Consider the following 536,064-nt stretch of genomic DNA (forward strand, 5'->3'; position numbering starts at 1 on the left):
GAAGCAGAGTTTGCCTGGACCCAGGTAATCATTCATTCCATTTTTCTTTCATTCAACGAATCTTTAATGAGCTATAGGTGCAGAGTAGATTCAAGTTTTGTGGGGCACAAAGCTGATACAATGTTAAGGAGCTCCTTGCAAAGGAGAATGCAAAATGACAAAGTGTTGGAAAGGTCCTGTGTGAGTGAGAAGGCCTGAGGTTATTCTTCATTGACTTCACGGCAACTGCATAAATACTCTCCAGGTTCTTGGGAAACACCAGCACAGAAACCAGATAAAGCTTCAAGTTGAGGTAGACACTTCCAAAAAATTGTTTTAACTTATTACACTCAATAATGAATGAATTAAAAAGTAAAAGGATATATTCCTTGTAGATGCTTATCTCCCCAGAGAAGTTAGAGTGCTGTTGAAAGTACTGACATTATTGGTAGCTCACACCTCATTTAGGGAAGGATATTTAGCATTCTGGGATTCTATGTGCCCTACCCCAGAAAAGAAAATCCTGCACTAGAAAGCTTTTTTTTTTCTTTTTTTCCTGCCCTGGCCCAACTATGAGGATTGTCTCCTTTGCTGTGTGGCTCTTTGTCTCCGACCAGGTGAGTTCTGGGCATAGATGGGAAAGTCCTTCCTGGGCTTGTCGGGCCCCAACCACGGCCTCCCGTGGGGGTGCTCATGGGCCTCCTCCCTGTCTCCACTTCTGATTCTGTGTCCTCTCTCACTGGAGCATGATTGTGGGAATTACCCATCCAGGTTGCATCAAGATGTGCAATAGATAATCTATTGTGTCTGAAATAACAATAGCAGTGCTATTGACTGGATGTAAGTTTGGTGCCAAAGAACGTTTACACATCCTCCAATCTTCTCCCATTTGGTGAATACGAGATCTTCTGAATGGAAATAGAACATTTCCCTGTGACCCTAGAGACTCCAGATAGGTGTATTTCTGGGTGAACATTTCATCCACATTCTTAATGAGCCTCCTCTTTTCTTCACAGGAAGTACAGTCACTTATGGGACTTAGGTGGTGCAGTGTTTGTGGCTTCACCTGAAGCAAAGGGAAAAATCATCCTCATGAGAACACACCGCAGCCTGAGCTTGGATGGTGAGGATCCCATCAGGTGCAATGAGGTGCTACAGTTTGAAACAAGACTTCAAATGTTAAAGACCTTGAATCCACAACTTTGAAACCTTTCTGGATGTCAGTTGACTCTTTTAACCAAGGGTATCTCTGTAGGCTGAAATACAAATATCCAGAGGTTAAACAAAGTGGAAAATAATTCAACTTGGAGTTGAATTTTGTACAGAGAAGTCATAAAAGGCACCAGGACTGCTATGACAATGTTCTTTAGACTACATAAATATTCATAAATGTTAAAGCAGCATTCAAATGAAGAATTTAGCATAATGGGAGTAAAATACGCATAGAAGAACAAATTCCCCTACTAAAATCAGGGAAGGAGATTGCAAATTTTAAGATTCCTTTCAAAAATTTTTCCCAATCTAAGCTTCTCAAGTATCTCTATAATAAATGATTTGTTCTTGTGGGGAAGAGTATAGATGTGGCAGGTTAGCTCTGAGGTTCAAGCATTTAGCAGGGACAGTGACATCATCAAGTCACTGAGAGCTCAACTTCAATTTGCCCACAGCAGGGCTGGGAGACACAAGATCCTGTGCTGGAGCTGAAATGGGCACCAGGCTCTTCTTCTATGTGGCCCTTTGTCTGCTGTGGGCAGGTGAGGGCTGGTCACAGGAGGGCCTCCTTCCCTGGAATTCCCAAGGCCTCAATGCAAGCTTTTCTGTTGGGATGACAGCATCAGTGTCTGTTGTTCTCTATTACAGGACACAGGGATGCTGGAATCACCGAGAGCCCGAGATACAAAGTCACAGAGACAGGAAGGCAGGTGACCTTGACGTGTCACCAGACTTGGAGCCACAGCTATATGTTCTGGTATCGACAAGACCTGGGACATGGGCTGAGGCTGATCTATTACTCAACAGCCACTGGTATCACAGATAAAGGAGAAGTCCCCGATGGCTACATTGTCTCCAGATCCAAGACAGAGAATTTCCCCCTCACTCTGGAGTCAGCTACCCGCTCCCAGACATCTGTGTATTTCTGTGCCAGCAGTGAGTCCACAGTGCAGCACAGCTGCCTCCTCTCTGCAAGTAAAGGGCAGTTAGAAAAACTGAGGTTGCCTGTGCACGCAAGTCTGGGCCCCACCCTGGGACGTCTCAGCCCCCATAGGAGTCACAGAGTCCTGCCCAGCAGTGGGGAGTGGGGGGTCTTAGAGCAGGGGCCATATGACCCTCAGTGCTGCAGCTCTATTCCTACCCCTGTCTCGGACCATCTGGAGTTTGCCCCAACACCCTAACCTTGCTGGGTCTGTCTTCTGCAGCTCTCTTTTTCTGCTTGCAGAATGGAAGAGATATTTTGTTGATATTCCTAATTCCCTTCATAATTTCAAAGCCAACATATTCTTCTCTCCCTTATGGGATCAGTGACTTCTTCATGTAAACCTTACCTCTACTACCCTTCAACTCACAGACAAAAACCTTCCCCCATGCGGTCTCTGCTCCTGGCTGCCCTTCTTCTAAGGGCAATAGCCCTACAGGGTCATCTGTCATTGGCCCTTCACCTGCCTCTCCATCATCATTTTGTTTTGTTTTGTTTTTTTTTTTGAGATGGAGTCTTGCTCTGTTGCCCAGGCTGGAGTGCAGTGGCGTGATCTCGGCTCACTGCAAGCTCTGCCTCCCGGTTTCACGCCATTTTCCTGCCTCAGCCTCCCGAGTAGCTGGGACTACAGGCGCTCACCACCGTGTCCGGCTAATTTTTTGAATTTTTAGTAGAGACGGGGTTTCACGGTGTTAGCCAGGATGGTCTCGATCTCCTGACCTCGTGATCCACCCGCCTCGGTCTCCCAAAGTGCTGGGATTACAGGCATGAGCCACCGCGCCCAGCCTCCATCATCATTTTGCATTAAGTTTCCCCTGGCTTTCTACACTAGCCACACTCCCCTACATTCAGTTACAGCTTCGTAGGTGTAGTGTTGTTTTCCACCCTGAGGATTGTTTATGAATAATAGATTATTTCTACTTCACTGAGCATATGTGCCTCCAACTTATTCCCAGGCCTCTACTTCATTCCTTACATAAAAGTCTATTTCAGGTACATTTACTCTTAACTGTAAAAAGCGAAACAAATTTTAGGAGAAAAAAATTAAGAAATATATTTTTAGCACTCATTGGAGGAATTAGTTTTTTAGATGACACACAAGAAAACTACAAGCCATAAAAATATTTGAGACCAGGCACGGTGGCTCATGCCTGTAATCCCAGCACTTTGGGAGGCTGAGGCTGGCAGATCACTCGAGGTTGGGAGTTCGAGACCAGCCTGACCAACATGGAGAAACCCCATCTCTACTAAAAACAGAAAATCAGCTGGGTGTGGTGGTGCATGCCTGTAATCCCACATACTTGGGAGGATGAGGTAGGAGAATCGCTTGAACCTGGGAGGCGGAGGTTGCAGTGAGCCGAGATCGCGCCATTGCACTCCAGCCTGGGCAACAAGAACAAAACTCCGTCTCAAAAAAAAAAAAAAAAATTGTAACTCCAGTTGCATTAAACTAAACTTTTGTACACCAAAACATAGCATAAGAAATGAAATGTTAAGCCACAGCTCGGGAAAAAAATGAGGAATGCATGCAGATGATGAAAAACCAGTGTGATAAAGAGTCAGGCTCGCCCATGGCTCCTCAATGCTTCCTGGCCTCACTTGCACTTGGAGGGCTGGGAGCACGTCACCAGGTTCTGAATAGTGGGAGGTGAGTAAAAATAATACTAGCCCAATTTCAAGTCTTGCCCTTAAAATTATCCTATAGCTCTGTGCTGAGGGTCCCTAAGCGTACTCCCGTGTTTAGAGATTTGGCATATAGCACAGAGTTGTAGTCACATGTTAAGATTTTTTAACATGTCATAGTAAGTTGTCAGCAGCAGATCATATGGAGAAAACACACAGGTGGAATCTGGAAGAATCCAAACTCAGGCATTCTTATGCTCTCTTCCTCCCAGGTGAGTCACACAGCGTTCTCGCTTCACTCAGTAGCAAAAATGCATTAACACATGTGCAGTGTTTCTGCCATGTGAGTCCATCAGAGACTCAGCACTCATGAGATTTTAGACGAGGCTGGTCACAAGCACATACTGCCTAGTATTAACCAAAAATTCAGACTCCAGAAGGAAATCTGGTGTTCAGTACAATACTGTTTGCAACACCAGTCTAGGTACAATGAGCCGCTCCTCTCAGTTAGGGGAAACTTTGTCAGTGCAGGGCACTGCTCATCAGCCAAGTTGCTAAAGATCAGCTAAAGTCCAATCTTGCAAGCAGGCAGTCTCAAGCCTGCTGTCAACTCTTTTCTGCACAGACACTCGTCAACTCTCTTTTGCCATGTGTGGATGAATTTGGGAGCTTCATGGCACAGATTATAAACTGGAAGCATCTTGGCTCCCTTGGTCATAATTTGGTGGACAGCCATGGAAAAAAGCTGTTCATGCCCCACTGCGTTTTGTGGTCATGAGAGGTCAGACTTGATAGAGTTCAGCCACTGAGATTTTAGGATTTGTTTTATTATTATTTTTGTGTAGCATAGGTGTCCTTTTCTAATACAGTTAGTATGTAAATGAGTAAAACATTCTTATTAATAAGAAGACAGCCCAATAAAAATGGCAATACTGAAGCTGAATAGGCAATTCACACAAGTGAACATAAGTTACCACTAAACATAAGAATAACTTTTCAACCTTACTTATAATCAGAATATAGCAACCTGAAATAATAAGTTATGATTCAAAAATTACTAGATCGGAAACTTTTCAAAGGAGTAATAGTCCTAAATTTGAGTAGACATTTGGACTGATGAAAACTGCTTAAATATCCATTACAAGAGATAATGACAACTACATCAGAAAACCCACTGTAGGATGTATTGTGACTAGTAGCATTTCTTGAGAAATTATCAGTGTATATAAATCATTTGGGTTCCTTTTCTTGTCTTTAGGTTCAATCATGGAGAACTCAACTTTAAGTATTTATTTTTCTGATTGTAAAGGTAGTTTTTTTTAAAAAAAACTTTTAAAAAATTGGCCCGGGCACGGTGGCTCACACCTGTAATCCCAGCTACTTGGGAGGCTGAGGCAGGAGAATCACTTGAACCCAGAGGCACAGGTTGCAGTGAACTGAGATTATGTTACTGCACTCCAGCCTGGGTGATGGAGTGAGACTCCATTTCAAAACAAAAAGGGGGGGTGGGGGGTGAAATATGTGTAATATATAATTTTGACACTTTATTTTTAAATTTTACAACTCAGCAGCATTAAGTACATTCACTATGTTGTGAAACTGTCACCATTATCTGTTTCCAAATTTTTTTTCATTAACTCAAACAGAAACTCAATACCCACTAAAGAATAACTTCACATTCTCCCTCTTTCTCCTAACCTCTAATCTAATTTCTTTCTGAATGAATTTGCCTATTGTAGATTATTTATGTGAAACCATACACTGTTTGTCCTTCTGTGTCTTGTTTCTTTCACTAAGCTTAATGCTTTCAAGGTGTATTCATATTGTAGCATTTATCAAAACTTCATTCCTTTTCATTTCTCAATAATATTTTGTTGTATGTATATACCACATTTGTTTATCCATTCATTGATTGATTAACATTTGGGTTGTTTCCACCTGGTAGATATTGGGAATAATGGTGCAATGAATATTAGCTTGAAAATATCTGTTTCATTCCCTATTTTCAATTCTTTTGGGTATATACCTAGGAGTGAAACTTCTGGGTCCTTTGGTAATTCTATGTTTCTCTTTTTAAGTAACTACCAAAATCGTTTTCTTGTTGCAGCTGCACAATTTTAGATTCCTACCAGCAATGTCAAGTTTCTTCATAGAATTACCAGAACTTACTTCTTGTTTTTCTTTTCAAAAACACTATTATGATGATGATTACTATTTTGTATAGCCATCCTAGTCAGTGTGAATGATATCTCACTGTGGTTGTGATTTGCATTTCTCTAATGACTAAAAATGTTAAGTGCCTTTTCTTATGCCTATGAGCAATTTGCACACCTTCTTTGGAGGAAATTTTTTTGTCTGATTGGCTTTTTTGGGGTCTCTCTTGACTTTAGAATTCTGTTGGTGTACTGTGACAATGCTAAAAGAAATTGAGTTTGAACTTCATTTGGGAGGTTTGTAGTTGGTAGTGTTTTTAGTACAGTACTTCTTAAACACTTTTAATATACCATAGAAGAGAGAAAATGAGGAAATGTGTTGATATTATTTGGAACCAGCGTTCTCACAAAGCAAAGAGAGATATAAATAAGAAATAAGATAAGATAAGGAAGACATCTGTGGTGCTGATTTGAATTGGAGGTATTAATATGAACTTGTGGTTTTAAAGATTGTGTATTTCCTAACTCTATCTAAGGAAGGGTCTAAGAAACAATACAAAGTAAATTGACTAATTGCTTTATTTGTTCTTTGTGTTCCCAATAGCAATAGGCACAGTATTTTATTTCTAAATGTTATTCCCCCTAAAAGGAACAAAGCATAAATGATTTCTTTCATAACTGGGGCAGGGAAAGTGCTAGAACACCTTTTGGCAGAAATCAAAGTTTTAAAAATCTATGAGGCTACAATAATAAGAATTTTTAGGTGAGCATCTTTTCATTACCAAGTAATGCTAATTGATATATCTAAATATGCAGTCAATGTAACTATCAACATAATTATAGACAAAGACCATCAGTAGATGCCAGAACTACCAGTTTTGTTTTTTTTTTAAATTTCATTACTTTGAATTATAGTACTCTACTCTCTCCTGCCCCATTCGGTTTCTGCTGAGAAATCTGCTGAAGGCTGTATTGGGGATCCCTTGAATGTGATATGTTTCTTATTGCTTGCTTCTTTCAGTATTCTTTGTCTTTGATTTTTGATAATTTGATTACATTGTGATATGGTTTGGCTGTGTCCCAACCCAAATCTCATCTTGAATTGTATCTCCCACAGTTCCCACATGTTGTGGGATGAACACTGTGGGGAGGTGATTGAATTATGGGGGCCGGGTCTTTCCTGCTGTCTCATGATACTAAATGAGTCTCATTTAGATCCGATGGTTTTAAAATTGGAGTTTCCCTGCACAAGCTCTCTCTTTTCCCGTTGCCATCCAAGTAAGACATGACTTGCTCCTCCTTGTCTTCTGCCATGATTGTAAGGCTTCCTCAGCCATGTGGAACTGTAAGTCCATCAAGCCTCTTTTTCTTCTCAGTCTCTGGTATGTCTTTATCAGCAGCGTGAAAACGAGCTAATACATATTGTGTCTTAGGGAACTACTTTTTGGATTGAATTTAACTGGCAACCTCTGAGCTTTCTGTACCTGGATATTGCTGACTTTATCCAGATTTAAGGAATTTTCAACCATGTTTTATATATGCTTTTGGGACTGGAACAGGATATGTACATTTTTCCAATGCATCACTCCACGGATTACTACTCAGTTACAGAGGGTAAAGGCATATTAAAAATGAAGAGATCTGGTGTCAGTTACCTCAAATATACATTGACAAAACTGCATAAAAATGACATTCCACATTCTTGTGATTGACCAGATGCAATAGGAAATACACATCATCTATGGTGTATATTTGCCAAGTAACTCACCTCTAATAGTATAGAAATTCTTGTTGTGGGTCATTTTACAACTAAGCTGACCTGGACACTTCAAAAACTTATAGTCATGAGAAACAGAAAATAAAACAAGTGTGTGGAAGAGATGTATAATTTAAAAGTAACTAAGGAGAACTGCTAACCTCATGAAATACGTGATCTTTGATTTTGTTCTAGAGGAAAAGTGAATCAAAACCAAGGGACATGCTGAGACAACTGGAGAAATCTGAATGTGAAGTATGTACTAGATGACAATGCTATATGAATGCTAATGTTTTGAGCGTAATAGTGACATTTGTGGTTATATAAGATAATGTCAATTTTTTAGGAGACTCATTTTATTATTAAGGATAAAATGCTTCAGAAATTGAGGGCAAAATATGTAGAGAGAGATAAAGCAAAAGTCACAAAATGTACAATCGGCACACAGATATACATTTTAATATTCTGTTTGTTTCATTATTCTCTCACCTTTTCCATAGATGCTCAGTTTTAAAAAATTGAAGAAAAATATTAACAGACCAAAATAAAATGTTGGTGTTATTTCAGAGTAATAATGTTGTTGGGTATTTCTTATATTCATTTTTAATATCTTTGAAATACTATGTCATTACCATAAAATAAATATATCAAATAAGGTATCTTTTAGTCTAGGGTATACATTTTTTAATAGGAGACAGGCTACGATTTTTAAGAAAGTCCCAAAAGAAAACAAGAGAATTTGCAGTCTGAGGACAAAGCAGCTTGGTATCTCTGAGACCAGTGCAAAACTTAGCTAGTAATGCATGTCAAGAAGCCTTTTAGCAAATATACAGGACTGTTTTCTCTGTGTCAAGAGATTCTGAGTATTCTACAGTTTGGCTGAAAACTTAAGAACTTTCAAAGGTGACTGAATGTAAAGAGAAGAGTAGTGATTTTCCAAAGTTAGAGCTGGACAGTATGTATTTGTGCAACAAAGAGGGAGGCTGTCTCAGTTTGTCCTCTGCTGCTATAGCAGAATACCTGAGGCTGGGAAAATGTATAAAGAAATTTATAAGGAAAAGGGCTTTATTTGGCTTGCAATTCTGGAGGCTAGAAAGACCAGTAGGGCATCAACATCTGCTGGACTTCTTTTGAGGGCTTTGTGCTGTGTCACAACATGGAAGAGAAGTGGAAGAATCAGCAGGCCTGTGCAAGGAGAGCCAGGATGAGCAAGACCCTCACTTTATAACAGCCTGCTTTTATGGTAACTAATCCAGATCCTGGAGAGAGAGAACTGACTCGTGGCATTAATCTTTGACGAGAGATCTACCCCCATGACCCAAACAACTCCTATAAGTTTCAACTCCCATAAGGCTCACACTACCCCAGAGAAATGTGAGCAATGTGCCTGTAGCAACACCGCTACATTGGGGAATAAGCTTCAACATGAGTTTTGGTAGGAACAAACCATATCTAAACTATAGGACAGGCTCTAGCAAGACAGTAAGAATAGATAGAACAGGGAAAAAATTTTCCCTGGTTTCTCACAAACACTGTCCTATGTTAGCCCTGATTCTATTGAAGATAGTATAGAAGTCCCACCAGTATCTCTAAGCCATGGACCGAGGACCTGAGTCCAGTGACACTGGCCATCAGAAGGCACTGGGGTTTGATGATGCTCAAATGTTTTTGAAACAGGGCTCAGTGCTGCCTGAGATGTTAAGTTTAAGGGAAAAATGTGTAACCTAGTATCCAGTATCTTGTTTGCAAAAGTTGTGAGTAGTCAGTGAAATGTGAAATATTAAAAAAAAAAAACCCTTTATCTTTCATTGGTGCTGGCATGTTCTGCTCAGCAGTAAAATCTGAACTGTAGCAAATCTTTGAGTGGAGACTGTTCTGGGCTTGCTTGGGAGGTAGATGGAAGGAACCAGGAGCCAGCCTAAATGCTCAGAGACCCATGCAAAGGGAAAATGACTGCCTCCTCACGAGAATTCAGAGAAATGTGAGCAATGCACCTGTACCTCACACCTTACCTATTCTAGTCGTGCCCTGCACAATGTATATGATGATGTAAGGGAAATATAGGAGAGTGGACAATTCTAGTTTATGCCAGATAGGCTATTCCAAATTGTGGGTAGGAACTACAGATATTCTTAACAAAAACCAGATTTCCCAGGGCTCTTTTTCTTCCTTGAGCAGCACAATGACCGGTTCCTGCCTTGACAAGAATTCTGTCATGGATTTCTCAGTTGCGCTGCCCAGGAAGCAGATGGGGCCTGGGAACAATGAGGAATGTCCTCCCTGGACTTGGCATGCCTGACTTGCAAGCACACCACATGCAGGTCCTGTGACCGACAGGTTTGATAGATGGATAAGTCCTGTTTCCAGCTACCAGCCTCCATCCCCCGAATGCTGTTGTCACCCAGAACTATAACCCTGGTCACAGAGATGGAGCAGGTAGTGGCCCCTTAATGTGAAGAAATTTTCCATCGTGCAATTATTACCTGGTACCTACATGAGTTGGACTCAAACCAGCAGCTTTTTACCTCAGTAGTGAAGGATTTATGACAGAAACTGATGGCTCTGGTAATTCTATACCCACAGGTATTCACCTGATAACCTTGACATGTGTCCCCTAGGTTTTGTGGGTTTGGCGGAATATCTCTGAGTGCACCTCACTGAACACATATATCCTCATTCCCACCTCTCTGGACATGCATCTCCTTGAGTTATTGTCTTATGCCAACTCTGAGGAGCGCCATCCCCTAACTCCTTTTATTTCTTATTACTCAGGCAAGGAATAAAAGTGTGTTTGTGCTCTCTTGGTGGGTGCAGTGCACCAGCATGGCACATGTATACATATGTAACTTACCTGCACATTGCGCACATGTACCATAGAGCCTAAAGTATAATAATAATAATAATAATAATAATAATAAAAAGAAAAAAAAAAGTGTGTTTGTGACTAATGTTGCTCCATTAGAAACAAAAAATAGATAACGACCACTACTGTTCAACTGTAATTTACACTAGAGGTGTAGCTATAAGGTTATTTTTAGATTTCAGCAAGTCTGTTTGATTTTGCCTTGCTTACAATATATACTGATATTTTCAGGGATAAGAGAATTCCCCACCCATCTTCGATAAAAATGAGAACTTACTTTCATTGCATTGGTGACCCAAAACTACAGGCAGAACCATGATGAAGGCTTGGTACACAATGTGTCATGAATGATAACAGCAAAGAGGAAACTGTTCATTGGCCTTCACTAAAAATGAACCCTTCCAACTCTGTGCTCGGGGTATTGTTTTATCCCTTTAGCTTACAGCGTGTCAGCTAATTCAACAAGCTTCTAGGATAAACTTGTGTCAATTACCCCAGCTTCTAAGCGCATAGGACCAGGAAGATAGAGAACCTAGTAAAAGAGAAATGCCCAGAGAGAAGGATAATTGCTGATAAGACAAAGAGGTCACTAACTGATGTCTCTGTTTCCAGTTGCCTTCAACTCGAAACATCCAGCAGAGGATGGGCCTAGAGATGGAGTAGGAGATCCAATCCCCAAGCCCTAGAGATGTGGGTGAGGACACTTGGCTGAACTTACACAATCTGTGAATATGGTAAAGCAACTTCGTGCTCTCTTTTAGCTTATAATAATTGGTTTCTAACAATGTAGGCATTTGTGGAGGCAATGATGTCACTGTGGGAACTGCCATGAGAGGACAGGGACGTCCCTCCTCCTCTGCTGTTGCTCACAGTGACCCTGATTGGGCAAAGATCCCATACCTCCCTGACCCTGCCATGGGCACCATGCTCCTCTGCTGGGCGGCCCTCTGTCTCCTGGGAGCAGATGAGTCCTAGGAACACCATGATCACATTAGATCTCTCAGTGATTATTTCAATCATTTCCTTCTATTTTCAAATTCTGTCTTTTTCCTTCTCAGAACTCACAGAAGCTGGAGTTGCCCAGTCTCCCAGATATAAGATTATAGAGAAAAGGCAGAGTGTGGCTTTTTGGTGCAATCCTATATCTGGCCATGCTACGCTTTACTGGTACCAGCAGATCCTGGGACAGGGCCCAAAGCTTCTGATTCAATTTCAGAATGACGGTGTAGTGGATGATTCACAGTTGCCTAAGGATCGATTTTCTGCAGAGAGGCTCAAAGGAGTAGACTCCACTCTCAAGATCCAGCCTGCAAATCTTGGGGACTCGGCCGTGTATCTCTGTGCCAGCAGCTTAGCCACAGCGTTGCAGAGACACTTCCCTCCTGTGCACAAAACTGCAGGACTGTCTCCTCTACTCAGCTGACAGAAGCCTTTCCTTATTCCTCATCCTCCCAAGGAAGAAGTGAGTTTTCAGATATAGCTATGACTCATATAGTGGGAGGAAATAAACTTTTTCTTTTCTTTTCTTTTTTTCTTTTTGTTTTTGAGATGGAGTCTCGCTCCATTGCCCAGGCTGGAGTGCAGTGGTGTGATCTGGGCTCACTGCAGCCTCTGCCTCCTGGGTTCAAGTGATTGTCCTGCCTCAGCCTCCCCAGTAGCTGGGATGACAGGCATGTGCCACCACGCCCAGCTAATTTTTGTATTTTCAGTAGAGACGGGATTTTGATATGTTGGCCAGGCTGATTTCAAACTCCTGACCTCAAGTGATTCGCCCTTCTCGGCATCTCGAAGTGCTGGAATTACAAGCATGAGCCACTGTGCCTGGCTGGAAATAAGCTATTTCTTAAAACATGAAGGCTGCAGTTGTTATTTGAAAATATGTCTAAGGAATTTGAAATACCTCTCAGTGAGAATTCAAGAAACCAAAACTGAAAGTGACTTATCACAGACTTAGTCTTCTGGGATACGAATAGTTGTTCTTCTATTAAAAACATGCATACAATATTTTATATCAATTAAAAAATACATAAATTTGAAAAATAAAAACATGCAGTCAATAAACATGTGTGATAAACTTTAATAATACAGATAATGATTGTATGTGAGTAACAATCAGCAGGCTGTCTCTCTGCAGTTGTCAGCATATGAATAATTTGAATCTTATGCTTGGTGACACCCTGGCTCTGGAGCCTCCTCTAGACCTCTCATTGGATGTATTATGCAACAAAATCTCAACAGGTACTATCTGTTTGGAAATCTTTTCCCCCTGTTTTTGTGGAAATATGTTAATAAGAGTAATGTTAAAGATGATGATGTTGATAATTTCAACTATTTCATTCAGCACCCTTTAAATTTCAAAGAAATGCACACAAATGGATATCCTGGCAACGAGTCCAAAATCTTAGCTCAAAATGAATTCTGCTACTCCAGAGCTCTCTAACTCTTCCATGTAACAAACATATCCCAACATTATATAGGGCTTGGCCAGCTAGTTCAGAGACTGATGAGGACACTTCCACTTGTCTGTCCCCATATATTAAAATAGCTCCTTAGTTGATATGGTTTGACTGTGTCCCCACCCAAATCTCAACCTGAATTGTATCTCCCAGAATTCCCACGTGTTGTGGGAGGGACCCAGGGGGATATAATTAAACCATGGGGGCCAGTCTTTCCCATGCTATTCTCATGATAGTGAACAAGTCTCACGAGATCTCATGGGTTTATCAGGGGCTTCCACATTTACTTCTTCCTCATTTTCTCTTGCTGCCACCATGTAAGATGTGCCTTTTGCTTCCTGCCATGATTCTGAGGCCTCCCCAGCCATGTGGAACCGTAAGTCCAACTAAATGTCTTTTTCTTCCCTGTCTTGGGCATGTCTTTATCAGCAGCATGAAAACAGACTAATACATCAGTGCATTAGATATTCCTGAAAGAACTTCAGAAGCAATGAACTGCCCCTGGTCCAGCTGCCTCCTCTGATAATGCACTGTGTGTGTCCAACTCTAGTCTCTACCCTATCTTCTGCCCAGACTGTCTTGTACTAGCAATCATTCTGAAGTATTGGTTAGAATGTTTGGAAATGCAGCTTCCTGGGAGTCTTCTGAAGGACTGTCACTGTCCCTCAGCCCCTCCCGACTTCCCTTTCCATCCACCTGACTGTAGGTCCTAACTGATGGCCATGAACTCACTACACATCTCCCTTCCTTTCCTGCAATTTACTCAGCTAACAACACCTCAGTCAGGTGGTGGGTGACCATGGCCATCCTCCACTTCCTTGCCAGAATTTTCATTTGATTCTTTTTCTAATCTATAAGGTCACCTTTTATGGTCAGTCATTCCCTCATAATCTTTTTTGAGCGTATCTTTTATTTCATTGAGCATAGGACACTCAGTTATTTCAGTCTGTCTGCTTATTTTCACCTCTGTGGTCTTTGTGGACATTTTTGCATGTGTGCTGCTTCGCAGTCATTTGTTTGTATTTTTCCTTATAAACCTGATTATTTTTGACATCATGCCAGACACTATGGTTGTAGAAATAATTTATGGTCTAGGATGGACATATCTTTCTCCAGAGATAATTTTATTGTGCTTTGTAAAGTGCATGGACGCATAAACAATCCAGGGCTTCCTGAAACAGAATTAAAGACTTGAGGTGTCCTGGAGCACCTGGAGGACAGGCTTCCTTCTAGTTCATTGATTCTATTCAAGTCCCTCAATGGTCACATTAAGTAAGTCCTGGTCTTTGCCTTTACCCCTCTGGACTGTGAGTCAGCTTCCTGAGTTCTGGGCTGGGATCAGCAAATGCCCATAAGGGCAGTGACTGCTGTGCTCACTCCCGAGGCTCCTGCCTTCTCCAAGATTCTGGCCCCATTATTCCTCATTGTATCTTTAGGATATGAATTGGTTGCAATGAGTTAGTGTGGTTATTTTACCCAAGTACATAAATAATAACAAAAACATTAATCTGAGTTCCCTCTTCTGTAATTATACAGATGAAGGTCAAAACATTTTATTTGAGGTTTTAATTTTGTTTGAATTTTAATGTCAGATTCTTAGTCTGTGATTTGTTTGATATTTGACTTAAATAGCGTAGAGATGTTATACAGAAACTTTAATTTTAAGGAAAGAACTTTTTAAAAACTTGAAGTGGATTTATAATCAAATTGGGACCCTCACTTGGTTTTGAGATTTTATCATTTGAGTATTTTTATGTTATTTATTACATAATCTTTGATGCTTCATTGGGTCATGCGACAAGATGAGAATAGAGAGTGAATATTTAGACTTGATCAGAGAGCACAAAGTGAACATGGAATTAATTTCTGTTGATGAAGAGTCAAACTATGTAAAATATTTGAAGACATTTATTCTGAGCCAAATATGAGTGACCATGGCCTGTGAAACAGCCTTCAGGAGGTACTGAGATCAGTGCCCAAGGTGGTCCGAGTGCAGCTTGGTTTTCTACATTTTAGGGAGACATGAGACTTGAGACTTCGATCAAACACAATTAAGAGATACATTGGTTTTGGCCAGAAAGGCAGACTCCTGGAGGTGGGAGTGGGGAGAGGTTCTAGCTTAAAGGTAGATTTAAAATTTTTCTGGTTGACAATTTGTTGTCTCTCAGGTTAAATTTTAAGAGAGCCCTGGCTGGGTAGGAAGTCCATTCAGATGATTGGGGGCCTTAGAATTTTATTTGTGGTTTACACTTCATTTCTGCATGGTTGTGCCCATTTGCGCCATGTTTTCTGAGTACACCTGAGGGCCAGGGGTCAGAACTAGAGGGAGTCACAGATGTGTGACTATCATCTTTTCCTGCTTAAGCCCAGGCTTTTGGGAAAACACTTTGTTCCAATTTTCCATTTGGGGGAACTTGCCTAAAGCAATGCTCCAGTTTTATTCTTTCTATCGCTTGCCAAATCTTCCCTATAGGAAGCGAAATAAGTTATTTTATTTAGTCTCCTCTTCATCTGAGGTTTGTCTCTCTTCATCATCTCCCTTTCATCCTGGCTACTGGGAATAAAGGCAGATTCTTTTGGTGCTTTTTTTAAACGCACTAAGATCAGTGGGAAACTTTCTTTTCCTTATAGGGATGGCCTGTAATTTGGAGGGGAGAGAAAATGGATTAAATTTTGATTCAAGACAGTGTTGGCTGGTCTTTTTGCTCTCCCATCTGAGCCGGGTTGTTTACGGATATTAAAACTGATATTATGTCTCCATCTGTCAGACTGTAATGTCCATCTCTCAGGTGGTTCCATCTTAGGTCATAACATTGTTTTGTGACCCTCCAACACCCACAAATTATGATGCCTCGTTTCCCCACGGCTCAATAAAGGGAAGCGCAAGTCCTGTCTTGACAAAGAGCACATTTGTGCTGTTCCTGCCTACTGGCCACTAGGAGGCACTGTGGCTTCATTGTCATCCAGAGTCTATGGGGGAGGGGCTGGGATTGCTCCCTGGAGGATCCTTAATGAAAACCCTGGAGTTGGACCTAGATTCAGGGAGCTGGGTTGGAGGTGTCTGCAATGAAGGCTGAGAATAAAGGGATTAGAGACCAACGCTTTTGCCTTTATTGATGCGGAGATGGGTTTTGCTCTAAATTGAGATTTGAATGGGGCTCTGAGTGGCAGATGGGCTTGCAAGTGGATATACCTCTGAGCTCACTGAAGATGTGGAGGCACAAGGAGCTGGGGTGGTGCAGTGCCCGTGTTCTGGGCTGGGGAAAGCAGAGAAGCAGTTTTTGTGTCACAGGAGCCTGGTAGAGCCTGGCCCCAAGCCAGCCAAGGCTAGCCCTACCTGTTCTGTCAAATGTAGAGGGAAGAGCAGGTAGAAATGGAGGCGCTACCCTGGACCATGTCAGAGGGAGCCTGTCCTCAGGGAGCTTCAATCACAATGATGCTACCAGCAGCATAAAAACGCTTATTAGCAAGGCTTAGGGTGGAGTAGGACAGAATTTTCTCCCCCAAGAACTTTTGCTCTGGGCAGGAAAATGCCGCAATCTAGTTCTAACTCTATTACTCCAGATGTCTCTGTGTCCCTGGAAGAAGGTGGGGTCTGGGCATATAAAAGTTTTGTTTGTTGGTTTGATTTGCCTGGGTTGATTTCGTTTTTCCATGTGATTGTGCATCTGACTCTACCAGTATTTTGTACCCGGCTTCTGCCTCCCTCTCTCATGAGTCCTATGGCTACTATAAGGTATTCAATTTCTATTGCTGCTCTAACGAATCACCACTAACTGGGTGGCTTACAACCACACAAGTATTACCTTACAGTTCTGGAGGTCAGAAGTCTAAAATGGATGTTACTGGGCTAAAATCCAAGTGTTGGCAGGGCTGCATTCCTTCCTGAGGCTCTAGGGAAGAACTGTTTTTCTCTCCTTTTCAGCTTCTAGAGGCCACCAGCGCTCCTTGGCTCATGGCCCCATTCAGTCTTCAAAGCCAACAAGGAATGGCTGAGACTTTGCTCACTCTGCATCACTCTGATGCTCACTTTTCATCCTCCCTCTTCCACATTTTAGGACCACTGTGATTACATTGGGCCCCTATATTAAGGTCAGCTGATTGGCAACCTCACTTCACTTGGAACTTTAATTCCCCTTTATCAGGTAATTTAACACATTCATAGGTTCCAGGGATTAGGCCTGGGCATGGTTGAAGGGCCATCGTTCTGCCTTCCAAACCTAGGCACCTGGTAACAGGGAGGAAAACATGCTGGTCCCCTTGAAAACTGATTGATGACTACCATTTTACATTCTGGATCTAACACACACAACAAAGGGATGGAGCCCATAAGGAAACAGGCACCTCAGGTCACACAAGCTCATCTGTAAACTATTTGCTCCTTAGGATGGGCAAGTCCCCTGTATGCCTCTGTGCCAACAGCGAAAATGTGGCCTTAAACTGTTCCTTCTTCTTTGTTAGCAAATAAGCTAGTTGGCCAATTCATAGAGCAGAGGTTCTCTCAGTTCTCTACACTCTACACCCCGAGAGGAAGTCAGTTAGTGAGATGTAAGATTCTTTTATAGGCAAAAGGCCAGGTGTAAAGATTAAGAAATGCTGAGCTTTGCTAGAGGTAAGAATAAGATGTAAATCAACTCTGGAGCATTTAATTTCCAAATCTTTGTGAAAAAGACAATCTTGTTTCTGATTTATTGTGTGGATAGAGAATGTGAGAGATTCTGTGCTCTGGGCTTTGCAAACTCAATAGAGTTCAAGGATCAATAAACTCGGAGAGACCCTTCACTGCAAAGAAGCTTTCAGGACACTGATTCAGCTCCTGTATCTTTAACAACGCAGTTGACATGCTTGCTCTTCCTGGGTACTCAGATGCTAACTTCTAACTCATTTAAAGGCATTTGAAGAACTAAGAGCACAGAGCCACCAGTGAGAGATATAGGAGAGTTTGCAGAGAAGCTGGCTTGCAATAAGGCAATGAGTTCATCTTTAAATACTTGGAGTTTGAGGTGTAGATGGATATAGTTGGCAGGCTCCTAGGTAAGGCATGTGATGGAGAAGGTGCTATGAACTGATAATATCAAAGCAAATCTACAGGGATCCTCTGCAAGTGTGCATCTGGATCTCAGATCAATTATAATTGACTTCAGTCCTGCCTGATTCATCTCCCAAAAATGTAGCCTGCCTGATTCATCTCCCAAAAATGTAGCCTCCGCTTAAAGGAGCTTTCAAGTTGGGGGTGGTGGCCCATTCAGTGATGTCACTAACAGATGCATCTTGTGGGGGTAAAATGTCCCAAAGTATCTTTTTTTGCTCATATTCATAAGGGCCCTGGTCTGGAATGTGCCACATCTGCTCTCACTCTGCCATGGACTCCTGGACCCTCTGTGTGTCCCTTTGTATCCTGGTAGCGAGTGAGTCCTCACATATTTATCATCCTCATGCTGGGCCTCTGTATAGATGACTTCCTGTATTTTCCTTATTCTGTTTCCTAATTTTGCCTTCTTTTTATAGCATGCACAGATGCTGGCATTATCCGGTCACCCAAGCATGAGGTGACAGAAATGGGACAAACAGTGACTCTGAGATGTGAGCCAATTTTCGGCCACAAACTCCTTTTCTGGTACAGACAGACCTGCGTGCAGGGACTGGAATTGCTGAGTTACTTCCGGAGCCGATCTATTATAGATGATGCAGGTATGCCCACAGATCGATTCTCAGCTGAGAGGTCTGATGGATCATTCTCTACTCCGAAGATCCAGCCTGCAGAGCAGGGGGACTCGGCCGTGTATGTATGTGCAAGCCGCTTAGCCACAGCACTGCAGAATCTCCCCCTCCCTGTGCAGAAACTCTGGTGCTTCCTCTTTTCCCCACAGCTCCCAGCAGTCCTGAGCAAAGTCTTTCCTGCCTCACCCTCCCCACAAGAATAATTAAGTGGGTTTGGAGCGTGGCAAAGACAGAAGATGATACAATATCAACATACAAAATCTTGTGTAGGAGATAATGTCGAAAACATGTTTTGTAAATTTCTCACAAATTGCATATGGGGTCAGAACTCACACACAGGTAGGATAAACCTTAATTACCCACACCGTAGGTTTCCCTGCCTTCCTATATTTGCCACCCCCATCCAAACCGTGGGAGCTCCTGAGAATGGCTATGTCTTGTGAACTACTCTGCCCACTTCATTCCCTTCTCACTCTAAGCCATGAACAGAAATTTCCCCTACAAGGGCTCTTCATTGTAAATGAAAGTTCTTTTCTATGATTGTGGACATTCCTTTATGATGCTAATTTCAATTTACCATTTATATACGGATTTTTACATTACACTTAAAGAGATCTTCAGTGTGGATAATACAGGCAGTTTAATACATTAGAAGTAAGCTACCCCTCTTGGCCTACAGGGATCCATTTGTTTCTATCTTGCATAAAGCAAGCCAGGTGCTAGCTAAAGGTCTGTGTGCACTCACAGGACACTGATGAGATCTCCTCCACTGCCTGTTCTGGAACTATCAATATGAATATACACAGGGTGTCTAAAAGCACACAGGGACAGGTGTGGTGGCTCATGCCTGTAATCTCAGCACTGTGGGAGGCTGAGGCAGGAGGATTGCTTGAGGTGAGGAGTTCAAGACTAGGCTGGGAAACAGTGAGATTTTGTCTCTAAAATACATATATATTTTAAAAATTAGCCTGGTATGGCAGTCTTAGCTACTCAGGAGGCTGAGTTGAGAGGATTGCTTGAGCCCTGAAGTTGGAGGCTGGAGTGAGCCACGATCATCGCAACAGAGTAAGACCCCGAATCACACACACAAAATAAATAAATAAAGTTAAAAAACATACACAGGCCTGGCCAGTCTTACTTTGCCCTCTTTCCTCCCTGATGCTGTGTCCTGAACAGCCAAATCTGTATTTTTTTTTCCTCTGGTTTATGCCACACATTTCTACACAGCACTTGCAATTTATTATGAAGAGTTATAATGTCTTTCTTCTATAGTAGTATTTACACACTGATGATTTCTCAACCCCTATCAGTGTATCATCGGCAGTTGTTGCAAAATGTGCCTGTATTTTGCGTGCCCAAGACAATTTGGGTTTACCCGAGTTCTTCCATAGAGGCCCTGGTTTCACTTGTCACTGTCCTATTTTTGTTATTCAAAGGCCGAGACTTTCAAGATCAGAATGATGCAGAATGAAATTGGGGGTATCCTTTAATGTACATCGTGAGACCTACTCTGTGTTTATATATTGTTTTGGTGTCTTCCTTGATCTTTGGGCTTCTCTCTGCTGCCTCCAGATCATTTTCCTTCCTCCTTTGAAGCCCAGCTCCTTTACACACATGACATTAGAACAGGACCCTTCTTTGCTGCACTTGCTTCTTTCCCTTCAGAATTCTTTTCTCATTAAGTCCTTCTGTCTGCTACTAATCTTGTCATCATTCCTAATGACTACTCATCACACAGACCATTTTTCATTGGTTTTGCTTCTCACTTTCTTGACTTCCTCACTTTTGAGGGGTTTTTTAACCTACAGTGTTTTTAAGAGTTGCTTCCATGATTATAGTAAATATCTATTGAATAAATGCGTATCTTTCTCAGCTTTGAGCTTCCAGTGGGTTGGGACTTTGTTGGACATTTTATCCGTTAATCCTAACATTGTATATCTGACAAGGAAGGTATTAAAAATCACATGTTTTGAATCAATAAATAGATTTAAAGAGACAAATGCAAAACAAAATTGTTCATAGCTGCTGTTCTGGGCTGGACTACAGATAGACCATGTAAGAAATAATAAAATCATCTGGTAATTTCAATTTATCTTTAGAATCTTTGGACAGAACAGCTCCAGGGGAGTCAAGGGATCATAGATGGAAAGAGAGACAAAAAGGTTAGGAGGCGAGAACTGGCTAGGGTAGCAGTCCCTAACCTACGGTTTTCAAAGATAATATCGAGGTCCTTAATTTCTTTTTAATATTTTTTGAAAATGAAAGGAAATTATGCACATGACCCAAGCTATACATAATAAGGAAATTGACTCATGTCTTTGCTGAGATGGAATTATATTAAAGTTCTGTGAAATTAACTTATGGGCTCATCTCATGCTGATTAAAAACCCTGACTGACAGCGCTGTGTGTTACAAAAATGACAAAATAAATGATTACTTTAAAAACATTATTTTCAAAAATTAGCATTTGCCAAGAATTGGGGTAAAAAATGACATACGGCCAGATGGTACAAGGAATGGAGACGTTTAAGGCTTCCAGAGCCTCTGACCCAGCTCACCCCACTTTCCCAGGGCCCATGTCTTCTAAAGTTCATCTGGGCAGGGAAAGGGAAGTGTAGCTGTGCAGGAAATACGGCTGGTTAGGAAATCACAGGCTCTAGACCCTTTACAGGCTTTTACATCCTGTGTATTTGGGCTGTTTCCACAGCCTGGAACAAACTGTATTGTCCCCAAACAGGGCCAGACACTCCTCATCTATCAAGGACTGACTCACACCTACCTTCCTCTTTGCTTCTTACCCTGACATTCCCTGGCACTGTAGTGTATCATTCTGTTTCCTTTACATTCAGAGGAAAATTCAGGTATATAATTGATACTATTTGATGTTTGTGAAACGAATAAATTAATGTCCATTTATACAGAGCTCTGAAATACTATCTATTACTGTTTTCCCTTCAAAAGGGGCTCTTTTTACCTGAAATATAGCGGAGAGTCATTATGGCTAGTCTCAATTATCCATACAATTTCTGCAATATGCCAAGCAAATGTGTTTTCCCAGTCAGGATTAATGACCAGTACTACCCAGTACCCTTACTATATCTAAAGCTGAAATTCACAAATGTCCTTTTGGAACAAAGAAATTTATGTTATATTTATCCAGTCCCATGATCCACTAAAAGAAATTCCTCACAACAACCACACTTTTCCAAAACCACATCTTTATGAGTCTGGAAACATTATCAGGGGTGCATTTCAGAAATTAACCTAAAACACTGAGAGAAAAATTTTCTGTGCTCAGTAGTAGAATCTTATCATCCTTGCAATAAGAAGATACCGTGTGTGTATGTGCGTGAGTGTGTGGTGAGAGTGTATGTGTGTGTATGTGCATCTGCGTGCGTGAATGTGTGTGTGTATTTTCTCATGCAGATTCATCCACATGAAAACGTTTATCTTTGGATTGCGTTACTAAGAGGCACTGGGTCACCACTGGGAGCTCATAGGCACTTCTGGCTAGTGATGGGAAGTGTCAGACCACTCAATCTGCCTAAGTTATAGCCAATAGGGTTGTTTATTTCAAGACTTTTTATAAATTCAGAATTAAATATGTAAAAACTAGAAGCGCCTTTTATTAAATGCACTATTTAAAATTTGGTAATAATGACTCTAAATACAAAATGTGAAGACACATGGGTCTTATAAATCAAAAGGAGATATTAAATATTTTTCCAAGATCATTCTGCTGGATATCGTCACACTGTTTAATTGTATGCCCTGTCTTATTCAGGCTTCTCTCTTCTACCTTGTCATACGAATTACAATGACATAACAACGATGAATTTTGCAATCAAAATGTTGGTTAATGCACTCTTTTGTCTCCACTGGCTAAGGGAGGATTTGAAGATTAACCCTAAATTGGCTTATCTGGGAAAGCTTAGAGAGGGTGTATGTGAGAGGGTGGGGGTTGCAGGAGCAGGATGCAGGGGTCTCTGTTACTGATTTGGACAACCTAGAGCTCATCAGATCAGAAGGTATGAATCTGTGGAACTATGGATCTATAGCCACTTGGAGGCGCTGTGTCTCTGCAATGCTGCAGGGAACCCTGGGGAGGGGAGGGCAGGTGACCCAGAAGAGGAAGGCTGAAGAGAATGCCTGGCTGCCTGCTAGCATCAGGTGGGGGCCATTTGAGTTCAGAGTGAGTTCTGAGTTTAACACAGACTCCTCACTGTCCAGAGAAGGGAAGGGGTGCGAAAGGCCTCAGTTTGTAACAACAAGAGAGTATCTCTGTGTCTGTCTGGCCAGTGGATAGTGAAGGGGCTGGGACATCCAGGGCTTGGGAATCAGTGTCAGGGCAGGGACAGCGGTGGGCGGAGTAAGGTGTGACATGGACATGTGGACACTGTGCTCCACCTGCTCCACCTTTAGTTTCGGGACCCTTCAGGGCAGGAATAATACACGGGGTAGCAGAGCCAGGGACCTGCCTAAGGGTACAGTGGGCAAAGGATGTCCCGCAGAGGAAGTAAATAGAAAGGCAAGTTTCCTATGGTAATGCCAAAACATTCCTGTCCCCACTCAGAAAAAGACCATGAATGGGATGTTGGCAGCCAGAGGGGCTCAGGATCTGGTGATCCGACAGGCCTTTCCCAGGTACCCTCTGCTGCTTCTTTATGTTTTGATTCTGACAGAAATCATGCAAAATAAGTGTTATTTAACTGTGTATACATTTGACTGAAACAGCTTTCCTGGGTCTCATATACCCTTAGATGGAAGAAACCAGACCTGGCATTGGATAGATCAGTAGTAGGGTGACTATAGTTAACATCAACCAATTGTGCATTTCAAAATAGCTAGAAGAGAATAATTCAAATGTTCCTAAGGTAAAGAAAAGACAAATATTTAAAGTGATGACTATCCCAATGACCATGATTTGATTATATTAATGTATCAATGATCACATCTACTTAAAAAATATGTACATCTAATATGTATCAATAAATAGTTAATTGAAAAGAAGATAACTAGCTGAAGTCTGTTCCTCCAGCACCTCTACCTGCTGTCCCCACTCTGCAGATTTGTCCTCTCACATGGCCTTGCCTTTCCAGGTCCCCATTGGCAGGAGGAGAAAGTCAGGCATTATATGTGATCGTTATACTCTCTTTGCTGAAAAGTCCAAGAAACATATAACTTCCAAGCTAAACATATTCATTCATCCTTCATCGTGATAAAAAAGAGAGGTGCAATTTTCTGCACCATAGCTGTCCTATGAATAAGGCCAGGTGATCTCTTTCATGAAGGGTATGTGAGGAGAGAGTTTTCTCAGTGCACAGCAAAGGGAATGGGATGTTTTTAAAGGAAAGTGTAGTTTTCCTTTACCCGATGTAATTTATTATGAGGGAAAAGACACAAATCATTATTATTCACTAGTTAATTTATTGATTTCATAAACATTTTAAGCCCCCTGTTTTGTACAAGGGATTGTGCCACATAAATTTAAAAATGAAATGAAAGATAAAATTTAGAAAAACAGATAAGACAATTTTTAAAAAAGTATGTTTCTTGCCTTTGACAGTATTAAGGCAATTAATATTGAAATGTATTTATTGAATTATTTTGAAATTTATTTATTAAATTATTTTGCTAATTCAAAGTACTTTAATGTTTCTGAATTATACAAATATCATTTTTTAAAATCTTTCTCTTTAGTTACCTACCTCCTTTTACCACCTTAAAAAAAAATTTAGTGAGAACATTTAACATGAGATCTATCCTCTTAACAGGCTTTTAAGAATATAGTAGAGTATCGTAGTCCACAGACACAAGGCTTTACAGTAGATCTCTAGAACTTCCTCATCCTGCTTAACTGGGAATTTTATACCTGTTGACAGCAACTCCCCCCATTTCCACCAATCCCTAGCCCTTGGAAACCAGTGTTTTAGTTTTTACTTCCATGAGTTTGACTATTTAGGTTGCCTCATATAAGTAGAAAAAGGCACAGTGGCTCACGCCTGTAATCCCAGCACTTTGCGAGGCCGAGGTGGGCGCATCACATGAGGTCAAGAGTTGGAGACCAGCCTGGCCAACATGGTGAAACCCCGCCTCTACTAAAAATACAAAAATTAGCCGGGCATGGTGGCAGGCACCTGTAATCCCAGCTACTCGGGAGGCTGAGGCAGGAGAATCATTTGAACCTGGGAGGTGGAGGTTGCAGTGAGCCGAGACTACGCCATTGCACTCCAGCCTGGGCAACAGGGAGAGACTCCATCTCAAAAAAAAAAAAAAGAGTCATGCAGTATTTGTCTTTCTGTGTCCGGCTTACTCACTTACCATAATGTCCTCCAGGTTTATCCACATTGTCACATATGGCTAGATTTTCTTCTTTTTTGATATTATTTCCTTGTGTGTATATAACACATTCAAGGTCTGTGGTAATAAATGGATAGTATTTGACTGTTTCTGTAAAACCATGCATCACATGAGTGGCAGGGTCATTTGCAGAAGTGCAGGCTCTGAGTACATCAGTGCACCTTTATGGTTCAATTATGCTGCATGGAGAAGACTCAGAAAAAAAATCATAATTCCATCCTTTATTGCCATTTTACTATACAGAAAATAGAAGTCCTTCCTTTGCAAAACTGCAATTAGTTAGAAATTCAACTGTTAGAAAAAGCCTTAAGACACAAATGCTATTCTCATTTTACAAAGAAGAGGGAATTGACCCACAGGTTAAATAACATGATCACATTAAATGGCTATTAGGATGCAGTACTGGGGGTCCAGCTCTGACCTGTCAGTCTCTAAGCCCTGTGTTTATAGCTCTGTGCTATAAGGCATTTTCATGAAGAGAGAGGCCTACCTTTCAAAATCAGAGTATGTGCTCTGTACATCCCTTTCAGACCTGCTGGCTCCAATAACATCATAGACAGAGATGAGTTTATCCTGGAGACAGCGTGGGGAAAGAACTCTGAAAAGACGCCATTGCACCCAGCCCTAACTCCCACTCTAACACCACCACATCACTAACTGAGACCAGCTCTTGACGGGTTACGTTTAGTTTGTTTTTTGTTTTGTTAATCTATAAAATGAGACTAATACAGTCCGTCTATAGGGCTGTATATAGAATTTAGTATCATAAAATATCTAGCCTATAATTGGAATCTAAATATCTTGATTCCCTTTGTTAATCTCAGACAGCCTCTTCCACCCTCGCCATGCACAATGGCAGATTCAGACACATTCTGGCTAGAAATCTTAAGCTGAGAACTTAGAAGTCACAGAAGTGGAAATATATATACCTGATGATTCCTTACATGAAATCAACCGAAGAATGTAGCATACAGATCTCCTCAGATATTTAAATATCAACTTTATTAATATATAGATTATATAAACATTACACATTTTAAATGAACAAATCAGTGATTTTGGAGCAACATATGTGTATAGATCCTTCTAATCCCCACCCCTATTAAGATGTCGAACATTTCCGTCACACAGAGAGTTTTTTCATTCCTCTCTGCAATGCCTCCCTCCATCCCTGACAACCAGTGATATTTACCACTAGAAAATTGTTTTGCTCAGGTATATTTTTAATGGAAATTTACAACCTCTAACTATTAAAATACTTCCTCTTTAGTACACAGGTAAATATTCAAGAGAGGGAGGTTCTCCCAAAGACATTTATGGCTATGCCCCTCAATGATAGAATGGATAAAGAAAATGTGACACATATATACCATGGAATACTATGCAGTCATAAAAAAGAATGAGATCATGTCCTTTGCAGGACATGGATGAAGCTGGAAGCCATTATCCTCAGCAAACTAACACAGGATCAGAAAACCAAACACCGCATGTTTTCACTTACTGAGAGTTGAATGAAAAGAACACATGGACACAGGGATGGGAACAACACACACCGGAGCCTGTTGGAGGGTGGAGGGTGAGAGGAGGGAGAGCATTAGGATGAATACCTAATGCATGCAGAGCTTAAAGCCTAGATGACAGGTTGATGGGTGCAGCAAACCACCGTGGCACATGTTTACCTATGTAACAAACCTGCACATTCTTCACATGTATCCCAAAACTTAAAGTAAAATTTAAAAAATAAAAAAAAAAAGATTTTTATGGCTTTAGAAGGGTTTCAAACACTTTCAGAACCCTGAGAGACGCCTGATCCATGTTAGGGATAATCCCGCCTGGAGATAGACAAGATGAAGAAATGACACCAAAAATCTTCCCACATGGAAGAGGCTATTTCCACATAATTTGTTCATTCATTTTCATTATTTTTTCTCATACACTCATTCACTTAAATTATTTTATATTGATATTCTGACAAAAATTAATCATCTCCAAGAACATTCTTTTGAGTTTCCATCAGACAATATTTAGCTGTGATTTAGCTCTGCTTCCTGAGCACATAGAGTGCACTGGGGCCAAGTGAACCATGTGCAATGGTGACTCCATTGAGAGATAACGTCACATTGAGAGAAGGGTTCTCTCTTCCTTGACCGCAAGTGTCCAACCCATCAAACGTGAGCCTTGAGCTAGAAAATTCCCCTTTCTGTTCTGGCGCTGCCTGGGCACCAGGCTCTTTTACTGTGTGTCCCTTTGTTTTCTGGACCAGAGAAATAGCGGGCACATATGTGACATCCACTCATTGGTTTGTTGGACCCCAGCTTGCAGGTAATAGTACCAGGTGTTCCTTTGCTGTGACTTTAACTTCTGTGTTCTTCACAGAACACAGTCCCATTGATGGGATCCAAAGTAGCATTGATACTGAGTGACCCAGACCCTGGTCATGTGCTTGTGCTAAAAAGGAAAACAGCACATGGGGAGGTGAGCAGAATATGAAACACAATTATGTACTCAGAACCAGCCATACAACTTATTAGCATCTCCTTTGTTCAAAAATTGGTAAGAATTTGAAGAACATGACAATGTTATACTGACTGTGACATCCTAATAAGTGTGGGACTCTGTACACCAAGATATATTATTTGAGTTCCTTTTTATTTATTACTAAATTAATGGCAAGAATCCCAAACAAATGGATACTCCCTATGAAACACAACAACTCAAATTAAAAAAGAGCACTCTTCCTTACCCTAAAATCTACCCTCTCTCCCCGAGTCCCTCACGCATAGGTCATGGGCAGAGCTGGGTGGCCACCATCGTCCACACAGAGAAGGCAGTCAGCAACGTGAAGTGGTTCTGCCTACTGTGGTCTCACCCCAGACATGGAAAGCAAGAGCCCTGGGAGGAGCTGAAGGTGCTCAGTTGGGTTTGTCAGGAGTCATATCTGTCAGTGAGTTGACAAGAAACAGAGCAAAACGACTCCTCCAATGTTGATGAGCCTCCTCCTGGGATTTGGAAACTTGAAAACAGAGAAAACCAATATAGACAAAGGATTTTGAACAGGATTAAGGTCAATTACGCAAATTAGAAAAGGATACTTGAAGAAGTATTTGGGACACAGGAATCAAAAACACCAGGAAGACATGGGAAGTTTCCCAAAGACTCTAGACTACAGCACTATGTAGATAACTAACACCAGACTATTAATTATATCACTGAAAAAATAAAATTTACAGTGAATTACAAACTGTTTACAAAAGGTCATGAAAATCTTTTAGACTTGTTTCAATTCAGACAAATGTGTTCTTCTCGTTTTCAGCTGTTCACTGGTGCATTTATTTTGGATTTGACCATCTAGGGAAGAGGTGTGGCCTCTCCTGGCCTCTCCCTCCCTGGGGCCCAGGCAGGGAGAATGAGGGCTCAGAATGACTTCCTTGAGAGTCCTGTTCCCCTTTCACCAATGCACAGACCCAGAAGACCCCTCCGTCCTGCAGGATCGGCCATGAGCATCGGCCTCCTGTGCTGTGCAGCCTTTTTTCTCCTGTGGGCAGGTAGGTCCTGGGCAGGGCCCCTCGTGTGGATTTCAAGGCCCAGCGCCTTCCCATTGGGGCTGCAGCATCAGCTTTGTTCTCCTTCTCTGCAGGTCCAGTGAATGCCGGTGTCACTCAGACCCCAAAATTCCATGTCCTGAAGACAGGACAGAGCATGACACTGCAGTGTGCCCAGGATATGAACCATGACTACATGTCCTGGTATCGACAAGACCCAGGCATGGGGCTGAGGCTGATTCATTACTCAGCTGGTGCTGGTATCACTGACAAAGGAGAAGTCCCCAATGGCTACAATGTCTCCAGATTAAACACGGAGGATTTCCAGTTCAGACTGGAGTCAGCTGCTCCCTCCCAGACATCTGTGTACTTCTGTGCCAGCAGTTACTCCACAGCGCTGCAAGGCTGTCTCCTCTCTGCACATAAAGGCAGGGAGTCTCTGCCCTCCTCCCTCACCCAAGATTCAGCGATGCCCTGGGCAGAGTTTTCTACACCAGTATCCTTGGAACCCCAAGTGGCCCCAAGTGACCCGGACAGTATGAGCCTCGCTGTGTGCCAGGTGCCTCTGCAGGCAGTCTCACCCAGGGCTGGACTGGTCCCAGGCCCTCAGATGTCTCCTTTGTTGTTCTCTCTGGTCTGTCCTCCAAGCTTTCCTTTTGGGGTGGGGCCAGGGCTTCCCAAGCTCCTACTTTTCTACTCATTATCCTGGGTCCGAGGCCCCCAGGATAAAACAGGATTTGTATTTCAGATCCATCTAGACTCATGTCTCTCTCTAGTGTCCTTATTGCTTCCTCTCTCTAGGGTTTCCTCAGCCCCACCCTCACGTTGTCTCTCCTGTGGCCCACATTTCCCATCTGGGCAGTCTCCCTCCAAGGCCTTGCTGGGTCTCTCCTCCCCTCACCTCCCCGCCCCTCTCTACTGCAGCCATGAGGGCAGCCCCTCTTCTGTGCCTCCTTCCTTCCCATCATAGAGACTTCAAAGGCCATTTCCTCTGCCCTGGGCTGGAGGCTTCCTTTCTGCAGTGGCCAACTCCTACCTGTGCTTCAGATCTCAGCATGATCAGCCCCTCTTGTGGGAAGCACTCCCTCCCCTCTCAGCTGAGATCAACTTTCCTCTCATAAACTCTCACAGATTCATGTGTCTGTTAGTAACCTTTAGCACAGTTGGGCTTTGGGCTTTCTCAGATACTTGTCTGGTCATTTTTGTACTCCACCCAATTTTTAAGCCCATGAGAGCTAAGGCTGTGCCTGCTGCATTTACCAACATTGGTGTCTGGCATGTAGGGAGACCCATTTCACAAAGAATAGATGAGTGGATGACAGGCTGAGTGAGTGATGAGTGGCTGGCTAAACCAATAATAAAAACATGCTCCATCTACTGTAACCTGGCAGAGATCTAGCATTAAGTACAAGAAAGCCCACCCACTTGATTGCTGGGCTCAGGTCAGTCTTGGAAATTGATGGGGAATCACTATCATGGCGGCCACACCTGGTTCAAGGCTTCCTCTTGTGGCTGCAGCACCTGATCTCCTCCAGGTCTCTGTGCTCTCCTTCAGGATCTTTCCCCACAACAAATCTAGACAGATCAGAGATCCACTTCTAGAATTCCATCCTTAAAGGTCGTTCTTTGAAACCACTTGTGGTAAGAAAATCTCCATTAAGTTTGCAACAATAAAACAGGGCCACTACAAGTTTGAGTGTGTAACAGATTTATGATCAGAATTAGACTTTAAGCAGATGTGAGAGTCGCTGAGAAAGACAAGGTCTGGAGGACAGAAGTCAGAAGGTGAGGGAGCCAGTCAGTAGCCAGGGCTCCTGGAGCTCTGGGCAGGACAGGCTGGAGTAGCAGGAACATGAGAGGATCAGAGCATACCAGGCCATGCAGTGGGACCTTGAGCCGCGAGCACAAGAAAAGGTCAAGGAAACCTGCTTCTGGGGAAGCTGTTCCCACTCTATGGGGGCCACCCCTGCAGGTGCACTGCCAAAACAGCAGCCTGGCTGCTGTTTGCCAGCATTTGGGAAGATGAACTGGACACAGAGTGCAGAAGGAACAAGACTTCCTAGGTGTGTTGGATGCCTCTGTATCTGCTGGTCACAGACTCTCACTGTCTGACCACAATGACCTGCCAAGTCTAATAGTGACTGTTTTATATCTGTCTTCCAAATTTTACCAAATGTATCGTTGACCATTTCTAACCCAGAATGATAAGAGAAATGGCATTCTGGGAAAGGCAGGCTCTTGCCTTTGCAAAGTTGACTTAACACAATTCAGCCCACGATGGATTCTTCCAGATTAAGGCATCAGATCACACAACTGCCTCAACCTGCCACGGTCCCTGGACTGTTCTCCATGGACACCTGTGTTGCCCAGGTGAATGTGGACACAATTTATATGTGGATGTTCCAGACACTGGCTACTAACTTTTCTTTTATTCCTGTACCTGAAATCTCCCTCCACCCAGAGGGTCTATATATGTGTGAGATTTATTTTAAAAAAAATAGAAAATTTGAATTCTATTCTGAATCTTTCCTTGGGACTGGCCAGAGAGCATTTTTGACCTACTAACCTATATTGTGAGTGTATTTGGCAGCCCAGAGTGCAGCAGACAGTTCTTGGGCCGATACATTTGCGAGTTAGACTGGAGATGCCTGTAAACATGACAGGTTCTTGGTGGTGTTCCCTCTCAGTCTGGGCCTCTCTGGAATGTCACAGACTACCATCAAACAAATAGATCCCCAGTATGAAGAACATAAGGACATATTAGGAGTCAGCAATGAGGAAATGTGAGCACAAGCAACAAACGTTTGAAGTGCAAACCCGAAGACTCGAAATTTTGGCATTATAAGATATGAAAGTTTGGAGAGCTACATTTAAATGAACATGAGGGAGAAAAACAGAAACAAGGAAAAAGAGAATGTCTGAAGCCATCAAGTAACTTTCATAAAAATTGTCAAATAATATATCTAGAAATGCCTCATACAACCACTGAAAACAAAATGGAAAGTCAAACAGTTGATTAGCTGCTCCTACGTCAAAGATGGATCTGCAGGAGTGATCTAGAATGCAGCACAGGAAATTAAAAGTGAAATATGAAAAAGTTAAAGAACAGGGAAGAAAAGAAATGGATGTTTCCCATATATTAGAATATGCAAATTTTTCATAAATTACCATTTTTTTGCATATGATTGCAGTTTCAAACAGATAAAATAGGTAGAATGTTATGAGGTGATATTTATGAGGTGTTAGCTGACAATTATTTAGAGGTGTTTAAGGACCTAAATTCAGAGTTTCCAGAATCAAAATGAATCTCAAGTAAGACAAATAGTCAAGTCATAGGGAAATTGTATAACATGAGGGACAAAGAGAAGATTTTGAAAGCAGTCAGAAAGAAAAGACAAATACCTCCCATAGGAATAGATGGAGAACAACAGTAAGTCAAGATAGTGGTTAAAAATAACCATTAGCTCAATTGTCATTCTCCTTCATTAAAGGTGAGATTGATTTAAAAAAAAAACTTTTATGCGTGGAATATGAAAAATAACCACTGTGAGTTTGCTACCAAGGTATCTTTTCTGGATTACAGTTAACAAAGGTGGGAAATGATCCCAAAGAAAGGCATGAGGGCAGTTCATGAGGGAACCCATGTGATGGGACAGCCCCGTTGGGCACGTGTGACTGGGGGAATGGAGGAGGCTGGGGCATGAATGGGGATGGCAGAGGGGACCCTGACTTGCAGGAAAGACAATGAGCTCACCCTTTTGTGTTCTATGTTAGGGGCACTGTTGGTGCATCCTACAGGACATGCCCAGCAGACAGAAGAGCAGCTGTGGGGTGGCAAGATGAACTCAGAGATGCAGCCTGAGGCCTCCGGGTCCAGACAGCTCTGGAGCCCAGAGCAATGAGCCATGCATTGACGTTGTTAAAAAGGAGCTTATAAATATTTAAAGCATCACCCAGTGTGTTCTAATATAAATGCTGTGACCCTGAGGTCCTGGGGATTGAGAGACGAAGTGATGTCACGGTGGGAACTGCCGTGTGGAGACAAGGACGTCCCTCATCCTGTGCTCCTGCTCATAGTGACACTGACCTGGTAAAACCCCCGTCCTGGCCTGACTCTGCCATGGGCACCAGGCTCCTCTGCTGGGTGGTCCTGGGTTTCCTAGGGACAGGTGAGTCCTCAGAACACAAAGTAGTTTCATTTCTTTTCTGCGTGTAGGCATGTGTGTGTGTGTATATGTGTGTGTGCGATGACTACAAATGTTTTCCTTATTCTGTTGCCAAATTCTATTTCCACAGATCACACAGGTGCTGGAGTCTCCCAGTCCCCAAGGTACAAAGTCGCAAAGAGGGGACAGGATGTAGCTCTCAGGTGTGATTCAATTTTTGGTCATGTAACATTTTATTGGTACCAACAGACCCTGGGGCAGGGCCCAGAGGTTCTGACTTACTTCCGGAGTGATGCTCAACGAGACAAATCAGGGCTTCCCAGTGGTCGGTTCTCTGCAGAGAGGCCTGAGGGATCTGTCTCCACTATGAAGATCCAGCGCACAGAGCAGGGGGACTCAGCTGTGTATCTCTGTGCCAGCAGCTTAGCCACAGTGTGGCACAGTCACCTCCTTCCTGCTCACAAACCTCATCCTTCTCTCTCCTTGCAGCTCCTACAAACCCTTCACAGAGGCCTCTCTTTGCTCCTTACTTTTCGTGGGAAAAAGTTAGATTTGGACCTCGGCTGTCCCTTGGGTAGAAAGAGACCACAGATTAATTCCTGAAACACAGTGAGTGCAAATGTAGGTGGTGAAAACAATCAGGGCCCACTGCACTCTGGGAATCCTCCGAGCCAGCTCACTGCTCCAAGCAAGGAGTCAGTCTCTTAGCCTTGGCCTTCATGGCAGACGTGCATCTTCTGTAGGTCTTGGAGGCTGCTGTGCTGCCCACATCCATGAGGTTGTCGTAGGCAGGAAACACGCCTCTTCTTCATATGTTGGGGCATCTGGCATCTGGAAGGTCTGAGGCTACATCCCCAGGAACATCTTTCTTCTGAAGCCTGTTCTATCCCTGTCACCTTGGAAGTTTCTGCAACAAAATATCAAACATTTCTTCCTGTTTGAAGTAAAGGTCTTTGCAAATTTGTGGTCCTTATTGATAAATACAATGGTGATAACAATAAGACTTCACTTCTTTTGCCTACTTTAAGCCACTTGTATCCTTTATTTTGTTTGCATTTGCCATTGCTGCTGTCCTGATAGACAGAAGCATGCATTCACCACCCCTGCCCGTTCACCTTGATTCCCTCAGGAAATCTAATTTCTAGACTCTGAGGGTTTTCATTGCTGTCCAACTCTTTTGATTTGAAATAATTTTCCCGAGGCCTTTAACTCAAGAAGTGTTTTATTTATAATATTTATTCTATTTCTTTTTATTTTATTTTTCATATAATATATTATTATATAGTACTTGTTATAAATAGAAGTACAATGATTATATTGTAATGGAATCTTCAACTCGTCTGTGGGTGATGCTGCAGTTTGTATCTATGAAAGCGAATGCACTGGCCAAAGCTGATGTGATTATGGATCATGGGTTTCAGGGAGTCCTCGGCATCAGACCACTTCTCCAAGTCTGGGACTCAGTGTCCCAGATGCAGCCATGATAGAGGTACCCTGAGTCTTTCATAGCTAGTAGGGGCATCATAGCCCTCCCAAATTCTCTGATCAGAAATTGTGGTGGTACAGACACCAAATTTCTTTCCCCAGAGAATGATGGTCTCTGGTAGGGAGTTGCTCTAGACCCATTTTTTATTGTGCTATCATCAAATCATTCCTTGCTCAGGTACCCTGTGTCTCCTGGGACTGAGTAAGGCTAGGGCATAGATGGGAATTCCTTGTCTTCCTAGACCTTGTCTCTAACTGCTGCCACCTTCTTCCACGTGACTCCTGAGACACCTGCTCTTAACAGTGGACAAGCTCTGACACTGAGGCTGAACAGAACACAGTCCACAATTGTAAACGGTGCTGCAACAACATGAAACAGAAGCAATCAGGACTTCCAACTTTTACAGAGAATGAACATAGAAGATTAGCAAAGGGCAGATATTACTAATGAACAAATAGGAAGGAATCAGTTTCTGCTCTAATGAAATCATTCTGTTGTCTTAAGCAGGATAAACATTTCATTGCAATTACTTCAAGTCAAATGTAGCAGCTCCCCAACCAACCAGCATAGCTATTTTCTCTGTGATCTTGGCAGCTTCAAAGGACTCAGAAATCCTTTCTCTGCACAAACATCCCTTTGTCCATTCCAAGACCCAGGATCACACACTCTGATCCTATCATGAAAATAATGAGGTGTGCTATAGTTGTTGTGGCCTCATTTTTTGTGTGTTGAGTAGGAAGCATTGAAGAACTTTGAAAGCTTTGCCCTTGAGTCTAGGGATGTGCTGGAGCCAGCTTGTATGACTCAGAAGAACCAAATAGGCATATTCTTCCCAGCTCCCAAGCAGTGAAGCCATGTTGGCCGCTTGAAATCTGCCATGGTGGGTATACTGGTACAACAGAAATTAGCAAATGCTACCAGACATGCCCCCACCTTCACAGATACCCAGTATAGCGGCACATGGCTGAAGTATTTTCTGATGTCCCTGTTATGCCATGTCTTGTGGGGCTAAAAGGGCTCAGAATTCACCTCCTCTCTGCTCTTGTTCGTAGAAGCCATCATCTAAGGGGGCCTTGATTGTTCCTATTTCTATTCAACCTCCAGATCCTCTTGCTCTGTAATTCTGTGTCTCCTACAAGCATGCCAGTCTGGAACATGACAACTATTTTGAATGTAACTAAAGGTATCACTGAACCAGTTCATTATTTACAAATTATCTTTCCTCGCATAGAATATTCAGATGCTGGAGTCATTGGGAACAGAGATGGCCAAGCAGCAACTATTCTTCTGTGGCAACAACAGACCCTGTAAAAAGGACAATTTTGCTTTGGAGACTAAGCAGCTCCGCACCAGTCAGGAATGATTCTGCTTTTACTTTAGGCTGAGAGGTCAGAAGGGTCACACCCTATGTATTCTCCTCTCTAAAACGGAGTATGGCCACTCTCCATCTCAGTCCCTGGAAGTTGTCCAGAGCTCCCTGAGAATCCCTGCTCTGGGGGCAGAATCACCAAGGCTCATCCTCGCCAGCTCCCCACAGGCTCCAGCAGGGCTTTCCTGCCAGGTGCAGGGCACAGGAATGGCTCTGTCTGTCTCTTAGTTAGAGGGAGGCCATGCAATGATGTTTCTATAAGAGGGACTGGGATTCTGGGTCTCCATTAAAGTATTTGACCATATTTTCTTTGTTTTTTTGTTTTATTTTGCCATCTCACCAATGAGGAGAGCAATCCCTTGGTAGTTATATTGTTTTCGGCACTAGGGAAGGTTTTTGTGGTTAAGTCACATTAAGAAATTGTGCCTTTTTTTTTCCTGTTCAGATATAACCCAAGGCAGTGAAAGAAACAGCAATAATTTTGAAAGCAGTCACTTATGCATCCTATGATAAAGGTGTTAAGTTTCATTGCCGACATCTAACTTTCAGTCTAGTGGAAATGAAAAGGCACAGTGAGGGGGCATGTGAGCATGCCATGAGAGAGGTCGATGCCAATTGAGAAGTCTGCGCCAATCCCCAGTACTGTGGGATTGAAGGGTATGGAGAGATGACCTCTCTTTCAGACCATGCTCAACAAGGAGGGAGACGGAGTTCATCCATGGGAACCTGAGGAGAAGAAAATACCAGGGGCATCTAACTCAGGGTGCAGGAACAAATCATTGGAAATGAAAATGGTCCACTTCAGCTGTCACAGGAGACAGAAGAAAGAAAAGTCATGCATTCCACAGTCCCCTGGCTGATTTGCTTCCTTATGATAGTATTTTGCACGAGTGTGTCCTCATCTCCTGCTGCTCCTCTGCCTCTTTCATAATCATCTCTTCCCTCTTTGCTGCTCAGATCAGTGGATGTGCATTGTACAAGCTGATCATTTCCTGTAGCAGCCCCTTTGCTGGTCTTATGTTCATCCTTATTTATTGCATTAGATACTGCTCCCTCCACCATTGCTTATTTCCTTGTAAGAGGTCTTCTTTATATATTTCAATTTTACTTTTTATTAATAGACATTTTTAACTTCATCTTTTGCTTATCTATACTTTTGGGATAACATTGTCATTTTTGGAGGGCATTTTTGTTTATCTTTAGTCATTCAGATTAAATAATCTCTTTATACCTCAACGTCTGTGTTTTCTTACTATTTAAAACCAAATATTATTTCCTTTCATTCCTCTCCTTCTGTTCCTCTTTCTTTAGATGGTAGTTTTAAGGGAGAAAAAGTTAGACTATAACTGGAGCTATGTGATAAGAGTTATTCAGAATGAGGGTGGGATATTAAGATTGGTAACTCAAAGCAGTAGTCAGGGTTAGAAGTAGTGTTGGGATGAGGCTTTAGGGAAGCTGCTCATAAAACCTGTGGGATGGCACTTCTGGAATATTCTGGCAGCTCACTCTGTAGACACTTCCCAGCATTCCTTGGGCCATTGCAGAAGAAACAATGATGAAACTTCACTTATTGGCCACAAGATGGCACTGTGGTCCACTGGGAACTAAAGTACTCTGGGCAGTCTGGGACAGCAGCCTAGGACGGAAAGGGTTAAGAAAAATTAGGGCTTGTATCCCATATTATGCAGATGATGCAGCAGTTTTCAGTTATTGCTAGGCTACCTACAGCTATGCAAGAGGTGGGAAGTCCCTCTAATCTTTAATGATATCTACAGTTGAAGAATGTTGGCTGGGCTGCCTTGGTGTCAGGGGCAGTTGCAGAGGAGTAACTGCCTCAGAGGAACAGGGGAAAGCTAGGGGCACACTGTGCCCTGAGCTCATTGCATCTCTGCTGCACCTCATCTTCCCTGCAGGTCTCGCCAGGCAACAGCTTTAACCTGCTTGAGTGATCAGGGATTCTACAAGTTTATAAGTCATACTGATAACATCACCTTAGCTGCGATTCTATTGGACACCAAGCACGTGTACTCTGGAGGACAAAAAATATTGATAACAATTTCTAAAACACCTAACTAAACAAACTACTGAAGGAAAATGTTAGTAGATGCACCAAACTGAGCCGTTAGACCTGAAGATAATTGACTAGTAGAATTATCGAAAAGAGACTATAAATAAGTCTCTACTAGGTATTTGTGGGCATCGAGCAGTGTTTGAGTCCTCTCAGGGTAGATTAAAGAAGGAATTCAGTTATTATCTTCACGTTGGCTTGGATTAAAATCCATGAGCTCCTCATTTTATTTTCTTGCAAAATATTACAGAATAATATTGAGCAAACATTTCATTTTTCTCCGGCCTGTATCCCTATTTAGCACTTACTGCTGAAGCAGACACCTAGAGGCAAGGTTTCTTTAGTTGGGATCGATTAACTGCAGGAATGGGAGGACCATAGCTGGACTTCACAGGGATTGCAAACCCCACGTGTCTGTGCTGTGCCCAATTCCCCTCTGTGAGGCTGCCAAAGGGGGAGGGCTGGGTTACCCAGGACCTCACTCACAAAGAGGGGAACAGACTGTTAGCTTGGCAAAAAAAAATCAATTCATCAATTGGCCAGTCTGTTGAAATTCAAAATGAAAGCCTCAATTGTAAGCCTCATGAATGCCCAATTTCCCAATTTATGAAATGTATAGCAGCTCAGGGTTCTCAGAATGATTTCAACAGCATATGAAGATATTTTTAGAGAGCTTTTGTTTGTCTACAGCTTTCCTTGATATTGATCCTCACTTGTTTTTCAGCCCACTCATCCGTTGAGCTTAATTTGTTGCCAAATTCTAGTGCTGCCTATTTCAGTCACTGAGCACTTCTCACATTCTCCAAATCTTACACAGATATGTGTGCTTCTGTCTTTTCTTGTTTTTGTGTGATTCATTTTTAAATTGGGCAGTGCAGAATACAAGCATACATTTGTAAATGACTCTCATGCAATTTAGCTGTTTACTTTTTAGTAATACTTTTTATTAAGGTATAATTAATACAGAGTAAAACACAAATATTTATAGAAGGACAGCCTGGTACATTTTGACAATTGCATACGCCAGTGCAACTGTAACTGAAATGATTATTAAAAAAATTTCCATCACTCAAGAAAGTGTCCTCATGCTCCTTTCCAATCAATTTCTATCCTAGAGATAAAAACTCTTGTTATTTTTATCACCATTGACTAGCTTTGTCTATTCTTGAGCTTCATATAAATGGTATCATGTAATATTTTTATTGAGTTATTTTCCTACAAAATTAGTATTTCTGAACTGTATTCATATTGTTGTATCAGTAGATCATTCTTTCTTATGACGAATATTCCCTTGCATAAATATACTACAACTTGTTTATCCATGCTCCCGTTGATGGATATCCATGTTACTCCTGTCTTCAACTATTATGAATAAAGTTGTTGTGAACACGCTTGTGGAATTCTTTCTTGTGGAAATATGAATTCTGTTTTTTTTTCTTTGAGGTATAGACTTAAGAGTGGAAATACTGACTCACAGTGTAGATGTGTGTGCTATGCTTGCGTGTCCCCACAAAAACTCATGTTGAAATTTGTCAATGTAATGGTATTGGGAGGTGGGACAGCTATGACTAGGTCATGAGGGATCTGCCCTCAGAAGGAGATCAATGCCCTTATTGTGGGAGTGAATTCATTGTCTTGGGAATGGTCTTCTGATAAAAAGGATGAATTCAGTCATTTTCTCTGTCTTGGGTGCTTGCTTCCCCTTCCTTCTGCCTTGGATAACAGCAGGAGGCCCTCATCAGTTATGGCCCTTTGATCTTGGACTTCTCAGTCTCCAGATCTATAAGCCAAATAAATCTCTTGTCTTTATAAATTACCCAGTCTGTGGTGTTTCTCTACAGCAGTAAGAAAGAAATTGAAAGAAAAAAATGGTACTGAGAGTGTAGCTGTTGCTATAGTACCTGAAAATGTAGAAACAGCTTTGGTTAATGGGAAATGGGTAATGGATAGAGGTTGGAAGAATTGGGAGGAGCAGACTAGCAAAAGCATGGATTGCTGAAACAGAGCATTAAGGGCAATTCTGGTGAAGGTTCAGGGGGAAGTGAGGAACAAGGTGTCAGAAATTGAAGTAAATGCCATCCTTGTTTTAAGCAGCAAAATCCTTGCCAGAATTATGTCCTGTTCTAGGACTTTATGGAATATAAAAATTATGAGCCATTCACTAGGATATCTGCTGAAATAAATATCTAAGCAGCAAAGCATTTAGGCTACTGTGTGACTACTTTCAGGCACCAGGAAATTTTAACCCAACAAGAAGGGAGCCAAGGGAATAGATTTTGCAAACCAGCACAGATGGTGACCTTACCTCCCTCTGCTGTCCTGTCTCCCAGAAGCCAATCTCACTCTGGAGTTAGAGAAAAGGGGAGACAGTTAACATAATACACTGAATGAGCCTCTGAAAGCAGGGTGGATCTGGAGGGATTAATATAAACTATCCAGAGCACTACATGTAGCATGGCCTTGAGGGTGCTGAGTCCCAAGCTGGCTAGGTCTGTGCTGTGAACTGATAAAGCCCTAGAATTATTTCTGAGGAATCTGTACTCTTGATAATTTACAGACAACCCAGGCCTCCTTTGGATCTGATCAGACGGACTAAATCTTGGGGACTCTGCACCACTGGCCATGGAGGAAAGGGGCTGGGAATGTTGCCTGGGACAGGAAAATATAATAAAAAACATTGGTGTGAATCTAGCATCAGAAAGATGATGTGAGGACAGCAAGGAAGAGCTTCAACTTGAGGTTTAATCACAGGCTCCACACCTTCTGCTGATGGGTAGGTGTGTGAGCTCCAGCATGGACCACCGCAGCACGAGGTGGGAGAAGGGTACGAGGGTGATGGGGCAGCCTGTGAGCTGGGGCAGTGTAGGTAGAGGAGGAACTGTATCATCAGAGAAGCTTCTGCCTTCACCCATCCCTTCAGCTCTGCAGGACAGGTAGAGTCCAGGGTCTGTGGAGCACTAGACCTAAGGAAGTCTGCATGGGGAGGACAAAGGACAGTGACATCACAGGATACTCCTCCCATCAGGAAAATCAAGGCCCAGAACTCACTCAGCTCTTCCCCAGGAGGACCAAGCCCTGAATCAGATGCAGCGCTGCCTGCCCCACTGGGCCATGGGCCCCAGGCTCCTCTGCTGGGCGCTGCTTTGTCTCCTGGGAGCAGGTGAGTCCTGTGCACAGGACAGCAGCCCCATTCTCAGCTTTCCCACCCGTGTTCTCCACTTTACCTTGGGGAGGTCTTCCAGGCTGTCTGCTGTGCTCATCCTCCATCTGCTTTTCCCACAGGCCCAGTGGACACTGGAGTCACCCAAAGTCCCACACACCTGATCTAAACGAGAGGACAGCAAGTGACTCTGAGATGCTCTCCTATCTCTGGGCACACCAGTGTGTACTGGTACCAACAGGTCCTGGGTCAAGGCCTCCAGTTCCTCCTTTGGTATAATGTGGAAGCAGAGAGAGAAAGAGGAAACTTCTCTCGTAGATTTTCAGGTCACCAATTCCCTAACTATAGCTCTGAGCTGAATGTGAACACCTTGGAGCTGGAGGACTCGGCCCTGTATCTCTGTGCCAGCAGCTTGGCACAGCCCAGCAGAATCACTGACATTCTGTATATAAACTTCCTGCCTTAGCTTTGCCTTGAGAGCTGCAGGCCCCACCCAGTTTTCACTCCTTCAAGGGTAGCTTTTAGTTGTTTGGAAGGCATGTCTTGTGTCCTACTGAGCGCACAGCTCTCCCAACCAACAGAGCCCAGGTTTCCTGTGCCCTGAGTGTGCCCACTTCTCTGCTGCAACTTCTTGCAGCTTGTCCCTTCCTGGGTAACTTCAGTAGAAGAGTGACTGCTGAGCCCCAGGTGTGTGCTAAATTTTTGTATATGTTACATATCTTAAAGGTTTTCCAAAGTCTTGCAAATCAAACATTTTTATTCTTCCTTTACAGATGAGAGGCTCAGGGACATTGAGTCATTTTCCCCAGGGTCTTCTGGCTTGTAAGAATCAGAAGTGGGAAATAAACTAATCCATCCATTTTCCACCTACCTCCCTGCTCCATCATCACCTTCTGCATCCTGGTCAGTAAGTCAGAGCCCTCACACTGCCCTCTAGTGACCAGCAGGGCCTCAGCGGAGGCTCAGATGTCTTCAGGGGTCATTACTATGGCCTCTTCATTCGCAACTTTGAGGAATGTTAAATTTCACACTTTAAAAAAATCATTTATATGCATTCCCTTTGTCTTTCCCCAGTCTGCAGCTTATATTTTCATTTTTATGGTGTTTTTTGATGTACAAGAGTTTAATTTAATGCCACAAAAATGAAAAAAAATTTTGTTTGTGTGTAGACAAACTCCTTTCTCATATAAATGTCTAAACATATTTTTCTTAATTTATTCCAGTATAATTTAAGTTTGGCTTTTCACCATTAAGAATAAATGTACCTGAAATATATTTCATGTAAGAAATAGCATAGAGACCTAGGAATGGGAGGGAAGCACATATGTTCAGTGAAGAAGCAACAGCCTATCAAAAAGATCCCAGAATGGACACCCTGAGCTGACGGTGGAGAGGTAGGTGGAGGGTAAATGATCACGAACCTTATCAAGCTGTTGTTGTTAGAAGAGGGACACCCAGGAGCAGAGACCACATGGATGAAGGTTTATGACTTGACTGTAGGTTGAAGGTTGGCAGCAGGTAGAGGGCGGAATAGCAGGCAGAGGGCAGATTCACTGGCTGGCAGAGGCAGTGGCATCACCAGTGACTCTACTGACATCCAGGAATTATGTTCCCAACACACAAAGTGAAAAAACTCCCCACAATCTGCCCATTTTTCCCTGGCCCTGCTATGGCCACCAGACTCCTCAGTGGTGTGGCCTTTTGCCTTCTGGGGTCAAGTGAGATCTTTAAAGCCTTTTCCTTGGCTCACCACATCCTAGCATAAGCCTTTACGTCAGGTCTGCATTATTGGGGTCCCTCCTTAGGCACTCAACTTCCTTCTATCATAGACTTCACAGATGCTGGGACAACCTGATCCCAAGATACCAGAGAACAAAGGCAGGATGCGAAGTGACACAGAGACGCCTGAGACTGCCATCCAGGAATACAGGTGCAGGTGTTAATAGGAGCCGAAGCTGGTGCACAGCTGATCCGTGCCAGCACACACTACAGAGAAATCCCTGAATCTCTGTGACTTTCTCTCAAAGCCAAATAAGTTGCCTTGGTGTCAGACAGTCTCTCCCAGAACTCTGTGCCCTCTTGCACCAGTCTTCACCCCACAGCCACCTTCCTCTGCACACAAAGCTCAGTGGAAGATATAGGCGGGCTTGTCTTTACGAGACCGGTGATCTGGGCAGTGGAAGACATTGTCCCATAGGCATCTCCCTAACACTTCCCAGGCTGGGGCCCTGAGAGCTTTGAGCAGCTCTGTGCATGGGAATCTCTTCCCTGTGCTGAGCTTCTCTGCCAGGCCAGTCTCAGCTGGACAAGGGAACGCACATCACCATGATGTGAGCAGATGCAGCCTCTCTTCCAGGCCCCTCCTGCAGCTCTGGCCTCAGGAGTCCTCTTCCTCAGTTGCTCTCCAGAAGGAAAGTTCATTTGAAATTGTATATTGCAGACAGCATTGACAATACAGGTCTATGTGTGTCCAATCCCACCTTCCACTGGTCACCAATATTAACACTCTGGTGTGCTTCTTTTCACCTCTCTTTTCTGTGTTCATGAATAACTTTCTACCCAAGTTCACCTACAGAAAATGGGTTCACCTGTACACTTTACCGGCCACATGCATACTGTTTTCTGTTAATATACCTTGGTCTTTATTGTTCCAGATTGGTTGATATAGATCTAACTTGCTCCTATTAGCTGCTTCATATTGCATAATGAGGGTAGACAGGTACATTCGTGCTCTATTGTCTGATTCCTAAATTCTGCCAGATCTTTTCTAAAGTGACTGGATGGCCTCTTTAGGCTTCCAGGTTCTCCTCACCCCAGCACCCAGTTGACGATTCCAGATTTTCCATCACTCTTAGTCCTAGCAGTTTTGAGAGCTCTATCAGTTTCTCCTGCATGAGGAATCAGGGAAGGATAAAAGGATAGAAATTTATCAAACCTACCAGAGACTACACAGTATCTCAGTTAATCCTCATAAAGCATGGAGAGGAATGTTAGTCTTGTTTTATAGATGAGTCTAGATGAGGCTGGAATCTAGGAAGGTTAATGAATGGCCTTGCCCGTGGTCTCAGAGCTAATAAATGATGGAGCCAGATGAAGGACAGTCAGCTTGCTTCCATGTGGTATTGATAGAGGGATCACTGGAGTTTGAGGGAGGGGAAGTCTAGAACCATCTGGGGTTGTCTTCAGATCAGATGCCAGCAGGCAGGAAAGTCTGTGTACCCTACAGCACTGCAGGTAAAAGCATCATGGTGTTGGCAGTGGAGAGGTATCAGAGTGGGTAAGCAGTTAGTGGCCTGGAACTAGAAGTTCTGAACTTTGAGAAAATTATTCCCATCACAAAACGTAGCAGAGACACTGATGTGGACACACTAGGCCAGGGAACTCTGTGAGGAGCTGTTGTTAACATGAGGGAGGGAGGAGAAGCAACTACATGGTAACTTCCTATACGTGAAATGTAGAGGAAAACAATGTTAAGTAGAATCCCATCTGATTTTAGTCAGTTTTGCTTTGTAAGTAGTTGGAAGGTGGGATAATTTATTTTTGAGGGTAAGTAAACATCTGTATGGCTTCTTTACTTTATGAAGGCTGGTGGCAAAGCGAAAAATGGCACAGCCAATGGAGTCAGAGTTTGTTTAATAAATAACTCAGAGTTCAAAGAGAGACTCCCATGGCCCAGAAATCGGTAAATGTTCCTGTGTTGTAAAATTAGAAGGATCTTATTTTCTTTGAATCAGCAGAGAAGGAAGCACAGGCAGTGGGGACGGACAGTTGAGAACACGGCAGAGTGGCTGCAGGATGTCGAAGACAAAGGACATGTAATACCAAATTCTAAGCTGTGAAGTTGTGATGCAACCCTCCACCTTCTCCTAATGGTTTTTCTGGTCTCAGCACAGATGCACACCTGAGGGAGTAATTTCTTTGGAAATGAAGGACAAAGAGTTCTGTTAAATATTAATAACAAGTTCACCTTACAAAGCACACCTGGAAATGGAAACAAGATTATTTCTAAGGCTTTTTCTACTCTACGAGTCTCTAACTTCTTGGCAAGGTGAGAGGTGAGGATGGTGGGGTGTTGATCCACACGTGATGAGTACCGTGAAGCTCTACCATGAAGCATATAGTCCTGAGTGTGTATCAGAGCCCTAAGAAGAATAATGCCCTTTACATTGTTTTGCCCTCTGCCATCCCAAACCCACCTCACCCATAAGTAAGCAGCCATGGCAATGAGGGGAGCCAGAAGGAATCAAACCCTGCTGCTTGCTTCAGTAGACACAGGGACCTGTGGGAAGGGTGTTGGCTGGGTCGAGGAGAAGGTGATGAGCTCAGAAAATAGACAAGGAGAAACCCCAGGGGAAAACTTGTGAAACCCTGGAGGAATCAAAAGACATGTTATTTGAGCTCCTTTGTATTTATTACTAAATTTTATTTTTTACTAAATTAATGGCAGGAATCTTGTACAAAGAGATATTCTCTATGAAACATGACCTCTCAAGTAAAAACAGAGCATTCGTCCTTACCCTAAAGTCTGCCCTCTGTCCCCAAGTCCCTCACGCATCAGGCCACATTTGTGCCCACAGGTCATGGGCAGCACTGTGTGGTCACCATCATCCACACAGAGAGGTCAGTCAGCAGCGTGAGGTGGTTCTGCCTGATGTGGTCTCACCACAGGCAGGGAAAGCAAGAGCCCTGGATGGAACTGAAGGTGCTCAGCTGGACTGTTGGAGTTCCATCTGTCAGTGGATTGACAAGAAACAGAACAAAACGACTCCTCCAATTGTTGATGAGCCTCCCCCTGGGATTTGGAAACTTGATAACGGAGAAAACCAATATAGACAAAGGATTTTAAATAGGATTATGGTCAATTAAGCAAATTAGAAAAGGATACTTGAAGGAGTATTAGGGACACAGGAATCAAAAACACCAGGAAGACATGAGGAGTTTCCCTAAGACTCTAGACTACGGCACTATGTAGATAACTAACACTAGAATATTAATTATATCATTGAAGAAATAAAATTTACATTGAATTACACAGTTTACAAAAGGTCATGAAAATCTTGTAGACTTGTTTCAATTCAGACAAATGTGTTCTTCTCATTCTCGGCTGTTTACTGGTGCATTTATTTTGGATTTCACTATCTGGGGAACCGGCATGGCCTCTCCTGACTGGAAGGCTGTGGGACCCAGGCAGGGAGAATGAGGTCTCAGAATGACTCCCTTGAGAGTCCTGTTCCCATTTCTCCAATGCACAGACCCAGAAGAACCCTCCATTCTGCAGCACCTGCCATGAGCATCGGCCTCCTGTGCTGTGCGGTCTTTTCTCTCCTGTGGGCAGGTGGGTCCTGGGCAGGGCCCCTTGTGTGGATTTCAAGGCCCAGCACCTTCCCACTGGGGCTGCAACATCAGCTTTGTTTTCCTTCTCTGCAGGTCCCAGTGAATGCTGGTGTCACTCAGACCCCAAAATTCCAGGTTCTGAAGACAGGACAGAGCATGACACTGCAGTGTGCCCAGGATATGAACTATGACTACATGTACTAGTATCGACAAAACCCAGGCATGGGGCTGAAGCCGTTTCATCACTCAGTTACTACTGGTATCACTGATAAAGGAGAAGTCCCCAATGGCTACAATGTCTCCAGATCAACCACAGAGGATTTCCTGCTCAGGCTAGAGTTGGCTGCTCCCTCCCAGACATCTGTGTACTTCTGTGCCAGAAGTTACTCCACAGCACTACAAGGCCGTCTCCTCTCTGCACATAAAAGCAGGGAGGCTCTGCCCTCGTCCCCCACCCACGGCTCAGGAATGCCCTGGGCAGAGTTTTCTGCACCAGGAACCTTGGAACCCCGAGTGGCCCCAAGTTGCCCGGACTGTATGAACCTCCCTCTGTGCTAGGTGCCTCTGCAGGCATCTCAGCCAGGCCTGGACTGGTCCCACGTGCTCAGATGTCTCCTTTGTTGCTCTCTGGTCTTTCCTTGGAGCTATCCTTTTGGAGTGGGGCCAGGGCTTCCCTTGCTCCTACTTTTCTACTCATCATCCTAAGTACGAGGCACCCAGGATGAAACAGGATTTGTATTTCAGATCCATCTGGACTCCCGTCTCTCCCTGGGGACCATGTTGCTTCCTCTCTCTAGGGTTTCCCCCAGCCCCACCCTCACGTTGTCTCTCCTGTGGCCCCCCTTTCCCATCTGGGCAGTCACCCTCCAAGGCCTTGCTGGGTCTCTCCTCCCCTCACCTCCCCGCCCCTCTCTACTGCAGCCATGAGGGCAGCCCCTCTTCTGTGCCTCCTTCCTTCCCACCACAGAGACTTCAAAGGCCATTTCCTCTGCCCTGGGCTGGAGCCTTCCTTCCTCTAGTAGCCAGCTCCTATCTGTGCTTCAGATCTCAGCATGATCAGCCCCTCCTGCGGGAAGCACACCCTCGCCTCCCAGCTGAGATCAACTTTCCTCTCATAAGCTCTCCTAGAATCATAAGTCTGTTAGTAACCTTTAGCACAGTTGTTCTTTCTCAGATACTTGTCTGATTATTTTTGTGCTCCACCCAATTTTTTTTCCTTTCTTTTGATTTTTTTTTTTTTTTTTTTAAGACAGTCTCACTCTGTTGCCAGGCTGGAGTGCAGCAGTGGCGTGGTCGGCTCACTGTAACCTCTGACTCTCTGGTTCGAGCGATTCTGCTGCCTCAGTCCCCCGAGTAGCTGGGATTACAAGCACGCACCACCACAATCAGCTAATTCTTGTTTGTATTTTTAGTAGAGATGTGGTTTCACCATGTTGGCCAGGATGGTCTCAATCTCCTGGCCTCATGATCTGCCCATCTCGGCCTCCCAAAGTGCGGAGGTACAGGCATTAGTCACCACGCCTGGCCTCTCCACCCAATTTTTAAGCCCATGAGAGCTAGGGCTGTGCCTGCTGCATTTACCAACATTGGTGCCTGGCATGTGGGGAGACCTATTTCACAGAGAATGGATGAGTGACTGAGAGGCTGAGCGAGTGATGAGTGGGTGGACGAACCAATAGCAGGAACACGCTACATCCACTGTAACCTCGCAGAGATCTAGAATTAAGTACAAGAATGCCCACCCCTTTGATTCCTGGCCCAGGTCGGTCTTGGAAATTGATGGGGAATCACTATCATGGGATCCACACCTGGGTCAAGGCTTCCTCTTGTGGTTGCAGCACCTGATCTCCTCCAGGTCTCTGTGCTCTCCTTCAGGGTCTTTCCCCACAACAAATCTAGACAGATCAGAGATCCACTTCTAGAATTCCTTCCTTAAAGGTTGTTCCTTGAAACCACTTCTGGTAAGAAAACCTCCATTAGGTTTTCATCAATAAAACAGGGCCATTACAAGTTTGACAGTGTAACAGATTTATGATCAGAATTACACCGTATGCATATGTGGGAGGAGCTGAGGAAGAGAAGGTCTGGAGGAGAAAAGTCAGAAGGTGAGGGAGCCAGTCAGTAGCAGGGCTCCTGGAGCTCTGGCAGGACAGGCTGGAATGGCAGGGATGTGGGAGGATCAGAGTATGCCAGGACATGCAGTGGGACTTCGAGCCAGGAGCACAGGAAAAGGCCAAGGAAACCTGCTTCTGGGGAAGCTGTTCCCTCTGTGTGGGGCCCACCCCTGCAGGTTTACTGCCAAACACTGGGGGCAGGCTGCTGCTCCTGGTCAGCATTTGGGAAGATGAACTGGACACAGGGTGCAGAAGGAACAGGACTTCCTAGGTCTGTTGGATGCCTCTGTATTTGCTGGTCACTGACTCTCACTGTCTGACCACAACGACCTGCCAAGTGTAATAGTTACTGTTTTAAATCTGTCTAACAAATTTTACCAAATGTATCTTTGACCATCTCTAACCCAGAATGATAAGAGAAATGGCATTCTTATCTTGATCTTGCCTTTGCAAAGTTGATTTAACACAATCCAGCACAGGGTGGATTCTCCCAGATTAAGGCATCTGATCACACAACTGTCTCAACCTTCCACAGTCCCTGGACTCCTCTCCTGGGGACACCTGTGCTGCCCAGGTGAATGTGGACACAATTTGTATGTAGACGTTCCAGACACTGGCTACTAACTTTTCTTTAATCCTGTGCCTAAAGGCTCCCTCCACCTAGAGGCAGGGCTTTGCCTCCTTCTTCTATCTCCTTCCTCAGCTTCCATCCTGATGGAGTTGCATGGACATCAGAACCCTGGTCAGAGTGCAGCGACCTGTGGAGACAGTGGGAGGGAAGCTCACGTCTTGATGCCTTCCTCCACCCAAACCAAAGCAAGTGCTCTGGTCTCCCTTCGGACTCTGCAGTATGAGAAATGGGCTTCATTAATTTGTAACTGATCAGCTCAGTGATTTGATGGCAATCCCAAAGTGAAATCCTCAGATCTGCAGAAATTGCCCAGCATTGCTGTGAAGACGGCAAGAAAACTGTGTGCTAGAGATGCCTTCTTTCTATGTAGAGACCTGGCCCCCAAACAGGACAGAGCTGAGAGGCCCAAAGAGCACAATACATGTCTCAGATGGTTGAAAGGCAATTTCCCAGGACAATCCTGCTGATATTTGGTCCCTCATATTACACATCTGACCACCCTTCCCTCCAGATCAGCTGAGTACCCAGGGTATCACACATCCCAGCATCTTCTAACAAGGAAAAATCTTTGCACACCAGCCTCCTTCCTGCACCACATTGACTAACCCTGGAAACTTAGCCTTTCCAGAAAAAAGCTCTGTCTTCTCCTGGCCAAGTCTAGCCCACTAGGCTTAATTCATGATTATGTGACCTTTTAATTTACTCAAAGGAGAACATATGATTTCAGAGTAAAGAATATTCATTTTACTTTGTATAAGTTGGACCTAAACAGTAAACTGAGTACTTTTCTTCCATCAGTGTCTTAAATTAGACAACGGTAAAACAAATCTTTGATGCTAGAACTTCAGGTCCTGGTGTTTTTCATATGGAAGTTCTCAGTGTCCTGGGCACAGAATAGATGAGTGTTAGTAAGTCACACTATGCCTGAGATGGGTTTCTATGCATTTATAGACTAGTATTCTCCTGTTGAGCAAGCATAAGAGCATTTGCTTCTTCAAGCTCATTTGTCAGTTTGTATGGGAATTTCCAATTTGAAATAAATTATGCTTTTTAATTTGAAAGAGTGTGAAGTCAGGCCGGGTGCGGTGGCTCATGCCTGTAATCCCAGCACTTCGGGAGGCCAAGGCAGGCTGATCATAAGGTCAGGAGTTTGAGACCAGCCTGGCCAATGTGGTGAAACCCTGTCTCTACTAAAAATACAAAAAAATTAGCAGAGCACAGTGGTGGGCACCTGTAGTCCCAGCTACTTGGGAGGCTGAGCCAGGAGAATCGCTTGAACCTGGGAGGTGGAGGTTGCAGTGAGCCAAGATCACGACACTGCACTCCAACCTGGGTGACATAGCAAGACTCCATCTAAAAAAAAAAGTGTGAAGTCTACAAATATAATATAATTCTGATATCTAAGTTATTTTTTGAAGTTTTGGGTTTCAGGCAAAAAAGGAAAGAAGAAGGGATATCCATAGGTTTGGCCATTTTTATATTAAATATATATATGTATATACATATGTGTGTGTGTATATATATGCACACATGCATACACACAAATGTAAACACACACAGAGATGCATATATATGTGTGTATATATAAACACACACACATATATATGTATATATAAATATATGTAATTTCCCCTTGGAAGAAAATGTCATGATTACATGACTTAATGGGATTTATTAATGAAAAGATTTTTTCTAAAAAGAATTAGAAAATTTGAATTCTATTCTGAATCTTTCCTTGGGACTGCCCAGAGAGCATTTTTGACTCTACCAACCTATGTTGTGGATGTATTTGGCAGCCCGGAGTGCAGCAGACAGTTCTTGGCCCCATATGTTTGTGAGTTAGACTGGAGATGCCTGTAAACATGACAGACTCTTGGTGTTGTGCACGCTCAGTCTGGGCCTCTCTGGAATGTCACAGACTACCATGGAACGAATAGATTCCCAGTAAGAAGAATATTAGGACATCGCCATGAAGAAAAGTCAGCACAGACAACAAACATTTGAAGTGCAAACCTGAAGACTCGAAATTTTGGCATTGTAAGATATGAAAGTTTGGAGAGCTACATTTAAATGAACACGAGGGGGCACTGAAAGAAGGAAAAAGAGAATGTCTGAAACCATCAACTTTCATAACAATTGTCAAAAAATATATCTAGGAATCCCTCATACAATCACTGAAAACAAAATGGAAAGTCAAACAGTTGATTAGCTCCTCCTACAGAGATTTTTAGTGATGTCAAAGATGGATCTGCAGGAGTGATCTAGAATGCAGCACAGAAAATTAAAAGTGAAATTTGAAAGAAGTTAAAGAACAGGGAAGGAAAAAAATGGATATTTCCCATATATTAGAATATGCATATTTTTCATAATTTCCCATTTTTCTTGCATATGATGGCAGTTTCAAACAGATAAAATAGGTAGAATGTTATAAGGTGATATTCATGAGATGTTAGCTGACAATTATTTAGAGGTATTTAAGGACCTAAATTCAGAGTTTCCAGAATCAAAATGAATCTTATGTAAGACAAATAGTCAAGTCATAGGGAAATTGTAGAACATGAGATGCAAAGAGAAGATTTTGAAAGCAATCAGAAAGAAAAGAGAAATACCTCCCATAGGAATAGATGGAGAACAAGAGTAAGTCAAGATAGTGGCTAAAAATAACCATTAGCTCAATTGTCATTCTCCTTCATTTAAGATGACATTGATTAAAAAAAAAACTTTTATAAGTGGAATATGAAAAAAGACCGCTGTGAGTTTCTACCAAAGTATCTTTTCTGAATTACAGTTAACAAAGGTGGGAAGTGATCCCGGAAGAAAGGCATGAGGGCAGTTCGTGAGGGAACCCATGTGATGGGACAGTCCCATTGGGCACCTGTGACAGGGGGAATGGAGGAGGCTGGGGCATGAATGGGATGGCAGAGGGGACCCTGACTGGCAGGAAAAACAATGAGCCTGTGTTAGGGGCTCTGTTGGTGCATCCTACAGGACATGCCCAGCAGACAGAAGAGCAGCTGTAGGATGAGAAGATGAACTCAGAGATGCAGCATGAGGTCTCTCGGTCCAGACAGCTCTGGAGGCCAAAGCGATGAGCCATGCATTGATGTTAAAAAGGAGCTTATAAATATTTAAAGCATCACTCAAGTGTGTTCTAATATAAATGCTGTAACCCTGAGGTCCTGGGGATTGAGAGAGGAAGTGATGTCACTGTGGGAACTGCCCTGTGGAGACCAGGATGTCCCTCATCCTCTGCTCCTGCTCACAGTGACACTGATCTGGTAAAGCCCCCATCCCGGCCTGACCCTGCCATGGGCACCAGGCTCCTCTGCTGGGTGGTCCTGGGTTTCCTAGGGACAGGTGAGTCCTCAGAACACAATGTAGTTTCATTTTTTTTTTCTGTGTGTAGGTTGTGTGTGTGTGTGTGTGTGTGTGATGACTACAAATGTTTTCCTTATTCTGTTGCCAAATTCTACTTCCACAGATCACACAGGTGCTGGAGTCTCCCAGTCCCCAAGGTACAAAGTCACAAAGAGGGGACAGGATGTAGCTCTCAGGTGTGATCCAATTTCAGGTCATGATTACCTTTACTGGTACCAACAGGCCCTGGGTCAGGGCCCAGAGTTTCTGACTTACTTCCAGAATGATGTTCAACTAGACAAATCAGGAATGCCCAGTGATCGCTTCTCTGCAGAGGGGCTTGAGGGATCCATTTCCACTCTGAAGATCCAGCGCACAGAGCAGGGGGACTCGGCTGTGTATCTCTGTGCCAGTAGCTTAGCCACAGCGTGGCACAGTCGCCGCCTTCCTGTTCACAAACCTCATCCTTCTCTCTCCTTGCAGCTCCTAGAGACCCTTAACAGAGGCCTCTCTTTGTTCCTCATTTTTCATGGGAAAGAAGTAAATTTGGACATTGGCTGTCCTTTGGGTAGAAAGAGACCACAGATTCATTCCTGAAACAGTGACTGCAAACGTAGGTGGTGAAAACAATCACGGCCCACTGCACTCTAGGAGTCCTCGGAGCCAACTCACTGCTCCAAGCAAGGAGAGGGTGTCTTAGCCTTGGTCTTCAGGGCAGACATGCATCTTCTATAGGTCTTGGAGGCTGCTGTGTTGCCCACATACATGAGGTTCTCTTGGGAATGACACATGCCCCTTTTCCTGCATATGTTGGGGCATCTGGAAGGTCTGAGGCTACATCCCCAGGAACATCTTTCTTCTGAAGCCTCGTCTATCCCTGTCACCTTGGAAGTTTTCTACAACAAAATATCAAACCTTTCTTTCTGTTTGAAGTAAAGGTCTTTGCAAATTTTGTGGTCCTTACTTGATAAATACAATCATGATAACAATAAGACTTCATTTCTTCTACCTACTTTAAACCATATGTACCCTTTATTTTGTTTCCATTTGCCATTGCTGTTGTCCTGATAGAAAGAAGCATGCATTCACCACCACTGCCCTTTCACCTTGATTCCCTCAGGAAATCTAATTTCTAGACTCTGAGGGTTTCATTGCTGTCCATCTCATTTGATTTGAAATCATTTTCCTGAGGCCTTTAACTCAAGAAGTGTTTTATTTATAATATTGAATCAGTCCCTTTTTATATTATTTCTCATATTATATACTGTTATATAGTACTTGTTATAAATAGAAGTACAGTGATTATATTGTAATAGAGTCTTCCACCTGTCTGTGGGTGCTGCTGCAGTTTGTATCTATGAAAGCAAATGCACTGGTCAGACCTGATGTGATTATGGATCATGGGTTTCTGAGAGTCCTCGGTGTCAGACCACTTCTCCAAGTCTGAGACTCAGTGTCCCAGATGCAGCCATGATAGAGGTGCCCTGAGTCTTTCATAGCTAGGAGGGGCATCACAGCCCTTCCAAATTCACTGATCAGAAATTGTGGTGGTACAGACACCAAATTTCTTTCCCCAGAAAATGATGATCTATGGGAGGGAGCTGCTCTGGATCCACGTTATATGGTGCCATCATGAAATCCCTCCTTGCTCAGGTGCCCTGTGTCTCCTGGGACTGAGTAAGGCCAGGAGACACAGATGGAAATTCCCTGTCTTCCTAGACCTTCTGTCTAACTGCTGCCACCTTCCTCCACGTGACTCCTGAGACACCTGGTCCTAACAGTGGACAAGCTCTGACACTGAGGCTGAACAGAACACAGTCCACTGTTGTAAATGGTGCTGCAAGGACATGTAACAAAAGCGATCAGGGCTTCCAATTTATACTGAGAATGAACATGCAAGAGGAGCAAAGGGCAGACATTACTAATGAACAAATAGGAAGGAATAGGGTTTCTGCTCTAATGGAATCATTCTGTTGTCTTAAGGTAAGCAGGAGAAACATTTCATTGCAATTACTTCAAGTAAAAGGCTAGCAGCTCCCCAACCAACCAGCATAACTCTTTGCTCTGTGATCTCGGCAGCTTCAGAGACCTCAGAAATACTTTCTCTGCACAAACATCCCTTTGTCCATTCCAAGACCCAGGATCACACATTCTTATCCTATCATGAAACTAAGGAGGTGTGCTATAGTTGCTTGGGCCTCATTTTTAGTGTGTTGAGTAGGAAGCATTGAAGAACTTTGAAAGCTTTGCTCTTGAGTCTAGGGATGTGTTAGAGCCAGCTTGTATGACTCAGAAGAACCAAGTAGGCATACTCTTCCCAGCTCCCTGTTCAGTGAAGCCATGCCCTGAGCTTGAAATCTGTCATGGTGGCTACGCTGGTACAACAGAAATTAGCAAATGCTACCAGACATGTCCCCACCTTCACAGACACCCAGTTTAGCAGCACATCACTGGAGTATTTTCTGATGTCCCTGTTATGTCATTTCTTGTGGGCCCAAAAGAGCTCAGAATTAATTTCCCCTCTACTCTTGTTCTTAGAAGCCATCATCTAATGGGGACTTGATTATCCCTATTTCTATTCAACTCCCAAATTCTCTTGCTCTGTAGGTTTCTGTTTCCTACAAGCATGCCAGTCTGGAACATGACAACTATTTTGAATGTAACTAAAGGTATCACTGAACCTGTTCATTATTTACAAATTGTCTTTCCTCATATGGAATATTCAGATGCTGGAGTCATTGGGAACAGAGATGGCCAAGTAGCTAGTCTAGGTTGTGAACCATTTACAGCCCTGCTATTCTTCTGTGGCACCGACAGACCCTGAAACAAGGACTATTTTGCTTTGGCAACTAAGCAGTTCCGCACCAATCAGGAATGACTCTGGTTTTACTTTAGGCTGAGAAGTCAGAAGGGTCACACCCTAAGTATTCTCTCCAAGACTGAGTATGGCCACTCTCCATCTCAGTCCCTGGAAGTTGTCCAGAGTTTCCTGAGAATCCCAGCTCTGGGGGCAGAATCACCAAGGCTTATCCTCACCAGCTCCCCACAGGCTCCAGCAGGGCTTTCCTGCCAGGTGCAGGGCACAGGAATGGCTCTGCCTGTCTCTTAGGTAGAGGGAGGCCATACAATGATGTTTGTTTAAGATGGACTGGGATTCTGTGTCTCCATTAAAGTATTTGACAATATTTTCTTTGTTTTTTTGTTTTATTTTGCCATCTCACCAATGAGGAGAGCAATCCCTTGATAGTTATATTGTTTTTGGCACTAGGGAAGGTTTTTGTGGTTAAGTCACATTAAGAAATTGTGCCTTTTTTCCTGTTCAGATATAACCCAAGGCAGTAAAATAAACAGCAATATTTTTGAAAGCAGTCACTTATGCATCCTATGATAAAGGTGTTAAGTTTCATTGCCGACATCTAACTTTCAGTCTAGTGGAAATGAAAAGGCACAGTTAGGGGGCATGTGAGCATGCCCTGAGAGAGGTCGATGCCAATTGAGAAGTCTGCGCCAATCCCCAGTACTGTGGGATTGAAGGGTATGGAGAGATGACCTCTCTTTCAGACCATGGTCAACAAGGAGGGAGTGGTAGTTCATCCATGGGAACCTGAGGAGGAGCAAATCCCAGGGTAATCTAACTCAGGGCGCAGGAGCAAATCCTTGGAGAGGAAAATGGTCCAGTTCAGCTGTCACAGGAGACTGAAGAGAGCAAAGTCATATACTGCAGAGTCCCCTGGCTGATTTGCTTCCTTATGATAGTATTTTGCACCAGTGTGTCCTCATGTCCCGTTGCCCCTCTGCCTCTTCCAGAATCATGTCTTCCCACTTTGGTGCTCAGATCAGTGGATGTCCATTGTACAAGTTGATCATTTCCTGTAACAGCTCCTTTGCTAGTCTTAGTTATATCCATCCTTATTTTGTGCATTAGGTACTGCTCCCTCCCTCCACCATTGCTTATTGCCTTGTAAGAGGTCTCATTTTATATAATTCAATTTTACTTTTTATTAATAGACATTTGACTTCATCTTTTGCTGATCTGTAGTTTTGGGGTAACATTGTCATTTTTGAGGACATTTTTGTTTATCTTATTAATTTGGATTAAATAATCTCTTTATATTTCAACATCTGTGTTTTCTTCCTGTTTAAAACCAAGTATTATTTCCTTTCATTCCTCTCATTCTGTTCCTCTTTGTTTAGATGGTAGTTTTAAGGGAGAAAAAGTTAAACTGTAAGTGGAGCTATGTGATAAGAGTTATTCAGAATGAGGGTGGGATATTAAGATTGGTAACTGAAAGCAATAGTCAGAGTTAGAACTAACGTTGGGATGAGACTTTAGGGAAGCAGCTCATAAAATCTGTGGGATGGCACTTCTGGGATATTCTGGCAGCTCACTCTGCAGACACTTCCCAGCATTCCTTGGGCCATTGCAGAATAAACAATGATGAAACTTCACTTATTGGCCACAAGATGGCAGTGTGGTCCACTGAGATCTAAAGGGCTCTGGGGAGTCTGGGAAAGCAGCCTAGGAGGGAAAGGGTTAAGAAAAATTAGGGCTTGGATCCAATGTTATGCAGATGTTGCAGCAGTTTTCAGTTATTGCTAGGCTACCTACAGCTATGCAAGAGCAGGAAGTCCCTCTAATCTTTAATGACATCTACAGTAGAAGAATGTTGGCTGGGCTGCCTTGGTGTCAGGGGCAGGTGCAGACAGAGGAGCAACTGCCTCAGAGGAACAGGGGAAAGCGAGGGGCGGGCTGTGCCCTGAGTCCAGTGCGTCTCTGCTGTACCTCATCTTCCCTGCATGTCTCGCCAGGCAACAGCTTTAACCTGCTTGAGTGATCAGGGATTCTACAAGTTTATAAGTCGTACTGATAACATCACCTTGGCTGAGATTCCATTGGATAGCAAGCACGTGTTCTCTGGAGGGCAAAAAATGTTGATAACAATTTCTAAAACACCTCAGTAAACAGACTACAGAAGAAAAATATTAGGAGATGCACCAAACTGAGCCGTTAGACCTGAAGATAATCGACTAGTAGAATTATCGAAAAGAGACAATAAATAAGTCTCCACTAAGTATTTGTGGGCATAGAGCAGTGTCTGTGTCCTCTCAGGGTGGATTTAGGAAGGAATTCAGCTATTATCTTGACTTTGGCTTGGATGAAAATCCACGATCTCCTCAACTGATTTTCTTGTAAAATGTTACAGAATAATATTGAGCAAACATCTTATTTTTCTCCAGCCTCTATCCCTCTTTAGCACTTACAGGTAAAGCGGATACCTACAGGCAAATTTCTTTAGTTGGGATCCATTAACTGCAGGACTGTGAGGTCCATAGCTGGGCTTCACAGGGAGTGCAAACCCCACATGCAGGGAACCCCGTGTGTCTGTGCTGTGCCCAACTCCCCTCTGTGAGGCTGTCAAAGGGGGAATGCCGGGTCTCCCAGGACCCCACTCACAAAGAGGGGAGCAAGCTGCTTGCTGGGCAAAAAAATCAGTTCACCAATTGGCCGATCTGTTGAAAGCCAGAAAGAAAAGAAACGCTCAATTGTGAGACTGATGAATGCCCAGTTTCCCAAGTTATAAAATGTATAGCAGCTCATGGTTCTCAGAATGATTTCAATAGCATATGAAGATATTTTTAGAAAGTTTTTGTTTTTCTAAAGCTTTCCTTGATATTGATCCTCAGTTGTTTTTCATCACTTGAGCTTATTTTGTTGCCAAATTTCAATGTCGCGTATTTCAGTCACTGAGCACTTCTCATATTCTCCATATCTTACACAGACATGTGTGTTCCTGTCTTTTCTTATTTTTGTGTGATTCATTTTTAAATTGGGCTTTACAGAATACAAGCATACATTTGTAAATGACTCCCATATTTTATGCAGTTTAGCTATTTAATTTTTAGTAATACTTTTAAGGTATAATTAATACAGAGTAAAACACAAATATTAGTACAAAAACATCATGGTACATTTTGACAATTGCATATGCCAGTGCAACAGTAACTGAAATGATTATAAAAAAAATTTCCATCACTCAAGAAAGTGTCCTCATGCTACTTTCTAATCAATTTCTATCCCAGAGATAAAAACTTTCCTATTTTCATCACCATTGACTAGCTTTGTCTATTCTTCAGCTTCATATAAAGGGAATCATATTTTTATTAGTTATTTTTCTCCAAATTAGTATTTCTGAAGTATATTCATATTGTTGTATCAGTAGGTCATTCTTTCTTATGACTAATATTCCATTGCATAAATATACCACAAATTATTTGTGCATTCTCTTGTCGATTGATATCCATGTTATTCCTTATTTCTGTCTTCAACTATTATGAATAAAGTTGTTGTGAACATTCTTGTGGAATTCTTTCTTTTGGACATATGCATTCTTTTTTCTTTTTTTAAAACCTACACTTGAGAGTGGAAATACTGACTCATAGTGTAGATGTGTGTGCTATGCTTGCGTGTCCCCACAAACGATCATGTTGAAATTTGTCAATGTAATGGTATTGGGAGGTGGGACAGCTATGATTAGGTCATGAGGGATCTGCCCTCAGAAAGATATTAATGCCCTTATTCAGGGAGTGACTTAGTTTTCTTGGGAATGGTCTTCCAATAAAAAGGATGAATTCAGCTGTTTTCTCTGTCTTAGGTGCTTGCTTCTCTTTCCTTCTGCCTTGGATAAAAGCAGGAGGACCTCATCAGCTATGGCCCACTGATCTTGGACTTCCCAGTCTCCACATCTATAAGCCAAATAAACCTCTTGTCTTTATAAATTGCCTAGTCCATGGTATTTCTCTATAACAGTAGGAAAGAAATTGAAAGAAAATATGGCACCACGAGGCTGTTGCTATAATACCTGAAAATGTAGAAGAAGCTTTGATTAGTGGGAAGTGGCTAATGGATAGAGGCTGAAAGAATTGGGAGGAGCAGACTAGCAAAAGCCTGGACTCCTGAAAACAGAGCATTAAGGGCAATTCTGGTGAAGGTTCAGGGGGAAATGAGGGACAAGGTATCGGAAATTGAAGCAGATACCATCCTTGTTATAAATAGCAAAAACCTTGGCAAAATTGTGTCCTGTTCTAGGACTTTATGGAATATAAAATTATGAGCCATTCACTAGGATATCTACTGAAAGAAATATCTAAGCGGCAAAGCATTCAGGCTACTGTGTGACTACTTTCAGGCACCAGAAAATTTCACCCGGCAAGAAGGGAGCTATGGGAATAGATTTTGCAAACCAGCACAGATGGTGACCCTACCTCCCTCTGCTGTCCTGTCTCCCATAAGCCAAACCCTGTGCTGTGAGCTCTTAAAATCCTAGAATTATTTCTGGGGAATCTATACTCTTAATAATTTACAGAGAACCCAGGTCTGCTTTGGATCTGATCAGACGGACTAAATCTTGGGGACTCTGCACCACTGGCCACTGAGGAAAGGGGCTGTGAATGTTGCCTGGGACAGGAAAATATAATACGAAACATTGGTGTGAACCTAGCATCAGAAAGATGATGTGAGGACAGCAAGGAAGAGCTGGAATGTGAGGGTTTAATCACAGGCTCCTCACCCTCCGCTGATGGGTAGGTGTGTTAGCTCCAGCATGGAGCATCACAGCACTAGGTGGGGGAAGGGTGAGAGGGCGATGGGGCAGCCTGTGAGCTGGGGCAGTGTAGGCAGAGGAGCAACTGTATCATCACAGAAACTTCTGCCTTCACCCATCCCCCCAGCTCTGTAGGACAGGTACAGACTCCAGGATCATCCACTGAGCACTGGACATAAGGAAAGCTGCATGGGGAGGACTCAGGACAGTGACATCACAGGATACCCCTCCCATCAGGAAAATCAAGGCCCAGAACTCACTCAACTCTTCCCCAGGAGGACCAAGCCCTGAATCAGGTGCAGTGCTGCCTGCCCCACTGTGCCATGGGTCCCGGGCTCCTCTGCTGGGCGCTGCTTTGTCTCCTGGGAGCAGGTGAGTCCTGGGAACAGGACAGCAGCCCCATTCTCAGCTTTCCAACCCCTGTGTCCTCCACTTCACCTTGGGGAGGACCTCCAGGCCGTCTGCTGTGCTCATCCTCCATCTGCTTTTCCCACAGGCTCAGTGGAGACTGGAGTCACCCAAAGTCCCACATACCTCATCAAAACGAGAGGACAGCAAGTGACTCTGAGATGCTCTCCTGTCTCTGGGCATGCCAGTGTGTCCTGGTACCAACAGGCCCTGGGTCAGGGGCCCCAGTTTATCTTTCAGTATTATAGGGAGGAAGAGAATGGCAGAGGAAACTTCCCTCGTAGATTCTCAGGTCACCAGTTTCTTAACTATAGCTCTGAGCTGAATGTGAACGCCTTGGAGCTGGAGGATTCGGCCCTGTATCTCTGTGCCAGCAGCTTGGCACAGCCCGGCAGAGTCTCTGACATTCTATACATAAACTTCTTGCCTCAGCTTTGACTTGAGAGCTGCAGGCCCCACCCAGGTTTCACTCCTGCAAGGGAAGCTTTTAGTTGTATGGAAGGCATGTGTTGTGTCCTACTGAGTGCAGAGTCTGCCAAACAACAGAGCCCAGGTTTCCTATGCCCTGAGTGTGCCCGCTTCTGTGCAGCATCTTCTTGCAGCTTGTCACTTCCTGGGTAACTTCAGTAGAAGAGTGACTGCGGAACCCCAGATGTGTGCTAGATTCTTTGTATTTGTTATATAGCTTAAAGTCTTTCAACAACCTTGCACATCAATCATTCTTATTCTTCCTTTACGGATGGAAGGCTCAGGGACATTCAGTCATTTCCCCTGGTGTCTCCTGGCTTGTAAGGGCCAGAAGTAGGAAACAAACTAGCCCATCCATTTTCCACCTATGCCCATGCTCCATCATCACCTTCTGTGTCCTGGTCAGTAAGTCAGAGCCCTCACACTGCCCTCTAGTGACCAGCAGGGCCGCAGTAGAAGCTCAGATGTCTTCATGGGTCATTACTAAGGCCTCTTCATTAGCAACTTCGAGGAATGTTAAATTTCACACTTTTAAAAAATCATTTATATGCATTCCCTTTGTCTTTCCCGAGTCTGCAGCCTACATTTTCATTTTTATGGTGTTTTTTGATGCACAAGAGTTTAATTTAATGCCACAAAAACTAAAAACAATTTTGTTTGTGTGTAGACAAAAACTGCTTTCTCATAAAAATGTCTAAAGATATTTTTCTCAATTTATTCTACTAAAATTTAAGTTTGGATTTTCAACAATAAGAATAAATGTATCTGAAATATATCTCATGTGAGAAATAAGATAGAGACCTAGGAATGGGAGGGAAGCACATATGTTCAGCGAAGAAGCGATCATCTGTCAAAAAGAGCCCTAAAGTGGACACCTCGTGCTGACGTTGGAGAGGTAGGTGGAAGGCAAATGATCATGAACCTTGTCTGTCTGTTGTCTTGTAGAAGAAAGACAGACAGGAGCAGAGACAACATGGGCAAATGTTTATGACTGGACTTCAGGTTGAAGGTTGCAGCAGGCAGAGGGAGGAATAGCAGGCAGAGGGCAGAATCACTAGCTGGCAGGGGCAGTGGCATCACCAGTGACTGTACTGACATCCAGGAATTATGTCCCCAACGCACAAGCTGAAAAGCCTCCCACAATTCGCTGACTTTTCCCTGACCCTGCCTTGGCCACCAGACTCCTCAGTGGTGCGGCCTTTTACCGCCTGGGGGCAGGTGAGTCCCGTAAAGCCTTTTCCTTGGCTCAGCACATCCTAGCCTAAGCCTTTACCACAGGTCTACATTATTGAGGTCCCTCTTTGGGCACTCAACTTTCTCCTATCATAGACTTCATAGAAGCTGGGATAACCAGATCCCAAGATACCAGAGAACAAAGGCAGGACGTGAAGTGACATGGAGATGCCTGAGATTGCCATCCATGACTACATGTGTAGGTGTTAATAGGAGCCGAAGCTGGTGTACAGCTGATCTGTCCCAGCCCACACTATAGAGAAATTGCTGAGGGTCTGTAACTTTCTTTCAAAGCTAAATATGTGGCCTTGGTGTCAGACAGCCTCTCCCAGACCTCTGTGCCCTCTTGCACCAGCAGTCACCCCACAGCCACCTTCCTCTGCACACAATGCTCAGTGGAAGATATAGATGGCCTTGTCTTCACGAGACCGTGATCCAGGCAGTGGAAGACGTTGTCCCATAGGAGTCTCCCCAACACTGCCCAGGCTGGGGCCCTCAGATTTCTGAGCAGCCCTGTGCATAGGAAACTCTGCCCCGTGCTGAGTTTCTCTCCCAGGCCAGTCTCAGCTGGATGACGGAACCCACATTACCATGATGTGAGTGGATGCAGCCTCTCTTCCAGGCCCCTCCTGCAGCTCTGGCCTCAGAAGTCCTTTTATTCAGTTGCTCTCAGAAAGGAAAGTTCATTTGAAGTTGTATATTTGCAGACAGCATTGACAACACAGGTCTATGTTCTTTTCCCTGTCAGCATTCACAACTCCATCTTCCCCACACCATGCTCATGTGAGTCCTCAGCCTCCTCCACGTGATGTCTGCTCCCAGCTGCCCTCTCCCTTCCTCTGCACCCTCACCTCCACGTCAACCACAGACGCCTCAGTTCAGGCCATTCCTCACGTGTCATGCTCCTCTCACCAAAAGCCTTTCCACTCCACGCTGTATCCTCTGGGTCAACACAAGTCTCTTCTTTTTTGTTCTTTCTCCAATCTCAGTTTAACTACCATCATCTTTAGGGAGACACTCCTTCAATAGTTTTTCTAGGCTGTACCTCCTTAATATAAATCCTCACAGCTTATAATGTGCATTACTATTCATAGATTTAACACCATTGTCATTTTCCATGACTTTGGGTAACTAATGGACTCTTCTCTTGCGCTCTGGACTGTAAAACGCATCATCTTAGAAATTGTGGATGTTTTGTTCCTGATTTTATTGTCAGTACCAACAGCAGTTCCAGGTGTCAGTGGCCAATCTTGAAAGAATAAAGGATGGATAGTGAAAGACCCTCTGGGTTCCCACTTAGAGTGTTTCAGAAGTCTGGATGCATTGAATGGGAACCTCTATCCTTTCATATCCTAGGATCTAATGAGTCCTGGAAACAGATGAGAAATCCCTGGCATGGATGAGTAACTGGATCCAAGCCTTTCTGCAGGACTGAACTTCCTACCTGCCCATCGCCTTCCTGGCTTGTCTCCTCCTTCAATCTCCTTCCCTCACGGGTGTCCTGGATTTGGAAGTCTCACAGACACATGGCACCTAATCATTGGCAGAGTGGTTTGAAATATAGCATTAAACACTGACATTAAAAGGTGATGGAGGCTGGGTGCAGTGGCTCATGCTTGTAATACCAGCACTGTGGGAGGTCAAGGCGGGCAGATGATGAGGTCAGGAGATCAAGACCAGCTTGGCTAACATGTGAAACCCCATCTCTACTAAAATTACAAAATCAAAATTAACCAGGCGTGGTGGCAGGCGCCTATAGTCCCAGCTACTCAGTAGACTGAGGCCGGAGAATGGCGTGAACCGGGGAGGTGGAGCTCGCAGTGAGCTGAGATCCCACCAGTGTACTCCAGCCTGGGCGAGAGAGCAAGACTCTTTCTAGAAAAAAAAACAAAGGTCATGGAGAAAAAAACAAATGGCTTCTCCATTCTTTGGGTGGCTTTGAGGCCATGGTGCCTGCTACACTGAACTATATCATTAGTGTCCATTTCCATGAATTGGCGGGCAATGCCAGAGACACAGAGTTCATGGTCACCAGCTTCCTCCAGCCCACACCTGATTTTGGTTCAGGGCACTAAGCAGAGACCTTTGCTTATTCCCCTCCTTTGCCAGGTAGGAAAGGCTGATTGTGAGGCAGAGGCTCCACATATAGAGCAGCGTTATGTGTTAGTCCCTGAAGAATTATGAGAGCCATTCTGGGTGGAAATAATCAAATATACAATCACCAAGGATGGCCCACAGATAGACCGAAGCCCCGATTTTGCCGAAATGATTTGCATCTATGCTTTAAAGACAAATGCAGTTTTATCTCTTTAGGCAATAAAGACCAAAAATAGACTAGCTATTTTAAATAATTGAACCTTAAGCAGACCAAAGTTAGAACATCTTCCCTAGGGACAGCATTTTCTTCCACCCACTCGCTAAAGCTGTATTTGAGAAAGCTGTGTGATGTTGATAAGTGCTGGAATATCATTACAATCGACATCGTAATAATACTGCTACTTGGGTCAGAAACAAGAGCATTTCTAAAGCTTGAACAATGTAAAACTGGCAACGAGCTCTCACTGAGTTTGGAAATGCAGGCACTAGAGGGTGCTCATTTCTCTTCCTTTTCCAATCAGGGGGTTATTCAAAGCCTATTCTAGAACAAGGGGTGAGATCCTCTGCTTCCCCATGGTGACCAGGCTTTCAGAGGCAGAGGCCTTATTAGTTCATAATCAGCACAAACTGACCTCACCATCAAATGTATCGATTTCGATGCTCACCCTTCTCAGCAGTCAGAGACTGTTTGTGTTCACCAGGAGCTCGTGTGCTTTTACGGAGCACACTTTCTCCTCAGTTTATTTAAAAAAAATGGGCCATTATAGGGGGTTCCATAAACAGAAGCTTTCTGTACTTTGCCCATGTAGACACTACAAATTCTGATGCCTGATGAAAAGTGTAAACTTAAAGCTTGCATGTGGTTAAGAACTTTTAATAAACAAATTAAATAATATATAAAGAAAATGTGAATAATGCTCTGGAATCCAATCCCATCTTCCACTCATAACCAATATTAACGCTCTGGTGTGCTTCTTTTCACCCCTCTTTTCTGTGTTCATGTATACCTTTCTACCCAAGTTCACCTACAGAAAACGGGTTCACCTGTACACTTTACCTGCCACATGCCTACTCTTTTCTGTTAATATACCCTGGTCTTTATTGTTCCAGATTGGTTGATATAGATCTAACTTGCTCTTATTAGCTGCTTCATATTGCATAATGAGGGTAGACAGGTATATTCGTGCTCTATTTTCTGATTCCTAAATTCTGCCAGATCTTTTCTAAAGTGACTGAATGGGATCTTTGTGCTTCCGAGTTCCTCTCACCCCAGCACTCAGTTGATGATTCCAGCTTTTCCATCACTCATAGTCCTGGCAGGTGTGAGAGCTCCATTGGTTTCTCCTGCATGAGGAGATGGGGGGGGAGAGGGGTGGTGATAAAAGGATAGACATTTATCAAACCTAACAGAGACTACACAGTATCTCAGTTCATCCTGATAAAGCATTGAGAAGAATGTTAGTCTTGTTTTATAGATGAGTCTAGATGAGGTTAGAATCCAGGAAAGTTAATGAATGGCCTTGCCCATGGTCTCAGAGCTAATAAATGGTGGAGCCAGATGAAGGACAGTCAGCCTGCTTCCATGTGGAATTGATAGAGGGGTCACTGGAGTTTGACAGAGGGGAAGTCTAGAACCATCTGGGGCTGTCTTCAGATTGGACACCAGGGTTAAGAGAGTCTGTGTACCCTACCGCACTGCAGGTACAAGCATCATTGTGTTGGCAGTGGGGAGATACTAGAGTGTGTAAGTGGTTAGTGGCCTACAACCAGAAGACCTGAGTTTTGAGAAAATTATTCCCATCACAAGATGTAGCAGAGACACTGATATGGATATACTAGGCCAGGGAGCTCTGTGAGGAGCTGTGGCCTAATCATGCATCAGGCCGCGTTTGTGTCCACAGATCATGGGCAGTGCTGGGCAGCCACCATCATCCACACAGAGAGGGCAGTCAGCAGCGTGAGGTGGTTCTGCCTGCTGTGGTCTCACCCCAGGCACAGAAAGCAAGAGCCCTGGGAGAAGATGAAGGTGCTCAGCTAGGCTTGTCAGGAGTCCCATCTATCAGTGAATTGGCAAGAAACAGAGCAAAATGATTCCTCCAATGTTGATGAGCCTACCCCTGGGATTTGGAAAGGTAATAACAGAGAAAACCAATATAGACAAAGGATTTTAAACAGGATTATCGTCAATTAAGCAAATTAGAAAAGGATACTTGAAGGAGTATTTGGGACACAGTAGTCAAAAACACCAGGAAGACATGAGGCATTTCCCTAAGACTCTAGACTACAGCACTATGTAGATAACTAACACCAGACTATTAATTATATCATTGAAAAAATAAAATTTACAGTTTTACAGTTTACAAAAGGTTATGAAAATCTTGTAGACTTGTTTCAATTTAGAAAATGTGCTCTTCTCATTCTCAGCTGTTCTCTGGCACATTTATTTTGGATTGAACCATCTGGGGAAGAGGCGTGGCCTCTCCTGACAGGAAGGCTCTGGGGCCCAGGCAGGGAGAATGAGGTCTCAGAATGACGCCCTTGAGAGTCCTGTTCCCCTTTCATCAATGCACAGACCCAGAAGACCCCTCCCTCCTGGAGCACCTGCCATGAGCATCAGCCACCTGTGTTGTGCAGCCTTTTCTCTCCTGTGGGCAGGTGGGTCCTGGGCAGGGCCCCTTGCATAGATTTCAAGGCCCAGCCCCTTTCCATTGGGGCTGCAGCATCAGCTGTTTCCTTCTCTGCAGGTCCAGTGAATGCTGGTGTCACTCAGACCCCAAAATTCCGCATCCTGAAGACAGGACAGAGCATGACACTGCAGTGTGCCCAGGATATGAACCATAACTACATGTACTGGTATCGACGAGACCCAGGCATGGGGCTGAAGCTGATTTATTACTTAGTTGCTGCTGGTACTACTGATAAAGGAGAAGTCCCCGATGGCTACAGTGTCTCCAGATCAACCACAGAGGATTTCCCGCTCAGGCTGGAGTCGGCTGCTCCCTCCCAGACATCTGTGTACTTCTGTGCCAGCAGTTACTCCACAGCGCTGCAAGGCTGTCTCCTCTCTGCACATAAAGGCAGGGAGGCTCTGCCCTCCTCCCCCACCCAAGACTCAGGGATGACCTGGGCAGAGTTTTCTGCAATGGAGACCTTGGAACCCCGAGTGGCCCTAAGTGGCCTGGACAGTATGAGCCTCGGTCTGTGCCAGGTGCTCCTGCAGGCATCTCAGCCAGGCCTGGACTGGTCCCAGGTCCTCAGATGTCTCCTTTGTTGCTCTCTCTCGTCTATCCTCTAAGCTCTCCTTTTGGGGTGGGGCCAGGGATTCCCCAGTTCCTACTTTTCTACTCATCATCCTGACTCCGAGGCCCCCAGGATGAAACAGAATTTGTGATTCAGATCCATCTAGGCTCTTGTCTCTCCCTGGTGAGCATGTTGCTTCCTCTATCTAGAGTTTTCCCCACCCCTCACCCTCACGTGGTCTGTTCTGTGGCCTATCTTTCCCATCTGGGCAGTCACCTTCCATCCCCCACCTCCCCACCCCTCTCTACTGCAGCCATGGGGGTAGCACCTCTTCTGAGACGCCTTCCTTCCCATCACAGAGACTTCAAAGGCAATTTCCTCTGCCCTGGGATGGAGGCTTCCTTTCTCCAGTGGCCAGCTCCTACCTGTGCTTCAGATCTCAGCATGATCAGCCCTCCTGCAGGAAGCAATCCCTCACCGCCCAGCTGAGATCAATTTTCCTCTCATAAACTCTCATAGAATCATATGTCTGTTAGTAACCCTAAGGACAGTTAGACTTTCTCAGATACTTGTCTGGTTATTTTTGTGTTCCACCCAATTTTTTTTTTTTTTTTTTTTTTTGAGACAGAGTCTCACTCTGTCACCAGGCTAGAGTGCAGTGGCATGATCTCTGCTTACTGCAACCTCTGACTGATTCAAGCGATTTTCCTGCCTCAGCCTCCTGAGTAGCTGGGATTACAGGCACGTGCCACCATGCTCAGCTAATTCTTTTTTGTATTTTTAGTACAGATGGGGTTTCACCATGTTGGCCACAATGGTCTCAATCTCCTGATCTCATGAACCGCCTGCCTCGGTCTCCCAAAGTGCTGGGATTACAGGCGTGAGTCACCGCACCCGGCCTCTCCACTCAATTTTTAAGCCCATGAGAGCTAAGGCTGTGCCTGCTGCATTAACAACATCGGTGCCTGGCGTGTGGGGAGACGCATTTCACAGAGAATGGATGAGTGAATGAGAGGCTGAATGAGCGATTAGTTGGGTGGATGAACCAATAGTAGGAACACACTACATCTACTGTATCCTGGCAGAGATCTAGCATTAAGTACAAGAAGCCCATCCCCTTGATTGCTGGGCTCAGGTCGGTCTTGGAAATTGATGGGGAATCACTATCATGGCATCCACACCTGGCTCAAGGCTTCCTCTTGTGGCTGCAGCACCTGATCTCCTCCAGGTTGCTGTGCTCTCCTTCAGGGTCTTTCCCCACAATAACTCGAGACAGATCAGAGATCCACTTCTAGAATTCCATCCTTAAAGGTTGTTCCTTGAAACCACTTCTGGTAAGAAAATCTCCATTAGGTTTGCATCAATAGAACAGGGCCACTACAAGTTTGCGAGTGTAACAGATTTATGATCAGAATTAGACTTCATGCATGTGTGGGAGGAGCTGAGGAAGACAAGGTCTGGAGGAGAGAAGTCAGAAGGTGAGGGAGCCAGTCAGTAGTCAGGGCTCCTGAAGCTCTGGCAGGACAGGCTAGAGGGGCAGGAACATGAAAGGTTCAGAGCATGCCAGGCCATGCAGTGGGAGCACAGGCAAAGGCTAACGAAACCTGCTTCTGGGGAAGCTGTTCCCTGTCTATGGGAGACACCCCTGCAGGTGCACCGCCAAACACTGTGGGCAGCCTGGCCGCTGTTTGCCAGCATTTGGGAAGATGAACTGGACACAGGGTGCAGAAGGAACAGGTCTTCCTAGGTCTGTTTGTTGCCTCTGTATTTGCTGGCCACTGACTCTCACTGTCTGACTACAATGACCTGCAAATTGTTATAGTGACTGTTTTATATCTGTCTTCTAAATTTTACCAAAAGTATTCTTGACCATCTCTAACCCAGAATAATAAGAGAAATGGCATTCTGGGAAGGCAGACTCATACCTTTGCAAAGTTGACTTAACACAATCCAGCACAGGATAGATTCTCCCAGATTAAGGCATCAGATCACACAACTGCCTCAACCTGCCACGGTCCGTCGACTCCTCTCTGGGGGACACCTGTGCTGCCCAGGTGAATGTGAACACAATTTGTGTGTGGATGTTTCAGACGCTGGTGACTAACTTTTCTTTAATACTGTGTCTGAAGTCTCCCTCCACCCAGAGGGTCTATATATGTATGAGTATATATCTATCTATAAATATATATGTGTAATTTCCCCTTGGAAGAAAATGTCATGATGACTACATGGCTTAATGGCATTTATTTATGAAAGAGTTTTCTTAAAAATAATTAGAAAATTTGAATTCTATTCTGAATTTTTCCTTGGGAGTGTCCTGAGAGCATTTTTGACCCTACCAACCTTTGTCGTGTGTGTATTTGGCAGCCTAGAGTGCAGCAGACAGTTATTGGCCCCATACATTTGGAAGTTAGACTGGAGATGGCTGTAAAAATGACTGACTCTTAGTGTTATTCACTCTCAGTCTGGGCCTCACTGGAATGTCACAGACTACCATCGAACAAATGGATTCTCAGTATGAAGAATATTAGGAGATAGCTATGAGGAAACATGAGCACAAGCAACAAATGTTTGAAGTGCAAACCTGAAGACTCAAAATTTTGGCATTATTAGATATGAAAGTTTAGAGAGCTACATTTAAACGAACATGAGGGGGAACTGAAACAAGGAAAAAGAGAATGTCCGAAACCATCAACTTTCATAACAATTGTCAAAAAATATATCTAGGAATCCCTCATACAATCACTGAAAACAAAATGGAAAGTCAAACAGTTGATTAGCTCCTGCTACAGAGGTTTTTAGTGATGTCAAAGATGGATCTGCAGGAGTGATCTAGAATGCAGCTCAGAAAATAAAAAGTGAAATATGAAAGAAGTTAAAGAACAAGGAAGAAAAAAATGGATATTTCCCATATATTAGAATATGCATATTTTTCATAATTTCCCATTTTTTGTTGCATATGATTGAATTTTCAGACAGATAAAATAGGTAGAATGTTATGAGGTGATGTTTATGAGATGTTAGCTGAGAAGTTTTTAGAGGTGTTTAAGGACCTAAATTCAGAGTTTCCAGAATCAAAATGAATCTCAAATAAGACAGTCAAGTCATAAGCAAATTGTAGAACATGATGGACAAAGAGAAGATTTTGAAAGCCATCAGAAAGAAAAGAGAAATACCTCCCTTAGGAATAGATGGAGAACAACAGTAAGTCAAGATAGTGGTTAAAAATAACCATTAGCTCAATTATCATTCTCCTTCATTTAAGGTGAGATTGATTTAAAAAACAAAAAACTTTTAGAAGGGGAATATGAAAAATCACTGCTCTGAGTTTGCTACCAAGGTCTCTTTTCTGAATTACAGTTAAGAAAGGTGGGAAATGATCCCAGAAGAAAGGCATGAGGGCAGTTCATGAGGGAACCCATGTGATGGGGCTGCCCAGTTGGGCACGTGTGACTGAGGGAATGGAGGAGGCTGGGGCATGAATGTGGATTGCAGAGGGGACCCTGAATTGCAGGAAAGACAATGAGCTAATGCCTTGGTGCCTTGTTTTGGGGATGCTGTTGGCACATCCTACAGGACATGCCCAGCAGACACAGGTGTGGCTGTAGGATAAGAAGATGAATTCAGAGATGCAGTGTGATGCCTCTGGCTCCAGACAGCATGGGAGCCCAAAGCAATGAGCCAGGCATTGATGTTGTTAAAAAGGAGCTTATAAATATTTAAAGTGTGTTTTAATATAAATACTGTGACCCTGACATCCTGGGGATTGAGAGAGGAAGTGATGTCACTGTGGGAACTGTCTTGTGGAGAGAAGGACGTCCCTCATCCTCTGCTCCTGCTCACAGTGACACTGATCTGGTAAAGCCCCCATCCTGGCCTGACCCTGCCATGGGCACCAGGCTCCTATGCTGGGTGGTCCTGGGTTTCCTAGGGACAGGTGAGTCCTCAGAACGCAAAGTAGTTTTATTTTTTCTCTGTGTGTAGGTGTGTGTGTGTTTGTGTGTGTGTGTGTGCGCAATGACTACAAATGTTTTCCTTATTCTGTTGCCAAATTCCATTTCCACAGATCACACAGGTGCTGGAGTCTCCCAGTCCCCAGGGTACGAAGTCACAAAGAGGGGACAGGATGTAGCTCTCAGGTGTGATCCAGTTTCGGGTCATGTAACCCTTTATTGGTACTGACAGACCCTGGGGCAGGGCCAAGAGTTTCTGACTTACTTCCAGTATGAAGCTTAACAAGATAAATCAGGGCTGCCCAGTGATCGATTCTCCGAAGAGAGGTCTGAGGATCTTTCTCCACTCTGAAGATCCAGCGCACAGAGCAGAGGGACTCGGCTGTGTATCTCTGTGCCAGAAGCTTAGCCACAGTGTGGTACGGTCGCCTCCTTCCTGTTCACAAACCTCATCCTTCTCTCTCCTTGCAGCTCCCAGAGACCCTTAATAGAGGCCTCTCTTTGCTCATCACTTTTCATGGGAAAGAAGTAGATTAGGACATCGGCTGTCCTTTGGGTGGAAAGAGACCACAGATTCATTCCTGAAACACAGTGACTGCAAATGTAGGTGGTGAAAACAATCACGGCCCACTGCACTCTAGGAATCCTCGGAGCCAGCTCACTGCTTCAAGCAAGGAGAGGGTGTCTTAGCCTTGGCCTTCATGGCAGACGTGCATCTTCTAGAGGTCTTGGAGGCTGCTGTGTTGCCCACATACGTGAGGTTGTCTTGGGAAGGACACATCCCTCTTCTCCTGCATATGTTGGTGCATCTGGAAGGTCTGAGGCTATATCCCCAGGAACATCTTTCTTCTGAAGCCTCTTCTATTCCTGTCACCTTGGAAATTTCTGCAACAAAATATCAAACTTCTCTTCCTGTTTGAAGTAAAGGTCTTTGCAACTTTTGTGGTCCTTACTTGATAAATACAATCATGGTAACAATAAGACTTCATTTCTTCTGCCTACTTTAAGCCACTTGTATCCTTTATTTTATTTCCATTTGCCATTGCTACTGTCCTGATACAAGCATGCATTCACCACGGATGCCTGTTCACATCGATTCCCTCAGGAAATCTGATTTTTAGACTCTTGAGTGTTTTCATTGTTGTCCAACTCATTTGATTTGAAATAATTTTCCTGAGGCCTTTAACTCAAGCAGTGTTTTATTTATAATATTGAATCTATTCCTTTTTATTTTATTTTTCATAATATATAGTATTGTATAGTACTTGTTGTAAATAGAAATACAATGATTATATTGCAATAGAATCTTCCACCTTTCTGTGGGTGCTGCTGCAGTATGTATCTGTGAAAGCGAATGCACTGGTCAGAGCTGATGTGATTATGGATCATGGCTTTCTGGGAGTCCTTGGCGACAGACCACTTCTCCAAGTCTGGGACTCAGTGTCCCAGATGCAACCATGATAGAGGTGCCCTGAATCTTTCATAGGTAGGAAGGGCATCATAGTCCTTCCAAATTCACAGAGCAGAAATTGTGGTGGTACAGACACCAAATTTCTTTCTCCAGAGAATGATGGTCACTGGTGGGGAGTTGCTCTGGACCCATTTTTTCTTGTGTCGTCATCAAATCGCTCCTTGCTCAGGTGCCCTGTGTCTCCTGGGACTGAGTAAGTCCAGGGCACAGATGGGAATTCCCTGTCTTCCTAGACCTTTTGTCTAACTGCTGCCACTTTCCTCCATGTGACTCCTGAGATACCTGGTCCTAACAGTGGACAAGCTGTGACACTGAGGCTGAAGAGAAAACAGTCCACAGTTGTCAACGGCGCTGCAAGAACATGTAGCAAAAACGAGCAGGGCTTCCAATTTATACTGAGAATGAACATGCAAAAGGAGCAAAGGGTAGATGGTACTAATGAACAAATAGGAAGGAATGCGGTTTCTGTTCTAATGAAATCATTCTGTTGTCTTAAGTTAAGCAGGAGAAAACTTTCACTACAATTACACCCAGTCAAAGGCTAGCGGCTCCCCAACCAACCAGCATAACTCTTTGCTGTGTGATCTCGGCAGCTTCAGAGGACTCAGAAATCCTTTCTCTGCACAAACCTCCCTTTGTCCATTCCAAGACCCAGGATCACACACTCTGATCTTATCATGAAAACAATGAGGTGTGCTATAGTTGCTGTGGCTTCATTTTTAGTGTGTTGAGTAGGAAGCATTGAAGAACTTTGAAAGCTTTGCTCTTGAGTCTAGTGATATGCTGCAGCCGGCTTGTATGACTCAGAAGAATCAAATAGGCATAATTTTCCCAGCTCCCTGCTCAGTGAAGCCATGCTAGGAGGCTGAAATCTGCCATATTGGGTATATTGGTACAACAGAACTAGGAAATGCTACCAGCCATGCCCCCACCTTCACAGACACACAGTTTAGCAGCACATCACTGGATTATTTTCTGATGTCCCTGTTGTGCCGTTATGCCATGTCTTTGGGGGACAAAAGGGCTCAGAATTTATGTCTCCTCTACTCTTGTTCTTAGAAGCCATCATCTAAGAGGGCCTCCATTGCTCCCATTTCTATTCAGCTCCCAAATTCTCTTGCTCTGTAGCTCTGTGTCTCCTGCAAGCATGACAGTCTAGAACATGACAACTATTTTGAACGTAACTAAAGGCATCACTGAACCAGTTCATTATTTACAAATTATCTTTCCTCGCATGGAGTATTCATATGCTGGAGTCATTGGGAACAGAGATGGCCAAGCAGCAACTCTAGGCTGTGAACCACGTACAGCCCCACTATTCTTCTGTGTCAATGACAGACCCTGTAAAAAGGACAATTTTGCTTTGGAAACTAAGCAGCTCCACAACAGTCAGGAATGACTCTGCTTTTACTTTAGGCTGAGAGGTCAGAAGGATCACACCCTCAGTATTCTCCTCTCCAAGACAGAGTGTGGCCACTCTCCATCTCAGTCCCTGGAAGTCATCCAGAGCTCCCTGAGAATCCCAGCTCTGGGGGCAGAATCACCAAGGCTCACCCTCGCCAGCTCCCCACAGGCTCCAGCAGGGCTTTCCTGCCAGGTGCAGGGCACAGGAATGGCTCTGCCTGTCTCTTAGGTAGAGGGAGGCCAAACAGTGATGTTTGCATAAGAGGGACTGGGATTCTGGGTCTCCTTTAACGTATTTGACAAAATTTTCTTTGTTTTTGTTTTATTTTGCCATCTCATCAATGAGGAGAGCAATCCCTTCGTAGTTATATTGTTTTTGGCACTTGGGAAGGTTTTTGTGGTTAAATCACATTAAGAAATTGTGCCTTTTTTTCCTGTTCAGCTGTAACCCAAGGCAGTGAAAGAAATAGCAATAATTTTGAAAGCAGTTACTTGTGTATCTATGATAAAGGTGTTAAGTTTCATTGCCTACATCTAACTTTCAGTCTAGTGGAAATGAAAAGGCACAGTTAGGAGGCATGGGAGCATGACATGAGAGAAGTTGATGCCAACTGAGAAGTCTGTGCCATTCCCCAATACTGTGGGATTGAAGGGGAGGGAGAGATGACCTCTCCCTCAGATGGTGATCAACAAGGAAGGAGTGGGATTTCATCCATGGGAATCTGACGAGGACCAAATCCCAGGGGCATCTATCTCAGGGTGCAGGAACAAATCCTTGGAGAGGAAAATGGTCCAGTTCAGCTGTCACAGGAGACAGGAGAAAGCAAAGTCATCTAATCCACAGTCTCCTGGATGATTTGCTTCCTTATGATACTATTTTGCACCAGCATGTCCTCATCTCTCGCTGCTCCTCTGCCTCATCCAGAATCATCTCTTACCTGTTTGGTGCTCAGATCAGTGGATGTGCATTGTACAAGGGGTGATCATTTCCTGTAGCAGCCCCTTTGCTAGTCTTAGTTATATCCCTCCTTATTTTCTGCATTAGGTACTGCTCCTTACACCATTCATTGCTTATTGCCTTGTAAGAGGTCTCGTTTTATATATTTCAATTTTACTTTTTATTAATAGATATTTGACTTCATCTTTTGCTGATCTATACTTTTGAGGTAACATTGTCATTTTTGGAGGACGATTTGTTTATCTTTAGTGATTCAGATTAAATAATCTCTTTATACTTCAATGTCTGTGTTTTCTTCCTATTTTAAGCCAAATATTATTTCCTTTCATTCCTCTCCTTCTGTTCCTCTTTCTTTAGATGGTAGTTTTAAGGGAGAAAAAGTTAAACTATAACTGGAGCTATGTCATAAGAGTTATTCAGAATGAGGGTGGGATATTAAGATTGGTAACTCAAAGCAATAATCAGGGTTAGAACTAATGTTGGACTTAGGGTTTAGGGAAGCTGCTCATAAAACCGGCGTGATGGCACTTCTGGAATATTCTGGCAGCCCCCTCTGCAGACACTTGCCAGCATTCCTTGGGCCATTACAGAAGAAACAATTATGAAACTTCACTTATTGGCCACAAGATGGCAGTGTGGTCCACTGAGCTCGAAAGGGCTCTTGGGAGTCTGGGAGAGCAGCCTAGGAGGGAAAGGGTTAAGAAAAATTAGGGCTTGAATCCTGTATTATGCAGATGTTGCAGCAGTTTTCAGTTATTGCTAGGCTACCTACAGCTATGCAAGAGGCGGGAAGTCCCTCTAATCTTCTATGACGTCTACAGTTGAGGAATTTTGGCGGGGGCAAATTTTGGTCAGGGGCAGGTGTAGAGGAGCAACTGCCTCAGAGGAAAAGGGAAAAGCGAGAGGTGGTCTGTGCCCTGAGCCCAGTGCGTCTCTGCTGCACCTCATCTTCCCTGCAGGTCTGGCCAGGCAACAGCTTTAACCTGCTTGAGTGATCTGGGATTCTCCAAGTTCATAAGTCTTACTGATAACATCACCTTGGCTGAGATTCCATTGGAAATCAAGCACGTGATTTCCAATGGAGGACAAAAAATATTGATAACAATTTCTGAAACACCTCAGTAACAAACTACTGAAGGAAAATATTAGTAGATGCACCAAACGGTGCCGTTAGAGATGAAGATAATAGACTAGTAGAATTATACAAAGGAGACTATAAATAAGTCTCTACTAAGTATTTGTGGGCATCAAGCAGTGTCTGAGTCCTCTCAGGGTAGATTAAGGAAGGAATTCAGCTATTATCATGACTTTGGCTTGGATGAAAATCCATGAAGTCCTCAATTGATTTTCTTGTACAGTATTACAGAATAATATTGAACAAACATTTTATTTTTCTCCAGCCTGTATCCCTCTTTAGCACTAACAGGTAAAGCGGACACTTAGAGGCAAGGTTTCTTTAGTTGGAATCCATTAACTGTAGGACTGGGAGGTCCATAGCTGGGCTTCACAGGGAGTGCAAACCCCACGTACAGGGAACTCCGTGTGTCTGTGCTGTGCCCAACTCCCATCTGTGAGGCTGACAAAGGAGGAGGGCCAGGTCTCCCAGGACCCCACTCACAAAGCGGGGAGCAGGCTGCTTGCTGGGCAAAATAATCAATTCAAAAATTGGCCAATCTATTCAAAGCCAAAATGAAAGGAAAATCTGAATTGTGAGACTGATGAATGCCCAATTTCCCAAGTTATGAAATTTGTAGCAGCTTATGGTTCTCAGAATGATTTCAACAGCATGTGAAGATATTGTAAAAAGCTTTTGTTTGTCTACAGCTTTCCTTGATTTTGATCCTAGTTGTTTTTTGGCCCACTCATCAGTTGAGCTTATTTTGATGCCAGATTTCAATGTTGCCACTTCAGTCACCAAGTACTTCTCACATTCTCCATAACTTACACAGATATGTGTTTTCCTGTCTTTTCTTATTTTTGTGTGATTCATTTTTAAATTGGGCTGTACAGAATACAAGCGTAAATTTGTAAGTGAATCCCATATTTTATGATTTAGCTGTTTACTTTTTAGTAATACTTTTTATTAAAGTATAATAGAGAGTAAAACAAAAATATTAATACAAGGATATTCTGGTGAATTTTGACAAATGCATACGCCAGTGCAACAGTAACCGAAATGATTATAAAAAAATTTCCGTCATGCAGGAAAGTGTCGTCATGCTCCTTTCCAATCAATTTCTATCCCAGAGATAAAAATTGTATTTATTCATTTATTTTGAGACAGAGTCTCACTCTGTCGCCCAGGCTGGAGTGCAGTGGTGTGATCTCAGCTCACTGCAAGCTCTGCCTCCCGGGTTCACGCCACTCTCTTGCCTCAGCCTTCGGAGTAGCTGGGACTATAGATGCCCACCACCACACCCAGCTAATTTTTTGTATTTTTAGTAGAGACGGGGTTTCACCATGTTAGTCAGGATGGTCTCGATCTCCTGACCTCAAAATCTGCCCACCTCAGCCTCCCAAATTTTTGGGATTACAGGCATGAGCCACCGGGCCTGGCCAAAACTTTTCTTATTTTTATCACCACTGACTAGCTTGGTCTATTCTTGAACTCCATATAAATGGAATCATATAACATTTTATTATTTTCCTCCAAAATTAGTATTTCTGAAGTTTATTCATATTGTTGTATCAGTAGGTCATTTTTTCTCATGACTAATATTCCATTGCATAAATATACCACAACTTGTTTATCCAAGCTCCCGTTGATGGATATCCATGTTACTCCTGCCTTCAACTATTATGAATGAAGTTGTTGTGAACATTCTTGTGGAATTCTTTCTTGTGGACATATACATTCTTTTTATTTCATTTTCTTTGAGGTATAGACTTAAGAGTGGAAATATTGACTCACAGTGTAGATGTGTGTGCTATGCTTGCGTGTCCCCACAAAAGCTCATGTTGAAATTTGTCAATGTAATGGTATTGGGAGGTGGGACAGCTATGACTAGGTCATGAGGGATCTGCCCTCAGAAGGAGATCAATGCCCTTACTGTGGGAGTGAATGAGTTGTCTTGGGAATGGTCTTCTGATAAAAAGTATGAATTCAGCCATTTTCTCTGTCTTGGGTGCTTGCTTCCCCTTCCTTCTGCCTTGGATAACTGCAGGGGGCCCTCAGCAGCTATGGCCCTTTGATCTTGGACTTCCCAGTCTCCAGATCTATAAGCCAAACAAATCCCTTGTCTTTATAAATTACCCAGTCTGTAGTATTTCTCTATAGCAGTAGGAAATAAATTGAAAGAAAACATGGTGCTGAGAGTGACGCCGTTGCTGTAACAAGTACCTGAAAATGTAGAAGCAGCTTTAGTTAATGGGAAATGGCTAATGGATAGAGGTTGGAAGAATTTGGAGAAGCAAACTAGCAAAAGCCTAGATTGCTGAAAACGGAGCATTAAGGGCATTTCTGGTGAAAGCCCAGGGGGAAATGAGGAACAAGGTATCAGAAATTGAAGTAAATGCCATGCTTCTTGTAAGTAGCAAAAACCTTGGCAACATTGTGTCCTGTTCTAGGACTTTATGGAATATAAAATTATGAGCCATTAGCTAGGATATCTGCTGAAAGAAATATCTAAGCCACAAAGCATTCAGGCTACTGTGTGACTACTTTTAGGCACCAGGCAATTTAACCCAGCAAGAAAGGAGCCAAGGGAATAGATTTTGCAAACCAGCACAGATGGTGACACTACCTCCCTCTGCTGTTCTGTCTCCCATAAGCCAAACTCACTCTGAAGTTAGAGAAAAGATGAGACAGTTAACATGATACACTGGGGTCAGCCTGTGAAGGCAGGGTGGATCTGGAGGGATTAACATAAACTGTCTAGAGCACTACATATAGGATGGCCTTGAGGGTGCTGAGTTTGAAGCTGGCTAGGTCTGTGGTGTGAGCTGATAAGGCCCTAGAATTACTTCTGAGGAATCGGCACTCTTAATAATTTACAGACAACACAGGTCTGCTTTGGATCTGATCATATGGACTAAATCTTGGGGCCTCTGCACTGCTAGCCACTCAGGAAATGGGTTGGGAATGTTGCCTGGGACAGGAAAATATAGTAAGAAACCTTGGTGTGAATCTAACATCAGAAAGATGATGTGAGGACAGCAAGGAAGAGCTGCAACTTGAGGTTTAATCACAGGCTCCTCACCCTCCCCTGATGGGCAGGTGTGTGAGCTCCAGGATGGAGTACCACAGCACTAGGTGGGAGAAGGGTGATAGGGTGATGCGGCTGCCTGTGAGCTGGGACAATGTAGGCAGAGGAGCAACTGTATCATCACAGAAGCTTCTGCCTTCACCCATCCCTCCAGCTCTGCAGGACAGGTTGAGTCCAGGGTCCGTAGTGTGCTAGACCTAAGGAAGGCTGCATGGGGAGGACACAGGACAGTGACATCACAGGATACCCCTCCCATCAGGAAAATCAAGGCTCAGAACTCACTGGGCTCTTCCCGAGGAGGACCAAGCCCTGAATCAGATGCAGTGCTGCCTGCCCCACTGTGCCATGGGCCCCGGGCTCCTCTGCTGGGTGCTGCTTTGTCTCCTGGGAGCAGGTGAGTCCTGGGCACAGGACAGTAGCCCCATTCTCAGCTTTTCCACCCCTGTGTCCTCCACTTTACCTTGGGGAAGACCTCCAGGCTGTCTCCTGAGCTCATCCTCCATCTGCTTTTCCCACAGGCCCAGTGGACGCTGGAGTCACCCAAAGTCCCACACACCTGATCAAAACGAGAGGACAGCAAGTGACTCTGAGATGCTCTCCTATCTCTGGGCACAAGAGTGTGTCCTGGTACCAACAGGCCCTGGGTCAGGGGCCCCAGTTTATCTTTGAGTATTATGAGAAAGAAGTGAGAGGAAGAGGAAACTTCCCTGATCGATTCTCAGCTCGCCAGTTCCCTAACTATAGCTCTGAGCTGAATGTGAACGCCTTGTTGCTGGGGGACTCGGCCCTGTATCTCTGTGCCAGCAGCTTGGCACAGCCCAGCAGAATCATTAACATTCTGTATATAAACTTCCTGCCTTAGCTTTGACTTGAGAACTGCAGGCCCCACCCAGGTTTCACTCCTTCAAGGGAAGCTTTTAGTTGTTTGGAAGGCATGTCTTGTGTCCTACTGAGAGCAGACCTTTCCCAACCAATAGAGCCAGGTTTCCTGTCCCCTGAGTGTGCCTGCTTCTGTGCTGCATCTTCTTGCAGTTTGTCACTTCCTGGATAACTTCAGTAGAAGAGTAACTGTTGAGCTGGGCCCAGATATGTGCTAGATTCTTTATATTTGTTACATAGCTTAAAGGCTTTCCACAATCTTGCACATCAAACATTTCTTATTCTTCCTTTATAGATGGAAGGCTCAGGTACATTGAGTCATTTTCCTCAGTGTCTCTTGGCTTGTAAGGATCAGAAGTAGGAAACAAACTAGCCCATCCATTTTCCACCTACCCCCCTGCTCCATCATCACCTTCTGCATCCTGGTCAGTAAGTCAGAGCCCTCACACTGCCCTCTAGTGACCAGCAGGGCCGCAGCAGAGGCTCAGATGTCTTCAGGGGTCATTACTATGGCCTCCTCATTAGCAACTTTGAGGAATGTTAAATTTCACACTTTTTAAAAATCATTTATTTACATTCCCTTTGTCTTTCCCCAGTCTGCAGCTTATGTTTTCACTTTTATGGTGTTTTTTTGGTGCACAAGAGTTTAATTTAATGCAACAAAAACTAAAAACAATTTTGTTTGTGTGTAGACAAAAACCACTTTCTTATATAAATGTCTAAGCGTAGTTTTATCAATTTATTCTAGTAAAATTTAAGCTTGGATATTCACCACTAAGAATAAATGTACCTGAAATATATCTCATGTAAGAAATAAGATAGAGACCTAGGAATGGGAGGGAAGGACATATGTTCAGTGAAGAAGCAATAGCCTGTCAAACAGAGCCCTAAAGTAGACCCCTGGAGCCGATGGTGGAGAGGTAGGTGGAGGGCAAATGATTATGAACCTTGTCCGTCTGTTACCTTGTAGAAGAAAGACAGCCAGGAGTGGAGACCACATGGGTGAAGGTTTATGACTTGACTGTAGGTTGAAGTTTGCAGCAGGTAGAGGGAGGAATAGCAGGCAGAGGGCAGAGTCACTGGCTGGCAGGGGCAGTGGCATCATCAGTTGACTCTACTGACATCCAGGAATTATGTCCCCAATGCACAAGTTGAAAAACTCCCCATAATTTGCCTATTATTCCCTGACCCTGCCATGACCACCAGACTCCTCAATGGTTTGGCTTTCTGCCCCCTGAGGGCAGGTGAGTCCCCTAAAGCCTTTTCCTTGGCACACCACATCCTAGCCTAAGCCTTTACCTCAGGTCTACATTATTGGGGTCCCTCTTTGGGCACTCAACTTCCTTCTATCATAGACTTCACAGAAGCTGGGATAACCAGATCCCAAGATACCAGAGAACAAAGGCAGGATGTGAAGTGACATGGAGATGCCTGAGACTGTCATCCATGACTACATGTGTAGGTGTTAATAGGAGCCGAAGCTGGTGTACAGCTGATCTGTCCCATCACACACTATAGAGAAATCCGTGAGGGTCTGTGACTTTCTCTCAAAGCCAAATATGTGGCTTTGGTGTCAGCCTCTCCCAGACCACTGTGCCCTCTTGCACCAGCAGTCACCCCACAGCCACCTTCCTCTGCACACAAAGCTCAGTGTTAGATATAGGTGGCATTGTCTTCATGAGACCATGATCCAGGCAGTGGAAGACATCATCCCATAGGAGTTTCCCCAACACTGCCCAGGCTGGGGACCTCAGATTTCTAAGCAGCCCTGTGCATGGGAAACTCTGCCCTGTGCTGAGCTTCCCTCCCAGGCCAGTCTCAGCTGGACAAGGGAACGCACATCACCGTGATGTGAGTGGATGCAGCCTCTCTTCCAGGTCCCTCCTGCAGTTCTGGCCTCAGAAGTCCTCTTCCTCAGTTGCTCTCAGAAAGGAAAGTTCATTTGAAAATTGTATATTTGCAGACAGCATTGACAACACAGGTCTATGTTCTTTTCCCTCTCGGCCTTCACAACTCCATCTTCCCCACACCACACTCACGTCAGTCCTCAGCCTCCTCCACGTGATGTCTGCTCCCAGCTGTCCTCTCCCTTCCTCTGCACCCTCACCTCCACGTCAACCACAGATGCCTCAGTTCAGGCCATTCCTCATGCATCATGCTCCTCCCACCAAAGACCTTTCCACTCCATGCTGTATTCTCTGTGTCAACACAAGTCTCTTCTTTTTTGTTCTTTCTCCAAATCTCAGCTTAACTACCACCATCTCTAGGGAGAAACTTCTTCAACAGTTTTCCTAGGCTGCACCTCCTTACTGCAAACGCTCACAGCTTATAATATGCATTAATATTCACAGATTTAGCACCATAGTAATTTTCCCTGACTTTGTGTGACTATTTCACACTTCTCTTGCATTCTAGACTGTAAAATGCATCATTTTAGAAATTGTGGATGTTTTTTCCCCATTTTATTGTCAGTAGCAACAGTGGTTCCAGGTGCCACTGACCAATCTTGAAAGAATAAAGAACAGATATGGAAAGGCCCTCTGAGTTCCCACATAGACTGTTCCAGAGGTCTGGACACATTAAATGGGAACCTCTATTCCTTCATCTCCTAGGATCAAATGAGTCCTGGAAACAGATGAGAAATCCCTGTCATGGATGAGTAACTGGATCCCAAGCCTTTCTGCACGACTGAAATTCCTATCTGCCCATCACTCTCCTGGCTTGTCTCCTCCTTCAATCACCTTCCCTCACAGGTGTCCTGGATTTGGGAGTCTCACAGACACAGGGAACCTAATCACTCTGAGAGAGTGATCAGAAACATAATGTCAAACACTGGCATTAAAAGGTCATGGAGAAGAAAACAAATGCCTTCCCCATTCTCTTAGGCAGAGTTTTCCCAAGGCACAAATATCTCTTTGGTTGGCTTTGAGGCCATGGAGCCTGATACACTGAGCTATATTATGGGTGTTCATTTCCATGAATTGGTGGGCAATGCCAGAGACACAGACCTCATGGTCACCAGCTTCCTTCAGCCCACACCTGATTTTGGTTCAGGGCGCTGAACAGAGACCTTTGCTTGTTCCCCTCCTTTGCCAGTTAGGAAAGGCTGATTGTGAGGCAGAGGCTCCATTTACAGAGCAGGGCTATGTGTTAGTCCCTGAAAAATCATGAGAGCCATTCTGGGTGGAAATAATCAAATATACAACCACTAAGGATGGCCCACAGATAGACCGAAGCCCCGATTTTGCCAGAATCATTTGCATCTATGCTTTAAAGACAAATGCAGTTTTATCTCTTTAGGCAACAAAGACCAAAAATAGACTATTCTAAATAATTGAACCTTAAACAGACCAAAGTCAGAACATCTTCCCTAGGGACAGCATTTTCTTCCACCCACTCGCTAAAGCTGTATTTGAGAAAGCTGTGTGCTGTTGATAAATGCTGGAATATCATTACAATGACATCATAATAATACTGCTACTTGGATCAGAACCAAAGAGCATTTCTAAAGCTTGAACAGTGTGAAACTGGAAATGAGCTCTCACTGAGTTTGGAAATGCAGGCACTAGAGGGTGCTCATTTCTCTTCCTTTTCAAACCAGGGGGCTATTCAAAGCCTGTTCTAGAACAAGGGGTGAGATCCTCCACTTCCCCGTGGTGATCAGGCTTTCAGAGGCAGAAGCCTTATTAGTTCATAATCAGCCAAACTGACCTCACCCTCAAATGTATCGACCTCGATGCTCACTCTCCTCAGCAGTCAGAGACCGTGTTCACCAGGAGCTTGTGCGCTTTTACGGAGCACACTTTATCCTCAGTTTATTCCAAAACATGGGCCTTTACAGGGGGTTCCATAAACAGAACCTTTCTATATTTTGCCCATTTAGACACTACAAAGTCTGACAACAGATGAAAGGTGTTGCTTAAAGCTTGTATGTGGTGAAGATTTTTTAACAAATAATATATAAAGAAAATGTCAATAATGCTCTCAAATCCAATCCCATCTTCCATCGGTAACCAATACTAACGCTCTGGTGTGCTTTTTACCTCTCTTTTCTGTGTTCATGCACACCTTTCTACCCAAGTACACCTACAGAAAATGGGTTTACCTGTACACTTTACCAGCCACATGCATACTCTTTTCTGTTAATATATCCTGGTCTTTATTGTTCCAGATTGATTGATATAGATCTAACTTGCTCTATTTGCTGCTTCATATTGCATAATAAGGGTAGACAGGTACATTCATGCTCTGTTATCTGATTCCCAAATTCTGCCAGATCTTTTCTATAGTGACTGAATGGTCTATTTATGCTTCCAAGTTCTCCTCACCCCAGCACCCAGTTGATGATTCCAGCTCTTCCATCACTCATGGTCCTAGCAGTTCTGAGAGCTCCATCAGTTTCTCCTGCATGAGGAGGCAGGGAAGGATAAAAGGATAGACCTTTATCAAACCTACCAGAAACTACACAGTATCTCAGTTCATCCTCATAAAGCATTGAGGAGAATGTTAGTCTTGTTTTGTAGATGAGTCTAGATGAGGTTAGAGTCCAGAAAAGTTAATGAATGGCCTTGCCCATAGTCTCAGAGCTAATAAATGGTGGAGGCAGATGAAGGGCAGTCGGCCTGCTTCTGTGTGGAATTGATAGAGGGGTCACTGGATTTTGAGGGAGGTGAAGTCCAGAACCATCTGGGGTTGTCTTCAGATCAGATGCCAGGGTGCAGGAGAGTCTGTGTACCCTACAGCACTGTAGGTACAAGCATCATGGTGTTGGCAGTGGGGAGGTACAGGGGGTAAGTGGTTACAGGCCTGGAACCAGAAGATGTGAGCTTTGAGAAAATAATTCCCATCACAAGATGTAGCAGAGATACTGATGTGTATATACTAGGCCAGGGAGTTCTGTGAGGAGCTGTTGTTAAAATGAGGGAGAGAGGAGAACCAACTAATTGGCCACTTCCTGTATGTGAAATATAGAGGAAAACAATATTAACTAGAATCCTATCTGATTTTAGTCAGTTTTCCTTTGTAAGTAGTTGGAAGGTGGGATAATTTATTTTCAAGGTTAAGTAAGCATCTATACATCTCCTTTACCTTGTGAAGTCTGGTGGCGAAGCGAAAAATGGTACAGCCAATGGAGTCACAGTTTAATAAATAACTCAGAGTTCAAAGGGAGACTCTTATGGGCCATAAATTGGTCAATGTTCCTGCATTCTAAAATTAGGAGGATCTTATTTTCTTTGAATCAGCAGAGAAGGAAGCATAGGCAGTGGGGTGGGACAGTTGGGAACATGGCAGAGTGGCCGCAGAATGTCGAAGACAAAGGACACGTAATATCAAATTCTGAGCTGTGAAGCTGTGATGCAACCCTCCTCCTTCTCCTAATGGATTTTTTAGGCCTCAGCACAGATGCACACCTGAGGGAGTAATTTCTTTGGAAATAAAGGACAAATAGCTGTGTTAATAACAAGTCCACCTTACAAAGCACACCTGGAAATGGAAACAAGATTATTCCTAAGTCCTTTTCTACTCTAAGAGTCTCTAACTTGTCGGCAAGGTGAGAGGTGAGGATGGGGGGGTGTTGATCCACACGGGATGAGTACCATGAAGCTCTACCATGAGGCATATAGTGTTGAGTGTGAATCAGAGCCCTAAGAAGAATAATGCCCTTTACGTTGTTTTGCCCTCTGCCATCCCAAACGCACCCCACCCATAATTAAGCAGCCATGGAAATGAGGGGAGCCAGAAGGAATCAAACCCTGCTGCTTGGTTCAGTAGACAGAGGGACCTGGAGGAAGGGTGTTAGCTGGTTCTAAGAGAAGATGATGAGCTCAGAAAATACACAAGGAGAAACCCCAGGGAAAAACTTGTGAAACCCTGGAGGAATCACAAGATATGTTATTTGAGCTCTTTTTTATTTATTAGTAAATTTTATTTATTACTAAATTAATGGCAGGAATCCTGCACAAAGGGATATTCCCTACAAAACATGAAATCTCAGATAAAAACAGAGCATTCGTCCTTACCCTAAAGACTGCCCTCTCTCCCCAAGTCCCTCATGCATCAGGCCACCTTTGTGCCCATAGGTCATGGACAGCACTGTATGGTCACCATCATCCACACCTAGAGGACAGTCAGCAAAGTGAGCTGGTTCTGCCTGCTGTGGTCTCAACCCAGTCATGGAGAGCAAGAGCCCTGGGAGGAGCTGAAGGTGCTCAGGTGGGTTTCTCAGGAGTCTCATCTGTCAGTGAGTTGACAAGAAACAGAGCAAAACGACTCCTCCAATGTTGATGAGCCTGCCCCTGGGATTTGGAAACTTGATAACAGAGAAAACCAATATGGACAAAGGATTTTAAACAGTATTGTGGTCAATTAAGCAAATTAGAAAAAGATACTTGAAGGAGTATTTGGGACACAGGAGTCAAAAACACTAGGAAGACATGAGGAGTGTCCCTAAGACTCTAGACTACAGCACTATGTAGATAACTAACACTAGACTATTAATTATATCATTGAAGAAATAAAATTTACATTGAATTATAAACTGTTCACAAAAGGTCATGAAAATCTTGTAGACTTGTTTCAAATCAGACAAATGTGTTCTTCTCATTCTCAGCTGTTCACTGGTACATTTATTTTGGATTTGATCATCTGGGGAAGAGGCGTGGCCTCTCCTGAAAGGACGGCTCTGGGGGCAGGCAGGGAGAATGAGGTCTCAGAATGCCTCCCTTGAGAATCCAGTTCCCCTTTCATCAATGCACAGACACAGAAGACCCCTCTGTCCTGCAGCACCTGCCATGAGCATCGGGCTCCTGTGCTGTGCATCCTTTTCTCTCCTGTGGGCAGGTGGGTCCTGGGCAGGGCCCCTTGCATGGATTTCAACGCCCAGTGTCTTCCCATTAGGGCTGCAGCATCAGCTTTGTTCTTCTCTGCAGGTCCAATGAATGCTGGTGTAACTCAGACCCCAAAATTCCAGGTCCTGAAGACAGGACAGAGCATGACACTGCAGTGTGCCCAGGATATGAACCATGACTACATGTCCTGGTATCGACAAGACCCAGGCATAGGGCTGAGGCTGATTCATTATTCAGTTGCTGCTGGTATCACTGAAAAAGGAGAAACCCCCAGTGGCTACAATGTCTCCAGATCAAACACAGAGGATTTCCCACTCAGGCTGGAGTCAGCTGCTCCCTCCCAGACATCTGTGTACTTCTGTGCCAGCAGTTACTCCACAGTGCTGCAAGGCTGTCTCCTCTCCACACATAAAAGCACGGAGGCTCTGCCTTCCTGCCCCAGCCAAGACTCAAGGATGCCCTGGGCAGAGTTCTCTGAACCAGGAACCTTGGAACCCAGAGTGACCCCAAGTGGCCAGGACAGTATGATCGTTGCTCTGTGCCAGGTGCCACTTCAGGCAGTCTCAGCCAGGCCTGGACTGGTCCCACGTCCTCAGATGTCTCCTTTGTTGCTCTCTCTGATCTATCCTCAAAGCTGTCCTTTTGGGGTTGGGCCAGGGCTTCCCCTGCTCCTACTTTTCTACTCATTATCCTGAATCCGAGGCCCCCAGGATGAAACAGGATTTGTATTTCAGATTCATCTATGCTGCCATCTCTCCCTGGTGACCCTGTTGCTTCCTCTCTCTAGGGTTTCCCCAGCCCCACCCTCACGTTGTCTCTCCCGTGGCCCACCTTTCCCATCTGGGCAGTCTCCCTCCAAGGCCTTGCTGGGTCTCTCCTCCCCTCACCTCCCTGCCCCTCTCTACTGCAGCCATGAGGGGAGCCCCTGTTCTGTGCCTCCTTCCTTCCCATCACAGAGACTTCAAAGTCCATTTCCTCTGCCCTGGGCTGGAGCCTTCCTTCCTCTAATGGCCAGCTCCTACCTATGCTTCAGATCTCAGCATGATCAGCCCCTCCTGTGGGAAGCACACCCTCACCTCCCTGCTGAGATCAACTTTCCTCTCATAAGCTCTCAGAGAATCATATGTCTGTTAGTAACCTTTAGCACATTTGGGCTCTCTCAGATACTTGTCTGATTATTTTTGTGCGCCACGCAATTTTTTTTTTTTTTTTAGACAGAGTCTCGCTCTGTCGCCAAGCTGGAGTGCAGTGGTGCCATCTTGGTTCACTGCAACCTTTGACTCTTTGGTTCAAGCAATTCTCCTACCTCAGACTCCCGAGCAGCTGGGATTACAGGCACGCGCCACCACGCCCAGTTAATTCTTTTTTGTATTTTTAGTAGAGACGGGGTTTCACCATGTTGGCCAGGCTGGTCTCAATCTCCTGACCTCATGATCTGCCTGCCTCGGGCTCCCAAAGTGCTGAGATTACAGGCTTGACCCACCGTACCTGGCCTCTCCACCCAATTTTTAAGCCCATGTGAGCTAAGACTGTGCCTGCTGCATTTACCAATATTGGTGCCTGGCATGTGGGGAGACCCATTTCACAGAGAATGGATGAGTGAATGAGAGGCTGAGCGAGTGATGAGTGGGTGGACGAACCAATAGCAGGAACATGCTACATCTACTGTAACCTGGCAGAGATCTAGCATTAAGTACAAGAATGCCACCCCTTTGATTGTTGGGCTCAGGTAGGTCTTGGAAATTGATGGGGAATCACTATCATGGCATCCACACCTGCGTCAAGGCTTCCTCTTGTGGCTGCAGCACCTGACCTCCTCCAGGTCTCTGTGCTGTCCTTCAGGATCTTTCCCCACAACAAATCTAGACAGATCAGAGATCCACTTCAAGAATTCCATCCTTAAAGGTTGTTCCTTGAAACCACTTCTGGTAAGAAAATCTCCATTAGGTTTGCATCAATAAAACAGGACCACTACAAGTTTGAGTGTGTAACAGATTTATGATCAGAATTAGACTTTAAGCAGATGTGAGAGTTGCTGGGAAAGACAAGGTCTGGAGGAGAGAAGTCAGAAGGCGAGGGAGCCAGTCAGTAGCCAGGGCTCCTGGAGCTCTGGGCAGGACAGGCTGGAGTGGCAGGAACATGAGAGGATCAGAGCATGCCAGGACATGCAGTGGGACCTTGAGCCGGGAACACAGGAAAAGGCCAAGGAAACCTGCTTCTGGGAAAGCTGATCCCACTCTATGGGGGCCACCCCTGCAGATGCACTACCAAACACTGGAGGCAGCCTGGCTGCTGTTGGCCAGCATTTGGGAAGATGAACTGGACACAGGGTGCAGAAGGAACAGGACTTCCTAGGTCTGTTGGATGCGTCTATATCTGCTGGTCACTGACTCTCACTGTGCAATCACAGTAACCTGCCAATTGTGATAGTGACTGTTTTATATCTGTCTTCTAAATTTTACCAGATGTATCCTTGACCATCTGTAACCCAGAATGATAAGAGAAATGGCATTCTGGGAAATACAGGCTCTTGCCTTTGCAGAGTTGACTTAACACAATCCAGCACAGGATGGATTCTCCCAGATTAAGGCATCGGATTACACAACTGCCCCAACCCGCCACGATCCCTGGACTCCTATCCGGGGGACACCTGTGCTGCCCAGGTGAATGTGGACATAATTTGTGTGTAGATGTTCCAGACGCTGGTGACTAACTTTTCTTTTAATTGTGTGCCTGAAGTCTCCCTCCACCCAGAGAGTCTCTATGTCTGTCTGTCTGTCTGTCTATCTATCTATCTATCTATCTATCTATCTATCTATCTCTGTAATTTCCCCTTGGAAGAAAATGTCATGATGACTACATGTTACTGGGATTTATTTATGAAAAGAATTTTACTAAAAAGAATTAGAAAATTTGAATTCTATTCTAAATCTTTCCTTGGGACTGTCCTGAGAGCATTTTTGACATGACCAACCTTTGTCATGTGTGTATTTGGCAGCCTAGAGTGCAGCAGAGAGTTCTTGGCCCCATATATTTGCGAGTTAGACTAGAGATGGCTGTAAAAAATGACAGACTATTGGTGTTGTTCACTCTCAGTCTGGGCCTCACTGGAATGTCACAGACTACCATCGAACAAATAGATTCCCAATGTGAAGAATATTAGGACATAGCAACAAGGAAACATGAGCACAAGCAACAAATGTTTGAAGTGCAAACCTGAAGACTCGAAATTTTGGCACTGTAAGATATGAAAGTCTGGAGAGCTACATTTAAATGAACATGCGGAGGAACTGAAACAAGGAAAAAGAGAATGCCTGAAACCATCAACTTGCATAAAAATTGTCAAATAGTATATCTAGGAATGACTCATACCATCACTGAAAACAAAATGGAAAGTCAAACTGTTGAATAGCTGCTCCTAAAGAGATTTTTAGTGATGTCAAAGATGGATCTGCAGGAGTGATCTAGAATGCAGCACAGAAAATAAAAAGTGAAATATGAAAGAAGTTAAAGAACAAGGAAGAAAAAAATGGACGTTTCCCATATATTATAATATGCATATTTTTCATAATTTCCCATTCTTTTCTTGCATATGATTGATGTTTCAAACAGATAAATAGGAAGAATGTTATGAGGTGATATTTATGAGATGTTAGCTGAGAATGTTTAGAGGTGTTTCAGGACCTAAGTTCAGAGTTTCCAGAATCAAAATGAATCTCAAATAAGACAGTCAAGTCATAGGGAAATTGTAGAACATGAGGGAAAAAGAGAAGATTTTGAAAGCAGTCAGAAAGGAAAGAGAAATACCTCCCATAAGAATACATGGAGAACAACAGTAACTCAAGATAGTGGTTAAAAATAACCATTAGCTCAATTATCATTCTCCTTCATTTAAGGTGAGATTGATTAAAAAACACTTTTAGAAGGGGAATATGAAAAATGACTGCTGTGAGTTTGCTACCAAGGTCTCTTTTCTGAATTACAAGCTAAGAAAGGTGGGAAATGATCCCAGAAGAAAGGCATGAGGGCAGTTCGTGAGGGAACACATGTGATGGGACAGTCCCATTGGACACGTGTGACTGTGGGAATGGAGGAGGCTGGGGCATCAATGAGGATGGCAGAGGGGACCCTGAATTGCAGGACAGACAATGAGCTCATGCCTTGGTGCCTTGTGTTGGGGGTGCTGTTGGTGCATCCTACAGGGCATGCCCAGCAGACAGAGAAGCAGCTGTAGGATGAGAAAATGAACTCAGAGATGCAGTGTGAGGCCCACGGGTCCAGACAGCATGGGAGCCCAAAAAATGAGCCATGCATTGATATTGGTAAAAAGTGCTTATACATATTTAAAGCAGCACCCAAGTGTGTTCTAATAGAAATGCTGTGACCCTGACATCCTGGGAATTGAGAGAAAGTGATGTTACTGTGGGAACTGCCCTGTGGAGACAAGGACATTCCTCATCCTCTGCTCCTGCTCACAGTGACACTGATATGGTAAAGCCCCCATCCTGGCCTGACCCTGCCATGGGCACTAGGCTCCTCTGCTGCGTGGTACTGGGTTTCCTAGGGACAGGTGAGTCCTCAGAACACAAAGTAGTTTCATTTTTTCTCTGTGTGGAGGCGTGTGTGTGTGTGTGAGTGGTTGTGTGTGTGTGTGTGATGACTACAAATGTTTCCCTTATTCTGTTGCCAAATTCTATTTCCACAGATCACACAGGTGCTGGAGTCTCCCAGTCCCCAAGGTACAAAGTCACAAAGAGGGGACAGGATGTAGCTCTCAGGTGTGATCCAATTTCGGGTCATGTATCCCTTTTTTGGTACCAACAGGCCCTGGGGCAGGGGCCAGAGCTTCTGACTTATTTCCAGAATGAAGTTCAACTACACAAATCAGGGCTGCCCAGTGATCGCTTCTTTGCAGAAAGACCTGAGGGATCCGTCTGCACTCTGAAGATCCAGCGCACACAGCAGGAGGACTCAGCCATGTATCTCTGTGCCAGCAGCTTAGCCACAACGTGGCACAGTTGCCTCCTTCCTGTTCACAAACCTCATCCTTCTCTCTCCTTGCAGCTCCTAGAGACCCTTAACAGATGCCTCTCTTTGCTCCTCACTTTTCATGGGAAAGAATTACATTTGGACTTCAGCTGTTCTTTTGGTAGAAAGAGACCACAGATTCATTCCTGAAACACAGTAACTGCAAATGTAGGTGGTGAAAACAATCATGGGAGTCCTCGGAGCCAGCTCACTGCTCCAAGCAAGGAGAGGGTGTCTTAGCCTTGGCCTTCAGGGCAGACGTGCATCTTCTGTAGGTCTTGGAGGCTGCTGTGTTGCCCACATCCATGAGGTTGTCATGGGCAGGAAACATGCTCTTCTCCTGCATATGTTGGGGCATCTGGAAGGTCTGAGGCTACATCTCCAGGAACGTCTTTCTTCTGAAGCCTCTTCTATCCCTGTCACCTTAGAGGTTTTCTGCAACAAAATATCGAACCTCTCTTCCTGTTTGAAGTAAAGGTCTTTGCAACTTTTGAAATCCTTACTTGATAAATACAGTCATGATAACAATAAGACTTCATTTCTTCTGCCTACTTTAAGCCAGGTGTATCCTTTATTTTATTTCCATTTGCTATTGCTGCTGTCCTGATAGACAGAAGTATGCGTTCACCACCGCTGCCAGTTCACCTTGATTCTCTCAGGAAATCTGATTTCTAGACTCTGAGGGTTTTCATTGCTGTCCAACTCATTTGATTTGAAATAATTTTTCTGAGGCCTTTAAGAAGTGTTTTATCTATAATATTGATTCTATTGCTGTTTATTTTATTTTTCATATTATATATTGTTATATAGTACTTGTTATAGATAGAAGTACAACGATTATATTGCAATAGAATCTTCCACGTGTCTGTGGGTGATGCTGCAGTTTGTATCCATGAAAGCGAATGCACTGGTCAGAGCTGATGTGATTATGGATCATGGGTTTCTGAGAGTCCTTGGCAGCAGACCACTTCTCCAAGTCTGGGACTCAGTGTCCAGACACAGCCATGATAGAGGTGCCCTGAGTCTTTCATAGCTAGGAGGGGCATCATAGCCCTTCCAAATTCACTGATCAGAAATTGTGGTGGTACAGATACCAAATTTCTTTCCCCAGAGAATGATGGTCTCTGGCAGGGAGTTGCTCTGGACTCATTTTTTATTGTGCCATCCATCATGAAATCCCTCCTTGCTCAGGTGCCCTGTGTCTCCTGTGACTGAGTAAGGCCAGCACACAGATAGGAATTCCCTATCTTCCTAGACCTTCTCTCTAATGGCTGCCACCTTCGTCCTCTTGACTCCTGAGACACCTGCTCCTAACAGTGGATAAGCTCTGACACTGAGGCTGAACAGAACACAGTCCACTGTTGTAAATGGTGCTGCAAGGACATGTAACAAAGCGAGCAGGGCTTCCAATTTAAACTGAAAATGAACATGCAAGAGGAGCAAAGGACAGACGTTACTATTGAACAAATAGGAAGGAATAGGGTTTCTGCTCTAATGAAATCATTCTGTTGTCTTAAGTTAAGCAGGAGAAACTTTTCATTGCAATTACTTCAAGTCAAAGGCTAGCAGCTCCCAACCAACCAGCATAACTCTTTGCTCTGTGATCTCGGCAGCTTCAGAGGACTCACAAATCATTTCTCTGCACGTACGTCCCTTTGTCCATTCCAAAACCCAGGATCACACACTGATCCTATCATGAAAACAATGAGGTATGCTATAGTTGCTGTTGCCTCATTTTTAGGGTGTTCAGTAGGAAGCACTGAAGAACTGTGAAAGCTTTGCTCTTGAGTCTAGGGATGTGCTGGAGCCAGCTTGTATGACTCAAAAGAGCCAAATAGGCATACTCTTCCCAGCTCCCTATTTAGTGAAGCCATGTTGGCAGCATGAAATCTGCCATGGTGGGTATGCTGGTACAACCGAAATTAGCAAATGCTACCAGCCATATCCCCACCTTCACAGACACACAATTTAACAGCACATCACTGGAGTATTTTCTGATGTCCCTGTTATGCCATGTCTTGTGGGGCCAAAAGGGCTCAGAATTCACCTCCCCTCTAGTCTTGCTCCTAGAAGCCATCATCTAAGGGGGCCTCTATTGTTCCTATTTCTATTCAACCTCCAAATTCTCTTGCCTTGTGGTTCTGTGTCTCCTACAAGCATGCCACTTTGGAACATGACAATTATTTTGATTGTCACTAAAGGTATCACTGAACCAGTTAATTTTTTATGAATTATCTTTCCTAGCATGGAATATTCAGATGCTGGAGTCATTGGGAACAGAGATGAGCATGCAGCAACATGCAAGTTTTGAACCACGTATAGCTCCGCTATTCTTCTGTGGCTCCGACAGACCCTGAAACAAGGACTATTTTGCTTTGGAGACTAAGCAGCTCCGCACCAGTCAGGAATGATTCTGCTTTTACTTTAGACTGAGAGGTCAGAAGGGTCACGCCCTCAGTATTCTCTCCAAGATGGAGTGTGGCCACTCTCCATCTCAGTCCCTGGAAGATGCCCAGAGCTCCCTGAGAATCCCTGCTCTGGGGCAGAATCACCAAGGCTTACCCTTGCCAGCTCCCCACAGGCTCCAGCAGGGCTTTGCTGCCAGGTGCAGGGCACAGGAATGGCTCTGCCTGTCTCTTAGGTAGAGGGAGGCCATATAATGATGTTTGTACAAGAGGGACTGGGATTCTGGGTCTCTCTTAAAATATTTGACAAAATTTTCTTTGTTTTTTGTTTTATTTTGCCATCTCACCAATGAGGAGAACAATCTTTTTTGGTAGTTATATTGTTTTCGGCTCTTGGGAAAGTTTTTGTGGTTAAGTTACATTAAGAAATTGTGCCCTTTTTTCCTGTTCAGATATAACCCAAGGCAGTGAAAGAAAGAGCAATAATTTTGAAAACAGTTACTTATGCATCCTATGATAAAGGTGTTAAGTTTCATTGCCCACATCTAACTTTCAGTCTAGTGGAAATGAAAAGACACAGTTAGGGGGCATGTGAGCATGCCCTGAGAGAGGTTGATGCTAATTGAGAAGTCTGTCCCAATCCCCAGTACCGTGGGATTGAATGGGAGGGAGAGATGACCTCTCCTTCAGACTGTTCTCAACAAGGAGGGAGTGAGAGTTCATCCATGGGAATCTGAGGAGGAGCAAATCCCAGGGGCATCTAACTCAGGGTGCAGGAGCAAATCCCTGGAGAGGAAAATGGTCCAGTTCAGCTGTCACAGGAGATAGGAGAATGCAAAGTCATGTAATCTACAGTCCCCTGGCTGATTTGCTTCCTTATGATCCTATTTTGCATCCGTGTTTCCTCAACTCCCGCTGCCCCTCTGCCTCTTCCAGAATCATGTTTTCCCTCTTTGGTGCTCAGATGAGTGGATGTGCATTGTACAAGTTGATCATTTCCTGTACCAAGCCCATTGCAGGTCTTAATTATATCCATCCTTATTTTGTGCATTAGGTATTGCTCCCTCCACCACTGCTTATTGCCTTGTAATAAGTCTCATTTTGTATATTTCAGTTTTACTTTTTATTATTACACATTTGACTTCATCTTTTGCTTATCTATACTTTTGGGGTAACATTGTTATTTTTGGAGGACATTTTTGTTTATCTTTAGTGATTCAGATTAAATAATCTCTTTATACTTCAACGTCTGTGTTTTATTTCTATTTAAAACCAAATATTATTTTCTTTCATTCCTCTCATTCTGTTCCTCTTTCTTTAACTGATAGTTTTAAGGGAGAAAAATTTAGACTATAACTGGAGCTACGTGATAAGAGTTATTCATAATGAGGCTGGGATATTAACATTGGTAACTCAAAGCAACAGTCAGCGTTAGAACTACTGTTGGGATGAGGATTTAGGGAAGCTGCTCACAAAACCTGCGGAATGGCACTTCTGGAATATTCTCTCAGCTACTCTGCAGACACTTCCCAGCATTCCTTGGGCCATTGCAGAAGAAACAATGATGAAACATCACTTACTGGCCATAAGATGGCACTGTGGTCCACTGGGATGTAAAGGGCTCTCGGGAGTCTGGGAAAGCAGTCTAGGAGGGAAAGGGTTAAGAAAAATTAGGGCTTGGATCCCATATTATGCAGATGTTGCAGCAGTTTTCAGTTTTGCCAGACTACCTACAGCTATGCAAGAGGTGGGAAGTCCCTCTAAACTTTAATGACATCTACAGTTGAATAATTTTGGCTGGGCAGCCTTGGTGTCAGGGGCAGGTGCAGAGGAGCAACTGCCTCAGAGAAAACTAGGGGTGGGCTGTGCCTTGAGCCCAGTGCATCTCTGCTGTACCTCATCTTCCCTGCAGGTCTTGCCAGGCAAAAGCTTTAACCTGCTTGAGTGATCTGGGATTCTACAAGTTTATAAGTCGTACTGATAACATCACCTTGACTGAGATTCCATTGGGCACCAAGCACGTGTACTCTGGAGGACAAAAAATATTGATAACAGTTCTAAAACACTCAAGTAAACCAACTACTGAAGGGAAATGTTAGTAGATGCACCAAACTGTACCGTTAGACCTGAAGATAATCAACTAGTAGAATGATCGAAAAGAGACTACAAATAAGTCTCTACTAAGTATTTGTGGGTGTACAGCAGTGTCTGAGTCCTCTCAGGGTAGATTAAGGAAGGAGTTCAGCTATTATCATAACTTTGGCTTGGATTAAAATCCATGAACCCCTCAATTGATTTTCTTGTAAAATATTACAGAATAATATTGAGCAAACATTTTATTTTTTTTTCCAGCCTGTATCCCTCTTTGGCACTTACAAGTAAAGTGGACACCTAGAGGCAAGGTTTCTTTAGTTGGGATCTATTAACTGTAGGAATGGGAGGTCCAGAGCTGGGCTTCACAGAGAGGGCAAACCCCATGTGCAGGGAACCCCGTGTGTCCATGCTGTGCCCAATTCCCCTCTGTGAGGCTGCCAGATTGGGAAGGCTGGGTCTCCCAGGACCCCACTCACAAAGCGGGGAGCAGGCTGCTTGCTGGGCAAAAAAATCAGTTCACCAATTGGCCAATATGTTGAAAGCCAAAAAGAAAGGAAAGGCTCGATTGTGAGACTGATGAATGCCCAATTTCCCAAGTTATGAAATGTATAGCAGCTCATGGTTCTCAGAGTGATTTCAACAGCATATGAAGATATTTTTAGAAAGTTTTTGTTTGTCTACAGCTTTCCTTGATATTGATCCTCAGTTGTTTTTCAGCCCACACATCACTTGAGCTTATTTTGTGGCCAAATTTCAATGTTGCCTATTTCAGTCACTGAGCACTTCTCACATTCTCCAAATCTTACACAGATATGTGTGTTCCTCTCTTGCTCATTTTTGTGTGATTCATTTTTAAATTGGGCTGTACAGAATACAAGCATACATTTGTAAATGACTCCCATTTTTATGCAATTTAGCAGTTTAATTTTAATAATACTTTTAATTTAAGGTGTAATTAATACTGAGTAAAACACAAATACTAATACAAGGACATTCTGGTACATTTTGACAATTGCATGCGCCAGTACAATAGTAATTGAAATGATTATTAAAAAAATTTCCATCACTCAAGAAAGTGTCCTTACGCTCCTTTCCAATCAATTTCTATCCCAGAGATAAAAACTTGTCTATTTTTATCACCATCGACTAGCTTTGTCTATTCCTCAGTATCATATAAATGGAAACATATTTTTATTATTTTTCTTCAAAATTAGTATTTTTGAAGTGTATTCATATTGTTGTATCGGTAGGACATTCTTTCTTATGACTAATATTCCATTGCATAAATATACCACAACTTGTTTATCCAAGCTCTTGTTGATGGATATCCATGTTATTCCTGTCTTCAACTATTATGAATAAAGTTGTTGTGAATATTCTTGTGGAATTATTTCTTGTGAATATATGCATTCTTCTTTTTTTTTTTTAGATATAGACTTAAGAATGGAAATACTGACTTGTAGTGTAGACGTGTGTGCTATGCTTGCGTGTCCCCACAAAAGCTCATGTTGAAATATCTCAATGTAATGGTACTGGGAGGTGGGATAGCTATGACTAGGTCATGAGGGAGCTGCCCTCAGAAGGAGATCAATGCCCTTATTGGAGGAGTGAATTATGTCTTGGGAATGGTCTTCTGACAAAAAGGATGAATTCAGCTGTTTTTTCTGTCTTGGGTGCTTGCTTCCCCTTCCTTCTGCCTTGGATAACAGCAGGGGGCCCTCATCAGTTATGGACCCTTGATCTTGGACTTCCCAGTCTCCAGATCTATAAGCCAAATAAACCTCTTGTCTTTATAAATTGCCCAGTCCGTGGTATTTCTCTATGTCAGCATTAAAGACATTGAAAGAAAAAATGGTACCAAGAGTGAGGCTGTTGCTATAATACCTGAAAATGTAGAAGCAGCTTTGGTTAATGGGAAGTGGCTAATGGACAGAGGTTGAAAGAATTGGGAGGAGCAGACTAGCAAAAGCCTAGATTCCTGAAAACAGAGCATTAAGGGCAATTCTGGTAAAATCTCAGGGGGAAATGGGGAACAAGGCATAGGAAATTGAAGTAAATGTCATCCTTGTTGTAAGTAGCAAAATCCTTGGCAAAACTGTGTCCTGTTCTAGGAATTTATGGAATATAAAAATTATAAGTCATTCGCTAGGATATCTGCTGAAAGAAATATCTAAGCGGCTAAGCATTCAGGCTAGTGTGTGACTACTTTCAGGCACCAGGAAATTTAACTCAGCAAGAAGGGAGCCAAGGGAATAGATTTTGCAAACCAGCAAAGATGGTGACCCTACCTTCCTCTGCTGTCCTGTCTCCAATAAGACAAACTCTGCGCTGTTAGCTGTTAAAGTCCTAGAATTATTTCTGGAGAATCTGTACTCTTAATAATTTACAGACAACCCAGCTCTGCTTTGGATCTGATGAGACGGACTAAATCTTGGGGACTCTCCATCACTGTCCATTGAGGAAAGGGAACGAGAATGTTGCCTAGGACAGGAAAATATAGTAAGAAACATTGGTGTGAATCTAGCATCAGAAAGATGATGTGAGGACAGCAAGGAAGAGCTGGAACCTGAAGTTTAATCACAGGCTCCTCACCCTCTGCTGATGGGCATGTGTGTGAACTCCAGCATGGAGCACCGCAGCACTAGGTCAGAGAAGGGGAAGAGGGCGATGGGGCAGCCTGCGAGCTGGGGCAGTGTAGGCAGAGGAGCAACTGTATCATCACAGAAGCTTCTGCCTTCACCCATCCCTTCAGCTCTGCAGGACAGGTAGAGTCCAGGGTCTGTGGAGCACTAGACTTAAGGAAGGCTTCATGGGGAGGACACAGGACAGTGACATCACAGGATACCCCTCCCATCAGGAAAATCAAGGCCCAGAACTCACTCAGCTCTTCCCCAGGAAGACCAAGCCCTGAATCAGGTGCAGTGCCGCCTGCCCCACTGTGCCATGGGACCCGGGCTCCTCTGCTGGGCACTGCTTTGTCTCCTCGGAACAGGTGAGTCCTGTGCACAGGACAGCAGCCCCATTCTCAGCTTTCCCACCCATGTTCTCCACTTTACCTTGGGGAGGTCCTCCAGGCTGTCTGCTGTGCTCATCCTCCATCTGCTTTTCCCACAGGCCCAGTGGAGGCTGGAGTCACACAAAGTCCCACACACTTGATCAAAACGAGAGGACAGCAAGTGACTCTGAGATGCTCTCCTATCTCTGGGCACACCAGTGTGTACTGGTATCAACAGGCCCTGGGTCTGGGCCTCCAGTTCCTCCTTTGGTATGACAAGGGAGAAGAGAGAAACAGAGGAAACTTCCCTCGTAGATTTTCAGGTCGCCAGTTCCCTAATTATAGCTCTGAGCTGAATGTGAATGCCTTGGAGCTGGGGGACTCGGCCCTGGATCTCTGTGCCAGCAGCTTGGCACAGCCCAGCAGAATCATTGACATTCTGTATATAAACTTCCTGCCTTAGCGTTGACTTGAGAGCTGCAGGCCCCACCCAGGTTTCACTCCTTCAAGGGAAGCTTTTGGTTGTTTGGAAGGCATGTCTTGTGTCCTACTGAGGGCAGAGCTCTCCCAACCAACAGAGCCCAGGTTTCCTGTGCCCTGAGTGTGCCCACTTCTGTGCTGCATCTTCTTGCAGCTTGTCACTTCCTGGGTAACTTCAGTAGAAGAGTGACTGCTGAGCCCCAGATGTGTGCTAGATTCTTTGTATTTGTTATGTAGCTTAAAGCCTTTCAACAATCTTGCACATCAAGCATTCTTATCCTTCCTTGACAGATGGGAGGCTCAGGGACATTGAGTAATTTTCCCCATTGTCTCCTGGCTTGTAAGGATCAGAAGTAGGAAACAAAGTAGTCCATACATTTTCTACCTACTCCCCTGCTCCATCATCACCTTCTGCATCCTGGTCAGTAAGTCAGAGTCCTCACACTGCCCTCTAGTGACCAGCAGGGCTGCAGCAGAGGCTCAGATGTCTTCAGGGGTTATTACTATGGCCTCTTCATTAGCAATTTTGAGGAATGTTCAATTTCACACTTTCTAAAAATCATTTATATGCATTCCCTGTGTCTTTCCCCAGGCTGCAGCTTATATTTTTCATTTTATGGTGTTTTTTGATGCACAAGAGTTAATTTAATGCAACAATAACTAAAAACAATTTTGTTTGTGTGTAGACAAAAACCGCTTTCCCGTATAAGTGTCTAAATATATTTTTCTCAATTTATTCTAGTAAAGTTTAAGTTTGGATTTTCACCACTAAGAATAAATGTACCTGAAATACATCTCATGTAAAAAATAAGGTAGAAACCTAGGAATGGGAGGGAAGGACATATGTTCAGTGAAGATGAAATAGCCTGTCAAAAAGAGCCCGAAAGTGCCACCCGGAGCTGATGGCGGAGAGGTAGGTGGAGGGCAAATGATCATGAACCTTGTCAGTTTGTTATCTTGTAGAAGAAAGACAGCCAGGAGTAGAGACCACATGGGCAAAGATTTATGGCTGGTCTGTAGGTTGAAGGTTGCAGCAGGTAGAGGGAGGAATAGCAGGCAGAGGGCAGAGTCACTGGCTGGCAGGGGCAGTGGCATCATCAGTTGACTCTACTGACATGCAGGAATTATGTCCCTAGCACACAAGCTGAAAAACCTCCCACAATTTGCCTATTTTTCCCTGACCCTGCCATGGCCACCAGACTCCTGAGTGGTGTGGCCTTTTGCCTCCTGGGGGCAGGTGAGTCCTTAAAGCCTTTTCCTTGGCTCACCACATCCCAGCCTAAGCCTTTACATCAGGTCTCCATTACTAGAGTCCCTCCTTGGGCACTCAACTTCCTTCTATCATAGATTTCACAGAAGCTAGGACAACCAGATCCTAAGATACCAGAGAACAAAGGCAGGATGTGAAGTGACATGGAGATGCCAGAGACTGTCATCCATGACTACATGTATAGGTGTTAATAGGAGCCAAGGCTGGTGTACAGCTGATCTGTCCCATCACACACTATAGAGAAATCCCTGAGGGTCTGTGACTTTCTCTCAAAGCCAAATATGTGGCCCTGGTGTCAGACAGCCTCTCCCAGACCTCTGTGCCCTCTTGCACCAGCAGTCACCCCACAGCCACCTTCCTCTGCACACAATGCTCAGTGGAAAATATAGGTGGCCTTGTCTTCATGAGACCATGATCCAGGCAGTGGAAGACGTTGTCCCATAGGAGTCTCCCAACACTGCCCAGGCTGGGGACCTCAGATTTCTAAGCAGCCCTGTGCATGGGAAACTCTGCCCTGTGCTGAGCTTCTCTCCCAGGCCAGTCTCAGCTGGACAACGGAACGCACATTACCATGCTGTGCGTGGATGCAGCCTCTCTTCCCAGCCCCTCCTGCAGCTCTGGCCTCAGAAGTCCTCTTCCTCAGCTGCTCTCAGAAAGGAAAGTTCATTTGAAATTGTATATTTGCAGACAGCATTGACAACACAGGTCTATGTTCTTTTCCCTGTCGGCCTTCACAACTCCATCTTCCCCACACCACACTCACGTCAGTCCTCAGCCTCCTCCACGTGATGTCTGCTCCCAGCTGTCCTCGCCCATCCTCTGCACCCTCACCTCCACGTCAACCACAGATGCCTCAGTTCAGGCCATTCCTCATGCATCATGCTCCTCCCACCAAAGGCCTTTCCACTCCATGCTGTGTCCTCTGGCTCATCAGAAGTCTCTTCTTTTTGGTTCTTTCTCCAAATCTCAGTTTAACTACCACCACCTCTAGGGAGACACTCCTTCAACAGTTTTCCTAGGCTGCACCTCCTTATTGTAAATGCTCACAGCTTATAATATGCATTAACATTCATAGATTTAGCACCATAGTCATTTCCCTGACTTTGTGTGACAATTTCACACTTCTCTTGCATTCTAGACTGTAAAATGCATCATTCTAGAAATTGTGGATGTTTTGTTCCCCATTTTATTGTCAGTACCAACAGCGGTTCCAGGTGCCACTGACCAATCTTGAAAGAATAAAGAACAGATATTGAAAGGCCCTCTGAGTTCCCACATAGACTGTTCCAGAGGTCTGGACACATTAAATGGGAACCTCTATTCCTTCATCTCCTAGGATCAAATGAGTCCTGGAAACAGATGAGAAATCCCTGTCATGGATGAGTAACTGGATCCCAAGCCTTTCTGCACGACTGAAATTCCTATCTGCCCATCACTCTCCTGGCTTGTCTCCTCCTTCAATCACCTTCCCTCACAGGTGTCCTGGATTTGGGAGTCTCACAGACACAGGGAACCTAATCACTCTGAGAGAGTGATCAGAAACATAATGTCAAACACTGGCATTAAAAGGTCATGGAGAAGAAAACAAATGCCTTCCCCATTCTCTTAGGCAGAGTTTTCCCAAGGCACAAATATCTCTTTGGTTGGCTTTGAGGCCATGGTGCCTGATACACTGAGCTATATTATGGGTGTTCATTTCCATGAATTGGTGGGCAATGACAGAGATACAGACCTCATGGTCACCAGCTTCCTCCAGCCCACACCTGATTTTGGTGCAGGGCACTGAACAGAGACCTTTGGTTGTTCCCCTCCTTTGCCAGTTAGGAAAGTCTGGTTGTGAGACAGAGGCTCCATTTACAGAGCAAGGCTATGTGTCAATCCCTGAAAAATTGTAAGAGTCCCTGAAGAATTCTGGGTGGAAATAATCAAATATACAATCACCAAGAATGGCCCACGGATAGACGGAAGCCCCGATTTTGCTGGAATGATTTGCATCTATGCTTTAAAGACGAATGAAGTTTTACCCCTTTAGGCAATAAAGACCAAAAATAGACTAGCTATTTTAAATAATTGAACCTTAAACAGACCAAAGTCAGAACATCTTCCCTAGGGACAGCATTTTCTTCCACCCACTCGCTAAAGCTATATTTGAGAAAGCTGTGTGCTGTTGATAAACACTGGAATATCATTACAATCAACATTGTAATAATACTGCTACTTGGATCAGAAACAGAGCATTTCTAAAGGTTGAACAATGTAAAACTGGAAACAAGCTCTCACTGAGTTTGGAAATGCAGGCACTAGAGGGTGCTCATTTCTCTTCCTTTTCCAATCAGGGGGCTATTCAAAGCCTGTTCTAGAACAAGGGGTGAGATCCTCCACTTCCCTGTGGTGACCAGGCTTTCAGAGGTAGAAGCCTTATTAGTTCATAATCAGCCAAACTGACCTCACCATCAAATGTATTGACCTCGATGCTCACCCTCCTCAGCAGTCAGAGACTGTCTGTGTTCACCAGGAGCTTATACGCTTTTACATAGCATACTTTATCCTCGGTTTATTCCAAAAAATGGGCATCTATAGGAGGTTCCATAAACAGAAGCTTTCTGTACTTTGCCCATTTAGACACTACAAAGTCAGACACCAGATGAAAGGTGTAACTTAAAGCTTGTATGTGGTGAAGATTTTTTAACAAATAATACATAAAGAAAATGTCAATAATGCTCTCAAATCCAATCCCACCTTCCATTGCTAACCAATATTAATGCTCTGGTGTGCTTCTTTTCACCTCTTTTCTGTGTTCATGCACACCTTTCTACCCAAGTTCACCTACAGAAAATGGGTTAACCTGTACACTTTACCTGTCACATGCATACTCTTTTCTGTTAATATACCCTGGTCTTTATTGTTCCAGATTGGTCAATATAGATCTAACTTACTCCTATTTGCTGCTTCATATTGCATAATGAGGGTAGACAGGTACATTTGTGCTCTATTGTCTGATTCCTAAAGTCTGCCACATCTTTTCTAAAGTGACTGAATGGCCTCTTTAGGCTTCCAGGTTCTCCTCACCCCAGCACCCTGTTGATTATTCCAGCTTTTCCATCACTCATAGTCCTGGCAGGTCTGAGAGCTCCATTTGGTTTCTCCCGCATGAGGAGACAGGGAGGGATAAAGGATAGACCTTTATCAAACCTACCAGAGACTACACAGTATCTCAGTTCATCCTCATAAAGCACTGAGGGGAATGTTAGTCTTGTTTCATAGATGAGTCTAGATGCGGCTAGAGTCCAGGAAGGATAATAAATGGCCTTGCCCATGGTCTCAGAGCTAATAAATGTTGGAGGCAGATGAATGAGAGTCAGCTTGCCTCCATGTGGAATTGATAGAGGAGTCACTGGAGTTTGAGGTAGGGGAAGTCTAGAACCATCTGGGGTTGTTTTCAGATCGGACACCAGGGGTAGGACGGTCTGTGTACCCTACAGCACTGTAGATACAAGCATCATGGTGTTGGCAGTGGGGAGGTACTAGAGAGGTAAGTGGCTACTGGCCTGGAACCAGAAGATCACAGCTTTGAAAAAAATTATTCCCATCACAAGATGTAGAAGAGACATCAATGTGGATAAACTAGGCCAGGGAGCTCTGTGAAGAGCTGTTTGTTAAAATGAGGGAGGGAGAAGCAACTAAGTGGTCACTTCCTATACATTAAATGCAGAGGAAAACAATGTTAACTAGAGTCCCATCTGATTTTAGTCAGTTTTTCGTTTAAGTAGTTGGAAGGTGGGATAATTTATTTTCAAGTTTAAGTAAGTATCTATACATCTTCTTTACCTTGTGAAGGCTGGTGGCGAAGGGAAGAATGGCATGGCCAATGGAGTCACAGTTTAATAAATAACTCAGAGTTCAAAGAGAGACTCTCATGGGCCAGAAATTTGTAAATGTTCCTGCATTCTAAAATTAGGGGAATCTTATTTTCTTTGAATCAGCAGAGAAGGAAGCACAAGCAGTGGGGAGGGACAGTTGGGAACACGGCAGAGTGGCCACAGCATGTTGAAGAAAAAGGACATGTAATACCAAATTCTGAGCTGTGAAGCTGAGATGCAACCCTCCTTCTCCTAATGGTTTTTTTAGGTCTCAGCACAGAGGCACACCTGAGGGAGTAATTTCTTTGGAAATGAAGAACAAATAGCTGTGTTAAATCTTAATAACAAGTCCACCTTACAAAGCACAACTGGAAATGGAAACAAGATTATTTCTAAGGCCTTTTCTACTCTAAGAGTCTTTAACTTGGTGGCAAGGTGAGAGGTGGGGGGGGGGCGGGTGTTGATCCACACGCGATGAGTACCGTGAGGCTCTATGACGAAGAATATATTTCTGAGTGTGAATCAGAGCCCTAAGAAGAATAATGCCCTTTATGTTGTTTTGCCTTCTGCTGTCCCAAACCCACCTCACCCATAATTAAGCAGCCATGGAAATGAGAGGAGCCAGAGGGAATCAAACCCTGCTTCTTGGTTCAGCAGACAGAGGGACCTGGTGGAAGGGTGTTGGCTGGGTCTAGGAGAAGATGATGAGCTCAGAAAATAGACAAAGAGAAACCCCAGGGGAAAGCTTATGAAACCCTGGAGGAATCACAAGTCAAATTTCTCCCAGAAGATGGTGGCAGTGACTCACCTTCAGGTACAATTGGCTGGTGTTACAGAGCTAAGATGGACTTAGTGTGTTGGCAGTTTGCAAAATCTGGGCCATTTGGTCATTTTCTTCAGTGACTTTTTAAAGTGAAGTTTTACTTCCAACATTGGCCTGATGTGTGGGTCCATTCTTACGGGGGTTAAGGTTAGAGTTGCTCGATTACTTGAGTACCCATGAAGTATTATTGGTCATAGAATGAGCAGGATTATCAGGAGTAGAAGGGGTAGGGAGAGGGAGAGCTGTTAAGTGAAGCAGTAGGGTTGAGTGAAGAGTATTTTAGATATATGAGTACATAGAGGGATCAAACCCCAGGTAGCCCCCAGCCCCTATGGAAGGAAGGTCAAGATTTGACAACTAAGAGAGGCATGATTACACCATGCAGCTTGATCAAGGACTGAGAAAGCTTTCTAGACAAATGACAGGCAATGACCCACAATGTGAATCGATATTGAATGTGAGATGTCAATATATATTCATATATACACTTATATATCTAAAATAAGAAGTCCACCTTACAAACCCTGAAAATCCTCACTATTACAGGATGTGCAGGTGGTTTGGGACCTGTGAAGACCCTCAAACAGGATTAAAATCCAGTAGGCAGAGGTCTCTGATTCTTTGTTAGCTACAGAAGAAGATGGGCTATGATGGACACCTAGGGGGTCTGGAGGTCTTCCCATCCCCTTCCCAGATCCACACCTAGAGGAGTGTCAGGCAGCACAATTCAGAGAACCACCAGAAAAGCTGTGAGAATAGGACTCTACTCTGAATCCAGCTTCTCTCAGCTCTGCACCCCTTGTTGTGTAGGAGTCAGTGCAGGAGAAAGCTGACTGGGTGAGAAGAGAAGGGACCCTGAACCATGCCAGGGGAGACCTGTGAACTGGGAAATGAGCAGCAACAGCACCACCACAGACACATACTCGCCAGGTACAGGGAGAGGACAGATCCTGGCCTCTTGTAGCACCAGAGCTCTGAACGCCCTCTACCTGCTCAGTCTCCCATGGGGTCCAGGCTCTTCTCCTGGGCACTGGACATGCTTTGGTTTCTCAAAACAAGGTGTGTCCTGGATGCACCTAGGGGAATCTCAGCTCTGAGTATGCCAAGCCTTGCCAGAGGAACCATGTATTTTGAAAACCCACGGGGTCTGTGTTAAAAACAACAATTTCCCTCTCAGAGCATGAGGGGATTCCATGTTCCTCTGCTCAGTTGTGCTTTGTCTCCTGGGAGCAGATGGCTCTAGAAACCTTTGAGGGAAATCCCTGTCCCTGCAACTGCTGTGCCTCAGTTCCAAACATTCCCCATGCAGCCTCCTAGGTCCTAGCTCCAGGTTCTATCTCCATTCATGAAACTGTGCTCACACAGACCTCTTGAAAGCAGGCGATGGGGATGGAGCAGCAATTGGTGTGAATACATGCTACTTTATGGCATCATCTATGGGAAGCAATGTCAGCTGGAAATGCACCAGCATGAATTTTATACTATTGTGATGTAGCGCTTCTGAGATTGAAGGTACAATGGCATATTCCAAGCTGGTCAACCAAACATCTCACTCCATCAGCTGGACACACGTCCCCTAGTGGGGTAGGATTCTGTGGGTCTCCTTTTGCCAGCAGCAAAGACCTTGCTGAACCATCTCCTCTGCTTTGCTTCAAACTTTTCCTCCACTTTGCAGGATCTTCTTGAATCTGGGTCTAACTTGCCTCCAGTGAGAGGAATTGTGACTATTGTCCCTCATATGAAAGAGGGTGCCCATGAAGTTTTAAGAGTTAAGTTAGGAATGAAAATGAGAAATTAATTGCTCATAATGCAGACTGTTAGGAACTCCAAGGATTAATTCAACTCCCTATTTTTTAATTGTACTACTCCCATCAGAATGTCAAGGGTAAAACAGTTCTGACTCTTTCTAAAGGCTGTGGAACATTTATTTATTTCAGAGGTGACTCAGAAACACAGGAAGTGTCGTGATAAGTAGTGGAGACAAAAAAGAAAAAGTATTGAGATTAATAAATTCATATGGGGAATTGTTTAATTGTTCTTTTTTTAACCTTTAGAATGAGTTGAAGATCCCAACTTAGCTTGGTGCCTGCTGGAGGCAACATTTCTTCCCTTGCCCCTCTGAGCTGTGAATTCAAACTCTTTCCGGAAAAAGACGCGGCAATTCTCTCCTTCAATTCCCAAACACCTCCCAATCCTACCCAGACCATGGATGGGCAGGAAAATGCAGGAACAGAGCCAGAAACAGGAGATCTCCAAGGAAAGTTGACAGTCAGCACTGGGATCTTCTGTGTAAAGTGCTGTTGAAGTAGCCAGGTGGCGCGTCCAGCCGACAATGTGAAAGGAATAAGAGAAGTGAGAAGGCTTCCCAAAGGCGGAGGGTGGAATGTGGGCAGCAGCCTCCTGGAAGGCTGAGTGGGGAAAACAAAATGGATCTAACAGAAGCTGTGTGTGCGGAAACCCACTTCTGACTTATCACTTTTCATGAATTCTATGCTTCATGGTGTTACACCGTTTATTGTTTCTGATGAGTGACAGTAATTATTTTCTTTCTTGCTGGTACATAATAAAGTGGTGCACATCAGAGTTGCTGCCATCTTAGACTTAACTCAACAGTATCAGGTGATCCTGAGGCTCATTGATGTCACTGTGGGAACTGCTCTGTGGGGACAAGGATGTCCCTCATCCTCTGCTCCTACTCACAGTGACCCTGATCTGGTAAAGCTCCCATCCTGCCCTGACCCTGCCATGGGCACCAGGCTCCTCTGCTGGGTGGCCCCGTGTCTCCTGGGGGCAGGTGAGTCCTCAGAACACCAAGCAATCTCATTGTGTCTGTGTATGTCTGTGTGTGTGTGCGTGTGTGTGTATGTGTGTGTGATGACTACAGTTGTTTTTCTCCTGTTCCCAACTTGTATCTCCACAGATCACGCAGATACTGGAGTCTCCCAGGACCCCAGACACAAGATTACAAAGAGGGGACAGAATGTAACTTTCAGGTGTGATCCAATTTCTGAACACAACCGCCTTTATTGGTACCGACAGACCCTGGGGCAAGGCCCAGAGTTTCTGACTTACTTCCAGAATGAACCTCAGCAAGAGAAATCAGGGCTGTTCAGTGATCGGTTCTCTGCAGAGAGGCCTAAGGGATCTTTCTCCACCCTGAAGATCCAGCGCACAGAGCAGGGGGACTCGGCCATGTATCTGTGTGCCAGCAGCTTAGCCACAGCATGGCACAGTCACCTCCTTCCTGCTCACAAACCCTCAGGCACTTACTTCTCCTTCCAGCTCTCAGAAGCTCTGAACAAAGGAGCTGCCCTGCTCTTTCCTCAGCAAGGAGAACGAATGCATTTGGAACTGCAGGTGTTCTTCTGATACTAGGAGGTCAGAAAATAACCTCTGAAATACAGGAACAGGGAACACTGGGTAGTAATAATTTTGGCCTACGGATTTCTGGGATTCCTTATATATCGTTGAAATTTCCATAATTAGGATATAACAGAGCTTAGTCTCAGGGATAGTGAGTGACTAAGTAAATATTCTCTTATAGAACTATGAAGTTTCAGCACATTTATATTAAACTACTGTTACCGCATGTCACCAACTCAGACCTATAATCTACCAAGGAGTGGGGAAGCGAAAAGCAAACACTGTTAAGGCCATTTACAGCTACCACCCTTGGAAGAAAATTGGAATCTTTAGTAAGAATTTCTATCAAAATCAATTTTTCAGAAATAACTATTACCCACAATAATGCACATTAACTCATGTTCATACATTGCTTTTTTTCCTTCTGAAAATCTTGTAGTCATTCTATGTTTAATTTCCTTCTTCTCCAGTCTAACTTAAAAAAAATAGAAATACAAATTGAGATTGTTTCATAAGATAAACCCCACCTGGGAAGGTGTTAAAAGGACACAATTCAAAGAAAACCTGAATAAAATTACATCGACCACATAGGATTCTTTGAGGTTTCCAAAGAAGATGTACCAATTTACATTCCCATGAGAGGTATATGAGTTTTGGACGGAATTTTTTTTCTCTCTCTCTCTCTCTGTAGATTAGTTTTTCCCTCTACTAATAGTTTCTCTTGATAAACAGAAGTTCTTAAGTGACAATCATTCCATGTTTCTCCCATTTCAGCTAGGTTTTGTATTTCGGTGTCCACTTTAGGAAATCCTTGCTTACTTCAAAATGATCATGTTTTCTTACATTTCCTTCTAAAATCTTTATATTTTCCACTTTTCACACTTAGACTCACAATCGAACTGGAATTAATTCTTTGTAGGTGATATGAGGAAGAGGTCAAGTTTTATTTTTCCAAATGATTATTCAATTTACCCAATACTATTTAAGTGGTAATAGTTTCGCCATCACTCGGTAATACCACTTTTGTCATAAATCCGTCATTATACATGTGTGGCCTTTTTTCTCGGATCTCTATTCTGTTACATTGGTCTGTTGTGTCAGTTCTCACACTGATAATACGCTGTCTTACTACAGCTTCATCCTTATTCTTAATATGCGGTAGAATAATTTCTCAAGCTTTGCTCCTTTTTATCAAGTGTTCTTGAGCACTATTGACACTTTTTTTTCCACATACATTTTAGAACCAGCTTGCCAAATTATTCAGGAAAAAGATAACAACTGCTGGGATTTTTTTGTTTTTGTTTTTGTTTGTTTCCAACTAACTTAAGTGCATCTCAGAACAAAGCTAAAAATATTAATAGAAATATAAAAATATCTACCACCCAAAAATATAAAATACAAAATATCTGGCATCAATAAAAAATTACAGACCTGCAAAGAAGCATGAAAATAGGATCTATAATGAAGAGAAGGATTAATTAATAGGAACCAACTCAGAAATGACAAATTGGCAGACAAAGACGGTCAAACAGTTACTGTAACTCTGGTCTGTAAGTTCAAAGTTTTGTAGAGATGGGGAAAGGCATAACGAGATCCAAACAAAGCTTCTAGAGATAAAAATTACAATGTCTGTGATGAAAAATACACTGGATGAAGTTAGCATCAGATTAGACATTACATGATAAAATATTAATAAACTTGAAGAAATAACATAAACAATTCTTAATGAAATACAGAGAATAAGTGGGGGTCATCAGTAAACTGGGGGACAACTTTAAGTAGCTTAATATGTAATTAGAGTCCCAAAAGCAAATTTTTAAACTTAAATTTCTTTAAAGGATAATTGGCTATTTACACTAAAATAATTCCAACACAGTGCAGGGATTCTAATATGTGCAAAAGTAAATCTATAACAAGACTAGCATAAAGACAGGTGAGGAATAAATCAACACATATATCATTGGAAGGTTTCCATAATCTGAGTGAAGTCACTTGAAGGTAGACTGTGTTAAAGTAGAGGTGCATACTGAAAATCATAGAGCAACCACTAAGATGACAAAACACAGCATTATAGTTAATAAGCCAACACAATACAGAGTTACAAAAATGCTCAAATAACCCATAAAAACAACATAAAAAGAAAAAAGGAATATAGAAGAGATGGGATTGATAGAAAACAAATAGAAGATGATAGACACAAAAGTAACCACATCAACAATCACATCAAATCTAAATAGTCCAAAAGCACAGATTGCACTATTGAATATTATCGAATCATATCAAAAAAACAACTATATGCTGCTTATCAGAATACTATGAAGACTCAGAATGTAAAAAAATATAAAAGTATGGAAAAAGATGTACTATGCCAACACCAATTAAAGGAAAGCCAGACTAGTAATGTTAATATCAAACAAAATAAATTTCAAGCAGAGAATATCATCTGAGATAATGAAAGTCATATCCTAATGACAAAAGTACTGGTCTACCAAGAGGTTGTAACAATCAAATATTTACATACCTGAAAATGGATCTTCAAAATCCCAAGGCAAAAACAGAACTGCAAGGAGAAACAGACAAATCCACAATTATAATCAGAGATTTCAATACCCCTCTTTTAGTAATTGGTTTAACAAGTTGACAAAAACAAAAGACAAGTAAGGATACAGAAGATATGAACTACACCAACAACCAATTTGACTTAATTGACGTTTACAGAACATGTCATCCAACAGCAGCAGAATACATGTTCTCTTGGAGTGCGCACTGATTGTGTGCCAGCATGGACTATGTACACTGGGCCATAAAATGAGCATCCATGCATTAAAAGTATTCAAGTCAAACCAAGTGCACTCACTGGTCACAGTGAAACTTCATTAGAAATCAATAAGAGAAAGATTCCTGGAAAAGTCCCGAATATTTCAAAATTAGATAATAGTTGTCTAAATAACTCATAAAGCAAAGAATATATAAAAAGATAAAAGATAATTTACAATTATTTTAATAGTATATTTTGGTCATTTTTTTTTCTTTTTGACCAAATACTGGTGACAATGAAGATAAATAAGACCTTTCTTTTTTATTTTTTTTTTTAAGACGGAGTCTCACTCTGTCACTGAGGCTGGAGTGCAGTGGCACGGTGTCTGCTCACTGCAACCTCTGTAACCTGGGTTCAAGCAATTCTCCTGCCTCAGCCTCCCAAGTAGCTAGGATTACAGGTGCCCACCACCATGCCCAGCTAGTTTTTATATTTTTAGCAGTGACGGGGTTTCATCATGTTGGGCAGGCTGGTCTCGAACTCCTGACCTCAGATGATCCACCTGCCTTGGCCTCCCAAAGTGCTGGGGTTACAGGCATGAGCCACCGCGCCTGGCCCAACTCTTTCTTTTTTGGGGGGAGAGTAAATTGTAAAACCCTTTTTGATGAGTAATTTAGCAGCATACATCAAAAGAGTTAATATTGCTAACACTCCTTGACCCAAAGTGTTTTTTATTTAATGAATTTATTTCAAGGAAATTGCTATATATGCATAAAATGTTTGAGAATGTTCAACAGAAAAGAAATTATTTTAAACCGAACAAATATAAAAATATATCAAAGTTGGTAGGATGCCGCCAAAGCAGGACTGAGGGGAAACTGAAGAACAGGGGATAATTTTCTATTCATTCTGAGGTCAGAACTACTCTGATACTAAAACGAGACTAAGAGATTCCAAGAAAGCTGCTGACTAATATCTCTCAGGAACACAGATTCAATGATCCTTTTACAATTACAGCCTAGAGAGTCTAACAATATGTAAGAGGGATAGTACAACATGGTCAAGTAGGGTTTATCTCAGTAATGCATTGTTGATCTGACATTCAAAAAACAGACTATGTCATTTACCTTATCTGTACGAAAAATATGAAAACTATACGACCATATCTATAGATAACTTAAACATTTGATAAAATTCCATATCCTTTCTTGATGAAAACTGTTATCAAACTCAGAGTAATAAGAAATTTTCTTCACCTAAAAAAGGACATTTATGACATCCTATGGTTAAATAGAAAATTTTTGCAAGCAAACTGTGATAAGTCAAAGATGCATATGTAATTCCCAGATCAAATACTAAAAACAGCAAAAAGAGGATAAAATAGTCTTTTCAGCACATTGTTCTAGAAAAATGGGATAATATGGAAAAATAATGAATCTCCAGCCTTATCTCACTCCATAACCAGATATGGGCAAACTATGGCCTCTGGGCCAAATTTGGCCTTTGTCTGTTTTCATACAGCCCAGAAACTAACAAAAATTTTACATTTTTAAATGATTGAAAAAAAATAAAAAGTATTTTGTTACATATAAAAATCTAAGATACTCAAATTTCAGTAAACATAAATGAAGTTCTATTGGATCATGGCCACAGTCATTCATGTATATATTGTCAGTGGTTGCTTTTGCACTACAATGACAGAATTGAGTAGTTGAGACAAATACTACATGAGGCACAAAACTAAAAAATTTATTATCTCACCCTTTACAGGAAAACTGCTGACCCTTCCCATAAACAAAAATTAGTAAGAGACACAAAAAAATCCCAGATAATCAAAAAACTAAAACCTGAAAGCTTCTAGAAGAAAACATAGCGAGCTCTTTTCATGATCATGGGATAGGCAAAGATTTCTTAAGGACAAAAGAATGTTCTAACCATAAAAAAAGCAAATTGTTCTTTATGCATATCCCAAAAAGTTCTTCAAAATATATTAAGAAAAAGCAAATGTATATCTGAGAAAGGGCTGGATTCATATTATAAAGAATTCCTACACATCAATCATAAAGAAGGCAGTTCACTAAAAACAAAAATTGACTAGAGTATTAAAAAAATAAAAGATATATAAGTAGGCAGTTTCTTTTCATGGGACTAATGTGTTTATTTCTCCAGCTTAGATGATTGTTTCGCTGATAGCATGTCACTGTCAGCTGCCTCCAGGAATTACCTTTGGTTAAAGGGAATGCTTTGCCCAGGTCTCACCCCATTCCTATGGCAGCTGGCATTTAATGACTGGCTGATATCTCCCTTCCTACACCATTATTTGATGAAATTTAAAATTTAAATTAAAATGTAAAATTTTTGTTTCTTGTTTAGAAAAACATTTGCTTTATGTCTCCCTCACTACCCTGTGCAAAATTTGAGTTTGAGGCAGGTAGACCTGAAATCAGCAAGAGCTATGCTGTGTCCTGGGAGATCCTGATGTTTAATTTAGGAAGCACCCAGTCTCCCTAGTCAGGGTCCTTAGAGCTTCATCATAGTGACTACACACTGGCCACTTGAGGGCACTGTGGATCCATTGAGTGGGCCACTGATAGCGCTGTCTGAGAGAGAGAGGGTTAAGAGAGACAGTCTTGATTTCGTCTCTGTATCAGAGATGTTACTAGATGAACCAGAGGTACTGCTGGCACAGGAAGAGTTAATCATAGTCTTACCAGATCAACCGATATGCAACGTGTATTTGTCATGACAGGAAGCCTTGAACTGCAGCCTTCTGTGGCCTCTCTAGCAACCTAGGTTTGATGGGGAGTGTGATGAGGGTTTCAGCAGGGCAGCCTGGATAACCCAAGCCAGGCGGAGACAAAGGAGCATCTGCCTCAGACGAAAATCTCAGAAGCTGTGGGGATGGCTGTCTGCCCGGAAGCCTGCCCCCTCTCGCTCAGCACAGCTAGCTTCCCCTGCCCTGCAGGAAGCTGGACAAGATGGTGGAAAGCCTGAGTTAGCTGAGCTAGTCCTGGAGTACAGGGTGCCTATGGGAGCCTACAGGACGATGACATCAGAACAGTGACATCACAGTAAAAACCTCCAAAAACGGTGAGGAGGAGCAAAAGCCCTGCTTTCTCACCCCAGGAGACCAGTACCCTGAGCAGGGAGATGCTTAGTCCTGACCTGCCTGACTCTGCCTGGAACACCAGGCTCCTCTGCCATGTCATGCTTTGTCTCCTGGGAGCAGGTGAGTCCTGAGTACAGGTGGGACATCCCTGCATCCACAGCGTTCAATTGTTGCTGAAGTGTCAAACTCTCCTGAGCTGAGTCTTCAGCTTCTGTCTCCTTCCTCCACAGGTTCAGTGGCTGCTGGAGTCATCCAGTCCCCAAGACACCTGATCAAAGAAAAGAGGGAAACAGCCACTCTGAAATGCTATCCTATCCCTAGACACGACACTGTCTACTGGTACCAGCAGGGTCCAGGTCAGGACCCCCAGTTCCTCATTTCGTTTTATGAAAAGATGCAGAGCGATAAAGGAAGCATCCCTGATCGATTCTCAGCTCAACAGTTCAGTGACTATCATTCTGAACTGAACATGAGCTCCTTGGAGCTGGGGGACTCAGCCCTGTACTTCTGTGCCAGCAGCTTAGGCACAGCCCTGGAGAATTACTGGCTTTCTGTACCCAAACCCTCCTATCTCACTTGGGGATGTAATAGGGAGAAGGAGGTGGGGGCTGCCACACAGATTTAGCTAAGCCCCAGAGATACTTCTATTCTTTTCTAACATTTTCCCCTGCCCTGCTGAGCTCAGTGAGAGCTCCTGCACTTGTGGGCTCCAGACCCACTGGAAGTTCTCACATCTTAGCCAGTACTTTTTAATTCCTAGCAAGTGGCGGGAGCTCCTACTCTGTGCCAACATATGGGTATATGTTTTAGTGTGTTTCCTGTTGCCATACAGAATACCTGAGACTGGGTATTTTATAAAGAAATGAAATTTGTTTCTTACAGCTCTGGAGGTTGGGAAGCCCAAGGTCAAGGACCCACATCTAGTGAGGACCTTCTTGCTGGTGAGGACTCTGCAGAGTCCCCAGGTGGCACAGGGCATTACATATGAGGGGGCTCATGAAAGATGGTCAAACTGGCTTTTATAACAGACCCAATCTCATAACTAACTAATTCCTCCTATAACCCATAAATCCATGAATGGATTAACTTTTACGAGGGCAGAGTCCTTAAGACCCAGTCACCTTCCAAAGGTCCTACCTCTCAACACTGCTGCATTGGGAACCAAGTTTTCAATATATAAATTATTTAGGAACACAGTCAAATCATAGCCGTACACATTGCGGGTTTTTTTTTTTCTTTTTTGAGACAGGGTCTCACTCTGTCACCCAGGCTGGAGTGCAGTGGTGGTGTGATCATGGCTCATTGCAACCTTGAGCGCCTGGGTTCAAGCAATCCTCCCGCCTCAGCTGCCTGAGTAGCTATGACTACAGGGACACATCACTACAAGGTGTGTCCCCAGTTCCTCAGTTCCTACAAGGTGATGTGTCCCCCTGCCTGGCTAATTTTTTTTAATTTTTATTTTTGTAGAGATGAGGCCTTGTCATGTTGTCCAGATTAGTCTCAAACTCCTCAAATGATCCTCCTGAGTTCATGTATTTTAATGCAAAGATAGACATTAGCATATCCACTTTATAAATGTAGAAGACTTCAGTGTACCATTTTATAGATAGGAAGCTGTAGCTCATGAACTTCTCCAGTATTTCATATTTCCGAGGATCAAAGGCAGGATCCAAACCTATGACTCCATGCCTCCAAAATAAAATTTCTAAAATTCTATAGTGTTTCCTGGGTCTTGGTCAATGAGCTACAGCAGAGCACTATTCTTCCATCTCAAGACTAGCCAAGCAGTAGAAGAAGGTCACTTATTACAGAATGTGGTTACTATGGCTTATGGCCTGCCAACCTCCAGGACATGTAACTTCCGGCCGGAGAATATTTGTCCTGTTTTAGTTCCATAAAGAATGGGGCCACAATATGTCCTAATATAGACATATAGTGACAGGGGCATTTCTAATACATCAGAGGGTTCAGTCAAGGAAACAGAATCCTCTAGGAATTCCAGGGAGAATAGGAGTTAATACAGGGAATTAGTGGTTATAAACCACTGGAAGGCTGAGAAGTGGGAGGTTCTCAGAAGGTTGAAGCTTGCACTCAGGCCCTCCACTAGTGATCACAAAGGCTGAAGTTGCTACTTTTGCCCAGGTCAGGGACTACTGGAAATAGCTGAGAGTCATAGTGGTCTTGCAGTGACCAAGAGGGTGATTCACAGGAAAGTATCCAGCGGTCGTTGCAAATCCACCTGTCTGTTGCTGTCAGATAAAAGTCTTTATTCTGCTTCTAACTTTTCCACAAGTATAGCTTACTGGGGGAAGCAAAACTGTTTTCAGAAACTTGCTCTCAGGAGAATCTAGGAAATGTCTTTTTTTTTTTTTTTGAGATGGAGTCTCGCTCAGTCACCCAGGCTGGAGTGCAGTGGCGCGATCTCGGCTCACTGCAAGCTCCACCTCCTGGGTTCACGCCATTCTCCTGCCTCAGCCTCCCTAGTAGCTGGGACTACAGGCACCCGCTACTACGCCCGGCTAATTGTTCTGTATTTTTAGTAGAGACGGGGTTTCACCATGTTAGCCAGGATGGTCTCAATCTCCTGACCTCGCGATCCACCCATCTCAGCCTCCCAAAGTGCTGGGATTACAGGCGTGGGCCACTGTGCCCGGCCTGGGAAATGTACTTTCAAGTCTTCTAGCTCTTGCAATAAGAGAGAGAGAGAGAGATTGTTGGAGGACATTTAGGGGTACTCAGTGCCAAAAGACAATCATCAGCACACCCAGCTATGCAGCAGAGAAATGGAAAGCAGGAGAATAAATTTTATATTTTCTGTCAACTTGTTTATGAAAATTTATTTTATATATATAGCTTTGCTGTTGTCATTTAGTTGTTGTTCACTTGTTAATTTATTCAGTAGATATTCCTGGAATACCTATTATGTTAAAAATTTCCTTGGAATACAGAAAATGAGATGTAATTTTTCAAATTACACATTCTGTCTTTAAGAAATCTAAAGTCTGGCAAGATAATATATCCCTAATTATTCATACACGCATTTACAATGTATGAAAGTCCTTTCAATCAGTCAGTTTTCTGGCAAGGAACAGACAACACAATCAAAAAGGCTGAAGTGAAAACAATTTAATCAAAGGACTATGTTTAGAGGGGTAAACAGACTTAGGGACACCAAGAAGTGTTTGAGGGACCAGGGGTTTCCAGCACATTGGGAAGCCAGTACAACTAACTGCTGGGCCTATGGAGAAAGGGGTGGGAGGGAAATTCTGTGTTACTGGAGGTGCATGCAAGTAATGAGAAAAGTTTCCCAAAGGGGTGAATTCAGGACCAGAGCTAGGAAGGGGAAGCCCAGATATGCTGAACTTTCTCTTCACTACCCTTCAATGTCCAGCTGATGTCTTCCACTGGAAAGCCCAGCTGAAAGCCTGGATAGCACCGTTTGCTGAAATCGGTCTTCAGGGGCACAGTCCAGGGCAGTATGGGGCAGGGAGGCGAGAGTCGGTTGTGGGGAGCATTGGGTGCCAATGTAGAACAGCCAGCACAGCAGCTACCAAGTGTATGATGTGCCATTTGCAGATGCATGTGCAAGTACACGGTGGACAGAGACCAACTTAATTCTACCTCGTTTATGTGAACTTAGAGAAAATTCCCTTGCTGATTGCTAATAACAAGCAATATTGTTAATCCCATTTTCTCTGGGCCGTATACCAGGTACATTATTTCAATTACTTTCTTAAGAATTTCAAAAGGGAGAACAATTTACTCCCATATTACAGGTAAAAAACTGTTAGAGAATTTAGATTTTCTAAAGGAGGTACAGCTAACAAATATAGAACTTGGACTCACACCTAGGCCATACTGACTTTCAACCTGTGCTTGAAGTTACTCCACCCTATACATTTTGGTAGAGGAAGATACCTTCAACATTGGAAATCTAAATATCTCTTTTAGAAACAGTGCATCTGACACAAACCATTTGAATAACATCTTTCACGTGGGAGGCTACTTGCTAAAGAGGAAGATCCTCAGAGATGAGGAGACCTCAGTGGTTCATCTTCTGATCCCTTGGGTCAGTGATGTTGAAAACATTTGGCTAAACTGAGGCCAATCATATATGTCTTACAGAGATTTTATACATGTAAATAAAACAGAGTCTAATACATAGTATAGGCTCAATAAGTCTTAGGTCCCTATGAATTTTCTGACAAATCTCTAGTCAAGCAGTTTTTTACTTTGTGCAATCTGGTAACAAAGGCATACACAAATTACTTTTGTCTGATTCACCTATGATTCAGATATAGTAGTCTGATATATATAGTAGTCTGATAATTCATTGGCAAAACTAACACAAACAGTTGTGTCTTAAGAGAAAGTGAAAATGTTGTACCTTACAGCATTTCCTGCTTGATACTGAGTCTGATATGCAAGGTGTGATGCTCCCATAAAGTTGTGAATTCAGAGCAATCCTGATGGATTCCATCTCCTGTTGCTCCAGCACAAACTCAATATTGTACCTTTATCTTGGTTCCCTCTCTCCCTATTTTATTCTCCCATCTTTCTTATTCCTAATTCCTGAGATCCTTTCCAAAATAAACTACTTTCACCAAAGCCCACGTCTCAAACTTTGCCTTCAGGGGCAGCTTAAAACTTTGACAGTGATAGAATGGGATGACCCTCTAAGACACTTCTCTTTGAAAAATGCCATGGTTTTCTTTTAGTTATACGCCATGCATTCATTCAGAAGTCTTATAATGATATGTGAACTATCTCTTCCAAGTTCATTTTGACTCATTCTGAGTTTCCAACAGATTCACATGGGTCTCTGCTCAGTTAAGGCTCTGAGCTTATTTGTAACTGAATAGACTAAGTTTATGTTTCACAGCTTCAGGGTCTGCCTGGACTCAAAGAACCATTCATTTCTTTCTTCAGTCATTCAACAAAAATTTAACAAGCATATGTGCAGAGTAGATCCAAGTTTTGTGGAACATGAGGCTTATAAAATTTTAGGGATCGCTTTGAAAAAGAGAATAAAAAATGACAATGTCTTGAAAAAATTCTGTGTAAGGCCAGGCACAGTGGCTCATGCCTGTAATCCCAGCACTTTGGGAAGCTGAGGCGGGTAGATCATTTGAAGTCAGGAGTTTGAAATCAGCCTAGCCAACATGGTGAAACCCTGTCTCTACCAAAAATACAAAAATTAGCCAGGCACGGTGGTGGACGCCTGTAATCCCAGCTACTTGGGAGACTGAGGCAGGAGACCCACTTGAGCCCAGGAAGTGGAGGTTGCAGTGAGCAGAGATCAAGCCATTGTACTCCAACCTGGGTGACAGAGTGAGACCCTGTCTCAAATTAAAAAAAAAATAAATAAATTCTGCACAAGTGAGAAGGCCTGAAGTTATTCTTCATTGACTTCATGGCAAATCCACTTCTAGCTAGTTACCGTGTGTAGGCACCATGTAAATGCGTGAAAAACATCAGCACAGAAAACAGGCAAAGCTGCAAAACAAGGTGTATGTTTTCAACAAAAGAAAATTTGTAAATCAATAATGATCAAGTAATACAAATGTAAATACAAGGAAAATATTCCTGGTAGATGTTTATCTCTCCAGAGAAGTCAGAGTATTGTTGAGAATTCTATTGGTGGATCACACCTTATTTATTGATGGATCACACCTTATTTTGATAACAATTCTCAGAGCTCTTGGATTCCATGTGCCCTACCCCAAAGAATCTGAGCCCTGAGATGGAAAGCTCTCCTTTCCTGTCCTGACTCAACCATGGGCAATGATCTCTTTTTCTGTGTGCCTTTTGGTCTCCTAGGACCAGGGGAGTTCTGGGCATAGATGGGAAAGCTCTTCCTGGGCTTGCCAGGCCCCAGCCACAGCCTCCCCATGGGGGTGTTCATGGGTCTCCTCCCTGTCTCCACTTCAGATTCTGTAGCCATTCTCACTGGAGCATGAGTGTAGGAATTACCCACCCAGGTTACATCAAGATGTGCAGTCACAAAAAGGGATCCTCACACCGAGATGTGACCTGTATCTGAAATAACAATAGTACCACTATTGACTAGATGTAAATTTTGCACCACAGCACATTTACGGTTCAATCAATATCCTCCCGTTTGTGGTTATAAGACCTTCTGAATGGACACAGGACATTTCCCTGTGACCCTAAAAGCACCAGACTAGTGTACTTCTGGGCAAATACCTCATATACACCCCTAATGAGCTTCCTCTTATTTTTACACAAAAGAAAAAAAGGAGGGTGGGTTTTCCCCACATAGTCCATCAACTCACAAGCCAATCTCCTGCAGAAATACCCTCACAGATAGACCAAGAAATGCTGTTCTACCAGCTACCTAGGTATGCCCTAGCCTGGTCAGATTGGCACCGAAAATTAACCATCACAAAACTCATGAGAACACAGAGGTCTAAGTTCTGATGATGAGACCCCTATTAGGTGATGGAGACTCAGGTGGCCTCTCCTAAAACAAAGGGAGAAGTCATATCTGTATTAGTCATACATATGTGTATATGTACATACATGTATGTATTCTATTGGTTCTGTTTCTCTCTGAGGACGAGGTGGCCTAGATCCTTCCCTTTCTGGGTAAAGGGTGGAAGCAGTGTGGATCATTACTTAGTGTGTTCTGATAGACATGTGTCACTATGTACTTGTTCTTTGTGCCTTAACATTTCTTCCTGTTGCATTTTAAAGCATTTTCATAGTATGTGGTGTTGCCTAGCAGAGCATTCTCATAGCAAAAAAATGTATATATGTATACATATGCATATATACATTCTATTGGTTCTGTTTCTCTGGAGAAACAGTATATATGTATATATATACACACACACACTATATATGTGTGTATATATGTACATATATGTACATATATGTGTATATATATACTCTCTTTATATATTCTATATATATATATATATAGAAAGAGAGAGAGACAGAAAGAAGAGAAGAGAAGAGAGGAGAAGAGAAGAGATCTATTAGGGAAATTGGCTCACGTGATTACGAAGGCTGAAAAGTTCCCCAGTATGCCAGCCATCTGCAAGCTAGAGATGAAGCAAAGCCAGTAGCATGATTCAGTCCAAGTTTGAAGGCCTCAGACCAGAGAAGCCAATGTTGTGTCTCTCAGCCTGAGACCAAAAGCCTGACAACCCAGGGGATTGCTAATGCAAGTCCCGGAATCCAAAGGTAGGAGAAGCTAGAGTTCTGATATCCAAGGGCAGTAGAAGACACATGTCTCATCTCTGAGAGAGAATGCAAATTCACCCTTTCTGTGCCTTTTTGTTTTATCCAGGCCCCCAGCTGACTGGATATTGCCCATGCACATTGAGAGTAGATCTTCCCCACACAGTTCATCAATTTACAAGCCAATCTCCTCCAGAAATACCCTCACAGACATACCAAGAAATGTTGCTGTACCAGCTATCCAGGTATGCCTTAATGTGGTCAGAATAACACCTAAAATTAACCATCACACTACCAGCGGGAATACACAGAGGTCTGAGCTCTGATGATGAGGCTCCTGTGAGGTGAACTAATGTGACAGAGCATAAAACAATATACAAATTGTATTGATCCTGACCTTAAGACTTTTTGAAACCTTCCCAGATGTCAGGTGGCTCTTTTAACAGAGGCCATCACTGTAGGCTGACATCCAGTTATCCAGAGTTTGAGAAAAGATAAAATCTAGTAAAAGGTACTTAGAGGCAAATTTGAGGAGATGAGTTATAAAGGACACCAGACTGCCATGAGAATGTCCCTTAGACTACATCAATTTGGAAACAATTAAAACAGCATATAAATGAGGAATTGTATCGTAACGGGAATAAAATATGCAGAGAGGAATGCATTTTCTTTCTAATAACCTGCAAAGAGCATATGCACTTATGTCTTTAAAAATAGTCTACAAATTATTCCCATTCTGAGCTGTTAAATTGTATATATGTCCTATAAAATATTGTTGTATATACCATAAATTACATATATTCATTGTGTATATATATATATATATATATATATATATATATACACAATGAATATATGTGTGTATATATATATATGATTTATTTTTGTGGAGAATGGAAGGGGTGTGGCAGGTTAACTTTCCAGCACAACTATTTGTCAGGGGCACTGATGTCATCGAGTCACTGAATACCTAAGTTCTATTTCCCCAAGCAGGGCTGGGAGACATGAGATCCTGGCCTGGACCTGAAATGGCCACAAGGTTCTTCTTCTATGTGGCCCTTTGTCTCCTGTGGACAGGTGAGGGCTGGTAACAGGTGGGCTTCCCTCCCTGGAATTCCCAAGGCCTCAATACAAGCCTTTTTCTTGGGCTTACAGCATCAGGGTCTGTTGTTTTCTATTACAGGACATATGGATGCTGGAATCACCCAGAGCCCAAGACACAAGATCACAGAGACAGGAACACCAGTGACTCTGAAATGTCACCAGACTGAGAACCGCCGCTATATGTACTGGTATCGACAAGACCTGGGGCATGGGCTGAGGCTGATCCATTACTCATATGGTGTTAAAGACACTGACAAAGGAGAAGTCTCAGATGGCTACAGTGTCTCTAGATCAAAGACAGAGGATTTCCTCCTCACTCTGGAGTCCGCTACCCGCTCCCAGACATCTGTGTACTTCTGCGCCATCAGTGAGTCCACAGTGCTGCATGGCTGCCTCCTCTCTGCACGTAAACGGCAGTTAGAAAGACTGAGGTTGCTCTGTGTCTATCCCCACCCTGGGAAGTCCAGGCCTTCACAGAAGTCAGAGGGCCCTGGCCAGCCTGGAAGCCATAGAGCAGGGGCCTTATGACCCTCGGTGCTGACGTCCATTCCTACCCCAGTCTCAGACCAACTGGAGGTCACCCCAACACCCTTAGCTTTCTGAGTCTCTCTTCTGCAGCTCTCTTTTGCTGCTTGCAGAAAGGAAAAGGCATCATTCGTTGAGATTAGTGATGATTCTTTTAACCCCAAAGCCTGGACTCCTTCTCTCCCCTGTGGGCTTCAGTTCCTTCTTCATCTGCCCCTTTCCCCACGCTCCACTATCCTTCCACTCATAGTCACGAACCTTCACTCCTGACCTCTGTTCCTGGCTGCCTTTCTTCTATGTGGCAATAGCCTCATGGGGCCCTCTATCATTTGCCCTTCACCTACATCTCCATCATCATTTTGCACAAGTCTCTCCTGGCTGTCTCTGCTCCAGCCACGCTCCTCTATGTTCAGTTATTTCCTCATATGTGTTATGTTGTTTCCCACCATGGGGATGTGTTTTTACAGATTATTTCTTCTACACTGAACATATGTTCCTCCCTCTTATTCCTAAGTCTCTACTTCATTCCTTATGTGAAAGTATATTTCAGGTACATTTACTCTTAACTATAAACAGAAAAACTTAAATTTCACTAAAAGAAATTAAGGAAAATATTTTTATCCTTTGAGGGAAGACTTTTTTAGTGGAAACACAAAAGAACACATGCCATAAAAAATAATACTGGATGGGCATGGTGGCTCACACCTTTAATTCCAGCACTTTGGGAGGCCTAGGCGGGTGGATCACTTGAGCCCAGGAGTTTGAGACCAGCCTGGGCAACATGGCAAAACCTCGTCTCTACTAAAAACACACAAATTAGCCAGGGGTAGTGGCGTGTGCCTGTAATCTCAGCTACTCTGGAAGCTGAGGCACGAGAATCACTTGAACTCGGGAGGCGGAGGTTGCAGTGAGCAGAGATGGCACCACTGCACTTCAGCCTGGGTGACAGAGCAAAACTCTGTCTCAAAAAATAAAACAACAACAAAAAAAAACTGACATTAGTTGTATTAATCATGTATCAAAATGCATGATAAAAAATGAAAAGTCAAGCCACAGCCTGGAAAAGGCATGAGGAATGCATGCAAATGAAGAGGAATCAGCATGACAAACACCATTTATGCTCACAAAAGTCCCTTGGCTCCCCTACAGTTCTAGGCTTCACATGCAGTTAAAGGGCTGGGAACATATGAAGAGGTTCTGTGTAACTGGATGTGTGCAGAACTGATGTGGGCAATCCCAAGGCTGGCCCTTAGAAATAACTTGTGGTGGCCACGCGTGGTGGCTCATGCCTATAATCCCAGCACTTTGGGAGGCTGAGATGGGCAGATCACGAGGTCAGGAGATCGAGACCATCCTGGCCAACATGGTGAAATCACGTCTCTACTAAAAATACAAAAATTAGCTGGATGTGGTGGTGCACGCCTGTAGTCCCAGCTACTCGGGAGGCTGAGGCAGGAGAATCACTTGAACCCGGGAGGCGGAGACTGCAGTGAGCCACGATCACGCTACTGCACTCCAGCCTGGCGAAAGTGTAAGATTCCGTCTCAAAAAAAATAAAAAAAAAAAAAGAAAAGAAAAAAGAAATAACTTGTGGCACTGTGAAGAGAGTCCTCAAGTAGACACAGAAATTAGCTGCAAAAACTCATGGGATATAGCATACAGTGGCACTTATGGTTAAGATTTATTACAGTGTCATAGTAAATATTCATCAGCAGATCATATGAAGAAAACACACAGGAGGAATCTAGAGGAGTTCACACATTGGCTTCCTTATGCTGTCTTCCTCCTGGGAGGGGTCACAAAGAGCTCACCTCCCAGCAACAAAAATGCATTAACACGTGTGCAATGTTTCTGCCTGTGGAGCTCATCAGCGACTCAACACCCCAGAGGCTTTAGTGGAGGCCGGTCATAGAGGCACTCACTGCCTAGTATGAACCCAAAATCCACAGCCCAGAAGGAAATCTGGTGTTCAGCACAATACTGTTTGCAATATCAGTCTAGGCACAATGAGCTACTCCTCTCGGTTAGGAGAAACTATGTCAGTGCAGGGCACTGCTCACCAGCCAGCTTCCCAGATGTCAGCCAAACGCCAATCTCGCAAGCAGGACTTTCTAAGCACCACAGTCTCAAGCCTGCTGTTGACTGTTGTCTGTACAGATACCCTTCAACTCTTTTGCCATGCCCTAATAAACTTGGGAGCTATGCGATACAGATTGACTAATGATAATATGGAAGCAGCCTGGCTCACTGGGTCATAATTTGGTGAACAACCATGAAAGAAAGCTACTTATGGCCTGCTGGGCTTTGTGGACATGGGAAGCAAGACTTCATAGAATTAAGCCAATGAGATTTTAAGATTTATTTTTATTTTATTTTCTGTAGCATAGCTGTTCTTATCTAATAGAGTTGGTATCTACAATGGGTAAAGCATTCTCATAACTTACTAAGAAAAAGACAACCCAATAAAATGGCAATACTTAGTCTAAATAGGCATTTCACAGAAAAGTAAACATAAATTACTACTAACATAAAAATAGGTTCTTGGGCCAGGTGCAGTGGTTCATTCCCGTAATCCCAGCACTTTGGGAGGCTGAGGTGGGCAGATCACTTGAGGTCAGCAGTTCGAGACAAGCCTGGCCAACATGGTGAGATCCCATCTCTATAAAAAATACAAAAAATTAGCTGGTCATGGTGGGATGTGCCTGCGGTCCTGGCAGCTACTCGGGAGACTGAGGCACAAGAATCACTTGAACCTGGGAGGCGGAGGTTGCAGTGAGCCAAGATCACCCCCTGCACTCCAGACTAGGTGACAGAGCAAGATCCTGTCTTAAAAAAAAAAAAAAGAATAGGTTTTTAACCTCACTTAGAATCAGAGTATTCCAATCTGAAACAGTAAATTATGAATGCAAACTTACCAGACTTTGAAGACTGGAAAGTCTTCAAAGAAATGATAGTCCGAAATATGAGAAAAGATATGGACTAATAGAACTGTATTATACTACAGAAGAAAATTATAACTGATATGGTTTTGTTCTGTGTTGCCACCCTCATCTCAAATTGTAATCCCAACGTGTCAAGGGAGGGGCCAGGTGGAGGTGACTGCATCATGGGGGTGGTTTCCCCCGTGCTGTTCTCCTAATAGTGAGTGATTTCTCACAGGGCCTGATGGTTTAACAGTGGCAGTTTTCCCTTCTCTTTCTCTGTCCTGTTGCCATGTGAGACATGCCTTGCTTCCCTTCTCCTTCTGCCATGATTGTAAGTTTCCTGAGGCCTTCTCAGCCATGTGGAACTGTGAGTCAAATAAACCTCTTTATAAATTAAATTACCCAGTCTCGGGTATTTCTTCATAGCAGTGTGAAAACAGACTAATACAATAACTATATCAGAAAACCCTTTCTGAGATATATTCTGACGAGCAACATTTTGAAATAAATTAGCAATATAGTTGACCCTCTATATCAGCTGATTTGGAACCCAAGGATATGAAAGGCTGACTGTGAGGAAGGTGGGCACCCTTGGGTTAGGGTATCAGCAGGGTTTCCTGGAACCAATCCCCTCGGGATACTAAGAGATGACTGTGTGTTTAAATTACTTGAGTTCCTTTCATTGTCTTTAGGGTCCATCATGGAGAATTGAGTTGTCAATATTTATTTTAGCCATTTTGAAGGTTTTAATCGACATTTAAAAATTAACATTTAAAAACTGTGGTTATACATATATATATAAAAAATATATAGTATATACATTACCACGGTTTTATATATATATAAAATACATATTACCACAGTTTTTAAATGTTAACTTTTAAATGTTTTATATATACATAAACCATACAATTTTTCACCTTAACAATTTTAAAATGTACAATTAAGTGGAATTACGTACATTCACAATGTTGTAGAACCATCACTGCTGTTTCCAAATGTTTTTCATGATCTCAAAGAGAAACTATACCCATTAAGCAATAACTCCATCTTTCCCATGCTTCTCAGCTTCTGGTAGCCTCTAATCTACCGTTTGTTTATATGAATTTACCAACTCTAGATAGTTAATTGATGGGAAATCATAAGATGTATTTCCCTTTGTGTCTGTCTTCTTTCACTTAGCCTAATGCTTTCAAGATTCATCCATATTGTAGCATGTGTCAGAATTTTACTCCTTTATATAGCTGAATAATACTTCACTGTGTGTATAGACCACATTTTGTTTATCTCATCATCAGCTGATGGACATGTGGGTTGTTTCCACCTTTTGAATATTATAAATAATCTTGTAATAAACACTGGCCTACAAGTATCTGTCTGATTTCCTGCTTTCAATTATTCTGGGTGTATACCTAGGGGCGGAATTGCTGAGTCACATGGGAATTCTACATTTGACATTTTGAGCAACTGCCCAACAGTGTTTTATAGCAGCCTCAGCATTTTATTCCCACAACAATGTAAAAGCCTTCCAGTTTCTTCACAGCCTTGCCAGCACTTAATTTCTGTTCTGTTCTTCTTTTTAAAAATTATTATAGCCATCCTGGTAAATGCGAAGTGATACCTCATTGCGGTTTTGATTTACATGTTCCTAATGACTAATGATGTTAAGCATCTTTTTTTGAACTTTTACTTTAAATCTGAAAATTTTATTATGTATACTTTAGGTACATAACATGATATTATGAGATACATACCTACAGGAAAATGGTTACTATAGTGAAACAAATTAATATAGCCATCATCTCACATAGTTACCCATTTACTCCCTGTGGCAATAACAGATATAATTTACTCATTTAGAAAATTTCTGAATATATTAACTATAGTTTTCATGTGGCACATTAGATCTTTAGACTTCTTCATCCGCCTATCTGCTATCTTGTATCATTTGGCCTAAATGTTCCCATTTCCTATTCCCTCCCCCTGCCATCCTCCCAGTTACCACTATTTCACTCTCTCTGTATATTTGAGTTTTTATAAATTTCACATATAAATAATATACACTATTTCTCTGTGTCTGGCTTATTTCACTTAGCCTAATGTCCTCCAGGTTCATCTATGCTTGTTGTGGTAAATGGCAAGATCTCATTATTTTTTTTTAGGATCAAATAATACTCCATTGTATATGTATGCCACAGTTTATTCATCCATTTGTCCATCAGTAGACACTTAGGTTGTTTCCATATCTTGGCTATTGTAAATAATGCTGCAATGAACATGGGAGTGCAGATATCTCCAAGAGGTGGGATTTCATTTTCTTTGTGTATATACCAAGAAAAGAGATTGCTGGGTCATATAATTATATTTTTAATTTCTTTAGGAACATCTACACTAATTTTCTTAATGATTGCATCAATCTACTTTTCCACCAACAGTGTATAAAAGTTCCTTTTTCTCCACACTCTTGCAGCTTATCTTTTTAATGATAGCTATCTTAATGGGTGTGAGGTGCTATCTCATAGCAGTTTTGATTTGCACTTTTCTAACATTTAGTGATATTGAACATCTTGGCCATTTTTATGTCTTCTTGGTAGAAATGTCTGTTTAGGTCCTTTGCTCAGTTTAAATAGGGTTATATGTTATCTTGCCAAAGAGTTGTATGGGGTCTTTATATGTTTGGTATATTAATCTCTTATCTGACATATGGTTTGCAAATATTTTTCCAAATCCATAGGTTGCCTTTTCATGTTGTCGATTGTTTTATTTGCTGTGCAGAAGCTTTTCAGTTTGATTTAGTCCCATTTATTTTTGCTTTTGTAGCCTGAACTTTTTGTATATCGAAGAAATCATTGCCAAGGCCAATGTCAAAGAGCTTTTCCAACATGTTGCATGTAATAAACTGAACTTAGATAGAAGACCTAATTAGATATTAAGCATCTTTTCATATATTATTGATCATTTGTATATCTTCTTAGGAGGTAATGGCTTTTCTTTTCCGGTTGTTTTTTAGTTTTGCTTTGTCTTTAGATTTTAGTAGTTTTACGATTATAAGGCTAAATGAGGTTGGGATTGAACTTCATTTGGGAGATTTGTTGCTGTTAGTGTTTTTAGTGCATATTCTGAAACATTTTTAATATACTGTATAACAGAGAATAAGTAAATTGATTGACATTGCTGGGAAATAGAGTTCTTACAAAGGGAAGAGGGATACAATAAGAAATAGGGAAAGACAAGGAAGAAATCTGTGGTGTTTATTTGAATTTGAGGTATCAATATGAACTTATTATTTAAAAATTATGTATTTCCTAACTCTAACCATACAATATGTAAGAAGCAATATGAAGTCGATGGACAATTGCTTTATTTCTTTGTAGTTGTGTTCCCAGTAGTAATGGGCAGAATTATTGCATGTTATTTAATTTCTAAATGTTTCTAAAAGAAACAAAGCAGAAATGGCTTCTTCTACATCCAGAGCAGGGAAAGTCAAAAACATCTTTTGGCAGAAATCAAGGAAGTTTCATGACCCAGAAAACATAGAAAAAATCCACAGAACCAGTTTCATGGGGCTCCTACTAGCCAAACACAAGTATCTAAACATTAGAGAATAATAATGAAGACACTAAATTATAACAAATTTTAAAAATCTGTAAGGCTATAACGACAATAAAAAGATGTAGGTAAGAATGTCTTCATTACAGAACAATGCTAGTCAGTAATTTTAATTAGAAAATCAATGTAACCATTAATGTAGTTATAGACAGACACCATCAGTTGATGTCAAAACCAACATCTGAAAGGTTACTGGAGACCAAGATATCTACATTGTGTCAAAGTATCACTCCACTAATTGCTTATTAACTATAAAATATAAATGATATCTTCGCAATGGAGAGATCTGATGTCTATGATGTTAAATTTAGTATCGCCAAAAATGTGTAAAGATAGCATTATATGTTCTTGTAATTGATCAGATGCAATGGGAAACACATATCAACTATGGCATGGTATTTGCCAAAATATTTAACCTCTGATAATGTGGAAATTCTGATTAGGGGTCATTTTACCAGTCAGCTGACATGGACTCTTACAAAAATCAAGACCATGAAAATCGGAAAATATAAGTGGGCCAAAGAGACGCCTAGTTTAAAAGTAGCTAAAAAGACCTGACAACCAAAAGAAATGCATAATCTTTGATAATGTCCTGTAGAAAAAAAATTAAAACCAAAGGACACATTGGTACAACTGGAGAAAGGGGAATGTGAAGTATATATGAGAAAATAATGTTATATGAATATTAAGTTTTTGAGTGTAATAAAGGCGTTTCTGGTTTTCTAAGATAATGGCCTCTTTTTAGGAGAGACATACTGAATCATTAAGAATAAAGTGATTTATTTCAGAAATTGAGGGTAAAATACACAAAGAGATAAAGCAAATGTCAAAAGATGTTAATAATTGAAATACATTTTAATATTCTGTTTGTTGTATGATTCAGCTCTTCCAAAAATGTCAGTTTTTTAAATAAAATTAGAAGAAAAAAATCTTAAGATCTTGAAATGTTGGCATGATTTCAGTTTTGTGGTGGGTATTTATTATATTCATTTTCAATATATTTGAAATATTCTATAATTACCATAAAATAAACACACAAGATAAGGTTTCTTTTAGCCCTATAGTGTACTTTTTCTATAGGGACAGGCTATGATTTTTAAAAGTCCCCCCAAAAGATAAGAGAATTTATAGTCTGAGGACAAAATAGCTTGATGTCTCTGAGATGAGCAAAAAACTTAGCTACCAATGCATGTCAAGAAGCTGTTTAGTAAATACACACGACTGTTTTAACTGAAACAGGAGATTCTGAGTTCTCTACAGGTTGGTCAAGAACTCACAGATGTTGGGGAATTGCCTGAATGTAAGCAGAGGAGTGGTAGTGCTTGTCCTAAATTGTGGTTGGACAATATGTGTTTGTGTAAGAGGGAGGGGGCTCTAGCAGGACCGAAACACTGTCAGTGGGGAGGAGTCTCTAGTAGGACAGAAGGATCACATGGAGCTGGAATGAATTCCCTTCAGTCTCCCACAAACACTGTCCGATAGTAGCCCTGATCTAATTTCCATTGTTTAGAAGTCCCATCACTCTCCCTGAGCCATGAATGGAGGGCCTAAGCCCAGTGGCTCTGAATCATTGGCCATCAGGAGGCACTGAGGTTTGATGGGGTCCAGATGTTTTGGAAACAGGGCTAAGTGTTGCCTGAGAAGTTGAATTTAAAGGAAAAGTGTGGCTTCATCCTAGCATTCAGTATCTAGTTTGCAGGTGTTTTGAGTGGTCAATAGAAACTCATCTTTCTCCACTGATGCCAGTGGGTTCTGTTCAGCAGTGAAATCTGAACTGTAGCAAACCATTGAGTGGAGAATCTTCTGAGCCCACTTGAGGGGTAGATGGAAGAGAGCCAAGAGCCAACCTGAATGCTCACAGACCCATGCAGAGGAACAACTGCCCCCTTGGGAGAACATCAGAGAAACCTTAGCAATGCACCCTATCCTACACCTAACCTATTCTAGTGTGTCCTGGACGATGGACAGGATGATGTAAGGGGAATGTAGAAGATGGGAGTGGACAATTGTAGATGTTTCCAGTAACACTACAAATTTTTTTTTTTTTTTTTGAGACGGAGTCTGGCTCTGTCGCCCAGGCTGGAGTGCAGTGGCGCGATCTCGGCTCACTGCAAGCTCTGCCTCCTGGGTTCATGCCATTCTCCTGCCTCAGCCTCCTGAGTAGCTGGGACTACAGGCACCCACCACCACACCTGGCTAATTTTTAAAATATTTTTAGTAGAGACGGGGTTTCACCGTGTTAGCCAGGATGGTCTCGATCTCCTGACCTCGTGATCTGCCTGTCTTGGCCTCCCAAAGTGCTGGGATTATAGGCGTGAGCCACCGCACCTGGCCAACACCGTAAATATCCTTAACAAGAACTGATTTTCCAGAACTCTGGCATTTCCTTCCCTGAGCAATGAGATGGCCCTTTGGGCCCTGACACAATCATGGGTGTTTTTTTGTTCATTTGTTTTGGTACTCAGGAAGCAGGGGAGGCCTGAGAATACCTGGGGAATGTCTTTCCTAGAAATAGGATGCCTTAATTTCAAGTATTTCACATGCAGCCTGATACGACCTGTCTCCAGCCACCCAGCCTCCACTCTCTCAATGCTGTTGTCATCCAGGGCCTTAAGCCCCTGGTCACAAGGATGGAAGACAGTGACACTGTGATGTGAAGACACTTCCCATCATGAAATTATTAATTGGTGTCAACATAAGGTGGGCTCCGACTAGCAGCTTTTCTACCACAATGATAGATAATTTATATGGAAAAGAGATGGTTCTGATAATTCTACACTCACAGGTCTTCACCTGATAACCTTGACATGTGTCCCCTAGGTTTTAAGAACTTGGATTTCTCTAGGCTGAGTTGTACTATTCCCTTTCTCTGAACACACGTCATTGGTTAGTTCATTCACATTGATTCTCAGGGCTTCTCTAATCCCTCAAGCCTTCCCACTCAGACAATGAGAAATGTGTCATAACTAATGTTGCATAATTTTTTAAAAAATTGCTGGATACTAACACTGCAGTTCAATTGTAAAATATGATAGAGGTGTAAGTGTTTTAGATCCCAGAAGTCCTGTTCAATTTTGCATTTATTGTTAGATATTCACCCTGATATTTTCAGGAATTAGAGTGTTCTTCACCCATTTGGGTTAAGATATCAGAACTTACTTTCAATACATTTGTGACCAAGAACTACAGGAAGAATCATAGTGGAGGCTTCATACATAATACATAATGAAGATTGATAACAGCAAAAAGGGAACTAGGCATTGGCCTTCAGATAAAATGAAACCTCCCAACTTTGTGCTTAGGGAATTATTTTACCCCTTTAGGTTACAGTATGTCAGCTAGTTCAATGCAGTTCTAGGATAAAGCTGTGTCAATTACCCTAGAGGACTGGGAGCATGGAGGACCTGGTAGAAAAGAAATACCCAAAGAGAAGGAAAATTACACATAAAATCAAGAGGTCACTAACTGATATATCTATTTTGAGTTGCCTTTGAGACTTCCAAGTAGAAACATCTAGCACAGGATAGGCCTAGAGATGTAGTGCGAGATCTAATCTCCCAAGCCCTGAATATGTGAGTGAGGATGTTTGGACGAACTTCCAGTCTATGAATACATCAAACAAACTTTTAGCTCTGTTTTAGTTTACAACAATTGTTTTCTAAGAACTTAAGCATTTGTGGAGACAATGATGTCACTGTAGGAACTTCTGCGTAAGGACAGTGATGTCCCACTTGCTCTGCTCCTGCTCACGGTGACCCTGATCTGGCAAAGCTTCCATCCTGCTCTGACCCTGCCATGGGTACCAGGCTCCTCTGCTGGGTGGCCCTCTGTCTCCTGGGGGAAGGTGAGTCCTAGGAACACCATAATCCTCACATAATCTCCCAGTGATTATTCTAGTCATTTCCTTCTATTTTCAAATTCTTTTTCCCTCACAGAACTCACAGAAGCTGGAGTGGCCCAGTCTCCTAGATATAAGATTATAGAGAAAAAACAGCCTGTGGCTTTTTGGTGCAATCCTATTTCTGGCCACAATACCCTTTACTGGTACCGGCAGAACTTGGGACAGGGCCCGGAGCTTCTGATTCGGTATGAGAATGAGGAAGCAGTAGACGATTCACAGTTGCCTAAGGATCGATTTTCTGCAGAAAGGCTCAAAGGAGTAGACTCCACTCTCAAGATCCAGCCTGCAGAGCTTGGGGACTCAGCCGTGTATCTCTGTGCCAGCAGCTTAGCCACAGCGTAGCAGAGACACTTCCCTCCTGTGCAGAAAACTGCAGGACTCTCTCCTCTCTACTCAGCTCACAGCAGCCTTTCCTTATTCCTCATCCTCCCAGGGAAGAAGTGAGTTTTCAGATATAGCTAGGATTCATATAGTGGGAGGAAATGAACTATTTCTTAAAACATGAGTGTTATAATTGTTGTTTGAAAATGTGTCTCAGGGATTTGAAACACTTCTTGGGGACAACTCAAGAAACCTAAAATGACTTATCAGGGATTGAGTCCTCAGGGTAGTGATGGTTTCTCTCCCATAAAAGTATGTGATCATGAAACATGTACAATAAACTTAATAATACAGATAGTGATTATACCAAGCAGCAAACAGCGGGCTCCCCCTCTGTAGTTGTCAGCATGTGAATGACTTGTTACCTTTGGTGACACCCTGGCTGTCTAGCAAAGTCTCACACACAGTATGTGTTTGGAAATATTTTCCCTTCTGTTTTATTTTTGGTAAAGTATGTTAATAATGATGTTGTTAATGATAGTGATTATAATTTCAGCTATGTTATTCAGCCCTTTTTCCAGTTCAAAGGAATGCACACAGATACCCCAGCAACCAGTTCCAAATCCTAGCTCCAAATGAATTCTACTTCTCCTGAACTCTCTTAACTCTTCTACGTAATCATCCCAGCCCAAGAGTATATCTAGACCTGGACCAATCAGTTCAGAGGACATTTCTACTTGTCTGCCTTGTATATTAAAAGTTCCTTAGTGGGTTAAAATATTCCTTGTAAGAACTTCTGAAGCAATCGGTTGCCCTCTCTGATAATATACACTCTGTGTGTCTAGCTCCATATTCACGACTCTATTTTGCCTACACTCTCTAATACTAGAAATCTTTCTGAAGTATTGGTTAGAATTACTTAAAAAGCAGCATACTGGAAATTGTCTGAAAGCATTGTCACTGTCCATTAGCCCCTCCTGACTTCCCTCCCCTCCTTATCCAATCTAATACCTGATGGCAAGTCAGGCTTTATGTCCATTTGCTCATTGCACAACTCCCTGTCCTTTATTCCTCTAAAAAAACCTCACTGATGTGATGGATTAAAATGGCCACTCACCATCTCCTCGTCAAAATTTCTATTTTTTTCTTTTTCCAATCTGCTATGTTATTTGTAGTTAATAACTCCCTCGTAACATTTTCTGAGATCACTTTTTATTATTTGAACATAGGACACACAGTTGTTTCAGAGTCTGTCTGATCATTTTCACCTCTAAGATCTTCATAGGATATTTCTGTGATTTTCTTCTTGTGCTGCTTCTCAGTTATGGTGCTTGAATTTTCGTGGCGTTTGTATTTCTCCTTACCAATCTGATGATGTTTGACACTGTGCCAAACACTATAGTTGTAGAAATAATTTTTGGGGTAGGATGGATATTTTTCAGCAGAGATCATTTTTCTGTGCTTCTGAGAGTGCGTGTAGGTAAAAACAATCGGGTACCCTGAATCAAGGCTTGAGGTGTCCCAGAGCATCTGGAGAACAGGTTTGTCTCTGGCTCATTGTTACTAGTGGAATTTGGCAATGACACATTCAGTATGTTCTGGTCTTTGCCTTTACCCCCTGGCCTGTGAGTCAGCTTCCTGAGAGCTGAGTCAGGATCTGCAAATGCCCACCAGGGCAAATGGACTGCTGTGCTCACCTCCCAGGGCTCTTGCCCTCACCAACATCCCAGCCAAGTTATTCCTTATTATTTTTTTAGGACTTTAATTAACTGAAATTTTTAATGTTGTTTTTGATATTTTTTCCAACTGTGTAGATAATAACAGAAAGAGTGAGTGCCATTATCCTTAATTATTGGGATTAAGATGAAAATAACTTTACTTGGAATTCTAATTTTCCTTGAATTTTAATGTTAGATTCTTTGTGATTTGTCTGATATTCAACTTAAATGGTATAGAGATGTTAAATTCTGATATCAAATACTTAAAAAAAAAACTTAAAGGCCATTCATAATCCAATTAAGACATATCTTTGTTTTGGGCATGTTGTTACCAAAGTATGCTTGTTACTTATTTCTATCACATAACCTCTGTGTTCCATTGGACCATATGGCAAGATGGGAAAGACAATCAAGAGAATGCTGAGATTAGGTCAAATAGTACAGACTGGGGTTCAAATTAAGTTAATTACTGCATTCTGGGGGTGCATTTGTGCTGTTTTATGAGTATTTCCCAGGGCAGTGGTCAAAATTGGAAGGAGTAACTGATATGTGGCTATTGTTTTACCCCGTTTAAAGCCAATCTCCTGGGACAACATACCCCATTTTGTGGGGCACCCCAAAAGTAATAATCCTGTTTTAATCATCCTATTCCTTGCCAAATCTCCTCTATGGAAGGGAAATCAGTTATACTACTTCCTCTCTTCATTTTAGTTTAGTCTGTCCTTATTTTCCCAGTTTTCCTCCTGGTTCCCTAGAGAAAAGGTAGATTATTTTCAACATGTGCTAAGATCAGTGGGGAACTTTCTCTTTCATGCAGGGCTGGCCTGCAGTTTTGAGGGGACAGGGAATGGGTTAAATTCTGTTTCAGCATCATGTTAGCCAGCCCATCGAGTTTCACATTGAGACTTGCTGCTTATCAGTATTAAAACTGACATTATGTTTCCACCTTTCTGACGGCATTGTCAATGTCTGGGGTGTTTCTGTCCTACCCCATAGCACTAATATTATTTGTTGGCCTTCTAACACCAACTAATCATAATATCCTATATCCCCTGTACTCAGTGAAACAAAGCGCAAGTCCCTGTGTCCTGGCAAGAGACCATATTTGTGCTGTTCCCGCCTGCTGGCCACTAGGAGGCACTGTGGCTTCGCTGTCATCCGGAGTCTACAGGGAGGAGCTGAGACTGCTCCCTGGAACAAGCTGGTTAAGGATAACCCTGAGGTTGGACCTAGATTCAGGAAATTGGTTTGCAGATGTCTTGAATAATGGCTGGGACTAAAGGAATTAGTAACCGACCCTTCTTCAGGTGGGTTTTGCTTTATATTAAGCTTTGAGTGGGGCTGAGTGACAGGTGTGCTTTGCAGTGGCTATACCTCTGAGCTCGCTTAAGATGTGGGGGCACAAGGAGCTGGGGTGTGGCAGGGCCCATGTTCTGAGCTGGTAAAACCAGAGAAGCAGTTCTTGTGTCAAAGGAGCCTTGGAGAGGCTGGCCCCATACCAGTCAAGGCCAACCCTACCTGCTCTGTAGAGAGCAGAACAGCAAGAAATGGAGGTGCTACCCAGGACCACAGCAGAGGGACCCTGTCCCCAGGGAGATGACAATCACAGTGATGCCACCAGCATATCCATGTACGAGGCATAGTCCAGAGTGTCTCCTGGAAGAAGATGAGGCCTGGGCAGACATAAGAAGATGTTTTTGCATAGGCTTCCCTTGGCCTGATTTTAAATTTTTTCCATGTAATCATGCATCTATCGCTACATGTATTTTGTATCCGGCTTCTGCCTCTCACGCGTCGGTCCCATGGCTACTAGAAGGTATTCAATTTCTATTGACAAAAATGACCACTAACTTGGTGGCTTACAACAATAAAAACTTATTATCTTACAGTTCTGGAGGTCAGAAGTCCAAAACCAGGCTAAAATCCAGGTATTGGAAGGGCTACATTCCTTCCCGAGGCTCTTGGGGAGAACTATTTTTCCTCTCCTGTTCAGCCACCAGCGTTCCTTGGCTCATGGCCCCATTCAATCTTCAAAGCCAAGAAGGACTGGCTGAGCCTTTGCTCACTCTGCATTATTCTGAGGCTCACTCTTCGTCCTCCCTCTTTCACATTTTAGAGCCCTTGTGATTACATTAGGCCCACCTGGAAAATCCAGGACACGCTCCCTATACTAAGGCCAGCTGATTACCAACCTTCATTCCATTTGGAACATTCCTTTCTCCCCTTGCCACATAATTTAACACATTCCCAGTTTCTGGGAATTAGACATGGACATCTTCGAGAGGTCGTCACGCTGCCTGCCACACTTGGTTCCTGGTTACAGGAAGTAGTAAGCAATTAACTTTTTGAAGACAGAATTATGGCCAGTTTTATATCCCGCATAAAGATATCTTTGCAAAAAGATAGAGCCCACAGGGAAACAGCCCCTCCAGTAACACAAGCTAGTCTGCAAACTAATGCCCTTTAACTTTGGGAAGTGCTTTCGACTGCAGGGGACTCAGAAGCATGCCTCTGTGCCAACAGCAAAAAATGTGCCCTTCTCTTTTGTTGGCAAGTAACTTAATTAACCAACCCAAAAAACAGATCTTTCTCTCAGCTTTCCATAATCTCTGAGAGGAAGTAGGTTTGGAGAAGTGGGGTTACGGGGGAAAAAGCCAGGTGTTAATGATGAAAAAACATTGAACTTTTCTAGGGTTAATAAGATTTAATTCAAGACTAGAAAATTTTAGCTGCAAATCTTCAAGAATAAGACAATATTATCCCCTTTCTGTTTTACTGTGGGAATAGAGAATGTGAGAGAGGTTACATTCCATGGGCTTTGGGAATTTAATACGCTTCAAGGATAAACAAACCCAGGTTTTTCACTGCAGAGAAGAGCTTCAAATATAATCAGTTCTCAGGGCATCAGCTCAGCTCTTGTATCCCTAACAATGCAGCTGACATGCGTCTTCTGAGATGTCTAACTCCTAACTCACTGAGGGATAATTTAAGTACACATGAACTAGAAGCACCAAGCTACCAGTGAGAGGAATAGGAGAGTTTGCAGACAGGCTGGCTTGAAATAAGACAATGAGTTCAGCTTTAAATACTTGCAATTTGAGGTGCAGATGGATATAGCTGGCAGGCTCCTATGTAAGGCATGTTATGGAAAAGATACTGTGAATTGATAATATCAAAACAAATATCCAGGGAGCCTCTGCAAATGTGCATCTCTATTTCAGATCAATTATAGTTGAGTTAATTCCTGCTTGATTCCTCTCCCAGAGATGCAGCCTCCTCTTAAAGAAGTTGGGGGTGGTGGCCTATTCAGTGATGTCACTGACAGATGCATTCTATGGGGATAAAATGTCACAAAATTCATTTCTTTGCTCATGCTCACAGAGGGCCTGATCTGGAATGTTCCACATCTGTTCTCACTCTGCCATGGGCTCCTGGACCCCCTGCTGTGTGTCCCTTCGTATCTTGGTAGCAAGTGAGTCCTCAGAGTATTTACTATCATCACATGAGGTTTCTGCATGGATGATGCCCGATGTTTTCATTGTTTTGTCCCCCAAATCTGTCTTTTTTCATAGAGCACACAGATGCTGGATTTATCCAGTCACCCCGGCACGAGGTGACAGAGATGGAAAAAGAAGTGTCTCTGAGATGTAAACCAATTTCAGGCCACAATTCCCTTTTCTGGTACAGACAGACCATGATGTGGGGACTGGAGTTGCTCATTTACTTTAACAACGACACACCGATAGATGATTCAGGGATGCCCAAGGATCAATTCTCAGCTACGATGCCTAATGCATCATTCTCCACTCTGAAGATCCAGCCCTCAGAACCCAGGGACTCGGCTGTGTACTTCTGCGCCAGCAGTTTAGCCACAGCGCTGCAGAATCACCCCTTTCCTATGCAGAAACCCTGGTATTTCCCCTTCTCCTTCTACCTCCCAGCAGTCCTGAGCAAAGTATTTCGTGTTCCTCCCTCCCTATGAGAAAAAAGTGGTTTTGGACTGTGACAAAGAAAATGAGAAGGTTTCAACATAGGAAAGCTTATGTTGGTTTGAGGATTATGAAATGGGTTTTGAGGATTCCTTAAAAATTGTCTCTGCTCAAAACACACAGGAGTAAGATAAACCTTGGCTACTGACACTGGAGATTTCCCTGCCTTCCTGCATTTGCCATCCCATGAGAATGGTGGCAGCTCCCGAGAAAGGCTACGTTTTCTGAACTATGTGGCCCTCTGCATTCTTTCCTAACTCTAAATTGCAAACAAATTTCCCTCACACGTTTTCTAGATTGTAAAAGCAAGTTCTTTACTATGATTGTGGACATTCCTTTATAATGCCAATTTCAACTTTATGTTTACTTAGGGATTTTTCATTACTCCTAAAGAGTGTCTGAAATGTGGCTAGAGCAAGCAGGTTAGTACATTAGATGTAAGCTACCTGGCCTGGAATCTAAGGATCCATTTGTCTCTATTCTGCATAAGAAGAGCTGGGTGCTGGCTAAGGGCTGTGAACACTCACAGAGCACTGATGAGGGCTCCTGGTAAGGACTCACACTGAGGTATCTAAAAGCAGACAAGCCTGTCCAGTCTTCTGTTCCCCTGTTTCCTTTCTGATTATATGTCCTTAACACACAAATTTACATTTTTCTTATTTATATGATAAGTTTCTATACAATACCTGCAATCCATTCTGAGTCGTTATAATTTCTCTTTGATGTTCATATTTACATATCGATTTCTTCTAAATCCCTATCACGGTATCATTGCCAACTGGGGTGAAAGATCCCTGTATTTTGAGTGCCCAAGGCAATTGAGGTTTGTTGGAGTTCTGCCATAAGCCAAATTCCACTTCGTCATTCTCCTAGTGCAGAATTCCTCCCTGCTGCTTCCAGATCATTTTCCTTCCCCCTTATCTAAAGCCCAGCTGCATTATAGGCTTCCTTTAGCCTGATTTTAAATTCCTTCCATGTGATCATGCATCTGTCTCTACCTGTATTTTTTATCTGGCTTCTGCCTCTCACCCATCAGTCCCATGGCTACTAGAAGGTATTCAATTTCTATTGACACAAATTACCACTAAGTTGGTGTGTTACAACAATGAAAACTTATTATCTTACAGTTCTGCAGGTCAGAAGTCCAAAACCGGGATAAAATCCAGGTATTGGCAGCACTGCATTCCTTCCCCAGGTTCTAAGGGAGAACTGTTTTTCTCTCCTTTTCAACTTCTAGAGGCTACCAGTGTTCCTTGGCTCATGGCCCCATTCAATCTTCAAAGCCAAGAAGGACTGTGAGCCTTTGCTCACTCTGACACGCACTCTTCGTCCTCCCTCTTCCACATTTTAGAACCCTTGTGATTACATTAGGCCCACCTGGAAAATCCAGGACACGCTCCCTATATTAAGGCCAGCTGACTACCAACCTTCATTCCATTTGGAACATTCCTTTCTCCCCTTGCCACATAATTTAACACATTCCCAGTTTCTGGGAATTAGACATGGAGCTCTTTGGGAGGTTGTCACGCTGCCTGCCACACTTGCTACCTGGTTACAGGGAGTGGTAAAAAATTAAATTTTTGAAGACAGAATTATGACCACAGTTTTATATCCCGGGTCCAACAGACCCTGCAAAAGGATAGAGCCCACAGGGAAATAGGCCCCTCCGGTAACACAAGCTAGTCTGCGAACTAATGCCCTTTAACATTGGCAAGTGCTTTCAACTGCAGGGAACTCAGAAGCATGCCTCTGTGCCAAGAGCAAAAACATGCCCTTTTATGGCAAGTAACTTAATTGACCAACTCAAAAAACAAATATTTCTCTCAAGTTTCCATAATCTCTGAGAGGAAGTGGTTTGGAGAAGTGGGGTTATGATTAAAAGGCCAGGTGTTAATGATGAAAAAACATTGAACTTTTCCAGGGGTAGTAATAAGATTTAATTCAAGAATAGATCATTTTAGCTGCAAATCTTTAAGAATATGACAATCTTATCCTCTGTTTTATTGTGGGAATAGAGAATGTGAGAGAGGTTCCATTCCATGGGCTTTGGGAATTCAACATGGTTCAAGGATAAATAAACCCAGGTGTTTCACTGCAGAGAAGAACTTCAAATATAATCAGTTCTTAGGGCATCAGCTCAGTTCCTCTGTCCCTAACAATGCAGTTGACATGCATCTTCTCAGATGCCTAACTCCTAACTCACTGAGGGATAATTTAAGTACACATAGAGGACTAGAAGCACCAAGCCACCAGTGGGAGGATGAGGAGGGTTTGCAGAGAAGCTGGCTTGCAATAAGACAATGAGTTCATCTTTAAATACTTGCAATTTGAGGTGCAGATGGATATAGCTGGCAGGCTCCTAGGTAAGTCATGTTATGGAGAAGCTACCGTGAATTGTTAATATCAAAACAAATATCCAGGGAGCCTCTGCAAGTGTGCATTTGTAACTCCGATCAATTATAGTTGAGTTCAGTCCTGCCTGATTCCCCTCACAGAGATGCAGCCACCTCATAAAGAAGTTGGGGGTGTGGCCCATTCAGTGATGTCACTGATAGATGCATTCTGTGGGGATAAAATGTCACAAAATTCATTTATTTGCTCATGCTCACAGAGGCCCTGGTCTGGAATATTCCACATCTGCTCTCACTCTGCCATGGGCTCCTGGACCTTCTGCTGTGTGTCCCTTTGTATCCTGACAGCAAGTGAGTCTTCAGAATATTTACCATCGTCATGCTGGGCTTCTGCATGGATGATCTCATATATTTTCCTTATTCTGATGCCCAATTCTGTCTTCTTTCATAGAGCACAGATGCTGGAGTTATCCAGTCACCCCAGCACGAGGTGACAGAGATGGGAAAAGAAGTGACTCTGAGATGTAAACCAATTTCAGGCCACAATTCCCTTTTCTGGTACAGACAGACCATGATGTGGGGACTGGAGTGGCTGATTTACTTTAACAACAAGGCTGTGATAGATGATTCAGGGATGCCCAAGGATCGATTCTCAGCTAAGATGCCTAATGAATCATTCCCCACTCTGAAGATCCAGCCCTCAGAACCCAGGGACTCAGCTGTGTACTTCTGTGCCAGCAGTTTAGCCACAGCGCTGCAGAATTGCCCCTTTCTTGTGCAGAAACCCTGGTGTTTCCTCTTCTCCTTCTACCTGCCAGCAGTCCTGGGCAAAGTCTTTCCTGTTCCTCCCTCCCCATGAGAAAAAAGTGATTTTGAGTTGTGACAAAGACAGAAAATGAGAAGGTATCAACATAGGAAACCTTACGTTGGTTTGCAAACATAAGGATTACAAAATGGGTTTTGAGGATTCCTCAAAAATTGTCTCTGCTCAAAACACATAGGAGTAAGATAAACCTTGGCTACCTACACTGGAGATTTTCCTGCCTTCCTGCATTTGCCATCCCATGAGAATGGTGGGACCTACCGAGAAAGGCTTCATTTTCTGAACTATGTGGCCCTCTTCATTCTCTCCTAACTCTAAGTGGCAGACAGAAATTTCCCTCACACGTTTTCTAGACTGTAAAAGAAAGTTCTTTACTATGATTGTGGACATTCCTTTATAATGTCAATTTCAGCTTTACATTTACTTCGGGATTTTTCACTACTCCTAAAGAGTGTCTCAAATGTGGCTAGAGCAAGTAGGTTAGTACATTAGATGTAAGCTACCTGGCCTGGAATCTAAGGATCCATTTGTCTCTATTCTGCATAAGATGAGCCGGGTGCTGGCTAAAGGCTATGCACACTCACAGAGCACTGATGAGCCCTCCTGGTAAGGACCCACACTGGAGTGTCTAAAAGCAGACAAGCATGTCCAGTTTTCTGTTGCCCTGTTTCCTTTCTGATTATATGTCCTTAACACACAAATTTACATTTTTCTTATTCATATGAGAAGTTTCTATACAATACCTGCAATCCATTCTGAGTGGTTATAATTTCTCTTTGATATTCATATTTACATACTGATTCCTTCTAAATCCCTATCATGGTATCACTGAAAACTGAGGCAAAAGATCCCTGTATTTTGAGTGCCCAAGGCCATTGAGGTTTGTTGGAGTTCTGCCATAAGCCAAGTTCCACTTTATCATTCTCCTTTTTTTTTGACGTACAGGGGTTCTGACTTTCAAGATGAAAATAGTGCAGAATTCCTCCCTGCTGCTTCCAGATCATTTTCCTTCCTCCTTCTCTAAAGCCCAGCTGCATTATAGGCTTCCTTTAGCCTGATTTTAAATTCCTTCCATGTGATCATGGATCTGTCTCTACCTGTATTTTGTATCTGGCTTCTGCCTCTCACCCATCGGTCCCATGGCTACTAGAAGGTATTCAGTTTCTATTGATACAAATTACCACTAACTTCGTGGCTTGCAGCAACTAAAACTTATTATCTTACAGTTCTGCAGGTCAGAAGTCCAAAACTGGGATGAAATCCAGGGGTTGGCAGGGCTGCATTCCTTCCTGAGGTTCTAAGGGAGAACTGTTTTTCTCTCCTTTTCAACTTCTAGAGGCCACTAGCATTCCTTGGCTCATGGCCCCATTCAATCTTCAAAGTCAACAAGGACTGGCTGAGCCTTTGCTCACTCTGCATCACTCTGACGCTCACTCTTCATCACTCTGACGCTCACTCTTCATCTCCCCCTTCCACATTTTAGAACCCTTGTGATTACATTAGGCCCACCTGGAAAATCCAGGACACGCTCCCTATATTAAGGCCAGGGGATTACCAACCTTCATTCCATTTGGAACATTCCTTTCTCCCCTTGCCACATAATTTAACACATTCCCAGTTTCTGGGAATTAGACATGGAGCTCTTTGGGAGGTTATCATGCTGCCTGCCACACTTGCTACCTGGTTACAGGGAGTGGTAAACAATTAAATTTTTGAAGACAGAATTATGACCACAGTTTTATTTCCTGGGTTCAACAGACCCTGCAAAAGGATAGTGCCCACAGGTATATGGGTCCCTCCGGTAATACAAGCTAGTCTGCAAACTAATGCCCTTTAACATTGGCAAGTGGTTTTGACTGCAGGGGAGTCAGAGGCATACCTCTGTGCCAAGAGCAAAAATATGCCCTTTTATGGCAAGTAACTTAATTGAGCAATGCAAAAATCACATCTTTCTCTCAGCTTTCCATAATCTCTGAGACGAAGTAGGTTTGGAGAAGTGGGGTTACAGGGAAAAGGCCAGGTGTTAATGATGAAAAAACATTGAACTTTTCTAGGGGTAGTAATAAGATTTAATTCAAGACTAGAACATTTTAGCTGCAAATCTTCAAGAATAAGACAATCTTATCTTCTGTTTTATTGTGAGAATGGAGAATGTGACAGAGATTCCATTCCATGGGCTTTGGGAATCTAATATGGTTCAAGGATACATAAACCCAGGTTTTTCACTGCAGAGAAGAGCTTCAAATATAATCAGGTCTTAGGGCATCAGCTCAGTTCCTCTATCCGTAACAATGCGGTTGACATGCATCTTCTCAGATGCCTAACTTCTAACTCACTGATGGATAATTTAGGTACACATAGAGGACTAGAAGCACCAAGCCACCAGTGAGAGGAAGAGAAGAGTTTGCAGAGAAGCTGGCTTGCAATAAGACAATGAGTTCATCTTTAAATACTTGCAATTTGAGGAGATGTATATAGTTGGCAGGCTCCTAGGTAAGGCATGTTATGGAGAAGGTACTGTGAATTGATAATATCAAAACAAATCTTCAAGAAGCCTCTGCAAGTGTGCATGTCTATCTCAGACCAATTATAGTTGAGTTAATTCCTGCCTCATTCATCTCCCAGAGATGCAGCCTCCTCTTAAAGAAGTTGGGGGTGGTGGCCTATTCAGTGATGTCACTGACAGATGCATTCTGTGGGGATAAAATGTCACAAAATTCATTTCTTTGCTTATGCTCACAGAGGGCCAGGTCTGGAATATTCCACATCTGCTCTCACTCTGGTATGGACTCCTGGACCCTCTTCTGTGTGTCCCTTTGTATCCTGGTAGCAAGTGAGTCTTCAGAACATTTACCACCGTCATGCTGGGCTTCTGCATGGATGATCTCTTATATTTTCCTTATTCTGATGCCCAATTCTGTCTTCTTTCATAGAGCACACAGATGCTGGAGTTATCCAGTCACCCCGGCATGAGGTGACAGAGATGGGAAAAGAAGTGACTCTGAGATGTAAACCAATTTCAGGACACGAGGACCTTTTCTGGTACAGACAGACCATGATGCAGGGACTGGAGTTGCTGATTTACTTTAACAACAAGGCTGTGATGGATGATTCAGGGATGCCCAAGGATCGATTCTCAGCTAAGATGCCTAATGCATCATTCTCCACTCTGAAGATCCAGCCCTCAGAACCCAGGGACTCAGCTGTGTACTTCTGTGCCAGCAGTTTAGCCACAGCGCTGCAGAATCGCCCCTTTCCTGTGCAGAAACCCTAGTGTTTCCCCTTCTCCTTCTACCTCCCAGGAGTCCGGGGCAAAGTCTTTCCTGTTCCTCCCTCCCTATGAGAAAAAAGTGGTTTTGGGTTGTGACAAAGACAGAAAATGAGAAGGTATCAACATAGGAAACCTTATGTTGATTTGAGGATTATGAAAGGGGTTTTGAGGATTCCTCAAAAATTGTCTCTGCTCAAAACACATAGGAGTAAGATAAACCTTGGCTACCCACGCTGGAGATTTCCCTGCCCTCCTGCATTTGCCATCCCATGAGAATGGTGGGACCTCCCGAGAAAGGCTGCATTTTCTGAACTATGAGGCCCTCTTCATTCTCTCCTAACTCTAAGTTGCAAATAGAAATTTCCCTCACATGTTTTCTAGATTGTAAAAGAAAGTTCTTTACTATGATTGTGGACATTCCTTTACAATGCCAATTTCAACTTTACATTTACTTCGGGATTTTTCACTACTCCTAAAGAGTGTCTCAAATGTGGCTAGAGCAAGTAGTTTAGTACATTAGATGTAAGCTACCTGGCCTGGAATCTAAGGATCCATTTGTCTCTATTCTGCATAAGATGAGCCGGGTGCTGGCTAAAGGCTGTGCACACTAACAGAGCACTGATGAGGCCTCCTGGTAGGGACCCACACTGGGGTATCTAAAAGCAGACAGGCATGTCCAGTCTTCTGTTGCCCTGTTTCCTTTCTGATTATATGTCCTTAACACACAAATTTACATTTTTCTTCTTATTTATATGAGAAGTTTCTATACAATACCTGCAATCCATTCTGAGTGGTTATAATTTCTCTTTGATATTCATATTCCTTCTAAATCCCATCATGGTATCATTGACAAGTGAGGCAAAAGATCCCTGTATTTTGAGTGCCCAAGGCAGTTGAGGTTTTTTTGAGTTCTGTCATAAGCCAAATTCCACTTTGTCATTCTCCTATTTTTCTTTTCTTTTTTTTTTCTTTTTTTGATGTAGGGTGTCCTGACTTTCAAGATGAAAATGGTGCAGAATTCCTCCCTGCTGCTTCCAGATCATTTTCCTTCCCCCTTATCTAAAGCCCAGCTGCATTATAGGCTTCCCTTAGCCTGATTTTAAATTCCTCCCATGTGATCATGCATCTGTCTCTACCTGTATTTTGTATCTGGCTTCTGCCTCTCACCCATCGGTCCCATGGCTACTAGAAGGTATTCAGTTTCTATTGACACAAAGTACCACTAAGTTGGTGGTTCACAACAACAAAAACTTATTATCTTACAGTTCTGGAGGTCGGAAGTCCAAAACTGGGATAAAATCCAGGTGTTGGCAGGGCTGCATTCCATCCCGAGGCTCTCGGGGAGAACTGTTTTTCTCTCCTTTTCAACTTCTAGAGGCCACCAGTGTTCCTTGGCTCATGGCCCCATTCAATCTTCAAAGCCAAGAAGGACTGTGAGCCTTTGCTCACTCTGACACGCACTCTGACACTCACTCTTCATCCCTCCTCTTCCACATTTTAGGACCCTTGTGATTACATTGGGCCCACCTGGAAAATCCAGGACACGCTCCCTATATTAAGGCCAGCTGACAACCAACCTTCATTCCATTTGGAACATTCCTTTCTCCCCTTGCCAGATAATTTAACACGTTCCCAGTTTCTGGGAATTAGACACGGACATCTTTGAGAGGTTGTCATGCTGCCTGCCACACTTGCTACCTGGTTACAGGGAGTGGTAAGTAATTAAATGTTTGAAGACAGAATTATGACCACAGTTTTATATCCCGGGTCCAACAGACCCTGCAAAAGGATAGAGCCCACAGGGAAATAGGCCCCTCCGGTAACACAAGCTAGTCTGCGAACTAATGCCCTTTAACATTGGTAAGTGCTTTCGACTGCAGGGGACTCAGAAGCATGCCTCTATGCCAAGAGCAAAAATATGCCCTTTTATGGCAAGTAACTTAATTGACCAACTCAAAAAACAAATGTTTTTCTCAGCTTTCCATAATCTCTGGGAGGAAGTAGGTTTGGAGAAGTGGGGTTAAGGGGGGCGGGGGGCGGGAGGAAAGCCCAGGTGTTAATGATGAAAAAACATTGAACTTTTCTAGGGGTAGTAATATGATTGAATTCAAGACTATAACATTGTAGCTGCAAATCTTCAAAATAAGACAATCTTATCCTCTGTTTTATTGTGGGAATAGAGAATTGAGAGAAGTTCCATTCCATGGGCTTTGGGAATTCAATATGTTTCAAGGATAAATAAACCCAGGTTTTTTTACTACAGAGAAGAGCTTCAAATATAATCAGTTCTCAGGGCGTCAGCTCAGTTCCTCTATCCCTAACAATGCAGTTGACATGCATCTTCTCAGATGCCTAACTCCTAACTCACTGAGGGATAATTTAGGTACACATAGAGGACTAGAAGCACCAAGCCACCAGTGAGAGGAAGAGGAGAGTTTGCAGAGAAGCTGGCTTGCAATAAGACAATGAGTTCATCTTTAAATACTTGCAATTTGAGGAGATGTATATAGTTGGCAGGCTCCTAGGTAAGGCATGTTATGGAGAAGGTACTGTGAATTGATAATATCGAAACAAATCTTCAGGGAGCCTCTGCAAGTGTGCATGTCTATCTCAGACCAATTATAGTTGAGTTAATTCCTGCCTTATTCATCTCCCAGAGATGCAGCCTCCTCTTAAAGAAGTTGGGGGTGGTGGCCCATTCAGTGATGTCACTGACAGATGCATTCTGTGGGGATAAAATGTCACAAAATTCATTTCTTTGCTCATGCTCACAGAGGCCCTGGTCTGGAATATTCCACATCTGCTCTCACACTGCCATGGGCTGCTGGACCCTCTGCTGTGTGTCCCTTTGTATCCTGGTAGCAAGTGAGTCTTCAGAACATTTACCAACATCATGCTGGGCTTCTTCATGGATGATCTCTTATATTTTCCTTATTTTGACCCTCAATTCTGTCTTCTTTCATAGAGCACACAGATGCTGGAGTTATCCAGTCACCCCGGCACGAGGTGACAGAGATGGGAAAAGAAGTGACTCTGAGATGTAAACCAATTTCAGGACACGACTACCTTTTCTGGTACAGACAGACCATGATGCAGCAACTGGAGTTGCTGATTTACTTTAACAACAAGGCTGTGATGGATGATTCAGGGATGCCCAAGGATCGATTCTCAGCCAAGATGCCTAATGCATCATTCTCCACTCTGAAGATCCAGCCCTCAGAACCCAGGGATTCAGCTGTGTACTTCTGTGCCAGCAGTTTAGCCACAGCGCTGCAGAATCGCCCCTTTCCTGTGCAGAAACCCTAGTGTTTCCCCTTCTCCTTCTACCTCCCAGGAGTCCAGGGCAAAGTCTTTCCTGTTCCTCCTTCCCCATGAGAAAAAAGTGGTTTTGGGTTGTCATAAAGATAGAAAATGAGAAGGTATCAACATAGGAAACCTTATGTTGATTTGAGGATTACGAAATGGGTTTTGAGGATTCCTCAAAAATTGTCTCTGCTCAAAACACATAGGAGTAAGATAAACCTTGGCTACCCACGCTGGAGATTTCACTGCCCTCCTGCATTTGCCATCCCATGAGAATGGTGGGACCTCCCGAGAAAGTCTGCATTTTCTGAACTATGAGACCCTCTTCATTCTCCCTAACTCTAAGTTGCAAACAGAAATTTCCCTCACATGTTTTCTAGATTGTAAAAGAAAGTTCTTTACTATGATTGTGGACATTCCTTTATAATGTCAATTTCAACTTTACATTTACTTCGGGATTTTTCACTACTCCTAAAGAGTGTCTCAAATGTGGCTAGAGCAAGTAGGTTAGTACATTAGATGTAAGCTACCTGGCCTGGAATCTAAGGATCCATTTGTCTCTATTCTGCATAAGATGAGCCGGGTGCTGGCTAAAAGCTGTGCACGCTCACAGAGCACTGATGAGGCCTCCTGGTAAGGACTCACACTGGGGTATCTAAAAGCAGACAGGCATGTCCAGTCTTCTGTTGCCCTGTTTCCTTTCTGATTATATGTCCTTAACACACAAATTTACATTTTTCTTCTTATTTATATGAGAAGTTTCTATACAATACCTGCAATCCATTCTGAGTGGTTATAATTTCTCTTTGATATTCATATTTACATACTGATTCCTTCTAAATCCCTATCATGGTAGCATTGACAAGTGAGGTGAATGGTCCCTATATTTTGAGTGCCCAAGGCAATTGAGGTTTGTTGGAGTTCTGCCATGTGCCAAATTTCACTTTGTCATTCTATTTTTTTTTTTTTTTTTGATGTATAGGGATCCTGACTTTTAAGACAGAAATAGTGCAGAATTCCTCCCTGCGCTTCCAGATCATTTTGTCCCTCCTACTTTAAAGCCCAGCTGCTTTGTACATATTACTTTATAATATTACCCTTCCTGTTGTACCTACCTTATTACCTTCAGAAATTTTCTTTTTTTAATCCTTCTGCCTGCTACTAATCCAGTCATCATTCTTAATACTATTCCATCACAGACAATTTATTCACTCGCGAGGCTTCTAAGTTTCTTGACTTCATATACCCTGAGTCTTTTTCCCCTCTAATCATTTTCAGACTTGTTTCCATGATTATAGACCATTAAGGAACAACAAGGATCTTTCAATATTTCTATTTAAATTGTCCTGTCGTTCTACCACTACCTCCCTTCTGTCTATTTCAGTAACTCCTATAATTCTTCTATTTCTCTGACCTCTCCAGTTCATAGAGCCCATAACTTTTATTTTTTTAATTTTTTTGGTGTTTCTAGGATGTTATTTATTAAAAATAGATTCTCTGTCCCTCCCCTCACCCCTGCTGGCAAAATGGCCTTTCCCAACATCTTTTCCTGCATGGATAACAGGTCTTGAGGATGCAGATGTGGCATCCTACCTAAACTATAGGCTCAGGCTTTTCTGGGACAGTGGGGCAGCAGCTCTGCTGGAGCCAAGGGTGGAACAGCACAAGACGACATTGGCAAACCCTGGTGCACCTAACCGTGGGCTGTCATGGAGGCCAGGATGGACTGAAGTTCCTCCTGCTCCAGGCCTCAGGAGACAAAATCCACAAAGAGAGGCCCAGCAGCCCAGCAGCAGCCCCCTGAGAGCCCACAACTTTTAAACTCTTATGCTTTTATTCTTACATTCTTTTAATTATATTTTAAGATTTAAGACTATAACATCAACTCCGATTAAATCCAACTCCCTGTAGGTTCCTATGAATGGCAGAGTTGGGAGGGGCACTAAAAATCCCTGTGGGGACTCATTCGATTTATCTTCTATAGTTGTCATAGCCTCCTCTTAGGTTCCTCTACTTCTAATCTTGGCCTCCCTCATTCTAGCCACCAACTCAGGGTCTACTGTCAACACAGAAGTCAGAGTGATCCTTTAGGTTAGATGTTGTCACTCTTCCACTAAACCATACAGTAGCTTCCCGTTTCACTAAGAAAAAAGCCTACAGGTTGCACAGGCCTACAAGGTCCTAGGTGATCCCCCTCCCTGTTGTATTTCTTGCCTCCTCTCTGTTCCTCTTTCCCTTGCTTATTTTTTCACAACACAGTGGTGGCCTTCTGGCCATTCCTCGAATACACAAGGCACACTTCTGCCTTAGAACCTTTGCTTAAGCTATTCCCTTTGCTTGGAACATCCTTGTCCCAAGTATCCCAGTCAGGCCTGCAAGAAGCCTGAATTATTCTACCAGTGACACAATCATTTTCCTAAACCACTTTTCAATTTTTACACATCCAACAATTCTCCATTGTTCACGAGATAAAAATGTCACCTCGGGAGGGCATTTGAATTTTTAAACATTTGGACCATATCTTATCTTTACTGAGTAAGATAAATGTTACTTTATCAAGTGCACTTCATACCCTTACAAAACAGTCTTACACAATTTAATGCCTGTTCATACATTTGCTCTTGTAATTTCTGCTACCTTCTTCATATTGTTCAATACTTCTAATTACTCAAGACACTACTGAATGCTTTCTTTCTCTATGAAGCAGGAAATGGTTCTATTTACTCTATTTTCACAGTACAGTAAAATAGATACACATTTTAGAAACAAAACAACCATGCAGATTATAGAAATTAAACTATTTTTTACATACTTTCGAAGGTGAGGAAGTTCAGAAGCTCAAATAAGGTTAAGCTATGTTTTGCTTCTATTTAAGTCCACATTCCCCACCACTTGAAATCTTCCAAGAAAGATTTCCCTCATTCAAATTAAAAACATTTTGATACAAGAGTGGGGCAGGGAAGTGCTCGGTAGAGAAGGGCAGGGCGGCATCCCCGGTGAGGGCTCCACCCTCGGGCCTGTGCCCACCGACCTAAATGAGGACAGGTGTTTCTGTTTTTGCACTCAAAAAGTTGCCTTTTGGCCCGCCACGCCTCCCATCCTGTGCCCATATAAACCCGAGACCTTAAGGGGACACAGACACAAGAGGCTGGACGTCCAGAGGAGCAGAAGAATACAGCAGCAGACACCGGCAGATCGGCTATGGCGGAAGGACACGAATGCCGAAGGGAGTTCAGCCAGGAGAAGTCGGCGAAGAGTCCTGCCACTGGGCAGCCAACTGCAGGGAAAAACCACCGTTTCACTCCAACCATCGACTTCTCGCTCCCCATCTATCTCACTGAGAGCCACTTCCACCACTTAATAAAACCTTGCACTCAACCTTTCAGCCCACATATGGTCTGATTCTTCCAGTACACTGGGCAAAAGCTCAGGCTGTCACATTGTCCCCCTGTCCTTGCAATAAGCAGAGGGTCTATTGAGTTGACTAATGCAAGCTGACTGCAGACGGCATAGCTGAAAGAGTGCACTGTAAGTCCTAGACGCTGCCATCGGGTGGGAGCCCAAAAGCACTCCCCACGGCCTCTGCACCTGCCCGTCTGCATGCTCCCCCTAGGGGTTTGAGCACTGGGGCACCAGTGAAGTGAGCCATCCCCCTGTCACATGTCCTGCAAGGAGGATAAGGGAATTCTCCGGTTTTAACTTAATCTGTAAAAGACCTTGTTAAGAGGATGAAAAAGAAGCCACCGCAATGGATAAAACATTTGTAAACTAAATATCCAACAAAGGAATATTATGACTGTTTCAAGATTTGCAGAACTGTCTATTTAACCCATAGACTCATGAGCAATAATAAATTATTACTGCTTTAACCAGTGAGATTTGAGTGAGGCTTGTTACCCAGCATTACTGTGCAGGTGTCAATTGATATACTCTATATAGCAATATCGATTTCTTAAAATTGTCCTAACCATAATCCTATAGACCATTACTAATTCCAAGCTTGTTCTTTTTATGAAGAGTGTCACTCAACTCTGATGTCTTTGTTCTGTTTTCTATTTTGATTTACACATGAACACAGTTCCCAGCAGCTTTCAGACCTCCAGAAACCCTTAACATTTCTGATTCTGAAAAATATCTTTTCTTGTTTTCAGCATTTTTTATTGTTATTTTTTATTCTTTTAAATGGGAAGGTACTCAGTTTACCACCTTGAATTAGTAATTCTTTAAACATTTTTGCAATTCCAGCAGAGATATTACTACATTAGGCATTGAAGATACCATGGTCTTTGCATTTCCTGCTTGCATATCGAGTCCTATGAACTATTTCTGGTGTCGCTGAGTCACTTCCCAGTGTGGTCATTGGCTTTTACTGAGGCTGATTCACCGACCTTTACTGAGGCTCACTCACCAACCTTTGGTCATTCTTGGACATAGAAGCACAAATTCAACAGTGTCGTTTCCCAAAATATGTAATATGCAGGGAAAATTACTTTTCATGTAAAATAGACGTGTCCTTTTAGTATTACCAGTAGATTATTCTAATTATAGACTAGTAACATCCAACAGACTTATTTGGGTTTAGTGACAGGCCTATTACTGTGTTCGCTCCTCAATCCAAATACAGAGTGTGTATTTTGCATTGTGTAGCTGCAAGTTTTGGGGTTCTCCATCATATACTTAGCTACACAATGCCAGCTACTCTTGTCTGGATATTTTCCCAAATCCTGGATGATTACAAACTTCTCCTTCACTGGTGAAATTTTTTTCTTTTTTTTTGAGATGGAGTTTTGCTCTTGTTGCCCAGGCTGGAGTGCAATGGCACAATCTTGGCTCACTGCAACCTCTGCCTCCCGGGTTCAAGTGATTCTCCTGCCTCAGCCTCCTGAGTAGCTGGGATTACAGGAATGCACCACCATGCCTGGCTAATTTTGTATTTTTTTTTTTTTTTAGTAGAGACAGGGTTTCTCCATGTTGGTCAGGCTGGTCTCCAACTCCTGACCTCAGGTGATCCACCCGCTTTAGCATCCCAAAGTGCTGGGATTACAGGCGTGAGCCACAGTGCCTGGCCAATTTTTTTTTTTAATGCAGGGTCAAACCTGATATTAAGTCTTTCAGACAGTAAGAAGATAACTATTCAGGGTCTACAAGATGGCCAATTAGAAGCAGCTGTGGTCTGTGGCACTCAGGGAGAGGAATGAAACGGGGTGAGTGAATTTAGCACTGTCAATTGAAATATTCAGGTTCTCACACTGGGACTGACTAGGCAAACAACTCAACCCACAGAGAACAAAGAAAAGCAGGGGGTGTGGGGCACAATGGCCCACCAGGAGCAGCACAGAGCCAAAGGAACCCCCACCCCCAGCCAAGGGAAGCAGTGAGTGATTGTGTGACCCTGCCCAGGAAACGACTCTTCTCCCACAGATCTTCGCAACCCATGGATCAGGAGGTCCCCTCACGAGCCCACAACAACAGGGCCTTGGATCCAGTACACAGAGCTGCGTGGAGTCTTAGCAGAGCAGCTGCTCAGGCACACACAGAGACCCAGGAGTTTTACACATTCCAGCCCCAGGATCCCTGGCAAGGCGGGAAATCTGTCCACATATAACCCTAGGAAGGGGGCTGAATCCAGGGAGCCAAGGAGCATCATTCTGCAGGCCCCACTTCCATAGCACCTCACAAGTTAAGACCCAGCTTGGAATTCCAGATAGCCAATTGCAACAGCCTAGAATCTGCCTGAGATAAGTCTGAATTCCTGGGGAAGGGGAGTGGCCAACAACTCTGCAGTCCAGTAGACTTAGCTGTTTTAGCCTGCCAGCTTTGGAGAGTACAAATGGTCTGGATGAGGAAAGGTCCCCCATAATGCAGCACAGCTGCCTTGCCAGATCATGGCCAGACTGCTTCTTTAAGCAGGACCTTGATCCATCCCTTCTCAGTGGGCAGGACCTCCCTGTGGAGGCTTCAGCCATTCTAACCAGTGTTCTACATTGAGATCTCTGATCTCTCCCTGGGATGGAGCTCCTGGCAGGGAGGGGCAGCCTCCATCTCTGCAGTTCAGTCAACTCAGTCCTTCTAGCCTGCCGGCTTTGTAGAATCCAAATGGTCTGGATGAGAAAGGCTCCCCATAATGCAGCACATCTGCTCTACCAAAAAGCAGACAGACTGCTTCTTTAATCAGGTCCCTGATCCTGTTCATCCCAACTGGATGAGACCACCCAACAGGGTTTCCAGCCACCTCCTACAGGTGTGTTCTGGCCAGCAACAGGTCAGTACCCCCCAGGGATGGAGCCTCCAGAGGAAGAAGCTGGCTGCCATCTTTGCTGTTTCACAGCCTTCACTGATGATACCTCCAGTATGGGAAAAACCGAGGCAACTAAGGTCTGGAGTGGACTTCCAGCAAACCACAGCAGCCCTACAATAAAGTGGCCTGACTAGGAAAAGAAAAACAGAAAACAACAAGAACAGTATCAATGAAAAGGACCCCACAAAATCCAAGGTCAAAGGTCAGCAACCTCAAAGATTGAAGGTAGATAAGCCCACAAAAATGAGAAAGAATCAACACAAAAATGTTGAAAACTTAAAAAGCAAGAGTGCCTTTTCTCCTCCAAATGCCTATAACACCTCTCCAGCAAGGGCACAGAATTGAGCTGAGACTGAAATGGTTGAATTGACAGAAGTAGGGTTCAGAAGGTGGTAATAATGAACTTTGCTGAGCTAAAGAAGCATGTTGTAACCCAGTGCAAAGAAGCTAAGAATCATGATAAAACAATACAGGACCTGACAGCCAGAATAACCAGTTTACAGAGGAACATAACCAACCTAATGGAGCTGAAAAATACAACACAAGACCTTCACAATGCAATTACAAGTATCAATGGGAGAACAGACCAAGTGGAAGAAGGAATCTCAGAGTCTGAACACTATCTCTCTTAAATAAGAGGGGCAGACAAGAATAGAGGGAAAAGAATGAACAACACCCCCCAGAAATTTGGGATTATGTAAAGAGACTGAACCCATGACTGATTGGGGTACCTAAAAGAGATAAGGATAATGGATCCAAATTAGAAAACATACTTCAGGATATGATCCAGAAGATCTTTCCCAACCTAGCAAGACACACCAACATTCAAATTCAGGAAATGCAGAGAACCCCAGTAAGATACTCCATGAGAAGATAAACCCCAAGACACATAATCATCGGATTCTCCAAGGCTGAAATGAAAAAAAAAATGTTAAGGGCAGCCAGAGAGAATGGACAGGCCACCTACAAACAGAAGCCCATCAGACTAACAGCAGACCTGTCCATGGAAACCTTATGAAGTAGAGTGGTTGGAAGCTATTCTTTAACATTCTTAAAGAAAAGAATCTCCAACCCAGAATTTCATATCTGACCAAACTAAGCTTCATAAGTGAAGAAGAATTATGATCCTTTTCAGACAAGCAAACACTTAGGAAATTTGTCACCACAGGACTGCCTTGCAAGAGCTCCTCTAGGAAGCACTAAATATGGAAAGAAAAAAACCATTACCAGCCACTACAAAACGCACTGAAATACACAGACCAGCGACACTGTGAAGCAACCACATAAACAAGTCTGTGAAATAACCAGGTAGCATAGTAATGACAGGATCCAACTTACACATAACAATACTAACTTTTAAGTGTAAATGGGGTAAATGCCGCAATTAAAAGATATAGAATTGCAAGCTGAATTAAGAACCAAGACTCACTGATATGCTGTCTTCAGGAGACACATCTCACATGCAAAGACAAACATAGGCTCAAAATAAACGGATGGAAGAAATTTTACCAACCAAATGGAAAACAGAAAAAAGCAGGAGTTGCAATCTTAGTTTCTGACAAAACAGACTTTAAACCAACAAAGAACAAAAAAGACAAAGAAGGGCATTATATAATGGTAAAGGATTCAATTCAACAGGAAGAACTATCCTGAATATATATGCACCCAATACAGGAGCACCCAGATTCATAAAGCAAGTTCTTAAAGACCTACAAAGAAAGACTTGGACTCCCACACAGTAATAGTGGGAGACTTTAACACCTCACTGATGGTATTAGAAACATCATTGAGACTGAAAATTAACAAATATATTCAGGACCCAAATTCAGCTCTGGATTAAGAGGAATTGATAGATATCCATAGAATTCTTCACCTGAAAACATCAGAATATACACTCTTCTCATCATCATATGGCTCTTACTCAAATCAATCACATATTTGGAAGTAAAACACTCCTCAGCAAATGCAAAACAACTGAAATCATGACAGTCTCTCAGATCACAGTTCAATCAAATTAGAACTCAAGATCAAGAAACTCACTTAAACCACACAACTACATGGAAATTGAACAACCTGCTCCTGAATGACTCTTGGGTAAATAAAAAAATTAAGGCAGAAATCAAGAAGTTATATGAAACTAATGAGAACAAAGAGACAATGTACCAGAATCTCTGGGACAGATAAATCAGTGTTAAGAGGGAAATGTATTGCACTAAAGGCCCACTACAAACCTCTGCTCAAAGAAGTGAGAGAAGACACAAACAAATGAAGAAACATTCCATGCTCATGGGTAGGAAGAATCAATATTGTGAAAATGGCCATACTGTACAAAGTACCTTATAGATTCAATGCTATTCCCATTAAACTACCATTGATATTCTTCACAGAATTAGGGGAAAAAACTATTTTAAAATTCATATGGAACCAAAAAAGAGCCTGAATAGGCTAGACAATCATAAGCAAAAGGAACAATGCTAGAGGAATCATGCTACCAGACTTCAAACTATACTTTAAGGCTACAATAACCAAAACAGAATGGTGCTGGTACAAGAGCAGACACATAGACCAATGGAACAGAATAGAGAACTCAGAAATAATACTACACACACCTACGACCATCTGATCTTCAAAAAACCTGACAAAACAAGCAATGGGGAAAGGACTTCCTATTTACTAAGTGGTGCTGGGAGAGTTGGCTAGCCAAATGCAGAAAATTGAAACTGGACTCCTTCCTCACATCATATACAAAAATTAACTCAAGATGGATTAAAGACTTACATGTAAAACCCAAAACTATGAACACCCTAGAAGAAAATGTAGGCAATCTCATTTAGGACGTAGGCACAAGCAAAGATTTCATGACAAACATACCAAAAGCAACTGCAACAAAAGCAAGCATTGACAAATGCAATCTAATTAAATTAAAGAGATTCTGCACAGCAAAATAAGCTATCATCTGAGTAAACAGACACCCTGTAGAATAGGAGAAACTTTTTTTGCAATCTAACTATCTGAGAAAGGTCTAATATCCAGAGTCTGCAAGGAACTTAAACAAACTTACAACAAAAAAACAACCAGACAACCCCATTAAAAACTAGGCAAAGGATGTGAACAGACACTTATCAAAAGAAGACATACATGTGGCCAAGAAACATTTTAAAAATAGCTCAACATCACTGATCATTAGAGAAATGCAAATCAAACCACAATGAGATTCCATCTTATGCCAGCCAGAATGGCTATTATAAAAGAGTCAAAAAACAACAGATGCTGGTAAGGTTGCAGAGAAAAAGGAACACTTTTACACTGTTGTGGGAGTGTAAATGAGTTAAACCATTGTGGAAGACAGTGTGGCGATTCCTCAAAGACCTAGAGGCAGAAATACCACTTGAGCCAGCTATTCTATTATGGGGTATATACCCAAAGGAATATAAATCATTCTATTATAAAGATACATGCATGTGTATTTTCATTGCAGCACTGTTCACCATAGTGAAGACACGGAATCAACCTAAATGCCCATCAGTGATAGACTGGATAAAAAAAATGTGGTGCATACAACATGGAATTATATGTTGGCATAAAAAGAAATGAGATCAGGCCAGGCACGGTGGCTCATGCCTGTAATCCCAGCACTTCGGGAGGCCAAGGCAGGCAGATCACGAGGTCAGGAGATTGAGACCATCCTGGCTAACATGGTGAAACCCCATCTCTACTAAAAATACAAAACATTAGCCGGGCGTGGTGGCGGGCGCCTGTAGTCCCAGCTACTCGGGAGGCTGAGGCAGGAGAATGGCATGAACCTGGGAGGCGGAGCTTGCAGTGAGCCGAGATCGTGCCACTGCACTCCAGCCTGGGCAACAGAGCAAGACTCCCATCTCAATAAATAAATAAATAAATAAATAATAATAAAAAAATGAGATCATGTCCTTTGCAGGGAAATGGATAGAGTTGGAAGCCATTATCCTCAGCAAACTAATGGGAACAGAAACCCAAACACTGCATGTTCTCACTTATAAGAGGGAGCTGAATGGTAAGAACACATGGACACATCACAGGGAACAAGACACACTAGGGCCTGTCAGAAGGGGGTTAATGGGAGGGAAAGCATGAGCAAGAAAAGCTAATGAATGCTGGCTTGATACCTGTGTGACGGGATGATCTGTGCAGCAAACCACCATAGCACATGTTTACCTATGTAACAAACCTGCACTTCCTGCACAGGTACCCTGGAACTTAAAATAAAAGCCGAAGAAAAAAAAAAGAAGATAACCATTCGAATTGCCTCATCAGGTGGACTGTTATGGGATAATGTATATTTCCAAGACTCTTGAAATTAAAGAGAGTGAGCTGTCATAAACAGTGAGCTCCTAGACAGAAACAATTTAGAGTATGTGATAGTAAGCACACCTGTCAAGGCTCTATCCATTGAAGAAAATGTAATGAGGAGGACTCTCTGAAAGAAATTAGAGCATGTACACACAAAGTTTCAAAATCAATCAACATTATTATTACAAAAGCTGAGAGTATAGTTAAAAGAATGCCTGTGCTTGGAATACTTGCCACAGAGAATTTTAATTTGCTAAGAAAATGGATGAGACACTACAGTATTTTCAAGTGATACTTCCTTCTGATCATCAGAACAGGAGCAAAGGAAGAATATTTAAAATTGAAAGCTCTTATATAAATCTTACTGTGTTTTGGGCATTTCAAGTGGGTTCATTTTCCAAGTAGAAAATATTCAGCATCCACTTAGAATGCCTTATTTTATAGAAGAGTAAACTGAAGCAGAGAGAAGATACATAATTTTCTTCGTGTCACATGGCTTGTAAATGGAGGAAAGAGGGATTCAAACACAAGAATTTGGGGACTGGATTCCTTTCAACCATTTATAAACTATTACAACCAAAATTAAAAATATAGGTTCATTAAAATGGAAGAGGAAAAATACTTCCTCAGGAATAGTTCTAACTTCTTAGAAAACTTACACTTCTCATATGAAAGAAAGAGGAGGTTCTCGGCTGGGTGTGGTGGCTCACACCTGTAATCTCAGCACTCTGGCGGATCACTTGAGCTCAGGAGTTTGAGACCAGCCTCGGCAATATGGTGAGATCCCATCATAACTAAAAATACAAAAAATTAGCTGGGGATTGGTGGTGCATGCCTGTGGTCCCAGCTACTCGGGAGGCTGAGGTGGGAAAATCACTTGAGCCTAGGGGGCAGGGGTTGCAGTGAGCCAAGGGCATGCTACTGTATTCCAGCCTAGGTGAAAGAGTGAGACCTCACCCCCAATTTAAAAAAAAAAGAAAGAAAAGAAAGAAAGAAGAGGCTCTCATATCTGGGAAAGATCAATTTTAGAGGGAAGAGGAAATGCACTCAGGGTCAACTGCTCTCAAGGGGTTATTAGAAGAGAGAGATTTATTTTGGTTGTTACTAAGGCAGGCAAGATAACTGGATGTAAAGAATCTTCATGGAGGAAAAATGAAGATGCAGGATCTCCGAGGGGAGACTAGATAAACTTTTCATAGGAAGACAGGATTTGGGGATTTGTTAGGGAATGACTTAAAATCAACACTATATAAAGGGTTACGTGCAATTTGGACACTTTTGAGAAGAGATGCCCTGAGACATCAATTGAAGACTCTCAAATTATTTGATGTTCAGCTCTAGCCTGTGCTTGAAAGAAGCCTGCCTAATTATTTTTAAAATTATGATTCTTAGGAAAGTGTAAGAAAGGTGGAACATATTAAAGGAAAAGCAGGCAAACAAAAAATGAGAATACCTTTTAGATACAATTGCTCAACCAAGGAAATTAAAGATATTCAATATTTATCTTAATAGTGCTTGCTTTGGAGGACCCAGACATTGTTAATTGCACATCTCTCAATAGAGAAGATCACAGAGATCAAATCTAGAATATTTTGAAAAGACTATTGACAAGTACAAACATAAAATTTAAGAAGGAATTTAATTCTAGTGAATATTGCTAATACTACATGTGCTTGAGAAAGAACAGGACAAATTTATAAAGCATTTCAAACTTCTAGAAATTCAGCTTAAGCTAGGCCAGGCCCAGTGGCTCACACTTGTAATCCCAGCACTTTGGGAGGCCGAGGCAGGTGGATTACCTGAAGTCAGGAGTTAGAGACCAGCCTGGCTAACATAGTGAAACCTCATCTCTACGAAAAATACAGAAATTAGCTGGGCGTGGTGGCACGAGCCTGTAATCCCAGCTACTCGGGAGGCTGAGGCAGGAGAATCACTTGAACCCAGGAGGTGGAAGCTGCATTGAGCCGACATCACGCCACTGCACTCCAGCCTGGGCAACAAGAGCAAAATTCCATCTCAAAAAGAAAAAAAAAAAAATAGTGAGCCAACTCTTTATTCAGTAGGGGATCCTGTCTGCTAAGGAAAAGGTAATGGAAGGGCATATTCGATTCAGGAGAATGCTAGCTAGCCCAACAAGCTGCAAAGCTCAGCCCCTTCTTTACCAGAATCAAAGCTCACATTTCTACTTCAGTTGATCTGACATGAGTATTTTTCTCTCAGGTGTTTTGAATCTTAGGTCAGAAAGAGTAGTTACCCCTGCGCATGACCACTGTGCCAATGTAACACAGCATATATTACTTCGGGTCTTGACAAAGGGCTCATTTTTAGTGACTGAGTCCTTCTGGCCACCAGGAGATTCTTCAGTGCCACAACCACTCACTGACACTTTAGAGCTGCTGAGAGGAATGTCTGGCCGTGGGAAACTAAGAAGAAGCTCACACTTGGTCCCTGAATCATGAGTCCTATTTGTTGAGCACTGAGAAAGCACTGGAAAGAGAAGGGAGGACCCAAAGACTTCTAAACTTGGGCAAATGGGCTAAGACTAATAGTGAGGTTGGGATTTTAGGCAAGTTTGGGATGGCTGTCAGACAAAGAAGCCACTGATATACCACTAGTACAATGCAGTTCAAATTACAATAAAAATTTTTAGGGGGGTTTTTTTGGGTCAGAAAGAGAACAGGTAAAAGAGCACACATGATTCCTATCTCCTTTTATCCTCCAAACTAACTCTCACTAACCCACAGAAATGTTTTCATAGGTGGCACAAAGATAGACTGCAACAATCGTGGCCAATATTATGGTAGAGAAGGACCCTGCCCTATAATGCTCAACATATTAATGTTGCGTGAGAGTGGGACAGGGTCATCTCTGTGACAGTTTAGTCATGGAAGCCTCTTCCTGCTCAAATAAGTGGCCTTCATTAACACAGAAGAATCTTGTTTCATAAGCTAATGCCGATCATTGAGACAGCAACGGTTTCAAGGACATCAGGGAAGCTGTTGGAATGGGCTTTCCTTTAAACCTAGCCTGGTTCCATCCTGCTGATGTGGTGGGGGCTTTAAGTCAGGGCCTGAGAAGGACAGCCTAACTGTGGTCTAAGTCAGAGGGCTCCTCATTCCTCATAAGCCGACAAATACATTAATATCATCAGAAAAATTACCAGGGCCTGTGGTGTCCCAAATTCTGGCTTCTTTTTCCACTGAAGATCAGAGCACAGAGGAAAGAGATACCTCACTCATGTGCTCTTCTTCTTGTTATATACTCACAGTTTGTTTCATGACTCTGTACCCTGGAAGAGGTTAGTCCTGGATATGCTAAAAAAAAATTTTTTTAAATCCCTATCCTAGAATATTGTGGCCTTGAATCAAAGTGTTTTCTCTATGTTTGTGTTTTCATCTTCCTTCCTAAACCCTATATCTAGGTTTTGCCTTCTCCATCCACAAATCTCAGGATGCTATGGAGTCTGAAGATACCTGATTGCAGAAAGCACAAGACCCCCGACCACCACACACACATACAAACAAACACAGGACCAGAAAGGAGTGGTTACTGCTGATTCTCTAACATTACAAAAATATCAGGGTTATAACTTCTCACCCTGCCAGTCATATGTTTCTCTGTCACTTGACATACTCCCCTGTTTGGGGTGTTGGAGGAAAAATCTCTGTGCCAACAGTAGAGACATGGAGCTAGTGTGTCACATCCACTTTATGAACAGAATTCTTATTACTATCTATACCCTAAAAAGCAGGCCATTTTCTAGAGTTTCACCCCCTCACCAGAAAGAATTTATTTGTGAGTATTGGTTGACTTACTATAACAACAGACTCAAGTGTTAATCATTAAAGGAACCTGTTAGTGCTTTCTTAGAAGTAAGAGGAAGATCACATTTAACTGGAGAGTGCCTTATTGTGGTTTTCAAGGAAGGTCAAAGCTCTTACTTATCTGTGCTCAATTTTCACCCATGCCCAAAGAATTAACATAATTTTGAACCTTACCCTGGAGAAGTGAAATGGGACCTTGTCCTCCAGAAATGCAGAAGACACTGTGTGCTGTGGGCTGGGGGAGTCACGGAGCACGAGAGTATCCATCTCCAGCTCTCACTGGGCATAAAATCTGCACAGTTCTATCTCTTTCCAGGGCAGCCACCTTGTTCTCTGCATGAGGAGCATGGTGGTCCAGATGCTTCCAGGAGGGATCTGGGGCAAAGCTCTAACTAAGCAACACATCATTTTGATTTTGTGTGTCTGGGATATAAGGATGGCCGGTAAGGGGAACAATAAAGTTCTTGAGATTTCACAAGTAATTTATTGATGTCCAGAATTTGAGGTGCTGATGGCACACCTAAGTGGCAATATGCAGCAGGCAGATCAATATGTGACGCATCAGAGAAAGCAGAATGGGTGATGTGATGTGCAATGCCACGGAAGCACTGCAGCTAGGAGAGGTGACAGCTAACGGGGATGTTTAGAGTCTTTGAGTGAACCAACCACATCACAGAGTAATTGTAATTTATTTCAGTCAATCTTCTGTAGAGACTTAGCATTCACCTTTACAGGAAGGTCCTTTGAGCAGGGACAGAGATGGTGATGTCACTGACAGTCCGCCTTTTACTCTGGGTGAGAGGTCTAGAATCCTCAGCTCCTGTATTCGTGCCCACAAGGGCCTCATCTAGGTGAAGGCTCCACCTGCCCCACCCTGCCATGGCCACCAGGCTCCTCTGCTGTGTGGTTCTTTGTCTCCTGGGAGAAGGTGAGTCCTCACAAATAAAGCACCTGCATTTTTGGATATTGCCAGTTATGATTCCAATTATGTTTCTTATTCTGTCCCCAGATTCTATCTCTTTTCACAGAGCTTATAGATGCTGGAGTCACCCAGACACCAAGGCACAAGGTGACAGAGATGGGACAAGAAGTAACTATGAGATGTCAGCCAATTTTAGGTCACAATACTGTTTTCTGGTACAGACAGACCATGATGCAAGGACTGGAGTTGCTGGCTTACTTCCGCAACCAGGCTCCTCTAGATGATTCAGGGATGCCCAAGGATCGATTCTCAGCGGAGATGCCTGATGCAACTTTAGCCACTCTGAAGATCCAGCCCTCAGAACCCAGGGACTCAGCTGTGTATCTTTGTGCTAGTGGTTTGGTCACAGTGCTGCAGAATCACCCGCTCCCTGTGCAGAAACCCTGGTGCTTCCTCTTCTCCTCCAGTACCCAGCAGCTCTCAGCAGCCTTTCTTGCTCCTCCCCTAGCACAGGAAGTACATAGGTTTGGTGTTCCACATGTCCCTAGGCAAGGCAAGAACAGGTCATAAGGACGCATCACATTAGGAAACTTTTGGTAGGAAGTCAGTGGGTGTGATGGTTCCTGGGATTCCTCACACACTTCTCACAAGGGTGCCTGAGTCCAAGTTTGAGGGTGAGTGTCACAGATTGGAGCTTTCAAGTGATTGAGTGAGCTTAAAACTGTGCAGCCATTGCACATGGATGCTTATCTCCTTTGCTGCTTTTCGTTATGGCTTCTCTGCCATTTCTTTTCTCGTCTACCTTAAAACTTTCAACATCTTTGATGACTTCCAACATCAATATTGGCTTCTCAGCTTTTTCAGTTGCTCACTTCAAATGATCATTTCCTTCACCTTGTGTCAGATATTCATTTCCACTTTCTTTTTCTAGATTCCAATGACAAATTATTTGAATTACCCCCAAATAGCTTCCTCAAGCATCCTATTGTCTCATGCGGGCTTCTCTTTTCATCTCTGGTACTACTTCTGCAGCAATTCTTCAACCCCATCAGGACCACTAATTGACTTCTCCTGCAAACATTGCACCATATATCATCTCCTCATGTACTATATTCCTTATCCGACTTAGACTATGTGTTCCAAGATGATTGTGAAATTTTGCATATGTCTTCAACTCTTTTCTTTTTCTGTTTCTTACCTGGAAAATAAAATGGGGCCTACTCTGTGCCCCTTTCAATGACAGAGAACATAAAATGTCCCTTACCCTTGTCAAGCGGTACTATAATTATAGAGTGTGTCTTGAGGTCTGTAAGTCCCTCTATGCATATAAAATTATATACTTTTCTTCTATTAAAAGAACTTGTTACCTTTTAATGAGTTCATCAGTTTCATCTTTCAATTATAGTTATACTTTTGACAATTATAGAAGCACTAAAAAAAGCTATGCACCCAGAACGTATGATTCTATCACTTTTACGTGTGTGTGCACTTCACTTCATACGTACAAAAAAGTTAAAAGAATGCCAAATAGGCATATTTATCCATTCTCTTGTAGGAATGATAAAGATGAACTTCCAAGGGGAAAATATTTTCAAAATAATCCATGGCACATAAAATTATTTAAGAAAATAATAAATCAATAAATATCCCTGTTAAGTTTATATATAGTTTTATACACTTGGGTAAGGAAGAAAAAAAGATGTGATATATTTTGCTGGTTATTTGGAGAGATAAAATATAGAAAGAGCAGAAAAACATGATTAGCCTTGTCTTTGTTTAAAATTTTTCCTTTTTAAATTTGATACACTATTTACCATCAAAATTTAAAACAACACCACTGCTACAAAACAATATACAGACAAGCTAAAAAGAAAAAGGAATTTACTATGTAAAAAATAAAAAGCGAGAGCTTATAGGCAGAGTATTAAGGGGAAGTTAAAATTATAAAGACCTATAAGTTTTCAGAGCAGTATAGGCCTCACAGCTGGAGCTGGGATTTTAATGTCCATATGAAAGAGATGACAGAAAAGAGCCAGAATTACATTGCTTGCCTTAATCCTGGAGCTTCAAAATGCTCCCAGACTTTATAAAGTAAAAGTATTACACACCAAAGACCCAGAAATGTAATTGGAAACCGGATGTTTGGTCAGGCCTTTGGGTGATAGATAAAAAAGAAAAGTTAGGAGAGAAAAATTGAATCTTCAGACTGTGTCTCACATGTGTTTGGAATGAAATATACTCTGCATGGAATGTACACCATATACCCAAAAACTGACAAAAAGGTCCATAACCATTAAAACTCTTGGAGACCCTGGCATTAAGAGATTCAATACGGTTCTGGAGTAAACTTCTGCTTCCAACCAAGATGGATTAACGGGAATTACATTTAACTTCTTGCTTGAAACAGCTAATACCCCACCCCCCACCCTGTCCCCCTCCACACACACATTCACACAACATGTGGAACAACGGTTGTCAAGACATTGGAAGTAGGCAACAGAAGACAATGATCTCTGAGGGATGGAAACAACCAAGCTGAGAACTATGACTGTCTTAATACCTGGAGGGAGTTTCCAGGCCCTGGGCCAGAAAGGGGAATCCAAGCAGAGCTGGGTGATCTCACTGAGCTGAGTCAGAGTTGGAAATACAAGATCAAAGCAGCTAGATTTCACATGTCAGGGCATTGAAAAGGCGATTGCTGCACAGAGAGAATCCTGGAGACCTTCCTAGGGTCTCCCTTAACCCTTCAGCTGTGCTGTAAGCAGTACATGTGTGAGGAAACTCCCTAAGATTTGAGAAAGAGCCACTCAACAAGATTAGAGGAAACAATGCCTGGAGCTCACAAAGGGCTGAGAGTAATATATATATATATATATATATATAAATAAATATATGTATAAATATATAAAAATATATGCATAAATATATATAAATATATATATATATTTTTGCAGTTAAAATGGGAAACTTAATAATTCATGGGTCAATCAGTAGAGGTTTCAGGTGACTTTTGCCTCAGTATTAAAGCAAAATAAGCGCTTCACTAAATTTGGCTCCTGGCCTATGTGGGTGAGACTTCAAAATATCAAACTGTTTCCAAGTAACTTAAGTCTCAGAGCAAAACTAAAGAATATTTCTAACATACAAGAATACTTGTTTGGAGATATCAGTATGAATTTATTGTTTTTAAACATATAGATACAATGGTAAAGAAATGAATATATACCTGCGTGAATAATGGGTTGGTATATATACATGTATTTCATAGTTCTGTCTACTTAGAAGACCACTAGTGCCCAGATGTTTGTTGCCAAATATTATTCTCCAATTAAAAAAATGAAAGGTGGTTCTAGGACCCTGATGTAAACAATACAAGAATGTTGTAACGAGATGTGTTAAAAAAAAAAAAAAAGAATGGGACACATCTCAAAATGACAGAGGAATCAATCTGAAAGAGCTTCCCCAATGACTAAGGCTGGAACAATTTGTAAAAGAAAATCCACAAGCTCACACTGAGAATGAAATGATTAAATAAATAAATAATAAAAAATGTGAGAAAGGACAATCTCTTACTGAAGAATTCCAAATTGCATATGTGGAAGAAACACAGGGAAATAGAAAAGTCACTGTGACAACACCACTGTGGGTAATTGCCGCACATAAGACCCAATGATGAGTGCTAAAATTAGTGGGTGTAACTAATTTTAATTACTAATTAATAACTAATAACTTTAATAACTAAGAAGAAATGGATCATTTGTACAGTTATAAAGTGTCGTCCCCAACATGTTAATTAATATGGTGGTTTTAACATATGCCCACACATTCTTTTATACTCATCCCTCTAGATTCCCCTCTCCTGGATTCAGTGGCCTGCCTCTAATGAATAGACAAGGGAAATAGAAAAATGGTAACCAAGTGACCAAAGTTAATGAACATGACCCATAATAAGTCTTGTTAACCTCATGTGCACTCCCTTATGATGCAATGTTGTGATGTTATCATGTGACTACATATCTGTAATATTCCTCTCCCAAATCTATAATCCCTGTCTAATAATGAGAAAGCATCAGACAAATCCAAATTGAAAGAGATTCTACAAAACACCTGACCAGTAATCTTCAAATGTCAATATCATTAAAAACAAGGAAAGAGGCTGTCACAAATTGAAGAACACTAAGAAGATATAACACTTAAATACAATATGGGATCCTGGATTAGGTGCTAGGGCAGGAAAAGGTCATTATTAGAAAAACTGGGGAAATGTGAATACAGTCTTTAGCTTAGTTGTGCCAATGTCAAATTCTTAGTTTGTGTGATGTTAGCACTAGTGGGTGTTGGATGAAGGATATAAAGTCACTCGGTAGTATTGTTATAGCTACAGGACATCAATTCTCCAGCTTTGGGTCACCTGAGTCCCTATCAAGCCAACTTGTGAAGCTGCCGTTAGTTGTCCTTACTCCGCAGTCTCGGAGCTCTCAGTTAGACCTAGAATCAACCTCTTCTTCTTCTTGACCTCTGCTTCACGGCATCCTAAACATGGTGAGGTGGAGGGGTGGTGAGGGAGGCTGAGCAGAAGCCCATCATTCAGAAGCCCATCACTAGAACTCTCTGATGGTTCTCTGAGACGGGGGCTCCCTCTGTAGTCTCCTTTGTGCATAATCCCAAGCATGCTGGGCCACACAGACTCCACCAAAGCTAGTTTTGTGAGGAGGCAAATATTGAGGCTCCATTGTGAAGAGACTGTCCATGTCAGATTTATGTACAAAAGGTTAAAGATGATGCATTACTATTGCAGGAAAATGATACCTGTGAGAATTTCCAAAAGCCAGATTTTGTATTGTGTGGCTGGCTGAATAATACCCCTCCCCACAAAGACATTCACATCCTAATCCCTGGGATCTGCCTCTGTTACCTTAGATGGTGAGAGTGGACATTACAGATGTGATGAAGTTAAGGATCTGGAGATAAGGAGATTATTTTGGATTAGCCTGGTGGCCCTCAATGCAATTGCATGTGTCCTTACAAGAGACAGCTAGGGGGAGATCAGACACAAATGGAGAAGAGAAGGCAATGTGACCATAGGAGAAGAGATTAGAGTGATGTGACCACAAGCTAAGGAGTGAGGCAGCCACCAGAAACAGAGGCAAGGAATGAATCCTATCCTATAGCCTCCAGAGGGAATATGGTCCTGATGACACCTGGATTTTGGTAGAGTGATACTGATTTTGGACTTTTCCAGAACTGTGAGAATAAATCTCTGCCATTATAAGCCAGCAACTTTGTGGTAATTTTTATAGCAGCCACTCAAAATTAATACACTCCAGTATGTCCAGTTAACCTGAGACTAGGCCAAGAAACTCATGTCCTCATAATATTTTCTGCAAACCTTGCTCTCATGTTTTTATCTGACACCCATCTCAAACTATAATGAAAGAAAATAATTTTGAGACTTTAATGTCCCCCTGTCTGGGGTGTGCCTTCCACAGTTCATTGGAAAAGTCTAGTCTCCTTTCAAGATTTTATTCCAGCAGTACCTCCCCTTGAAAGAGTTTTAGGCATTGTTTTATGTTCTCAGTGCACATATTAAAAAGAAAAAAGACAAAGACTCATGTCTACTTGATGTTTACATTTTTGCGGGGAGGGAGAGACAGAGATAAATAAGTAAGGCATATAGTGTATTAGCAGGTGATACCTGCAATGTAGAAAAGAAAAGGCAGACTAAGGTGAAGGAGACCAGGACTGCCAGAGTAAGGAGTGTTGAAATGACAATACATTGTTCAGAGTAGGGCCCAATGAGGAAGTGACTTTTGAGCAATGATTTCAAGGAGGTGAAGGAAAGAGACATGTAGGTATCTGGGGGAAAAGCATTCCAGGCAGAGGGAGGAGCCAGTACAAATGCCCTAAAAATATTTTAGGACCAATGAGGAGGCCCATATGACTGAAAAATTAAGGAAGGGAGTGGTAGAGTTTACTTCCAAGAGGTAATGGGGCAGGATGGATCATTAAAGACCTTGAAGGCCTTAAGTGCTTTGTTGTTTTGTTTTCTTATTCCAAATAAAACTGGGGCTAGTAGATGATTTGGAGATGAGTGACATGATCTAGCATGTTCTAGAGGGCTGAGTTTGAGAGCTAGTTCAGAAGTAGGTGAAAGCAGGGAGATCAGTTAGGAATCTATTGCAGTAATCCAGGAAAAAGATGATGGTGGCTTTGTCCCAAGGGTTAGCAAAGAAGGTGATGAAAAAATGGATGGATTCTGAGTATATTTTCATGATAGAGCCAGTTGAATTTCCTAATGGATTGGCTATAGGGTGGGATAGAAAAAGAGGATTCGAGAACCACTCTAAGGTTTTCAGCTAGAAGGCTGTTGGTGGAGTAAAGTTGAGGATAATCTTTCATGTTTTGAGCATGCTGTTTGAGAGTGGTGGGGGGAAAAAGTTGATTGGAGTGCATTAGAGAGATAATGGGAAAAGAGAATTTGGAGGTAAGTATTGTTCATTAGCAATAGCAACAATAGCTACCATAGGTTGAAATGCCCCACAGTCTTTGGGGATGTGATACATGAGACAGGGCTAGATGGGATGAGGTAGGATCCAGACATCAGACTCAGGAGCTATTAGTGGTATATATAAGGTTAACACCTAGTCAAATGCATAAACAGGTTGATTTTAATTGACGTCAGTTTTTGTCCATTGCCCCCTCTAGAGGCAATCTTCTTCAGAGAACCCTTGCTAGGTCTTCTGTGTTTCATGTCCCTAGAGGGAGCTCCTGAGGCTGTGGGCATTGGCTAATATGCTGATGTCACTGGAGGCCACATCTTACAGGGCCAAGAGACAGATTTGCTTTCCTTTTTCTCATGCTTGTAAGCTCCTTCATCTGGAAACGTGATTTACCTGTGTCCTGCCATGGTTTCCAGGCTTCTCAGTTTAGTGTCCCTTTGTCTCCTGGGAGCAAGTGAGTCTTCAGGTACTTAAATATCTGTGCTCTACCCTATCCCAGTCTATTCATGTCATGTATTCTGTTTTTGTCTCTTCCCACAGAGCATATAGAAGCTGGAGTTACTCAGTTCCCCAGCCACAGCGTAATAGAGAAGGGTCAGACTGTGACTCTGAGATGTGACCCCATTTCTGGACATGATTATCTTTATTGGTATCGACGTGTTATGGGAAAAGAAATAAAATTTCTGATATATTTTGTGAGAGAGTCTAAACAGGATGAGTCCGGTATGCCCAAAAATCGATTCTTAGCTGAAAGAACTGGAGGGACGTATTCTACTCTGAAGGTGCAGCCTGCAGAACTGGAGGATTCTGGAGTTTATTTCTGTGCCAGCAGCCAAGTCACAGTGCTTCACAGTTGTGCCCTTGCTGTGCAAAACCATAACCTTCTCCTCTCAACTCACAGCTGCCCAAAAGGAAGGCTTTCCCTGTGCCTCCTCCCCCAAGGGAGAAGAGATAAAGAACCAGAATTAACTCATGAAATACAAGAGTATTCCAAGAAGATTTGGGTGAAAATACTTGTGGTTTGGGGGATCACTGAAGTTCTTTAAACAGAACTAAATCTATGTGTTTCTGGCTTTATTTTTTAAAGTTTATGTTGCCCCGGTTATAAAGCAGACTTCTTGCCTATCTTGCTGCTCTGAAAGGTTTGTGACTCTGACTGTGAGGCCATATCTTCATATCCCTTCTTATAGTAAGAGAAACAAGTCTTTCTGATGAGAATAAAAGTAGTGAATAAAAATGCATTTACTACTGGCTTTTAGGATGCTCAGTGATGTTGCTAGTAATGGTGGTAGTGGTGACATTGGTAATGGTGGTGAGGAGTTTAGGTTGCTTTTGTCTAGCATTTATAAATTTCTAAACACTTTAAAACAATCTCATTTTAGAGTGGAATAGCCAAGTCCATTATCAGAGGTTAATGCTAATTTTCTGTCCACATAGGGTCTGAGTTTTTAATGTAAAAAATATAGTTAGCACTATAAATAGATATCTGTCAGTCGATATAGAACATTTTTTAAGATCACTTCCAGTTGCTGCAATAGGAATATGTATTCCTATTATTTTTCTTTTCTCTTTTTCTTTTTTTGAGATGGAGTCTTGCTCTGTCTCCCAGGCTGGAGTGCAGTGGCACAATCTCAGCTCACTGAAACTTCTGCCTCCTGGGTTTAAGCGATTCTCCTGCCTCAGCCTCCCAAGCTGCTTGGATTACAGGCGCCTGCCACCATGACTGGCTATTTGTTGTATTTTTAGTAGAGATGGGATTTCACCATGTTGGCCAGGCTGGTCTTGAACTCTTGACCTCATGTGATCCGCCCGCCTCAGCCTCCCAAAGTGCTGGGATTACAAAGCGTGAGCTACTGCACCCAGCCTTTTTTTCTTTTTGAGACAGGGTTTCATTCTGTCACCCCAGCTGGAGTGCCATGGCAGTGTGATCATGGCTTACTACAGCCTCGACTTCCGGAGGTCAAGCAGTCCTCCTGCCTCAGGCTCCCTAGTAGATGGGACTATAGGTGTGCATGACCACACCCAGATAATTTTTGCATTTTTTGTATGGACAGGTCTCACTATGTTGCCCAGGCTGGTCCTAAACTTCTTGGCTCAAGTGATCTTCCTGCCTTGGCCTCCCAAAGTGCTGGGATTATAGGCATGAGACACCATGCCTGGCCTGGAATATGTAATTTTTAATGAGACCTAATGGTATAATACATTCTACCTGGTTCAACTGCCTTCTTTTAATATCTGGATTCCAATATTCTGCTCATGTTTCAGCCACGTTTTTGCAAACAATCCTGAAATTCACTCTAATAATAAGTTTCATTTTTCCAGTCTGATTGTTATTTAGCACCTCAAATTATTATTGAACTCATATCCTAACCCTGATTAGGCAAATGGACAGTGAGAAAATATTACAAGTGGGCTTGGATTTTAATTTTTTCAAACGATTTAAAACCCATTTTCCTTTTCTAATGATCAAGATCCAATTTTTAGACAATCAGTACTCTATGTGGACACGTAATATGAATAGGTATGTTGTTTCTGTCACAGGGATCGCAAACACATATCTTGCTTGAAACTTGTCCATGAACTCCTTTAGTATAACAAGAACAAAGAGAAAGAGAGATCTAAAGCAGAGCCACATATTGGACATGAGTTTTTGTTCAAAATTTCAGCTAGAGAATCCTAACTGGTGCCTTTCCTTTTACTGTGTTATGTAATACAAGGTCATAATAAGTAACTAAATTATTAATTTATTTTTCCACTCTGTAATCATTATATTTAAAAATAGCAGCTATAAGGCAAAACAAGTTCTTGGTGGGACATTGCCTCAACTCCAAAATCTAACAAGCAGAAGTTTAATTCAGTGCTTTGCCATTTCATACTATAGACACCGAATGTTCTATCCTACAATGGGCACACAGTGGCTCTCTTTATAGTTCTGTTAGCTCAAGTGGTATCTTTATGTATAATTTTTATAATTTTTTTATTTGTTAATCTTTCTTAAGGTATGATTGACAGAAAAAAATTGTATGTATTTAAGATATACAAGGCGATGTTTTGATATACATATACATTGCAAAATGATTACCACACTCAAGCTAATTAACATATCCATCACCTCACAAAGTTACCTTTGTGTGTGTATGTATGGTGAGAATGATCTACTCTCAGAAAATTTTGAGTGTACAATAATCATTAACTATAGTCACCATGCTGTCCATTAGGTCTCCAGAACTTTCAAGCACATTCCAAAACATCAACTTTTATTCTGATTCAGCCTCAAATATGTCTTCTTGTTGCAAATAATAGCTATTTTTAGATTAGCTATAAATAATGAACAATACTAGCATAAAAGATGGAAAGAATAAATGCAGATAAGGGCTCTAAGGTCTTTGCACTTTTCAGGAAGTGATAAAAGCTGCAATTTAAATTACACATGAAGAAGTCAAGGACGGCAACTCCTATAAACAGCTGATACTTCAAACCTGGAATGTCTAGTGCTAAACAGCCCAGACCCCTGCACCCAGCACACCTCTCTTTGGCATGATAGGAGGATGAGGGACCAGGGTCTTCTCCTCCCATGCTGCCCTTGGCCTTTATGTTTTGCCTTTCATTAGTAAAGGTTCTCCCTTAATTATCACCCTATGACAGGAAATTCATCCTAAGCCTGGACACGTGAGAGATGGTAACTCTGAAGCAGCCCCCTGGGCATGACACCAAATGAGGCCACACCCAGAACAAATTGCAGGAAATAACAAGGTATTTCTTACAGAATCCCTAAGAGAACATGTCTGTCTGCATTTAAGTGTCTACAGTCATAAATACACAGCATATGATTGGATCAGATGGAACTGAAAGACTTTCAGTGCTTCACGGTGCCCATCACTCTCATTGTCCTGAAGTGGTGTTGGCAGTGGACTCAGCAGGGTGCCGTGAGGATGGTGAGGCTACACACATATGATGCTGACCAAGCTGGCTACATAGATGGGCCAGACTCACCCTGTGATGGTAGACAGAGCTTACCAATGGGGTTCCATGAACGGACAACAGGCATGCTGCTGTAATAATCCCCTCAACCATGATGGAAGTCAGGCAAGACCCAGGCCATGGGAACCTTGAAAACAGTTACCTCTAGCCTCAAGTATTTCTTACCATTTGCCACACTGTGCCTACAAATGTCATTTATGATACACCTTCAAATTTTCATGTTTATGAAATTAGCCTTATCCAATCTGATGTTTTGAATAAAATCACATTAAAACTATATATTAATTTAAGAACTGGTATCTTCATAATAGTGAGTCTTTTACAGGTTCCTAGACCACTAAAAAATCATGGATTGCTTTCTTAGACTTGAAATGGGTGATCCTTATTCTTCTCTCAGTCAGACCAGTGAAAGGTACAGATTCATGGCAGCTAGTCCAGCAAACTTCTAATAGTCAACTTCTAATTGTCTACTTTAGGACAAAAAAGAAATGATATCCTTAGGAAGACCACCATGCAATTGATTCTATCTGAATCATCCTTACATAATATCATTTCTTACAATGTGTCCTCAACATCGTGCTCTGCATATATTTCTCCACCGTCTCCAAAAATCCTCTTAGCCCAGGGCTCCTCAAACTTTAATGTGCATGTAAATTATGACCTTGTTAAAATGCGGATTCTAATCCAATCAGTCAGGGGTGGAGCTAAGATTCCCTGTATTTTGAAGGAGAGTCCAAATGATGCCAAAGCTGCCAGTCCATGGGCCACACTGAGTAGCCAAGCTGTAGATGACACCTACAATAATTAGAGGTGTAAGGCCCCTCTTCTCAAGTATCATTTTGCACAGTTCCTGGACTAGGTCAGATACAGACCCTACTTACCATATGTATCTCTGTATTCCAAGTATTATGTAATCATCAGTTTTCCTAAATCTAGGCACCAATATTTTAACATATATTTTCATGGTATAAATAGAAATTAATTTTTTATAGTAAATACACTAATACCTAATCACATTCATGCATCTTTAATGTGAGTAGCAAAAAGCCAAGGCATTATCTTAATGGTTATTGAGTGAGACTTTAGCAAATACTATCTTTATGGAGAAACCTCTGGGCTGCTTTTTAGGATGTGAGAAAAGTGGGGTAAAGTGAGAACTGGATGAACACGGGACAGAGTCACGGACAGGGGCAAATATGTGGACACCTCTCTCAAGGAAGCAGCAAATGATATAGAAAATAAATATCTGTTCCATCCCTGTTCCAGACAAGCCAATGTACCTGCCAAGTAGGAAGCTGTGTATCACATTGCAACAAGGAATGACCCCAGCCCTGGTAAAGTCAACAGCAACAGTCATCACAGGCAAATCTGCCTACCAGGGACTGGAGACTCTCTAAACTCCCGCCTCTCAACCCAGGAATCAGAGCCTGAGACAGACAGATGCTTCATTCCTGTATGGTGTGGTATTCCTGCCATGGGTCCTGGGCTTCTCCACTGGATGGCCCTTTGTCTCCTTGGAACAGGTGAGTACCGGGCAGAAAGGAAATCTTTGAGCAAAGCGATCTTGTCCTCAGTCTGCACCTTTGATTCACAGCAGTAACACTATTCTCCATAACTCTGACTCCAAATTTGTCTTCTTTCTCTACAGGTCATGGAGTTGCCATGGTCATCCAGAACCCAAGATACCAGGTTACCCAGTTTGGAAAGCCAGTGACCCTGAGTTGTTCTCAGAATCTGAACCATAATGTCATGTACTGGTACCAGCAGAAGTCAAGTCAGGCCCCAAAGCTGCTGTTCCACTACTACGACAAAGATTTTAACAATGAAGCAGACACCCCTGATAACTTCCAATCCAGGAGGCCAAACACTTCTTTCTGCTTTCTTGACATCCGCTCACCAGGCCTGGGGGATGCAGCCATGTACCTGTGTGCCACCAGCAGAGACACAGAGCTGCAGTGCTTCCTCCTCTTTGTTCATAAACCTCATTGTTTCCCAGATCCAGGTGTTTTCTCTAGGACTTCTCCCTCACCACCTCTTACAACAATAGGAAGTGGGTTTGTGGCTGTCAATATCTCATCTGTAGACAGAAGTTGAGCACAAACCAATAAAAACCATTGACAGTTATGCCAAGAGTGGAAAAGTGGTTACACATGCCTGGCATTCAGTTGGTGGTATTTTCCCAGGATCACATTTAGAACCCATGCTGTCCTTTTCAGAAGATGAATAGGAACATTTTCTTTCTTTTTTTCATTGTTTTAATCTAAGTCAGAGGCTTAGAAATATAAGAGCTGATGTGTGAAGAATTATAGAGACCCAATGTCATATAAACTCAAGTCTCTGGCATTCGATGAACTCTTATAGGATTTAATCCTCCTGGAGAATCCACATGTATTTAGCCTAGACCTGGAGCAACTACCTCATTAATGGGAGAATGAAAGCACAAGTATCCCAAGATAAAAATCTCTCAGAGGAAAAACCACATTGGAGAGAAAAAAAGAGAAGACCATACATTAATCTGCTCATATCTGGAGTTGGAGGTACTATTGAGATGACCAAATGGAAACCATAAATACGTAAAGAAATGATATTGAAAATAGAGTACATTTGGAGATGAAGATCACGGAGCCACCTGTATAGAAGACAGTAATAATGTCATTAAGGTGCATAAAAGCACCAGCAAATGTCAATAAGAAAAACTACAGGAAGGAAGATGGGAGATCCTGCTCCCCTTAACGAAGATAAAAAAAATGCTAGTGAGAAATGTTGCAACCTCATAAATTGTCACATGGAAGTATACATTTATAAATTACCTTATAATTAACATCCTTCAATGAGAATGATATTCTGAGAAAAAGGGCAGAAAATATAGTTATACGGCTATCTAAAAATGTAAAATTTTGCACATTACATTAAGATAATTTAGGAAAAATATGACAAGATCTATTACAAAAGAGCTTTTACAAATTGTTTGCTTTAATGACATTAATAACATAATGATAGCTAACATTTACTAGCACTTATTACATGCTAGACCTTAAGTCTTCTTCACATATATTTATAGTTCATATAAGTTTTATAACAACCTCAGAAAGTTAATACTATTGTAACCTCACTCATTTATCCATGAGGAAACTGAGACACAGACAAGTAACTAGCCCTTTATCATGTATCTTGTTTGTGGTGGAGCCAGGATCAAAATGTAGACAATTTACTTCTGGAGCTCATTCTCTCTTCAGAGTTTACATGGATTCTAAGTCAGACCTTCGGATAGGAAGGTAAATGGTTATAAGCCAGAAGATTTCCACATTCTCACCAACATTGCACTGGCTTTTCTTTGGGTCTTGGCCAGAGGGGTGAGCCCTTGTGACTATGCCTCACTGGTTGACTAGCACTGAGTTGCACAGAGGACCAACATAGAGAAAGAAGGTCTTTGGGATAAACCTGGGAGGATGAAGGGTAAAAACTGCAGAACTTAAATCTTGATCCCAAGGGATCCTTTAAAGATAAATGAGTCTCCCTTAGAAGGTGAGAAATTAAACATAAACTCTTTAACTTGTAGAGATGCTGAGGTGTTTTCCTCAAGTAGTAAACTTTGAATCATGGTTATATGCATGGTAGGGAGCCTATGAGGATGGAACATGGATGAAGAAGTGACAGGATGTTCAGGGGGCAGGTGCGGGCTGAAAATCAGCTGCCTCCAAGAGTGGTGAGAGAAGCTGTAGAACATCCTTTATCCAGACTAGCCCAACATGCAGTCCAGAAGGCTGTGAGATACGAGGAAAGGGTCACCATAAACTGCAAGCTGACTACATCAAAAATGACACTTGGAATCTGAGAATGGATACATGTAGTGGTATCACAGATATACACCCACCCCATCCCCGCCCAACGGGGAGATAAGAGACCTACAGGTTTAGCACTTTCACCACTGGGACTAGAACCCTGGATTTAGCTAGATAGGCTGGCTTAGACCTTTTCATGGTTCTTCTGTATGAACCATACAACTTAGAACCATACTATTTAGAGATGATTAATTTATACAACCTGCATAAAGCCTGTCTTTCTGGATGAAGCTCAGATTTAATAAAAATAAATTGATTCTCTCTTGTCCTTCTCAATCTTCCCTCCTTCTTTCTTTCCTTTCTTCCTGCCTGCCTGCCTTCCTCATTAAGAATAGACACGAACTAGTCACCTGTATACTCTCTGAGCTATGCTGTTAGTGCTGACAACACATTAGTTTAAGCTAGAAAAACTAACCCTGTTTTATTTTATCTGAGAGTCTGAGACCCCTCTTTGATCCTTAAAAACTTACCAATTTCTTGCCAAGCAAATATGTGCAGGGTTTTAGAGAGCCATAGGTAACAGAGACAAAATAGAAACAACACACAGAATTTGGAGGCAGAGCCTTTAGAGCTCTGAAGCTTGAGGCCCTGCTGCTGCTCCAAGCCTGCCTATGGCACCGGTTTCCTCTGCTATGAGTCCCTTTGCCTCCTGAGGGCAGTGAGTCCTGGGCATAGATAGCCTTTCTGCCTTGGGCACTCACACTGTAGTCTGTTTCCACACCTTCCTCCGGTAGTCCAATATTCACCCCCATTTTCCTCTCCAGCCCCTGCTCCTATACTCTAGTCCCACAGACTCTGTGGATATCCTGATCACAGAGACAGAAACAGAGGTGACACTCAGATGTGAGTGATGAAACTTACAATGCTGTAAACAAGACTCAGGACTTAGACTGCCTACTGATGTTCATTCTTGTGCCATTTGTTCAGCAAATATGTATTTAGGAACTCCTGTATAACAGACATTGTTCCAGGTTCTGGAAATAAGGTAATAAACAAGCCAGGAAGACTTGTTTTAAACTCCTGGAAGTTATAAACCAAAGAGATGTACGTAATGAGAACAATACCACTCTGGATAAGAAGGAACCTGTTACCTTAACACTGGCCAGTGCAAACCCAGTCTAGCAGACATCTGTGATCCTCTAGACTTGTAAGGAATCCTACAGCTGTATAGCTCTTTGCATTTAAGGGCAAAACTAGACAAGACAGAAACTCACTCTCATGAATCCATGCCCTAAGAAAGAGAAGAAACTTCCCTTATAGGAACATTGGTGCAGTCTCGCAGTTTTCTTATCAAGTAGGAAAATTAGAACTGCTAAAACTTTGTGCCAGAATTTAAGACAAATAAATTGCCTGGATCATGCATTATTAACAATGCATTTAACTATTTTCCCTAATATAAATCTGTTGATGAACCACTTATGTGGCATATAAATAGGACTTATATTAAAAAGTTAGATGTGGTGCTTTAGAAGATATATTAAAATTATTAGAGTCTGACTTAAATTTTTAATAGTAATACAAAATATAAAGTACCACAGCCTTGTTCAGAAGAAACGGGATTTCTGAAATCTACCAGAATAGCTTTCTAAAAGCCAGTATCTTATGGCCTTTAGTGGGCTGAAATACTTAAAATGATGGATTGGAAAAATGGATGTTTGAGTGCATAAGGTTCACGAGTATAAGAAAGAATTGGTACCTCCTAACTATAGATTGTCAGTTTCAGAGGATGAGAATGAATGTGTCCTCATCCTCATTTTAATTTTGAAAGACAATGCAGATATCCCTACTATGGAATCATTTATTACATCACCACCTATGAGATTAACAACACTAGATATTTCCAGCTCCCTAAGAGGCCAAGCAGTATTAACCCAAGGTCAGATTCAGGTAATTGATCGTGACTCATGAATTTTCAGAGATCCCCAATGGTTGTTTTTAAATTTTCAGCAGTTATGTCTTTTTCTCTGGGGAGAGGGTATTCAAAGCTCCTCATGAGGCCATTCTGGACTACTTCTCCCCTCCTGCCCCCAGCCCATAAAACAGTTTACAGAAATAGGTGTCCAGACCATGGGCTGTAGTTCACCAACTCCTGCTCTAGCCTAATTTTGTCTCATTACTAGAGCATGGCCATTCCGCGGATGCCGGTGAAGACCTTCTGGCGTTTCTCTCCAATGCCTTTTAAAGCTTTTTCCTACGCAGACACAGTTTACTGTTTAGCCAAAAATTTAAGATAATTCCTCCAGACATTTGGAGTTCTTGTGCAGCTTCCTTCTCTCTGGTGGTCTTTCCTTAAAAATTCTAGCTGCCTCAGCCCCCGCTGATTTTGTAACCTGTTTCCGCAACTCAAAATTTGCCATGCTCTGTTGCTCTGTTCCCCACTGTGTGTGTGCAGAAATTGCCCCCATGTTTTGGTTCTTTGGCAGAATCCCAGTCCTGTGCTGTCTGCTTTCCAGTGGCTGAATACAATTGTTTCACATATCCTCTTAATTTGTGTTACTTGTATAGAGCAGGATGCTAAAGGCAATTGGATTCTACGAAGTGATCACGTCACAGAGAAGCCGCCAACAGAGGTGGAGAGAGCCACACAGATAGCCACCTGCCTCTGCTGCCTGCTCTTCCCCGAATTCTGCCATGAGCCCAATATTCACCTGCATCACAATCCTTTGTCTCCTGGCTGCAGGTAAGTCCCTGTTCTGCAATTGTCAGCTCCCTGCTCTAAGTCTTTCATCCATGTCATCAAACTCCCTCATGGGCTCAGTCTCCAACTCCTGTCTGCTTTCTTTACAGGTTCTCCTGGTGAAGAAGTCACCCAGACTCCAAAACATCTTGTCAAAGGAGAAGGACAGGAAGCAAAATTATATTGTGCCCCAATAAAAGGACACAGTTATGTTTTTTGGTACCAACAGGTCCTGAAAAAAGAGTTCAAGTTCTTGATTTCCTTCCAGAATGAAAATGTCTTTGATAAAACAGGGATGCCCAAGGAAAGATTTTCAGCTAAGTGCCTCCCAAATTCACCCTGTAGCCTTGAGATCCAGGCTACAAAGCTGGAGGATTCAGCAGTGTATTTTTGTGCCAGTAGCCAATCCACAGTGTTAAATATTAGCTAATCTTAGGGCACAAACTCATCACGCACCCAGCTCAGGAAGCAGGTGGTGTACTAGGTTGGAAGGAAATAACAGAAACTAGAGCTAGCTTAAGCCAAAGGGGAATGTATTATAAGGCTAAATGTATGTCCCATAGAACCACAAAGCAAGAACACAGGAACTTCCCAGAAATAAACTGCAATGAAACCTTAGAACCGGTGGCTTGTGCCTGTAATCCCAGCGCTTTGGGAGGCCAAGGCGGGCAAATCACGAAGTCAGGAGATCAAGACCATCCTGACTAACACGGTGAAACCCTGTCTGTACTGAAAAAAAAAAAAAAAAAAAAATTAGCCAGGGGTGGTGGCGGGCGCCTGCCTGTACTCCCAACTACTCAGGAGGCTGAGGCAGGAGAATGGCGCGAACCCGGGAGGTGGGAGGCGGAGCTTGTAGTGAGCCAAGATTGCGCCACTGCACTCCAGCCTGGGAGACAGAGCGAGACTCCATCTCAAAAAAAAAAAAAAAAAAAAAAGAAAAGAAACCTTAGAACCATGGCATGGCCAATTGACAACTCATTTTTTATATACCTTGTCGGCCTCATTATTTTCTTTCATTATAAGTCATCTTTTTCTGTTTCTTGGGTCTTACAGTAATTAGAAAATTGCACATTCAGGTGTTACCCCTCCAGTCAATTGAGACCAACGTGACTTTCTCTCATGCTAGATTACAAATCCAGGGTGCAGGGGGAAAAAAATGTGATCCTGCTTTACTCAAGCATGTGCTTGTGGAAATCCAAGGGAATTGAATTATTTTGAACAAGATGGTATCTGAGAGCCTGTCCCTCTGACCTTGTGGACCAAGGATTTCAAGGGGTGGAATCCAGTCAGAACATCCAATAGGCACCCATGACAAGTGAGAAGTCAGGGATAATTAATACATTTTCTAGAATATAGAGACCTTGGGAAAAGAGAAGAGTTTGGAGAGGGGATCAAAACCTTATTGTTTAGAACAATATCGACTACGTAAAGAGTCTGGTTAATCTCTCTTTAAGAAATTAAACCGGCCAGGTGTGGTGGCTCACGGCTGTAATCCCAGTACTTTGGGAGGCCAAGGCAGGCAGGTCACCTGAGGTTGGGAGTTCAAGACCAGCCTGACCAACATGGAGAAACCCCACTCTACTAAAAATACAAAATTAGCCAGGTGTGGTGGCACATGCCTGTAATCCCAGCTACTTGGGAGGCTGAGGCTGAAGAATTGCTTGAACCTGGGAGGGGCAGGTTGTGGTGAGCCGAGATCGCGCCACTGCACTCTAGCCTGGGCAACAAGAGGGAAACTCCGTCTCAAAAAAATAAATAAATAAAATAAAATAGAAGGAATAAAAAGAAATTAAACCTAGATAACACAAAAACCATGTTCATTTTAAGTGTGACAACTTCAGATCCTACAAATTCACTAATTGGCCTCTATGGCACTAAAGGAGAACAGATTAATGTGCTCTTGGTGTAAAACATATTAATGCACAGAGAATTAAAAAATCTTCGGGTATATGATTCAAAATGTAATGAGGGGCAATGTACTCAACATCAATATTCCTAATGAGGCATCATGGTATCAACTGTACCTAGGCAGGAGACTACACTTACGTTGAGCAGTTATAGAATTCAAAATAACTCTGTTAAAATTTGATAATCCATTCTGTTCACAGATCTGGTCACCACCTAGCATTTGCTTTGAGAGAAGTTCCTTTATTCTCTCCAGTTACATCTGCTCTTATTTCAATATAAGTTGAACCCAGTTGTCTTACTTCCAGAAGTCCAAAGTTACTTCTTTTCTTGGGAAAAAAATTTACTCTGACTCCTGGAAACAGAAGTTCTCACTTTATCATTTTTCTGACCTGTTTAATGTTATACCTTCTCATTTTAAGTTCCTTTTCCCGCTTTCCAGAAGTGAGTGTTCCTTAGCGTTCTGTTCTCGGTCCCCCTCAAGCCCAGTCTTGCTGTTGGTGGTCTACATCTTTGCTTTTGTCACAGGGAAGTCACTCCTCTAGATGCCATCTTCAGCTTTTTCTTGAAATATTTCCATTCTACCAAAACTGTTCTCCTAAAGATTAAAATTACATACTTCCCAGACCAAAAGACGCATGCGTGTTTCTTTGCCTGCTTGATCTCTTTGAAGCTCTTGACAATACTGACCATGTCCTAAGTCCTGAGCATTAATTTTTGCTCAGTTTCATTTACATCATTTTCAACTAGTTTCTCATTTTCTCTCTATTCTTTTTGTTTTCAATGCAGTTCCCAGAAACTAAATATATCCATTTAATATTCTTTTTCCCTGGAAAATTCTTCTCATTCTATTTAAAGTTTAATATTCTAGTTTAATGGGAAAATGTTTTCTTTTTTTTGCTTAGCCTTTTAAAAACCTCTACTGAAAAAATTTTGGATACGAAAATTAGCCAGGCATGGTGGCGGGAGCCTGTAATCCCAGCTACTCGGGAGGCTGAGGCAGGAGAATCGCTTGAACCTCGGAGGCGGAGGTTGCAGTGAGCTGAGACTGCACCACTGTGCTCCAGGCTGGGCAATGGAGAGAGACTCCGTCTCAAAAAAAAAAAAAGAAAAGAAAAGAAAAGAAAAAATTGTGAAGTGTGGTCTGAGACAACTTTTCTCAGTGTCAACTGAGGGACGGGTTAAACAGGTATATTCTAGGACAGGTTCAGAATTTCAGAGTCGAAATTTCTTGTTGGTGGATTTTAGGAATATATATCATTGCTCCTGAGTATTTCTGTTTGTGCTAAAGTTCTGCCCCAAGGACTTCATAAGATTAATAACATTGCAAATCTTCTGTAGTGCTTTACAATTTTGTCGCTCATTTTTTTATTCTCACTTTCTTCTCTTTCCTTTTCCACTTCCTCTTATGTTTTCCTTAATCTTCAACTTTCCTAAGCACCTGCAAGTGGGATTGGAGCCTTGTTTAACATCATCCATGTAGCAAAATAAGGATGAGGCCAAATATTTGAACCAAGGATCCCCATCTCCTATGGAAGGTGCCCTGAGGTTGTGGGTGTTGCTGGGGACATGATGTCATGGCCAGATCCTACCTCACGTGGCCAAGGGAACCCAGAACTTTCACTGCTCTTTGCTACCGCACATCAGAACCCATCACTGGGAGTGCCTTGCCCTGCCTGACCTGGCCATGGATATCTGTCTCCTCTGCTGGGTGACCCTGTGTCTCTTGGGGCAGGTAGGTCCAGGTATACTTAAACATTTGCATAGAAGATGTTTTTGGCTGGGCGTGGTGGCTCACGGCCATAATCCCACCTCTTTGGGAGGTTGAGGTGAGTAGATCACCAGAGGTCAAGAGTTCGAGACCAGCCTGGTCAACATGGTGAAACCCCTTCTCTACCAAAAAATACAAAAATTAGCCAGGTGTGGTAGCGTGCTTCTGTAGTCCCAGCTACTTGGGAGGCTGAGGTGGGAGGATCACTTGAATCTGGGAGGTAGAGGCTGCAGTGAGCAGAGATCACGACATTTCACTCCAGCCTGGGCAACAAAGAGAGATTCTATCTCAAAAAAAAAAAAAAAAAAAAAAGATGTTTTCTTTGGGTTTCCCTTCACCTTCTATGGCTTCTGTCTTCTTCCACAGGACACTTGGAGCCTGGAGTCAGCCAGACCCCCAGACACAAGGTCACCGAGATGGGACAGGAGGTAATTCTGAGGTGCAATCCATCTTCTGGTCACATATTTGTTCACTGATACCGACAGAATCTGAGGCAAGAAATGAAGTTTCTGATTTCCTTCCAATACCAAAACATTGCAGTTGATTCAGGGATGCCCAAGGAACGATTCACAGCTAAAAGACCTAACGGAACGTCTTCCATGCTGAAGATCCATCCCGCAGAGCCGAGGGACTCAGCCTTGTATCTCTGCAGTAGCGGTGGCACAGCGTGGCTGAGTCAGTTCCCTCCAGGGTGCAAACCCTCTGGCTGCTCTCCTCCCAGTTGAACTCCAAGAAAACTTTTAAAAAAGCCTCTTCCTTATCTTCCCACCCCAGAATAAAGAAGCGAGTTGATTGTTGTGGCTGCAGCTGCTACCAGGAGAGTACAAGACCATGAATTAAGGTCTTAAATGGTCGTGATGGGCACACTGGGCAATGGGCTCCTGAAACTACCCAAATACAAAACGAGACATTCTGTGGATCAGGAGGAATCCACATGTTTAGAAGGAAGGGCCCCAGACCAATTTCCAAGTTCAGAGATCAGCTATCTGAGGTTGATATTACTTACCAAAACACAAAAACATTCCTACTGATTTTATCTCAAACACAGTTCTCCTGCAAACTCTTCCCCCACCAACGTACCCCAGCAGAGGCAATGACATGTACATTTGTGGAACAGCCTGCTGACTACTGCAGATCCACCTCTTCAACAAGACCAATTTTCCCTGGAGGGCAGTAACTAAACCAAACTGCAAGGCGGACGGCAACACGACCCTCTTAGGGGATGGATGCCAGAGAAACACTGACTAAAATCCCCACCTGGGGACTGTCCTAGCAAATTCAGTTCCTCACACAGCTGCCCAGGGCAGCACGACGTTTTGTTCTGTTAGTTGAAACACTCAACTGTTTCTCTCTCTTACAGGCCCTAGACTCACAAACACTGGAATTGGAGTCAGAAAAATTGCTTTCTAATCCCAAAACTGGTTTTGTTTACTCCCCTTCAGCTGTGAAATCTTGGCAAATGCTCTTACTTCTCTGGGACTCAGTGTCCTCCTCTTCAAAATTAGAAACTTGCTCTACTTACTCTCTAAGATCTGATACAACTATGATTATTTGACTCGCTATTTATTTATTTATACAAATATTAGAATATTTATATATACATTTAACATAAATCTATTTATATTTAATATAAACATAAAATTTATAACATTTTATATAAATAATTTATATCAATAAATATATATTTATAATGCTATTGATATTTTTGATAATTTATAAATTTTAATTATAAATTATAAATTTTATAAATTTTAATTATAAATTATAAATTTTATAAATTTTAATTATAAATTATAAATTTTATAAATTTTAATTATAAATTATAAATTTTATAAATTTTAATTATAAATTATAAATTTTACAAATTTTAATTATAAATTATAAATTTTATAAATTTCAATTATAAATTATAAATTTTACAAATTTCAATTATAAATTATAAATTTTACAAATTTTAATTATAAATTATAAATTTTACAAATTTTAATTATAAATTATAAATTTTATACATTTTAATTATAAATTATAAATTTTATACATTTTAATTATAAATTATAAATTTTATACATTTTAATTATAAATTATAAATTTTATACATTTTAATTATAAATTATAAATTTTATAAATTTATATCAATAAATATGTATTTATTGATATAAATGTAAATATTTATATCGCGTAAGATTTATATATGAATATATGCAAATATATTTTATGTAAATATTATTTAAGACAAATATAAAAAATACATTTTATATATAAATATTAATATATAAATATATGTTTCTATGTATAATCTATCTATCTACAGCTATTTTACACATGTGGCAATCAGGGTTGCGATGGAAGACATCACTACCAGCTGGCAAATATGAACATAATTACATATGCAGATAACACAGATCCAGAGACTATCTGGTTGCAAAGGACATTATAGATCACCCCTATATACCACAGCTTTGAGGCTAATTTGAAATGTGGTTTGTTAAAGTATTATACATTTCCTGCAATCCCCTCCACTGCTGCTAGATGGCAGTAAAGGAACATGTTAGAAAGCGTGGCGAGGCGACGTCATGATTTACCGCGCAGTCATGATTTACCACGCAATCCCGGTTTAGTCTTGTTGTCCTGTCATAATTGTTAATAGCATTTTCTTTCACATACAAAAGTGTCTCAATTTGAACATTAAACTATACGGTCATTGTAGATAATGACACAAATGATAGCATCTCTGTTGAAAGTAAATTGTTTATTAATGTTGCAGTACCTTTATTTCTTTGTTTCGGTTTAATGAAATGGATTTTTTAAATTACAGAATAAATAAACACGAAGCTATAGCATTGGTCTGCTTTTTGTCATTTTACTATTTAAATATAACCCAGCCCTACTTACAGTTTGTATTAGCGATATGTGGTGTATGAAGCCTCAACTTAAAAGCTCAGCTTGCTCTTCTTAGTGCTTCTGTCACTGTCTGCCCAGCACCCACTGACTCTCAATGTGTTCCAACGTTTCCTAATTCCTACCTGCTAATAAACCTACCAGGATATTTCCAGACCTATTTTCTCTGTGAAGAAAACCAAGCGACGTTGACTTTCCCTCATTCATCTGCTAATACCTAAATGTCACCAAATGCCAGTGACAACAGGGTAAAATAAGTAATAAAAGTGAAACAGGATAAAAGAATTGTTATACACTTATTGGCCTTCCAGAGAAATCCACCCTCTTCTCTCTAGTCTCCTGCGCACCCTGCCAACAATGTCATTGGCTGTAAAAATACCTCATGTTCATTTAGCACTCTACAGTTTACTGAGTAATTTGTTGTTTTATTTTCATGCTTTAATTGTATGTTTCCAGGTTCTCTGAGCATTTGAGCTCCTGCTCTTCCCAGATGGGCTTTCATAACAAGGCCAGCCCCTTTCTCTCTCCCCTTCTGCCAGTGCCCATCATTTGAACCAAATTTTCTTTCTGTCTCTCTTACTTGATTCTTTCCCAACTTGTGCCTTCTGTTTGGTCTCTTAAAATATTTCCCTATTCAGTGATAACTCCCTTAATGAAGGCATCTTTATTGCCTGCCTTGGAAATCCTCAGAATTATAGAAACATCTTTCGTGTTCACCTTGGCATGTTTTATATGTTTCACATATATTTTCATAAATAATAAAAAGTTATGTATTTTCCATATGTAATAAAAATGTCCCTTCAACATGCATAATATATAACAAGATTAGTGATCTTCCACCTAATATCTTGGACAATGTGACTTCTGTCTGATAGGCATAGTCTTTGACCCCTACTCACTCATGATTAAAGAAGTACCTTTCTCTCAAAGGAACTATCTGTGTTCACAGCATTAAGTCTCATCCTGGATGCCGCAAGAAGATGTTCAAATGTCCACTGCCCACCCAGGTATGTGATGCTGCCTGCCATGGGTCAGTAGAAGGTGATAGTTAAAAGTGTAGACTCTGGAATCAAATAATGCAGACCACGATTCTGTCTCCTCTACTCAAATGCTATGTGAATATGAGCAAGACTATGAACCTCTCTATGCCTCACTTCCTCACCTCTAAAATGAAGATAATAGTACCTACCTAAGGCTGAGCACAGTGGCTCATGCCTGTAATCCTAGCACTTTGGGAGGCCGAGGCGGATGGATCATCCTAGGTTGGGAGTTCAAGACCAGCCTGACCAACATGGAGAAACCCTGTCTCTACTAAAAATACAAAATTAGCTGGGCGTGGTGGCACATGCCTATAATCCCAGCTACTCAGGAGGCTGAGGCAGGAGAATCTCTTGAACCTGGGAGGCGGAGGTTGTGGTGAGCCAATATTGCACCATTGCACTCCATCCTGGATGACAAGAGTGAAACTCTGTCTCAATAATAATAATAATAATAATAACAACAACAACAATAATAATACCTACCTGATAGTATTGGGTTAAATAAGATAATTCATGAAAATCCCTAGTATGGTGCCTAAAACTCAAACGCTATTATACATAGGCTTGGCCTACTATTATGATGTGTTATTATTTAGGATTGCTGTGCTTCAGCTTTTCGCTGAGTTTCACAGTTTGGCTCTTACCGGACCACTGACGGAAGCAATTCCATGACTGGTTATACTGTCATTACCCCCAGATACTGTGCGATACCTTCCAAATCTACTACAAACAACGAGTGTGCATTTCTCTTGCTTGTTCCATCCAAGTGGAAAGAAATCTGTCCAGAGATGTCATTCTGCTTCAGTCAATCCAGCCGTGCCAGACAATATCAGCATAAATGTCAAAATTACCATATGTGTTCAACATATGCTGATACTGTGACCATATGCTACGTGGGACTTGTTCCCTTAATTGTGAATAAGAGAACTATTAGTGTAGGTATTATTATCCCCAATTTTATAGGCTCAGAAAGAGTAATAATTTGTCCAGTGTCTCACAACTGTGAGTATGTTTCATGGCAAAGATTGGAAATGAAGCAATAACTTTTTTTCTAGTAAGATTACAAGAATGACCTTAATTTCTTTCTAAGCAAACGTAGCGTATCATCACAACAGTTATGTTAAATCAGCTCAATAATCTCCTAGAAGAACATATTGTAATATTCATTAGAGGTGGTATGGGCTTTAAGAGGGAGAAAAAACTAGGCAGGATATTGCTATACATGAAGTACCATGCTAGATATTTCACATATGGCATTTCATTTCATCCATACCACCAACCCAAAATTATGTTATTTAATCCCTATTTTACTAACAAAGAAATTGAAGTTTAAGGAGGGTAAGTGCAGAATGTACACTAAGCCGATTGTAGAGCTGGCCTTTGTAATCAGGGATTTTTATTTAATTCGATTTTCTCTACTATCATCATGTTGAATTAAGAATGACAAAGGGCTGGGTGCACTGGCTGACACCTATAGTTCTAGCTGCTCGGGAAACTGAGGCAGGAGGGTTGCTTGATCCCAGGAGTTTGAGGCTGCAGTGAGATATGGTCATGCCACCGAACTCCAGCCTGGGTAACAGAATGAGACCCTGTCTCTAAAAATTAAAAAAAAAAATAAGAAATTTTCAAAAAAGAATAAAAATTTAAAAATATATATTTTTTAAGGCTGGGTGCAGTGGCTCACGCCTGTAATCCCAGCAGTTTGGGAGGCTGAGGTGGGCGGATCACGAGGTCGGGAAATCAAGACCATCCTGGCTAACATGGTGAAACCCCATCTCTACTAAAAAATACAAAAAATTAGTCGGGCGTGGTGGCGGGCGCCTGTAGTCCCAGCTACTCGGGAGGCTGAGGCAGGAGAATGGCATTAACCCAGGAGGCAGAGCTTGCAGTGAGCTGAGGATCATGCCACTGCACTCCAGCCTAGGCAACAGAGTGAGGCTCCCTCTCAAAAAAAAAAAAAAAATTAAAAAAAAAATGTGTGTGTGTGTGTATATATGTATATATACATATATATATACATTTTTTTTTTAAAGAATGAGAAAGGAACTAGAACAAGCGAGAGAAAAAGCCCAGGGGCACGACAGCTAAAGGATGACTAATGGAAGTTGAAAATACGAAGCTGAAAGGTACAGAAATACTGCACAAAGACAAACTACAAATTATCTGGAGAAAGACAAGAATAAGAACAGTTCCCAGAGGTCTGAACACAGCACATTATGTCTTCTTGCTATACAGTGACCACCAAACTTGTCAATACTGTAGGCAAATGCTAGTTCCATTGCTTGTGGCTAAGCAGAAATTTTGACACTTGGGAAGGTTGGCATGAGATTGAACAGTTGCCGTAGTGACCTGCCATAGATATTTTGATTGATGATGAGTAGACACAAAGTGCCAATGCTTAAGACCTAGCTTCAGATACTTAGGATTTAGTGGAGAGGCTGTTTTGACTATTTCTTTTCTTTTCTTTTCTTTTCTTTTTGAGACGGAGTCTCGCTCTGTCTCCCAGGCTGGAGTGCAGTGGCAGGATCTCGGCTCACTGCAAGCTCCGCCTCTCGGGTTCACGCCATTCTCCTGCCTCAGCCTCCCGAGTAGCTGGGACTACAGGTGCCCACTACCATACCTGGCTAATTTCGTGTACTTTTAGTAGAGACGGGGTTTCACCGTGTTAACCAGGATGGTCTCGATCTCCTGACCTTGTGATCAGCCCACCTCGGCCTCCCAAAGTGCTGGGATTACAGGCGTGAGCCATCGCGCCCGGCCCGACTATTTCTGACATCTGACTTAGGCTGCACAGGAGGTAGGGCTTCTTGACAGGGAGGAGCTAATGCTGGGACTGTGATGTTCCAGGTTATTTGGGTTGGGGTGGAGAAACCACAGAGAGACAGACATAAGCTCTCTCCCTTATTTATGGGACATACCTACTGGTCCTGCCCTAGGCCCCAGATTCTTTGTTACATGGCCTTTTCTACTGGGAGCAGGTGGGGCATTCCAGTTCCAGATATTCTGGGACCTGGCTTGAAGTTTTTCACTGATGGCTGCATCATTAGGCTCGCTCTTCTGCCGTTTCCTCAGTTCCTGTCTTTTTTTCACTTTCAGTCACCTAGAAATGACAATATCCAATCAGAAGTTGAGAATGAGACAAGCTTGGGAAGACATTGAGGAATGCCTCATATTGTGATACTGATAAATCTAGAGATGGGGCCACAGCTTGCTTATAGCTGCTTAGAGTAAAATAATTAATCAGAAAAAAGTAATTCCCAAGGATTTGTAGTCAGTCTGCCTGAGGCTAATACATTTATTCACAGCAAAATATCTGCTGCCTAAAATGACTCTGCAAGTTACCCCTACAATACCAGCTACTCAGAGTGATGCAATCACCTGGTTGCAATAGGAAATTATCCTGGCTTCAGTTATCTAGTAGAACAGGTGTACATATCAATCTTGGAGCTCTTCAGAAGACCCAGTAGCCCCAGACCCGTACAATTATATTATAAGCACTCAAGTAACTTCTCAGCTAAAGGAAGAATGACAAAGCAGGAAAGAGAAAGAAATGATTTGTATTTTTTGAGGTTAACTTGCTTAGAAATTTTAGGGAGGATAAACTCAATCTTGACTAAAGGGAAATTTAATTAATTTAGAGAGTTATTAAATAATAGCTCCTCCACATCAGGGACTATGATAAATGTTATTAATCATTGTGTTATTAACAACACAAAGAAGAATAAGACTTTCCCTTCTAGGAACATACCATTTAGTGGGAAGAAAGACAGCTACACTCACAGACAGATACATTCACACAAATACACACACACACATGCACATACACTTAAAACAGAAGTGGTAGAGGATGAGGGAAATCCCATAAGATAGACATAAAGAAAGTGCTCCATTTGCTCGTTAGAGGTGAAAACCAAGAATATTGGCAGAAAAAGAATGTTTTAAAGCAATATTGAATGATTCTTGCACTGGATATTGGAATTAGAAAATGAAAGTTTAGGCAGAGTGGGGAGCAGGACAGTCACTGAAGTGGGAAGGCACACATGGGCTCAGCAAAACTGGAGCAGTGTAATGTCATTAGGGGTGAAGTCAAGAAAAGTAGCTTAAAATTAAGCCATAGAGAATCCAAAGATTTTTAATTTTCTTTTGATTTCAAAAATGATCTTTTCATATTATTGAGCCAGAAAATAATTTAGTCATCTATATATTAGACAAAGTTGTCAAAAGCAACTAAATGGAGGGATGTTAAAATGGGAAAGAAAAAAGGTAGCACATTTAACCTATAGCTAACAATACTGTATTATACACTCAAAAATGTGTTAGCAGGGTAAGTCTCATAGCACAAACAATAAAATAAATTTCTTAAAGAAAAAGTTAATTATTGGAATAGCCTAGACAAGAAATTATGAGGCTTTGAACTGAAACAACAGTAACAGAATTTGAAAGAGGAGAATAAACTCTTGGTATATAGAATGAACAAAATTTTAACACTGTCTGCTGTAAAAAGTGAGGGAGATTAGAGGGATTAAGGTGACCTTGGATTTCAAGAATAAAAATGTGGCCAACAAATCCAGGGAACACAGATGAAAGAGAATATTCAATAAAGGAGACATACAAATTCAAATGGGATCATTTTGAAATTGAGGCACATTTGAGATATCCTCACATCTATCCTTATAATCAAAACAAACTCACTATCTGCTCATTCTATGACCAGTGACCTCACTCACTGCTGCCTTACACTTCAGGGCTTACACACAGACACACACACACAGGCACACACACAAATACCCCAAAAAAGTAGCTTAAAATTAGACCGTAGAGAATCTAAAATTTTAAAATTTAGAACAGATCTTCATCTAAGCCAGGAACCATTCCATTCATCTATGGCTTCTGTCATTTCATAGAATAAACAAAATCTGCATGTGAATCCATGCAGAACTCCAAGTTCAGCATCGTTTCTCACCATTCTCAGAGCTGGTACCTGAAGCTGCAGGTGTGCATTCTCTGCTGCACTCTGTAATGGATGAGTGGAAATTCTTCCATAAAGCTTTTGTCTATTGGGAGCAGGTGAGTCTAGGCAAAGTACGGACAATTTTTTTTTCTGGGATATCCAGTGGAAAAAAACAGAAAAGCATCATTTTTAAAGTACCAAAAGAAAAAAGTCAACCTGCAACAACCTCATTCTAGCCAGGGAAATTAGTCATTTTAAGAAAATAAGAGACAATCAGACTAGAAAGGAAGACATAACACAATCTCTAATTACAGTTGACACTTGACATAATCTTGTATATAGAAAATATGAATTCTCACACACATACACATGTACACACACAACTCCACTAGATTTAATAGGCAAGTTCAGCAAGGTGCAGAATAAAAGATTAATACCAAAAGTTCTATTGTATGTCTATATGTTAGCAATGATATGAAAATGAAATTAAGAGTAGATTTATGTGTATAATTGCAACAAAATAATAAAATATCTTGGCATAAATTAAACAAAAAAAAACAGAAAAGACTTGTGGACTGAAAGGTGCAAAATATTGTTGAAATTAAAGACCTAATAGAAAGATACTCCATGTTCATGGATTGGAGGACTTAACATTGTTAAGTGGCAACACTCCCCAAATTGATTTATAGATTCATCTCTATCAAAATTTCAAAATTCTAGTTGTATTTTTTTTGGAAATTGACAAACCAAAGTAAAAATTCCTATGGAAGTCCCAAGTACCAAGATCAGCCAAAACAATGTTGTAAAAGTAGAAAAAATATTGGGCAACTCACACTTCACAATTTCAAAGCTTATTACTAAACTACATTATTCAAAACAGTATGGTTCTGGAACAGGATAAACATATACATCAATGGAATGGAATTGAGAACCCTCAAATAAATTCATAAATTTATGGGCAATTAATTTTAGACAGGAGTGCCAGCCAAGACCATTCAATGGGGAAAGAATGGTAAATGGTACCGGGAAAACTGTGTATGTATGTGTAAAAGAGTGAAGTTGGATCTTGTCTCATACCATAAACAAAAAATAACTCAAAATGAATTAAAGACCTAAATGTAAAAGCTAAAACTCTTGGAAGAAGGCATAGATATACATCTTTGTGACCTTGGTGTGTATGTAACCAGCAGCAAATCCATATGGGTCTGCAGTAAACTCATTTCTAGCTCCTAGGAGGAGAGAATTTGGCCAAGGGGCAGAAGTTTAAGGCAGAGGAAAAGACCCAGGCAAGTTTTAGAGCAGGAGTAAAAGGAAGCAAAGTATACTTGGAAGAGGGCCAAGCGAGTGACCTGAGAGACCTAAGTGCCCTGTTTAGCCCTTGACTTGGGGTTTTACACATCATCATGGTTCTAGGGTTTGTGTTTCTCCTCCGTTGATGTTTTTACCTTGGGGCAAGCTGTCTGTGTGCTCAGTGGCCTGCCAGCACTTGGGAGCGGCTGCGCGTGTAGTGTTCTTATTGGAGTCGTGCGCATGCTCACTTGAGGCATTTTTCCCTTACCAGTGGGGTGTTCCTAGAGTCATATGTTAGTTAAATTCTGTCATTTAGCCTCTGTGCACATGCTCGAGCCCACTCGCCCAACTCCAGAGATCTTATCGGGAAGCTGCTGATCACAGGCTCCAGACGTTTTTTTTATCTATGTGGAAACTGTCTTTCCCCGATGCTGGCTGTGACTAATTATCATCTTTGAGAGACAGTTTAACAACCACCTGACCATCATCTGATGATCACCTGACATTCTGGAGTGTGTGTGGTGGGGGTCGGGGGAAGAGGGGACAGGGGTCTCTCATGCCCTCCTCATATCTGCCTGCCTATTCTAACAGGTATACGTGAAGCAGATTCGCTGTGTACTGTTACTAATTCCATGGGATTGTGTTCATTTTCCAGGGAGAAATGCATGAAGGATACTGGAGGTCATCACCATGCCAACCACCACTTCAGCCCACTGCGTCTTGAACTGCAAATTCCATCACTTGCATGATTCATATAACAAGTTGAGCAAAGCAACTTTATTACTCACAGATAGGCAGCAAAGGACAGTAGAAGCTTAGGATTCATGGTGAGTTTGTCTCTCAAGGCTCAGAAAAGCTACCCAGGATGGGTGGAGTCTTGCCTGCATATGCCTCATGTTGCACTGCAGCTGAGAGACTCTGAAAGTGCACTCTGTCCTGGGTTTTAAACCCAGGGGCTACATTTAATGGGTTAAAGCACTGCAGGACATCCTCTTCCAGGAGAGACAAGAACAGAGGCCAGGATTTTCCTGCTAGTTCCTCATTATCACAGGATGTGGTATTGCTAGCACATCCTACAGTTATTCTTAAGAACTATAAAAGAGAAAAGGGAGATCCGCATTGCCAAGGCCATCCAGGGACTTACCCTTCAGAGTAGGCAGTGACTTCTTAAATATGAAACTCAAAACGCAGGCAACCAAAGGATAAATTGGACTTAATCAAATTTTTAAAAGTCTGTGCTTCAAAGGACACTTTCAAGAAAGACAACCCCAAAATGGATATATACTTGCAAATCATATATCTCACAGGGAATTGTATCAAGGATATATAAAGAACTCTTACAACTCAAAGAGACACATAACCTAATTTAAAAATGAGAAAGGATCTAAACATGTCTCCAAAGAAGATCTGCAAATGGCCAAAAAATACATGTAAGATGCTCAGCATCATTAGTCGTTAGTGAAATGCAAATCAAAATCACAATGAGATACCAGTAGGCTGTAATATATATACCCAGACAATAACAGGTGTAGGCATAGATGTGAGGAAATGGGGACCCTCAAGAATTGCTGGTGCCATTGTGTAAAACAGTCCAGCAGTTACTGAAAAGTTAAACATAGAATGACCATGTAACCCAGCCATCCCTCTCCTAGGTATACCACCAAGACGATAAAAAAATATGTTCACGTAAAAAATTTATATGCACACTTCAAACAGTATTATTCATATTAGTCAAAAAGTGAAAATATCCATCAATTGATGAGTGGATTAACTAAATAGGTTTTATTTATAAAATAAAACTGGTGATAAAAAGGAACAAAGCACTGATACATGCTATACCATGGATGAACATTGAAAAGCTGTACGAAGTGAAGAAGGCAGGCACAAAGGGGCACATATTGTTGGACTTCATTTATTTAAAATGTCTAGAATAGGCTGGGTGCAGTGACTCACAACTGTAATCCCAGCACTTTGGGAGGTCAAGGCGGGCGGATCATGAGGTCAAGAGATCGAGACCAGCCTGGCCAACATGGTGAAACCCCGTCTCTACTAAAAATACAAAAATTAGCTGGGCATGGTGGTGCGCGCTTGTAGTCCCAGCTACTCAGGAGGCTGAAGCAGGAGAATCACTTGAACCCAGGAGGCAGAGGTTGCAGTGAGCCGAGATCGCACCACTGCACTCCAGCCTGGCAATAGAGCAAGACTGTCTCCAACAACAACAAAAGTCTAAAATAAGCAAATCCTTAAAGACAGAAAATAGATTAATGATTGCCATGGGCTGTGGGAAGGAATAAATGTGAAATGACATCTAATGATAAAGAATTTCTTTCTGGGGTATAGAAATATTCTGGAATTCATGGTGACGGTTGCAGCTTTGTGAATATACTAAAAACCACTTAATTATATATTTGAAAGGGTGGATGTTATGGTATGTAAATTATATTTCAATTTTAAAGAAAATGTCGACACTCAACATGAAAATATTCAAAATTACAACTCCAACATCAGAAAGAAGACTATATTTTTGGATCTCTAGGATCCTGATATGAGTAAGACCATGAGTCATTATTATTTGGACACTAAATGTTAACATGATCTTATTTATTATTCAAAGTGTGGAGGGTCCTAGAGGTGCAAGTCACACACCTAACTCCTCTGGGGTGCCTATCCAATGGAATGAGATTGTGCCTTGCTTCTTGTATCTTTTTTTCACTATGCCTGGGACAAAGTAGACTTTCACATAATTTTTATTCAATGCTACAGGATAAGAAAGGACAGAAAAATGGGAGGAAGGGGCTGGGCGCAGTGGCTCACACCTGTAATCCCAGCACTTTGGGAGGCCAAGGCATGCGGATCATGAGGTCAGGAGATGGAGAACATCCTGGCTAACACGGTAAAACCCCGTCTCTACTAAAAATACAAAAAATTAGCCAGGTGTGGTGGCGGGCACCTGTAGTCCCAGCTACTCGGGAGGCTGAGGTAGGAGAATGGCGTGAACCTGGGAGGTGGAGCTTGCAGTGAGCCGAGATTGCGCCACTGCACTCCAGCCTGGGTGACAGAGCGAGACTCTGTCTCAAAAAATAAAAATAAAAAAATAAAAATAAATAAAAAATAAAAAAGGAGGAAGGAAGATCTCTCAAACACAGGCATCCCATACGTGACTACAGAGAATGATACAGATAGGTATGCAGAATAAGGGGATCTGAGGTCAGAGGGGGAAGTCTTTTTAGAGTTTGTTCTTTGAATTACTTATATCGAAAATTCAAGTGGAATAAGCGAAGGTGACAAAAGTGAATTACAAATCTTAAAGTTCCCTCAAAATGCTTGAAGCCATCCCTTAGCTGAGGTGTAGGAGCAAAAAAGCAAACTGAGACAATGTGAAATCATTTTCTATCTCGAATTTTCCCTCCAGCAATGTTGGTGTCCACTTCCCTGTCTCTTAATGGGTGCATCTATGTATCACCTCTTGTCAATACCTCTACTCAGCAACAGCCAGAAAATAGAAAGATTATATGAGCCAATAAAAGGAAAATAAGGGAACAAAAAATAAGAATAGTGGAGAGATCAGCTACTTGGGAGGCTGAGGTGGGAGGATTGCTTGAGCCCAGCAATTTGGGACCAGCCTGGGCAAACAGCAAGATCCCATTTATGAAAAAAATGAATAACATTATCTGGGTATAGTGGCCTGTAGTCCTAGCTACTTGGGAGACTGAGAGGAAGGACTCACTTGACTGATCCTAGGAGACTGAGGCTGTAATGAGATATGATTGCACTGCTGCACTCCTGCCTGGGCAGCGGAGCTAGATCCAGTCTTGGAAAAAAAAAAAAAAAAAGGTGAAGAGGGAAAAAGAATGAGTAATAGAGGTGCTTACTTCACAACACTAACCTCACAAACACACACTAAGCGAGGTTGTGTTTATAGGTTAGAACAAAAGATCTACCATTTAACTGACATATAAGATTGGTTCTCGAAACCATAGGACCCACTGGAAATGGTGACCTCACAGGAAGATGCACCTTGTAGGAGGCAGCTGTGAGGTCTGGTTCCCTGACATGCTGCAGCAAGTGCCTTTGCCCTGCCTGTGGGCTCCCTCCATGGCCAACTCTGCTATGGACACCAGAGTCCTCTGCTGTGCGGTCATCTGTCTTCTGGGGGCAGGTGAGTTTTCAGCTAAAGGATCACCATCACTGGGCTTTGTTTTGGGCTCTACAGCAGATTCTCAAATATACCCTGGACCTCTGTGTTGACCAAATATTTTGTGAAAGGTATTGACATTTATATGAAAACAAATAATTGCATTATGGAGTAAAAAGCAAAATTCATGCGAGTTTTTAAATGAATGCAGGAGACTTCAAACAGGCTCCTTCACTGTAAGACATTCATCCTTCTGCCATTATGACTCTGTCTCATGCAGTCTCTTCTCCTCTGAGGTCTCTCAAATGCCGGCGTCACACAGAACCCAAGACACCTGGTCAGGAGGAGGGGACAGGAGGCAAGACTGAGATGCAGCCCAATGAAAGGACACAGTTATGTTTACTGGTATCGACAGCTCCCAGAGGAAGGTCTGAAATTCATGGTTTATCTCCAGAAAGAAAAAATCATAGATGAGTCAGGAATGCCAAAGGAACGATTTTCTGCTGAATTTCCCAAAGAGGGCCCCAGCATCCTGAGGATCCAGCAGGCAGTGCGAGGAGATTCAGCAGCTTATTTCTGTGCTGGCTCACCACCCACATTGATGCAGAGCCACATCCTCTCAGTCCACAAACATCCTCCAGACCTGCCTTGGAAACAGCGGTGGGCTGGGAAGGGAAACGCGTTACCTGTACAGTGAACAGGTCAGCTCTAAGGCATTCTGCAAGTTGAGGATGGAAATAGGGGAGGATTGTAGGAATAGCATGAAACATCCCAGGCTATGCTCAGAAACTAAGACTCTGTCATCCAAAGAACATAAAGATTTTTAAGAACTAGACATAATTTTTCAGTTTCAACATTGATTTAATTTGTCAGTTTCAAAACACATAGCAGTGTAACTCTGTTTTTTACTCCATACTGTATGTCAAGTTCTATATTTCATGCTTTACATCAATACTTTTGTTTAATCACCAAGACACACAAGCAAAGGAAGTGCTTTCTTCATTTTCACCAAGGGAAATTACGGTTCTAGGAGTTAATTTTTAGAAAGAAAGAGACAGAGAGACGGGGGAAGAAAGGGGAGGGGAGGGGAGGGGAAGGGAAGGGAAGGGAAGTGAAGGGAAGGGAAGGGAAGGAAGGGAGAAGGAAACCTAGTACGTTTCAGAAGGTGGCAGAAAGCATTTGGCTCAAAGGGTTATGATTTTTATCTCACATTATGCTGCTTAGCATTCTTTTAGGCACAATTCTTGTTCTGTTCCTTGCCGAGTACCTGTGCAGGTTTGTATGGATGCTAGGTTCAAGAATTCCTGCTATAAAATTATAGAACATCTGAGAGATGATGGAAGTAGAGTTGGATAAATTTGTCTAGAATTTAGAGAAAAGGTCTGGCCCACAGATATTGTTCATTAGAAATGTGTTACCTCAACTTTTTTCTTAATGTTTGTTTTTATTCTCATCACTCAACAGATATAGGCCACCTACAGAAAAAAGATTTGTTATAATTTGCTTTGATGAAACAATTTCATAAAATCAAAAGGCAGACAAAAGCAAAGTCATTTCAAATACATGTGCAGACTAAGTCCAGCCTCACCAGCTTGGAGTATAGACCATGTGACTCCACTGCAGTTTTTGCCCTTTGATTTTCTGAAATCATTTAATGTACTCCTGCCCCTCCCTCACTTCACCCAAAAGGAGAAAAACTCAGAAAATCTTCCGGGAAGACAGAAGAGGGACACCGGCTGGGGAGCCTGAGAAAGATCCAGAGAGATTTCCAGAAAAAGACCAACCCTGAGACCCCAGCAAGGCTGCAGAGAAGATGGATTCCAAACTTCATGCCATTTAAAGCACCAGACATGTAATTTAAAGGAACAGTCTTCCAAAGGTAGTGCTTTACAGCGAGGGGAAAAAAAGGCATAGAGGAAGAAAGAGGGTCTTCTGGCAATTCAATAGTGAGGAGAAAAAGAGGAAAAAGGGGGAAACTGAGAATTCTGCAAAACAAAAGGAAATCACAAATTAAGAGGACCCACAACCAGCCCCACTATGAAAACAAACAAAGCTCACTAAGGAGTCTGGATTTTGCTAGAATGATGGCCAAAGGAACATTAGACTAGGAATTTTGTAAAACACCTCAATAACATGAAAATGAGCAAGATGAAAGTCATACCCGTACAACAAAGGAAAACATCTCACCTCTGTTCCCTGTTCCCTCACCTCAAAAGCAATCATGAGTCAGAAGAAAACGTAAGTCTACACTCCAAACAGAAATAAATACACTCAAGGAAGCAGCTGAGGATATAAGTGACCATAACCAGACCAGGACTTCAAAAACTCAGACTAGAAATGGCCAAAATGGGAAGACATCAAAAAAAGAAATTGATTGAACTCAGGAGGGACATGAAAGAAAAAGACAAAATTATCCCAGTCATGAAAAATAAGTTAAAAGATGACCAAGGGAGAACAAACCCAAATGAAAATTTAGTCAGGACATTGAACAAAGGCAAAGAAACAAGTAGGAGAATGAGAAGGACATGAGTGAAACCAGCCATTTAGAAGGTGGTCAGAGAAGGTGAGGTCTTGGTGCAATTGCATGAGGGGCCTGGAACAGCAGCGCTGGGCTCTGTGCAGCAGGATGGCTAAGCAGTAGGTTGTCACAGTGGCCACAGCACTGCTGGCCAGACCCCAGGAGTCACTCTTTCCCTGAGAGAGCTGAGGGCATAAACAATGATAAGTTCTCCAGGGGATGGACTTCCTAAATACCCTGAGTTGATCATTACACATTCTATGCATGTAACAAAATACCACAGGCACCCACAAATAGGTATACATATTAGGTATCAATGTTTTTTTTAAAAAAGGAAAAATAAATGAATTCCACATTCTTGTATAATCAGAGTGTCTACAGTGCTCCTAGAGTAACCCAAACCTTATGGTTGCTGGAAAGATAAAAACCAATGGGCCAATTGGAGTGAAACTCTGGCCCAGAAACGTGGGGTGCCAGCCCCCTCAGCACAGATGCAATGCAGAGTTATGGGAGGTGCGAATGACTCTGCTCTCTGTCCTGTCTCCTCATCTACAAAATTAGGAAGCCTGTATTGAATATCTCCAGGAACCTCCCACCCCTTCATTCCAGCCTCTGACAAACTCTGCACATTACGCCAGGAGAAGCCCCCGAGCCAAGCCTCTTTTCTCATTCTCTTCCAACAAGTGCTTGGAGCTACAAGAAGACCCCCTTTCCACTATGAGCAACCAGGTGCTCTGCTGTGTGGTCCTTTGTCTCCTCGGAGCAAGTGAGTCCTGGGTTCAGGGAGAAAATTCCCATCTGGAATGCTGCAAGTTCCAAATCTAAGGCCTTCCTCCCTGAGGGACAGCAGCATCAGGCGCCTCCCTGGGCTGTACTTCAGGCATGCCTCTCTTTCTTTTCCAGACACCGTGGATGGTGGAATCACTCAGTCCCCAAAGTACCTGTTCAGAAAGGAAGGACAGAATGTGACCCTGAGTTGTGAACAGAATTTGAACCACGATGCCATGTACTGGTACCGACAGGACCCAGGGCAAGGGCTGAGATTGATCTACTACTCAGAGATAGTAAATGACTTTCAGAAAGGAGACATAGCTGAAGGGTACAGCGTCTCTCGGGAGAAGAAGGAATCCTTTCCTCTCACTGTGACATCGGCCCAAAAGAACCCGACAGCTTTCTATCTCTGTGCCAGTAGTATAGACACAGTGAAGCACTGATGTCACCTCTCTGTGCATAAATGTGCCCAGTCCTACTTCCCCGACCAGGTGGCAGGGCTCCTCTGTACTCTTTGATGGCAGGAAATGTCACTCAGCCACTAAGTAGGTTTAAAAAACTATAACTAAAACTCTCTATATAAACTATACATATAAAACTAAAACTATGTATGTATATATTTATATATAACTAAAACTTTATATGAGACTAAAATGAGTTTTATACAGTTTTTTAAACTATAGTTTTATATATATAACTATATATATAATTTTTTAAACTATAGTTTTGTAGTTTTATTTATTTATTTATTTACTTTTTAGAGACGGAGTCTCACTCTGCTGCCCAGGCTGCAGTGCAGTGGCATGATCTCAGCTCACTGCAATCTCTGCCTCCTGGGTTCAAGCAATTTTCCTGCCTCAGCCTCCCAAGTAGCTGGGATTACAGGTGCATACCACCACACCTGGCTAATTTTTGTATTTTAGTAGAGGCAGGGTTTCACCATGTTGGCCAGGATGGTCTTGAACTCCTGACCTCAGATGATCCACCCACCTCGGCCTCCCAAAGTGCTGGGATTACAGGCATGAGTCAACGTGCCTGTGTTTTATAGTTTTATATAGTTATTTTAAAAAACTATATAAAAGTTTTTATATAACCACTTAGTGGCTGAGTGAAGTTTCCTGTCATATATGATATAGATATAGATATGTTTATATATGAAATAGATACAGATATGTTATATATATGTTATATGTTGTATATAAGATATATACATACAGAGAGAGTCAGAGAGACACAGAGAAGAAAGAAAAGTTAATCTTACAACCCCAAGCTTTTTTCTATTTTACTGAATGCTAGATGAATAGATGAATGAATGAATAGAAATGAATGAATGAATAGAAAATTTTCCCTTCTTTCAGGAAGATAAAAAAGCCTGTGGAAAGAGAAATGTAGAAGACAAAACCTGTAATCACAATTTCATATGACACGTGCTTTAATGAGAGACGTTAGTGGAGTATAGGAAGTAACACAGCCAATTCTGTCTGGTGACATCAGGAAGGACGTCAAAGAGAAAGCAAATTTTGAGATGAAAGTTATTATTCAAATTTCACCAGATGGGCAAGTAGGATTTCACCAGATGGGCAAGCACCAAAAGAGGGAGGCAGGCTAAGGGAACTATGAAAGGAAAGATTGATGAGATAATACCAGGAAAAAAATTATCAACACTCCCTCCTCCACCGGAATATGGCAATGGAAGAAAATTTGGACAAATGAATGGAGTCAAGTTATCGAACAAAATTGAGTTTTTTGTTCTAGTGGTCCTTCATTGGACATCTGTGTAGAAACATCCAAGAGGCTCCGTAAGTGCAGGTCTGGCACTTAGAAGAGAGGGTCGGGCTTGAGAGAAATGTTTGAGTGATAGTTAAGCACACAGGTGTGAGTAAAACTTCCCAGGTGATCTTGTCTTCTATGCTTTCTCTCTTTATGCTCTGCCACCTATGCATTGAATTAGAAGGTAGGTGGTGTAAGTGGTGTTAATTCTTATGTTGACTTACAAATGTCTATTTGATCATATAATTACATTTCTAGAAATTGATGTTTCTATGTTATTCTTCAAATACAACTAAAACTGCTGGTTGAAAATTTTTGTCAAATAGTCAGAAGCTTCAAATAAACTTAGTCTGTCCTGCTGTATTGTCCTCTTTTTCCAGGGATAAGAAATTTTTAGAAAAATATGAGTCCCTGTCCAGAATACACAAGCCTTGGCTCCACGAATTTTCTTCAAATTATTTCCTGGATTCTGTGTTTAGCTTTGGATTTCTTCTTCTACGTAGCCTATGGGAGTTTGACTCACACAGAGTCCCACAGAAACCAAAATACTAAAACATAGAGATGGAAAAGACATTTCTCCCTGAATAGGAACTAAAGAACATTAAAATATGGTATTATGAGAACTACAACCAGTCATTGAAACTAATGTTTTCTGACAGTAGTAAGTAAAACACTGGAAATGAGATGGCTCTAAGATACTTCACTTTGAATGTTCAGACCATATTCACAGATACCTCCACATCAGTCATTCTCTGAGCCGGAAGATGGAGCCAGGGACGTTCATGGCGGTGGGAGAGACACAGTCCCATAGTGTTATCTGTGCCCTGTGTACAAGCCATTCTCCAGAGGTGATGGGATTGGGAAAGACCATCTGTCCAATGAGAGGAAGAAAATGAAACGGAAGACAGTAAGAGATAGACAATTTTGTTTTTCCTTGTTTTTCTTGTCTGTGACTAGAATGGACACAAATTCCTTTCTTTCAGTTGAGGAATTTATTAAAGCAGGGTATAAGAGCTTAAACAGACTTCAAAAATTCTACTGTAAAACTATTAACCATTTGCTTTTTTCAGGGTAATCTTAATACTGAAAAGAACACTGTAGCTATGAAGTTTCATCATAATCTCCATTCCCACAACCAGATTGTAAGAGAGATATCATCTGAAGTGCAAGACAGGAAATTTTAAAAATGTAAAATATCACTGACTGTTTTCTTAGCAAGTTTTGAGAAGCCATCGCATCTATTAAACAGAAAGATAATTTATATAAAATTTTAATCTAGAACTGTATTTCTTTAACATAATAAACATAATTGCTCTATTTAAAATCACATTGAACATAACCAACAGTAAATTAGACAAGTCAGAAAACCAATTTGTCAACTGTATAAAAATTGAAGAAATAGTCCAGAATTCTTAGGAAGCAGAAAGGGATATTTAACATGTGAGAAAAAGGTATTACCACAATAGCAGCTTTATTCCCAATGGCCCCAAATTGGAAAATATTCAACATCTGTCAACAATGCAATGGAGAAATGATTGTGTTACATTTCTGTAACAGAATACTATACAGCACAAAAAAATCAAATGTAGTTTCCAACACAGATATTTCAAATATAACATCGAATAAAATATAGTAGACACAAAATAATACAGTATGTAGTCAGAATAGTGATTAAATTTGGTAGCATTATGTATTTATTCTGAGGGAGACATGAGGAAGGCTTTTGGAATTCTAAATTCTATATCTTGATCTGGGTAATGATTATATGAGTATATTCATTTTAAAAATTCATTGGGCTGAACATTTAAGATTTGTGCAGTCTATGTATTTTATACCTCACTTAGAAAGCTTAGAATGACAAGTATATTATCTTGACCAATGATCTATTGCTGTGTAACAAACCACTCCAAAAGTTAGTGATTTAAAAGAACAACATATTATTATCTTTTGTGATTCTGCAGAAGGGCTCAGCTGGACAGTTCTCACTTAGGGCTGCTCACATGGTCACTGTCAGATAGTCACTGAGGCTGGAGATATCTGAAGGCTCAACTAGGCTGGATGTCCAAGGTGGCTTTTTTGTGCCCCTGTTGGTTGCAGTAGCTGTGGACCCGCTGAGCATTTCCCTTTGTACACAGCCTTTCGATGTGATTAGATGGGCTGTCTCACAGCATGGTGGCCTCTAGGCAGCTAAAGTTTTTGCATGGTCATTGACCACCCTAACTGTGAGCATTCAAGAGACCCAGATGTGGTCAACTAGGCTTCTTACAGCCCAGCCTGAGAAATATGCAGTGACACCTCCACCACAATCCAGCCAGCTCAGATTCAAGAGAAGGGCACCCCTGAGAAGGTGACCACTGGCCAGTGTGTTTCATCAGGCTGGTGTCTTTGAAGACCAAATACCACACCACAGCCATTTGAATTTGTGTCATCACTTGGTACTCTTATTTTTTCCCTGCCGCTCTTTTTGCATTGAAGTCCTTTTGGGATGACATCAGTAAAACTATTTCATGTTTTTAAGATTGTATTTGTCTAGTATTTCTTTTTCAACCTTTCTACATGTAGTCTTTTTGTTGTTTTTATTCCTCAGGTGAGTATTTCATAAGCAGTGTGTATTTTTTCAGCCTCATGATTTATACAACTAGAATCCTCAGTCTATTGTCTTAAATGTATTTCTGTATAGTTTTCTATAGTAGGTGATTTCCTGGGTTTTGAGTTATGTTTCTTGCTTGGTTTTGTACATTAATTTTTCTCACATTTTGGTTTCTTCTTCCCTCATGAATGACCTTATTTTTGTTGACTATTTTTCTCATTTCATTATTTTGCCTTTCAGAGGTCCACAATTCATTTTCATTTTTTGATGGTTAACTGTAACATTTTATTATATAATTATATTAAGAAAATCTGAGATTAGTCTTATCTTTACCCTTCTCCTGAAGCCTATGCAAACTTTAGGACAATTAACACCTGTGGTTCCCTTCATGATTTCCAATATTTTGGATAGTCAAGATGTTAGATGTATCATAACTACAAGTATTATTGTTTTATTTTACCAATACTTAATTACAATTACCTACCTATGTGTTAACCATCATCTTTAATCATCATTGTTTTTGCACAAAACTTTATCATACCAACTCAGAGCAGAAAGAGGATCCATCATATTCTGTGTCTGCCCTATTAAGCATGCTTCTTTGCTGCATGGACTTTGATTCCTGGTAGTAGATTTATCCCTGGCAAAGATGTAGAGCCCTATTATGGGCTATCAGACCCCAACACCAAGGCTTTTCTTGTGCCACAGCCCTTTGGTGCCAGGCCTCTGACTCTAACTTCTATCTCCTTTTCCAACAGTTCTCATGGATACTGAAGTCCCCCAGACACCAAGAAAACTGGTCACATTGACTAATTTTAAGAGATGGCATTGAAGTAGTCTCAGAAAATGAAAAGTCATAGCACATACTAGCTATTGACAACGTGTGGTTTGGGCTACGGCAAACCCATAACACAAATGGAAGTGTCAGGGAAGGAAAGCCACCAAGAGCATTAAGGAACACAAGAGTCTATTATAGGAATGAGGCCTGACACAATTTGGGGAGAAGATGGATAAGTGAAAGTTTGAAAAGGGTCAGAAAAAACAACTCTAACCAGCTCTGGTGAAGGTGGATGAACTGGACTTTGCATTAAGTTTTGCATTAAGTTGGGTATATCCATGCACTACATGGAACCCTGAAGGGGCTGGTGTAGGAATCTATGGAAGATGGCTGACTGTATGTGCCAACAGCCCTGTGAGTTCTCAGAAAATTTGGTGGTGGGACTGCAGTCCCTTCTGGTCAGCAGGGCTGGCAGTCGGTATAAAGAGCTAGATGTGAAGCAGGGGAAAGTCAGCATAAATTGGAACTCACTGGCACTTTTGATGCTACTCCTCACTGCCTGGAGCCAGTGATGACTTCAGAACTTAGTAGCAGCTGTTTTACTTTCCCCTTATAAACTTCATGCATTTCTTTCCCCATGATCAACTCTAACCCGGAACCATACTAGGAAAAAAGTTATCTGAAACATATTCCTTGCTTAGCTAGGTTGACACAGTGATAAAACACTACAGGAATATCCAGATGCTCCTTGGCTTGCATTAGGTAATATCCTGATAAATCCAGCATAAATTGAAAACATCATAATTCAACTTACAATATCCAGTTTATCTGTATATAACCCCATCATAAGTCAAGGAGCACACTGAAATGCATATTGCTTTTGCCCCATTGTAAAGCTGAAAAGTCACTGAACCATCATGAGACCATCTGTACCGGACAATTAGTGTTTCTCAAAATAAACAGGAAGATTTTCTTCTGATTTGAAGGTCTTCCAGCCACTCCCTCCCAGACATATCAGAATATTGGACCAGAGGTCACCCATAGCAAGCTGTCCCTACTTACTCTTTGCAGAAAAAGTACAGTTACAGTATGAAGTGGCCTCATTTTAATGAGGCCCAACATACCCAGGAAATAAAAAATGTAGCCACAGGAGCATACAGATGTCCTTTAATAGATACATAATTAATTATGTCAATATTAACATAATGCAATAGCTATACTTGTTATAAAATGATTTCACTATTGCACAAACATAATATGATGGGCGAAGTCTTAATCTTATCTTTTCTAGCTACCTATGCCAGAGAAGTAGAACTAAATATTAAATGAAAGCACAATTGGGAGGCTGTTATAAAAATGAAAACATAGGGCTTTCAAAAAAACTTTCCAGCTCCTTGTAATTGCTACACATTTCCAACATCGATCCATTAAAACAAGTATCCCAGCCTGTTCAAATCAAAGAATTTCTTATGCCTCCTACAAACTGTTTTCACTGTCCAGTACTTAGTATGACCTCCATTACAATAGAATAAATGTAACTAATTATTCTCACAGCCTCAACAGTGATTAACACAGAAACATACTAGCTAAATTGAGCACTATTATTAGAATGTTTAGAATTAAGTCCCTCTATATATGAGGGAAATTGTCGTGAGATACTCATGAGGTAACTACCTCATTTAGAAAATGATGAAGTGGCTTCAACATGATTATGAAGAAACATTGGACTTCCAGCCGAGGCACTGGCTTGGGCATTATCAATATTTATGGTAGTGCCAACCTGTAGGTCTAGTGATTAACAACCCTGAGTTGTCTTGGTGTCATTACTTTGAGGATATGAAACAGAAGCAGCAAACAGACTCCAATGCCATTCATTACCCAAACCTACACTCCTTTCCTTATAAGAAACTCACTTAAATCATTACAATGTCTCAGTGTATCTTTAATAAATTTGGAAGTTGAATTGGGAAATCTTTAGGCCACTTTAGGCAATGTATGGGTTTTTTGTTTTCTTTTGAGATGGGGTCTCACTCTGTCACCCAAGCTGGAGTGCAGTAGCACGATTTCAGCTCGCTGCAACCTCTGCCTCCTGGGTAGCTGCCTCAGCCTCCCGAGTGGGATTATAGGCACCCACCAGCATGCCTGGCTAATTTTTGTGTTTTTAGTAAAGACGAGTTTTCACCATGTTGGCCAGATTGGTCTTGAACTCCTAACCTTGTGATCCACCCGCCTCGGACTCCCAAAGTTCTGGAATTACAGGCGTGAGCCACCTCACTAGACCTGTATGGTTTTTTGACAGGCAGAGATGGACGTAACATCAGTCATGGGCAAAGATTACCACCAGGGGGCAGACTAGGGCATCCTTGGGATTCTGTGATCAGTCATCCCTCCTTGCTGGTGAATGAAGGCAGTGGTCACAACTCTCCCCAGAGAAGGTGGTGTGAGGCCATCACGGAAGATGCTGCTGCTTCTGCTGCTTCTGGGGTCAGGTATGAGCCTCCTTCTACCTGGGAGCTTGGGTGGGCATGTGCGTGTGTTGGCATGGTCAAGTGGTGGCCAGGCAATGTGGATTGTTTATGCTCATCGAAGGAGAGGGAGAGGCCCTGCTCTCTAGAGGTGTAAAGGGTAAGGTAAGAGCCGCCGGTCAGAGGAGATGGGGGATTATGGCCCTAGGGAGATGACGGGAAGATTGCACAAAACAAACAGGATTCTCCAGGAGCTGGGAGCACAGGGAGGGAGTGAAGCTCAGCTCTGCCTGGCATCCTGTCTGACTTGGCTCCCACTGGGCTCTCCTCTCTCTCTGGCTTCTGTTTCAGCAGGCTCCGGGCTTGGTGCTGTCGTCTCTCAACATCCGAGCAGGGTTATCTGTAAGAGTGGAACCTCTGTGAAGATCGATTGCCGTTCCCTGGACTTTCAGGCCACAACTATGTTTTGGTATCGTCAGTTCCCGAAACAGAGCCTCATGCTGATGGCAACTTCGAATGAGGGCTCCGGGGTCACATATGAGCAAGGCGTCAGGAAGGAGAAGTTTCCCATCAACCATCCAAACTTGACCTTGTCCACTCTGACAGTGACAAGTGCCCATCCTGAAGACAGCAGCTTCTACATCTGCAGTGCTAGAGACACAGCGCCAGGAGGGGATCAGAGACCGCGACAAGAACCCCTGCAGCTGCCCTCCGCCCCAGCGGGCTCCCTGAGTGCTGAGAGGGGAAGCATGGAGAATGGAAAACCACAGCTTTCCTGACTGAGACATCTGGGAGTGTGTGTGCAGGGGGTGGGGCGGAGGGGAGGGGGAGAAAAAGAAAGAAGTACTGTGAGTGTGGAGTGTGGAGGAGGTGTAGTGTTTGAGACCCACGAAATGGCAATAGAGTTGGGCCTAAAGTGGTCAGCGGACATGGAAAGTTCCCTGAAAATTATAAAACCTGGAATTTTGCCCTGACTCTGCCACATTAGTCATGTATTCTTGAATAGATCTGCACATAATCCTAGAGGTAGATATGAAGACAGTTGTATAATCACTGTGTATTTCCTATAATAAACTTCAGCGATTGGCTTTCTTGTCATCATGCTGGGCTCTCAAGACAAAGATAACCAAGAGGCAGCCAAGTAGAGAGTTACGCATGAATACATTACCTTAGGGGAGGATAGCAACAGCATTGAATAGCATTCACTCCAAATTTGTGTTCTGTCCTCCTTGGACCAGGCCACCAAAATAAAATCCTATCACATTTCCTGTAAATGTTGAACGCCATCATGTTCTCCATGGTGTCTGGGTTGATGAATGAACAGAGTAAGACTCGGTACAAAGGGAGGGGAGCACCCTCTACACCTAGGTACACACCATACGGAATGTATCGCTAGGGAAGGTGCTGGTGAGCTGGCTCCTGGAAAAGGTGTCAAGGGGAAGAGGGGGCAGAGGTACCTAGAAGGAAGACCTCAGACAACATGGCTTGTCTACGGAGTTGGGAAGTTCTGCCAGTAGTTTGAAGACAGTAAGTGGAACAGTTAAAATCCTTTCCTAGGAGAAACCAAACATTTACATTGACCACAAATCTGTATGAACCAACAGAAAATGAGCAAAACATACAATCATACATTTAATAGAAGAAACGTGTATGACCAATAAACATATAGAGATATTTTACTTCACTGATGATCAGGATAATACAAAGCAAGACAAAATGATACATAGCTCTATATCCACTTGATTAGCAAAATATAAAAAATTTAGAAATATAAAATGTTAGCGAGGGTATGGATTCATAGGATTACTTATAAATTACTGATGGGAGCATAAGTACTATCAACCATTTGGAAACAGTTCAACATTATCTCATAGTTGAAGATTCCTATGTCCCATGACTCAGCAATTCCACTCCTAGATTTACATCAGGAGAAGCTCTTGCATACACATATCAGAAGACATAAATACAAAAGTGTTCTTTAACAGCACCAAACAGTAGAAAAACATGGCACCAACCCACATATGCACTGAAAAGAGTGAATGAATAAACTGTGGCATATTCATATGAGTCAAAATGAATGAACTATAGTGAAGAGCAAGGTTATAGGTGAATCTTAGCAATATAATAGAAAATGTAAAAACTAAGTCTAATGAAATTATGCAAAGCCTAATGTGCTTTTCATAAAGCTAAAAACAAGTCAAGAAAATAATTTTCAGGACTAAAATATATTAGATCAAATTATATGGAAAGGAAAGCAAAGACCAGTTGTATGCTGGAGCCTACTTTATCAGCTCATGGGAGCTGACTGTATACATTTTTCCCAAGTCCAGTTTTAGTAACGTCATTTTGTTAGCTTGAAACTGGCCATAGTGAGGGTATTTACACTACAGAAATCAGCAAACACAACAAATTACAGTTTGCTTTATTTTCCTCCAGAGTTAGTTGTCAACCCTTTACCCTTTACCAACACACTACTGGCAGGGAATAATAATGACCCAAGTTCAGGATTTTCATAAGGCTGGGGCATGGCAGGAGATAGAATGAGAGAGAACTATATGGCTATACATTTAATTATTGTCAAGGTCTATCTTGCATAATGTCGAGGAGGAGATGTTTTACAAGTTCCTATTATATTTTTAAATAAATATTCATTGACAAGCAATGCCTGTGTGTTATGAACCACAGGTTAAGATAAATAAAATTGTATGCATATAGCATCAAAAAGAAGAGAAAACAAATAAATGAATAGATTAGCGTTCTTACAAGAAAAGGATCAAGGGCATTTTATAGTCAAAACCAGGAGTGAAATAGCAGTGGCTCAACTGCTACCATCCTCATATAGACATTGGCTGCTGAATTAATCACAGCAGACAACCTACCACCCAACAGACCTGGACCCTTGTCAACCCCTTTGCAACAGAGAACAGGGGTTTAGACAATAAGGGTGAATGTGAAAGCATGGAGATGACACCTGGCCCCTGACCAAGGTGGAACTGACTGGAATAAGATGGAAGCCAATTCCGCGGTGGACACGCTGCTGCTTTTCATCTCCGCTATGACCATGTGTTACTGGTGGTTAAATACCCCACCTGGGTTCAGTCACCTCAGACTGTGCCATTGCCACTGAACTCAGGACCCATTTTAGTTGCAGGCTGTTAGTCTGCTAGTGTTTTCAGCCTGGAGAACAGAGCTAGTAAAATACTTTTAAAATATTCCACTGCTTCACTAATGCCATGGAAAAGACAAGAGCTTTTAAGGCTCTGGCATGAAACAGGGAGACAGTGGTTACGTTCCTACTTCATGCAGTCACTATTTCCCTCTACGTTAAGCTGAGGAATGTAAAGTTTCAGTGACATTTAGCATGGAATGGTGCTGGGTTCAGACCTGCCATTCCCAAACCAGCTGACTGTCAAGGACACAGCCTACTGCCTACCTACATTACCTTAGGAAAGGAGACAACAGCATTGAACAGCATTCAATCCAAATTTGTGTTCTGTCTTCCTTGGACAAGTATCAACAAAATAAAATCCTATCACATTTCCTGTAAATTTTGAATGACATAAATTTTTGATGAGCAATTCTTTTTGAAGTGTTGGACTTTCTGTTCTGATTTTATATTCTACTCTCTGTGTTTTGTTGTATTTAAAATCAAGTTCACCTTTCAGAGGCAGTGATGGGTGAGGTAAGACACAGACTCTTACATTCTCCTCCCCAACACACACACACACACACACACACACACACACACACACGGAGGCACTGTTTTTCCCAGTAATGGAGAAGCCATGGGAAGAATTTCAGAGGTTTCAAGGGAGCTAGGGTCTTCTAATTCCTCTATATCCTTGGATATCCCCACTCTTCATGTCAAAAATAATCTCTTGAACTGGTTTCCCAGAGTCTCAACCCATTTGCTATAGTACATGCACCATCTCAGGTGTCCAAAGGTGAATATTTGATTAGCTACTTCACAACTTCATACCTCTGCTGCTGTTTTTCCATTCTGGAATGTGGAGAGCAGTGTGACTCCTATTAACTGATCAGTAGTCAATTTTAACTGCCCATGAATATGTGAGTGTCTTTTATCTGTAATCTCCTATCTGGTGCCATTTTTGAAAACCAGTTAAGACTCTTTTATCCTAAAAAAGGAACTATGTCTAATTTCTTGAAAGTAATTATTGATGAAATACTCCCTGGAGAGTCTGAAGCCCCTGATATTGCATAGTTAATGGTCATCCTCCTTTTAATAAAAGGTATAGGAAGAAATTTTAAATATTCTTCCTAAATACCTTACATCAAGATGAGCTAGAGTTAATTAAGTGGGACAAGGGATAATGAATTCAAGGGCATTTAAGAAAGATTAAAGAACCAGTGCAAAATATTTTAATCAGGAAAGAAACTGGTGTGTTTAATGACAGGAAAGAAGTCAGCAGAGTGACAGGGGCAGGGGGAGGAGGCAGTTGAGTACAGGACAAAATTGAAGAAAGCAGGAAGGCATCAGACCACTCAGAACCTTACTGGTCAAGGTCAATGATACAGAATCCAACATAAGGCTTAACAGGAGACACTGAGGTTTTCAACATTTGACTTCTTTAGTAATCAGATTCGTGGTTGTGTGTATATCTGTGTATTTAATCACCCTGGTCACAAAGTGAAGAAATAATGGACCATGCAGGAAAGGCAAAATATTACCTCTACCCTCTTAGGGTTTTTTGGCTGGTCCTGAGAACGGAACAGATTAACAGGAGGAAAGCATACACATGCATTTAATATAAGTTTTACATTACATGAAAGCCCCCATAATTAAAGGAAGACCTGAATGGGCAGTTAGAGTTCAACATTCATATACTGAATTGGGCAAAGAGTCATACATTGTGGAGAGGTGAAAAAGTAAAGGGGCTTAGGCTAGGGTTGCTGGTTGAATGGCAAAGTGACTAGGAAGGTGAGGATTAGTTTAACAAGCTTTTTTGGCGCAGATTCCTTGGCCTCAACATCATCCCATTCTATCTTGGATGTTAAGAATATTCTTTCTTCCTGGTATAGATAAGACATCTTTTATATGGGAGGCTTATTCCGTTTTTCAAGAAGAAAAGGGGAAGAAGGGTCAGAGTACTCCTCTTATACTTGCTATTGTCTTTAATGCCTCTAGCTCAAAATAACCCTTATGCCAAAGTGGCATATTTTGGGCGGAGGGTTGGGAGGCTTATGCTGCCACCCTCCAGCAGTGTGGACAGAGTTGATGCGGAGAAAAAACTTAGCTCAGGCAAGCAGTAGTTTAGCTCAGATAATGATGATGGTGTTAGAAATATGGGGAAAATGAGACATTTAAGAGGAAGTAAATCAAAGGACTTGGCAATTGATTAGACATGAGCAGCAATATGCAGGGGGTGGGGGGTGGTGATTAAGAGAGACTGCTACAGACAGACAAATAAGAAGGACCAAGTGGGAAGAAGATCAAGATTTACTTTGAGATTGGGAGTGCCTTAGGGACAGTAATCTAACCAAGAATATGCAGAGAGCAGTTGGATGTACAAGTCATGGACACAGAAAATGGATCTGGATAAGAAGTACACCTTTGGGACATTTAGCATCACTGGAAGAACGAAAGTACCTCCAACCCCTTGATATAGAGTTTACAATGAAAAGAGCAGAGAACATAGGATAGAGATTTAGGGAGCACACCTGCCTTGGGGGACTATAAAAGGTTGAGGGAGGCAAAATGCACTGATAAACCACCATTGCCATTAGACTAATGGCTGAGTAATTGTGTAAGTAATTGCTAGTAACAACGCTGTGGAGTATGTGGCAGGTACCACATCAAGTGCTGCTTTTTTCTTACTTCCGCTCTGATACTTGGGATGTCTTCCTGCTGTCTCGCTGCGGGGCGGGCCACTCCCCACTCAGGCAGGCCGAGTCAGAGCTCAGCGGGCATCGGATGAATTCGCTCATTTGACCACTAGAGGGTGATGTCGATCTTTCTATAAAATATCTGCCGCTCATCAAGTAGGGACTCACAGCTTCACCGGATATTTCAGATGAGATGTTTAGATACTGATTGACGGAAAAAATTGCAGATATCCTGGGAGGCCAATTGGTCTTTAAAATGGCAGGATCTAATCTTAACATTTCGTAATACCCTTAGCGTTTACCCATATCTGGCGCCTGTAGTTGTGTGATTTCTACATAATTGATAAATATATAAATGAATAATACCGTGATTTCTATTCAACATTGTGCTGAATTTGCAACCAGCGAAACAATGGGAAAAAGTTGAAAATGAGAAAGGAAAGAAAAATAAGTATTGGCGCATGACAAGTTTATAGAGATTCAAAAGGGTCTAAAGAAGCAATGCATTATCAATAACAAAATGTAGTAAGTTTACTGAATTTAACATAAATATAAAACATTATTTTATTTTCACATACTAGAAGCAGCTATGTTTCTTAACAAGGGAGACAATTTACAAATAATGATATAAAATATAAAATAAACACCTAAGAACAAATCTATTAGAAGATTAGCAAGACTATCATGCAGAAAACTATTAAAATTTTAGGGGAATGAGGGCCGGGCGCAGTGGCTCACGCCTGTAATCCCTGCACTTTGGGAGGCCGAGGTGGGCGGATCATGAGGTCAGGAGTTCAAGATCAGCCTGGCCAATAGGGTGAAACCCATCTCTACTAAACATACAAAAAAATTAGCCAGGCATGGTGGCGCACGCCTATAGTCCCAGCTAGTCCGGAGGCTGAGGCAGGAGAATGGCTTGAACCCAGAAGGCGGAGCTTGCAGTGAACCGAGATCGTGCCACTGCACTCCAGCCTGGGCGACAGAGCTAGACTCTGTCTCTAAATAAATAAATAAATTTAAGGGAATAATTTTAAAAGTTTGAAATAAGCCAGGCACGGTGGCTCATGCCTGTAATCCCAGCACTTTGGGAGGCCAAGGTGGGCGTATTACCTGAGGTCAGGAGTTCAAGACCAGCCTGGCCAACATGGTGAAACCCCTTCTCTACTAAAAACACAAAAAATCAGCCGGACATGGTGGTGGGTGCCTGTAATCCCAGCTACTCGGAAGGCTGAGGCAGGAGAATTGCTGGAACCTGAGAGGCGGAGGCTGCAGTGAGCTGAGATCGTGCCATTGCACTCCAGGCGGCTGGGAGACAGAGTGAAACCCCATCTCAAAAAAAAAAAAAAAAAAAAAGTTAAAAAAGTTTGAAATAAGTAAAGATATACAACATGATCATGAAAAAGTGAATCCAATAGTAAGGTTATTTCAGTTTCTGCAGTATTATCTATATATTCAATATCACAGTAATCAAACTACAAAAGATTTATTTTATGAAATTTGGCAAATAATCTACAACTAAGTGAAAAAGAACAAAAATAAGCAATATTTAAGAAGTACAAAAAGTGATGTGAATTGTTCTACCTATTATCAAATTATGTTATCATTTAGGATGATGAAAGAAGCGTGATTAAATAGGCAAATGGAAAATAGAAAATGAAAAATAGGCCCATGAATATACAGGAATTTCACATATGATAGAGGTGTTATTGAAGCTATATGGAGGAATTATGTAATATACAATAAGTTATTCTGGAGCAGGTGGCTATCCATAAAGGAAAGATGAATTTAAATCTTACTTCACAATATATGCCAAAATAAATCACAAGTGGATTAAATGCTTAAATGCAAAATTCAAAATGTTAGGAGTTTGGGTAAATAATAAGGATTATATCTTCATGAACTTGGGCTATGGGAGATCTTTTTTATAAAGAATTAAAAAACATGTTTACCCAAATAAAAGAATAATACATTCTATTAAATTAAGAAATCCAACAAAAAGTAGCACAAAGAGAGTAAAGACACATACTACAAATTGGAAAAATATTAGCAACACACATAGCTGACAAAGGTTGGGTATCCAGAGTCTAGAAAGAACTGTCACAAATAAATAATAGCTGATCAACCAAAAAGAAATATGGACAAAGGGCAGTTTACAGGCAACACTGGTGGCCTATAATATATCAAATATGTTCAACCTTCTTAGCAACCAGAAAGAAGCAAAATAAAACTATATTGTACCATGAGATAATATTAACATCCTAGACTGGCAAAATTAAAAGTATATTAAACAGCAAGTGCAGTCCTAGATGTGGAACATTTGAACACACTCATGAGCTGTTGGTGGGGTCATTTATTTGGCTTAATCACTTTGGAAAGCATTTTGTTATGTTATGTAAAGTTGACATGTTGACTTGAAGACTCAGTCTTTACATTGCCAGGTATGGCAACAATCTTTCACCTAGAAAAGCAGAGACATGTTCAAGAATACAATACTGTTTGTAGCAGCACAAACACCCAGGGAAAAATTAATGTGCATTAACTCAAGAATGAAAAAATTCTAGCCAATGAATATAACGTAATACTAGATAGCAGTGAAATTGTCTAAATTATGTGTCAACATATTATCACAGACCTAATGTTGAATGAAAAAATAACATTATAGAAAATATATAAACTAGCTGATTCCTCTTAGATACATTTCAAAGACACACAAAATTAAATACTACATAATTTACAGATTCTTGTGTAAATGCTAAAGACTATAATGCAAAGCAAGTGAATGACAAATTTAAACTTCAGATTACACCTACTTGGGCATGACAGAGAAACAAGTAGGAAATCTAAAAGAGTAACATGGACTGATAAATTTTCAGCAATAATCTAACTCTTAAGCTGATTGGTTCAGGCAAAGGTATTCATTTTATTGCTTCTATATATGCATTGCATATTTGTCATAAATATTGTTCTGTATAGTTCAACATTTAATTATTTAATGTAGCTAGGCACGGTGGCTCATGCCTGTAATCCCAACACTTTGGGAGGCTGAGGCAGGTGGATCACTTGAGGTAAGGAATTAAAGACCAGCCAGTGACATGGTGAAAGCCTGTCTCTACTAAAAATACAAAAATTAGCCAGGTGTGGTGTGTAATCCCAGCTACTCGGGAGGCTGAGCCAGGAGACTGCTTGAACCCGGGAGGCGAAGGCTGCAGTGGGCCGAGATCACGCCACTGCACTCCAGCCTGGGAGACAGAGCAAGATCCGTCTCAAAAATAAATAAATAAATAAATAAATAAATAAACAAATAACCTAATGTAAAGCAGCTGCTATGTGATTTTATAAGTGTGTCAAAAGCTATTATTTGTAAAGACCGAGTTGTACGACTCCTTACCTGAGATGGAAGAGAGGAGGGGAAGAAGCAAATTGACAAGTTAAAAAAGTAAAGAGTGTAAATTAGTTCAATCATTGTGGAAGACAGTGTGGCCATTCCTCAAGGATCTAGAACCAGAAATACCATTTGGCCCAGCAATCCCATTACTGGGTATATACCCAAAGGATTATAAATCATTCTACTATAAAGACACATGCACATGTATGTTTATTGCAGCACTGTTCACAATAGCAAAGCCTTGGAACCAACCCAAATGCCCATCAATGATAGACTGGATAAAGAAAATGTGACACATATATTCCATGGAATACTATGCAGCCATAAAAAAGGATAAGTTCATGTCCTTTGCAGGGACATGGATGAAGCTGGAAACCATCATTCTCAGCAAACTAACTGAAGAACAGAAAACCAAACACCGCATGTTCTCACTCATAAGTGGGAGTTGAACAGTGAGAACACATGGGCACAGGGAGGGGAACATCACACATGGGGCCTGTCGGGGGATGGAGGGCTAGGGGAGGGATAGCATTAGGAGAAATACCTAATGTGGATGATGGGTTGATGGGTGCAGCAAACCACCATGGCACGTGTATACCTATGTAACAAACCTGCACATTCTGCACATGTACCCCATAACTTAAAGTATAATAATTTTTTTAAGTAAATAAAAGTATGAGTGATTTTACTTAAAAAATTAGCAAAACAGTGAGTCACAGAATAAAAAAACTAAAAGCAGGCTGAAACTTACACTATTTTTAACAGCTAAAACCAAGCCTGCCCTCCGACATTCTATGAAATTGAAATGACTGTCCCATGTACAGAGCATCTACAAAGGCTATGGGAAGTGATCACGTCACAAGCAGGTTGCTGACGGGGGTCGGGGGAGCAGGTGAGGAAGCCTTACAGAAAAAGCTACCACCACGATTTCTCTCTGAGCCAACCATGTGCCTCAGACTTCTCTGCTGTGTGGCCCTTTCTGGGAAGCAGGTAAGGCCCTGTTCTGAACTAGTTGAATTTCAGTTCCAAGACTTTCTCCTGTGGCTGCAGTATCAAGCTCCCTCCTGCGCTTTTTCTGCAGCTGCTCTCTCCTTCCTCCACAGGTTCCATGGACACCAAGGTCACCCAGAGACCTAGACTTCTGGTCAAAGCAAATGAACAGAAAGCAAAGATGGATTGTGTTCCTATAAAAGGACATAGTTACGTTTACTGGTATCGTAAGAAGCTGGAAGAAGAGCTCAAGTTTTTGCTTTACTTTCAGAATGAAGAAATTCAGAAAGCAGAAATAATCAATGAGCGATTTTCAGCCCAATACCCCAAAAACTCATCCTGTACCTTGGAGATCCAGTCCACGGAGACAGGGGACATGGCACTGTATTTCTGTGCCAGCAGCAAAGCCACAGTGCCGAATGGCAGCCCTTCTTAGAACACAAACTCATTATGGACCCAGCTCAGGAAATAAGTGTATAGCAGGTTGGTAGGCACTACATAACAGAAACCCAACTCGAGAGACAATAAATCAGAAGGAAAAACTTGTAAATAACAGCTCTAAGTGAGCAAAAAACAAAGGGGGATTATTTAAAACAACTGATGGGGACAAAACCCCAGGGAAGGGACCAGAAGGCATAAAAAGCTTGGATTCCTCAGTGTTCAGGATATTAGGTAAGATATGCTAGGTTACCTTCTCTCTCTCTTTCTATATGAGCTTTATGGATTTCTAACAATCTTTATTTAAAGAATGAGATTCTGTGCTTTTCATTTGGTAAATTTGTGAGTGCAGAAATAAGAATGACAAGCAGATCAACTGTGTCTTTAAGGTAGACCCTGATCTTCTGACCCAGCACATTTCCTTGAACTAGAGACAGACTCTAAAGGGCTTTTTGACTGCTTCTCACAGCTCTCCCTGCCATAGAAGCTTAGTGTGAACCATTAGCAATTCCTGCCCTCTGGAATGTTACAATCACAAATTTTTTAAATTTATTTTTATTTATTTTTTATTTTTTTGAGACGGAGTCTAGCTCTGTCACCCAGGCTGGAGTACAGCGGTGCTATCTCGGCTCACTGCAAGCTCCGCCTCCTGGGTCCACGCCGTTCTCCTGCCTCAGCCTCCCGAGTAGCTGGGACTACAGGCGCCTGCCACCACGCGCAGCTAATTTTTTATATTTCTTTTAGTAGAGATGGGGTTTCACGGTGTTAGCCAAGATGGTCACGATCTCCTGACCTCGTGATCCACCCGCCTCGGCCTCCCAAAGTGCTGGGATTACAGGCGTGAGCCACCGCGCCCAGCCAACAATTATAAAAATTTTTAAAGCAACTCTATTGAGACATAAGATATATATGGAATATGTATGCAATAAACAAATGCAGCCGTTGCAATAAAACACACCCCCGTTTTAAGTGTATACTTCAACAAATTTTAACACATTTTTATACCCATGTAACCATGATGACAATCAACATACAAAACATTTTCATCATCTCAAAAAGTCCCCCACATCTCTTTATTGAGGTCTTGTTAATTTCTCTCAGCATTGCTTTGTATTTTTTATTATATAGATCTTATACATATTTTCCTAAATTTTATTTTAACAACATTATTATAAATGTACTCAATAAAAATATGTTCTGCCAAGATTTCCCATCAGCCTAATTCAATTTCATCTTTACATTTTTCAATAGACATCTCTACCTCAGCATATTACATAAAAATACCTTCTCCAGAAATTGCATATGGTTTGGAGCGACCATATGTGAGCTCACAGCGTCGGCCTCATTTACCATGTGAACCAATCAAGTGTTAGTGCCGCTCTGTTTTCAGGTAAAATATACTCATTTACATGTACTGGAAAAGCTGTGAAATTTCTGTAAGGTGTACTTTAAGAAGAGGTCCATTTTGTTAATGAAAACATACCTATGAGTTAAGATTAATTAAAGGCAATATTTTGCAGTTAAGCACATGATTTGGAATGAGGGGTTGGGTGTTGCAGCCCTGCTGGTCAAGCCTCTGAATTCCATTCTTGTTTCTCCCATAGGCCACCTTCATCAGGTCTACAGTTCTACAACACAGAGTGTCAGTAGTGGGGAAGGTTGTTCATGTGAGAACAGGGAATACTTGGGATTCTGTAGTTTCTGCTCAACTTTGCTGTGGTCTTAAAATTGCTCCAAAAATACAATTCACTAATTTAAAAATGGATACAAGTATTCAGATGGAGAATTACCATATTGGAGGCACAAAATGGGAACATACTGTTGAATCTGTTGCAATATAGGAAGGCTGTTTAATGACATAAACTTTTTCATTATTTACTCCTTTATCTAGGAAATAGGACACTAACACTGACTACAACAAGGATCTTAAATACAGTAGAACTGTCTAAATTCTATCAATAAGAATAGTGTATATATTACCAATATTGGGATCTGAGGTGTCTCAGAATTAGTAACACATAGTACTGTAGAGATTATTTTAAAACATAGTGTGGAGATAATTTTGTGATTCCATTTTAGGAATACTATTTCTGATTACATGGTTTCTTAGCATAAAGCCTCACTCTTTCATGCAAGAGAGTATATACTATCATACTATGTCCCTATAGTTTTCTATTCCAATAATGCTCCTCAGGAATAAAATATACATGATAATCATGATGATGGTATGGATAATGATGAATATAATTGATAATGCAGACAGTATGTAGAAAGATAGATGATAGAATTTGTACCATGTTTCCAGGACTAGAACACAATCATGGTAAGTATAATATAATACCTGTTATAATTGAAGTCTGAAAACAGTCTAAAGAAGTAGTTTAAATTGTTTCCCTTGACACCTTGACAAATCTGCAAACTACACATATAGGCTAAGTACTTCTGAGGCTATATGAACGTCCTAAAAAACATTTCCTGTCTGTGGATTCCAGCATAACGCTTATTCTCTCCTAAGGCAGAAGTTTTTAACCTGGGATCCATGGACCTCCAAGGAGTGCACAGATAAAATTCAGGGAATCAATAAATTTGAATGGGAAAATAGATCTTTATTTTAACTAACCTCCAACTGAAATATACCTTTCCTTCTATGACACAGTGAGTAAACCATAGTAGTTTTAGTAATATCAGTGACAAAATCAATAACAGAAATCACAGACATTTGCTTATATGTTGCATAGATGACAGTTGATATAAAAGTCAGATATTTTCATACCACGTTACATGCAGTAAATATACTTTCATCACTATGTTGAAATCATGACAGTTTTCAGATTCAGCAGGTTATATTTTATTTAATGAAATTTAAAGGTGTTCCTATATTAATATAGGAGAATATAAAAAAATTGATATCTGCATTTCAGAATAATTTTCTATATTCTAGTTTATGCATCTAAAATGTTATTCTGAGATGGGATCCTTAGGATTTACCAGTCTGACAAAGAGCTCCCTGGTACAATGTGAGGAGCTCTTGGACACAGAATTAGATCCTCAACGCAGGCATGATTGACAACCTGAAGCCTAGACCTAGGCATTGGAAGCAACTATGTTGCAAGCATTCTTTCCTCAGAGTTTCGCCCACGCTGTTGCACCTCTTAATGCTTCTCACTCTAAATAATTACTTTATATTCTCTCTCTCTCTCTCTCTCTCTCCTGCTCTTTCTTTTTTTCTCTCTCTCTCTCTCTGCCTTTTGTTTTTCTTCTAGGAGGGAACAGCAACAGCTTCTAAACCCCACCAGCTTGCAACTAAAAGTTTCATCATGAAAGCATCTTTTAATTGCAGATAACCTCAGAAATAGAACAACATTTGTTTACCAAAACAAAAGCATTCATTAAGAAATCATCTAGGATCCTATTTTTATTTACTGAAACTATTGGGAAGAACCTATGTTATACAATGAATTTACACTCATACAAATTTCTACTCAGTTGGAAAATGATACTTTAGTCAGCTGGTACAACCCTATGACCACAAATGTCTGATTTCACTTGATATAGTATTGACTTCCTAACTTCCTGTGAATTAGAACTTCAGGTCCAGAAAGTAATAAGAGCAAACGCAAATCTAGTGTTTCTTACGTACTAAGAACTGTTCTAAATGCTTTATTTATGTAATGTTCATCACAGGTTTTGGGGTAGTTACTTATTATCTCAATTTTACAGATAAAGTCAAATTGAAGAGAGGCTCTGTAACTTTTCCAAGGTTACATAGCTGCTAAATGGCAGAGACACGACTAAAGCCCATGCCGTGTCCCAAGTCTCTGCTCTAATCCACTGTCACTCGGGAAGGGGCCCTTCAGACACTTTGCTATTCCTAAAATTACAGGAGTAGCCCCCCACCCCATCTCTACTGTATTAATTATTTATAGTGAATACAGACAGTGTAGAGAATCGGTTCTTTAAAAAACAAAAACAAAAAAACAAAAAACCACTAAACTTCCAAACCCCTTCTTGTGTTTAGTTGAGCACAGGTGCATGGCACTCTGTGTATGACTCTGACCAGGAAATGAGGGACTGGCTCTCCTGACCATGCAGGCAGGCACTTGTCCATTTAGAAGGGATATAAAAAGCTTCTATAAGCAGAAGAGGAGGTGCATGTGACTTGATCGCTCTAATTCTTAGTCTCACCATCTGCAAAATCAGCTGTGAAAACCAGTCATCACATAGCAATGACAAATTCTTTATATTAAGTCCCGGGGAGGGTCTAGATCTCAGCCCCTTCCCTTGGCCTGTCTCTCTCTCTCAGAGCCTGTGTCTGTAACTTCTGAGAGATTTCATCGCTGCCATGGGCAGCTGGGTCCTCTGCTATGTGACCCTGTGTCTCCTGGGAGCAGGTGAGCTCAGCACACATCCAGTTGGTCAATTCCTATCCTGGGCTTGCCAGGCCCCTCCCTGGCCAGCACCTCCCTTCTGGGCATGATCTCTAGCCTTTGTCTCTTGGACCTTTGGATGCTGACTCTATCAGATGCCATTCCAGCTCACTGGGGCTGGATGGGATGTGACCCTCGAGTGGAAACAGAATTTAAGACACAATGACATGTACCGGTACTGGTAATGGCAGGACCCAAAGCAAAATCTGAGACTGATCTATTACTCAAGGGTTGAAAAGGATATTCAGAGAGGAGACCTAACTGAAGGCTACAGTGTCTCCCAAGAGGTGAAGGGGCTATTTCTTCTCATGGTGAAGTTGGCCCACACCAGCCAAACAGCTTTGTCCTTCTGTCCTGGGAGCACACCACAGTGGAAGCACAGCCATTGTCTCTCTGTGCAGGAATGTGTCCTAGCCCTACAGACCCCACCACATCCTCTAGCTTAATTTTTTCATTTTTAATATTTTCTTGAGGTTTTACTATGTCCTGTTACTTTTGCAAACACAAAAGATACAAAACTGAAAAGAAAATAGATCTTTTATCCAAGGAGCTAAGAGTCTAGCAAGAAAGTAATTATAATAGAATGGAAAATATAATATATAATACTATAATCAGAAGTCATTTGGGAGCTTAAGGGAGGACATGCCCAATTCTGTCTGATTGAATAAGAGAAAGCAAAGAGGAAGTCACAGTAGAACTTCACCAGATAGACCTGGTTCTGAGTAGGGCATTCTGGGCAAAGAGAACAACTTTTGCAAAGGCATATTAAAGAGCATGACACTTTGGGGAACAGTTTACAAAGAGAAAGAAAATGATCAATTTATATGAATCAAAAGAAATGGGATACATTTGAGGAAGTAGACAGAAAGGAGCTTTTGAAAAAGTTGAGTTTTTGGTTCCATGAATATAATAAGTCCTTTGTAGGCTGTTGCTCAAAAGAGAGAGCTGAAGCTTGATTGTCATCAGCAGACAAGCAAATGATACAATTTTTCAATTTTCCTCATATAACTTTGATCCTTTACAAAGGGCAGAGTTTCAAACAATATGAAATCATGTTAGCAGTAGCAGTTCCCATCTGGGATAATAGGGTTCAACTGTCTATGGAACAATGAGATAAAAACTAGAAGCAGGCAACTGCATAGACAAGATGTGAAATTGAGATGCCATAAGGCTGGACTAGAGGTTGAGCTTCTGCAGATTTCAGCATGTAAATAATTGAACTATGGGGACAGAAAATTCCAACCAAATATAGATTTAGATCACAGAGATAAAAGGCATGGAAATTAAGACTGTGGTATTCTGGTTCCTTATGGAACATAAAGAAGCCTGAGAGTGTGGAGTGATTAGAACATGGGATGTAAAAACAAAAGAGGGAAAGAGAGAGAGTGAGAGTTTTATTTTGTCTAGTATTTGATATTTCTAAGAAAATTAGGGGAAAAAAATAAAGGTAACCCAGGCAGAAGAAGCCACAAATACTTCTTGGGTAACAGGGAGTAGTCGGTAAAATGTTATATGTTAGTTTACTGAGGTGAACAGAACCTTTTCCATTGAGGTTCCTTTTGGAAAGACATACGACTTAGCTAAGATTCCAAGAAATCACCAAAGTAGGAAATGAAAATCTTCCATGAATGAAGTTGCATGAGTCTGCCTACCAGTGAATAAAGGATAGGATAAAAGAATAGCTGCAAAGGATAAAAGAATAGCTGAGGCACTGAAGTAGAAGCTCCAAGTGAGAGGACTAAATCTAACAAACATGAAGAATTATTATAAAACCACACTAATAAAAGTGGTGTAATATAGGGGAATTGATATATAAATAGATCCAAGGAAAACAATGCATGTGCATGAACACATAGCAATGGTACTGCAATAATCAAAGAATATATTTTTCAACAAATGGTGATGGGAAAATTAGATATCTATATAAAGAAAAATAAGTGCAATTGGACACATCTCAATATATAGCCAAATCAATCCCAGCTATATTAAAAGCATAATTGCAATAAAATCACAAGGCTTCTAGAATACTGTATAAGAGCACATCTTCATGGCCTTAAAGCAGGGAAAGATTTCTTATTCCCTCAATCAGTAGGGAACAGATTGATAAAAATGGCTATATAAAAATTAACATATTGAATTTATCAACATTAATTATATAACAGTGACAAGATTGACTGTATAGTGACATATCATTAAATATCTATATATTTATACCAAATTAATATCCCTATTTATATTTATATATTCAAGAAAAGCTAGTATACATAATTTATTTTTTAAAAACCTACAAACTAATTTTTCTACAGATAGATGAGGAAAAGGTAACTGTCAATAGAAAAAGTGAGTGAAAACCATAAGCACCAAGCAAAATCTCACTGGTCATTAAACATGTAAATGTGGCTAAATTTAATAATCAGGGAAATAGAAATTGAGTCCAATGAAATATATACCCAAAAGAATGGCTGTGATGATAAAAATAGCAACTATCAAGTGTTGGCAAGGCCGTGCCAACAAGAACTCTCTGAATCACTGGCTAGAGTGTATATCAGTAGATCCAGGTTGGAAAACAATTTGGTATTATCTAGTAAAGTTCAAGATGTGTGTACCCACTATCCATCAATTCCACCCTTGAGAAAGGCTTTTCTAGAGAAACCCTTCTACGAAAATCAGGACAAGAATATTCACTGTAATACATCTGTAATAGCAAAAATATATAAAATATCCAAATGTAACTTAACAGAAGAATAAATCCTGGTCATTAAAAAGAAATTACACAGCAGTGAAAATTCATGAACTAAAACTAAACACACAAACATGAATGAATTTCACAAATTTGAATGAAAAATTACATTGCAGAAGAAAGGTATAGTATTGTCTCATTTGTGTAAAGTTTGAAAGCATCTAAAACTAAACACTATTTTGTTTGCTTATGTGCCTATGCATTAAAATATAAAAAAGAAGCAAATAATTACAAAAACAAACACCTCAACAGAGTTAGAGAACAGAGGCATGGAATCTGGGAAAAGAAATAAGAGGTTTCAAATATTCTGGTAATCTTTTATTTCCTGTGCCAAGTCGTTTTTTAAAGTGATCATTCTGTTGGTATGTTATCAAGTTATTATCTATATATTCAAAGTCCATTTTGTAATGTGGAGAAAACAACCTCACTGAACAATTAAATTAGTAAGGAGAAATCTATGGAAAGATATACATTAAGCTGTCAACATTACTTACCTGAAATGAGGATGAGATGGAGGAAGAAAAAGTAAGCAAAAAAAAAAAAAATCATCAAAAAATGCACAATTTAAAATAAATAGTTACAGAGAGAAAAAGCAAAAAAGGGAGGTTATGTAAAAGAAGCACTAGTAAATGAACAAGCTAAAATACACCAGAAAGAGCTAGAAGGTGAAGTATTTTTCAAAGCAGTGGCTAGTTTCAGAATCATAAAGATAGCAATTACAACAGAGATCTGAATTACATAAAAGATAATTAGATAATTAATAGCCAGAAGGAATGTCCAGTCTTGAGTTAGAAACTGACGCTCAAATTAATGGCAAAGGACATTTTTGAAACAACTGTGAAACTTTGCATAAAAACTAAATAGTAGATAAGATGAAAATGCATCGATGAGAAAGGATGATCATTAAAAAAAAAGCTTATCAAACAGAATTTCAAGAATATTGTTTATAAAAAATGTATCTATATATATCTACACATTTATATATGCGGGAGAGAAGGATCTAGAAAGACTCACTAAGGTGTTAACAGTGATAATTGCTTTATGGCAGTGGTATCATATTTTTATTTTGTTATTTTATTTTCTAACTTTCTAAAATATCAGTGCATTGCTTATATTAGCAAAAATAGACACAACATATTTTTAAATGAATACAAAATAACTTAGTTATATTTCCTGAGTTAGGATAAAAGCTTTTTTTTCCCTGATACCATGAAGTGTTTTGCTCAGGAACATGAAGCAATAACATGATGATTATAAGTCTGTGGAGGGATCACGTCACAAGAAGGTACAGACGGGATGAAAAAGCCTCATCCCTTTGCAACGTCAATGCGATCACGGGCACCAGGATCCTCGGCTGTGCAGCCCTGTGTCTCCTGGCAGCAGGTGCGCCCTGAGCACAAAAGAAAAATCCTTGTCCTGGACTTGCCAACCCCCAGATCCAAGCTTTGTTTTGTTTTGTTTTGTTTTGTTTGTTAAGCTCTTTCCTGGACTCTTTCTACAGCATCTGTTTCTTTCTCTTACAGGCTCTTTTCATGCCAGAGTCACACAGACTCCAGGACATTTGGTCAAAGGAAAAGGACAGAAAACAAAGATGGATTGCACCCCTGAAAAAGGACATACTTTTGTTTATTGGTATAAACAGAATCAGAATAAAGAGTTTATGCTTTTGATTTCCTTTCAGAATGAACAAGTTCTTCAAGAAACGGAGATGCACAAGAAGCGATTCTCATCTCAATGCCCCAAGAACACACCCTGCAGCCTGGCAACCCTGTCCTCGGAACCAGGAGACACAGCACAGTATCTCTGTGCCAGCAGTCAATCCACAGCACTGAAATGTCAATTCCTCTTAGCACACAAACTTGTCACAGACCCAGCTCAGGAAGCAGGTGATGTATTAGGTTAGAAGTGAGTAACAGAAAATAACTGGAGCCAGCTTAAGCCACAGTGGAATTTAACACAAGGATAAAGGGTGTTTAGCAGAAGTCAAGAGGTGATGGACAGTTCTGAAAAGGCACCACTAGGGCTGGGCTCTAGAATGGCTATTTCTCCAGCTCTGATTTTTATTCAATTTTGGCTGCTGCATGCTTTTCTCTCCCTGTACACCATCTCTTTTTCTCCAGGCCTCGTGGTGAGAATGAGATGGTCACTAAAGATTACAAATTCAGTTTCCATCATTTCCCTACACTGATAAATACCAGCCTGGCTCTTTCTAAGCCTGAGTTCAAAATCCCAGGAGAAAAAAAACAGATCGGTCATGATCCAGCTATGAACCGTCTCACAGAGCACTCAGCAGTAGGCATGTATGTATGTATTTAAAATCACATAAATGTTACTTTTCTACTCACCTCAAGCAAGGGAAGTGCTCTGTTTTTCTGCACGTACATTCGGTCTTGTTGCTTCTATAAGATACAGAGTACTCATACCCATTTCTTTGGAAATACATACCCAGACTTCCTCCCGTTTCCTGCCAGAATTGAAAATTCTTGTACATATACCTTCAGAGACTTGTATGATTGCTTTATAGAATTATATACCCAGAGCAAGTCATGATTGCTGAGACATGGAATTCTATGCATATTTTATCTATCTAAATACCACCATGGGTTCTTCAGGATCACTGTATACATCTGCAATCCCACATAAAAGTGAATAGGGTGTTTTCCTACATCCTAATATCTCCTTTAATCCTTATCCAGTGATCTAGATTGTTCTCAGTCTAGCAATGTAAAGAGATTCCAGTCTCTGTCTCTCTTTCTCTCCATCCCCCACCCCCACCCCTCTCACCCACCGCCAGAATATCATCAGTGTTTACCATAAAGATACAGGTGAAAATTTTTTTAAACTAAATAAAACCAGTAATTTAAAGGAACTGAGAGATTATGTTATACTACTACAATAATAATTGGCAACAATCTAGAAGGCTGAATAATGTTCTCTCCCTCCTTTTCTTTCCCTTGCAATTTTCTAATTACTAATGAGTTTGAGCACTTCTTCATGTGATAGTGGTCCTGGATTTCTGTTCTCAAAATGGCCTATCCATATCCTCTGGCAAATTCTCTGTGGAGAGTTCTATATTTTCCTCAGCGATTTGTAGGAGGTCCTGAGATATACAAGATATTAGTCTCCTTTTTGAAATTTTAGGCACTGGAAATACCACCACCCAATATGGCACCACCCCTGTCCCAGACTTCAAAGAATCCGTAGATGTGGGAGGAACCAGGTGATCTCTTACCTTAGCAGGTGCATGCATGTTATCTCCATTATGTGAATGGAGATATCCATTCCACTATCTTTCACTTCCACTCTGCTGAGTGCTCAACATGCTGTCTCTTCCATTATTATTCATGTCTTTAAGCAGCATAGAAAAGTTACCAGCCATGGCTGTCCCCAAACTACTATCACCCACCGACAACCCTTTCCATCCAGAACTGCTGAAAAAATGCTTCACTCCATTTAGCTGTGCTTTACAATATGGGGTAAATTTGATTCAAATTAATTCTTATTGCTCTTTTCTAAGTGAATTATGCTGCCTGGTTATAGCAAACGACAGAAAAACTTCACACACCTTTTCGGAAGACTTAATACTTGCCCACACATTATCTTTTTTAGGGCCAGATTCTATCCACTGCAAACACCTATCTCCTTGAGCTCTTGATATGACAGCTGATCCATTTTGATTCCACAAATGCTTGCAGAGCAACTCCCATTCACTGAGACATAAAGGCATTGAGAAACTTTCAGCTACACTACATGGAATTTTGGTCTCTGGGGAAAGGGAGAAGAGTAAAAAGAACCATAAAAATGTATTTCAAATAATGTGTATAAGGATGACAAAATATAGATTACTTTCATGAAAAACATTAGAACATTATATTCTCTTTGGGAGTGATTTATCAGTGGATAAATTAAAACAAATTCCTGAGGAAGTTTGGGAAAAAAATAAATTTAGGAAAACAAATTTTAAATGATATCCTGAAAAACATCAGGGTTTAGCATAAAGATAACAATCTAAAAAAAATCAAACAAACAATTTAATTGTGAATGAGAATATGAATACAGAAAATTCATATGAATATGGAATGAAATATTAGTAAAAATGTATTTGAGAACACTTACAAATGAATTTTGTTGTCCAATTTGTTTAAGAGTCTAATCAAACTGTTACTCTTTTAAACTACTTATAATAGTGTCAGTTTGACAATATGGAACAAAAACCTTTAAAATGCTTATTTTTGGGAATTTGGCCCTAAATCAAAATAGATAGTTGTTACTGTACTTGTTCTATTGCCTTAAGCCACTATAAAACTTGACAAAAATTGTAAGACAACTATTTTCAGACATCAGACAACAGGCAGTATAGGGTCGCCATCTCTGGGAAAGAGGAAACCTAGAAGGGGAATTTCACTATTGTCCTAAGACTCTGCCTTGGTATGATTTCTGGGCTGCAGCACAAGTATATGAAGCCCAAGCAGGGGACAGTGGTCTATCCAGCATAGGGAGGCAGAGATTGAGTTCAGAGGTATGGACATGGCTGATAGTGATAGGGATAAGCTACTGCAGAGAAGGAAGCTATGCAGAATAAGACCTCCAAATATTTTATGAGGTCCCCTTAAGTCTTTGATCAAAAACTAAGCAGCAAATGCATGGGAAATGCCTCCATAAGACCTGGCAGAGAGCAGTTGCTGGGTAGCTGTGAGAGGAATAGAGATTCTGACAGTCATACGAGCATGGGAGACATGACTGGGCAGAGCTGAGAGACCTTGCTGAAACCCCTGGGAATGCAGCTGGCACCACACAGGGGTCACATCTCAAGAGAAGGACTACCAAAGTCCTAGAGTAAACCACTCCAGAACTGCCCTAACAAAGGTCAGCAAGGCTCAAAAGGATCTCGCTGATCTGCCAATAAGTTCACTGCCTTTTGAAGAAAACTATCTCAGCACTCTCTAAATAAAGGCAAATATAAATATACACATATATATAATCTGTAGATATGTATGTCTGTAGAGAGATATGTATCTCTAGAGTGTCAACAATGTAGCATCTACAATTTCGATCTTGAAATGAAAAAAATATTAGACATGGGAAGAACCAGGAAATGTTACACATGGGGAAAAAATAAACAATAAAAACCAACCCTGAAATAATGCAAATGTTGGAAATTTCCGATGAGAATTTTTAGCAGTTATTATAGAAATATGTTAAAGAATTTGGAGGAAAATATGGTCATGATTTAATCAACTGATGAAATTGATTAACCCATAGCAATCAAGACAAAAAGGGGAAAGACACAAATTACCATATCAATGATGAAGGAAAGCATATGTCTATAGATACAAAAGACATTAAAATAGTGACAGAATATTATAAGTATATGCAATACATTCAACTTAGATGAAATGAAATTACTTGAATAACACCACTTACCAAAATGATTCAAAATGAAATAAGAAATGTAAAGAACTTCAAATGAAGGAAGTTAAATTTTTTATCAAAAACCTTCTCTCAAAGGAAACTCCAGACCCGAATTATTTCTTCATGAATTCTACTTTTAAATTAAGGAAAAAAGACTATCCATCTTACATAAACTTTTTCAGAAAATAGAAGAGGCAGAAACACTTCACAACACTTTATAAACCCAGCAAAAACCTAACGCCAAAATCTGTCAAACACATTACAGAACAGTATCTTTTATGGCTGCAAATGAAAGAAAACTTTTCACAATATATTAACAAATTAAATTCAAATATGTCTCAATAAAATACCAGCAAACTGAATCCAGCAGCACATCAAAAAGCTTATCCACCACGATCAAGTTGGCTTCACTCCCGGGATGCAAGGGTGGTTGAACATACACAAATCAATAAATGTAATTCATCACATTAACAGATCTAAAGACAAAAACCACATGATAATCTCAATAGATGCAGAGAAGGCCTTCAATAAAATTCAACATCATGTCAAAATCTCAATAAACTAGGTATTGAGGAACATACCTCAAAATAATAAGAGCTATTTATGACAAACACACAGCCAATATCATACTGAATGGGGAAAAGCTAGAAGTGTTCCCCTTGAAAACGAGCACAAGACAAGGATGCCCTCTCTCATCACTCTATTCAGCATAGTATTGGAAGTTCTGGCCAGAGCAATCAGGCAAGAGAAAGAAATAAAAGGTATTCAAATAGGAAGGGAGAAAGTCAGATTGTCTTTGTTTGCAGATGACATAATCCTGTATCGAGAAAACCCCATTGTCTCAGCTCAAAAGCTTCTTAAGCTGATAAGCAGCTTCAGCAAAATCTTAGGATACAAAATCAAAGTACAGAAGTCACAAGCATTTCAATACATCAACAACAGGCAAGCAGAGAGCAAAATCATGAATGAACTCCCATTCACAATTGCTACAGAGAGAATAAAATACCTAGGAACATAGCTAACAAGGGAAGTGAAGGACTTCTTCAAGAATAACTACAAACCACTGCTCAAGGAAACCAGAGAGGACACAAACAAATGGAAAAAGATTTAATCCTCATGGATAGGAAGACTCAATATCATGAAAACGGCCATATTGCACATAGTAATTTATAGAGTCAATGCTATTCCCATTAAACTACCATTGACATTCTTCACAGAATTAGGAAAAACTATTTTAATATTCATATGGAACCAAAAAGGAGCCTGAATAGCTAAGACAATCATAAGCAAAAAGAACAAAGCTGGAGGCATCATGCTACCGGACTTCAAACTATAAGGCTACAATAAACAAAACAGCATAGTACTGGTACAAGAACAGACACATAGACCAATGGAACAGAGTAGAGAACTCAGAAATGGATCACACATCTACACCATCTGATCTTCAACAAACCTGACAAAAACAAGAAATGGGGAAAGGATTCCCTATTTAATAAAAGGTGCGGGGAGAACTGGCTAACCATTTGCAGAAAATTGAAACTGGACCTCTTCCTCACACTTTATACAAAAACTAAATCAAGATGGATTAAATACTTACATGTAAAACCCAAAACTATAAAAACCCTAGAATAAAATCTAGGCAATATCATTCAGATATAGACACAGGCATAGATTTCATGATTAAATCGTCAAAAGCAATTACAACAAAAGCAAAAATTGACAAATTGGATCTAAAGAGCTTCTGCACAGCAAAAGAAATTATCATCATAGTAAACAGGAAACCTACAGAGTGGGAGAAAATTTTGTACTCTATCCATCTGACAAAGGTCTAATATCCAGAATCTACAAGAAATTCAAACAAATTTACAAGAAAAAAACAAACAATCCAATTAAAAAGTGGGCAAAGGACATGAACAGACACTTCTCAAAAGAAGACATTCATGCGGCCAACAAACATACCAAAAAAAACTCAACACCACTGATCATTAGAGAAATGCAAAATAAAACCACAATGAGATACCATCTCATACCAGTCAGAACAGCCATTATGAAAATGCTGGCAAGGTTGTGGAGAAATAGGAATGCTTTTCCACTGTTGGTTAGAATCTAAACTAGTTCAACCATTGTGGAAGACAGTGTGGTGCTTTCTCAAAGATCTAGAACCAGAAATACCATTTGACCCAGCAATCCCATTACTGGGTATACACCCAGAGAAATATAAATCATTCTATTACAAAGATACATGCATGCATATGTTCATTGCAGCACTATTCATAATAGCAAAGACATGGAATCAACCCAAATCCCCATCAACGATAGACTAGATAAAGAAAATGTGATACATCTACACCATGGAATACTATGCAGCCATAAAAAGGAATGAGATCATGTCCTTTGCAGGGACATGGATGAAGCTGGAAGCCATTATCCTCAACAAACTAACCCAGGAACAGAAAAACAAATGTTGCATGTTCTCACTTATAAGTGGGAGCTAAACAGTGAGAACACATGGACACAGGGAGAGGAACAACACACACACTGGGGCCTGTTGCGGGATGGAATGGGGGGAGGGAGAGCATTAGGAAAAATAGGTAATGCATACTGGACTTAATACCTAGGTGATGGGTTGATAGGTGTAGCAAACCACCATGGCACACGTTTACCTATGTAACAAACCTGCACATCCTGCACATGTACCCCAGAAATAAAAAGAAAAGAAAGTAGAGTACATCTACTGGGGGGAGGTAACTAGATAATTCACTCAAATTTTGATGAGCAAAAGCTTCCAAAAATTAATTTTCTTCAAAAAATAGAAAACATACTTTTGGATCAAAAATAAATAAATCCAAATATGTACGAATATATGTATATATTTGTGTGCATATACATATGTGTATATGTGAACAATTCTACAACATGACCAAGTGAGTTTATTGCAGGAGAAACAGTGGTTTAGCATCCAGAATCAATATACTTCACCATATCAGCAGAATAATGAAGAATAATCACTTGACCATCTCAATAGATGCAGAGAAACCTTTGAAAAATCAATACTTATCCAAAAGACACACTATCAGTAAACCGGTAAGACAGTTATCTTAATCTGATTAAAGTTATAAATGAAAAATTTACAAATAACATCCCATTTAATAGTGTATTGAGCACTTTCCTCCTATAATAAGACACAAGCCATGAAGTTTTCTCATTACTTTTTACTTTATTTTAATTATAGATGAGGACTTACTATATTCCCCAGGTGGGACTTGAATTCTTGGGCTTAATAAATGCTTGCACTAAGCTGCTCACTATTTTTATTCAATATTATATATTATTTTGGAGATCTTAACCAGCATGATAAAGCAAAAAAAATAAAAGTTTTAAACATTGAAAAGGAAAAAGTACAATTATTTGCAGACTACAAGATTGTTTATATAGAAAATTATAAGAAATCAAGGAACAACAACTAGAAATAATTAGTGAATTTACCAATATCACAGGATACATTAGTATTTTAAAAATCAAGTTTTTTTACTAGTTGAAAACAATTGAAACGCAAACTTCAGAAAATAATACCATTTACAATAGTACCAATAACAAATTACTTAAGAACAATTTAGAATAGACGTTCAATTAAAAACTACAAAACTCCACAAATGGAAACTAAATAAAATATTTTTAAATGGAGAGAGATATCATGTTTATGGATTGGAAGTTTCAATGCATTAAGATGGTAATTTTTAACAAGTATGTTGGAAAAACTGGATAATCATATGGAAAAAATGAATCTTTACTCTCACCTACCACTATAAATGAAAGTTAAATTGAGATGTTTCATAGAGGTAATTATAAAAGCTGAAACCACAAATATTCTAGAATAAAACACAGACATATAAAAACATCTTTGTGAGTTGAGAGTGGACAAAATTATCTTAGGACACCAAAAACTCTAAGCAGTAGTAAAGAAATAAAATTATTTATCCTTTGGCAGCCTTTTATTCCAGAGGATGTGTGTTATACAGATCAATAACTCACACATGGAATGAGGGGTTCAACAGTCCTTAGAATCACATACATACGCACAGCACACAGATGGACATGGTTTGTGGGTAAGTCCAAGAAGTCTGTGTTTTGCTTGTGGTAGAGTATAGGTCAGAGTAAAAGTGGATTATAAATACGATTTGAGAGGTGCGTGAGCCAGCCCAGAGTAGAGAATATATTGGCCTGTGCCATGAAGAACCCTCTCATTTGTCCAGAAATTGGGATGCCTTTTTCAATTTCATTCCCGTGCGAATGTGTGTCTCCTCCATTCATTCCTCTGATAATGCTCATTCACTCCTCCTCGGGCATAGATTCTGCTCCCAAAATGATTTCTGCTTCTCCTTTCCTTGCTCTGCACCTACAAAGTTCTATCAGAAATGCCCGGGAAAACGGTCTCTCAACCACTGGATATGAGTCCTCTCTTCTCTCAACTAACGTGATCACCAAGAATAGTTCATATTCAGCTCCCAAATATTAATTCCACTCAAATTACTGCCCACAGCAGGGGGCACCAAAACAGCATGTTTACTTTAAGAATTGCAAATAAGGGCAATGATTTTTTTTTTTTTACATTGAAGACAAACCCAAAATAAAAGTTCTTATGATCATTGTCTTGTTTATATTCATCAGATGCCTGGCTAAGCAATTTACTGGAACAAATCCACATTTTCATTCATATTGCTAATGGAGAACTCTAACCAGAAAGAGAAGAAGGGAGGGGACACTGGAATATGTCATCTGGAGTGTAGGCAATGGCTGTAAAATGTGCTTGGGTACTCCTAAATAAAGCAACAACTATTCAAAATTACACAGGAGAGGCAGAAGTGGTAAAGGAGGAGGTAGATGAACAAAAGAGGCCATGAGGAGTTGGTAATTACCAAAGATGACTCATGTGAGGACAGGAAGGATCATTATTTTATTAAGCCTACTTTGTATATGTTTGAAATTTTTAGAATTAAAAGTAAAAATATCTAAAAATAAGACTTTACCAATTTGACATGCAGCAGGAATAATTAGGGTAGGATGCCATGGTGTACCCATGCATGAGGGAGAGCCAGTGATATGGACAGGAGGCAGAAATACTGGGTAGAAGAGGGCAGTTTCCCAGCAAAGGCCCCACCCTCAAGCCTGGAGACCTGCAGCTGTAAATGGGGACAAGCATTCCTGTTTTCATCTACCAAAAGTTGTCTTTTGACCCACCATGCCCCCTTTCTTGTATCCATATAAACCCCAAACCCCAGGCTTCAGAGGCAGAAAAGCAGGCTAGGAGACAAGCAGAGGGAGGGCAGAATGATGTGGCAGAGAAAGAGGAGGAACGTCTGAACCCCGAGAGGAGTTCAGCTGGGGGTGGTCAGAGAAGAGTTCGGTCCCTGGATGGCCAAACTCCAAGGGGAAGATCATCTTCTCCCTCCATCCCCTCTTCCAGCTCCCCATCCATCCCACTGAGAGCCGCCACCACCACTCAATAAAACTCCACATTCATCCTTCAAGCCCATGTGTGACCCAATTCTTCCAGGACGCTGGGCAAGAGCTCGGGATACAGAAAGCTGTCACACTGGCCCTCTGCCCTTGCAGAAAGGCAGAGGGTCCACTGAGCTGGTTAACACTCAAGCCATGTGCAGACCGCAGAACTATCTGCCCACTTGGGCTCCTGCATCTGTCTGTCTGTGTGCTCCCTTTCCCCTCAGGGGTTTGAGCAGTTGCAGCAACTGAAGAGGTGAGCAACACTCCTGTCACACGTCCTTCCAGGGGGGTCAGGGAACTTTCCTTTTTCACCAGGACAAGCACAGATCTGAAGCAGCAAAGAGCCAGTTGTTTATTACATTGGACAATGTTTCACACTATCACTATAACTGTTCTGTACTCGCAATCTGCTGCATTAAATATTAACTCTTTCCTCCTAAAGTCAGGAATAATTTGTGTTAGAATAAAATGAATTCTTTAATGAACAACTGTATTTTCAGCTAATTCAAAATAGGAATGAAGGTGTTAAGTACTTCTTTGAAGCACATACCCACATTAAACTAACATCTTTCTACAATAAACCAATATTTTTAATAAAGCTCTGTGCCCAGAAAACACTGACCAGAAAAGCAGGAGCCACTAAAAAATAGGAGCAATTTGAAACAAAGTTAGGAATCCTGTCCTTCATAAAACAAAAAAGTCTCAAACTTTACAGAAAATGTATTCAAATTGCATAGTTTACCAAGAACTGAGTTAGAATAAATGATTAAATGCAGAAAAAAGAAGAGTTATAATGTCCTATCATTCAGGTGAGACTAGACTTCCTTTATTCAAAATTCAATTTGGTTTTGAATTTTCTCCAGCCTGTTTTATCAGGAGGATGATGTCTCCTTGAACAACTGAAATAGATATGCCCTGAGAAAGGGGAGAGAGGCAACTGTCTGGTGGTTGTCAGTAAAGCGCCAGAAAAACAGAAGAGAAGCAAGTAGAAGAATTTCAGCATCTGCTAAGAACATATAATACATAAGCCAACATGGCATCTTTAAGACCCAGTACCTTGGGAGGGACAATGACATCACTTCCTGAATCCTCCCAGTTATCTATTTCCATGCCCTGCTTCCCTCAACATCCAGAGCTGGAAAACACCTCCATCCTGCCCCTTCATGCCATGGCCTCCCTGCTCTTCTTCTGTGGGGCCTTTTGTCTCCTGGGAACAGGTGAGTTTGGAAAACAGATGGGGAAATAACTGCCTTAAAATTTCCAGGTTCTGGAGTAAGCCTATCCCTAGAGATTGTAGCACGAGGACATTTACCAGTATCTGTCTTCAGTTTCTGTCTTATTTCCCACAGGGTCCATGGATGCTGATGTTACCCAGACCCCAAGGAATAGGATCACAAAGACAGGAAAGAGGATTATGCTGGAATGTTCTCAGACTAAGGGTCATGATGGAATGTACTGGTATCGACAAGACCCAGGACTGGGGCTACGGTTGATCTATTACTCCTTTGATGTCAAAGATATAAACAAAGGAGAGATCTCTGATGGATACAGTGTCTCTCGACGGACACAGGCTAAATTCTCCCTGTCCCTAGAGTCTGCCACCCCCAACCAGACAGCTCTTTACTTCTGTGCCACCAGTGATTTGCACAGTGCTTCTTGGCCACCTGCTCTCTACACAGAAAGACAGACACATGGGTGAGTTGTTTGCTCTGAAGGGTACCTGGATATGGGTTGTGGCATGTAGGGTGTTTAGAGCTTTCAGTGGTCTTAGGTAGTGTGAGCTAAGGGCCACTTTGGATCAATGCCCCCAAGCCATGTGATGACTCTGAAACCACAGGCTACACTGAATCAATCTCCCCTGTCTATTTATTTATCCTAGGGAGCTAGCCCAATGGTGACCCTTCAGGAGAATGAACTGGAGCATTTGACAGAAGCTCATGATTTTCAACAAGAGCATTTCTTATGAGCTGAATACAATGCAGTTTTTATAGTCCCTTTGCCATTATCTCCACCCACTTTGCAACATCCCACACTTTGTTCTGTTCCCACTGACAGCTCCTTTATCCTGTCTAACCTTTCCCTGCCCCAGTTCTTCCAAGCTCAGCTCTGCCATTTAGCTCTATATTTGGTTGCCTTTCTACTAAAAACAAAATAACTAGCTTGTTTTCTAAAACTTCGCTGTGAGTAAATTTAATTGTCATTAAATCTGACTCAGAAGTTAAAATTCAAGTAACAGAGACTGTGATTTACAAAAGTAATTTTTCATCTACTACCCCACACTTTGATCTCTGCTTAGATTCATTTTAACCTGCAGGTGCAGATAGACTTGCATTATTATCTGGATGTACTGAATTTCAGAAAATAAAATTCCCTGTCCCCAGTATGAGATCAAAGCTAGGAGCTTGGGAGTGCCCCTTTTCTTTCCAGGCACTGGACTAATTCCCTGGTTCCCCTGCAGTGGGGATTCTTTCAGGAGCCAGTGAGGCCCAGGCACAAAAATAATTGATCAAGAACTGCCAGAGCTTGATGTAAAAGTCTTCCTGAGAATCAAGTTGATGTCTTCCTCATGGATTTTGTCTTCTTGTCCCATAAGCCTCAATTATTTCAGCAAACGAATCCACGGGACTTGGTGACTGTTCAGAAATGAAGAATCCAACTTATTCCCTTTTCTACCTGTTCTCATGTGTAAAGAATGTTACTTATAGGGATTCTTTCTCATTTGCTTTCCATTTAAAAAACAGGTTTCTCCAGAGTTTTGTTTCCTGATTTCTAGGCACACCTCATCAAGTCTTATCAGCAATAATAATTCTTCCCTCACAAGCTATTAACTGTCCCAGTTAATTGTCTCCTGGACATTTCTGATAGATTTCCCCAGGGTCTTTCCTTCTGCCCTCCTTTTTCCTCAGTATACATATTTTTCCTCAACCTTCCCATTCATTGTCATGACAACTTCTTTCATAGGTTCCTGCCTGGCAAATTCAACTATCTACTGGACACTTCCAGCTGGATGCTCCACAGGCGATTCAAACTCAGTTTATCCCTGAAATGAACTGTCTCTCCATCCTTGCACTTGCCCATTTTGGCCACACACTGTATTTCTATCTCAGTGATTGGAACAGTCATTCTAGGTTCCTCATTTTTGCTATGCCTCATATTAAATCAGTTTCTAAATCTATTACTTCTATATCTCACACTGTCATAGTTTGTGTTCTCCAAAAGCAGATTTTGAGAGGGAAATTAGTGTGCTGGAAGGTTTGTGGAAACTGCCCTTGCAGTCCACGTGGGCAGAGGGAAATGGGGCAGAGGGAAAAGTTGGGCTATGCTGTATGCTCAACAAAGTCCTTCACTGACCCCACAGGGAACTCTGAGTCTGGATGGTCCTTTAGCGCCATCCCAAGGTGAGATGGCAGGTCTTATTCCCACTTTCCTTGTAACCACATCATTATATGTGAGTTGCTCTGAGAAGCACTCACGAATTTGATGGGGAGGAAGTGTCTCTTTAGAACAAGGCCATTCACAGAGAGATGTCAGCATCACAGTTTCTAATATACACATATTTATCTGATTCAGTTACCCCTCTCCCTCCTCATTGCTTCTAACTCAGTGCAGACCCTCATCATCCACTGCCTAGAAATAAATGCAATGCCCTCTCCCTGGCTTACTAGCTTCTTACCCCTTTCCCTTACCCTGTTTCTCAAATTGCCACCAGCATGACCATGTACGACATTCCTCACACAACACACAAAGCCCTTCAGAAATGGTTCTCCAACTAAACATCTGGCTAAATTGGCCGAATTCACTCCAGCACTTTAGACTCTAGCTCAACTGAACTTTTTATACTTCCCTGAATATACCAGGCTGAATTGCACAGGTGTACCTTTGCCAAAGCTCTTTCCTTCATCTGAAATGAGCTTCTTTATTCCTTTTTTGTCAGAACTAATTTTTTATTTCAACTTTAATTACAGATTAATGGGCACATGTTGTGCAGGTTTGTTACATGGGTAAATTGCATGATGCTGAGACTTCAGGTCCCAACGATCCCATCACCCAGGCCATAAGCATAGAATCCAACAAGTGGTTGTTCAGCCCATGCCCTGCTCCCTCCTTCCCCCGGCTAGTGAACCCCAGTGTCTATGGTTTCTATCTTTACAATCACGTGTATTCAATGTTTAGCTCCCACTTAAAAGTAAGAACGTATAGTATTAGATTTTCTGTTCTTACATTAATTGCTTAAGATAATGTCCTCCAGCTCCATCCATGTTGCGAAAAGGGAATAATTTTGTTCTTTTATGGCTGCATGGTATTCCATGGTGTATATGTACCACATTTTCTTTATCCAGTTCACTGTTGATGGGTGCTTAGGTTGATTCAGTGTCCTTGCTATTGTGAATAGTGCTGCAATGAACATAATGGGTACATGTATCTTTATGACAGAGTAAATTATTTCCCTTTGGGTATATATCCAGTAGTGGGATTGCTGGGTCAAATGGTAGCCCCATTTTAAGTTCTTTGAGGAATCTCCAAACTGCTTTACACAGTGGCTGAACTGGTTTGCATTCCCACCAACAGTGTATAAGTGTTCCCTTTCCTCTGCAGCCTCACCAACATCTATTGTTTGAAATAAATCTTGAGTGCCGGGCTAATCCTCACATATCCTTTAATTCTCAGATCAAAGATGAGCTTATCTATAACAGTTTTTCCAACTTCTGTAGACAAAGATTCAGCTTTTCTCTTGTGTGTGATAGTTTATGCATTACAAAGTTATCATAGTTGTTATGTTCCTTCATATTTCTTTTCTTTAACTTTTATTTTAGGTTCATGGGGACATGTACAGGTTTGTTATAATAAACAGTTATGTACAAAACTGTGATGCTGATCTCATTCTTTTTATGGCTGCATAGTATTCCATGATGTATATGTACTATATTTTCTTCATCCAGCTTACTGTTGGTGGCCTTTTAGGTTGATTCCATATCTTTGCTATTGTGAATAGTGCTACAATGAACATCTGTGTGCATGTGTCTTTATGACAGAATGATTTCTATTCTTTTGGGTATATGCACAATAATGGGATTTCTGGGTCAAATGGAAGTTCTGTTTTAAGTTCTTTGAGGAATCACCATACTGCTTTCCATGATGGCTGAACTAATTTACCCTCTCACCAGCAGCATACAAGCAATCCCTTTTCTCAACAGCCTTTAAGGATCTGTTATTTTTTGACTTTTGATAATAACCATTCTGCCTGGTGTGAGATGGTATCTCATTGTAGTTTTGATTTGCATTTCTCTAATGATTAGTGATGTTGAGCATTTTTTCATATGCGTGTTGATCACATGTATACCTTTGGCTGAAAAGTGTCTGTTCATGCCCTTTGCCCACTTTCTAATGGGGTTATCTGTTTTCTGCTTGTAAGTTTAAGTTCGTTATAGATTCTGGATATTAGACCTCTGATGCATACATAGTCTGCAAATATTTTCTCCCATTCTGTAGATTGTCTATTTACTCTGTTGATAGTTTCATTTGCTGTGCAGAAGCTCTTTAATTAGGTCTCATTTGTCAGTTTTTGATTTTGTTGAAATTGCTTTTGGTACCTTCATCATGAAATCTTTGTCAAGTCATATGATTAGGATGGTATAATATTTCCCTGGTTATCTTCCAGGGGCTTTATAGCTTTAGGTTTATATTTAAGTCTTTAATCCATCTTGGGTTGATTTTTGTCTATGGTATGAGGAAGGGATCTAGTTCAATATTTTGCATATGGCTAGCCAGTTATCCCCAGCACCATGTGTTGAATAAGGAGTTCTTTCCCCATTGCTTGTTCTTGTCAGCTTTGTCAAAGACCAGATGGCTGTAGGTATGTGGCATTATTTCCTGGCTCTCTATTCTATCCCATTGGTCTATATCTGTTTTTGTACAGTACACCATGCTGTTTTAGTTACTGTACCCTTGTAGTATAGGTTAAAGTTGGGTAACATGATGCCTCTAGCTTTGTTCTTTTTGCTTAGGATTGCCTTGGCTATTCAGGCTTTTTGGTTCCACATGAATTTTAAAATACTGTTTTTTCTAATTCTGTGAAAAATGTCGTTAGTAGTTTGATAGGAATATTAGGTTGGTGCAAATGTATTTGCAGTTTTTGCATTGTTTAAATTTGCCATTTGGTATTGAAATACATTCTTAAGTAAATGTGGTTATGTTACACATTGTTTTAATGCACATTTTCGCTTTACGTTTTTTGCTAATTACTTATTACTTGCTACTTATTTGGTATTTATTTTAGACTATCCACATGGTGTTAGAAAAAAAGCAGATTTGAGTGATTTTTTTATTCAAGTTCAAACTGAGTCACAAAGTGGCAGAGATAACTCACAACATCAGCAATGCATCTGGCCCAGGAACTGCTAATGAACATACAGTGCAGTGTTGGTTCCAGAAGTTTTTCAAAGGAGACGAGAGCCCTGAAGATGCATAGTATAGTGGCGGGTGATCAGAAGTTGACAATCACCAGTTGAGAGCAATCATCGAAACTGATCCTCTTACAACTAGGCGAGAAGTTGTCAAAGAGCTCGAGGTTGACCATTCTACAGTTGTTCAGCATTTGAAACAAATTGGAAAGGTGAAAAAGCTCGATAAGTGGGTGCCTCATGAAATGAGCAAAACTTTTTTTAAATTGTCATTTTAAAGTGTCATCTCTTATTCTATGCAATAACAATGAACCATTTCTTGATCAGATTGTGACATGGAATGAAAAGTGGATTTTATATGACAACTGCCAACAATCACCTCAATGGTTGGCCCGAGAAGCTCCAAAGCACTTCCCAAAGCCAAACTTGCACCAAAAAAAGGTCACGTTGTGGGCAGCAAGCCTCCCAGGTGCCAAGGCAAGAGACCGAGGACACGAGCTGCTCCAGTATAATAAAATACAAAATAAGAATAGTTATACCAGATATAGATCTTAGATATGATTATATATGAATATCATTAATCATTAGTTTGTAGCAATTACTCTTTATTCCAACATTATAATAATCCTTGCTCTATAATCATAACCTAGGAAAAACCAGGCTATACAGAGATAGGAGCTGAGGAGACATAGTGAGAAGCGACCAGAAAAGAGTGCGAGCCTTCTGTTATGCCCAGACAGGGCCATCAGTGGGCTCCTTGGTCTAGCGGTAGTGTTAGCATCAAGGAAAAACACCAGCTACTTAGCGGACTGGGAAAGGGAGTCGCCCTTTCCCCGGGGATGTTTAGAGAAGACTCTACTTCTCCACCTCTTGTGGAAGGCCTGACATGAGTCAGGCCTGCCCGCGGTTATCCGGAGGCCTAACCGTCTCCCTGTGATGCTGTGCTTCAGTGGTCACGCTCCTAGTCCACCTTCATGTTCCATCTTGTACACCTGGCTCTGCCGTTTAGTTAGCAGTAGCAAATTAGTGAAAGTACTAAAAGTCTCTGATAAGCAGAAATAATAGTGTAAGCTGTTTCTCTTTCTCCTCTCTCTCTCTGCCTCGGCTGCCAGACAGGAAAGGGCCCCGTGTCCAGTGGACACATGACCCACGTGACCTTACCTATCACTGGAGATGGCTCACACTCCTGACCCTGCCCCTTTGTCTTTTATCCAATAAATATCAGCGCAGCCTGGCATTCGGGGCCACTACTGGTCTCTGCGTCTTGGTGGTAGTGGTCCCCTGGGTCCGGTTGTCTTTTCTTTTATCTCTTTGTCTCGTGTCTTTATTTCTACGCTCTCTCATCTCTGCACATGAGGAGAAAACCCACCGACCCTGTGGGGCTGGGCCCTACACATGGTCACTGTCTGGTGGTCTGCTGCCAGCGTGATCCGCCACAGCTTTCTGAATCCTGGCAAAACCATTACATCTGAGAAGTATCCTCAGCAAATCGATGAGATGCACCAAAAACTGCAATGCCTGCACCTGGTATTGGTCAACAGAAAGGGCCCAATTCTTGTCCACAATACCCGAGTGCAGGTTGCACAACCAATGCTTCAAAAGTTGAATAAATTGGGCTACAAACTTTTGCCTCATCTGCCATATTCACCTGACCTCTCACCAACCAACTACCACTTCTTCAAGCATCTTGTCAAATTTTTGCAAGGGAAACGCTTCCACAGCCAGCAAGATGCAGAAAATGCTTTCCAAGAGTTTGTTGAATTCCAAAGCATAGATTTTTATGCTACAGGAATAAACAAACTCATTTCTCATTGGCAAAAAATGTGTTGATTGTAATGGTTCCTATTTTCATTAATAAAGATGTGCTTGAGCCTAGTTATAATGATTTAAAATTCCCAAAACCACAATTACTTTTGCACCAACCTAATACCATTGAATCTAATATTGCTTTGGCCAGTATGGCCATTTTAATGATATTTATTCTTCCTATCCCTGTGCATAGAATGCTTTTCCATTTGTTTTTGTCATCTCTGATTTCTTTGAGCAGTGTTTTGTAATTCCTGTTGTAGAGATCTTTCACTTCTCTGGTTAGCTGTATTCCTAGATATTTGTTTTGTGTGGCAGTTATGAATGGAATTACGTTCCTGGTTTGGCTCTTAGTTTGTATGTTTTTAGTGTATTGGAATGCCACTTTTTTAATGTTGATTTTGTATTTTAAAACTGCTGAAGTTGTTTATCCGATCAAGCAGCTTTTGGGCAAAGACTATGGGGTTTTCTAGATATAGAATCATGTCATCTGCAAATAGGGATAGTTTGACTTTCTCTCTTCCTATTTGGATGTCTATTTCTTCCTTCTGCCTGATTGCCCTGACCAGGACTCCCAGTACTATGTTGAATAGGAGTGGCGAAAGAGGGTATCTTTGTCTTGTGCTGGTTTTGTTTTTATACTGGCTCTTCACAAGGCTATATATATTCTTTAGTTAAGAGTAGACATCTCGATGGACCAGTGACTATCACCCTATTAACCAGTCACGGGAACACTGCCATGCATTTGGTATTTTAACTTTTGGGTATGCTATCACATCACAGAAGGCCTGGTCCCCTCCCCATCACCTGCAGCCGGACTTGTCTTTGATTCCTACCAATCACCTATATTAATTGCGCCTAAATTCAATATTCCGACAGGGCATAACTACCCTAAGGTGCTAATTAATTCATGCTTGAAGGACATAACAGTAATTAATAGACAAACACACACAACTGCTCCCCTTATTGGTCTTTTAAAATGAAAATCTGCAACCCCCTCCCCCATCTCTGACTTCATCAACCCAGGAAAAAAGACACCTTGCCAAACTTCAAAAACAAGTAAGCCTTAATTCAACTCTACCAGAGTCCAAAATATTTGTATTTTAGCTTTGGGTATCCCCAACAGCTACCCCTCAACTAATGCAAATTTTTTTAGGAAACTAATCCCCTGCCAATCTAATTCTACTTTTACAACAATTATATCTAACATGCACACCCATCCATTACTAAGCCCATACCCTAAATTTACACACCCTGAAAGGCATCATCTGTCACCTTGTACACCAACCACTTGCCAGTACTAATATTTACTCCACCAACTCCTGCTAACTCAACTTTAAATCCCTGAACCCTACAACTGTGCATATTGCCTGTATCTTCTTCTATACTCCAATTTTGCATTTAACATATATACAGTTAATGTAGCTTAATTATTTAAAGCAAGACACTGAAAATGTCTAGATGGGCTTATACAGCCCCATAAACAGACAGGCTTGGTCCTGGCCTTTCTATTAACTCTTAGTAAGATTACACATGCAAGCAGCCCCATCCCAGTGAAAGTACCTGTAAATCACCTTGATCAAAAGGAGTAAGTATCAAGCATGCACAAATGCAGCTCAAAACACTTTGCTCAGCCACACCCCCACGGGAAACGACAGTGATAGACCTTTAGCAATAAACAAAAGTTTAACTAAACTATACTAATATCCAGGGTTGGTTAATTTCATGCCAGCCACCACAGCCATACGACTAACCCGAGCTCATAGAACTCGGCATAAAGAGTGTTTTAGATCTATCCTTAATAAAGCTAAGCTTCATCTCAGTTGTATAAAACCCTAGCTGAAATAAAATAAACTATGAAGGAGGCTTTAATACTTCTGAAGACACAATAGCTAAGACCCAAACTGGGATTAGATACCGCACTAGGCTTAGCCCTAAACTCCAATAGTTAAATCAACAAAACTATTCGCCAGAACACTACAAGCAATAGCTTAAAACTCAAAGGACTTGGCGGTGCTTTATATCCCTCTAGAGGAGCCTGTTCTATAATGGATAAACCCCGATTTACCTCACCACCTCTTTCTCAGCCTATATACCATGATCTTCAGCAAACCCTAGTAAAAGTCACAAAGTAAGCACGAGTATCTACATAAAAACGTTAAGTCAAGGTGTAGCCCATGAGGTGGTAAGAAATGGGCTACATTTTCTACACCCAGAAAATCTCATGACAACCCTTATGAAATCTAAGGGCTCAAGGAGGATTTAGCAGTATATTAAGAGCCAGAGTGCTTAATTGAATGAAGCCATAAAGCACACACATAATGCCCGTCACCCTCCTCAAGTATTAATTTAGAGATTAGTTTAACTAAAACCCCTACATATTTATATAGAGGAGACAAGTCGTAACATGGTAAGTGTACTGGAAAGTGCACTTGGATGAACCAAGGTGTAGCTTAACACAAAGCATCTGGCTTACACCCAAGATTTCACCATAATCTGACCACCTTGTGCCAATTCTAGCCCTAAACTTAACTAATAGTACTACCAAATAACCTTAATCAAACCATTTACCCAAACAAAAGTATAGGTGATAGAAATTTTGCCCTGGCGCAGTAGACATAGTACTGTAAGGTAAAGATGAAAAAGTTAACCAAGAATAAAATAGCAAAGATAGACCCTTATACCTTCTGCATAATGAATTAACTAGAAATAACTTTACACAGAGAACCAAAGCCAAGGCCCCCGAAACCAGACGAGCTACCCAAGAACAGCTGAAAGAACACACCCATCTATGTAGTAAAATAGTGGGGAGATTCATGAGTAGTGGTGATAAGCCTACTGAGCCTAGTGATAGCTGGTTGTCCAAGATAGAATCTTAGTTCAACTTTAAATGTACCTACAGAGTCACTTAATCCCCCTGTAAATTTAACTGTTAGTCTAAAGAGGGACAGCTCTTTAGACATTAGGAAACAACCTTCATGTAGAGAGTAAAAAACTTTATCCCCATAGTTGGCCCAAAAGCAGCCATAAATTAAGAAAGCATTCAAGCTCAACATCCAACCACTCTAAATTCTAATCACACCACTGAACTCCTAACACCACATTGGACTAATCTATTACTTTATAGATGCAATAATATAAGTAACATGAAATATTCTTCAGTGCTTAAGCCTACATCAGACCAGAATAACCCACTGACAAATTAACAGCCTAATATTAATAAACAACTCAACAAATTTATTATTACCTATACTGTTAATCCAACACAGGCATGCTCTAAGGAAAGGTTAAAAAAAGTAAAAGGAACTCGGCAAATTTTACCCTGCCTGTTTACCAAAAACATCACCTCTAGCATTATTAGTATTAGAGGCACCACCTGCCAGTGGCATATGTTCAATGGCCGTGGTACCCTGACCGTGCAAAGGTAGCATAATCACTTGTTCCTTAAATAGGTACTTGTATGAATGGCCCCACAAGGGTTCAGCTGTCTCTTACTTCCAACCAGTGAAATTGACCTGCCCGTGAAGAGGCGAACATGAATACATAAGAAGAGAAGATCCTGTGGAGCTTTAATTTATTAATGCAAACAAAGCTCAAATAAGCCTGCAGGCCTTAAACTGCTGTCCCTGCATTAAACATTTTGGTCGGGGTGACCTCGGAGCATAATTTAACCTCCGAGCAACCTATGCTAAGACTAAACCAGTTTAAGTGAATTACTATACATATATTGACCCAATAATTTGATCAACGGAACGAGTTACCCTAGGGATAACAGTGCAATCCTATTCTAGAGTTCATATCAACAACAGGGTTTACGACCTCGGTGTTGGATCAGGACATCCTAATGGTGTAGCTGCTATCAAGTGTTCGTTTGTTCACTGATTAAAGTCCTACGTGATCTGAGTTCAGACCGGAGCAATCCAGGTCTGGTACATGTGTATTTAAGTCCTCCACACCTCCCATCTACAAGTCTTTTTAAAACAAAGAAAATATGTTTGGTTAAGAGAAGGCTGGAAAATGAGGGGGTTTTACTGGACAAAAAATGTATAGAGACTTATGTAACAATTATTATCTGATATTAATATCTGATGGTAATACATGATTGATTGAGAACTAGGGTGAAGTGACATAATCCCAAACATACATGGGAGAATGTTCGGGGAAATCAAAGCTGTTTTTCTTAATGGAATCTGAGTTCTGAGAAAGAAGACATGCAAAGGAGGATGTATATATATGAAAATATATGAAACATTTGTTGTTTTAATTGTTAACACAAATTTATATACTCATATATTTAAGTGAGTCTAATTAGAATATTTAATAAATTAAGTTTATGCCTGGAGTCCTAGTTTTAGTATTACAGGCAAAGAAGCAGAGTTAGAAGGAAGGAGGGGAATGAATTATGCATGCTGTGTTTGAGGGCCTTTGGAACTTCCGAATGCTGGTAGAGTACATAGTTGGCACTCTTTGTCAATGGGGTCCTCATTTGCAGATTTAGTCAACCTCAGATGAAAAATATATTTTAAAAATTACAAAATAACACAACAATAAAAATACAAAATTTAAAACACTGAGGTATACCAACTATTTACATGGCATTTACGTTGTGTTAGCTATTATAAGTAATCTAGAGTTGATTTAAAGTATACAGGAGGATGTGCCTAGGTTATATGCAAATACTATGCCATTTTATATAAGAGATTTAAGCATCAGTGGATTTAAACTAATCCCCCATGAATACTGAGGGACCACTGGGTTGAGAATATGGTGCTGAAGCTCACAAAAACCCTTGCTGTGGGATTCTGACATAAGACACTGCATAAAAGCTCAACACACATGCCCTATAGTCAGTGTCTGTGATTCTCTGGAATCAAACTCTATTCTGTGAAAACAGGAACCGTGATGGTACAGGCTATTCTTGGCATGGGAAATGAAACCTCAGAGGTAATCCTACTTCCATGTGGTCCCAGAGCCCTGAGCTAGGAGATGTTTATCACTATTTGGGAGACCAGAACCCTCAGCCTTTCTCCCTTCTGCCTCATCTGAAGACAGGTGAGTCCTTTGCCACAATATGAAGTCTTAATTTAGCATTGCCACATTCTGGTTCCAGATCTTTCCCTCCTGGCTGAATATTAAGACTGCATTTTGTCTCTTGTCTTTCTTGGTATCTCTTCCCTATGCAAACTTCATGGACACTGGAAGGACTACAAAGTCCTGAGAATCAAGAAGCCTCCGTTGAGAAAGGGGGTTTTACTAGAGCAAAAATGTATAGAGATATATACAAGAATTATATATAATAATGTCTGTCTCTGTAATTATTCACACTTAGCAATTCCCAGCACCTTCTCCAGAGGACTTCCCTATCTAAACCAGAAAGGTAGTCTTTGGGGAAAGTGTTTTCATCAATAAAAGGCAAGCTATGCATGAGTTATTCCTGCACTGGGCAGCAAGAAGTGGATAGTTACCTCTGCCTTCGAGTACCCCTTCATCTGACTAGGACCTGAGACTCTCTCATAACTACTTCCAAGCCCAGGTTGAGCACTTCTCTTCTTTCCTTTCTTTAGTTGCTTCTACTGTGAGGTATAGATTTTACATCCAGTCACTGCTGAAGACTTTCATCAACTCATCACTCATCCTTAAGTCATCTCACACTGAGAACAACTGGGAGCCTCCCGTTTTCCTGTTTTTTTAAAATTTGTCAGAATCTCCCCAAACCTCTAACACCTTTTTTTCAGCAGGCGGCAGTAAAATTCAATTTATTTTTTCTGTTCTCAGCACTTATTCTTAAGACCAGATTTCATAGTAAAGTCTAAGGCCAAATCTCATTAATGATTTTAATGGTTACTTTTGTCTTAAAGGAGCCCTGATAGGACAAGAGTATTTCAGGGTTTGGTAAATCAAAACTGTTATATTCCTTCGTGACACATGACAGAGCGAGAGTAAGCAGGGACCCACATGTGTTACATGTAAATACATACAGACTTGAAGACATGGTGTTCAAATACTAGAGATATAATCGTAAAAACCCAAACCCCATGTCAGCATCATGTGAACAAAAATTTTAGTAAATACCAACTGTAGATCTTAATGAACTAGGGCAAAGGAAGTGGACAAAGCTGGGAGAAATTCTGGGATTAATCTTTGTATCTCACAATCAAAACCAAAGACTTTTTCGTTAAGAAAAAATGGGGGAAAGGGCGGAGGGAGAATGGCACTTGGTTTAGACATTGTTTACTGCAGCAGCACCCAAACCATTTTTAGCAGTATTACCAAACCATGTATTGGATTGTATTTTCTGTTCTGTCATGATTGATAGTGCAATTAAAGGCAGATGGACTAAAATCCTCCTAGGCAAAGGCTAAGTTGATTAAGCTGATAAAGCCTGAACACCAAGTCAGTGAAAAATGAGACTGAGAAAGTTATTATCACACAATAATAACACCATATTTTCTGAGGACTCAATGAATTCCAATTACTGCTCCAAGCTCTTTACATGTGTCTGTATAAATAGATTGCCCCATTTAATGCTCACAAGTTCTCCTGCTCCTTGTCTGATCAAGCCACGCTGTTCACTGGTTCCCTCTTCTGCATGTTCTTCTCTCTTGGGTTTGCAGAGTTCATTCCTGTTCATCCTTCAGAACTCAACTCAAATTCCACTTCCTTTCTCAACCTTTTTAATTAGGTAAAATCTTCCTATTATAGGCATTCAAAGCTATGTAGTTTTTATGTTCATAGCTTATAAAACAGTTGCAATGGAATGTTTTGTAAGAATATTAAAGACTTGAGTTAAGATAAGCAAAGCATCAAGCCTACTTTGGATGAGGGAAGTGAACAAAAATATTAGTCATTTGATGGGTTAAAAGGACATAGATGAAACTGCTTCAACAGGATGGCTGTGGGACCCAGGATGTTTGCAGGGGCTGTGTCATCACACACACACAATGACTTTATCAAGAGCCCATCCTGCTTCTCCACTACTGGGAGACATCCTCTCTAGCCCCAACTGTGCCATGACTATCAGGCTCCTCCGCTACGTGGCCTTTTATTTTCTGGGGGCAGGTAAGTCATAGACACAGTTCATTCCAAAATCTAGAAGGAATACTTCCTCTGTGTTGGGTTTGTGCCTGGCTCAGTATCAAAGTCCATCGCGAACTCTGTTGCCAATTTTTGTCTCTTCCCATAGGCCTCATGGAAGCTGACATCTACCAGACCCCAAGACACCTTGTTATAGGGACAGGAAAGAAGATCACTCTGGAATGTTCTCAAGCCATGGGCCATGACAAAATGTACTGGTATCAACAAGATCCAGGAATGGAACTACACCTCATCCACTATTCCTATGGGGTTAATTCCACAGAGAAGGGAGATCTTTCCTCTGAGTCAACGGTCTCCAGAATAAGGATGGAGCATTTTCCCCTGACCCTGGAGTCTGCCAGGCCCTCACATACCTCTCAGTACCTCTGTGCCAGCAGTGAATACACAGTGCTACATGGATACCGACACTCTGCACAGAAAGGGTCACCTCTAAGGTGAGGACATCTTGCCTCCAGAAACTTCATCTTAAACTACAGAAACCCCTGCAAATCTTCCCAGACTCCTCAGCTTTGAGGGACCAGTGTGCTTTAAGTAACAGTCTGGACTAAAGACTATTTCTGGCTCAGTCTCTAACAAGCTGAGAAATGACCCAGCCCCACAATCATCCTAGCTGACTTTTTCCTTGCCTCTAGTTGTTATTGTTCAATTGAGCTTGTACAAATTTTATCCTTCAAGATAAATGTGATAATATTTGACAGTTACCTTATGGCTAGCTGAAGAAAGTCTTTGTCAGCTAAGAAACAGGAAAAGGATCATTTGACTTTCTGCACAGGCTGTCTTTATCTCTGGTTCATGGTTCCTTCCTCATGTTAAACTTGTTCCTTCATACACAGCCACACAAAGTCCCTGCCCTTTCCTGACCCCAGTCCTGCACCTGACGTCTTCAGTTCCTCAATCTATGACTTTGAACTTAGAATAAAATTTTATTTTCACTTGAAATAAATGATTAATGATTATTTTCACTAATATCCCTCTAAATAAATGTAATTTTAGCTAAATCTGCATGAGGCCTAAGGAAGAGAAAAGGCTCCAACTTTGGCAAAGAATAGTCTTTAACAATGTCCCTGGATTCAGCCCTAAATCTCTTTGGAGACTACACTTACCATTGGAAGACCATCCCATGGCTAGGTGTTTCTTCTGTCTTAGATATGCTGAATCTCAGGGAAGTGTTCTCTATCCACATGAGATCAGACCTGGGACCCTGAATAGATTTATTTTTCACAAAAGTATAGACTGCTGTGGGGCCCTGGTTTCTGAGCTCAGATGTGAAATCTCTGTTTTGAGGTTACCAAAAAGTAAAGTCACAGAGTCTCTGTCCTGGTTTTGCCTCCTTAAAAAGTAGCTTTAATATGTTAGAAAAGAATCTAGAAAACATAATACATATTTTATTGTAAAAGTCATTTCTTGTTCATTCTTTTCTGTTTGTTTTCTACAATACTAGCCATTCCTCACTCTTCTTTGTGGGTTCTTTCTATTCTCATTTTCCTTATTTTGACCTTATTTCTGGACTTTTTGTTCTTTTCCTCTTAACCTATACATACATCTTAGACAATATCATCCAATCTATTACTTGAAGCATATGTCTCATTAGTTTCAAACTTATTCTCTAGCTGCCTACTAGATATTGCCACCTCTATATTTCATAGGCTCCTCAACTCAACTTGTCCCCAACAGAGTTCATCATCCTCCCAATAGCATATCCTCTTTTGGAGACATCATCATCTTGGGAGGCTCATCTCCAATGATCAGGTGTCCTTAGCAAACACCTAGAAGATTAAAAACCCCTCCTTACCAAACTCTTAGCCTCATGCCTTACCCTTCTGGCCTTCTTGCAAAAGTGATATGCATCAGAGAGTTGGCCTTCTGTATTCATGAGTTCCACATCCCTGTATTCAACCAACCACAGATCAAAAATATTTTTTTCAAAAATTGTGTCTATACTGAACACATACAGACTTTTCTCGTTGTCATTATTCTAAACAATACAGTATAACAACTACTTACATAACATTGCATTGTATTTGGTACTATGAATTATTTACAGATGACTTAAAGTATATGGGAGTATATGCATAGATTATATGTAAATACTATACCATTTTTTATCAGGGACTTGGGCATTTGTAGATTTTGTTATCCTTGGGAGGTCTTGGAACCAATTCCCCAAGATGCTGACGGGTAACTGTAGACAAATGTGATCATGCTACTGGATCCCCTTACCATTTCTCCATGCTTCTCCTTCATATTCAAGATAAAATTTAAATTTCTTCACCTGGCTTAATGGTATTTTGTGATCTGGACTCCAGAAATTAGCTTATCTTGAACACGTTATTCTAGCTATTTTTCATCCTGGCAATCCTGAACTTTTGACCATTTTCTATAGTCCATGTTCTCTTACCTATCCGAGACCCTGTACCTGCTGTCCCTCTATCTCTGAAGTCCGCACTTGTTGTCTACAGGGCTGACTCCTACTCCAGCATCTCATTAATCACTATGCTAACACAAGAAGTCTTCATCTGCTTCAGTTCTCAAAAGAAGTGAAAAGCAGACATTTCTCAAAAGAAGACGTTTATGCAGCCAACAGACACATGAAAAAATGCTCATCATCACTGGTCATCAGAGAAATGTAAATCAAAACCACAATGAGATATCATCTCACACCAGTTAGAATGGCAATCATTAAAAAGTCAGGAAACAACAGATGCTAGAGAGGATGTGGAGAAACAGGAACACTTCTACACTGTTGGTGGGAATGTAAACTAGTTCAACAATTGTGGAAGACAGTGTGGTGATTCGTCAAGATCTAGAATCAGAAATACCATTTGAACCAGTGATCCCATTACTGGGTATATACCCAAAGGATTACAAATCATGCTACAATAAAGACACATGCACACGTATGTTTATTGCGGCACTATTCACAATAGCAAAGACTTGGAAGCAACCCAAAAGTACATCAATGATAAGACTGGATTAAGAAAATGTGGCACATATACACCATGGAATACTATGCAGCCATAAAAAAAGGATGAGTTCATGTCCTTTGTAGGGACATGGATGTAGCTGGAAACCATCATTCTGAGCAAACTATCACAAGGACAGAAAACCAAACACCGTATGTTCTCACTCATAGGTGGGAATTGAACAATGAGAACACTTGGACACAGGGCGGGGAACATCACACACTGGGGCCTGTTGTGGGGTGGGAGGAGTGGGGAGGGATAGCATTAAGAGAAATACCTAATGTAAATGACGAGTTAATTGGTGCAGCAAACCAACATGGCACATGTATACGTATGTAACAAACTTGCATGTTGTGCATATGTACCCTAGAACTTAAAGTATAATAATAAAATAAAAATAAATAAATAAGTCTTTGTGAAGTTATGAACTTTGGTAGGTATCTAGAAGTGGAATTACTGAGTCATAGGGTAAGGGTATAATAAATTAAAAACAAAAACAAAACTTGTAAAATGTTTTCAGAATTGGCTATTTCATTTTACATTTCTATCATCAATGTGTGAGGTTCCAGGTTTTTCACATCCTCTCCAACACTTGGTCCTTTTTAATAATCGTCATTCTGGCAAATGTGTAGTGTCATCTCACTGTGGTTTTTAAATTTTGTTTCTCTAATAACTAATGATATTGAGCATTTTTTTGTTTGGTTATTGGTTATTCCTATATGACCTCTGATGACATACCTATTCAAATCCTTTAATCATTTTAATTGGACAGTTTGTCTTTTTATTTACTGAGTTTTAACTGTCCCTTATCAGACATATGACTTTCAAACATTTTTTCCTGCTCTATGATTTGTCTTCTCATTTTCTTAACAGGTGACTTTGAAGATAAACCATTTTTTATTTTGATGAGGTCCAATTTTTCAATTTATCTTTTATGAATTATGCTTTCCTGTTACTTCTAAGAAATAACTAAGCCAAAGTCATTTTTTTTCTGTCTTCTTCTAGAAGTTTCATAGTTTTTGCTTTTATAGTTGGTATACACCATGCTCTGAGTTAATTTTGGGGTATGGTGTGAGGTAATGATCCAAGAGCATTATTAATAGTATTAGTATTTTTGCATAGTGTAATTTCTGTACTATTTGTTGAAAATATTATTTCATCATTAAACTAACTTTACACCATATTCAAAAATGAGTTAACCATAGTGGATGGGTTTATTTCTGATCTTTGCTGATCTTATGTTAATACCACACTCTGTTGATTATTGCAGCTTTATCATATGTTTTTAAATTGGCTGGTGTAAATCTTTTAACTGTGTTTTTCTTTCTCAAAATTTCCTTGACTATTCAAGTCCTATGTATCACCATACAGGTTTAGGATCAGCTAGTCAATCTCTACAAAAGGTACTACTAGAATTTTGAGAAGGATTGACATGTACTTATTGATAAATTTGGAGATAATTTCTATCTTAACAATACTGAGTCCTCCATGATCATGGAATGCTTTTTCCATTCTTTTAGATCTTTTAAAATTTATCTCAACATTTTATATTTTTTCCATGTATAGGTCTTATATTTCTGTTGTTTAATATATTGCAAAGTGCTATTTTCTATAATGCAACTATAAAAATATTTTTCTTAATTTCACTTTTGGATTATTACTAGTATTAGAACACATATGATTTTTGCTATACATACTGTATCCTGAAATCTTGCTAAATGGATTTGTTAGTTCTAGAAGTTTCTTTGTAGATTTCATAGGATTTTTTTTTTTTTACATGCAGGATCATGTAGTCTGAGATTAAAAAGAATTTTACTTTTTCCTTTCCAACCTGGATGCCTTTTATTGCAATTTCTTATCTGACTGTACTGTCTGACATCTCCAGTGCAATGTTGAATAAAAGTAGTGAAAACAGACATTGTTACTTTGCTACCAATATTATAGTCAAAGCATTCAGTCTTTTCAAGTTTTCATGTTTAAGGTGAGTGTTTATTTCTTTCATGCTGTTAATCAGAAAGAGAAGGTTCAATCTGTTCATAATTTGTTGAGACTTTATTATGATTGGGTACAGGTTATTTTGTCAAATTTATTTTATCGCATACATTGAGATAATAATCTGATATGTTTTTATTCTGTTAATATGGTATATTACATTAGTTGATTTTGGATGTCAAGCCAATCTTGCATTGGTGGGATAAATTCCACTTGGTCACAGTATATAATCTTTTCATATATTGCTACATGAGGTTTGCTAATATTTTATGGAGACCATAGACATACTAGTTTGTAGTTTTCTTGCGATTTCTTTTTATTTAGTATCAAAGTAATTCTGACCTGTTAGGCTGAATTAGGAAATTGTGGACTGAACTGGGATGAATTTAGGAATAATCTCTTATTCTTTATTTTGTGAAAGTTTTTTTTTTCTTGTAGGAGTGGCATTATTATTTAAATATTTGATGGAATTTACCAGTAAAGTCAGCTAGTCCTGAGCTTTTCTCTGTGACATGGAGTGACAAACTATTGCTCACATGTAAAAGTCAAGCTATGGCCTATATTTGTATGACTCATAAACTAAGAATAAATTTTATACTTTTAAAGTGTTAGAAGATGGAAGAGGAGGAATAGGAGAAAAAGAACTGACAAGAGGTTGCATATGGCCCAAAATATTTACTATCTAGCTCCTTACTAAAAAATTTTGCTGACCTCTGCTCTATATGGTGTTATTTACTAAAACATTTCTTTACTTCTAATATGTCTATCCAGACATGTGGCTTTCTTTTTTTCTCAAGTTACTCTTATGTCTTTCTAGGAATATGTCTGCTTCATCCAAGTTGTGAAATTCATTGACATAGTGTTGTTCATAACATTTCCATATATTTCTATAGGGTTAGTAATTGTATTCTTCATTTTCACTCCTGACTTTGCAATTTCTATTTTCTTGCTTTTTATCTTGTTCAGTCTGACTAAAGCGTTATCAATTTTACAGCGTTTCAAGTAACCAGTTGTAGTTCCATTGATTTTCTCTATTATTTTTCTACTCTCTATTGAATTGATTTTTAATTTGATCTTTTTTTTTCCTTTTTTTTTTTTTGAGACGGAGTCTTACTCTTTCGCCCAGGCTGGAGTGCAGTGGTGCGATCTCGGCTCACTGCAAGCTCCGCCTCCCGAGTTCACGCCATTCTCCTGCCTCAGCCTCCCGAGTAGCTGGGACTACAGGTGCCTGCCACCACGCCTGGCTAATTTTTAGTATTTTTTTTTTTTTTTAGTAGAGACGGGGTTTCACCGTGTTAGCCAGAATGGTCTCGATCTCCTGACCTCGTGATCCACCCGCCTCAGCCTCCCAAAGTGCTGGGATTACAGGCACAAGCCACCACGCCTGGCATAACTTGATCTTTGTTATTTCTTCCTTATGTTTACTTTTGGTTGACTTTTCTCTTATTTTTCCAGTGTCTTCAGGTAGAAGTTTAGATTACGATGGAAACTTTTGTAGTTGTTTTCCTAAATGTAGTTATTTAAAGCTATACATTTCCCTCTAATCATGGCGGCTTTCCATGTAGATCGATATATTTTTAGTTTTTTAGTTAAAAGCATAATTTCTTTAGAAATTCGTTCTGAAGCCCATGAGTTATTTAGGAGTATGATGTTTAATTTCCAAATATTTGTGATTTTTCCAGCTTCTTTCTGTTTTATTTCTAATTAAATCCCTCTGTGATGAGAGAATATACTTTGAATTATTTTAATCCTCCTATCTGTATGTTATTATATAATATATACTTTGAATTATTTTAATCCTCCTATCTGTATGTTATTATATAATATATAATCTATATGGGGAAATACTCTATGAGCACTTGAAAAAGTGTACATTCTGCTGTTGCTGAATAGTGTGTTCTAAAATCATCAAGTCAAATAGTTTAGTAGTGTTTTTCAGGTCTTTTTACCCTTATTTACTTTCTGTCTAGTTGGTGTGATCAATTTTTCAGACTGGAGGATTTAAGTCACCAACTATAATTTTGGTATGTTTTATTTTTGTTTCATTTCTGTCATTTTTACTTTATGTACTTTGGGACTCTGTTGTTAGGCCCCAGGAGTTACTCCGCAATGCTGTACAGGCACATGCTTTCTATCCTAAAAGTAACTAAACTTAGAGATTTGTGGGTACCATCAAGCATACCCATATATGTAAAATTGGAGTCTCAGAAAGAGAGAAGTGAGAGAAAGATAAAGAAAAAATAATGGCCACAAACTTCTCAAATTTGTTGAAAAACATTAATCAAAAGAACCTAGAAGCTTAACATCTCTCAAACACAGTAAACACAAAGATATCTATGTCTAGAACATTATAGTTAAACTTCAGAAAGCCAAAATCCACAAATAATGTATTGAAATCAATATATTTTCTCAACAAGAGAAAAATGACTCAGCATTTGAAAGAGGAGAGCAATACAATTAACCTGACTTTAAATCAGAAGTCATCATTTCTGACGTTAAATCACAAACAATGGAGATCAGAAGATAATGGAGAGGCACTGAAAGAAAAAAAAATTCCACCAAAAATTCTATATCCAGCAAAACTATCCTCTATAAATGAAAATGAAATAAAGACATTCCCCGATAAACAAAGGCTACAGAATTGTGTGGTTAGCAGACCTGTCTTACAAGAAATATTAGAGGAAGTCATCTGGCTGAGAGAAAATGACATTGTTAGTAAAATCCATAGTAAGAAATTAAAAGCACCTTAAAGGATAAATATATGTGTGAATAAATATAAAAAATACATATGCACAAACACATAGAAGGAATATATATTTTGTATATGTTTTTTATATCATTTGATACACATATATAGGTTGAAACTTTAATCATTATGAAGTGTTTTTCTCTAATAATATTTTTTGCTTTAAAATTTATTTCTCTGATATTAATATAGCCACTCAAGCTTTTATGGTTACTAATATGACATATGCTTTTCCATACTTTACTTTCAATATATTTGTGTCTTTAAATCTAAAGTGATTTTCCCATAGTCAGAAAATAGTTGGATTTTGGTCTTTCTATTTTACAACATAAAATCAACTCAAAATAAATTAAGGACATAAGCATAAGACATGAAATTTTAAAAATACTATTAGAAAACATAGGGGAAAAGTTTCTTAATACTGGTCTTGGCAAATAATTTTTAGATATTACTGAAAAAGCACAGGCAACAAAAATCAAAATAGACAAGTGGGATTACATCAAACTAAAAAGCTTCTGCACAGGAAAGGAAAGGAAATAATCAACAGAATAAAAAGACAAGCTACAAAATGGGAGAAAATGTTTGCAAACTACACATCTGAAAAAGGATTAATATCCAAAATATATAAGAAATTCAAGCAACTCATTATCAAGAAAACAACCCAATTAACATATGGCCAAATGACCTGAATAGACATTTCTCAAGAGAAAGCATACAAATGAAGAAATGTTCATCATCGCTAATTATCAGAGAAATATAAATTAAAGCCACAATGAGATATCACTTCACAACTGTTACACTGGCTAATACTACAAAGAACACTGGCTAATACTACAAAGAAAAAAGATAACAAGCATTGATAAGGATGTGCAGAAAAGGGAATCATGTACATTGTTGGTAGAAATGTGTGATGGTTAATATTGAGTGTCAACTTGGTTCAACTGAAGGATGCAAAGTATTGTTCCTGGGTGTGTCTGTGATGGTGTTGCCAAAGGAGATTAACATTTGAATCAGTGGACTGGGAAAGGCAGACCACCCTCTATCTGGGTGGGCACAATCTAATCAGCTGCCAGCATGGCTAGAATAAAAGCAGACAGAAGAATGTGGAAGGACTAGACTGGCTAAATCTTCTGGCCTTCATCTTTCTCCCATGCTGGATGCTTCCTGCTCTGAAACATCGGATTCCAAGTTCTTCAGTTTTTGGACTCTTGGACTTAAACCAGTGATTTGCCAGGGCTCTTGGGCCTTCGGCTACAGACTGAAGGCTGCACTCTCAACTTTCCTACTTTTGATGTTTTGGGACTCAGTCTGGCTTCCTGGCTCCTCAGATGGCAGAAGACCTATTATGGGACTTTATCTTGTGTTTGTGTGAGTAAATACTCTTTAATAAACTCCTCTTCATCTATCCTATTAGTTCTGCCCCTTTAGAGAACCCTGACTAATACAGAATGTAAATTAGTATAGCCATTTTGACAAACAGTATGGAGGTTCCTCAGAAAATTAAAAATAGAACTATCATATAATCTAGCAATTCCAGTTCCAGATATAAATCCAAAAGATATGAAATCTGTATGTTGAATAAATATATGTACTCTTATGTTCCTTGAAGCATTATTCACATAGCCAAAATACAGAATTAACCTAGGTTTCCACCAATGGATGACTAGACGAAGAATATATGATATATATTCTGTATACGTATATATATTCTTTATATGTATATGTGTATACATACACACATACACACACACACAAAACGGAAAAATATTCAACCCTACAGAAAAAGGAAATCATATGATTTGCAACAACATGTTTGTACCTGGAGACAATATGCTAAGTGAAATAATCCAGGCACAGAAAAATAATGCATGGTCTCACTTATTCATGGAATCCAACAAAGTCAAATCCACAGAAGCACAGAGTAGAAGGGTAATTGCCAAGCACTGGGATGGGGTTTCAGGAAGGGAGGCATGGGACATAGGGAAATGTTGGTCAAAAGGTACATGTTTTAATCAGACAGAAAGAAGTTCTAGAGATCTATTATGCAGCATGATTACTATAGTTAATAATATATGTACTCTTGAAAATTGCTAAGAATGTAGATTTTAAGTGTTCCTACCAAAAAAAGTCAAAACAAAATAAATATATGAGATTATGCATATGTTAATTAGCTTGATTTAATTATTCCACAATGTATATATATATCAAAATGTCACAATATCACATTGTATACAATAAATATATATAATTTCTATTTGTCAATTTTAAATAAATAATAAAGAAATGAGATAGCTTTCAACTAAGCTTATATAGCAGTATAATATAAAAATTTTTGTAGTAACAAAATTATAGTAATTTTGGCTTATACTGAAATGTGCATTAAACAAGTGTTTGCATAAAATATAATTCAAATTACTATTCACAGCCCACAGCCATGAAAACATGTGTGCCTTACTCTTGGTACAGAAACAAACAGCTTGTACTCCTAAGGAAAAAAGAAAATTCCTGCCTTTTGATGAGAATTGTTTGAGTTTTATACTTATTTTATGGGGAGCTTTGCTGACCTCTTCATTCCACCATAGCTGGATATTCCTCCCTTGCATGTACTTTTGTTTCCTGGGGGCAGTGCGTCTTGGAAACATTTGGGAAATTCTTATTCTGAGCTTGCCTGGCCACAGCCCAGGTTCCTTCCTGGACACTGCAGCATCAGGCTCTCTCCTCGACTCTCTTTCTGTCTTCTGTCCCCTCAGCTCATAAACCCCAGCTCATAGAAGCTGAAGCCACCTAGACTCCAAGACACCTGATTGCAGAGACAGGAAAGGAGTTCTCCGGATATGTGCCAAGATTTCATACTGGTTTTTACAAGAATCAGGGTTGGAATTAGAGCCGATTCATTATTCAGTTAACACTGACATTGTTGATTAGAGACATATCCCTATTGAAAATATTTCCCAGCAAAAAATAGAAGTTCCCTTTGGGCTCTGAAATCTGCAACTCCCTTTCGGGTGTCCCTGTGTCCTTGTGCCGTCACTCCACAGCACTGCACAGGCATGTGCTCACCGCACAAAATAGCAGTCTCAAAGGGAGGAGTGCCCACCCACAAGAGGCTCCACCCTATTCTGAGAAAGAACTTCTTTCACAGGAGGAGAGAATAGACCTTTCCAGAACCTTTAACATGAGATTTTTTGTGTGGGAAATCTGACCGGAGCAGCAACCTTGCAACAGACTTCAAAAGGCAATATTTCCCATACCTCCTTGTGCTCTACTAGTGAGTACAGAAGTCAAGAAAACGTTCCTAAGTCTATGGCCAGTTCAAATAGTATCATTTTCTATTTCTGAGATTAAATTATATGTATTAAGGTCCTTACTCTGCCCTTTCAGGTTTATTGCTCCTCAGACAAGATATCCCCTATTCAGATCCCAAACACATTCATTGCAATGCCTTTCCTCATCCTTGTCCCAGTCCTGCCTCTCTAGCTTCTTGAGACAATAAATCACCCTAAGGTATGTTGTGACATGCATCTTCTGTGTCACTGGGATCCCTAAGTGGTACAAGCATTCACTCAATTGCTTTAGCTAGAGTCCCCAGAATATCTTCACCTCTTCTGTCACACTTTTCTTCTACATTGGTCAATAAACACATCTTTAACATTTATGTTTATTAAAACCTCTCAAATTCAACCACTATTTTCTATCCCAATGAATACTGCCTTAGCTCAGGCAACCACTGTCTTTGACCTGAATTACTTCTTTGACCTGAGTTACTTCAACACCTACCAAATATCCACCTACCTGATGTCTTACTCTCTGTTCTAACTCAGTTAATTCTCTGCAGCTGAAAACACTTCCTTTCCATTGACTTTAGGGTTATGACCAGTCTTCTTTATATCTAAATGTTAGCCTATAAGTTCTTTTTGTAAAAAAGAAAAAAAATCTTCCAAACTACAAATTCTTAAAACCCTCCATGATTTGGCCCTTGCATACCTATCCAGTCTTCACCTACTCTTTACCCACTTTTTGCATACTTATGCTCTAATAATATTCATAATCCCTCAGCTCTCCCAAAGCTCCATATGTACTTTCTCACTCACTCCTGAGACTTTACACATGCTGTTCACACTAGCTAGAATAATCTTTCTCTCCCTATTTATCTGTACTCCTAATCCTTCATGTTTAAATGGCATAATCATCATGCCTGAGTCTCTGACTATGTGTGGTAAATACCCCATGGTACCCAGAGCTTCTACAATCATAGAGTATCACACACTTCATTGTTTAACTTATAATGATAGTTTTTAAAATTATTAATACAAAATATGCTCAATGAGGCCAAGGACCATGTCCAAGGTTTTAATTTTTATATCTTCAACAGTATTACAGGCTCTGAATAAAGTAGGTGCTCTTTAAATATTTATTGAACAAACCAGGGTTTTATCAGTTCTTGCTTCCCTAGCTAAGATATGATCTCAGTTATCTAAACATTTCTCTCTCAGAAGTATTGCTGCAGTTATTTAGAGATTTTCACATTGTGGTAGACTGAATAATAATCTCCCAAAATATTCAGATCTGAATCCTTGAAAATTGTGAATATGTTCTCTCACGTTACTGAAATGATTTTGCAGATGTCATTAAGTTAAGGATCTTGAAATGGGGAGGTTTTCCTTGATTAGCTGAGTGGGCTCAATATCGTCACATACTTTCCTAAAATATCTTACCTAAAACCACACCACCTCTGTGAAGTCCTCTCTCTTTTCCCAGACGGATATAGAGTTTTCTTTCTTTACGTGTTTATAACAAATTAAACAAACTTCAACTTCTATCACTATGTTATGATATTTATGGTCATGTCTGACTCTTCCTAGACTAGTATGGTTTTTGAGGGATTGGACTATATATTCGTTTACCTTTGTAAATCCAGTATGTAGGACGTGGTACAATATATTGGATACAGAATTATAAGCCTGATGGGAGCAGAAACCTTTATTTGTTGTTCATGCTTATATCTCAGAATCTAGTACTATGTCTGGTGCATGTAGTAAGAGTGAGGCAAGAGGATGTGAGTCAGAAAAAGACTATGTGAGCAATGGAAGTAGAGATCGGAATGAAAGACACACTTTGAAGATGGAAGAAGGGCCCTGAGCCCAGTAGTGCAGATGGCACCTAGAAGCTGGAAAAGGCAAAGAAATGGATTCTCCCATAAAGCCTACAAAAGGAACACCACCTGCCAACATCTTGATTTTTAGCCCCTAAGACTCATTTCAGTCATTTATCCTGAACAGGATGGAAGCAAAAAAATGGGATTGATCAATATAAAAGCAGAAGTTAATAAGGTAGAAAATTTTTTAATGATAGAACTAAGAAATAAGCAAATGAGATAATTGTTTGCCAGCCAACAGACAGAGAGGACAAATATTCTAAAACAGAAGTGACAAAGGGAAGTATCACGATAAAGTCTATTTTTAAAAACAATATTTTGTATAATTCTCTGCAAACAACCTAAAAGCCTAAATTAAATGGCTCACATTATAAATTTAACAAAACTGACCCTAATGTGGATAAAAAGCCTAAACAAAACAATGACTACAAAAGAAATAAAGAAATTTGTAATAGAATTTCCTCACAGAAATGTGCCAGTTCCATATAGTTTCTTACAGGGATTTTTCCACACCTTTTAAAATCAGGGACTTTGAGAATACCTAAAACATTGCAAAGTATAGAACAGTAGGAGAAATTTCTCAATTATTTTCATGACATGAGCTTAATATTTATACCAAAACTCAACAAAACTGTGCCTTAAAAAAAAAAATCTATAGACTGGCTAAGAGGGGGTGTGGATCACGAGGTCAGGAGATCAAGACCATCCTGGCTAACACAGTGAAACCCTGTCTCTAATAAAAATACAAAAAATTAGCCAGGTGTGGCAGCATGTGCCTGTAGTCCCAGCTACTCGGGAGGCTGAGGCAGGAGAATCGCTTGAACTCGGGAGGCGGAGGTTTCAGTGAGCCAAGATCATGCCACTGTACTCCAGCCTGGGCAACAGAGTGAGACTCCATGAAAAAAAAAAAAAAATACTATAGACTTACATCACTGATTAGTATTGATAAAAAAGTATTCAATAATAGAGAATCAAATAACGACACTAGAAAATAATCTACAAATTGGTATTTGCTCCAGGATGGTAAGGGTAGTTCAATATTAGTAAACTTTTTCATAAAATCCATTATATTAGTCAATGGGGTTGGCCTAAGCACTGGGAAAGGGATGGGTAGAAAATACTGTCTCAGAAAGGCGCTGAGAGAGAACACATCCTAATCCTATCTGGAAATTTATGCTCCTCTTCAGCCATTCACGTCTCTTCTTAACGATACTCTCCAGCTTTACTGAACTCTTTGCAAACTCCAAAAATATCATATTCTCTTAGATGTTGCATAGGCTGGTCCCCCAGCCTAGGTCTACCAGGAAATCATTTTCCTACGAATCTTACTTAAACCCACACTACCTCTGTGAAGTCCTTTCTTCCCAGGGAGATATGGAGGTTTCTTTCCCTATGTGCTTACAACAATTTAAAGTCTGTTACTATATTATGGCTTTTTGGTCATGTCTGACTCTTTCTAGGCAAGTATGGTCTTTGAAAGATGGGACTGTAAATCTTTTTACCTTTGTAACTGCAGTAGTAGGACTAGGAATGATATACAGAATACAGAATCATAAGCCCCCATGGGAAAAGAGACCTTCTTTTTGTTGTTCATGCTTGTATCCCAGAGTCTAGTACTATGGTACACATAGATGTATATCTGTTCAATAATATGAAAGACCCAAATATGCCTATATGGAATTGACCCTGCACTTATGCCTCACCATCTCCTACTTACCCTGGAATTATTAACTATCTCATGTCTTAGGTCTCATCTCCCTTCCCTAGTTAAGAGTGGGCCTTATTGCTAAGCAGGTTAAAATAGGAGGCTGATGAAGAAAATCTCTGTGGAAAATGCTGAAGAGAAACACAGGAATAAAAATACCTTTACTCTGATGATGCCTTATATAAGGACAGATGCAGTTGGTTTAAACTTCTACATTGGCTCATTTCTATGAATGCCACACCTCTCAACTTCAGGGACTTCACAACAATCTCTGGGCTCAGTGGGGAGCTACTCCCTTGGTGAATCTCCACACTGCCACTCAATGAGCCATCAGGGTGGGCCTTCACCTCTGCTAAGCCACAGGAATACACCACATCTTGCTCCTGAGAGGAAGGGAAAGACAAAGGATCATAGGAAGTAAACCCCTTGAGGAAATTTCAATGTGGAATTTATTCTATTTATAACAGGGCTTGAGTAGCATATTTATTTTCCCCATCTCAGACCCTATCCTCAAGTGAACTTACTCCCAGATTCACACACATAAACATATGCACCAGCACCATCCCAGCAAGGAGGCAGCTGCAACAAAAAGAAGCAGGTGGGAGAATATTATGTTACATATTTAACTACAGGATCACTCCAAGAATTACATTCCCTAAAATTATTCCCTCTTTTGGAAGCAGACTAGTAGCCAATAGGAAGAGAAATTGCTAAAAAAAAAATGTGTTCAGCTGGATAAAGCATTTACTTAAAACAGAAATGTATTTATGAAGACATAATTCAGAATTATAAGCTAAAAATAAAATCCTATACCCACTAACTGACTGAAAGGACCATCTCTGGGACAAGGGCACCTCAGAGTAAACTTGAACGTTGAGTTCTTGGCCAGGACAGGATAGAGGGGTCAGACACACCTGATTATACCTCTCTCTTGGAGCTGTGATGAGGTTTTCTTCCCTAAAGGCTAAACACAAACCAGCCCTTTGAAAAGACTCCACCACTAAAAGCAACAGAAAGTCTGATGCTGCCTCTCCTTTTTGCCTGGTAAGAGGCCACCAACCAGTGTTTCTGGCCAGTCTATGGAGGATGTGTAGTGAGGCTTTTGGTGTCCTTTGCTTCACCTTTTGATGTCAGAGAGCTGAAAACTCCACCCCCAGATCATGCTAACATGGCCATTTTCTTTTACAGGAATTCCATGAAGGGGCAGGAAACTCAACTGTGGATGTACATGTTTTTCCTTTTATTAATGTTCCTGACTCCTCCTATAGCTTATTGAATATCTATATTTGGCCATTCCATTCATCATGTATTTCTTTTCCCTTTGCCCCTCCCTAGATGTGTGTTTCTGGCTTCTGGCCAGAGGCTGTGCTTCCCAGCCTGTCAGAATGGCCACACTGCAGGCTGCAACCCTTAATGAGAAATAAAGCTCTCCCTTCCAAATTTGAACTTCCTCATTCTTCAGTTGACAGTATCAAAGATCAGATAGTTACAGATGTGTGGTATTATTTCTGAGGGCTCTGTTCTGTTCCATTGGTCTATATCTCTGTTTTGGTACCAGTACTATGCTGTTTTGATTACTGTAGCCTTGTAGTATAGTTTGAAGTCAGGTAGCGTGATGCCTCCAGCTTTGTTCTTTTGGCTTAGGATTGTCTTGGCAATGCGGGCTCCTTTTTGGTTCCATATGAACTTTACAGTTTTTTCCAATTCTGTGAAGAAAGTCATTGGTAGCTTGATGGGGATGGCATTGAATCTGTAAATTACCTTGGGCAGTATGGCCATTTTCACGATATTGATTCTTCCTATCCATGAGCATGGAATGTTCTTCAATTTGTTTGTGTCCTCCTTTATTTCGTTGAGCAGTGTTTTGTAGTTCTCCTTGAAGAGGTCCTTACATCCCTTGTAAGTTGGATTCCTAGGTATTTTATTCTCTTTGAAGCAATTGTGAATGGGAGTTCACTCATGATTTGGCTCTCTGTCCATTATTGGTGTATAAGATTGCTTGTGATTTTTGCACATTGATTATATCATCATTCTTCTAAGAAGATACCAATGAAGTTTCAAGGATGATTCAGCATGATAATGAACTGTTTGTAATCATTCAAGATATACTAAATGCTGAAGGAAGTCAGTTTAGAAATAAGAAGTAGGACAACCAAAGGATAGAACCTAGAAGAAGACAAAGACAGGATTTTACAGAAGCCACTCATGAAAAGAGATCCACCAATTCTGAGATAAAAGAACTGGGTTTGAGTAAGCTACTTGTTATAAGCGTGCTCAAGGTTTTCAGAAAAAAATAAACAAAGCTAGTCAATGATACCTGGTAATAAAAGATATTTTGAATTTCAGGCCATTGAGGGTAACATGCTAAGCATGGTTTTAGTTTTGGGAATTAGAATAAAATGAAAATAATTTCTGAAGAAGACTCCAGCCAAACTTGAAAAAGAAAAAAATGCAAGGTATAGAATATTTGAAAAATTTATTATTAATAGTTGAAAGTACATATTTTAGAACTGGACTGATCTGGTCACCGTCTAGTTTTGCCATGTTACTTAACCTCTCTAAAGGTAGTTTCCTAGCCTGTAAAATGGAAATAGTCACACATGGCTCTGAGAGGTTTTATTTAGTTGAGAAAATGTATGTAAATTGCCTGACACAATCCCTAGCACAAGAATAAGACTCAATAATAACTAATGGCGGTAGCAGTAAGAGTGCTACTACTAGCTGACCATTCTGAAAGTTGACCCTGAGTGATAACTATACACTGTGCAGTTGCAACTTCTTAACACATTAATTCATTTAATCTTCACAGCAAATCCACAAGGTTCATACTTTTATTAAAGTATATACTCTCTGTATAACTTACAGAGAATAAAACTGAAGCATTCACAGTTAACTTACTTGCCTAAAATGAGCTTAAGTAGCAGAACCCATATTTAAACCCAGGCACTGTCTCTCTCCAGAGCCTTCTTTGTTAGCCACTAACCTTGTGGTCGTGCTATCAAGTACATAGGCTTGCTGTCTGATATGCTCAGAAGCCAATAACCATGGTACCAGCTTTTGAGAAAAGAAAAGGTTTTACTGCAAAACTGGTCAGCAACGAGACATAAGCCGGCTCAAATCTGTCTTCCTGACAGATTTTGGGGTCTTGGACAAGTTTTAAGGGACTGAGAAAAAGGATTTAGTGATACCGGGTTGATAAGGTCTGATTGGAGGGCTTCAGATTTAACCATTTATGGTAAAGTAGGTTGAGGTAGATTTGAGCCCAGATCTTTCTGGCCAGTGAACTCATTGCTTCTGAAAGAGTTTCAGCATCCAGTTTCCAAGCATCTTCCTGTCTTCTTGGTTCCGAGGGAGGAATAATTCATTCCAGGTGTTGTTTGAGGTCCAAGCTTTTGGCTCTATTGTACCTACAAGCTAACTCATATTTTGTTATCCACATAACAGACCCAGTTTGGGCTGATCCTACAGTTACAAATCCCTCCCTTTTTGTTTACTTTAGTTCTCAATCTTGAAGGAATTGAGTGTCTACCACTCTAGCTACTTTTTGTTGACAAGGGACATAGGTCTGGGTTTGAGGAATGAAATTGTTTCATAATTAATTGCAAATATTCATGGGTCCTGAGTTGAGGTCAAACAGGTGGGTCAGGGAATTTGATATTTAATAATTATTTCATGAGCAGGGGGAATTGATTTAAAAATACAAGATAGACAGCAGGTAGAGACCTTGAGAGAAGGAAGAGAAATCTCAACCCATACAGAAATATAATTTTGAGTTTAAGTAGACCCTCAAAAAATAGATCTTATTCCTGATGAAAACACGTTGTTTACATATTATATCCAGGTTTGTTAGAGAACACTAGATGGCGTTGAGTGGCTTTTGGTCTATTATTTTGGTGGGTCTCAACTTTTTTAGAAGTATTAATGTAAATACAGCATGACGTATTAAAGCATAAACACCTCTTTGTTTAGTCAGTATATAATCTAGAGTAATTTTATTATCTAGTATTACTTTAGCCAAAGCACCTGTCTCTCTTTGTTGAGCCGCCATGGCCATTGTGGTCTCTTTGGCAAGCTTTTTCAGGGCAATGGAAAGGTTTTTAATCATATGTTTATGAGAAGCAACTCCCCACCATGGCAACAGAGTTTGTCTAAAGAAAAATCCTACACCATCTGGTGGGCCACCTGGTAAATATTTAACTGGGAGGAGGTTTAGCATAGATCTTTTGGCCATGGTGAACAGTTTTATGGTATTAGTTTAATGCCCAGCATCACTAATGTCAGACAGAGAAAGGAGTGACTAAGTACCCTAGTAAACAGATGTCTTTGGGGCATCAGCTGTCAAGGCATTCATAGTCCCAGGGCTGGTCGTTTGTTTCATAGACAAAGACATATCCTGAGGAGGTGGATAGAATATCAGATATGTTGCCGGGTGTGGTGGCTCATGCCTGTAATCCCAGCACTTTGGGAGGCCGAGGCAGGCAGATCACGAGGTCAGGAGATTGAGACCATCCTGGCTAACATGGTGAAACCCCATCTCCACTAAAAATACAAAGAATTAGCCAGGCATGGTGGTGGATGCCTGTAGTCCTAGCTACTCGGGAGGCTGAGGCAGGAGAATGGCGTGAACCCAGGAGGTGAAGCTTGCAGTGAGCCGAGATCGTGCCACTGCACTCCAGCCTGGGGGACAGAGCAAGACTCTATCTCAAGAAAAAAAAAAAAAAAAAAGAATACCAGATATGTTAACAACTAAGTTCTCAGTTTCAGGAATTTTACTTAGGATTTGGTCAAAGTAGGAGTCAGAGTATAGAGGAGTCTAGAAGGAGTTATCTAACTTACAAATTGGTAGGGAAGAGGGCAGTCCTTGAAGGTATACTAGGTTCTTTTTATTTAAATCTTGACGTAATCATGTAGATCTACAGTTTGAGGACACATCAGTGTATATCTCCCGGACCAGAGGTTAGAAAACAGGAAGTGGAAAGTAGGTGTGTCAAGTAAACAGATGATTTCCGTTTCTGCATTAGCTAATGTCTGGCTTCTGTGGGCATGGGCCCCTTTATCCTCACAGTTTTATAACTGTTAACACAAGGGTCTTTGCAGGGGATGTTAATGGAAAACAGGGAACTAATGATCCTCCCCCAGCAAATCTGACCCTATAGGTTATACCTGTGGGTTTTTTATCACAGGTCACCAGAAAATTAGGCACTTTAGAGAAGTTGGTCACAGAGATAAGCAGCAGATCAGTGTCATCAAGTGCAGAGGAGGGTTTTTGATGACATCTCTAACATTTAGATAGATTTTGTGAGGTAGGTAGAGATTGGGACATTTTTATCAAGAAATTATCTTTTTGGCTGGTCATGGTGGCTCATGCCTGTAATCCCAGCACTTTGGGAGGCTGAGGTGTGTGGATCACTTGAGATCAGGAGTTTGAGACCAGCCTGGCCAACATGGTAAAACCCCGTCTCTACTAAAAATACAAAATTTAGCCAGATGTGTTCGCTTGAACTCAGGAGGCAGAGGTTGCAGTGAGCCGAGATCGTGCCACTGCACTGCAGCCTGCATGACAGAGTGAGACTCTGTCTGAAAAAGGAAAAAAAAAAAAAAAAAAGAAGGAAAGAAATTATCCTTTTATGTTGAGGTAAGGCAAGCAAAAAGATATAATAGAGGAAAATTGTGGGCATTTTTAACAGAGGAAATTGTTTTGTTTCCCTGAGAGGAGATATTTGGCTGATAGAAAAAAAAGGATCAGAAAAAAATAAACTCTACCCAAGGAAGGGCTATAAGGTCCTAAATAATATTTTTGAGGTTAAATCAAGGAGGTAGACATGATTAATTCAATAGCATAGAATAATATATATGACAACAAGGTAAAAATTAAGTTGCATTAATACAGGCCTTGCCCGATATCTTGGGCAAGCTGTCTCTAATTGTCTCCTGTTTCTGCCCTCGCAGTTCCATCAGATGGAGGCTGGTTTTAGAGACAGAAATGGATTTCCACTTATCTGGAGAGCCAGGAGCCCTTTTGGTCTTACTGCATTTTTTAAAAAGTAACTTAAGATCAATTAGGGGTTTCCAAGTGAGTTCCTGGGTGGAAAAGCTGGTTGTGGGCCTCCACAGCCATCTGGTATATGGTCAGTTTGGTCCTTTGGCTTTTCTTATCTGTGAAGGGCATGACCTGTTTGGGAATTTTACAGGGGCCAAGAAGAATCTTCTGAAAATGGGAATAACTTTTACCTATGAATGATGAATTTAGGGCCTCAACCCTTTTAACTTTATTGCTGAATGGATCACTAAAGGAACTTCATAGGGCCTAATCTGTTTGAACTGTAGTTGGTCTTCAGGGTAGTGGTTTTTCTAGGTCTTAAGTTGTACTTAGTTTCCTAGACTTAGACAATGTAAAGGAACATCTATAGGAAACATTAAGACAGCTAGAAGCGTAATTATGTATAGCAGACAAAGTTATATCCAGAGACCGTACACATTTTATAGCATCTAATGCATTTACCCATCATGATAATTTTCAATATTAAAATAGTATTTAGTCTTAAGGGTTGTCCCACATAGAATTTTGTAGGGGTTAAACTGGTGCTTGCTTTTAGGGGCCATTCTTACTCTAAGCAGGGCAAGTGGCAAGACCTTATCCTATGTTAAATTGGGTTTTTGACACATTTTGGCAAGTATATTTTTTAAGATATTGTTTATCTTTTCAGTCTTTCTAGTAGACTGGAGCCTCTAAGAGGTACTTAATTTCCACTGTATCCTAAGAGCTCCATAAATGTCTTAGGTAAGTCTGGTATCTCTGTTGTCACTTTGAATTGAAATTTACAATCCAAAGTAAAGAATTATGTCTTCTAATAAAGCTTGAGTTACCTCAGATGCATTTTTTGTTTGACATGGAAAGACCTTGACCCATCTAGTGAAGGTATCTACAAGTACCAACAGGTATCTATAGTTTCCTCCAGCTCCTGGCATAACTGCAAAGTCTATTTGACAATCTTGTCTTGTTTCTGTTCCTTAGGTTTAGACCCCTTTGCCTGCTGGAGGTCCTGTCTTTGGATTCTCTGTAGCACAAATAAGACAATCTTGGACAACCTTTCGGATAGTCTTTTGTATGTGTAGCCTGACAACAAACTTTGGTAGCTAATGATAGGTTGTATTTCTTCTGTAATGAGTTTTTGATGTAACTGGGAAATAATCCTTTATCCAATGCTCAGGGATAAGAACTATTCCTTGTTCATTGTAAATCTAGACTTCTTGTTTTATACTGTTCCCTATCCAAGTCTTGAATATGAGTATGAAATCGCTACTTGTTTTCTCTTTCTAGATTTACCTTTGAGTACTGGGTTTAAATAAGGACAGATTCATACTTGGAATAAGTACCAGAGCCTTTGTTTCAGGCTCTTTTGTCCTGGCTGTATGTTTTTCTGCCTGATCAGCTAGATTATTGCATTTAGTTATCTAGCTATCAGTCTCTTGGTGTCCTGGGCAGTGCATTATGGCCATTTTTTTTGACAGCAAAATTGAGTCTAATATCTCTCTTGTATGTTTAATTTTACTTTTTATGAGATTAGTGAGTATGTCTTTTATATGACTCCATTTGCATACACTACCAAAAAGACATATTTGGAGTCTATATAAATGCTTACCTTTTTATTTGTCCTGAGGTGTGAAGCTCGTATGAGGGCAATAAGTTCTGCCTTTTGGGCAGAGATACCTGGTGGGAAAGCCTCAGCTTTTAAGATATTCTGGTAAGTCACTACTGCATATCTGGCTTTTCAGAGACCCTGATCCATGAAGCTGTTCACATTGGTAAACATTCCCAGGTCTGGGTATTTCAAAAACTGATTTGTCAAGTCAGGCATGTTTTTGTAGAGCCTCTTTAGGGATTTCAGGCAGTGGTCCTTCTTCTACCTGTAATAAGGCAACTTAGAGGGTGCAGGCTTGTTTATGAGACACCTTAAAATTTACTCATTCTGGTGAAAAATTACTTGTGCATTTAATTTTGTTAGCAAGTCTTATCCCAACAAAGGTATTGGACATTCAGCCATATATAGGAAGCTATATTTAAATAGGTTTAATAGGTTTTTCCTCTACGGCATTTGAGTGGCTGAAGGAAAGGCTTGCAAGGATGTTTCCCCAGATACACCAGTAATAGCAGTGTTCTTTGGGAAGACAGGGACTTGTCTTGTGTTTGGGATAGAGTATGTAGCTCCATGGTCAACTAGAAAATCTATGCGTCACTTTTCCACACCAGTTGTCATCTGCACTTCTTTGTGGGAAATGTTGAAGAGCTAATAGAGTATATAGAAGTCCCTGGGTCTCATCATTACTGGTTGCTATCTGTAAGCTGTGGCATGTGGTGTGTTGATTTGTGGGGAGTTTTATCTTAAAAGACTATAGACAAGCTTGTTATTAAAGTTTCCCATTTTGTATAGAGTTTTACCTGAAATGACTGGAACAAGACCCTGTAAAAAGGAGGTGTTGTGGGTCTGTGGTGTTGCGATTATGGGGATTCCTCTTCAGAGAATCACCAATGGGCTGGATATTCCCTCTTATGTGTCTCAGAGGGTCCTAAACACCAGATGGTATTGGGCCGCTTGAGACGTTGGGGTTACCAAGGCCCCTTGTGTGCTCCTCCTGGATGAGCTGTTGAAGTTCTAACCCAGGAATGGGGTATGCTTTTATGGTGGGATTGCCTATAAAATCACTTTACATCATAAGCCAATTGCCTCAACACCTCTGCCAGACTCTTAGTCACCTAGGAATACCCTAAAAGGGCAGGAGAAAGCAATGTATTTCATCTTTGGAATCTAAGGACTTTCATTTAAATAAACTTCTAATGAGGTTCTTGTCACAACCATCAAAAATTTTAACCTCTGTTAGGATGAACAATTATGCAAACCAAAAACTCAGAAACACAAAGGAAAACCAAAACCAAGCCAAATTGAATATTCTAACAGTTACAGCACCTTACTATTGCACTTATTTTTTTGGACCCTAACCCAAAGCCAGGACTGAAATAATCTAACCAGGATCTCCCTAGGGTAGGATTCAAACCCATGAAGCTACACAAAAATAGGACTCTAATCTACAGTCCTAGACCAAAGACAATTTAAGGTGTAAGCACATATTAACAAGGTACTGACTCCAAAAGACATCTTATCCAGAAGTAATTTATTTCCTCAAAAGAGAAAGTAGCACTCAAAGGCCTGAAATGTCATGACAGAGAATAAGGACCTCACAACTAAGCCTCTGGATAAACTGGTCTAGGTAGCACCACTCAGGGTCAGTGAAGAAACTTTAGTTCCCACTGAGGGGCTACAGTGCCTTGGCAGGTGTTGGCCTCACATTGGGGACCTATATTTGTTATCAAGCAGATGGGTTTGCAAACAGAAGCCAATAACTATGGCACCAGCTTTTGAGAAAAGAAAAGGCTTTATTGAAAAACCAGTCAGCAAAAAAAAGACTGGGTTCAAATCTGTTTCCCTGATTTGGGGTCTAGGGCAGGTTTTAAGGGATCAGAGAGCAAGGGAAAGGATTTAAGAATATTGATTTGGTAGGGTCTGATTGGAGGGCTTCAAATATGACTATCTATGGTAAGATATGTTGAGACACATTTTAGCCGGGCATCTTCAGGGCCAATGGACCCCTCACTACTTAAAGAGGTCTGGCTTTCAGGTTCCAGTCATGTCTTGGTCTTCCTGTTTCTAAGGGGAGGAATCTTTGGTTCTGGGTATTGTTAGAGGTCAAAGCTTTTACCATGGCACATGCCTGGGCTACGTGATTTGCAGTTATGTAGCTATTGGCAGTGTGGGAGATGAGTGTTGTTTCTCTGGCCAGGAAGTAAATGAAAAGTGCTGGTATCAGGGACTAAGTTTGTCACAGCACCAAGCAACATCCTGCTTTTGGTGCTGCCATGAGCAACAGGCTTCTCTGCTGTGTGATCATTTGTCTCCTAAGAGCAGGTGAATCCTGGGCACAGGTGAGGAATCCCTATTACTGAATTCACAGGATCTAACTATAAAATGTTTCTTCATAAAAGTCACATTAGTCTCCTCTTTCCCAGGCCCTGTCTCTATTTGATCATCCATTTTTCCCCCCAACAGGCCTCAACAATTCCCAAGACACAGAATCATTGGGACAAGAAAGGAATTCATTCTACAGTGTTCCTAGAATATGAATCATGTTGCAATATACTGGTATCGACAGGACCCAGGACTTGGACTGAAGCTGGTCTATTACTCACCTGGCACTGGGAGCATTGAGAAAGGAGATGTCTTTGAGGGGTATCATGTTTCTCGAAATACCGTAGCATCTTTTCCCCTGACCCTGAAGTCTGCCAGCACCAACCAGACATCTGTGTATCTCTATGCCAGCAGTTCATCCATAGCACTGCATAGCCACATCCTCTCCACACACAAAAAGGTACATACCAAAGAGGAAAATCCTGCCCTCAAAATTCCTCACCCCAAATAAGAGAAGTTACCTCACAAGTATTGACAAAAAGAGCCAAACTCGGGAAGGAGCCAAGATGGCCGAATAGGAACAGCTCCGGTCTACAGCTCCCAGCGCGAGCGATGCAGAAGACGGGTGATTTCTGCATTTCCATCTGAGGTACCGTGTTCATCTCACTAGGGAGTGCCAGACAGTGGGCGCAGGTCAGTGGGTGAGTGCACCGTGCGCCAGCCGAAGCAGGGGCGAGGCATTGCCTCACTCGGGAAGCTCAAGGGGTCAGGGAGTTCCATTTCCAGGGGAGACAGACGGCACCTGGAAAATCGGGACACTCCCACCTGAATACTGTGCCTTTCCGACGGGCTTAGGAAACGGTGCCCCAGGAGAGTATAGCCCACACCTGGCTCAGAGGGTCCTACGCCCACGGAGTCTCGCTGATTGCTAGCACAGCAGTCTGAGATCAAACAGCAAGTCGGCAGCGAGGCTGGGGGAGGGGCGCCCACCATTGCCCAGGCTCGCTTAGGTAAACAAAGCAGCCTGGAAGCTTGAACTGGGCGGAGCCCACCACAGCTCAAGGAGGCCTGCCTGCCTCTGTAGGCTCCAGCTCTGGGGGCAGGGCACAGACAAACAAAAAGACAGCAGTAACCTCTGCAGACTTAAATGTCCCTGTCTGACAGCTGTGAGGAGAGCAGTGGTTCTCCCAGCACGCAGCTGGAGATCTGAGAACGGGCTGACTGCCTCCTCAATTGGGTCCCTGACCCCTGACCCCTGAGCAGCCTAACTGGGAGGCACCCCCCCGCAGGGGCAGACTGACACCTCACACGGCCGGCCAGGTACTCCAACAGACCTGCAGCTGAGGGTCCTTTCTGTTAGAAGGAAAACTAACAGAAAGGACATCCACACCAAAAACCCATCTGTACATCACCATCATCAAGACCAAAAGTAGATAAAAACACAAAGATGGGGAAAAAACAGAGCAGAAAAACTGGAAACTCTAAAAAGCAGAGTACCTCTCCTCCTCCAAAGGAACGCAATTCCTCACCAGCAATGGAACAAAGCTGGATGGAGAATGACTTTGATGAGCTGAGAGAAGAAGGCTTCAGACGATCAAATTACTCCGAGCTACGGGAGGATATTCAAACCAAAGGCAAAGAAGTTGAAAACTTTGAAAAAAATTTAGAAGAATGTATAACTAGAATAACCAATACAGAGAAGTGCTTAAAGGAGCTGATGGAGCTGAAAACCAAGGCTCGAGAACTACGTGAAGAATGCAGAAGCCTAAGGAGCCGATGCAATCAAATGGAAGAAAGGGTATCAGCCCTGGAAGATGAAATGAATGAAATGAAGTGAGAAGGGAAGTTTAGAGAAAAAAGAATAAAAAGAAACGAGCAAAGCCTCCAAGAAATGTGGGACTATGTGAAAAGACCAAATCTACGTCTGATTGGTGTACCTGAAAGTGACGGGGAGAATGGAAACAAGTTGGAAAACACGCTGCAGGATATTATCCAGGAGAACTTCCCCAATCTAGCAAGGCAGGCCAACATTCAGATTCAGGAAATACAGAGAACGCCACAAAGATACTCCTCGAGAAGAGCAACTCCAAGACACATAATTGTCAGATTCACCAAAGTTGAAATGAAGGAAAAAATGTTAAGGGCAGCCAGAGAGAAAGGTCGGGTTACCATCAAAGGGAAGCCCATCAGACTAACAGTGGATCTCTCGGCAGAAACCCTACAAGCCAGAAGACAGTGGGGGCCAATATTCAACATTCTTAAAGAAAAGAATTTTCAACCCAGAATTTCATATCCTGCCAAACTAAGCTTCATAAGTAAGGAGAAATAAAATACTTTATAGACAAGCAAATGCTGAGAGATTTTGTCACCACCAGGCCTGCCCTAAAAGAGCTCCTGAAGGAAGCACTAAACATGGAAAGGCACAACCGGCACCAGCCACTGCAAAATCATACCGCAATGTAAAGACCATCGAGACTAGGAAGAGACTGCATCAACTAACGAGCAAAATAACCAGCTAACATCATAATGACAGGATCAGATTCAAACATAACAATATTAACTTTAAATGTAAATGGACTAAATGCTCCAATTAAAAGACACAGACTGGCAAATAGGATAAAGACTCAAGACCCATCAGTGTGCTGTATTCAGGAAACCCATCTCACATGCAGAGACACACATAGGCTCAAAATAAAAGGATGGAGGAAGATCTACCAAGCAAATGGAAAACAAAAAAAGGCAGGGGTTGCAATCCTAGTCTCTGATAAAACAGACTTTAAACCAACAAAGATCAAAAGAGACAAAGAAGGCCATTACATAATGGTAAAGGGATTAATTCAACAAGAAGAGCTAACTATCCTAAATATATATGCACTCAATACAGGAGCACCCAGATTCATAAAGCAAGTCCTGAGTGACCTACAAAGAGACTTAGACTCCCACACATTAATAATGGGAGACTTTAACACCCCACTGTCAACATTAGACAGATCAACGAGACAGAAAGTCAACAAGGATACCCAGGAATTGAACTCAGCTCTGCACCAAGCAGACCTAATAGACATCTACAGAACTCTCCACCCCAAATCAACAGAATATACATTTTTTTCAGCACCACACCACACCTATTCCAAAATTGACCATATACTTGGAAATAAAGCTCTCCTCAATAAATGTAAAAGAACAGAAATTATAACAAACTGTCTCTCAGATCACAGTGCAATCAAGCTAGAACTCAGGATTAAGAATCTCACTCAAAACCACTCAACTACATGGAAACTGAATAACCTGCTCCTAAATGACTACTGGGTACATAACGAAATGAAGGCAGAAATAAAGATGTTCTTTGAAACCAACGAGAACCAAGACACAACATACCAGAATCTCTGGGATGCATTCAAAGCAGTGTGTAGAGGGAAATTTATAGCACTAAATGCCCACAAGAGAAAGCAGGAAAGATCCAAAATTGACACCCTAACATCACAATTAAAAGAACTAGAAAAGCAAGAGCAAACACATTCAAAAGCTAGCAGAAGGCAAGAAATAACTAAAATCAGAGCAGAACTGAAGGAAATAGAGACACATAAAACCCTTCAAAAAATTAATGAATCCAGGAGCTGGTTTTTTGAAAGGATCAACAAAACTGATAGACCGCTAGCAAGACTAATAAAGAAAAAAAGAGAGAAGAATCAAATAGATGCAATAAAAAATGATAAAGGGGATATCACCACCAATCCCACAGAAATACAAACTACCATCAGAGAATATTACAAGCACCTCTACGCAAATAAACTAGAAAATCTAGAAGAAATGGATAAATTCCTGGACACATACACTCTCCCAAGACTAAACCAGGAAGAAGTTGAATCTCTGAATAGACCAATAACAGGAGCTGAAATTGTGGCAATAATCAATAGCTTACCAACCAAAAAAAGTCCAGGACCAGATGGGTTCACAGCCGAATTCTACCAGAGGTACAAGGAGGAGCTGGTACCATTCCTTCTGAAACTATTTCAATCAATAGAAAAAGAGGGAATCCTCCCTAACTCATTTTATGAGGCCAACATCATCCTGATACCACAGCCTGGCAGAGACACAACAAAAAAAGAGAATTTTAGACCAATATCCTTGATGAACATTGATGCAAAAATCCTCAATAAAATACTGGCAAACAGAATCCAGCAGCACATCAAAAAGCTTATCCACCATGATCAAGTGGGCTTCATCCCTGGGATGCAAGGCTGGTTCAATATACGCAAATCAATAAATGTAATCCAGCATATAAACAGAACCAAAGACAAAAACCACATGATTATCGCAATAGATGCAGAAAAGGGCTTTGACAAAATTCAACAACCCTTCATGCTAAAAACTCTCAATAAATTAGGTATTGATGGGACGTATCTCAAAATAATAAGAGCTATTTATGACAAACCCACAGCCAATATCATACTGAATGGGCAAAAACTGGAAGCATTCCCTTTGAAAACTGGCACAAGACAGGGATGCCCTCTCTCACCACTTCTATTCAACATAGTGTTGGAAGTTCTGGCCAGGGCAATTAGGCAGGAGAAGGAAATAAAGGGTATTCAAGTAGGAAAAGAGGAAGTCAAATTGTCCCTGTTTGCAGATGACATGATAGTATATCTAGAAAACCCCATTGTCTCAGCCCAAAATCTCCTTAAGCTGATAAGCAACTTCAGCAAAGTCTCAGGATACAAAAATCAATGTGCAAAAATCACAAGCATTCTTATACATCAATAACAGACAAACAGAGAGCCAAATCATGAGTGAACTCCCATTCACAATTGCTTCAAAGAGAATAAAATACCTAGGAATCCAACTTACAAGGGATGTGAAGGACCTCTTCAAAGAGAACTACAAACCACTGCTCAAGGAAATAAAAGAGGATACAAACAAATGGAAGAACATTCCATGCTCATGGGTAGGAAGAATCAATATCATGAAAATGGCCATCCTTCCCAAGGTAATTTACAGATTCAATGCCATCCCCATCAAGTTACCAATGACTTTCTTCACAGAATTGGAAAAAACTACTTTAAAGTTCATATGGAACCAAAAAAGAGCCCGCATCGCCAAGTCAATCCTAAGCCAAAAGAACAAAGCTGGAGGCATCACACTACCTGACTTCAAACTATACTACAAGGCTACAGTAACCAAAACAGCATGGTACTGGTACCAAAACAGAGATATAGATCAATGGAACAGAACAGAGCCGTCAGAAATAATGCCACATATCTACAACTATCTGATCTTTGACAAACCTGACAAAAACAAGAAATGGGGAAAGGATTCCCTATTTAATAAATGGTGCTGGGAAAACTGGCTAGCCATATGGAGAAAGCTGAAACTGGATCCCTTCCTTACACCTTATACAAAAATCAATTCAAGATGGATTAAAGACTTAAATGTTAGACCTAAAACCATAAAAACCCTAGAAGAAAACCTAGGCATGGGCAAGGACTTCATGTCTAAAACACCAAAAGCAATGGCAACAAAAGCCAAAATTGACAAATCGGATCTAATTAAACTCAAGAGCTTCTGCACAGCAAAGGAAACTACCATCAGAGTGAACAGGCAACCTACAAAATGGGAGAAAATTTTCGCAACCTACTCGTCTGACAAAGGGCTAATATCCAGAATCTACAATGAACTCCAACAAATTTACAAGAAAAAAACAAACAACCCCATCAAAAAGTGGGCGAAGGACATGAACAGACACTTCTCAAAAGAAGACATTTATGCAGCCAAAAAACACATGAAAAAATGCTCAACATCACTGGCCATCAGAGAAATGCAAATCAAAACCACAATGAGATACCATCTCACACCAGTTAGAATGGCAATCATTAAAAAGTCAGGAAACAACAGGTGCTGGAGAGGATGTGGAGAAATAGGAACACTTTTACACTGTTGGTGGGACTCTAAACTAGTTCAACCCTTGTGGAAGTCAGTGTGGCGATTCCTCAGGGATCTAGAACTAGAAATTCCATTTGACCCAGCCATCCCATTACTGGGTATATACCCAAAGGACGATAAATCATGCTGCTATAAAGACACATGCACACGTATGTTTATTGCAGCATTATTCACAATAGCAAAGACTTGGAACCAACCCAAATGTCCAACAATGATAGAGTGGATTAAGAAAATGTGGCACATATACACCATGGAATACTATGCAGCCATAAAAAATGATGAGTTCGTGTCCTTTGTAGGGACATGGATGAAATTGGAAATCATCATTCTCAGTAAACTATCGCAAGAACAAAAAACCAAACACCGCATATTCTCACTCATAGGTGGGAACTGAACAATGAAAACACATGGACACAGGAAGGGGAACATCAGACTTCAGGGACTGTTGTGGGGTGGGGGGAGGGGGGAGGGATAGCATTGGGAGATATACCTAATGCTAGATGACGAGTTGGTGGGTGCAGCGCACCCGCATGGCACATGTATACATATGTAACTTACCTGCACGTTGCGCACATGTACCATAGAGCCTAAAGTATAATAATAATAATAGTAATAATAATAAAAAATAAAAAATAAAATTAAAAAAAAAAAAAAAGAGCCAAACTCTGTAAAATATTTGAAGAGATTTATTCTGAGCCAAACATGAGTTAGCGTGGCCAGAGGCAGAGGCTCGAGAGGGCCTAAGAACATGTGTCCAAGATGCTCAGGCTACAGCTTGGTTTTTTGGAGACATCAGACATCAATCAATACATGTAAGCTGTACATTGTTTCAATTTGGAAAGGTGGGACAACTCAAAGAGGGGGCTTCCAGGTCATAGGTGGATTCAAAGATTTTTCAGGCTGGCAGTTGGTTGAAAGAGTTAAGTTATCATCTAAAGATTTGAAATCAATATAAAGGAGTGTCTGAGTTGTGGGGACAAAGGTTCTTATTATGCAGATGAAGCCTCCAGGGAGCAGGCTTCAGGGAGAAGAGACTGTGTTTCTTAATCAGACTTTTAAAAGGTGCCAGACTCATAATTCTCTCCTGGATCAGGGAAAAAACCTGAAAAGGAAAGAATTATCTACGGAATGTAGATTTTCCTCATGATACACAGCTTTGTAGGGCCATTTAAAAATATGTCAAAAAATATGCTTTGGGGTAAAATATTTTGATTTTTTTCAGGGCCTGCTATGAGTCATGTTGGTGTCTTATTGCTATAAAGGGTCTGTTTTGTCACTTGTAAGGTCTCCATTCTAATGTTAATGCTGGTTGGTTGTGCCTGAATTCTAAAGTGAAGAGGGTATAATGAGGCATGTCTGACCCCACTTCCCACTAAGACCTGAACTGGTTTTTCAGGTTAACTTTGGAATGCTCTTGGACAAGAGAAGGGGTCCACACAGTTGGTTGTGGGGCTTAGGATTTTATTTTTGGTTTACACAAGAGTATACCAAAGCCCTTCCCTAAATTTGATATGCCCTGCTTCCCTCTTTCCATTTTTGTTCTTCTAGGACATCTTTTTGGTTGTTATCAAACCCTTCTTGTCAATGTCCCACTAGACTATACGGCATCAACACAATATGAACACTTTTCTTGGTTTATTTGTGCTACTATAGCAAAATAACTGAGATTGGATAATTTATAAACATAAATTTGTCACAGTTCTGTAGGCTCGGAAGCCCAAGAACAAAGCAACTCAGTTCAATATCTGGTGAGGGCCTTGGTCTCTGCTTCCAAGATGGCACATTGAGTGCTATGTCATCACATGGGAAAAGTGCCTAAGCTAGTTCCCCAGCCGTTTTATGAGTCACTAATTCATTCATGAGAGCAGAACCCTCATGACCTAATCACTTCTTACCTCTTAATACTGCCACAATGGGGATTACATTTCAAAATGAATTTTAGAAGAAACACATTCAAACCACAGCACATTTCTAGACAAACTTTCAGACACAGATATAGGAAAATTTGAATGAAATTGAATTTTAATCAAGTAAAGAGAAAACCCACAGATTTGCAAATACCCTTCAAAGATTCTTCAAAGTGGTCTCAATGGTTAATCGTGTTGTTTAGGAAAATGAGAACAGTGACAGCAAGACCTCCTCAGTGGCACAAGGCCTCAGCAGCAGTAAAAGAGGGTAGTAAACATTATGGAGACTTTGTGTGGGCTCAGGATCACCCACAGAGAAGAGTTATTTTGTATGTATGTGTGTAACTGTGTGTGTTTAAGAGAAATGAACTATGTTTATTTACAGGGATTATTGAGGAGCAGAACCTCACTTGGGTAGATGCAGGTGTAACTTTTAAGATCAATATCCATGGCATTGAATAGATAGGCTAGAGATACAGCAGATTTACTGAATAGTTCCCCAAAGATGCATGTTGGGTGATAACCACCTATATTAGTTTTCCAATTACTGCAAATTCAGCAGGTTAAAGTAACAATTGTCTTATCTCACAGTTCTGTATGTCTGAAGTCCAAGAAAAGTGTGGCTGGATTTTTCTCAGGGTCTCATAAGGTGGAAATCAAGGGGTCAGCTGTCTGCATTCCCATCAGGAGATTGGCTCCTCCTCCCAGATTGTTCCTAGTATTGGTAGAATTTGGTTCCTTGTGACAGCAGGTCTAGGGTCTCCATTTTTTATTGGCTGTCACAGACAGCCAATGAGATTGGTCATTAGCTCCTTGCAGTTTATTTCTGGTCCCTTGGATCTTCAAATGCACATCAAATCTGTCTCATGTTTAAAATCCCTCTGATACCCACTTCTGCTTCAAGACAGAAAACTCTGCATTTAAAGGGCTCTGGTGATTAGGTTAGGCCAACCTGAATAGTATTTATTTTGTCAAATAATATAACATAATCACTGGAGTGACATCTCATATTTTTAGGTTCCACTCATGCTCAAAGTGAAGGACATTATACAAGGGCATGAGTCATTGGAGGTCATTCTTGAAATTCTGCCTACCATATCAATGGAGATCAAATGCCAGGAAAGTCAGGAATAGAAATTCAGAGAGCATACAATCAAATACATTAAATTAGAATTCAAAACTATTCAAGAGATGGTTCAGAGTTTTGGCCATGCAGTGCATCAGATTTTCTTACTACTACTTAATCAAGGACATAGTACAGAAGTAGAATGAATTGGTCTTTATTAAAATGGAGCAGAGACCAGCTCTAGGAAGGAAAGGCAAGAAGGTAGAATAGATTTGGCTCTTACTGGAAGAACACTGGAGATTCAAGACAAGAAACAGAATTGTTTTAGTCCCTGAGTTAACAAAAGAGAAAAAAGATGAAACCAGAACAGTTGCCAATGAAGGAGCAGTGAAGTGGAAAGGCAGAATGGAGTGAGTGTGGAGAGCACTTTTCTGAAGAGAATAAACTTAGTTGTCAGATGAAAAGAGATATATAATTAGCTTTGTCCTTATAAATTTTGAGGTAACTTAACCATGGAAATACTTTTACTTATCAGTTGATTAATTTGGGGAGAGGTAGCACAATCCTTTGAAATTCCAGTGAGTGGAAAACTAGGCTCAACCTCAAGAAGAAGCCTCAAAAAAGAAATGTCTGTTAGAATCCGGTTAACAGGAGAACATCTACTGTGACTATTATCAGCAAGTTGGTGAAAACTTCCTGAAGAAGAAATGTGGGATGATACAGAAACCGATTAAAGTCTTGGAACAGCAAATAGTTTCTCCTCTTGTGAATTAATTCACCTTCTACAATTAAACTGAGATAACTCAGGATACCTCAAATACTGATGAGCTTCACAGAAATGAATTGCCACCCAATTCCATTGATGGAGAAAGAGAAGAAAATGAGCAAAGAAAAGATACCTTCAGAGAGAAGAATTGTTGAGAAGGTAGCAGTCCTTTCTCCTTTCTCTTTCCATGAGGTAGTTGCTATTCATTACTCTATGATGGGGACTGGGAACACAAGAATCACCACTCATGGATTAACGAATTCAAGATCTATACTTTCCATTTTGATTCCAAATTTGAACTTAAATTTATTCAGGACACCAACTGAACACTTCTACCTAAAGGTAAAACTCATATCATATTTCCCTCCCAAAATGCATTTCCTCTGAATTCCTGACTTGACGGAGTCATTTATTTGTACAATATATGAACACAGAGTCATGCCACATTTCTTTCTCTTTTGCCCTGTACATCCAATTTTTATGCAAGCACTTTCATTTATAACGCCTAAATATCTTAGTTCTTTGTTTACTATCTCAATCACTGCAACCACTGACATGTTTATGCCCTTTTTGCTAGCTTACCAAATAAATATAAAAGGTCTCATTAATCTCTCTAGTTCCTTATTAATCCTCATTTCATCTAATCTAGTATTAGTATTGTACCCAGTATAATCTTCCAAATTGCAAAGATCTATTTCTATCACTCTTTCTGCAGCATTCTTCAGTGGCTCCCCCATGGTCTATAATATATACAATCTAAGTTTATTAAAATGAAAAAAAACTTATGACTATCCCTTTAATATTTTGAGAAAAGGAAAATTAGTCCTTTACCAGAAAAAAATAGCACTGTATTATCATGTCAAGTTCACACTAGAGTCTAGGATGGTGTCAAAGAGTTCTATATTTTTCTTCTTGAGTCGCTTTGATATCCTCCCACAGTAAGACCATTACAGTTGGTGTATTAGTCTGTTCTCACACTGCTATGAAGAAATACCCGAGACTGTGTAACTTATAAAGCAAAGAACGTTAATTGATCCACAGTTCCACATTGCTGGGGAGACCTCAGAAAACTTACAATCATGGTCGAAGGCAAAAGAGGCACGCACCTTCTTCACAGGGTGGCAGGACGGAGTGAGTGCCAACAGGGTAAATGCCAGATGCTTATAAAACCATTAGATCTCGTGAGACTCACTCATTATCATGAGAACAGCATGGAGGAAACTGCGCCCATGATTAATTACCTACACCTGGTGCCACCCTTGACACCTGTGGATTATGGAGATTATAATTCAAGGTAAGATTTCAGAGTCAAACCATATCAGTTGGGTGCTGAGGAGGACATACTGTATTAATCATGCCTTCTTATTGTCTGTATTTTCTAATGTTTTTTGACATCCATATTTTCTGACGTTTTGACATCTGGGGACTTGCTGATCTTGGAGGGACTGACCCTCTCAGGATTAACTCATTCCTAGGGATAGCAAACTACTTTCCCTAGAGCATGCTGTTCATATCAAATCAACCAATCCAAAGCCTCTACTCCAAACCACCTTGTTCATTGGGCTCTCACACTCTGAGCCCCTATTCTTCTAACCTAATTACCACAGGGCCAGGTACTAAACAACTTGAGACAATCCCTACACTTTGGAGCCTGCTCAAAATTTTAAACTAGCCCATGCTCAGCCTACTTAGCCTGCTTACCCTGCCTCACTCGTTTGTTCAGTGAAAACCACAATAAAGGTTCTTGCCAATGTTTCCTGTTACTCCTTCTATCTTCTGACCCACTGTTGTGATTCTTATTGCTGTGATTTTTTTCTAACTTGGTCTTGAGGTCTCTCTTTTTAGACTAGCCATAAACCAATATAGCCACTCTCTAGGAGAACTCTGACTCGGGGGAGGGGGAGTTAAATTCAGGTGTGAGTGTCAGGTGAGACACAGTGGAGGAAGTGAAAACAAAATGCATGAAAGGAAGAAATTTATTACTCACAGAACCCAAAGGGGTTAGAGAGGCCTAAGAGAAGTGTGAAGATGGCAGGGAGCTCATCCAGTTGGGGAGGGAAGGGAGGGTACAGGCAAGGGCAGGAGGGGGTGGGTGAGGACCAGTGGAACTATTCCTTAAGCTTTCCTATGGGGATGATGGGTCAGTTACTTTAAAGAAAACATTTCAGAAGGAGAAAACTTACTTGCAGGACTCTAGCATTGGCCATTAGGCTTTATCATGGTCAGCAGCTCTGGAGTGTGTTGGGTTTTGGGTCAGGGGAATGAGAAATAGACCATATAGCCGACAACCACATAGGGAGAAGCTTTAACTGGGGCAAAGATGACAGAGTATGACTGGGTTTCAAACAATTTGTTTCAGGCCTTAAAAAAAATTGGGACCAGGCGCAGTGGCTCACATCTGTAATCCCAGCACTTTAGGAGGCTAAGGCAGGTGGATCAGTTTGAGGTCAGGAGTTCTAGACCAGCCTGATCAACATGGCAAAACCCCATCTCTACTAAAAATACAACAATCAGCTGGGCATGGTGGTGCACACCTGTAATCCCAGCTACCTGGGAGGCCAAGGCAGGAGAATCACTTGAACCTGGGAGGCAGAAGTTGCAATGACCCAAGATCATGCCACTACACTCCAGCCTGGGCGACAGAGCAAGACTCCATCTCAAGAAAAACAAACAAACAAAAAACTGGGCCTGTATGGCCCTGCATAGTGTGCCATGCCCCTTTCTTCTTGGGAATCATAGGTAACAAACTGTATTTTCAGTGGCAGCTGTCTCCTCATCCATTAGCTCTACCCTACCTGAATAATAATAGCACTCATATTCTAAAAGACTTGCTTCTTATGAGTAGGAAGAATGGGACAGTGCTTCAGAATCCCAGACACGTCCAGGAGGAGGTGAAAATCAAATGACCAGATCATACCCAGCCTGATTGAAACACACACAATATAGTCACCCCTTTGTCTCTATGTATTCACCAAGTCTTCAAGTACACCTGTGTATAGCATGCTGACAAACTCTGTCTTCTTCAATCTGCTAAATCATTTTCTACTTTCCTACATTGCTGTGGGCCAGGAGAGCCCTGGGTGTAGTGGAAAGTGGGGAGGGGTTAAATCCATCTAGGAAGAAGATGAGTGGGTGAAAAAAATTGTGTAACATATACAAAGGTTTCTATGATTACAAGCCTACTATGAAATCCAGTCACACACTGAACTCTATCTCCAAACATGCTGTGCATAGTATTTCCCTTCCATGGCACACCTGCAAATTCCTTTCAAATATAACTTAAAACAATAGCACTACATGAAATGTGCCATTTTCCCGAGAATATTATAGACTCTTTTCCCTGTATTCGCCATACCTTACACAATTCTCCCTTTCTGCAAATACTAAATTATCATGTTTATTGGTATAGTGATCTTACCATGGGCCTACAAAATCCATGTGGTCAAAAGACATGCCTTTCCATTATTCCTTCCGCAGAATCTTCTCCTATGCATGACATCCATGTTTAATGAATGATCAGACACAATTAACATAGAACAGGGATGCTGACTTTTGTGTTTATGCCTCTATTCTCAGGGTCTGAAACAGCACCCGATATTTAACAGGTGTTCATTATGTGTCTGTTAAAGAAAAAAAAATCAGCAATGTCTACAATGATTTGATCCTGGGTTTGCCTCTTTTCTCCTTCTTCCTCCAAAGTACATTTCTTAAATTTAACCACCCTTGCCTTCCTTTTCTAAGGGCTACTGGTAGGTAAGATAATTACTCCGAGAGGTGTCTATGTCCTAAACCTCAGAACCTGTAAATATGTTACCATACATAATAAAAGATAATTAAGTTTATAGATAGTTTAGTGTGCTCATTAGCTAACCTTGAGGCAGGAAGATTATCCTGACTCATGCAGGTGGGCTCAGTGTAAACACATAGGTACATAAAAGTGACTATGGTGAGAGTGATGTGAGGACTTTACCTGCTGTTGCTGGCTGAAGATAATGGAAGGGGCCACAAGTCAAGGAATGTGGGAGGCCTTTAGAAGCTAGAAGAGAAAAAAAAAAAACATTCTCTCCTAGAGCCTCCAAAGAACAAAGTGCCAGTGAGACCCACCTTGGACTTCTAACCAAAAGAATTGTAAGATAATAAGTTTGTGTTGTTTTAAGCCACTAAGTTTGCAGTAATAGGATACAGCAGTAAGAGAAAACTATTATAAGGCTTTATTTCCAAGGAGCTGAAAAAAAGGCAGCTGATGAAGGAAGTCGCGCTGGGAAGTAGCCTAAGAGGCAAAAGTACAAAGGCAGGAGTTTGAATCAGATGATGCCACTTTTAAGGGTGGATTTGTCAGAGACATGTGAACCAGAGCAACTCCACCTTAAATAGGAGCTGGGTAAAATAAGGTTGAAACCTACTGGGCTGCATTCCCAGATGGTTAAGGCATTCTAAGTCACAGGATGAGATAGGAGGTCAGCAGAAGACACAGGTCATAAAGACCTTGCTGATGAAACAGGCTGTAGTAAAGAAGCTGGCCAAAACCCACCAAAACCAAAATAGTCACAAGAGTGACCTCTGGTCGTCCTCCCTGCTACACTCCCACCAGTGCTATGACACAAATGCCATGACATCAGGAAGTTACCCTATATGTTCTAAAAAGGGGAAGCATGAATAATCCATCCCTTGTTTAGCATATAAAAGGATATAACCATGAAAATAGGCCACAAGCAGCCCTCAGGGCTACTCTATCTATAGAGAAGCCATTCTTTTATTCTTTTCCTAATAAACTTGCTTTCACTTTACGCTATGGACTCCCCCTGAATTCTTTCTTGCTTGAGATTCAAGAATCCTCTCTTGGGGTCTGGATAAGGAGCCTTTCCTGTAACAGCTTTCTGGTGATGATGAAGGGACTGTAGTGAGAAAACCCTGTAACCAAAGGATAACTTTGGGTAACTGTTGGGGTACCATAACATCTTCCTGGCAAACCCTGAAGGGATGATACTAAGGAGACCCCCCCCACCCACCCAAGGAAATAGACTGCAGCACTGATTGGACAACTTTGGGTAAGTGGTAGAGTACCTACCCAGGTAAAGAATGGGATTGGGATAGAGGCTCAACTTAGAGGAGTTAGAGTCGCTCCTAAGACAGAGAGGGTTAAAGGCCCCTCTTAATAAAAGGCAAGGACATTTGAATGACCTTGGCTTAGAGGCATGATTTAGGAGGATTAGAGTTCCTTTCTAAGATTTAGGGGGTTAGTGGCCCTTCTTAGAAAGTCTGTCTTGGTAAAGTCCCTTTGGGCTAAGAACGGGTTTTGCACTACGGGATGTTAACTGCTATTCTCTTTGGATTAATCTGCCTTGAACTCCTTGCTGACAGCTGTGGGTAACAGGATTAGGCATGTACAGGATCATGGGACATGGGGAACTATTTTCTCCCTAAAACAGAAAACTTGAGAGCTGATGGGAATGCTGGAAAAGATCCTTCACAACCATCATGCGGCCACCTGAACTGTTCAGCGTCACTGAAATGGGTGGGTCTTTCTCTGGTGTCTCCGAGTGCCTCCCCTTCCCCACCCTGCCTCAGGCAATGCTTTCCTCTTTCTCTCTTTCTGCCTCTTTTTCTCTGTGCAAACTGGTTGAATTAATGGTAAAAATAACTGTTTATCTCCTATAAAGTTTGATTAATGGAAGAAAGGATTTTTGAAGCTAGACTTAAGCTGTAGCAAATCTGATGTGCTTTGTGTGTTTTTCTGTATTATTCTGTCATGAAGAGGGATACCTGATGATAGAACACTGGTTTAGGACACCTGTAAACCGCTTTTCAAGACAGACCAGCAAACTGGTCAGTTACAAACTTTGCTGCAGGTTCCTGAGAAAAATTGGATGAGATTTTTTTCTTGTCTTGCGTGTCCTTGGGAGCTTGAAGCTGTAACCATGTGGCCATGTTTTCTCTTTTCACAATGGCATCCTGTGTTCAGGGTTCAATTCCTGCCTCAGGGGATGAGTTTTTTTATATTCTTCTGTGTATGTATTTACATGCATTATGTGTATGTGATGTTTATTTCTAAAAGAGCATTGATTAATGGGTTTAATAATGACAGCTTAAATCAAATATTTTGTCAGAAAAGTAAAAAGTGTAATGTCTTTTAGTTCATGTGACTTCAATTTTCCAGAAATAAAGACAGTTTTGAAAATTATTGGTAAAATAAAAATATCTTCAAAAATATAAACATTTGGCTTAAATTAGGCAGGACAGATGTTAAGATTGCTAAATGCTTGAAGGTCATAAACTGCTTCTTTAACTTTTGAAAATTGTTCAATTAACCTACCTTGAAGCCATTAGATTCTAGATAAGACCTGGGGACATGTGGAGTTAGCCACGCCCCGTAGCTATGCTGGAGTCAGCCTTTATCTGGACTTCTGCCTAGTGCGTCCCAGGCTAGGCTCCACACCTAGTATGTAATTAAAATCCTGAATTTAGCAACTTTTGGTGAAAAACCTTGGTAAGAGTCAACATTATAACATGTAATTGATACTACTGAAAAAACAGTTTTATACGCAAATTGTGTAAAGAAAGTGAAATGCATTTTTCATTAAAAAAAAAATATATATATATATAAAGTCGTGGGAATTTAGATTTTTGCCTAGATTAAAGCATTAAAGGATCGTTTCAAGTTAGGATGAAGCTGACTGTTCAAGAAAGCTGTGGAAGGCTTGTGAAAAAATAACTGTAAAAGAGATTCTGTGTGCAAACATTGGCTAAAATTAAAGGGGTGTTATTCAGTTATTCTAGAAACTGAACATTGGAATAAAAGCACTATTCTACTCTTTAACAAAAACTTGTAAAGGGTTATAAAAGGTTTATAAAAACCTTACCTTATGGTCAACATTAAGATTGAATACATTTGTCTATACGGTTTTACTAAGAATTGGGTTTGACATCAATAATGTATGAATACAACAGTGACGTTTGACTTATTTAATATTACAATCATACAAGAAGCATTATCAAATACAAAATGGCATTTGGTTTTTTTGGGCTGTATTTGTATAAATGTGTTACTGGTACATGTTCCAAAGTTATTTGAAAAAAAAAACCTCTTTAACCCTGATATGATTTAGTGTATGCTATTAATAATTGTCAATTAAAATCATTGCATGCCACAGAGGCAACCACATTTTTTAGTCAATTTTTGCTTTAGTTGTGGCTGTCCTAAGACTTTTGGTCATCCACAGACAATTGTCTCATTTTGGTTCTCTGTAAAATGTGGTTTAGAATTAACTGTAGGACTCTAGAAAACTGCTTTTAAATGCAGATTTTCTGATAAATTTGGACATTGTGACATCAGAACAGAGGAAAACCTTTCAGGACTCAGGGAGAGCTGAAATGTTCATGAATATCAAGCAGAACAGAAGTTAACTGCATGGACTAAACTAGCAAAAGTCTAAAGTAACATTTTTAACTTTTTGTGTAAAATGTTGCTGATCTTTTGTGTTTCAGAGTCCAGGAAACTTTTGAGCTATTATAGCTTTTAGCAATTGAGTAAAGTACACTTGTGTGAACAAAATTGAGAGCATATTTTTTTCTCTTTACTTGATTTCTCCAGATTTTGGAAACTCGTTGTGAGTATTATTAATTTATGGCAATATAGTTATTTGCATGAGTATAATAAGAATCTGTTGGGGTTTTGTTTTGGTTTTGTTTTGTTTGATTATTATTATTATTATTGGTAACAAGACACAATTGGAGAAACTGGTTATTTTACCAAGACTTTGATGGAATGGTATACTCTCCTTTAAGGAATCAAACTTGACTTGCCAAGGCAATAAAAGCCCCTTGGGGAACTGGCCTCAGACCTTTGCTACAACAGTCCATGTACATTATTTCTGACCTATGGTAAGTAAACAATGTCACCTTCTAACAGGTCCAGGGGCCCCAAGTTATCTTGGGACCCCAAGAAGAGAGGAATTTACTCAACTCATAGGTATTTGAGGGTACAAACCCATGGTAGGGCTCGGCTCAAAAACAGTCTTATCTAAGATTCCTTCTAAGAAACAAAGTTCCATCAAAGCCAGTGTTAAAAGTCTATGTGAAAAATAATTATTCTTGCTGTACTTTATACAAATAATCAGGCCAAGTATAATAAAGCAAATTGGTCTTATCATGACTTATCTTTAGTGAAAATGGAAAACAGGAGAGAGAATATTATGTTTCAAGACCTATGTTACACTTGTTATTAAATTCTAATCTCATCAGTTGTTAAGTTTGTTTATGCAGTTTAGGCTAACCCTGCTTATTCCTATGAACCAACCGGTGATCTTTGCCTGCTACTCTGAAAAAACAAGGCATTTTGGTAATGTAAAAATCTGGATTTTATTCTAACTCTGGGCATGTACTGGAATTGGCTAGCCACCTCATGTCAGCTTGGTTCCAGTAGTTGCCCAGTTCATGAAGAGCCTTCTAATTTAGTTTACTTGGGATACTTTTGCTTATTTTGTTATATTGCTGTTTTACTCTTTGTGTAGGAATGCAGACTAAGTTTACTAAATGTTTTCTTAAACTGAATACTTATTAATCTTTCAGATATCACCTTTTGTCAGGACTCAAGAGTTCTGAATGGCCTTCATCATACTGAAGCTTTCTGACTGAGCTCCTCTCTACCCTGAACACAAGAGACCATAATAGTTAGGCAGAAATATCATCGCCCCTATTCAGCCTGAAGAAGTTACAGAAGATAAATCTTTGTCCCTCTACAACCTTAGGATTAAGGGTTCTCTTACAAAAGGGAGGGAGGAAATGTCTAAGACATGTGAACTAGAGCAACTTTATCCTGAATAGGAGCTGAGTAAAATAAGGCTGAAACCTACTGGGCTGCATTCTCAGACAGTTAAGGCATTCTAAGTCACAGGATGAGTTAGGAGGTCAGCACAAGATACAGGTCCTTAAAACCTTGCTGATGAAACAGGCTGCAGTAAAGAAGCCGGCCAAAACCTACCAAAACCAATATGGTCATGAGAGTGACCTCTGGTCGTCCTCACTGCTACACTCCCACCAGCACCATAATAGTTTACAAATGCCATAGCAACATCAGGATATAACCCTACATGGCCTAAAAAGGGGAGGCTTAAATAATGCACCCCTTGTTTAGCATATGATCAAGAAATAACCATAAAAATAGGCAACCAGCAGCCCTCAGGGCTGCTCTGTCTTTGAAGTAGCCATTCTCCAAAGAGCCATTCTCTTATTTCTCTTGCTTTCACTTTACTCAGACTCCCAATGAATTCTTTCTTGCACAAGATCCAAGAACCCTCTCTTGGAGTCTGATTGGGACCTTTTTCTTGTGACAGATTCTGCCAGTTTCTGTTCTTGGCAGGTTCCATTTCTACAAATTCCTCATCTCTGCAAGTTTGAGATCAAAATGTTCCAGCAGGGAACACTACAGCTGTTTCAATCCTCAGGGAGACTATTCATCCTGGGAATAATTCCTTCCTTTGTCCTGCCAGCATAATGTTTATGGACCCTGCTAAGTAGCACCCAGTCATGAAGGTGCTGTCACCGAGGAAGGTAAGGAGGTTGTGACAAAAAACACAGAACGTGACCCTCTGAACAGCAGGAGAGCAGAAACCATTCTTGTCATCAGAAATTTCAGAGAGGAAGCTCACTCACTGTCCAGCTTCCCTCCCACACAATGGAAGCATAAAAATGGAAATCCATTTTGCACAAGAAATTAGCACGTTGCCCCTCAAGAGAATTAAATCCTATGATGTTTGTTTCTGTAGGAGTGTCTAAACAGTTAAAACCATGTACTATTCACAAAAATCTATACATAAAACATGAATGTTTAGAAAGTGAACACATTTAGAATGATATTTGTTTCAATTTAAGATGCCAACCTAGATACAAGTACACATTCAGTTTGACTAAAATTACTATAATAATAATCTAAAAGCAAAACTACAGAAGGGTAGAAAAAGAAAGGTAACAGATTCCTGCCGTTGATATGGAAATCATGCTTTTAGCATGTAAACAAAGCCAATCCTGCTTGGGAAGTTCACCCTGAGCCTGCAAGGAATGTGGGGAGACAGCATGGGGTACCTGGATGTTACAGGTGGTTAGTTAGACATGAGTGGGGCAGGAGAGGGCTCCCTTCCCCCCACCGACCAGGAATGTCAGACAATCTGGTATTGGTTCAGAGATTATAACATGGCCTCTCTAAAAATAATGCATAATTTAGCAGCCTGAGATAGGGAGGGGCAATCTCTTGCTGATCCACAGCTGTTAACATTAAAGTGTCAATTGAATGCAGGCACCAAGGAGAAGCAACGAAGGTTTCCAATAAAATCTCAGGTATTGGGCAGGTGAACACAGGTATGTGCACTGAGAGACAAAAGGGTGGAGTAGGACCTTCCAGGGGCACTCCAACAGAAACAGGGAAAGCCTCAGATGGGCATGCATACAACTTCCTAAACACACTGCGCATGCTCACTTCCGAAGCGCAAGGAGGGCGCTGAGCATTCCGGCAGCCTATCCTAAGGGGAGAATCATGAGAAAGGGGCACAAGATGGCCGCCTATGAAGTCCCAGGATCAAGGTTAAATGCCACACTTGTTCTTTGAGTCACCTGCTTGGATCTCTTCCAAGTGTTCTTTCTTTTCTTTACTGTTCTAAAGCCTTTTTAATAAGCTTCCACTCCTGCTCTAAAACTTGTCTTGGTCGCTTTTTCTGCTGTATGACCCTCAGTGGAATTTTCTTCCGAAGAGGCAAGAACTGAGGTTGCTGCAGACCAGCAGAGATTCACTGCTGATAAGATACCTTCCACCAGTAACTTGAAGATGACACCAAGAGACAACACAGGCAAAGGAAAGTGTATTAATTCTGTTTTAGGTGTAGAAACTGGAGTGATTGGAAAATAATTCCCAAAAGAAATTGAAAAGTCAAATTGTCAAGTGGTAAATTCACCATCACATTTACCATAAAGCACGTAGAGAAATGGAAATATTTACACATCATGGTTGAGAGTGCAGGATTTGCAGTCAGTTTCTGGCACTTAGTAGCTTTAAAAAGTGACTTAAGCCCTCTAAGCCCTCAGTTTTCACATCTATAAAATGAAGTAAATAATATAAGCCTCTCAGAAGTGGGTGAGGGTTGAATGAAACAGTACGTGAGTAGTTTAACACATAGACTGGCACTGACATAAGAAAGTATTGTGATAGAAGCAGCAGTAGAGAAAATATTTTGAATAGCTGTACCCATGGCAATCCTTTAACCTCTTTATTCATGGCAATTCATTTAATTGCCACAACAAATATGTAAGGTAAGTACTTGTATTATTTCCATTGTTATGGACTGAGTTGTGCTACCTTCTTCATTTCATATGTTGATGCCCTAAGTCCCAGTGCCCCATAGTGTGACTGACTATATTTGGAGATGGGGTCTTTACATCAATAATTAAGTTAAAATTAGGTCATTAGGGTGGACCCTAATTCAATATGACTGGTGTCCTTATCAGGAGGTTAGGACACAGACATGCAAAGAGGGAAGACCAGAAAAAAGGTATAGAAAAAAAAATGGTTATCTACTAGCCAAGGAGAGAGGCCTCAGAAGAAACCAACTCAACAAATTTTAAAAGATGTATTTTGGAGAACAAAACCATTAGAAAATATTTAGAACAGAAAAAAACCATTTCTTCTAGAACTGAGTTGGTCTAAAAGTGCATATCTTGGTGAGGCTCTGTGAGGAAATGACCTAATCTGGAGAGAAGCTGCTGGGACACTCATCTGTGTGTGGCCTGTGGCTCACAGGGGCAGGTATTCTCAGAAAGCATATGGGATAATCACCGTCCTGGTGTGTCCAGGCTCTTCCTCGTGGCTTTCACATGAGTTTCCTGGGGGGCTATGTAGTCACTTTTCTGCATCCTTCTTTTAAGGGCTCATGAATGTCAAAGTAACACAGACCCTGAGATGATGCAGGAAAGTTGTATCCAAATGTTTTCAGATTATCAACCAGACCAAACTTCCTGGAATCCATAAGATCCAGGGCTGGGGATAAACTTAATCTATTAATTATTCTTCTGAAGTTGGCGGCTTTGAAAAAGATGCCCTGAGTCAGCATAGTCATTCCAACCAAAAAGAAAAAAGGGAAAAAATAATCATCTTTCCCAACCCTTAAATCGTCCAGCACTAACCAGACTCTGAGACCCTCTGCAGCAGCAGCCTATCAGTGCAGCCACATCCTCTCTGAGCGGATATGACAAACCCCAGGGGTGAAGCGACTTGACCTATGAGCCGCCACACAGGCTCAAGATGCCCCAAAGACCCTGCACTCCGATCTTACACGTTTACTCTTTTCATCCTAATTGCCCTCTTACACATTTGGCCATACATTTTTGGTCTTGGTGGTTGTATTAGTTTTCTGCTGCTACTATACAAATTGCCACCCATTTAGTGGCTTAAAACAATACGAATGTATCACCTTACAGTTCAATAGTTCAGAAACCAACATAGGTATTACCCAGCCGAAATCAAGGTTTCGGCAGATCTGGGTTCCTTTCTGAAGGCTACAGGGGAGAATTGATTTTATTACCTTATGGGTTGCTTTCCTCTATCTTCAAAGGCAGCACGTTCTGTTGCTCTGACCCTACTTCCATACTCACAGCTCCCTCTAAACACTGCCAGGAAAGGGTCTCCACATTTAAGGACCTGCGTGATTACATTGGACCCACCTGGATAATCCACGAACTGCTTCCTATCTCAAGGTCGGCTGATTAGCAGCCCTAATTGCACCTGCAGCTTTAATTCCCATTTGCCATCTAACTGAACATCCACAGCTGTTACGGGTTGCAGGGATTATTAGCACCTGGACATCTTTAAGGAACCATTCAGCCCACCACTCCGATGTTCCACTAGAGGGCACTAGCATATTCCTGTAATATAAACATTAAAATTCAGATAATGGTGGGAAGGAAAGTTTGATAAAATTGAATACTGTATTATCAATTTTAAAAACTTGATATATAAATATCTCTCATTGGGGTCTTTCAAAAGTTAATCATATAGTACAAGAAAATACATAAACTGGAGTGACTCTCAGAACTAAAATGGCCTGAGCATAACTGAAATAGAATTTGAAGTGAGGTGAGAATTCCGCAGTCTATTGCTGGGCTCAAAATCACATAGAAAAAAACAAAAAAAGTTTGCTTTATATTTAAAGGGACAAGGCATAGGTTCTCTTACAGGGGTTTTTAGGAAATGGTTCATCAGTTTAGTAGGTGTTAGCTTAATTACTTTTATCGGGATACTGTTGCCCTGGTTGGGTGGATGAGCAGTCCCTAAAAGGAGAAGGAAGAGAGCAAAGACCGAAAAAGTATGAAGGAGAGGAAGGGATGGCATGGCGTAGAATGAAATGCTTTTCATTAAAATGCAAAGATGAAAGAGATGTTTCAGAGTGCCCAGCCATCTAGAGGGTTCTGTTTACTTTCCATTCCCGCTGTTAGGGACATAGGAGTCTGCCCTACATTAGGGAAATGGAATAGAATAAGTTTCTAGAATTCCTAAATATGGTGGAATTGGGTAGAAAAGATCAGAGGGAAGGTTGTAGGAAGGAAGGGTGGGAAAGCCAAACAACTGGCTCCTACTGTAAGGCTATTGGGGCCTCAGGCTAACAGCATCATTTTATTACCTTGCTTGATGTAGAAAAGGAAACAAGAGAGCAGAATAGCCTCATAGTCAAAGGAACACAGGAGAAGCCACATTGCTGAGGAGAGTGAATTAGCTGGTAGAGGGACAGAATATAGAATTAGCTACCTCCTAAATCTTGAATTAATCTAATATGAACAGAGATTGGGAAAAATTATAATACTCTGAAGTGTAATTATGTACCTGTTCAACTTTGAAAACACCACGGAATGTTGAGAAATCCAATATCCACTAATAGTGAGCTATGTGGACGTGAGTAAATTCTGAAAGATTTTGCTATTTGGGATGTCAAGGTTTACTAAGTAACATGAAATCATTTACTTGCGGTGGGTTTTTAGAATGAAAGCTGTTTTCCCTCTCTTAAGAACACCCGAATTCATAGCTAGGATATGGAGGATTTGCCAGGAAAATGCAAACACCTGTGGCTGAAGTAGAGCCAAGCTCTCTCCCTACATTTTTTTCCAGAAAGCAGTGGTGAAGAAATAGAAAAAGAGAGAATACTCCTCTTAGATCAGAGCTAAGGTCCTGATAGCAATCACTCCTTTCTTAATGCATGGAATGGAAACTGTTAGAGCTGCACCTCTCACCATGAAGGGGTCTGGGGGCAAGGAACTCATCTCTGAGGTTTGAGAGTAGCCCTGAAAACCGGGAAGGGGGCCCCTTCTTGTCTGGAGTTGATAGTGATTTGGCAAAAACAATGACGGGCTCTGTGAGGCTCTACTTGTGGTAGGAAGCTTTTGGGAAGAATGGGGTAGCCTCCTTCTATTCCGCCATCCAGGAATACATTCGTTCCTACAAAGTACAAGAAGGATTCAAAGGTATACTTGTGTCAAAAATCACAATGAGCACTGTAAATATATGCAATTTTTATTCATCAACTATACCTTAATTTAAAAAATTAAGAAAAGTTCAAAGGTGTTCGAGGAGGAAGGCATTCTGGGGAATCCTAGGAAAGTCACCTCAATGTAGGAAGAACATATTCAGCCAGAAAAGAGAGCAGTACCAGCAGCTGGTGGAAGAGCTAAGAGAAGCTTGACACTCCTGGCCCCAAACACTGCCTGGCTACAACACGATATCCAGGGACAGATACCTTCCACGTACAGCAAGCTGTGGAGTGGCAAGAAAGCAAAGCACGTACCAAAAGCAGGCAGGAAGCAGAGCTGGCTAGTAAGACTCTGAGGTTATTGCAGGAAGCAGATGTTGCCTCTGCCTTTCACCAGCTTCTTCTGGAGAAGAACAGAGAAAGGGAAAAGAAGAAAGATGCTCCAGATGCCATCTTTGGTGGAAACAGCTGCTAGCTCTAGCAATGATGACTAAGTCAATTTTGCTAAAGAGCAAAGAAGCTGGGTGTCTTGGATTTTAAACAGCGATAGACTAGCAAAATAATCTATGATGTGAATCTGAGATTTTATACCTTAGACTCTTTTAAAATGTAGTGACTAAAAATATATACCAGTGGATAAATGAAGTCAGGGATATACTTGAAATTTTTTCTGCCAGAGTAGAAATGACTTCAAAATATATGATAATGCAGCTTTCATGTAATCCCAGCTACTGGGGAGGCTGAGGCAGGAGTATTGCTTAAACCCGGGAGGCAGAGGTTGCAGTGAGCCAAGATCATGCCACTGCACTCCAGCCTGGGTGACAGAGTGAGACTCTCTCAAAAAAAAAAAAAAAAAAAGATAATGCAGCTTTCAATAGCATAAGCTTTATGTTCTCACACTTCTAAGTGATAATCAAATGTGTTACACCACTTTATACTCTGAGATCCAAAATACATAAATATTTGACAATTTGTACAAGACTGTATTAATAAGAAAATGTGGCACATGTATAAAGAGAAGCAGCCTCACATAGATTAAGGAAAATGACATTGATTACAAATGTCCTCAGCCTGAGTTGGCTGTGTTGCCTTTGTACACTTCAGCCCTCTGAGCTGTAGTGGGAGTGGTTTCTCTCCCAAAAATGTTACTGAGGCCCAAATAGCTGAAGAGGTGGAGACATTACAGAAACCAACTGGAGCTCCCAGAACTGGCAGATGCCTGCCTGATGCTGCCATGGGCCCCCAGCTCCTTGGCTATGTGGTTCTTTGCCTTCTAGGAGCAGGTGAGTCCCAGAACACATGGGCAACTTTTGGCCTTATTTTGTAGGCCTCAGCCCAAGGCATCTCCTAAAGACTTAAGCATTGGAGCTCCCCTTCAGCGCTGCCTTTGACTCTGTCCCCTTCCTTTACAGGCCCCTTGGAAGCCCAAGTGACCCAGAACCCAAGACACCTCATCACAGTGACTGGAAAGAAGTTAACAGTGACTTGTTCTCAGAATATGAACCATGAGTATATGTCCTGGTATCGACAAGACCCAGGGCTGGGCTTAAGGCAGATCTACTATTCAATGAATGTTGAGGTCGTTGATAAGGGAGATGTTCCTGAAGGGTACAACGTCTCTCGAAAAGAGAAGAGGAATTTCCCCCTGATCCTGGAGTCGCCCAGCCCCAACCAGACCTCTCTGTACTTCTGCACCAGCAGTTTATCCACAGTGCTGCATAGCCAGCTGCTCTCTGCACAAAAACAGAGGGTAGCTGCAAGAACAAGGAGACTCCTCCTTCAGGAGACCCCTCGCCGACCAACAGGATAAACTTCCTCCATCATCCCACAGAAGCCCTTCCCCACTCGCCAGCCTCAGAGACTCTGCAATGCAGCCACTCTGTGGAACCAGGGGTCCATCCTCTACCTGCTGTACCAATGAGGTTTCAAAGTTGGGCAGGACAAGCTAACTGAGTTAGGTCTAGTGCCAGGGTACACTCTCTCATCTTTCTTCTTGTGGGGCTTATATCTTTAAATTCAACTAAACTGTTGCCCAAACTGAAGACTCCATTTACAATCTAATGGGTCTCAACAATATTTGGTTCTGTATTCCAGGTCCCGTTTATTCTGGAGGTTTTGTCACTTGGAGGAAAACCATGTATGGAGTTATTTATGAAACCCAGCACCTCCTGTTTTCTTCCTCTCAGCAGATGGTCCAAATGCCCAAGCCAGAGATGCAAGACTGATCTTTACTCTCTCTCTGACTTTCTCCTTCCACACCGAATCCACCACCCCATCCTGTATTTTTCTAAGTACTAAATTCCTCACAAATTTTACTAACTTTTCTAATTTCACTGATCTCACCTGGATCCCTCTAATCACCTTCCAAGTAGCCACCCTACCTGCAAGCCCGCAACCTGCCCCCACCCACAACCACTCCCTCAAGCTTAAAACTCTTTGGCTTATTTCTATTAACTAGCTAAAGTCTCAAGTTCATGTTAGTTTGCAAGTCTCTCAGCCCCTCCATGATGTGACCTTTGCATATCCCCCACCTTTCTAACACTGACTTCCCCTATCCTTCAACTACCACAACTGCCTGCATCTACCCCAGAAACATCCTACTTCTCGCAGGTCCCCAAATATGTCCACTGCTGACTCACTCCTGGGTCTTTATCTACAATAGTCACTCTACCCAGAATACCATTTCTCTCTCTGGTATTCATCTGTTCTTCCAGGTGCTCTTTTTGTGCAGACTGCAGCTGGCTATGCAGCACTGTGGATAAACTGCTGGTGCAAATGTACAGAGAGGTCTGGACTGGGAGACTCCAGGAATGGGGGAGATTCTCCTTCATAGACCAATTTAGAAGTCACTTCCTCCAAGACGATTTCCTTGAATCATTGACTGGGTTATTTCTCTGCTGTGTGTTCTTCTAACAGCCTGAACAGAGCTAACACCAGCACTGAGACACCACCATGAACTCACCAGCCATTGACTTCTCTGTTCTATAGCTTTTGGCCTCTTTGGAATAGGTAGATCATGGGTACAGGTATGATATCCTTGAACTCGGTTTGCTAAACCCTACATTAAGCCTTTTTCTGGGGGTTACACATCAGTATATTTCCTAAGTTCTCTCTTTTTAGCCACAATGTCCATGAATGCTGGCGTCACTGAAATTTCAGTTTATCAAGACTCAGAGTTAGAAAAGAAAGTTTTATATTACAACCAGAATATGTTTTATGACCGATATGTGCTGAGCCAGACAAGAGGCAGGAATGAAGCTCCAACTAATCTATTTCTCAGTTGGTGCTTAGAGTACAAACAAATAGTCTCTAATAGACCTGTGTCTCTTGAGATGAGACTGAGCATTTCTTTTTTTATATATATATATACTTTAAGTTCTATTTCTTGCAACCTCCAGACATCCAGCCCTTCGCAGACACTGCCAGCCGTTAACCCGAAGCACTGCACAGCCACTTCCTCTCTGCACAGAAAAGGCTGCCACAAGGGGAGAGATGGTCTTACCTTCCTGAGCCTGCCCTTACCAGAGGAAGCCACTGCCACCACAGAAGCACTTAGGAGCCTTTCCCAGCTCCTTGCACTGAGACTTATGGAACTCTTGAGGGCCCCAGACTGTAAAAGTCCATCCCTGGCCTGGCACGGTTGCTCACGCCTGTAATCCCAGCACTTTGGGAGGCTGAGGTGGGTGGATCATGAGGTCAGGAGTTCGAGACCAGCCTGGCCAACATGGTGAAACCCCATCTCTACTAAAGATACAAAAAATTAGCCAGGCGTGGTGGTGCACACCTATAATCCCAGCTGAGGCAGGGAAATTGCTTGAACCCAGGAGGTAGAGGTTGCAGTGAGCCAAGATCGTGCCATTGTACTCCATCCTGGGTGACAGGATGAGACTCTGTCTCAAAAAAAAAAGAAATCTATCCCCAGATCACGGTGCACCTGTGAGACGTAGGTGCCAATGTCCTCTTTCCCCTCCTTCTCATTGGCTGTTTCAATAGGGCTTCCTCAGCCTGGGCTCTTTATTAGAATTGACCTGCATCAATCCAGTGCCCCCCTCACACCACCTACTAGAGAAGGCTGCGTTCTACATTATGGTCTTCAGGGATCCTCTCTGGGGCCCCACATGCTTCCCTTTTTGTTTACCTGTGTCTCAGGGGACAATTTTAATCTTAGTCTTATACTTTTCATTTAAGCAGGTTAGGATACACTATGCACTTACAGATTTCGCCAACAGAAGCTTTGAGACTTCACATCTTGTAGAATAAAAAAAATTGTACTAAAGATAAGAATGTTTATGGATGAGAATGTTTATGGATGTAAAGCTCTTTGTGTAAGCAAATAGTCTGGTGAAACTGAAGTTCAAAGTTGTCTGTGTTGGGTAGCTGTGTCATTATGCTTGATTGAGGCATAATGACATAAGGCCAAGTCTGTTGGATTAGATACTAGATATTCACAGTAATGTCAAAACTAAGGAATATAGTCTGAATACTTCTGATAACTATTTTATATTATTGCAAACAACTTAAAAACTATTGTATGACTTGATTGATTCATACTATGCATGGATACTGTATCAAAACCTGTTTAGACCATTAAAAAGTTTTAATGAATAATGTTAGCAAAATAACCACAAGTAAAGTATTACTGGAAAATGCACTATAAGCATCACACTTATAGTGGTTGCTTAGTGGTCAACCACTATAGTGGTCAGTTGTAGCTGACCCTTTTGTTTTGATCAGTGGTTCTCGATGTGTACCAAAATTACTTGGTGAGATTTCTTTTTATTGTGGGAATAACACTTAGCATGAAATCTAACCTTTAAACAAAACTAATGTCCAATATGATATTGCTAACTCTAGGGACAATGTTGTACAGCAGATTTCTAGAATGTAATTATCTTGTACGATTCAAACTTTACACCAATTGAATGGCAACTCAGCTCTTCCTTCTCCCATTTTCCTGGCAATTATCATTCTGTTCTCTGCTTCTCTGTGTTTGACATAAGGCTAAGTGAAATGAGCCAGTCACATAAGGACAAATCTTTCATTGAAGGAATCTTTTATCACCAAAAGTATTTAGAATTCCTGGCACTTGGTGATAATAAAAGCAAAACCATTTCACTTGGGTTTTATGATGGTTTTAAAATGCTTTGCACCCTTTATCACTTGCACCTGGGGCTGAACACATCTACCACCCCATTACTGATATACCACAATCTCCCCAACCCCATCGGGTAAACCTACACACGTGAGCACTCACATGAACCTACACATGTGGATTTGAACCAGATTCAAACCCAGGCAGCATAGTTCCAAAGCCTGCCCTATTAACCAATATGCTACTTGTAGTAATTATTAAGTATATTGTATGAGAAACTAAGACTGCTCTCAATAAAATGTATTTTTAGAGTGAGGAGAGAGAGAGAGAAAGAGAGATAGAGAGAGAGAGAGAAAATGGTAAGGTTTTCCTAATCACAGTTGGTCAGGAAAAAAATTACCTTCACTTTCAAAGACTGAGACTCACCAGAAGGACTCATGGGACTCGGCGTGTCCTTGTACTCATAGAAAAGATGTATCACAAATATGTAGTAAGAATACTATGATCACAAAGAACAAAGACATAGTGGAGTTTGGAGAAATCCACGTGAGACTTCCTTATGTTCTCTTCCGCGAGAGAGCACACTCTCACCCCGACAATGAAAATGCAGCAATGTGAGAACAACCTTTCTGCCCAGGGAAGCTCATTAGAGACTCAGCACCTCCAATAATTTCAGTTGCTGGTGTTAGGTGCTGAATCGTGTCATTAAACATTCATATGTTGAAATCCCAGCCTCCAGTACTTAAGAATATGACTACGTTTGGAGATAAGGATTTTACAGAGGTGGTTAAGGTTAAATGAGGTCCTCACTAATATGACTGGGATCCTTATAAGAAGAAATTAGGACACAAACATGCATAGAGGGAAGACAATGTGCAGACATGGGGGAAGCCATCTACAAGCCAAGGAGCGAGGCTCCACGAGAAACCAACCATGCTGACACCCCGATCTTGGAGGTCTAGTTTCCAGAAGTGTGAGAAAATACATTTCTGTTGTTTAAATGACCCAGTGTGTGGTGACTTATGGCAGCCCTTGCAAAATAATTCAACTGATCACATTGGCACCCTCTGCCTATCATGCAGCATAATTCCAGACTTGACGTAAAGCAAGTGTTCAGCCTAACCCACATGGTTTGTGCAAGCAGTCTAGGCACACTAAGCCATGCTTACCAGTTACTATGGTGGGAACACTCCCAAAATTCAAGTTTGCAGATGCAAATCAAGAGCCAACCATGCAAGCAGGCCCTTCTAAGGCCAGCAGACTCAGGCCCGCTGTGTCAACTATTTTCTATACATGCACATACACACAGTGACACTTCCATGAGCACAAGGGATATCCTTCACTCTCTAGCACCTCTAGACCCTTTCTAGTCTAGACAATGGCTGGGGGATTATGAGTGTGGGCTGGGACAATGACATCACAGACCATCAACCCACAGCCTGGTCCTGGGAGAAGACCTATTCTTTCTTCAAAGCAGCCATGGGAATCAGGCTCCTCTGTCACGTGGCCTTTTGTTTCCTGGCTGTATGTGAGTCCTGGGAGTTGTTGGGTCTGGGATGTTGGTGGCAACCCCTGTCCTACTATTTTGAGGTCTTGTATACAAAGCTCTTTTCTCCTCAGGCTCCTTGATGGCCTCTTTTTCGCCCGCTTTCTGTCTCCCACAGGCCTCGTAGATGTGAAAGTAACCCAGAGCTCGAGATATCTAGTCAAAAGGATGGGAGAGAAAGTGTTTCTGGAATGTGTCCAGGATATGGACCATGAAAGAATGTTCTGGTATCGACAAGACCCAGGTCTGGGGCTACGGCTGATCTATTTCTCATATGATGTTAAAATGAAAGAACAAGGAGATGTTCCTGAGGGGTACAGTGTCTCTAGAGAGAAGAAGGGGCACTTCTCCCTGATTCTGGAGTCCGCCAGCACCAACCAGACATCGATGTACCTCTGTGCCAGCAGTTTATCCACAGCGCAGCACAGCCACATCCTCTCTGCACAAAAAGAGCAGACGTAAGAGAGAAGGGGCCCTAACTCAGGGCTGGTGCTGGCTCCAATGGCACATTCATGCTAAATAGAAAAAAAGTGGCCACTAAGGAGAAACTAGCTCCATAAGCACACTTCTTTGCAAGGAGAGAATGAGGTATTATTTTTCACCCCTTTACAAGTCAGGGACTGTTCTAGATTTAATTCCCCCAATCCAATGTGTTGTAAATTCACGAGTCCCAACAAAGAGGAGAAGTCCTCTTGCATATTCACACCGTAGCCCTGTTCTACCATTTCGTTAATTAATTTCACCTTCCCTTTTCTATCCTTGTCTCTCTTACTGTGCATTTTCTACTTTGCTTAGTGTTTTGCTCTTGGTTGAACTTTCACTAGAGGACATTAACATATTCTAAATTCTTTCGATGATTTTTACTGCCCGTGTGCTGATTCAAGAGAAAGTTTGTGGAATTTGAATTCTGTTCATTCAATTTAGAAAGAGAAAAACTCTGATTAAAACACATCTTCCTCCAGGTTCTCTGATCAATCATATTTTGCTGGAAAAAAATTCTGATCACAGAAGGTTTAAACTATGCTGCAGAAGGTGCTAGGAATTTGGTTATAACTGCACTCACAATCTTCTGGAAAAAGTGTGTATTTGTCTGTCTTTAAGAATAAAACATATGCTCTTCTGTCAGTAAAAATTAACAGTGCTTTGGAAATACAAATAAATGTAAAGCGTATTAGAAATCCCAAACTGCAGAGCACTTGCACAATTATTACTGGCAAGACAAAACAGGCATCTGAAAACATATTTTGATTCAGTGCTAAATTTTTGTGTGGAAGAAGTCAGAGAAAAAATTAAGTGAATGTCTATTACAATATTCAAGATTAAGTTTGTGTGAGACAGGACTTGAGCTGATTTTGAATACAAGTAAATGAGGGAAGAGAAACCATCAAAAGGAAGAAATACCCTGCAAATGTTTCTGTGAGAGATTCTACCGGAAGGAAGAGGAAGATTCTTTCCCTGAGGAAAGACAGGAATCACAATTCTCCTGGCTGAGGTCAACATCCAGAACAGAGAAAGCATATCTTCCCAGAATATCATTAAAATCCTTTCCCTTTTGCCCCACGAATACACGCTAGCGGTGCTTGCGGCTGCAGCGTTTCCCCTGAGATAACACACAAGGTTTGACACAAGAAATTCTTTCTCCACCTTCTAAACATTACAGTGCTTAACTCCTACATCCTGTTCAAGAAGGAGAATTCTCAGCACACGATTAGCCATAGAAACTTCAGACTGACATTGATTAAAAGGATGCTGAAAAAGCATTGTGAGCCAGGGCAGCAACGTCTCTGAGGTCGTCCACGCTCTGATGATGTCACACCTCTTGGCCCGCCTGGAAGACATTTCCCCAAGAGCATTACCACCAACATCAAAGAAACAAAACCCAACTGGTCACTGCAACTTTTGCTGCTCACACAATGATGAGGATGGCAAGATCTGCAGAGAACAGCAATATTTTTGTGTGGAATGTGATGTTTCACTTTCTGTTGTTCTGTGCTTTGAAATTTTCCTACACACAAAAATTATTGAATAATGATTATTATATACATTTCTGTGACATTAGGATTAGAGGCAAGTTCTGTTTAGAAATAATTCCAAGAACAGTTTTTATATTTTATTTTCATGTTGATTATCAGTCAAATTTGCTTCAGCCTCAAAGGGCGTGTTTATGTCAAATTAAATGAATGCTGGCAGCGAGCCGCACTTTTTTTACTGAACAGGAAAAGAGTTAAATAACAGAACACTGTATCTACAGACTTTCATATTCAGTGAAACTTCAGGTTTTCTGAGAGTCCTACATTTTCCCACAGATTATTTGTTTCTTATAGCAAGTATTGCCCAGACTCAGAAGATCAACTGCAAGAGATGGGAACAGGTACCAGCACTTTGTGTCCATTCCCAGGGCTATGTGGGACCATTTCCATCACAGGGGTCATCACCCCAATTGAGTCCCTGGTAGAAAGAGTGCTATGCCAGACTCAGCTTCCCTTCTGGCATGGTTACCACCTGCTGCCTCCAACACAGCCTCACCTTGCTAAGAAAATGCAGCCCAGGGAGAGGGGAAGAACACATAAAAAAATGAAAATGAAAATCAGTAGAGATGGAGTATCAAACATCAAAGTGAGTAACAGAAGACATCTAAAGAGGACAAAAGGATTGTAGATTGGGATACGAGGTTTGAATTTAGAAAAAAAAATGAAAAAGTGTTCACTGGGGGAGTTCACAGTTTACAGAATAGACTTTTCTTCTTCTTCTTCTTCTTCTTCTTCTTCTTCTTCTTCTTCTTCTTCCTCTTCCTCTTCCTCTTCCTCTTCCTCTTCCTCTTCTTCTTCTTCTTCTTTTGAAATGGAGTCTCGCTCTGTTGCTGAGGCTGGAGTGCAGGGGCACAATCTTGGCTAATCGCAACCTCCACCTCCCAGGTTCAAGTGATTCTCCTGCCTCAGCCTCCAGAGTAGCTGGGATTACAGGCACATGCCACCATGTCTGGCTAATTTTTGTTATTTTTAGTAGAGATGGAGTTTCATTATGTTGGCCAGGCCAGTCTCAAATGCCTGACCTCGTGATCTGCCCACCTTGGCCTCACAAAGTGCTGGGATTACAAGTGTAAGCCACCACGCCCGACCCACATAATAGACTTTTAAAGGCACACAATAGATCATGGATGTTTACCATGAGGGTACAGAGAATAATTCAGAAAATGTAAACCATTATTTCACTAAACATACATAAACATACATCACATTAGGAGACCAACAAATTCACAGAACATAAAAATTGATACTCTAAATCTCTAAGTAAGCAATGTTTGTTTATTTATTTATTTATTTATTTTGTTTTACTTTAAGTTCAGGGACAGATGTGCAGAATGTGCAGGTTCGTTACATAGGTACACATGTGCCATGGTGGTTTGCTGCATCTATCAACCTGCCATCTAGGTTTTAAGCCCTATAAGCATTAGCTGTTTGTCCTGATGCTCTCCCTCCCCTCGCCCCCTGACCCCCAGCAGGGCCTAGTGTGTGTTGTTCCCCTCCCTGGGTCCACGTGTTCTCACTGTTAAACTCCCACTTATGCGTGAGAACATGCGGTATTTGGTTTTCTGCTCCCATGTTAATTTGCTGAGGATAATGTCTTCCAGCTTCATCCATGTCCCTGGAAAGGACATGATCTCATTCCTTTTTATGGCTGCATAGTATTCCATGGGGTATACGTGCCACATTTTCTTTATCCAGTCTATCATTGATAGGCCTTTGGGTTGGTTTTATGTCTTTTAAGCAATGTTTTAAATTATGTGATTTGGGAAAATATAACAAAATAAATTATTTTTTGTTGAATGGGAGTATAAACAGGGCTCTTTGCTGGGACATGGCTGAGAAGAGGTCTGGCCTCTTCCTGCAGGGAACAAGGAAAATTTAGAGAAGGAAGCAATTTTTTTTTCTCTAGAGTCCACTGAGATATCACAGGTAGTTTATACATATAAAATACAGCAGCCCTGACATACAGGTATTATTTTCTCCTAATTAAAAATAAATTTAAATAGGTGAAGTGTAATTAAACCTAAATTTAAATGACTTTCCTATAACCACACAGCTGAAAAGTTAGTGGAAAAGGCATGTTTCTATATTGTTTTTTAAATAATAAGATAATTGAATCCAAGATAGGTATATTTCCATCCTCAGCTGAATGGGTCCCAAGCCCAACCATTAGGGAAAGATGTAATCCACACAGCTAGGGAATTCTACCTTCTACCTTTGTAACAGCAAGATAGCCATAGCACCAAAGACATTTTTAATGTCTTAGCACAAACTTCCAACACCTCCATTTTGAAGTAGAAGGATGAAGGCTTGAGAGCAGAAACTGGGTGTTGTTAGTGACGGACAAGTGGACATAATCATATTAATTGTGTGTTTTACAACATTCTTTGATAATCACAATTAAACCAGCTGTAGATACACTGTATCATCATTTATCTCCCATGTCACCATCATATCATAAGATTAACATTGACAACTTTGAAAATTTGCTGCTAAAATTAAATTATCTCAATTTTCCAGTATCCTCCTAACTGACCTAGCCACTTTTGTATGGCTTGAAAAATTGGGAAATGTCTTCTCATCTGTGCTAGATCTTCTTCAATTAATTTCAATTCATTAAAACAGAAATAGTAAGAAACTAAGAGTCAATGGGTTTTCTTCATCCCACCATTCCCTATAAAGGGCAGTGACAAGCACCTAGATATAACATAGATTTCGTCTGCCCTCTGTTGAGAGCATCAGAACTGGCTCAGTTCACTCAGACATCAATGGCAGAAAGTTTAGGGAGATTTCCTTTATGCTCAAGCTTTCGGTAGAATAAACTGGTACCTGTTCTATCCAATGGATGCTGTCTTATTTAACTTGGAACACTGAAGGGGTACTATTCACTAATGAAAACATTAAAAAGCAGGCCATAAGATATTTTAAAGAAAGAGAAAATGTAATGAAGGATGTATAATCATTACATAGTGTATCAGTCTGTTTTCACACTGATGATAAAGACATACCTGAGACAGGGAAGAAAAAGAGGTTTAATTGGACTTAACAGTTCCACATGGCTGGGGAGGGCTCAGAATCATGGCAGGAGGTGAAAGGCACTTCTCACATAGTGGCAACAAGAGAAAAATCAGAAAGAAGCAAAAGCAGAAACCCCTGAGAAACCCATCATATCTCATGAGACTTATTCACTATCATGAGAATAGCTTGGGAAAGACTGGCCCCCATGATTCAATTACCTCCCCCTGGGTCCCTCCCACAACACATGGAATTCTGGGAGATACAATTCAAGTAGAGATTTGGGTGGATACACAGCCAAACCATATCCTTCTGCCTCAGGCCCCTCCAAATCTGATGTCCTCACATTTCAAAACCAATCATACGTTCCCAACAGTTCCCCAAAGTCTTAATTCATTTCAGCAATTACCCAAAAGTCCACAGTCCAAAGTCTCATCTGAGACAAGGCAAGTCCCTTCCACCTATGAACCTGCAAAATAAGCTAGTTACTTCCTAGACACAATGGGGGTACAGGGATTAGATAAATACAGCCATTCTAAATGGGAGAAATTGGCCAAAACAAAAGGGTTACAAGTCCCCATGAAAGTATGAAATCCAGTGGGGCAGCCAAATTTTAAAGCTCCAAAATGATCTCCTTTGACTCCAGGTCTGACATCCAGGTCACGCTGGGGCAAGAGGTGGGTTCCCATGGTCTTGGGCAGCTCCACTCCTGTGGCTTTGCAGGGTACAGCCTCTCTCCCAGCTGCTTTCACAGGCTGGCATTGAGTGCATGTGGCTTTTCCAAGTACATGGCACAAGTTATTGGTGGATCTACCATTGTGGGGTCTGGAAGATGGTGGCCCTCTTCTCACAGCTCCACTAGACAGTACCCAAGTAGGGACTCTGTGTGGGGTCTCCAATCTCACATTTCCCTTCTGTGCTGCCCTAGCAGAGGTTCTCTGTGAAAGCCCCGCTCCTGCAGCAAATTTTGCCTGGGCATCCAGGCATTTAAATACATCTTCTAAAATCTAGGCGGAGGTTCCCAAACCTCAATTCTTGACTTCTGTGCACCTACAGGCTCAACACCACATGAAAGGTACCAAGACTTCCACCCTCTGAAGCCACAACCTGAGCTCTATGTTGGCTCCTTTTATCTATGGCTGGAGTGGCTGGGACACAGGGCACCAAGTCCCTAGGCTGCACATGGCATGGAGACCCTGGGCCTGGCCCATTAAACCACTTTTTCCTCCTGGGCCTCCAGGCCTGTAATGGGAGGGGCTGCCATGAAGGTCTCTGACATGGCCTGGAGACATTTTCCCATGGTTTTGGGGACTAACATTAGGCTTCTTGCTACTTATGCAAATTTCTGCAGCTGGCTTGAATTTCTCCTCATAAAATGAGTTTTTTTTTTTCCACTGCATTGTCAGGCTGAAAAATTATATAAACTTTTATGTTCTGTTTCATTTTTAAAATGGAATGCTTTTAATAGCACCCAAGTCACCTTCTGAATACTTTGCTGCTTAGAAATTTCTTCTGCCAGATACCCTAAATCATCTCTCTCAAGTTCAAAGTTCCATAAATCTCTAGGGTGGGGACAAAATGCCACCTGTCTCTTTTCTAAAACATAACAAGAGTCACCTTTGCTCCAGTTCCCAACAATTTCCTCATCACCATCTGAAACCACCTCAGCCTGGACCTTATTGTTCATATCACTATCAGCATTTTTGTCAAAGGCATTCAACAAGTCTCTAGGAAGTTCCAAACTTTCCAACATTTTCCTGTCTTCTTCTGAGTCCTCCAAACTGTTCCAATCTCTGCCTGTCACCCACTTGCAAAGTTGCTTTCACATTTTCGGGTATCTTTTCAGCAATACCCCACTCTACTGATACCAATTTTCTGTATTAGTCCATTTTCATCCTACTGATAAAGACATACCTGTGACAGGGAAGAAAAAGTTTAATTGGACTTACAGTTCCACAGGGCTGCGGAGGCCTCAGAATCATGGCGGGAGGTGAAAGGCACTTCTTACATGGTGGCGGCAAGAGAAAAAAGAGAAAGAAGCAAAAGTGGAAACCCCTGATAAAACCATCAGATCTTATGAGACTTACTATCATGGGAATAGCACAGGAAAGACCGGCCCCCATGATTCAATTACTTCCCTGTGGGTCCCTCCCACAATGCATTGGAATTCTAGGAGATACAATTCAAGTACAGATTTGGATGGGGTCACAGCCAAACCATATCACATAGTATATATTGAAAATGTATAGTCAAGTATCTTGGATGAGATACACATTGCCAGATACCATACAGTTACCTGCCTAAGAAAAGAAGCCAATAATTATAGTCTGTTAATGGTAACATTAGACAGACAAATGGTTACATGGTAATGCCAGAGCCCATGATTTGAGATGCTCTGACATGTGATGGGTCTCATACATCACATTCTTGTCTAAAAATAATAGCTAAGTGTTCTGAAGACCTTGCCCTCAATGAACTCATATTACTTCTTAATTATTGCCATTCTGCTTTACAAATGCTCAAAAATCTGCATATTTAATATTCAGTTATGAATATATTTTATGCACGTGTAGAGTGGCAGGATAAGAAGAGGGCTGATGTTAAATTTACTAACTTACAGTTTCTAGGTGTAGAACAATTGCTTGCCCATATCTGAACATTAAAGCTATATTTGTCCTTCTTCAAATTTTGCTTATACTGTCTCTTCCATTTTATTTATTAAAAATTATGACCAGAGAGAGTGTGTGTAGTTGATACCCAAAGCAGAAAATCGAGTTATAGATGACTAGTTTATAAATTAAACAGATATCCCTCACCCTCACCCTTCACAGACCATCTAAGCAATACATCAAATACTAGTAGCCAACATTCTTCTTTTTGACAGGAAACTAAAAGTTTATTCTAAGAAACTAAATAAGAAGATCTCAAGCCTTGGAATTACATGGCATATCAAGAGTGATATGAGATGCAGGGCTAAAGACAAAGAGAATAATCGATATATAAATATATAGTCTCATATAGTCAATTATCCAGTTTCTCTTGTTGAGAACTGTTAATGATATGAGATTTTATCATACTTGCAAGCTAAGAGCTTGACAGCATTCCATGGATGCTAGCAGAAGACAAGAGACTGCTGGATTACAGACAAAGTATTTTTAATACTCTCAACACAGCACGCAGCATGAGCTTCATATGTCTATAAGTGACCTGTGCCTGCCCCTCTGCCCAGTTCCCCAACAGTGACACAGAGCAGTTTCTGGATGCTGTGGCTTTTCCCAAACCTGATCAATCTTTGTCTCGTGGGGGTACATTGTGTTCATTATCCTGGTCAGCAAACAGATCCAGAGGGAGATGTTATCTCTGTCTTCCAGGCTGATTGCTATATAAACATTCTTGACAAGATAGTCCAAATGAAAAGTTGATATAAGTTGTGCAGAAATGTCAGAGACCCATGAAGAATTAACTCTCAATACCTCTCCACTACCTTTGGCACAGAACAAGTAGGTAACTATACCCACAGTAGCATAATAATATATTTTTATTTGAAGAAATTGAGCACCCCCCGAAAAGGGACTTACAAATACTGATATTTCAGTATCCCTTATGAAACAACCGGTTCCCTGCCAAATCTCTTCAAGTAAAATCTCCTAGCAAACAAGTACCATCCATATTACCAGGCTTTCAGTCAGGTTTTTAGTGCTTTACTCTTAAAAATCAATATACAATCAAAGATCACTACTATACAAAGTTTCTAACATAGAGAGAAATCAAAAGGAGACAGACATTAAAAGAAAGAAGAGAAAAAGAAAATAAAAAACAGGAAACAGAAAAAGGAAAGGAAATTAAATAAATAGTGGGAACAAAGAAAATTGACGCAAGCATATAAAACAAAGAAAAAAACTGGACTTCTAAGTAGTAATCATGTAAATTCTTGTTTCTATCCCAGACAGATATAAGAAACACATCATCCTTAAAACAGAATAAGATAAAGGGGAGAAACTTTAAGAAAGCCAAAATAAATTTTTAAAATAAGAGTCAAAAGAAAACTTCATATAACATCCCAGAAAATAGAACAAAATGTTCAAGAAGTGAAATAACAGAAAACATGAAAGAAAATATAAGTGACTTGAAGGGTGAATAAAGGAGAGTCAATAACTGTCCAAGAGAAACTCCAGAAAAAAGAAAAAAAATTTTTTTAATTATCAGAGAAATAATACCATAAAAATTAGTTCCCAGAAATGAAAAAAAAATAAGCCTCCATATTTTAAAATGTCTGCTGTTGGCTGATTAATGTCAAACAACTGAAATGAAGGCATATCTTCATGATTTCAGAACACTGGGGATTAAATGATTCTAAACTACAAAAGACAGAGAAAATGTTAAAAAATCAAAATTATACTTAGAGAAAAGCAATAAATAAATGCAAAAGTGGAATGGCATCACATTCCTACACAGCAACACTGAATTCCAAAAAAAAGGTGCAAGAAATATCAATAAAATTCCGATAGAAAATCATTTTAATCTTAGATTTCTCTACTAACCCAATATATCAATAAAATGCAAATAAAAAGACATTTTTAATTATGTTAGGATCCAAAACATTTACCTCCATCTCAAGCTTTGTTAGGAAATTACTGGCTGGTATGTCTCAGCAAACTGAGAAAACAAACCAAAAAGAAAAAAAAATGGGGTCCAGGAAATAGAAACTCTCATTCAGAATAATAAGAAAGAAAAGTGCCAGGATAAAAGCTTGGCAGTGGAACTAATTAGCAACTAGCCCAGACTAAAGCAGAGGGATTCCATGGTTGCATTTTCAAATAGTGCCAAAATGTAGACTATGGATCTATTAAATGATACATCTGAGTAACTCATCCACAATTTTGTAGTATCAGTTTGCACGGCCTGTCAAAAATCCAGATCCATCCTGGAGAAGGTGATTCCATTAAAAAGAATCCAGATTATTCAGCAATATCAAATATAGGTAGAAACCAAAAGACAAAAATCTGCTGATTTTTCAAATCATTAAAAAGATTGATGCAGTTCTTGTAATGGCATCATAATTCTTATAAGACCCATGCTCCCACAAGCAACAAATATAAACTCAGGACAAACATTTTTTTTTCTTTTTTTTTTATTATTATTATAATAATACTTTAGGTTTTATGGTACATGTGCACAATGTGCAGGTTAGTTACATATGTATACATGTGCCATGCTGGTGCACTGCACCCACTAACTCGTCATCTAGCATTAGGTATATCTCCCAATGCTATCCCTCCCCCCTCCCCCTACCCCGCAACAGTCCCTGAACTGTGATGTTCCCCTTCCTGTGTCCATGTGTTATCATTGTTCAATTCCCACCTATGAGTGAGAATATGCGATGTTTGGTTTTTTGTTCTTGTGATAGTTTACTGAGAATGATGATTTCCAATTTCATCCATATCCCTACAAAGGACATGAACTCATCATTTTTTATGGCTGCATAGTGTTCCATGGTGTATACGTGCCACATTTTCTTAATCCAGTCTATCATTGTTGGACATTTGGGTTGGTTCCAAGTCTTTGCTATTGTGAATAATGCTGCAATAAACATACGTGTGCATGTGTTTTTATAGCAGCATGATTTATAGTCCTTTGGGTATACACCCAGTAATGGGATGGCTGGGTCAAATGGAATTTCTAGTTCTAGATCCCTGAGGAATCGCCACACTGACTTCCACAAGGGTTGAACTAGTTTACAGTCTCACCAACGGTGTAAAAGTGTTCCTATTTCTCCACATCCTCTCCAGCACCTGTTGTTTCCTGACTTTTTAATGATTGCCATTCTAACTGGTGTGAGATGGTATCTCATTGTGGTTTTGATTTGCATTTCTCTGATGGCCACTGATGGTGAGCATTTTTTCATGTGTTTTTTGGCTGCATAAATGTCTTCTTTTGAGAAGTGTCTGTTCATGTCCTTCGCCCACTTTTTGATGGGGTTGTTTGTTTTTTTCTTGTAAATTTGTTGCAGTTCATTGTAGATTCTGGATATTAGCCCTTTGTCAGATGAGTAGGTTGCGAAAATTTTCTCCCATTTTGTAGGTTGCCTGTTCACTCTGATGGTAGTTTCTTTGGCTGTGCAGAAGCTCTTTAGTTTAATTAGATCCCATTTGTCAATTTTGGCTTTTGTTGCCATTGCTTTCGGTGTCTTAGACATGAAGTCCTTACCCATGCCTATGTCCTGAATGGTAATGCCTAGGTTTTCTTCTAGGGTTTTTATGGTTTTAGGTCTAATGTTTAAGTCTTTAATCCATCTTGAATTGATTTTTGTATAAGGTATAAGGAAGGGATCCAGTTTCAGCTTTCTCCATATGGCTAGCCAGTTTTCCCAGCACCATTTATTAAATAGGGAATCCTTTCCCCATTTCTTGTTTTTCTCAGGTTTGTCAAAGATCAGATAGTTGTAGATGTGTGGTATTATTTCTGATGGCTCTGTTCTGTTCCATTGATCTATATCTCTGTTTTGGTACCAGTACCATGCTGTTTTGGTTACTGTAGCCTTGTAGTATAGTTTGAAGTCAGGTAGTGTGATGCCTCCAGCTTTGTTCTTTTGGCTTAGGATTGACTTGGTGATGTGGGCTCTTTTTTGGTTCCATATGAACTTTAAAGTAGTTTTTTCCAATTCTGTGAAGAAAGTCATTGGTAGCTTGATGGGGATGGCATTGAATCTGTAAATTACTTTGGGTAGTATGGCCATTTTCACGATATTGATTCTTCCTACCCATGAGCATGGAATGTTCTTCCATTTGTTTGTATCCTCTTTTATTTCCTTGAGCAGTGGTTTGTAGTTCTCCTTGAAGAGGTCCTTCACATCCCTTGTAAGTTGGATTCCTAGGTATTTTATTCTCTTTGAAGCAATTGTGAATGGTAGTTCTCTCATGATTTGGCTTTCTGTTTGTCTGTTATTGGTGTATAAGAATGCTTGTGATTTTTGTACATTGATTTTTTATCCTGAGACTTTGCTAAAGTTGCTTATCAGCTTAAGGAGATTTTGGGCTGAGACAATGGGGTTTTCTAGATATACAATCATGTCGTCTGCAAACAGGGACAATTTGACTTCCTCTTTTCCTAATTGAATACCCTTTATTTCCTTCTCCTGCCTAATTGCCCTGGCCAGAACTTCCAACACTATGTTGAATAGAAGTGGTGAGAGAGGGCATCCCTGTCTTGTGCCAGTTTTCAAAGGGAATGCTTCCAGTTTTTGCCCATTCAGTATGATATTGGCTGTGGGTTTGTCATAGATAGCTCTTATTATTTTGAGATACGTCCCATCAATACCTAATTTATTGAGAGTTTTTAGCATGAAGGGTTGTTGAATATTTTCAAAGGCCTTTTCTGCATCTATTGAGATAATCATGTGGTTTTTGTCTTTGGTTCTGTTTATATGCTGGATTACATTTATTGATTTGTGTATATTGAACCAGCCTTGCATCCCAGGGATGAAGCCCACTTAATCATGGTGGATAAGCTTTTTGATGTGCTGCTGGATTTGGTTTGCCAGTATTTTATTGAGGATTTTTGCATCAATGTTCATCAAGGATATTGGTCTAAAATTCTCTTTTTTGGTTGTGTCTCTGCCAGGCTTTGGTATCAGGATGATGCTGGCCTCATAAAATGAGTTAGGGAGGATTCCCTCTTTTTCTATTGATTGGAATAGTTTCAGAAAGAATGGTACCAGTTCCTCCTTGTACCTCTGGTAGAATTCGGCTGTGAACCCATCTGGTCCTGGACTTTTTTTGGTTGGTAAGCTATTGATTATTGCCACAATTTCAACTCTTGTTATTGGTCTATTCAGAGATTCAACTTCTTCCTGGTTTAGTCTTGGGAGGGTGTATGTGTTGAGGAATTTATCCATTTCTTCTAGATTTTCTAGTTTATTTGCGTAGAGGTGTTTGTAGTATTCTCTGATGGTAGTTTGTATATCTGTGGGATCGGTGGTGATATCCCCTTTATCATTTTTTATTGCATCTATTTGATTCTTCTCTCTTTTTTTCTTTATTAATCTTGTTAGCGGTCTATCAATTTTGTTGATCCTTTCAAAAAACCAGCTCCTGGATTCATTAATTTTTTGAAGGGTTTTTTGTGTCTCTATTTCCTTCAGTTCTGCTCTGATTTTAGTTATCTCTTGCCTTCTGCTAGCTTTTGAATGTATTTGCTCTGCTTTTCTAGTTCTTTTAATTATGATGTTAGGGTGTCAATTTTGGATCTTTCCTGCTTTCTCTTATGGGCATTTAGTGCTATAAATTTCCCTCTACACACTGCTTTGAATGCATCCCAGAGATTCTGGTATGTTGTGTCTTGGTTCTCATTGGTTTCAAAGAACATCTTTATTTCTGCCTTCATTTCGTTATGTACCCAGTAGTCATTCAGGAGTAGGTTGTTCAGTTTCCATGTAGTTGAGCAGTTTTGAGTGAGATTCTTAATCCTGAGTTCTAGCTTGATTGCACTGTGATCTGAGAGATAGTTTGTTATAATTTCTGTTCTTTTACATTTATTGAGGAGAGCTTTACTTCCAAGTATGTGGTCAATTTTGGAATAGGTGTGGTGTGGTGCTGAAAAAAATGTATATTCTGTTGATTTGGGGTGGAGAGTTCTATAGATGTCTATTAGGTCCACTTGGTGCAGAGCTGAGTTCAATTCCTGGGTATCCTTGTTGACTTTCTGTCTCATTGATCTGTCTAATGTTGACAGTGGGGTGTTAAAGTCTCCCATTATTAATGTGTGGGAGTCTAAGTCTCTTTGTAGGTCACTCAGGACTTGCTTTATGAATCTGGGTGCTCCTGTATTGGGTGCATATATATTTAGGATAGTTAGCTCCTCTTGTTGAATTGATCCCTTTACCATTATGTAATGGCCTTCTTTGTCTCTTTTGATCTTTGTTGGTTTAAAATCTGTTTTATCAGAGACTAGGATTGCAACCCCTGCCTTTTTTTGTTTTCCATTTGCTTGGTAGATCTTCCTCCATCCTTTTATTTTGAGCCTATGTGTGTCTCTGCATGTGAGATGGGTTTCCTGAATACAGCACACTGATGGGTCTTGAGTCTTTATCCAATTTGCCAGTCTGTGTCTTTTAATTGGAGCATTTAGTCCATTTACATTTAAAGTTAATATTGTTATGTGTGAATTTGATCCTGTCATTATGATGTTAACTGGTTATTTTGCTCGTTAGTTGATGCAGTCTTTTCCTAGTCTTGATGGTCTTTACATTTTGGCATGATTTTGCAGTGGCTGGTACCGGTTGTGCCTTTCCATGTTTAGCGCTTCCTTCAGGAGCTCTTTTAGGGCAGGCGTGGTGGTGACAAAATCTCTCAGCATTTGCTTGTCTGTAAAGTATTTTATTTCTCCTTCACTTATGAAGCTTAGTTTGGCAGGATATGAAATTCTGGGTTGAAAATTCTTTTCTTTAAGAATGTTGAATATTGGCCCCCACTCTCTTCTGGCTTGTAGGGTTTCTGCCGAGAGATCCGCTGTTAGTCTGATGGGCTTCCCTTTGTGGGTAAACCGACCTTTCTCTCTGGCTGCCCTTAACATTTTTTCCTTCATTTCAACTTTGGTGAATCTGACAATTATGTGTCTTGGAGTTGCTCTTCTCGAGGAGTATCTTTGCGGTGTTCTCTGTATTTCCTGAATCTGAATGTTGGCCTGCCTTGCTAGATTGGGGAAGTTCTCCTGGATAATATCCTGCAGAGTGTTTTCCAACTTGTTTCCATTCTCCCCGTCACTTTCAGGTACACCAATCAGACGTAGATTTGGTCTTTTCACATAGTCCCACATTTCCTGGAGGCTTTGCTCGTTTCTTTTTATTCTTTTTTCTCTAAACTTCCCTTCTCACTTCATTTCATTCATTTCATCTTCCAGGGCTGATACCCTTTCTTCCATTTGATCACATCGGCTCCTGAGGCTTCTGCATTCTTCACGTAGTTCTCGAGCCTTGGCTTTCAGCTCCATCAGCTCCTTTAAGCACTTCTCTGTATTGGTTATTCTAGTTATACATTCTTCTAAATTTTTTTCAAAGTTTTCAACTTCTTTGCCTTTGGTTTGAATATCCTCCCGTAGCTCGGAGTAATTTGATCATCTGAAGCCTTCTTCTCTCAGCTCGTCAAAGTCATTCTCCATCCAGCTTTGTTCCGTTGCTGGTGAGGAACTGCATTCCTTTGGAGGAGAAGAGGTACTCTGCTTTTTAGAGTTTCCAGTTTTTCTGCTCTGTTTTTTCCCCATCTTTGTGTTTTTATCTACTTTTGGTCTTTGATGATGGTGATGTACAGATGGGTTTTTGGTGTGGATGTCCTTTCTGTTAGTTTTCCTTCTAACAGATAGGACCCTCAGCTGCAGGTCTGTTGGAGTACCCGGCCAGCTGTGTGAGGTGTCAGTCTGCCCCTGCTGGGGGGTGCCTCCCAGTTAGACTGCTCAGGGGTCAGGGGTCAGGGACCCACTTGAGGAGGCAGTCTGCCCGTTCTCAGATCTCCAGCTGCGTGCTGGGAGAACCACTGCTCTCCTCAAAGCTGTCAGACAGGGACATTTAAGTCTGCAGAGGTTACTGCTGTCTTTTTGTTTGTCTGTGCCCTGCCCCAAGAGGTGGAGCCTACAGAGGCAGGCCGGCCTTCTTGAGCTATGGTGGGCTCCACCCAGTTTAAGCTTCCTGGCTGCTTTGTTTACCTAAGCGAGCCTGGGCAATGGCGGGCGCCCCTCCCCCAGCCTCGCTGCCGACTTGCTGTTTGATCTCAGACTGCTGTGCTAGCAATCAGCGAGACTCCGTGGGCATAGGACCCTCTGAGCCAGGTGCGGGCTATAGTCTCCTGCTCTACCGTTTCCTAAGCCCGTCGGAAAAGCACAGTATTCGGGTGGGGGTGGCCCGATTTTCCAGGTGCCGTCTGTCACCCCTGGAAAGGGAACTCCCTGACCCCTTGTGCTTCCCGAGTGAGGCAATGCCTCACCCCTGCTTCGGCTGGCGCACGGTGCACTCACCCACTGACCTGCGCCCACTGTCTGGCACTCCCTAGTGAGATGAACACGGTACCTCAGATGGAAATGCAGAAATCACCCGTCTTCTGTGTTGCTCACTCTGGGAGCTGTAGACCGGAGCTGTTCCTATTCGGCCATCTTGGCTCCTCCCCCCAGGACAAACATTTTTAAAGCTTACCATAAGGGACAGCAAAGCAACCAATAGCTGGTAGAAACTACAGGGAAGTCAACCCTTGGATGAAAGGTAAGTTTTCTGTTTTTGTAGCTTTTTGCTGGAAAGTAGTTCTCAGTCAAATAGAAACCCATTAAAAAGCCAGCTGTAGAGTTAGGAAAGACATCCAAGAAGGGAAAGTCCAAAAAAGAGCAACCCAATATTCTCCATACAAATTCTGTTTGAATCTCTGGTTGATGCCTAAACTATGCATGTGAGAGGAATACTGGAATCAGCAGTGTTAAACCTAGCATAACTGGATAGGGATTTCAGCTGTTGCCGGCTATAGGAAACAGAATTTGAAGTATAAATCCAACCAAGTTAAATGCCTGTTAAAACAAAAATCCAACCATCCTTAGAAGGATAAAACAAAATCTAGATATATCGTTGACAATGTCCAAGATACAATGCAAAAATTACTAGGCTTATGAAGAAAAGAAATCACATGACCTAATTTGAATGAAGAGGCCATTAGTGGATACAAATTTTGAGTTTACCTGGATGCTGGAATTACTAGACTGAAATTTAAAGTAGCTATTATAATCATGTTTAAGGATATAAAAGAAAATGTTCTTATTATAAATAAAATAGGAACATTTATAACAATAATGAAAACTATTAAAAATAAATGAAAAATTTAAAATTTAAACTGCAATTTTTGAAAATTAAATAAAATCTCACTAAATGAAATCTCTAGCAGATTAGAGATGACAGAAGAAAGATTCAGAAACTTAATGTTATATCCATAGAAATTACAAAATCTAGAAAACAGGAGAAAAAATATGAAAAAATTAATAGCCTCAGTGATCTTTAGAAAAATATCAAAAGGTACAAAATGTGTGAAATTGGAGTAAAAGTGAAAGAAGAAGAGATATAAAAAAGCATGGATAAAAAACAATATTTTTTTTAAAAGCCTAATTAAAAAGTATATTGAAAGACATAAAAAGAATTTCAGAAAAATAATCTTTAGAACACCTACCTAGGCCCATCACACTCAAATTGTCCAAAACTAGAAAAGAAGACAAAATCTTCAAACAGCCAGAGAAAAATCATACATAACAGGAACAATAACATGAATAATGATAATTTTTCATTTTAAAAAAGTGAATCCCAGAAGAGAAGGGAAGTGTAGCTTTAAGGTGCTACAAGGAATAGAAAACGTCAACCCAGAATTTGATATAAAATATTCAGCAAAAAATTAAAATACCACAGTAAAGTTATCTGACTATAAATAAAAATTAAAATATTAATCGACAGTAGAACCATATGATAGTAAATGGCAATGGAATTCTCTTAGGTAAAAAAGAAATAATACCAGTTGGAAGCTTGGATTGTGAGGAAGAAATGAAGAGCACAAGAAGTAGTGAAATGCAGTCAGATATTAAAGAGTCTTAAAAATTGTATATCATATGTAAGACTAGTTAAAGTAAAAACTTCATCATTGTATTATAGGATATATAAAATACATGTAATACAGAATGACACTAAAACTTAAAGGATGGAAGTAGGAAAAACAGATCTATTAGTTGCAAATTTCTTGTATTTTAAATAAACTTCTACAATATAGTAAGTAGACAAATAGTTTTAAAAGTATCATTCTTTATTTTCCAGAATAGCCCTGAAAATATTAAAGAGGTATAGCAAAAAGCCCAATAAATAAAAATCAAAACAGAATCTAAAAATATTATTCAAATATTTAAATAGAGTCTATTCTAGGAGCAAGTTTGGTATAATATTAAAAATCGATCAATGTAATTAATCTTGTTAACACATTTTTAAAAATCTATTTGATTATACGTACAGATAGAAAAAATTTGGTAAAATCCCAAACTCATTTATAATAAAAACACTCAGAAAATTAGGTAAAAAAGGGACTTCTTCAATCTAATAAAGGCACCTGAAAGAAACCAACGGCTTATGTCACACTTAATGACAGAAATATTAAACGTCTTCCCATTTTTATTTCTTAAATATTAAACATGTTCAAGATCATAAACAAGTCAATAATGTTCACCCTTACCACTTCTATTCTATATTGTACTGATGCATAAAGACAAGAAAAATACTAAAAAGCTAAAGATCAAAAGATAAAGAAAACCTTTTTCAGAGATGAAAGGACTACTTACATGCAAATAATAAAAGAAATCTATATATTAACTACTCAAATTAGTAAGTTCATACGTTATTATTACAACATATAAAAATTATATTTTGTATACTAATGATAAACAATTGGATAATTGAATTTTAAAACCTGAATTTATATTAAAAAACATAAAATATTTAAATTTAGCAAAAAACATGCAATACTTGTGTACAGAAAACTAAAAACAGTTGCTAAAGGAAATGAAAGACAGTTTTAAAATATAGAAATATAAATAATGTCCATGGATTGTTGCAGCCTCTGCCTCAGGAGTCCCCTGCAGCCTGGAACACCTAACAAAAGAAATGCAGGTGCAGTGCCAGGGATTGGCGGTGGCTCTCCAGAAGTCCTAGAAGCAAACCTTGTGAGGGGGCCATCTCTCTCCCCCACCCGCCTCAGAGCATGCCTGTGAACAAGAAAGTACAAGAGCCACACAAGCTGGGTGTTAGCCTAGCTACCGGCCATTACTCTTAAGCGCCTTCTACTGGATCACAGCACAAACTACAACACTAAAATTACCGTGCTAATAAATGCAGGATGTGAAACCAGGTGCAAGAATTCACCCACATACGCGGATTCTGTAGAGCCCTGGCCCTCCGAAAGCATCCAGAGATTAAGCCAACTGACCATACTCAACTTACACCACAGTTAAGGGAACACCAACCCTACCAGATGAGAAAGAATCAGCACAAGAACTCTGGCAATTCAAAAAAACCACAGCATCCCCTTACATCCAAATGGGTCACTAGTTCCCTAGAAATGGTTCTTAACCAGTCTGAAATGGCTGAAATGACAAACACAAAATTCAGAATCTGGATAGAAAGGAAGGTCATTGAGACACAGAAGAAAGTTGAAACTCAATCCAAGGAATCCAAGTAACCCAGTAAAATGATCCAAGAACTGAAAGATGAAATAGCCATTTTGAGAAAGAATCAAAATAAACTTCTAGAGCTCAAAAATTTACTACAAGAATTTAATAATGCAATAAGAAGTACTAACAGCAGAATAGACCAAGCTGAGGAAAGAATCTCAGAGCTTGAAGACCAGTTCTTTGAATCAACTTAGATGAAAATAAAGAAAAAAGAATTTAAAAAAATGAACAAAACTGGCCAGGCACAGTGGCTCACACCTGTAATCCCAGCCCTTTGGGAGGCCAAGGCTGGTGGATCATGAGTTCAGGAGATCGAGACCATCCTGGCCAACACAGTTAAACTCTGTCTCTACTAAGAATATAAAAAAATTAGCTGGGTGTGGTGGCGGGCGCCTATAGTCCCAGCTACTTAGGAGGCTGAGGCAGGAGAATAGTGTGAACCTGGGAGGTGGAACTTGCAGTGAGCCGAGATAGTGCCACTGCACTCCAGCCTGGGCGACAGAGCGAGACTCTGTCTCAAAAAAAAAAAAAAAAAAAAAAAAGGAAATAAGAAATATAGGATTATGTAAAGATACCAAATCTATGACTCATTGGTATTCCCAAAATAGGAGAAAGAGTAAGCAATTTCAAAAATATATATATTTGAAAAACACCAAAAAATTTGCCTAATCTTGCTTGAGAGGTTGAAATTCAATTCCAAGAAATACAGAGAACCCTGGCTAGTTACTATATGAGACAACTATCCCCAAGACACATAGTCATCAGATTCACCAAGGTCAAGGTAAAAGAAAAAAAGTTCTAAAGGCAGCTAGAGTGAAGGGTCAAGTCACAAACAGAGGAAACCCCATCAGGCTAGCCACAGATTTCTCAGCAGAAAACTTATAAGCCAGAAGAGATTGGGAGACTATTTTCAGCATCCTGAAAAAATTCAACTAAAAATGTTATATCCTGCCAAACTAAGCTTCATAAATGAAGGAGAAATAAAGTCCTTCTTAGACAAGCAAATCTGAGGAAATTTGTTTTAAGTAGACCATCCTTACAAAAGGTCCTTAAGGGAGTGCTAAATATGGAATCTAAAGAACCTGCTGCCATAAAACACTTGAGCACATAGCCAACAGGCACTACGAAGCAACTACGCTATCAAGTTTACATAACAACCAGCTAACAACATGGGTATGGGATCAAAATCACACACATCAATAATAATCTTGAATATAAATGGGCTAAACACCTGCTTAAAAGACATTGAGTGGCAAACTAGATAAAAACACAAGACCCAGCCATCATTGCCTTCAAGAGACCCATCTCACATGTAACAACACCCGCAGGCTCAAAACAAAGAGAGGGGAAAATATCTATCATGCAAATGAAAAACAAAAAAGGACAGGAGCTGCTATTCTTATACCAGATAAAACAGACTTTAAACAATGAAGGGCATTACTATAATGATAAAGAGTACAATCCAGCAAGAAGAACTAACAATCCTAAATATATATGCATCCAACATTGGAACACCCATATCCATAAAACAAGTTCTTCTTGGCCTATGAAAAGATTTAAACAACCAAACAATAATAGTGGGAAACTTCAACACCCTACTGACAGTGTTAGACAGATCATTGAGGCAGAAAACTAACAAAGAAATGCTGGGCTTAAACTCAACACTTAACCAGTTGAAACTAATAGACAAATACAGAACACTCCACCCAAAAGGAATGCTTATACACTGTTGGTGGAAATGTAAATTAGTTCAGGCACTGAGGAAAGCAGTTTGGAGATTTCTCAAATAATTTAAAACAGAGCTACCATTCCACCTAGCAATCCCATTATTGATTATATATCCAAAGGAAACTAGATCATTATACCAAAATGCACTCATATGTTCATCACCATGCAATTCACAATAGCAAAGACATGGAATCAACCGAGGTGCCCATCAATGATGGATTGGATGAAGAAAACATATATGCTATGGAATACCACACAGGCCTAAAAAAGGATGAAATCAAGTTGTTTGCAGCAACATAAATAGAGCTGAAGGCCATAGTCCTAAGTAAATTAATGCAGGAACAGAAAACCAAATACTACATGTTCTCACTTACAAGTGGGAACTAAACATTGAGCACACATGAACGTAAATATGGGAATGATTGACACTGAGCACTGCTTAAGGGGAAGAGAGAGGGAGGTTGACATGTGCTGAAAAACTACCTATTGGGTACTATGTTCACTATCTGGGTGCAGTATACCCATGTAACAAACCTTTAAATGTACCCCCTGTATCTAAAATAAAAGTGGGAATTTTTAAAAGACTAAATATGTTAAAACTAGTACTCCCTAAATTTTATCTACAGTCATTAAAATCTCAATTGTTATCTCAACTGTTTTTGTTTTCTAAGAAACTGAAAAGCTGATTCTAGAAGGAATATGAACACACAAAGAATTTATGAGAAGTCCCGCTCCTGATTAGAAGCCTATGTGTGATGTTTCAGGCCATAGATAATTAATTACAAAGGCTTTACCTGGCTGGTTTACAAGGTGTGGAGAGGCTGTTCTGCCCACCCCAGACTTGGTGCACAGCCAATGCATTGCAGTCTTTGAAGGGAGTTGCAGTCAAGGACCCCCTGGCTGGTCACGCAATTGTGCATATTTATATTGCCAGCTCAGGATCCTTCATTCTTAGGTCTCTTTTTCTGAGGCCTATGTAGAGGTCTTCTTCAGGTGCCTCTGTCAAGGCCTCCTAATAGGAGAGGAAGAGAGAGGCTTAAAGACATTTTTCTCCACTCTGAGTACCCAATGAGTTTCCACTTTCTCCTTGCAGGGCTCCCCAACAGTGAGACAACTCCATGTCTGTGCTAATCCAACTAACACTTGACCAGTGCCATTTCCACAGGGAAAAATGGAACAGGGGAGTCAGTAATTTCTCTGGCTTTAGACTCTTGCTTACACTATTGAAGGAGGTAATTAAAGACTTAACTCTTTCCTTTTGGGCTTGTTGCTTTAATTGGCTCACTACCTGGGTGCAATATACCCATGTAACAAACCTGCATATGTACCCCCGTATCTAAATAAAAGTTGAAATTTTAAAAAGACTGATATGTTAAAATGAGTACCTAAGTCCTCAGCACTCTTTTTCAGCTATTCTGAGCTCCTGACACTCTAGAATATTCAAAACAATATTTAGAAAGAACACGCTTGGAGTCCTTTCATTATCTGACTTCAAGACTTACTATAAACCCACAAAAATCAAAGAAATGTGGTACTGGCAAAAGGGCAGACAAATAGAAGATACACATTAAAACCACAATGAGATACCACTAACCATCCACATACCCACTCAAGTTAAACCACCTGGCAACACCAAATGCTGGCAAAAATTTGGAGACCCAGAACTCACATATATTGTTGGTGAAAGTGGATAATAGTACAACCAATTCGGAAAAAGTTCTCATAGTTTCTTATAAAATTAAACCCCTTTGATCATCTACCCCTATGAGCCAGCAGTTATACTCCTAAGTATTTACTTAAGAGAAATAAAAGCATAAATCTACAAAAAAAGACTTAAACTGGAATGTTTACAGAAAGTGAATTCATCATTGCCAAAACCTGGAGACATCTTGAACGTCCATCTACAGGAGAGTGGCTAAACAAACGGTAGTATATCCATATGGTGACATATTCCACTGCCACAAAAAGGAATGAAGTATTAATACGCACAACCTGAACAAATCTTAAAAACATTATTCTGGGTGAAAGAAACTTTGCACAGAAGAGTGTATGATGTTATTCCATTTACATAAAATTCTAGAAAAGAATAATTTATAATGAAAAAATCAGAACACTAGTTGCCCCTAAGGAGTTACCAGTGGGGAAAACTAAAGGCATGAGAAAACTTTGGAGATAATGGTAATATTCTATAATTTGGTAGGTTACACAGTGTATGCATTTGTCAAAACTTGTTTAACGGTATTCAAGATTTGTGCATGGTGCTGTATGCAAATTTTACCTGAAAAACACCTTGAACTCCAGTTAATTATACATGCGCTGAACTGCTTAGAAGTGAAGTATGCCTTCAACTGACTTTTCAATGAATTAAAAAATTAGATGGATTGATGGACGAATAGAAGGATGGAGAGATGGATAGTTATGTAGTAAAGCAGTTAACTGTTTTATCCAGAACCTAGGCGGTGGGTACATTCATGTTCACTGTATAATACTTTCAGCTTCTATAGATGTTTGAAAATTCTCATAATAAAACGGAAAATAATGGCACGATTCTGTGTATTTTTTAATAAAATCAACTTTGAAATATGCTGATAAGAACCACATTGATAATTAAAGAAGTGAAGTACAGGAAGGTTTGGGCTGTGTGTTTCTGTGTAAAAGAAGGAGGAGTCAGATTTACATAAACTTGAACAAGCAAGAACTATTATTTATAAGAACATGTAGCAAAATACTTACAAGACTGTCTCTGGAGAAGGAACTTACTTTTTGTTCTCTGTTATAATTGAATCATTAACCAGGTGCATGTATTAATTCAATAAATAAACACATTAAAATTAAATGAGAGTTTAGTATCCATAACATTCCCTGAGAGAAAAATCTGGAGACCACTGCAGTTTGAAAAGCATGAAAAGGGAGGGGAATATGTTTGCTGTTTTTTTTTTTTTTTTCCAAACAAAGAGAATACTGATGAAGACGCAAAGATTTGGAATTTAGTAAAGAATAGGGATCATTTGTTAATTTTCAGAAGCTTTTAGGATAAACAAAATGAAAAAGATGCTGGGTTATTTTGGCAGAGAGTTTGATACACTTGACTAAAAGATTTAAAAATATACCTACATGTCAAGAAAAACTGAAGTATTCTATACCTTTTACTACTTCTACTTAGCAGAGTTTATCTTGAGCCACTGTCCGTGGCATGTCCAATAAGATGTAAAGGCTTCACACACACTCCTCATATGAACAAGTTACTGAAATATTGTTAAGGCGTCACATTTTGTCCATTATAAAGTAAATTGTTTTTCACAATTATATTTTCTTTGAAATATGGGTAAGTCCTATAATCAATCTTCACCTTTAATGTGGTAGTACTAAACACCACCCCAAAGTAACAATTAGGTATTTAACAGAACATCTTATAATAGAGAGAATCTCAGAATCAAATAAATAAGATGGGTTAGTTTTTGCAAGGCTGTCTTTCTAGAGTTTCCTAGTATTCTTTAGAGTGTTAGGCCTATCATTCTCAGTTACCCACCAGACTGTACTTTACTAAGGCACAGGCAACTGTAAGAGTCAGACAATACTTGATAGTGTTGATATTAACACTTGAGATTTGTGATCACATAGGCATTGATTTGAGTCCTGACTCTGTTACTTACTCTTGGATTATATGAACTTGGATAGGTTATTTAAGGTCTCTAGGTCTTATCTGTAAAATCTCCTAATCTGTAAAAGTAGTGTGACAATAATAAATAGCCTAACCAAAAAATAGACTTAAATAAATGTATGAAAAGTAGAGTAAGTGCTCAAAAACTTAGCTCCCCTTTTATGCAAAAATGAACTATTTTAAGCAGTTACATGATACGAGAAATCAGCTTGATAATGGAAAAAGGTCATACCATTGTGGTCAAGTTTTACACAAACATGATCTGTTTCATGGCCTAGACTGAGTTGAATTAGAATAGAAGAAACCGTATTACAAGTATTCAGGAATTAAGCAAAGACAAAAAAAAATAGTTATGACTGTGATAACTGAAACAAGGGAAGAGATATAAGAGACAATGCATTTAATTTGTGAATTGACAAATAAGGTAGGTGAGGAAAAAAAGAGGCTTATGGAATTCTTGAGCCTAACATGCAAGAAGAGCAGGGATGCCATTTGTTGGGAGAGGAGAATTGAGGAATAAGAGCCCGTTTATTGGTGTGTGTATGTGTTGGGGGAGGAATGAGTTCAGTTTGGGACAACCATGAAGACCCATCAGCGAGTTGAAATACTGTTATGAAGTTCCCTTATATTCTAACATATTATCTTTAGTTCTTTGAAGTCAATTCTGCACCCCACTTTTTGCTCTACACCCAGACAGTAGCACAGACTGGTATTCAGTAATGACAGATGGAAAAGTGATGGGAGAATGGTGATGAGTGGCTGGTGCATGCTGTGAGGCTTGTGCATGAAGACTCATCCTGAGTGAAGAGCCATACAGTTCCACCAGGGGGAAGACTGATTTTTGCATATCATGCAGAAACTCAACCACCTGTTAGAGAAGGGAACCAAGTAGGAAGGAACTACGCTGTAGGAAGGAAAGATGAACTTGAGTTTCACTTCTTAGTGCCTTTTCTCAGGAGAGAGGCCATCACTTGAAGATGCTGAGTCTCCTGCTCCTTCTCCTGGGACTAGGTATGAGTCTTGTCTTGTGAGGAGTCTGGGGTTAATGTTAACACTGGGTGGAGAGGTAGAAAGACTTTCTCTCCAGAGAGTCTGAAGCCACCAGACAGAAGATGAAGGGGATATGTTAGATTAAAGGATCATAACAGAGTAATTGTTGGCACAATAAAAAGGAGGCAGTGCCCTGGGGTCCTTTGGGAGCTGAGGTGGTATTGGAGAGACAAAGCAGAGACCTTCATGCCTGGGGAGATGTCTGACCCCAAGCTTGTCGGTCCTCATGAATAATTCTCTGGAACTAGGCTCTGTGTTCAGTGCTGTCGTCTCTCAAAAGCCAAGCAGGGATATCTGTCAACGTGGAACCTCCCTGACAATCCAGTGTCAAGTCGATAGCCAAGTCACCATGATGTTCTGGTACCGTCAGCAACCTGGACAGAGCCTGACACTGATTGCAACTGCAAATCAGGGCTCTGAGGCCACATATGAGAGTGGATTTGTCATTGACAAGTTTCCCATCAGCCGCCCAAACCTAACATTCTCAACTCTGACTGTGAGCAACATGAGCCCTGAAGACAGCGGCATATACCTCTGCAGCGTTGAAGACACAGTGCGGGGCACAGATCAAAGATCTGAGCAAGAACCTCAGCTCTCTCCTACCCAGCTCCTCTCATATGAGCCTGAAGGCCCTGCCAAGGTGGGACAGAAGGAGGAAACCACAGCTCTTGGGCAGACACAGCTGTTTCTGTGCTTGTGGGTGGACATGGGTATGAATGGATAGACTGGGAATGAGGAGAGCATCTGTAGGACTAGCTGGAGTGTTCTATCCACAGGTAGGAAGAGTGGCTCCTGGAAAGCTGAGCGTAAAATTTCTTCTAGAAGGGTGCTCAGAAATACCCAATAAAAACAATCAGATAGAGTTTCCTTCAAGTGGCGGGGTCAGTAATAGCCTTTAACTGTTTAATCTCAAGGATCTTTTTAGCTGGTTTTCTACCATAATATATTTTGGAAGAACTTTAGTCATCTTGAAACAAAGCTGGTACATTACATTAATGACATCTGGTTATTCTCAGTGAATAAGAATGATAAAGCCCTCTAGATGCTTCAATATGAGAATATGACACATGCATCCCAGGCCAATATAAAATCTGCAAAGTTCAGGAATCTTCTATACTGGTGAGTTTTGGAGTGGTCCAGATGTAAGAAGTAAGCTGCTGCACCTTAGATCATCTACCACGGAGAAAGAGGTGCAATGCTTAGTCTTTGGACTTTGAATTAAACTTTGGATATACTGCATTTGATTGTGCTACTCTATTCCATTTACTATGTAATCTGTAAAGCTGGGGCCAGTGCAAGAGAGGGTTCTGTGGCAGAACAAGCCCATGATGAAAGCTTCCTGCTGCTTGGGCCATAGACTAAGCAGACCCAGTTGTTCTTGAAGAGCCTATGGTAGATACTGATGCTCTATGGAGCGCCTGACGTTCCCCAATATGAGAATCACAAGGCAGTGTGGAACAGGTTTGCTGTGCCCTGATTTGCACTTGAGACCATTGCATCTTGGGCTATACTTTTGTTGCTTTCCAGATCCCAGAGAGAAAGAATGCTCACACACACAAATTACATGAGGAGTGTTTATTACTTACATACAGGCAGCAAGGGAAAACAGAGGCCTAAGATTCAGGGAAAGCCAGTCCCACTAGGCTCAGGAAAGCTGCCCAGGGTGGATGAAATCTTGTCTGTGCCTTCCCTACTTGCACTGCCACTGAGGGACCTCAGAGAGCAGCCACCCTGGGTTTTATATCCTAGAGCAACTTGACATGCTTGGCAAAGCATTGAAGGACATTCTATTTCTAGAAGGGACTGGAACAGAACCCTGGCTGTTCTGGCCAGTTCCTCCTTATCTCAGGATGTTACATTCCCAGAACATTGTACAGTTATTTTTGAGAACTACAAGCAAGAAATAGGGCAGTACTTAGTTTGTCCAAGGCCAGCTGGAGAATTGCCCTGCAGACAGGTGCAGAGTTTTGGTGTAAAGCCATACTCTTACCAGCCAACGATCCCCCTTCTTCTTTTGAAAAGTTGCTTCTGGCTCTGTAATGGATGCCTCATAATGGCATTCAGAACAAGGTATTATCTGATCTGCAAAACTGTAAATTTGGCTGTGCCCAGAGCATTCTCTCTGTTATTAAATGGAAAATACATAATCAAGACCATACTTAAGCACAGCTGGAAAAAGGCACAATTCAATTTCAAGAGCACATCTCAGAGTCTCATGGTACCCACTCATACTTTTCTCCTCTTACCTTCAAACCACACCCAAGTTTCATGGAAATTCCATATTTCCAGTTGAGAAACATGAGCTCATTTTTTTAGATGGGTCTTCACGTTATTCTGGAAGGATAATTACAGTCTGACCAAGTATGGTTCTGAAAGGTAGTGGTGAAGGGAAATCCTCTTGGGGCCAAAACTTAAATTGGTATACCTGATTGTTGTCCACATTTTATTGAAGAAGAGAAGTCCAGAAGTATAGCTATATCTTATGTTCAATTTTCTTTCATACTATCATCTAGTCTCCTTACCTATTCAGTCATATTTTTCTTCTTTTTGCTTCTCTATGCTACAATCTGGGTAATTTCTTTAAAACTACTGTTTAGTTTACTAATTCACACCTCAGCTCCAGTAAGCCTCTAATTTAATCTTTCAACTGATTTTGTTCATTTAAATTATATTAATTTTTATTTCTAGAAAATCCACTTGGGTCATTTACAAATATGAGTGAACATTTTTGAAAGCATCTGTTCCTTGTGTATTTTAAAATTATTTTCTTTTTATAAGTATATTAAGCATCTGGTGGAAATTATTCTCTGACAATGCCAGCATTTGATGCCTTTTTGCATCTGGTTTTCAGTGGTCTGCTGGCTCTCACTCAGGGTAGCCTATTTCCTTGTACATTATGTAAGTTAATGTGAATTCATCTTTCAGAATTCTCTAAATACTGGAGTAAAAGTGGGTTTTCTAGGAAATATTCATGTTTGTCTCTGTCAAGAAATTGGGGTGCTACAGACCTAATATCATTTTATTTTATAATTCTCAGTATATATCTTCTTGGTCATAGAATGTCTATCTCAAACCCCAATGGGCTGACTGTTCAGCGACCATGAATATTCGGAGGAAATTTTTTAATATCCTTCACCCAAAGCCAAGACCAAGATAAATAATATTCTTTGTTAATTGCTTCTAGGATTAGTTTTCTAGCTCATCCTTTCACTAACTGTGTATCTCTTTGTGTACCTCGCTTTATAAAGCAGTGATTCCTATCTAGTTTCTGGTCCACGTAAGGTCCCATGGGCCTTCTCCAGTTTCCACATGTACTAATTTTCCGGGTCACAGGAATGTACATGTATACCTGTTTTATCTCATGGGTTCAGTGCTAGCTTACCTTCCTGCCCGATGCTCCCATTACCATAGGAAGTTGACAAATTTACCTACAGTGAAGCCTTGGATTATGAAGCACCTTCCTATATTACAAAATTGCCTCTTTAAAAGCAGTAAAGCACTGTGGTTAGGAACTTGAACTTTGTCAAGTGACAGACCTAAGTTTAAAACTTGGTTCTTCTGCTTTAACACTAGGTGTAACCTTAACAAGTTACACAATTTCTCCATGCCTTAATTTCTCCATAGAAAATAAGAATAATAGTGAGTTTTTAAATGTAGGTATTTTTAATAAGAAAGTGATGCAATTATCTGTATAAAAAGCACATAGAGACAAAATATGCAATTAGTGTAGTTGCTACCTAACCATATTTCTCACTATAAAAACATATTTTACCACTAGCAATTCCTTCCTCAAGAATAAGTATGGTCCTCTCTCAGAAAATTTTATTATTACAATTGTTTCTCTTTTAGCTATTTTAATTAAATACAAAAATTTGTGGTATTATAAAATATGCATATTATCAAAATAAAAAAGTCAAAATCGCTCAGTTTAATAAAATTAGATCATACAGTATGTAGTTTTAGAATTTATTCCCTTAACCCAACAATATTTCATGAATATCATTTCATGTCAAAAATATTTTACATTAATTTTAATAAGAATAGTTCAATATACTGATGACCATCCTTCATACAATCAAAACCCATGACAAGGTATATATATCCATAGGCTAGATGACAGGGTTATTTAATTTCAAATAGCAATTGTTTGTGTGCGTTGAATTATTTCTGTTGCAGACTCAGAAGGAAATCGTGAAAGCCCTCCTAACTCTACCTGCAGATGGCTGGTTCTTTTTTATTCAGGTGTTAACTTAAATGCCACCTCCCCAAAGAGACCCTTCCTGACCACTCTATGTAACAGCACTTCAGCAGTCATCCCATATTATATTATCACTGTATCCTATTTTAGTAATATGTACTCATCATTTACTGAAAGCAATGTATGTGCATCCCATTTCTATACCTCCTCATATGTGCATAAATGCATGCACATGCACCCATGAATGCACTGAAAATGAGAACCTTTTCTGTCTTCTTCATTGCTGCTTCCAAATAACCTAGAAGAACTCTTGGAATATCGCTCCAGGAATGCAATAAATATTTGCGAGTAAATAAATATATTTCAAAGATAAGAGGAAAATTTATACAGCTGCAGTGGATTTCCCTGGAGGAAAACTCTACAAAAGCATTTGAGTTTAGATAATCTAAGCCCATAAGAAAATTAACTAGATTATTCTAACAGGAAAGGAATAAGCACTTCAGACTTTATATTTTTTATTCTTGTTTTAAATTTATGTTTTAGTTGGGGGGAGGATACAAAAAGATTAAAGGACACAAAGTTACAGCTAGATAGGAAGAATAAGTTCCAGTGTTTTACAGAACTGTAGGAGGACTACAGATAACAAGCTTTGTATTTGAATAGAAAGGTACACATGTCATGCGCCAACCCCCTTCTGCTGCCTTACCCAAGACTGGGAAATGGAACAGATGATATGGGTTCTACAGAGAGGCAAAGTGCAGAACCTGCTCAAACACAGTGGCCCTGGGGTGGAAGGTTCTCAATTGGAATTATGTTGGTGCCTGTGTGGATGGAGCACTCAGTTCTGAGCCTTAGGAGCCTTTTGAAGGCCCTCCTGGCCAAGATGATCTTGAGGAAATGACTGACCCATTGGCTGCCTTCCAAATGGATGACACAGTCTAGACTTTTATAAGCTACATGAGTAGAAGGAACCCAGTTGACTGGATTTATCACCAAACCTAGCTTGTGAGCCTCAGTCTAGAGCTAGCATAATTTAGAAAAATAAATGCGTACATCATATATTAAACTCTGAGTATCATGAAACAGATTCTAGATGTTACAATAATAAGAACCTACATGGATGTTTCTCCTGCACTCTGTCCTGGCTTTCTTCTGCTTCTTATCTAAGGGAGCCTGGACTCACTTAAGCCACTCTAATAGGCCAAACAAAAGAGTGGTCAAGGAGTGGCTGAAACGTGAACAGAAAGACTCACCATTATATTACAGCAATCAATGTATCCTTAAAATACTGTAGGTTTAGTCTCAAGTGCTAGAGGCTTCCCCACTTACCCATACATGGAAGACTGAAGAATAAACAGAACTATAAACTTCCCTCTGGGCATAAAACTTGCATGTCTTCCATGGCTTCAAGGTGGGGAGCAGCTGGGCAGGCAGAAGGAGGGGCAAGAGGCAGTCAAGAGGAGGGGTGGGAGGCAGGCGGGGAGGAATGGGCTACTTCGTTTAGCTGATCAGCCTCGACCAGTTCATGCTCCGCGACTCCATCTTACAAGTCAGACTTTTCCGAATCACACAGAGCACTCCCTTCACTCTCCAGATTCAATGATTCCTAGGATGATATAGTAACGAAAATAATTCCTGATTGGATAAAGAGAAATTGTGCTGTGGGGGAGATAAGTAGCTTAGAAAAAAAAAATGGATGAGGAGAGGAGCTGGGAGTCTGGGGGGAAGACAGCCTAAAATCTGACAGTCTGGTTGGGGAATGATAAAGGATACTGGAACCCAAAGAGGAGTTCAGTAAGAATGTAGGAGAAAGATCTGGTGGGATCTGGAGAAGAAAGTGTTAAAAAAAAAAAATTTGGAATCTGACAGTTTGCAGGCTACTAGGAGGTCTGAAAGACTCAACTCTGTAGCAACATGAAGGGGAACAAACTTTGTCTGAATAGGGAAGGTTCTAGTATGATCTCTGCTTTCCTTAGACAAGTAACCCTGAAGAAGACACTTGACCTCTGAGCTTTAGATTGTTCATCTGTAAAAAGGAGAGAACAATATCTGCTGCCTACCACCTCAGTGAGGCTGCACCAAGGATCAGCTCGGAGGAGGCAAAGCAGAATGCCCTATTGCACAGCATGGAGGCCCTAGAGTCAGACCACCATATTTACATCCCATCTTTAAAACCTCCTGGCTGTGTGGCCCTGAGCAAGTCACTTCACCTCCAGAAAGCTCATTTGATCATCTGTAAAATGGGCAAGACCATAGGTGGTTGTGATGATAAAATGAAAAAACATTCTTAACTTACATGGGTTACATGCTGTAGAGTAAGTTATGTGGTATATAACTTACTCTAAGCACACAGAAAAGACTCACTTTTATCACAATTAAAGGAAAGTGGTTTAGTGTGCTAAGCACTAAATACAAGCCAGAAAGATGTCTTAGAGAAGTAGACAAAGAAATCTACAGTTCAGAATGAACAGTAACAAGAATGACATGTCCTCCAAATTGAGCTTTGGCAGCTAGATCTGAACTTATCCTACACATCTGAGTCTACGGTATGAGGTAACAGTCTCCACCTATAGCTATCTTCTCTGCCTGTTAAGTTCATTCCTTTCTGAAGAAAGCTGACTTCAGACTATTTTGTGATCATTTAAGGAAGAGCACAAAATACTGGAGAAGGCTAGTCTTCAAGCTCTAGATACAGAAAATCCTCATATTCTTGGCTGTTCCCTTTCAGACCCTTTCAGAGAGTCAGAGCCACAAGCACTGATCCAAAAATCCCCTTTTCCAAAAAAATTTTCCATCTTCTACCAAGGTTCACCTCCCCGTTTAGTGCACAGTAGTATCTACAGTTGTTAGAGCAAGAGTCTATCCTTGTCCTCTAAGGCAGGTGTTCTGTGAAGACCCCATGACAAGGGGACAAAATGAAACAACATGTTTAGGGACAACAAAGGAAAAGCCCATTTTATCAATGCTCCAAAACCTAGCTCCCTCAGGCTTGGCAAGTTATTCGTGAGCAGAGAGGTGTGTCATCTACATGGCAGTCATGGCCTTGATGAGTCTGGAACTGTGGCAAGGTAAGGCTCTGAGAAAAGGTGCCAGGAGAAAGATGAATTCAATCATTCATTTCTGCCAGGAAGAAAAGCACCAGGAAGGAATCAGATGTACAGTTTGTCCTCTGAGGACCTCTGCCTTGATCCTCAATAAATCTCCTTTTAGATACCTCCTTTTAGATGAAATTCCCACACTTCACAATGCTCTCCATGGCTTCCATTGGCCTTATGGTCAGCTCTGCCAAGATCTGTATTCTTCGGCAAGACAGAATCCTTCTGAATCTCAGTCTCTTGCTCTATAAATGGAAACAATTTTGCTCTGCACAAATCACAATTAGCAGGTTTGTGGGAAGTTGAAGTGTGAAACTCAGCATCAATGAAAAGTAATGTACCACTGTTGCTTACATGAAAACTCTTGTAAAGCTGGCAGGCACCGTGCACCATCTAAGCATAGCAGTGTTAGGTATGAGCCCATCAGTGATTAGAGGGGGTACGAGGTGAAGAGGGGGTCTCCTAGCAGTGGGTCTCCAGGCTATGGGGAAGCTGGCTCGGTAGCCATACTAGGAGCTGAACCCGAAGGTACTCTGTGTGTCCTCTCAACACCATGGGCCCCACTTTGGCATTTTTTCCAATTCCCTCTGGTTTCCACTTGCTTCCTCCCTCTAGCCCCCTGTCCATGTCCAATTTCATCAGCAAGTTTCTGAGCTTTTCCCATTTTATCCACCATCTCTAGAACATCTCTGCTTCTTTTACCTTTCAAAGAATCGAATCTTGAACTCTACTCACTCCTGCCCATCACCAGCCTGAGCTCAGAGTTGCTGAGAAGGGAAAGCACCCTCATAAGGAAGCCCCTCCTTTCCTTACATCATTAGAATTCAGTGCAGACAGCATCTCCATCTCCACACTGCTCTGGCCAAGTTGTGCCTCAGTCAATTACACAACTGTGTCTTAATAGCCTTGGTAGGGCCCAAATCAGGATATTCTCTAGGAAGATTCACTTTGTACTGAGCCAAGCATAATCTCACTGCATTGAAAACAGAAAATTCTAGACCCACTCCTCCACATCTTCATTATTCAACCCAATATGTGACCCATTTACCATGTGCTCAAATCTCTACCTACTGCTGATACTCAGATCAAATCATAACCCAGATTTACCATGGTCCAAACTCAGACATCTGATCGGGAGCATGTCATTCTGGTTCAGACTGTCAGCCCTGAGAAGGTGGGTCAGTTTAAATCACCTGAGTGCAGGTTGCAAGGACAACCGTGAGGCTGCATAAGAAGAACCTATGACAATATGCATATGAGAGAGACAAACGTCTTCACATTGAAGAAGGGGAGGAGTGCACCATTGGTTTTCCATCCTCCAGATACACTGAGAAAGCTCCTACAGAAACTGTGCCCCCTCCTTCTTTGAAACACTTCCCATCCTTAAGCCTTGGTAGGAAGGAGAGCCATCTGGAAGCCCAGAATCCTATGGAATACTGAGTCTCCCTTCTCCTTACCCCTTAGTGTTGGAATTCTCATTCCCCAAACCTCAGATTTGACCTTCCCCCACAGTGACTGGAAAGAAGCATCTTCATATTCACAGGAATGAGCCTTAGATAAGACTTTGCTCCTCTCATGTGGGCCCCAGGATGCTGAAAAGCCAAGCTTGTTACCAACGCTTGTCCTTCCTTAAGTACATTAAATATATCCCCAATAGTTAAAAAGATTCCTAAACAGCCAGGCCATTCTCCCTCCTTCGAACCCTCCTCTCCTGGGCCTAAGAAAGCCCAGCTGTGTGATCTGGGGCTTGGCTTCCCCTGTCTTTCCCATCCCAGAATCCTTCCAGGAAACAGCCGGTCTCCCTCTCTGCTCTCAGAAGGCAAGTATCCTTATCACCTGTGAATCAAAAACCCAGAGAGTGGCCAAACTTAGCTGAGCTGATGCAAGACCCTAGGAAGGGGAAAGCTGCAGGTGTGTTTGTGCTGGGAGGAGCAGTGACCCTCACCTCACAGACACCTCTTCTCCCGATCCTTGGGAGGTATAAGGACAGGCCTTCCACCACCAGTCAGGCACACTCTACCACCATGAATCCACTCCTGATCCTTGCCTTTGTTGGAGCTGCTGGTGAGTTTCATGCCCTGCCTCAGGCCTCACCCACCCCCTTTCCTGGGAAATATATGCCCTGTCATTCTTGCCACCTCTCCTCTTTTGACTGTGCTCTGATATTCTATTTCCTCCATCTGGCATCTTTCCTTCCCGTCCTCCTTGGGCTCTTTTTAAGCCTCACTTGTTTCACCTTCTCCCTGATTTCACTCCCACTGTCATTCATCCATACCCAAGCTATGGTTGGAGAAGCTGGGAAGGGAGGCCAGATGGGGCTGGCCCACGAAACGAAGCAGCAGGCTTCAGGCTTGGCTCCTGCAGCACCAAAATAGCACCATAATAGCTGCTCTTAACTTCAAATGTACCTGGGGAGGTTGGAAAATAACTCATGCCAGAGACACGACTCTTCAAGTTCTAACTTCATTTGTCTGGGGTGCAACCTGTGTACTGGGCTTTTAAGGTTCCCAAGTGATTTTTAACATTTCCAGCCATGCAGCCAAGGTAAGGATTACTGTTCTATTGGCCAATAACAACGTCTACCTTTGTTCTGCCACAGTGAGCCTGGGGTCTGCCGTCAACTCTGCCCCGACTGTACAGATCTGAGCTATGGGGGAAGATGGTCATGGCCGGGACTACACAGCCAGGGGTTTCCCTAGCTTGGCCAAAGTATCCTGACAATTCAGAGTTCAAATAGCCAGGGGAAGTACACAGGTGATGAATAAAAGAAGCACTCAGTGGGTGAGAAAACCACATCCCAACTCCTATCCCACTGGAAGCATTTTGAGGACATCCCTTGCGTCCTCAGCCTGGTGACCCCAGGAGAGATCTGAGCCCCCGCAGGGTACCTAGCTATGGGCCCTGCAGACACAGAGACTTGGGAGTCACATCCAGTGATGCTCACCAGGGGTGGCAGAGCTCCCTCTCTTGCCGAGCTTCACTCTGCTTGTTAAGGATTTCTAGTTAGCAGGAAGCAATCGTAGGCTGGGAGGGCCACCCGTAACATGCTACTGACTTGCCTTATCCCTTCCCATCTCCACTCCAGTTGCTGCCCCCTTTGACGATGATGACAAGATCGTTGGGGGCTACACCTGTCAGAAGAATTCTCTCCCCTACCAGGTGTCCCTGAATTCTGGGTACCACTTCTGCGGTGGCTCCCTCATCAATGAACAGTGGGTGGTGTCAGCAGCTCACTGCTACAAGTCGTAAGTGTGGGGTCCCTAACTGCAAAGCTCCCACCCAGGCTGTCTGGGAGAGCTTGGCTTCCACCCAGGGAACTACTGAGGTTGGGTAAGATGGATGGGAGAGGTGGTGGAGAAGAAATCTTGCTGGCAACAGCTGACTCTCCAGAGCGGAGACTGAACACAAGACAGGAAGCTCTCACACCCTGGCAAATCCATGAAACAGCAAGGTTGTGGTCGTAAAAGCAGGCAGGGATGATCTTGGAGTGGTCAGAGCTAGTGAGAAAAGCAGGCAAGCACCTTTTGCTGGTTAGCTACACATTAAAGCCACCTAAGAAAGACTTTTTAAAAACACTGATGCCTGTGTCCTATCCCAGGGCAATTAACTCAAAATTTTCAGGAAGTGGGTGTGAATATCAGTGAGTATTTCACACTCTACCTCTGGTAACTGTAGAGTGTATAGACAGAGCTGAGAACCGCTGCCTACACAAATCTGAGTATGTGTCAGAACTCCCTGCAGGCTTGCTAAGGCACAAATCACTGGGTCCCATCCCCAAGGTTCTGATCAGTAGGTGGGGGTAAGGACAAAGAATTTACATTTCTAACAAGTTCCCAGGAGATGCTAATGCTATGGCTACCCTTGGATTTGATTACACAGAAGGGTGGTGCTCACCAGGCCAAGAAGGGAGGGAGGAACAGGTGCTGTGCACAGTTAGCAAAGGCCTGGGGTGAAGAATGCTGGGAAAACTTCAAGGAGCTCCTTGTGCCCACAGTGCTAGTGACTATATAGATTGTGGGAAAGAGTCTGGGAAGGCAGATTGAGGAGCAGCCTCTGGTGGGATCCCTTTGACTCTTCCCCACCCCACTACCACCAACCTCTGGAGCAGAAAGGTCCTGGTTCTCATACCCGCACTGACCCACATCCCTCTCCTGCCCATGCGATATGGCCACATACCCCACCACATGCCTCCAGAGCTGTCCATGAGCAGGGAGCTTGAGGAACCTGGGGAAGGTGGGATGGGTGCCCTGGCTGTGGGAGAAGGTCTTCACCATGCCTGCCCTGCCCATCAGCCGCATCCAGGTGAGACTGGGAGAGCACAACATTGAAGTCCTGGAGGGGAATGAGCAGTTCATCAATGCGGCCAAGATCATCCGCCACCCCCAATATGACAGGAAGACTGTGAACAATGACATCATGCTGATCAAGCTCTCCACACCTGCCGTCATCAATGCCCGTGTGTCCACCATCTCTCTGCCGACCGCCCCTCCAGCTGCTGGCACCGAGTGCCTCATCTCCGGCTGGGGCAACACTGCGAGCTCTGGTGGTGAGTGGGACCCTTTGTCCTTCTACTTCCCTCCATCCTCACAATTTCCAGGACAAAGCATGCCCCTTAACTAGAATCCTCTCACCTCCAGGCTTAAGACACATTTATAGTGCCCGTTACACACAGGCTCTGCACTGGGCACCAGAGAGATGCAAACTCTCAAGGAATTGGCTCCTAAAATCAAGAGACAGGACAAATGGAGAGCTTGCTGTGATCACGTCTTGGAAGGGGTTCAACAACGATCATTCTGGGAACTAAAAGCCAGAGTCCCTTGCCAAGACTTACGTTTTGGAGTCCTCTCCAGGGGCAGTGTTCCTCTTCAGTGTTCCATCCGAGATTATTGTCTCTTTCTCTGGCCTGACCCACATTTCTACTTTCTTTCATCTCTTCCTGATCCTCACAGCCGACTACCCAGACGAGCTGCAGTGCCTGGATGCTCCTGTGCTGAGCCAGGCTGAGTGTGAAGCCTCCTACCCTGGAAAGATTACCAGCAACATGTTCTGCGTGGGCTTCCTCGAGGGAGGCAAGGATTCCTGCCAGGTGATTTGACCCCTTCCCATGCTGAGTCTCCCACTGATACCCAGGCCCCACCAGCGAAAAAGATTTGAACTCCCAAGGTGGCGGGGCTGAGGAGTCTCCTTGCAGTGTCCCATGGAGAGGTGAGGAAGGCTCCCTTGGGCTGCATGCTGTCTGCTTAGGAAGAACAGAGAATGGGCCACCGTGAGAAGGATGTGGAGCCACAGAGCTGGCTGGAAAGGGGTCTTTTAAGGTTCAGAGTAAATGTAGTTATATTCCTCCTCCATCTCTCCATATGATTTGTCCTTTCTTCCCCCCAGGGTGACTCTGGTGGTCCGGTGGTCTGCAACGGGCAACTCCAAGGAGTTGTCTCATGGGGCTATGGCTGTGCCCAGAAGAACAGGCCTGGAGTCTACACCAAAGTCTACAACTATGTGGACTGGATTAAGGACACCATCGCTGCCAACAGCTAAAGCCCCTGGTCCCTCTGCAGTCTCTATACCAATAAAGTGACCCTGGTCTCACTGTCTGTGTCTGTTCCTGCTCCCTTTCACTCCTTCACACTGGAAAGCACCCTCCAATCTCAGGTCAGACACGACTCTCCCCCTTAAAGGTAAGCAGAGCCCCCATCTCCCAAAATGTGTTCCATGGTACACTAGATTAGCACATACAAACATATGGAATCCAAAAATAAGAAGAAGCTTGGGAGAAAGGGGGGCACTGTTTTCTAGAGAAAAGTGTGTTTCAGAAAGGTGGTCTTTGCAGCAGGGGGCATTGATTTTTATTTGGGCTTCTCACAGTGGGTAGAGCTACTCTGCCTTCAGAACAATCACAGCACAGAAAAGGTGTCAACATCCTCGAGGTGGCCCAAGAAATCTGACCAGCTGAATCTGATTGCTAAAATACAAGAATGACAAATGTTGTCAGTGATGATGTGCCTCTCCCAGGAATGTGTCGGCACAAAACCCTCAACCAAGCCATCCCTTCTCATTCACCTGGAAAATCAGACTCAAGAAAATCTCCCTGGCCCCCAAACTCTTCCCTCAATTCCCTAGTTCCATTTCTGTGAGCAGGCTAGAGAGATGTTCTGCCTACCATAGCGGGAGCCAGATTGCGATTTGGGAATCAAGCCCAGCTCTGCACGCTGCAATTTCGTCTTTTTTGCCTTTGTGGTAGGACGCCACAGTGAATCCCACAGCTAACACCAGCTCCCCACTCCGACCAGGGAAAGAAATTAGAGAGGGTCAGGATTCACCCATTTGATCAATTCACTGAGGTAGGATTCATTTTCATATATCTTGCTTGCCTTTGAGATACTTCAAGTGACTTATGTGGGACTTCTTTAAAAAAAGTGGAGGGAAAGACATCTGAGCAGCCACTCTGGCCGCATGTTGGCTGGCTTGCACCCACTGGATGCAGCAGAGGGAAGCAGGCCCCATGGCACCTCTGGCACCTGCCAAAGCCTCCTCCAGGCAATTCTGAGAGGGCTCATGTTAGGGCCGTAGCTCATCCAAGCTTGGCAACAAAGATCCAAGCAAGCTTCTCTTTGAAATTCCACTTTCACCTTCTGTCCCAAGTGGTCGTGGAAACCCCTGGGAGCTGGTACCAAGGGCCAGGAACAGCCAAGGGAGACAGACAAGTTCAGAGCACATTTCCAGTTACAGGGAACAGAGCACAGGCCTCCAAATGTCCACGGAGCAGTGTGCAAATTGCAGTGATGAGTAGAGGAAAACCTCTACATGGAGCACAGCATTCCTGGCAAACACAAGGGACCGCAGTCCACATGCTGTGGAATACACCCAAATATGCATCAGACACTTGTTTGGTAAACAGGAAATGTGTAAGATCAATTACATCGAGAGTGCCATCTGGGCTCCAGATGTGTGGTTCATGTGAGGAGATGGCTACCACTCACTATCTTCAGAGGAAAACAGGGCTCAGGGCTCACACACAATGGACAGATACACATGGGTCATCCAGAAAGTCACTGCATACAAACATCAGTTTGCTCAACATGGATTTTGTTTTTATGGAGTCCAAACACAGACCCTAGTTCACCTTAAAGCCTTGGGTTTGTCTGCTTTTGGAGACATATATCCAGTAGATAGAGAGACAGAGAAGACAGATACATTTTTTCCCTTTCTTACCATAATGTTAATGCCTCGACTGAATATCATCATCACTCAAGAGTCAAGGGAAGGACCAAACGCTTCATATAAACAGGGCTTGGCTGGGCGGGGAGTGTTAGTTTCCAGTGTTTTCTTTCTCCATTCAGATCATTCCTATCAAAGCCCAGCTGGTTACCTGAAGCCAAGAGACAGACATAAGGATCCCAATGGCCTTCCAGACAGCTGCTTCCACCTCCTACCTGGGCCACATAGAGTCTTTACACAGAAAACTGAGTCACCTCACTGAGAAGGGTTGCCAGCAGAAACAGTGCATGAAAATCACAAATAACCATGGTATTTCTTGCAAGTGGTCAATGTAAAATAAACCACCACCACCACTACCAAAAACACAAAACAAGCAAAAAAAAAAATGCTTATTATACAAAATCCAAGACAAAATACTGTGTGAGAGTCAGGCCATGGGGTTGCCTTTTCTCAGGCCACACAGCTTTCCCAGTCCATTTGCTCACATGAAACCGTGAGATGTGAAAGTCTGCAGAGTGTGTGCTTGGGATCGAGGCTGGTACTGTTCACCTGTGGGTCCAGTCCAAAGGGCAAAGAGGCAGAAAGCTACAACTGTGTCCACCGCCACGGCTTAGGACCTCCTTCTCACAGAGGCTCCGAAGACCCCCATCTCAGCCTTCACACAAAACATCTCCTTCTGGCTGAACAATAGCCAGGCTGGAGTGCCGTGGCGTGATCTCTGCTCACTACAACCTCCACCTCCCAGGTTCAAGTGATTCAACCTTCCAAGTACCTGGGATTACAGGTGCATGCCACCATGCCCAGCTAATTTTTTTTTCTGTATTTTTATTAGAGACAGGGATTCACAATGTTGGCCAGTGTGGTTTTGAACTCCTGACCTCAAGTGATCCAAAGTGCTAGGATTACAGGTGGGAGCCACCGCTTGTGGCCCAGGCTCTATTTTTTAAAAAATAATTTCAAATTTTATTTTAGATTCATGGGGTACATGTGCAGGTTTGTTACATGGGTATATTGTGTGATGCTGAGGTTTGGGGCACAAATGATCTCATCACTCAGGCACTGAGCATAGCACCCAATAGGTATTTTTTCAGCCCTGTCCACCCTCCTTCTCTCTTCCCTCTAGTAGTTGCAGCGTCTACTCTTCCCATCTTTCTATCCATTTTTACCCAATGCTCAGCTCCCACTTATACATGAGAACGTGATATTTGGTTTTCTGTTCCTATGTTAATTTGCTTAGGATTATGGTCTCCAGCTCCATCCATGTTGCTGCAAAGGACATGATTTCATTCTTTTCATGGCTACATAGTATTCCATGGTGTATACGTACCACATTTCCTTTATCCAGTCTATCACTGATGGCCACCTAGGTTCATTCCATGGCTTTGCTACTGTGAATAGTGCTGTGACGGACATGCAAGAGCGTGTGTCTTTTTGGCAGAACAATTATTTTCCTTTGGGTAAATGCCCAGTAAAGAATTGCTGGGTGGAAAGGTAGTTCTGTTTTAAATTGTTTCAGAAATCTCCAAACTGTTTTCTGCATTAATTTTTCTACGAACTCATTTACACTCTGGCCAATAGTGTACAAGCATTCCCTTTCCTCTGCAGCCTCACCAGCGTCTTCTATTTTGTGGACATTTTAATAATAGCCACTCTGCAGCCAAGCTCTTTCAAGGCGAATGTGGGGAAAAGCCACAAACATCCCTTTTCCCAAAGATAATTCTTGCTTGCCCACTGGTAGAATTCTTGTTTTCATCTGTCTTTCGTTGTTTGTTTTTCAAAGAAAAACCAAAGGTAAAGTGGTATGATCTTCCACACCTGAGCAAGTTTGTAGCCACCAGAGCCTGCTGGGAAGGGGCCCCTCACGCATGCATTGATCTTGGGACCTGGAATTTGAGAGATCAAGAAGCCCCATAGCAACCTACCATACAACTGCCCATCAGTGCTCATCCTTTCACAGGATTAGCTCAATTAGCTCTGCAGACACTAGCAGCCACAGGTGACAAACCCTGGGTATCTGTGGACTTCCCTCATCACCCAGGGCCACAGTGGGCTGCCTGTCCTAGGCAGAGTCACAGCAACATTGTCTTAAACTGATTTTAAGCATAAATCCACTTCACCAATAATCATCTGAGGGCACAGTCCCTGCCTCCTTCCTCAGGGATTTTAAAACACATATCTCTCTGACCAAACAGGTAGGTGGGATCTGACTTTAAAGGGGGGAAAATCAGGATGAATTGGGGTATCAGGAATGAATCCCAAGTGTTTTTGTGTGGGGACAGGCATCCACATCCCGAAACACACTGGGAGATGGAGAAAAATGCAGGAGAGGAGAAGAGAAAAAAAAGGGAGACAAAGTGGCTGAAAGTCATTGAAAGCTTCTCTCATGGTTCTTTCTGGCTCTGGTTGCTTTTCCAAGGTCTTGAGTGCAGGCAGTGCTGGCTCTGGCTGGGAGCTGCTGCTCTGGGACATGGAAGAGTCATTTCACCTCCAGAAAGCTCATTTGATCATCTGTAAAATGGGCAATCCCATAGGTGGTTGGGATGATAAAATGAAAGAAAAAATTCTTAACTTATATGAGTTACATGCTATATAGTAAGTTACATGGTATATAGTAAGCACACAGAAATAATTAACTGTTATCATAATTGAAGGATGGTGGCTTGGTGCGCTAAGCACTAAATACAAGCCAGAAAGATGTCTTAGAGAAGTAGGCAAAGAAATCTATAGCTCAGAAAGAACAGTACCAAGAATGGCACGTCCTCCAAATTCAGCTTGGGCAGGTAGATCTGAACCTATCCTACACATCTGAGTCTACAGTATGAGGTAACAGCCTCCATCTATAGCTATCTTCTCTGCCTGTGAGGTCATTCCTTTTTGAAGAAAGCTGACCTCAGACTATACTGTGATCATTTAAAGAAGAGCACAAAATACTGGAGAAGGCTAGTCTTCAAGCTCTAGATACAGAAAATCCTTATATTCTTGGGTGTTCCCTTTCAGACACAGAATCAGAGCCACAAGCACTGATCCAGAAACCCCCGTTCCCAAAAAAATTTTCCATCTCCGACCAAGGTTCACATCCCTGTTGAGTGCACACTAGTGTCTACAGTTGCTAGAGCAAGAGTCTCTCCTTATCCTCTAAGGCAGGAGTTCTGTGAAGACCCCATGACAAGGAGACAAAATGAAACAACATGTTTAGGGACAACACAGGAAAAACCCATATGATCAATACTCCAAAACCTGGCTACCTCAGGCTTGGCTAGTTATTCGTGAGCAGGGAGGTGTGTCATCTACTTGGCAGTCACGGCCTGGATGGGTCTGGAAGTGTGGCAAGGTAAGGCTCTGAGAAAAGGTGCCAGGAGAAAGATGAATTCAATCATCTATTTCTGCCAGGAAGAAAAGCACCAGGAAGGAATCAGATGTACAGCTTGTCCTCTGGGGACCTCTGCCTTGATCCTCAATAAATCTCCTTTTAGATGCCACGTGCAGCAATTCCCACACTTCACAATGCTCTCCATGGCTTCCGTTGGCCTTATGGTCAGCTCTGCCAAGATCTGTATTCTTGGACAAGACAGAATCCTTCTGAATCTCAGTCTCTTCCTCTATAAATGGAAATAATTTTGCTCTGCACAAATCACAATTAGCATGTTTGTGGGAAGTTAAAGTGTGAAACTCAGCATCAATGAAAAGCAATGTACCACTGTTGCTTACATGAAAACTCTTGTAAAGCTGTAAGACACCATGCACCATCTAAGTACAGCAGTGTTAGGTATAAGCCCATCAGTGATTAGAGGGGTTATGGGGTGGAGATGGGTCTCTGAGCAGTGGGTCTCCTGGCTCTGGGGAAGCTGGCTCGGCGGCCATACGGGGAGCTGAACCCGAAGGTACTCTGTGTGTCCTCTCAACTCCATGGGCCCCACTTTGGCATTTTTTCCAATTCCCTCTGGTTTCCATTTGCTTCCTCCCTCTAGCCCCCTGGTCATGTCCAATTTCAACACCAAGTTTCTGAACTTTTCTCACTTTGCTCACTGTCTCCAGAACATCCCTGCTTCTTTTACCTTTCAAATAATTCAAACTTGAACTCTGCTTGCTCCTGTCCATCACCAACCTGAGGTCAGAGTTGCTGAGAAGGGAAAGCACCCTCATAAGGAAGCCCCTCCTGTCATTATATCATGAGACTTGAGCACAGACAGCATCTCCATCTCCACACTGCTCTGGCCAGGTTGTGCCTCAGTCAATTACACAACTGTGTCTTAGTAGCCTTGGTAGGGCCCAAATTAGGATATTCTCTAGGAAGATTCACTTTGTACTGAGCCAAGCATAATCTCCCGGCATCCAAAATAGAAAATGCTAGACCCACCCCTCCACATCTTCATTATTCAACCCAATATGTGACCCATTTAACATGTGCTCAAATCTCTACCTACTGCTGATTCTCAGATCAAATCATAACCCAGATTTACCATGGTCCAAACTCAGACATCTGATCGGGAGCATGTCATTCTGGTTCAGACTGTCAGCCCTGAGCAGGTGGGTCAGTTTGCATCACCTGAGTGCAGGTGGCAAGGACAACCGTGAGGCTGCATAAGAAGAACCTATGACAATATGCATATGAGAGAGACAAACGTCTTCACATTGAAGAAGGGGAGGAGTGCACCATTGGTTTTCCATCCTCCAGATGCACTGAGAAAGCTCCTACAGAAACTGTGCCCCCTCCTTCTTTGAAACACTTCCCATCCTTAAGCCTTGGTAGGAAGGAGAGCCATCTGGAAGCCCAGAATCCTATGGAATGCTGAGTCTCCCTTCTCCTTACCCCTTAGTGTTGGAATTCTCATTCCCAAAATCTTGCATTTGACCTTCCTGCACACTGACTGGAGAGAAGGATCTTCATATTCACAGGAATGAGCCTTAGATAAGACTTTGCTCCTCTCATGTGGGCCCCAGGACACTGAAAAGCCAAGTTTTTACCAACGCTTGCCCTTCCTTAAGTACATTAAATACATTCCCAATAGGTGGAAAGATTCCTAAACAGCTAGGCCATTCTCCCTCCTTCTAACCCTCATCTCCAGGGCCTAAGAAAGCCCAGCTCTGTTATCTGGGGCTTGGCTTTCCCTGTCTTCCCCATCCCAGCATCCTTGCAGGAAACAGCTGGTCACCTTCTCTGCTCTCAGAAGGCAAGTTTCCTTATCACCTGTGAATCACAAACCCAGAGAGTGGCCAAACATAGCCGAGCTGATGCAAGACCCTGGGAAGAGGAAAGCTGCAGGTGTGTTTGTGCTGGGAGGAGTGGTGACCCTCACCTCACAGTCACCTCCTCTATGGATCCTCAGGAGGTATAAAGATGGGTCCTCCACCACCAGTCAGGCACACTCTACCACCATGAATCCACTCCTGATCCTTACCTTTGTGGCTGCTGCTGGTGAGTATCATGCCCTGCCTCAGGCCCCACCCACACCCTTTCCTGGCTGACAAATGCCCTTCCATTCTTACCACCTCTCCTTTTTTCACTGTGCTCTGATATTCTATTTCCTCCATCCGGCATCTCTCCTTCCCATCCTCCTTGGGCTCTTTTTAAGTCTCATCTATTCACCTTCTCCTTGACTTCACTCCCACCACTGTCATTCATCCATATCCGAGCTGTGGTTGGAGAAGCTGGGAAGGGAGACCAGGTGGGGCTGGCCCATGAAATGAAGCAGCAGGCTTCAGGCTTGGCTCCGACAGCACCAGAATAGCACCACCATAGCTGCTCTTAACCTCGAATGCACCTGGGGAGGTTGAAAAATTACTCATGCCAGAGACTTAGCTCTAGAAATTCTAACTTCAATTGTCTGGGGTGCAGCTTGTGTTCTGGGCTTTTAACCTTCCCAGGTGACTTTTAACATTTCCAGCCATGCAGTCACAGTTAAGAATTGCTGTTCTAATTTGCCAATAACAATGTCTACCATTCTCTGCTGAAGTGAGCCTGGGGGCTGCCCTCAACTCTGCCCTGACTGCACAGATTTGAGCTATGTGGGAAGCTGGTCATGGCCAGGTCTATGCAGACAGGGGTTTTCCTAGCTTGTTGAAAGAATCCTGACAATCCAGGGCCCAGATAGCCAGGGGAAGTACACAGGTGATGAATAAAAGACAGAAGCACTCAGTAGGAGAGACAACCACATCCCAACTCCTATCCCACTGGAAGCATTTTGAGGACATGCCTTGTGACCTCAACCTGGTGACCCCAGGAGAGGTCTGAGCCCCCGCAGGGTACCTAGCTATGTGCCCTGCAGACACAGAGACTTGGGAGCCATATGCAGTGATGCTCACCAGGGGTGGCAGAGCTCCCTCCCTTGCCTAGTCTCACTGTGCTTGTTATGGATTTCTAATTACCAGCAAGCAACCGCAGGCTGGGAGCGCCACCCCTAACATGCTACTGACTTGCCTTCTCCCTTCCCATCTCCACTGCAGTTGCTGCCCCCTTTGATGATGATGACAAGATCGTTGGGGGCTACACCTGTAGGAAGAATTCTCTCCCCTACCAGGTGTCCCTGAATTCTGGGTACCACTTCTGCGGTGGTTCCCTCATCAACGAACAGTGGGTGGTGTCAGCAGGTCACTGCTACAAGTCGTAAGTGTGGGGCCCCTGACTGCAAAGCTCCCCGCCAGGCTGCCTGGGAGATCTTGGCTTCAGCCCAGGGAAATACAGAGTTTGCGGAAGATGGATGGGAGAGGGGGTGGAGAAGAAAACTTGTTGGCAGCAGCTGACTCTCCAGAGCAGCGAGTGAACACAAGACAGGAACCTCTCACACCCAGGCAAATCCATGAAACAGCAAGGGTTGTGGTCATACAAGCAGGCAGGGGTGGTCTTGGGGTGGTCAGAGCTAGTGAGAAAAGCAGGCAAGTACCTTTTGCTGGTTAGCTACACATTAAAGCCACCTAAGAAAGAGTTGTTAAAAATACTGATGCCTGTGTCCTATCCCAGGGCAATTAACTCAAAATTTTCAGGAAGACAGTGTAAATATCAGTGAATATTTTACACTCTACCTCTGGTAACTGTAGAGTGTATAGACAGAGCTGAGAACTGCTGCCTACACCAAGAACTCTCAAACCTGAGTATGCATGAGAAACACCTGCAGGCTTGTTAAGGCCTAATCACTGGGTCCCATCCGCAAGGTTCTGATCACTAGGTGGGGTAAGGATCAAGAATTTACATTTCTAATAAGTTCCAGGAGATGTTAATGCTATGGCTACCCTTGGATTAGATTACACAGAATGGTGGTGCTCACCAGGCCAAGAAGGGAGGGAGGAACAGGTGCTGTGCACAGTTAGCAAAGGCCTGGGGTGAAGAATGCTGGGAAAACTTCAAGGAGCTCCTTGCACCCAAAGTGCTAGTGACTGTGGAGATTGTGGGAAACAGGCTGGGAAGGCAGGTTGAGGAGCAGCCTCTGGTGGGATCCCTTTGACTCTTCCCCACCCCACTACCACCAACCTCTGGAGCAGAAAGGTCCTGGGTCTCACACCTGCACTGACCCACATCCCTCTCTTGCCCATGCGATATGGCCACACACCCCACCCTATGCCTCCAGAGCTGTTCATGAGCAGGGAGCTTCAGGACCCTTGGGAAGGTGGGATGGGTGCCCTGGCTGTGGGAGAAGGTCTTCACCATGCCTGCCCTGCCCATCAGCCGCATCCAGGTGAGACTGGGAGAGCACAACATTGAAGTCCTGGAGGGGAATGAGCAGTTCATCAATGCGGCCAAGATCATCCGCCATCCCCAATATGACAAGAAGACTCTGAACAATGACATCATGTTAATCAAGCTCTCCTCACGTGCAGTCATCAACGCCCGCGTGTCCACCATCTCTCTGCCCACCGCCCCTCCAGCCACTGGCACAAAGTGCCTCATCTCTGGCTGGGGCAACACTGCAAGCTCTGGTGGTGAGTGGGACCCTTTGTCCTTCTACTTCCCTCCATCCTCACAATTTCCAGAATGAAACATGCCCCTTAACTTAAATCCTCTCGCCTCCAGGTTTAAGACACATTTCTAGTGCCCATTACACACAGGCTCTGCACTGGGCACCAGAGAGATGCAAACTCTCAAGGAATTGGCTCCTAAAATCAAGAGAAAGGACAAAGGGAGAGCTTGCTGTGATCACGTCTTGGGAGGGAGTCAACAATGATCAATCTGGGAACTAAAAGCCAGAGTCCCTTGCCAGGACTTATGTTTTGGAGTCCTCTCCAGGGGCAGTGTTCCTCTTCAGTGTTCCATCCAAGATTATTGTCTCCTTCTCTGGCCTGACCCACATTTCTACTTTCTTTCATCTCTTCCTGATCCTCACAGCCGACTACCCAGATGAGCTACAATGCCTGGATGCTCCTGTGCTGAGCCAGGCTAAGTGTGAAGCCTCCTACCCTGGAGAGATTACCAGCAACATGTTCTGTGTGGGCTTCCTCGAGGGAGGCAAGGATTCCTGCCAGGTGATTTGACCAACCCTTCCCATGCTGAGTCTCCCACTGATACCCAGGCCCCACCCGGGAAAAAGATTTGAACTCCCAAGGTGGCGGGGCTGAGGAGGCTCCCTGCAGTGCCCACATGGAGAAGTGAGGAAGGCTCCCTTGGGCTGCATGCTGTCTGCTTAGGAAGAACAGAGAATGGGCCATCGTGAGAAGGACGTGGAGCCACAGAGCTGGCTGGAAAGGGCTCTTTTAAGGTTCAGAGTAAATGTAGTTATATTCCTCCTCTAACTCTCCATACAACTTGTCCCGTCTTCCCCTCAGGGTGACTCTGGTGGCCCTGTGGTCTGCAATGGACAGCTTCAAGGAGTTGTCTCCTGGGGCGATGGCTGTGCCCAGAAGAACAAGCCTGGAGTCTACACCAAGGTCTACAACTATGTGAACTGGATTAAGAACACCATAGCTGCCAACAGCTAAAGCCCCCAGTACCTCTTCAGTATCTATACAAATAAAGTGACCCTGTTCTCACTGTCTGTGTCTGTGCCTGCTCCCTCACACTCCTTCACACTGGAAAGCATCCTCCAATTTCAGGTTAGACACGACTGTCCCCCTTAAAGGTAAGCAGAGGCACCAGCTCCCAAAATGTGTTCCATGGTACACTAGATTAGCACATACAAAGAGATGGAATCCAAAAATAAGAAGAAGCTTGGGAGAAAGGGGAGTACTGTTTTCTAGAGATACCTGTTTCAGAAAGGTGGTCTTTGGGGTGGGGGATGGGTATTGGTTTTTATTTGGGCTTCTCACAGTAGTTAGAGCTACTCTGCCTTCAGAACAATTACAGCACAGAAAATGTGTCAGCAGCTTCGAGGTGGCCCAAAAAATCTGACCAGCTGAATCTTCTTGCTAAAATACAATAATAATGACAAATGCTGTTGGTGATGACGTGCCTCTCCGAGGAATGTGTCGGCACCAAACCCTCGACCAAGCCCTCGCTTCTCATTCACCTGGAAAATCAGACGCAAATAAATCTCCCTGGCCCCCTGACTCTTCCCTCAATTCCCTAGTTCCATCTCTGTGAGCAGGCTAGAGAGATATTCTGCCTACCATAGCAGGAGCCAGACTGCGACTTGGGAATCAAGCCCAGCTCTACACGCTGGGCTTGATTTTCGTCTTCTTTGCCTTTGGGGTAGGATGCCACAGTGAATCCCACAGCTAACACCAGCTCCTCATGCTGACGAGGGAAGGAAACAACAGAGGGTCAGGATTCACCCATTTGATCAATTAACTGAGGAAGGATTCATTTTCATAAAACTTGCTTGACTTTGAGATACTTCAGGTGAGTTATTTGGGATTCTTTAAAAGAGGTGGAAGGAAAGACATCTGAGGACTGTGACACCACCAGCCAGTCTGACCACACGTTGGCTGGCTTGCACCCACTGGATGCAGCAGAGGGAGGCAGGCCCCGTGGCAACTCTGGCACCTGCCAAAGCCTCCTCCTGGCAATTCTGAGAGGGCCCATGTTGGGGCAGTAGCTCATCCAAGCTTGGCACCGAAGATCCAAGCAAGCTTCTCTTTGAAATTCCACCTTCACCTTCTGTCTCAAGTGGTTGTGGACACCCCTGGGAGCTGGTACCAAGGGCCAGGAGCAGCCAAGGGAGACAGACAAGTTCAGAGCACATTTCTAGTTACAGGGAACAAAGCACAGGCCTCCAAGTGTCCACGGAGCAGCGTGCAAATTGCAGTGAGGAGTAGAGTAAAACCTCCACATGGAGCACAGCATTCCTGGCAAACACAGGGGACTGCAGTCCACATGCTGTGGAATAAACCCAAGTATGCATCAGACACTTGTTTGGTAAACAGTAAATGTGTAAGATCAATTACCTTGAGAGGGCCATCTGGGCTCCAGACATGTGACTTGTGTGAGGAGATGGCTACCACTCACTATCTCTAGAGGAAAACAGGGCTCAGGGCTCACACACAATGGACAGATACACATGGGTCATCCAGAAAGTCACTGCATACAAACATCAGTTTGCTCAACATGGATTTTGTTTTTATGGAGTCCAAACACAGACCCTAGTTCACCTTAAAGCCTTGGGTTTGTCTGCTTTTGGAGACATATATCCAGTAGATAGAGAGACAAAGAAGACAGATACATTTTTTCCCTTTCTTACCATAATGTTAATGCCTCGTCTGAATATCATCATCACTCAAGAGTCAAGGGAAGGACCAAACGCTTCATATAAACAGGGCTTGGCTGGGCGGGGAGTGTTAGTTTCCACTGTTTTCTGTCTCCATTCAGATCATTCCTATCAAAGCCCAGTTGGTTACCTCAAGCCAAGACACAGACATAAGGACCCCATTGGCCTTCCAGATGGCTGCTTCCACCTCCTACCTGGGCCACATAGAGTCTTTACACAGAAAACTGAGTCACCCCACTGAGAAGGGTTGCCAGCAGAAACAGGGCATGAAAATCACAGATAACCATGGGATTTCTTCCAAGAGGTCAGTGTAAAATAAATCAACATTACCATCACCAAAAACACAAAACAAGCAAAAACATGCTTATTCAAAATCCTAGACAAAATACTGTGTGAGAGTCAGGCCATGGGGTTGCCTTTTCTCAGGCCACACAACTTTCCCAGTCCATGTGCTCACGTGGAACTGTGAGATGTGAAAGTCTGCAGAGCGTGTGCTCAGGATCGAGGCTGGTACTGTTCACCTGTGGGTCCAGACCAAAGGGCAATAAGGCAGAAAGCTGCAACTCTGTCCACCTCCACGGCTTAGGGCCTCCTTCTCACAGAGGCTCCTAAGAGCCCCCACCTCAGCCTTCACACAAAACATCTCCTTCTGGCTGAACTACAGCCAGGCTGGAGTGCCGTGGCATGATCTCTGCTCACTACAGTCTCCACCTCTCGGATTCAAGTGATTCAGCCTCCGAAGTACCTGGGATTACGGGCACTTGCCACCATGCCCAGCTGATTTTGTTTGTTTGTTTGTTTGTTTGTATTTTTAGTAGAGACAGGGTTTCACCATGTTGGCCAGGCTCATTTTGAACTCCTGACCTCAAGTGATCCAAAGTACTGGGATTACAGGCATGAGCCACCACTTCTGGCCCAGGACCCATTTTTTTTTTAAAAATTTCAACTTTTATTTTAGATTCAGGGCATATATGTGCAGGTTTGTTACATGGGTATTTTGTGTGATGCTGAGGTTTGGGGCACAAATGCTCTTACCACTCAGGCAGTGAGCATAGTACCCAATAGGTAGTTTTTCAGCCCTTTCCACCCTCCTTCTCTCTTCCCTCTAGCAGTTACAGTGTCTACTGTTCCCATCTTTATATCCATGTGTACCAAATGCTCAGCTCCCACTTATACAGAAGAACGTGATATTTGGTTTTACATACCTATGTTAATTTGCTTAGGATTATGGTCTCCAGCTCCATCCATGTTGCTGCAAAGACATGATTTCATTCTTTTCATGGCTGCATAGTATTCCATGGTGTATATGTACCACATTTCCTTTATCCAGTCTATCACTGATGGCCACCTAGATTGATTCCATGGCTTTCTTATTGTGAATAGTGCTGTGATGGACGTGCAAGAACATGTGTCTTTTTGCCAAAACAATTATTTTCCTTTGGGTAAATGCCCAGTAAAGGAATTGCTGGGTGGAAAGGTAGTTCTGTGTTTAATTATTTCAGAAATCTCCAAACTGCTTTCTGCATTAATTTTTCCATAAACTAATTGACAGTCCGGCCAAAAGTGTATAAGCATTCCCTTTCCTCTGCAGCCTTGACAGCATCTTCTATTTTTTTTTTTTTTTGACATTGTAATAATAGCCACTCTGCAGCCAAGCTCTTTCAAGGCGAATGTGGGGAAGAGCCACAAACATCCCTTTTCCAGAAGAGAATTCTTGCCTGCCCACTGGTAGAATTCTTGTTTTCATCTGTCTTTTATTGTTTGTTTTTCAAAGAAAAACCGGCCAGGTGCCGTGGCTCATGCCTGTAATCCCAGCACTACATGCCGCCAAGGCAGGCAGATCACAAAGTCAGGAGATAGAGACCATCCTGGCTAACACAGTGAAACCCCATCTCTACTAAAAATACAAAAAATTAGCCGGGTGTGGTGGCAGGTGCCTGTAGTCACAGCTACTCGGCAGGCTGAGGCGGGTGAATGGCGTGAACCTGGGAGACAGAGCTTGCAGTGAGCTGAGATCACGCTACTGCACTCCAGCCTGGGCAACGGAGCCAGACTCTGCCTCAAACAAACAAAAAAAAAACAAAAACAAAAAAAACAAAGAAAGAAAAGAAAAAAAAAGAAAAACCAAAGGTAAAGTGGTAAGATCTTCCACACCTGAACCAGTTTGTACCAGTGTGTAGCTACCACAGCCTGCTGGGAAGGGGCCCCTCAAGCATGCATTCATCTTGTCACTTGGAATTTGAGAGATCAAGAAGCCCCATAGCAACCCACCATGCAACTGCCCATCAGTGCTGATCCTTTCAAGGGATTAGCTCAATTCTGGCTCTGCAGACACTAGCAGCCACAGGTGACAAACCCTGGGTATCTGTGGGCTTTCCTCGTCACCCAGGGCCACAGTGGGCTGCCTGTCCTAGGCAGAGTCACAGCAACATTCTTTTAAACTGAAATTAAGCATAAACCACTTCACCAGTAATCATCTGAAGGCACAGTCCCTGCCTCCTTCCTCAGGGATTTTAAAATACACATCTCTCTGACCAAACAGGTAGGTGAGATCTGACTTTAAAGGGGGGAAAATCGGGTTGAATTGAGGTATCAGGAATGAATCCCAAGTGTTTTTGTGTGGGGACAGGCATCCACATCCTGAACTGTACCTGGAGATGGAGAAAAATGCAGGAGAGGAGAAGAGAAAAAAAGAAAGAAAAAGTGGATGAAAGTTTTTGAAAGTTTCTCTCGTGGTTCTATCCATCTCTGGTTGCTTTTCCAAGGTCTTGAGTGCAGGCAGGGCCAGCTCTGGCTGGGAGCTGCTGCGTTGGGACATGGAAGAGTCACTTTCAACTCCAGAAAGTTCATTTGATCATCTGTAAAATGATCATTTGATCATCTGTAAAATGGGCAATCCCATAGGTGGTTGGGATGATAAAATGAAAAAAAAAAAAACTATTCTTAACTTATATGAGTTACATGCTGTATAGTAAGTTATGTGCTATATAGTAAGCAAACAGAAATAATTCACTGTTATCATAATTGAAGGACAGTGGTTTAGTGTGATAAGCACTAAATATAAGCCAGAAAAATGTCTTAGAGAAGTAGACAAAGAAATCTATAGTTCAGAATGAACAGTACCAAGAATGGCACGTCCTCCAAATTGAGCTCGGGCAGGTAGATCTGAACCTATCCTACACATCTGAGTCTACAAAATTAGGTAACAGTCTCCACCTATAGCTATCTTCTCTGCCTGTAAGGTCATTCCTTTTTGAAGAAAGCTGACCTCAGACTATATTGTGATCATTTAAGGAAGAGCGCAAAATACTGGAGAAGGCTAGTCTTCAAGCTCTAGATACAGAAAAATCCTCATATTCTTGGCTGTTCCCTTTCAGACACAGAATCAGAGCCACAAGCACTGATCCAGAAACCCCCTTTCCCAAAAACGTTTTCCATCTCCTACCAAGGTTCACATCCCTGTTGAGTGCACACTAGTGTCTACAGTTGCTGGAGCAAGAGTCTCTCCTTATCCTCTAAGGCAGGAGTTCTCTGAAGACCCCATGACAAGGAGACAAAATGAAACAACATGTTTAGGGACAACACAGGAAAAACCCATATTATCAAAGCTCCAAAACCTGGCTACCTCAGGCTTGGCTAGTTATTCTTGAGCAAAGAGGTGTGTCAACTACATGGCAGTCACGGCCTGGATGGGTCTGGAACTGTGGCAAGGTAAGGCTCTGAGACAAGGTGCCAGGAGAAAGATGAATTCAATCATCTATTTCTGCCAGGAAGAAAAGCACCAGGAAGGAATCAGATGTACAGTTTGTCCTCTGGGGACCTCTGCCTTGATCCTCAATAAATCTCCTTTTAGATGCCATGTGCAGCAATTCCCACACTTCACAACGCTCTCCATGGCTTCCGTTGGCCTTATGGTCAGCTCTGCCAAGATCTGTATTCTTGGGCAAGACAGAATCCTTCTGAATCTCAGTCTCTTCCTCTATAAATGGAAACAATTTGGCTCTACACAAATCATAATTAGTATGTTTGTGGGAAGTTAAAGTGTGAAACTCAGCATCAATGAAAAGCAATGTACCACTGTTGCTTATGAAAACTCTTGTAAAGCTGTCAGGTACCATGCACCATCTAAGTACAGTAGTGTTAGGTATGAGCCCATCAGTGATTAGAGGGGGTGCACGGTGGAGAGGGGGTCTCCGAGCAGTGGGTGTCCTGGCTCTGGGGTAGCTGGCTGGGCGGCCATACTAGGAGCTGAACCCGAAGGTACTCTGTGTGTCCTCTCAACTCCACGGGTCCCACTTTGGCATTTTCTCCAATTCCCTCTGGTTTCCATTTGCTTCCTCCCTCTAGCCCCCCTGGCTGTGTCTAATTTCAACACCAAGTTTCTGAGCTTTTCCCATTTTGTTCACTATCTCCAGAACATCCCTGCTTCTTTTACCTTTCAAAGAATTCAGACTTGAACTCTCCTCACTCCTGCCCATCACCAACCTGAGCTCAGAGTTACTGAGATGGGAAAGCACCCTCATAAGGAAGCTCCTCCTTTCCTTACATCATTAGAATTCAGCGCAGACAGCATCTCCATCTCCACACTGCTCTGGCCAGGTTGTGCCTCAGTCAATTACACAACTGTGTCTTAGTAGCCTTGGTAGGGCCCAAATCAGGATATTCTTTGGGAAGTTTCACTTTGTACTGAGCCAAGCATAATCTCACTACATCTAAAATAGAAAATGCTAGACTCACCCCTCCACATCTTCATTATTCAACCCAATATGTGGCCTATTTACCATGTGCTCAAATCTCTACCTACTGCTGATTCTCAGATCAAATTGTAACCCAGATTTACCATGGTCCAAACTCTGACATCTGATTGGGGCCATGTCATTCTGGTTCAGGCTGTCAGCCCCGAGCAGGTGGGTCAGTTTGCCTCACCCTGAGAGCAGGTTGCCAGGGCAACTGTGAGGCTACATAAAAGGAACCTATGACAGGATGCACATGAGAGAGACAAATATCTTCACATTGAAGAAGGGGAGGAGTGCGCCATTGGTTTTCCATCCTCCAGATGCACTGAGTAAGCTCCTACCTAAACTGTGCTCCCTCCTTCTTTGAAACACATCCCATTCTTAAGCCTTGGTAGGAAGGGGAGTCATCTGGAAGCCCTGAATCCTATGGAATGCTGAGTCTCCCTTCTACTTACACCTTAGTGTTGGAATTCTTGTTCCCCAAAGTCTTGGATTTGACCTTCCCCCACAATGACTGGAGAGAAGCATCTTCATATTCACAGGAATGAGCCTTAGATCAGACTTTGCTCTTCTCATGGGGGCTGCAGGACACTGAAAAGCCAAGCTGGTTACCAATACTTGCCCTTCCTTAAGTACATTAAATACATCCCCAACAGTTAAACAGATTCCTAAACAGCCAGGCCATTCTCTCTCCTTCTAACCCTCATCTCCTTGGCCTACAAAAGCCCAGCTGTGTGATCCGGGGCTTGGCTTCCCCTGTCTTCCCCATCCCAGCATCTGTGCAGGAAAGGGCTGCTCTCTCTCTCTGCTCTCAGAAGGCAAATTTCCTTATCACCTGTGAATCACAAACCCAGAAAGTGGCCAAATATAGCCAAGCTGATGCAAGACCCTGGGACGAGGAAAGCTGCAGGTTTGTTTGTGCTGGGAGGAGTGGTGACCTTCACCTCACAGACACCTCCTCTCCTGATCCTTGGGAGGTATAAAGACGGGTCCTCCACCACCAGTCAGGCACTCTACCACCATGAATCCACTCCTGATCCTTGTCTTTGTGGGAGCTGCTGGCGAGTTTCATGCCATGCCTCAGGCCCCAACCACCCCCTTTCCTGGCAGACACTTGCCCTGCCATTCTTGCCACCTTTCCCATTTTGACTGTGTTCTGATATTCTATTTCCTCCATCTGGCATCTCTCCTTCCCATCCTCCTTGGGCTCTCTTTAAGCCTCACCTGTTTCAGTTTCTCCCTGACTTCACTCCCACCACTGTCATTCTTCCATATCTGAGCTGTGGCTGGAGAAGCTGGGAAGGGAGACCAGGTGGGGCGGGCCCACGAAATGAAGCAGCAGGCTTCAGGCTTGGCCCCACAGCACCAGTATAGCACCATTATATCTGCTCTTAACCTCAAATGCACCTGGGGAGGTTGAAAAATTACTCATATCAGAGACTCAGCTTTAGAAGTTCTAACTTCATTTCTCTGGGGTGCAGCCTGTGTACTGGGCTTTTAACCTTCCCAGGTGATTTTTAACATTTCCAGGCATGCAGCCAAGGTTAAGAATTGCTGTTCTATTGGCCAATAACAACGTCTACCTTTGTTCTGCCAAAGTGAGCCTGGGGGCTGCCCTCAACTCTGCCCTGACTACACATATCTGAGCTATGGGGGAAGCTGGTCATGGCCAGGTCTACGCAGCCAGGGGGTTTTTTTAGCTTGGCCAAAGCATCCTGACAATCCAGGGCTCGAATCGCCAGGGGAAGTACACAGGTGATGAATAAAAGAGAGAAGCACTCAGTGGGTGAGACAACCACATCCCAATTCCTATCCCACTGGAAGCATTGTGAGGACATTCCTTGAATCCTCAGCCTGGTGACCCCAGGTGAGAACTGAGCCCCTGCAGGGTACCTAGCTACATGCCCTGCAGACACAGAGACTTGGGAGCCACATGAAGAGATGCCCACCAGGGGTGGCAGCGCTGCCTCCCTTACCTAGCCTCACTGTGCTTGTTAAGGATTTCAAATTAGCAGGAAGCAACCGCAGGCTGGGAGCGCTACCCCTAACGTGCTACTGACTTGCCTTCTCCCTTCCCATCTCCACTCCAGTTGCTGCCCCCTTTGACGATGATGACAACGTCGTTCGGCGGTACACCTGTGAGGAGAATTCTGTCCCCTATCAGGTGTCTTTGAATTCTGGGTACCACTTCTGCGGTGGTTCCCTCCTCAGCGAACAGTGGGTGGTGTCAGCAGGTCACTGCTACAAGTCGTAAGTGTGGGGCCCCTGATTGCAAAGCTCCCCGCCAGGCTGCCTGGGAGAGCTTGGCTTCAGCCCAGGGAAGTACTGAGGTTGGGTAAGATGGATGGGAGAGGTGGTGGAGAAGAAAACTTGTTGGCAGCAGCTGACTCTCCAGAGCAGCGAGTGAACGTAAGACAGGAGCCTCTCACACCCAGGCAAATCCATGAAACAGCAAGGGTTGTGGTCATAAAAGCAGGCAGGGGTGGTCTTGGGGTGGGCAGAGCTAGTGAGAACAGCAGGCAAGTACCCTTTGCTGGTTAGCTACACATCAAAGTCACCTAAGAAAGAGTTTTTAAAAGTACTGATGCCTGTGTCCTATCCCAGGGCAATTATCAGGAATTTTCAGGAAGAGGGTGGGAATATCAGTGAGTATTAAACATTCTACCTCTGGTAACTGTAGAGTGTATAGACAGAGCTGAGAACTGCTGCCTACACCAAGAACTCTCAAACCTGAGTTTGCCTCAGAACCACCTGCAGGGTTGTTAAAGCACAAATCACTGGGACCCATCCCCAAGGTTCTGATCAGCAGGTGGGGGTAAGGACCAAGAATTTATATTTCTAACAAGTTCCCAGGAGATGCTAATGCTATGGCTACCCTTGGATTAGATTACACAGAAGGGTGGTGCTCACCAGGCCAAGAAAGGAGGGAGGAACAGGCGCTGTGCGCAATTAGCAAAGGCCTAGGGTGAAGAATGCTGGGAAAACTTCAAGGAGCTCCTTGTGCCCACAGTGCTAGTGACTGTGGAGATTGTGGGAAAGAGGCTGGGAAAGAGGGTTAAGGAGCATCTTCCGGTGGTATCCTTTTGACTCTTCCCAACCCGATTACCACCAACCTCTGAAGCAGAAATGTCCTGGGTCTCACACCTGCACTGACCCACATCCCTCTCCTGCCCATGTGATATGACCACACACCCCACCCCATGCCTCCAGAGCTGCCCATGAGCAGGGAGCTTGAGGACCCTGGGGAAGGTAAGATGGGTGTCCCAGCTGTGGGAGAAGATCTTCACCATGCCTGCCCTGCCCATCAGCCACATCCAGGTGAGACTGGGAGAGCACAACATCGAAGTCCTGGAGGGGAATGAGCAGTTCATCAATGCAGCCAAGATCATCCACCACCCCATATACAACAGCTGGACTCTGGACAATGACATCTTGATGATCAAGCTCTCCATGCCTGCTGTCATCAATGCCCACGTGTCCACCATCTCTCTACCCACTGCACCTCTGGCTGCTGGCACTGAGTGCCTCATCTCTGGCTGGGGCAACACTCTCAGCTCTGGTGGTGAGTGGGACCCTTTGTCCTTCTACTTCCCTCCATCCTCACAATTTCCAGAACAAACCATGCCCCTTAACTTGAATCCTCTCACCTCCAGGCTTAAGACATATTTCTAGTGCCCATTACACACAGGCTCTACACTGGACATCAGAGAGATGCAAAGTCTCAATGACTTGGCTTCTAAAATCAAAAGACAGGACAAATGGAGAACTTGCTTTGATCACGTCTTGGAAGGGGTTCAAAAATGATCATTCTGGGAACTAAAAGCCAGAGTCCCTTGCCAGGACTTACGTTTCAGAGTCCTCTCCAGGGACTGTGTTCCTCTTCAATGTTCCATCCTAGATTATTGTCTCCTTCTCTGGCCTGATCTACACTTCTACTTTCTTTGTTCTCTTGCTGATCCTCACAGCCAACTACCCAGATGAGCTGCAGTGCCTGGACACTTGTGTGCTGACCCAGGCTGATTGTGAAGCCTCCTACCCTGGAGAGATTACAAACACCATGTTCTGTGTGGGTTTCCTTGAGGGAGGCAAGGATTCCTGCCGGGTGATTTGACCCCTTCCCATGCTGATGCTCCCACTGATACCCAGGCCCCACTCGGGAAAAAGATTTGAACTCCCACAGTGGCGGAGTGGAGGAGCTCCCTGCATTGCCCCCATGGAGAAGTGAAGAAGGCTCCCTTGGGTTGCATCCTGTCTGCTTAGGAAGAACAGAGAATGCGCCACCGTGAGAAGGATGTGGAGCCACAGAGCTGGCTAGAAAGGAGTCTTTTAAGGTTCAGAGTAAATGTAGCTATATTCTTCCTCTGTCTCTCTTCATACAGCTTGTCCCTTCTTCTCCCAGGTTGACTCTGGTAGCCCTGTGGTCTGCAACGGAGAGCTCCAAGGAGTTGTCTCCTGGGGCTATTGCTGTGCCCTGAAGAACAGGCCTGGAGTCTACGCCAAGGTCTACAACTATATGAACTGGATTAAGGACACCATAGCTGCCAATAGCTAAAGCCCCCAGTACCTCTGCAGTCTCTATAGCAATAAAGTGACCCTGCTCTCACTGTCTGTGTCTGTGCCTGCTCCTTCACACTCCTTCACACTGGAAAGAATCCTCCAATCTCAGGTCAGACAGGGCTGTCCCCCTTAAAGATAAGCAGAACCCTCATCTCCCAAAATGTGTTCCATGGTACATTAGATTAGCACATACGAATAGATGGAATCCAAAAATAATAAAAAACTTCGGAGAAAGGGGGACACTGTTTTCTAGAGAAACGTGTGTTACAGAAAGTTGGTCTTTGGTGGGTGGGGGGGCGGTATTGATTTTTATTTGGGCTTCTCACAGTGGGTAGAGCTACCCTGCCTTCAGAACAATCACAGCACAGAAAGTGTTGTCAGCATCTTTGAGGCAGCCCAAAAAATCTGACCAGCTGAATCTTCTTGCTAAAATACATCAAAAAAGACAAATGCTGTTGGTGATGACGTGCCTCTGCCAGGAATGTGTCAGCACCAAACCCTCGACCAAGCCCTCCCTTCTCATTCACCTGGAAAATCAGACTCAAGCAAAGCTCACTGGCCCCCTAGCTTTTCCCTCAGTTCCCTATTTCCATAATTGTGAGCAGGCTAGAGAGATGTTCCGCCTACCATAGCGGGAGCCAGACTGCGACTTGGGAATCAAGCCTAGCTCTGCACGCTGCATTTTCATCTTCTTTGCCTTTGGAATAGGATGCCACTTGAATCCCACAGCTAACAGCAGCTCCCCACTCTGACAAGGGAAAGAAACTAGAGAGGGTCAGGATTCACCCATTTGATCAATTAACTGAGATAGCATTCATTTTCATATAACTTGCTTGACTTTGAGATACTTCAAGTGACTTATGTGGGACTCCTTAAAAAAAAGTGGAAGGAAAGACATCTGAGCAGCCACTCTGGCCACATGTTGGCTGGCTTGCACCCACTGGACACAGCAGAGGGAGGCAGGCCCCTTGGCACCTCTGGCACCTGCCAAAGCCTCCTCCAGGCAATTCTGAGAGGTATCATGTTGGGGCAGTAGCTCATCCAAGCTTGTCATTGAAGATCCAAGCAAGCTTCTCTTTGAAATTCCACCTTCACCTTCTGTCCCAAGTGGGTGGGGACACCACTGGGAGCTGGTACCAAGGGCCAGGAGCAGCCAAGGGAGACAGACAAGTTCAGAGCACATTTCCAGTTACAAGGAACAGAGCACAGGCCTCCAAGTGTCCATGGAGCAGCATGTAAATTGCAGTGATGAGTAGAGGAAAACCTCTACATGGAGCACAGCATTCCTGGCAAACACAGGGGACCACAGTCCACATGCTGTGGAATACACCCAAGTATGCATCAGACACTTGTTTGGTAAACAGGAAATGTGTAAGATCAATTACTTTGAGAGGGCCATCTGGCTCCAGATGTGTGGTTCATGTGAGGAGATGGCTACCACTCACCATCTTCAGAGGAAAACAGGGCTCAGGGCTTGCACACAATGGAGATACACACGGGTCACCCAGAACGTCAATACATACAAACATCACTTTGTTCAACATGGATTTTGTTTTTATGGAGTCCAAATGCAGACCCTAGTTCAGCTTACAGCCTTGGGTTTATCTGCTTTTGGAGACATATATCCAGTAGATAGATAGACAGAGAAGACAGATACATTTTTTCCCTTTCTTACCATAATGTCAATGCCTCGTCTGAATATCATCATCACTCAAGAGTCAAGGGAAGAACCAAATGCTTCATATAAACAGGGCTGGGCTAGACAGGGAGTGTTAGTTTCTACTGTTTTCTGTCTCCATTCAGATCATTCCTATCAAAGCGCAGCTGGTTACCTCAAGCCAAGAGACAGACATAAGGATCCCAATGGCCTTCCAGATGGCTGCTTCCACCTCCTACCTGGGCCACATAGAGTCTTTACACAGAAAACTGAGTCACCCCACTGAGAAGGGTTGCCAGCAGAAACAGTGCATGAAAATCACAGATAATCATGGGATTTTTTCCAAGTGGTCAGTGTAAAATAAACCACCACCACCACCACCACCAAAAACACAAAACAAGCAGAAAAATGCTTATTCAAAAATCCAAGACAAAATACAGTGTGAGAGCCAGGCCACAGGGTTGCCTTTTCTCAGGCCACACAGCTTTCCCAGTCCATGTGCTCACATGGAACTGTGAGATGTGAAAGTCTGCAGAGCATTTGCTCAGGATCGAGGCTGGTACTGTTCACCTATGGGTCCAGACCAAAGGGCAAAGAGGCAGAAAGCTACAACTCTGTCCATCACCACGGCTTAGGGCCTCCTTCTCACAGAGGCTCCGAAGAGCCCCCACCTCAGCCTTCACACAAAACATCTCCTTCTGGCTGAACTGCAGCTAGGCTGGAGGGCCGTGGCATGATCTCTACTCACTAAAGCCTCCGCCTCCTGGGTTCAAGTGATTCAGCCTCCCATGTACCTGGGATTACAGGTGCATGCCACCATGCCCAGCTAATTTTTTTTCTTTTTTGTATTTTTATTGGAGACAGGGATTCACAATGTTGGCCAGTGTGGTTTTGAACTCCTGACCTCAAGTGATCCAAAGTGCTAGTATTATAGGTGTGAGCCACTGCTTCTGGCCCAGGCCCCATTTTTAAAAAATAATTTCAAATTTTATTTTAGATTCATGGGGTACATGTGCAGGTTTGTTACATGGGTATATTGTGTGATGTTGAGGTTTGGGGCACAAATGATCTCATCACTCAGGCACTGAGCATAGTACCCAATAGGTATTTTTTCAGCCCTGTCCACCCTCCTTCTCTCTTCCCTCTAGTAGTTGCAGCGTCTACTCTTCCCATCTTTATATCCATTTTTACGCAATGCTCAGCTCCTACTTATACATGAGAACGTGATATTTGGTTTTCTGTTCCTATGGTAATTTGCTTAGGATTATGGTCTCCAGCTCCATCCATGTTGCTGCAAAGGACATGATTTCATTCTTTTCATGGCTGCGTAGTATTCCATGGTGTATATGTACCACATTTTCTTTATCCAGTCTACTGCTGATGGCCACCTAGGTTGATTCCATGGCTTTGCTACTGTGAATAGTGCTGTGACGGACATGCAAAAGCATGTGTCTTTTTGGCAGAAAAATTATTTTCCTTTGGGTAAATACCCAATAAAGTAAGTGCTGGGTGGAAAGGTAGTTCTGTTTTATATTGTCTCAGAAATCTCTAAAATGCTTTCTGCATTAATTTTTCCATGAACCGATTTACACTCTGGCCAACAGTGTATAAGCATTCCCTTTCCTCTGCAGCCTCACCAGCATCTTCAGTTTTTTTGACATTTTAATAATAACTACTATGCAGCCAAGCTCTTTCAAGGCCAATGTGGGGAAGAGCCACAAACATCCCTTTTCCCAAAAAGAATCCTTGCCTGCCCACTGGTAGAATTCTTGTTTCCATCTGTCTTTCATTGTTTGCTTTTCAACGAAAAAACAAAGGTAAAGTGGTATGATCTGAACCAGTTTGTAGCCACCAGAGCCTGCTGGGAAGGGGCTCCTCATGCATGAATTGATCTTGTCATGTGGAATTTGAGAGATCTAGAAGCCCCATAGCAACCTACCATACAACTGCCCATCAGCACTCATCCTTTCACAGAATTAGCTCAATTCTGACTCTGCAGACACTGGCAGCCACAGGTGATAAACCCTGGGCCTCTGTGGGCTTCCTTCATCACCCAGGGCCACAGTGGGCTGCCTGTCCTAGGCAGAGACACAGCAACATTCTCTTAAGCTGAAATTAAGCATAAACCCACTTCACCAATAATCATCTGAGGGCACAGTCCCTGCCTCCTTCCTCGGGGATTTTAAAACACATATCTCTCTGACCAAACAGGTAGGTGGGATCTGACTATAAAGGGGGGAAAATCAGGATGAATTGGGGTATCAGGAATGAATCCCAAGTGTTTTTGTGTGGGGAATGGCATTCACATCCCAAAATATATTGGAGATGGAGAAAAAAGCAGGAGAGGAGAAGAGTAAAAAAGGGGGACAAAGTGGCTGAAAGTCATTGAAAGTTTCTCTCATGGTTCTCTCTGGCTCTGGTTGCTTTTCCAAGGTCTTGAGTGCAGGCAGGGCTGGCTCTGGCTGGGAGCTGCTGCTCTGGGAGATGGAAGATTCACTTCACATCCAGAAAGCTCATTTGATCATCTTGGGCAATCCCATAGGTGGTTGTGATGACAAAATGAAAAAAACTTTCTTAACTTATATGAGTTACATCATGTATAGTAAGTTACATGCTATATAATAAGCACACAGAAATAATTCACTGTTATCATAAATGAAGCACAGTGGATTGGTGAGCTAAGCACTAAATGGAAGACAGAAAAATGTCTAGAGAAGTAGACAAAGAAATCTATAGTTCAGAATGAACAGTACCAAAAATGACATGTCCTCCAAATTGAGCTTGGGCAGCTGGATCTGAACATATCCTACACATCTGAGTCTACAAAATTAGGTAACGGTCTCCACCTATAGCTATCTTCTCTGTCTGTAAGGTCATTCCTTTTTGAAGAAAGCTGACCTCAGACTATATTGTGATCATTTAAGGAAGAGCACAAAATACTGGAGAAGGCTAGTCTTCAAGCTCTAGATACAGAAAATCCTCATATTCTTGCGTGTTCTGTTTCAGACAGAGTCAGAGCCACAACCACTAATCCAAAAATCCCCTTTTCCAAAAAAATTTTCCATCTTCCACCAAGGTTCCCCTCCCTGTTTAGTGCACACTGCTGTCTACAGTTGTTAGAGCAAGAGTCTCTCCTTATCCTTTAAGCTGGAGTTCTGTGAAGAAACCATGCCAAGGGGACAAAACAAAACAACATATTCAGGGAAAACACAGGAAAAACACACATTATCAAAGCTCCAAAACCTGCCTACCTCAGGCTTGGCCAGTTATCTGTGAGCAGGGAGGTGTGTCATCTACATGGCTATCATGGTCCGGAGGGTCTGGAACTGTGGCAAGGTAAGGCTCTGAGACAAGCTGCCAGGAGAAAGATGAATTCAATCATCCATTTCTGCCAGGAAGAAAACCACCAGGATGGAATCAGATGTACAGTTTGTCCTCTGGGGACCTCTGCCTTGATCCTCAATAAATCTCCTTTTAGATGCCGTGTGCAGCAATTCCCACACTTCACAATGCTCTCTATGGCTTCTGTTGGCCTTATGGTCAGCTCTGCCAAGATCTGTATTCTGGGGCAAGACAGAATCCTTCTGAATCTGTCTATTGCTCTATAAATGGAAATAATTTTGCTCTGCACAAATCACAATTAGAATGTTTGTGGGAAGTTAAAGTGTGAAACTCAGCATAAATGAAAAGCAATGTACCACTGTTGCTTACATGAAAACTCTTGTAAAGCTGTCAGGCACCATGAACCATCTAAATATAGCAGTGTTAGGTATCAGCCCATCAGTGATTAGAGGGGGTATGGGGTGGAGAGGGGGTCTCCTAGCAGTGGGTCTCCTCGCTCTGGGGAAGCTGGCTCGGCCACCATGCCAGGAGCTGAACCCGAAGGTACTCTGTGTGTCCTCTCAACTCCACGGGTCCCACTTTGGCATTTTCTCCAATTCCCTCTGGTTTCCATTTGCTTCCTCCCCCTAGCCTCCTGGCCATGTCCAATTTCAACACCAAATTTCTGAGCTTTTCCCATTTTGTTCACTGTCTCCATAACGTCCCTGCTTCTTTTACCTTTCAAAGAATTCAGACTTGAACTCTCCTCACTTCTGCCCATCACCAACCTGAGGTCAGAGTTGCTGAGAAGGGAAAGCACCCTCATAAGGAAGCTCCTCCTTTCCTTACATCATTAGACGTGAGCGCAGACAGCATCTCCATCTCCACACTGCTCTGACCAGGTTGTGCCTCAGTCAATTACACAACTGTGTCTTAGTAGCCTTGGTAGGGCCCAAATTAGGATATTCTCTGGGAAGATTAACTTTGTACTGAGCCAAGCATAATCTCACTGCATCGAAAATAGAAAATTCTAGACCCACCCCTCCACATCTTCGTTATTCAACCCAATATGTGACCTATTTACCATGTGCTCAAATCCCTACCTACTGCTGATTCTCAGATCAGATTGTAACCCAGATTTACCATGGTCCAAACTCTGACATCTGATTGGGGCCATGTCATTCCAGTTCAGGCTGTCAGCCCCGAGCAGGTGGGTCAGTTTGCATCACCCTAAGTGCAGGTTACAAGGACAACCCTGAGGCTGCATAAAAAGAACCTATGACAGGATGCACATGAGAGAGACAAATGTCTTCACATTGAAGAAGGGGAGGAGTGTGCCATTGGTTTTCCATCCTCCAGATGCACTGAGTAAGCCCCTATCTAACCTGTGTCTGCTCCTTCTTTGAAACACATCCCATCCTTAAGCCTTGGTAGGAAGGAGAGTCAACTGGAAGCCCTGAATCCTATGGAATGCTGAGTCTCTCTTCTCCTTATCCCTTCTTGTTCCCCTAAGACTTATATTTGACCTTCCTGCAGAGGGAGTGGAGAGAAGCATCTTCATATTCACAAGAATGAGCCTTAGATAAGACTTTGCTCCTCTCATGGGGGTTCCAGAACACTGAAAAGCCAACCTTGTTACCAATGCTTGCCCTTCCTTAAGTATATTAAATACATCCCCAATAGTTAAAAAGATTCCTAAACAGCCAGGCCATTCTCCCTCCTTCTAACCCTCATCTCCTGGGCCTAAGAAAGCCCAGCTGTGTGATCTGGGGCTTGGCTTCCCCTGTCTTCCCTATCCTAGCATCCTTGCAGGAAAGAGCCACTCTCCCTCTCTGCTCTCAGAAGGCAAGTTTCCTTATCACCTGTGAATCACAAACCCAGAGAGTGGCCAAACATAGCCGAGCTGATGCAAGAACATGGGAAGGGGAAAGCTGCAGGTGTGTTTGTGCTGGGAGGAACTGTGACCCTCACCTCACAGACACCTCCTCTCTGGATCCTCGAGAAGTATAAAGACAGGCCTTCCACCACCAGACATGTGCATTCTACTACCATGAATCCACTCCTGATCCTTGCCTTTGTGGGAGCTACTGGTGAGTTTCATGCCCTGCCTCAGGCCCCACCCACCCCTTTCCTGGCAGATGCATGCCCTGCCATTCTTGCCACCTCTCCTCTTTTGACTGTGCTCTGATATTCTATTTCCTCCATCTGGTATCTCTCCTTCCCATCCTCCTTGGGCTCTCTTTAAGCCTCACCTCTTTCACCTTCTCCCTGATTTCATTCCTACCACTGTCATTCACCCATATCTGAGCTGTGGTTGGAGAAGCTGGAAATGGAGATCAGGTGGGGCAGGTCCACAAAATAAAGCAGCAGGCTTCAGGCTTGGCTCCAACAGCACCAGAATAGCACCACTATAGCTGCTCTTAACCTTGAATGCACCTGGGGAGGCTGAAAAATTACTCATGCGAGAGACTCAGCTCTAGAAATTCTAACTTCATTTGTCTGGGGTGAAGCCTGTGTACTGGGCTTTTAAGCTTTTCAGGTGATTTGTAACATTTCCAGGCACGCAGCCAAGGTTAAGAGTTGCTGTCCTATTGGCTAATAAAAACATCTACCACTCTCTGCTGAAGTGAGCCTGGGGACTGCCCTCAACTCTGCCCTGACTACACAGATCTGAGCTATGGGGGAAGCTGGTCATGAACAGGTCTACGTAACCAGGGGGTTTTCCTAGCTTGGCCAAGTATCCTGACAATCCAGGGCTCAAGTAGGCAGAAGTACACAGGTGATGAATAAAAAAGAGAAGCATTCAGTGGCTGAGATAACCACATCCCAACTCCTATCCCACTGGAAGCATTTTGAGGACATTCCTTATGACCTCAGCCTGGTGACCCTAGGAGAGACCTGAACCCTGGCAGGGTACCTAGCTACGTGCCCTGGAGACACAAAGACATGGGAGCCACATCCAGTGATGCTCACCAGGGGTGGCAGAGCTCCCTCCCTTGCCTAGCCTCACTGTGCTTGTTAAGGTTTTCTAATTAGCAGGAAGCAACCACAGGCTGAGAGTGCCACCACTAACATGCTACTGACTTGCCTTATCCATTCCCATCTCCACTCCAGCTGCTGCCCCCTTTGATGATGATGACAAGATCGTTGGGGGCTACACCTGTGAGGAGAATTCTGTCCCCTACCAGGTGTCCCTGAATTCTGGCTCCCACTTCTGCGGTGGGTCCCTCATCAGCGAACAGTGGGTGGTGTCAGCAGGTCACTGCTACAAGCCGTAAGTGTGGGACGGCTGACTGCAAAGCTTCCAGCCAGGCTGCCTGGGAGAGCTTGGCTTCAGCCCGGGGAAATACAGAGGTTAGCTAAGATGGATGGGAGAGGTGGTGGAGAAAAAACTTGTTTTCAGCAGCTGACTCTCCAGAGCAGCCAGTGAACACAAGACAGGAACCTCTCACACCCAGGCAAATCCATGAAACAGCAAGGGTTGTGGTCATAAAAGCAGGCAGGGGTGGGCTTGGGGTGGGCAGAGCTAGTGAGAAAAGCAGGCAAGTACTTTTTGCTGGTTAGCTACACATTAAAGCCACCTAAGAAAGCGTTTTTATTTTTATTTTTTATTTTTTCTCTTCTTTTTTTTTTTTATTTTTATTTTTATTTTTTATTTTATTTTTCTTTTATTGTTATTATTATCATTATTATACTTTAGGTTTTATGGTACATGTGCGCAATGTGCAGGTAACTTACATATGTATACATGTGCCATGCTGGTGCGCTGCACCCACCAACTTGTCATCTAGCATTAGGTATATCTCCCAATGCTATCCCTCCCCCCTTCCCCCACCCCACAACAGTCCCCGAAGTGTGATGTTCCCCTTCCAGTGTCCATGTGTTCTCATTGTTCAATTCCCACCTATGAGTGAGAATATGCGGTGTTTGGTTTTTTGTTCTTGCGATAGTTTACTGAGAATGATGATTTCCAGTTTCATCCATGTCCCTACAAAGGACGTGAACTCATCATTTTTTATGGCTGCATAGTATTCCATGGTGTATATGTGCCACATTTTCTTAATCCAGTCTATCATTGTTGGACATTTGGGTTGGTTCCAAGTCTTTGCTATTGTGAATAATGCGGCAATAAACATACGTGTGCATGTGTCTTTATAGCAGCATGATTTATAGTCCTTTGGGTATATACCCAGTAATGGGATGGCTGGGTCAAATGGAATTTCTAGTTCTAGATCCCTGAGGAATCGCCACACTGACTTCCACAAGGGTTGAACTAGTTTACAGTCCCACCAACAGTGTAAAAGTGTTCCTATTTCTCCACATCCTCTCCAGCACCTGTTGTTTCCTGACTTTTTAATGATTGCCATTCTAACTGGTGTGAGATGGTATCTCATTGTGGTTTTGATTTGCATTTCTCTGATGGCCAGTGATGGTGAGCATTTTTTCATGTGTTTTTTGGCTGCATAAATGTCTTCTTTTGAGAAGTGTCTGTTCATGTCCTTCGCCCACTTTTTGATGGGGTTGTTTGTTTTTTTCTTGTAAATTTGTTGCAGTTCATTGTAGATTCTGGATATTAGCCCTTTGTCAGATGAGTTGGTTGCGAAAATGTTCTCCCATTTTGTAGGTTGCCTGTTCACTCTGATGGTAGTTTCCTTTGCTGTGCAGAAGCTCTTTAGTTTAATTAGATCCCATTTGTCAATTTTGGCTTTTGTTGCCATTGCTTTTGGTGTTTTAGACATGAAGTCCTTGCCCATGCCTATGTCCTGAATGGTAATGCCTAGGTTTTCTTCTAGGGTTTTTATGGTTTTAGGTCTAACATTTAAGTCTTTAATCCATCTTGAATTGATTTTTGTATAAGGTGTAAGGAAGGGATCCAGTTTCAGCTTTCTACATATGGCTAGCCAGTTTTCCCAGCACCATTTATTAAATAGGGAATCCTTTCCCCATTTCTTGTTTTTGTCAGGTTTGTCAAAGATCAGATACTTGTAGATATGTGGCATTATTTCTGACGGCTCTGTTCTGTTCCATTGATCTATATCTCTGTTTTGGTACCAGTACCATGCTGTTTTGGTTACTGTAGCCTTGTAGTATAGTTTGAAGTCAGGTAGTGTGATGCCTCCAGCTTTGTTCTTTTGGCTTAGGATTGACTTGGCGATGCGGGCTCTTTTTTGGTTCCATATGAACTTTAAAGTAGTTTTTTCCAATTCTGTGAAGAAAGTCATTGGTAGCTTGATGGGGATGGCATTGAATCTGTAAATTACCTTGGGAAGGATGGCCATTTTCGTGATATTGATTCTTCCTACCCATGAGCATGGAATGTTCTTCCATTTGTTTGTATCCTCTTTTATTTCCTTGAGCAGTGGTTTGTAGTTCTCCTTGAAGAGGTCTTTCACATCCCTTGTAAGTTGGATTCCTAGGTATTTTATTCTCTTTGAAGCAATTGTGAATGGGAGTTCACTCATGATTTGGCTCTCTGTTTGTCTGTTATTGATGTATAAGAATGAGAAAGCGTTTTTAAAAATACTGATGCCTGTATCCTATCCCAGGGCAATTAACTCAAAATTTTCAGGAAGAGGGTGTGAATATCAGTGAGTGTTTCACACTCTACCTTGGTAACTGTAGAGTGTATAGACAGAGCTGATAACCACTGTCTACACCAAGAACTCTCAAACCTGAGTATGCACCAGAAACACCTGCAGGCTTCTTAAGGACAAACTGGGTCCCATCCCCAAGGTTCTTATCAGTAGTTGGGGGTAAGGACCAAGAATTCACATTTCTAACAAGTTCCCAGGAGATGTTAATGCTATGGCTACACTTGGATTAGGTTACACAGAAGAGTGGTTCTCACCAGGCCAAGAAGGGAGGGAGGAGCAGGCACTGTGCGTGGTTAGCAAAGACCTGGTGTGAAGAATGCTGGGAAAACTTCAAGGAGCTCCTTGTGCCTACAGGGCTAGTGACTGTAAAGATTGTGGGAAAGAGGCTGGGAAGGTGGGTTGAGGAGCAGCCTCCAGTGGGATCCCTTTGACTCTTCCCCACCCCATTACCACCAACCTCTGAAGCAGAAAGGTCCTGGGTCTCACACCTGCACTGACCCACATCCCTCTCCTGCCCATGCAATATGGCCACACACTCCACCCCATGCCTCCAGAGCTGCCCATTAGCAGGGAGATTGAGGACCCTCGGGAAGGTGGGATGGGTGCCCTGGCTGTGAGAGAAGGGCTTCACCATGCCTAACCTGCCCATCAGCCACATCCAGGTGAGACTGGGAGAGCACAACATTGAAGTCCTGGAGGGGAATGAGCAGTTCATCAATGCAGCCAAGATCATCCGCCACCCCAAATACAACAGGAAGACTCTGAACAATGACATCATGCTGATCAAGCTCTCCACGCCTGCCGTCATCAATGCCCGTGTGTCCACCATCTCTCTACCGACCGCCCCTCCAGCTGCCGGTACCCAGTGCCTTATCTCCGGCTGGGGCAACACTGTGAGCTCTGGGGGTGAGTGGCACCCTTTGTCCTTCTACTTCCCTCCATCCTCACAATTTCCAGAATGAAGCATGCCCCTTAACTTAAATCCTTACACCTCCAGGCTTAAGACACATTTCTAGTGCCCATTACACACAGGCTCTGCAGTGGGCACCAGAGAGATGCAAAGTCTTAAGGACTTGGCTCCTAAAATCAAGAGACAGGACAAATGGAGAACTTGGTGCCATCACTTCTTGGGAGGGGTTCAACAATGATCATTCTGGGAATTAAAAGCCAGAGTCCCTTGCCAGGACTTGTTTTGGAGTCTTCTCCAGGGGCAGTGTTCCTCTTCAGTGTTCCATCTGAGATTATTGTCTCCTTCTCTGGCCTGACTCACATTTCTACTTTCTTTGTTCTCTTCCTGATTCTCACAGCCGACTACCCAGACGAGCTGCAGTGCCTGGACGCTCCTGTGCTGACCCAGGCTAAATGTAAAGCCTCCTACCCTTTAAAGATTACCAGCAACATGTTCTGTGTGGGCTTCCTTGAGGGAGGCAAGGATTCCTGCCAGGTGATTTGACCAACCCTTCCTATGCTGAGGTTCCCACTGATACCCAGGCCCCACCCGAGAAAAAGATTTGAACTCCCAACGTGGCGGGGCTGAGGAGGCTCCCTGCAGTGCCCACATGGAGAGGTGAGGAAGGCTCCTTTGGGCTGCATGCTGTCTGCTTAGGAAGAACAGAGAATGGGCCACGGTGAGAAGGACGTGAAGCCACAGAGCTGGCTGGAAAGGGGTCTTTTAAGGTTCAGAGTAAATGTAGCTGTATTTCTCTTCCATCTCTCTATAAAACTTGTCCCTTCTTCACACCAGGGTGACTCTGGTGGCCCTGTGGTCTGCAACGGACAGCTTCAAGGAGTTGTCTCCTGGGGCTATGGCTGTGCCCAGAAGAGAAGGCCTGGAGTCTACACCAACGTCTACAACTATGTGGACTGGATTAAAGACACCATAGCTGCCAACAGCTAAAGCCCCCGTTCACTCTGCAGTCTCTATACCAATAAAATAACCCTGTTCTCACTGTCTCTGTCTGTGCCTGCTCCCTCACACTCCTTTACACTGGAAAGCATCCTCCAATCTCAGTTCAGACATGACTCTCCCCCTTAAAGGTAAGCAGAGGCACCAGCTCCCAAAATGTGTTCCATAGTACACTAGATTAGCACATACAAACAGATGGAATCCAAAAATAAGAAGAAGCTTGGGAGAAAGGCAGGGCACTGTTTTCTAGAGAAACGTGTGTTTCAGAAAGGTGGTCTTTGGGGGAGGGTATTGATTTTTATTTAGGATTCTCACAGTGGTTAGAGCTACTCTGCCTTCAGAACAATCACAGCACAGAAAATATGTCAGCGTCTTCGAGGTGGCCCAAAAAATCTGACCAGTGGAATCTTATTGCTAAAATACAACAATAATGACAAATGCTGTTGGTGATGAGGTGCCTCTCCCAGGAATGTATCAGCACCAAACCTTCGAACAAGCCCTCCCTTCTCATTCATCTGGAAAATCAGACTCAAATAAATCTCCCTGGCCCCCTAACTCTTCCCTCAATTCCCTAGTTCCATCTCTGTGAGCAGTCTAGAGAGATATTCCACCTACCATAGCGAGAGCCAGACTGTGACTTGGGAATCGAGCCCAGCTCCGCACGCTGCGTTTTCATCTTCTTTGCATTTGGGGTAGGATGCCACAGTGAATCCCACAGCTAACACCAACTCCCCACTCTGACAAGGGAAAGAAGCTAGAGAGGGTCAGGATTCACCCATTTGATCAATTAACTGAGGAAGGATTCATTTTCATAAACTTTGCTCGCCTTTAAGACACTTCAAGTGAGTTATTTGGGACTCATTAAAAAAGGTGGAAGGAAAGACATCTGAGGGCTGTGACACCATGCAGGCATTCTAGCCACACGTTGGCCGGCTTGCACACACTGGATGCAGCAGAGGGAGGCAGGCCCCATGGCACTTGTGGCACCTGCCAAATCCTCCTCCTGGCAATTCTGAGAGGGCCCAGCTTGGGGCCGTAACTCATCCAAGCCTATCACCAAAGATCCAAGCAAGCTTCTCTTTGAAATTCCACCTTCACCTTCTGTCTCAAGTGGTTGTGGACACCCCTGGGAGCTGGTAACAAGGGCCAGGAGCAGCCAAGGGAGACAGACAAGTTCAGAGCACATTTCCAGTTACAGGGAACAGAGCACAGGCCTCCAGGTGTCCATGGAGCAGCATGTAAATTGCAGTGATGAGTAGAGGAAAACCTCTACATGGAGCACAGCATTCCTGGCAAACACAGGGGACCACAGTCCACATGCTGTGGAATACACCCAAGTATGCATCAGACACTTGTTTGGTAAACAGGAAATGTGTAAGATCAATTACCTTGAGAGGGCCATCTGGGCTCCAGATGTGTGGTTCATGTGAGGAGATGGCTACCACTCACTGTCTTCAAAGGAAAACAGTGCTCAGGGCTTGCACACAATGGACAGATACAAACAGGTCACCCAGAACATCACTGCATACAAACATCAGTTTGTTCAACATGGATTTTGTTTTTATGGAGTCCAAACGCAGACCCTAGTTCACCTTACAGCCTTGGGTTTGTCTCCTTTGGGAGATATATATCCAGTTGATAGACAAGACAGATACATTTTTTTTCCCTTTCTTACCATAATGTCAATGTCCTGTCTGAATATCATCATCACTCAAGAGTCAAGGGAAGGACCAAACGCTTGTTATAAACAGGGCTGGGCTGGGTGGGGAGTGTTAGTTTCCAGTGTTTTCTGTCTCCATTCAGATCATTCCTATCAAAGCCCAGCTGGTTACCTCAAGCCAAGACACAGACATAAGGATCCCAGTGGCCTTCCAGACAGCTGCTTCCACCTCCTACCTGGGCCACTAAGACTCTTTACATAGGAAAGTGAGTCACCCCACTGAGAAGGGTTGCCAGCAGAAACAGGGCATGAAAATCACAGATAACCATGGGATTTCTTCCAAGTGGTCAGTGTAAAATAAATTACCACCACCACCACCAAAAACACAAAAGAAGCAAACAAAATGCTTATTATTCAAAATCCAAGACAAAATACTGTGTGAGAGCCAGGCCATGGGGTTGCCTTTTCTCAGGCCACACAGCTTTCCCGTCCATTTGCTCACATGGAACCATGAGATGTGAAAGTCTGCAGAGCGTGTGCTCAGGATCGAGGCTGGTACTGTTCACCTATGGGTCCAGACCAAAGGGCAAAGAGGCAGAAAGCTGATATCTGTCCACCGCCACGGCTTAGGGCCTCCTTCTCACAGAGGCTCTGAAGAGACCCCATCTCAGCCTTCACACAAAACATCTTCTGGATCAACTACAGCCAGGCTGGAGTGCCATGGCATGATCTCTGCTCACTACAGTCTCTGCCTCCCAGGTTCAAGGGATTCAGCCTCCCAAGTACTTGGGATTACAGGTGGATGCCACCTTACCCAGCTAATTTTTTTTTTTTTTTTTTTTTTTGTATTTTTACTAGAGACAGGGATTCACCATTTTGGCCAGGCTGGTTTTCAACGCCTGACCTCAAGTGATCCAAAGTACTGGGATTACAGGCATGACCCACCTCTTCTGTCCCAGGCCACGTTTTTTAAAAAATAATTTCAAATTTTATTTTATACTCAGGGGGTACATGTGCAGGTTTATTACATGGGTATATTGTGTGATGCTGAGGTTTGGGGCACAAATGATCTCATCACTCAGGCAGTGATCATAGTACACAACAGGTAGTTTTTCAGCCCTTTCCACCCTCCTCTCTTCCCTCTAGTAGTTGCAGTGTCTACTGTTCCCATCTTTAAACCCATGGGTACCCAATGCTCAGCTCCCAGTATACATGAGAATGTGATATTTGGTTTTCCGTTCCTATGTTAATTTGCTTAGGATTATGGTCTCCAACTCCGTCCATGTTGCTGTAAAGGACATGATGTCATTCTTTTCATGGCTATATAGTATTCCATGGCGTATATGTGCCACATTTCCTTTATCCAGTCTACTGCTGATGGCCACCTAGGTTGATTCCATGGCTTTGCTACTGTGAATAGTGCTGTGACAGACATGCAAAAGCATGTGTCTTTTTGGCAGAACAATTACTTTCCTTTAGGTAAATGCCCAGTCAAGTAAGTGCTGGGTGGAAAGGTAGTTCTGTTTTAAATTATTTCAGAAATCTCCAAAATGCTTTCTGCATTAATTTTTCCATGAACTCATTTATACTCAGGCCAACAGTGTATAAGCATTCCCTTTCCTCTGCAGCCTCACCAGCATCTTCTATTTTGTGGACATTTTAATAATAGTCACTCTGCAGCCAATCTCTTTCAAGGCCAATGTGGGGAAGAGCCACAAACATCCCTTTTCCCAAAGAGAATTCTTGCCTGCCCACTGGTAGAATTCTTGTTTTCGACTGTCTTTCATTGTTTGTTTTTCAAAGAAAAACCAAAGGTAAAGTGGTATGATCTTCCACACCTGAACCAGTTTGTAGCCACTAGAGCTTGCTGGGAAGGGGCTCCTCAAGCATGCATTGATCTTGTCACCTGCAATTTGAGAGATCAAGAAGCCCCATAGCAACCTACCATACAACTACCCATCAGTGCACATCCTTTCAGGGGATTAGCTCAATTCTGGCTCTGCAGACACTGGCAGCCACAGGTGATAAAAGCCCAGGCCTCTGTGGGCTTCTCTCATCATCCAGGGCCACAGTGGGCTGCCTGTCCTAGGCAGAGACACAGCAACTTTCCCTTAAACTGAAATTAAGCATAAATCCCCTTCACCAATAATCATCTGAGGGCACAGTCCCTGCCTCCTTCCTCGGGGATTTAAAACACATATCTCTCTGACCTAACAGGTAGATGAGATCTGACGCTAAAGGGGGGAAAATCAGCATGAATTGGGGTATCAGGAATGAATCCCAAGTGTTTTTGTGTGGGGACAGGCATCCACATCCCGAACTGTATCGGAGATGGAGAAAAATGCAGGAGAGGCGAAGAGAAAGAAAGGAGGGAAAAGTGGCTGAAAGTCATTGCAAGCTTCTCTCGTGGTTCTTTCTGGTTCTGGTTGCTTTGCCAAGGTCTTGAGTGCAGGCAGGGCTGGCTCTGACTGGGAGCTGCTGCTCTGGGAGAAGGAAGAGTCACTTCACCTCCAGATAGCTCATTAGATCATCTATAAACTGGGCAAGTCCATAGGTGATTGTGATGATAAAATGAAAAAACAATGCTTAACTTATATGAGTTACATGCTGTACAGTAAGTTACATGCTATATAGTAAACACACAGAAATGATTCACTGTTATCATAACTGAAGGATAGTGGTTTGGTGTGCTAAGTACTAAACATAAGCCAGAAAGATGTCTTAGAGAAGTAGACAAAGAAATCTATAGCTCAGAATGAACACTACCAAGAATGGCATGTCCTCCAAAGTGAGCTTGGGCAGCTGGCTCTACACCTATCCTACACATCTGAGTCTACAGTATGAGGTAACAGTCTCCACCTATAGCTAGCTTCTCTGCCAGTAAGGTCATTCCTTTTTGAAGAAAGCTGACCTCAGACTATACTGTGATTGTTTAAGGAAGAGTGCAAAATACTGGAGAAGGCTAGTCTTCAAGCTCTAGATACAGAAAATCCTTATATTCTTGGGTGTTCCCTTTCAGACAGAGAGTCAGAGCCACAAGCACTGATCCAAAAATCCCCTTTTTTAAAAAAAATTTTCCATCTTCTACCAAGGTTCACCTCCCTGTTTAGTGCACACTGGTGTCTACAGTTGCTAGAGCAAGAGGCTCTCATCCTCCAAGGTCTGTGAAGACCCCATGACAAGGGGACAAAATGAAACAACATGTTCAGGGACAACACAGGAAAAGCCCCTATTATCAATGCTCCAAAACCTGGCTACCTCAGGCTTAGCCAGTTATTCGTGAGCAGAGAGGTGTGTCATCTACATGACAGTCATGGCCTGGATGGGTCTGGAACTGTGGCAAGGTAAGGCTCTGAGACAAGATGCCAGAAGAAAGATGAATTCAATCATCCATTTCTGTCAGGAAGAAAAGCACCAGGAAGGAATCAGATGTACAGTTTTTCCTCTGGGGACCTCTGCCTTGATCCTCAATAAATCTCCTTTTAGATGCCATGTGCAGCAATTCCCACACTTCACAATGCTCTCCATGGCTTCCGTTGGCCTTATGGTCAGCTCTGCCAAGATCTGTATTCTTGGGCAAGACAGAATCCTTCTGAATCACAGTTTCTTCCTCTATAAATGGAAATAATTTTGCTCTGCACAAATCACAATTAGCATGTTTGTGGGAATTTAAACTGTGAAACTCAACATAAATGAAAAGCAATATACCACTCTTCCTTACGTGAAAACTCTTGTAAAGCTGTCAGGCACCATGCACCATATGAGTACAGCAATGTTAGGTATAAGCCCATCAGTGATTAGAGGGGTTATGGGGTGGAGATGGGTCTCTGAGCAGTGGGTCTCCTGGCTGTGGGGAAGCTGGCTTGGCAGCCATGCCAGGAGCTGAACCTGAAGGTAATCTGTGTGTCCTCTCAACTCCACGGGTCCCACTTTGGTATTTTTTCCAATTCGCTCTAGTTTCCATATGCTTCCTCCCTCTAGCCGCCTGCACATGTCCAATTTCACCATTTCTCATTTTGTTCACTGTCTCCAAGGTGGGTCAGTTTCAATCACCCTGAGTGCAGGTTGCAAGGGCAACCGTGAGGCTGCATAAAAAGAACCTATGACAGGATGCACATGAGAGAGACAAATATCTTCATATTGAAGAAGGGGAGGAGTGCACCATTGGTTTTCCATCCTCCAGATGCACCGAGTAAGTTCCTACCTAACCAGTGCCCCCTCCTTCTTTGAAACAACCCCATCCTCAAGCCTTGGTAGGAAGGAGAGCCATCTGGAAGCCCAGAATCCTATGGGATGCTGAGTCTCCCTTCTCCTTACCCCTTAGTTTTGGAATTCTGGTTCTCCAAAGCCTTGGATTTGACCTTCCGCACAGTGACTGGAGAGAAGCATCTTCATATTCACAAGAATGAGCCTTAGATAAGACCTTCGTCCTCTCATGGGGGCTGCAGGTCACTGAAAAGCCAAGCTTGTTACCAATGCTTGCCCTTCCTTAAGTACATTAAATACATCCCCAATAGTAAAAAATATTCCTAAACGGCCAGGCCATTCTCCCTCCTTCTAACCCTCTTCTCCTCAGCCTAAGAAAGCCCAGCTGTGTGATATGGGGCTTGGCTTCCCCTGTCTTTCCCATCCCAGAATCCTTCCAGGAAACAGCCAGTCTCCCTCTCTGCTCTCAGAAGGCAAGTTTCCTTATCACCTGTGAATCACAAACCCACAGAGTGGCCAAACATACTGATGCAAGACCATAGGAAGGGGAAAGCTGCAGGTGTGTTTGTTCTGGGAGGAGTGGTGACCCTCACCTCACAGACACCTCCTCTCCCGATCCTCGGGAGATAAAAAGACGGGTCCTCCACCACCAGTCAGGCACAGTCTACCACCAAGAATCCACTCCTGATCCTTGCCTTTGTGGGAGCTGCTGGTAGGAGTTTCATGCCCTGCCTCAGGCCCCAACCACACCCCGTTCCTGGCAGACACATGCCTTGCCATTCTTGCCACCTCTCCTCTTTTGACTGTGCTCTGATATTCTATTTCCTCCATCCGGCATCTCTCCTTCCCATCCTCCTTGGGCTATCTTTAAGCCTCACCTGTTTCAGCTTCTCCCTGATTTCACTCCCACCACTGTCATTCATCCATATCTGAGCTGTGGTTGGAGAAGATGGGAAGGGAGACCAGGTGGGGCTGGCCCACGAAATGAAGCAGCAGGCTTCAGGCTTGGCTCCAACAGCACCACAATAGCACCACTATAGCTGCTCTTAACCTCGAATGCACCTGAGGAGGTTGAAAAATTACTCATGCGAGAGACTCAACTCTAGAAATTCTCACTTCGTTTGTCTGGGGTGCAGCCTGTGTTCTGGGCTTTTAAGCTTCCCAGGTGACTTTTAACATTTCCAGGCATGCAGCCAAGGTTAAGAATTGCTGTTGTTTTGGCCAATAATAACGTCTACCTTTGTTCTGCCGAAGTGAGCCTTGGGCTGCCCTCAACTCTGCTGTCACTGGAAAGATCTGAGCTGAGGGGGAAACTGGTCATGGCCAGGTCTATGCAGACAGGGGGTTTTTCTAGCTTGGCCAAAGTATCCTGACAATCCAGGGCTCAAATCACCAGGGCAAGTAGACAGGTGATGAATAAAAGAGAGAAGCATTCAGTGGGTGAGACAGCCACATCCCAATTCCTATCCAACTGGAAGCATTTTGACGACATTCCTTATGACCTCAGCCTAGTGACCCCAGGAGAGATCTGAACCCCCATAGGGTACCTAGCTACATGCCCTGCAGACACAGAGACTTGGGAGCCACATCCAATGATGCTCACCAGGGGTGGCAGCACTCCCTCCCTTGCCTAGCCTCACTGTGCTTGTTAAGGTTTTCTAATTAGCAGGAAGCAACTGCAGGCTGGGAGCGCCACCACTAACATGCTACTGACTTGCCTTCTCCCTTCCCATCTCCACTCCAGCTGCTGCCCCCTTTGATGATGATGACAAGATCGTTGGGGGCTACACCTGTGAGGAGAATTCTGTCCCCTACCAGGTGTCCCTGAATTCTGGGTACCACATCTGCAGTGGCTCCCTCATCAGGGAACAGTGGGTGGTGTCAGCAGGTCACTGCTACAAGTCGTAAGTGTGGGGCCCCTGACTGCAAAACTCCCAGCCAGGCTGCCCGGGAGAGCTTGGATTCAGCCAGGGGAAGTACTGAGGTTGGGTAAGATGGATGGGAGAGAGGGTGGAGAAGAAAACTTGTTGGCAGCAGCTGACTCTCCAGAGCAGAGAGTGAACACAAGACAGGAACCTCTCACACCCAGACAAATCCATGAAACAGCAAGGGTTGTGGTCATAAAAGCAGGCAGGGATGATCTTGGGGTGGTGAGAGCTAGTGAGAAAAGCAGGAAAGTATCTTTTGCTGGTTGGCTACACATTAAAGCCACCTAAGAAAGCGTTTTTAAAAATACTGATGCCTGTGTCCTATCCCACGGCAATTAACTCAAAATTTTCAGGAGGAAGGTGTGAATATCAGTGAGTATTTCACACTCTACCTTGGTAACTGTAGAGTGTATAGACAGAGCTGATAACCACTGTCTACACCAAGAACTCTCAAACCTGAGTATGCACCAGAAACACCTGCAGGCTTCTTAAGGCCAAATCACTGGGTCCCATCCCCAAGGTTCTTATCAGTAGGTGGGGGTAAGGACCAAGAATTTACATTTCTAACAAGTTCCCAGGAGATGCTAATACTATGGCTACCCTTGGATTAGATTACACACAAGGGTGGTGCTCACTGGGCCAAGAAGGCAGGGAGGAACAGATGCTATGCACAGTTAGCAAAGGCCTGGTGTGAAGAATGCTGGGAAAACTTCAAGGAGCTGCTTGTTCCCACAGTGCTAGTGAGCGTGGAGATTGTGGGAAAGAGTCTGGGAAGGCAGATTGAGGAGCAGCCTCTGGTGGGATCCCTTTGACTCTTCCCTACCCCACTACCACCAACCTCTGAAGCAGAAAGGTCCTGGGTCTCACACCTGCACTGACCCACATCCCTCTCCTGCCCATGCGATATGGCCACACACCCCACCGCATGCCTCAGGAGCTGTCCATGAGCAGGGACGTGGAGGACCCTTGGGAAGGTGGGAGGGATGCCCTGGCTGTGGGAGAAAGTCTTCACCATGCCTGCCCTGCCCATCAGCCACATCCAGGTGAGACTGGGAGAGCACAACATTGAAGTCCTGGAGGGGAATGAACAGTTCATCAATGCAGCCAAGATCATCTGCCACCCCAAATACAACAGCTGGACTCTGCACAATGACATCCTGCTGATCAAGCTCTCCACACCTGCCATCATCAGTGCCCACATGTCTACCATATCTCTGCCCACCACCCCTCCAGCTGCTGGCACTGAGTGCCTCATCTCTGGCTGGGGCAACACTCTGAGCTCTGGCGGTGAGTGGGACCCTTTGTCCTTCTACTTCCCTCCATCCTCACAATTTCCAGAACGAAGTATACCGCTTAAAGTGAATCCTCTCACTTCTAGGCTTAAGACACATTTCTAGTGCCCATTACACACAGGCTCTGCACTGGGCACCAGAGAGATGCAAAGTCTCAAGGACTTGGCTCCTAAAATCAAAAGACAGGACAAATGGAGAACTTGATATGATCACGTCTTGGGAGGGGTTCAACAATGATCATTCTGGGAACTAAAAGCCAGAGTCCCTTGCCAGGACTTATGTTTTGGAGTCCTCTCTAGGGGCAGTGTTCTTCTTCAATGTTCCATCCTAGATTATTGTCTCTTTCTCTGGCCTAACCCACATTTCTTTCTTTGATCTCTTCCTGAACCTCACAGCCGACTACCCAGACGAGCTGCAGTGCCTGGATGCTCCTGTGCTGACCCAGGCTGAGTGTGAAGCCTCCTACCCTGGAAAGATTACCAACAACATGTTCTGTGTGGGCTTCCTCGAGGGAGGCAAGGATTCCTGCCAGGTGATTTGACCCCTTCCCATGCTGAGGCTCCCACTGATACCCAGGCCCCACCCAGGAAAAAGATTTGAACTCCCAAGGTGGTGGAGCGGAGGAGGCTCCCTGCAGTGCCCACATGGAGAAATGAGGAAGGCTCCCTTGGGCTGCAAGCTGTCTGCTTAGGAAGAACAGAGAATGGGCCACCGTGAGAAGGACGTGGAGCCACAGAGCTGGCTGGAAGGGGCTCTTTTAAGGTTCAGAGTAAATGTAGCTATATTCCTCCTCCATCTCTCTCTTCATACAACTTGTCCCTTCTTCTCCCCAGGGTGACTCTGGTGGCCCAGTGGTCTGCAATGGACAGCTCCAAGGAGTTGTCTCCTGGGGCTATGGCTATGCCCAGAAGAACAGGCCTGGAGTCTACACCAAGGTCTACAACTATGTGGACTGGATTAAGGACACCATAGCTGCCAACAGCTAAAGTCCCCAGTCCCTCTGCAGTCTCTATACCAATAAAGTGACCCTGCTCTCACTGTCTGTGTCTGTGCCTGCTCCTTCACACTCCTTCACACTGGAAAGCATCCTCCAATCTCAGGTCAGACACAGCTGTCCCCCTTAAAGGTCAGCAGAGCCCCCAGCTCCCAAAATGTGTTCCATGGTACACTAGATTAGCACATACAAAGAAATGGAATCCAAAAATAATAAGACTTCGGAGAAAGGGGGGCACTGTTTTCTAGAGAAACGTGTGTTTCAGAAAGTTGGTCTTTGGCAGGGCCTATTGATTTTTATTTGGGCTTCTCAGAGTGGTTAAAGCTACTCTACCTTCAGAACAATCACAGCACAGCACATAAAATGTGTCAGCATCTTTGAGGTGGCCCAAAAAATCTGACCAGCTGAATCTTATTGCTAAAATACAACAATGAAAAGTGCTGTTGGTGATGACATGCCTCTCCCAGGAATGTGTCAGCACCAAACCCTCGACCAAGCACCCCTTCTCATTCACCTGGAAAATCAGATGCAAATAAATCTCCCTGGCCCCCTAACTCTTCCCTCAATTCCCTAGTTCCATCTCTGTGAGCAGGCTAGAGAGATGTTCTGACTACCATAGTGGGAGCCAGACTGTGACTTGGAAATCAAGCCTAGATTTGCACGCTGCATTTTCATCTTCTTTGCCTTTGGGGTAGGACACCGCAGTGAATCCCACAGCTAACACCAGCCCCCAATCTGACAAGGGAAAGAAACTAGAGAGGGTCAGGATTCACCCATTTTATCAATTAGCTGAGGAAGGATTCATTTTCATAAAACTTGCTTGCCTTTGAGACACTCTAAATGAGTTATTTGGGACCCTTTAAAAAAGGTGGAAGGAAAGATCTGAGGGCTGTGACACCATGCAGCCACTCTGACCACACATTGGCCAACTTGCACCCACTGGATGCAGCAGAGGGAGCACATGGCACCTGTGTCACCTGCCAAAGCCTCCTCCTGGCAATTCTGAGAGGGCCCATGTTGGGCCGTAGCTCATCCAAGCTTGTCACTGAAGATCCAAGCAAGCTTCTCTTTGACATTCCACCTTCCCCTCCTGTACCAAGTGGTTGTGGACACCCCTGGGAGCTGGTAACAAGGGTCAGGAGCAGCCAAGGGAGACAGACAAGTTCAGAGCACATTTCCAGTTACAGGGAACAGAGCACAGGCCTCCAGGTGTCCATGGAGCAGCGTGCAAATTGCAGTGAGGAGTAGAGGAAAACCTCTACATGGAGCACAGCATTCCTGGCAAACACAGGGGACTGCAGTCCACATGCTGTGGAATACACCCAAGTATGCATCAGACACTTGTTTGGTAAACAGTAAATATGTAAGATCAATTACATTGAGAGGGCCTTCTGGGCTCCAGACATGTGGTTTGTGTGAGGAGACAGCTACCACTCACTATCTTTAGAGGAAAACAGGGCTCAGGGCTCACACACAATGTATAGATACACATGGGTCACCCAAAACTTCACTGCATACAAACATCACTTTATTCAACATGGATTTTGTTTTTATGGAGTCCAAACACAGACCTTAGTTCACCTTATAGCCTTGGGTTTGTCTGTTCTGGGAGATATATATCCAGTAGATAGATAGACAGGCAAGACAGATACATTTTTTCCCTTTCTTACTATAATGTCAATGCCTCGTCTGAATATCATCATCACCCAAGAGTCAAGGGAAGAACCAAACACTTCATATAAACAGGGCTTGGCTGGGCAGGGAGCGTTAGTTTCCACTATTTTCTGTCTCCATTCAGATCATTCCTATCAAAGCCCAGCTGGTCACCTCAAGCCAAGACACAGACATAAGGACCCCATTGGCCTTCCAGACAGCTGCTTCCACCTCCTACCTGGGCCACTAAGACTCTTTACACAGGAAAGTGAGTCACCCCACTGAGAAGGGTTGCCAGCAGAAACAGGGCATGAAAATCACAGATAACCATGGGATTTCTTCCAAGTGGTCAGTATAAAATATAACAACACTACCACCACCAAAAACACAAAACAAGCAAAAAAAAAAACGCTTATTCAAAAATCCGAGACAAAGTACTGTGTGAGAGCCAGTCCATGGGGTTGCCTTTTCTCAGGCCACACAGCTTTCCCGTCCATTTGCTCACATGGAACCATGAGATGTGAAAGTCTGCAGAGCGTGTGCTCAGGATGGAGGCTGGTACTGTTTATCTGTGGGTCCAGACCAAAGGGCAAAGAGGCAGAAAGCTGCAACTCTGTCCACCTCCACGGCTTAGGGCCTCCTTCTCACAGAGGCTCCTAAGAGCCCCCACCTCAGCCTTCACACAAAACATCTCCTTCTGGCTGAACAATAGCCAGGCTGGAGTGCCGTGGCGTGATCTCTGCTCACTACAACCTCCACCTCCCAGGTTCAAGTGATTCAGACTCCTAAGTACCTGGGATTATAGGCACCTGCCACCATGCCCAGCTAATTTCTTTCTTTCTTTCTTTCTTTCTTTTTTTGTATTTTTAGTAGAGACAGGGTTTTACCACGTTGGCCAGGCTGGTTTTTAACTCCTAACCTCAAGTGATCAAAAGTGTTGAGATTATAGGCATGAGCCACCACTCCTGGCCCAGGCTCTACCTTAAACAAAAATAATTTCAAGTTTTATTTTAGATTCTTGGCTGCATAGTATTCCATGGTGTATATGTACCACATTTCCTTTATCCAGTCTACTGCTTATGGCCAACTAGATTGATTCCATGGCTTTGCTACTGTGAATAGTGCTGTGACGGACATGCAACAGCGTGTGTCTCTTTGGCAGAAGTTATTTTCCTTTAGGTAAATGCCCAGTAAAGAATTGCTGGGTGGAAAGATAGTTCTGTTTTAAATTATTTCAGAAATCTCCAAACTGCTTTCTGCATTAATTTTTCCATGAACTCATTTACACTCTGGCCAATAGTGTATAAGCATTCCCTTTCCTCTGCAGCCTCACCAGCATCTTCAGTTTTTTTGACATTTTAATAATAGCCACTATGCAGCCAAGCTCTTTCAAGGCCAACGTGGGGAAGAGCCACAAACATCCCTTTTCCCGAAGAGAATTCTTGCCTGCCCAATGGTAGATTTCTTGTTTTCGTCTGTCTTTCATTGTTTGTTTTTCAATGAAAAAATAAAGGTAAAGTGGTATGATCTTCCACACATGAACCAGTTTGTAGCCACCAGAGCCTGCTGGGAAGGGGTCCCTCATGCATGCATTGATCTTGTCACCTGGAATTTGAGAGATCAAGAAGCCCCATACCAACCTACCACACAATTGCCCATCAGCGCTCATCCTTTCACAGGATTAGCTCAATTCTGGCTCTGCAGACATTGCCAGCCACAGGTGACAAACCCTGGGCCCCTGTCGGCTTCCCTCATCACCCAGGGCCACAGTGGGCTGCCTGTCCTAGGCAGAGACACAGCAACATTCTCTTAACTGAAATTAACCAGAAATCCCCTTCACCAATAATCATCTGAGGGCTCAGTCCCTGCCTCCTTCCTTGGGGATTTTAAAACACACATTTCTCTGACCCAAACAGGTAGGTGAGATCTGACTTTAAAGGGGGAAAAATCGGGATGAATTGGGGTATCAGGAATGAATCCCAAGTGTTTTTATGTAGGTACAGACATCCACATCCCAAACTGTACCTGGAGATGGAGAAAAATGCAGGAGAAGAGAAGAGAAAAAAAGGGCAATAAAGTGGCTGAAAGACATTAAAAGCTTCTCTCATGGTTCTTTCCAGTGCTGGTTGCTTTGCCAAGGTCCTGAGTACAGGCCGGTCTGGCTCTGGCTGGGAGCTGCTGCTCTGGGAGATGGAAGAGTCACTTCACCTTCAGAAAGCTCATTTGGTCATCCGTAAAGTGGGCAATTCCATAGGTGTTTGTGATGATAAAATGAAAAAAACATTCTTAACTTATATGAGTTACATGCTGTATAGTAAGCTATGTGCTATATAGTAAGCACACAGAAATGATTCACTGTTATCATAATTGAAAGATAGTGGTTTGGCATGCTAAACACTAAACACAAGCCAGAAAGATGTCTTAGAGTAGACAAAGAAATCTATAGCTCAGAATGAACAGTACCAAGAATGACATGTCCTCCAAATTGAGAATGGGTAGCTGGATCTGAACCTATCCTACACATCTGAGTATATAGTATGAGGTAACACTCTTCACCTATAGCTGTCTTCTCTGCCTGTAAGGTCATTCCTTTTTGAAGAAAGCTGACCTCAGGCTAAACTGTGATCGCTTAAGGAAGAGCACAAAATACTGGAGAAGGCTAGTCTTCAAGCTCTAGATACAGAAAATCCTCATATTCTTGGGTGTTACCTTTCAGACAGAGAGTCAGAGCCACAAGCACTGATCCAAAAATCCCCGTTTCCAAAAAAATTCTCCATCTTCTACCAAGGTTCACCTCCCTGTTTAGTGCACAATGGTGTCTACAGTTGCTAGAGCAAGAGGCTCTCTTTATCCTCTAAGGCAGGAGTTCTGTGAAGACCCCATGACAAGGGGACAAAATGAAACAACATGTTTAGGGACAACACAGGAAAACCCCATATTATCAATGCTCCAAAACCTGCCTACCTCAGGCTTAGCCAGTTATTCGTGAGCAGACAGGTGTGTCATCTACATGGCAGTCATGGCCTGGATGGGTCTGGAACTGTGGCAAGGTAAGGCTCTGAGACAAGATGCCAGGAGAAAGATGAATTCAATCATCCATTTCTGCCAGGAAGAAAAGCACCAGGAAGGAATCAGATGTACAGTTTGTCCTCTGGGGACCTCTGCCTTGATCCTCAATAAATCTCCTTTTAGATGCCATGTGCAGCAATTCCCACACTTCACAATGCTCTCCATGGCTTCCGTTGGCCTTATGGTCAGCTCTGCCAAGATCTGTATTCTTGGGCAAGACAGACGCCTTTTGAATCTCAGTCTCTTCCTCTATAAATGGAAATAATTTTGCTCCACACAAGTCACAATTAGCACGTTGGTGTGAAGTTAAACTGTGAAACTCAGCATAAACAAAGAGCAATGTGCCACTGTTGCTTACGTGAAAACTCCTGTAAAGCAGTCAGGCACCAGGCCCCATCTAAGCATAGCAGTGTTAGGTATCAGCCTATTAGTGATTAGAGAGGGTACCGGGTGGAGAGGGGGTCTCTAAGCAGTGGGTCTCCTGGCTGTGGGGAAGCTGCCTCAGCGGCCATGCCAGGAGCTGAACCCGAAGGTACTCTGTGTGTCCTCTCAACTTCACGGACCACATTTTGGCATTTTTTTTTCCAATTACCTCTGATTTCCATTCGCTTCCTCCCTCTAGCCCCCTGGCCATGTCCGATTTCATCAGCAAGTTTCTGAGCTTTTCTCACTTTGCTCACTGTCTCCAGAACATCCCTGCTTCTTTTACCTTTCAAAGAATTCAAACTTGAACTCTGCTCACTCCTGCCCGTCACCAACATCAGCTCAGAGTTGCTGAGAAGGGAAAGCACCCTCATAAGGAAGCTCCTCCTTTCTTTATATCATTAGACCTGAGCACAGACAGCATCTCCATCTCCACACTGCTCTGGCCAGGTTGTGCCTCAGTCAATTACACAACTGTATCTTAGTAGCCTTGGTAGGGCCCAAATGAGGATATTCTCTAGAAAGATTCACTTAGTACTGAGCCAAGTATAATCTCACTACATCTAAAATAGAAAATTCTAGACTCACCCCTCCACATCTTCCTTATTGAACCCAATATGTCACCCATTTATCATGTGCTCAAATCCCTACCTACTGCTGATTCTCAGATCAAATTGTAACCCAGATTTACCATGGTCCAAACTCAGACATCTGATTGGGGGCATGTCATTCTGGTTCAGGCTGTCAGCCCCAAGCAGGTGGGTCAGTTTCAATCATCCTGAGTGCAGATTGCAAGGACAACCATGAGGCTGCATAAAAAGAACCTACGACAGGATGCACATGAGACAAATGTCTTCACATTGAAGAAGGGGAGGAGTGCGCCATTGGTTTTCCATCCTCCAGATGCACTGAGTAAGCTCCTACCTAACCTGTGCCCCCTCCTTCTTCTCATCCCTATGCCTCGTTAGGAAGGAGAGCCATCTTCAAGCCTAGCATCCTATGGAATGCTGAGTCTGTCTTCTCCTTACCCCTTAATGTTGGAATTCTCATTCCCCAAAGCCTTGGATTTGACCTTCCCGCTGAGTGACTGGAGAGAAGCATCTTCATATTCACAGGAATAAGCCTTAGATAAGACTTTGCTCCTCTCCTGGGGGCTCCAGGACACTAAAAAGCCAAGCTTGCTACCAACGCTTGCCCTTCCTTAAGTACATTAAATACATCCCCAATAGTTAAAAAAGATTCCTAAACAGCCAGGCCATTCTCCCTCCTTCTAACCCTCATCTCCTTGGCCTAAGAAAGCCCAGCTCTGTGATATGGGGCTTGGCTTCCCCTGTCTTTCCCATATCAGCATCCTTCCAGGAAACAGCCGGTCTCCCTCTCTGCTGTCAGAAGGCAAGTTTCCTTATCACCTGTGAGTCACAAACCCACAGAGTGGCCAAACATACTGATGCAAGACCATAGGAAGGGGAAAGCTGCAGGTGTGTTTGTGCTGGGAGGAGCAGTGACCCTCACCTCACAGACACCTCCTCTCCCCATCCTCGGGAGGTATAAAGACGGGTTCTCCACCACCAATCAGGCACACTCTACCACCATGAATCCACTTCTGATCCTTACCTTTGTTGCAGCTGCTGGTGAGTTTCATGCCCTGCCTCAGGCCTCAACCACCTCTTCCCTGGCAGACACATGCCCTGCCATTCTTGCCACCTCTCCTCTTTTGACTGTGCTCTGATATTCTATTTCCTCCATCTGCTATTTCTTCTTCCCATCCTCCTTGGGCTCTTTTTAAGCCTCACTTGTTCCATCTTCTCCTTGATTTCACTCCCACCGCTGTTATTCATCCATATCCGAGCTGTGGTTGGAGAAGCTGGGAAGGGCGACCAGGTGGGGCTGGCCCATGAAATGAAGCAGCTGGCTTCAAGCTTGGCTCTGACAGCACCACAATAGCACGACTATAGCTGCTCTTAACCTCGAATGCACCTGGGGAGGTTGAAATTACTCATGCAAGACACTCAATTCTAGAAATTCTCACTTCAATTGTCTGGGGTGCAGCCTGTGTTCTGGGCTTTTAAGCTTCCCAGATGATTTTTAACATTTCTAGGCATGCAGCCAAGGTTAAGAATTGCTGTTGTTTTGGCCCATAATAACATATACCTTTGTTCTGCAAAAGTGAGCCTGGGGCTTCCCTCAACTCTGCCCTCACTGGGCAGATTTGAGCTGAGAGGGAAGCTGGTCATGGCCAAGTCTATACAGCCAGAGGGTTTTCCTAGCTTGGCCAAAGTAGCCTGACAATCCGGGGCTTAAATAGCCAGGTGGAGTACACAGGTAGTGAATAAAAGAGAGAAGCCTTCAGTGCGTGAGTCAGCCACATCCCAACTCCTATTCCACTGGAAGCATTGTGAGGATATTACTTGCGTCCTCAGCCTGGTGACCCCAGGAGAGATCTGAACCCCCACAGGGTACCTAGCTATGTGCCCTGCAGACACAGAGACTTGGGAGCCACAGAGTCTTGGGAGACTTGAGTGCTGATCACCAGGGCTGGCAGCACTCCCCTCCTTCCCTAGCCTCACTGTGCTTGATAAGGTTTTCTAATTAGCAGGAAGCAGCCACAGGCTGGGAGCGCCACCCTTAACATGCTACTGACTTGCCTTCTCCCTTCCCGTCTCCACTCCAGCTGCTGCCCCCTTTGATGATGATGACAAGATCGTTGGGGGCTACACCTGTGAGGAGAATTCTGTCCCCTACCAGGTGTCCCTGAATTCTGGCTACCACTTCTGCGGTGGGTCCCTCATCAGCGAACAGTGGGTGGTGTCAGCAGGTCACTGCTACAAGTCGTAAGTGTGGGGCCCCTGACTGCAAAGCTCCCAGCCAGGCTGCCCGGGAGAGCTTGGATTCAGCCCAGGGAAGTACTGAGGTTGGGTAGGGTGGACGAGAGAGATAGTGGAGAAGAAAACTTGTTGGCAGCAGCTGACTCTCCAGAGCAGAGTGAACACAAGAGAGGAAGCTCTCACACCAAGACAAATCCATGAAACAGCAAGGGTTGTGGTCATAAAAGCAGGCAGGGATCATCTTGGGGTGGTCAGAGCTAGTGAGAAAAGCAGGCAAGTACCTTTTGCTGGTTAGCTACACATTAAAGCCACCTAAGAATGAGTATTTAAAAATACTGATGCCTGTGTCCTATCCCAGGCGAATCAACCCAAAATTTTCAGGAAGAGGGTGTGAATATCAGTGAGTATTTCACACTCTACCTCTGATAACTGTAGAGTGTATAGACAGAGCTGAGAATCGCTGCCTACACCAAGAACTCAAACCTGAGTATGCATCAGAACACCCTGCAGGCTTGTTAAGGCACAAATCACTGGGTCCCATCCCCAAGGTTCTGATCAGTAGGTGGGGACAAGGACCAAGAATTTACATTTCTAACAAGTTCCCAGGAGATGCTAATGCTATGGCTACCCTTGGATTAGATTACACAGAAGGGTGGTGCTCACCAGGCCAAGAATGGAGGGAGGAGCAGGCACTGTGCACAGTTAGCAAAGGCCTGGTGTGAAGAATGCTGGGAAAACTTCAAAGAGCTCCTTGTGCCCACAGTGCTAGTGACCATGGAGATTATGGGAAAGAGTCTGGGAAGGCAGATTGAGGAGCAGCCTCTGGTGGGATCCCTTTGACTCTTCCCTACACCACTACCACCAACCTCTGAAGCAGAAAGGTCTTGGGTCTCACACCTGCACTGACCCACATCCCTCTCCTGCCCATGCGATATGGCCACACACCCCACCGCATGCCTCAGGAGCTGTCCATGAGCAGGGAGGTGGAGGACCCTTGGGAAGGTGGGAGGGGTGCCCTGGCTGTGGGAGAAGGTCTTCACCATGCCTGCCCTGCCCATCAGCCGCATCCAGGTGAGACTGGGAGAGCACAACATCGAAGTTCTGGAGGGGAATGAGCAGTTCATCAATGCAGCCAAGATCATCCGCCACCCCAAATACAACAGCTGGACTCTGGACAATGACATCCTGCTGATCAAGCTCTCCACACCTGCCGTCATCAATGCCCGCGTGTCCACCATCTCTCTGCCCACCGCCCCTCCAGCTGCTGGCACTGAGTCCCTCATCTCCGGCTGGGGCAACACTCTGAGCTCTGGTGGTGAGTGGGACCCTTTGTCCTTCTACTTCCCTCCATCCCACAATTTCCAGAACAAACCATGCCCCTTAACTTAAATCCTCCCGCCTCCAGGCTTAAGACACATTTCTAGTGCCCATTACACACAGGCTCTGCACTGGGCACCAGAGAGATGCAAAGTCTCAAGGACGTGGCTCCTAAAATCAAAAGACAGGACAAATGGAGAACTTGATATGATCACTTCTTGGGAGGGGTTCAACAATGATTCTGAGAACTAAAAGCCAGAGTCCCTTGCCAGGACTTATGTTTTGGAGTCCTCTCCAGGGGCAGTGTTCTTCTTCAATGTTCCATCCTAGATTATTGTCTCTTTCTCTGGCCTAACCCACATTTCTTTCTTTGATCTCTTCGTGAACCTCACAGCCGACTACCCAGACGAGCTGCAGTGCCTGGATGCTCCTGTGCTGACCCAGGCTGAGTGTGAAGCCTCCTACCCTGGAAAGATTACCAACAACATGTTCTGTGTGGGCTTCCTCGAGGGAGGCAAGGATTCCTGCCAGGTGATTTGACCCCTTCCCATGCTGAGGCTCCCACTGATACCCAGGCCCCACCCGGGAAAAAGATTTGAACTCCCAAGGTGGCAGGGCTGAGGAGTCTCCTTGCAGTGCCCACATGGTGAAGTGAGGAAGGCTCCCTTGGGCTGCATGCTGTCTGCTTAGGAAGAACAGAGAATGGGCCACCGTGAGAAGGACGTGGAGCCACAGAGCTGGCTGGAAAGGGCTCTTTTAAGATTCAGAGTAAATGTAGCTATATTCCTCCTCCACCTCTCTCTTCATACAACTTGTCCCTTCTTCTCCCCAGGGTGACTCTGGTGGCCCTGTGGTCTCCAATGGACAGCTCCAAGGAATTGTCTCTTGGGGCTATGGCTGTGCCCAGAAGAACAGGCCTGGAGTCTACACCAAGGTCTACAACTATGTGGACTGGATTAAGGACACCATAGCTGCCAACAGCTAAAGCCTCTGGTCCCTCTGCAGTCTCTATACCAATAAAGTGACCCTGCTCTCACTGCCTGTGTCTGTGCCTGCTCCCTCACACTTCTTCACATTGGAGAGCATCCTTCAACCTCAGGTCAGACAGGGCTCTCCCCCTTAAACGTAAGCAGAGCCTCCAGCTCCCAAATGTGTTCCATGGTATGCTAGATTAGCACATACAAAGAGGTGGAATCCAAAAATAAGAAGCTTGGGAGAAAGGGGGTCACTGTTTTCTAGAGAAACGTGTGTTTCAGAAAGGTGGTCTTTGGCAGGGGCTATTGTTTTATTTGGGCTTCTCAGAGTAGTTAGAGATACTCTGCCTTCAGAACAATCACAGCACAGAAAATGTGTCAGCATCTTCGAGGTGGCCCAAAATATTTGACCAGCTGAATCTTCTTGCTAAAATACAACAATAATGACAAATGCTGCTGGTGATGACGTGCCTCTCCCAGGAATGTGTCAGCACCAAACCTTCGACCAAGCCCTCCCTTCTCCTTCACCTGGAAAATCAGACTCAAATAAATCTCCCTGGCCCCCTAACTCTTCCCTCAATTCCCTAGTTCCATCTCTGTGAGCAGGCTAGAGAGATGTTCCACCTGCCATAGCAGGAGCCAGACTGTGACTTGGGAATCAAGCCCACCTCTTCACGCTGCATTTTCATCTTCTTTGCCTTTGGGGTAGGACACCGCAGTGAATCCCACAGCTAACACCAGCTCCCCACTCTGACCAGGGAAAGAAACTAGAGAGGGTCGGGATTCATCCATTTGATCAATTAACTGAGGAAGGATTCATTTTCATAAAACTTGCTTGCCTTTGAGACACTTCAAGCGAGTTATTTGGGACTCTTTAAAAAAGGTGGAAGGAAAGATCTGAGGGCTGTGACACCATGCAGCCACTCTGACCACACGTTGGCTGGCTTGCACCCACTGGATGCAGCAGAGGGAGGCAGGCTTCATGGCACTTGCAGCACCTGCCAAATCCTCCTCCTGGCAATTCTGAGAGGGCCCATGTTGGGCCGTAGCTCATCCAAGCTTGTCACTGAAGATCCAAGCAAGCTTCTCTTTGAAATTCCACCTTCACCTTCTGTCCCAAGTGGTTGTGGACACCCCTGGGAGCTGGTAACAAGGGCCAGGAGCAGCCAAGGGAGACAGACAAGTTCAGAGCACATTTCCAGTTACAGGGAACAGAGCACAGGCCTCCAAGTGTCCACGGAGCAGCGTGCAAATTGCAGTGAGGAGTAGAGGAAAACCTCTACATGGAGCACAGCATTCCTGGCAAACACAGGGGACTGCAGTCCACACGCTGTGGAATACACCCAAGTATGCATCAGATACTTGTTTGGTAAACAGTAAATGTGTAAGATCAATTACATCGAGAGGGCCATCTGGGCTCCAGACATGTGGTTTGTGTGAGGAGATGGCTACCACTCACTATCTTCAGAGGAAAACAGGGCTCAGGGCTTGCACACAATGGACAGATACACACGGGTCACCCAGAACGTCAATACATACAAACATCACTTTGTTCAACATGGATTTTGTTTTTATGAAGTCCAAACGCAGACCCTAGTTCACCTTACAGCCTTGGGTTTGTCTGCTTTGGGAGATATATATCCAGTTGATAGACAAGACAGATACACTTTTTTCCCTTTCTTACTACAATGTCAATGCCTCATCTGAATATCATCATCACTCAAGAGTCAAGGGAGAACCAAACGCTTCATATAAACAGGGCTGGGCAAGGAGTGTTAGTTTCCAGTGTTTTCTGTCTTCATTCAGATCATTCCTATCAAAGCCCAGCTGCTTACCTGAAGCCAAGAGACAGACATAAGGATCCCAATGGCCTTCCAGATGGCTGCTTCCACCTCCTACCTGGGCCACGTTGACTCTTTACACAGGAAAGTGAGTCACCCCAGTGTGAAGGGTTGCCAGCAGAAATAGGGCATGAAAATCACAGATAACCATGGGAATTCTTCCAAGTGGTCAGTGTAAAATAAACCACCACCACCACCACCGAAAACACAAAAGAAGCAAAAAAAAGTGCTTATTCAAAATCCAAGACAAAATACTGTGTGAGAGCCAGGCCACGGGGTTGCCTTTTCTCAGGCCACACAGCTTTCCCAGTCCATTTGCTCACATGGAACCGTGAGATGTGAAGTCCTGCAGAGCGTGTGCTTGGGATGGAGGCTGGTACTGTTAACCTATGGGTCCAGACCAAAGGGTAAAGAGGCAGAAAACTGCAACTCTGTCCACCGGCACAGCTTAGGCCCTCCTGCTCATAGAGGCTCTGAAGAACCCCCACCTCAGCCTTCACACAAAACATATCCTTCTGGCTCAACTACAGCCAGGCTGGAGTGCCATGGCATGATCTCTGCTCACTACAACCTCCGCCTCCAGGGTTCAAGTGATTCAGCCTCCCAAGTAGCTGGAATTACAGGCATCCGCCACTGTGCCCAGCTAATTTTTTTTTTTCTTTTGTATTTTTAGTAGAGACAGGGTTTCACCATGTTGGCCAGACTGGTTTTGAACTCCTGACCTCAAGTGATCCAAAGTGCTGGGATTACAGGCATGAGCTACCGCTCCTGGCCCAGACCCCATTTTTAAAAAATAATTTCAACTTTTATTTTAGATTCATGGGGTACATGTGCAGGTTTGTTACATGGGTATATTGTGTGATGCTGAGGTTTGGGGCACAAATGATCTCATCACTCAGGCAGTGACCATAGTATCCAATAGGTATTTTTTCAGCTCTATCCACCCTCCTTCTCTCTTCCCTCTAGTAGTTGCAGTGTCTACTCTTCCCATCTTTATATCCGTGTGTACCCAGTGCTTAGCTCCCACTTACACATGAGAACGTGATATTTGGTTTTCCGTTCTTATGTTAATTTGCTTATGATTATGGTCTCCAGCTCCATCCATGTTGCTGCAAAGGACATGATTTCATTCTTTTCATGGCTGCATAGTATTCCATGGTGTATATGTACCACATTTCCTTTATCCAGTCTATCACTGATGGCCACCTAGGTTCATTCCATGGCTTTGCTACTGTGAATAGTGCTGTGATGGACGTGCAAGAACATGTGTCTTTTTGGCAGAACAATTATTTTCCTTTGGGTAAATGCCCAGTAATGGAATTGCTGGGTGGAATCGTAGTTCTGTTTTAAATTATTTCAGAAATCTCCAAACTGCTTTCTGCATTAATTTTTCCATGAACTCATTTACACTCTGGCCAACAGTGTATAGGTGTTCCATTTCCTCTGCAGCCCCACCAGCATCTTCTATTGTTTTGACATTGTAATAATAGCCACTCTGCAGCCAAGCTTTTTCAAGGCCAATGTGGGGAAGAGCCACAAATATTCCTTTTCCTGAAGAGAATTATCAACTGCCCACTGGTAGAATTCTTGGTTTCCTCTGTCTTCGTTGTTTGTTTTTCAAAGAAAAACCAAAGGTAAAGTGGTAAGATCTTCCACACATGAACCAGTTTGTAGCCACCAGAGCCTGCTGGGAAGGGGCCCCTCAAGCATGCATTGATCTTGTGACCTGGAATTTGAGAGATCAAGAAGCCCCGTATCAACCTACCATACAACTGCCCATCAGCGCTGATCCTTTCATGGGATTAGCTCAATTCTGGCTCTGCAGACACTGGCAGCCACAGGTGACAAACCCTGGGCCTCTGTGGGCTTCCTTCATCACCCAGGGCCACAGTGGGCTGCCTGTCCTAGGCAGAGACACAGCAACATTCTCTTAAACTGAAATTAACCATAAATCCACTTCACCAATAATCATCTGAGGGCTCAGTCCCTGCCTCCTTCCTCGGGGATTTTAAAACACACATTTCTCTGACCCAAAACAGGTAGGTGAGATCTGACTTTAAAAGGGGGGATATTGGGATGAATTGGGGTATCAGGAATGAATCCCAAGTGTTTTTGTGTGGCGAGAGGCATCCACATCCCAAGCTGTACCTGGAGATGGAGAAAAATGCAGGAGATAAGAGAAAACAAAGGGGGACAACCAGCCCTGGTTGCTTTGCCAAGGTCTTGGGCACAGACACGGCCGGCTCTGGCTGGGAGCTGCTGCTCTAGAGGTTGGGAGAGTCCTGTTCATCCATGGTGCTCAGCAGCAGGGACTGGGGGCCGTGGTAGGTGTGGATGCCCAGACTCTCAAGCTCGTTCCCTGCATGGCTGGCAGGGGCCTTCCTCCTTGTCACCAGGTGACTGCACAGGGCAACTGTCATGGACGTCCAGGGGGCCATCCAGAGCATCACTGATGAGCATGGTGAATGCTTTGGGGCCATCGTCATGTTGGCCCCAGTTGCACACACGGTATCTTCTCTTTGCTTGGGGGGAAGGGGCTGGGGAGGGGAGGGGATAGTCTGTCATGCTCAGAGTTGTAATCATTCAGCAGCTGCTCCGTATATTCTAAACCCTTGCACAGGAAGGCTCCTCGGCCCAAATCCCCCAGGCTGGCCACAGTGACACTGGGCTCCATTCCCAGGTCTTTGGTGGCTGCTGTGTCAGCTGGTGTCAGAGGCCCCAGGGTCAGCAATGTGTGGGGGTCTTGTGCTGCTTCTGCTAGGCCCAGACAAGGGGATGCTCTGTGCCCCCCGGGAGTCCCAGGGGCACTGCCACCTTAAGGGCCACATCCCATAGCTGGAAGTCACTATACAGTTGGGGAAGAGTTGGAGGTCGGGAAACCACTCCCTTATAACAAGGTGGTAAATAGTTTGGCAACAAACTGAAGATAAAACGGCAGCGCTAAGTAATCATGGGCTTCCTACAGGTGATCGTGTTGATTTCTTGTTGCCACTGCCTGGCCTGAAGGCAGTGCTTGGCTCAGCGGTGGCAGCAGACGAAGCAGCAGCTCAGGAGGATGATGATGGTGGCCCACACCAGCCAGAGCTACAGCAGTGTTTTGTGTCACAGGTGTAGCTTGGATTGTTTGTACCACGCAGGCTTATCCCATGGGGGTTCACCCCTGGCTGACAGGGGCTGGGCAGCACCTGGAGGACCAGGAACACCACCCACCCCACACACACACACCGCCCGGACCATCTCCTCTGCAAGCCCCTCCTGCTCCTGCTCCTCCATCACAGCACTGCCACCTCCTTCTCCTTCCTCTCCTCCTCTACCCTCCAGAGCAGTGGTCTTAAAGAGGTTTCTTGGCCTTGGCACTTCTGTGGGCTCCCAATGTGCTGATGTGTGACACACTGGCATGCTTGGCAAGACCTCACTGCTGCCTTTGACTACACAGGGTCCTCTCTGTACCCAGAGCAAACATATGCAAGGAAACCCCAGCACTGACCGTGTCAGCTTCCTCGGAGGCCCCTCTCCACATGTGCTCCTGCTAACCCAGTCTGTACTCCCCACAAGCTGATGTCCTGCTTGGAGATGATTCTGCTCGCCCTCTTGCCCAACAACTGGCTCCTGTGTCTGCAGGGGAGAAGATAAATCCCTGGGTCTCCATCCCTCGTGTTCTTGAGAAGTCTGCCTTTTATTCCTCCACAGAATAATGCCAACATGTTTACACTATTCCTATGTATAGACATTTTCCCATTTAGTTTTCCCTCCCCTCGGGAGTGGTTATTAATCCAGCGGTACAGATAAGAAAACAGGTTCAAAGAGGCTTATTAGTTTACCCACGTCCCAAGCCCAGCAGACGGTAGGTCTGGGGTTGACTCCTCATTTGCCTGGCTTCAAAGCCCACGCTCTCTGTGCCCCGCCTCACATCCCGCTACGACTGTGGTCTGAGGTGATGACAAGTCCGTCAGCGCTGACCTCTGATGTTTCTCCAGCCCCCTGTCACTATCACCCATTCCCTGCCTCCCTGCATCTCCTGAGGGGCTCCTCCCAATTGTCCCATTCCATGCGGCAAGACGACTGCTCTCAGAGAGCTCCTGGTTATGGCATTGCTCCCTACCCTCCCACAGTGATCAAACTAGAATCCAAGCTCCCTAGGGAAACGTAGGGTTCTCCTGGCACCACCTCTGCCCCCACTCCCAGTCTCATGCCTCTTCACTGCTCCCCTCCCCTGTCCCCTTCCCTGCTCAGAAGCCCTGGTGGCCCATCCAACAAGCCATGCACCTCCTGTCTCTGTCTCTGGACACTATGGCACCCTCAGACTGGAAGCCCTTCCTAACCTCCCCTTCACCCTTTTCAGAAAAGTCTTCCTGATTCTTCCTTGTCCCCACCTCCCTTGGGTCTGGCCCTGCGGGTCCTCCGTCGGGTCTGAGGCAGCCGTCCTCCTCCTGTATCTGCTTGCCTCTGTCCTAGTCCCGCTCAGGTGCTCAGTTGCAATAGATGTGTCCATCCTGGCAATCGACTGTGTGCTCCTCGAGCGGGTACATCTTGTCTTACATATCCCGATATCTCCAGTGATTAAGCAAAGCCTAGGATGTAATAAGCACCCAGTGAGTGGAGGAATAAACATGGAGTGGAGGGACATGTGCTGAGAAAAGAAATACCTTTCCAGAAGAATGGTTCTCAAAGAGTGGTCCCTAAGCCAGCAACACCAAAATCACCTGGGAATTTAGGAGAAACACAAAAGCTAGGCCTTACCCCAGACCCACCGAGTCAGATCTCCTGGGACAGGGCCCAAGAAACAGCATCTTTTTTTATTTGAGATAGGGTCTTGCTCTGTTGCCCAGGCTGAAGTGCAATGGCATGATCACTGCTCACTGCAGCCTTGACCTCCCAAGCTCAAGTGATCCTCCCACCTCAGCCTCCCAAGTAGCTAGGACCACAGGCACACATCACAAATCCAGCTAATATTATTATTATTTGTAGAGATGGCAATCTCATGTGTCGCTCAGGCTGGTCGCAAACTCCTAGGCTAAAGGGATCTGCCCGCCCCTTGGCCTCCCAAGGTGCTGGGATTACAGGCGTGAGCCACCACACCCAGACAGCAACCTGCATTTTAACATATCTTCCAGGTCTTCTGATGCCCGCTGAAAACTTGAGATTGGATATGGTAATGACATCCCTAGGCCAGTACTGAAACTGCCATTGCAAAATTGTAACTGAGACAGTGAAAGAGATCTGACACAACCAACTCCATCTTGTGGTTTTTTTCTTTTTTTTTTTTTTTTTGGAGCCAGAGTCTCAATCTGTTGCCAGGCTGGAGTGCAGTGGCTCGATCTTGGCCCACTGCTACCTCCATCTCCCAGGTTCAAGTGATTCCACTGCCTCAGCCTCCCCTGTAGCTGGGACTACAGGTGCGCACCACCATGCCTGGCTAATTTTTTGTATTTTAGTAGAGACGGGGTTTCACCATGTTGGCCAGGCTGGTCTCAAACTCCTGACCTCATGATCCACTTGCCTCTGCCTACCAAAGTACTGGGATTATGGGCGTGAGCAACCGCGCCCGGCCTCCATCTTGCTTTTAACCTCCAAGCTGTCCTTATTCCTTCCCCAGCATAGGCTGAACTAACTTTGGGAAGAACTTCGTTTCTAGTTTGAAACAAAGACGATAACAGTCCTTTCCCAAAACAAACCTCCTTTTTGCCTGGAGACTAGACTGTCTTTATAGGACTAACAAATTTGCCAAAAGATTATAAATTATGGTTTAGGAGTCATGTAGCTGGAGCCTGCAAGATTCCAAACCTCCCCAGATTGCTCCTCGGGATAACATCACTATTGTAAAACCTAAGATCAGTGCTTGAGATATTTTGCAGACCCTGTACTCAATGAATCAGCTGGCACAACCCAGATTGATAAACTAGTTCATCTGGTCTTGTGGCCCTCACTCAGGAACCGACTCAGCACAAGAAAGCAGCTGGGGTTTCATCTCCAACCCCACCGATCAGCACTCCCGACTCACTGCTTTCCCCTCCAACCCACCAAATTATCCTCTAAAACTCGAATCCTCAAATTCCTGGGGAGACGGCAAGATTTGATTTGAGTAATAGTAAAACTCCAGTCTCCTACACAGCCTGCCCTGGCTGAATTACTTTCTCTATGGCAATTCCCCTGTCTTGATAAATCGGTTCTGTCTATACAGCAGGCAAGGTGAACCTATTGGGCAGTTACAATATCTCTCTGAAAACAACAGTCACTATTTTTTGTTTGTTTTTGTTTTTGTTTTGTTTTTGAGACAGAGTCTCTCTCTGTCGCCAGGCTGGAGTGCAATGGTGCGATCTTGGCTCACTGCAACCTCCGCCTCCCGGGTTCAAGTGATTCTCCTGCCTCAGCCTCCCAAGTAGCTGGGATTACAGGCAAGCGCCACCACGCCCGGCTAATTTTTTGTATTTTTAGTAGAGACAAGGTTTCACCATGTTAGCCAGGCTGGTCTCGAACTCCTGACCTCAGGTGATCCACCCGCCTCGGCCTCCCAAAGTGCTGGGATTACAGACGTGAGCCACCGAGCCCGGCTTCAGTCACTAACATTTTTACTGACTCTTCTGGCAACATGATTAACCCCGACACGCACTATCGCATGCAATTCTCACAACCCCATGAGGTAGGTATTATTACTGTTCCTAGCTTACAGATAAAGAGACAGAGTTTAAGAGGTTTAGCCACGCTACGGGGCTGCTGGGAGCCCGGCAGTCTGGCCACAGAAGGTCGGTTTCACGGAGGGGCAGGGTGTGGCGGCATCTCCTGAATTTAAGAGTCTTGGGGGCGCGGTGCTTATTGGTCATTGGGCAACTCATTTTAGCCTCTTGGGGTTTCAGTTCCTCACCTGAGAACAAGGAAATTAGGTTGAAATGAACATGATGGAAAGCTTTCAAGAATTGCACACGTGAAATGTTCTTTGCGTGTCTCCCGGTCTCCCACCTGCCCCCCAAACAGAGGCGCAGGAGTAACCCTGCTCCCTTCCGCGTTCTCACGCCATCACGAGCTGCTGCATTCTTCTCGCCCCCTCAAGTGGCGGAGCTCAGATTGCAGTTACTTAGGTCTAAAAGATAAGGAAAGGCTGCCCCCTGCTGCCCCTACGGATGAATAACCCCAACCTGATACCTGCCTAACTGGTCTTCCGGGCTTTTATGGAAAAAACGCTGCATATGCGCTTGGGCATACCGTCCAGAGAGGCAAAACTGGGACAAACTCCATCGGAATTTTAAAAAACCATGATGCCAAGACAGAGTGACATTATTATTTATAAGGCCAGTCGGGATGAGGGCCCCCACTAGGTGATTAAAAGACTCTAACTTAGAGGATGAATTATTGATAAGTAAACGAGGGGAGTAAGGCAGGAAAACATGCAGAAATAGATCAAAATAAACTGTGTATTTCAATTAGGAAAGGTACTGGGAAGAGGCTTTGACACATTCCAATGGATGAAAGCAATCAACTTTTTTTTTTTTTTTTTTTGACAGTCTCACTCTGTCGCCCAGGCTGGAGTGCAGTGACGCAATCTCGGCTCACTGCAACCTCCGCCTCCTGGGTTCAAGAGATTCTCCTCCCTCAGCCTCCCGAGTAGCTGGGACTACAGGCACACGCTATCACGCCCGGCTAATTTTTTTGTATTTTTAGTAGAGACGGGGTTTCACCGTGTTAGCCACGATGGTCTCGAACTCCTGACCTCATGATTCGCCCTCCTCGGCCTCCCAAAGTGCTGAGATTACAGGCGTGAGCCACTGCACCTGGCTGCAATCAACCTTTTATGCAGGCATTTGGTAGCGTGTTGTGAGGTCCGTCACTATTAATGCCGTGAATATACCATCTCCTCTTTTTCTTTCTTCCCTAAGTTCTAAGGGCCATGCCTGGCACCAAACTTACGGCAGTCCTAGACTGCCCTCTGATGTTCACCATGGCTTACCTCTGCCCTGTTCTAGTCGGAGACAAGCTGTGGGTCCCAAGCCTGGCATTGTTACAGAAACATCCAGGGTAATTTTCTGTTTGGTTGTTTATTTAAATAAATAAATAAGTAAACTCAGTCTCGGAGATTTTAACTCAATAGGTCATGAAGACTACTCAGAAATCTGCATTTTTCACAGTTGTCCAAGTGATTAAGTCCCCACTGAGCAAATTCAGGACAAGAAAACAACTTCTACATAAATTCTACATAACTTCATACACAACTACATAACTACATAACTTCATAACTACATAACTACATAACTTCGTACACAACTTCATACATGAACTTCTTTGGCAAAAAAAATGACTTTGTAAAGTGCACAAGTAGGTTTTTAAAGTAGCATATTTTATTTAAATCCAAATTTTCTTGATTTTTAAAATTGTTAACTTAAGTTTGACTTTCAGTAGACAATAGAGCTATATGACGCTAAAATGGAAACAACCCAGTAACGTTGACACTGGGAAATGTAACTTTTACTTCCGCTCTGTTTCTGTCTACGCCACCCATTCTTTCTTTCTTTTGATTTTTTTTTTTTTTTTTTTGACAGAGTCTCACTGTGTTGCCCAGGCTGGAGTACAGTGGCGCGATCTTGGCTCACTGGAACCTCCGCCTCCTGGGTTCAAGTGATTCTCCTACCTCAGCAGCCTCCCAAGTAGCTGGGATTACAGGCACCTGCCACCACGCCCAGCTAATTTTTTTTTTTTTTTTTTTGTACTTTCAGTGAAGATGGGGTTTTGCTATGTTGGTCAGCCTGGTCTCGAACTCCTGGCCTCAGGCGATCCGCCTGCCTTGGCCTTCCAAAGTGCTGGGATTACAGGGGTGAGCCACCGCACCCGGCCTACTCCACTCATTCTTAATAGGTCATCACTCTTGTCAGTTTCTGTTGTATCTTTACAGTGTTTCTGTATACAAAATGTATACAAAATAAAGTAAATACAAAAGTATAATTCTTCTTTTCCCCCCTCTGTTAGACAAAGGTGGCATCTAGTTATGCTATTCTGAGACTTTCTCTTTTCCGGGTTAATAACGTATCTTGGAGAATTTTCCATAGCAATATAAAATATTTTGATTCTTTTTTAGCATTGAATATTACTCCATTGTGTGAACATATCACAGTTTATCCAGTCCCTTACTGATGGGCATATAATTCAATTTTGTCAGTCAAATTTGTAAACAGTGTATGTTGATGAAGTTTTTTTATTTTATATTTCTTATTGTGATTTTTTTTTTCCCCCTGATAGTTAGGTACCATTTGGATTTATTTTTCTCTGAACAATTTACTCTTTGCCTATTTTTATTGGGCTGCTGGATTATTTTCTTATTGATTTTTAGGAGTTCACTGTATGTTGAGGAGATTAGCCCTGATGGTGAGAACTGGGAATATTTTTCCCAGATTGTTACGTATATTTTGATTCTGTTTTTATTTTACCATGCAAGTGTGTCATCATTATGTAGTTAAGTTTGTCTTTTTTTTTTTTTTCTGGATTTTAAGTCATAGCTTAAAACCCTCCGAGTGACACACAGCCTCAGGGCAGGGCCAGGTTAGTGACGGGGCTGTGGCTTCTCTACAAGGAGGTGCCCCAACGTGACGACAGCTTGGAGAGGGGTGGGTACTAGAGAAGACCAGTCCCTTTGCCAAACAGCCTTACAAAAACACCCAACTCTAAGGAGCTCAAAACATCCTGAGGACAGTGCCTGGAGGTCAGAAGGAAGCCCCCGGCCTGGTCCATACCCCACCACAAACTTGCATAATGGGGGGTGATGTCACCCACCCTCCACTCCCCTCAAAGGAGCAGCTGCTCTGGTGGTTTCTCCCAGGCTCTGGGGGCGGGCCCATGGGAGGGGCTGTTTTTGTACAAAGCTGTAACATTGTGGGGACAGGGGGCCACAATGATTCAACTCTATGGGAAACCTTTACAAAAACATCTCTGGCGGTCCCAACTCCCAGAGTCCCTCTTCTTTCCTCCTGGGTCACAAGTCTTAATGCAATTTGGTTCAGAATGCCTCTGCCTCACTCCTGATCACATGTCAGACCAAGACCGTGGACAAGGACAGGCCCAGATGAGAACTAAAGCTTCCCAGGCAGAGAGAGCTCAGACATAAGAAGACTGCCTCAGGAACCTCGCAAGTGGAGGACTCAGGGAGGGTCCCGATCCCCACAAAACTGAGACAAAGTCAGGTGGAAGTTTCATCGGAGGTGACCACCTCTCGAGAGGACTCGGGAAGAAGTCAGGGGTATCTGTAGATGGAATCATACGTTCTGGGCCCCTGCCGTCCTCTGCAGGCCACGTACTTTCCATTTCGATGGACCCTCACAGAGGGAGCATTTGAATGGGGCATCCTTTGAGAAAGGGACCTAGGACCCTGTGGATGGACTCTGTCGTTCTCCATGGTCCATGGTCCTAAAAAGCAAAAGTCAAAATGTTCTTCTGTGCAATACCCATGAAGCACAGGAGGAGATTTCTTAGCTCACTGTCCTCCACCCTAGCCAGGGCCCTCTCCCCTCTCTATGCCTTGAATGTGATTTTCACCTTGACCCCTGTCACTGTGTGAACACTGAAGCTTTCTTTTGACAAGGCACCAGACTCACAGTTGTAGGTAAGACATCTTTCAGGTACTTTTGCAGATCCGTCATAGCGAAAAGTGGGGTCCACAGTGTCCCTTTTAGAGTGGCTGTATTCTTATGTGCTAACTATGACTACACCTTCGGTTCGGGGACCAGGTTAACCGTTGTAGGTAAGGCTGGGGGTCTCTAGGAGGGGTGCGATGAGGGAGGACTCTGTCCTGGGAAATGTCAAAGAGAACAGAGATCCCAGCTCCTGGGGCCAGACTAAGGGAGACATCATCTCATGTCCCGGGATTGAGTTCAGGGGAGGCTCCCTGTGAGGGTGAATCCACCCAGGCTTCCCAGAGGCTCTGAGCAGAGTCAGAGCTGAGCTCAGGGTGATGGAGCAGAAGAGGGAAGGGAAGGGTGCCTCTTCTCATAGTTCCCTGAGATAGGAGAGCCCAGAGAAAGCCCGGTGGGTAATTAATGAGCCACGAAACCTCTCCATCTATCTGCTTCACTGACAGAGGTTCTCTGTAGATTCTTCGTATATTCCTGTGCTGGATTTTATAGGAGGCCACTCTGTGTCTCCTTTTGTCACCTGCCCGGGTCTCGGGCAAGTTCTGGAAGGGAACACAGAGTACTGGAAGCAGAGCTGCTGTCCCTGTGAGGGAAGAGTTCCATGATTTCCCAATCTCTGCCTGAATCCCAGCTGTGCTCAGCAGAGACTGGGAGGTTTTGAAGTGGCCCTGGGAGGCTGTGTTCTGGAAACACCGTATATTTTGGAGAGGGAAGTCGGCTTACTGTTGTAGGTGAGTAAGTTGAGGCTGGACAGCTGGGAACTTGCAAAAAGGGGCTGGAATCCAGACGGAGCCTTTGTCTCTGGTGCTTAGGTTAAAATGTATTTTTATCAGGAAGACCTATGAGGCAGATGATGAGGGGATAGCCTCCCTCTCCTCTCCACTATTTTGTAGACTGCCTGTGCCAAGTTAGGTTCCCCTACTGAGACATGGGTAGACTCAGCTTGGAAGAGGTCACCTTGAACATCTCCTGTCTCCTTGAAGGGTGCCGGTCATGGCCATGACAGATAAAAGAGCCTCTGACCTTACCACCACGGTCCTGCCATTTCTCTCCCTTACACAGAAAGGAGAAGGTCACAGAAGAGGGAACTTGGGGGATCACACGGGGCCTAATTGGTCTGCTGACCACCGCCATTTTGGGTTGTACCATTGTCTACCCCTCTACCCACCAGGGTTAAAAATCTACTAAGGAACAGGAGAGGACCTGGCAAGTGGACTTGGGGAGGCAGGAGTGGAAGGCAGCAGGTGGCAGTTTTCCTCCTAGTCTTTAATGTTGTGCAACTAATGAAAAACTGTTTTTTGGCAGTGGAACCCAGCTGTCTGTCTTGGGTATGTAAAAGGCTTCTTTCGGGATAGTGTATCATAAGGTCGGAGTTCCAGGAGGACCCCTTGGGGAGGGCAGAGACTGAGAACACAGCCAAGAAAAGCTCATAAAATGTGGGTCAGTGGAGTGTGTGGTGGGGCACCAAGAGTTCTGTGTGGAAGCAGCTTCTGGAAGGAAGGGCCCACACCAGCATCTCTGGGGTTTGCCACACTCATGATGCACTGTGTAGCAATCAGCCCCAGCATTTTGGTGATGGGACTCGACTCTTCATCCTAGGTAAGTTGCAGAATCAGGGTGGTATGGCCATTGTCCCTTGAAGGCAGAGTTCTCTGCTTCTCCTCCCGGTGCTGGTGAGGCGGATTGAGTAAAATCTTTTACCCCGTGGGGTAAGAGCTGTGTCTGTGCCTGCGTTTCCCTTTGGTGTGTCTTGGTTGACTCCTCTATTTGTCTTCTCTAAGTCTTCAGTCCATAATCTGCCTCCTCACTCCCTTCTCGGCTCATCCTCCCTCTTATGTGCATGGCTCTGCCTCTCCTAAGCCTCTTCCTCTTGTGCCTTATGCTGCACAGTATGCTTAGGCCTTTTTCCTAACAGAATCCCTTTGGTCCAGGCAGAGAAAAGCAGCCATCCTGCTGTCAGGGAGCTAAGACTTGCCCTCTGGCTGGAGATCTCCAGGTGGGTTTTATCTAAGCTTCTGCAGCTGTGCTCCTATAATTCGCCCCTCCACTTTGGGAATGGAACCAGGCTCACTGTGACAGGTATGGGGGCTCCACTCTTGACTCAGGGGTGCCTGGGTTTGACTGAAATGATCAGTTGCTGGGAAGGGAATTGGGTGTAAGAATGGAGGTCAGGGTCACCCCTTCTTACCTGGAGCGCTGTGCCCTCTCCTCCCTTCCCCGGAGCTCTTCCAGCTTGTTGCTCTGCTGTGTTGCCTGCAGCTCCTTAGCTGTAGAGCTCCTTGCTTAGTCTTCAGGGCTGTGTGTTTCTTCACTCTTCTTTTCATTGTTTTCTAGGACTCTTCTCATCTCTACTTTCTTAGTGGATGTATTGTTTTACTTTCCCTTTTTTAAATTGCATCTTCTCCATTTTTTTCCTTCTGATTCTAACTCCACTACTGCATTGTTGACTCCATTTGGTGACTAGCTCTGTCTTCTATGTTTTCTCCCCCCTGCCAGCCTCCAGCACAGAACTCTGCTCATGTCTTTATCTCCCTCCTTCTTTCTTTCTCTACCAGTCTTAAAAGGTGCATCTATGTCTTCCTGAGGTAATTTGAAGGTTCATGAGCCAGGCAGGACCAGGCTGGGGAGACGGGTGGTTTCAGGGCTGCTCTTGAGGCCTGAGGGCAGAAGTCCCTGTCACAGCATTGGGAGAGCTGCAGGGAGTCTCTGAGGTGCCTGTGCTTGGCAGGTGTTTGGGAGATAGGTCTGAAGAGAGTGTTACAACTGGAAACTGACATTATCTTAGCAACAGATAAGGTATAAAGAAGACAAAATGGGTAGGAGACTCTATTTTCTTTTTTACTGAGATGGTGTCTAGCTCTGTCGCCCAGGCTGGAGTGCAGTGGCACGATCTCGGCTCACTGCAACCTCCGCCTCCTGGGTTTGAGTGATTCTCCCTTGGCCTCCCAAGTAGCTGGGATTACAGGTGCCTGCCACCACACCCAGCTACTTTTTGCATTTTTAGTAGAGATGGGGTTTCACTGTGTTCGCCAGGCTGGTCTCAAACTCCTGACCTTGTGATCCGCCCGCCTCGGCCTCCCAAAGTGCTGGGATTACAAATGTGAGCCACCGCACCCGGCCGAGACTCCATTTTCTTAAGCCTCAGAATCTATGCTAGAATAATAGGGTAAAGGCCCCACCAGGAAGCCCTAGTACAACCTTCCCCATGCTGGGGAGGAAGCAGACAGGCGGTGGAGCGGGGTTGGGATGGGATGAGGTCTAGGATGGAGACATAGACAAGGGTGGAGGAATGGGACTCATAGGGTCTACCAAAGTTTAGGGGCTTGGGCAGACATTCACGTAGGTGGGGACACACACCAAGATGTTGAGTGGAAAGTACAAATCACCAGATTCAAAGGCCTGGGTTCAAGGGGCTGTGGTGGGAGAGGTGTGCAATTTGAAAAGCAACTTAAGCTGTGTCCTTCTCTCTAAGACATAGAAACAGAAGGGACTAACTTATATGAAAATCCTTTGTAAAGGATTTTGTAAAGGATTCAACTTGTGGTGACAATCCTTTTCATTCCTGTTGTTTATGATCACTAGGTCACAGGGTTTGCCTTTTTCCAAAACTGCATCTCAATTTTCCCATCAAAAACATTTCCCAAATTTGGATAAAGAACCCATATCTAGACTTGCCACATTTCTGCACCAAAAGCTCACTCTCATGGTTGGAACAGAGCCAAGCAAAGGACATGGTAAACTGTGGTTTCTTCCACTCCTCATGTGTCTTCAGATGAAATCATTCATTCCAATAATCCCAGAAATTCTTCCTCTCCTCTGTCAAGCACGTGAAAGGGTCCAGAGCTCTGCAGTGTGAGCTTTCTACTGAAATGGCCCTTGGACTTTGTGGTTCATTCATACTCAGTGGTCTACCCTGTACTACTTTTGAGAACACAAAGCTTAACTGTGGACAGATTCCAATCCTGGCCAGGCAGGGTTGCTGGACACTCTGAGAGAAGAAAGGGTTAATCCCATGACCATCAGCTTCCATGGGATTTCAGCCATCCTGGACAAGCTACCACACCCTCCTGTGCCCCAGGGGAGGAGGAAATGTGGACCATCCCATCAGATATTGACCAGCTTTGACTCTTTAAAGAGGGTTACATGCAAGAAAATAAAATTTTTTAAAAAGGTGCTGGGCAGGTGGGGGAGTCAGATGTAATGGAAAAGTGTCTTTTCTAGAAAAGAAAAGCTAATTCTAATATGTGTCACTACCCCACGAGACAAATATATACATCTTGATTTAAAAAAGGAAAATTATAATTAGAAAAAATCAATTTAGTTATTGTAATTATACCACTAATGAGAGTTTCCTACCTCAAGTTTCAGGATTACATAGCCATGCACCAAGCAAGGCTTTGAAAAATAAAGATACACAGATAAATTATTTGGATAGATGATCAGACAAACCTCAGTAAAAACAGCCAAGACAATCAGGATATAATGTGACCATAGGAAGCTGGGGAGACAGTAGGCAATGTGCATCCATGGGACAGCATAGAAAGAAGGGGCAAAGTGGAGAGAGAGCAACAGACACTAGGATGGTGACCCCAAAACAATGAGGGCCTAGAATGACATAGTTGTGCTTCATTACGGCCCATTCCCAGTCCTCTCTCTCTCACACAAACAGAGCCCCTACCAGAACCAGACATCTCTCAGAGCAAGCCTGGCTCCAACCCCTCTTCCCTTTCCAGAGGACCTGAACAAGGTGTTCCCACCCAAGGTTGCTGTGTTTGAGCCATCAGAAGCAGAGATCTCCCACACCCAAAAGGCCACGCTGGTGTGCCTGGCCACAGGCTTCTACCCCGACCACGTGGAGCTGAGCTGGTGGGTGAATGGGAAGGAGGTGCACAGTGGGGTCAGCACGGACCCGCAGCCCCTCAAGGAGCAGCCCGCTCTCAACGACTCCAGATACTGCCTGAGCAGCCGCCTGAGGGTCTCGGCCACCTTCTGGCAGAACCCTCGCAACCACTTCCGCTGTCAAGTCCAGTTCTACGGGCTCTCGGAGGATGACGAGTGGACCGAGGCCAGGGACAGGCCCGTCACCCAGATCGTCAGCGCTGAGGCCTGGGGTAGAGCAGGTGAGTGGGGCCTGGGGAGATGCCTGGAGGAGATTAGGTGAGACCAGCTACCAGGGAAAATGGAAAGATCCAGGTAGCTGACAAGACTAGATCCAAAAAGAAAGGAACCAGCGCACACCATGAAGGAGAACTGGGCACCTGTGGTTCATTCTTCTCCCAGATTCTCAGCCCAACAGAGCCAAGCAGCTGGGTCCTCTTTCTATGTGGCCTGTGTAACTCTCATCTGGGTGGTGCCCCCCAGTCCCCTCAGTGCTGCCACATGCCATAGATTGCAAGGACAATGTGGCTGACATCGGCATGGCAGAGGAAAGGAGGTGCTGGGCTGTCAGAGGAAGCTGGTCTGGGCTTGGAGTCTGTGCCAACTGCAAATCTGACTTTACTTTTAATTGCCTATGAAAATAAGTTCTCTCATTTATTTTCCTCGCCCTGCTTTCTTTCAGACTGTGGCTTCACTTCGGGTAAGTAAGCCCTTCCTTTTCCTCTCCCTCTCTCGTGGTTCTTGACCTAGAATCAAGGCATGAAGAACTCACAGACACTGGAGGGTGGAGGGTGGGAGAGACCAGAGCTACCTGTGCACAGGTACCCACCTGTCCTTCCTCCCTGCCAACAGTGTCCTACCAGCAAGGGGTCCTGTCTGCCACCATCCTCTATGAGATCCTGCTGGGGAAGGCCACCCTGTATGCTGTGCTGGTCAGCGCCCTTGTGTTGATGGCCATGGTAAGCAGGAGGGCAGGATGGGGCCAGCAGGCTGGAGGTGACACATTGACACCAAGCAACTCAGGCCCAGAAGTGTAGAGTCCCTGCCAGGATTGGAGCTGGGCAGTAGGGAGGGAAGAGGTTTCATTCAGGTGCCTCAGAAGATAACTTGCACCTCTGTAGGATCACAGTGGAAGGGTCATGCTGGGAAGGAGAAGCTGGAGTCACCTGAAAACCCAATGGATGTTGTGACGAGCCTTACTATTTGTGTGGTCAATGGGCCATACTACTTCCTCTCAATCCTCACAACTCCTGGCTCTTAATAACCCCCAAAACTTTCTCTTCTGCAGGTCAAGAGAAAGGATTTCTGAAGGCAGCCCTGGAAGTGGAGTTAGGAGCTTCTAACCCATCGTGGTTTCAATACACATTCTTCTTTTGCCAGTGCTTCTGAAGACCGGCTCTCACCTCTCTGCATCCCAATAGATACCCCCTATGTGCATGCACACCTGCACGCTCACGGCTGAAATCTCCCTAACCCAGGGGGACCTTAGCATACCTAAGTGACTAAACCAATAAAAGTGTTCTGGTCTGGCCTGACTCTGACTTGTGAATGTCTGGATAGCTCCTTGGCTGTCTCTGAACTCCCTGTGACTCTCCCCATTCAGACAGGATAGAAACAAGAGGCATTCAAGGAAAATGCAGACTCCACATAAGAGGGATGAGGGGCCCACCTTGAGATCAACAGCAGAGGTTAATTCAATGTGAAAGGCAGTGATAGGAGCTGAAGAGGTTACTTCTAGAACAGTCTAGGGAGACACAGATGTTGAGTATAGGAATTTTCTATATCCAACTATACTGTTCTGCCCAGGAAAGACGTGCTCAGAGGAAAAGCCAACCTATACAGGTGTGTTCACCCTCCAGCTGGCCATGTCCCCGTGACTAACAAAGCTGGATTCCATATGCATCACCCACCTTCCTTGCAGCTTTCTTATTGAGCACTCCATTCATCTTCATTGGTTCACCAAGTTGATTTCCCAGCTCCGAAGAAGAGAGGCTCTGACTTGCAAACTTATTTTCAATGGAAGATGTGTCTTCCAGTTTAAGTTACCAATCTGTTTATAAATCTCTCTCTAGTGAATTAAACCGGAATGAAAATGTCCCCTAATCATTCCTGGAAGGTTAGAAAATAAAGGTATCCAAAACTGAGAATCAGCCCCATTCCTACTTCTAGAATTCCTTCAAAAGCTCTCTGTTGTCTCACTGTCACCACGGTGATGGAGTCCCAAATCCTAAAGGTGGCACAGAAGACCCGATGATTATCCTTGTCTCCTTCCACACTCTCCTCACTTCTGTCATCCCTGAAGCCCCTGAGCTTCTTCTTTGAGGCCACTTTGCACATGCTCTTCCTCCTGGGGTGACAAAGTACTCTTCTCCCCACGATAACTCCTGTTTAGACTTAAAGATTTAGCTCCAATGTCTTCCCCTCCAAAAAGCTTTCTCTGGCCCTTTCTTGCCCCTTCCTTACCTCTTCCTCCCTTGAGGCTGGATTAAATACACCTTTATTTTGCTATCACAGTGCCTTGTGCATAACCTTCTTTGTGATACATCACACTTGCTGGAAACTACCTCTTTATTTGTCTGACACCCCCAGGGACTATGAATTCCTTGTTAACAAGGATGCATTTTAAGATAGTATCCCAGGGCTATAGTATAGTACCTCAGTTTAGTGTAGACACCACGTAGGTATGTACGAATAAATAAATGAATAAATGAGTGAGCCCAAAATGACCCAATCCAGGGCAATCATCACCATAAGTCCTGCCTGAAATAGTCATTACCCTTCCATTTATAGGACTACACCACATAGTCTTCCCTCTTTATTGTAACACATACATGCATTCAAAGATGCATGTGTGCATGTATGCACACGTGTGTATATATACGTTTATATTTACACGCATGTACACACATCCACTCATTAAACACGTATCCATGCGACGTGTTGTTATCAACTTCCAAGAAAATTAAGATACCCAAATTAAAGGCCCCAAGAAGCTTATCTATTTACAGAGCAACTCAATTATGAACAGAAAGGGCCAAATGCAAGTCCATGCTTTGAAAGAGCAACATGAACTGCTTAGTAAAATGCAGTCAGAGAGTGGCCCTCAATTTCTCACTGGGATAATCAGGAAAGAGTCTGAGAAGGTGGCAATCTCTTCAAAGGAAGAATTGGTCTCAGTTGTTCACTCTAGAGAATGGCCATGCTGGTCAGAGGCATGAACAAAAGCCCTAATGACATGGCTAGGTACCTCTGGGTAGGCCCGTTTAGCTGGTTGCAAGGTTCAGAAATGGGAGTGATCAAAATTGGCGCTGGAAAGGCAGGTTGGTGCATGCCACTCTGGGAATAAACTTACCTCCATGTAACCAGCCTGGAGCCTGCACATGGTGGATGTTCACTAAACACCTGTGGAGTAAATGAAGAATATGGAGTTCAGACTTTGTTCAGGAAGCAATGGAACAAAGGGAAATTATAGACGTTTCTGGATTGTTTGTCCTCCTGTCATAAGGTGCCATCAACTGCTCTGTGGATTTTCCTATGAGCTGCCTGCCACCCCTCGCTCCTCCCACCCACTTCACTATAAATGCCAGTCTGAGCAGGTGGGCACAGTGAGCCCCACCAGGGAGACCCAGTGACATAGATGGTCTGCTCAGGGTGATGCATGTTCCAAGGAGGGACCTCTCTGCCCCCCACCATTACCATCACTGTGACTTTCCCCAAGCCCTTCCCATTTTAATTCACTGCCTTTGTCTTTTCCAAGCTCCACACAATCAGACTAACCTCTGCCACCTGTGCTTCCTGCCTCTGCCCAGTGGTTGGGGGAGGGGGACTAGCAGGGAGGAAACATTTTTGTATCATGATGTAACATTGTGGGGACTAGTGGGGGGGGGGCACGATGATTCAGGTAGAGGAGGTGCTTTTACAAAAAACCCTGCTGCAGTAAGCATCCCCACCCAGCCCAGGGAATGCAGCTACCAGGTGGGAAGAGGTCTCTGGGGCTGGTACCAGCTGTGGTCTTGCAGGGTCCCCCAACCCAGCAAGCACCTGTCCATCTCCCTGTCCAGACTCAGCTTCCTAGAAATAAGAAGGCCAAGACAGCAAAGTGGAATTATCACTCAGCACTTTTAATAAAACTTGTTCTTGACAAAGTACTTGCACATGCATTATTTATTAAGAACTGACGAAAACCCTGAGGGAAAGATATTGTCCCATCTTTCCAATGAGGAAACTGAGATCAGAGAGGTTACAGGTCATATAACTAGGAAGAGGCAAGGTCTAGCCTGCAACATCGCCCAGCTCCAGCCGTTTCAGTACCACCAATGCCCCTTCAGATTTCAAATCCACTGTGTTGTCCCCAAGCCAAGTGGATTCTCCTCTGCAAATTGGTGGTGACCTCATGCAAGATCCAGATTATCGTGTCCTGCTAACTCCAGACAGGAAGAGATAGGTTCAGGAAAGAGAGGGAGGGTGTGCCCTCTGTCTGTGCTAAGGGAGGTGGGGAAGGAAAAGGAATTCTGGGCAGCCCCTTCCCACTGTGCTCCTACAGTGAGCAGTTCTTCGGGCCAGGGACACGGCTCACCGTGCTAGGTAAGAAGGGGGCTCCAGGTGGGAGAGAGGGTGGGCTGCACAGCCTGGACGACCCCAGAACTCTGTTCTTAGGGGAGTGGACACTGGGCCATCCAGGGCCCTCCTCGAGGAAAGCGGGGTTTGCGCCAGGGTCCCCAGGGCTGTGCGAACACCGGGGAGCTGTTCTTTGGAGAAGGCTCTAGGCTGACCGTGCTGGGTAAGGAGGCGGTTGGGGCTCCGGAGCGCTCCGAGAGGGCGGGATGGGCAGAAGTGAGCAGCTGCCCCACTCCGAGAGGGGCTGTGCTGAGAGGCGCTGCTGGGCGTCTGGGCCGAGGACTCCTGGTTCTGGGTGCTGGGAGAGCGATGGGGCTCTCAGCGGTGGGAAGGACCCGAGCTGAGTCTGGGACAGCAGAGCGGGCAGCACCGGTTTTTGTCCTGGGCCTCCAGGCTGTGAGCACAGATACGCAGTATTTTGGCCCAGGCACCCGGCTGACAGTGCTCGGTAAGCAGGGGCTCCCGCAGAAGCCCGGGAACCGGGGAGGGGGCTCCGGGACGCCGGGGACATCGCAGGGCCAGTTTTTGTGCTGCGTCTCGGGGCTGTGAGCCAAAACATTCAGTACTTCGGCGCCGGGACCCGGCTGTCAGTGCTGGGTAAGCTGGGGCCGCCGGGGGACCTGGGGCGAGACTGCGCTCGGGTTTTTGTGCGGGGCTCGGGGGCCGTGACCAGGAGACCCAGTACTTCGGGCCAGGCACGCGGCTCCTGGTGCTCGGTGAGTGCGGTCTGCAGGGGCGCGGGCGGCTTGGGTCCGGTTTTTGTGGGGAGTCCCCGAGCTGTGCTCTGGGGCCAACGTCCTGACTTTCGGGGCCGGCAGCCGGCTGACCGTGCTGGGTGAGTTTTCGCGGGACCACCCGGGCGGCGGGATTCAGGTGGAAGGCGGCTGCTGCTTCGCGGCACCCGGTCCCGCCCTGTGCTGGGAGACCTGCGCTGGGTCCCCAGGGTGGGCAGGAGCTCGGGGAGCCTTAGAGGTTTGCATGCGGGGGTGCACCTCCGTGCTCCTACGAGCAGTACTTCGGGCCGGGCACCAGGCTCACGGTCACAGGTGAGATTCGGGCGTCTCCCCACCTTCCAGCCCCTCGGTCCCCAGAGTCGGAGGGTGGACCGGAGCTGGAGGAGCTGGGTGTCCGGGGTCAGCTCTGCAACGTCACCTCCCCGCTCCTGGGAAAAGACTGGGGAAGAGGGAGGGGGTGGGGAGGTGCTCAGAGTCCGGGAAGCTGAGCAGAGGGCGAGGCCACTTTTAATCTTTTTTCTGGGGTGTTTAGAGAGAAGGTGAACGATGGAGAAGGAGAGGATTTGTTAGGACTCTGGGAGAGGCGAGACTGGAGAGGACGAAGGGAAATCCTGGTTTGGGGAATGGGTAGGAGTTCGTAGGCAAAAAGAGCTGAGCGGGCTGGGAACAGCGCGGGTGGGCAAGGGTCAGCACTGCAGGCAGGCGGGTGGGTGTTAAGGGGCAGAAATCCTGCAGCCGAGGGTGCAGTAGAACACAGAAGAAAAAGCCTGCCAAACAAAAGTGGAACAGAGAAGCCAAAAAGGGAGATGAACATGAGTCAGTAAAGAAAAGAATGAAAGTTTACTGTTCAGCAGTGTGGATCTCTAATCCGACTTAAAACTCCTTGTTCCTGGTTCCTATTCCTCCTAAGCGAGAGATCCCTGGATCCAGAGTGAGGGCACGGCATTCATGCTTGCCCACGGGCTGGTCAGCAAAGAGGTGCTGACCTGAGAGTAGGGTACATAACCTCAGCCACTGGGGTACACTTACCACCCCCGCCCCCATGTAGCTCCCTCCACTATCCTGAAATCTCCCTTAGCACACTAAGTATTCTAGGTTAAACAGCCCAGATGTTCAGGGAGTTCATTCGCCACAAACACATATTAAAATGCAGACATTTTTGCCTGTGAGATGAGGAAAATTCTCTGGAAGATTTAGGCCCTGAGAGCTGAAAAGGGACCCTAAACATTACCTGGTGACAACTGCCCTGAGGCCAGAGAAGAGAACTCACAATATCGGTATATTAACCTGTACCATTTCTAGTTAGGCTGTCATTAAGCTGGGTGTAATGGGACTCAGCTACAGTGAAGCCTATCCAGAGGACATGTGGGGTTTCTGCAGTCAGCTGGGGCACAGAAAAGACCCAGACTTTAGAACCAGATAAAGGCTGAGTTCGAACCTCTGGTTCTTTTGTGATGTGGTGACCTTGGGCAAATTAATGTGTGAACCTCAGTTTCCTCAACTATAAAATATAATGAACAATACCTACCACTTACTATTGTTGTGAAGAAGAAAAGAGAATCACCATGTAGAGTGCACAGATTATTGATGTAATTCAATGCTTCTTTTCCCCGTCCTCCTAGGAGGTCACTGGGGAGGCTCTTCTTTTCCCCATCCTCCTAGGAGGTCACTGGGGAGGCTCTTCTTTTCCCCATCCTCCTAGGAGGTCACTGGGGAGGCTCTTCTTTTCCCCATCCTCCTAGGAGGTCACTGGGGAGGCTCTTCTTTTCCCCATCCTCCTAGGAGGTCACTGGGGAGGCAGGGGGCAGCGTCAGCCCAGTGCCAAAAGATGGGCCTGATCTGAAGTGTGGAAATGGAGTAAGGCTGTGTCTGTGTCAGAGGTGGGTTGGGAAGATGTGAGACAAATATCACAATTTTGCCTAAGGTGAATCCAACCCACAAGTAGAGCACAGGCCAACAGCAGCTCACTAGTACACACACTTACACCAGCAGCTCACTAGTACACACACTTACACCAGAAGCTCACTAGCACACACTCACACCAGAAGCTCATTAGTACACACACACCCTCAGCTTGCTAGTACACACACTTACACCAGAAGCTCACTAGTATACATACTTACACCAGAAGCTCACTAGTACACACACTTACACCCACAGAGACAAGCCCCACACCACAGGGACTCACAAATGCAGAAGAAGAGTTGACCCTGCCCTCATGCACAGACAGTGTGTTGATGTGTAGTGAGAGGCGGCTGGTGTTCGCCATGCCTGTTGCATCAATAACTATTCTACAGAACAGCATGCATGGTCAAGGAACATTTTTAATTTTTACAATGAGGACTGAGTGTTTGCTAAATGAAGAAATCAAAGGAGTACATTCTGGAGGGCTGGTAGACTCCCAGAGCCAGGGTTTTTGAGATGAGAGTGAAAATAAGCAGGCTGAGAGCAGAAAGAAAGAAAGTTCTGCAGATAGAAGTTAGGATATTACCACTTCAGCCCCAGCCCAGCCAGTAAAGACTTAGAAGCATAGTAGTAATTAGCAAGGTAGGCGTTGTGGGGAGGAAGGGAAACTGACATGATGGGAAGCAGGACCAGCTCAAAATGAAAATGCGGGGGCTCTTATTAAAAAATGACTTAGGATTTCAACATGGTGACAGCAGAGCACTAAACCAAGCAAGGGGGCCCTTCTAGCAGGAGGCCCCATGGGGATCCAGGAAAGAGGTCACATCCATACAAATGTGAAGAAATGTCAGAGTAAATTTTCTCCATTGTCCAGGAGATTCAGAATAGGTTCCTCTAAGACTGATATTTCTTCATTTTAATAGAGTTGCTCAGAAATGAAAAATAATCAATAGGAAGAAAAAGAAAAAAAAAAACAAGATAAGATGAATAGGAGGGCAGGTCCAAAAGAAGTGATTCAGCCAAATGTAAAGGGTCCTCAGGGATTAAAGGGGATGTATTTACATGTCATCCCTAAGAATCTACAAAGGAGATGCTCAGGACAGAAACTGTATCAACACAACTAGTAGCAAGAAGTTACTCTGATGATATCAGATGTTTATTTGGGAAACTTGCTAGTAGAGAAAGCTACATATAATATTTGGATGCAAAGGGACACAGAAGGTTGAAGAGTCCCTAATTTTGAAATAAGGAAAGATGACTATCTGTCTGAGCTGAGAAAACTCAGGGGTATCTGGGGGCAGAGGAATGAATAAGATGACTTCATGCACCACAAAAAGAAAAAACCTCACATTCTCATGAACTCACTGTAAAACCAAAGGATGTCCTCATGTGAATGCAAAAAATAGGCCATCTGTAAATCTAAAGAAAGCCCCCAGTTCCAAAATGTCTCCCTCATCCCAGATTCCCCTTCATTCCTGAGCACCTTAGATTTGGTATAAATAACCTGCTTGGGAGGTGGCTTTTTGAATTCGTACATAATTTAACCTTCACACAGTTTCTGCAAAGTCAGAATGGTGATTATTACTTCACAAGCAGAAAAAAGTGATAGGAATTTCTGTCTTAAAATCTCGTTGGTGGACAAAGGAAGTTCTAGGATTTGGATCTTGTTTTTTTGGTTCCAATCCCTTGCTCCAGTTAAAAAACTACCACATAAAATGGTGAGAAGTAGGTAGGCAAGTTTTTATTTATAGAGAGGAAATCAAATAATGGCAATGAGGAGACATCACCTGGAATGTTAGGCAGTGCCTAATTGGGGGATGGACAGACAATGGGCAGTGCCAACTCACAGGGTGGATACAAAAGACAGGCAAGGAAAGGGTAGAACCATCAAAGAGGAATAGGCTGGTGACCCCAAAGCAAGGAGGACCTAGTAACATAACTTTGCTTCATTATGGTCCTTTCCCGGCCCTCTCTCTCTCACACACACACACAGAGCCCCTACCAGGACCAGACAGCTCTCAGAGCAACCCTAGCCCCATTCCCTCTTCCCTTTCCAGAGGACCTGAAAAACGTGTTCCCACCCGAGGTCACTGTGTTTGAGCCATCAGAAGCAGAGATCTCCCACACCCAAAAGGCCACGCTGGTGTGCCTGGCCACAGGCTTCTACCCCGACCACGTGGAGCTGAGCTGGTGGGTGAATGGGAAGGAGGTGCACAGTGGGGTCAGCACAGACCCACAGCCCCTCAAGGAGCAGCCTGCCCTCAATAACTCCAGATACTGCCTGAGCAGCCGCCTGAGGGTCTCGGCCACCTTCTGGCAGAACCCCCGCAACCACTTCCGCTGTCAAGTCCAGTTCTACGGGCTCTCGGAGGATGACGAGTGGACCGAGGCCAGGGACAGGCCCGTCACCCAGATCGTCAGCGCTGAGGCCTGGGGTAGAGCAGGTGAGTGGGGCCTGGGGAGATGCCTGGAGGAGATTAGGTGAGACCAGCTACCAGGGGAAATGGAAAGATCCAGGTAGTGGACAAGACTAGATCCAGAAGAAAGCCAGAGTGGACAAGGTGGGACGATCAAGGTTCACAGGGTCAGCAAAGCACGGTGTGCACTTCCTCCCCAAGAAGCATAGAGGCTGAATGGAGCACCTCAAGCTCATTCTTCCTTCAGATCCTGACACCTTAGAGCTCAGCTTTCAGGTATCCCTGAGGACCAGCCATACAGCTCATCATCTGAGTGGTGTGCGTCCCATTCCCTTCTGGGGTCCTGGTTTCCTAAGATCACAGTGACTACGTCGCTGGCACTGGAGCAGCATGAGGGAGACAGAACCAGGGCTATCAAAGGAGGCTGACTTTGTACTATCTGATATGCATGTGTTTGTGGCCTGTGAGTCTGTGATATAAGGCTCAGTGTCCTTACAAAGCAGCATTCTCTCATCCATTTTTCTCCCCCTGTTTTCTTTCAGACTGTGGCTTCACCTCCAGTAAGTGAGTCTCTCCTTTTTCTCTCTATATTTCGCCGTCTCTGCTCTGGAACCAGGGCATGGAGAATCCACAGATACAGGGGCGTGAGGGAGGCCAGAGCCACCTGTGCACAGGTACCTACATGCTCTCTGTTCTTGTCAACAGAGTCTTACCAGCAAGGGGTCCTGTCTGCCACCATCCTCTATGAGATCTTGCTAGGGAAGGCCACCTTGTATGCCGTGCTGGTCAGTGCCCTCGTGCTGATGGCCATGGTAAGGAGAAGGGTGGGATAGGGCAGATGATGGGGGCAGGGGATGGAATATCACACATGGGCATAAAGGAATCTCAGAGCCAGAGCACAGCCTAATATATCCTATCATCTCAATGAAACCATAATGAAGCCAGACTGGGGAGAAAATGCAGGGAATATCACAGAATGCATCATGGGAGGGTGGAGACAGCCAGCGAGCCCTACTCAAATCAGGCCCCAGAGCCCGCCTCCCCTGCCCTACTCCTGCTGTGCCATGGCCTCTGAAACCCTGAAAATGTTCTCTCTTCCGCAGGTCAAGAGAAAGGATTCCTGAGGCTAGCTCCAAAACCATCCCGGATCATTCTTCATCCTCACCCAGGATTCTCCTGTACCTGCTCCCAATCTGTGTTCCTAAAAGTGATTCTCACTCTGCTTTTCATCTCCTACTTACATGAATACTTCCCTCTTTTTTCTGTTTCCCTGAAGATTGAGCTCCCAACCCCCAAGTATGAAATAGGCTAAACCAATAAAAAATGGTGTGTTGGGCCTGGTTGCATTTCAGGAGTGTCTGTGGAGTTCTGCTCATCACTGACCTACCTTCTGATTTAGGGAAAGCAGCATTCCCTTGGGTATCTGAAGTTACTAGCCCTCTTTCTCTACACCCAATGCTGCTTTCTCCTGTTCATCCTGATGGAAGTCCTCAAACACCATTTCCATACCCAGGCATTGTGGGTCCCCACTGGAGGGTTAGTCTGAAGGGCAATGTCTGGGCTTTGGAAAACCAGCAAGATGAGGACAGAGAGGAAGGCACACAGCAAACCATAAGCCCTTACCCAGTGCAGGACAGAGGATGCGGGCAGACCTATGGGTTACAATGTCTGGTCATTTCCCAATTCCAGATTAAAGTGTTACCTGTTATACCTTTAGTTTTATTAGTGTGTAGTCTTAACACCTCCAGCTTATCTTGTTTCAGGATTTGAGCTTAAAATTGAGTGCTACTCTGCATGTCTAGGTTGAAATACTAGAGAAGGCAGAGTTGAGACAACTGATATGTAAAGCCTGGCAATGGGTGATTTCCCAGGAGCGAGACACACCAAGTCAGGAGCAATGGGACATAGGGCCCAGTGGGGGCTGAAGTGCTATGTTCAGAGTAGCCCTTCCAATGGGCTTCTTCGTTTGCTGAATGGAAACCAAACCACTCCAAACACAAGGTGTTAGCTGCTCCTACTTGGGCAAAGACAGTTGTCCTGCTAAGGTAAATTCTGCATACAGGCTGAATGCATTGTGGTAAAACACTACATGGAGGAAGAGGAGGAATGGGATTAAAGAAAAGGAGGCCTAGAACAGTGAGAGGGGCTGAGAGAGGCCAGTCGGAGTTAGTTGAGGAAGACTGTCAGGATAGAGAAGTGAAGTCTGAAAGCAGAGAAAGGATGGGAAAGAGGAGGGAGCCCTTTGTTGAGAGCCTGCTTGCTTCAGGCCTCGGGCTGGATGCTGCTACCTGTGCTGTCTGCATCTGCACAATGATCCCAGGAGCAGGTATTATTTTCCCCATGTTATAGATGTGGAAACTGAAGATTACAGTTCAAATTACTTATAAGTGGTGAAACTGTGGCATGTTCTGCTGAAGATGGAAATTCTGGAAACTTTTTCCAAGTAGTGGCCAGGATGGTGGGCTTGCTCCTGGTATCTGGGTGATCCTAGAGCAGCTTCTCCCAAACTCCAGGCAGGGCCCACGGTAACACACTGAAGACACCTTAATGTCTTGGTGTCTTTGTTTCCCAGGGCTGCCGTAACAAAGTACCACTGGTGGGCTTAAAACAATAAAAACTTATTCTCTCACAGTTCTGGAGGCCAAAGATACAACACCAAGATGTCAGCGGGTCATCCTGTATGACAGTTCTAGGGGAGAATCCTTTCTTGCTTCTTCCCATTTCTGGTGGCTTCTGGCACTCCTTGGCTTGTGCCAGCATCGCAGCAATCTCTGCCTCTGTCTTCACATGGCATTTTCCCTGTGTCTCTGCATTTAAGCTCCCCTCTCCTTTCTCTTTTCGAGGCATGGTCTTAGGATTTAGGGCCCACCCTAAATCCAGAACAATTTTATTGAGAGATCTTGACCAATTATACCTGCAGAGTCCCTATTTCCAAATAAGGTCGCATTCTGAGTTTCTGTGTGGGCTTGAATTCTGGGGGAACACTCTTCTTCCCACTACACTGGGGATCTTGGAACTGGAGAAGAGGGTTCTCTGGTGGCAGCTTGCAAAGACCAGGAAAGGATGTGCCCACGGCAGGGATGGGACCCAGGAAACTCATCACATGCCGGTCATTTCCATCAGTCGTAACTATCTCTAGACTGCTCAAAATGCAGTATAGTATTTTGTTGGCTATTGTTGTTACATATGTGCTGGTTTGTTTTTATATTGGCTAAGAAAAGCCTAAAACAAAGGGGACAGGCTTCAGGCCCTAGACCACCATTCACAAAGCATGCTTCCCACTCCTTAGACCTGCGTGGAGGCAGCAAGCATATCCTTGTGGCTCTTCACAAAGGTAGGATAGGAAGATGAGCAGCTGAGGGAACAAGGAAGCACTTCAGAGACAGCAGAGCTGTAGGGGCTAGAGGGCGCAGGCTAGGACTGGGGTATTGGAGGATAGTGGTTTGTGTGGGCAGAGCTGTGAGGGGCTGAGCAGCTGTAGTGCAAGATCAGAGTGGAGGTGGGGAGGGGGAAACACCTTGTAGAAGAAAGATGGTGTCTGTTAGTTTGGTGGCCATCATCTTGGGGACGTGGAAAATGGAGGCATTAGCAGGTAGGAGGATGTGGGAAGAGTTTCTTGTTGGTACCTAGAGTTTGCAACCAGACCAAGGTGAATGAATTCTCCTCTGGAGGATAAAAGGCCATGTGAATTTTACCCTCTCAGTCCAGGGGACTTGACAGAGATGGAGAGAGCTTCAAGCTCCATCTGGTCCTCCCGACACCCTACTTGACCCAGGGAAGGTTCCTCTTCCCAAGTTTTTACAGCCATTTCCTTGTCTCTCTCAAACAACACCCCCAACATTCAGCACGCATGCACTGGGAAGTGAATCTCTTCTGCCTCTACCTGCCTCTTTCTCTAGAATCGAAGTGGATTCTTCTGGGCCAATTCTGGGTATCCTCTCCATTCTTCCTCAGGTAACACTGAGAAAAGATGAGTTGGATGTAGGGCAATCATATCACTTACTGTAAGAATTGAGACACCATTGAGAATGAAAGGGGCCACTAGCCACATGGGATGCTGGAACAAGAGGAGTAAACCAGGAATGGTCACAAGGCCCCTCCAGTGGAGAGGCTCTGAGGGAGTTTCTGGGTGCAGCATTATTCCTGCAAAGGGAGGTACTAAAGGGACTCCACACCAACCTGGACTTGTTGACTGGTTCAAACCTCAGGGCTGACCTAAGCATCATCCTATGAAGAAACCATGTGGATGGAATATAGGGCAAGGCAGGGACAACAGCATCCTACACAGGTGACACCCAGTGCAGAGCAAAGCATGCTTACTTATTGAAAAGAGTTACAAAAAAAGCACCTCTGGAAGAATGTCCAGGGTACCCAAGTTCTTGCTGAACTTACCATGGGGTAGCTCTTAAAGAGAAGAACTTCACCTGTGATCTTTACAGATTTATTTGGGACATTGGAAGAAAAAGGGGGTCATCCAACTGGTCGCATAATAAAATAAATTCTTTGTGGGGGAAATGGGATTCCCGTGAGCATCCCAGAGCTCCAGTCACCATCACTTCCTGAGAGGAAGAATCTTCCCATCAGCACCAGTACCCATAGAGATTTTCCTACTACTAGGCTCATTGCTGGGCTACATAAGGTTGGGGAGTGGGGATGGTCGGGAGCTGCTGGGACCATCCAAGAGAAAAAGGCTTTTTCTCTCTCAAGGGAGTGATTTCATAATAAGAGTTTGAGATAAGGGCAACGGATCCTAATAGATATTAAAGTCTCTATTTCCTTCCCTGAGCCATTGCCTCATTTTTCTTCTGTATGTCCCAGAAAGGAGGGGTGGGGATAGACTGACATAAGCCCCTAACAGTCTGTGTGACACACAGCCCCAAATGTCCTATATAGGAGAATCTTTGTGAGGTTTCTCTGGTTATAAATGAATGTGGGAATGGAATATTGGTGCTTTGAGACCTCTGTTGAAGCTGCATAGTGAAAACAAAAATGTGTTTTTGCTTCTTCCTCAGGTAACACTGAGCAAAGATGTCTAGCCGTATTTTCATTTAGGGGTGTTGGGAGATGCTGGTGGAGATAATGGGAATGGCTAAAACCCACAGGTGAACTCAGCTTTGCCACGGACCCATGAGTGAATCCATTTTCTGCTTCTCTACTGACATCTTAGACCCATCACCAGGTTCACTTTCACCATGTCCTAGAAACTCCCCTATGCTATATAAGAAGACTCATAGTACAGAATGGCATGAAGCATGGCCAACAGTTTTAATCACAGTTCATTTCCATTGCTTGTGGCAAACTCCCATGGCTCCCAAAAAGCTGATTTCTGAGGCTTGGGACCCCATAACCTAAGACTTTACCCAACCCACCTAGACTCGAAACACAACATATTCCCTGCCTTATTCTAGGGTTGAATATTCTTTCCTCCTATCTGGAAGCCTTTCTTTTCTTGCTCTCTGTGTTTGTGAATTTGAAGTTCCTGGGTTCCTTAACATCCCTACATCTCTGCCTGTCCTTTTATTTTTTTTACTGTGGCAGAACTTATGAATCATCTCCCTCCAACAGACATGATATTTTCTATTCACCATCCCCCTCTCCTATAGACTCAACTACATGCCTTTCTGTCCCATCTCTATCCATAGTCCTTATCTCTGTTGCCGGTGGACTCCTGAGAGGGCTTCTTGGGGAATATGGGGCCCCAAAAATGAGTGAATGGCTTCTGTAGGTCAGCAAAGAGGATCTGAAAATAAGCCTACACCTGTGACTATTTCCAACGGATTTTTATCAGCTTGCTCTGCAATGATCTCAACTGCCCTCTGTGAATATGAGCATTTAATCCACACAACATGTAAAGCTAATTCTCAGCTCCTTTTTGCCAACCTACAGTTGCTATTCACTTATCTCTGGGACCCCATATTCCCCCAAAAGCCCTCTCAGGTGTCTACATGCAACAGAGTGCCCATATTCTGGCAAGAACCCATAAATCTATGCGAGACAGAATCATTAGCAACTTTAAAACTTGAGTTTTCAGAATGGAAAAAAAGCATGTAGTGGATGGATGAAAACATTATCATAGCAAAGAAGATGTTGTAATGCAGAGACCTGGGTTTAAGCCTTAGTTCTGCCATTTATCAACTATGTGACCCTGGGCAAGTGATCACCTCTGAGACACAGTTTTCCTTGCTGTAAAATGAGCTCAATTACAAACCCAACTTCATAAGATGGTTTTATCTCATTTAACCCACACAACATGTAAAGCTTTTAGAACAATATCAGTAAGTATTAGGTGTTATTATAACTACTACCAACCTGAAGATTTTTTCAGGCAAAACATTTTCAGTTTTCTCAATTTTATTATTGTAGGGCACAGTTTTGAGCATGTCCTACTTTCCATAGCCCAACCACTCCCTTCTGAAAACATTAAAGTTTGTTTTTATCCTTCTATCTTTTTAAAAATGTGTTGTACAGGACCTGATCCAGCACCAGGTGGGTTCTGACCTACAAAGAGTAAAGGGGGAACTTTGCCTCCTCTTTCTCAACATCTTATACGTTAGTTGGTTCCATTAGGACAATTTATCTACTTTTTGTATGCTCACCATCCCGTTGACTCACAGAGCTCACTTTGACTCACCCCCTGGGTGTTTTTTCACATATCCTTCTTTCTCATGTTCCCCTTCCTGTGTTCATATAGTTGGTTTTCTCTGTTTGATGGGGGAGGAGGGAGAGAGAGAATGTTTATCATGTTTATTCAGCTTATCTCTCCAACCTATCAAGATTCTGCAGGATTCTAATTTTGTGATTCATTATATTTATCCTTCTATCCTCATGCCATCTCAGATATGATCATCTTGCCTGATTTATTATTATACGAGTGATTCATGAAATTCATAGGAAGATCACAGCTCAACATAGACCCCACATTCCCCAAGCCTTGTCTGAAGTCCAGGAGCTGCTAAAACACAGAGAATTAGCTTCTGGTCCTCCTCTGGCCCCAGCTGCATGGCTCTGAACAACTCATTTTTATTCTCTGGGCTTATATGTCCACCTCTGTGATATGAGGACATTGGGTAAAGTGATCTCTAAGAATCTTCAAACTCTGCTTTTCAGATTCTCTGCTTCAAAGCCTGCAGTCTCTGAAGTACCAAGAGGATGGGAACTCAGAGAAGCTAAGCTCTTCCTGGCCTCAAATCATACCTCTCTGTGACATAGTCTCAGACAGTCTGATGGTAGAAGGGGACAGCACTGGCACTGGAGTCCCACAGTTAACAAGAGTCACCTGGAGCCCTGACACCTGTTCCCTGGCCCTCCTCCAGCAAAGAGGTCTAGGACCATGAATGACAAGAAAATTGTGTTAAAAAGAAGAGTGGCCCTGAATCAAAAGGTGGGAAGTAATGAGACGTAAGTCGGGGTCTTTTAGGTAATAGCTGACAACTGGGGTAGGAATGGGGGTTCTGAGTAACATCTGCTGTTAATCTCTGAGTAACATCAGCACCAAGCCACAACAGCCACCTGCCCTAGCTCCATCTCTTAGAGTCACAACAGGATGTGGTTTGACATTTACTGGGTCCTACATCTGGGGTGCCTGTGAAAGTCGCTCCCTCCACCCACCCACCTTCAGAGCATCATGAGAACCACACTCACCTCACCGCATCCGGCACCCAACCCCCTCCTATGCTGCTCTTTCTACCTGGGCCCCTGGTTAGCATCCTGGCAGTAGAAATAGAACTTCAGAGGGGAGGGGACAGGGACTCTAGAGGGGAATCTAGGTATCCCAGATCCATGTGCAGGCCTCCCCTCCCCCAACACATCTGTACACCTGCTGGAGGTTATGCACAAGATCAAAGGCCACAGTGAGCACCATGAAGATAGTGGAGAATGAAAAACAGCTGCAATAACTGCTCTGACCCAGTTGGGATCCCTTCTGGTCCCACATCACTCAGGCAACTCTCTCTTCCCACCTTCCCCACAAACTCCCTTCCACCCCCCTCCACATGTATCCTCCTACTTCCTTCCACTCATGTAATGAGAGGTGCTGATGAGTCACAGGACAGGTAGCCCTAGATAACCAACAGACTGCAAAACGGACAGTCCCTGGATGTCTGAGCCAGTGTTTGTGCACGGCATTGACTGGCTCCTCGTAGTTTTATCCTCTAGTTGCTAAAGCCTGTAAGGTCTGTGTGATGAATATTTTCTAACACATCTTAGAAGAACATAATGCAAGACAGAACGAAAAACTAGAGAGGCAGAAACCCCCAAAGTAGGGAGTGGGAAATTACCAGGTATATAATAGGTCAAGCCTGCTCTGCAGGAGCTCAAGAGATTGTAGCATTCTTATCCCAAACCACTGAATCCTGGGCAAAAATAAGAAGTCGCCTAATTTTAGTGTTACCAGCTTCCCAACCCCGGGCATTCTTCATCTTACTCAAGCTGTCCAGAGGCCCCAGGGTGACTCCCTATAAGTCCCATGGGTGGCTGAGATCTATTTAGAGGCGCAAGGGTATCTCCTTATAAGTCCTGTGGGTGGCTGAGATCTATGTGAAGCATCTTGGGGAGAGTGCCTCTGGCCACCAGCGTGTGGCCCCGAATCTTCCATGTGCAACTGGCTAGGGAAGGAGATATATGGAAATAGTCATCCTGGCACATCTGCAAAATCAGATGCAAATCCTGGAAGCTCTCCTAGAAAAGAGACAGCCTCATCTGATTAAAGGGGCAAGTGAGTTTGATGAATTCTTGGCAAGAGACGGCATGTCTGAACAGGATCGGTCATCCTAAACTGCTTTCCTTTGTCCCCTGGAATTATAATGACTGTGGATTTCTGAGTCCTAGATGGTATGGAAACAGTTATGGGAATGAACAGTCTTGCATGAATAAGAGCAGATAACATGGAGGATGTTAATTTGTTCTGCTGAATTTGGGTGGCTTTCAAGCCTCTCCTTCAATGCTCACCTGCCTCTAGGATGCTCTGTGCAATGATCAGGACTTTTTTTCCTTCAGATTCTCTAAAACTTACAATATTCACGTAGACCTGCATATTTCTACACAAACTGACTCTCCTGCTTGCAATGTCATTTTGCTTATATAACTATTAGCCTCCTAAAGAGCTAAACTTAGCTACAATTTTATGTCCTTTGTGAAGTTTTCCAGAATTTTTGCAGTATATTACAGGAAGGAAAAATCTGCCTCGAGTCTGTACTAATTCTGCTTGACTAGTGGTGATTGCCTGAGACATTTCTCTATTAATGAGGATTCTGAAGCTGTATAAAGCCCCTAGAGAATCAGCATCTGAATAGGCACAGCATAGGGTTCAAGTTTCATAGTTTTGCCATCCAAGCATGTTTAGCATTTTAAATATTAATATTGATTACATACTTGTAGTTTATGATTTGAAATTTTTTAACTAAGTCTTCCCCTTGGGTAAGTTGTAATGAAAAAATCTTGTAAGCTTAAGGAGCGGAAAATAATACCTGTTGAAAATTAGAGCTTGTAATAGGGCTTTATAAACACCATCTCATTTAATATACTTAACAATTCAATGAGGCAAGTTTTATAGGTGGGGAAAAACTTGAAAGCTAGTAAGATTAAATAACTAGGTCCAGTTCATAACAACTAGCAAATTTAGACTAAAAAAATCAAGTGCTTTGACTAAATCATGCTATGACTATGCCCAACACCATCTCGAGTATATTTTATTTTTCTTTTTAATCCTCAAAATGGCTCACTGTGTCCAGCACATAATAGCTGCTTAATACATAGGTGATCCTTAAAGTTCAGTAGGGACCCTTGGGCATTATTCCATATGTTCTTGATCACTCTGTGTCTACATCTCAGATTTTCGACTTCAGATTAAATGATACTAGAAATATACACGTGTCTGGATTGATCTAGGTTAAATGATGCCCGGAATGGAGTATTTTAAGACATCTTGTGCCCCCTTGTGGAGGGGAAGGGACATTAGAAAGAAAATCTTTTTAAGAACAAGGACTAGGGAAGGATGGGGATGAGGAAGGAAGCTCGGTTGCCAAGGTAACCATCGAACCTCTTCCCAGCCATCCACATCAGCCCTTTCCTCTCCTTCATTTCCATCCAAGTGATTTCTCTTTTTTAGAGCTCAACCATTACACACACGGTCCTCTTCTTGCGTATCTCTTGGATCACCATCTGTCCGTCTTTGCTACAAAGGAAGGGCTCTAAGATAGTACAACATGACATTTTTTAAAACCTAAAGCATCACCAAAATTTCTAAGTGCATGTTTATTTTTATTTTATTTTTTTTTTTTTTTTGAGACAGAGTCTCACTCTGTCACCCAGGCTAGAGTGCAGTGGCATGATCTTGGCTCACTACAACCTCTACCTCTCAGGTTCAAGTGATTCTCCTGCCTCAGCCTCCCAAACAGCTGGGATTACAGATGCCTGCCACCACGCCTGGTTAATTTTTGTACTTTTAGTAGAGACAGATTTCACCACATTCGCCAGGTTGGTCTTGAACTCCTGACCTCAGGTGATCCTCCTGCCTCGGCCTCCCAAAGTGCTGGGATTACAGGCGTGAGCTACCATGTCCGGCCTAAGTGCATGTTACCTATACTAACAAAACCACACTTCTGCCTCGAATGAGAGCAGTCTCCTGAACATCTTGCCTCTTTGCCTGACTCAAAGCCTCAGGTCTCAGCCTCCCCAGAATTTCTAGTCTCAGCAGAAAGATCAATGACAGGTGATGAAATTAACCCATTAAGTAACCTGAGTTGGCATCCTCCTGTTTGTTCACCAGTTCACCTCCTGCCACAGGTATATCCTATTTCTCTCAGCCATATATGCACTAACCCCCTCCCCAGGGCACACATAGAGGAATTTGGAAGACTAGAAAATCAGGCAAGGTATAGCACACCTTGAGGGCTGGAGTATGGTAGCCTAGGCCGGGACATCCATACATTGAGAACTTGACTATGTGCAGGCAAATCACAGGTTCTGCACACATACAATTTTTTGTTCTCCCTGAGAACTTAGTAGAGTCTTTTGTAGAATTCTAGCTTTATTCCATTGCTTTCACATTGGCCAGCAGTCAGAAACCTAGTTACAAATATCCTCCACCCAGTCCCTGAGTGAGGGCTCCTGGGGAGCATGGTTAGGGCTCAGGAGAGGGTGGGGTTTTTGCACAGATGTCTGCCCCACCCAGCTCAGTGTGACACTCCAGGCACAGAGATAGAAGCCAGAGTCACTGAGGAGGAGCTTCTTAGAACTCAGGATGAACTGCCGGTCCTGGGGTCTGGAGGCTGAGAGATTCTGGGGCACCTCAGAGCTGACCTGGTCAACACCAACAGAGTAGAAGAGCAGCTGGAGGCCCCCGCCTGCAGCCTGTCGGTACCAGTATAGTTCGGGGTTTGATCTTCCCTCCACAGTGCACTCCAGAGAGAGCGGGCTGCCCACAGGCTGCACCAGGGTCGCTGGCCATTGATGAATAGTCTGAGATCTGACCCCTGTGGGAAAGACAAAGTGCCATTTACAGAGGAGCACCCTAGCCTGGCTTGCCTTCCCCAGAAAGAGGGGCAGCTCAAGCTCTTGCATGGCACAGGCACCTGGAATCCATCATGGGGAGCAGACTGGGGGAGCCAAGGATGCAAAGCATCCCTGGGCCAGGGAAGACCAACAGAACAAACTCCTTCCCAGGAGACAGAGAGAACCAAGAATCATCAGATCAGCCCCTAAGGCTAAATTCCCATATCTGTTCCAGACAATCAGAGGAATAGACTAAAGAGTGTCAAACCAACAGCTCAGACTCTGCATTCATGGGATTGGGGTGAGGGTGAGGATGAGAAAAGAGGCTTGCCAGACAGGAGGGCACCCACCGAAGAAAGTGCCCAGGAGAAGAGCAAGGGGAGAGCAGAGCATCATCCAAGCCAGGCTTTCCTTCAGCTAGTCTGGGGACAGACGCCTCCTCTTCTGGGCCAGTGATGTGGTCAGGCTGCTCCCTCTGGGAGATCTGCTGCCAGAGCAGAGGAATCCTACCCCATGAGCTGGGGAGGAAATTAGGCTAGTCTTCTTTTAAGAGTGTGGTGAATCACCCCCAGCCTCCCTGGGAACCAGCTATACTCTGCACTTGTTATCTTCTTTGCACTCCTGCTGACATCCTGGTATGTAAATATATTTAATGACTCATTATTTACCTGTAAACTAGAGGTAACTCTCTAGCTCCCCCAGGAGACATCAGAAGCCTGGGAAAGCTTCAGAGAAACTGTGATACTGATAGAAGGATGAAAAAGGATTTTAGTTTATCTGAAATTGGAAACTAGAGCTAGACATGTTACCTGGGAGATGAAAGGATAGGGCTCAAGAGATTCAGGTATTTTGGGGTAATCAAAGCAGAAATGCTCAGTTCTGAGGGCAGGAAGCTTCTATGACAGCCAGAGGGATCGCCTGCATAATCTTCATCCTTGGCAGACAGGTTTTGAGACCTGGACAGGCAGAATTAACTCCTGAACTGATCAAAGTTAGAATCTGTTCCACATGTCTCTAATGGCCCAACTAGATCTAATTTATCCTCTAAATGCAACATGAGTAATAGGAAACATCACAGAGCCTTGGAATCATATAGATTTGGGTTCATTTCACAGCTCTGCTTCTTGCTGGCTTGGGAACTCTCAAGCAAACCCTGATTCTCAATTTTCTTATCTATAAAGTGAAAATAATGATGACAATATCTAAAAATTGTTGAAAGATGCATTTTGCCTGGTGCACTGCAGGCAGGCACTCTTACAAGTGTTGGCTTTTTTTTTTTTTCTTTCTTTTTTGACTTCCTATGTCTGCAGCAAAGATTGGGAGATTTACAATGGGATGGGGTGGAAGGTGGGGTCTGAAGGGACCACAGAGCCACAAAAAACACAGTCAAGCCACCAATTCATAATAGTAAGGATTCATAATAGCTAAGCATGGGACTCTGCTAGGTAGCTGCTAAAATGTCATTCTGCTAAAATGGGACATAGGACCTTCAGATGCCTGGAGGACACCAGCACACCCTTGGAAACTCCTCCTCCCTCTGTCTTTGCCATGTTGTGTACTCTGAAGGATTCATATTCAGAACAATTACTCAGTTTGGGTTGGATGTGGTGGAGTGGTTTGAGATGAGAACCCAGGAAAGAAAGCTGTAAAAGTGGCTGAACAGGGAGAATAAGCTTTAAGCAAAGAAAGCATTTGTAACACTTTCCCATTTCATCAGGGCCTAGTGATGTCATATGTTTGTTGTTATTGCTGATGCTACAGTAACACAATTCCAAGTTAATGTTGGGGTTCTTGCTTCTGACAGTTTTGGCTGTAGCACATTTTTTTGTTTGCATTTGAATACACCATATGTATAGGGGAATGTTTTGCTTTTTATCATTTCAAAATGTAATTAATCCTCTTATAACATTTATTTAAATGATAAATCAAGTGGTAAATGTAGTTTGCTTGCAGTGAACATTTGGAACATATGATGAAAAATAGCTATAGCCAACGCAAGAGCAGTTTTCATTGAACAGTTGTTCAATCTCAGTTTTTAATAAATCTGATAATATAGTATCTGTGCATGTTAGGATTGCAGAGAGTGAGGCCAAAATAAACATGTGCACACAGCCTATTCCTCCCTTTCTTTCCATTTCTGTTCTCTTTCCTCTCTGCTTTTGAAATTTTTATTTAGTCCTGAGTGGGGATGGGGTGGAGAGAAAGTGGACCGGGGGTGGTGGGAGATACAGGGAGAAAGAATGAGAATTGCTCCTGCTCTCAAGGGTACCACATCATGTTTTCCTTTGGCTGGCAGTCTTTAACACCAGCATATCCTATGAGACCTGACTTCACTCATCAGCTGCATCAGCTCAGTGTCATTACCACATGTAGACATCAATGTAATCCTCCTTCTTAGAGATGTTGCAGCAGATTGGAGGGTGAAGAGATGTATCAGTCAGATCAGAGTAACCAGCTGGCTCCTGGCTCCTGATCATTGTCACAGCTCAGTAGCTGGAAGCTCCTTCCATATGGCTGATGCCTTTAAAAAAATCTCCTCAGTCTCCATCTCCATCTGCAAGACTGTTTAGTTATTCAATCATTTAAGTCATTCATGTATGGAAAAGAGGGTGGGGATATGATCCCTCTGCTCTGTGGCAGTAGATCTACAAATGGGAGAATCCTGGCCGTACCTCTGGCCTAGGTCTGGAGGTGCCCTACGGAATTGAAAGCTGGCTGAAACTGTCATCTTCACATGTCCTGGTCATCTTAACGTGTCCACCTATCTGGCAAGCCTCTTTTAAAATCTTTTTGTTACCGTCCTCAGCTTTTTCCCTCCATACTAGATTCTTAATGAATCGCTGCCAACAAGAGAAAGCTTTATACATGAAGAGAATGGCAATAAGAACTAACTTGTCTTTTTAATTTTAAAACTGGTATATAGTCCTATATAATAGGAATGGAAGATACTTGCAAAGCTTATTTGTTCCTCTACAAAAGAGTTAAAAATTACCTGGGCTAATGGAAAGAAGGGAGAGTCAGCCAATGAGATGCTCCTGAATGCCCTGAATTGTGACTTAACTCTTCTTATCCACATCCTGATCAAGGAAAGGGATGAGAGAGGTGGAAAGAGAAGAAATGGAAATTCAAATGTTTTGATGGCAGAGGAAAATTGCGCTTATTTCCAGAATGAGATGAACAAGGTCCTGGGTCCCTACATGTCATACTGGCTAGAGACTGGTAAGTAGAAATGACTTGTGGTCAGCAGAATAATGGCTCCCAAGGATGTCCACATTCTAATCCCCAGAATCTGTGCATGTGTTAGATTACATGGCAAAGGGGAATTAAGGTTGAAGGGGAATTAAGGTTGGGTGTCCTTAAAACAGGGAGAGTAGTCAGAATTAATCAGGTGTGCCCCATACAATCACAAGCGTCCTTCAACATGAAAGAGGGAAGCAGAAGAGAGTCAAAGAAAGAGATGTGGACATGGAAGCAGGCAAGAGAGATGCCATGCTGCTGGCCCTGGAGGTAGAAGGGGGCATGAGCTAAGGAATGAAGGTGGCCTCTAGAAGCTAGAAAAGGCAAGGAAATGGGTTCTCTTCTAGAGGCCTCAGGGAAGAATGCAGCCTAGCTGACATCTTGATTTTAACTTGGTGAAACCTGTGTCAGACTTCGGAGTTATAGAACTATAAGATAATAAGTTTGTGTTGTTTTAAGCCACTAAGTCTGTAGTAATTTATTAGAGCAGCAGTGGAAAAAACACATGGCTCTAGAATCTGTCTTAACAGAGGGACCTGAGGTAGTCTCCAAGAATCCCCAAAGATCTCAGGATAGATCAGGAATAGTCATTTTCTCATTCGCAGGAAAAGAGATTAACTGAGAGAAGCCATCAATCCTGAAGAGGCATCGTGTTTGAAATGTGTAAGGCACAATGTACCCGCCGTGGATCAAAACAACCAGAAGGACAGACAGACACACCGAGGATCAGCAGATATCAGTGGGGACAGGTGCTGATGACGGTGCAAATAAGAGGCATGAAGGAAAGTTAAACGATGACCAAAGACCAAGTACCTCCTCACAATGCTTTGATAAGCACTTTTATAAGCACCCTGGAATTTAGACACCACCCGGGGAGAAAAGGAAAGGGAGAAAAGCATGAATTGTCTGAGAAATCCCTGAATTAATCATGTATACCCCAATGCAACAGGGATCTAGATATAGAATAATTTTAATTATAGAAAACAAAATTATATTTTACCCACCCATATTTGATGCCCATGAATTTCACATCTACCTTACGTGTATATAAAATTCAAGCTTAGATAGATGGAAAACAAAAAATCAAGAAGTAATATTTGCCTTCTAATAACTTATCGATTGGAGGAGGTAAAAGATAGAAAAGTAGTTCAGATGACAAATACTAAAAGAGTTAGGAACTTCTGCTTCCACTTATGATGAAGGAATTTGTACTCAATCCATCCACTTCGTAATTTTCCTTGAGCTGCTGTAATAAAGTACCACAAACAGGGTGACTTAAAACAACAGAATTTATTGTCTCATGGTTCTGGAGCCTAGAAGTCTAAAATCAAGGTATCAGCAGAGCTATGCTTCCTCTGAAACCCGGAAGGAAATTCTTCCTTGCCTATTCCTAGCTTCTGGTGATTTGCTGGCAATTTTTGACATTCCTTAGCTTGCAGCTACATAACTTTAAACTCTGCCTTTGGCATTACATGGCATTTTCCCTGTGTGTTTCTGTCTTCCCACGGCTGTCTTCTTACAAGTACATCAGTCATATTAGGAGTCCACAGTACTCCAGTATGACCTCATCTTAACTAGTCACACTTGCAATGACCCTATTTTCTAACAGAGTCACATTCTGAGGTACTGAGTGTTGGGATGTCAACATATCTTTTTCTGGGGGGATGGCAGGTATAATTCAATCCATTATACCCTCCAATAATAAACACCTAGAAAACTGGGCAATATACATGAGATAATTGTTTTCTAATATTGGACAATAGATGGCACAAAACTGTGATCCATAAGAGAAAGGAGACAAACGAGGTGCGTGCTGTGATCATTTCCGTTTTCTACCCAGAATTTCCTGGGTTACTTTACAGACAAGAGGGACCCAAGCAGAGCACGGCACCCTGAAATTCTTACTGAGCTGAGGACACAGCTCAGAGAAGAGGAGGCCATGCACGGAAAGAGCCCCGCAGTGTTCGTGCGGTCTCATTGAGTCTTTGGGTAAATACTAAGCTGGCATCCATTGGGTGAAACTCCACAGAGGCAGGCAAAGAATAAATACTAGGGAATTAACAACTGCTGGTGAACTACAGTATGAATAATTACTAAATCTTGGTCAAGGCTGAGAGAGATACAGCTCTGAGCCATCAGAATAGCTTTGTTGAATACCTGGAACATTTAACAGGTATCCCAGGAAGCCCATAACTTAGAGTGGGACTCAAATGGCATAGAATAAGTCTACCATACATTAACCCTAACAAAGCTTAGAAGAGCCCTTGAAAGGAAAAGCAGACAAGTTGACCTGCAAGCAAGTCAACTGCCCACTAGAATAAAGCTCAACACTCTTTGAGAGAAGAAAACAAAATTCAGATAATAAAAAAGTAACATTCATAATGTTGAGCATCCAGTCAGAAATTATTGGATATACTTAAAAGCTGGAATATGTGTCTATGCTAAGTAGTAATATTAGGCAATTGAAATCAACCCAGAAATGGCAGAGATGGTGAATTAAAATAATGGGACTTATAAATGGCTAATATATTAAAATGGTTATTATTAAATATGTTCAAGGATTTATAGTAAAACACAACATAGTGAAGAATGAAACAGAAACTATAAAAAAGCTAAATAGAACTTCTAGATCTGAAAAATACCTGAAATGAAAATTTTGCTAGATGAGCTTAAATTGGAGTAGACACTATAGGAAAAATGTCTATGCACATGAAATCAGGACAACAGAAACTGTCAAAACAAGAGAGAGGAAAATAATGCTGAACAACTACCAAAACTGGAAGAGGTTTCAGGGAACTCTCAAAAAATATCAAGCCACCTAGTACACATATCACTGGAGTCTTCAATATAGAGGAGAGAAAGTGGTGGCAGAAAACAATAATTTTTAAAATAGTAGCAAAATGTTTCATACATGATAAATAATATCCACCTACAGATCCAGGAAGCTTAGCAAAACCCAAGCAGGATAAGCCCAAAAAAGTTTGTTTATGAAAGAGATTACTTTCAGGTACGAGGCTCAGTGTAACTTTCACATAAGAGACAGACTCTGAGATGGTCCTTGAGAAGTCATAGGGTTTTAGACTGATAAAAATGACATTAAAAGGCAAGAAAGAATGAATGGTATGGAAATGACCAAAGGTACAGAGGCTGAAAGTACAGGACATCGGTGAAGAATAGTAGTAAGATGAACCTAAAGGGAGAGGAAGAGAATCCATGAAGATAGGGTACAGTAGAATTTCCTAAAGCTTAACACATCCGTGTCTGAGGGAATTCTATGATGGGGTAACAGAGGCTGAATTTACCCTCAAACCTGAAACAATTAAAATGCACAAAATATATGAAACACTGGACAACAGATGGCTCAAGACCGTGATCCCTGAGGGAAGTGAAATGAATAAAGTGAACCCTGTAATGGCCTCAGTTTATAGCCTGGAGATCTTTTTCAGGTGGTATTATAGGGAGAAGAAGCCCAAACAGCACCTGGCAGTCTCTCTGAGTTAAGGAGACTTGTGTTCGGGGTTTGAGGAGGCCAAAATGGCTAAAATTCCAGGGAAGAGACCCAGGGAGGAGAAAGCGGTGGGTGGGAAGAGCTCTGGAATGTGCATTGGACTCCCAGTGACTTTTCAACTCCTCTGACTAGTGAGTACAAGAAAACAACCTGAGGAGGGAAAGACCACTTGATGGATCAAGCAGAACCATCTCAAAGTACACACGGGGCCAGGAAAAGATGGTGCTTCCATCAACCAGAGTGGGAGACCTCCTAACACAGAGGGCATTGAGGAGAATTCTCAGAAGCGGATCACCCCAGTGGGGAGGGGCAAATTTGCTGTACACTAAAGGCAGTCCTAGATACAACTTACAAAGCTTCAAAACAAGATTCAGAAATATCAAATTGTTTCTATATAATCTATCTGCATCACAAAATAAAGTCCCAAATTTATTTAAGGGATACAAATAATCCAGTAGCTAGAAACATAAAATTCAAATATCTGATATCCAATTTTAAAAAGTCATATATGCAAAGAAAAAGAAAAATATGGGTCATAAGAAGGAGAAAAACACTCAATAGAAACAGATCCAGAAATGATATAAATGATGGAGCTAGCAGACAAGGCTATTAAATATATATTCAATATGTTCGGCAGGATAGAAGAGAGTGTACCTATGTTAAGAAGAGACATGGAAGATCTAAAAAAGACTGAAATAAAACTTCTTTCGATGCAAAATACAATGAATGTGATTTTATAATATACTGGATGGGATTAGCAGCAGATTAGATATCTCAAGTCGAACTTAAAGATAAGGTAATAGAAATCACCTAGGATGAAAACAGAAAGAAACTGACTTAAAAAAAGTGAGCAGAGCATCAGTGAGCTGTAGAACAGCATTAAGCAGCCTAATATTGAGAGTCCTATAAAACTGGAGGACTAATGCAGAAAAAAGAAATTGAATAACTAATAGCTGAAGCAGCTTTAAATTTAATGGAGAGGAAAAGCCACAGATTGAAGAAGTTTTATGAACTCCAAGCACAAGTAACATGAAGAACACTTTAACAAGATATATTATCATTGGATTGCTTAAAACTAATAAATAAAAATCTTGAAAAGCAGCCAGAGAATAAAAGACACACTATGTACAAACGAATACAGTTAAGAATGACTGTAGTCATCTCACTAGAAACAATTCAGGCAAAAGAGTGTGGAGAAACATCTTTAAATTATTTAAAGAAAAAAAATCCTTTTAACCTAGTACTCTATATCCAGTGAAAATATCTTTCAAAAACATTGGCACAACAAACTTCTCAGACATACAAAAACTAAAATAATTCTTCGCCAGGAGACACACACACTATAAGAAATGTTAAAGGATGTCTTTCAGACAAAATGAAAAAAAGTCCAGATGGAATTGGTAAGCCAGCTCCCTGTGAGGGATAAAAAGGAAAAAAGGGAAAAGCCTGGATTTATAGCATTTTGACCACTTTTATGAATATAAATATTCCCACCATGGCCAAATTCAAGCAAACAACAATTTCTAACAACTGGTTCACAGAATTTCTGGATATTTAACAACTGGGTCCTATGAGCTGATACAAACCAACTACAGACTATTACAGATAGAATATCATTAGTAAATATGTAATAAATATAAAAAACAGTATTTGTGCCATTTTAAAAATCTCTTTAAAAATAATTGACTTTCTATTTCCAGTGAAAACAAAGTAAGGGACAAAATATATAAAGCACCAGTTTTCAAGACATTAGACATCAGGCAAGGAAGGACAAGAAAAAATTAGGTGAGTTTTATAATAAACCAAGCTTACCACCTTGAGACAATTTCCAGGCCATGGCACACAGAGGGGAAATCCAGGAGGAAACCATCAAACTCCTCGAGTCAAGGAGACACAGCTGAGAGGAGAATAAGGCAGGTAGAGTTCACAGGGCTGAGGATAGCAGAGGAGAGAAGCGGGCAAAGAGAGAAGTTGTGAGGTTGTCAGAGGGCCCACCCTCAGTATTCAGTAGGGTATTAACAAGAGCATGAGTGCGAAAAAACCACCTGAGATTGGGAAAATAACAACACAAAGGATTAAAGAAAACAGTAACTGAATTTCATGTAGGGCCAGGAATAGTGTATAGTTTCACCAGCCAAACTCAAAAACATTAAAATTCATGGGGCACTGGGACAAGAGCTCAGAAGTGTTTGTGCTCAGAAGTGGAGAATAATGATCTCTAAACTAAATGCTGCTCTGCTGTCGTCTAACAAATGATTAAAGCCAGGTACAAAAGCATCAGATTATTTTGAGAAATGTAACTGTATTCTAAAACAGAGCTCAAAAATATTTATAGAAAAATAAAAAGTCCAACACAAAATTAAAACTCAATGTATGGAATAAAATTTAAAAATTACCAGGCATACAAAAATAGCAGAAAAATGCAATATATAATGAAAGGAAAAACTGACACAGATATTAGAATTAGTAAAAAAAAAAAAAAATTAATTTAAAAGTAAAAAAGTTAAGCTAGAAATGTTAAGCAGACATAGAAGATATTTTTAAAAGCCCCAAATCCAACTTCTGGAGATGAAAATGACAATATCTGAGATGAATACGCTGGATGAGATTAATGATAGATTAGACAATGTAGAAGAAAATACTAGTAACCTAGGAAGATATAGCAACAAAGGCAAACCAAAAATGGAGAATAGAGGAAATAAAATAATTTTTGAAAGGAAACAGACAATTAATTGTTACAGGACAACTTCAAGTGAACTAACATAACTGGGGTTTTAAAAGAAGAGAAGCAAGATGGGAAGAAAGAAAAAACTGTTAGAAGAAATCATGACTGAAAAGTTTCTAAAGTCAATAAAACTCAAACCTCACATATCCAAGAAGCCTGACAAAACTCAAGCACACATACACAAAATATACCAAAGAATATCATAATCAGATTTCTGAAAATTAGTGTTAAAGAGAAAATCTTAAAAGCAGCCACAGGATAAAAACATGTTTTGTACAGTAGAACAAGATAAAGATGACAGAAGATTTCTCGGTGAAAACAAAGCAAGTGAGAACACAATAAAGCAACATCTTTAAAATACTGAAAGAAAAATACTGTCTTTTTGATAATGCCCAGCCTAACAAATGTGAGGTAATATTTTATTGTGGTTTTGATTTTCATTTCCCTAATGATTAATGATGTTGAATACCTTTTCATATACCTTTTGGTCATTTGAGTGTCTACTTTAGAAAAATGTTGAATAGTCAAAAAAGATGATTAGTGATGTTCAGCACCTTTTCATATACCTAATTATCCTCTTTGGAAAAGTGAAAAAATGAAAACACATATGTTCTTTGAAAACAGGCTGTTTGCCCATTTTTTTAAATGGATATTAACCGTTTATCAGACATATGGTTTACAAAATTTTCTTCCATTTCATGGTTTGCTTTTTCATTTTGTTGATTGTTTCTTTTGTCATGCAGAAGCTTTTTTAGTTTGATGTGTTACCATTTGTTTATTTTTAGTTTTGTTATCTGTTCTTTTGTTGTTACATCAAAAAAATTGCCAAGACCAATGTCATGGAGCTTTTTTTATGTTTTCTTATAAAATTTTTGAAGTTTCAGATCTTACATTTAAATATTTAATCCATTTAAAGTTGATTTTCTGTATATAGTGTAACATAAGGGTTCAGTTTTATTTTATTTTATTTTTTTGGATATGGATATTCAATTTCCCCAGCACCATTTATTGAAGAGGCTACCCTTTCCCCATTGCATACTCTTGGTGCTTTTGTCAAAGATTAGTTGACCATATATGTGTGGGTTTATTTCTGGGCTTTCTGTTCAGTTCCTTTATTCTATATGTCTGTTTTTAAGCCAATATCATACTGTTTTGATTACTATAGCTTTGTAATATAACTTGAGACTGGAAAATGTGATGCCTTCAGCTTTCTTCTGTCTTCTTAATATTGCTTTAGCTATCTAAAGCAATATTTAATCTGTGAAAATGCCACTGGAAATTTCATAGACATTGCATTCAATCTGTAGATGACTTTGGGTAGTGTGGACATTTTCACAATATTGACCCTTCCGATCTATGAAGATAGGATAGATTTCCATGTATTTGTATCTTCTTCAATTTCTTTCATCATTGTTTTACAGTTTTTAGTATACAGATCTTTCACCTCCTTGGTTAAATTTATTTCTCAAGGTGTTTTATTCCTTTTGGTGTTTGTAAATAGGATCATTTTCTAAATTTCTCTTTTACATAGTTCATTGTTAGTGTACATAAATGGAATTGATTTTTGTATGTTGATTTTGTATTCTGCAAATTTAATAAATTTGTTTATTAGTTCTAATAGTTTTTTGCTAGAGTCTTTACAGTTTTATATAATTTAAGATCATATCATCTGCAAACAGAGATAGTTTTACTTTTATAGTAATTTAGACACCTTTTATCTCTTTTTCTTTAATAATTGCTCTAACTAGGAATTCCAGTACTATGTAGAATAAAGGTAACAAGATGGCATATTTGTCTTGATCTTGATCTTAGAGAAAAGGCTTTCAACTTTTTACTGTTGAAAACGATGTTAGCTGTGGGCTTGTAATATATTACCTTTATTGTGTTAAAGTATATTTCTTTTATACCTAATTTGTTGAGGGTTTTTGTCATGAAGGGATGTTGAAATTGTCAAATGCTTTTTCTGCATCCGTTGAGATGATTATATGGTTTTTGTTCTTCACTCTGTTAATATGGTGTATCGTATTTATTGATTTGTATATGTTGAGCCATGCTTGCATCTCAGGGATAAATCCCACTTGATTATAATGTATGATCATTTTAATGTGATGTCAAATTCAGTTTGCTGGTATTTTGTTGAGAATTTTAACAACTATATTCATCGGAAATATTGTCCTGTAATTCTCTTTTCTTGTAGTATCCCTGTCTGGTTTTGGGATCAGGTAATGCTAGCTTCATAAAATGAGTTTAAAAGGTCTCCCTCTTCTCCAATTTTTTGGAAACATTTGAGAACAATTAGCACAAGTTCTCTTTAAATGTTTGATAGAATCTGGCAGTGAAGCCATCAGGTCCTTGGCTATTATTTGATGGGAAAAATTGTATTACTAATTTAATCTCCTCAATCATTGATCTGTTCAGATTTTTTTCTTCATGATTCAGTCTTAGTAGGTTGTATGTGTCTAGGAATTTATCCATTTCTTCTAGGTTCTCCAATTTGTTGGTGTATAATTGTTCATAGTAGTCTCACAATTCTTTGTATTTCTGTGGTATCAGTTGTAATATCTTCTCTTTCATTTTCGATTTTAATAAAAAAAGAATAAAGTAGTACAAGTTACGTTGTCTCTCTCCAGTGGGATTATATTAGAAATTAATAGTAGAAAAATCTGGGAAATCTCCAAATACTTGGAAAATAAATACATGTATATGAACTACCTATGGGTCAAAGAATAAATCAAAGGAGGAATTATAGAGTATTTTGAAGTAAATCAGGATAAAAACACAATATATCAAAAATTTTTGAAATGCAGCTAATTCAGTACACAGAGGAGAACTCATAGCACTAAAATATTTACATTAGTGTACAGTAAAGGATTAATCTTGCCCAAAGAAAGTTTTGGTCCTCCCTTTTCCCTAGGCTTTGGATCATAACTTTTAAACACTTGGAATGTCCTGCCTGATTAAAATAACTTTGTTTATCTGGGAGGGTTTGGGCCATACCAGACAGCCTATGCTAACAATGATTTATGGTGGGGACCTTAGGCTACACAGTGTATTAATGTATCCAAACCCCTGTAAAAAGCTCTGGACAAACCTCCAATAAAAACTCTGGACACAAAGCTCAGGCTAGTTTTAAAAATTCAAAATTTGTGTGAAACCACCAATAACTAAAGTAATATTGAGAAAAAAAGTAAATACTTTATGCATACTGTGACACATCATTGCTGAGAGAAATAAATGCTGTTTGCACAACTCTACTGGGGACAACTGGAAGCTGCATGCCTACGCTGTCTTGAACCCTGCTCTATGAGCCTCTTCCCTTCACTGTCTTTAATCTGTATTTCCACTCTAATAAACTGTGAGTATTGTGGCCTTCTTGAATTCTTTGAGTCCTTCCAGTGAATCACTAAACAGGAGTGATTTAGTGGAGCCCTCTTGAATTTGCCACTAGAAAATGAAAGTTCTCAAATCAGTGACCTCAGATTCCACCTTATAAACTAGAAAAAGAAGAGCAAATTAAGCCTAAAATTAAGCTGAAGAAAGAAGGTGATAAATATCACAGGAGAAATTAGTGAAATGGAGAACACAAAACCAGTAAAGAAAAACCAAAGTAACCAAAAATTTGTTATTTGAGAAGATCAGTAAAATCGATAGGGTGCTAGCAGACTAATCAGGAAAAAAGAGAGAAAATATAAATTACTCATATTAGGAATGAGAGAGAAGGTACTGCTACAAAATCTACAGGTATTAAAAGAATGTTAAAGGAATATTATAAACAACTTTATGTCAAAAAATTTTGAGCAGAATGGAGAATCCAAAAGTAGATCCACACATATTTGGACAACTGACTTTCAACAAAGCTGAAAAGGCAGTTCACTGGGGAAAGAATAGTTTTTCAGTAAGTGGTTCTGGAGCAGTTAGCTAACCATATGCAAAATAACAATAATAAACCTCAACCTTGCCTTATACCACCAACACATACTCACTCAAAATGGATTATACATTTAAGCAGATTTGCTAAAACTATAAAGTTTCTAGAAGAAGACATGAGAGAAAATCTCAATAATGTTGGGCTTATTAGTGATTCTTAAATAGAACACAAAAAGCATGAAGCATAAAAGAAAAAAGCTGAATTTCATCAACATTTAAAACTAGATGGTGAAAAGATAACACTAAAGGAATGAAATGTTTGCTGGGTGCAGTGGCTCACGCCTGTAATCCCAGCACTTTGGGAGGCCAAGGCGGGAGGATCACTGGAGGTAGGGAATACAAGACAAGCCTGTCCAACATGGAGAAACCCCATCTCTAGGAAAAATACAAAATTGGCCGGGCGTGGTGGCGCATGCCTGTGGTCCCAGCTGCTCGGGAGGCTGAGGCAGGAAAATTGCTTGAACCCGGGAGGTGGAGGTTATGGTGAGCCGAGATTGTGCCATTACACTCCAGCCTGGGAGACAGAGAGAGACTCCGTCTAAAAAAAAAGAAAAAAAGAAAGGCACAGGTCCACACAAAGACACAAATTTTCATAACAATTTTATTTGTAATAGTCAAAATTTGGAAAAAATCTAATTGCCAGTTAATGAGTGAACAAATGATGAAATTGTCATGTATCCACACAAAGGAAAATTAGCAATAAAAAGAATGAACTATTTAAATTTAAGACAATATAGATAAATCTCAAAATAATATGATGAATAAAAGTAAAGAAACAAAAAAGAGTACATACTTTATATTTGCATTATATTAAATTCTAGAAAACACAAAGAAACCTATAGTAATAGAAGAAGCACTCTACCAGTGTTTGTCTGGGAATAGCATGGAGAGAAGGATGGAATTATAAAAGGCCACAAGGCTATTCACAATAGCAAAGACATGGAATCAAACCAGGTGCCCATCAATGGTAGACTGGATCAAGAAAATATAGTACATATACACCATGGGATGGTATGCAGCCTTAAAAAAATGAAATTATGTTCTTTGCAGCAAAATGGATGCAGTTAGAGGCCATAATCCTAAACAAATTAATCCAGGAACGGAAAACCAAATATCGCATGTTCTCACTTAAAAGTGGGAACTAAACATTGAGCATACATGGATATAAACAATGGAACAACAGACATTGTGAACTACCAGAAGGGGGAGAGAGACAAGGGGAAGCGTTTTGAAAAACTGCCTATCAGGCACTATCTTCTGTACCTGGGTGACAAGATCTGTACTTCAAACCTCAGTACAAACCTCAGTAAAACCTCAGTATTAGGCAATATTCCCATGTAACAAATCTGCACATGTTCTCCCTGTATCTAAAATAAAAGTTGAAATTTAAATAAATAAATAAATAGCAGGCCACAACAAAACTTTTGGAGGTGATGTGTAAGTTCATTACATTAAGTTTTATGATGGTTTCCCAGGTGTTTGTGTATGTCAAAGCTTACCAAATTGTACATTTTAAAGATGTCTATTGTTTGTCAGGTGCATTTTAATAAAGGCCTAAAAGAAAGAATTATTTTTAATACAGTGTTTGGACAATAGAAAACCACTGAGAAAATTTAAGCAAGAGAATGTCAATAATTAATGTCACATTTTAACTAATTAACCACAATTAATCACAATCAATCAGTAAGAAAAGGTTTTGTGCTGAAGATTTTCCAGAGAGATATGTAAGCAAGTATATCATGCATGCAGTGGAGCAGGGCAGAGCCTCATAAAATTCCTCTTAAACGTGTCTGTTCTTTTGCCAAATTTCCATTCTGGTTGCCAGCTACCTTTTTCCTCCTCTTTCTTTCCACAGCCACTGCCATCCTCATTATAGCCCCAGACAATTCAGCTCCTGAAAGTGTATCCAGTGAAACAAAAGTGTAACAGCAAATCAGCCCCACTTGGAAAGCAGTTGCATAGCCACCTGTTTCTCTACAAGCTCAGTCCTTCCTGAGGTTGCCCTCTCACCTATTCCCCTACATCAAAAGTGACTCATCAAAGTATTCGGTAGACAAAATTAGTCTCTATCCAGGGAGAATTCACTACTTGAAAAGTAAGATGTTCTCTTTCTCATTACATACAAAAAAAAAAAGTTGACAAAATCACAGAATTCAGTTTGAGAGAGAGGAAGATACTAAATGTCATTTGGCGTTCTGACCTTGAAGTCGCATTGAGTCCAATTCAATCAGAAAAGTGCAAGTGAAAAACTGGATTTTTAATGAGACACCAGGACTAGAAATACTGACTTCAGGGGTCATCCGCAGAGAGAAAATAGTTGAAATGTTTGGAATGGATGAGATCTCCAAAGCAACAAGTGAAGAAAAAGGAACAAAGATCCAAAAATAAAAACTGTTGAACATCCACACTTATAGGTAAAAGGAGGGGAAAAGTAAGCTTAAGAAATTAAGAAAGTAGTTCTAGAGGGAAGACAAGAAATGGGATGGTATCTTGGAAGTTCAGAGAAGACTGTGGGTACAAAGAAGTGGCAGCAGGATTTAAAAGAACTTTAAAAATTCAGTAAAATTAGGACTGAATGACCTCACCGATGTCATTGACTAGAGAGGTGAGAGTAGCAGATTCAGAGCACTCACTTGACAAGTTTAGGAGCAGTGTGAGCAAGGGAGAGGTTAAAGGGAATGGTAGAGTTGAATACAGTCTTTTATTCCAACATATTTATAGTCTGATTATACAGAAAGCCAAGAGGAAGAACTATATAAAGACAGGAAAATTGAAGATGCTAAAGAAAGAAGATATTTGAGAAACAAAGAGGCATGAGGATTAATTACTGGAAATCAAGAAAGGGGAACTTTTTTCCTCTGAAATAGGAAAAGAAGAGAAAATGCATAAAAGATAGACTTGCACTGAGGAAGGCCAACATACATACAGAAAGAGGCTAGATCTAATGATCGGTTGAATGTAATGTTTTTAAAAACCCACCAATTCACCCACCAGATTGGCATAATTAAAAGAATCAATAATATCTGATGTTGGCAAGCATGTAGGGAAATAACATGCTCTCATGCACAGCTGGAAAGTAAACTGCAACAGTCTTTGTGGAGGGTAATTTGGCAATGTTTATTAAAACTGCACATGGCCGGGTCCGGGGGCTCACACCTGTAATCCCAGCACTTTAGGAGGCCAAGGCGGGTGGATCACGAGGTCAAGAGATCGAGACAATCCTGGCCAACATGGTGAAACCGCGTCTCTATTAAAAAAAAAAAAATACAAACATTAGCTGGGCATTGTGGCGCATGCCTGTCGTCCCAGCTACTCAGGAGGCTGAGTCAGGAGAATTGCTTGAACCCGGGAGGTGGAGGTTGCAGTGAGACGAGATCGTGCCACTGCACTCCAGCCTGGCGACAGTGCGAGACTACATCTCAAAAAACAAACAAACAAACAAACAAACAAAAAAACCTGCACATAACATTTGACTCAACAACTTACTTCCAAGAAACAATTCCATAAAAATACACGCATAGGTGGGCAGAAAATTTTGCCAGGACTTCTGTTATAGCCTTATAAAGGGCAAAATATAGGCAATATGTAAATATCCATCAGTAGAGAAGTGGACAGATAAATATCCATAACATACATTTTAACAACAGTTAAAATGAACGAAATAGAACAAGATGTGGTAACATGGAAATATCCCCAAGGTATGTTGTTCAGTGAAAAAAGTAAGTTGCCAAGTAATATGTACAAAGCAATATGGTTTATATCAAAACACATTCAAAACATACACAAAGCAGTTAGCATACGTGTGTGTATATATATGTGTGTGTGTGTGTGTGTATATATATATGTATGTGCCCACACACACCTTCACACAGATACACATTCATTCTTTTAACCAAAAGTAATGGGGTGCCAACTATCCATTTCCATGAAGTTTATTTTAGTAGAGAGTGCAAATACGTAGAGAGAAAAGGGACCGGAAAATGCACACAAGATTGATAATAATGGTTATTTCTGGAAAAGACAGCAAGAAAGAGAAGTGTCAAGATAATCTTTGATCTGCAGTGTTTATATTTTTGAGGTACATGTATTTTTAGACTATGTATTGAGAACCACCAATTATGAGTCCAACTTGCACTCCACTTTACTTATTTGAGCAGGTAAATAAGAGAATTCAGAACATTAGGCTCAAACTCCAATTCCTTTGCTTCAGTCTATAGTAAATACCTATTGAGAATAGCACCAAAAAGCAGTCAGAATGAGAGGAAAGAAAAAGAAAGAATGATGTGAATGGATGATCCCAGAAAGAGTGATACTATGTGGATTGAATATGCTGGAAATTTTTTTTAAATGTCGAAAAAGATCTGTCTTGTGAGACAAAGGCATGCAGTTTTTGTCCCATGTGGTGTAACATTTAAGATCCTAAAGCGTTACTCAATAGATAGGCTGTCCTCATAAATAAACACCAGAGAAAGAGAAATGAGAAAAGAACATTAATCAGTTACTGAATCATCTTTGGATGTGAAAATAGGTCAACAGAGAATGTTAAGTCATAGATTTCAAGGGGTCTGTAGACATTAAAGGCAAAGACCTCAAAGAATGACAAGCAGAGATAGGGTGGTGGAGATGGCCAAAAGCACATCAGTCCCCCACCACCCACCAGGGCCTGTCCTGCGGTGTTGGTTTCGGAGAGCCCATTGGTAGAGAAAAGTAGAAATTTTAGTATCCAAAGAGAAAAATTATGGTTTGGATAGGGAAAGGATGTGAATCTAGAAAAACACTGAAGAAACAAGAGAACAGCGTGTACAACACAGCAGACATTAACTGCATAATGTGATCCACAATAGGGATGAGACTGGATGTGACCAACAGGATGGCTCAAAAGAACCAAGTTAAAACAGCCAGGATGGGGGTCCAGTGCACTGCCTCTGGGAGTGGTTAATTGGGATAACGGAAACATTGGGGCAGCAAAAACAGGAACCATTCAGAGGAAAGTCAGAATAAGGACTGAGGTGTCTGGTTGCTGTCACTCCCAGAGCAAGATACATCAAAGAAGGAAAATCAAGTTCAAGGAGCAAGAGGTCAGCATACGTGTGCACAAACACAAACACACACACACACCCCTACATACACACACATATGCACACTTTCTCTCATACATGCACCCTAAGAATCCAAACGTAAGGATTGCAGTGAGTCATACCAGCAGCAACAATCACTTGACCTGTCAGGTATGTTTATTTGTGACTATGTTATGAAGAGAAATGAGGATGTGAGAAAGTTTTACTTCATATCTCTGCTTAAAATCCTGCTGTGCTCTGTTAAAAGTAATGTGCTATATTATAATTGAATTGTCACTGACTAAGGGATGTTGAGACAAAAGAAGTGTGGAAAAAAATTTAGGAAAGTAAGGAGTTACAAAAGAGGTGTCTTATGAAAAACAACAAAGTTTATGTGCAAATTGAAAATAAATGACAAAGAAAGTTCCAAATCAGTTTTGAAATTAGTAGACCAGCCTGGCCAACATGGTGAAACCCTATCTCTACTAAAAATACAAAAATTAGCTGGGCGTGGTGGCACGTGCCTGTAATCCCAGCTACTCGGAAGGCTGAGGCAGGAGAATCGTTTGAACCCGGGAGGTAGAGGTTGCCGTGAGCCGAGATCGCACCACTGCACTCCAGCCTGGCAACAGAGAGACTCCCTCTCAAAAAAAAAAAAATAATAAATAAATAAATAGAAAAAAGAAAAAATTAGTAGACTAAAGAGACATAAAGGATGGATAATTTCTTTTATTCTTAACAGATAACATTATATTATGAATACTTGCTGTGTCCAGGTGCCATCTAGTTGTTTTTAACATTATCACCCTTAAAATAAAGCTACATAATCCTGAGAGGCAGTTGTTATTTGTCCCACTTAACACTTGAAGGCACTGAAGCTTGGAGAGACTAAATTACTTGCCCAGAGTCACACCACACAGGCAGCATCTGGGTCCAATCTAATGCTGACTGACTACAAAGTTCGTGTGTTTAATCTACACACTATTATTTCCCATCATACAGCAAGAGCAGCAGGGATTTGCGTCACAACTGTGCAGAGACACTGCAGTTTCTCTGAAATCTATTAGTTCTTCTTGTTCCCAGGCACTGTTCTTAGTGTTGTGTGTGTTTAATTCAACTTTATCCTGATAAAGGCCCTTTGCTATAGGTGCTTATGTTATCACCTCTACCCCACAGATAAGAAAGCTGAGTCAGAGATGAGTTTGAGGATTCTGCCCATGGTCAACAAGATTAGTATTTGAACCAAGCTACCAAGCCAGGAGTCTGACTCCAAAGCTTTCAGTGGTAGAGAAAAGTAGAAATTTTAGTATCCAAAAAGAAAAATCATGGTTTAGATACGGCAAGGATGTGAATCTAGAAAAACACTGAGAAAACAAGAGAACACCGTGTGCAACACAGCAGACATTAACTGCATAATGGGATCCACAATACAGATGAGACTGGGTGCAACCAACAGGATGGCTCAAAAGAACCAAGTCAAAACAGCCAGGATGGGGGTCCAGTGCACTGCCTCTGGGTGTGGTTAATTGGGATAATGGAAAAAGTGAAGGATCAGAAGATAAGGATTAAGGAAAGAGAAAAGAACACGTATCAGTTACTGAATCATCTTTGGATGACAAAATAGGTCGACAGAGACTGTTAAGTCATAGATTTCAAGGGGTCTGTAGACATTAAAGGCACAGACCTCAAAGAATGACAAGCAGAGATAGGGTGGTAGCTATGGCCAAAAGCACGTCAGTCCCCCAACACCTACCAGGGCCCATCCTGCGGTGTTAGAACCTGTTACAGAGACAAGAAGGCAAATAAGGAGGGTAAAGAAACAAGTGCAGAGGCAAATAGCTTGTGAGACATGGGCAGAATTCATGAGATGTGCTAAGGATGGATAAGTAAGTTTGTAACCTCTGGGACACATATGACCAGATAAAATGTCATCTGAATGTGCCAAACATAGAAAAGAATAAAAAAAGCAAAAAAAAAAAAAAAAGAACAGAAAAAAAGCAGTCGGTACAAGTGAGACTGATCACATAGGCAAGGGAGAGAACCTTGGGAGCAGGCTCCAACTGAAGGCAGAGTGGTAGACACAGAGAGGATGAGTCATGATGAGAATCTCATTAAAGGAGTGGCACTCATCAACAGGGCCTGCAGGCGGGAGGACACTTGGCTCTTAACACAGGACATTATTACAAAGCATTAGCCACTGTTTTTCTAGACTGAATAAGTAAAACAATTACCATCTGGGAGCCTTTGAATTATATTTACATAAAAAGTAAAATCATCTCTTTGGTTGATTATATTAGGAAGCATTGTTCTAGTTAAATCGTTCCAGTTCACCATGAGTCCATAGATTCATTCATTCTCACAATGAAAGGTCTTCATAGTTCATTAAGGTCAACTCATTACATTTGTGGGTTAAAGTAATGAGCCCTAAAGTTGTTAAGCAATTTTCCTCACTTGATCAGTTTCTCATCGTCTATTCAAGCTCAAAGAAAAGGTTGCTGTATAAACTAGACTGTCAATTTATAAATTTAAAATTCCATAATGAAAAATATTATTTCCACTGATTCTGGGGATGGGCTCTTCAGTCAGCACATTATTTTCCTGGAGTAGAGACGTGTAGGGAGACAAATGATAACTGGAAGGTCATTTTGTAAGTTCGGGTGGTTCAAATGATTTGTTACATTAGCCTGGCTTAATCCGCTATGAATACTTGAACAAGAGGAATTCTCCTGCATTAAATACTATTTATTTATTCATGTGTTTATCTATACCTCTATAGTACACCTTTTATATTATCTAATTAGATCACAGTGACATCCTCTTAACTAAGAGGATGAATGTAAAATTTAAAAATCAGGTCCAAAAATTATAGAATAATGGAGAACTTTGGGTTGAATAAGTGGATTGATTTTCCAGATGTGCCTGTGCTTTGACATTTTGTGTGACCTTAAGATCTTTGGGATAAAATATTGACTACATGGAAAATTTTATATTAAGAGCCTTGTTCTTTTTCCTCTTCTCTTCTTTCTCCCTCTGATTTTCATGTCCTGGAGTCCACTCTAGCCAGTTAAATGAAGCCATCACCAATCCACAGAACTATCCTCTTCACTCCCATATTGAACAATGGGGTGTCACCTCCCCTGGGAAGGGGGACAGAGTTTGTTGGGATAGCCTTAATAGATAATTATTTAGTTTACTTATCCCTTCTTCTAACTAAGCCTCAATGCTACCACACAATTATATCACTATTCATAAGATTCACTTTTAATTGGCTGTGTACCTCTAAGCAATATTCATACTTCATATATCCTTACATCTTTATTCTTTGATCCTTTAAAAATCCGTAGTATCTCTTGACTCTTCACTTCACAATATGATGATATTGGTATCCTCAACCTTTCCTTTGTTTCTTTTATTTCCTTCCATGCAATAAATTCGTCATCTGCAATTTTACTTTCACATTGTCAAGGTTGATAATATTTACATTCTATTAGGTAGCATAATCAAGTATTTTCATGCCTTGTCTATAAATTGATTCTAAAAGTTGAAACAAATTGTGTTTACGTTATTAGGACTTCATAAATAACTGTTCACCACAAGGTCATACAGATATAATTACAGTTACTCTCTTTTATAATTTGATTTTTTTCCCCTGGAATAAAATTCTGCTTTTCTTAAAACAGTCGACTTTATCACATCTTCAATTTATTTTTTACGCTATCTACCAAGTAAAATATCCTGTTGTGGCAAAAACCTGCTACTTGTCCCCCCCAGTATCTGTTCTCCAATTTCTGCTCTAATAAACCAAAATTAAATTTAGCTTGGACAGGGACATTTGGAATAAAAAAATGATAACACTTTTTTTCAGATTTGCTTATATTCAGGTGTAGTCATTGACTTAGTTCTGATCAAGGAATATAAGGTTCAGTGTTGTGTGCAACTTTCACTAAGAGTCCTAAAAAGAATCTTTTAGTACGGTGTGTCCATTCTTTTTCTCTTCCTCTATTCCGCTTTCTGGTATCTTAGAGGGATAGCTTGCACTCAGCCTTGGGCTGCTATTAGTACTCCAAGGAGAGCAAAGCAGACCGTTGTTCTGGGTCCTAGATTTTGATGTAGCTGCTACAGCTACTTGAAGTACTTACACTCAGGCTTTTATGTGAACAGAAAATAAACTTCCACCTTGCCAAAACTGCCCTGCAGCCTTCCTAACAGCTCAAGACTGCCTCACTCTGGGCTTCTTTCATGTGACAAAAAAGAAAAAAAAAACGAAACCTTTTTTGGGGGGAGGTTGTTTGAGCTACAATTATTTAACATCTCTTCCTAGCAGAAAAATTATAACCTAACTGACATAAACTCAGAAAGAACATCATTGCTTTGAACAAGTGCTTGACTCATTTACTTCATAAAGCAATACATGGAGGATGTTCAGAGTTTATTTTGGGGCACAGATGTAGGAAAATAAGTAAGACACAAGGATGGCTGGAGTGAGTCTAGTGACACATACTCCTAATCAAATGTATTTTAGACTGGACGTCAATGGAAAACTATGGCTTCATTTAACTGGCTAGGGTGGACTTCAGGACACAAAAATCAGAAGGATAAAGAAGAAAGGAGGAAAAAAATAAGGGTTTTAATATAAAATTATCCATGTAGTCAATATTTTATCCCAAAGATCTTGAGGTCACAGAAAAGGTCAAAGCAGAGGCACAGCTGGACAATCAATCCACTTATTCAACCCAAGTTCTCCATTTTCCTCCAATTTCTGGACCTAACTTTTTAATTTTACATTCACCTTTCCGTATCCAAGATTATCCCTTTACCCACAATATCACCCTACTTCTGCTCACTTTATTCTTTTCAAAGCTCTGTCCTTCCTCCCTGCCAGCTTGAGATCAAAATCCTCAGAGCGCTTGAGTAGACCAGAAATCTGGCCTCTGTGTACCTTTGTTATATTCATATATAGACACAGTGGGAGTGGGGGTGAGTAGAAAACCACTTAGCCACAGCGATGGTGTACAGGAAAGAGAGGACAGCAGTCTTATGGATAAATTGCTTACATGCAGATGCTCAGCTGAATCTGTAATGAAAAGGAAATCTGCAATGAAATGGAAATCTGAATGCTTGGCCAAGGAGAAGTAAATTCCCTGAGGTCAGTCCTTTGTTGTTCTCTTTGATCCTGTTCAGTAATGGGTCAGTCAGACCACCTGCCCCGAAGCTTAGATGCTGTCCACATGATTTGCTTGCTGTCACTGTGTCCTAGCCAGAGTCTTGGGATTTAGGTTACTCTCGCATTTAAGAGGCCTTTATTGGGAGAAAGGATAATAATACTCAACAATTATACTCTACTTATATACCACTTCTGTGTATTTTTACATATATTATCTAATATAATCCTCCCAACCAACCTGAGAGACAGGCAGGTGGTTCATTTTAAAAGTAATTTGTCATTTTAAAAATAAAATGTACTGTATATTTAGTTTATGATAGGCATGTATGAGGTATATGTTTAATCTTTACAACAGCCCAACACCTAGACCATGTTTTACAGTTGAGTCAACCAGGGCACCCAGTTAGTAAGTGCTACTGGTATATAAATAAATTGTTAATGATTTTTTAAAATGCTAATGCCTACTGCTGATGGCCTGTGAGGCAGTAGGGTGTGTATTTCTGTAGAGCAATTTGCTATACGTACATGAAGTCATAAAAAAGCAAATATTTTCTGACTTGGCAAATTTGCTTCAAAGAATTTGATCCAAGAAAATAATTAGACATCTAACACCTCAAGTACAAGAATATCCATTGCAGAGTTTTTTAATTGTGAAAAACAATACTGGCTGGGCGTGATGGCTCACACCTGTAATCCAGCACCTTGGGAGGCCGAGGTGGGTGGATCACCTGAGGTCAGGGGTTCAAGACCAGTCTGGCCAACATGGTGAAACCCCGTCTCTACTAAAAATATAAAAATCAGCTGGACGTGACAGCGCATGCCTGTAATCCCAGCTACTCGGGAGGCTGAGGCAGGAGAATCGCTTGAACCCGGGAGGCAGAGGTTGCAGTGAGCCGAGATCACGCCACTACACTCCAGCATGGGCGACAGAGAAAGACTCCATCAAAAGGAAAGAAAGAAAGAAAAAGAAAAGAAAGAAAGAAAGAAAGGAAGAAAGGAAGAAAAGAAGAAAGGAAGAAAGGAAGAAAAGAAAGAAAGAAAGAAAGAAAGAAAGAAAGAAAGAAAGAAAGAAAGAAAGAAAGAAAGAAAGAAAGAAAGAAAGAAGGAAGGAAGGAAGGAAGGAAGGAAGGAAGGAAAGAAAGAAAGAAAGAAAGAGAAAGGAAAGGAAAGGGAAGGGAAGGAAGGAAGGAAGGGGAGAGAGAGCAGGGAAGGAAGGAAGAAAGAAAGAAAAGAAAGAAAGAAAGAAAGAGAAAGGAAAGGAAAGGGAAGGGAAGGAAGGAAGGAAGGGGAGAGAGAGCAGGGAAGGAAGGAAGAAAGAAAGAAAAGAAAGAAAGAGAAAGAAAGAAAGAAAGAAAATACTGAAATAAATATTCAACCAGAGGAAATTAGTAGGTAAATTATAGTAAATTATAAAATGGAATATTTTTTATATTTCAAAACTTACTTTAGAATATTATTTAATGATATACAAAATAGTTTTATTGGATGGAACATCATATTATGCTAAGTGAAAAATTTAAGTTCAAGATCATAGACTGAGAAAAACTCATTTATCTCCCCTCACTCCAAAATAAAAGCAATAAAGTATAGAAATATGTTATAGGAAAAAGTATAAAAGAGAAGAAAAGAACATAATTGTCAAATACTGGATGGAGAATATTAACAAAATAAGATTTTAAGGCTCAGGCGGGCAGATCACGAGGTCAGGAGATTGAGACCATCCTGGCTAACACAGTGAAACCTTGTCTCTAATAAAAATACAAAAAAATTAACCAGGCGTGGTGGTGGGCACCTGTAGTCCCGGCTATTCGGGAGGCTGAGGCAGGAGAATCCCTTGAACCCAGGAGGCAGAGCTTGCCGTGAGCCGAGATCGCGCCACTGCACTCCAGCCTGGGTGACAGAGCGAGAATCAGTCTCAAAAAAAAAATAATAAATAAATAAATACGATTTTATGAGTTTCTGAAAGACCGGAGATGGCTATGGCCAAGGTGATTTAATATAAATCAGAGCGAAAAGAGCCTAGCTCAATGCAGGTAGAAGAGAAAGCAGCAGGTGAGGCAGGATCATTTTTACAGCATTCTATAAGCCCTTAGAGATGTAGTCAAAGCATGAGAAAGTGCTTAAAGTAAGACAACTGATTGAAGAACTGTATGTCCAATGGCTGCTGATTCACACATTGCACACATGAGTACGTGTAAAGAAAGTGCCTATAAAGTGAGGCTGAATAAACTATCAGCCTAAGACGGGCAATGGCTTTCAGAGTACAGGCTGCCAGCTTGCTTATCTTAGAGCACAGCCTGCCTGTCCACATACCACACCCACAAACAGAAATCTTGCAGTCTTTGTATGCAGGGAAAAGGAAACTACTATCAGAAGAAATGTTAGTCAGTTACAGGTAATAATCAACATTTCTAAATTCATAATCATCTTGGACAACTGAGTATCTGCAGACATTTGATTAAAAAGAAAAGCAAAAGGCTCTGGCAAAGACAATTCTATAGATTTATCAAGCCATTTTATCATCCTCTGGGGAGTACAGAAAAACTACATTTCCCAGTATCCTTGCATCTAGATTGGGCCTGATGACCAATTCTAAATAGGGGAATGCAGTAGAAACATAAGCCACCCAGGCTTGGCCAGAAACACAAAATCTCCTACATGTGATACTCCTCTCTCACTTTTTGCAGCAATAATGGGAATCCTAGAGTAGTGGTGCCCTGCATCTCTGAGTTATCCCTTACAGGAAAGTTGCCCCGGAGAACTCTCTGACCAGGATGACATGCATTGGCCTTTATGTGAGGTGAAAGCAAAACAAGAAAACTTACATTGGATTAAGGCACTAAGAATTTTGAGATTATTTGTAATAGCAGGTAGTATTAATTATCCTTACTAATATAGCAAAATAAAAGAGAAACACCAACATAATTAAACAGAATATTGACTCCAGAGGAAACATATATAATTTTGGGAAAAGACAAAAACTTTAATTATAAGTCTAATTTTTCTTTTTTAAAATTTTGAGGCTGGGTGAAGTGGCTCACACCTGTAATCCCAGCACTTTGGGAGGCGGAGGCAGGCAGATCACCTAAGGTCAGGAGTTTAAAATCAGCCTGACCAACATGGTGAAACCCCATCTCTACTAAATACAAAAAAAAAAAAAAAATTAGCCGGGCTTGGTGGCGCATGCCTGTAATCCCAGCTACTTGGGAGGCTGAGGTAGGAGAATCACTTGAACCCTAGGTGGAGGTTGCTGTGAGCTGAGGTCGTGCCACTGCACTCCAGCCTGGGCAACAGAGCAAAATTCCGTCTCAAAAAAAAAAAAAAAAAATGGAGAAAACATTGTATTTATTTATTTACAAAAAGAGTAAAATGAAAAAGAAAAAGAATAAGGGACAGTTGACATAAGTTAAAAATTATTGCTTAAATGATAATTTCAGGAGGAAAGCTATTAATAGCAAACATATAAATCACAAACAAAAAAAAGGATGAAAAGCATTCAGGGGAAAGGTAACCACAGTAGATAAATATTTTTTACATATTCTTATACAACTTCAGAATAGAAATGATAAAAAGAAAATCCTAAAAACTGCAGAAAAAATAAATAAAACAAATTATCATGGGCAGAATTGAATCAGATTGGCAGCTGACTTCATACCAGCAACATTAGGTACTAGAAGTAAATGAAGTCAGGACTTCAGTCAGGCTATAAAAGAAAATGTTTTACATCTCAAATACTATAACTAACCGAAATATTAATAAAGCATTAAGACAGAATAAAGCCATTTAATACATGCAGAGATGAAAGTTTTTCTATAAAATGTATTAAAATATGAATTCCAGCACACACAAAAAATGTAGTCCTAAGGAAAAAAAAGATGAAGATAAGAAATCAAAGTACAGTGAAACAAACTCCAAAATTCAGTAAAATTAAATCTCAGGATGGCCAGGATGTTGGTTCTGTGGTAAAACCAGGGAATAAGAAGCTCATATTAGAACAAGAAGTAAGAGCATTCTGCTAGAATATCTTAAGGAAGAAAATAAAATTTGGGGGGAAGAAATAGCATGCTGAGGAGGATGAATGATCTTAGTGAGAAAGTGAATGGATGCTCCATCCCAGGACTTTCTCCATGAGCCCATGTGCAGGGCCGCTCCAAAGACATCAATGGAAGTGCTACGTGGGCTCAGTGACATGGACTTCCTTTGCACGGCTAATCGGAGGTTATCAGCACCAGCAAAAGGAGATACTGAAGTTTAGTCCCCATCACAGCACCATTACTCAGGTGTTTAAGGAGATCTCCCAGAAGCCTGATTACTTTGAATCCCTTCTATCATTAGGGAGACATAACTTAATTTCACAGGAGTATGTACATATTCTCAAGAAGAATTTTCCTTCTTACCCACAATGTTTCTGCCAGCACCATCATTCTTGGACTTATTGAATGACTTATTCATCATTTTGGTATCATCTCTGACCAAAGAATATATTTGATGGTGTTGTAAGTGCAGACGTAGACTTACGCCCATAGAATTGTCTGGTTATATCATGTGCCACACCACCTAGAAGCAGCTTGATTGGTAGAAAGACAGAATGGCCTGCCAATGGGCTAGTGAGGAGACCACCCTCTAAGAGGTTGAGGCACTGTTCTATAGTAGTGTTATATTCCCTAACCTAGTGGACAATGTATTGCTTTATCTCTCATTGCCAGAACACTCAGGCCCAGGAAACAAAGAGTGGAGATAGGGATAGATTCTTTCTATCACACCTTAAGTGGACCACTTAAGGAATTTTGCTTCCTTTCCCATACCTTGTATTAATTTCTGTCCAAGGGTGAAATTTTTCCACTAAGAAATAAAGTCATTGTTCTATTAAATGGGAAGCTGAGATTGCCTTCTGGCATTTGGAGCTCCTCATGCTACTAAAATAACAGGCAGCAAAGGTGTTCACGGGCTTGAATGAATGATCCCCATGACCATTCATGGGAAATTCAGTGTCTGTTCCATAATAGTGACAAGCAGAACAATGCCTGGAACCCAGAGAATTCCCTGGAGTGCCTCTTAGCATCCCTTGTTCAATGTATCTAGATAGTAAACACGGCAGCAACTCAATGAAGCCAGGATCCCAAGGACCAAGGACTCAGATCCTCTGGGAATGAAGATAGGATTCACCCTACTAGAAAAGAACTCTGGCCTGCTAAGGTGCTGGTGGAGGACACAGGGCATAGGAGGTGGAATAAGGTCGTTTTGATTATTAATTTAGTACTCATGATCAGCTACAGAAACAAGGACTGGGGCAGCCATGTTTTGTGTCATTTCATGCTTTCTTTTCCTCCCATCCCTACAAGGCACACATTATGGGACGAGTCCTGGAATAGTGGCTAAAGCTTTAGGTTTTAGGAGGATCCAACTCAAGCCTCTGTTCAATCTCCTGGCTTCTTAAGGCAACTCAGACATCTGCTTTCCTTGATCCCTATACTCCTAAATCCACATTTACAGTTTCTGTTTCCTCCATACATCAGTTTGCACAAAGGGTATATTCGTTAGGGTAACATTAGCTGCTGTAATAAGCAAACTCCAAGCTACATAGTGGCACAGTCATGATGGAAGTTTATTTCTTGCTCATGTAGAGTGCTAAATGGTTGTTCTTGGTTGACGGGAGTTGCCTCTCCAAGGAGTAATTCATAGACTAAGGAGTTGTCATGGTTGTTCCCATATGTCATTTTAAAAATGTAACTTCTGAGATCCTTCTGCTCATTTGTATCAAGTGAGTAAAAAGAAAAGAAAACAAAGATAAAGCACACCTGTCTATTGAGCTGTTTGGTCTGGAAGTGACACAGGTTATCTGTGACTGCAAACACCAGGGAGAACTAGTCACCTGAACCCCTGGAGATCTCTCTCTCTCTCTCTCTCTTTTTCTCTCTTTTTCTCCTCCCTCATCTTCCAGCTTTACTGCATCTTTTGCACTGCCCCGGATCCTCCTCCCTCTATCTCAGAGCCCATACGAAAACTTCCAAGTGGCCCTCCAGGCAAAGCCATATTGTGATTTTGCTATCTTAGGAAAAATGAACAGAGGTACATGATTATGACTAATTATGACAGATTATGACCATTATCCAAACAAAGATAACCCAGGGTTATCTGAACCTTTTCCTTAAAAATGCATGCCTGTCTGTACTGAAAACAAAAGTGAGCCTTACCCACCAATACTTTGTTCAGGAATCTTGTTTGCTTACACTTTTGCTTCCTTATTGATTACAAAGAAAGTTGCCTTTTAATATCTCAAGGCAAAAATAATTGCTAATGGATTTTGCTACAAGACACCTGAGGAAGCACACATCAGGGTTCTACTCCAGGAAGAGTGACACTAATGACCATAATGACCTCTTGGTTGGTAGAATAAGAGCCTGCAGAAACCCAGCTTAAGGCCACCAATGACTCTCCTGTTGTCAGCACTCACTCTGTCCCCACCAGAATTACTGATGAAGCACAGAGACCTGAAGTAGCATAGCTGATAGCTGGATCTCCTTTGATCAGTAAATTTTATTGAGAAAAAAGAGTGATCCCCTTTGACTGCCCTCACTTTTTTGATATAATGAAATACACATCTAATTGCTATTTAAAAAATAATTAAACACAAAACCTTAAAATAATTAAACACAAAACCTTAAAGACTCACCCCATTATTAGGTAAAGCAACTCAGCTCTGCCTAAGCAATTATACCCACATTTATATATGCAGGCCACACACACACACACACACACGCACAAAGGTGAGTCAACCTGATGTAGTCCCTGGATTTAAAGGGCAACTTGAGAGCATTTTGCAGTACTTAAGCATGCACACTGGAATCTCCCTTGCCCCAAATGTTTTACCAACACATTTCCTCCAAATAAAACAAAATGAAATAAAACAACACTCCCCAAGGAGAACTTTCAAACCAGCTACTAAGAGGAAAAAACCAACAACATTCTTTATCATTTTATACTAACTTCTACTTCTTGAATGTCTCACAAACCAGCTTATCTCTCTGCCAACTAGTTTCTTAGCAGCCTTTTTATTATTATTACTATTCAATGGCATTTAGCAGACGGAAAAACCCTAGATCACAGAGAAAGACTCAAATTGTAATCATACACAAACTTACCTGAGTTCCAACAAAAAGTCTTAAAGGCCCTAGTCACTTATTTATAAACGCAAGAAATTATTTGTTTCCATTTGGAAAAATAGACTGAGTGACGTAACTGGAGAACACACTTATTACTCATAAAACAGAAGAAGCAAAAGTAGACATTTGACATACAATAAAACAACTTCAATATAATTAATGTAAACTACAGAAAGTTCCCATTTTTAGGAGTGTTGAATCCACCATCCCTACCACCACCACCACCATTACCACTACCACTAACATTAAAAAAGAAAAAGGTGTTTAACTGGAAGCAGAATTGTTTTATAAAAATGCTTACAGAATAAAATTTTGTCAATATCCTTCTGAGTGTTCAGAGTTTAAAGCATTCACCAAGGAAGCTATTCTAAAATCTTAAATTGTCTAGTTTTAAATAAGAAAAGAAAACTAAAAATAGGAGCAGACCTCATCCTTTTTTTCTTGTTGACCTCTTAGAACAGTCAGTTGCATACAAAGTTATTTCTAATTATAAGATATAAAAGTTCATAATGCTTCCCACTCACTTAGCTTATTTGAAGTCTATTACAAGATATGTATAGATTCTTGTAGGAAACTTTTTAACTTACCATCGCTATTAGTCTTCAGAATGAATTACGTAAAATCGGAATGCATTGCTATGCCCCTTTGTAATCAGCTGCCTTGCTCAATTGCCACCAAATTAAAATTAAAGAAAATGATGGATTTTGGAGACCATTAGGAATAATTATCCTTTCTACAATCCATAATTTGATCGTGGATAATTATGTGATGTAACAATAGAATAATTAGACTTATTTCTCTATCTGTGTTTGTGTGTGGCCTAGTCATGCCACGTTTGCCAAATTATATTTTTAAATGACCTATTAAAATTATTCAACTCTATAAATGTAACTGCTAGAAAAGATTTAGATAATTGCAATGGATGTGTTACTCAAGATTGTATTTTATTTTCCTTTCTTATTACTAAAAATATTAATTTCAATAAAAATGTTTTATACTGAATTATTTCAATGTGCTAGATACTATTAGTAGATAAGTAAGCAAATCTGACTTGGAAATCATTATGGAACATCAGTCCTGGGGAGGAGAAAGACAATCGTCAAAAACCACACAAATAAATACAGATTTACAATTAGAAACATGATGAAAGAAAAAACAGTCTTCTGTGAGTGAGTGCGATTGAAACAGCAACCTGTGAACTAAGATTTTTTTATTGTGGTAAAATATACATGACTTAATATTTATCATTTTAACCACAATCCACTGACATAAATATATTCACAATGTTGTAGAACCATTGCCACCATCTACACCCAAAATTTTTTCAGCATCCTCAACAAAAATTCTCTACAGATAAAACAGTAACTCCTCCTTCTGCCCCTGGTATCTTCTATTTTCTATTGCTACAGATTTGCCTACTCTTGCTACCTGATCACTACAGTCTGAATGTTTGTGTCCCCTGAAGTTTTGTATGTTGAAATTCCAGCCCCCAAGTGGATGCTAATAAGAGGTAGGGCCTTTGGGAAGTAATTAGGTCATGTAGTCAGCGACTTCATATATTAGACTAGTGGCCTTATAAAAGAGGCCCAAGAAAGACCTCTTACCCTTCTGCCACATGAGGATGCAGCAAAAAGATGACCATCTGTGAACCAGGGAGTGAGCCCTTATCAGACACTGAAGCTGTTGGTGTCTTCATCTTGGACTTCTCATCCTCCAGAACTGTGATAAATAAATTTTTGTTGTTAATAAATTTCTGTTGTTAATACCAATTTATGGTATTTTGTTCTAGGAGCCTAAACAGACTAAGACACTGATACAACTGGAATCGCACAGTATTTGTCCTTCTGTCTGTGACTTATTTCACTAAGTATGTTTTCAAGGTCCATCCATCTTGTAGCATGATACAGTTTGGATGCTTTTTCCCCTGCAAATCTCATTTGGAAATGTAATCCTTCAATGCTGGAGGTGGGCCTAGTGGGGAGTGTTTGGATCATGGAGGCAAATCTCTCATGAATGGCTTCATGCTGTCCTTGCAGTAATGAGTGAGTTCTCAGTCTGTCAGTTCATGCGAGATCTGGTTGTTGAAAAGAACCTGGCATTTCCTCCCATTCTCTCTGCTGGCTCCTATTCATCTTCCACCATGACTGGAAGCTTCTTGTGGCTCTCACCAGAAGCAGATGTGGACACTATGCTTCATGTACAGCCTGCAGAACTGTGAGCCAAATAAACCTCTTTTCTTTATAAATTACCCAGCCTCAGGTATTCCTTTATAGTGACACAGAACAGACTAATACAGAACACATACCATTCTGGCTAACACGGTGAAACCCCGTTCCTGCTAAAAATACAAAAATAAAATTAGCTGGGCTTGGTGGCGGGCTCCTATAGTCCCAGCTACTCGGGAGGCTGTGGCCAGAGAATGGTGTGAATCCAGGAGGCGGAGCTTGCAGTGAGCTGAGATCATGCCACTGCGCTCCAGTCTGGGTGACACAGCGAGACTCCATCTCAAAAATAAATAAATAAACATAAATAAATAAATAAATTACATTCTTTTTATGAGTGAATAATATTCCATTGTGCTTGTATACAGCATTTTATCTATTTATCTGTTGATGGGCATGGATTGTTTCCACCTCTAGGCCATTGTGAATAATGCTGCCATGACGATGGGTGTACAAATATCTGTTCTAGTCCTTATTTTCAATTTCTTTGGGTATACACCTAGAAATAGAATTGCTAGATCATATAGCAATTCTGTGTTCAATTTTTTGAGAAACTGCCATGCTGTTCTCCACAGTAGCTGCATCATTTTACATTTCCCTCCAGTGATGTACAAGAGTTCCAATTTCTCCACATCCTCACCAACACTTTCTACTTCCTGTTTTTTTAAATATGATGGCTATTATATTTAAAAACATTTTAATTATATTTTTATTTTTAAAAATTATATTTTATTATATACAATATATTGTATAATAGCTATTATATATTATATACAATATAATAATATCTATTATATATGTAATACTATATTATATATTGTGTATATTATATAATAGTCATTATATATTTTTTATATATAATGGCTATTATATCCTAGGAAGCATAAAGTGGTACCCCATGGTTTTAATTTTCATTTCACTAATGAGGCTGAGCATCTTTTCACATACTTATTGGACTGTATATCTGCTTTGCAAAAGTGTCTATTAAAGTTTTTGACCACTTTTGAATCACTTTGTGTTTTGTTGTTGAGTTTTGGGAGTTCATTATATATTCTGGATATTAATTCCTTAGCAGATACATAATTTGCAATTATTTTCTCCTATTTGTTAGATCGTGTTTTTGCTTTCTTAATAATATCCTTTGATGCACAAAATTTTTTTAATCTTGATGAAGTTCAATTTATCTACTTTTTGTTTTGTGCCCTGTGCTTTTGGCATAATATTCATAAAAGCGTTGCTAAATCCAATCTATTGAGGATTTTTCCTAATTGCTTTCTTCTAAGAGTTTTATAGTTTTAGCTCTAAAGTTCTGGTTTTTTAATCCATTTCAAAATGGATTATTTTTGTGAACTCCAAAATGGAGTTCATTTTTGTATATGCTATAAAATAAGGGTCAACTTTGGTCTTTTGCATGTGAATATCCAGTTTTCCCTGGAAAAGATTTGTTGAAAAGATTGTCCTTTGCCACTGAATAGTCTTGGCACACTTGTAGAAAATCAATTGACCGTGTATGTGATGGTTAACTTCTGGGCTGATAACTGATGTTTTAAGGATGGACCGGAGTTAAATTAGTCTGGCATTTAAAGTCTGTTTGGGGTAATTCTGAGTTATTCAATTTACTCTGGTTTTCCAGCAGAATAATATAGGGTGACACTAAATCCATTCTTCTTCCTCGTCCTGCAACCAATGTGAGTCATAAATATGCCAGTTTTTATTCTTTCTAGTATCCAACAGGTCATGATGATTCAGAAAAGCACAACTCCCAAGTCCACCTATTAATTCTCATAAATAGTACAGAATAAAGTTGCAAGGAAGAGGAACCTAATTATCTAACAATTAGTGAAGCCCACCTTGCCCACAATAAGATTAGTAATTTACGCTATAATCAAGAGCAGTATCAGAAAAACTTCTTCCAGGCAATTAAAAGATTTGTGGCAGGAGAAGGGAAGGGGAGTTGGAGTTGTCAGTGGGGATTTAATGAGAGTTAACGGGGGAAATTTCTGTAATTTACACTAATTATATTTTAGATTTTTATTATCTATCAAATGTCTCTTCTTCATTAATTTACTTTGAAGGAAGGAATATATCCAGTTAAGGAATTTACTCTATTTTCCAATATGAAAATAAATAATTTCATGTCTTCACTTAAAGTGATTAAAATTTTATGCCTATATTTTTGTTGAATTTGAATATGAATATACCATGATTTTTAAAACGGCGTCCCACTTTCAAACTGCATTTTCTTAAGTTTCTAATAAATAAAAAGTGGGCTTATTTCCAAGTTATATGCCTTTTCATGATTTCAAGACTCAGATGAAGTTTGAAATTATTGCTTGTAAGAGCCTAATCAATTTTATAGACAAGTCAGCATCACCTTCCTGTCTCTCCTTGGGAAGAGGAGGAGAAGAGAAAAGGTGGGAAACAGGGTAGGGATGGCAATTCCCTCCCTCCAATTATGTGTGTGGGTATGTTTATTTAAACTCCATGATTTAAATATTTCAAAATTATACATTTAATTTTAGCAGCATTCATTTGTACTGTCACTGATGGTTGCATTGCTATTTGAAAAGTGAAATGGTCAAGTGCCCCCAAAATATTGTGTCTCTTTTATATAAGGCACAAAAAAATTGTGTTTTCTTTTACATAAGTGTTGCCAGAAATACAATAGACAACATTTATGTATATTATGAAATGGGAGAGAAATTTTTTGCTACATGAAGAAATTTCAGGATGTACTTATTCCAATGACTTACCATAGAATTGTTTTGGAATATTATGCTTATTAAGACCTTGTACTTGGTTTGACATCTGTCACTTTAATTATGCTTTCTACATTTTCAGGCTTTCTTGTTATCTTTTATCTATTTTGCTTTTGGATGAAGGAGCCATGTCCATTTGCTTGTATCTTTTATCCATGACTTGTGAGGCTAACACCCTATTTTAAAGATAATCTTTCATGATTATCTTAGAACATTAAAATTCTTTTACCTAATTATGTCTGCAATAACTATTGACTTCCTCTGATGGATGTCAAGGAATTTTTCACTGATGACATCCCTGTCTTTGCTATTTCTCTTTTGTATTTTGCATTATGTCAACCTGGATATTTAAAATGTTCTTTTAAAAACAGACTTTCTTATTATACTTACATATGATATTTTACTTTTGTCGTCATAATTACCCTCAATTACTTAATTTTCCTCTTACTATTGATTCATGATTTGCAAGTTTATATTTTGTTTTGTGTTTTATTTATCCTACAATTTTAGATAGTTTAAGCGATTATAACCACTTTTTCTCAATCACATCTTCCCTAATGAAGAATGCAATTGCTTATTCATCTCCTAATTGTTCAGCGCACATTTGTAATGCGTCTTGCTGGAAAACAGACTTGAGTGGCAAATTTTCTAAGAATTGCAGATTTGAAAATGGCCTCATCTTGCCTTTTGAAAATAACTAGCCCTTGGCTAAAGATCTAATGTTTGAGTCTATATCTTTTAGAGATGTGTGAAGTTGCAAGTAACACAAATTGCAATCACAGGTGTTTATTTTCCTCATGCAACAAGAAGTCTAGAGGTATATGGTCACTAGCTTTGGCTCAGATGCCAATACGGTGCTGGAACTCCAACCCTCACGTCTGTGGTAGGCAGAATATTGGTCCCAAAGATGTCCACATCCTAATCATTGGGACCTGTTGATACGCTCATTTACATGGCAAAGGAAAATGAAGGTTGCTAATCAGCTAACCTTGAGATGGGGAGATAACCCTGGATTATCCCGGGGGACCCAATATAATCACACAAGTCCTTAAAAGCGGAAGAAGAGGCCGGGCGCGGTGGCTCACGTCTGTAATCCCAGCACTTTGGGAGGCCGAGGTGGGCGGATCACGAGGTCAGTAGATCGAGACCATGTTGGCTAACACGGTGAAACCCCGTCTCCACTAAAAATACAAAAAATTAGCCGGGCGTGGTGGCCGGCGCCTATAGTTCCAGCTACTCGGGAGGCTGAGGCAGGAGAATGGTGTGAACCCGACAGGCGGAGCTTGCAGTGAGCCCAGACTGCGCCACTGCACTCCAGATGTTGCTGGATTTCAAGATAAAGGAGAAGACCTCAAACTAAGGAATACAGTGGCTTCCAAGAACCACACTGGGAAAAGTGAGGAAACAGACCCTCCTTAATGACTCCAAAAGGAACACAGCCCTATCAATACCTGGATTTTAGCCCACGGAGGTCCACTTCCAACTTCTGACCTTCGGAACTGTAAGATAAAAATTATGTGTTGTTTTCAGCCACTAAGGTTTTTTCTGGCATTTGTAGAAAACCAATACAATGTTTATGTTTATTTCAAAGCAAGACAGAGGAGAAAAGGCCGTGCCAGGGAATTTAAGTTTAGAATTCCCTGGCTAATTTTCATATTTTTAGTAGAGACAGGGTTTCACCATGTTGGCCAGGCTGGTCTCAAACTCCTGGCTTCAGGTGATCCACCCACCTCAGCTTCCCAAAGCTCTGGGATTACAGGCGTGAGCCACCAAGGCCTGCCTGACTGTTATGTTTTTCCTCCCCCCGCCACCGTCCCTTTTTATCTCAACTTTTTAATATAGCTTCCACATCTCCTTTTAACTCATTAAGAATATAAAGTGAAGACTTTTTCTTTGAACTCTTACATCTTCATTCCTTTTCTACTTCGCTTCAGATTGTTAAAAGATCTCAAGTGTTGTCGTTGCTGTTTACTCATTCTTGATGTTGACTAGCTCCACTTTGTCGGTGGTGCTTTAAGTTCTGATGGGATATATTCTCAGAATCCATTTGAATGTAGAGAGAGATGTATACTATAAGACAAGAGAATATGGGAACCAGTAAATGTGTCAGCCACATCTACAAGTAGAAGGCAGATCTCGTAGAAATGCAGGCCACCCTTTCAGTTTAGGAAATGCAAATGTTTTCAGAGAGCACTATCTGGAGGCGGAGCTCCAGAAATAGACTGCATTCTACTGGAAGAGCCGACCAGAGGACCATCTGCTCCACATCATAGATAATCCCATCTCCTATATGCACCTGAATGGAAAAGACACAAACCAGGAAAGGAGCAGAGAATGGTGTGGAGTGTTGATCACTTCTGCTGTGCATATGAGGACTGCCCAAAATCTTATTAAAATCTACAATGTTTTCAAGTACTATTGTTTGTGTGGGTAACTGCAAAGGATTTGCTATTTTTCTTTTGAGATCATGTCATGGTTATTTTAGAAAGAGGACACTCCTAGCATTTCCCTTCACTCCACTAACTTCCTGGGAACCATCTTTGAGCATTAAACCTATGTAAAGACAATGGTCTGGGGGAAAGTACCAGCAAGTATATCCTATAAAAAGGAGATGGAGATCTTTGTTGATTGCAGGGAAAAATGTAGATTACCGTGATCATTTTATCTCATCTGTGGCAGAGGCTGCTGGTTCCCTGGCTAACACTCTTTCTTTCTTCCTGTCTTACATTTAACAGCTTTAATTTTATTTTGTGCAGCATGCATTTTGCAGGTTTCAAGCAGGTAGGGGTGGTCATGTGACACTGTCCTGGCCAATAATACACATGAAGTCACTGAATGGATCTTCCAGAAAGGTTCTTTGAACAGTGCTAACTCAGCTAGATGTAGCGCTTTAATCCTGTTCCCTTCTTTTTCTTGCCTGAAATTTGTAGACCTTATAGCTGGAGCTCTGGCTAAAATGTTGACAATCTGAGAACAAGTCCTCATCCTAAAGTTGGAGTCTTGTTGACTTGGGACCTTCATAGTATTTCTGTGTTATCTAATTTGTTTAAACCACTGTTGTACAACTTTTCTGTTACATATAGCTGAAGTCAACCCCTAACTGAGAGAAGAGCCATCCTCTTTCTCTTGGAGGCACTAATATCTCTGAATACCTTGTTATTATTGCATGGTTAAAGTAATATCAAAGTGTAGGACTATGATGGGTAAACTTTAATACCACCATGAAGGGTATCCATTACCCTTGGTCTACAAATCAGTTGCAATCTAGGTTTGACTTTTAAACAAACCAGTAACATAGGAGAATTTTTGAACATTCTAGAAGTTTCTGAACAGAAAACAATAAAAGCTTTAGTTGTACAAATGGGCATTTAACACTTCCATCGGTAAAGTGTTTGGAGACTAGACTCCAGCTTTTAGGAAGTGCCACTGCACCTAGAGGCCACAAAGCCTCAAGACAGTTCAGTGAAGGGCCTGAGCCCTGTGAGGTCATGCATTGAGAGCTATAACTAATGTTTTGGAATAAGAGATCGGGGACTCAGAAGACTCCTTTATGGCTTTTTACCAGAATTCTTATCAGTGAAATTATTTGTAAAGCCCTTTGTTTATGACAACATCAGCTTACATTAGCTGTTCTAAGGGGAAATAAAGAAGAAAATTGCACATCCTAGGGGAGTGAGCAAGGCCCAAGAAGGAGGCAAAAACTCAGAAAAAAATGAGGCAGAGCCAATCTAGGAGCCTTCCTATCTCACCTGGAGTTTTCTAGTCAGCAGTTCCTTTTGGCTCCAAATTTACATAATAGATTGTTGTGTGCCAGAAATGATTAATTCTATGAGCCATAAACTTTATTAGGTCCTGCCCATTAGCAATACTCCAGGGTTTTTTTTGAGCAAGTCAAAAATATATATATATATACATATATATAGAAAGAAACAGGGTCTCACTCTGTCGCCCAGGCTGGAGTGCAGTAGGACAATCTTGGCTCACTGCAACCTCCGCCTCCCGGGTTCAAGCGATTCTCCCACCTTGGCCTCCTGAGTGTCTGGGACTATAGGCGTGCATCACTACGCTTTGCTAATTTTTGTATTGTTTGGTAGAGATGAGGTTTCACCACGTTGGCCAGGCTGGTCTCAAACTCCTGACCTCAAGTGATCCTCTCGCCTCAGCCTCCCAAAGTGCTGGGATTACAGGCATAAGCCACCGTGCCCACCCACATAAAAAAGTTTAAATATTATTTTTTATTGATTCATTCTATAACACTTCTAAGCACCTGGAGTGTCCCAGGCACCAAACAAATTATAGCAAAAAATTTACCTTAAACTTTAAAAAGGAATTCATTACTTTGCTTTTTAATAGCTGCAAGTTGCAGTATACTTTAACAATGCATTCTATGCTGTCCACCTACCATTAAAACTTGGTTTGATAAGACATAGGTAATTAGGATGCAAAGCCGACTAATCACAAATTTAAACCTCTTTGCATCCTGAGTACGACACTTCCTTTGAAAACTAGATGCCTCTCAAATTTTATTAACAAGGCAAATATAACTAATTACATAAGCCTTGAGCAGCAAAAACTTCATTTCATATTATAGTCACCTAATATGAGGTATATCATGCAATAGAAAAGAATGCAGGTATTTTTACTGTTATGTCAGTACAGGATATGTTGCAAATTACTACAGGAATTTCTGGGTTTTATAAAGTAACAACTACGGTTTGGTTTTGTCCATATTTTTATTTTAACATAATCTAGTTATGTGTCTTTTTTTTAAGTTTTCAATATAACCATAGATGTCTAGCAATCAGGCATGTTAATGTATGAGTTACATAATTCCACATACAATGCAAATTCTGTTTCTTTGCAGAAGTCTTTGAAAGCCTTGGAGATAACCAGAAAATGAAGGAAGCCCTCCACCACTGAGTTTCAGGGCAAAGGGAAGAAACAAGATAAAGTAGAACCGTCAGTACAAGTGGAATTATTAATGACGTCCAATGCAGAATCATTAAATACTATCAGACTTATTTACTGACTCCTGATATTAAGAGTGAACAAACCCCTGGCCAAGTGGGAACTTGTTCGGTAGCCTTTATCTTTCTATCACTCATTCAGTCAATTCATTAAAGCCTGTTTGTCTCTCCCAGGTGACTCTTACTGAGTTTCATTGTTTTGTTTATTGTGTTTGTTGGCTCATAGATCTCTTTCACAATTTTCTTCGGCTTCTGAATGCTCTTTAAGTACCAGTTTTGATCAGCCCATTTGCTTTAATAAACAGGGGAGCAAGATGGGACAGGCAGATACAGGAAGAAAAGGGGGCAAAGGGAATTGCACCGCGTGCTTGTGTTCCCTGGAAAAACCAGCAGGTGGTAGCAACACTTCGTGGCAAGGCCCCAGCCCAGCTCTGTAGGACCCAAACAATAGACCCCAAATCCCCGTCCTCGGCTAGAGAAGGGGTTAGAGGTGGGCGGAAACACTTTTCCTCGCGGCGCCCCCTCGGTTCCTCAACCCTGCCTCCAGGCGCCAGCTGAGAGCACCTTGCACCGCCCCTCCTCGCCGCATGGAGGTTCTCTCCGGAGCGCGGCCGAGGGAGGAGGCACCCAGAGGTGCGGCGACTTGCCCAAGCCATGTCAGAGCCAGGCGCACAGCAGCGCTTCCCCTTTTCAACCCAACTGCCCTGCCCCTTGGGGAGGGTAGATGGTGGGAGGTTCGACTCAGAAGCCCCAACGTTGACCAAGATTCAGACACGAAAAGAGAGAAGAGTTCCCGGCTAGCACGGCGACGCGTTCATACCCAGACGCCCCCCTCTCCCGCTGCCTGGGCTCCCCCCACCACCGCCCGTACTCTCCCAGATTTCTCAGTTTGTCTTTCCCTCCACCCCCTGCTTTTCCTTCCTTCTCTCTTGCTCAGCTCACGCCCACCTTAGTTCAAAGCTGAGTAGGAGCCCCACTGTTTTAGTTCCTAGAGTTAAAGCCGAAAAGGAGGGAGGTGCGAGGGGGTGTGTGCGGGGCTCTGCCCTGCCCTGGACTGCCACGGTCCGCCAGTTGTGCTTCGCTCCGCGGGTGTCCGACCCAAGCCAAGCCCGAGCCCAGGGGCTTTACAGACAGCCTTTTCCCTTCCCATTCCTGCAGGCGCCCCACGCGTGCGATCCTCCCGGCCGAGACCGGCGGGAGGAGGCCGCCCCCTTCCCGGCGCACAGGCGGGGCCCCGGGCGCGCCCCGCGTCTCCCCCGCGCGCCGGGGCGGAGGAGCGGGCGCCGCGCACTCATCGCCTAGGCCGGGAGGGCGGGCTCGGCTCCCCGGAAGAAGGGAGTGGGAAGGCGGCCAAAGGGGCTGAAGGGGCGGGCCGGGCTGGCCTGGGAGGGGACGCGGAGGGGGCGGGCCGGGCTGCGCTCGCTCCAGCCGCGGCTCTAGAGCAGCCGGCGGCGGGACCCGGGACCCAGCTTGGCGACGGCAATCGCGACGCGGGCCCCCAGGATCTCCCGGCGCCCCACCTCTGGAGCAGCTCCTGCCGCCAGCGTCAGGTCCACCCGGAATCAGGGACTTGCGGCGCCGAACGGACCCCGGCCGGGTGCAACGGGGTCCCCGGACTGGAGAAGACGCGGGTGGCACCGTGCGAGCTCCAGGAGCCCCGGGTCCACTGCGAGGCCTCGGGGGGCGCAGACCTGCGGAGACTGCGGCCAATGGGAAGGTGAGCCCGCGGGGTTAGCAGGCGGCGTTGTGAGGGTCGGGGACAGTATGCTTGGGGACAGAGGAATTAAGGTTTGCAAGAGTAGTGGGGCTGCCCAGCCCCTAGGTGGCTTCCTGGGGGAGTACTGAGGATCCTTCCTCAAGGCCAGAGTGGGGTTCATGAAGGGTGAGGAAACGGTCAACCTGGCTACCCCCTTGTCACTCCACTCTGACCTGGCATTATTGACACCCCATTACCCTTGCTGTTAGGATCCCCCAGTTGCGTTCCCAGACATTCTCCTCTGGCTCTGGCTTAGGAGTCCTAATCTGGGAGGGTCCTCGCAGAGACGGAGCTCCACGCTTGGAACAGGATTGCCACCCCTCTGACTCCAGTGGCATCACTCCAATCCCCTTGGAGCTGGGAGGAGTCAGGAGGCTGACCACACATCTGTTCCCTGCTCCCCACAAGGCACTGTCCCCCCCAGCCCCATGACCACAGTTAAGCCTTGGAGGTGGAAGGAACGCTTGGTTCCTGCTGCCCAGCCATCACCCACAACGTGCAACCAAAGGCTATTGCGTGCTCCTGCCCCAGCTCCACCCTCGCTCTGCTCCCTCCATCTGGGTGCTTGGCCCTGCTTGCCCCACACCCCCACCCACCGATCTTGGCCGTCTGGCACCCTCTCTCCTCCCATCCCTGGGGGAGCTGGCATGGACCCAGCATAGCAATGTTGTAATGTCCCTGGCAGCGCCCATGGAGCGGAGCGGCTGGACCTGTTCCCAGTTAACCCAGGCCCTCCACCCGCCAGGGGAACTTGACGGAGGCTCTAGGAGGGGAGATGCTGGTCCTGAGCTGAGAGACCAGTGGGAGGGAGTTGTGTGGGGCTGTTAGTAGACCACAGAAGCTGCCCAAGTAATGGGGCATTGGAGTATTGAGGCTTCTGAGTGCTGCTCAGTGGGGCCACTTGCCTTTTTCAGGGCAGTGGGCCTTTTTTCTCAAAGGAAGATTAGGGTGGGGGTGCCTATGTACTTACCTGGTGGCCTCAGAAGGAGGACTTGTTTGGAGTCTATTACTCCATTCAGGGTGCAAGAAGATGGTTGGCAATGACTCTGAGTTATCAGAATGCTGGGGAGCAACAGGCTGTGGTGGGCTGAGCATGGAAAGGCAGGATCCTCCTTCTGGGACGGCTGTTCTGCTATCACCCTGTCCTGAGCCGGGGCCCTAGACCCTGAGTTCCCACCCCACTCCCCACTCTAGGTAGAAGGAGGATGGCAGGTTCTGGAGGGTTTGGGAAGCCTCAGGTTTCCCTTTCTTTACCCACTCCTCCACGCCCCCCGCTTGGCTCCCTCTGCCAGCCCAGGTGTTTCTGCAGAAGTACCTCCTGGGGCCAAGAGCAACTCACAGCCAGACTGGGGGTAGAGCAGGGGCCGAAGGTGAGGAAGAAGGGCCCATGGAACCATTCCGGAACCAGCACTGATATGCATCTTCTGCCACAGGAAAGCAACAGCTCCCCCCTACACAGACAGCATCTGCTCCCGCCCACCTCACCTCATACACATTCCCTTACACACTCCGCCAGGTAGACACATCCTCAGGCACTGCTGATGCAGGTGCTACTCCTGGCACTCAGGGGCTTTCTTCCACAACCTTCCACTTACTCATCTCTCAGGCACATTTGCCTCCTGCCTTAACACCCTCCCTTATGCTCTTTTCCAGAGCCACGCATGTCCCCCATCAGTGCACAGAGTGGCTCATTCTAAGTGGCTGTCTGGCTAGACCTAGACACTGCCTGCATCTTAAAAGCCTCCCCCAGCTCCACAGCCTGGGAGTGGGAGGCACATTTGTCTGAGTCACAGTGCTCTGGGGGACATTCTCAGGGGCTGGAGGCCTCCAGGGACACAGGACTGTCCTCTGCTAGGTAATCTACAAATTGGCTTCTCCAGCCAAGGAAGCAGGGAATAGAAGAGCCGGAGGACAGCCACCTCCTCACTGTCCGCCCTGGATGCCTCCATAAAGCCTGATGATGGGATCCTTCTCAAGGCAGGAGGCCAGAGCACGAAGAGATCTCCAAGGTGGAGATTAAAGGATAGAGGCTTCGGCATTAAACTGAGCAAGGATTATACTGGAATTTCCTGGGTGTTTAACAGCTGTGGAACAGGTTGGGGGACAGGGCCTGTGGTACTGACCCCTCCCACACTGACCTGTGTGGCTCACAGGTGTAAGGACCAGCCCAGCAGCCACACCAGACATAAAACCTCGAGCCCCTTTGCCCTCAGGACTGTTCTGTCCCTGCTGGACTCTGCAGCCTGCTTTGTCTCACTAAATTGTTCCTGTCTGGGCTCGCTTTGGGGCCATGCCCTTTACTATGTGTTCCCAGTGGACAGTCCCCTGGGTTCCCCTCTGTCCCTTCATAGCCTCATCCCTTTGCTTGACATTGTCGAAGAGAAGCGTGCACGATGTCAGCAGCGGGACAGTTTGAACTTCTTGGGAGAGAAGCTTAAAGACTAGCCAGAGATAACAATTATTTTGCTTTTCTTGTTGGCATTATTTCACTCATTCATTCTCAGCTCCTATTGTATCTCCACCTCTACCTTCTTGTTATAGGTGAACATTTTTGGATATTTTGAAACATAGAAGGAAAAGGGTGTGGGGAGTGAATAAAATGTAAACGTATGCTTATTTGTCTAGGTTTTACAAATATTTTTCTTTTTTGTTTAGATTTTAATTATGAGATTTTACGTTAATTATAAAAATAAGGTATGCTTACTGTAACAAGAAAAATAATTGACTTATGTATAAGACAAAATTAATGCCCCCACCTACAATCCTTCATTTCTACCTCCCACAGTAACCCATTTTAATGGCCTAATATGTCTTCTGCCTACCTTCCTCCAAGCTTATTTGGCTTACGTTATTTAATCTTTAAAAATTCACTTTGTGGATTGAGGTGCATAAACTATATTAAGTAAGCTTGATTTGCTCATGGAAGTATCATATTTAGCATTTAATTGGAGCACAGTTAATTTTTTAAATTCTTACCGATTTACCAATTTAATTTCTTTGAAATCATTCTTTTTTTTTTTTAATTTTTTTGAGACGGAGTCTCACTCTGTTGCCCAGGCTGGAGTGCAGTGGCACAATCTTGGCTCACTGCAAGCTCCGCCTCCCGGGTTCACGCCATTCTCCTGCCTCAGCCTCCCCAGCAGCTGGGACTACAGGCACACGCTGCCACACCCGGCTAATTTTTTTTTTTTTTTTTTTTTTTTTGTATTTTTAGTAGAGACGGGGTTTCACCATGTTAGCCAGGATGGTCTCGATCTTTAATTTTTGCCAGTTTCTGAAAACAAAACACAACCTTGATACCTAAGAAACAGTCTTATTTTTGTAAACCAAAGAGATGTAGCAGGCTTGTGGATCTATTGTCTCTACTGTATCAAAAATATATTGAGTGATATATCTATAAAAGAAATTGAGAAAATATTATAAAGTCATAGACTGCAATTTTCGTTACCTAAAACTTTGTCTAATCAGTCTCATTTTCTCCACCATTATTTTACATTCACATTACTGCTGCTTCTGGTTTTATGTTTTTAAAACCTTATACACATCTGAAATGTGAATGTTTTTCTAAAGGAGATAAGTTCTTTTGCACATTCTTGTGTTAGAGAATTTTTGAATACTGACCAGTTCCTTTTGTAAGTCGGAGGAGAGAGGACTCTCAAACAGGCTGTGAGAGAGGAGCAAGGGGCCTGGCCTTGCAGAGGCTGCTTCCCACCTCTGTGGCAGGAGACATGTACTGGCCTGTTCCTGGGATGCTCTCCTGGACCAAATGCAGAGGATGCTCCATGCCCACAACCATTGAAGACACCTTTGAAAAATCGAGTTCTGAGTCCTGCTTACTTAGCATTCCAGGCATGTGGAGCAGCCGTGTTCTTGTCACTTATGTTTCTGCCTTTGAAATTGGCTTCAAAAGAATCTGCAGTGGTATGAATTTGCTGACAGCAATTTATTCCATATCTTAATAAAGCTTCCTTTTTCTTTATTTGGATTCCTGCAACAGGGGTACACCCATATTCTTTTTATATATTAAAGTTGAAAGTCTTGAATTTATCTGGTTTGATAAGTAAGAACTCACCTAACTTCCTAGTCTGACTCAGCAACAATTTCTTTTTTCTGAAAAAATGTACTTATAACCTTCAATCTTCTGGATCTGAATCTAAAAGAGGTCCTCATCAAACATTAGAAGTATCCTTCTGGGTACTTTAAGATCCTCAACCATTTCTTTTTAATGAATATCTTTGTTCTTAGTAAAATTTCAAAAAATTGCTGAAGTGGCCATCCACAGGCAGTGTCTCCATTTTCTTCTTTTCTTTATGCTTTTTCTTGATGGCAGAAGCTGAGTGGCCTTAACATCCATGTTTCATAATTGCTTTTGCTCTTTTCTGGATCTTCTGGAGGGAGGCCAGCTTCGTGTTGTCATTACGAGGCATGCTAAGGCTGTGCAAGCACGCCCTATTGCAACCACAAGTGACTGTGTTCCTTGTAGTTCAGGTCATCAAAGCAAATATCTTGCTATTCATCTTCCAGAGTGTTCCATATCGGACAGCTGATATTATCTGCAGCACATCTTTTCTATCTTGCTTGGCTGTCTTTCAAAATAATTCATTGAAATATTTCCAAAATATTTATTGTTCCTTCTTCATGATTATTTGTCTAGTTGTAAGCTTGAGAAGACACAGGGCTTACTGTTTCTTCTTTGTACAGATTACAGAATCCATCCATGTTCTGAGTGAAAGAAAGAGACTATTTTAAAGAATAACTTCTAGGCAAATGGTAAAATAGCCTTCATTGTTTAAAAACCTGCTGCTGGCATTTTCTTTCCCTGATAACAGTATTTCTAAGGACTCCGTGACTCTGGTTTGCTTCAGTGTGTCAAGCATGTCTCCAAATTAAGCCATTGAGAGTTTGGGGGGGATGCACTTACGACATGAATTACTTTAGGATATTTATTAAACAGCCATTGGTGATGGTGCCAAGGTTACAGAATTTAATAGCTATGCCTGCTTTTTACTTCTTGATCTTCCCGTTCCTCTCCAAAGCATTTATTCCATCTGTGAAGGATCCTAGTAGCATTTCAGACATTTTTGCAAAGAACATTACTTAAGAGCAATTTGCCATATGGAAATGCTCCTTACTTGTCTCCATAGGCTGTAAATTGAATTCTCTATTTCACAAATCGGATTAAAGATGTATAAAAGGTGAGTTTCAGGGGCTAGTTGGCAGGTGCCCACTCTATGTCAGCCCACACGTATGTAGAAATGGTGTCTTTCCATGATAACTTCATGGAGAGCACAGCCCGCAGTACCAGAAAAAAATTAGTAGGAATCAAATTATGATTTTCATATTTGTCACAATTAAAGTTTCATAGTTTGATTTTTGTTTTATGATAGTTTTCAACAATCCCAAGGCCATATATATCCAGGAAAAACAAATCACAGCTTCTCTTCTAATTGGCTTTTTTTTTTTTTTTCTCTCTCTCAGTTCTATGTCTTTTGAGCAATCTGGGCAACATGTCTCTTTTTTTTTCTTCACAGAAATAAAGGGATTATAGTCCACCCAATTCACAGACTTCTGAGACTCAGACACAAGGAGAGATAGAGAACCACCAATCTCTAGATCAACAAGCAAAGGAGGTGCCAAGCCTGTTTGTCTTCATTGTGACACTGGAGGTAGTTATTCCTTCTGTTCATTTGCTCATGAGCTTTGTGGTGTGCCTTCTGAAGGTACAGGAAGGTTTTATATAAGAGGTAGCTTACTACATAGTTCTGAGAAGGCATTATAAGGATATGAACACTGTTTTGATTAACTTTACTAAACAGTTATTATCCTATAGTTTTAAAGAAAATTTTAATTAATGATTTAGTTGAAAGAATAATACACATGCAAGAGTTTAAGAATGCAAAAATTTAAACGGATACAATTAATGAGAATACAATGAAAGTAAGTCTCCCTTGCACTGGGTCTCAGTCCACTTCCTTTGCCTTTTTCACAGGTTTTGGATGCTCTTCCATAGATATCCTTCCATACATATGTATGTGTATATATCCTTCTTAACAAAGGGGAGCTTACTTTACACTGTTCTCCATTGTCCCACTTTCACTTGGAAATGATTTTCATATCAGTGCATAAACAGTTGCCCATATTTCTTTCTAAGGATGTACCATAATTTTACCATCTTCCAATTGATGGACAGTTAGTTTACAGCCTTTTCTCTTATAAACAATTTGTAATTAATGTCTTTGTTCAAACATCTGTGCAAACCCATACGAGTATACAGTACCTGAAGGACACATTCTTACAATGTAGCTGCTGGAAAAATATTACCCAATTATCCTCCCAAGAGAATATTCCAATTTGGACTCAAGCAGAGTATGTACAGAGAACCTATTTCCCATACCTTCTCCAATGTGGTAAAAATGGTGTCTTAGGCAACTGTGGCTGCCATAACAAAGTGCAATAGACCTAGTAGCTTATACACAATAGAAATATCTTTCTCACAGTCTGGATGCTGGGAAGTCCAAAATCAGGGTGCCGGCATGGTCAGTTCCTGGTGAAGCCTCTCTTCTAGGTTTCAGACTGCCTTCCTCTTTGTTGTGTCCTCGAATGGCAGAAAAAGGGTGAGAAAGCCCTTTGGGGTCTCTTTCATGTGGGCACGAATCTCATGATTAGTGAGGGCTCCACCCTCATGACCTAATTTCCTCCCAAAGGCCCCACCTCCTAACACCATCACCTTGGGAGTTAGGATTTCAACATATGAATGGTGGGGGCGGTGGGGGGCGGGCACAAATATTCCTTCTATAACAAATGGCCTGTTGCTGTGGTTTTAACATGGTTTCCTTTCAATGTGAGCATCAAGAAGCATCTTTTCATATGTTAAAGCCATAGGGTTATTCTTCTGTAAGCTCTAGGAAAACACACACCCCTTGGGGCACCAGGATCTTTGTTCACAAAGTGTATGCCAGAGCTCCATAGCTCTGCCCCCTCCCTGCACTGTCTAATTTATCAGACTGAATCTTCATGCTTGTATTCTTTCTGCATTTATTCTGGTCCCTTCCCTCCCATCATACCCCACAGCCATCTTCCTGTGTCCCTCCCGCTTCACTGCTTCACTGCCCCTCTGAAATTTCTAGAGCATCCAGGTCCATCGGGGGTGGGGCGGTGTTGTGAGGATCCAATTGATGTGTCGGTAGGATGCAGCAGCTTCTTAACCAGCTGCCTTTAATGAAAATCTTCTAACTTCCAATACAGGGTGGCTGTTGGAGGAAGGGAGGAGAGTAAATGAAGAGAAAGAACTGGAATAACCCCTTGCAGAAAAAAAAAAAAAGGGTAAGATTGACCCAGAAACACCCTCTGCCCCACTTCTAGGAGGGAGAGCTGTGAGAAATGAACACAGAGACAGGGTCACACAGGGAGTAGGCATGAACACTCCAAGATGGTCAAATGTGCACAGGCTCAGGAGAGGCAGTATGCAACCTGGCTTCTGTCCCATGGTGGGTGCTGGGGGGATTTGAGAGCTGTAGGAGGAGACAAAGACACGGGGTCAGCTTTTGGAGCCTGGGCTGTATATGAAGAAACACTTTCTTCCCACCTGCGTCTTCTGGTCTTGTGTGTCTCCTCAGGAAGCAAGCTTAGCTGTACACCCTGAGTCTTGCAAAAGCTGCAGCCCCACCCAGGAGCAGGGTGGTGGCTGGGGCGATGGTGGACGCCCTGAAGATGTCCCATGGCTACTGAAGGGGCTGCCCAGTTAGGGAACAGAGTGGCGGGCATGGTGTGTAGCTTATGGGTGCTGCTCCTGGTGTCTTCAGTTCTGGCTCTGGAAGGTAAGAAGGAGGGGAGACAGGAGAACCCTGACCTGCCATAGAGACCCAGTGCAAGGCGGAAGTGGGAAAGATTTAGAAAAGGTAGATAAGAGTGAAGACACCAATAAAGGGAAAGGCATGGTGAGGATAATGAAGACCCACATCAGATTTGTCAGAGAAAGGACACTGACGGACAGCTGTGCTCGTGCTGGCAAAGTCATGGGCCCGGGTGGGGCATTCTTTTGTTCCCGGTGGGAACAGAGTAGGGGCTGGCAGTGCTGGCTGGAGGCTTGGCCACTGTGTACCCCTCTTATTTCTGGGCAGAGGTATTGCTGGACACCACCGGAGAGACATCTGAGATTGGCTGGCTCACCTACCCACCAGGGGGGGTGAGTGCCACTCTAATTCTGAACCTGAATCCCTTGGCCCTGCCCCTCCCTGTTCCCTGGAGAGTGGAATTCATGAAGGAAACCCTGGGTGAGGATTATGGGAAAAGGATCCCTCCCTCTAGAGCACCAAGATTTCAAGGTATCCTCTATCTGCTTTGCTTGTCATTAATTTTAAGTCTCAGTGGAAGAGATATGTCCCCTTCCCTTTACCCTCTACCTCACCTTGCTTAAGCCCGGAGCCCCTAAAGCTTCTCCTGGCCCTTCCTGCAGTGGGACGAGGTGAGTGTTCTGGATGACCAGCGACGCCTGACTCGGACCTTTGAAGCATGTCATGTGGCAGGGGCCCCTCCAGGCACCTGGCAGGACAATTGGTTGCAGACACACTTCGTGGAGCGGCGCGGGGCCCAGAGGGCGCATATTCGACTTCACTTCTCCGTGCGGGCATGCTCCAGCCTGGGTGTGAGCGGCGGCACCTGCCGGGAGACCTTCACCCTTTACTACCGTCAGGCTGAGGAGCCCGACAGCCCTGACAGCGTTTCCTCCTGGCACCTCAAACGCTGGACCAAGGTGGACACAATTGCAGCAGACGAGAGCTTTCCCTCCTCCTCCTCCTCCTCTTCTTCCTCTGCAGCGTGGGCTGTGGGACCCCACGGGGCTGGGCAGCGGGCTGGACTGCAACTGAACGTCAAAGAGCGGAGCTTTGGGCCTCTCACCCAACGCGGCTTCTACGTGGCCTTCCAGGACACGGGGGCCTGCCTGGCCCTGGTCGCTGTCAGGCTCTTCTCCTACACCTGCCCTGCTGTGCTCCGATCATTTGCCTCCTTTCCAGAGACGCAGGCCAGTGGGGCTGGGGGGGCCTCCCTGGTAGCAGCTGTGGGCACCTGTGTGGCTCATGCAGAGCCAGAGGAGGATGGAGTAGGGGGCCAGGCAGGAGGCAGCGCCCCCAGGCTGCACTGCAACGGGGAGGGCAAGTGGATGGTAGCTGTCGGGGGCTGCCGCTGCCAGCCTGGATACCAACCAGCACGAGGAGACAAGGCCTGCCAAGGTGAGAGCCCACTCGTCTTGCACTTGCCCGACACCTCCCACCCACCCCCAGCCTTTGGGCTCCTCTTCTGAACACCCCAAAATTCATTTTATCTGCAAAAGGTCAGGAATAAGCCATCTTAGGAAAGAACCCCGATTTTCCCTAATTTTATTTCTTAAAGCACTCAAACTTGCTATCACCCACTCATCTGAAATTTCTGGAATCTTCTGGAGCCTTTCACAGCAATTGCCTTCTCCTAAGTCTTCAGGCCTGAGAAGTGATGGAGACCAAAAGGAGTTTAGCTCCAGCTCCAGGGTTACTATGGAATAGAGTCCTTTGGTTCCCATTCGCCCTTCTGTTGGGAGGGTCCCTGCCTCGCTGGGCCAGGTGACAGGGACGCAGGTAGAGGAAGGCAGTGGATGGCAGCTAGGGAGAATGACTGCAGCAGCAGGCCTCCGCAGAGGGAGCTTATGCAATAAGCCGGGAACACCCACATCTGGCACTGGGCCTGTCTGTAGCCCCCACTGTACCTCACTTTCTCCATCCATGGAAATGCAATTCTGTCCCAGCAATTGGCAGAAGAAATCTCTGCCTGAGGGAAGAGAGGGTGGGGTTCAGTCTTGGAAGAAAAGGAGAACCAGCTCTGGAGAAGAGAAGGCTGCGAGGATACCTGCCTGCTGTGTGTTGGGAGCTCAGGGTGGGTGGACAGAGCGAGTGTGACGCCCCCACTCTCCTCTCTGCCTCCTCAGCCTGCCCACGGGGGCTCTATAAGGCTTCTGCTGGGAATGCTCCCTGCTCACCATGCCCTGCCCGCAGCCACGCTCCCAACCCAGCAGCCCCTGTTTGCCCCTGCCTGGAGGGCTTCTACCGGGCCAGTTCCGACCCACCAGAGGCCCCCTGCACTGGTGAGTTCCTCACCCAGCCCTGCAATGGGAAAGAGACTGGGAGAGGGGCCAGAAGTGGGAGCAGGCAACACTGGGGGCTCTTTGCATTTGGAGTGACTTGTTTTTCCCCTATTTTCTTGGCTTCCTCCCCTCCTTGTCCCCACCCGCTTCTCTCCCTGACCCATCCTTCCCTGGGCCCACATCCTGCCTCTCTGGGCTACCCCTACCCCATGCTCTTCTATCTCCTCCCCTCTGGGCCGCCCACCCTCTCCTGGCTCCTTCCTTCCTCAATCACCCCCACGACTCCTGCCCTTTTGGCCCTTGGACTGCCATATCCTCTGGCCCCCCAGGTCCTCCATCAGCTCCCCAGGAGCTTTGGTTTGAGGTGCAAGGCTCAGCAATCATGCTACACTGGCGCCTGCCTCGGGAGCTGGGGGGTCGAGGAGACCTGCTCTTCAATGTCGTGTGCAAGGAGTGTGAAGGCCACCAGGAGCCTGCCAGCGGTGGTGGGGGCACTTGTCGCCGCTGCAGGGATGAGGTCCACTTCGACCCTCGTCAGAGAGGCCTGACTGAGAGCCGAGTGTTAGTGGGGGGACTCCGGGCACATGTACCCTACATCTTAGAGGTGCAGGCTGTCAATGGGGTGTCTGAGCTCAGCCCTGACCCTCCTCAGGCTGCAGCCATCAATGTCAGCACCAGCCATGAAGGTGAGCCCTTTTCCTTGGCCTTCAGGATCCCCTGCCTCTGCTCCTTTGAGCCCCCCTCCCTACTCCTGATCTCCAGCCTGGTCCACCCCTGCCACCCTCCCCTCAAGGCTGACCCTGCTCCCAGGGACTCCTATCCCCATAATAATTTTCCTTTTGCACTCTAGTGCCCTCTGCTGTCCCTGTGGTGCACCAGGTGAGCCGGGCATCCAACAGCATCACGGTGTCCTGGCCGCAGCCCGACCAGACCAATGGGAACATCCTGGACTATCAGCTCCGCTACTATGACCAGGTGTGCAGGAGGAGTGGGGGGGGTCCGCAGCAGGGCTGGTAGGAGCTCACAGTCCCCACAGTGGGGCCCAGAGGTGAGCAGGTGCGCAGGAGGAACGAGGGGTCCGCAACAGGGCTGGCAGGAGCTCACAGTCCCCACAGTGGGGGCCAGAGGCTGAATGGGCAAGGAGAGGTGCCCAGAAGCCTGCAGCACTGGGCATGTGTCTGAGAGCTCTGTCAACCAGGGAGGGTGGCTGGGGGCCTTAGGGGCAGAAGCAGGGGCAGGAGGGGGCCAGGCAGGGAGTGAGTGGCTGTTACCCCCAGGCAGAAGACGAATCCCACTCCTTCACCCTGACCAGCGAGACCAACACTGCCACCGTGACACAGCTGAGCCCTGGCCACATCTATGGTTTCCAGGTGCGGGCCCGGACTGCTGCCGGCCACGGCCCCTACGGGGGCAAAGTCTATTTCCAGACGCTTCCTCAAGGTGAGTGGGGGTCGGGGCCAGATGGGCAGGTGAAGGCCCAAGTGGGTAGTGAGGAGAGGCCCAGGGACTGTCCGGCCTTGAACCCTGGCCCCGTGCTTTCCAACCAGAAGTTCTGTGGGAAAGGAGAGTGCCTTTTGCTCAGCAGCTGACCTAGGGGCTCCTCGGGGAGGTGGGGAGTTGTAGGGATATGTATGCATGTTGAGTGTGGATATGGGAGGGCTGTGGGGATGTGTGTGTGTGTTGTGTGTCCCTGGGTGTGGATGTGGAGGGCTGTGGTGATGTGTGTGTGTGTTGTGTGTCCCTGTGTGTGGATGTGGGAGGGCTGTGGGGATGTGTGTGTGTGTTGTGTGTCCCTGTGTGTGGATGTGGGAGGGCTGTGGGGATGTGTGTGTGTGTTGTGTGTCCCTGTGTGTGGATGTGGGAGGGCTGTGGGGATGTGTGTGTGTGTTGTGTGTCCCTGTGTGTGGATGTGGGAGGGCTGTGGGCGTGTGCATGTGTTGTGTGTCCCTGTGTGTGGATGTGGGAGGGCTGTGGGTGTGTGTATGTGTTGTGTGTCCCTGTGCATGGATGTGGGAGGTTTGCGGCATGCGCGTGCATGTTGTGTGTGCCTGTGGTGTGTGTGGGTGCCTGGGCACATGAACAAGCACCTGTGAGAGACCTGGCCCACCTGTGACCCTGTTGGCTGGTCCCCCAGGGGAGCTGTCCTCCCAGCTTCCGGAAAGACTCTCCTTGGTGATCGGCTCCATCCTGGGGGCTTTGGCCTTCCTCCTGTTGGCAGCCATCACCGTGCTGGCGGTCGTCTTCCAGCGGTGAGTCCCCACCCCTGCCCAACTCTGCCCAGCACCATTAACTCCACAGCCAAACCTCAAGTCCTGCCAAGTCTGGAGCCCCCTGCAGAAACCTCACACTGGTGCTCCTCCCGTCAGCCAGCCCCTGCCCTGGGCCCCACGTGGAGGTGGGCAGGAGGCCCAGGCTGGCGTCCCCCCTCCACAGACCGACTAAAGAGCAGTTTGCGAGGGTGACAAGGGGATAGCAAGGGGGTGGAAATGGGAGCGTCATCCCTGGTCACCGTTTTGTTCCTCAGGAAGCGGCGTGGGACTGGCTACACGGAGCAGCTGCAGCAATACAGCAGCCCAGGTGGGGATGAGGAGAGGAAATGGGTGGGGCTGGGGAACACACGGGTGGGGCACATGGCAGGCAAGGCTGGATCACATGGCAGGCAAGGCTGGATCCCCCCCAAGATTGGGGGAGCTCCTTGGCACAATCTTCTGGAGGTAAGTGGGCATGTCTGGGGTGCGCGGGCAGCCCTGCCTTTCACAACACGCTCATAACATACTCCACACCCCTCCAGGACTCGGGGTGAAGTATTACATCGACCCCTCCACCTACGAGGACCCCTACCAGGCCATCCGAGAACTTGCCCGGGAGGTCGATCCTGCTTATATCAAGATTGAGGAGGTCATTGGGACAGGTACAGCAGGGGCAAGGCAGGGATCAGAGGGACGGGGCTCCCTTGTAGCCTCCGCTGGCCAGAGTCCCATCCAAACACAGCAGGACGCTGTGAGCCTTGATCCCCACCCCAACCTATACCTATTCTCCCAGGCTGTTTTGGAGAAGTGCGCCGGGGCCGCCTGCAGCCGCGGGGACGGAGGGAGCAGACCGTGGCCATCCAGGCCCTGTGGGCCGGGGGCGCCGAAAGCCTGCAGATGACCTTCCTGGGCCGGGCCGCGGTGCTGGGTCAGTTCCAGCACCCCAACATCCTGCGGCTGGAGGGCGTGGTCACCAAGAGCCGACCCCTCATGGTGCTGACGGAGTTCATGGAGCTTGGCCCCCTGGACAGCTTCCTCAGGGTCAGTCCAGCCTGGGTGAAGGAGGAGGGTCTTGGGTCCAGGAAAGCTTCCAGGAGACAGGGTCCTGTATCTTTGCTTCTTACCACCCCACCTTCCACGGTCTCCGTCCTTCCTTCCTAGCCATTTTCTGATTCCACACCCTCCCCCTCATGCTGTTGTCTGCTGTGCAGTATGTTGAGGTCTCCCCCTGTCTCCGATCTCTGACCTCTGCCCCCTGCCCCTGCCCCTCAGCAGCGGGAGGGCCAGTTCAGCAGCCTGCAGCTGGTGGCCATGCAGCGGGGAGTGGCTGCTGCCATGCAGTACCTGTCCAGCTTTGCCTTTGTCCATCGCTCGCTATCTGCCCACAGCGTGCTGGTGAATAGCCACTTGGTGTGCAAGGTGGCCCGTCTTGGCCACAGTCCTCAGGTGAGAGCACAGCCTTGGAGGCACAGCCTGGGGCCTTGTGGCATACCCCAGCAGGTGCTGGGGTCGGGGGTGAGCTGGAATCTGGGGTAGGTACCTCAGCTGGGATGTCATAGTCTCTGAAAGGAGGGAGGCTCTCCTGTGTGATGGGGAGATGAAAGCCTAGGCGACGGGGTTTGAGGGATTTCAGGGACCGAGACAAAGGGGATGAGGGAGGGGAGGAGACCTGCAACAATCTAGAACTACCTCCTGCCCTTCCCCCATTGTGGAGATTACACAGACTCCAGAGTCAGCACAGCTGGGTACAAATTCTTAACACTCTGCTCTCCAGCTCTGTGACCTTGGACAAGTTCACTTTGTCTAAGCGTCACCTTCTGCTTCTGTGAAATGGAGATAATATCATCCACCTTGGAGGGTTGTTATGAGGATTAAATGAGATGCTTGATGTAAAACGCTTAACATATCTGAGCACATAGTAGTTGCTCAATAAACGTGACTATTGCTTCTGCTTCTGTGAAATGGAGATGATATCATCCACCTTAGAGGGTTGTTATGAGGATTAAATGAGATGCTTGATGTAAAACCCTTGACATATCTGAGCACATAGTAGTTGCTCAATAAGCGTGACTATTACTATGATTATGACTATTTGCTTTTGACTTTACCCCTCAGGGTCCAAGTTGTTTGCTTCGCTGGGCAGCCCCAGAGGTCATTGCACATGGAAAGCATACAACATCCAGTGATGTCTGGAGCTTTGGGATACTCATGTGGGAAGTGATGAGTTATGGAGAACGGCCTTACTGGGACATGAGTGAGCAGGAGGTGAGCACCGACCTAGACACTGCTGATTTCCCACCCCGATCCCTCCCAGGTTGGAACATTCTAGGACCTCCATTCTCTACTCCGTTTGTATTCTAAGATCTCATGGCTCTTGGATTGCCATATCTTTGAGTTCCTTCTCTACTCCAACCTCATGCTCCACCAGATTCCAGCCCACCCTCTTACCCAACAAACAAAGTACTCCCCTCTACTAACAAAACTTCCCATCGTCATAGTCTTCCTCCGACCCCCAGGTACTAAATGCAATAGAGCAGGAGTTCCGGCTGCCCCCGCCTCCAGGCTGTCCTCCTGGATTACATCTACTTATGTTGGACACTTGGCAGAAGGACCGTGCCCGGCGGCCTCATTTTGACCAGCTGGTGGCTGCATTTGACAAGATGATCCGCAAGCCAGATACCCTGCAGGCTGGCAGGGACCCAGGGGAAAGGTCTGGAGCTTGGGGCTAGAGCCTGGGAAAGCCAGGGAGGGTAGATGTAAACCTAAAGAAAACTGAGGAGAGGGGCTAAGATGAAGAGGAGACCTTGACCCTGCTTGCCTCTCCCCTCTTAGGCCTTCCCAGGCCCTTCTGACCCCTGTGGCCCTGGACTTTCCTTGTCTGGACTCACCCCAGGCCTGGCTTTCAGCCATTGGACTGGAGTGCTACCAGGACAACTTCTCCAAGTTTGGCCTCTGTACCTTCAGTGATGTGGCTCAGCTCAGCCTGGAGTAAGCAGGGAGTGGTAGGGTGGGGGCGAATGCTCCGGGCCCCTGGCTGGGGATCGTATTGGGGATCTCGGAGAAGCTGGCCCGGATTTGATCCCCTCCCTCCCCACCAGAGACCTGCCTGCCCTGGGCATCACCCTGGCTGGCCACCAGAAGAAGCTGCTGCACCACATCCAGCTCCTTCAGCAACACCTGAGGCAGCAGGGCTCAGTGGAGGTCTGAGAATGACGATGCCCGTGACTCAGCCCTGGACACTGGTCTGAGAAGGGACATGTGGGATGTGAGCCGGGCTCCAACAGCCTCTGTGAGAGATGCCCCACACCAAACTCAACCCTCCCGATGGCTGCATTCTCTGGTCCTCCGCCTCTCCACCAGCCTCCTCCTCATTAAATGGAAAGAAGGGAATTTGCAAGTTCGGTGTGGTGAGGCCTCAGTCTGCAAGGAAGGGTGAGGGAGGCCTCTATGTAGGAGAGAGGGGTGGGGCTGGCAGATGGCACCGCAGAGATGCAGAAGGGCAGCTGGGCAGGGATCCGAAAACGACTTTATTGAAGATGGAGTTGGCAAGACCTAGCCCCACTTCCCACCCCCGGAGCCGTTCCTGTCTCCCTCACTCACACGCTTTCCACAAGCTCTGCACTTCCCTGCACCTGCCTGGGTGCCCTGGGAAGGGCCTTCTCTCTCCCCACTTATGACCCTGGGGTGGAGACCGAGCGCCCGAGTAGGCTGGCCTGTTTTTAAAGTGCTCTGATGTGCAGTGCTCCTGTCGGAAGGGGTGATGAGCAGGCCGCAGGAGAGCTCCTCACGCCCTGCCAGCCCCATGCTTGGGCTGGGCTTCGTCGAAGCCCCAGAGCTGAAGGAGTAACGCAGGCCTGGAGCAGTGATTCTCGACGTACATTCCTTGGAGTTCATGCTACTCCTCTTTCTCCCCTGGGACCTGGCAGATGAGACCTCTGGGTGTTTGGTTTTTGTTTTGTTTGATGCTCCCAGGAAAATGAGAGCAAGTTCCGGGAAGCAAAACGAGAGCACGCAATCAGATCTGGTATTCCCAGCTCTCCCCGTCCTCCAGACCCCTGTTGATTATCCCACGCAGGTCTCTCCTTAGGGTCCCTTGCCGAAGCCTTTCCCAATTGGCACTGCTGCGGGAGGTATTTCGAGACAATGAGGGCGTAGGAAGGGACAGGTGGGGGCTGAAGGGACAGCCCAGCTCTAATTTTTCCACCGAGTCTTTGTCCAAATCCTCAGAGCCCCGGGTGTGGAAGGCCTGTGCGTAGCGTCGGATCCGCTGCCGGTTGAGATCTTGCCTGTCTTCCACCCTGTGGAATGCAGGAGGGCTTGAGACACAGCCAGGACTTGAAGAGCAGATCCAAGAAGGATGCTTGTCTCTTATCCCCTGGTCCCCCCATCCCCGCCATTGCTGGCCTTTTCCCTTCTCTTCAGCCATGGTGGATGCCTGGGTCACTGGCCCCTTGGCAGCTAGGCCTCAGGAAGCAGCAGGCTCTGCCACAGGCTCCCTGGATGCTTTCAGAAGTCCGAGCTCCAAACGGGGCCCCTTCCTCACCAATCAACAAGCATAGGCTCAATCAACAAGCATAGAGCCTAGGGAGCACACAGGCCTCCACAGGGACCCCAGGAGCAGGAAGCTGTCTGAGCAGAGGGACACTCTGCCGATAAGGCTTCTCAGGGGACACCTACCCCTGCCTATCACTCACCGCAGGAACCAGCGGTCCCCCAGGCCATACTCCCGTCCGCAGATCCCAGAGCGAGGCCACAGGCAGCGAGGCAGCTTCCGCTCCAGCATCACTGTGGTGGCCACAATCTGCGTACGGGAACAAAAGGGAAAGTCAGAGATGAGGCTGGGTGCAGACAGAGGAAAGAGAACTGCAGACGGAGAAGAAGGCAAGAGCAGGAGAGGATGCGGGGCAAAGGTTAACAGTCTAGCAAGGGCAAGGAAACTTGGGAGCTTGTGGTTTCCCCGGGGGTGATGAACAACACCCCTGGATCTGGGAGGTGGGGCAGCCTTTGTTGACCTTCTTCAGTGGGAGAGAGTTGATAGAGCTTGAGACCAACAATTCTTTACCCAATGACCTGACATCCATGACGCAGCCAGGCCAGAGGCAGGAGAAAGACAGGAGGCAGAAGCCCCATTCCCAGGAGCACAGGCACCAGAGAAAGCAAATAGAAAGGGCTTTTAAGGGCTCCCAGATATTTTGACCCTACAAACAAAGGCCACTTATAAATATAAATATCCCACTTAGAATATCAATATATATTCCTGGAGAAAATATTTTTCTGAGCGAACCTTATTTCCCAGCTTAGTTTTTCCACTCCGTTTTCTACATAGCATAGTTAAATGCCTTCCAGTTTGGGAAATTTCCATTATTTTGCTGAAATGATTTTTTTTTAGATAAATTATTTTCTAGGTGTTTTTTAAATGAGGATTTGATTCATCTCATGGTCTTCTCTCCCTATCTTGAAGATCTGGCTGAAGATAGCTTCTGCTACTATAGGAAGTTTTGGTGGCATTACTTTTTTAACACATCCAGCTTTCCACATCAAATTTTGCAGACTTAAATATTATCAAGAAGACTTGATACTCCAGTTTTTATTTGGGAACAAAATGTACTGAGTGCAATTTTAGCCACCGTTAATTTTCTTTTGATTTATTTCTTGTTGATTCCTCTAGAAAACACTGAGCTTTTAACTGTTGAGAAAACTGTGAGGCATTCTTCTCAGCGATTCCAGTATTGCCTGGTTGAATTGCTAATCAGTGCTTCTGTACATTTTGCATGATTTTGCTAGCTTTGCCACAACTGTCCAAACATAAGTGGGGTCGAGATATCCTGCCTCTCAGCTTGGCAGGTTCCTTGGTAGGAAGGGGATGACTTGCCCTAATCCTCCCTGCCACCAGGGGGCTCACCTGGGCCCTCCACAGCTCATCCCGCTCATGTGCCACTCGCCAGTGAGTGTCGCCCATCATGGCAATGAGGAGGTTGAGCATGAGCAGTGTGGCGATGATGGCAAAGGCAGCATAGGTGATGCTGTACATGAAGGGCAGGTCTACGTTGTAGTTGGCTGGGCCATCGATGATGGTAAGGAACAGCTCAAAGGTGCTGAACAGGGCCATGGGGTAGTCGTAGAAGTGGCCTAGCTCCTCAGGGTCCTCTGTCTGGAAGATGATATAGAAGGCTGCTCCACCCAAGGGGGTGAGGGTTACCATAGCAACCATGCAGACGACCAGCCCACCCCGGGCTCTGCGTGCATGTCCATCCTGATCCCTTCATCTCAATATCACCAGCTCTGCAGTGCTCCAAACTTTGGGTTTTTACGGTCCCTAGTTTTCTATGAGCCTCATCTTCTTGATCCTAAGAGCCACCTCTCCCTAACACTCCCGATTTTTCTCACCTCTGGAGGACCTCCCATCCTCTGATACCATAGGTCTCCTCTGATCTCTGCATTACTCCTCCTCCCCAAGTTTAGCCAGAGCCAGTGCCCCCTAGATTTTCTCATCTCCTCCCTGCCATGGCCCCTGGTCCTGGACAGATGATTACCTGAAGCAAAGCCCAGGATGACCACAGCCATCAGCCAGCAGAATCGCATCAGGTCGCCAAAAATCATCTAGAGGGAGCAGGAGGCAGAGAACATCTGCACACATTCCCCAAGCAATTGCCCCATCCAGCCTCTAACAGGTCTAACCCCGACAAGTCTCACAGCTCCACCCTCTGGGACAGGGATTGGTTATCTATGGCCTGTGGACAGGATCTACCTGACCTGTTTTGGTGTGGCCTTTGAACTGAAAAGGGTTTCTACATTTTTAAAGGATTGTTAAAAAAGAAGAAAAACATGCAGTGAGGCCACGTGTGGCTTGCAGAACCTGCAATGTCTACTGTTCGGCCCTTTATGGGACTGTCTGCTGACTGTGGCTCTGGGGCCTTTCTCTAGGGAGCTTGGGGGGAGGACTGACCTTCTGAATCATGATGGTGAAGGGACCTAGCATCTGGAATCCTCGGGCGAAGTACATGACGTTGCACCAGCCCAGCACGAGTGCAAAGGACATGGGTACCACCTCCCCGCTGGCACTGATGAGCCGCATCACCATGGTCACCAGCACCATGAAGGCATAGGTGATGCTGGGGGAGCAGGGAGGAGGGTGATGAGGGGAGGGCTGGGATGAGCCTGGGGACCTGACAGCAGGAATGTAGCTGGGAAAGTACCCACTCATGCAGATTCAGCCTCCCCACACTCAATGCACAGGGTCATACACACAGCACTAGAGAGGGGGCTCTGGAGCTAAGGTTCTTGAGAGGTCAGGAATCCAGGGAGTGGAACTGGAGCCCTGTTGAGGGAAGGGATGGGAGTGAGAGGAAGGAAACTCACATGAGGACATGGAATGGGCCCCCAAGGATGGTCTGTCCAAAGAAGCGAGTGATCCCCATTCTGAAGATGTCTGGAATCTGAAGAGAAGTCAGGGAGACACAAAGGCACTCAGATACCGAAACTTGGGCTGGATTCCTGGGGCAGACAGCCTCACCCAGAGTCCATCCACACCTCACCTCTACCAGCAGGATGATGATAGCCCCAATGACAGTCACCAGCTCCCCCACCAGCCGGATATCGTCCTTAGGGGTCACGTAGGCTTCCTAATGGGGGAGAAGAACAGTCAAAATGCTCAGGGCTTTCAGGCCTCTGCCCTGCATTTCCATGGTGCCCAGGGTCACCAGCCTCAGCAGATTCTTTTTAATCTGTTAGGTTTGGCTCTTCTCAAACTCTGCTCTCAGAATAAGAGCGTATGTGTGTTTTTGTGGGCATGCATTTGGAGTTTGTACCCATATATTTGAGATTAGAGCAAGGGGAGAAATGGTGTGAGGAAGGAAAGGGACACCGGTCTCTGAGGACAGAGAGCCAAGTCCTGCCCTGCTGATCTGCTCCTACGAGGGTGTCACCTGAAGTAGCTTCTGCTGTAAGAGGGTGTTGTCCCGGGGGCTCGTGCGGTTATTGGTCCTGGGCTTGAGGGGGCGGTAGATGCAGCACATGGTGAAGCAGATGATGTACAGCAGATATATGGCACCCAGCATGCAGAAGTACGGCCGCCCGTACCGCTTCCACTTGAGGCTCACCAGCTCCTTCACCGGCGTCTGGTCCAGGATCTGGCGAGCCTGCAACAGAAAGAGAACAGGCGGCTCAGAGACCCTGACACCCCTCCCCAGCCACAGCCTGCTGTCATGAGCCGTACCTCCCGCTTCTTGGTGGTGATGATAAGTTCCAGCAGGGACTGATCATCCCCCGAGGAGTCGATCTCCGTGAGGTCATAGAGAGTCGAGGTCAGTGGTCCATATGTCCACTGGGTGTGCTTCCGCTTCTGCATCAGGTGCTGAAACATCTAAGGGAAAGTGAAGATGACTCAGGAGCAGTAAGCAAAGGGGACAGTCACAGAGTGTGGATAGGATGCATGTGCAGGAGGACAGCACCCCTGGAGAAGGTGACTGCCCTTTCATTTTGATGACAGCCTTTAGAGGGCAGAATAACCCACATTCACAGTGACATTCATAGGTTCCTCGTCATCTCCTATGACTCCCTCCAGAGCTTGGAAAGGGGAGACGAGAGGCTGGAGGGTCCTGCTCTGGGGGCTGAAAGGGAAGGTGGGCTGGGGCATTACAGACAATCCCAGCATGGGATCTAGACTCTGTAACCCCCAATGCCTCAGGGAAAAAGGAGTGGGCAAGAAAGGGAACAGGTAACAAGAGTGAGAGGGGTTGAAAAATTTCTGAGTTGAGAATGAGATCTAAGCATCAGGGATCATGTTCACCTCTGTTTCTCCCAGGGCCAGCGGGATAGGTTGAGGGTCATTAGAAAGACACCTCAGGGATGGGGAGCATCTCTCACCACAGTGTTACCCTCCACTCCAGCCAGCTTGAAGGGGGTGAGACCCTGATGATTGGGCACAAGGTCCAGGGGCTGCAGATGGTCCCCATGTCTGTCGTAGGACAGCAGCAGGTTGTACATCTGGCAGGCAAAGGTTTTGTTGGGCTGGAGGATGAGGATGTGTAACACTGTGTTTCCTGGGGAGGACACAGGATATCATGTGGCCACTGGCCTAAAGTCCCTGATGTCCCCATCCCCACCCTGGGGTCTTCCTGAAGGTCCCAGCCCCTCTCCTCACCCTCTCCCTCACTCCCTGCAGCATCCCAGCTCCCCTTCCCATCCCAGCTCTTACCCAGGGAGTCCTGGGCCCTGATGTCAGCTCCATGCTCAATGAGCAGCCGCACAATCTCCTCGCTGTTCACACAAGCAGCAAACGACAAAGGGTGCTCCCCTGTGGACACAGAGAGATCCATGGTAGGAGAGTGCAGGATGGCAGGATGGGGTAGGCAGTCTGCCCCAAGTGACAGCCTTATCTTCCCCCACATCTCAGCTCAGGGCTTGAGGACACTTTTCCTGCAGAACCAGAGGAAGGGGCGTGGGGTAAATTGGCCTCTAGTCTAATTAAGCCCTAGAAGGATTACTCCTCCCAGCTGCCCAACAGATACAGCTGAAGGCAGGATCCTCCTCTGCCTGGCCCTGCCCTGCCTTGCCCATCTTTCCAACTGCCCGTCCTCCAAGCCCAGCCCTGCTCTCACCAAAGTAGATGAGGTTGTGGGGACTACGGCGGAAGGCAGTGCCTGTGGCTCTGGCAGAGACACTGGCCCTGCAGGCGAGCAGGGCTCGCACCAGGTTCACGTTCTGGTTCACAACAGCGATGTGCAGTGCAGTCTGACCTGGCCCAGAGACAGCTGTCAGTCACGGGTCTGTCCCCAGGATCCTGCAGGGGGTCCCTCCCATATGCACCCCTGGTCTCTTTCCCTCAGGGGTAGCCTGGGATGGGGAACAGGGAGCCCTCGGGTGTTCAGGATTCCCAGGGAATCCAGCTGCTGCCCATCTCTTCCTCTTCTCTAGGCCCCTGGCATTTCAGGGGGCAGGCATTCTAGTGATGGGCAGTCAGGACTGACACGGAAGGGAGGCAGAGAAGAGAAAAAAAGAGTAGGAGGCTCAGATCCCCTTTGTCTTTCCCAAATTATCCACCACAGAGACTGTCTTGAGATACCCAACCAGTCACTCCTGCTCTTCACCCCAGGCCCGTGGGCCCTCACCCTCATACAGCTCAGATGTCATGGGCTCAAAGACCAGCTCCGGGGCAGCCTCCATCAGCACCATGGCGGCTTCCAGGTTGTCATAGAGGGCTGCTATGTGTAGTGCTGTTTCCCCCATGGCTCCTGGCATTTACAGAGAGGTGGGTTATATGGCTTCCGTGGGACAGGGGATTGGAGACAATAGATTCAGAGGCCAACAGCACAAGGTCCTGGGCACTCCTGGGAGGCCCCATGTGTGGGGCTCACCTAGGAGATCATGCTGCGTTTCTGCTTCTTACCTCTCTGGTGCACCTTGCAATCCTCATACTTGAGCAACTTGTTCAGGGCCTGGACATCATTCTCTTTGGCAGCTAGAAGGAGAGGAGACTCCCAGATCCTACGAAGGGATGGAATAGGAAAGCTGGAAACAGTGAGCATACCTAGTTGTGGAGGGAGAGGCCCTGACTTGACTCCATTATACACAGATGTGTGTGCTTCAGCAGCAGGAACCTCAGGGTCTTCAATCAAGGCAGGTGGGGCCATTGATGTATTTTCTCTTTATAGTCAGTAAATACAGATCAACTTTTTGCCCATTTAGCATGCGTTTTGAGATTGTCCGTGACTGGTTTCCTTCCCTGCCACCCCTGGCCCCCCACCGGGTCCTGGGACCAGAACGTATCATGTGTGAATGTATTATCAGTGCATTTCAGGTACGGAGGGGAGGAGTTCTATTTAGACATGTGCTTACCTGCTAACCAGTTTACCCTTGGAGTGGTCCTGTTTGAGCCTCACCAGGTGCCCTGAGATTGCCCTCCAGGATAAGCCTTGTTTTGCACGGACCGAGGGGTGCAAGGAATTCCTGTCTCATATTTGTGGAGGGAGTCGTATGCAGAGGCTAGCAGGATTTCTCCTGTTGCACCATCCTCTGCCTACTCAACCTTCTCAGCAGAACCCTTTGATCCTGGCATTTCCCTCCCAACTATAGCATCTTCAGGGCTTAACACAAAAGAACAGTGGACCATAAGAATAAGCCTGGCTCCAGGCTGTCCTTCCTCATAGGTGTTCATTCATTCATTCATTCATTCATGCATTCATTATCTCTGTCTCTGCCTTTCTGCCTCTCGTCTTTCTTCTCACATCATCTCAACAGCCTTCCTTCCTTCTTAAAGTGGACCCCTGGATCAGCAGCAGCACATGAGCCCTTATAAGAAATGGAAATGCTCAGGTGGACCCTTCCACCTAGCGAATCCAAATCTGCAGTTTAAGATTTCCAGCCGATTCCTGGGCATATGAAAGTTTGAGAAGCATTGCTTAAGCGGTCCTTGCATGCAAAAACCGGTGGCGATAAATCAGAGACAAGCTCAGGAGTCTCAGTTTCCCAACAGCTCACATTAAAGTTTGCGAAGCAGTGTTCTCCATCATTTTCAGACCAGCTGTCTAGAGGGCTTTAGGTGCTACTTTGTTTCGGCTATTGACCCCTAAGACAAAAACTATGGCCAACAATGACAGATGCAGAGAAAAAAGAGAATCCAATCTAGAGGATTCATTCATCGAATTTCATGTGCATCTGAATGTTCCCATTTTGCCTTCTTTTGACCCTTCTTGGATTTACCCAATTTGGGATTCATGGATCCGTTTATTTCACTAAGTCAGATTAGTCTCTCCTTATTATCCACTTCTCGCTTGTTTTAGGCAAAATTATCTTCTCTGAATCTCCAGATCATCTCTTTATTCTTATTCCTACTGTGTGCTAAAAATCTCTTTTAAAATTAGAACTTACCCCAACTAAGACACATGGGTCCCTTTGATTCAATTTTCTCTCTTGGCCTGGAGCCATTTGGTCTTTCTATGGGAGTAAATGAAATAACTCTATTTATCCATAGTTTGACAATTATGTGACATACAAAAAGACATAGACAGGAGCTCACATTCTAAAGGGCTGGCAGTGGCAAGAAATTGACTCCAGAGCTGGAGGTGGGAGGGCAATCAGAGAGGAGACATCAGCTCACTCATCTCCTCTGCCTTGCCCGTATGCACAGCAGCAGCCACCAGGTCCTGTCAGTTCAACATGGAAAGCTCTCTCTTCATTCAGTCCCTACCTCCTTGCTCCTGCTAACCTTCATTAATTCAAGTCTTCGTTCTCTAGCCCAGATTAGCAAAATATTCTTTTAACCAGTTTCCCTCCACTCTACCCCCATCTATCCTTCTTGATGCTGTTGAGATAATCTTTCTAAATGGCAAATGCAAAAGTCCAATGGGTCCTTAAATGCTAAGGATAAGGAACACAGAAGCTCTTTAAGGTCTTTGTGCAACTACTTTTCCACCCTCTGCACGTCCCACCCCACTCCTTAGACCTGGCATTTTGGTCTCATCCTGTCTCAGCACTGCAGAGCACACCATTCTCCCTATGTCTGTGCCCATGAAGCTCTTTCCTTCTAGAATCCAACTCCCCCAGCCCACCAATTTTTCGTTGTGTCTTCTCCACTGCCTATGCCTAGAAATACGCCTAGAATGGTGTAGATGCTCACTGACACCATCTGTAGAGTGAATGAATCAGCAGCAACGCCAAAAGGTGGTTTGACTTAACTGTTACTCATTATTATTTTCATCAGCTGCCCCCTAAGCCAACCTTCAGCAAGCATATAAGTGAAAAATAGTACACTTGGCATGCAAACACAGCTTCAAAACAAGTTTTCTACATTCCCTTCATCACCACCACCACATCAACCATTTGCACAAAGCCCTCCTCTCTAGATACCCTAGATTGGGGGAAAAACAATCGCTAGCACCACACACACAGACACACAGACGCACAGAAGTTCTTCACTCCCTCCTGTGGCCTTTTATTTCAGCATCTTTCACTGGGTGCTGTAATTGCTGTGTATCTGTGTCCCTTCCTCTATGCTAAGGGTACTCGAGGGAAGAGACCAGCCACTAACTCTTCTCTGCCCTCCTCCAATATGCTTCCACGTTTGTGTCCCATTTTGACCAAATGTGTGAAAGATTGATGGCAAATCTAGAAATGGGTCCGAGAGAGCACCTTTTCCAAGTCCAGAGTTCTACTTGCTGTATCGTAGATGTTAGTGGTGGTATAGTCAGTGGCAGGCTCAAAGATTCCCCTTTGGTCCCTACACATCTCTGAAGCTGAAAGTGTCCCCCATAAACCTCCATTCCCTATGAATTCTCACACTCTAGTGGCCTGGGGAAAACAAAAAGCTACTGTCAGACCCAGAGTTGCTAGAGTTACCAAATAAAAATACAGGATGCTCAGTTAGATTTGAATGTTAGATGCACAATTTTTTTTTAGTATAAGTATGTCACGTGCAATATTGGGGATACACTTATACTAGCAGCCTATTCGTTATCTCAAATTTAAATTGAACTGAATGAGTGTCCTGCATTTTATCTGGCAACCTAGCCAGACCACATCCTGCATGAAGAACCAGCTTATGACCCAACCCAGCACGGTTTGTAGAGAACTAGCCTCCTTTGACTGTGAACTCCAGAATCCAGCAAAAAGGGGGGCCCAGCCTGTGGATGGGTTTTGAAGGTATCCGGCCCAGCCATTACTTGCAATAACCTCATATGCCCACAAGGGGACAGCACAGAAAGCCCTACCTCACCTGCTTGGGAGTAAGGCTGACCCCAAAACACCTGACTCTCCTTGGGTCCCTGAAAGAGGTGCACAGAGCTGACCTACTCAAAGATTCCTGTGCTTGGGGGACAAATAGATTTTTCAGTAGCAACTCATCACGGGAGTTTAGATCACAACACGGGGATCAAAGGCAGGGACACGGCTAAGCACCCTGCACAGGACAGCCCTCACCGCAAAGAATTATCCTGTCCAAAATGTAGATAGTCCAAGGTGGAGAAACCCTGATTCAGAGGTACAATTATTCATAATCCGTTTTAGAATGAGGATTCTTCACTCGAAAAGGAATCAGAAATATCCTATTCATAAAAATGTTTTCTTATGGATCACTAAATACTCAACTAAGGGAGAAACAAAAAAAAGAAAGATGAAGCCTTTTAAGCTCCCACTGATGAAGTAGTCAAAAGAGATTACAGAGCAAATCTGAAATTGTAACAATATGAAAGGTATTTTCAGGTTCTAGAATGTTTTCTTTTACCAGGCAATTAATTATAATAAAATTGAACAGTCTAGTTCAACATTAGACTGGTGAAAACCCAACTAAGGGGTTCCTGGCACAAAATCTAGCACATTATTTCTTGAGCAAACAGATCAATGACCTCCTTCTCAGGGCTGCCTCTGGGCCACCAGGGAAGGATTCCTGACTTCCTCTTTCCGTCTCCTCCACCCCACGCCCTCATCTGCTCCTCCGTCCTTGTAGATGTGTGCACTGTGTGCATGGGTCCAGTTTGGTTTTTAGGTGCTGGGAAACAAGGCAGGATCACAAGAATCTTGAAAAAAGTTCAAATAAGATTTTTAGAGCTAGAAAGCCCCTCAGAAATTGAGTCAAATCTGCTCATGTAACAGATAGAGGAAGCAAGTCAGAGACAGAGCCACGACGCGTGCCCCACTGGCCATTTCTTGGTCACGATTCTCAGTGTTAATCAGGGCTGGAAGACGAGTTAGAGAAGACAGGCATGTGTCCCACCGGTCTCTCCACAAATACCTTTCCCACCAGTGAGTGTGCCCTCTGGGCAGGGCTGGGGCTGGTACACAACAGGGTTGTTCGGAGTGCATGGCTTCTCGCATTCCTGGGTGGATACAGTGCTGTGCGGGGGAAGTTCATGGCCCCTCTCATTCCTGCAGCATCTCACTCATTATCACTTTTGCTCTTTACAACCCTCTAACACCAGCTGAATAGTTCTCCCATGCTTCAGAAAAGGAAACTGAAGCGGCATAACCAAATCATTGCCAGAAGATCACATGGAGTTAAAGGCAGGATGCTTGGCCAAGAATCCAGCCCCAGGCTCTGACCACTAAATTATGTGGTTCTTCTAGTTTTATAGCTCCTCCTGATTTTTCTTGGAGGTTGGGGGGCAAGCCTGAGCAGTGACCACAGATGAAGGGAAGAGCGGTAATGTGTGGGGCGGAGGCATACATTGGGCACTTGTGGGCCACCTCCCTCCAGCTCATGTTCCTGGCAATGGGGATGAGGAAGCCAAAGTTGTTGTTTAGAGATTTGGAATCGGCTGCCATCCTAAGTGCCACAGCTCCTTTTGTGCACATGTCTATTTGTGGGTTTGCAAGTAGGCGTGTGTGTAAGTATTTACCAAGGCAGGCGTGCACAATATACCAGAGAAGCCCAGGGATGACTTTTCAGACACTCAATTCACACATTTCATACAGGTATTTAACCCTAAAAAAAGCTCCAGCAAGCATGACCTTCCCTCCAAATTGCTCCTTAGATGACAAAGTGCCAGCATATGGGCGGGAGTGGGGTTCAGGTTAAGCAGCCTCTATGAAGCTGCCCAGGACACCCCACAGCAGCCGAAATCAGATCTCACACTTCCTCCTCTATGCTTCCAGAACACTCATTTACACCCTTCTAGTGATGTCTACTAAGCCCATCTTTAGCCCTGTACATGCCTGTCGGTAAACTTTGCTCATAGGAATGAGAACTCCCTGAGAGCAGGAACGGTGTCATATTCATTTTCTGCAGAAAGGTGGAGTGCCTTATGTTCAATAAATGTGTAATGCATTAAATATCAGGAAGTGAGAAAATCCAAGCCCAAGGAAGAGATGACCTGGAAGACATGGGAGAAAGTTGAGAGCTCGACTTGGATCCCAACAATGTAGATTTAAGCAGAGGGGGCTGCATGCTAAGCCCCAAGAAACGTCCACTGTAGAAAGAGGAGTGTTGGGTTCCCAATCATCCTGGAGAGACTCAAAGCCTTCCTTTCTCACTAGACCATCCTGTACCCCATGGAATCCCACCCAATCCCACCCCACAGTTCTCCCTCTGAGTCCCCTTTGGAACAAATTCAACTTCACCATTTACTTGCTCTGGGGTTCTGGGCCTGCCCCATTCACAGGGGGATAACAGGACCCATCTTCCGTTATTGTTACCGGGATGATGGAGATAAGGCAGGTGGTAGTACCTAGTACAGCACTGGGTTCTCAATCATTGTGTGCTCCTTTCTTCCATTAGCTCACCCCTCACTTGTCAATATTGTTCCTATTTACTTAGTCATCCCATGTTTATCTCACTGCCCTCATGCCTTCTCTTTGGTTGACGGCACAGATTAGGAAACTCCCCTTGCAGGCAATTTCAGCATCCTTCTGGGAAGTGCCCACCCAAAGGAGAGTCATTGCTCTGGACACCTGATATCCAGGAAGAAGAAGTCCAAGAAAGTGCGGAGGCCAGTAAGGAGATCAGGGCAGGGAGGGGGGATCCCTCCCAAGGGTGACATCAAGCCTTTATAGCCAAAGGCTGCAGAGGCAGCCCCCATATGATCTGAGGAAAAGTGGGGGCAGACAGGACATGCGGAAGCAGCCTATTCTCAGCCAGACTCAGCTCAGGGCCTCCACTCTGCTCTCCCCTGATATCGCACACAGGGAATCTCCACCACCCCTTCCAATCCCCCAGGCCTTTTTGCATCTGTGCCTGGATCCCCTGGCCCTGGGGTCCTAAGTGTGGGAAGAGGATGAGTGAAGCCAGTGAGGACGACCTACTCTCTAACAACAATGCCATTCTGTTGCCCCAAGATGTCATCAGCCAAACATGTGCTCCAGTCCCCACTCTCCCAGGCCTTGGGGGAGAGGTGGGCGGCTGGAGAGATGGGAAGCCATAATTCACAGAAAGAGACCATCCCCAGCCCAGAATCCTTCAGCAAAAGAAAACACAGGGGCCTCCAGGCAGCCTCCCCAGTCAGGCTAAAGCAGGCTCCTACTCTTGGGGACAGAGAAAAACCCTAAGACACAAAGACTTCAGGCTTTCCTCTATGAACAGACATAGTATCTGCCGCCTTCGTGACCCAGGGAAAGCCCTAACAGGCAGGACTTCCTTCTAGCATGCCACCAACTGAGTAGAGAACTCTATTAGAGACCTTGAAGAAGAGACCACATGCAGGGATAGCCCCTAGTTACGATTCTCCGCTCCTCTCCTGCTCTGTATTCTAAGCTGTCATGGTTTGAAGAAAGCAGGACATGGGTTTAGGAAGTTTTCAGGGGCTGGAAGCTGCCAGTGAATGTCCCTAGGGCTTAAACTCTAGCGTCTCGATTTCCACCACCTGAATGCGGAAGAGCACAGGTTCTCGGAACATCTGTTATTTTGACCCGCTTCCCCCCAATCCCCACCCGCACTGAGAGAGAAATAAACCTCAAGGTTGGGTTTGAGCGTTGTGGGTCTTCATATTATCCCCCCAGTGCTGGGCAAATAGTAAGGCCTTGGTCAATGTCTGATGAGACAAATACATGGGAATGGTAACTTTTTTCACATTTCGTCTTATTTTCTGGTTCCTGGTGTCTGCAATTCTCTCTGCTTCATTCATTCAATCACTCACTCATTCTTCCATGTGAACATATGTATACTATGTGTTCCTGCCAGAAAGACTGTTCTAGAAGCAAGCAGTGGAGATACAGAAGGCATTGTCCTCACCTGCCGTCCCCTCTTGGGTGGAGGGGCTATGATGCTCTATCCTTACAAGCCCCAGCAAGGCGCCTGGCCCTTAGAGAAGTACTCACAAGAGGCTCGCAGAATCGAATTAGATCTTAAGACAGTGAACACCTGTGCCCATCTCAGCCCCATCCTCTTTCACCAGCCCTACAAGCTGAGGCTCTTGAGACAGTATGCTCCCAAGGAGCCAGTCCAGGCCTGGGAGCACCATCTGTCCAGCCAGAGGTGCCAAACAAAGATGGGAGGTGAGGGAGGGGTGAGGGGTAGAGGTGCAGGCCTGGGGAGGTGGGGAAGGGAGCAGACCAAGGGGGCCTTACCTCTTCTGCTGCAGCAGGTTCTGCTCATCTCGGCTCTGGGCCCAGGACTCCCGTCTCTGGAACCATCTGCAGAACTTGCTCCATAGGCAGAGAATTAGCCCTTTCTCCTTGGGCAGTGACAACCCCATGGGGTGTAGGGCCGGCTCCTTGGGGGCCTGAGGCCGAGGCCAGACCCTGACGGGACTCAGCCTTGGGGCCACATCAGCCCCCCCAAGGGCCGGCCCGCCCTCTCCCTGTAGAGGTCCCGTCTCCTGTCTCCTGCCTTCCTGACGAGTTCCTTGGGAGTCTCCCAGCAGCCCCAGCCAGTCTGGAGAGGGCTGTGAGTTTGTTACACTTGGCAGAGCCAGCCAGGACTCTGCAGGGCTGGCCTGTCGGGAGCTCCTGCTGGGAGTGAGCAGGAGGAGCCAAAGCTGCATGGACACGCCCTCCCTCCTCCCAAATTACCTGAGATTTAAAGACACAGGCCAGCCACAGACCTGCCTACCAAGGAGGCCTTGTGCCAACTCCAATTCTTTCTCCACCCAGGGCTCTCTCCCTGCCCCGAGGCCAGTCACAACAGGGGAGGCCTTCAGAAAGACTGGTGAGGCCTCCCTTGGACATCAGAACACCCAGTGACCTACCCTAAGAGACTCCAGGCAGTGAGAAAGGAGGGGAGGAGTCAGGGCAGGCCCATTCCCAATGTTGAGGGCTACCAGGAGGGAGCGCCCCACTTTCCCACAGTGCCTCTTCTGCCGGCCACCTGCCTCACTCTCTGCCTCCCCCTGCTTATGTCCTGGAGAATTCCATTTTCTGGACTCTTCCAGTTTCATTCTTGCCAGGCCTGAAATAGGTATATACATTGCGAAGATTCTCAGTTCTCCCAGACTTTCCTCTCAGTCCCCATCACCTTTGGGTCAGCAAACTCTTTCTGGAAGGGCTGATAGGAAATGTAAAGATGTTAGGTTTTGCAAGCCATGTACATTCTCTAATGTACGTTATTCTTTGGTTTTGTTTTGGTGGTTGTTTTCTAACCACCCCCGAAGATGTAAAATGCATTCTTCGCTCACCAGCCAGGGCACAAAATCTAGCTCTGGGCAGACCCCCTGCTCGGGAGCTCCACAGACTGTCCACAATGCCCCGTGCATGGGGTGGGTGCCCGATAAAATACAGGACACGTGGTCAAATTTGAATTTTAGATAAACAACAAAGAATTTTTTAGTATAAATATACCCCACGTTTTGCAAGTATTATATCTGCCAGCCTTCCCGTGGAGGTGACATTTATTCAGCTGCTACTGTGTGCTGGGCCTTTTAACTGAGCGTTCCCAGGTAAACTCATAACAAACCTGCAAGGCAGGTATTATTATCTACATTGTACTGATGGGAGAAACCAAAGCTCACCGTGGTAAAGGAACTCTCCCAAGGCCATAGAGGTGGCAGAGGCAAGATTCACACCCATCCCTCATTCCAAGCCCACTTCTTTCTCCCTAGCACACCTCCTCATTCTAACTGGCCAACAGAGCTTCAGAGAGGTTAAGTGACTCGCACAGTCATACAGAAGAATAATGGCATTAAGCATGGCCCATCGTCTTCCCACAACAAAGAGCTCCATCATGAGCTTGCTGGAAGCTGTTGGAAAGGTCATTTAGTTCAACTTTTCCACTGGAAAGAGGCAGAAGCCCAGGCTTATCCAACCTCCTGGTGCCAGCCAGGTGCCAATAGCCTAGGGGCAGGTGTCTGGGTGTTCAGAGTCACAGGTGTGTGGATCACTTCCTAGCTTCAGAGTCTGTTTTGTCCTAACTTTCTCTGACTCAGAGTTGGAAGACCCAGCCAGGGGAGTGTGTGTGTGGCGTGTGTGTGGCGTGTGTGCCCATGTGCATTTGTGTGTGGTGTTTGTGCGTGTGTTCATGATGTGCATCGGTGGAGTGTTTTGTGTGTGGTATGCTGTATGTATATGATGTGCCTGTGGTGTGTTTGGTATGTGTCTATGTGTGTATGATATATGTGGTATGTGTATGTATGGCCTGTGGAGTGTGTGGATGTAATGTCTGTGGTGGTATGGGTGACGTGTGTGTTGTGTATATACGTATTGTGGAAAGATTGTTGCATGTGTGTTGTGTGTATGGTGTGTAGTGGGTGATGTATATGGTACATTTAAGGTATGTGTGCGTGTACATGATGTGTGTGTGTGTGGTGTATAGTATGCATGGTTTGTGTAGTGTATGATGGGTTTAGTATGTGTGTATGTATGGTGTGTGTTGTGTGTGTATGTATATCATGGGGTGTGTGTCGTATGTGCTGTGTGTGGGGGGAGTCGGTGTGTGGAGGGAGGTGGATGCTGAAGTAGGGCAGGGGAGAGAAGGACCCCTTCAAGTGGAAAGCTATTTGTGTTCCTGCCGCTGGGCAGAGGCCAGGCCACGCAGTCCTGAGCAAACAGTTCAATTGGATTAGCTTTGTCCCCACCCACCTGGGTCAGTGGGTTCGGGCTGGGTTGGGGGAAGGTGCTAGAACCCAAACCTTGAACCCCAAGACCTTTGTGCCCATTAAGCCAGTGGTTTGTCGCTTGCTGATCCATTTAGCTTCAAAGACCTATTTAGCTTCAAAGACCCCAGTTTAGTGTCTGGTGAGGAAGGGGATAAAGCAATGAGGCCTTCGTTATGCTGGGGAGGGAGGCTGGGGGAGGGAGGCTTTGGGAGGGAGACTTAGGGAGGGAGGAGGATAGGAGGAGGACAAAATTGTTTTCCAACGTTCTTCCTCTTCCTCAGCCTCCTCCACCTGGTGTTGTGCATGGATCAGCCAACAGACTCAAAATAGGGGTGTCCGGATGGGAGGGGGGACAAGTTTGCAGGATATAAGCTTCTGGCTGCAATGTTCTCTTGGTCTTTGGACCTAACATCGTATCAGTAAGGGAAGGTGGGCCTAGGGTAGGTGGCACTACCCCCAGAAGCTCCTGAAAGCACCCCCACCAATCACTTTCAGTCTCGCATTTTTTTTTTTTTTTTTTTTTTTAGACGGAGTCTTGCTCTGTCGTCCAGGCTGGAGTGCAGTGGCGTGATCTCAGCTTACTGCAAGCTCTGCCTCCTGGGTTCGCGCCATTCTCCTGCCTCAGCCTCCTGGGTAGCTGAGACTACAGGCGCCTGCCACCACGCCCAGCTAATTTTTTGTATTTTTAGTAGAGATGGGGTTTCACCATGTTAGCCAGGATGGTTTCAATCTCCTGACCTTGTGATCCGCCTGCCTCGGCCTCCCAAAGTTCTGGGATTACAGGTGTGAGCCACCGCGTCCAGCCTCAGTCTCGCATCTTAAACCTGCATCCCACATTGCTGGTTTCCAGGGGACAGGAAGGATGCCGTGGACCTCCTTCTCCCTTGAGACTAGCACAGTCCCCTCTGTGCCACTCTACCCCAGGGCAGCACCTCCTGACACGGGAGGAATTGGTTCTGTAACCCACAGTCAAGGAGTGGGCATGCCCAGGAGGCTGTGGGTTTTGGGGTGAAGGAGGTGAGGGGAAGACTGGAGATCCTGGGAGAGCACTCATGGGCTGGCCTCTCCCGGTTCCCTTGCCCAGACTCCAAAAATAATAAGACTTTTGTGACTCCGAGTGAGTCGCTCTTCCTCTCAATGGTTTTATCCATAATGACGAGTGCGTGGCCTGACCTCTTGTCTGCCCTCGTGGTGGCTTCTGACCAAGCCCTGAAGAGAACTGAAGGGGTCAGGAGCCAAGAGGCAGGGAGGACAGGACTGGAGCAGGCAACCCGGGGACCAGGCGGTTAAACCAGTCCTCCCTGCCTGGGGCTGAGCCTCAAATGCTAAGTGAAAGTGAGGTCCTCAGGCTTCCCTGGGGGCCCCAGGACAGTGTCAGAGCCTCCTCTGAGGGCCCCCGAGAGGGGCAGAGAGGTCACAAGTACACAGCCCTGAGCTGGGGGCATAAGAGCTGTTTGGAGCTCCTGTGCCTCCGATGTATCCGCATTTGGGGCACAATTTCTTGACCCCGGCATTATTGATATTTCAGAACAAATACTTCTTTTCTGCAGGGGCTGTCCTAGGCATTGTAGGAAGTTTAGCAGCATCCGAGCCTCCACTCACTGGGTGACAGTAGCATGTCCCTCCCCTCCATCGTGACCACCAAGGAATGTCTTTACAGGCTGCTCAGTGTCTCCGGACATTGGCAAAATCATTCTCCATTGAGAACCACTGATTTAGAGCCAGAAAAGTGTGTGTGTGTGTATATATATAGATAGATAGATATAGATATAGATATATATAGTCTTTTTCTGGCTTTGTCACTTTTTATTTGTCCTATGTCTTTCTATGTTTTGCTCAGTTTTTCCTGTCTTACTGCTCTGTCACTGTACAATAGTATCTCTGCTCCCTTGGTCTTAGTCTCTGTGGTGAGGGGTGTGTGTGTGCGTGTGTAGTGTGTATGTACATGCATTGCATGTGGGTGGTATTTTGGGGGTGTACTGGTGTATTTGTATAGTGTGTGTGGTATTTTGGGGATGTACTGGTGTATTTGTATAGTGTGTGTGGTATTTTGGGGATGTATTGGTGTATTTGTATGGTGTGTGTGGTATATGTGCTGTGGTATGTCAAGTGTCAGTGTGTGGCCTGTGTCAGTGGTCCCCTGGGCTCTTGGAGGGCGTGTCCTTGCTCTCTGCTCATGAGGGATGGAACCGGCAAGGGGCAGTGAGGTCAAAAGCATTGCTTACTCACTGAGCTTGGAGTTTGTTCCAGTCACTGGGTTCACCAGCCATGCGCCAACTCATAAAGCTTGCAAAGGAGCCCATGACAGTTAGTGCATGCACACACACACACCTGCAGACACACACACACCTACAGACACACACACACACACACACCTGCAGACACACACACACTTACAGACACACACACAAACACCTGCAGACACACATCTGCAGACACACACACATGCACACACACACATGCAGACACACACACACACCTGCAGACACACACACCTGCCACCTGCAGACACACACACACACACCTGCAGACACACACCTGCAGAAACACACACACACCTGCACACACGCACACACCTGCAGACACACACACCTGCAGACACACACACACCTGCAGACACACACACATGCACACACACACACATACCTGCAGACACACACACATGCACATGTACACACCACATATACACACATCAACATACACACATATACCCCATACCACACACACACGCCTCACACCACACACACATGCACACCACACATCACACAGCCCACACACACCACACCCACATGCAGCACACACACAGGCAGCACACACCACCAATACCACACATACACACCACATACATACCACACGCACACACCACCACCAAACACACACGTACAGCAGACACCACACAACCCCCACACAAACCACACACATGCAGCACACACCTACCACATACACACCACATACCACACATACTACATACCACACACACACACACATATGCGTCACACACCACACACATCACACACACCACATACCACACACATCATGCACACATACACACTACAGACACCGCACACACACACACACACACACACACCCTACCTTCCACACCTCCCACCCCAGGGATGGGGGCGCAGTACGCTGCTGCGGTGCCTGACTGGAGGTATCTGACTGTCGCGCTGGCTCTGTGGTTCCCTGGGAAGCACTTTGTTCTGAAACTCTCCAATTTCCTTTTGTACTCAAACATCCAGTGCATCTGAAGAAATATGCTTCACCCACGGTTCCAATGCACATGAAGTCACTTCAACTTTCATAGGTCAAGAGGTCTAATTTATTGCAGAACTGCCATGCACCTTTCCCTAGAAAGTGACTTTAGTCCCGGATCCCTTTTCTCATCCCAGTCACTCGTTGTAGCTCCATCCCTGGGGCTTCACGCCCTCATTTCCCACCTCCCAGTCCTTGGCCCCACGGAGCCTCCGCACCTAAGGAGCTTCACACTCCACATGCTTCCTTGGCAAGATCTGGGGGCAAGACCCAAGAGGGGGGTGGTTTGAAGGGCTGAGTTGGAGATGAAAATAGGGCACAGGGAGGCAGAGGTGATGAGCAGCCACACCACACAGCCAGTTTCACCGTCTAGATATGCATGTGCAAGTTATTTGACATAAATGTATGTATGGTGTATTTTGTGTCAAAATGAATCAATACATGACAGCGATGTTCAAGAGCAATTGTGTGTGTGTGCACGCAGGTGTCTGTTTTCCAGCATCTTCCCAGCAGCCTATAGATTTCAAGATCCACAGGCATTCAGTCCTCCTGGGCCCCTACTCCTGTGTAGAATGAACCCAAAGGGCATACGTGGGCATCTGTATGGCCACCCTCCCCTCTTGTCCATTTCTCCCCACTGTCTGCCAGTTCTCTCCCCTCTCCTCTCCCACTCCCCTCCTCAGTGGAAGGTGGGTCCAACCTTGGGAGCGCTCATGTAGTTTACAGCCCCTCCATCACCCTCTCAATGAGTTTGAGTCCCCCAGACAGAAGATGTCAGGGGAAGGGCTGAGTGCTGATCTGGGGAGAATGGGTACTGACCCTCTTGGGTTTGTGAGAGGAGGCCTGAAGCTTTGGAGGAAGCCCATATGCCCCACCTGCCCCATCCAGCTGCAGCTGGAGTCCCTCTGCCCCCTGCATGGGTCCCCTGACATCTGGTACCCGCAGGAGGATGCCAAGCTCCTCAGTCTTGCCCTGGGCCCAGCCTCTGGTCCTTCTGGCCATGTTTTCCCCAAGCCTCTTTTTTCTGCCCCTCATCTTTTTCTCTCCTCCTCATGGGACCCCAAGTTCTCCTCCCTGTGAAAACTGGACCCCAATCTTCTTCGCTCTACCATACCTGGCCCCATCTCTTCCCTTGCAGGCACAAAAGACAACCAAGAAGAGAGGCTGCAGCCCCTCGGGAAGCTTTACAAGTAGGCAAAGTGTGCCTTGCAGCGGATCGGCTTTCTGGGAGAGGTAAAATGGAAAGAGCGATTGATCTGTAATAAAGACAGCTGCATTCTAACCCCAGCTGACCAGAAATCACTTGGTGTCCTTGGCCAAGTCACTTATATTTTCATTTCCTGATCTACAAAAATAAGGACTCCAGATATTGAGTGCCCCTGTTCCCTTTTCCATTCTCTATTCTCCCAGGCAGCCCCCTCTCAGCTTCCAGCTATAGGCAGGATGGAGCTCAAAGCTTCATTGTGTCAGAAAGGGCTCATCTCTCAGGTTAAGCCTGACTGTCTTTGTCTCTGAGTTACACAGGAAGGAGGGAGCAGGCTGCAGGCAGAACATGAAGACACAAAGCCTCTGATTCTCCTCTGACCTTCCGAATGACAGGATTCTGTGGTCCAAATAGCTCTGGCTGAAGAGAGGGTGAAGCTCCTGAACCATGGTGATTCTCAGAGCTCTGGAAAGCCACAGATATGGAGGGGACAAGGTGCATGTTCCCTCTGACAAGGTGGGAGTGGGCTGGCTCCCCAATCCAGGGCAGTGTCCCCAGACTCTGGACTCTAGGTTACCAACTGTTTTTACTCCGTGAGAACCTGGCTGTTGCCTCTTAGCCAGAGAGTGGGGAAAGGAGGGTATGTGGGGACCACTAAGCCCATAGTAAACAGCATTATTTGGGGCTCAGAAGACAGGAACAAGCCTTTATCCCAAAGCCCATCATGGCTGTTAAAAATCCAAACCCAAAGCAAAATTCTTTTCCAGACGCATGCAGTCTGCTCACCATAGCCTTCTGGGCAGCAGCTCTGCAGGGGTGGCATTTGATTGCCAGTCTTCCCCTGGTTGTCCCCACCTGCACTTCTTATTCTCTCTTCAACCAACAAACTCAGTGAAAGGGCAGACAGTGAGAAGAACTCTATTGAATTCTATTTAAGGCAAGCACTCACCCAAACACCCCACCACCTCCTTAAAAAAAAAAAAAAAGCAAAATGCCAGACTTGTTTAAGAGTGGAGGATGGTTTAACATGTACAGACATGCCCAAACCATGGGAGGCAGACACACTGGAAGCAAGCTGCTGCTTCTGGAAGGTCTGGGTCTGTGGGGTCCAGGACAGAGAGACCCAGGAGCAGGGAAGGAGCAGAGCTGAGGGGGAGGAAATCCCCTGGAGGTGGAGTAGGGAAACACCCAAGAACCTAGGGGCTGGGAGGCACCAGCGAGTCAGGGTGCAAACCTTCCCCAACTTTTCTGACAACTGGAGCTTCGCCCCTGGATAGAACTGCAGTAGGGAGAAGGTGGTGGCCCAGCCTCCCCCTGGACCACAGGGTAGTGCTAAGCTGAGACAACAGGGACTGGGCGGATTCTGTGGCGGATATGTGAGCTGGGAGGCTGAGAGGAAGGTGGAGTGGCAGGAGCTGAGGGGGCCAGGAGGTGGTGTCCCAGCTGGGTACAGGGAGGGATGGAAGCCAAACAGTGTGTTCTCCAGATAGCTGTTGGGCAATCCTGGACCTAGCTGGGCACCAGGAGCGTGAGGTCCCTCGTCAGTCACTACAGTAACAGGAACTAGAAAATTAAAAAAAAAAAAAAAAAGACTTTAGCTATTCTGCAACTCCCCACCTCCCCAGCCCCCATCACACATGATTCTTGGAGCATGAGGCAGGGTTCCCTCCTGTGTATAGTGCCCTGTGCACGTGGGAGTGTGGATGCTGGAGTGTGCAACTTGGCTTTGTTTGAGCATGTGTGTGCTGGTACAAGCACGGGGCAAGGTGGGAATGGGCGACTGCTGGAGTATACAATGATCTCCCGATAGGAATCTGTTTACCCATCACCCCTGTCATCACAGAGCTATGTGCTGTACCCTGGGTGCAGTTCTCCTGCCTGGGGCTCCCACTTGCCCTCCTTTATCTTCTCCTCCTCCTTCTCCTTGCTTTGCCAAGGTTTCTAACTACAAGAGCTGACTTTGGAGGGTCTGAGGGACCCCTGAGTCTTCAAGCTGCTGGGAAGTCCAGGAACTGTTTTGCAGGCAGTACTGGGCCTAAAATTTTTGCACGCAGACCAGAGTGCAGAAGGAAACTATCGGCACAGGGCTGCCTATCCAAGTCAACACTGAAGGTGCTGGTGGATGATCTGACTGAAGTTGTATGCCCAGCATTGATGGTGGCTGCTGCAATGTACTAAACGCACTGTCAGAGGTATGCAAGTGCCTGTTAGCTGAGAGACTCAGAGGTGTCTCTTAGTTCCATTATCTGTGTTCACCCTTGCTACAGACTTTGTGAAGAGGGTCATGCTCCACCCACCAGGATCTGGATTTGTCCATCTGTCCATACAGTGAGGGAGCCCTTGTGGAGACAGATCTCTCCAGGAGCCCAGAAATCCTGGGTCATTGCCCTGCTCCATTCTGGTGAGATCTGTGACTTCAATCAGACAATCTCTCTGAGAATCAGCTTCCTTGTCTGTAAAATAGGAACGCTTAATACTGCTGTGTTTACTTTATGGGGTTGTTTTCAGGATTAAAGAAGATAACGACCGTGAAAAGACTTTATACATCATAAAGTGTCATATGAATGCAAGTCACTTGTTTTATCATTTTGCTTTGGGGGGAGTATTTGAAATCCAACCCATCTAGGAAACAGCTTTCTGGTAGAGACTTTAGAACTGTCTTATCTCAGGGGCTCTGAATTGTGAGGTAGAAGTACGAGGTCTTGGAGCCAGATAAATTTGGGTTTAAAATCAGACTCTGCTAATTACTGGCTGAGTGATATTAGTCAAATTAGCACACCCCTCTCAGCCTCAGTTTCCTTATCTACAAAATGAGCACAGTAATAGTCACTTGACCTTAGGCAAGTAACTCACCCTCTCTGGGCCTTAGTTGCCTGTCTGTAAAATAAGGATGACAACAGCTAACTTGCAGGCTCCTGAGAATTAGATGAGAGAGGAGAGTGTGGGAGGCAGCTGGCCCATGGCAAATATACAGTAATAGCCTCTGTTCTTATTCCCTCATTCTTCTCTGCTGTGGCTGTTATTCTGCCTTGGAGCCCTTTCAGTGATAGACCACATTACCCTCTGGTGAGCAAATCTGCTCTCTCCCTCCAGGAGACTAGAGTAGATCCCGCCTCAGGCTGTTACCACCTACACAGGGTGGGATTCTGTATCATCCCTTCCATAGACCTCACCCCCTGCTCTCCCAAAGAGACTGTTTACATCTAAGTCCCTTGTTCACTGTTGACTTGAATAGTGAGGAAATAGGGGTTATGGCATTTCCCCTACACCAGGCTCTCTAACCAGGCCAATCCTGCCCCAGTTCAGGAAGATGCCCCAGATGATCTGTTCATAAACTCCAGCTCATCCTCTGAAGCCCAACTTGAATGTCAACCTCTCTCTTTTCTTCCCTAGGCACCCAAGTCTACCCAGTCAGGGCCAGTCCCTGCCTCTTCTGTGCCCCCACCTCTCTTCCCTTCTGCCCTGCATGGAAAGGATCTTACTGCATTAACATTGTCCCTTTGCTTGCCTATTTTTCCCACTTGGAGAGTCTCAAAGGAAGAGGCTAAATCACATCACATTCTTCTTTTTCTGCATTGGAGTGCCCCGCGTAGAGTTTATGATGAACTACGTTTTATGAGGAACGAGCTGTGCCTGGGAAATTGCAAGCTATTTAATAGGTATATTTTCTTTCCTAGGCCCCAAGGGTAAATGTGGCCCCGTGTACAAGAGAGGGGCTCAGAAGGTGGTGAAGAACAAGGAAAGGTGGGAGGGAGGGGTGTGTGTGCCCGGTGGGGGTGGGGAGGGGGTTTTTCAATCCCCAGCCCACATGGCAGGGAGGTGTGTATGTGTGCCCGGAGGGGGTGGGGAGGGGGGTTTTCAATCCCCAGCCCACACACAGAGAAATGGCCATCTGCTCTTGAAAGATTAATTGGTCTGGAGAATGTGGGAAGGGAGCAGCAGCTAGGATGGAGGAAAGGACATGGTGTGTGTAGCAAAGACACCTGTGTCCCCAGCCATTCCCACCCTCCCGCCCTGAATTTCCCCATCAGGGCTGGCCTGGGACCCAGAGGGAAGGAGTGATCACTGACCTGAGACCTGGGGGGTTGGCATAGAGGCTGTGGAACCTGGGATTGCCTCCTTCTTGCCCCTCAGGTTCACCAAGTTCACCCATGGAGGGAGGGAGAGAGAGAAGGGAAAGAGACACAGACTTCTGCCTCGGTAAAGAAAGAACAAGTTGCTTGGGCAACATGGCTAAACCCCGTCTCTGCCAAAAAACAAACAAACAAAAAACTAGCCAGGCATGGTGGTGCACCTGTAGTCCCAGTTATCTGGGAGGCTGAGGGCTGAGTTGAGACTGCAGTGAGCCATGATCACACCACTGCACTCCAGCCTGAGCGACAGCGTAAGACCCTGTCCCCCCAAAAAAGAAAGAACAAGTTGTTGCAACCCTCCCTTTGCAGCTACCCTCTCTGGATGTGGTTTATTTAGGGAGAAGAGAGCGACTACAGGATGAGGGGCTGGAGTCTGAGAGTTCCTGAAGAAGTAAAGCGCCATCATTGGGGGGTTACCCGCCCTCTGACCCATGGGCATGACAGAGGCTCTAAGGACCTGACCAGTGTCACCTTCATGGAGCCATAGCCTTTTATTTCTACATGTCTTTCCCTTATATCCTTATTTCTGAATTGGAAGACAGTGTCCAGAGGGGGCTGAGAAGAAGCAGAGGGAGCAAGAGCACAAGAGAAGGGAACCAGGGCAGCCCAAGGTATTGCAATCACTCCTTACAGCGGTAAAATTTTAAGAACGTGTGTGCTTTCACATGCTTGGTGCTATTTTCTTGTCATAATCGTGTCAGGTACACAAGTCAGAAATTATCATCATCACTGACTGATGTACAGGTTTCCTCAGCTAATACCATGGCAGAGCTGGCGAGTAAAACTGGGTTTTCACATGCACACGTCATCCGTCAGGGGCCCCCGTTCTCGAGGGAGCTCTGCTTATGGGGATGAGAAAAGAGGCAGCGGCTGAGGTGGCCTTGGGTTAACCAAGCACCTGAGACAGTACCGACCAAAGAGGGCCGTGGTGGTGGTTGGGGCGGGGTGGTAGTGATGATGTGTCTTGGAGGCACGTTGTAACCCTCAGTGGGCACCACAGTTTGGTCAGGAAGAAGAACAAAAGCAGCTCAAGTAAAAGGGCCAAAGAGAGAAAGCTTTGTTGATAAGAGAATGGCCTTTAAGAATCATGAAGGAGGCCGGGCACGGTGGCTCACACCTGTAATCCCAGCACTTTGGGAGGCCGAGGTGGGCAGATCACTAGGTCAGGAGATCGAGACCATCCTGGCCAACATGGTGAAATCCCATCTCTTCTAAAAAAAAATACAAAAATTAGCTGGGCATGGTGGCACGTGCCTGTAGTCCTAGCTACTCAGGAGGCTGAGGCAGGTGAATCGCTTGAACCTGGGAGGTGGAGGTTGCAGTGAGCCGAGATCGCGCCACTGCACTCCAGCCTGGCAACAGAGCGAGACTCTGTCTCAAAAAAAAAAAAAATAAATAAAAAGGAATCACGAAGGAGAAGCTCTTCCACACAGGTAAGTGCAGGAAGCACTGCACAGGTAAGTGTGGAGGCACACACTCAGGCTTGCCAGGCTGCAGCTGACTTGCACAAGCCCCTACCCCCTCAGGCTCAATTGATCCTAATTGCCGCCTCCTCAAACCCAGGGATAACAAAGAGGTGCAAGCAAAATGAAGAAGGTGTGTCCAGTCCTTCCCCAGGTGGCTCCAACCTCGCTGCCATCCCAGGGCAGAGAGAGGGGGGCCATACTTCACTAACCTCTCCCTGTCTGCATGACATCACTCAGCATTACCTGGTTAAAGTATTTCTCACCATGCCCATTTCTCACCTTTTCCTCATTAACCTTTAAGAAACAAGTGAGCTTGGCTCAAGGAGGTAAATGATCCTTGACCTCATGTCAAGGCATTCTCTCAGCTTTTCCTGGAGTGATCTCAGGTGTGCCGAGCGGCCTTCTGGATGCCATTGTTGGCCCCTCTCTCTCTCTCCAATGTCTCTTCTCTGCCCTGCCATGCAAAGCCATGCTGCTCTAAGGACCTGCTAAGACAGCCCTACCCTGGCTTACTCTCTCCCTCCTCCTTTTTTTCCCCTCCTTCAACTCTGCCCAGACCTTATCTTGCATTTCTTCAGATGCAACACAGGGAGAGGAAAGCTGACCTCTGGCCCCCATTCCTGAGGCTTCCGGCAGAGCCATTCCTCAGGCGCAACTCAGCTGTTCTTACCAGAACCCAGTACCTTGTCAATAACATACTTTGCAAACGTCTGAGGGAGGGAGGCATCTTAAAAGTCCTGTGATGCCTGTGAGAACAACATTTTCTTCTTCTTTTTTGAGATGGGGTTTCGCTCTTGTTGTGCAGGCTGGAGTGAAATGGCACGATCTTGGCTCACTGCAACCTCCACTTCCAGGGTTCAAGCAATTCTTCTGCCTCAGCCTCCCGAGTAGCTGGGATTGCAGGCATGTGCCACCATGTCTGGTTAGTTTTTGTATTTTTAGTAGAGATGGAGTTTCTCCATATTGGTCAGGCTGGGCTTGAACTCCCGACCTCAGGTAATCTGCCCGCCTTGGCCTCCCAAAGTGCTGGGATTATAGGCATGAGCCACTGCGCCCAGCTGAGAACAACATTTTCTCATTGTTTCCAGCCTCTGGCCTATGAGACATACAGAAGCACGAATTTTTTTTTGCATTCTATATTCTGAAATAATCAGGGACGGGGGAGACAGAGGGGAAGAATAGTAACCATTTGTGGGTACCTGAAGAATTCCTGAGGCAGAAAGAGCAGTAGATATTTCTTCTACTCCCTGTCCCTGTCTCTGAAGTCCTGTATAGAAGCCTTGCAGCTGCCAGGCAGGAAGGGACATTTGCTGTCTCGTTTAGCACATGGGTCACTTCCCACATCCGCCCTACAGTGAGCTGATGTCTGTGTGTATGTGTTCTCTTCCCTTCTCACTTGGGCTCCTGAGGGCAGATGTGGAATCTTATAGATTATCTTAATGCCTCTTACAGAGGGTACCACACACCAGAGAGTAAGTGCTGTCCCAGAGCTTTGCTGAAGGACTTCTGGCCCCCTTTTCCTCCTCCTCCTCTTATTCTTCATCCTTTTCCCCTTCTTCCTTCTTCTCTTCTCTGTCAGCCCCCCTCCTGCCCCTTCTCCTCCACCACCTTTTTCCTCTTCCTCCTCCTTCTTCTCACTCTCTCTCTCTGTGTCTCATATATACACATGCAGACACACACACAAATACATATTCACACACACATATATTTAGACTAAAAACATGTTCTAGTAATCACATTTGCATTGGTTTTTATTTTTTCCAAAGTGTTTCCACTCATATTATGTGGTCATCTTTAATTACTACAACCTCACTCAAAAGGCAGCTATTTTTTTTTTTACCACCTTTGAGAGGTAGAAAAAAAGTGGAAATATGTATGGCCAGTAAGAAAAGTCAGAATAAACATAGGTCAATCATTCATAGATTCAGTTAATAAATATTCATTTCACAATACATTGTACTAGGAATTATGCCAGGTACTGCGAATACAAGGGTGAATAAGATGGACATCATCTTTACATTTGTGGAGCTAACAGTCATTTAAACAAAGAAGTGCAATAAAGTCCAGTGTGTGTAATAAAACGAAAATATAGGTGGTCTAGCAACATAAAGCAGGTAGTCTCTAACCTAGTCTAGGAGTGAGTCAGGGAGCCCCCTCTTTTACCACACATGTGCACATTCACACACCCTAAATGTATAATCTTTAAGCTGAGACCAATAGGATGAATAAAAGTTACAGCGATGGACCGGGCGAGGTGGCTCACGCCTATAATCCCAGCACTTTGGGAGGCTGAGGCGGGCGGATCACAAGTTCAGGAGATCGAGACCATCCTGGCTAACACGGTGAAACCCCGTCTCTACGAAAAATACAAAAAATTAGCCAGGCGTGGTGGCGGGTGCCTGTAGTCCCAGCTGCTGGGGAGGCTGAGGCAGAAGAATGGCGTGAACCCGGGAGGTGGAGCTTGCAGTGAGCAGAGATCATGCCACTGCACTCCAGCCCGGGCGACAGAGCAAGACTCCGTCTCAAAAAAATAAATAAATAAATAAAAAGTTACAGCAATGAAAGAGGAAATGGAGGCAGAGGGGTAGAAAGGTCCAGAAATCATGAAGGCCAGGGGGAAGGAGAATATAGCACTACCCAGGAATAAAAATAATACATCATGGTAAAATTATGTGTAGAATGAGATACTTTAAAATATCCTAAGTAACAAAAGCAACAACTCCTTTTCTAATCTACTATGCTATTATATGTATTTTAAGATAAACACGTACATACATGTACTTGGAAATGCCTAGAGTATTTTTGGAAGGATAAATAATAAACTTTCATTAGTGAATGTCCCTGAGAATAACAAGCAAGAGGCTGAGACAGAGATAAGAGAGCTTACTTTCCTAGATACCTTGTGTGCTCTTTGGGTTTTGTACCGTGTGATGTGTTATCTAATCAAAATTAGTTATTTTTCAAAGGAGAAATTTAGGGACTAGACTATCCACAAGACGTGAGATCAACTGGATATGAGAGTTGAGATAGAGGTGTGGAGAATGGGACGCCTAGGATCCTGGCTTAGGCAACTTTGTTGTGCTACCACATAGTTGGTTGGAAACACTGGTGGAGGAGCAGGTTTGGTGAGTAAGAAAAGCTGTTCAGTTTGGGACATGTTGAGTTTGAGGTGTTTGTAAAACATCCAGGTAGAGCAGTCCAATCAATAGGCGTCCAAGCTGTTCATGCCTGGAGCTCCGGAGACAGATCTAAGGTGAAGATAAGGAGCTAGGGATTCTGAGCTTGTGCATGGTAATCTATTGAATTAGGCAGGACTACCCAGGTGGTAAGGAAAACAGCCTGTGGACTGAAAATCTTTAATGGCTCAGTGGAGGAGAAGCAGCCAGGGCAGCTGTGATATGTGGCACAAGACGTGTTGAGAAGTGGTGCATAGTTAACTGTAATCTGAATGCTACAGAGTGTTCAAGCAAAACTAAGACTGTTCAGTGGATGTAACTACAGGTATCAGTATCACGGAGAAGACAGGGTCAAATCACAATGGGTTGAGGTGTCAGTGGGAGGCCAGTAGACAATGGGATTTACTCTTAAGAAGTTTGGCCCTGAACAGGGAGTAGCTGAAAGGAGAGGTGGGGTTGAGGGAGGGAGTTTGCAGTTTCTTTGAAAATGCAAAAGAATAGAGCATGCTTATTTGCTGACAGAGCTACCAGGGAAGGAGAAGTTGAAGATACACATGTGAGAGGAGTCAGAAGAGACAGTGATGGACATGGGGTGTGAAAAGACAGAGTGAGGAATGGATCTAGAACACAGATGGGAGTTTAGTTTTGCACAGGAGTGGAAGTTGTAAACTGAGAAAAAGATGTCTGAGACAAGTCTCGATCAATTTAGAGGTTTATTTTGCAAGGTTGAAGACACACTCAGGAATAAGAGACACAGGCTACAGTAAGATCTGAGGCCTGCACTTTTTCCAAAGTGGGTTTTGAAGGCTTCAATATTTAAAGAGGTAAAAGTGGGCAGGAGGGGAAGGAGAAAAGTTAAAGAAAAGTGGGGGAGAGTAGACAAGTGGTTACATTCTTTTGAGGCTTTGATTAGTGCTCACTGAATCCACATGTTGCATGTGAGAAGCAGGGGGCAGAGGAACAGTCATTTATGTATTTGTGTCATGCTCAATAAATGTGCACTTTACACAAGACAAAGTAAATTAGAGGAAGAAGTCAAATATGCCTTCATCCCAGGGTAGGAGGAGGAACGATTTCTATTCCTCTCTTCTCCTGTACCTGTGAAGATAAACTGTTCATTTATAATGTCAGGGTGAGGGAGGCCATCTGGGGAGATAATGTGGCCTTCTGTCTTGAGGCTGTTTAGGAACAAAAAGGCAGGCAGTTTCCAAACTTTTTGGAAGAAAGGCAACTTCCAAAAGTTTGACTCAGTTTCCAAACTTAACTTTTCCCTTTCACATAGTGAGTTTGATTTGAGGTCCCAAGATGTTATTTTCCTTTCACATCCTCCCACCCTGTTCTTCCAAATCTTTCAAGGAAAGCATTGTAGAAGAAAGCGAGTGTCTGATCTCAGGTTTGGTCTGATCCCTTGTCACTAGGACAGTTTATTTCTAGAGGGTTAGGTCCCTCATTTTAGAAAGGATCATTCTTAGCAGGTTGTGAAGTTTCATGTTCCACAGAGAAAAATAGGGGAAAGAAGAGAGAAAGAAAACCAGTAAAAAAGGAGGAAAGATCATGACAACAAAAGGGGAAAGTAATCCTGGAAAACTGATTTAGACTATATTACTCTGAAGTCCATGCATGAGTAGGCAGGCACAAAAGTGGTTTATATGTATAAATAATTTGCTGTTACTTTTCCTAAAGTTTAAGTTTCAAGTTTCACTTGGCAGAACTTTAAGAAAAGCACAGTTTTAATTTTAATTTAATTTTAAATTAAAATTTCTAGTTTTAATTTCTAGATTCCAAATGAGAAAAAAATGAGAACAAATGAAAGAAAAAGGAAAAAAAAAATGAACAGTAGTTTGGAGACTTGTAGCCAGGAAAGAACTTAGGATTCAGTCCAAATACATTTTAACAAAGAATAAAACTGAGAAACAATTGATAAGGTGGGGTCTAAGAATAGGTGTTTTATATGTTTTTTTTTTAAAAAAACACATAATTTTTATCTCCTTAGTCCTCCATTTTTATCAAAGACAAATCGTAGTAGAACTAATTTATTTGTAAAAAAAGCTTTAGTTGTATTATACTTCGCCTGATTCTTTGTATAAAGTACAGCAAGAATAATTATTTTCTACACAGGCTCTTTTTTTAATTGACTTTGCTGGAAACTTTTTTATTTAAGGAATCTTAGTTTAGACTTTTTAAAGGCCCCAAGCCCAGTCAAGAATTTATTTGTGCCTGCAGATATCTGTATGAATTGGGTGAATGCCTCTCTTCTTAATCCCAAGATAACTTGGGGTTCCTGGGCCTGCCAGAAAGTAACATTCTTTACTTATCACAGGTTGGGAACCCTGTAAAAGAATTGTGTAGGCAAGGTACAAGGCCAGTTTTTTTTAAGGATCTTTTATTGGCTCTGTAAGTCAATGGCAGTTCCTTAAAACAGTTTGTTTTGTTTATATCTTAAAATATTTCATTCTAGTCAAAGCTTTAGTAAAATAGTAGTCTCCAATTGTGTCCTGTTACAAAAGAAAGCAGATTCTTACTGAGCTCATACAAATAACTATATTGTTATAAATTAAGAATACTCAAAAATAGTTTTCAAATTCTGGAGAAATCAGGTAGAGAGAAAGAAATATGCTTTAAATTTTGCTCACAAGAGCATATTTTACTCAATTGTTAAAAGCTGTAAACAACCCAAAAAATGAAAAGAATCAGCAATGTTTCTGACAAAAAGATCACACAAAAAATTATTTTAGTCTTCTATTAGCTCAGTTCATGCAATTAATCTCTGTTCTATTTGATATTGGGTCAACAATCCTCATGAATACATCAGATCTCCAGGAGTGTCCTGGAAGATTTTTTTCCTCTATTTTAATGGCACAATCTCCAAAGCTGTCAGAAACCTGCATTTAAAAGTATTCATCTGATATGGTTTGGCTTTGTGTCCCCACCCAAATCTCATCTTGAATTGTAATCCCATAATCCCCACATGTGGTGGGAGGGACCCAGTGAAAGGTAATTGAATCATGGGGGGCAGTTCCCCCCATGTTGTTCTCATGCTAGTGAGTTTAATGAGAACTCACTCATTCAGTGAGTTGCCCACTGTACTCCAGCATGGGCAACAGATGGTTTTATATGGGGCTACCCACTTTGCTTGGCACTTATTCTCTCTCCTGGCACCCTGTGAAGAGGCGATTCTGCAGTGATTCTAAGTTTCCTGAGGCTTCCCCAGTCATGCGGAACTGTGAATCAATTAAACTTTTCTTTATAATTTACCCAGTCTCAAGTATCTCTTCATAGCAGCATGGGAATGAACTAATACACCATCAGAGTCCTATAACTGATTATAAACAACTTTTTGAAAAGGAACAAAGTAAAATAATAATTGTGAATGACAAAAGATATCCACGGTCAAAGATATAATTGACAAGGAAATCTGGTTATTTCTGTGGCACACAATAATTTACCATAATTATAATTATTACTGATCACATATACCAAGACATATTAAAATTATAAGAATATTATACAATTTTGGAACACATAACAATAGCACATTTATATAAATATATTTCAAAGAAAGTTACACACCATTTTATATTTGGCAATGCCTCCTGTATGATTTTAACATATCAAATAAGCCAAATATGCGTCTCTTGGACTTTTAAAAGTCAGTTTGAGGTTAAAAGACTGCATTTAGAATTTAATTTTGGAAAGTTAGTCCAACATTAAAAGTTTAAGGCACTTGATATCGCAAAATGAGATTACAGGTCATTATAAAGTAAATCATTTAGCTAAAGTGATAACTCACCAATTTAAAAAAAAAAAAGCAGAAATCTTTACTCCTTGATGAAGAAGAGCTTAGTTTTCTAAAAAATAGGACCTAATAGAGACAGTGTGAAGCCAACTGAATCTGTCTCTCTCTCTCCTTCTTTATTTTTTTTGGCAGTTTATTCAAAGGGCAAATGAAAATCTTTTACTATCTCTTAATCTTATACAAAAATCTTATTTAAAAGAGAAAACCAAATTTTATTTTTGTATTACTGTATTGTTAATTCTAAAGCTTTAATAGAATCTTATAAGCAAATCTATCAAATCTTAATTAGTTTGATTGTAAGGTAAGATTTCCACGAGGCTTTTATAAACTTTACAAATTTGTGTTAAAGAACACATCAATATTCCAAGAAAATTCTGCCTCACACAGGTGCTCAGATTCTGACCCTGCATCAATGTGCTATTTATATGAATGTTCAATTTGTATAAAATCTAAATAATCCCCTTAAAATTTTAGCCAAACCTGATCACACACAAAATTCCTTTTACAAGATCAGTCTTCCACAAACCTTCTACAACTTGCTTAAACCTTCAGTTTTGTCCTTTCTGTTAACTTGAAACAATCCTTAAAATCCTCTAAACTAGAAAACAACACTTCCTCTTAAAAAAGAACCACACTCTCATGACGTATTTTAACATTTGTTCTCCAGAAAAACCACATCCTTCCTGTTTAATACACATTGTATGTACCTAGTAGTTTTAATTATATTCATTAATTTATAATGTTAACTCTTAGTAATTCTTATTTTAGTGAAAAACCTAGGCAGTAAGCAATTTTAATTACATACCAGGTGCACAAGCCAGGACAAAGGACAATACCTGGGGGCAAGCCAAGGGCTCAAATCAAAAGACATATAAGTTTATAGACAAGTTAAGCAAGTATTAAAAGGATTACAGGGCTAGTGCAGTGGCTCATGCTGTAATCCCAGCACTTTGGGAGGTCGAGGCAGGTGGATTGCTTGAGACCAGGAGCTCAAGACTAGCCATGGGCAACATGGCAAAACCCCATCTCTAAAAAAAATACAAAAACTAGTTGGGTGTGGTGGTGCACACCTCTAGTGCCACCTACTTGGGAGGCTGATGGGGGAAGATTACTTGAGCCCAGGAGGTTGAAGCTGCAGTAAGCAGTGATCGCACCACTGTACTTCAGCATGGGCAACAGAGCCAGACCCTGTCTCAAGGGAAAAAAAAAAAAAAGGACTACAGAAGCAAAGTTTTAAATTGCTTCCACTATGAAGAGAATAAAAAAAAATGATGGTGACTGAGCAGTTTTACACACCCTGCCACCACTGTGTCCCAGTGT

The 536,064-nt window shown here is 43.0% G+C and overlaps 8 protein-coding genes, 1 long non-coding RNA gene, 3 pseudogenes and 19 gene segments (V, D, J or C); 30 read left to right on the plus strand and 1 right to left on the minus strand.

The window, feature by feature from the left end:
- Positions 1–1,639: 1,639 nt before the first annotated feature.
- Positions 1,640–2,372, plus strand: LOC129060731 (T cell receptor beta variable 10-2-like). The segment is given in 2 exon segments: positions 1,640–1,733; positions 1,840–2,372. Coding segments are annotated over 2 exon segments (582 nt in total).
- A 15,987-nt stretch (positions 2,373–18,359) lies between these two features.
- LOC129060732 (T cell receptor beta variable 12-3-like) lies at positions 18,360–18,948 on the plus strand. The segment is given in 2 exon segments: positions 18,360–18,432; positions 18,533–18,948. Coding segments are annotated over 2 exon segments (489 nt in total).
- Positions 18,949–28,459: 9,511 nt separating this feature from the next.
- On the plus strand, positions 28,460–32,549 carry LOC129060733 (T-cell receptor beta chain V region 86T1-like). The segment is given in 3 exon segments: positions 28,460–28,650; positions 28,743–29,183; positions 32,422–32,549. Coding segments are annotated over 3 exon segments (708 nt in total).
- A 179-nt stretch (positions 32,550–32,728) lies between these two features.
- LOC129060734 (T cell receptor beta variable 7-4-like) lies at positions 32,729–33,416 on the plus strand. The segment is given in 2 exon segments: positions 32,729–32,816; positions 32,944–33,416. Coding segments are annotated over 2 exon segments (522 nt in total).
- A 7,353-nt stretch (positions 33,417–40,769) lies between these two features.
- LOC129060735 (T cell receptor beta variable 5-8-like) lies at positions 40,770–41,362 on the plus strand (annotated as a pseudogene).
- A 10,864-nt stretch (positions 41,363–52,226) lies between these two features.
- On the plus strand, positions 52,227–52,929 carry LOC129060736 (T cell receptor beta variable 7-8-like). The segment is given in 2 exon segments: positions 52,227–52,332; positions 52,457–52,929. Coding segments are annotated over 2 exon segments (522 nt in total).
- Positions 52,930–60,178: 7,249 nt separating this feature from the next.
- Positions 60,179–60,779, plus strand: LOC129060737 (T cell receptor beta variable 5-4-like). The segment is given in 2 exon segments: positions 60,179–60,305; positions 60,430–60,779. Coding segments are annotated over 2 exon segments (399 nt in total).
- Positions 60,780–66,703: 5,924 nt separating this feature from the next.
- On the plus strand, positions 66,704–67,434 carry LOC129060739 (T cell receptor beta variable 6-6-like). The segment is given in 2 exon segments: positions 66,704–66,794; positions 66,884–67,434. Coding segments are annotated over 2 exon segments (642 nt in total).
- Positions 67,435–71,185: 3,751 nt separating this feature from the next.
- On the plus strand, positions 71,186–72,227 carry LOC129060502 (T cell receptor beta variable 7-6-like; annotated as a pseudogene).
- Positions 72,228–79,651: 7,424 nt separating this feature from the next.
- Positions 79,652–80,232, plus strand: LOC129060740 (T cell receptor beta variable 5-5-like). The segment is given in 2 exon segments: positions 79,652–79,764; positions 79,889–80,232. Coding segments are annotated over 2 exon segments (420 nt in total).
- Positions 80,233–81,444: 1,212 nt separating this feature from the next.
- LOC129060741 (uncharacterized) lies at positions 81,445–87,792 on the plus strand (annotated as a pseudogene).
- Positions 87,793–91,561: 3,769 nt separating this feature from the next.
- On the plus strand, positions 91,562–93,340 carry LOC129060742 (T cell receptor beta variable 7-8-like). The segment is given in 3 exon segments: positions 91,562–91,667; positions 91,803–92,096; positions 93,195–93,340. Coding segments are annotated over 3 exon segments (522 nt in total).
- A 6,227-nt stretch (positions 93,341–99,567) lies between these two features.
- On the plus strand, positions 99,568–100,082 carry LOC129060743 (T cell receptor beta variable 5-8-like). The segment is given in 2 exon segments: positions 99,568–99,616; positions 99,739–100,082. Coding segments are annotated over 2 exon segments (393 nt in total).
- An 8,466-nt stretch (positions 100,083–108,548) lies between these two features.
- LOC129060744 (T cell receptor beta variable 7-9-like) lies at positions 108,549–109,421 on the plus strand. The segment is given in 2 exon segments: positions 108,549–108,846; positions 108,973–109,421. Coding segments are annotated over 2 exon segments (498 nt in total).
- A 5,558-nt stretch (positions 109,422–114,979) lies between these two features.
- LOC129060745 (T cell receptor beta variable 13-like) lies at positions 114,980–115,907 on the plus strand. The segment is given in 2 exon segments: positions 114,980–115,402; positions 115,513–115,907. Coding segments are annotated over 2 exon segments (474 nt in total).
- A 7,567-nt stretch (positions 115,908–123,474) lies between these two features.
- On the plus strand, positions 123,475–124,120 carry LOC129060746 (T cell receptor beta variable 10-3-like). The segment is given in 2 exon segments: positions 123,475–123,565; positions 123,672–124,120. Coding segments are annotated over 2 exon segments (522 nt in total).
- A 10,322-nt stretch (positions 124,121–134,442) lies between these two features.
- LOC100935916 (T cell receptor beta constant 1-like) lies at positions 134,443–422,785 on the plus strand. The segment is given in 7 exon segments: positions 134,443–134,494; positions 134,586–134,889; positions 417,925–417,971; positions 421,106–421,492; positions 421,933–421,950; positions 422,103–422,209; positions 422,539–422,785. Coding segments are annotated over 7 exon segments (933 nt in total).
- LOC129060499 (T cell receptor beta variable 12-4-like) lies at positions 147,046–151,963 on the plus strand. The segment is given in 3 exon segments: positions 147,046–148,738; positions 149,799–149,889; positions 149,990–151,963. Coding segments are annotated over 3 exon segments (471 nt in total).
- LOC129060500 (T cell receptor beta variable 25-1-like) lies at positions 255,538–256,193 on the plus strand. The segment is given in 2 exon segments: positions 255,538–255,586; positions 255,711–256,193. Coding segments are annotated over 2 exon segments (399 nt in total).
- Positions 260,367–271,623, plus strand: LOC129060505 (uncharacterized). Its single transcript, XR_008527286.1, has 3 exons — positions 260,367–260,566; positions 264,513–264,691; positions 271,372–271,623. It is a non-coding gene; the product is annotated as an uncharacterized LOC129060505 (long non-coding RNA).
- Positions 305,527–306,221, plus strand: LOC100938288 (T cell receptor beta variable 27-like). The segment is given in 2 exon segments: positions 305,527–305,608; positions 305,738–306,221. Coding segments are annotated over 2 exon segments (447 nt in total).
- Positions 310,830–311,778, plus strand: LOC134761799 (T cell receptor beta variable 28-like). The segment is given in 2 exon segments: positions 310,830–310,945; positions 311,082–311,778. Coding segments are annotated over 2 exon segments (393 nt in total).
- On the plus strand, positions 345,213–349,498 carry LOC100443026 (serine protease 1). 4 transcript variants are annotated; one of them, XM_024249602.1, is made up of 6 exons: positions 345,988–346,027; positions 347,049–347,208; positions 347,562–347,603; positions 348,256–348,509; positions 348,913–349,049; positions 349,346–349,498. In XM_024249602.1, the coding sequence occupies exons 1-6, from the start codon at positions 345,988–345,990 to the stop codon at positions 349,496–349,498; spliced, it is 786 nt and encodes a 261-aa protein (XP_024105370.1). The 4 variants fall into 4 exon arrangements, with proteins under 4 accessions (XP_054415902.1, XP_024105370.1, XP_054415903.1 ...); XM_054559928.1 differs by having other exon boundaries at positions 347,589–347,591; XM_054559927.1 differs by lacking the exons at positions 345,988–346,027; positions 347,562–347,603 and adding an exon at positions 345,213–345,294.
- LOC100444247 (serine protease 1) lies at positions 355,781–360,137 on the plus strand. Its single transcript, XM_054559926.1, has 5 exons — positions 355,781–355,862; positions 357,623–357,782; positions 358,839–359,092; positions 359,496–359,632; positions 359,933–360,137. Exons 1-5 carry the CDS (start codon positions 355,781–355,783, stop codon positions 360,083–360,085), a joined length of 786 nt encoding a protein of 261 aa, XP_054415901.1. The 3' UTR covers positions 360,086–360,137.
- On the plus strand, positions 366,678–371,097 carry LOC112134307 (trypsin-2-like). 2 transcript variants are annotated; one of them, XM_024249600.2, is made up of 5 exons: positions 366,678–366,874; positions 368,636–368,795; positions 369,854–370,107; positions 370,511–370,647; positions 370,945–371,097. In XM_024249600.2, exons 1-5 carry the CDS (start codon positions 366,793–366,795, stop codon positions 371,095–371,097), a joined length of 786 nt encoding a protein of 261 aa, XP_024105368.2. In that variant the 5' UTR covers positions 366,678–366,792. The 2 variants fall into 2 exon arrangements, with proteins under 2 accessions (XP_024105368.2, XP_024105369.2); XM_024249601.2 differs by lacking the exon at positions 366,678–366,874 and adding an exon at positions 367,567–367,606.
- Positions 377,367–383,607, plus strand: LOC100452346 (putative trypsin-6). 4 transcript variants are annotated; one of them, XM_024249597.2, is made up of 6 exons: positions 378,131–378,170; positions 379,195–379,354; positions 381,627–381,668; positions 382,327–382,580; positions 382,982–383,118; positions 383,419–383,571. In XM_024249597.2, the coding sequence occupies exons 1-6, from the start codon at positions 378,131–378,133 to the stop codon at positions 383,569–383,571; spliced, it is 786 nt and encodes a 261-aa protein (XP_024105365.2). The 4 variants fall into 4 exon arrangements, with proteins under 4 accessions (XP_024105364.2, XP_009241608.3, XP_024105365.2 ...); XM_054559925.1 differs by having other exon boundaries at positions 381,654–381,656; XM_024249596.2 differs by lacking the exons at positions 378,131–378,170; positions 381,627–381,668 and adding an exon at positions 377,367–377,448.
- Positions 389,351–393,652, plus strand: LOC112128522 (trypsin-2-like). The gene is made up of 5 exons (XM_024249599.2): positions 389,351–389,432; positions 391,191–391,350; positions 392,408–392,661; positions 393,062–393,198; positions 393,500–393,652. Exons 1-5 carry the CDS (start codon positions 389,351–389,353, stop codon positions 393,650–393,652), a joined length of 786 nt encoding a protein of 261 aa, XP_024105367.2.
- PRSS2 (serine protease 2) lies at positions 400,362–403,984 on the plus strand. Of its 3 annotated transcripts, none has more exons than XM_024249594.2 (6): positions 400,362–400,436; positions 401,477–401,636; positions 401,989–402,030; positions 402,692–402,945; positions 403,342–403,478; positions 403,780–403,984. In XM_024249594.2, exons 1-6 carry the CDS (start codon positions 400,397–400,399, stop codon positions 403,930–403,932), a joined length of 786 nt encoding a protein of 261 aa, XP_024105362.2. In that variant the 5' UTR covers positions 400,362–400,396; the 3' UTR covers positions 403,933–403,984. The 3 variants fall into 3 exon arrangements, with proteins under 3 accessions (XP_024105362.2, XP_054415899.1, XP_024105363.1); XM_054559924.1 differs by having other exon boundaries at positions 402,016–402,018; positions 403,780–403,932; XM_024249595.2 differs by lacking the exon at positions 401,989–402,030.
- Positions 422,786–425,142: 2,357 nt separating the features above from the next.
- Positions 425,143–432,269, plus strand: LOC100937550 (T cell receptor beta constant 2-like). The segment is given in 6 exon segments: positions 425,143–425,151; positions 425,907–426,315; positions 430,564–430,950; positions 431,466–431,483; positions 431,629–431,735; positions 432,027–432,269. Coding segments are annotated over 6 exon segments (951 nt in total).
- Positions 432,270–484,549: 52,280 nt separating this feature from the next.
- Positions 484,550–500,658, plus strand: EPHB6 (EPH receptor B6). 6 transcript variants are annotated; one of them, XM_054559932.2, is made up of 21 exons: positions 484,550–484,859; positions 490,430–490,564; positions 490,888–490,926; positions 491,396–491,512; positions 492,144–492,221; positions 492,515–492,715; positions 493,019–493,083; positions 493,354–494,128; positions 494,857–495,012; positions 495,342–495,698; positions 495,863–495,987; positions 496,290–496,452; positions 497,147–497,261; positions 497,537–497,589; positions 497,804–497,923; positions 498,055–498,302; positions 498,534–498,707; positions 499,377–499,526; positions 499,778–499,971; positions 500,094–500,249; positions 500,360–500,658. In XM_054559932.2, exons 6-21 carry the CDS (start codon positions 492,616–492,618, stop codon positions 500,466–500,468), a joined length of 3,060 nt encoding a protein of 1,019 aa, XP_054415907.1. In that variant the 5' UTR covers positions 484,550–484,859; positions 490,430–490,564; positions 490,888–490,926; positions 491,396–491,512; positions 492,144–492,221; positions 492,515–492,615; the 3' UTR covers positions 500,469–500,658. The 6 variants fall into 6 exon arrangements, with proteins under 6 accessions (XP_054415907.1, XP_054415909.1, XP_054415908.1 ...); XM_054559934.2 differs by having other exon boundaries at positions 490,888–491,512; XM_054559933.2 differs by lacking the exon at positions 490,888–490,926.
- Positions 500,659–500,770: 112 nt separating this feature from the next.
- TRPV6 (transient receptor potential cation channel subfamily V member 6) lies at positions 500,771–515,400 on the minus strand. 2 transcript variants are annotated; one of them, XM_024250333.3, is made up of 15 exons: positions 515,253–515,400; positions 507,649–507,746; positions 507,371–507,493; positions 506,861–506,998; positions 506,458–506,556; positions 506,127–506,302; positions 505,477–505,623; positions 505,187–505,399; positions 504,797–504,883; positions 504,621–504,697; positions 504,208–504,373; positions 503,795–503,861; positions 503,164–503,432; positions 501,956–502,062; positions 500,771–501,559 (listed from the first exon to the last, which is right to left on the minus strand). In XM_024250333.3, the coding sequence occupies exons 1-15, from the start codon at positions 515,378–515,380 to the stop codon at positions 501,277–501,279; spliced, it is 2,178 nt and encodes a 725-aa protein (XP_024106101.2). In that variant the 5' UTR covers positions 515,381–515,400; the 3' UTR covers positions 500,771–501,276. The 2 variants fall into 2 exon arrangements, with proteins under 2 accessions (XP_024106101.2, XP_063582253.1); XM_063726183.1 differs by lacking the exon at positions 515,253–515,400 and having other exon boundaries at positions 507,649–507,802.
- Positions 515,401–536,064: the final 20,664 nt, after the last annotated feature.

Source organism: Pongo abelii, chromosome 6, assembly GCF_028885655.2.
Source record: "Pongo abelii isolate AG06213 chromosome 6, NHGRI_mPonAbe1-v2.0_pri, whole genome shotgun sequence".
NCBI classification, from domain to species: domain Eukaryota; kingdom Metazoa; phylum Chordata; class Mammalia; order Primates; family Hominidae; genus Pongo; species Pongo abelii.

Excerpts from the sequence above, each read along its gene's own strand:
- LOC100452346 (XM_024249596.2), top strand. The coding sequence starts at position 377,367 with ATGCACATGAGAGAGACAAATGTCTTCACATTGAAGAAGGGGAGGAGT. Across the intron at positions 379,355-382,326 it reads GCAGGTCACTGCTACAAGCC|CCACATCCAGGTGAGACTGG; the intron begins GTAAGTGTGGGA and ends CCTGCCCATCAG. Across the intron at positions 382,581-382,981 it reads CAACACTGTGAGCTCTGGGG|CCGACTACCCAGACGAGCTG; the intron begins GTGAGTGGCACC and ends TGATTCTCACAG.
- LOC100443026 (XM_054559927.1), top strand. The coding sequence starts at position 345,213 with ATGCATATGAGAGAGACAAACGTCTTCACATTGAAGAAGGGGAGGAGT. Across the intron at positions 345,295-347,048 it reads CCATCCTCCAGATACACTGA|TTGCTGCCCCCTTTGACGAT; the intron begins GAAAGCTCCTAC and ends TCTCCACTCCAG. Across the intron at positions 347,209-348,255 it reads GCAGCTCACTGCTACAAGTC|CCGCATCCAGGTGAGACTGG; the intron begins GTAAGTGTGGGG and ends CCTGCCCATCAG.
- LOC112128522 (XM_024249599.2), top strand. The coding sequence starts at position 389,351 with ATGCACATGAGAGAGACAAATATCTTCATATTGAAGAAGGGGAGGAGT. Across the intron at positions 391,351-392,407 it reads GCAGGTCACTGCTACAAGTC|CCACATCCAGGTGAGACTGG; the intron begins GTAAGTGTGGGG and ends CCTGCCCATCAG. Across the intron at positions 392,662-393,061 it reads CAACACTCTGAGCTCTGGCG|CCGACTACCCAGACGAGCTG; the intron begins GTGAGTGGGACC and ends TGAACCTCACAG.
- TRPV6 (XM_024250333.3), bottom strand. The coding sequence starts at position 515,380 with ATGGGGTTGTCACTGCCCAAGGAGAAAGGGCTAATTCTCTGCCTATGG. Across the intron at positions 505,624-506,126 it reads GAGTGGAGGGTAACACTGTG|ATGTTTCAGCACCTGATGCA; the intron begins GTGAGAGATGCT and ends ACTTTCCCTTAG. Across the intron at positions 501,560-501,955 it reads GGGGACCGCTGGTTCCTGCG|GGTGGAAGACAGGCAAGATC; the intron begins GTGAGTGATAGG and ends TGCATTCCACAG.
- LOC100444247 (XM_054559926.1), top strand. The coding sequence starts at position 355,781 with ATGCATATGAGAGAGACAAACGTCTTCACATTGAAGAAGGGGAGGAGT. Across the intron at positions 355,863-357,622 it reads CCATCCTCCAGATGCACTGA|TTGCTGCCCCCTTTGATGAT; the intron begins GAAAGCTCCTAC and ends TCTCCACTGCAG. Across the intron at positions 357,783-358,838 it reads GCAGGTCACTGCTACAAGTC|CCGCATCCAGGTGAGACTGG; the intron begins GTAAGTGTGGGG and ends CCTGCCCATCAG.
- LOC112134307 (XM_024249600.2), top strand. The coding sequence starts at position 366,793 with ATGCACATGAGAGAGACAAATATCTTCACATTGAAGAAGGGGAGGAGT. Across the intron at positions 366,875-368,635 it reads CCATCCTCCAGATGCACTGA|TTGCTGCCCCCTTTGACGAT; the intron begins GTAAGCTCCTAC and ends TCTCCACTCCAG. Across the intron at positions 368,796-369,853 it reads GCAGGTCACTGCTACAAGTC|CCACATCCAGGTGAGACTGG; the intron begins GTAAGTGTGGGG and ends CCTGCCCATCAG.
- EPHB6 (XM_054559934.2), top strand. The coding sequence starts at position 492,616 with ATGGCTACTGAAGGGGCTGCCCAGTTAGGGAACAGAGTGGCGGGCATG. Across the intron at positions 499,527-499,777 it reads GGGACATGAGTGAGCAGGAG|GTACTAAATGCAATAGAGCA; the intron begins GTGAGCACCGAC and ends TCCGACCCCCAG. Across the intron at positions 500,250-500,359 it reads GTGGCTCAGCTCAGCCTGGA|AGACCTGCCTGCCCTGGGCA; the intron begins GTAAGCAGGGAG and ends CCTCCCCACCAG.
- PRSS2 (XM_024249594.2), top strand. The coding sequence starts at position 400,397 with ATGAATCCACTTCTGATCCTTACCTTTGTTGCAGCTGCTG. Across the intron at positions 400,437-401,476 it reads TACCTTTGTTGCAGCTGCTG|CTGCTGCCCCCTTTGATGAT; the intron begins GTGAGTTTCATG and ends TCTCCACTCCAG. Across the intron at positions 402,031-402,691 it reads GGAAGAGGGTGTGAATATCA|CCGCATCCAGGTGAGACTGG; the intron begins GTGAGTATTTCA and ends CCTGCCCATCAG.